The following is a 568494-nucleotide window of genomic DNA, read 5'->3' as shown; positions in this document are numbered from 1 at the left end:
AAACAAGATGGAGCAGACTGAACACATGCAAAGCTGACATGGGCTGAAAACAGACTGATCCATCAATCTCTACTCCTGCTTGGGCAACCCAGTCAGATGGGTGGCATATAAATAAAATTATTATTTTAATTAATTCATTATTATTACAAAGCTACAGCCTGCTTGGCAATTGCCATGATCTGTCTTGGTATTCCTCCTGTTTGTTGGAATAAATGCCTGGTAGTAAGTCTGCAATTGGTAAATAAGCAACAGAATGGACCAGGTGAGAAGCTGAATCTTGCTTTTAATTCAAATTAAGCTTTATCTCTGGATTTTTGAGGCTTTAAAAATTAATTCTTTCCGCAAAGAGAATACACAGCACATAACTACAGCAGTATCTTTGCCACTCTGTTCCACTGCACTGCTTGTCAGCTACAATAACATTGAAGATTACTCATTGAACATTTGATAAACAGGGGAGTGCAGACCAGCTTGATTCTGCGGTGGGCATAATCCCATTAGATTGTTGACAGGATTGTCACACACCTGAGGGCACATTGCCCCTCAAGAAGGTTCCCTTTAGTCCGTCCATCATCCCCAAAAATCACTGTGGCCACGGAGGCAATCACTATTGCTAGCGGCCAAATTCAACTAGTTCTTTGCTGATTTGAGAAGCTCCTCTGCCTGGTTCTGCCAGCGGGGAAAAAAACCCCATGCCTATCCAGAGGTCAAGCTGTGGATTCAATTAGCAGCAGAAATTTACTGACAGGGAGCACAAAAAAAAATAAACCCAAAAGGGTTGGGGAAAACCATAGTGCTTGAGTTCTAATAAAACCACATTGGGGCCTCATAGTGTGCTTTCTGTCTTGGAATAGAACCTAAGATAGGCTGGTCAACTTTGGGGGACTCCCACTTACAACAGTGGCAGTACTACTTTTCAAATTGCTTTCATTCACTTTGGCTTTAGGATACGCACCACTGCCATTTCTCGTGAGGTCAGTACCCTAAAACTATTAGTAGATAGTACCCGGTAGTGGTTGCTTAGGAAGTAATGAGGTTTAGATGCCCCTGAGTGTGAAAGGCTGGTGTGTGAGTATTTTAAAAAAAAATCAGAAGGACATTATCGAGGATACTCAATTAGATAGCATTTTATAATTTAAAACAAACCACCTCATTCACTTCTCTGATAGCTGCCACTCAAGGCTGAAAGCTGTCCATCTTCCATGTAAGTAGATTGTAGCGGGAATGAAATGTGTATTGCGTGGAGCAAAGTGATAACATTTGGGGCTATTATTTACTTGAGTCCCCTGCATGGAGCAAACTAGCACATCAAGGAGAGAGCTACAGTGGAAGCTTTCCTACCTGATAAGCTAGTTTACTACATGCAGAGGGGTTGTTTTTTTTAAAAAAAGGGAGAAATATCACACCAGCATTTACACTCTGAAATGGTGCAACCCATAATTCTGCAACCTCCGTCCAAACAGATTCTGTGGAAGCGACATCCATAAGCTATTGAAGCGATGCACCCCCTGAACCTTTTTTCTAGGAATATCCATAAGAACTAAACGAGTCTCCTAAATCACATGGGTTTTACCCATGCCAGCATCACAACATGCCTTTTGGCTCACCCACCCATTTTTTTCTTACAGATGTTGCAAGAGTAGGGTGGGACTAGACCACAAGGTAGTGATTCCTATGTAGAATATCCAGCAAAATAATCTCAACTGAGCCACTATGCCAAAAATTCCTTGGAGGCACATGGATCCATTCTTCACTCCAACTCAACTAAATGTGCTATCCTTTAGGCACAAGGAGTTCAGTGGTTAGTATGCCAACCCTTTTCCTGTGAGATAAGGGTTTTAGCCATAAATTCACAGGGCTGAGAAGAGAAAACACAGGAAAACATTTTACATGTTAAAAGATATATAAGCAATTCTTCTTAAAATAGCCGTTCCCTTCTGAGAAACCGACCAACTAAAGTAGCTCTGAAATTCTTCTACTTTTCGAAAGCAATAGACACTTGCCAACCCTATGACCACAGTGAAGTGATGTGTTTCAAAGCACCCTATTGAGGTCACTTGAGAGGACAAATTTCAAACTGTTCATAGAGTTAATCTGGAGCACTGTATGACTTCAACTGTGAAATACGTTATGGACAATCAATAAGTAATTAGAACATCCCTAATGATTGCAACAATCACAACAAAGTTACAAAAATAAACTACAGAAACAACAAACTAATGATAGGGGATGAAGCAACTGCTAGCATAATAGCATTCACTGCATAATAAAAACTTGTGAGCCGTAATATTTATGTGAAATGCTAAAAGTAATTAGCTTTCACATATCCCCATCCCATCCGTTAACTAATATGCAGTGCAGTAAATGGATACTATTCATCTATCCAGATTTCAAAGATCAACAGCCAATAACCTTACTCCCTAACAATGGTCGTGCTGACGTCAATATAGCCTCAATACATAAATGCTCACAACCCCCAGGAATACGTTAACATACATTCAAGGTCAAGATTTTACCCAGTGAGGCCCAATATGCAGTAATTTGATAACAGGATGGAAAACCTCCGAGGACTTTTTTTATTCCAGAGCTACAAAGGTATGGTTCTAAAAACGATGCATCTAAGCATGGTGGAAAATCAACATTGCACCAGCCAGCCAGCCGCACAAATGCACACCCAGGGTTACAGCATTGTTCCTGTACCCAGTTGGTTACAAAGATATGCCCAATGCACATGGAACCTATCCATGTTCTCCATCTCATACAAACAAATTCTGAGAGTTAAGGATTGTGCTAATTGTTCTTATGTACATTACATACCTGGTAAAACACCAGATGTGTCTTGAATCTCCAGTGTGTGGGCACTGAACTATCCTGTCTGCTACCATGCACACGGCCCGTGAAACCATGTTGTGATTCAGATGTTCATTTCCAAGCTCTCTTCAGAAAAATTAGTTTCTTCTCTTTCTGCGTTACAGGTACCTCGCCGAGAGCAGAAGCTTGCAATCCCATCTCTAACAACGGTTATATTTACAGTTATTGTTTGAAAAATCTCACCAATATATCAAACAGTTCTAATTTCATGCATGGGTAACTTATGTATAATACATTTCTTAAACGATCCACAGCAGTGACCAGAGGAGGAATGACTGCTGGGAGGAGCACAGAGGGAAGAAATGGTGCACCTGCTGCGGCACAACTGGATGCCTTCATCTGCCCCAGCTGCAACAAAACATGTCTCTCCTGTATTCATCTCTACAAACACAGCAGGCACTGTAACTCTCCAATTGTTTGACATAACCCTTGAAGGCACACACTTCCATTGTCTCCCAAGATGGATGCCAACCTAACTTATGCACAATACATTTTTAAATGTGATAAAGGTTTGATCTAATAAGTAATTCTATATTTATTTGCATTTCCACCCCCTCAAAAAAAACAACAACAAAAAACCTCCACAAAAGCCATTAAAGAACACTTAAGGTTTTTCTCATGGTGAAATATCCAGAATTTCCACTTTAACTAAGTAATAACACTGCTGGTGCTGTTACCAAGTGACATATTTTGCACTCGTCACCTGCTGTATTTAACTCTCAGTTGCTTGATTCTACCTGCATCTGTACAAAATATCTTATTTATAATATTTCAGTTTCACATTTGGGTCTCCAGAAGAGCCCCCTTCCAATATTGAGTCAAAATATATAGTTATGCTTTTGGTGCAGGAAGTCAGGGAAGTGGAACAGTCATGCCCAAGAGGATGGAGGACTGATAGTAGGCATGTGTTGATCTGGTGAAGTCAGGCATTTACCAGAAATCTGAGGAAGAAGTAAAACTCCAGCCACTCCCTGCCTACTAAATGAAACGGGTACTATGCCGCTTATAGGTAGGCAAGTGTATTAGAGAATGAATTTTAGACTTTTATTTTGCCATTTATAGGGTCCAGTCAATATTGCTTAAGAGCAGAGTATTCTTAGTTGTCAAGTTTTTGCATCCTGATGTCTTCCATTTCCCTACAGCAGCTGGACATGTGTAACTTCAAAGGCTTAAATGATTTATTCTAGTGGATTTCTTCCTTTCTTCTCTCCTAAAAACTAAGAGCTGGGGTTCAAAACCTTAAAAACAAGACACTCCAAAACAACATTCTAAAAATAAGATCAGATCTTGCTCTATTTGTAAGTGAAGTATTATCTTTTTAAGGTAGACTCAGCTTTCAGCAACAATTTAAGCCTGGACTCATAAGGGCCACTTTCAGGAAGTCAAAATTGTGGTTCCTAAATCAAAGGACTTTTATTCAACCAGTGATCTTTAATTAAAATACAATGCTAAACAATTCACAGAGTTGTGGGTTAAAATGAATACAGAACCATAAAGACTTGGTAAGGAGACAGAACCTGCTTCCAGTCAGCAGGGTCAATGGTACAAAATATGTAGGCCAGACTCTTATAAAATGGTTCCTGGAAGCCCCATTTCTTCATTTTCTTTTTTAAAAACCATCATTATAAAAAGTAGTACAAACTTAGGAGTCTGTTCCTATGTCAAAGAAGCAGCTATTGTGTTTACTAGGAGCTATGTGCAAAAGGTATGCCCCTCTGTGTCCCACCCTAATCCCCAGAACAACAAAAAAAATCATCTCCCAGTTTTCTACATTAAAAAAATATACAAGCATATAATACATTTATTCAATAAAGACACATTTTAGAGATCTATGTAGGAAATAATTTTGCTTACATAATTTTATAAAAGAAAAAAAAAGAGGATTCAACTGTTTGATTCTATTTTGTATGCAATAAATAGGGCTGGGCAAAAGTCATTAGTCCCAACAAGATTTGCCAAAATCCCACATTTAATTCCAGAAACAGATGTTGTGTGTAGTAATATTGGTGTGTTCAGTAAAATTATTAGGAGTAAATGGTGATAACTTCACGACCTCCTCCTCGTACCAAGAGCACTCTGTTCAAGCCTTCTGTCAAAACTTCCAAGAACTCCATATCTGGATGTCAAAGTAGTCAAGGTTTTAAGACCCGGAATAAAATTGTACCAAAACCTTATGGTGATTATATACTTCCCCTTCTCACACCCAAAGGTGCAAACTGCATCTCTCTTAAGATATGTGTTAGCAAAACATACTCAGCTTGCTTTGCCTGACTTCATACCTCTGATCAGCGATATCTCACTGGGCAAATCACTCTCATTCCCAAGTTCAACTTCAGTTCTGCATGGGAAAGTAAAATGGGAATTTCTGTTATCTGTTATCAAATGTAAGTTTGTAGATTTATCCGGAAGCAGAAAGTGTGAGATTTTATCATGTAACTGACTTCCCACACTGTTATTAAATCACTTATCTCCCTTGCATAATAGGTCAACTGCCTTTATTTCATACAGTTCTATTCAATATTTCCTTCATCTGATTCTAATAATTCATAACAGATTTTGGGTGTTGCTGGATGGCTGCTTTTGTGCCTAAAGTGCACCAAAAAAGGATACAATTTTCATCCCCATGCCTGTTTTTTGGAGGACCAGGCATGTTCAATAACACCAGTTGGGCATGTTGCGACTTGTTTAGCACAACTCCATTGAGCTTGACGGCAGTGTGCATCCTTCGCACATTCGACTGGTTCCTACAACATAGCAACAATTAGAAATGGATCAGCCAGCACAATCTTACTGATTAAGTGAAAGGAAAAAGTTACTGTTGCAGCCAAAAAAATATTAAGCCATACAACATAGCAAATGCTTAGTAATCAGCAGGTAATGCCATGACATTTCCTAAAAATAAAATAAAATAATAAAATAAAATACTTGAGCACAGTGACTATGAAGTCTAGTAAACTGTTGGGCTTGTGGACTGGATCTAGCTTTGGAAACAAATATATCTGGCCCTTCTGTAGACCTGCAAAATTTAAATCAAGGAGTGATAAAACGTTTTGTTCCAAGTAGCATAGAATTGTTATTGTTTTTGCACTTTTTCTAAGTCAAAAGGCTACCGAAGTTAATTTACTCCTTAAAGGGTTCGTTCATCAATTACTTCTTCATTCTTACACTGACACAGAGCAAGGGCAAGAAACCCATTTTTCCCCTCAGGGAATCACATTTTCCATCAGGAATAATCTGCTGAGAACTGCATGGGAGGCTTGCTCCAGCCCAATTATTTTGGTTCCCCTTCTCCGTATTTGTTCTAATTCTGCAACATCCTTTCTAAGGTGTGGGGACCAAAACTGCACACAGCGTTCCAAGTAGGGTCACAACATAAATTTACATTTCAGTATTGGTAGTTTTATTTCTTATTCCTTTCCGTATAACCCTCAAACTGAATTTTACCTTTTTTTTTACAGCTGATACATACTGGGTCAAAAATTTAATTTAGCTATCCCATAGCAGACTCCAACATCCCTATCCTGCCCCAGGCACTGTCAGCTCAGACCCCATTAACGTGTGTGTGTGGAATTAAGTTTTTTGCCCTAATGTGCAAAAACCAAAACAAGGAAGGGAAGGCAGTGGGCTGCATCTGGCCAAGGAAGAAGCATCAGTAATATTTTTCTGCAGTGCTCCAACAAAGAGAATTGCCTCTGAAGGTGGAAAACCTTTTCCAAGATGTGTTGGGCATTAACAACATTTTCTTGCCCCAAAGTGCAACACTTAAACTGAACTATATTTGCCATTTTAATATTAATTCTCAGGGGACAGGAATGTCACTAGATAAAGATAACTAATAAATTAGATATAGATTTCTGTACAGTATGTGCCTAATTTTAGACATATTATATGCTCAGCTGCTCCCATTAATGCAACTCTTAAGTTTTAAAGTACATTGATTGTGAAAATTAAAGGACATGACTTTATAGAACAATAACAGCTGCTATGTTACCTTCGAAAAAACTCAAATGGCAGATGCCATTCTTATGAATGCAGTAATGAGCAATATATGCCCTGTAAGATTCTCCAACTGAGGAGTTCCATCACATTTTTCAAGGGTGGCAAGGATACAAAAGTTAACTGTTAGGGTCCTTTTACCCTTTATTTTTTTTTCTTATTCTTTAAATATAACATGGTTAACTGCTTTGGAACAAGCTAGGATACAAAGCCAATTTCAAGTCATGACTTAGTATCTTTGCTAGTTCTGAAGCTGTTAGCCACAGTTTCCTAGTTCAGAACAGAAAACAACCGTTAACTGGAGTCTTCCTAGTTTGCTCCTTCATGTCAAAGGAGGGGAAAAGAGATCTCATGGACAGCTGCAAGGCACATACATACCTTGCCTTATTAACCCAAGAAATGATCATCTGATTGCAGCAATTGCTCCTGACCTAGAGAATTGTGGGAGCACAAGAGCCCTGCTACATACATATGTATGGAGTCAAGTGCATAAGCCTAATCATGGATGTATATGGAACAGGTCATGGGTTTCTGTGTGTATGACTGGTGACAGTCTGTGGTCTGCCACATAGCTGGATTTTGTGCGTTCAAGAAACCAGATCCATGGCCAGAAAGCTTTCTGCAGCCTGATTACATTTGCTGGATCAAAACACTTGGGTACCATACAATGATTATGGATGATGGATATGTAAAAAGACTTTAAAAAAAAAAAGTGAGAGAAACATCAATGCTATGTGTGAAGATTTTTGGTATAAAGAATTGATGACTCACACAGAGGAAAAATCAAAGAACAAAATGTCAGGGATATTCAACAAAAAAGAAAAAAAGGCAGGAGAGAGCCATTAGTAGTGCTTCAAAGCAGGGGGATGGAAGAAGGCACAGGAGAACAAAAACTTGCATCGCTATCACTTTCGTGAGGTTGAATGATCTGCCTCAAAAATGACTCATTTATCCACATTAATTTCTTTTTATAATCTTATTATCTGCTGCTATGTCCCCCCCCCTTGTGGGTGGAGAGTCTGAATGTATGCAATATTGCACACTATTCTTACAAATTAAGCAACTGAACACAATATAGCTTAACAAACTCATGAGATTAATATCTGCATCCATCTTTCCCACTTCTTATTTTTTTATATAAAAAAACACCTTTATTGTCATTGTTATAATCTTTACAATTATGTCAATGTTGGCTTATCCAAAAACTACTGTGCATCTGGTTATTGAGATAATTAAGGGGGAAAGTTGCACCCATGGGATTTTGTTGAAGAAATGTCAAACGTTTAATACAGGCAAATGGTGACCTTCATTTTATGAGGCACATAATGTGATTTACTCTGAAGAAAAGTAATAATAATAAAAAGAGACACCTAGCTTAGAAAAAGGAGAAAAGCGTAAAAGGAAAATATGACAGGAAGGCTAAGCCATCACATTCACATGCTAAAACATAATGCACAGACCCAGTGAAGATTCAAAAACAGCTAATTTGGAAGAGACATGCAACAACACTTAAACAATAAAGCACAGAAAGCAGGAATAACAACCTAAATTAAATCAAATTCGACTTACAGATTTCCCCATTCTCTACATGGAAGAGAAACAAATGTGCAAAAATATTACTTTATGAATACATAGCTATATGGCATATTTTTCTAATATAGCACCTTAAAACACAATATAACTTTATTCATTTTTTAAATTTTTTTATCACTAAAAATTAGTACGTCTCATGCGATTTTTAAAAACAAACCATGGCACACATTCCTAAATGAATGGGAACATTTAAATTCCCCCCTGTTCATATTGTACAACTGTTCTGCACTACTCTTAAAATTGCCCCTCTAATCTTTAATTGTCTCCCTGCATTGTTAATAGTTCAGGGGCAGATACATAGATGAAACTATGCAAATAAGCAACTCCTGAGTTTGCAATCTCCCTTTCCAAAATCTTCCTTCATCTGAAAAAGGAATAAATTCTGACCCAACATAATATTGTATTCATCTATACTTGCAGCATTTAAAATTCCTACTTTTAAATTTTCTGTTTCTTTAGTTTTTATTTTCAAAGCTTTTTATTATGGTGCTTGAGTTTTTAGCTTTTACACTCTAGATAGTTTTTTTTCATGTTAGTTATTGGTTTCAACCATCTTTTTGTACTTGTTTAATGTGGTCTGCAAATTTTTTTTTTGCAGTTGGCTTTTGTGTTAATGTATTTTTCCTCCCCACAACTCCTTGATGCCAGGTAAGTATCATATTTGGAAGGGATTGGATATTTTTCACCTAGAGAGAGGAGAAGCAGGTAGTGTGGGCTAGCAGCTTCGTACCTCTCGTAGAAACAATATCTGACACCACATCAGCTCTCCTCAAAAGGCAGAAAGCAATGAAAGACAAAGCTGTATGATCGTAACTGAGCATTTAGGTATACTGTACAATAATTCTACAGCTACTTGGCCAGATTAAAACTAACCTGTTCGGTTTTTGCCATTGCCATGGCGCTCTTAAATTGCACAATCAAATGTAAATTAAAGTGCTGTTAATTTTCTTTCTGAGAGATAAGCAACCACAGCAGTAACCTTACCGAAGGCCAAAACAATAACTTCTGAAGCAGATAGGTCAGCAGGGAAGGTTAACGTGGAGACATAGGAACATATTGCAAGTGCATACACATAGGCTGCAATGCTATAAACCAGGGGTGGCCAACTCCCAAGAGACTGCGATCTACTCACAGAGTTAAAAACTGGCAGTGATCTACACCCCCCCCTTTGGGGGTTCAGGTCAAGGTTGTTGAGCTTTTTTTTTTTTAGGAAGGAAAGCCCTGTTTTGAGGGGGGTTCAGGTCAAAGTTGTTGAGATTATTAGGGAGGAAAGCCACATTTTGGAGGGTGCAGGGCAAAAGTGTTGAGCTTTTCTTTAGGGGAGCCAAAATTGTTGAGCTTCTTTGGAGGGAGCCAGTGATCTACCAGTGATCTACCACAGATGTCCAGTGATCTACCGGTAGATCACAATCTACCTATTGGACGTGCCTGCTATAAACCATAATGCATATGAGGGTCTCTAGATCAGTGCAGAAACTCACTTACTTCTTTTGGGGAACAGATTTCTATCACTCTATTATTAATCTTCCTAACAAATCACCTGTTCTTCCGCTACCGTGCATGACAATTACAGATGTGAAGTCAATCAGTTATTTATATTAAAAAGCTCAACCCATTTTCACATTTCTTTCTCTACAGAAATCTAGCAAATGCTCCAACTGTCCTAGTTTATAACAGAAATAATATTTATTGTAGTGTAAATAAGGATGGACCTAAAACTATTTCTCCAAATTACAGAAAGAATCTATATCAATTCTGCTTTAAAGGATATCAAAATCTAAATTGTACAGAAAACATATATCACATTCTTTTCAGATTTAGTACTAACTTTGTCATGCTTTACAAATTAAACTATTACTTATTTTTATGTTCTGAAAATAATGTATAAAAGAGGGCTTGGATAGCAAATTTCTAAAGAACGTAGTACTTCAAAACAACCCATGTAAAAGAGATGATAAACATAACAAGCCATGTTGTGACACATAACCATGTCATTTATTTCCATAAAAACAAAACACAACATTGTTTTTTTCCCCAATCTGTAGGTGCTGCAAGTCCTGGTAATGATTACTAGGATTACATCGCCATCTAGTGGTTACTGAAACAAAGTGGTTCACTTCCTTATAAAGGTTACAGGTAGGTAGCCGTGTTGGTCTGGGTCGAAGTAAAATAAAAAAATTCCTTCAGTAGCACCTTAAAGACCAACTAAGTTTTTATTTTGGTATGAGCTTTCGTGTGCATGCACACGCACACGAAAGCTCATACCAAAATAAAAACTTAATTGGTCTTTAAGGTGCTACTGAAGGATTTTTTTATTTTCCTTATAAAGGTAAAGGGACCGACTCGGGGGTTGCGGCGCTCATCTCGCGTTATTGGCTGAGGGAGCCGGCGTACAGCTTCCAGGTCATGTGGCCAGCATGACTAAGCCACTTCTGGCTAACCAGAGCAGTGCATGGAAAAACCCATTTACCTTCCCACCGGAGCGGTACCTATTTATCGACTTACACTTTGACGTGCTTTTGAACTGCTAGGTTGGCAGGAGCTGGGACCGAGCAATGGGAGCTCACCCCATCGCAGGGATCCGAATCGCTGACCTTCTGATCGGCAAGCCCTGGGCTCTGTGGTTTAACCCACAGCGCCACCCGCGTCCCTCACTTCCTTATAGTACCACTGAAATAATGATGTCGCTATGATACCATGCCACACGAAGCATAAAAGTTTTACAGAAGGAAACACCCCTTTTTCTAAATATATTCTGTCTTCTTTTACATTTCACAAAGTTTCCTACATTTATGGCTCCTGCTTACTCATAAGCCTTCAAACTAAAACTCAGCTCCTGCTGCACTCAAGAGAGCAGTACTGAATGTAAGATACCTAGAGAATAATTAGAAGACAATTCTGTTCATTTCAATTCAGAATTCAATTCTGTTCCCGGTAGTACCGGGAAGAGGGCTAGCAGTGTGTGTATAAAGAAAAATAAATTATTTATATCTTCAGCATTGGATTTTATGATTTTAAGGCCTTTACACCTCCAGAATCTAACTAGTCAATGTAGTCTTACTTCTTCTATGAGCTACCATTTCTAGAATGGTATAAACCCATTCTATTCAATACCATTAAATGTTAGTGCGGGTTTGATCAATGTTATCAGAATTTAATGCCTTAAGTATCTACTTACGGTTTCATACTGAAGATATCCTTGTAGCTTGACAGACAAGCTTCTTTATTTTTATGCTTCTCGGATATAAGCTTTTCTTTTGTCCAGGTCATTTGTATTTTGTCTGGCGTAGCAATAGCAGTTTGAGATTTGACCATGCCGGTTGAGCGGGATGCTGTGTTTCTATCATGGATTAACTGAGCCTGACCAAACACAAACAAGCAATTTAAAGATCATTTTGGCAAGTCGGGGAACTCAAAGCTGCAGAGGCCTGTAAATACCATGTAAATACTTTGCTTCCTTGTACATAAAAGCAGTTCATGTTCAGCTTTTGAGAGATGCAATGTATTCAAGATGTTTGTTCACCAGTTTAATGACAATAATTGTCGACATTATTAGTTCTAAATGGGGCTGGGGGATCATTCCATGGCCCATCAAGGGGTAGAAATAATGTATTTGACCCTGCAGATACATTTGTCTGTAGTAGGATGACTTACATGAAGGCAGCTGCTCATTTTGAAGAATATATTTATACACACATATGGTACAGAACACACATTTTCCTGAGAGTTGCACTTCACAGATTGATTCTGTGGCAAAGGTGAACCCCATGGAGGCACATTCCAATGTCTCTTGAGCCAAACGTATGCCAACAACCATGTTTCCAATTTCTTTCCTAATGATTTATAGCATGGAATTTGCCTTTTATTCCCATTCTTTGCTACCTCTTACATAAGCAGCTCCTGTTCCAGAAGAGGACCTCTCTTCTTATCGCATGATTGCAGAGTTTACTCAGGTTGGTGAAGTCCCTTGTCAAAAACTATGTCAACCAGATCACCTTTATCTATTTGCTTGCTGACACTCTCAAAGAAGAGTTAATAACAGTTACGTTAGTAAGACAGGACTCACCCTTGCAGAAGCCATGCTAGTTCTGCTTCAGCAAGTCTTGTTCTTCTATACGATTGGTTATTTTATCTTTAACAACACTGTCCACCAGTTTTGCTGGGACAGGCAAGCTCACCAGCATATAATATCTAGGATCCTCCCAGGATCCCTTTTCAAAAATTGGTGTTACATTGACAATTTTACAGTCCCTGGGTATGGAGGCTGATCTGAGGGACAAATTACATACTTTTGTTGGGAGAGTTACAGGTAGAGTTACAGGTAGGTAGATTACATGATAATATAGCAAGCCACATGCCATTCAATGCTGTTTCCATAGATGGCGCTACTATTCTTTGTTTGGAGCAACATGACAGTAAAGTGTGAAAGAGTTTTGGCTCATGGAACTTCTGAAACAAAATCTGGCATTTAGGATACTACAAAGCCAGTGTTTTTTTATTGCTGAGTAACAGCTCTGGTGTAAAATCTATACCTTTCTAAGCCTGCCAAAGCTTAAGTGGTGTAAGCTTTAAAATTAAAAATTGTCACAAAATAGCAAGCTCACTGGTTGTAGAAACTGCATCACTTGTCACCAGAAGTCACAGCCACCATCCAAATTGTTCATTAATATCTCACCTCCATATTCATATTACCCGCTATCACAATAGATGGGGGGGGGAGAGACATTTTAACAGCTTCAAAATATTGATATTTGAGTACAGTGGTACCTCGACTTCGTCTTCATAAGTCGAGGTCTTTGGTTGTTGAAGCGCCGCTTCTGCGCATGCGTCGAGCGTGCACGCCGCTTTGCACAGGCGCGGGGCGAAAAGACTTTCGGGGTTGTCGACTTTGGAAGTCGAAACCTTCGGAAGTTGGAGCGTTCGGTTGTTGAGGTACCACTGTACTATGAAACGTAGCAGCATAGCAGGAAACACTGCACAATAGAAAGGCTCTGTATGTCACCTTAGTATCACAGTACCTGTGAATACAAGTCTGTGACATCCCCCCCCCCAAAAAAGATGGGAAGTTCTTTCATCTCAAAAAGTCTAAAACGTTTAAACCTACTTACTAAGGAAATAAACAATAGCCCGTGTGTGTGTGTGTGTGTGTGTGTGTGTGTGTGTGTGTAGCATATGTAACCAGTTCAACCAGAGAGCATTTTCATTAAGGTTTGCATCAATGCACAAAATGCTGAAATGCTATAATTCTGCTACAAAGTCTTAATTACATTACTGAATTATCCTAAAACTAGTTTGAATTAACATGTATGCATTTTCGCTTATACTGCTATCATATTCCTTAATTTCAATAACCGAGAAACATTCTACTATTTATTGACAACCTGTTCATCAAAGAATGCAGAACAGTGAAATGAATAATGAAGTAATAAACACAACAATCTACCACACTAGTGTTAACAACAAACAATACAGACTTGTTCCAAAGAGGAGATACTATCAGAGGGATAAAGCCAAACAATATCCAATAAAGGAAATTTAGATTAATGGTTGTTTTTTTATAAAAAAAATACCTCAGGCTTTAGGACACAAATTATAATTACTGATAAACAGTTACTGCTGGATTGAAAACATTGAAGATCTGACAAATCATGGGATTTAAATACAACATTTTAAAAGAACAGAAAGGGTGACATTTACTAAATTCTAATTTTGGATTATTTTGTTATCACTTCAAACACACAACTACACCGAACCTACTAAAGGTGATCTACAAAAGGACATTCCACATTGCTAAGAACTAAAATTAGGATATCCGGGTTTGAACACAAGGAGCCACACTTGAAGTGCCATTTTAAAAATTATAACTGGGCTTAAAATGTATTATATGTATCATGGCATTCTGTAGAATGTTAAAGGCAATCATTATTTCTGTATGAACAATCAAGATTCAGAAACACAAAATTATTGCTGCTGTCTTATTAAATCTAAGGAACTTAACAAAATGAGAGAAGAGCTACAATTTTGCACACAGCCGAGTGTGATAAAGCTTGAGATTTCTCATAAATATTGGAATTGCAGTAGATTGTGATCAATGATTTAGCTTCTAATTTAAAAATAATAATAAAGAACCTTATTGTTGTAGGTTTCCTGAAGGGAGTGTCTTCAGTGTTAACCTGGATAGCCTTTAAATATTTCTGTTAAATATTGCCTAGACTTGTTTGATTGGTTCAGAGTGACAATTCTGGTGGTCTTATGATTTCTTCATGGAAGAAATCACTGCAATAAATATAACTGCAGAATGTTTATGAACAGATTTATTCCAGGAAAGTTCTGAAAACAATTTTCCTAATTTCTGTCTTTCCTGGAAACTCAGAATTTTGAACATGTGTGGAGAGCAGTACCACAAATCTTTCTTTAATGTACATAGCATTGATACCAGATTCAGGGGCCTGGGTCCCCTATGAACATAAGACTTGAATACCATGTTGTTCAACCAAGTGATTCCACTAAAGATACCAGAGGGGGGGGGGAATATTCAGAATGATCTATTCTAAAAAGCTGCACATTGAAATGTCTATTTTAAAAAACCCATCTGCTTTTATACCGTAGGGATGGTACTCCCTACATATAATAGTGTAATTAGTAAGAATTAGAACAGGTTAGTGGTAGTAATTAGTACAGCTATGGTTTACAATGGCACTGTAAGTGTTGTAATGGGAAGGGAACAGTCAGGTGGGTACAATTTCTACCTCTTCCTCCTGAATGTCATTAGGTAGCAGATTGTCTACATCTTGACCAATACATTGTGGGCTAGAGCGGCTCTTCTTTCTGATTGAGCCACGAGACTCGTCAGTGATGCTCTGAATCTGGGACAGGAAGGTCACCAGGCACAACCGGAAAAAGCATATCATTAGCTCATAAAATACAATGGCACTTATTAAACAACAGAAGGAAGCATAGTACGTCTAAACAATGGGTATTGCAGTGGGTAACTTATCATGGATCGCAGTGGCGGCCAGAGGGGAGTAGAGCCACCATGCCACCTGGCTTCCTATCAGCAGTGCCGCTGCTGCTTATGGGGTGGGGTTGAGGGTGGCAGCTTCCTTACTGCCTCCACCTCCTGTTAAGGGACAGCAACGATGCTGACCTGAGGCAAAGAGCGCAGTGGTGCTCCTCCCCACCATATGATGCTTTCTGTGCTCAAGTTAGTTTTCCAATACGAGAGTAATTCTGAAAATCCGAAGACCCTACAGACAATCTGTCTGCTAATCTGTCTGCTAATCCGTTGTTAAAAAGTTGAAGAAGCCCACTAATTCAAATGTTGATATAGGGGATTTGGAAGTTGTAGGTTGGGCCTCCACCCTAGACAGGGAAATTCTTGTTTCAAATCTGTGCTGTCCTTTAATGTTTTCAGTGGGGAAAAAAAATCTAAAGGGAAGTCTTTTATTAGAACAAAAAATGTATTTTTTTTGTATTTTATAACCATTTCTCATCTTCACCTTCGTAAGCATGTACTTGTGGATTGAACCCTCTTTGATATAAATGGCACTGCTCTTGTAGGTAATAATAATAATATTTTTATGAGTTATACCCCACCCATCTGGCTGGGTTTCCCCAGGCACTCTGGGCATATTATATATATATATATATATATATATATATATATATATATATATATATATATATATATATATATAATATGTGTGTGTGTGTGTGTGTGTGTGTGTGTGTGTGTGTATATATATATATATATATATATATATATATATATATATATATGTGTGTGTGTGTGTGTGTGTGTGTGTGTGTGTGTGTGTGTAAAAACATAAAAAGCTTCCCAATACAGGGCCGCCTTCAGGTGTCTTCTAAAAATTATGTAGTTCTTTATCTCTTTGACATCTGAAGGGAGGGTGTTCCACGAGGGCGGCGCTACCAAGAAGGCTTTCTGCCTGGTTCCCTGTAACTTTGCTTCTCACAATGAGGGAACCACCAAAAGACCCTTGAAGGATGACCTCAGTGTCCAGTACTGAATGATGTGGGTGGAGATGCTCCTTCAGGTATACTGAGCCCAGGCCATTTAGGGCTTTAAACGTCAGCACCAACACTTTGAATTGTACTCGGAAATGTATTGGGAGCCAGTGAAGATCCTTTAGGACCAGTGTTATATGGTCCCGGCAGCCACTCCCAGTCACCAGTCTAGCTGCCACATTCTGGATTAATTGTAGTTTCCGAGTCACCTTCAAAGGTAGCCCCACGTAGAGCACATTGCAGTAGTCCAAGTGGGAGAAAACCAGAGCATGCAACACTTTGGCGAGACAGTCCATGGGCAGGTAGGGTCTCAGATGGAGTACCAGATGGAGCTGGTAGACAGCTGCCCTGGACGCAGAATTGACCTGCACCTCCATGGACAGCTGTGAGTCAGGGAGAACAATGTAAATCCAAGTGACACCTTTCACCAATTACTAAATATGGGATTGGATCTTCTAGAAAGCATTCATTCAGCAAACCTAAAGGTAAAGGTAAAGGGACCCCTGACCATTAGGTCCAGTCGTAACCAACTCTGGGGTTGCGGTGCTCATCTCACATTATTGGCCGAGGGAGCCAGTGTACAGCTTCCAGGTCATGTGGCCAGCATGACAAAGCCGCTTCTGGCAAACCAACAACAACAATCTTTATTACGGTCCATAGACCCATCAATTCGTTACCAAGCGATACACAGCTGGGACACCCCGCCCTCAAACCACTCAGACATCTTACTCAAATTCGGAATAGGAAACATTAGTTCTTGTGACCACCGATAAAAACTTTGCCACTGCTAGTGTTCTGGCATTTGACCGGTCTTCCAATAGGAACCTGATATAGAAATCCTCTGATTTTCCTGGGAGCAAGGCTAGCAGGGGTGAAATCACTTCAGCCCTAGCTTGCTCAAACTTCCCACAGTGCAGCACAATGTGTTTTATAGAATCTACATCATGGGTGCACGAGCACAGTCTTTCCTAGTAGGGTACTCCTCTCATCCTGCCCTCCAGCACTGCAGAGGGGAGAACATTCAGTCTTGCTTTTGTGAACAGCCTTCGGTAGTTTGGCACTGTCAAGTTTTGAATATAGGCTGCTGGCTTAAAGACATGCCCATATTGTACTCCTACTGCCAATGGACTGCAGATCGCAAGTGATTGATGTCGTAGATCACTGTGTGAATTATCCCAAAGTCTTTGCTTTAAGGTCTTTAGGGCACCTTCATATCCCAGGCAATAGAGTTGGGTGGGTGACAGACCTAAAGCAGTGGCTTTTCTCGCCATGGTTTTCTGCCATTGGCTGATGTATTCCTCATTGTTCAGGTATTTATACAGTCCCTCCCCAAGTTCAAATACTGCAATCTTGAGCCAATGTTTAAGTGCAGCCCACCATGCCTTTGTTGAAATTGGGCATTCACCCGTTTCTAGCAGGAGTATGGAATTTCGAACACAATTGGGCACCTGAAGCAAGGATCGAATAAATTGTGCTTGGAAGCCATCTAGCTTAGGCAGGTCCCCATTCTGCCAGACGTTTGCTGCGTACAGGATTTGGGGGACAGTTTTTGCATTGAATACTTTTAGAGCTGCTGGTACATACTTGCCGCCCTTTGTATGGAAGAATCGAAGTATGGCTAGTTTTGTAATCTCCGCCTTTTGAAGGGAGGTTTGCCAGTGGTACTTCCATGATCTTGTATGGTGGAATGTTAGTCCTAAATAGCTGAAATGTTTAATCTGTTCAAGTTCATGGCCATCCAGCAACCAGTTTAACCGGGAAAAGCTTCTTTCAAATACTAGGATTTTTGATTTTTCATAATTTATTGTTAAGCCATTTCCAAGACAATATTCAGAAAATTTCATCAACAGGTGTTTCAAACCCGGTCTGGTGCGTGAAATTATGGCCGCGTCATCAGCATAAAGCAGCAAGGGGGTCCTTCTTATACCTATTTTTGGAAGGTGACCACCTGCGTCCATTAGGCACTCTTCTAGATCATTTAGGAATAAGCAAAACAATGTTGGGGCCAGGACACAACCCTGTTGAACCCCCCTACTCATTTCGATATTATTTGATAGCTGTCCCTGCTGACCGCATCGGACCTGCAGTTTGGTTCTGTTATATAGGGCTTTTATAAGAAAGAGGAGACGTTTGTCCTGTATTATCTGATCTAATTTGGTCCACAAATGGGATCTGGGGACAGAATCGAATGCTGACTTCAGATCCATAAATGCCACAAAGAGCTTGCCCTGAAGCGGCCTGGTATATTTTTCGGCTAGGAAAGACAGCATTAGGCAGTGGTCTGTGGTTGAGTGATTCTCTCGATAGGCTGCCTGGGCTTCAGATAGGATGTTATATTCATTAAGAAAAGTTGTCAGTTTATTACTTAGGAAGCAGGCATACAACTTCCCAATTACTGATAGCAGGCTAATTGGCCTGTAATTTGAAGGTTCTTTAGGGTCGCCTTTCTTGAATATTTGGACGACTATAGCATGCTTCCAGCTTTGTGGTACTTTGCCTGAGCTGTTTACCACTGTGAAAAGGGCCGCCAAAAGCGGAGCCCACCAGAGCTGGTTGGATGTTATAAGTTCCGCTGGTATAAAGTCTTTTCCCGGGGCCTTGCCATTCTTCAGTTTCTCCATTAATGTATAAATTTCCTCCACTGTAAATGGTCTCCAAAGAGGTAACACTGCCAGTTCTGCACTGTCAGCTTCCTGAGAACCGATGGTAAGGTTTGAATTTTCCATAAATATATTTCTGAAGTGATTCTCCCAGACCTGGGCTGGAATGGCGCAGCTGGGAGTTGAAAGGCTAGTTTTCATTGAGTCAGAGACCAGTTGCCTGGCAAACCAGAGCAGCACACGGAAACGCTGTTTACCTTCCCGCTGTAGCGATCCCTATTTATCTACTTGCACTTTGACATGCTTTCGAATTGCTAGGTTGGCAGGAGCTGGGACCGAGCAACGGAAGCTCACCCTGTCGCAGGGATTCGAACCGCTGACCTTCTGATCAGGAAGCCCTAGGCTCTGTGGTTTAACCCACAGCGCCACCTGTGTCCCTCAGCAAACCTAACCAACATGAATGCTCCTGCTCATTTCACAGTTGGGCTCATCCTGGTGGATGATGCTTCATAAATTAAAATTGCTGCCCCAAATAATTTGATGCCTTGGATAGCTGTTACACCTTGATTACATTTCTAATACCTTGGGGAAGGCCAATAATGACCTCATTAATTAGCACCAGAGTTCTGGTTTGCTCATACATTGTTTTCATTGTTTTTAAAAATAAGAAAATAAAATGGATTACCTCTCTTTCCCTTTCATTTTTAGAAAGCTGCATTTGCTTTAGCATCTGAGATCTCTGCTCCATCACAAGGGTCTTCTCATACGTAAATGCTGAAATATCATTTTCAAACTGGAAAAATAAATAAATGTGATTTGCAATAAAATGAAACCATATGCAAGTAACGCTGATGTTTGGGTCAATCCCCCGAGACTATCCCAAAAGCAAAGAAAGAAAGAAGAAAGAAATAAAGATGATAAAAATAAAAAAGAATGAAAATGGAAGCATTCAGTTAAAATTGCATGAGAAATTGTGCTAATTTTTATTTAGAACAGATGCAAACTGTCTATGTAGACTCTGATTATTTAACTGCCCCTCAAAATAGGGGGGGCACACATTCTTCCACTGTTCTGCTGCAACTTATGTTGCTGAAACATACAAGTTACACATTTCCTCATGAAACATATACAGCTAATATACACTATGAAGATAATGGATTCTTGGACAAGTATTATGGTTTACATATGGTTTACATATACAGTTAAGTCTGCAATTTGCGTGCATTTAACTCATGCACATTCAGCTTTATGCACCTGGTAATTTTTTTTAAAGGAAGGAAAGCGGAAGAAAAGGGGTGCAGTTCTGGGGAAATGACTTTGGCAAACCCATCCACTATTGAACCCATTGTGTTTTGTCTATATATGATTTTGGCTTCAAATGCGTTCCCCGGAATGTAACTCCCAAATAAGTTGCGGGCTTACTGTAGTCATACTCTCATCCTCTGTCCCCTTTTCAGATGGATATAAGTATAAACACACATACTCCAACCTTATTCAACTACATTCTCCAGTAAAGGGAGCTAAAATAGAGGCCAGTTTCCTCTCTGTTGGGACCACAGCCACAAATGATGAAAATATGAGAGAAGAAAGGGTCCCTCACGTCTAACTTGCACTGGTTGAAAAGACTGCCCACTCAGCCCCAAGCTGGCGATGCATTTGTGCAGCCAGATGTAAACTCTTAAAGGAGCATTCAGATTTCTACCAGGGTGGAAGAAAAAATAAATGGACATGATCAAGCCAGTTTTTACACTAGTCCCATTAACTTCAGTGAGACACTTTTACACACCTGTTTTAACTTTTCCACTGAAATCACTAGGATGTGAATATGCTTAGCCCTGAATGGATCATAACCTAATCTGGATCGGGAGTGTTTCAAAATTATATTAAGTGTCTTTGGTTTTTTTTTAAGACACTGATTTAAAATGAAATAAGTGTCATGGACAAAACAAAACAGCGCTTGGCTTTTCGTGCTGTCTGAACCCAGGCTCATGATTTGTCTCCACAAACAAGCTTGACTGGTGAGAGGAGAACAATTCTTGGTTATAGCTCGGGGTTTGTTTGCATGAAACAAACCCCAAGCCCGAGGCATACATACACACACTGTTATGTGAGTTGCTTTGGGGCTCACTAAAAGCAGGGTTTAAAAAAATAAATAAATTACACATAGGTATCTTTTTCCACAAAGGACATCTTAAATAATGTTCCTCAGCTAAGGATAAACATAAACATTTAATGAAAGCATAACTGGGTGCATCAAAAACCTTACCATTTCAACAACCTCGACCTCAGCATTAATTCGAAGATGGTATAAAAACATTTGGAGATCCTTTTTCATTTGAATACTATTGTCATCCATTTGAGCTACAGTAAAGATGCGCATTTTACATTTTCTCCACACCTGTCAGTAGGAGAGAACATTTTTTATTTTTATTTTTACAAATGTGGAAGTGATTTCTCGTAACTTTATAGCTAGCAATGTACTGCTGGTGGTTCTTTACTGTGGTTTTCTGCAGCACTGCAATCCTGCCTAATGCCCATCTCTCATAAGCTTTCCACTACCAGCAGAAGTCCAATGTAGCTGGACAAGAGAAAAGTGAGGAAGAACAGTGGCTTCATGCACATAATCTCCAGCCTTTAAAATTTCTCTGTATGCAGACAACTTCAGATATTGCATCATTCATGGCCTTATGCTTACAGAAACACTTCTTAGTGAAAGAAAACCAGGCCTTCTGTTACACTCCAAAGTTTATGGCACAAAGAGATCCTGCACTGACTATATCTCATGTCCGGGCTACTTTCACATGCAAAAGTTCCTAGCCTCAAAGAGCTTACAATTAACATTTGTTCATTTTAAAGCAAAGTTTCCCAATGGAAAGAAAGGCTAGTACCTTGTGTTGTCGCAGCAGGAAAGGAAGCAACATCAACATGCCTCCGTCATGAACAATCCACCAAACATCTATGTTGCCCTCACTAAAACGCTCTTGATTTGTAGGGAACAAGTCTATATTTTTGGCAACTAGAAGAGCTTGCTGTGCAGCTGTTGTTTCTCGAACAGTGTCTGAAAAAAAGCAACAGGACTGCTGAAACTTTTATCCTTTTATCCTTGTTAGGAACCCAAGAAGCTGCCTTATACCAAGTTTGAACACTGGTCTATTTAGCTCAGTCAGTATTGTCTACAATGACTGGCAGTAGCTTTCCAGCATTTCAAGCAGGAAGATCTCCTAACTCTGCCTGAGACTGAGCCTGGAATAGTCTGCAAGCAAAGCGGAATCTGTACCACTGAGGTTTGGCTCTTGTCATGTGGGACATATTAAAGGTTTAATAAAAGTTTGAGCTGTGTCTGTGCCACAGTGATGCACAAAATAATTAAATTTAGATAACCTGTACACTTTCACATTGCATAGTACATCATTTGACCAAAAGAAGGAAAGCATCTACAGAATACACGTAACATTTTTTTAAATAACTACTTGAGCCAGAGTTGATCGGCTTTTGTATTCTCAGAGGTCCATCCTTTACCCAAGGCACAAGATCATACAGATGTTAAATAGCACTAAGCACAAGAAGAAAACTCTGCAAGACTCCACAGTCCAATGGCCACGGAGTCAAACTGAAATCATCCAATGTTATTCTCTGGAAGTGACCCCACAGTTAGGAATGGAACACAGTAAAACAGTGTGACAGTACCACTCCAGGAGGACACTAAGGTCAATCTGTGAAATGCTCTTTTCAAAACCTCTATTTCAGGGCACTGTTTCATACTGGAAATGTTGACCATTCAGAGGTCAATTAGGTGAATTTTTAGATGAAGTGTTACTATATTGCATGTTGTGATTATGATTTGTATAACTTGTACAGCCACACATACCAACAAAGTTTTTCCAAGAGAAAGGATTATCAGTATGCTTCCAGGACTGAGGCCATGCCATCAAGACTGTGTTATGCTTCATGCCTCCAAGGCCAGCAGATTGAATCAAATGGGAAATTCCATCTCTAACAGTGGATGAAACCACAATCTGGCAAAATCCTTTGGTCCTCTCTGCTCCAATTAATGATCGAATATTCTGTAGGGATAAAATATACATAAATACTTATAAACACTCAGAATATTAAAGCATGAAGCATTTCCTAAAAGACTGTGGAAAGTTTTATTAGGGTTTTTGTATTGTTCGGCTGTAAACATACAGGAAGGAAACCTAAGCAAGCAGGATTTCTGGCAATAAAATCAGGCTTCTCTTTTGAAATAAGTATTTCCTATTAAGTTATATTTCAGACATTTAAAACATTATCAACCAAGAAAAGTCACGCAATTCTAACCAATTACAATGACTATTAAACTACTCCCAGAAATACCAGTTTGATATTTAACATTATTAAATAACAAGGTTGAATTAGAGGGAAAGTGTTAAATGAAAACACTTAAAGGCCTAAAGTGAGAAATTGAATTACTGAACTAATTATCACCTTTGTTATCTGGAAATTAGATTTACTACTTAAAAATAAGGTGCAAATATATCCATTTTCATAAATAAGAGGAGATTGGGAATAATTAGAAATGCAATCTTCTAGTGTGATGTGGACTACTAATTACATATAATATGCCACTGTATTCAACTAACTCATTTGCCCTAATAAAAACTAGTGCAAAGATTCCAGAGAATACAACAGGAATTTCCCCCTCTCCTGCCCCAGTGATCCCCAAATCTGCTTTGGAGGGTTGGGGGAACCCCTAGAACATATTTAGGGGGAGCATGGAGGGAGTGCGGGAGAATATTTCATTGCACAAGGAAAATCTGTGCTGATGGAACCTTAATAAGAAGCCTTTGCTTCTAAAGCTAGAAAATCTGTACAGGCCAGAGCTATTCCTGGTTTTAAAGCTATCCTTGGCATGATCTGCATTTATTCTTGAATAATTTTTGCAATATATGTTGTATAGATAGGAACCCTGATGCTTCCCAGACTCCCAAGAGAGGCTCACCTGGTGCCTTCTTCATGGCTGTTTTGTTATTTTTTTTTTGTTATCTTAAGACACTGGGCTTCTAAGGAGTGACTGGCCTTACCTCCTCCTCTCTGTGAGTTAAAAAGCTTTTATATTATGCTGTCTTTTCTTTTGTTCTTGTATTTAATATTTCATTTCATTTTACTTTATTTTTTTGGAGTTGCTCAGAGAACACGTTGCTGCACAACCTGTATGAATACAGAGTTTATTCAAAGCAAATAAAACTTTTATCTTTCCAGTAGCAAGGGACAACTGTAAAATTGTGTTGAGAATACAATAGAGTAACTGGTTTTTAAATAATCAAACTATTGTGATTAAAAATTCATCTCGGCAACCATTTACAAACTGCAGAGCCATCTCCTTTCTTTTCTGGGAATTACTCCAGGCAGACCTCTGAGCTTCAATACCTTGTTAAATATTAAGAGGGTGCTACATTTAAGTAAATGCTGACTTGCACAGGCCAAGAATAAAGCATTCTGCTTTAAGCACTAAGCCACAAATTATCTCATGTTCATTTTAATTGCACATTGCAGTGCGAAGTCCGATTTTAGGCTCTGTCATTGCACAGAAGGAACTATTTTGAGTCTTCCTGGATATTGTTTTGTTTAAAAACATTATGTTGACTTGGTCAGTCTGCAATCACATAGGAGGTGCATTACAGTAAATGTAAAATAATGCAAACCTTTAATTTATACTGCACTTTGAATGATAAAGCATGGGATACCCACACAAAGATTCTGTTTAAAGGTATTCTTGAAATAATTGGTAAATTAAACACGAAATTATATAAAATTATATAAGATCTGAGTCCTCTTCATCCAGTTCTTCATGCACCTGCTCTTGTCGCACTGAATACCCAATGGCACAAGGACTGGAGGTGGGGCAAGAAGTAATGAAGTTACTTAGACCCAAAGCACGCCTAAGGTACCCAAAAGAGGAATGTCAAGGAAGGAACCAATCAATATCAGGGGTGGGTCACTGAGTCACAGCAGTCCTCTGCATTGTACTATCCAACTTCAAAGCTGGCCTGCTTAAATGTCACACTGTACCCCCAGCATGCAGAAGTGTCAAAGATACAGCTGTTCCCATTGGCTTACTGCTCTAGTTTCACAGGGAGTCTGCACAGCCTCAAACCAGTCAAAAGGAGACTCAGGATACTTCTAAGAGTAGTGGGGAACCCCACAGCCAATTGTGTCAGATGTCAGAAGGGCTGAGCAAGTGAAGGTTGGAATGTGGAGGTTGTGCTTGCAAAAGAACCATAAGAGAGTGACGTAACAACACATAAGCAGGAGCTTATGCTGTAAACTGTTGAGGAATAAGGAGGGACGGAAAGATAAGAAAGTTGTTAGGCCTCGTGATTAAACCAGTGGAAGCTAGTAGAAGGAAGTATTGCCATATAGGGACATAACTACCCATTTGCTTCCTCTTTGCTTGAAAAGTGTATAAATACTGCTGTTTGAAATACTTGGTGTGTGTCACCACACCATGAGGGAATTTGGGGGCAGGGACACAATGTATTTACAATGCTTTTAATAAAAGCATCCTGTTTGACTGACAACTGGTGCCTAGATTCTGTTGTCCGTTCCAGCCAGCCCAGGGTATCAGGCTTGAACCCTGATGTTTAGACAGCATCTGCTCTTAAAGATACTAATTAATAAGCAAATGTCTTCCCTGAGCCCTACATCCCTATCCTAACCCAAGGAATTGTGGGAAGGAATCAGAGCTCCAGAGAAAGACAAAATGTGCTCAAAGTTCCTGTTGTAAGGATGTTTCCTTCTCAAAATCCCTCTGTGGGCTGGAATTCCTCATGCAGGTGGGGAGAATTAATGGAACTACTGATTTTGCTGGTGGGGTGGCACAAATGTTGCAATCTCCCCCCACCCCCAGCATTGTACAGACTACAGAGCATACACAGTTTGCTTAAGTTCTCAGTTTACATCTTCTTTTTCTTGCAGGCTTACTGGTGTGCGCCAGTACAAGGTTATAGACTGAAACTGCCATGTAAAAAAGGATCACGACACAATTGCATCAAGATTCATTTTTATGCTACCGTTTAATCAATGCACATATATGCCAGTGCATATTGGTAACCTGCAAAAAACCAAGGAAAAAAAACCTATAAATGGTACCAAAAGGCAATGTTACCAATTCTAATATTAATTTTAGAATTTCTCCAAGTTAAACCAGAAGGCAGCAGAACAGTACATTTGGCAGAGCAAACAGGCTCTTCCCTAATTTTCTCTTTTGCTTATTAAAGAAAGTCTGTCTTAGATTTACCCTCAAATATTCTATTAAAAAATAGATGGAACTGACAGCAATACAAAGGTCTGGCTACTCAATGCTTGTGTTAACATTAGATACTCCATTAGTGTATAGCTCTTCCAAAGATAATCTTAGTTCAGGCTGAAGATCTCTATGTGAGCTTTTTAGAGCCAAGCTTACTTTTTGGAAGGACTTAACATTTCAAAAAAATGAAACTAATGAAGAAAGAATTAGGACTGCCAAGCCATGTACTAATTACCCAATTCCTAGAGTCTTCATAAAATGAAGTGTAAAGCTCATTACAAAGCTTTAACTTCATTAATTGCTTTTCTTATTATTCTGTTAATTTTACAGCTCAAATCTGCAGGATTTCTGACACTTTGAGACTATATTTTGTAGCTATCTATCTCAACGAATTTATATGATGGAACCCTGACCTCAAATCTGACTGCAATCCCACCTTTCCAAATAGCAAGGCGTTGATGACCTCAGTAATGTGGGGCTCTTGTTTATCCAACACTAGTCCAGGTTAACTGTACTGTGTTTCTCCAACTCTGTAAGTCTTTTCATATTCACCAAAGGAAACAGAAGACCAGTGCTGCTGATATGAGGGTGTTATATATTTTTTTACTACCCTGTCTCCCCCTCAAAAAAAAAAAATCAGTTATAATAAGCGGCATTTACATGATTCTCTCACACGGCATGCCAACCAATGTAAGGTCATGGCCTTGCATGAACATTATATACAAATATTTATATAAATCATAGAGAATACAATTCCAATCTATAGTAAATATCAGGTTGTTACTGATATCATCCTTGTAAAAATCCTTTTGATACATCATTAATTACTATGGATGCCGAGGCCAGAACATTTTATAATCCCTTGGCTTTGGTTAATAGTTTGAGTCCACATGTTTTTCCTCCCTCCTACTCTGCTCCATTCATTTTTCAGCACTATCCCTGACTGAGTATTGCACCTTAGTCTGTATTAATTAACTAGCTTCAATCTCTAGCCCATGGTTTTTTTAAAAAAGTTAAATCATTTTCTCTGCAGCATTTTCTAGATTTGTATCACTAAACCAATAACATAATATGATAATTAATAATCACAATTGTAGTAATTAGATCCAACAAATGTATAAATCTGTCACCATTTAAGTGCACCTAAAGATCCAAAATATTTTGACTACCCTTTCCAACATGCTTAAATATAGTCAAAATTACAGAATATATTATAGCAGAAAAACCAGTGCTTTCTAAAACAATTAAACCCAAGCTATTCATATTTGCAAATTTTATTACTGCGGCTGTGTTTTTAATACATACCTCCTCAGCCCTTTGAGCTTCTGTGAATTTATCCAAGTATATTCCTGGAAGGACAGATCCTACAATGGTCAGTCCCTTCCCAGCTTTCAATTGAGCGGTAAAGGAAAGCAGCCGTGGGTGTTTTACCATCTGCTCTGAATCCAAGTTCAGCAGAACCAAGACTTGTGGCCTGAAGTAGTACAGTAAGTAAGTAAGTAAGTAAGTAAGTAAGTAAGTAAGTAAAGTAGCTGATAGTGAAATATATAATGCAGGATTATGACAACAGTGTGTGTGTGTGTGTGTGTGTGTGTGTGTGTGTGTGTGTGTGTGTGAGAGAGAGAGAGAGAGAGAGAGAGAGAGAGAGAGAGAGAGAGGAGAAAACCAGTTCCTGACATTCCATCACACTCTACTACAGAGATAACCAAATATTGATTGACTGCAGCTGACTGGGCCAATGGCGATGCTGACTGAGGCTGATTGGTAATTGCGAGTCCAACAATAAATGGAAGTCTACCCCTGCTCTTGAGGGCCCAAGAATACAGGATGGGACTATTTACACAGCAGCAAGTTTTAATCTCAACAACTAGGGACACCAGGATCAGATTTAGCTCATGTCTGCTTAGAACAGGGGTGCCCAAACTTTTTTCAAGTGAACATGCGTGAGGGCCGACCAAAGTCGTTGAGTTTTTTTTTTACAATTTTACCCCAAAGTTGTTGAGGCTTTTTTTTTTTTAGGATTGAAGTTGCTGAGTTTTTTTTTTAGGGTTTTACCCCAGGACATATACTGCCACGGGTCCAGTGGGCCAGATTAGGCTCCCAAAACACACTTTGGACATGCCTGGTTTAGAAGCAAGTTTAAAAACTGAGTTTAATGGAGCTTACTTCCAATTATTAGGAATAGGACTGCAACTTTAATGGATCTGGATTTATTAAATATAGTGCATTTAATTTTACCTCCAGTTTTTAGTATGAGGAGGACCCTGTTCAACCCGAAGCAAAGCATAGCGAGCAGCATTCAAGGACAAACCCCGGATTCCGTCTCCCCACTCTTTTTCAGCTCTTAAAAGAAGAAATAAAAAGGAGAGTCAAAAAATTGTATGTTTATGATAATACCTCTATTGCTTTGCTAAACATAAGACAATGCACAAAAACTGACACAACTTTGCCATTACAGTAATACCTCGGGTTACGAACACGATCCGTTCCGGGTCGCAGTTCGTAACCCGAAAAGTTCGTAACCCAAAAAAGTCCCGAACCACCATTTTGCGCATGCGCAAAGCGCTATTTTTGCTATTTTTGCGCATGCGCAAAGTGCGCTCGCTGCTTCTGCGCACACGCGCACGGCGAATATACTTCCGGGTTTGCGCAGTTTGTAACCCGAGGTGTTCATAACCCGAGGTGTTTGTAACCCGAGGTACGACTGTACTGTTTATTTTAAACAATTATTCTCCCCAACTGTAAATCCATGAAATAATATATTTAAATCACTGCTTTCATGTGGAAGTGTTTGAAACACAGTAAAGGTGAATTCCTTTAAATGGAAACATATAAGTAAGAGAACTTTTACAAAACACTGGAAATTTATTTTATTTTGGTGGGTTTGGAATTACCTTAGATTATATTGGATGAAAGTGATAAATGAGAAAAATGAATTTTCTATTACTTTGCAGCCAATTTATATCCTCTCGATAAGTCCTGGCCTATGTTTTAGTCTTTAGTAGATTATGAAGCAACTGGAATGGATGAACTGGGCTTCCAGATACAAGTGACAAAGACTTACATGACATAATCTGCCAGGAACTTTCAGGCCTCACTGAAACCAGTGGGGAGTTGCACAGGCACAAAGCATCATGTTCATTTCAAAAAGCTTGAACAGGACACATTATTGATGTATTGCATCCTGAATCATCCCAATTTGATCTGACTCGAATAACTGTTTCTAGAGTTAGCACCTCTGCATATTCATATTAACTGGTTCCTTTTTCCACTGGTGCCCAGTTTGTGAAATAATTCCCTAGGTGGGCCACGTGCCATGCCAGCATGAGCCCTCCTATACATAATTCATATATTTTTAAAATACGAGTCCATGGGATGGGGTTAGGGCTAGTGAACCTAAGGATATATTTATTTATATTTATACAATGTTCAGTAGCTGGGCCATGTAACTACATTTGCTGTCTCTCTATTCTCCTTACTGTAAAATCACAGGACTCTGAAATGTACACAATAAATCTAAACACCACTGATTCATGTAAACAATATCTTTAATTAAAACTCCACATTTCTAGCCCAGAAAACCCCCAACAAGATATGGAAAACACACAGTTTTCCTATAGATGTTGATGGGAGAGGTATTCATTTTTCTGGGTGAAATTGAATAGACGTTATACAGATATGCAAGGAAGTGCAGGAAGAATGTCCCTTTTTAATTTATTGTTTGAGCAACTACATTGAAGATCAGATAAATGTGTATTCTTACCCTCTGTATTCTATGTATTTGTAAATACATCCTGCTATTAGCATGGCTACCAAAGCATAGTACCAAGAGCAAATGAACATCAAGGCAAGACACAAACTCATCCCCAAGAATGAGAGAGTCCTAAACGAAACACATAACACAAATTGTTAACATTCATGCTGTACAAGTAGGTATCTATATATACACAAATACACACACAAATATATGAGTCACCCCAGATTGGGGGGAAGAAGAAAGAGAAACAGCCAGGTGAGTGGCATATTCCTGTTTTCCCCATTTTTCTGCCCCAATCTCCCTGTACTAAATGAATTATGAAAAGAACAATACAACCCACTAGTGTTTTAACAATGCCATAATTTTACTACATAATTGTAGCCACCGCATAATAGTCACACCCGATTTTTCCACTCCAAAAATTCCTTGGATAATTGTTGTGTTGTAACTTCTGAGGCTCCGTTAGGCCTCAGGCCCCTTCCTTTCCTTCTCCAGCTGCCACTGTCCTTGGTCCCCTCCTACCTCGCCATCTCAGCCATGAGCTCCTAGGCTCCCTGGGCTTGGCTGACTCACAGCAAATGTCAAGAACAGCCACGGGGCTGCCCTGGGGCATGCAAACCAAGAAGGGGAAGCAGTGGGTGAGCAAAAACCTTCACCGCCTGTCTGTGCCCCTTTTCCTCCCCCCCAGCGGAACCTTCAGGCACCTCCAGAGGAGGAGGAGGGTCTCTGGAGGGCACATGGCCTGGGGCGGGGGCCTCAATGGGATGAGAGGCTGAGCTGCTCAACCCTGAATCCCATTTGGATATCCTGTGCTATGGCATGGGGCTCTTCTTGTAAGAGAAAATGGCATTAAAAATATGACAATTATGCTATGACAAGAGCTCAATAAATAAATCCAGTTTCTCATTTGCTTTGCTCTGAACATGAATAACTGGCAAAATGTGTGGGGGAAACCTTTTCTAATTTTCTTTACATTCTAATTTGTCCCATGAAATGTATTACTCATGCCTATACTCTGTTTAATTGCAGCTATCTTTGTGTTCTTGTTTGCATTTATCTACCCTCCTGTTCTTCTATAGACTAATAGGAAACAACTGAATAACCAACACAGAAATCCATTTTTCTTTCCATTGTTTCTTATAGGAATTTTGTGTTCTCTTACAGCTTTCTTTCTTTCTCTTTCTTTCTTTCTTTCTTTCATGCATGCATACACATACACACACCCAATACAATGTCTACTAAATCTAAAGAGACCATAGCACTAAAAACAAATGCTTGTTTTTCTCCTTCAAAAAATAAATTTGTAAAGAACATGCTGTACCAGTGATAATACTTGAAACGAGGTCTCCAATTTGGTGTACGGAGCAGAGTTTGAACTGCACATGCCAAGTTCACAAACAGATAGCACATAAGGAAAAACCTACAAAAGAAAAATATATTTACAATTGACATGAGTATCACCACCCACTTTAATCTTGGGGACAGAGATAGTTAGAATAGAGATAGTTAGGTTAAAGGAAAAGGAGGGAGAAAAGTGACACAGGCAAAGTGATAAAGTTCAGTTCTCCTAAGGATACAACGGGCTAGCCTCATAGCCTGTAATCAAGGACTGAGGCAGATGACCCACATATCTGCCTGTGCTGCATTATTTCAAAAGTGCAGGGTTGTCCAAAACGTACCACAACAATTGGGCTTGGAGGGGTGAAGGAAGTTGTAGTCCTACAACAAATTCCATCTACATCTTGGACCAGGGATGGGCAAGCTTTTCTGGGTCAGGGGCATTGCTTTTGGGAAGTGGTTGGAGGCCAGATATAGCAGTGGGCAGGCAAAAGTGGACAGATAACCTCTCTTTCTTTCTTTCTTTCTCTCTCTCTCTCTCTCTCTCTCTCTCTCTCTCTCTCTCTCTCTCTCTCTCCTCTTCTTTCCTTCCCATCCATCCATCCATCCATCCATCCATCATCATTCTCTCTCTCTCTCTCTCTCTCTCTCTCTCTCTCTCTCTCTCTCTCTCTCTCTCTCTCTCTCACACACACACACACACACACACAATTATATATGGCAAGGATAGGAATTTCTCTCTCGTTTTTTGCTTATAGGCCAGAGTCTCATCTCTCCATTCTTGGAGGGGTAAATTTGACAGGTGGGCAAGGACTTCAAAGCACAGTACATTGCTGTTTGCAAAAGGGCTTTCCAACATTCACTGGGCAGCAGGGAGCCTACAGATGCTACAAGGGTTGCCTGCATGTGTCCTATACAGTAGTAATACAATACACTTTGGTCAGGGAAGAATAGCCCATTACACTTGTCATCAGGATACTAATAAAAATGGCCTCACTGTGCCATGCAACCTAACATGAAATATCACTTACTCCACCCTAGTATTTAGCAAGTCATTTGCCAACAATGAATTGATGGAATTTCATGAAGAGAAGTGATAAAGCTCCCTTCCCCTGCTGCTTTGCCACCCAACCTTATCTGCTAACCATGGAAGAAGAAAAGGTCTTTCCTCTGCTTGATGAAAGGCTTTTTTATTATTACTTTCCTGCTAAAAGGCTAGTCGTCTATGTTTCCATGCCGGCTGCAGAGGCTTCCCATTTCTCTCTTTTGATGCAGCTACAACTTTCTTCACTTTCTCATTCCTCTCCCACTGCCCGTTGCAAAATTCTTCTACTTGGCTTTTTATCGAAACTTTTTCCGTTAACTTATAATCTTTAATTCCCTTGATCTTTTCAAATTACTTTTCCGAATGGTTGCATACTATGTTAACTTCTATTAACTTCTAACTGCCTTCACTGTTGCACCTACTTACCAGTTCTTTTCCCCATCTACGTCCCTTTGTTCTCACTTCACCCCTATAGTGCCCTCGTACTCTTGTAACTATAAGATTGCATCCTCTCTTTCCTGACTACCCAGTCTACCTCACAAGTCTCTTACAAGTCACTCAAACGCTCTGCATCAAAATTCGTGTAACTATCACAAATTAAACAGTAACTGTAATATTATTATTATTACTACTTATTATTTCAAAATAAAATTACAAAAATATAGGTAAAACCTATCACATGCTTACATGGAAAGGATTGGAGCTACACTGTCCAGGGAAGCTATGAGAATGCCTATTTCACAAATCAACGCAGTGAGAAGCAAAGCCCATGTTGGTTCTCCATTTGCTTTTCCATGACCAAACACCTTTAAAGAGAGAGAGAGAGAGAGAGAGAGAGAGAGAGAGAAAGAGAAAGAGAGAGAGAAATACAGAAAGGATTAATGCTTTAATCTATCTGAAACACATAAGTTTCAAAAATGCATTGCATGAACTTAATGTAAATGAATATTACAGGGCCCCATGTAAAGAGTCAAACTATTATTTGTTACACACAAACCTCAAGAAGCATAAATCAAGTGGAGCTTACTGTTTTCCCCTCAGTTGCATATACTAGCAGACCATAGTCACCTCTGCACCATACACCAAAAAATTATAGGAACTGTAGTTTACCCCTCACACAGCTACAATTCACAGCACACTTAACAAACCACAGCTGTGGGCATGGCACATCTTAGAAATATTACATCAAATCCCACTTATCACAACAGCAAGGGAAGTGATCACTACAGCTACAGTGAAAGGCTGGGATTGGGCTACCCAACAGATTTGGGTTTTTTAAAAAAATCAAAATTGTAAAAGCACTGAAAATTTTGAAGGCAAAAACTCACATGAAGAAATGGTACTATGCCATCTCTTGCAATTGCCTGTAGCAGCCGGGGAGCACCAGTGAGGCTCTGGAGACCAGCACCACATGTGGAAAAGAATGAGCCAATCACAATGACCCATGGAGAGGGCCATGCCAATGTACCAATCACCAGGTTTCCATTAACTGCTTGTCCAAATCTGGCGGAGAAAGATCATATGCAACATTAAACAAGGAAGAAAGTGCTTCTCTCCCCCCCCCCCCCCAAAAAAGATTTAGGGCTATGTTATTTCTAGAAAGACATGCATTGGCAACATGGACACGCATGCAGGATGAATAAAAGTGCAACTTAAAGCAGGCAACAGATATCCTTTTCAGATTATCTTGAATTACCTGTACCAGCTTCTGCAATATACACTTCCCAATCTTACATTTTCATCCACTTAAAACTGATATGGACAGGAAGCCTTTGAAATTATGTAGCATGCAAAAAACCCCACTGTTACGTACTTGTCTCTCAAGACGACTCCTTCTATACAGGCTCCAAAAAGTACGATGCAGGACAAATCTGCAATTAAGACTCAAGGAAAAGGAACATAAATTGGAAAGGGGTGTGTGGACAGGAGGTCCACAAGAACACCTGGGAAGCATGAGAAGAAGAGCACACATTACAGCACATCCCAAAGAAAGCTAAGCACTGATTTCATTGGGAAAGATTTTAACCTCCACATTGAATTTGGCAGAGTATTTAAACTTTGACTGTACCATATTCTGTTTCTATACCTAAAATGAAAAAAAATCAGAATAGAAAAAGGAGATATTCCCTCCAAAAATTCACGTTTTTGCTTTATTATTTGCTCCATTACAGCTACTTATTATTTTCATATATCTCTGGTTAAATTTAATGTTATAAAACAAACAATACTACAGTCATACCTCGGGTTGCAACCGCAATCTGTTCCAGAGAGCTGGTCGCTCCCCGAATCGGTCACTCCCCGATGCACGCTTCAGCGCGGGCGCAAAGCACCAATAGAGTGCTTCTGCACAGATCGCTTCTGTGCATCCGAGCACCGCGGAACCCGGATGTAAACACTTCCGGGTCTGCGGTGGGCGGAAACCAAAGTGGTTGCAAACGGAGGCGGTTGCAAACCGAGGTATGACTGTATAATGTTTCACATGTTTCCATCTATAACAGCATAAAGCTCTTATCTATCTACCAATATTAATGATGCAAATCCTATTGGTTTTATCAATCAGTCACAATGAGGTGTAGCTTCCAAATAAACTAAGATGAGATGTACTATTCCTGGAGAAGTGGCTTGTGCTTTCTGCTTAAAGATTCATCAAATCCCAACAACGTTACTCATATAGAAAATAAAATATTTAGGATTCCCTCATGACCACATTTTACTATCATATGTCAGTCACCTGTGCATTCTCAAAACAAAAACCTAATTAAACAAACCAAGAATATGAAATCTAGACACCTGCAAATTGCATTAAAAGGATACAGATAAATGATGTTGTTAAAATGGCCAGAATTGTTCCAGTTGGAATAGCTTTTTGAGCATCCCGAAGATCTCCTGACCTGTTTGAACCTGCCATAATGCCTAAAATACATACAGAAATAGAAAAAATGGGATGTCATCTAGCTTCTGATTATTCCAGTTATATTAAGTTGATAGATGCAACCTGTCATTAAAGCAACAACCATAACATGCTACTACCAGAACAAGCAAAGGACTATATCTGGGCCATCACACCTTTAGTAGAGAGCTGGAAAGGGAGAAGGGAATGGAATAACAGCATCAAGACTTGGTGGAGACTATTAAGAAGGTCTGCATATAATGATCCTTCAAGAGTCAAATGTTCCAAAAGTCCTTTCCAACTGTCAGCTCTACAAACAGCCACAGTGGCTGCATTTGCACATCACATTAAACCAAAACTTAGCACAAATATGCAAAAGGCTGCTTTGCCTCTCCCTGGGCTTTTTAGAGAAGCAGCTAAGCTAAGGGACTGGTTATCACATTGCCTGAACCTGGGATTGTGGTCAAGGTGTCCTCCTTAACCAAAACCACAAGACACACCTTGCCTATAGCTCATGATTACATAGGAGAGCTTAACTACGGTCTCAGCTTCGGACAACATGCTAAGCTGCTGCCCCGTGCTGACCTAAAGACTCTAGGGAGAAACAAAGCAGATGCAGCCTCCCCACTGGGAGTCAGTGTAGTCATGGCAAGCCATACTCTGACTTACAATGATGTGAGAACCAGGTCAATGTCAATACATTGGTCATAGTCACATACAATGCTAAACAAAACCATGCCTTAGCATGAACATTCTGGGGAGAAGCTCATAACTGCTTTGCTCCTTCCCAACCCTATTAGCTCAGTGCAGTGCACAGCTAAGCCCAAGTTAGTGTGCCGTTCAAACCCGGGGTTGTGGTTAAGCTCTCTCCTCTTTAAGCAAGAGCTGTAGTCAAAGTTTGTTCTTGGCCACATCTTGCAGTGAGTCAAAGGCTCCCATGCCTAATCTATGAGGCTGCTAGACAGAAAAGGGTCTTCTCTGTTTAGAAAATTATTTCAGGCTATGTACTAGGAGAAATACTGTGCCTTTCAAATTTTGCTGACCCTAGAAAGGTTCCAAAGGCTTTTGGACTATTGGGTAAAGGCTGGAAAAGCCAAGGACTACTGAAGAAAAAGATAGATAATTCTCCTTTATATGTCATTTTTATTTTCTTCATATTTTTTCTTTCCCTCACTACCTGTTTTCTTTATTGATATCTGGTCTTGGCTACAAAGTGTATAAATATAATATTAATAAAATTATTATTTAAAAAAAATATAATTAGTTGATGATTACCGGTAGTTTACTAATGCTGCAAATGTTGTATTTTTATAAATTCATTTTTAAATAAAAATGTTTTTTATGTATTGTGGTTTTCCAATAATAAAGTGTAATAATAAATAATAAATGCAAAACAAGCAGCAGAAAAGTACTGGCAGAAGCAGAAAATATATTTTAGTGCAGATATAAATTTAGAATAAAAGAACTATGTTTTGAGAACAATATTTGGTGATACTCAAGTACAGAAGCTATAATTAGCTGTAGTCAATGTCTCTTTTGTGGACACAGACTTAGGAACATAATAACGACCTTGTTTGATACATTATACAGCCCAGGCTACCTGTTGGAATCTGAACTGAGAGAAGAATACATTTTAATCATTTTATGAGGCAAAACTATACTGTAACAAACAAGTCTGCAATCTGTTCTGGCAAGGCTAACAAGCAACCCTAAAGGCTTGCCAAAACAAATGTTTCTTCACTATTTTACAAGCAAGCTTCACTCCTGAAGAAAAGACATATAAACCAAAAGGTTCAAACCAAAGTCTACCTCGAAAAGTGTTATGACCATAAAGGAAGGAGCGAAGATGTCAGTACAAAAGTTCAGCTTGTGCTGTACAAGAGACTTCTATGGATGAGTTCCAGCAATACTTTTCAGCCAATTAGCTAATATCAGGACATGGATGACCTTAGAAAATGTATTATGTCCCAATAGTATTCATTACATGAGAGAACAAGTTCGGACAGCTTCTTCCATTTCTTGCAGGAATCAAAGCAACACAAAGCAAGACAAAGCCCTTATTTTTATAGACATGAAAAGAGATGCCAACAAAATTCCAGTTCATTCCCTGTTTTGGCAGTCATACTAAAATAATATGCTCTGGCTCATCTGCAGGACTTATTCATATCGCGTACCCAAAAATACTTCTCTCACGCCAAAAAAACCCTAAATGCTGAATATACTCAGATTTTTACACACACACAAATTCTTATTTCTTTGTTCTTACTAAATTAAATGCTTCACTCTGAATTACACATCTCAATTCTGGTATCTGAACTCAAGGCACTGTGTTACAGTGGTTCCAGTCCTACCTCCAGGACTAAGTCCAGAGAACAGGATTGGGAGAGTGCCCTTCAGCCCCCTGGGGGTTGTGCTGTCAGGTGCTGCAAGAAACAATTCTTTCTGTAATACTACTTAATATCTACATGAAGACTCTGAGAGCACTCATTAGGTGGTTTGGGACCAGGTGTGGTATTTCTCCATGGCATCTGAATCACGGGATATTGTGTGGGCCCTGGACTGGTGTCTCAACAATAGATGAGTGAAAAGGAACCATTGGTTCCTACCTGAAAGGTAGTTCTTGATGCTGATAGAAGTTCTTCAATCTGAGATTGCAGTACCACCTTGTGATGAAGGCAGGAAATAACAATTTAGGGAAGTAGAATGTTCCCAGCATGCAGTTGTGTCCTCACTAAGCTCTAACAGTCGCCTAAAATGTAGGAAACCCACTTCCTTTAAAAAAATAACTAGGAAAAAATAGTACTTTAGAATTATCTAAAGCCAGGAAACTATTAATAATAAATACCCATCAGATATGAGCCCAATGGTTCTTTCTCTGCTGCTAGTGAAGCTCAACAATCCAGGACATACTAAATGCTCCAGATATAGGGTGGGAAATTGGTAGCAACCAAATTATTGGCAAAGGACCTGCTGCAGGACCTTCTGACCAAAAGGTGCTTCAGCTGCTTGTCTTGTAATGTCTACTGAATGAGTTTAGCAGCTGCTCTGCACTGACAGAAAAGGCAGTGGAAGAAGTTTCTGAGATTCATTGGCTGGAGAGATACAAGCCCTATCCATCTAGATGATGTGCAATTACCAGTAGTTACTTTCTTACCTAAGCAAGAAGGATGAAAGGAGACAAAAGAATGCCCATTAATCTAAAGCACCGGCTCCATACCCTTTAAGGTCCTGTGGACATCTGTGGAATGCCCCATCAATTCCAGATGGTGAGCAGCAGACAGACAAAAGGTGGGCAGGACTAATTACTGCTTTCTATGAAATTTAGATGCAACTTTCAAGAAAGGTCTCTTCTTGCCTCCATGAAAAATACAGAGGTGCTTTGCAGCAGAGAAGGTGAACATTCTACTTCCTAAATTGTTGTTTCCTGCCTTCAACGCGCACACACAGCTCACTGCATCCAATGGCAGCCAATCGTAGGCAAAACCCTGCTCCTCCACCTCAGGAGACCTCATTTGCAACAGTCACATCAGTTTGGGCAAAGTCATGCCAAAGTCACCTTTCTGGTTTGCCATCTTGATTCAAAACAGCATCCAGTATCAAAACAAATATGAAGACTGCTGCCTCCATCTCAGGAGTTCTCGTACCAAGTTGGGTGACAATATTTTGAAAGATCACAGTTGTGATCTGTCACACCAAATTGGGCAATAGTACCTTCAGAGTCCCTGGAGCTCTTAAGACATTGCATGGCTTCCTGGAATGGGACTAAGAGGAGAGGCACATAGCAATTTTTCCTTGGGGTCCCTAACTGAACCAAGCTATCCAGGTCAGAGTGGAAGTCACATGAAACTGGGTGATATTTTCAGCAGCATCCACATCAGCACAGTTTGGGCCCATCACACCAAACTGGGCAAAGTCATGTTTTGGTCCGCTATCTTAATTCACAATGGCACCTGGCATCCAAATGTCAGTGAAGACCACCCCCACAACCTCAGGAACCCTCATGCAGAGTTTAATGATACCAACTCGACAGGTGTCTGAACCCATAGAGAACAGGCGGGCAGGCAAATAGACAGGCCATTTTCCAAAATATACAGTAAATTTTTGTAAAGCATTTAGGTTTTTGTTGTTCTTTTAACCAATCAAGCAGTATATACATTTTGTTAAGTAATGAGGAAATTATGCGAGTAGTGGAACAGAACTGAAGGCCTTAACTGAACACATACCACTGAAGCTCTGACCTGGATAGCTCGGTTCAGTTAGGGACCCCAAGGAAAAATTGCTATGTGCCTCCCCTCTCAGTCCCATTCCAGGAAGCCATGCAATGTCTTAAGAACTCCAGGGACCCGAAGGTTCAGCTAACTCCAGCTCCACATAGCATCTGACCCCAGGAAGCCCTGACAATCTGATGCCAAAGACAATCTCTGTCTCCTTTTCTCACACTCCAAGGCACTTCTCTTTCTTATTTCATCTCTGTTCCCTCCTTCCCATTTTTTTTAGTTAACCTCACTGCTGCTAAAAGCACACACTTAACTCTCCATATACCAATAAGGCTGTACATACAGTATCTGTCTAGCATCCCTTGCCACCCATCTGCAGATAAGCTGCCAGTATTATCTGAATGCTGCTTGCTTAACCACTATTTTTTGTTCTGTAATAATCTGCACATTGCCACAATCCTTCTATTTTGCAATGAAGTAGTACATTCTTTGATTCTCAACTCTTGACTGTTCTCTAATTACCCCATGTGTTAGTAATATTACTGTGTCTAAACTAAATATCTCATTATAAGTGCTGGCAGAAAAAACATTTACATGCACTTCTTTTTTTACATGTATGTGCAACTGGGACACATAGAGCTGAGTTAGGCAAATTAAACCCAATATGCAATTCTAACCAATACACAGAGAATCACTTCAGTTATGAGAGAGAGAAAGGGGAACTATACCTGTAACAGATGGAAAATAAATTCCTACTAGCATAGTGAAATAGGTCATGATATCCGAATACACATAGTGTTTAATATTCACATCTGTCTCTTCTAAAACAGGAACTGATGGCTGATCCTGTTTCTCCACAAATGCGAATTTGTCTCCATACACACTCCACAAATTATCTGTGAGGAATAAGAACAAAAGTTTACTCACTCAGAGGCCAGCATCTGAACATATATGAACACTAGCTTTCATGCAAATTATTCACTCTTCCTCAAAATATGGTTCTCTTATCAATAAGAAAACCTTATTTGTTTTGACCACTTGAAGTTTCTGGGATATTACTTATCCCAGAATAAAGACGCTTATTAGGCATGTAACAAAAAAAGTGTGATGAATGTATTCCACATCCTTCTGAGGTCAGCAGGAAAGCACTTGCTAACTGTAAATGGAACTAGGTTTCAAGTCAAGGCAGGGCTGGGGCACACTGGGCTTTGAGTGCACTTGTCATGGGTTACGTATGAGTATGACCCCTGTTCCACAGAGTACATGCAAGTACTAGTTATAAAACTGAAGAAGCATTAACCGAAACAGATGATTCCCCTGGATCACTGTCTGATTTATGGTTAACTACAGATTAAAACAGTTACTTTTTGCCCAAGAACTGGTCGACGTGTTGCCTCCTTTTCTCAGCATTTTGACTTTAATTTGCAACACAGGGGTTGTTTTATCAGCATGGGTTATCTTCTCAGCAGTTGCAGAATGTAGTTCATTTTCACTTGTAAAACTGGCAACGCTGATCTGTATGGCCGATAATTTGTGTTCTTTTTTCTTTTCATTTTCAGGAGAAAGTGCATATTACGTGGCACAAATAAATCATACTGACAAATCTGCATAAAAGTAATGAAATGGACTGCAATGGAGAAAGGGTGCTGAGCATACTCCTTGCAAGGATCCTAGTTAGTCTATGTTTAAAATTATTTTTATTTTGACAAAGTAATACTCATAAGTAAATAAGAATAAAAAATGTGCACCCCACCACTGAGACCATTCCATTGTAACCATCCAACCTCCCAAAATTTCAACACCTCTTTGCAATGGTTTGACCTCCTTCCGTTTCAACAGTACAAATTCTACAAAAACCTTCCATATCTCCTCAAAATAATTTTTCCTGCACATTCCCCGCCTTACCTTACTGGCACATGTTAATTTATCATTAACAGCTATATCCCACACCTCTTTATACCATTCTTCCATTTTATATTCTGCTTGCCCCTTCCACTTTCTAACTATAATCATTCATGCAGCTGTCACTAAATTTGTGAGCAAGTCCTTCATAGTCTGCTATGAAGGATACCAGTTAGTCTAGGGCCGGCACTGAACTAAGGACCAGTTCATATGGGAAGTGTCATTTGCACATGCACAAGCAACCCTGGCAAACTGGGTGATCGCAACCATCTGAAGAGAATGATGCTAAAAAGAGCAGGAGTTAAAAGGCTTTCTTACTGGTACATGTGTTAAAGCATAGCTGTCAACCCCCGGATTTGAAGATGAGGAATCCTATGGGGCTGTCAACTCCCGGATATGAAAGGGTGCTGAATAAGGGAATTTCCCGCAAAAAAAGGAAAGTTGACAGCACTGGGTTTAAGGTGCAGTTTTCACCTCACAAGATGTAAACTCACCAAAGAGGACTCCGCTTGCGACTCCTGGAATCCCCTGGATTTCTGTGAGGTTGTTTAGAATGAAATATTCCTGACATGTAGCATTTAACAGTGGGCTACCACAGAAAATTTCCCACAGCTTAGTAGTCACTGTCATATTGTTTTCTTCATAATATTTGACACAAGGAATATCACCATCTCTTACTAATGTACGATTTCCAAGAAGGCAAATGCTAGAACACAAAATAAAAATCAATCAAACGCTACACATGATTTAACAATTTTTTATCATTTGATTTAACAAGTATGTTCAAGCTAGGATAACTGTAGTTATATAGAAAGCCAAGAATGCTGCCCCATTTGGGGAAAATGTATTTTTCCCCTAGCAGAGAATATGAAAAATAAAGACTTTTTAGAAACGTGCGTGTTCTCATTTCCACTTTAGTACCTGCCTGTTCATCAGTACATGTGTTCAACAATTAATGAAGTCATGGAAATCAGCAAGTTAAGTGAGTGATGTCGGGCACAAAACCTACATTTAAGTGCACATGAGTATATTTGCACAGAAGCATTTAGCCTGCCCCTCTAAGAAGAGGTATTTCCTCAGAAGGCTTACAAGTTTTTAAAAATCACAATGTCAAAAAACCACCACCATCAAGAAAAACACAGCAGAGAAAGGAGTAACATATAATAAAACACAACAGGCTGTATCCAACATAGCAGTTCCACTCACACAACGAATTTCTTTGCAGACAAAATAATTTCCTCTCCCTCTCCTATCCCTTCAAGCCCTCCAAAAACTCACTAAATCTGCTCTGGAGGATTGGGGGATCCTCTGGAGCAGATTGTGGGGGCACAGGGGAGAGGACAAGAAATGGTAGTCCCATTGTGCCGAGCAGAACTCCGCTTGTGCAGCACTGGGTATAATCCAATCCAGATAAAGGATTGGCTGGCTGGGCCTGCTGGAATAAAAAGTCTTCAACAACTGGCAGAAGACAACTGGAGAGGAAACCACCCCAACAGTCCCCACGATGGAAGCATTGAGCTCTTCCTTTCTCTCAGTCCCTGCCAAGCTCCCCAGATTTAGCTTAGAACAGGAATCCCCAAACTTCGGCCCTCCAGATGTTTTGGACTACAATTCCCATCATCGCTGACCACTGGTCCTCTTAGCTAGGGATCATGGGAGTTGTAGGCCAAAACATCTGGAGGGCCGCAGTTTGGGGATGCCTGGCTTAGAATGTCTCCCCGCTACACTAATAAAGGACATGGGAGTTTGGGAAGATTCTGATGACTCAGGGGGCTCATTGAGTTCAGGAATTCAAATTTTTGCTTCAATGTCTGAACCAAGTAGATTCCAGATATTTAAAGCATGCTGTAATAATAATCACAGATCTAAAAAAATTATCCTTTACTTACGGAAAGTTTGGTGGTTCAAAAGCAGTTTTAATAACCCCAGCATAAATGGCAAAAATTGAAAGAATTACACAAGCCAAAAAGACGAGGGCAAGCTTATTGACGTATTTGACTCCCACAAAAACAACGAGGGCCATCAGAGCAAGGATGCATGTCCCATAAACTCTCATGTTGTTTAACATGACTTCCTCCCCAGCACCTTCAAAAATAGCAGCATTGGGGGAAATGTATTTCTGTAGGGAAAACAAATATCAGACAGCTTTTAGCACATAATTCCAAGACAATTAACTTTCATATCACTTAAGTAATCAAAGAACTATTACCTCAAAAAGTTAGCATTTAAAACAAAACTGGGGGAAATTAGTACTTGACAACCGTTTCATCATTTGGTGGATTAAGATTCTTCTTTTATTTCAACATGGTTTCAGAAAATAAAACTTTGAAATATAATCTGAAAAATAACTGTGCAATTTGATCTATTTATTAAGTTTGCATAAAAGTGTTTATAGGTAAAATATCTCTGAAGCAAAAATCATGTATCAGGTGTAACATGTAGCCCTCCAGATGTTGCCGTGACTCCATTCTCCATCAGCCCCAACCAGCATGGCCAACAAGGATGATGGCCAATATCTGGAGAGCCACAAGCTCACCAAATCTGGTTTAAATTATTCACGCATCACAGTAAGCATCATTCTTTTAAAAATGATTTTCTTCTGTGTAAAAGAAGAGGATAACAGCTCTCTTTAAGGTAGTTCTTGCCACCAGCAATTTTCATAAATGCATGCATGGTACACAAGTGTGTGTGTGTGCACATGAGATAGCACATATATTGCCCAATTAACTTGGGGAAGTCTTTAAAAAAGTAAATGTCTTTATCTAATAATTAAATATTGTCATCACAATTTTAATTATTATTATTATTAATTTGATTTCTTATCAACCCTTCACCATAAGGTCCCAGAGTATGGTACAAAATAAAAATACAATATTATGGTCTGTGCCCCTTCATTTCAGACAGTATGTTATTCCATAAATAAAATTTATTGTGCTCATGTATTTCTCCAAGTCTCTCTCTGATGTTTTTAATAAAAACAGTATCGTAATTTATTTGAAAGCAGGGTGTGTGTAGTTAGTGCTACATTAACATTATCAGCTTTTTAAATGACAACTTACCAGTAGAATTTCAATTGTGCCAAGAATATACATAGCCCCTGCAAAAGTTGTGCCCAAGTAAAAACAGATTCCCACAGCTCCACCAAATTCCGGCCCTAATGCTCTTGAGATCATGTAGTATGATCCACCAGCTGTGAAATTAACATCAGTGAAACACACATTAGCATAATATTTAATGCCACAAGAATATTCAATACATATTTACACTGCTTCATTTATTCAACCACTAATTTCTGTACAGTATACAAAAATGGCAAACAAATGGCAAACAAACACAACTCGACAATAATATAGTTTTGAGAACTGCCTGATGTAGTAGAAGAGGAGATGGTGACTCCTCCATCATGTTCAGGTCCACAGCTCATTTGCAGACCACTGAGCGCAGACGTGGATTTCACCCTGTTATGTGCATGCGTTCACATGTTTATCAGGCAGTGAACAGTGGTTTGACAAAGGTAACACAACAGGAACAGTAGGTACTGCTGGAGTTACAGAAGGTTGGACAGCAGAAGTCTTTGTGGGTCGAACAGATAAAGCCACAAAGATCTAAGTAGGAACTGCAGCAGGAGCCAAAGGCATCAGCACAGGGAAGAAACTAGAAACTGTAACTAGCAGTTCTTTAGGTAAATCACCCAAAAGATTTGAAGTAATATCTGAGGAATCAGGTGAAGCTATGTTTACAAGGAGGAAGCAGCAGCAGCAGCAGCAGCTGGGCTATGTGATGAAATAGGCAACAAATGCTTGTGTGGATCCTTACTAGACACGGGCAAGGATACTACAGAAAGATTGAGAGGACCAGGCTGAAGCAAAACAGAGTGAGAAAGTGCAGGATCAGGTGGCACAGAAATGGGGAGAAGGTGGGGCAGGAATCTCAAATCCCCAAAATCCATCTTCAGAGAATTTTCCTTGTTCATCATGTTGGCGATTAGGAGATTCATGGGAGATTTGTGCGATTTGTGGTTAGGAAAGGAAAGGCAAAAAGTGTGCAACTATATCAGGTATTTGAAAAAGTGGACTAATTTGGAGACTCACAAGAGGAGCCTCACTCTCCCCGCCCTCCTTACAGAACATGCAGCATGAATGACAGAAGCCTGGTTTCTTCTAACTTCAAATGAAGATCCTTACCAAAGGAGGATGCTCATTTATAGGTTCTTTCCTTTAAAACTGATGCAGTGGCATGTGCTATTTTAGGATATCAAGCAGATGTGAAACAAAGAGCAACCATAAAAAGCTCCATACCCATTTGCCCCCAGGAATGCAGATAAGAGTGTGTGAAATGAAGGTCAGACACAGACTTTCAGGCTATTTGCAATTCTTACTATTTAACCTGTTGCATCCCTAATGCTCTGTGTCAAAAATAGATTGTTAACAAAGAGACAGAAGAGGGCAAGAATTTAAGAGTTGACTTGGTATGGCCACGTGAAGCAGACATGCAGGACATGCAGCATAAGGCTTCTGTAAGCAAGTGAGCGCTGAATTTGGGCTAGAAAAGCAAGTCAGCCATTGGTAGAAAGTGACCAGATGGAGTGAGATAGTGGGGGATTTGAGCGGTTGGGTGACGTAGAATGTGTTTCCTCAAATGTAAGGAGTTTCCTACATACCTGAGGGGGATCCCTCCCTGCATGCAAGAAGCCATACTTGCCCCCTTCCTTTTTCTGAGAGTGAGACCCTGCACCTAACAGCCAACCTTACTAATACTGGGACTGCATCTAGAAGTAAACAATATCTGGAACATTGTCTCAGAAGCTAGCAACTAAAAAAGCCTAGATAATCCACTAACAGCAAAGGGGTTCCTGCTGTGCTCTGCTCTGGCTAATTGGCTAACAGTGCTTAGATTATAAAACAGTAGGTATCAAGTAGCACTAAGGAAGAGATTGGCAAGGCTGTGGCTGGAACAATAATTGCAGCTTCACTGTTCATAAATCAAGGAGAATGAAGGAAACACTGGAGGAGAATTCAAAGGTCAGAAGCAATCCATGATCTGGGAGATTGTTTAATGTTATAAGATTTATTAATTCATTATGACAGAAAATGCAAGATCACTGGGCACAGCATAGGATTACGCTGCACATATAGCACTTTGCCAGTGTTTTAACAGAAATGGCTTGCTTTGCAGTCTCATTAAGCAACCCTACCCAGAGATATATGCAGGCAAGTGCCATTGTGCAACTACGGACAGGGCTGCATTTCTAATGTTTCCTGCCAGCATAAATGTGAATGCTATTTGGTTGCTACGTATCAATTCAAAGAAAAATAGTACCAGTATCAAATTTCTTATAGTGACAGCCAACACACTGTCTGAAAGCACTGTAGAATGCATGTCTACTCAGAAGTAAAAACAAACTTTGGCTACAGCTCATGGTCAAGGTTAAATTACATTTGTGGGCTGAAATAGGTGCCCCACTTCTGATAAAGTCTCTTGTGTACGCTGTTTCTCCATTTCCCCATGCAAATTGGGGGAGAGATACAGAAAGGCTCAGTTAGCTATAATGCTGCTGCCATTGCTGTAAGAGCAGCAAAGGTAAGGTCTTTGCAGACACACTGGCATCCCCCCCCTCCCTAACTAGTCAGGTGCAGGCAGAATTGCAGGCACCTTGATATAGTCACTCCTGTTCCATCAGAGTCAGCTATCCTCAAGAAAGTAGGCAAGAAGAGAGAGACCGGAACAAGCATCATTATATGGGAAGAATGCCGGAGCCTTTCCTTGGTACCTACCACACTGACAGATGTAGGGAATGTGTGCCTGCACCCAGAACAGCAGGAGATGCTTTGTTGTCCACTCCTCACATACCCACTTCATCATAGTGAGAGGCATTTCATCTATATTCCATTATCATTTACCATGTGCACTAAACATACTTTTAATATATAAGTAAAATTTGTAATTACCTGGAACTACACCATTTGTTGCTATTGCACTCATTGATATTGCAGTTAGCAGAGTCTGCAAAAAAGAAGAAGTGATAATTGGATTTGGATTTGATATCCCGCTTTATCACTACCCGAAGGAGTCTCAAAGCGGCTAACAATCTCCTTTCCCCTCCTCACCCACAACAGACACCCTGTGAGGTGAGTGGGGCTGAGAGACTTCAGAGAAGTGTGACTAACCCAAGGTCACCCAGCAGCTGCATGTGGAGGAGCGGTGATGCGAACCCGGTTCCCCAGATTACAAGTCTACCGCTCTTAACCACTACACCACACTGGCTCTTGGAGAATGTTACTACTGGTAGAATTGGAGAATGTTACTACTGGTAGCAAATTTAAGAAACCACAGCTGATGACAGTTAGTATAGTAAGAGCAGAAGCTCCCAGCACACTGAGGGTGCAGGACCCATGAGTTAAATCTTTATAAAAAGCAAAAGATGTATGCATTCAAGTACAAGAGAGCACTAGAAACTATTGATCCATATGTAATACCAGTGGCATCTCCTTATTCTTGCATCTTATGTCAGAAATCATGCTTTTGCAATAGTATATAAATTGGTGAAGACACTGTAGTTAAAATGGTTCAAGTGGAGACAAGAACCAAGGCATAAATTTTACTGGTGGTCACTGACTAGGCACATATTACTTCTCATTTACGTAGTGCTGGTATAAACAAAGGCTCAGACACCGGATTCTTGGTGTAGAAGTGAGAAAGACCAACCATCACCCATGTATCCTTTTCACCTGCCTACTAATACAGCAAAGAGAAGCTATTTATACATATCTATATCCCATTCTTCCTTTCAAAGTTCAGAGCTGTTTAGGCACTGATGAAGCCCCATCTGCTTGGCATTAACAACATTGCTGCCTTAGATGCCCTCAAATAATACAACAGGCAAAGTTTGAGAATGAGAATGTCTGACAGTTGGTCTCTCTAACAGTTAAGCCCCTCAGAACAGGTGAAGCACAAGGCACTTAAATAGATGTGAATTGATTGGGTTATTTATATATGTGTGTCTGTGTGCTTCCAGTAGTTTTAAAATGGCAAGTGCGAAGGTCCAGCTGCAGGAATGGGAAAGAAAACCACTGTCTGTACCATAAAACCTAAAGCAAAATATTTTGTGAGTCTACAAGAAAGAAAGGAATATTCATTGGTATTGGTCAGCTGGCTGTATGGCCTTCATCAGTGGAACAGGCAGGGAAACAATTTCATTCAGTCCCCTTCACTTTGTGCCCCATTATTACTACTACTCTGATGGTCTACAGCAGATTTAGGAAGGATGTGGGGGGGGCTGCACTGGAGGGAGGAATAATAAAAAATTGCTTCCCTTCCCATTCCACTGACCAAAACCCTACCATAAGCTGAGTGAGATTCTTGGATACAACCCAATCTTTTCAAAAATGCATTTGGATTTAAGGAACTATTAAACATATTGAATGTTATGCTAGTTTTCCATAACCTAACTAAAACACAAATATAGTATGTATGTTTAATATCATCCTAACAGAAAAAACAATAATCAAACCCATATATCCAACAGGATGACATTTCAAGGTTAGAAAGAATTGTTTTCCTTTTTCAGTCATATCCCTTGCCATGAAATCAAATCAGAAGATGGAAGAAAGCCAGGTATGGGTCAAAGCTCCAGGGCTGAAACATGTGCAGACTTAAGCCCAAATCACTACAAAGACCCATGTCTGTTGGCTCTGAACTTCGGAAACAATATCTCACTTGATGAGTTGTTAGGAAATGATGTTGCTATTTAAAGTGAGAGCAGTTGGAAACAAAAGTAAGGGAAACTGTCCAAACTGGTAACCAAGCCAATCAGCTGTTGGGTAAGAGCCTCCCATTTGTTTTCACATCCTAATTATTCTCTCATTGAATGTATTACTTCCCCTGAGAATTAAAATCTCTTCCACAGTGTCAGAATCTAAAATGAAATGAAAGAAAAGCAAAAGACTTGGGTGATCCAGAAAGAGTATCTCTTCTCTGATTTAGATTTGGGGTACGAGCAATGACACCAATTAAGCCTTTAATTTGATCAGAAGGAAGAGAAACAACTGGTTCCCATCCTCATGATGCTCAACCTGGACAATGGCTTATCTTCCTAATTCACTGGTGACTGTGTTGTGTGCCACACAGAAAACACGTTTTTATAAACATACTGTCTTTTTAAGCCCTTACTTGGCACAACCCTTTCCCACCAATCACCCACAAAAGAGTTCTATTTTTTGAACTGCAACTACACTTGGCTTGCCCTATATTTTTGAACTCAGAAAAAGATTCGTTCATGAGAAATCCTAGCCTAAACAAGGTGCTGCTCTTTTGGCACTAGAGATTGAGATATACAAATGAAGTTAAAACTGTTGGCCTTCCTGAAAGCTACTTGATGTTGCTTTAGCATATCCGTAACGCAGCCACTTAGAACATAGCAACAGAAGGATATAAACTCTGTCTATCTTGCACCCAGTCTTGCTTTACATAGCTTGCTCCCCATAACTTGCTTGAATAAAGTTACTAGAGGACAATGGAAATCACTAGAATGCAGAACAGCATTTATCTAAACAGAAAAAGTGGAAGTTGTACTTACACCAGAACAGCACATGAATACAATGATGAAAGATTCAAGAACTCCTGCTGTTCCCACAATCCATGTCAGTCTCAGGAATAGGATAACTCCTAAAATGTTCTGTAGACAGGGCAGATACACACCAATGAAAGTGCCCATACGTGGAGCCTAAAAAACCCACAGAAATAATAATAGTTCGTTAGTATACTTTTTGACCAATGTATCTAGATTAAGCAAGACAGCCTTTTCCCCAAAGAAACAAATTTTTCATAAAGGCTGAAAAATCCTCTGACACGGGATGCGACCAGTAACATCTAAACAGAGAGAATCACAGAAATATTCAGAAACTGTCTGAGGAGCTTTTAGGTTTCTCACACTACAACCTCAGAAATGTATGTCATATGCCCTAAGAAAGAAACTTCTACTGCATACAATCAGAGCCACATGGCTCTCAGTCTTTCACTCAAATGTAGGTATGACCATGATCAGACAAGAACAATAGTGCAAGGCCGTATCTTCTGAGAGTAGTTAACACAACTGTAACCACAGAAAAGAAGCTATTTTGGGAAGCAAGAAAAAATGGAACTAAAGGATAACAGTTGCCCCACCCTAACAAGGAAAGTCGCATTTGGTAAAGATCTAGATCAGGCATAGGCAACCTTGGCTCTCCAGATGTTTTGGAACTACAACTCCCATTATCCCTGACCATGGCCCTGTTAGTTAGGGATCATGGGAGTTGTAGTTCCAAAACATCTGGAGAGCCAAGGTTGCCCATGCCTGATCTAGATGCACTCCCTCAGAGTCTTCAACTTCAGCTTGTTCCTGACAGATTTGGGTGTTGTCTTGTCTCTCTTCGGTTGCCCCCATTGTGTGAAGAATGTCACAGAGTACTAGCCCCCTTGTATAGTGGTACCTCGGTTTACAAACACAATTGGTTCCGGAAGTCTGTACTTAACCTGAAGCGTACTTAACCTGAAGCGAACTTTCCCATTGAAAGTAATGGAAAGTGGATGAATCCGTTCCAGACGGGTCTGCGGAGTACTCAACCTGCAGCGTACTTAACCTGAGGTATGAGTGTAATTGGTTCCGGAAGTCCGTACTTAACTTGAAGCGTACTTAACCTGAAGCGAACTTTCCCATTGAAAGTAATGGAAAGTGGATTAATCTGTTCCAGACGGTCCGTGGAGTACTTAACCTGAAGCATACTTAACCTGAAGCGATCTTTCCCATTGAAAGTAATGGAAAGTGGATTAATCCGTTACAGACAGGTCCACGGAGTACTTAAACTGAAAATACTCAAACCGAGGCGTACTTAAACCGAGGTATGACTGTATTCCCCTTTAGTATGCTCTGTGGCTATAGGTTGAATAATTCTAGGGCTTATTGATCATGGCCCAAAATTTTAAACTGTTTGAACAAAATCTTCTATTTTGCAAGGCCCCGGAAAAAGAAATATATCAGAGGTGTTACCAGCCACTTGCCCATGGCAACATCTGTTCCTTCAGTTGCCTCTATTGGCATGTTAATATCCATGATCACTGTGTCACTCTTTCCAAACCATGGAAAAGGGGAAGAGGGAAAAAAGAGAGTGTAGTGTGTATTTTGACACTCTCCAAAAGTAAACTTGTCATCTGTATGGTTGATAACTAGCAATATTTTAATTTTTCCTGGATGGAACTGAGAGAAATAAATCACATTTCATTTTATCATTATAGGTAATATTTATTACCTATTTTGTATGACAGACAACCAACCTCTCCAATGAAGAAGCTCTGCTACCAATTGTTAATTAAAAGTTTTGGCATTTGTACCTTTATTTCCTTACGTTTGCTATCTTCATCTTCTTCATGTTCTACCACTCCTTGAGTAACATTGGTATAGTTGGCTAGCTTATTAAGAAGAGATGATACCATGGGGTTGCTATCCATTTCTTCCTGTTGGGATTTGGAAAAACTTGTTAAATATCAAGGTCTAATATATAGGAACACATTTCAGAACAAAGAGGAAAAATCACCATATATCTATGCAAATTCTGCTGCTACAACCTTTTAGTTGTGAAATAACGAGAATTTTAAGGATTCTTCGTTATTATTGCAAAATAAAAGTTGTTAACAAATAATATTTGTGTACAAAATAAAACCACGGGTCTATTTCTGCTAAGATCTTTCTTAACATATTTAAACGTTCAAATTTGAACTCTCCTAAGTAATTCTGATGATTTTTTTGTGAACAGAGTTCATGATTGCAAGCTATATTTACTCAAGTTTTACATGAGATAAATGTATTTGCCATGGCAACCTCCCAGTTTTGTTGAGTGTCACTTCCTCCCTCTCTGAACGAGGCAATGACACACAGGCAGGTTTAAAGGTTGCTTAAGGTTGTTCCAATGATACACTCAAGTTTAAAAGATGTAGAGATACAGGAAGCTACACAAGTCACTCTGAAGGATCATTTGGAAGGCAAGACAAATGGTGTTATATTTGCTAACTGGAGCTATCTGGGATTCCAGAATAAAAACAAAAAGAAGGAAGAGGTCATGCCAGGCTGAGCTGAACATACATATAGAGAGATATGATATGCAAGTCCTTCCACTTACAGTTCAGGCCACTTAGAACATTAGCAAAGTTGGGAGTATTGGACTGAATGAAAAAAGGAAATGAGGGAAGGAAAAAGCATGTAGGGCTGGGCTGAAAAGTTCTTTAAGAATGTAAGAATACTGGATCAAGCAAATGGCCCATGTGCTCCAGCAACCTGTTCTCACAGTAGCCAACCAGATGCCTTTCGAGCACAAGAGCATTCTCCCCTCCAACAGTTTCCATCAACTAGTATTCAGAAGCATTGCTGCCTTCAACTATGGCAGCAGAGCATAGCCATTGTGGTTAGAAGCCACTGGTAGCTATCTCTTCCATGAATTTGTCTAATCCTCAATGTCATCTGAGTTGATGGCCATCACAGTCTCCTATGGAAGCGAGTTCCATAGTTTAACTATGTGCTTTGTGAAGAAGTACTTAACTTGACTTAACTTGACTGCTAGCTCAGTTTCTAATTTCAAACAAGTGAAGCAAATCTTTCAAAATGGTTCTTTGTAAGGTTATTCAGCTTTTTATTCAGAATGCAAATGCTTCATTACAGCTGACTAATGAACATCAATGGAAATATTTGCTACAAGAAATAAACTTGAGGGCTGAGTTCAACACTCCCCTCTCTTCTCCCCATGTGACCTGGAGAAGGCGTTTGCATGCATTTAGTTTCATTTTCCACAAATCCTGGCTTGTCATGTCATAGAAGCCAGAAATCATAGTTTAAATCAAACTCTGCTTGGTTAAACAAGCAGCTTATTGACTTGTGGTTTAAAGTTGGCCTGTTTTGAAACAACCAAAGTTTGTTTTACACCACAATTTTGGTTTTTGCAACACAACAAGTCAAGGAAAGCGAAACTAAACTCATTTTCCCAAACACTGGACTTCCCTCAAGCTTATTCCTTGTACACTAGCAGCAAACCATGATTTAGTGTTATATATCAACATGGTAGTATTATATTTCATAGAAGTGACAATTTGTGGATCCCTAGGGTTATATATGCAGCTTAATCCTGAGTAGATTCTCTGAAATTTACAAACCAAAGTTACTCATATATAACTTAGGTTTATTAACCTCAGTGGGTCTATTCTGACCCTGGTCTTGCAGAATAGATTGCAAAAAAACAAACAAACAGAGCAAGTACTACTGCTTGAATAAAAGTACATAAATAAAGCACTTCATACTTAGAAATTAGTAACAGGGATTTTGGGAAATAAGTTATCAAAAGTACCTCAAAAAGAGCCATATTTTTCCCTTCATAAATGTTTCCTCTCTCCATGCTGTCATTATTGATAAATGGGCTGCTTTCCCTTGGAATCCCATCGCCTACCACAAGAAAATGAATACAAGCAGAGTTATTTTTTTAATGTACAAACAAACCAAACATCAACCTAAAAGTAGCAACAAAAACAACCATAAGAGCAATATGAATAAAATCACAAGATAATAAAGTAACCATCATAATGATAATAAAAAGCTTAAAAAGGAATAAGTAACATAGAATATATGTACAAGGTTCATAAAGCATTTGTATCAAAAATGCCAAATAATCATGAATGTTGGCAAATAGATAATATTTAATGGGAATACGCCAACCATGTTTGATCATATACATCACAAACAGTCCCCAAGCAGAAACAAAGGGGTCCACATCACCCCAGGGACTCATATGGGTCAGCTTTTTTCAGAAATGACAATAAATATGACTTGTTAAATCCACAGATCCATAGAATAACAAGATGCATCCTTCCACCCTGGAGAGATCACTAGACAAGTGCCAACCAGCAGATACAGAATTAATTGTTGAGAGGTTAAGTCAACACTGACACTGTCAAAAATGAATAAGAGACATTGCTTAGCATCCAAGTGACTTGTTTGCCAACAATAATATCAATCTCCATTACAACTTGCTTCCATAACTTGTGTATAGTTACATACCCACCACATATGCCTATATGTTATACTGCTGGGATGCCTATATGTTATACACAGTTATAAGTACAGTGGTACCTTGACTTACGAAGACGATCCGTTCCGTGGCCGTCTTCGTAAGTCGAGGTTTTCGGATGTTGAAGCGCTTCGCACTTCTGCACCAACGCAGAACGCACGCACAGCGAAAGGACTTCCGAGGGTTGTCAACTTCGGAAGTCGAAACCTTCGGAAGTCGAAGCGTTTGGATGTCAAGGTATGACTGTAGATATATCAAAGCATTTAACTGTACACACAAATACTCCAGTAAGACCTTTAATTCCATAACTCTATTTATGACAGATATTTGCCTCCAAGTATCTGAATGAAACTTTACAGAATCTGTGAGGATTCAGACCTTGTTTTAATAAATTAAGTCACATTAATAGTTCATATTAAACAAAAATCCACTTTTCCTGGAAGAATATCCAACTGCCAACACCACTACAATCTGCTAGAGAGGGAAAAAGTTGAGAAGCTCCCCAAGAACTGAACTTACAAGTAAAAAAATCATGGAAACCTATGCCCACTTTCACGGTTCTAGTTCCCCCCACTCAGCAATTTGTTATTCCACACTCCAGTGTCCCCCAAACACTGTACACAGTCAGATCACATGAAATGATGTCTATAAACTTCCCACAAAAAAACCAAACCTGCAAGGATCTGTACTCTGAACAACACAACTTTAAAGTGCAAAAGGTGCAGAATTCTTCATGTAAAACTTTGTATATGTTCCAAAAAAAAATTCCAAAGTTGTATGTACGGTATGTGTTATGTACTGAGCTGAATCCAATAACAATAGGATCCAGAATGCAGCAGTCTGATTGGTTCGCAGGAGCCACCCAATCCAGCTCCAGGTGGAAGTGAATGCCAAGAAGAGGGCGACATTCTTCAGAGTCTGCAGAGAGGAGACATTCGAAATTGCCTGGGCTCTCCTTGCGCCGGAAGATGTCGCTACCATTTCTTACCCAGCAATAATGGAACGGCTGAAGGGGCACTTCTCGCCGCAGCCCTTGGTGGTAGCTTGCTGAAATGCCTTCTACGCAAAGAGGCAAGCCCCCAGGGAAACCATAACTGGGTTTGTGACCTCCCTCCGCCAAGCTGCCTGGTTATGCAACTTCTCAGAGTTGGAGAACATGCTTCATGACCGCCTTGTTGGTGGCCTGAGGGACGAGAAGCTGCAACGATGCCTCTACGCCAAAAAAGACCTCACGTTCCAGGTCGCTCTGGAGGAAGCCTTGGCAACCGAAGCTGCCGAGAGGTTGACGCAAGAGGCACGACCGGGCCCGCCATCCAAACCAAGGGTCCACCATGAATATCTCGCCAACTACTCAGAATCTGACAGGGAGGAGATGCACTCAAGCAGCACACACACCACAGCAGTCTTGATGAGGAGGGAACTGTGCAAGCTGTGGGGAGAGCCACAAGAGGAGGACCTTCTGTTTCCACAACACAGAGTGCAGGCAGTGCAGAAAATCAGGACACATTGCCCGGGTGTGTCGGGCTCGGCTCACCCATCATCAAGCATCAGATGACAGACCCAAGAGCCCCAGGTCACACGGCACAGTCGACACAATGCACCAAGGCAACTCGACGGAGATCACGGACTGCCAGGTATCATTCTGCTTCATATTCAAACTCTGTTTTCCTCAAGATACAGAATTTCCCTGTGTGCATTACAAAAAAATCTTACAATCTCCAAATGTTCTTACTTCCCAGTTTGATTTGCAGTGGTTACTTACATTTTAAAAAATGTCCTTGTTAGGTTGCTATAACTTTCCAGACCAGAATTCAAAAAAACTGTTTTCAAAGCAAATTATCTTAACCATTGCCATCTAATTGTCTTCTGTGACTTTCCACCCTCCTTGTGTCCAGGGTTAACTATTTGGCACCTCAGTGTTGTTTATGAGAGTAAAGGAAATGCCAAGTATTGAAGCTGAGGCTCCAATACTCTGGCCACCTCAAGAGAAGACTCCCTGGAAAAGACCCTGATGTTGGGAAAGATTGAGGGCACAAGGAGAAGGGGACAACAGAGGATGAGATGGTTGGACAGTGTTCTCGAAGCTACGAACATGAGTTTGACCAAACTGCGGGAGGCAGTGGAAGACAGAAGTGCCTGGCGTGCTATGGTCCATGGGGTCACGAAGAGTCGGACAAGACTAAACGACTAAACAACAGCAAAAGAACTCTTTAGCAAATAGCAACTCCTCCCCCAAGTCCAGTTCTTTCATCACCATGACATTTCCCCCCCTAGAAATGGTTCTCCAAGTAAGAGATCCAGGATTAATGCTCAGATATGGATGAGATCTGAGGGAGTAGTGGGCATGAGAGTAGTAAGTGGATGAGACAAGCCACCAACATGTAAAAGGTCAGCAAGAGCCTGTGGGGTCCTGATTTTAAGCAATTTATTTTGCGCTAGCAGTTTACTTGCAAAACATTTATACTCCCCTTTCCACACAGACCCATGTGTGGTCTCTCTAGTGTAGCTGTATTAGGAAAGCTCTTCTAGACATGATAACCAGCTTCTTTCTACTTAGTTGCAACAGAAATCATGCTTGCAAACATCCATGAAAACAGGACTTTCAGTACCAGTGTAGTGCATACTTTCAACAAGAACTAGCTCCCTCACAATTCTACCTCATTGCAACCTAACAGTATATATTAAAGGGGGATCTTTTCCAGCCTGAGAGCCACATGTCAGTGGCGGGTGGATCCAGAAACAAGTGGATGGAGCAACAAATGTACATTTTACCTTTGAGTTCTGCTCATTTTGCATTCCACCAACTCAACTGCACCTCTGAGAGAATGCGTAATGTCATGTCTGATATCTCCTTTCATTACACATTTAGTGTCCAAAAAAGAAAAGAAAAGAAGCCACAGTTCCTTACTCTCCTTATCCTTCGATTCTACTTTTATCAAGCAGGTATGTGCTACTTTCAGCCACACAAGCCAAATGTGCCTACCAATTACATATGGCAAGACTTGCAGTACTCCTAAAGGAAAACAGGAGTACAGTACTTTTTAGACCACTAAAAAAAGAAAAAGAAAAAGAAAGATGAAGAATGAAGCAAAGTCCTTTCAACCAGTTTTTCTTTCTAAAAATAGAACTACTGAAGGGGAAAAAACCCAAACATGAATGTAAAAACAGCCTGATACATGTTTTACAAACTGTAAAGCAATACAGTAAACTGCAAACAAAGCTTTAATAGGTTTGCCCAGACACGTTATGAGTAGCGCTAGAAACTATCAACATCACAATGAAGATTTAACAACATAATCAAGCGATACATTTCTGTTTTGAAAAGCAGGCAAGACAAATCTTGTATCTGTTTTGCAGTAGTTATATAGCAGATAAGCCAGATGCTGACTGGCAGAACGCTTTCAAAATAATGAACTTGTTTCATGCCAAAAGGGCAGTACACTTCCACTCTTCTATCCACCAGCTATAACAGGTATCTTTAGAATTCTTTTTTCAGCCAATGTTTGGCAATTTACAGACGTTACCTGAAGTCAGAATCACAAAAATATGTTCCAACACCAATGACCACATTCAGAGCAGGTCTAGATCCAGAACCACACAGCTAATGAGTATTTGACTTATTATTGTTTTTGTTGGTGTTGTTATTAATTTTTAAATTTTATATAGCACCCTTCACTCGCAGATCTCAAGGTGGCTCACAACACAAAAATACAACATAAAAGTAGGAAATACATGATAAAAACAAGAACCACCACCACCACACAAAAACAATACCCACCACCCCTCACGCCTCCCACAACCTTTTTAAAAAAGGGTGTTAAGATGTTTATCAGCCAAAGGCCTGGTGGAAGAGGAACATTTTCACATGGTGCCTAAAGGTGAATAATGAAGGCGCCAAGCCTTCCTTCCTTGGGAGAGCATTCCACAAAGGAGGAGCCACCACAGAAAAGGCCTGTTCTCATGTTGCCACCCTCTGGACTGCTTGTAGAGGACGGAAATGAAGGAGGATCTCACATGATGATATCAGGGTTTAGGTAAGTTCATATGGAGAGAGACAGACCTTGAGGTATTGCGGTTCTGAGCGATTTAGGGCTTCATATGTCAAAATCAGCACTTTGAATTGGGTCCAGAAACTAATTGGAAGCCAGTTCAGTTGGACCAGGACCTGTGTAATATGTTCAAACCGTCTTGTTATGGTGAGCAACCTGGCCACCAAATTCTGCACTAGCTGAAGTTTCAGAACCACTTTCAGAGGTAGCGCGACCCATAACAGGGCGGCATAGGCCATTGTGGCAACCACTTTTACGTTAAATACTGTACCTTTAAAGCCAATGGAACATGCAGGGCCCCCTCAGAGAAAAGGAAACACAGCAGAGAATGGGACAAGGCTTTGGCCTTGTTGTGTAAATATTCAATTTGTGCTTTCCATCCCATATTGTATTGAAAGTAAATTCCTAAATATCGAAATTTAAGGACCTGTTCAATTGCCTTCCTGCCAAGCTTCCACTTATAAAGTTTCCGACTTCTAGAGAAGATCAGTACTTTAGATTTGTAATGATTTATAGTTAGCAAATTAGATTGACAATAAAGAACAAAAATCTTAAGCGCCCTCTTTAGACCAATTCTCAAGTAGGAAAGGATCAACGCATAGTCCGCATATAACAGCAGGGAACAGCAGTAGTCCGCGAGATGGGGAGCATGGATGGTTTCATGGGACTCAACTAGTTGGTTTCTTATATCACTGATAAACAAATTGAATAAGTAGGGTGCTAGTATGCACCCTTGGCAGACTCCTTTATTTATTGGTACTAACTTAGTGAGATCTCCTGCGGGAGTAAGTTGCACCCTGGCGGCCGATCCTTTGTGCAGTTGGATTATGAGCCACAAAAGCCTTCTATCAATACCCCACCACACAAGTTTTTACCATAGTAGGACTCTGGGGATATGGCTATGGGTATGTATGAATAGCCATGGGAAAGGCTTTAATACATGATAGAAATAGTGAAAGGTTAAGGAAATACACAAAAGAATTAAGATGAAATATATCAAACAACTGATAGTAGAATTAGTAGGTGTGGTGTCAAGTGTTAAGTAGAAATAATAAAAACAGTAAAACATCTTAAGGACTTTAACATACAGTACATTCTTCAAAAACAAAGGAGGGTTATCAAGACTTCTTAACTTGATTATTATCCACCTGGCTTGCCTTTTAAAAAAGTGATGTTTTCAGGCTCAGATGCCAAGCAAATATCTTCTGAGTTATGCATTGCTTGCCTCCCGAGTTCAATTTGGGTTTTGAAAAGTTATTGGGCTGCAGAAAATAGGAGCAAATATTAAATTATCTCATTTTATTACCTGAAGTGAAAATTGATTTGAGAATGTTGAAAAACAGTTACAAATATGGAGGGGGCAGAATAGAACCCAGGAATGGAGGGGAGGCTAAAGCTAAGAGAGGCTGGAAATGGAAATACAGTAAGCAGATAGAAGGGGGAAGAGGTCCTCACTTCCTCACAGCCCCCACCCCACTTTATGAAATGTCATAGACAAATACCAAGGAAATTGAGATAGTATGAATTGTTGAATGATGCCATATAATAAGGAAGCAGTCCTCTGCAAAAAGAGCAACTTGTTTACAGGAACATTTCTAACCTCTTTAATTCACAACCAAGTGATTAATTTACTAATGTGACCAAATTTAATAGGAAAGTCTTCCTCATATCTAAGAAAGGGATACAAGTGTTAAAAGGAAAAGCAGTACACACAGCTGAAGCCTTTGCTTGATGTTTCTATTGCAACAATTTCTTCATAGGGCCAGCATTTTACCTACAGTGGAGGTGCTAGAAACAGGTTTTCATGAATTAAGTTGTACAAATTGGATGGGGTGGAAGAAGGTTTGTTAATTCAAATAGGTTAGTAACAATATATTAACTTTCTACAAAATGATTTTAAACAAATACAATCCTTTGCAAACCAATTTTCCTAGCTTCCTTATCTACAGACACCTGCAAGAAACAGAACAAAAACAAAGAGCATGACTACTATCCTGTTGACCTCTGAGCCTAATGAGTCTTATCCTTAGGAAGCCTATAAATCTTATTTAAAAAATCCTCAGCATTACACATCCTCAGAAAAGGAAGGATTATTCCTCATTAGCCCATTTGTATTAGTCTGACAAGGTATAGCATATCTCATGTTCAAAACACAACACTTTAGGTGTAAAAGGAAACAAGATTTCTACCTGAAACTTAGTAATGGAACAGTATTCCATTATATACAACAAGCAAATATATAGTATTTGCTTGTTATATAACAAGCAAACAGGACTTGTCTTCTGAAGCACCTCTTTCACAAACACTAGAGGAGGTTAGAGGAAATTGTGAAACACTTTTAGTGGGACTTAAAGCATACTTAAGAATGTGTTTGACTGTAGCAAAGACAAATAACACCAGCACCTACAGTAAATATAAAATTGTGAGCTGTAGGCAGTATGAAATAGCAACATAAGTGCACGTAAAATAAGACCTGTGATCACAGCAGCTTTTTTGGCAGCCTATTATGACCTGTTCTCATACTGTACTAGTTACAGATTTAAAATTTTAATATACACAAATAGAGATAGTAATACTGATTAGTATTGCTAGTATTATTCGGATTGCGTGCAAGCCTGTTCACCAGCTGAAATCTTCCTCACAGGCCTGAAGTTCTCCAAGTGACAAAAGCCTTTTCAGCTGTGGTACTCACAACTGTGAAACTCACTCGCTAGACATGCTCACCTACAATGTTCACCTATTCTTTACATACCTATTCCCTCATGCCTTCAATGGCTTATAACTTGCTTCTACTTTTTAATCTGCTTTTACATGAGTTTGTCTGTCATTTGTCTGTCACTCCCTTTTTTTATCTGCTGCTATTATATTCTATATTATATTCTATATTATAGAGCTGGACCATAAAGAAGGCTGATCACCGAAGAATTGATGCTTTTCAATTATGGTGCTGGAGGAGACTCTTGAGAGTCCCATGGACTGCAAGAAGATCAAACCTATCCAGTCTGAAGGAAATCAGCCCTGAGTGCTCACTGGAAGGACAGATCCTGAAGCTGAGGCTCCAATACATTGACCACCTCATGAGAAGAGAAGACTCCCTGGAAAAGACCCTGATGTTGGGAAAGATTGAGGGCACTAGGAGAAGGGAACGACAGAGGACGAGATGGTTGGACAGTGTTCTTGAAGCTACCAACATGAGTTTGACCAAACTGCGGGAGGCAGTGGAAGACAGGAGTGCCTGGCGTGGTATGGTCCATGGGGTCACGAAGAGTCAGACACGACTGAACGACTTAACAACAACAACATTATATTCTTGCACTGTATATTTTATTGCACTTTGAGGTTTATTGCAGTCTACCTTGAGATATTCTTCAAAAGGAAAGGAATAAATATTTTAATTTAATGAACAAGTCCCTAAACCCAACTCTTCCCCATGCCACTGTTTGTCCAACCCCAATCCTGCAGAGTTCTGCCTAAACCTACTGTAACAACCTCAAACAAAGATGACAATCTGCACATGCTAACAAATTATCATTAAGATTCATAGACAGTTATGCCAGCTCTGCTATTGTGCAATAAGTACTCCCATCAATAGGAAGAAGGAATTTCGGGTTACTTAACAGTCCTCTGAACTCCAACTAAGACTTCATTTTTTAATCTTGGGTCATTGACATGTTTCTCTGTAAATTCCACCCAACGAAGACCCTGCTGCTGCCATTTAGATCAGTGTTTCTCAACCAGTGTGCCTCCAGTTGTTTTGGGACTACAACTCCCATCATCCCTAGCTAGCAAGACCAGTGGTCAGGAATGATGGGAGTTGTAGTCCCAAAACATCTGGAGGCACACTGGTTGAGAAACACTGATTTAGATTATTCTCCTGGACTTCTCAGTGATATTCAATGCCATCAACAATGATATCCTTCTGGATGACTATGGGTTGGGTTTGGGAAGCTGACCCTTACAGTGGTTCTGACCTTTCTTGGAAGAGTATTTCCAGAAGGTAGTGCTGAGGGACAGCTGCTCTGCCGCATGGTCACCGGTTCAAAATTGTTTTTTTATGCTCTTTAACATTTATATCAAACTGCTGGGAGAAACAATCCAGAGGTCTGGGCCGCACTGTCACAAATGACATGCAGTTCTCCCTTTTATTTCCATCTTCAGATCCCAGGGAGGCTATAGAAGTCTTACATGGGCAATTTTGGGATGGAGAAGGCGAAACAAATCAAAATTAAATCCACATAAGATAGAGGAATTGTGAGTCAGGCGATTGTCTGCTCCAGGTGGTGGTTTACAGCTGGTCCTACATGAAGTAGCAGGCTTGACTACTGTAACTTGGTTGATGTGGGGCTGCCTTTAAAGATAGCTCGCAAGCTTCAGCAGGTAGAAAATGCCACTGCTAGTCCTGACAGGTGACAGATGGCCAGATCAAACAAAGCACTCTTATCAGCTGCACTGGCTGCCACTGCACATCTGGGCCCATTTTAAGGTACTGGTTTTAATCTTTGCTTGCCACCAAAAATCAGTGAGATGTAAGAGAAATATATGAAAGAAAGGGCTTTTTCTGTGGTAGCCTGGAACTTCCTACCTGTTGACATTTCGAAGTCCTGTACAGTCCAATCTTTTTGTAAAGCTGTTTCAAGTGGCTTTTGAACTGGTAAATTATTCACCTGTGTGGATCTTTTACTGCTATATTTTATAGAACTTCTTTTCTGAAATGTTCTTTGGGAATGTTAGGGTTGCTATTTTATTCTGTTTCAGTCGATGTATTCTTATTTTACTATGTAAACTGCTTTGGATGAATTTTTTTACTTCTAAAGGCAACATATAAATGTTTAAAAGAAATAAAATAAAAATAAATATTACCTATCTCAAGATGAAATAAAGAATACACAAGAATACCTCATCTTGTGACTGGCAAATGACACTTCCAATTCAAATTACATTTCTAAGCCATAGATTGGTATATAGCCTGCAGGCGTTTGTTGGGCTACAATTCCCATCATCCCTGACTACTGGCTAGAGTCTATGGGAGAGGGAGCCCCAAACCTGAAAGCTTCCTGGTCTTGTACAGACCTGTAAGATCACTAGGCCTGGGCGATATATTAATATGGAGGCTGCTGAGCATGCTGAAGGAGAAACCAACTAGCCGGGAGCTGGAGGCAGAGGGACTCAAGCGGCAGCAGATTCATCAGCAATACACCACTGGTAAAACCGCCATCGCGCTCTGCCCAGGCAGAGGGAGAAACAAGCTTATACAGCTTGTTCCTTTCTCCACTTCTTTAATCTGCTTGGCTGAGGAGTGCCCTCGCCTTAGCCAAGCAGTTTTTTGGAGCCCCTGACTTGCCACTGGCTCACATGAGCCAGCGGAGGGAGGGGGGCTCTGTTAAAGTGCTCCCCTTCCTCAGCTGAGAGAGCCCCAACCTGGCTCCTGATTGGACGAGAGTAGGAGCGAGATCAGGGCTGCACAGCTGAAAAGTGCAAGACCGCCTTTCCTAGATGAGAAAGCCCTGGTGTGCTGAGCCAAAAAGACGAGCCCATCCTCCCAGTGGAAGGCAGCCAGGCAGTGTAGGGGCTCTTTGATGCTGCTGGCGATTCCAGAGTTGTCCAGCAGCCCCTCACAAAGTGCAGAAAGGGTGGCTTTGCACCCCATGCCTTGTGGAATTCAGCGGAAGGGTGGGCTGTGTCTTTCCTCCTGGGGTGAATGACACACACACACACACACACCGGAGGAAAGAGGCAGCACACCCGCACTGGCGAAGGCTACAGCAGTCAAACACATGGAGTGGCTCAGTGCGGAGTGGGGAGCAAGCAGGTAAGGTAGCTTGCCCACCCACCCGCCAGCTATAGCAGAGCCCTGAGTCCCCTGCTGGTTGCGTGCTGTATTGGCCTCAGACCATGAGTTGCTGGGGTGAAAACGCCTCAGCTCCCGTGATGAGAGCTGTGGCAGTTTCACCTGGCACCTCACCAGTTGGGGCCGATGCAGCTTTTGTCAACATCACGATTTATCATTACACCATGATGTTGAAAACCCAACATTGCCCAGCCCTAAAGATCACCTGGGGAAATTTTACTTACGGTTACACAGGCTGGTGGCATTTCCCACCATCACCTTTGTACTGTGGAATTCCCTTCCCTCTGCCCTATGTGAAAGATTGTGCATCAGCTGCTTCAGGTATATTGTAAAAACATATTTTTGTCTAGGCAAAGTAAATAATCAGCATCTGAAATGCACCAGTGGTTAGTCACACAACTCACATCTGATATAAAGTCATTGGAAATCAGAGGCCCATAATAACCAAAAATATAAGTGCCCTGACTTGTCCCAGTTGAAAACAGTGAGACTAAGGCATGCTTTAAAATTGTAGTATTGAAGCCTAGGAAAATAAAATTGATAGTTCTGCAGCTAAAAAAATGAAAGATATGTGGCAATATACACCAAATATTTGTAACCATTGTTTGTATATTGACTTATTGTGCAATCTCACCCATTGCTAGGCATATTAAACCTAGGGTTTTAGAGAGGAGACTGTACAAACTCTGCAGAAGGTTGCAAAAAATTCCCAGCTGTTCAAAGCTATTTGGTCTAAAGTGTGAAATCCTATTAAATCAACAAGCCTTTGTCACATCAATAAACTACCATGAAACAGACTGTGAGGATAGAAGCTCCCATGTCTCAGCATATATGCATCACACAGCAAATTGTGTGAAAAGGAAAGGATCAGTGATCCTTCTCTTCAAGTAATTTTCCACGCTGGCAAGGGATGCAAAAACTGGCATGGCTGGTTTGAAATTCATTGATAGTGATGGATCTCAACAGGGGGAACATATTAAAATCTAAAATCAAATGAGCCAGTCTACTCTGAAAAATATATTGGGTGGTATCCAACTAAACAGTTCCACTAGCATAAAGGCTTTTAGCTGTGCAATGCAACTTCCCCAACCCCTCTTCTCCCAGTGACCCCCTAAATTTGTTCTGGGGATTCCACCAATCCTTTGAAAAAGATTTAAGGGGCATATAGAGGGCACATGGGGAAAGCTGAGTGTGGAGAAGTTCCACTGCACAACTAAAAGTCCTTGCACCAGCAGAACTGTTAAGTTGGATATTATCCATTGCTTATATTCTGGCCTTATTCTACACTACAGTAACCAACAGGTTTCAACTTGGAAGACAAACCTTTCCATTCCTATACTATTAATTCACGTTCTCCCACAACTATTTCCACCACCACTTGTACTGCTGCCCCTGGATGAACAGATCACAACTTTCTGCCCTCTACATCCTTGCTTGCTTATTCTCCTACCCAGACCATGGGTCTTCTACATCCACCTCTGTGCCACTTCATAGGCTGAAAAAAGGAACCCTGCCCAGAAGAATCTGGGGAAATGCTGTTAGAGAACCTCAAATCTGTTGGGAGCTCTCACAACTCACCCGGCTCTCTATACTAATGAAATAGGCTGGATGATACTAGGAAGTTGTAAGGGAAGAGATGTTCCAAGTTTTCTCACCTCCTCAGCTGATGTCTCCAGCTTTTTCTTAGCATCAGGCAGAAAAAGAGAAGCCCCGCTGGAAGATTGTTCTAAGGTAGAAGGGTGGAGGGGAGCCCTTGTGTCAATCATGGTTACCTTCTAGTTTTCTTAAAAGGCCAGCCAGGATGAGCAGCAATGGGCAGCACACAAGCTCAGACATTAGGCAAGAGAACAGTTTGGATGGAAACTGTCTGTCCATTAAATGATTAACAGAGGGGTGGGGGAAGGCTATTGTGGTCTCTTTCTTTTTGCAAGGTTGTTCTTGAGAACATTGTTTTACGATTGATTATTAAGATCATCATGTTTCTAGGGTTCATTATATCCAAGAAGCATCTTACATAGTTTATGAACTCTTCCAGCACAACTTAATAACAAAGCAATTATAATCTTCTATACCGGGGCTCCTTGAAATATGAAGAATCAGTTTAATTGATTGGCCACTTGCCAATTCCACCAAGGAAAGCTAAAATTGTCAAGGATTGCTATATTTAACATCTTATTGGGTAATCAGCAACAACAGATTATAATAGTGGCAGATTTGTGTGCTCTTACACCTTTTCTGATGAGAACACAGGAAGTACTGTATCTTTAAATAAATGTGAGCAATACAAGTACTGTACCACATTAATAAAAATGTGTGTAGTTTTATTTTTAAAATAACTAAAAACTTATCAGGATATAAAGTTGGTAACTGAGTAAGCTGGGGGCTAATAATCCTCCATCTTGGTGGATTTCAGTTGTTAGTTACAACTTAAAACACAACTGCATTGAAGCTAAGGACTTGTGAAGCAACTCCCCATAGTAATTTTCACATTTTTTGACCATGCAACAACAGACCCTTATAGCTATAAGGATTGCACTGTAAATGAGTGTCCCAAACTGTGAATTGTGAGATGGGTTTAAGTATGTACTGAAAAGACACAATAGTCTTTTCAGATTTTCCCTTGAATACAAGGGCTAAAAAGTTACACAGGAAAGGGATGCATGTATAAGGCCTGCCCTCAGCACCGCCAGGTGGACAGCATCTTCTTGAGGTGTTCACACATCTAAGGTCTGCAGGGTTTCTAAATGTATTCTTCCAAACATACTTTGAAGCCTTCCAATTGCAAACATGGTTCAAAGCATAAATCAATATCATTTCCATAGGAACAAATTATCTTCCCCTAGGAACAATTTAGAAGTGCCCGGAACACCTGTTTGTTTAAACCCAGTCTGTCCTGATCGTGTATAAAGGTTTTGTATAAAGGTTTTTACACATTTCAGAGGAAAATGATGGGTGTGAATAGGAGTAATAGTTCTAAAATTTATGTTTAGTAGTAGTACTAATGGTATTTCTTTTTACTGCAGAAATATCTTTAAGAACGAGTTCCAGTGATTAAATACATCAGCATTGTGGTGCCTTTATTTAGAAAGTGTCTGATATAACATTTGCTGTTACTTGTCATTAATACTGCAGCTCCTAAGTAAACTTGGGTTAGAAATAATTCCCACCTAAATCAGCATAAATTACTGATCAGGTTGTTATTGAATCTTTGTTATGTTTTTAGAAAGGAACCTAAATTATAGCTACATTCAAGTTACTACAACTCATCACATTCACAGACTCTGTCAATGCAGCTCAGACTGTTACAATGCAATCCTATACAGATCTACTGAGACCCAGTGAGGTCAATGAAGCTTACTCCCAAGTAAGGAGTACAGAATGCAGCCTAACTTTTAAGCTGTTGCACAGCTGACTGTCAAGATCCATTCTCTTGATCTGGTTAATTCATGTAAAGCTCTCTAGATTAGCATACAAATAGTGCAGGTGAGCTTGACCATAACTGCTAGAGCAGGGGTCAGCAACCTTTTTCAGCTGTGGGCCGGTCCACCATCCCTCAGACCATGTGGTGGGCTGGACTATATTTTTTTGGGAGGGGGAGGGGGATGAACAAATTCCTATGCCCCACAAATAACCCAGAGATGCATTTTAAATAAAAGGACACATTCTTCTTATGTAAAAACATGCTGATTCCCAGACCATCCGTGGGCCGGATTGAGAAGGCGACTGGGCCGCATCTGGCCCACGGGCCTTAGGTTGCCACCCCTGTGCTAGAGCTTGGCTGCTGTTAAATTACAATGGCTGACCCTGAAAAAAATAGCTATTTGGTAGACCTCATTTTAAACTGATAGCCATGAATTTAGTCAATCAACTTTGTTAGATACTGACATATTCTGAGTACTGCAAACAATGCAATAGAAATAATCTCTTCAAATACTGCATTGCCAAAGTCATACTTGTACATTAACGTCTCTACTCTGCACATCTATATAGAAGATCTTTCAGAGCAATAAACATGTCTCAACATACATATTGGGGCCATGAAAATGTCCTTCAGCAGTCCTAAAAGATATTACATTCCCTCCAACTATTTACAACATACCTAGTAATATACTACCTAAAACTAAACTCTAGTGTTGGTACTATAAAGACTATATGATTCTCTTCACTACTGTTCTCTGTCTCACAGAGAATCTGTGCATTCCAAATAGTGATGGAGTCAGAACCAACTACTAGAATTTGTATTTTGAAAAAGGGAGGGTTTCTTTGTTCTAGCAGCCGTGATGCTCCTTCAAATCTGTTTGACATCTGATAAAACTAATCTAATTCCATCTACATAACTCCATCTGCAACAACCTCAAAACGTAAAAAATTGCAGGCTGCCAGGCCCTTTCACAGCTACCTACCCACTTTTTGTTCAACATATACTGTAAGGAAGAAATCTGGATAATTTGAAAGCTTTGTTCTTGGCATTTTGCCATTCTGGTTGGCCTAGTAAAGGTACTGTGGATTGTTCTGTGGATCTTCCTTTTGAAATTAGTAAATCATTCAAGGGAAGGAACAGTAATAAGTACATAGTTAATATGACCTTGTAATTCTGAGGTCAGAGAGTAAAGTGCATACTTTGGCACCTTGCCAGTATTCAGAGATTTAAAAGCCTGCCTTAATGTATTGCTATGGGCTTTAGAGCTTAACCTCAGTTGAAAATAAAGTTTTCAGGTATGATTATCTACTTTCTATACAGCTACTGTTATGTTGGCCTTGCAGCAAACATCTTGGAGCATAATATATCTAACAAGCTCAAGGTTTTGTGGTGTTTTTTACATGATGGTTTTACCAAACCTAAACCCAAGCCTCAAACAGGAGCATTTACCTTTTGGTTTCTCTTTGAACTTTTCACCCTATAAATAAGAAAACTCAAAACCAAGAAATGTCTAACAAAGGCATCGATGAATCTCAATGCAAGACGAGACCAAGTAGTTGGCAACCTGTTTCCATTATTATAAATGCTGTGTATTTAAAAACAAACAAACAAACACCTAAATAGCATGACATTGTATCTTGTATATTGATTAAATGTGATCTTTAATATAAAAAGTTAACCAACCCCCTTCATCACAGAGTTTTTTTTCCAGAACCATCCAATAAGTCACAAAACACTCAGCAAACTTTTGAGTTCTCCAGCATTCTTATTTTGCAGTATATCAAACACAGAGGTGAGGCAGCACTGGGAATGATGATGGAGCCCACAAGTATGCAATTTGGGATCTTAAGAGTCAAACACAGCAACAATTCTCCACCGCACACATAATCTTAATTTACCTTTCACAACCAGTTCCAAGCAAAGTAACATTAAGATAAATAGACAGGAAGACAAAGGCATGCTGAGGCACACTATTTAAAGAAAGGCAGCACAAATATTTTGATCACTAAATAATCAAAGCTTAAACAGAAAGCTTAGTGTTTTAACCTTCACTTTTTGAATACACCTAAGTACCTTTCATCTAGGAAATCTAAACTCAGATGAAAACACCTAAAGCCCAGGCTAGATGTGATGACAACAGAATCCAGTATTTTAAGGTAGGTCTGATCCAACAGGAGCAAGATGTAAGACCAAAGAAGCACACAGGCTGGGGTGTGTGTGTGTGTGTGCTAAATCTCACCCCATGACCATACCACCTCCCTCCAGGTGCTTTTCTCCCAGTGGAACTGAGCTGGTATGAGAATGCAGCTGAAAGAAAGCAGCAGGAGGGGAAGAGAGCTGAGAGAGGAAACTTGCAGACAAGTGAAGGATGGTTGAAGCAGTCTGCAGCCCACGACATGTAGTTTGGGTCTGAGGCTAGAAATTCAGGATTCTAACATCCATAGTTGCAAACTTGGTGCCTCATTCCTGAGGTCAGCTCAGTACACTGGTCTAGGCACTGTCTAAATATACAAGTAGGTTTTTTAATGCTCCTGAATTACAAAAAAAGGCATATGGTTATAAAGCATTTGATCTTATACTTCTGTGCAAGGCTGCTCTCGACAGCTAATTCCCAGGGACTTGTGGGGCTTTGATTCCTCATCACTACTCCAATGGCAGCCCCATCCCCACTATTTCCTCATGACAATCTATTTCTCATACAGTTTGTTAATCTTGTTAGGTTACCATTGGCTTAATTGTTTTTGAAATAGTTTTTAAAAATAGTTTTAACTGTTTTTATTGATAATTTTAATATTTCTTGCAAACCGCTTATTTGTTTTGTTACAATCAAGCAGTACATAAATTTTGCAAAATAAACAAAGAGGGGGCAAGTCCTGTCTCAGTTATTTGAGTGTACATACATATACAGGTGAACCACCTGACATTGCGTATTGAGACTTGCAAAAAGCTTTTGACGAAGTACCTCACCAAATAATCCCGAGTAAGATTAGCAGTCATGGAATTGTGGAAACAGAATACTTGGGCCTGATCTAGCAGAGTTCTTACGCTTTTATCTGTCAGGAGGGTGGCTCCATGGCACTGCTCCTCAATGCTGGCTGCTCCCAGCTTAGCCATTAATTCACTACATGGCTTTAGTAAAGCAATTATTTTCCTAGTCTCTCACGTTTAAACACAGTAAAAATAATAACTGGTCTTACGATAGCCTAAAAATTGAATGCTTAATAACAGTAGCGGCTGCAGAGCCATGTGTGTGAGCCATGCCCAAACATTCTCCACCTGCAATGGCTCGTGTGTTGAGTGTAAAAGCCTTAAGTTGGGTTTTAAGTGCCTTTGGCCAAAAATGCACAGAAGGTTCTTCACAACTGGGAATCCTGATAATGCAAAGCCCCAATGTGAGGAGGCTTCTAACCACATTCAGTCAAACATGCTGAGTATACCCCTTGACACCTGCTCAATTCCCGCTCAATACAGGAAAGTCAGGGGTGTAGCAGGTGGGCGTAACACCTAAACAAGTACGGTAATAAACTGTTAAGTAATATCAAACATTATTATGCCTTCTCCAAATGATGGTGTAGAATTTATTTATTGTTTTCTAAACTGATTCACAGCCAGAAGCTATTGAACTGGTAAGATAAAATGTGATACAATATAAGAAATGTGAACTCCAAAATTAATAAAACAATTTCTAAAAACTCTAAAAGCAGTAAAACCATTTCTAGATTGCACAACTAGATTGCACATTTCTAGATTGCACAACTGGCTCACACTTCAAGGAAAGTCTTATCCAAAAACATCTTCAAATGTCAAACCTAAATGTCAAATTGCTAGATGCTTGTCTAATTCCATTTGGTAACTGATTCTAAGGGGTTGGAGCTGCAACCCTAAAAGCCTTGTTTCTAGTACAAACTAAGTACACTCCTGGGGCATATAGTACTGTTAGTACTGCCCAATCTGAGGGGTACACTTGCCAGGTAGGTACCTTAAGTAACCTGGTTCCAAGTTGTTTAGGGCTTAATCTCTTTGATCTGCATCTAGTAGCATATTGGAAGCCAGTGCAGCTCTCACAGCAAATATGTTAAATGTGTTGACAGAATGCACCAGTCAACAAACAATTCTCTCTTTTAAAAACTGCAGATCTTCATCAGCTATTGGATCTTAATACTTAAAAGCTTTGAAGCTTCTACTTGGACTTAGGCATACCTCAACTTCTCATTTCCCAACTGTTTTGTCAGGCATAGCTGATGGCTATGTTTCTATCAGTTCTTACTCAAGTCTCTCCCTCTTATGCTAGATCTGTGAACATACTAGGAGTGGGCTACCACAATACATTCCAACAGAGAGCCACACGCTGGATCAACTGTCAAGCTGTCTCCTCTTACAGCTGCTATACAAACAGCCCTGAATATCTTAGATTCTTTAGAGAACAATCACACTACCGGTAACTGCATTCGTTTGTGATTATGCTCTTTTTTGGCACAGTCAGTTTAGGGAAGCAAGGTTCACAACAGCTTTACAAACATAATAATTTCACTTCTGTTTCAAAAATAACTTTTTCACTCGCACTATTTACTATTTGGAAGGTCCAAATATTGCTAAACAGTACCAGTAGCACTGGGGAACTGAGAGATCCGATTCAAAATCCCAGCTCAGCCAGAGACTTGGTGGGTGGCCTTAGGCTAAATCCCTCTTCTCATTTTCAGGCCATCATTTGCAAATCATTTTAGCAGTAATAGCCTGCCACAAATAATTGTTATGAAGAAAAATTAGATCATAGCACATTTTGTAGAAACTCTTTTTTTCTCCATAAATCCTGCTACATACAATTTGTTAACCTATTACTATTTTAAGCTGGAGTTCACTGGAGCCATTTCCCCTTATTCAAGAACATTCCTAATTCTGCTCTACATATCAACACATATATTGATTTCTACATGAATTATGATAGGTTAGGTGCTGTGATGTACAAATATTTTCCTTTCTTTGGTTCACATTCTTTTTACCAGCCCCGAGCCTTCAAAATCTGAAAAAGAAAACACCAATAGCCTGATCTTTGTAAGAAGAACCACAGAACTCAGGTATAATGAGATTATAGGCACTTAGAAGTATTGTTTAGGGTTAAAACTTTTCTCATGGGTCAACCAGGGTTCAGACATACCGGAAGGATATCGCATACACATTAGCAAATTCCCTTTTGCCCTTTAATGCCACATTTCAAGCACGGATTACACATTTGACATGAAAAAGTTTATTTATATCACAAATGTGAACCGCATTGTCAAGACTCATATCAAGAGAAAAGTACAACCAGCTAGCCTGGTTTCAGCGATTTAGATGCACTGCTCTACCACTAATATTTTATACTAGTGTCTATGAGAGCACAGGGATCCTCTAAGTCAGACCAAGGATCTGTCTAGTAGGATGGTGCAGCAGATCTCCAGAGCTTCAGGCAACTACCAGTCAAGAACCCAGAAATCCACCTTGAAGGCATATTCAGACAAATTACACATTATACTATTGAGTCATGCTCACGCCCCAATTTTCTAACAATACAGGGCAGATCAGGATCATTTGGTACAGTGCCCACCCGCACATATAATAAGGAACCTCACCATACTCCAAAGGCCTGTTAATTCACCCCTAAGAGAATTAAGCCACTAGAATCCTCATGGAATGAAGCTCTTCAGGTTTCAAATGAAAGGGGGGGGAATCTAAAAGTATAAGGTGACTAGTTTGCAGTCTCTTATTTATTCAGCTAAATACACAGACTTGACGGAATAACAGAGCTACAACCTGTGTGAGTGTGTACGAGAATATTAATGGCAAGCTTATAATACTGTTGTCAAAGTGTATTTTGCATGCAATTCGTAACTTAAAGTCACACTGTCTGATCCAGTGGATACTTTTCTGAGGTATAATTTCATTATTGAAGAAAAGCTCTATCTTTCTTTTACAATTTAACTATATGTTGAAGTTACAGTTTTAAGTATTCTTGAGGTTTGCTATTTTACCTACATGATCAAACATTGCTTTGTGTGAAGCTACATATGCATTTTGCAACCTGTGTACAGAAGTATATAAAAATTTAGAGAAGTTGAAGCCTTCACAACTAACACAGTTCAGCATAACATAAACTTTCCTAATTACAGCTAGAAACTAGAAAGTAAATCACGCCACAACAGACACAAAGTAATTTATGTACTTAAAGCTGTTCTTTCAAATCACATTCTCTTGAATGCATTTACCGTAGCTCTAAGTTTAATTACAAAAAAGTAAATCAGACTAAAACACTACTTAAAAGAACATTTCAGTAGGAATTAGGAGTGTTAAGTCAATGGCGTTTTACTCAAAGTAAACCCACTGAAATTAATAGACCTAACTTAATCATGGGCACTGATTTCAACTGTTATACTCTGATTAAAACCTAGTTGAAAAGCACCCAGGGATTTTCAGGAATGGATTTCTTATGCTATCATAGAGAGAAAGGGAACAGTGCACTGGGTAAAGACCTCATGACCTCGGCTACCTTCTGACCACATATACGTATTAGCTCTTTATAGAGCACTGAAGGTCAACATGGAAGGTGTGTACATGTGAAGCCACCTTAACAACCTTATTAACACAATATATGCACTGGATTTGCAATACATTTCAAAGTACACCAGCAGCACACCAACCTGCAGTAATTAATTGCTGTGGTGATATTTTTTTTAAAAAAAATGGTTACTAAAATAGTAAAAACTGCCAACACAGCACCCGATCCTGAACTCTCATTTGCCACATCAGAGGAGCATAGAATCAGGACACACAAAATCAACTGTACCTCTATGTTTGATTTCCATCACTAGGAGTAAGACTTTAACAGTCCTGCCACGCAAAATTTCTGTGAATTGTTCCTTTTTATTTCAGGATTTTAAATATCTGCTCATCTAGTTGTCTATGGCAAGGGGAAATTGCGAGGGAAGGGAAGCTTTTGCAAAATGTAAGAAATTTATTTACCTCTCCCCCCTTCTTTTCCCTTTCTGGCTGTCAGCATGTAACAATGAGCTTATGTAGGAATATGCATAAGCGGAAAGGCTAAAAGAATATTTAATGGGCTTGTAGTTTCTGAATATTTCTACTTTCAAGGCTGTTTTATACATTTAGCTTTGCATTACATCTCATACTCCCAAAAGGGCTCCAAACATAGTTCATTTTAAAAAAAGTTAGAAACACCCATACTACTTACACTTTGTAATTCGCAGTTAATCACACAAGTGAGATTTTGAGAAAAAGCAAACTATCAGTTAAGATCATCACAATCTGAGGAAATAGAGACTCTGTTCCTGAATCTTGTTTTCTTCCCCAATCTGAATAAAGCGAGCAGCCATCACTTTCTTTGAACACAACAAATATTTCGATGAAAATCCTGTAAAATTGTAGCTAGGGCAGTGCAGAATATTCAAGTGCATACCCAGTACATTGTATTTTCCCATTATTTCATATTTCCTAACAATCCAAATCCAATTTCCAAAAAAAAATCTGCTTGTAGTCTGGGGAGTATGATCCAGTCCTTCCCCTCCACAAACCATAAGAATCCTCCTACATGCAAGTATCTTAGCCCAGAAAGGTTCCTGATGAGAGTAGGGACCAGGGGAGAAGGGTGACGGCTTGTCCACTTACAAGTAATTTTACCCATAAAAATTTTGCTCTCCCCTGATACTCCTACTTGAACTTGCATTAAATATCCAAAGTTAAATGCAGCATGTAGTAAAAGGGACAGCTACCACTAAAGTTCCACCTCAGTCCTAACTGTACGTTCCTTTATTTTCCTGACTCCACAAAGTCGTCACCTAAATGAAGGTGTTGCTTCCCCACATTCCTTGAGAATTTACAAGGAGAGTTCAGTGATCCAATGCATTAATTAATATCAACTGCTCTGATCAATATTGGCCCCAATATCAATGAAGTGCTTAACATTTAACCATTTTCCAGGACTTCAATTTTAACTTATAAAACAAAAATCAAGAAAGCATTAAGATTATCATTAAAGTGCACTACAAGATGCTTGGTTACTGAAAAAGTTTATCACATGTGTACATTCTGATAAAGCTTTAATTTCCTGAAAATAGGCACTAAAATCCAAATCACTTTTAAAAGTATCTATAAAAAGCTTTGTTTACCTAAATTATACTGAAGAGCAAAATGAAAAGTACTTAATCTGCCTTATGTAACAGAGGATTCTAATGCTGCATCACTAAAATTAAATGCATTGCCTTACAATACAGTGCTACTAAACTCCAATACGATGAAATGGATTGAACTGGAAAAAATAATGCAATGTGGTTAAAACCTCTGGAGAAAACAGTATCTGAATTCTCCGAAGAAGCTTCTATGACTTCTGCTGGCAAGAACAACCAGCAGTTTCTAAAACACTTGCTTCTCTCTCTCTCTCTCTCTCCTCTCTCTCTCTCTCTCCTTTATTAAAGATTAAGACTCACCTGGGCTCGGACCACCCTCCTCATAATCCCGTTTGTTCATAATCAGGAGTCAACTCTTCAAATGTTAAAAAGTGAAAGAGCAGAAAGCTGACAGTTGCTCTCTCGTTTTGTACAAGACCTCAAATCCTGTCTCTCGATAGTAGTGGATTAATCCTGAAGCAAGTCATCAAAGCTTCATGCAGTTTAAAGTATGCATGTGACACAAAGCCAAGCTGCAGTGCAGCAGCAGCAGCAGAAGCAGCACTCTCCAACAGATTAAGCTGAGAGAGATGTTCATCAGTGATAAATCCCCCACACACAGCAGTAAGGGCAGGGCCTACATCTCTATCATCAAGTGTCGCCAGGTAGAAAGCCTTAAATTACACCTAGAATTGACTTGCTCTTTCCAGCAGCAGATGTCTCTGAAGCTATTCCATTACACAAGCCCTCCTTGTGGGTATGAAAGCAGTGAGGTTCCAATCATTTCGACAGCATGCTATTCATAAACCAATATTTTATGTAGATAAAATATTTAATCCTAAATCCATGGGATTAAAGAGCTAGTAAATGATTTTTAACTTATATTATCTTAGCGGCTCTTAAACTACAGGTTGGGACCTCTTGGGGAAGAGTGCAAGGCTTTTAGATGTTTGGATGGAAAATACCTAGGACATGGGTACGCAAACTAAGGCCTGGGGGCCAGATCCGGCCCAATCACCTTCTAAATCTGGCCCGCAGACTGTCCGGGAATCAGCCTGTTTTACATGAGTAGAATATGCACTTTTATTTAAAATGCATCTCTGGGTTATTTGTGGAGCCTGCCTGGTATTTTTGCATGAGTAGAATGTGTGCTTTTATTTAAAATGCACCCTCTGCGTTATTTGTGGAGCATAGGAACAGGGCCGGCTCTAGGTATAGTTCCGGTGGTGCGGGACGCCGGGGCGCTGCGAGGCTGTGCGCTGCAAGGGGGGGCACCGGAGCGATCTCCGTGCCTCAGCGCCAGGGCGCCCGACCTGCTCGAGACTGCCCTGCATAGGAATTCATTCATTTTTTGTCCCCCCACAAGGTCTGAGGGACAGTGGACCGGCCCCCTGCTGAAAAAGTTTGCTGACCCCTGACCTAGGAAGTAGTAAACCCTGCAGCAATCAGTCAGAGATAGCATTAGTATCAGCATTTTGGTGGCTGTAATTGTGGAAACTGAAGAGGGAGCGAAAACATTGGAGCTTCTAGCCACAGCAACCACACTCCCCATACATCTCCTTCCCTGGTTGGGTGGCTTCAGGAGTGTCCTGCACATTAGAGTGTCTGTTCCGTCCCTCTAATGCCAGTGTGGGATTAGTCCCCTAGTTCACAGATACTCATGCAAACAATAGTAGTCATACCTCATGTTGTATCCGCTTCAGGTTGTGTCTTTTCAGCTTGCGAACGCGGCAAACCCAGAAGTGTTTACTTCCGGGTTTTGCTTCACGCGTGTGCAGAAGCACCGCTCTCGTTGCGGACTTTTTGGGGTGTGAATGGCACCCCGGAACGGATCGTGTCCGCAACCAGCGTTACCATTGTATGAGAATTCTGGCCACTTGCCTCCAGAAGAATCACTGCTGCTGAGTTTGGAGACAGAGGGCTGGTAAAGGTAAAGGGACCCCGGACCATTAGGCCCAGTCGTGACCGACTCTGGGGTTGCGGTGCTAATCTTTCAATATTGGCAGAGGGAGCCGGCGTACAGCTTCCTGGTCATGTAACCAGCATGGCAAAGCCACTTCTGGCGAACCAGAGCAGCGCACGGAAACGCCATTTACCTTCCCGCTGTAGCAGTACAGTACCTATTTATCTACTTGCACTCTGACGTGCTTTCGAGCTGCTAGGTTGGCAGGAGCTGGGACCGAGCCACGGGAGCTCACCCCATCATGGGCTGGTAGAGCTAGGCAAAAATCCTGTACCGCTTTCGTGTTTCATTGGGAGCAAGTCCCAATGAACCCAGTGGGACTTTTTCAGAGTAGATATGCGGTTAATTTCAGAAGACAATCTGAGTTCAAAGAGTTTTTTGGAACTTTGCAAATTCCTTTTTGAAATGATCTGGCAGAGGAAGAGGCAAATGCTATTTGTTGAAATATATTTGTTTTCCATCAAGCCCAATTCACACACTTGTTCTGAAGCACTAGAGTCCTCACAAATTACTATAAGGAGCCATTTGTGTCAAAAGTTTGCTCTGTCAGAGAGAAGACCTTCAAGTCTTCTTTGTGATTTGTTAACCTTTTGATGCACTTCTACCTAGCAAATAGATACCTAGCAAACTGCCTCCCCATTGCAACCCTGATCTCCCTCTCAGATCTTCTAAAACAGCCATGCTGACCATACCCCAACTGGTGAAATGCCATCTCAAAAATTAGCTTCTCAGTAGTACCACCCACTCTCTAGAACACAGTCCCACACAAGGCAGAAGTTAAAGCATCTCCTGAAGAGCCATCTATTTAAGAAGCCTTTCATTGGCTCATACAATTCATCTGCTTGTTCTGCTTGTTCTTATTGATATATTTATTCATTTTGTTTCATTTTGGTTATAATTTTCCGACTTTTGTCTTATCTTTTCTGACTTTTAAGTATCTTATTGTGTTTTAGGTAAACCATTTTAAGCAATGCAGAAATATTATTAATATAAATAATTGTTACCAACATGGGTGGTTGAAACACATGGGAGTTTATTATTTTACACAGATTAATTTAATTTAAAATAAATTAAAACATTAAATGATTTTTTTAAAAAAAGTTTATAAAATCACCATGCAATGACTTTATCTTAATGATTGTAAATGACAATTCTGAGGGACTCAAAATATTTTTATAACATGAGGAAGTCAACTATGATCATTTTGAAATATATTGTTCTTGAAAACCTTAACATGTACAAAAAACCCTTCAAAACAATATAACTAGGAAGCATCAATGTTTCATTTCTGTTAATTTATCCCTTTACATAAGTAAAGAACCCCACTGCTCTAAAATATAGTTCCTACAGGACCCAAAATATTCATGGTTTATGTTTTATCTGATTGCATATCCAAAAGAAACCCAACCAGAAAAAACTAGATAGTGATCAATGCCCCCTTTAACCAAATAAGCAAATAAATTTAAAAAGTCATGAAATCAGTAAGACTCAATTCCAGCTGTGCTTAGAACATGTTTCTTTTTATTACTGTTTTGGTAAGGGCAGTGCTTTTTTTCTTTAAAATCACCATTTTATAGTTCAAATCAGGAAAAATAAATACAGTAAATGGACAAAAGTAGAAAGATTCACAAAATGTTTAGGGAAAGAGTACCCCCAGGGAAAAAAAGCACTGGGTAAGGGCAAGTTACAACAATCAGTATGAATGTGCATTAACAGTTGTCAGAGCACATGTAACAGATTACCCTAAACTCAAAGTAAATTATTAAAACCAAGTCTGTTCTGTCTTTCTTGCTGCACAGATAATACCCAAACAACATATTGAATTGGCCAATGGCCATGAGGTTATAGGTTCAAACCCCACAAAAACGTAAGCAGAACATTTCCTACTACAATAACATTTTCGTGACGTGAGAATGGTCCCTAAATTAGTGGTACAGCAAGTGCTCTGTACAGTCCTAGGCTCAATGTCCAGAGAAAATATTTCAAACAGGAGTAAGAAAGGTCTCTGCCAAAGATCATAGAATCATAGAGTTGGAAGAGACCACAAGGGCCATCCAGTCCAACCCCCTGCCAAGCAGGAAACACCATCAAAGCATTCTTGACATGTGGCTGTCAAGCCTCTGCTTAAAGACCTCCAAAGGAGGAGACTCCACCACACTCCTTGGTAGCAAATTCCACTGCCAAACAGCTCCTAACTCAGATCATGGAAAGCTAGTCAGAGAAGACTGAGCTGAGTTAGGACGACTCTCAATAACCAAAGGTTTGAAATGAAATAAGGCGGCTTTCGGTATTTGCTGTTAAATCTAACTTTGTTAGTGAAGGTAATGATGTTTTATTGTGCTAAAGTTATAGCACTGGGGAAGTAACCACGTGCTATCAGTGAATCACCTTTTTCCTGGCTCCTTAATTATCCATATCAGTCTTATTTGAGAACCTACAGCATTTAAAATGCTAACATTTTAATGAGGGACCATGAAGATTGAAAACAGCATGGGCACTGATCTGTTCAAAGGAGGGGAAAAGTCTGAAGTCCAGCTGGACAGATTTCAGTTTGAAATGTGATATGTCCTGAAGCCTATTAGGAAACAGCTTTGTGACTTGCTGGAGACTGCTATTATGGTTGTGGAGCTTGATGTTTGTGAATTTGAAAAGGAAACAACTGATGGGGAACGGATTAAGTGCCCACACTCCTCTAAAAATCACAGCTTCCATTTTTCAGTTTTTTGTTTTAAGTGGTTTAGTTAAATCCATTTACGTGTAGGCTGAGGTCTATCCCAAACTTGGTACCAAACATCCTTTTACTGGAAATGCTAGGATACATGCCTGGATTTTCCACATATTACCCACTTATGGCATAAAAATGAAACTGGAGAACAATGCTATAAAGCAATACTAACAACAATGGTTTACCAATGAAGATTCAAAATATTTTGATTATACAATTACACTAAAGTTTATTGTGAGGACCAAGCCTTTACACAGATATCTACACAACAATATTAAAATTTATTGCATACAGCCCCAGCAATGACCTCATCCCACAAAACAAAAAGAAGTTACAACAAGAACGAATTTATGAAGACATTAACGGGATCTTCCTTGTCAGTAAAAAATCTTTCCCTAGCTTTCATGGCCTTCATCACATAGACCGCTACCACGTGGTAAATCTGTGGATTGGCATCAATAATAATTTTACGTGATCTTTGGGGTTATTTATTGAATTGGGTATGATTTGCAGAATCCCACCTCTAAAGCTCGAGTAAAGAGGACAATGACGAAGGTAATGTATAAGGTCCTCTTTAGTTCTCATGGGGCAAGGGCACAGGCTCTACTGGAATTCTGGCAAATCTGCCAGCCAAGTATGCAGTAGGCATTGTTTGAAGCCGAGCCATAGTAAAAGCTCTCCGAAGAGTGACTGCTTTTAGTAGGGGAAACCAATAAGAGAGTCCAGAGTTTTTTATCTTCATGGTGTCTGAAGAGGCGTCCCTATGAAAGATCCATTCTCAAATTTTATCAGGGCTCCACAATTTAAGAATATTAAACTCAGGAAGGGTATATCTGGATAAAATATCTAAGAGGTTTTGACACCAAGTAGAGTTATGTTGGAAAGATGCATAGGCTTGTTTAGCCAGTAGAGCATTCGGAGCATTTTCGAGATTGATAAATGAGCTCAGAAATCTTAAGTGGGCCCTAGCAGACACAGAAGGTAATCTCACTTCCACTCTTAGAAAAGCTGCTGGGGTTCCTTGAAGGAGGCCTAAGATTCTTTTAAGATAAGAGTTCTGTAAAATTTCGAGCCGATTTAGCAGCTTCTGGTTACACCCCCAGAGTTCTACCCCATATAACATCTGTATATCAAATAATGTAAAACAGCAATTACATTGGGGAGGGACACATCAAAGTTGACACCAGATGGCATAACTAGTATGTTAGCTGGGATTTGATTTTTTCCATCTGCTATCTAAGCAGCATAGTGTTTGCACATATTCAAGCAATATCAACGAAGCACAAATGTTAGCCTCTGATCACAGAGATTACAATATTAGATATGTTGTCTGCAAATAGCATCATGTTCTGGAAAGTAATCCGCACGTGTCACATCTATTGCCAGCTATGAAACAGTTATGTAAAACACATGATCTATACTGTGCAACTTGATGGAGAAAGTTTACTAACCTAAAAAGAGAAAATGTATTGAGAATATGAGCTTTGAAAGTATCTCATTAAACAAGATCATTTGCATTCATGCAGCAAAATAGGCATGTGTTTATAAATTTGATGTGTTGAACTTGTGTGATATGTTAGCTGAAACAGGTCTGCATAACTTAGGACACATCATGCCATACGTACAACCCATTTATTATGGCCTACCAGGTTCATAGTAATTATACTCACCAATTATACTCACCAACTCCTTCCACATTTAATACCCTAAAGCTTCCCCTTCCCAACTGATTTCTGAAACCACTTCTCTTCTATTCCCCACTTTTCACCTTCACCCCATGTCCACGCCTCCTCCTTTTGTGCAACTGCCCCTGTATACAAACCACCCCCATTGTAACCTCCTGCATCCACCACCCACATTGCAACAAGCACACTTTTCACCTTCTGCTCAGTTGTTAAGTCATTGTCCCCTCCTATTCTTCAGACCCTTTCATGCCCCTGCTATCATCTGCAACCCCCATTCCCATGCCTCCTATTCCCTTTTCTGCAACCCACTTTGCACATTCACTTTTTCCTTCACCCTCCTCCTTACTTTTTTCAACTCTCCCTTGCACACCAACCACCTCCAATTTCCATGCCTCCTCCTGTCTCCTATTCTGCAGTCCCCTCTGTGTACATTACCCATGATTATACAGCTTACTGTATCTTTAAGATGAACAGACTCTTCAGAGCAAGCATGTCAATTAGCTCGTTCAATTAGAAAAGGTTAAAGTGGTTGCATGTTTGCTTATTAATAAAACATACAGTATTTTCTAAATTATTACACTGAATCTGGAACCTCATATTGAAGACAACAAACGTTACCAGATATGAAATACATTGTAGAAGTCCAACGCTTGGCAACATTTGACATCCTCTCCGCCCACCACCACAGCCCTCATGCTACCGGTATCTAATTACTGCTTTCCCAAATTTTGGAAGGAGGTGGGAGGCCTCTAGGACCCTGCCAAAGCCTCACGTGTCCTTCCTAAAGCCCTGTGCATAGCTTAGCCATTTGTGTGAATGCAGTGTGAGAGTAACAATTTTTGGCCTCCCCCACCCCCCCAACACACACTGTGCATGTGCACAAGACAAGGCAGTGTGCAGCCTATGGATTCTATGCTGAAGTACTCTTGCAACCCGTTGTTGTTGTTGTTTAGTCGTTTAGTCGTGTCCGACTCTTCGTGACCCCATGGACCATAGCACGCCAGGCACTCCTGTCTTGCACTGCCTCCCGCAGTTTGGTCAAACTCATGTTCGTAGCTTCAAGAACACTGTCCAACCATCTTGTCCTCTGACGTCCCCTTCTCCTAGTGCCCTCAATCTTTCCCAACATCAGGGTCTTTTCCAAGGATTCTTCTCTTCTCATGAGGTGGCCAAAGTATTGGAACCTCAGCTTCACGATCTGTCCTTCCAGGGAGCACTCAGGGCTGATTTCCTTCAGAATGGATAGGTTTGATCTTCTTGCAGTCCATGGGACTCTCAAGAGTCTCCTCCAGCACCACAATTCAAAAGCATCAATTCTTCGGCGATCAGCCTTCTTTATGGTCCAGCTCTCACTTCCATACATCACTACTGGGAAAACCATAGCTTTAACTATACGGACCTTTGTCAGCAAGGTGATGTCTCTGCTTTTTAAGATGCTGTCTAGGTTTGTCATTGCTTTTCTCCCAAGAAGCAGGCGTCTTTTAATTTCGGGACTCCTGTCACCATCTGCAGTGATCAAGGAGCCCAAGAAGGTGAAATCTCTCACTGCCTCCATTTCTTCCCCTTCTATTTGCCAGGAGGTGATGGGACCAGTGGCCATGATCTTGGTTTTTTTGATGTTGAGCTTCAGACCATATTTTGCGCTCTCCTCTTTCACCCTCATTAAAAGGTTCTTTAATTCCTCCTCGCTTTCTGCCATCAAGGTTGTGTCATCTGCATATCTGAGGTTGTTGATATTTCTTCCGGCAATCTTAATTCCGGTTTGGGATTCATCTAGTCCAGCCTTTCGCATGATGAATTCTGCATATAAGTTAAATAAGCAGGGAGACAATATACAACCTTGTCGTACTCCTTTCCCAATTTTGAACCACTCAGTTGTTCCATATCCAGTTCTAACTGTAGCTTCTTGTCCCACATAGAGATTTCTCAGGAGACAGATGAGGTGATCAGGCACTCCCATTTCTTTAAGAACTTGCCATAGTTTGCTGTGGTCGACACAGTCAAAGGCTTTTGCATAGTCAATGAAGCAGAAGTAGATGTTTTTCTGGAACTCTCTAGCTTTCTCCATAATCCAGCGCATGTTTGCTATTTGGTCTCTGGTTCCTCTGCCCTTTCGAAATCCAGCTTGCACTTCTGGGAGTTCTCGGTCCACATACTGCTTAAGCCTGCCTTGTAGAATTTTAAGCATAACCTTGCTAGCGTGTGAAATGAGCGCAATTGTGCGGTAGTTGGAGCATTCTTTGGCACTGCCCTTCTTTGGAATTGGGGTGTAGACTGATCTTCTCCAATCCTCTGGCCATTGCTGAGTTTTCCAAACTTGCTGGCATATTGGGTATATTTAAAAGATGATGCTGTTAAGGTGCTACACCCAATATGCCAGCTCTTGCAACCCACTTGGTATGAAAAATTGGGCCGCCCTGTACTATAAAATATTTGAGAGATCCACATCCTTTATCTCTCACACATGAGGCAGCTGTGGTATGGAAGTGGGAGAAGCTTAAGACAGACATTTTTTCCTATCATCATCACCATCATAATGAATTTTTATTATACCCTGCCCTTCACAGCTAGAATCAGGGTCAGGGCAGCTAACACCCAAAAAATTACAATAAAACGTAAAAGAAAAAGAAAAACAGTTAATTAAAATACGGGTTAAAATACAATTTAAAATGCAGCCTCATTTTAGTAGTAGCCCATAAATCAAAACCATAAGGGGAGGGAAACATAAGGCTCAGACTGAGTCCAAACCAAAGACCAGGCGGAACAGCTCCGTCTTGCAGGCCCTGCAGAAATATGTCAAATCCTGCAGGGCCCTGGTCTCTTGTGACAGAGCGTTCCACCAAGTCAGGGCCAGTACTGAAAAGGCCCTGGCCCTAGTTGAGACCAATCTAACCATCTTGTGGCTCGGGACCTCCAAAGTGTTGTTATTTGTGGACCTTAAGGTCCTCCGTGGGGCATATCAAGAGAGGTGGTCCCGTAGATACGAGGGTCCTAGGTCGCATAGGGCTTGGGCTTTAAACCAGCACCTTAAACCTGACCCTGTACTCCACCAGAAGCCAGTGCAGCTGGTAAAGCACTGTATGAAGTGGTCCCGCAGCAAGGACCCCATAAGGAGCCTCGCCACGGCATTCTGCACCCGCTGGAGTTTCTGGGTCAGCTTCAAGGGCAGCCCCGCGTAGGGCGAGTTACAATAATCAAGCCTGGAGGTGACCATCACATGGATCACTACTTTTTGCCTCTCAGTTCCTCTCCAACCCTCCTTTATTCAAACCTCTGCTGTCGTTTAAAACCACTATTTCCCTCTGTAACATAGCTGCCAAGTTATCCCTTATTTTCAGGGAAATTCCATTATGCTGAATAGGCTTCCTCGTGAGAAAAGGGAAAACTTGGCAGCTATGCCTCTGTAGTCTTCCATCTTCTGCCTGCTCTTCTGCGCCCCTCCCTGCACTATGACTTCATGCTAATCCAGGATTGTGACACAGCACTACAGTGGGGGCTGCACGATGACAGCTGTACATTTTGGACAGATATCTTGCATCTCAAATGCAGTTTTGCTGTCCTAGACAGACAGTAGAAATTTAACAAGCACACGTTGAGTGGGCTTACATAGCAGGTAGCCTGTATTCAACCCAGTAGGCCAAAGCGTGTGCAAATCTAGTCTAAAGTTCTCGACCAGGCCCATAGAAATCCTCTCTGCTATGAAACTCAGTGGGTGGGCCTTGAATAAGACACACACACCCTCATCCTAACTTACCTCACAAGCTACTGCAAGGATAAACAACTTGCTCTGACCTCCCTAGGAGGAACAGGCCCCAAATGTAGTATTTCAAACTTCAATACAGATTCTAAGCCTTTAACATCCCTTACATTTTACATAACTTCTATTTCTTTGACTAATATAAAGGTTTATTACCAATCTGGTTATTTTATGGCAACTTTTGCAATATCCGAACATGGATTTAGAAATACCGCAACTTGTAAACCATCAAGTCAAATGCAATTTGTAAGCCAGGTGTGATGCTTGCAGCTCACCAGGGACCACCTGTTTTGGTCCAGGGCTGCAAAACAGGGGCTACAATACATGGCTTGCAGGCTATTTGTATAGGACAAAATTTCTGTAGGCCTAATTTAAGAGACACATTTTTTTTAAAAAAAAACATTCACTATTTTATCTTTTTCACAGCGGTGTAAAAAACAGAAGCAGGTGTTTAACTGAATTAGAAGGTTAGAGGAAACCAGGGCAAGCCCAAGTATTAAGCAAAATGTAAAAGTGGCAGGTTTAAGCCACCATGAAATGGGACAAAATGTCAATTTCATTCATACAATACTGCTACCATGGGGCGGGGGAGGGGGGGACAACCAGCAAAACTATACAAAGTGTCTACATAACAATCAATTTGAAGCACAGCAAAACATTTTAGGCAGTTGAAAAGGTTAGATTAAACAAGGATAATGAAAACAGACATACCGTAGAAGGATGGATTGTCACAAACACTGACACAACTAACAAACTGAAACCAGGTGTCTTGAAATCCTACTCTTCAGATTTCACAATGTGCCCTTACATTGGGAGTACTGTTTTGATTACACAGCTCAGGCACCAAAATTGCCTTGGACCATTTGGCCTTGTGTGTTCCACCTCCTTCCCAGAGGTTCTTCTTCATCCCATTTTTATTGGCCAGCATCATTCAAAATCCACACCCGCAAGGAAGAAGTTGTTTGTGAAGCCTAGCTAGTGTTTCTGTCCTAACCTCTGGCCTCTAACTGACACCAATCCAGACTTAGCTGCTGGGTTCCTAATACACACAAATGACTTTCCTTATTGAAAAAGATTAAGGAAATTGTATTTAATAGAACATCTGATGTCAATTATTACCACATCTAAAAGTAGCCTTGCCAGGTAAAATGACTCAGCTGGTAATGCTGGATCCTTTGTACATGAGGTCATTATCTCATTATCTATGTTGTGAACAGGTTATTTCTAGCTGCCTTTGTCAGAATAAAGGTCATAAACTCTGCAGAATTATTTTCCTCCACTGTCCGAATGCAGATATATGCATTTGTCACTACTATTGTCTTGCTAGTTTTTACGGTTACTACCTTTATTTACAGGGACGCGGGTGGCGCTGTGGTCTAAACCACAGAGCCTAGGGCTTGCCAATCAGAAGGTTAGCAGTTCGAATCCCCGCGACGGGGTGAGCTCCTGTTGCTCGGTCCCAGCTCCTGCCAACCTAGCAGTTCGAAAGCACGTCAAAAGTGCAAGAAAATAAATAGGTACCGCTCCAGTGTGAAGGCAAACGGTGTTTCCGTGCGCTGCTCTGGTTCGCCAGAAGCGGCTTAGTCATGCTGGCCCCATGACCCGGAAGCTGTCTGCGGACAAATGCCAGCTCCCTTGGCTTAAAGAGTGAGATGAGCCCCACAACCCCAGTCGTCCACGACTGGACCTAATGGTCAGGGGTACCTTTACCTTTATTTACACAGAGGTTTCCATGTATTTAACAGCTGAGTAGCTACAAGAAACCCAGCAGCTGACATTTTAATTCATTGTATCTCCAAATTGGGAAAAGCTACATTTTATGAATTTTTGCATGCTGCTCATTTGTTAAAGGCATAGAAATACTGGCAGTGTGGGGAGTAACAGCTACTCTGGCACACACCTAGGAATTGTCTTCCTGATTAAGTCCAAGGTCTGTCTAGCCCAGGCATCCCGAGACTTTGGCCCTCCAGATGTTTTGGACTACAGTTCCCATCTTCCCTGACCACTGGTCCTGTTAGCTAGGGATCATGGGAGATGTAGGCCAAAACATCTGGAGGGCCGCAGTTTGGGGAAGCCTGGTCTAGCCCAACATTCCAATTAACTGTGGTCAGCCAAATATTTTGGAAGTGCAAGGTTTCACAAGCAGAGCATGAAGGCAATGACCATGCAGTGTCTAAAACTTTTAAACAAATCTTACTATTTAGAACTGTGACAGTATGGCACTATTCCTCATGTCAGTAGGCAAGGAGTTCTGAAGTGGGTGATGCAACACTAAAAGATCAGTTTTTTGTTTGTTTTTACAAATGCAATACAAGTATTATGTGAGACCTGTAGCAATGACAGTTTCGCAGATCAAAGCAGCTGACAGGGCATATATGGGATAAGGGCATCTCACAGATAAACAGGCCCCAAGCCAATTTGTTTTCATTTTTTGGTTGCCAAAATAGGTGCATAATGGGTGCAAATCGAGAGTTATAACCGGGCTAGAATTTCAAGAACTGACTGTATATTTATTAAGTACCCTGTACAGAAGCCAGTACAGAATACCTCCACTATGAGGGCGGTCTGACAGGTTTGGAAAAGGTGGAAGGAACAGCTGGTGCTTAACATTTTCCCTCTGTAGGTCTGCTCAAAACTGCTGCCACTTCTGTTTGGTAACAGGGTCATTTTCTCAACTAACTCTCCAGTCTTCACTTCATAGCTGTAGTAGCACATAGTGCGGATGAATTCTTAAAGGGGCCTCTGTTCTTTACAGAAATTTCTCCACCCTGACCCACTTTCATTGCACAACTGAAAGTGAAAGGGACTATTCTATATTATGATCAGCTTGCAACACTTTACTCAATTTTTTTTACTGTTTAAAAGGTTTTAAAGCCTTTTGCTAGCTTTTTACAAGTCCTGCTTGAGCAGGTTAGCAAAGGACTTTAAAGGCAAGCAAAGTACCTCAGCTGAGACAACCACCTTGTTATAAGATATGCCACCCATCACCACAATCGCTCCTGACAAATTTATCTTAGGTTTCTCTCAATTCTCTCCCCCTCCACACCATTTCCCCTTCTTTTATTTCCTCCTTTCTCAACATTGCAGCACACTGTTTACATGTCTACTCAGAAGTAACTTCCATTAAGTTTAGTGGAGTTCCAGCTAGGCCATATTCTGAACATGTCTAAAAGCCCCAAGTCTTGATTTTAAACTGCAAAGAGAGTGTGTGCTCCAAAAGCTTAGAAGCACTAGCACACTGAGGATGAAGAGAAAACATGAGATGTGATTAGTATACTGAGGCAATGTTAAGAGTAGACTTGACTTCCCTGGCGACCCAGGTGGCGCTGTGGTTAAACCACTGAGCCTAGGGCTTGCTGATCAGAAGGTCGGCGGTTCGAATCCCTGTGACGGGGTGAGCTCCCGTTGCTTGGTCCCAGCTCCTGCCAACCTAGCAGTTCGAAAGCACATCAAAATGCAAGTAGATAAATAGGAACCACTACAGCGGGAAGGTAAACGGCGTTTCCATGTGCTGCTCTGGTTTGCCAGAAGCGGCTTTGTCATGCTGGCCACATGACCTGGAAGCTATACGCCGGCTCCCTCGGCCAATAATGCGAGATGAGCGCGCAACCCCAGAGTCGGCCACGACTGGACCTAATGGTCAGGGGTCCCTTTACCTTTACCTTGACTTCCCTGGAGACATTCCAAAACACAACCCAGCCCCATATTCTGTAATCCCGCCTTTCATTTCCTTTCCTCAGAAGACAAGTGTCTGGGAAGAGGAGGGTATTGGCTGTTGGAAAAAGAGCTCCAAGAAGATTGTCAGGCCTTTGATCTTGCAGCTGACCAATAGGAAGTGGAATGCTGACTGTGATGAGGTAGTACCAGCTGTAAGTCGTTGAATTGGCTTTTGGGATATCAGATAGGGAGTACGAAGATGTGGGAAGTGTTACAATACAAAAAATAAATATCAGTTACAGAATTAAGAGCTAGGGTGGGGAGAGAAAGAATTATCTTTCCCACAATAGTAAAGAAAAATTTCTTCTGTGCTTTTTCTTCTCTATGGAATTAAAAGAGTCTATTGTAAAGACAAATCCTAAAAACAAAGACCTTCTGTATGGATTATTTTTTTAAAAAATTTTTTTTAACTGTCTCCAAAGCTTGAATTATTACCATGTTATACTGCAGAGGGATACTGCCCTGGGATAATAGACATTTATTTTAAGATACAGTAAAAAGTATGTATCATAAATTGAGTCCTTTAGCAACCTATTCCAGAGCTACTCCCACCAAATTATGTTCTATCAGAAGCTAATTAAATAATCAAGAAAACAAACATTCAGAATGTTTAACTAGACAAGAAGTTGAGCTATATATATGTTTAGAATGGGCTGAAAATACATGATCAGAAAACTCAAAGTGCTTGATCTCTTGATTACCACTGGAGTTTATTTCACATCAACAATATGATCACTCAATTGGACAGTGCTGAAAAGAAAACCTTTCCACACCATTGAGCTTATACCTTTGTCCAAAGGTCTTCACTGAAATCACAAACAATTTAATTAACAACTCTAATCAAAGCTGGTTATTCTTCCCAGATTTCACTACAATAAAATACTGCAATCAATTTCTGCTCCTGGTAAGCCTGTTGAGGTTTGCCTCTCTGAGTCAATAAAAATTGAATGAACTCAGGACCAGTTTAAAAGTTTTCATTGCTAACCAAGTTATTTTTTAATTTAAAAAAATCAATTTAAAACGATAAACAAACCTCAACTTATATAACCAAACCAAAATTATTATCTAGGCAGACACTGTAAATATCCTGCACACAGATCAAAATGCCCATCTTTTTCAAAAATATATTTTCTAGAATTTATTTGTACACAGAAATTGAAGAGCTTGCTTTTCTTCTTAGTCAAGGTACACTTGAAAAGGGTTTACTGAAAGGGTTTAGCATGTTTCCTTATAAGATCACAGAAATACAAAGGAATAATCTCATTTCTACATGATCTAAAATATCAATGGGGCCCAATTAGGTCTCTTCTGCTTTTCAAGTTCCATAATCTTTTAAAAAGAAGATATGTACAGTTGTAGCAACACAGAGAATCCTGGACACCACAAAGAAGCTCTTAAAACAAGGAACAAGTAAACTTGCATGGAACTGAATTGCTGTGGTATAGGCATGGAGAAGGCTAGGAGAAACAGCCCTTGAACAGCCAAAGTGTCAGCTGCAGCAAAACCAGGGGTCTTAATCTTAATTCCATGCACTCCGATTTGTATCTTGTGTTTCCTGCTTGGCAGGGGGTTGGACTGGATGGCCCTTGTGGTCTCTTCCAACTCTATGATTCTATGATTCTATGTATCTTCAGGAGCACTTGATCAGACCACTTGAAAAGGGAAAAAAGTTTGTTATCAAGGCTGCCAAACTGAGCAATGGGAAATTACCGCAGTCCCTGCACTCAGCCTCCTCCTGCAAGAGGTGAGAAGTGAGTCTAAAGGCAAGCAAAGAGGGCTAAGGCAGGAGTATTGGGGGCATGAAAGGACAAAGAGGTCTACACAAGTTGTCAGACTGGAGTAGTAGTAGCTCAAGGTGAGCAGCTGGAACTCATGAGGGGAGTTACAAAATATAAGAAACTGGAAAGTAGTAAAAAGCAGATTGTGTGGTGCCACTTACTCTTAAGAAGACATGGTTCTTGAGAAATGGAGGGAGAAGAAGGACAAAGCACCAGAACTCTTTCCTCCTCAAAAGAAGTTGTAAGCAAGTATAAAGTAATACACATTGGGCTAAAAATAAATTCAGTGAAGAAAAGGAAGTATTTCTTCACACAACACATAACCAATTAATGCAATCTGCTGCAACAAGATGTCATAGTAACCACTGGCTTAGGCGGATTTAAAAGTAGTTCCTCATATTCCTAGTTTAGTAGTCTATGAAAGACCACCTGCAGTTCAGAGGCATCAGGTCTCCAAAAACAAGTTGCTGAGGGGCAAAACATGAAGGCAGACTGGTGCCTGCCTTCGTGCACAACCTATGGGATTCTCAGAAGCATCTAGCTGGCCATTGTTGGAAACAAAATGCTAAACTAGAAGTGCCACTGGTCTGATGTGGCAAGTATATTCTTACATTGAAATCTAATCTATGGCATATCCTGAGCTCAGAGACAGGCAACAACCCTTAAAAAAACTGAACAGTATTTCAAATTATTTACTGACTAATACAGGACAGTCACACTAGCTGTATCTTCACAACTCACATGCAACCACAAACACACACAAGACACGCTCATCCCAATATATCCAACACTACTCCCAGACTGCAGGGAGATTTGTGGCTAGTCAGTAAGCAAAGACAGGTTCCTCACCATTGCCTGTCAATTCCCACTTGCTCCTATACTGCAAGGGTGGGATTTTCCAGTACAGTACTGTCTACAAGAACTCCACAACATTTTTCTTGTGTGATTACATGCCAATGCTGCACATGTATTGGGTTTATGCAAATAAACATAACCAATTGAACTATAATGATAGTGGCAGAAATCCAGCAGAGTTTGAATGAAATCAGTGGGCTTCTGTGCTGGATTTAGGGTAATATTTACAGGTATTTATTTATTAGATTTATATACTACCATTCCTCCCAAAGATGACACATTTCTGTGAGTAAAAGCACAATTAAAAATAAAATAAAAACCTATTTAGAACATTGAAAAACTGTTTAAAAAACCTAAAAACAATAAAACATCTAAAACTAATTTAAGAACTGATGACCTTAATTACCACCAACCATGTACATATATTTCCTTGTTTCTCAGTCACTGAAATAGCACCCTTCCTTGGTTCTGATGTAATGAGTTGGTTTATACCAACAATTGCATATTTGTATTATTTATTTTTTCCAGCTCTCAATTCTGGGGTTTCCTCTTTCCTTTCAGTATTTAGCATATAGAATTATAACTGCCATTATCATATAACATCCCCCAATACAGATGAAAAGTAATGCCTATTTCTCTTCAACATTTCAGCACAGAAGCTTGCAAATGCAGGGCTGTTTTCCCCTCTCCCTGCCTGCCTTGCATGTTGCACTTTTTACAATAATGGGATGGGAGCACTCCAACAACTTCTAAAACCCATCACAAAATCTGAGTTGGCCTTCTACATATGAACAAGGCTCAAATTAATACGATTAATTAATAAAACAAACATTCTGAAGATGAGAAGGGACCGTTTCTCACTTTCTATCCAACCTTTTTCTTTTTCTTAGGTTTACTGATGTGTTTATTTCTACCTCCACTCTACTCCAGTACTTTCAGGAGTCTCTAAACCTGTAGGTCTGATCCTCCTGCTTTGTATATTTCGTATAATCCTGAGAACATATTCAGATTACAAATATTCTAAACTCCCCCCCCCTCAAAAAAACAAAATCAAAAACAGAATAGTCCTGATATAAACCAAGCAAAAGCCACAAGTGTGAGGACAGTTCAAAAATGACCTCTATGTGTATTTCACAATCAGGTGATGCCTTTATTAGGGCCAACAAAAATGTCATAAAATAGTATCTTTATATCACTGTACTTGAAATTTTCATCTATAAATTTTAATTGCAGCACTTCACTGCTAGCTAACCAAGTTCTGATAGTGTAGAACAGAAAAAAGAATGAGCCTAGAACCCACAGGGAGATAGGAACTCTTGCAGGTAGGAAACACAAAAGAAAAAGGAACAAAGACAAGGGGAAAGATAAACAGAGAAAAGGAAGGAAGAGATATAAAAGACACAAGTAGCAGTGACCTAAACAGAATCTGAGTGAGAATACTGAATAAACAACCAACCACTGATTGTTATCATTGCAAAAAGATCAGACTCTCCCTGATCTGTGCAATTTCCTGTTAACATTGATGGCATTCTGCAATAGATTGAAAGCCAAACCAGACATGACACTAACATCTCCATTTGGTTAAACTCTGGACAATATTCAGAACAAAAGGAGTGTGGGTTGAGGATGCTAAAATCTCCCTTCACCATGACTTTCTTTCTCACAATCTGTCTTCTCAGGGGCTTTTCTCCTCCAATACCAGAAGTAAGCACAAATACTGTAACAGGAATAGAATAAAAGGAAAGAGGCAGGCACTCAAGTTGACAAATCCCATCATACCCTGCCTCTTGTTAGCATGTTGGGAGAGTCTGATCTTTTTGCAATGATAACAATCAGTGGTTGGTTGTTTATTCAGTATTTTGCTGTTCTCTGGCTAGACCAGGCATAGGCAAACTCTGCCCTCCAGATGTTTTGGGACTACAACTCCCATCATCCCTAGCTAACCGGACCAGTGGTCAGGGATGATGGGAGTTGTAGTCCAAAAACATCTGGAGGGTAGAGCTTGCCTGTGCCTGGGCTAGACACTTCTATAAAGTTCCCTTTCAGCCCCTCTCTCTACCCATTTTTACAACTGTACTGTAATGCAAATAATAATTCATCATTAGACAGATACCATCAACAATCATTACAACAGAGACAGCACAGTGGTGGCAGCAAAAAGACCAGAATGGGACCTGAGCAGAGTTGTGATTTTCAGCAACTGGTATTCAGTCTCTGACACTGAAGTTAGTACACAGTCATTATGGCCAGTAGCAATCAATAGCCATATCCTCCATCAATATGCCAATCCCCTTTTAAAGACATCCAGGTTGGTGGTCATCATTACATTTTGTAGCAGCAAATTCCACTGCACTGTGTGAGGAAGTCCTCCCTTTTGCCTGTCCTAAACTTTCAACTTGCAGTGTCATTGGATGACCCTGGGTTCTAGAGTTATAAGAGAGGAAGAAAAACTACTCTTTCTCCACAAATCATGCATAATTGTATCCACCTCTGAAATGTCACTCACCCTTTTTTTTCTAAACAAAGAAATCACAAATATTGTAATCTTTCCTCATAGGAAGTTGCTCTAGCCCTTTGATAATTTTCGTTACCCTTTTTCTGGACTTTTTCTAGCGCAACAATTTCTTTTATGAGTTGCAATTATAAGAACTGCAGACAGTATTTCAAGTGTAGTCTCACCATATATACCCATAATAACATTATATTTGTGGTTTTATTTTCAATCCTTTTCCTAATGATCCCCAGCATAGAATTACCGGTAACCTTTTCACAACTGTAGCATACTGGGTTAACATTAAGGTCCATAAATAGTAACACCTTAGAGGTCCCGGGCCCGAAGGAAATCAGATTAGTCTCAACTAGAACCAGGGCCTTCTCAACATTGGCTCCGAACTGGTGGAAAGCTCTGTCTCCTGAGACCACGGCCCTGCGGGACCTGATTTCTTTCCGCAGGGCCTATAAGACAGAGTTGTTCCGCCTGGCTTTTGGCCTGGAGCCAACCTAATTCCCTCCCCCATTTTCCTTTTCCTTCCGCATGAGGCTGCATTTTAATTTTAATGTTTCTTTAATTTTGTTCTTATGTTGTAATTCAATCAGCTGTTTTATATCCGGTGTTAGCCGCCCTGAGCCTGGCCTTGGCTGGGGAGGGCGGGGTATAAATAAAATTTATTATTATAAGTTATCCATCATGACCCTGAGGTCTTGTATCCTGGTCAGTCGCTGACAGTTCAGACCCCACTAGCGTATTTGTTAAGTTAGGATTTTCTTCTCCAATGTGCATCCCTTCACACTTTCTTACACTGAACTACATTTGTTACTTTAATAACGCTACAAATTCCTTCAGTGTTTGTTCTTCACAATCCCTGACAGAGCTGCTGTAAGAATGCTTGAGATGAATGTGAAATCCTTTGATATAAATACTTACAGTGTAACCTTCTACATGTTTCCTCAGGATTCCTCAGGTAAGCAGGCATAAGATTGCACCATATACTCTCCAATTCCCTCAGGAACAGCAATGTCAGGTTTTTTTTTAATACAGTGGTACCTTGGTTGTCGAACATAATCCGTTCCAGGTTTGATTCCCAGAACGATTCGAAAACCAAGGTGCGGCTTTCGATTGGCTGCAAGAGCTTCCTGCACTCGATCAGAAGCTGTGTCAAACGTTTGCAAATCAGAACACTCACTTCCAGGTTTGCAGGGTTCAGGAGTCGATTTGTTCAACAACAAAGGCGTTTGACTACCAAGGTACCACTGTACTTTGGGCGAGTGCAATCTGGACCCTTCTGGTGTACATAATATTTACAAATATAGAAGCACAGCATATACTGGCAACACAGCACTCCAGAAAGACAGAAGAATCACATCAGATCTTTACGAGTGATGCCCTGCATTCACAATGTGTGCTCAGCAAACTCACATATCTCTTCTCCCTTTCCCAAACTACCAGCTGTTGTTTGTCACACCCATCTGCCCTCTCCCATCTGCTGGAGGATGTCATTTTATCTAGGTTCCAAGATTATCTCCTTAAAACAGTCAGGAGAATTCTCCAGCTATCTCCTTAAAACAGTCAGGAGAATTCTCCAGCTATCTCTTTATGTTAGGCTTACACTGAAGAATGATCAACCAACCAAACTACAAAGGAATCAGCTGGCAAGCATACCAGAATTATTCACATATACTTCAAGTATGTGTAGTCGAAGTGCAAGCACCAGGGAGCTACTAATGCAATATAAGTCAATAGGATGAGTCATATGGTACAATAATTGCCTTCAGCAGATGCCATGCCCAGCTCCATCCCAATTTTTTGTGAACATATTGCTTTTCCACATTACTTTCAGGCCAATTGTTCAAACTACTTCATATCCAATCCTATTGCTTTTATTTTTGTCTGTTCTCTCACTTTGTCCTTTTGGAGAAAGTTAGGTAAAAAAAAAATTCTAGACTTGCATGGGTGTTTCTTTCAAACTTGTCCACTCTTGTCCTCCTCTTTTCCCCTCAGCTTTTTTGCACCTTCAGTTCCTTTGTCTGCAGAACACCTGTCATTCCTCTTCAGCCACACTAAGCATCAAACTTAAGCTGCATACACACTATACCTTTAAAGCGCAAGAATTATGGGCACTGGTCTGTTGAGGGTTGCTGGTCATTGTAACTCTGTGGAAGGTAAACTACCGTGCCCAGAATTCTTTTAGGAGGTAATGTGCTTCAAATGTGCTTTTAAAGTATAATGTGTATGCAGTCTCAGTCATTTGTTCAGGCTGGATTTAAGCATGCAGAAGATATTGGCAATGAAATACTGGTAGAATGGACTGCACCACTTCACACTAAAACTGAGGAATTACATTTTAAAACTATATAGAAGAAAACTAGCACAGCACAGATGGAACTGGGCTAGAACCTTTCCCCCTGAAGTGCTAGTTTTCTACTTGCAATGAGTTATTTTTAAATACTGGGAATCGTTCAAAATTTATGAAGCGGCACACCCCTCAAGACCCTACCACCACATTCCACAACATATATACAGTTGTCTACATAAATGATAGAATAGAATACATTCTACACAATACTACTTAAGACTGCAGGTGAGGGCCTATTTTGGAACATCCCCACAAGGTTTACCCCAGAAGGAAAAAGCTCCCAGAAGTAGCATATCAGTGAGAAACCTTTCTGCATTCAAGCACCAGGCCCGTTTGCAGACCAACTCTATGTTACAAAGATGCCTGCAAACATGACATGAAGGCTGGAAACATTAACCCCACCATGTGGGAATCCCTTGCAGATGACAGCAGTGCCTGCAGACAGTCAGGTCATGTTTCCAGAGCAGTGGCCAGAGGAGAAATGACCACTGGGAGGAGCGCAGAGAGAGGAAACACCATGGTGCACCTGCAGCAGCACAACCGGACGCCTTCATTTGTCCCAACTGAAACAAAACATGTCTCTCCCATATCTGTCTCTAGAGCCACAGCAGGTGCTGCAACTCTCCCAATGGTTTAGCTTCACCCCCAAAGGCGCACTGCACCTCCACTGACTCAGACAGATGGGTGCCATATGTAAACATGTCTTTTACATATGGGAATATTCAAAAACACAGCACCTCTTTCCCACTGCAACCTGACATGGTGCACTCCAGAAACATACTGATTTACCTTGCCTATACTGTACTCCTCTAATTTCTCCCCCCCACCCCAAAAAAATAACTTTGCTTTCTGCTTCCTAACCTTTCTCAACTGTTAACTGATAGTGCTCCCTTAAGAAACATGCTTATGGAGGTGGAGCTATAAGAAACGGGGCTTCGCTTTCCAGAGAAAATGCACAATACCGTGGCTCGTTTTGACCAAAGCAAGCGCCGGAAACGCCCAGCTTGGCGAAGCTCCTCCTTGTTTCCATCCGCTGCCAGGAGAGGGAAAGGCCACCTGTGGGACCGGCGAGAGCAAACAATGGGAGTTGCAAATCCCCACGACGGAACTTTCGCCAGGACAACCTGCCGGGGGGGGGGGCTCGCAGGTTCCCCGGGGTATTATTATATGTTCGAGTTCTCCACAATTTACCTGCATGCACACGTGCTGGGAAATAATAATTTTTTTAAAAAATGAACAAAGCCAGGCTCCCCCCCTCCTCCCGCCCACAGTTCCTAGCTTCATTAACTACGAGCGACGAAGCTTTCGGTCTTTTCCAAAGTTTTGCAGCGCGAACCCCGCGTTTGGTAGCCTCCCCACCCCACAAAAGGAAATCATGGATACACTAGATATGGGTTCGTAGTTGACACCCAGATTCCTCCAGTTCCTTCCGGGAGTGTGGGCGAAACCGAAGTTTGCCGCCTCTTCCCCTTAAACCCACCTGCGCCCACAGGAGGTTAAAAATGTCCTGAGGAGGGATGGAAGTGCCCCCTCCCCTGGACATACACACGACCCCACACACACTTCCATTCACCTCCTTGTAACACGCATATGCCACCCACACGGGTGGGGCGGGGGACACAGCAATGAGAACCATACACACACAGCCCGAGACCCACGCGCGACCACTCGCCTCGGCTCCCGGGCTCCACGCGGCCATTCTCGAGTGGCGCTTCTTGCGGCCGCCCAAGGGGCCCCCCGCCCGGCTCCTCCGCCGCGTGCTCCGGCTGCTGCCCCGCTTGGGCGCCGGGGCCCTCTTCACCGCCGCCGGGCGCCTCCACCGGCACCACCGTGAAGTTGGTGGGCATGGCAACTCGCTCTAGCCGAGGCTCCCCGGCCGGGTCCCGCCGTGCCGAGCCTCACACGGCCGCCGCCGCCCTCCTTCCCCGCCCACCCGCGTTAGGAGCCGCTGCGGCGGGAAGAGTTTGCGGCTCTTTCCCCCACACCTCCGCCTCTCTTTCCTCGGCCGGCCCCCTCAAGCGCCGGCGCTGCTGTTGCGGCCGCAGGGAGCTCGGTAGCTGCCAGGCAGGAGCCGCGCCTCACGTGAGGGGAGCCTTTGCCTCAGAGGGGAAAGGCGGGAAGAGACTCGCTGCCTTCAGCGGCTCTTTGTTGAACGCGGCGTAGGCGAGGGGCAGATGGAGCCCAGGGCTGCCCCAACACACACACACACCTCCTCTTCAACACCCCTTTACTGGCACACACACCCACACACCTCCTCTTCAACACCCCTTTACTGGCCCACAAACAAAAACACACACCCCTTGGCTTGATTCAGCACACACACACAGAGCGCCCTTGAATTTATTCAACACCCCACCCCTTTATTTGATCCATCACCCCCCCTACAAATACACACACACCCCTTGACTTGATTCAACACACACACACACAGTCCTTGAGTTTATTCAACACCCCCTTTATTTGATTCAAAACACACACACCCCTACAAACACACACATGCACACCTTGACTTGATTCAACAAATGTGAGAGGTTTTGTATGGGGGCATCAAAAGCAGCAAAGGATACATGCGTTTGGGACCATATGGAGTGCATCTCTCCCCCCTCGTTAGATAATAATAACACAGTTCAGAGATGCTCATATTTTTCATCGACAGAGCAGCTAAAGGTAATTATCTCAGGTCAGAGATGTTACTGTTGTTTATTGATGCAGCAGTTAAAGGTGATCTGTAAAACCCAGTGACTCAGCATCCTCATGGAAAGTAAGAAGCTGGAAGTAGGTTCTTCATTGTGGCTTTTCTGTGGCAAAGCCTCGCTCCACGCCCCGCATTTAGTGCTAGTCACCATGCAGTGTTCCACAGTATTTGCTTGTTTAAGGTTTTTATATGATTTCTTCCAGATATGACTTCGAAACTGTTTCCAGACAACAAGGAAATCCGTATCAATAAAATACAGGGCAATTAAAATATCAGCAAGAAAACAGCAATGATATGCATCAGTTCCGCAATACAAATAGAGACTAGAAGCGAAGTGTGGCTTCCAAAAGCACAAGAAAGCAAACAGGTTATTTATTATTATTAAATTATTATATATTAAATTTGTATACCGCCCTATACCCATAAGTCTCAGGGCAGCAAAACATAAAGATTATGGAATCCCCTAAGCCATAAGAAGGCTACAAATACCCTTAACAGAATAGCATAGTTGTGTGTGACAGCCAGCAAGGAGTAATAGTGAGGATCAACTCCACTGCCTTACCAGAGAGTGGAAGGGTTAAAACAGAAGCTAGCAAGTAGCACATAGGTGATAAGACTCAATAGCTTTTAGGCTTGCAGCAACTGAAGGTTTATTTATATTTGTGTTTTTTTAAGAGACCCAGTCTCAATAACTGAGTGAAGGTCAGATGTCCTGTTACACAGAAAAGTGGGCAGGAGAGTACACACTGAAAGCCATAATCTTTAAACATAAAACAACAGCCCTTCTAAAACTGACTTGGCTGCTGGAACATTTTCAAGTGCTCCGAGTTAAGATAATGATACCAGCAGCAGTTTTTTCATTCGTGGTTTGTACTGTAGAATCTGCACATGTTGCTCAGAGTTTGATACAGGAATGCTTGATACAACTGCTGTTTCCCAGAAGGTACATACAGTAATGTGAACCTTCAGGACCAATGCTTCTCATTTCTCCTCCAGCTAATAAATTGCTTTTTACAGATTATTTTGTGTGGAACTTCCTCCCCTCCTCGCCTCACCTTCCCTCTTGGCTTCTCACTCAATATTCTCCATCCCCACAGTAACCAGCACCTCTCAGCAGCCTGCCTTTTACTCCAGGTTCAACTCCTACTTGCCACTCTCCACAGAAGGCTTGCTGCATACATATTCTTCTGCAGCAGTGAGCTTACACACAGAGAAAGCAGGGAAATTAGAGAATGGTAGTGGAAATTGTACATAGCCCTTAGGGGTAGAGAGAAGTGGTGTGGCCCCTTTAGTGTAGAATTTGTTGCTACAAGAGTGGTGGTGAATTGTCATTCTAACTGCATTCCAGCTGTTATAAATGTTGTTATGGTTTATATTTTGTACACTGCCCTGATATAGTCAAATGTAAAAATAAAATAAGGTTTGGAAGGATGACAGGTGGTGACAGTTGGAGGCAGAGCGGACAGAGCCATGTGAAAGCAGTTGGAAGGGGAATGTAGATGTAAGATACGGGGATAGGCTTGAGAGACAACCTGAATTGTTCTTCTAATAGAAACAGGTGCATCATATCTCTTCCCTGCATCTGTCCCAACCAGTCAGGTAAGGGCACTCACCTCTCACTTCAAACCTGTCTGGCCAGACTACCATTGCAGTCCAGAAAGTTTTGTTTCTTGGTGGAAGGTTCAGCTTGTAGCCTGAATCCCATATACTGTACTGTTCCCATTTGACTTATTGACACACCTACACCTAAGGCGATGCAGAGAACAGTTAGACTGGAAAAAGGAGAGAGCAACTAAGGGCAGAGCCAGCCTGAGATATTTTGCCGCTTGAGGCGAAACAGAAAATGGTGCCCTGCCCTGCTGCTGCCACCACCTGATTAAACACGTGGGTAGGGTGCAGGGAAGCCTCAGAGGGGCAGGTGGTGGCAGTAGCAGACCCACACTTTTCCAGGCAGCAGCTGCAGGTGACAAGCACGGGAGGTGGCAAAAGGAGCGCTTTTGGGGGGCCAGATCTGCCACCCCTCCCAGCTGTCCCCAGTCTGCTGCCTATCTCAGGGTGTGTTTGGGTTTGGGGAGGAGTTAAATAGATAAAACTGAAATAACATACAGTACTATATACGGTACTTTAAAAAATATTCTCAGGGCAGTTCTTTCTGGCATAAGAATCTAGAAGGGAATATTTTTCTTGCCTCCAACCTCCATATAATTTTAGTAGCAGAGGGTTTATCAGACATTGACTCTTTTACATGTAGATTAACACTGTAATCCCACAAATGTCTACTCAGAGGTAAGCTAGGTACACCAAAGTAAGTGTATATAGAATGGCAGTATTAGCCATGAGAATGTACAAGGCCTATTGGATATTCTCAAAAACTCTTAACAGTGGTGTTATATAGTGCAAACAAGCAATGAATTCAGGGGAAAGGAGGACTCTCTGTTCCCTTGTCATCCCTCTTCTACTCCCCTACAATATTTTTTTAAGGGCTGTGTATGGTTATATTTATTTTAAGAAGCACTGTGAAATTTGGAGGGTAAACCCATAGATGTGGGGAAGTAAAAGGGCATAGGTACCGGTAAGTATAAAGGCAGATCCTCTAGCAGCAAAAGAGGACTCTCAGAAGAAGGAGGCCTAATGAAGTTTGTGGCAAAGTAGCAGCTATGCCATATTGCATCACACACAAGTCTTGTTGAGAACAGACTGGGGAAAAGGAGCACCTTGAGAACCCCCTGACAAAACTTAGTAGAGAGGCCGTCCACAAAATACATATGCAGGCTTTGAACGTTATAAATAAACGTTTATCTTAGCGGAGGCTGGCAGCAGTCTTAACTAGGGTTCGCCAAAAAACCTTGCAGGGAGGTTGGGCTCAGAAGGTTTTTTCTGCGCTCCAGTCCCTCCCTGCAATAAACACTTCAGGGACAAGGGGATGGCTCAGCTTTTCTTCATGTTCCTAATGTTACTTCCCTGCCCCTGCAAGCTAGCCTCTGCTTCTGAAAATTCCAGCAACTTGAGGGAGGCATATGTGCGCAATTATTGTGCATGAGGCTTTGGGGGCAAGTAAGGGTTTTGGCCCTAGACGACGGTATATTTCTGAAAGGTAGCTTCAGGTTTTTGCATCCTGACTTCGTTTCAGGTTTGGCATCCCCAAAGCTTCTGCATATGAGCATTTCCTTTACAAATGGCTCTGGCTAATCAATTATTATTAAAGTATTATCAAGTAATAATATTTACAATAAAGTAAATCAAGTACTATCAATACTTATTTGGAACAACAGCTCAGCTTTGTTATTTTGTTCAGGAATAAGTTTCTTTTCAGACTATATCATGATGTTTTAAATTCTTCTGGTGTTTGTGTGTATATTTGTTTGCAAGTCAACCTTATAATTTACCTCTAACTGGTATTTTAGTTTTATGGCAATTCCCTTTAATTGAAGTCAAATGTTACTGTGGTGATCATGTTGGGTTGTTGAGCTGGCTTTGTCACTCTTACATTACAGTCACCATTACCATGTAATTCAGCTATATTTAAGTTTTAAATCAAATGTTCTACTCCTCTTAGGACTTGCAGCCAAACCCATAATTGACTGCCCTGAAAGTGCAATGAGTTATAATGCCAATATTCTCTGCTCCTCTCTTTTAGGGAACAAAAATTATGGTTATTCACTTAACCCTTCTTAAGTCCACCTTCCTGCAAGTATAAGAAGTCATAGCAAAACTTTTAGGGAAGAGATTGTAGGCAGGCATAATCAAACCGTGCCAGATTAGCATTGTCATTTGCTGCAGAAATGCAATAATGAATTGTGGTGATGACACCTATGTGGCAGCTAATGTGGATTATATATTGTACTATTTTTAAGATTAGTGTAACCAAGGGAATACTTTAACACATTAATCTTCAGATCATGAGCTGTGACCTGACCTAAGTAGGTCACACAAATGGCACCAAGGCCATCTTATGGAGACTAGGAGGGAGAAAGAAAAAGAGATGTGGTAGATTTAAGAGAAAGCGACAAAGAGAATACATGAAAGATAGATAAACAGTACAGATTGAAAGTCGCTAGGGGGTCCACGGAATTAATTTATATTTCAGTTTGTGCAGCATACATTTAAGATTCCCATTCTAGGCACATTTTCCTCCCAAAGTATTCTTCATATTCAAGGAACAGAAACTGTACTACATCTTTCAGTGCTCACTAGTGAACTTGTCTGTCATTTACATTTGCTATATTTTAGCAAACCATAGTTCCACAGTTGTTTCTTTCCTCTTTCAGAAATATTTCCTGTAAGTGCTGCTAGTATTTTATGCACCACAAATATACATGAGACACACTGGTGAAATTAACTCCTTAGCTGCCACAATTGGGGAGAATCCATAGGATGCCTTCCAGATGTTTCTTGGACTACATTTCCCATCAGCCCCCTAGCACGTCCCAAGGCCAAGGATGATAGAATCTGTAGTCGAGGAGTATCTGGAGAGCACCATGTTGTCTACTCTTGATCCACAGAATTATAGTTTGCTGAAAGCATAGAGGCCATACAATAAATTAATTAGACTTTCTATAGCAAATTTAGTGTGTTTAAAGCCTTTTACATGCGTTAGCACACATACAAAGGAGATGATTGATCAGAATTCTCAAGATTTATATTTAAAAGCTATCACAGGGGCTGCTAATTTGCTTGGTCAATGGCTGGTAGTGGGGATAATCTATAATCTATTGTAGATAATCTAAGGAATTTGGGTAGTGTCAAATTCATACATGAAATACAGTTGATTTACAATAATGTTATTGTTAATATGCTACGCAACAGTTTTTTTAAATGTTCAGATTCTAAATAGCAAGTCTACCACAATTAACTGAGAACAATTTTAACAGCTGTGTGACTAAAACAATATGCTGTACACTAATAAGAAATTTTATTTTATTATAAGTCTTTAATTGGCTAAGCCTTTAATCTTCTCCTTCAGAAGCTTGCTAATCTGTTACTACTTCTGTAGCAGAGACCTATTAAATGAGCTTATTAAAAGTCAGTTCATACATTCAAGGAAGGAGTGCAAGTGACTTTCTGCATCTGATGTAATACGGCACTCACTATCTCTCCCCCCCCCCCTGGTGTGACCCATGATTCATCATGTTTTTATATCACTCCTTTTAACAGCAAACTCAAGTGGTGAATGTAGACAGGACTGAAGCGAAAACAAGACCCTGAGAACAGGAGGCTCTCTAACAGGTTCAGGGGGATATTGAGGTTTCCAAAGTACCAAAAATCCTTTTATACCCCACCCCAAAGGGCACCTGTCCTCAAATAATGGCTCAGTAAGGACTGGGCATGTTTCAGTAGCCACAAACTGTTGAGAGTCATTTGGCAAAGAAAAACTGAAAAGGAGAGGCAGGAAGAGGGGGGTAGGGGGTGGCGTGGCTGGCTGAGACCCTGAACACAAGCACTCTTACTAAGACGCAGAATATACGGCAACATTTTATTGCAGAATCCTGTTGCTAATCATTACTGTAACTACATCTAGGATTGCCAACTTTGGTTGGGCAAAATATGGGAGAGGCTGGGCAAAATAAAGGACAGCCCAGGGTGGGTGGGGTTTGGGGGCACACACACTCTCATGACTCCAAACCCTTTCCACCCTTTGTGGAGTGGGATTCCCCACATTTGGCCTCCCTCGTCACCACCCTGCCCCGTTCTCTGCCGCAACTCATGAAGATGGGGAGGGCCCTGGGGTAGACAGCTGGCTCCCACGGGTGACGAGCTCCAGCTCCAGCCTCTTGCCCATGCTGGCTTTGTAAGAGACTTGAGGAGGGAGGTGGGAGGAGAGGTCAAGTCGGAGTGGTGGAGGGGGCCAAGTGGCGGCAGACCTGCATCTTGCTAGACCAGCGGGTGGTGGCTGCTGAGGAGCACCAGCGAGAGGGAAGGAAGGAGGGGGCGAGGGGGGGAGAGGAGGTTGAATATGAGCACTCTACACTGCAATATTTTGTTGCAGGCCCACTTTGTTGCAGGTCCCACTTGCATGTTCAGACCCAGACACCTGCCCCCTAAATAAATTCTCACTTGATTCAAATTTTAGTTTGGTTTTTGGCATAATTTAGACCACAACTTTATTGATTGCAGAAAGTGAGTGGTTGCATAGGCTCTGGTTCGACTAGCTCCCTGCACCCTTGCAGGTAGCACTGACCCAGGACACCAGCATAGGTCAGCCAAGGGTAAACACCTGGATAGGCAGAAAGCTGGGAACACGACTATGTCTGCCACCCAGATGTCCCCCTGGACTCAGGCACGGGCACAACCCCCTCTCAGGGGTTGACCAAACCATTTGAGTCCCTGGATTCCTGTAACGGAATACCCTTCACATAGGGATGGCAAGAGATTTCTCCCATCCCTATCACCTGAACCAGTGCCTACCCACCACACGAGCACCTGCGCTTGCCACCAACCACTCACACCTGTAACCAATCCCTTAACCCCACTGACACGGTGGTCAGCCACAAATCATTCCAAATCACAGACAGATGAACCCCATCAAGCCTGTAAAGGGATGCATCACGAAAGGTAATGCCCAGGTGATGGCTCACCATCCCTGCCCAAGGCCAGAACCTTTTTGGCCACAGTGCTCTGGACATGCATCTTGGCCATCTCGGTGGCAGCTGGGAATTGGCTACCACTTCACTGCCAACAGTGACCAAATTTTGAGTCCAGGAAGAGCTGCCTTCAACTCTTCAAAGTCCTCCTGCATGCGGGACCGCAAGCTCAGCTTCCGGCAATTACACCCAGCTGCACCACCACTGTGGATATGCCTCCATAGACACCTTCCCAAGGCATTCCTTGTCTGGACCACCAGGAGACGTGCATGTGGTCAGGAATTGCGAGCCTGTGTTCGAATCTAGACTCCGCTGCCCTCTTGCTGGCCCAGTGGACAATCAGAAACGGATTCTTAACCATGTCCAACTTCAGTCTGCAAGAACTCTCTTTGGTTAACTTCGTTTCTCTGCATTTGGGAGAAGCTGACGAACCAACTTCATTAAGGAGTTAAGAATGAAAATATGCAAGACCAGGAATAGACCAATCCATACACCCTTCACTCCAGTGCATGAATGTGTGTGTGTGTGTGTGTGTCAGTCTCACATCACAAAGGACAAAGGTGTAAACCTTAAACATATTTTGTGTGTTTACAACTACCCTCAGCCAAATTATTTCTAATTCCTAACTCAATGTGAAGCAGCAAAATATGGATTTGGATTTGATATCCCGCTTTATCACTACTCGAAGGAGTCTCAAAGGGGCTAATAATCTCCTTTCCCTTCCTCCCCCACAACAAACACTCTGTGAGGTGAGTGGGGCTGAGAGGCTTCAAAGAAGTGTGACTAGCCCAAGGTCACCTAGCAGCTGCATGTGGAGGAGAGGAGACGCCAACCTGGTTCACCAGATTACGAGTCTACCACTCTTAACCACTACACCACACTGGCTCCATTATGTTTAGAGTTACTTAACTTATTAATTTAATTATCTTCTATACACCAGGTGTTCAAGTGCTCATCAAGGAGGTTCTAGGGTAAGCACTGACTGATTTAATTCAAAATTAGAGTGTGTTTGTCCAGTCTAGCAATAATCTGACCAAACAGTGTTTGCACTTTGCACACACAGAACCACAACCTCATTAAAGGCAGTCAAAATGTTCCACCCACCTACATGTTAGATAACTGAGAGGTCTCTAAACAGTGGAGGAATTACAATAATGTAGAAGTGGGAAATATGTCATTCTGAATTCCTTTGGATAAAGGAGCACTGTACAGGTTTTCAATTAATACCGGTAGAGAGAATTTAAAAATTCCTTATAAGTTAGCATGTGTGTCTGCTATGTGACTACAAAAAGTACAAATTGAAGATATCTGAAATGTAAAAATGTGCCTTTGGCATTTGTAATGCTAATGTACATATTTTAATTGTTTGTAACATGACATGCCACCGATCATCCAGGGAGAAGTTATTTGTGTGTAACTTCTCTCAAGAGATGTTTGAGAGGCAGAATATGTTGGGAGGTAGGATTGTATATGTGTGGGGGATAAATGTATTTTAACCAGTGCTTTAATTCCTTAGTGATGTCACAGTTCTACCTACCTGAAAACCACATGCTTCCCATAACACCAGGTGTGAAGCAATATGTATGTGTTTTAGAGTGTAATGAGAAAAATGTTCTGCACATGCCTGGCCTAGGGGAATTATTACCACTAGGGCCATCCTGAGGGAGACCCCAAAATGACAGCTTCCTTCCTGCCAGGGCAGAAGGGGCAAGGGAAGATCAACGTCAGGATCTTCTGCCCCTGTGGACCCTGCTGCCTGCGGTGGTCGCCTCACCTTGCCTCATGTGTGGACCAGCCCTGCTTATCACCCGTTTTCAATTTTCACATTGAGGCAGAACTTTTCCTTGGCTCATTTTGCACTTGTCTCTGTACTTTCTTTTACTGCATTGAAAAGAAGGGAGTAAGACAAGTTGGGTGTTATGCCCCATTCAGTCCTTTAGCCCTGCATTGTCCTTTTTCTACAATTAGAGATTCTGAGATTTAAACCTGCTTGAGCATTATGCCCTCTTCAATCCTTTATAGTCCTAATCCTAATATGTCTAAGGGATAGGAGGAAAAGGGTTTGATCATGGTTATTCATTTGTAAAAGAAATTTGCACAAACTCAGTGACTTTCTGCTTCTGATGTAATATGGCACTCACTGTCGTTGTCCCCCCCCCCCCATGTGACCCATGATTCATCGTGTTTTTATATCATTCCTTTTAACAGCAAACTCAAGTGGTGAATGTAGACAGGACTGAAGCGAAAACAGAGCCCTGAGAACAGGAGGCTCTCTAACAGGTTCAGGGGGATCTTGAGGTTTCCAAAGTACCAAAAATCCTTTTATACCCCACCCCAAAGGGCACCTGTCCTCAAATAATGGCTCAGTAAGGACTGGGCATGTTTTAGTAGCCACAAACTGTTGAGAGTCATTTGGCGAAGAAAAACTGAAAAGGAGAGGCAGGAAGAGGGGGGTAGGGGGTGGCGTGGCTGGCTGAGACCGTGAACACAAGCACTCTTACTAGGACAGAGAATATACGGCAACATTTTATTGCAGTACCCTATTGCTTATCATTAACTATATCTAGGGTTGCCAACTTTGGTTGGGCAAAATATGGGACAGGCTGGGCAAAATAAAACTCAGGACACACTCTGTAGACATGTTGCAGTAAGTTTTGTAAGGAATAATTTACAAGCAGTCCAACGTAGAGAAGCAGGGCACTTCTTTTTCTCCTCCTGGCTAACCTCTTGCCGCCACCCCACCACCACCTTCTTTACCCATCCTTGAGGCAATTTCCCCAATTAAACTGAGAATGCAGCCACAAAATTCTGTAGGCCTTCCTGAATTTTTTTGCCCTTAGTTTTCACTTGCCATTGCTGACATTGGAGGAGGGGAAGCAAACAAGAAGGAAAGGGTCAAGGAAGAGGTTATGAAACAGGCATATGATAATGAGCTCAGTCCATAAAGTGATTCAGAACAAGAACCAGCTCCAGAGCCCTATTGCAGCTATCCTTCTCTGGAAGGGCAACTGGGAGGCTACTGCTTGCATATTTCCTCTCGTAACTCTGTGTAAAATGACTACAGTGTGGTGTAGTGGTTAAGAGCGGGAAGCGGGTTTGGTGCTGGATGACCTTGGACTACACTTCTTTGAAGTCTCTCAGCCCCACTCACCTCACAGAGTGTTTGTTTTGGGGGAGGAAGGGAAAGGAGAATGTTAGCTGCTTTGAGACTCCTTCGGGTAGTGATAAAGCGGGATATCAAATGCAAACTCTTCTTCTTTTCTTTAATGAAAGCTAGAAATGCAGCTAGGGGTCCTGGGCCGTCTGTAAGGGACCAGGTCCTCACAGGTCACCCTGTAGAAATCTGTCTAGGGCTGGTTATAGTATATCAAATGTGGGTGTATGCTTTTTTTTTTTTAAAAAAATGCAGGTCAGTTCAGCAAGACCTGACACTGGAAATTGATGGTGTCTTTGTAATATTTGTTTTGTTTACAATTATAGTGGCACAGCATAGTGAAGAAGAAGAAGAAGAAGAGTATCGGGAAGTTTTTAATGTTTGATGTTTTACTATGTTTTTAGATGTTCTGTAAGCCACCCAGAGTGGCTGGGGAAACCCAGCCAGATGGGTGGGGTATAAGGATGGTGCTACTAGAGGCATTGGCTAGCTTCAAGGTTTTCCCCACATTGTGATTTTTGCATAGCAAAGACACACACACACGATTCAATATATATTGCCAGGTCTAAAATTGTGAAAACGCTATCACAATAAGGACTTCAAACTAGTTTTGGATGATATATCGCCCAATCCTATTCTGCACTATTTCCACAGAAGTTAGAGTGCAATTCCTAAACCCCAAACTCCAGACCTTGCCACACTAACCTATTGGCTAATGCCACTGGCATACCATGGTCTACCGGCAAGCCCCGCCGCCAGGCCGGTTGGGGAAAATGTTCCAGGGCCGAGCACAACATGGCCCCTCTGTTAAGAGGATCCACCTTCTCACCACAACATATCTCAAAGTAAATGTTGCTGGATTTTGAAGTTATTCTATGGCAAGTCCTTCAGGTTCCACTATGAGGCTAAATGTTTTACCAAAGATGCTGAAAATGGTGGCAGTAATGAGGATTTCCCACAACAGCAAACACTCCTGATTTTTGCAAGGCAGTCCTATTTTAATGTAAGATTAAATAACTGCTGCACTTCTCTGTTAGTTTAAGGGGATATCTGGTGGAGAGGGAAGGTGAGGGCAATGTGCTATCTCTGGATTTGTTCTTTCAGTAATGTTTTATGGCAGAGGTTGTGTATAGTTGCACAAAGATAACCATCAGGCTTTGTCTAATTGTTCCAGCACTTGTCAAATAACTGCTTGTAAAGTTTATATAATACAACAAGGTGACTCCTTTGCTGTTAGGCTGTTTGTTGACCTTCCTACCTACTTTTTATGTTTAACATTCCTCCTCTTATCATCCCCATCTCTCCCTCTCTGAGCCATATTGCTCTTTTCTAAAAGTCGGTGAATCAGATTTCCCATCCACAAATCTGCTTTTCAAATCCCTCAAGATAGTCCTGAGGACAGGTTGTTCGAATACCAGAAAAAGGCAGAAATGCTTTTCTTGGAGTTGAGCATACCTGCCAAGACTTGGCTTAAAGAATCTTGGACATTTAACTTGTCCTGAGACACATCTGTGTTAATAACAATTGTGTAAAACAAAATGGCTCAACAGAAACTGCTGTAGCAGAACAAATAGTGTACATTCAGTTTCATGAGAAAAATATTTAATGTGCATTTGAGGCAAAACTTTCTTAAGGTAGCATACAACTGTTAGATAAAGCTTTTATACTTCCAACTGTGGCTGTCTAGTGTTGGTGCCAAAAGCACTGAAAATGTGAAACTGAGGAATTGCTAAATATTTTGGGGAAGAATTTAGCAAGGTGTTGAAAAGAAGATGTAGTTTTGAATTATATTTATAGCAATGTTTTTGAACCATATAAACCACCTGATTGCCTCTGACCCTATCTGGCACTCTGTGTGTAATGAAAGCACAATGGCAGACAGAATAAAGATGATCCATGATCCTCCAACAGCCTGAGCTACAATTATTTGTAGAATAGTTTGTAGAATCTACAATTATTTGTAGAATAATTGTACATTATTCTACATCATCATTCCCCAGAAAACACAAGAACATCCCTGAAACCTAGCTGACTTTGCAGAGGGGGGGGGAGTAGAAGGCACAAAAGAAAATAATAATAATAATAATAATAATAATAATAATAAAGATGCCCTCTCTGTTGTCTGAGTATTGACCTGAGAAAATCTTTGCATGAGTATAATGTGTCTCTGATTTTAATGCAGGAGTATTGTGCCCCAAGTTTCAAATGTTTTGAAAACACTGTTCTTCAAAAAACAGATTAATGTTAGGAATATGGGTTGCTTTAGAACAGGCATAGGCAACCTTGGCTCTCTAAATGTTTTGGAACTACAACTCTCATGAACCCTGACCACTGGCCCTGTTAGCTAGGGATCATGGGAGTTGTAGTTCCAAAACATCTGGAGAGCCAAGGTTGCCTATGCCTGCTTTAGAACTTCAGCAGGCAAGGTTTTTCTTGCGTGTTTAGACCTTCAAACCTCCCCCTTAAATAAATTCACACAAGACTCAAATTTTTGGTTCGGTTTTTGGCAGAATTTAGGCCACAACTTTATTGATTACAGCAAGTGAGTGGTTGCATAGGCTCTGGTTCAACTAAAGCCGGGGACATGCTATGTCCCCCACCCAGATGTCCCCCTGGGCTCAGGCACGGGCACAACCCCTTGCAGGGTTGACCAAACCATTGAGTCCCTCGATTCCTTTAACGGAATACCCCTTCACATAGGGATGCCGAGAGCGTTCCCTCATCCCTATCACCTGTGCCAGAGCCTATCAGCAACCTTACAAGTTGTGACGATTTGCTACGCAGCAGGCGGAAACCCAAATGACACCAGCCAATCAGCCGAGTGAGGAAAATTCCTGCCATGCCCCTGTCCCAACAACAGATGACACATGACAGCATAGCAAGGTCAAGCGCACAAGCCTTAAATATAGGGAGACGTGGGCGGGTGTTCCGATGCACTGACCAAGAGAGAAAGCTCAGGGTCACGTGCATTGGCATATATAGGTCCCTTGATCCATTTGGCTAGTGTCCCATTGGTCAGATTAAACCCAGCATCAAGGGACCTACCAATCGGGTGTTGTGGCTATCCAATCGTACCCACCCACAACACAAGGGTTTGATTGCCAGGTCTCAGCGCAACATGTGCCCACTTTGAGGGAGGACACGATTTATCACTGCATCTGTATACCAGGAACAGTTTAAACCTGCTGAATGTTTTCAGACAGAACTTTGGGGAGGTCTTGGCATTCAAGAATTTAGTCTGTTGGGAATGAAGATGAGTAGTTGTGCTCTGAGCATTTTGCATCCTGTTGCGTGATCAACATGCATGCGTAAAACCAAGCCAAAGTGTACAGGATTTTCAATCATTCTTAATTTGAATTTGTAAAACACGGAAGATTAGCAATAATGACTGAAAAAGAAACATCTGATAATCATTTAAAACATGCCAGGGGAAAGACGAAGCATAAATTAAAAGGAAAGTTCTAAGTAAGTTACAGCCAGACAGGACAAAGTGTTTTACATGCCCCATTGCTGGCTGGCTGCCCACTTTATGAAATATTTAGATAGGAATCTGAAGGAGTAAAAACTTGTTTAGATCTAGGTACCTATTAAAGTACTAATTAAAGTCCACAGCACTCTGGCCAGTAAATTTGTGCTAACACACACACACACACACACAAACACAAAACAGGAACAATATATAACACTGCATTCTAAAGTAAAATAACATAAAAATATTCTGTGTTGATATATCATGGAAGTGTAGTATTATAATGCAGGTAAACAAGCAACTACACAAGTAGATTTACTGTTGTGGTCTTTTTTTTAAAAAATGGCTTGCAACCAGGGCTATTGTTCAGCTGCAACTCACCAGAACTCAGTTCCGGAGCTTCTCCAGTGGGTGCCATTGCCATTATAGAATAACAAGGGTGGCATTCATGGTGAGTTCCAGCACCTCTTTTTCCAGAAAAATAACACTGGTTACAACAGAGAACAGAACAGTGTTAGGCTCAACCTGTCTAGGTCTGTCCTGGTGTAAGGTTGCCAGCTTTTTGATCAGCTGTAAGGTTGCCAGCTTTTTTCTTGCCAAAAGTCTTGTGCCTGCATGAGAAAGAAACTGAATGGGACATTGCCTTGGATTCCATGATGTAATAAAGTTGGGTTAATAATGTAAGGAGGGGGGAATGAATTAGATGTGATGGCTGCTGAAGACCTCTCTCTTTATAATGCAGGGGCCTTATTGAGTGAAAAGAGTGCACAGCCAGGGATGTTGATCTCTTCCTGCCGGGTACATTTCTGATAATTGGTTTCACTTCTGATTTCAAAGCCCCGATGAGGAAAAGGATCTCATGGTTTCAGGAAAGGTACTCACTGTGTGAGGAAACCGTGTAATGGGTGTGCCCTAATGTCAGGAAGCAGCAGGACTCGGGAAAGCTTCAATAGTATTTATTGCTGAACAGCAGATCAAAACTCAGCATAACAGGCAAGACTAATGCATTCACAGCATAAAATGTAGCGAGGTTGCCTCCCCCTGCTGCATTTCAAAACATATGCATGCTGTTGTACAGATCAGAGGGGGCGGGGATGACTTCACCAAATGCACATTACACGTCTCGTGCTATTCATGAAACTGTCATATGTGCATGCACCATTATCTGTGCATGTGCAACAGCTGCCTCAAAGGTACACACCTAAATCTAACTGCAGAGTGAATTTGGCTTAATATTTCCTATCAGATTGAAGCTGGTTTGATGGAAAAGCATCAGACAGCAGTACTTGTCAAGAAACTATTGGCATAGCTTTTCAACGTGGATTCAAAAACCACCAGTGGGAGAGCACTGGAGCCAAAGTAAACTGTAGCATCCACACACATTTAAAGCACATTTGGAACACAATTCTTTCCCTCATATAATTCTGGTTCCATCTGGTTCCCAGTTGACTAAGGAGGGAACCAACCCCCCCCCCAAGGAGGGGAGGGGAGTTTCTATTACATACAGGGCCGTCTTAAGCGCCCCTGGCGCCGTGGAGCGACGGATCTGGTTCCCCCCACCCCGTTTCCCAGCACGGTGGGCGGGCAAGCCCAGCGCGGTTGTCAAACTGGCGGGCCGGCCAGTGGGCGGGCGCAGCTCGCGCGCCCTCCTGGCGGGCCAGCGCCGTGATGCCCTGCGCCACCAGGGGTCTACCTAGAGCCGACCCTGATTACATATCAGTTCATTCTCTTAAAGAGAGAGGGCAAGGCCAAACACACACTACAAAAAGCAAACAGGGAAAGAGTGCCACAAATAATGTGATTTGTTCTTCAGCCTTTGTCCGCATGCACTTTTTTTCTTCTAATATCAGATAGTTCCTCCTCTTTATATATTTAATTAAATGTGCATCTGTGCATTAAAATGTATTAAATGTGTGTTCCAACATCATGTCTAGATTGGTCCCAATTCTTGGTACAGTACATCTCCTGTATTTAAAAGCTGCAGTGTGGAACATACGAAAACAAATCTCAAGGCCTAAAGAAGCATACCAAAGTAAGATTTTTTTACTTCTTGCTTTGAACAACACACCTACCCACACCCATTCACAAAGTGTGTTGGGAGATTCCCAGCTGATACATGAGAAACAAGTCTAAGGCACCCAGTAAATGTTTGCACACTTCTTTGCAGCCTAACCAATGTCCATAGTTTCATTTCTTCCTTTCTCACCTCTCCCTTGCCTTGTAAGCTAAAACAACAACACTGTATCTACTGGTAAATTAAAAGCAGATTGTGTTTCCCTCATTGTCCTTGTGTTCCGGAGAAGATATCCACTATAATCTCGTCCCTCTCCCCTTAAATTCTTACCATGTTTATCTGGTCAAATCTGTTGGATACTATATAAAACAATTCAAACTTTTTTTAAAGCTCTTGGAAAAAACAAACGCTTCAAGGTAGGAGGCTTTGTGATTGACAGAAGGCCTTGGCAATTAGATGATTTCTGATGCAAACTGGATAAACAGTTTTTTTCCTGAGCTAGATTTGGGGAGAAGATTGTAAGTGTGCTCCCAAAAGTCATCAGTGCAGAGCTTTTTTTAGGGGAAAGGAAAAGAGGCAATTGGCGCAGGCCCTGCACATATCGACACTGACCAACTATATATTCCAGCTGAGGAAGGAAGGAAAACTGCCCTCAAATGAACATTAAGAGGCTTTGAAGAGTCCTGCATGATTGCACTTCTGCCACTGCTAAACTTACATACATCTGCACACACACTTTATAAGACACAAATACTTATTTTTGTTCTCCCCCACCCACGCATTGATCCATTTGCACAAACGTATAATCATGAAAAGCTGGCAAATACCCAGGTTCACGGTTTTGAAAAGGGGTCAGTGGCAGGCACAGCCTGACATTTACAGGTTTGGAGCAGCTGCACCTCCTGAAATTTCCTTTTCTGCACAAGAAAAGCCTTCTCCCCTTTGCATCAGAGCTACAGAACATACAAACCACCAAGTCAAATGCAGACCAGCCAAGTACCATGGCCTACTTCAAGTTCAGGGAGAGCCGAGCGATTTTCCAGTTTGTATTGCCTGCCTGGAACTGGAAAAATGTAGTTATCAGCTGACAGACCACAATAGGGGCTTTGACAGGCTTGGGGGGGGGGTCACACAGTCACAAATTTATACTGGTATAACTCTCCCCATATTAAATTGGAGGCTGAGATTGGAGGTCAGTTTGAAATCTAATGTGGGTTGCACTTGTTGGTGCCTCAACTGCCTTTTTGAGAAAGCAGGCATATGCTCAAGTTAGAACTAGCTGTTTAGGTACAGAACGGGCAGAAATTATTTCAAAGGGCAGTATGTAAGTGTGTGGGTTCCATTGCGCAAAGGTTAAAGATTTTAAGAAGAAAATTGGAAGGTTTAAGGCCATTGCTGAGGGAACCCTTACTCTTGCCAGCAGGGGCCAAATCCTTGCAACCTGAGGTGAAAATGTCACTTTTTTTGCCTGCCATTGTTTTGCCTGCAATGTTTAGAAGTCACCAGAAACTATTCCGGCATCTGCTCTGAGCTCCAGCAGGGGGAGCTGTACAACAAAAGGCATAAAAACAATGGAAGGCCTAGTTTTGTGAGGACAAAATGGCGGCAGGGGCAAAAGGAAAAGAGGAGGAAGAGGATCTGAGGAGGGAGTTGCAACACAGGCCCTCCTCATTGTCCTGTTCTCTCTCACACACAAAAAACAGCAGACACATTGCTCTTGCGAATCCTCCCTCTGTACTCCTTTTATTGACACGTGTACTCAGTTCTCCTCTGCTTATTTTCCCCTCAGTGTTGATAGACTGGAAATAAATGTTAACAGAAGAAGGAAGATAATTGTGGAAAAGGAGAGCTTCCCAGGAGGAGACATGTAGCAGCAACTTAGTGGGAGTCCCCCCCCCCCCAAAGAGGAGACCGCTGTGCTTTCTTGTTCTTTTATATTAAATCAGGAGCTTGAAGATACGTTCTGAGAGGAGGTTACTCTTCAGTCGCAAAGCGTTACCCTCTACTTTTATGCCTCCCCCCCCCCATGCTCAGGCTCACTTGCCTCAGGCTGGTCTGAGACCAGAAAGGTCTCCATAGAAGGGTCAGCCGTAAAACAAGTACGGAGGGAAAAGTCATTCTAAAAAGGACAACTAACTGGCTTCGTGTTCCTTTATGACTCCAAAATATGTTCCAAGGGAAATTTGCTCTTCAATCAAGGCAGCCCTGTTTAGGGAAGCTTTTAATGTTTGATGAATTTCTGTATTTTAGTGTTTTGTTGGAAGCCGCCCAGAGTGGCTGGGGGAACCTGGCCAGATGGGCGGGGTATAAATAATAAATTATTATTATTATTATTATTATTATTATTAATCACATTGACAATTGGGCATAAAGTTCATCCCAATAACTTCGTATGAGTCTGGGCTTGAGGGAAATACTGTTCCAGAACGAGGAGATCTTTATACATGTGGAGGGAAAGCTGATGAGGACCATAAACACCATTTCCCCTCACAAACTTATTGCCATTCGAGTAGCTTGTTGTAAAAACAACCAACCAACCAACCAACCAAGGTGTTTGGTGTTTTATTAAGAGAGCAGTCGTAAGTCAGACAGGCAGGGAGCAGGGCCAAACTTTGGTAATACAGTGCCCTGAGGCAGGACAAAATCCCTCCCCCAATAATTCCCCCCCCTTATTTTCACAATAATTCCTTATGGTACAGTTGCTTTTCATGAATCTTCTCAGAAGGTGCCCATATAAATAATGTTGTTGTTGCTGTTGCTGTTGCTGTTGCTGTTGTTGTTGTTTTGCACCCCTTCAGCTTGGCACCCTGAGTGGTGGAACTGCCTGAAATGCCCTAAATCTGACACTATGGGGCCAGCCAGATTAAAAGGTGTGAGGGGGTGCTCTTAGCCTCTTTTTTGCCACTTGTATTTATATATACAGTAGTTTGTCATTGGTATGAGCTTTCGTGTGCATGCACACTTCTTCAGGTACACACTTCTTCAGGTACATGTGTATCTGAATAAGTGTGCATGCACACGAAAGCTCATACCAATGACAAACTTAGTTGGTCTCTAAGGTGCTACTGAATGATTTTTTTAAAAAAAAAAATATTTTGTTTTGACTACGGCAGACCAACACGGCTACCTACCTGTAACTATATATACAGTGCTATTTTTCTAGAAAAAGAGGTGTTGGAACTCATGGCAATGGTGCCCACCTGAGAGGTGCTGGAACTAAGTGCTTTTTTTCTTTAAAACATGTTTAGGGGTACTCTCATTTTGACTCAAGAAAATCACTATTTTATAGTTCAAATCAGGAAAAATAAACACAGTAAATGGGCAAAAGTACAAAGATTCACAAAATGTTTAGGGGTATGGTGTACCCCCAGAAAAAAAGCACTGTACATATATATGGCTTTCCCACTCCACTTCCGATTAAAAGAGGTGTGTGTACACACACACACACACACACACACACACACACACACACACACACACACAGAGCTATAGGTTGGAGAGGAAGGGTCAATCCTAAAACCTCTCTAATGAACTGAGGCTTCTCCCTCCTGCCTTCCAGAAGGCCTCATTTAGGGGCTTAATGGCTGCTACCACCAACAAAAGTACCACCAGTGGTAGCTTCTCTGGAGAAGATTTTGGATGAGTGTGTGAGGGGCTGCAGGATACAAATGTACTGCTGTTTTAGTTAGTTAGTTTGTTTTGCCATGGATGGCTAATGAGAGTTGGCAGTATGGATTCTATAAGAAAATAGGATTGTTGCATAACGCTCTCTCAGATTTAACAAAGGTTGATCTTTTAGTACTGTATTCTGGTTAATCAATGTCTCTCTTGTTCTTTTTTTATTTAGTAGGAGTAAGTGAAGCTGGGGCGGAGAGGAGGGAAGCAAGACGAGAGCTACAACAAAACATATATTCTAAATACCCACTGCGATGGCCCATCATCTTTTTCATTCACCATCATTAGGCTAGATTGGTTTCCTGGGAGATGTCCCAGTTAAGTGGATTTCCTGATTAAGTGCTTCCCGATTAACTGGAATAGATTGTAAGGACTGTACATAAATATGCCTTGCTTGTGACTCTCTTTGTATTTTGGAGTTAGAAAACTGATGCCCGCTCCACATCTTTCCAAATGGGATATATCTTACTGGTTTGAAAAGCAGTATTGAAATGGCATTATTTTCTAAATGACTAGATCGCTCTTTAATAATAATAATAATAATAATAATAATATCTAGTCCTATTTCTGATAATGTATTGTTGTTAGGATGGAGTACTTAGTGATTATGGTGGAAAAATCACAAAAACAGGTTGGATGAAAGGCACACACCTTTATTTTTTCCAAAACACTTGAGTGCCTACAAAATTTTAGGCTCCATTCCTGTGCTTACTGCAGTGTAAGATCCTGTGAAACCTCTGGATTAAACATGCATAGGATTGCGCTATAAGATTTTTAGTCAGAGGTGATGCGATAAAGGTATAATTGCTTGTAAATAGAATGCACTGATTTCTTTTGATCTGTACAGGCCATCCAGTACATTTTGCTGCCTGCAGCAGACAACATGATGGTGCTATCCCCATGTACAAAAGGTAACTAGACTGGCAATTGAATGTTACTTCAATATTGGTAGTCAAACAGCAGGCTAGCTTAGCGTGTGCAGGGCACACAACTCTTCCCTCAAATACTGCATCTTTCCCCAGCATTTGCTACTTGAGGCAGCTGCTTCACTATGTCTAATGGTGGGACTGGCTCTGGATGCACTGGTTTTGCAGTTCCTGAGATACCAGAAAAGCTTGCAAGACATATAAGCCAAATAAGATAGTGGGATGAGTGGGTTGGAGTATACCCTCCAACATTTCTCTGATGAAAATAGGGACGTCCCATTCCATAATAATAATTTTACTATTATACCCCACACAACTTACAGAGTCGTCTACTCTGGTCAGCTTCCAACATACATAAAAACATTTAAAAAATTTAGCATTAAAAAACCTCCCTATACAGAATTGCCTTCAGATGACACAGGGGTCGTAAAACGCCATACCCTCCAACATTTCTCCAATGAAAATAATCACAGAATAAAAAACAGTAAACTAATTTCAGCATACAGATTTCATCAGCAGAGTGTAAAACAGCACAGAAAAATATACAGTACAGCATCCCTAAAAACATACTGTATAGCAGATATAAAATTCAACTATCTCAAAGGATTCACTATTTAAAAGCCTGGGGCTATCTCTTTTACTACTCTGCAGTACATACAACCACAAACCTGGTCAAAAAGGTCTAGCTGATGGGCAAGATCAGTTTCCAAATCTGCACTAGGAGCCCATTTATAGTGACAAATGTAACCCCTTCCTTCCCATAGCTCTGTAAGAAATGCCCTTTAAAGAACACTTATCCTGATTTGTCCATAGTTTGTGGCATCCTTGGTTAACAGAAGACTCCATAGCTCAGAGTCACATGCTTTGGATTCAGTTTTGTGGTTGTTGTTTTTTTAAAAAATTCAGTTTCAGTTTCAGACACCTCTAGTTCAAAGATCTTGGGTAACAGGGCTGGCAGAAACCTATGCCCGAGGCTCGAGAGAGCCTGCTGCTAGACAAAGCAGATATTGTTGATGATTTGTGCAATTCTGTTTTCATTATAATATTTATCTGTAAGCGGCTTTGAGAGCCTTGTCTGGACATAGACAAGGATATAAATAAGGGATGGACTGTATCCCAGAACAGAGCACATGATTTGCATGTTCTCAGTCCCTGATATCTCCTGGGTAGGGCACCCATGCTTGAAACCCTGCAGAACCGCTATCAACCAGTGTGGTAAACGGTGCTGACCAACGACTGGATGCAGTAGTAAGGCAGGCATTTTTATTTATTTGTGTGACTTCATTATGCCCTCAGGACACAAAGATAAGCATTTATAAATATTTCCAATTGTTTTATTTTGAATTGATTCTTAGACATGTAAGAGGGCTGTCTCACACTGGAGTTCATGTATGGGTTCAGCTTCATTAGAATGCCCTATTCCGTGTTTATTTCCCTGTTTGGGTTAGAAGAGAGAAAACAGAGACTGCAGTTTGCCAGGAGAGGGCGTTCTCATCCTTGCTCCAGCTCCAGCCAAGCAGTTTCTGCTTTTTGTCTGCTGGACTCCTGCCACACTGGGCATTGCATTGCAGAGCAGCTGTAACACATGCAAAAATATGCAGTACCATCCAGGCTTCCCCATAGGATGTTCTGAGTGGTTGATGGTAGGATTAAAGAATTTGTGACGGAGGCAGGAATTAAAAACTGTACTCGTAATCCATGTAGAATGGGGAATAACATCTGTCCCTGCAGCATAATAGGTCAAAGAGGTTCAGCAGAGGTTTGGCACACACTTGGAGGGTGTGTTTGGTATAACTTAATAGCAATTTTAAAAAATATCAATTTGATGATTTTTCAATTGATCAACATTTTTCAGAAACATTGCCCAGATATACAGGTATAACCTTGTATTTTTTTATTAATGTTAGGATTTCTGAGCAGAAGCATAGTCAGTAGAGATAAAACCTGGAAAAAATATGTGAGTGAGAGTATTTTAGGTATGTGTGTGAGAGAGAGAAAGAGAGAGAGAAAATTGAATTTAGGAAAACAGGATTAATACGGCATATGCAAGCAGAAGCAACAACTTTTTAGATGTGGCAGCCTTTGGACAGTGTTGTACAAGTGTGAAAAGTTACCAGGAGTCTGGTTTTGCCATATTTTTAGCAACATTATCTTGTGGGTCAGTTTATTAATGACACAAAGACCTCACATTCACTTGTACCAACATGCAACTGTAGGATGTGTTTGGCTATTTATAGAATCATAGAGTTGGAAGAGACCACAAGGGCCATCCAGTCCAACCCCCTGCCAAGCAGGAAACACCCATCAAAGCATTCTTGACATGTGGCTGTCAAGCCTCTGCTTAAAGACCTCCAAAGAAGGAGACTCCACCACACTCCTTGGCAGCAAATTCCACTATCGAACAGCTCTTACTGTCAGGAAGTTCTTCCTAATGTTTAGGTGGAATCTTCTTTCTCGTAGTTTGAATCCATTGCTCCGTGTCCGCTTCTCTGGAGCAGCAGAAAACAACCTTTCTCCCTCCTCTGTATGACATCCTTTTTTATATTTGAACATGGCTATCATATCACCCCTTAACCTTCTCTTCTCCAGGCTAAACATACCCAGCTGCCTAAGCCGTTCCTCATAAGGCATCGTTTCCAGGCCTTTAACCATTTTGGTTGCCCTCTTTTGGACACATTCCAGCTTGTCAGTATCCTTCTTGAACTGTGGTGCCCAGAACTGGACACAGTACTCCAGGTGAGGTCTGACCAGAGCAGAATACAGTGGTACTATTACTTCCCTTGATCTAGATGCTATACTCCTATTGATGCAGCCCAGAATTGCATTGGCTTTTTTAGCTGCTGCATCACACTGTTGACTCATGTCAAGTTTGTGGTTTACCAAGGCTCCTAGATCCTTTTCACATGTACCTACTGCTCTCAAGCCAGGTGTCTCCCATCCTGTATTTGTGCCTTTCATATTTTTTGCCCAAGTGTAGTACTTTACATCTCTCCTTGTTAAAATTCATCTTGTTTGCTTTGGCCCAATTGTCTAATCTGTTAAGTTCATTTTGAAGTGTGATCCTGTCCTCGGGGGTATTAGCCACCCCTCCCAATTTGGTGTCATCTGCAAACTTGCTCAGGATGCCCTCAAGCCCATCATCCAAGTCATTGATAAAGATGTTGAATAAGACTGGGCCCAAGACAGAACCCTGTGACACCCCACTAGTCACTACTCTCCAGGATGAGGAGGAGCCACTGATGAGCACCCTTTGGGTTTGGTCAGCCAGCCAGTTACAAATCCACTGAATGGTATCATTGTCTAGTCTGCATGTTACCAGCTTCTTTACACGAATATCATGGGGCACCTTGTCAAATGCCTTGCTGAAATCAAGATAGGCTACATCCACCTTTATCTACCAGGCTTGTAATTCTGTCAAAAAATGAGATCAGATTAGTCTGACATGACTTATTTTTCAGAAACCCATGCTGACTTTTAGTGATCACAGAGTTTCTTTCTAGGTGCTCACAGACTGTTTGCTTAATGATCTGCTCTAGAATCTTTCCTGGTATTGATGTCAGGCTGACTGGGCGGTAATTGTTTGGGTCCTCTCTTTCCCCCTTTTGAAAATAGGGACAACATTTGCCCTCCTCCAGTCTGCTGGAACTTCGTCTGTTCTCCAGGAATTTTCAAATATTATTGCTAGTGGTTCTGAAATCACCTCTGCCAGTTCTTTTAATACTATTGAATGTAGTTCATCTGGCCCTGGAGACTTGAATACATCTACACTAGCCAAGTATTCTTGTACTATCTCCTTACTTATTCTGGGCTGTGTTTCCCCTGCTGAATCATCTACTCCATATTCTTCAGGTCGGGCATTGTTTTCTTTTTTGGAGAACAACTGCCAGAATATGAGAGACAACTGCCAGAATATGAGAGATGAGCTCTGTGTGTCCTTTTGGCAGGGAAATCATGGGAAACCGCTTTACTTTCCAATGAGAAAATGGCATTAAATAAATAACTAAATGACCAAAAAGGAATTCAGGTTGATCAGACAAAAATGTAAATCAGTCTCTCCCCCCCCCCCCAAATAGATTCCTTGTAGCAACTGGAATTGTATTGTCTGGAATTGTGTTGGTTGAGAGACCAATGGTTCCTGAATTTATAATGAGATTTAACCAGAATTTGATCATACTAATCAACTGATGCGTTCAAGCAACGCATAATTTTATGGTTCAGAACTCTGCTTGGGGAGGAAAATAAAATCAAGATGAAATTGTTTGTAATCATTTGGTATTTTTGATGCAGCTCAACTGAAGTTACCATGAGTATAATATATTCTGAAATAAATAGTTGCATTTGTGAAGGAAAATCATTTTGGTGCAAATATTCTGCCAAACAGCAATAAATTGTTCCTTGTTTCACATCTGTAATTTGGAAGCTGTCCACCACAAAACACTGACTTGCCATTCATGAAATGCAGTATATGTAAAAAAAAAGGTGCAATTAGTATCCAGTATAAAATACCATGATCCATCCCACCTGTTTGTATTGATGCAGCGCTTTTTCTAAGTGCTCAAACTAATTTTACCACCACCAGGACAAAATTTCTTAAGTGTCCAAGTATGCAAAATTTATAAGCTGACTTGTGCTTGTGCTACCCTTGTGCTGTAATAAATCAGTAGTTTGAGAAAGTGCTGTTATTTTAGTGGCACTACTCAGTGGATGTTTGCATTTTGCTTTACAAATGAATTCTCTTTGGATATAATATCAAATACTGAAGCAGTGATGGCATAAAATAGCAAGATTACATGAGATTCCTAGTAAATTGAAGGTTAATCTGTATTCTATAGCATTATGGCTTACGCATGGATCACAACATGACTTAATAAGAAGTGCTTATCTTCATAACCAGGCCATTACTTTAAAATCTATTAAGAACATACTGTCATCTCTAAATGATCCAAGAACCAGCAAGGTTAAGAGAATAATGGATCAGCTTAGTTTCCCATTCATATTAATTTACCACTTTGTTGCAAATTCTTGCAGTAATGCTTTCTGAAAAGTGCAATCGTTGGAAAGAAAAACAAATTTCTGGGCTTGAAAACTAGCAATAGTTCTTATGAGCTACTTGTTGAGGCAAGATTACTGAATATTTTCAGCTTTCCAACTGCACTTTTGAGAATCACCCCAGCATATATTTTGGCCTCATACAAAAACTGAACTGCTGTATTTTAATATATTTGCTGAACCCAAGCATCAACTTGTGCATAACACTTCTGGACAAATTTCTAAAACTAGGCCAGTTCATAACACTTTGGTTGCCTTGCCACAAACAATAGAATTGGTGTGATAAGATTTGTTTTAGCATAGTGTTTCTTCTTCTTTTAAATAGGCTGGTTTTCTGAACATTCGTCTTTAAAACCATTTACATATCCAGTGCCTGAGACAAGGTTTTTTCATGCAGGAGCAAATGTCTACAAATTTAAGATCAAATATGGCAACTCTATGAGGTAAGCATGACAAGACAGTTATCTGAAAGCCTTCACTCTTGACAATATTGAGGAATTGTTCAAATTAGGAAGCAGAAATAAAATATAGGCTAAGCATCTCAAAAGGACTTAGGTTGAGACTTGTTAAAATAAAAAAAATGTATTAGAATATTACAGATACTTAACCTAAAGGTAGTTTATCATAATGACCCCGATAATGTCACGGTCCGGTCGGCGGGCGTCAGGACCAGAGGCAAGATGATGGTGTAGAAGCAGGAACAGGTGCAAGGCTGAGGGTCCAGCAGCAGGCAGTCGCAGGGTCAAGGAGCAAGGCAGAGGCAAAGGTCTGGGAGTCAAGAAGCAAGGCGAAGGCTCAAGGAACAAGAATCAAGGCGAAGGCTCAAGGAACAAAAAGCAAGGCGAAGGTCCAAGGGTCGAGGAGCAAGGCGAAGGCTCAAGGAACAAGAAGCACGGCGAAGGTCCAAGGGTCAAGGAGCAAGGCGAAGGTTCAAGGAACAAGAAGCAAGGCAAAGGTACACGGGTCGAGGATCAAGGCGTCGGCAAGGCAAGGGTCCACGGAGCAAGGATCAAGACGTCGGCAAGGCAAGGGTCCACGGAGCAAGGATCAAGAAGCCAGATGCAACCAGGCAGGGATAGCAAAGGTCAGGAGGCAGGCGTCCCAAAGGCGAAGGTCCGAGAGTCAGGAAGCAAGAGGCCAGACATAGCAAGGTAGAGAACGCGTTGCTGTCGTAAAGAGCTGAAGGAAAATGCTGAGCTTTTATCTCTCCCAGCTCCTGCCACCAGGTGCAGTGAGATCTCAAGTGGCCTCACCTGGGTGACTACTCCTTGCCTCTCCAGCACAAGCTGATGTCTTCACCTGTGTGGCCACGCCTTGCTTCCCCAGCACAAGCTGAGGCAGGCCCCAGTCCTGCAAGGCACTACAGGCCCCAGAGCCTGACTCCTGCCCATACTCCTGACAGATAATAAGCTATAACTTTATCTCTGAACTCACTTAGGTAAGCCATCTGTCACTCTCATCCCTCTACGTATCTGCAACGTGAAGCTAATAACACTGGTCTGCCTTACAGGGTTGTTGTAAGGATAACTGAGAGAAGTTATGTGAAGTAGAGTTGGAGCTAGCTACTCCGGCACCCAGAGGGCGCACATGCTGTGCACCCAGGGGCGGGGCTAGCTGCCCGCAGGGGCGGGGCAATCGTCCAGGAGGCTGGGCAAGTGTCCCAGGGGGGCGCTGCCTGCATTAAGCAGCGAGTGTCCCAGGGGAGCGGCGCAGCAATGTCACCCCCCCCCCAGGGATGACACCCGGGGCTGCCCATACCCACCACACCCCTTCCTCCACCAGTGATGTGAAGCACACTGAACACTCAGCAAATACTGTAACAAGCTGCTGCTATTATTACTATAACTATACTATAAATATCAGAATGTTTGTTCTGGATTGTCCCTAGTTCATTTGAGCAAAATAATTATTTAAATCAGCCAGAGTTCCCCCCAGTGCAGACATAACAAGAAAATTCTGATCACATCCTTGAAGCCACATTGGAGGGGAAAAGGGAATGCCGGTATATGAGCAATTAGATATTTAGTGTAAACTACAGTGATTGCAATAGGGACACGGGTGGCGCTGTGGGTTAAACCACAAAGCCTAGGGCTTGCCGATCAGAAGGTTGGCGGTTTGAATCCCCGCGACGGGGTGAGCTCCCGTTGCTTGGTCGGGGGTTCCTGCCAACCTAGCAGTTCGAAAGCACATCATGCAAGTAGATAAATAGGTACTGCTCCAGCACGAAGGTAAACGGCGTTTCTGTGTGCTGCTCTGGTTCGCCAGAAGCAGCTTTGCCATGCTGGCCACATGACCTGGAAGCTGTACACCGGCTCCCTCGGCCAATAAAGCGAGATGAGTGCCGCAACCTCAGAGTCGGTCACAACTGGACCTAATAATGGTCAGGGGTCCCTTTACCTTTACAGTAATTGCAATTGTTTTAAATGCCCATTTGCATTTGATTTCTGCAGTTAAATTCTGTTATGTTTGTTTTACAGTGTTAATATTGATTTTCATGAAAGTATTGTCAATGAAGAACTACAGGTAAGATATGAAGCAGATTTATCTCAGAAAGGGTCATGTGGAATTTAGACTTTGTCCTCTTTGCTTTGGGAAAACGGAGTGCACTTAAAGTTCAGGTTCCATTCAGATAGCTTTGAACCTCACAGTGAATGCTTGTTTGGGAGTTTCCTGTTTGCTGGGAGGAATACTTGCAAAAAACACGGTTTTGTCTTGTGTAAGAGGGGGTAGTACATTTCCTCATATGGTCCCAATTATTATTTTTCTGTTCTCATTGTATGTTTGCATTGCATGGTACTAAGCTTCATTTATGGTTCCCTACTGAACCCTTGAAATCCACCCCCCTTTACCTGGAAGTCCTTGTAAAGCCAAGCCAATCCTACAATTATTTCTTTTAATTATTGTCTTCTTTTTATTAAGCAGTGTATAATGGGCTCATTGTTTTACTTACGCAGAGTACAGAGATGAAACTGATGCATCAAATTTTTTTTTATCCTTTTGCTTGAGCAGAAGAAGATGTAATAAAGTCAATTGCAAAGGAACCTGTGGTTGTGCAGATGTTGTTGGACTCCCAGCTTCCATCAGCTCCAGCCAGCATGGCCCATTGGTCAGGGATAATGGGAGCTGTTGTAGTTCAGCAACATCTGGAAGATCGAGGATAAGATTTGGGAGATCTAGAAGTTAGCTTGATAAAACATAATAACAACCTTATCACAAGAACTCGGGTTAGTCCAGTCTATTACACTGTGTTTAATATCAGAAACATAGCTGCCAAGTTATCCCTTTTTTAAGGGAAATTCCCTTATGCTGAATAGGCTTCCTCGTGAGAAAAGGGAAAACTTGGCAGCTATGATCAGAAATTTGTAAGCACTAATAAAGTATCAGAATTTCCTTCAATTCTTCCAGGATGCTATTCGAGTAATACTTGGAAACCTTGATGATCTATGCCCATTTACTACTGAACACTTGATAATATTTCCATGTATCCTTTTATCAGTGTAAGTTGTCTAAGGAACACGTGTTGACGGTGGGGGTGGTTATAAATCTATTAATAAAAATAAATAATCATAAGGCCAATCTGGGAAAGGATTTTACACAACCTGTCTGACAAAGAAACACAGAAGAGTCTTACTTCACAAATTACAAGAGAAACACTTATTGGTGGTAGGCTGCCATTGAATGTGTAGGCAGTGAAATAGACACACATGTGCTTATCAGGGACAGGAATGAAGAAGTGGACTAGATACTTTCTGATGGGGAACAGGGACAAGCAGTTGGAAGCCAGGAAGCATTTGAATTAGAACAATGTGCATTTGTACTAGGACGTGAATGAATGTGTGCACTAATAAGTTGGGAATCAGACAAATGGGAAACAAGAATAAAGAACAACATTAAGAAGCTGAGAAGATATGAATTATCAGTACTACTGAAACATTAAAGGGGCATCTAAATGGGAAGGCTTGATAATCAAGCGCAAGCTGGTGAGAATTGTAGATGAGGAAAAAGGTTAAACTCGTGCAAGCTGGGTATAATTTTGATTGAAAGTAAGAATGCAGCATTTTGAAAAGATAGAAAGCATACTTCTGCTACAATATGAGGTATGCATTTTGAAAATCCTGCTGAATTCTATAAGTATTTTTGAGCAAATCTCCCAAACATGCAACATCACTTTTCAGTGAAGTGAAAATACTTGTGCAAATAATCAGATACATTTTGCACATTATTTGCCTATGGTAATTTACTTCAGTAATATGTCCGTTTCCTACATAATATCCAGGTAGTAAATTTCTGTTTATGAAGCAGTCTTCACCCAGCCATCAGTCAGTTGCCTAAAAATGCCTATTCTCCTTTTAGCCCCTCTAAGGTTTCTCCTATCTGTACCAAAGAATGGCATCTTTGCTCAGAATCACCTTTTCACACTCTCTTGCTTTGTTGTTTTTCTGTCTTCTGAGACAGACAGATGCCAACTAACTCACAACTTATATACGGTAGCAAAATCAAGAATTTGCAACTGGTAGCCCTGGATCAAAAGCAGTTCCCCGAAGTGTGTCCCCGACCTCCCTTTCCAAGCAAAGACAAAAGGAGTGGTGTGGAGACAATAGTGCAGGCATCCCCAAACTGCGGCCCTCCAGATGTTTTGGCCTACAACTCCCACGATTCCTAGCTAACAGGACCAGTGGTCGGGGAAGATGGGAATTGTAGTCCAAAACATCTGGAGGGCCGAAGTTTGGAGATGCCTGCAATAGTGGTTTTAAACATGGCATTTACTGACCTTCAGCGAGTGGCAGTTTAGAGTTTTAATACATCAGTCCTCACCCCAGCTTCTTTTCAAAGCTTGCTGCAAAGTAACTGAGCCTTAGATTGTTAAGCTTTATTTCTTAAGTCTGATATTGAAGTCATTGAAGAGTGAGATAAGATATTCATAAGATATGCAGAATCAGTACATTTATTTTGTTATCCTTAAATTTATCTGTTATCTCTGCTTGAGTGTAGAAAATATTTGGTCTGCAAGTTGTGGAGCTATATCTGTTATGCTGCAATACAGCATTGTGTTCACAAAGCTTTTTGTGTAAAGCTCCACGGTGCCTCCAATTCTGCACCTACATTAGTGTTTTCTCTTTTCCCTACTAGCTTCTGCACACAATGCTAAGCCAAAGGATAGTTCAGCATGAATGAGCCAGTGTACTGGTGCACAGTGAGAAAATCATGGCTGTTTTGTTCCTGCCACCACCACACTGTCTAGAGCTAAGCTATTGTTTGACTTAGCCTTAAATCTCAGCCCAGCCTCATGGTTTGTTTCTCTCAAAACAATCCACAGGCAGTAATGTAAAAACAAACATTGAGTGCAGTGCATTTGTCTGGAGCAAGACAAACCATGAAACTGGGTTCAGATGTAACCTTAAGCCCAAACCATGGCTTAACTCTGGATAGTGCAGTGACAGCAGGACCAAAGAAGAGTGAAGTGATGACAATTTTCTCACCACGCGCTAGGATGCTTAATTGTTCACACTAAGCATGTGGCTATCAGAGGTAGGCAGTAGCATTCCATTCCTATCTTTCCTGCAGCCAAACTGAACCAGGAATGACACCATAATTTTTGCAACCTTCCTTTTACTCCAAAGTGCTGCTGAACTGTTGAGCCTTAACTGTGCCGATCAGATTTAAACCAATGGGAAAAAGTGTCAGACTTGAGATTCATGCGTGGTGATACGTTTCTTGTTCCTTATCCTTACGTCTGCACTGTCTATGTAGAATTAAATCTCTTGAAGCATGGTGCATTGTGGGGTAAGTTCCGAAATTCAAGAAAGAATGTTTGAAGTCTAAAGATATATAACCTGACATAATTGCCACAAGAAAAACAAACAATTGATTTTGGCTCCAGGATTTCCCTACTTTCCCATAGTGCATAGGTTGGGATAGTCCCTGACCCTCCTGATGTTGCAATTTATAGGCCTATAAAAACTCTTGATTATCCATGGGTCTGCAAAAACAGATCCAAATCTATTGGCTATGGAGTGTTCACTTTCTCTGGGCATGTGTGTATCAGCCACCTTTTTAACGATAGTAGGATTAAGATGTTTGAGAGGTTTGTCTTTCCTTTTCCTGGAAATTTGCTGTTACACTTTTTGGAGATGTGCAGTTCCATGTACTGGAATGTGTTATGTTTTAAGTCTGCTAGTAAATAAGTTACCAATTTGGATTGGCCTATCTTTTATGAAGTATGTTGCATATTTTCAGGTAAAGCAGAATATAGGGAGGCCTGTAACTCTGTGAGTATTTTCTTTGAAATTTCAGACAATAAGATGGGAAAAAGTAGAGGGGGATTCATTCTGCCGGAATTAATACTTTAAGTTTAAAGAAATGGGGTGGGAGAATAGAACTGCTTCAGCATGTTCCTAAATTTGTATTTGTAGCCAGTACTAGTCCTACTCAGAGTAGATCTATGGAAATAAATAGATATGACATTAATTTGAATGGGTCTACTCTGTATAGAATTTAGTTGGATATAACTTTTCATTTGCATGATCTATGTACTTAAAAGAAACCAGATAAAGTATGTTTCATTGCACATTGGTGCCTTAGGCTGTAATCCTGTACGCTTATCTGAGAGCAAGACCATTGACCATCATGGCTCCTACTTCTGAATAGACATGTATAGGTTTGCAGTGTTACTGCGGGTTCTGCAGTTCAGCACCCAGTAACTCATAACTCCAACGGCTTCAACGGGCATTGTTCCTTAGACATACATAAAATTAGTACAGGAAAAGGAGCAATTCGGATGTAATGGCCCCATATAAGCACTTCTGAAAAACTGTTTCCATGTGTCCCTGTACAAGTGACCCTGTCTAGCATTTCCACAGGGACCCTGAAGTTCTAGTGCAGTTAAATCACCAGTGAACATGCCTTCCATGTGGAACATGGCACTTCCTATGGGATCCACAACAATTGAATTGCACAGCAATTGAATTTAGTGCAGCCACACATTTACCTGGGAATATGGCCTATTGAGCACAGTGTGTACTTCAGGGTTGGGGAAATGTTTATTCCAGGCCTGTCCAACTTTCAGGAGATTGAGATCTACTCCCACTATTAAAAAACTGGCAGTGATCTACTAAAGTTCTTGAGTTTTTTTAAGTTATTTTAGGGAGCCAAAGTTATTGAGCTTTTTTTAGAGAGCCAAAGTTTTGTCCACACTGGGGTTGTGGGGAGATGAGGGTGGAGAGGCACGTGACATAGAAGTATTAATATATTTTTGCTAAAGGACACATTTATTAATACATAAACAACAATAAATTGCAAACATATTTTTGTAGTGTTAGCTTTCTTGAGATGCTTTTCCTAAGTTTATACAAAAACAAACAAATATGTTTATATTATATGTTAATACATCTTCTTGCAAGTCTTGTAATAGTAAATAAAATTTATGTTTTTAAATGAATAAATAAATGAATTTGACAATCTGATGCATCCTAAAAGGGCAACAATGGAAGTGACCAAATAGATAATGTGGACACAGAAAGAACCATTAAGTGGAGAAGACTTGACAACACAGTAGAAATTTCACATCCACGGATATCCAGGGGCAGGTCAGTGACGATCTTCCCAGCACTAGTTCCTCGTTCTTACCTTTAAAATGCTTGATGTCACTTCTCAAATATTGTGCTATATAGTGTCAGTTATCATATATCATACTATATGATATAGTAAGTACACACACTTGTAAACATTTGTGTTTCACAGGGAAAGCATTGAACATAAATATAGATCCATTTGCTCTGGTTCAGAGAAGGTTAGGGTATGAGTCTTGCTTTGTTTCCTGGTAAGGTGAAATGGTGATGTCAATATCTCCTGGTGGCGATTTCACCCGAGAGCTGTATACTTATGTGGTAAGAACAGGTATTTCCAAGCCATAGAAACTAAAAACTCAACTTTGCCCTGCTGTGATAAATACCAGCAGGTCAACTACAGTATTCAAAAGTGTTACATAATTGCTAAGAGATATTATGATTACCAGATGGAGAACACATGGAGTATTCACCATGAAACAGATGGAGTATAAACACAGAATTGCCTTGCGAAAACATAGCATACAACCATTCCTAGGAGGAAATGGGTAGGATGGGATTCCACAATAGAGGAGAGGCTTGGATTCCTTGTAAAAAGTACTGTTTGATAAGTGGCTGTTTAAAGAAAGCACTTCAAAAACTCCAATCAATAATTGTTATTTTGTTGCTGCCACAGACCTCAGGCAGTTCACACATGATGCTAAATCAAAATTTAGCATTGCACAAATGAGCCAAAGCAAGCCTTGGACTTGCTAAACCAGTGTGGTGTAGTGGTTAGAGTGTTGGACTAGGACCTAGGAGACCACTCAGCCATGAAGCTCAAAGGGTGACCTCAGGCCAGTTACTGCCTCTCAGCCTAACCTACCTCACAGGGGTGTGGGGATTAAATGAGGAGTGGGGAGAACAATGCATGCCACCTTGAGTTCCTTGGAGTAAATAGTGGGATATAAATGCAATTAAATTAAAAAAAACTTTTAAAATGTTTCCTCCTCCCTTCCCATTTCACACACAAGAGGGGGATCTGAAGCATCTGCCTATATTTTTAATCCCTGTGGTGTAATTTGGAGAACTCTGATTAGTCTAAACTCTAGCTAGTTCAAACAAGCCAAATCAAACTATGCTTTTCTTATCTTGGTTTGCTTGCTAACCAGAGTTTAATCTTAACAGAGTTCCCCAAGATTGACAATAGGGAACACTTTTCAGATTAAAAGTTTAGGCAGATGCAGGGCCGTCTCTAGGCCCGGACTGGGTGGTGTGATGCGCCAGGGCGCCTGGCCACCAGGGGCGCCGAACAGCTGGTGTCTGGCTGAGCGTGGCAGCCAGGAGCTCCATGCGAGGTGGCAAAAGCGACGGCAGTAGCAGCGAGTTGCAGAACCAGCAAGACTCCTGCCTAGAGTGGCAGCAGGCGCGTGCTGCCACTCTAGGCAGGAGTCTCGCTGATTCTGCAAGAAGAGGAGAGGACCTTGACGAAGAGGCTCCAGCAGCTCCCCACAGTAGTGAAGGTTGAGTTAGTTGCCTTCTCCTCGGGCAGCGGGTCATCTAGTCCAACCCCCTGCAATGCAGGAATCTTTTGCTTCGCATGGGGCTCGAACCCGCGACCCCGAGATTAAGAGCCTCATGCTCCGCCGACGGAGCTCTGTCAATAGCACAGTGGGGACCTCCTGTTGTGCTCCATCGAGGCGGCGGATGGGAGGGAAGGGGGGGCACCCGAGGGATCCCTGCACCACGGCGCCAGATAGGCTTAAGACGGCCCTGGGCAGATGGTTCCAGTCTCTTCTTCTGGTGTGTACTAGGATTGCAGAGAACAGCAGGCGCACTCAAGTCAGAAACTCTTAGAAGTTTATACTGGTAATGCTAAACTGTGGGTTTTTTTGGGGGGGGACCTTACACCCTTCAACACACCCATTGAGAGCCACTTTCCCTTCAGGGGCATCTGTCAGTGGCTATATGCTGGTGGTGGGCCATGGGCTGTGTTGGTTAAGGTTTGATATGAATTGGCCCACACTGTTTACATGCATTGCCTTCCCATCAAAATACTCAACAAAGTTTCCCAGCTAAACATATAATAGTAATTTAGTTAAAATATGTAAAATTACATTAAAAATCAAGAAATGCAACTAATGAAATCAAATAAAGATCAGCAATAAAATGTTAATTCATCACAACAGCATACTGAAACATTGAAAAAAAGTTAAAGTGATTTAAAAAGGACTCAGAAATAACACCTCTTTAAAAAAACAAATTAAATTGTTGTGTAGCAAAATGATTGCTTTGCAGTGTATGAAACTGATCCACATATACATTATACAATAAAACTGCTTTAAAAATGTTTTTGAAAACAAACAGGTTGGCACTTAACAGTTCATCTTTATTTAATTATCATATGAGAAAAAAATATCCAAAAAGTTTTTCTGCTTAATGTCGGCAAAATACTCAATTTTAAAAAAGTTGTTCCAAATGGATGTTTAGTCTGTTCTGTTGTTGCAGAATACAAATGAGATACATATTTTATTTTTTCTTTGCAGAAATGTGACTAAAAATACAAACTGTATTCATCACACACCCAAGCTAGAAGTTGGCTTTCAAAACGAGAGACTTCGGGAAGACACAGTTCATCCAACTTTGGTGTCAAATGTATTTTATTTATTTTTTACATTAGATCTAGATTGACTCTATTGACATGACTATGTGCAGGAGCATTACCTTCCACCAGAAGCTTTGATAGCAAATACTGCAACACAGCGTTGATTCCAACCATGGTTTTAGCATGGCATACATGAGGAAGAAAGAAGCCTGGTGGAGTAGCAATGCAGAGTAGTGAAATTGTGGGCAGGAAAAACGTTAAATACAGTACTCTCCTCAAAGTGCACACATCCCAGTTTGAAATACAAAGCAACATATGCACATTTGCATGGAAGGGTAGTTAGGTTCTTAATTACATAACACCAAACTTCTACAGGTAGGTAGCCATGTTAGTCTGACGTAGTCGAAACAAAAAATAAAAAAATTCCCTCCAGTAGCACACCTATCAGCCAATCACCCATTCCCACCACCCTTCTGAGTAATACCCCTCCCTACCCTCTGACTATACATAAGGGTCGGGTGACTTTTGTTTCAGTGTATCTGAAGAAGTGTGCATGCACACGAAAGCTCATACCTATGACAAACTTAGTTGGTCTCTAAGGTGCTACTGGAAGAATTTTTTTTTATTTTTTGTTTCGACCAAACTTCTAGCTTGAAGACACAAACGAGTGTCTGCTGGATATACCGTCCATCAAGTACTAACTCTCTGACAAAGGAACTTCACATAACTTGTTTTCCATGCATTTGTAACTGATTGTATTTTTGTGAGGATATGAAATATATTTCCTTCTTCTTCCCCTTTTCTTGTGCTTCCCATCTTTAATGTTATATATATTAATTTGGTATCCCACCAGTCCATCACCAAACTGTGAACAAAATATGAAGAAACATAAAAGCAGGGCAACTAAAGCATTTCAATAAAACCACTTTAAGTCAATTGTACCATCTTTACAATGGCCATAAGTAGTTAGCTTATGAGTGATATGCCTGTCTGAATAAAAACATACTTGTCTGCTAGTGGAAGGTCATCAAAAACAGGGCTGGCTGGGTCTCTCTTAGCAAGGTGTTCCAGAATCTGGGAGCAGCCACTAAAAAGGTCTCTTGATTTCCTGTGCTCCAGATGTTGGCAGGACATGCCCTGACATGACATTGCTGACCATAAAAACCTTGGCAGGCTTGCATGGGAGACACCTGTCTTTTAGCTAATTGGATCTCAAGTAATAAAGGACTTCGTGGATCATAACAAGCATGTTGAATTTTGCCCAGAAATGGACCAAGAGCCAGTGAAATTGTTGTAATATGGGAGTCCTTCTAAGTAGCAGTACTCTGGTCAATACTGTGGCTCCAGCATTCTGAATCAGGCTGAAGTTTCCGAACACGATGGCAGCTCCATGTAGAGAATGTTACAGTAGTCAAAATTAGATGTAACCTCCCCCCCACCCCCAGGGCATAAGTTTGTGGACAGAGGCACTTTTATTTAAATCTTTATGAAGTGTGCTATGTCCATAGGTGCTCTAGATGATGATACATTATTGGGGTGTATATTTCCGCGAGTTATTGAGGAATTCAAATTGTATCTTGAGCTGAAAGTTTACAAACAGAAAACAGAAAATCTTGACCTAGAAGAGCAATGATGCTGGTCTTAGATTAGAATAATTTGAACTTTGAATCTTAAAATTGATTTTTCAGACTAAACTGATCATAAATTCAGTATAAGCTTCATAGACTACATGTGCCTATGTCCTCTTTTCAATTGCCTCAAACTTATCTTGGTTTATCTCCTATCTTATCACCCTGTTAATCCCACTCTTCCTCCGAGGAACTCTAGGTAGGATAAATGGGTTTCTTCCCGTTCAGTTGAATCCCTTCCAAATGCTCAAATCCCACACCTGGATAATTGCTCTGTCCTTTTATACTTCTGCTTACCTCTGCTCTCAAGATCTTTTGCTGTTTTGCAGCTGTCTCTCCCCATTACAGTCGCCACTATTTTCTCTTGACTACATATTAATGGCTAGTGCAGTGTAACACAGATAAATCCATGGGGAAAGGCTGTGAAATCTCACCCCAACCTGCAGCCCTTCTCCTCTCACATGTGAATTCTCCCCATCCATTCTCCATGGCCTTCATTGTGGATAGCTAATAAATGTTTGTGTTAAATGCACTCTAGAGGGGAGAAAGTTAATTTTACATCAATATTATAGATAGATATTATAAAATGAATTGGTATAAATTTAGGACATTTATAGATTATGCTAAGTAGTTTTTAAATGCATGATGAATGAATCTAGCAGTCCTGGTGCTTTGATTATGCATTTGTTCTTAATTGAAACTATTGTTTCCCACCATAATATGTGACATAGGGTCGGTTGTAAATATGTTAAATAAATATTAAGGGGAAAGGAAAAAATATCTAAATGATTTTTGCTCCTTTCCCCCCAGAATCAGCCAGAAGAAATTGAGTGTCAATATTGTGGCTCTGCCACTGTTAACAATGATTATGAAAATAAGAGGTTGTGTAAGTATGAAATTATTACTGTAAAGGTGTGAGCAGGGCCATCTTAAGCCTATCCAGTGCTGTGGTTCAAAGATCCCTCTGAGTTGTTGTTGTTGTTTAGTCGTTTAGTCGTGTCCGACTCTTCGTGACCCCATGGACCATAGCACGCCAGGCACTCCTGTCTTGCACTGCCTCCCGCAGTTTGGTCAAACTCATGTTCGTAGCCTCTGAGTTGCTGACCTTTTTACAGCGCTGCTGGCAGCTTTGCGGGGCTGCAGGAGGCGGGCAGTGGCTGGAGGGCTGCTCCTCCGGCGGGGAAGAGGCGGAGGCTCCAGGTGCTTCGGTGCGGCGGACAAGGGTAGTGAGCTGATGCCAGGAGGCGCCGCGTCCAGCCTCCTCCTCTTCCCAGGTGCTTTCCAGAACTTGGCGCCCTGGTGCCCTGTGCCACTTGCCTCTATGGGCAAGACGCCCCTGGGTGTGAGCCTATGAAGAGGAATTCACTTGGAAGCTTGGGTTCAAATCATGATGTGAAGGAATTGGGCCTTAGACAAAGGCAGCTAGCTTGGAGGTGGGCAGATAAATGTGGATATCGGCATAATAAGAAAAGGATTTGAATGCCAAAGAGAAAGGCAGGAAAGAAGGACTGACTGTATGAGGAGTGTATGAGAGAAAGTGAGATTCAGCTTTAGGGAAAGAGGATCATGTTTTAATCTACAGTGGTGCCTCAAGACGAAACTAATTCGTTCCGTGAGTCGCCGTAAGACAGCAAACAATTGCGACAATTATAAACTGCCTCAGGTTTTCACCAAACTGGTGAAGATTTTTCATGTTACTTGAAATTATTTATGCTCCACTCTTCAGTGTTTCTATTTTCAGAACAGCTTACAACAAATGACAATACATAATTAAAGTAAAACCACATCCCAGTTCACTTAATAAAAAGATTTGAAGGATTAAAAACAGCAGAACAATAAAACAAGTTTTAGAAGAGATTAAAACCCAATTCAAATTATGAAAAGCCGCGAGTAAAAAAAATTTTTTTTTTGCCTGGCACTGGAAAGACTAGAATGTGTTCCACAGATGTGGTACTGCACCAAAAAAGCCTTATTCCTGTTACCGACTCCACAAATCTTTCATGTAGGAAAGCACGAGAGATTCAAACTACAAGGTGGTGTACATTAGCGCTGCCACTGTTGATTTTATACTTTCTGAATTGAATTCAGAGTAATTGTTCTCTTTCCCCATATAATTTGTATTTTTTCTTTGCACGTAGGGGAATCTGCGGCATATGTCAGGACAAAAAATACAGAGAACCCCCCGCAGAAAGGACAAGTTGCAACCGTAGAAAAGAGAGCAGAGGAAAATGTGGAGTTAAAAGCTAAAGGCTTTTTAGAGTTATTGAAAAGGTAATGTAATAATATTAAAGCATCTAGACTTCCTAGCAGGAGCCAGTATAGTATTCACATTGGCTCCAGTAAGGGATTTATGTTAGAGATTAATTTGATCCCTAAAACCTACTGAGGCTATTAATGTAATGACATGTGTTTTGCATGTGTATGATGATGTCTGAAATTTTGTATTCAGGAGCACAGGAAGCAAATAATCTTTTTTATTTGTGTATTGTTCTTTCAAAAGCCTTTCCCCATATAATTCTAATAAATCAGTAACAAGAATACATTGGGAGGGCAGAACTGTGGTTGAAGAGACCCATAAACACTGTCAATTTTGACAGGATAATAACCACACATACATTCATTGAAGAAAGGGGTCTTTGAGCTGAAAAGTTTCGCGAATATTTTAAAAAATGAATACCTGGAACAATTCTTTCTGGAGACAACTTACTTCCTCCCTTACCTTAGTTGGTTTTTGATGTCATATTCATAGATTGTGTACCTTGTTATTTGCCTTGTTATTTTTATTGTAAAAGTGAGCTTAAAATGGTTATTTTCTGGTGCTAATTCCTCAAAAATTATGTTTTAAAAACCCCTAATATATATACCAGTGAGACTTCATGCTCCCCAAATGACATAGAATGGCAGTTAATTTAATTCTTGTATATTAGGGATAAGCAATAGCGATTGTGTGCTGTTAGCATAGTGTGTGTGTGGATCTCCCATGTTTCTAGAGTGGTGCAATATTGTCTGTCTGTGTGCATGTTGTGGAGAGATGAGGGAGGGGACAGTGATGTGACTTGATAAACACAGCTTTGAAAGGAATGCAGCACAAATGTTCTAGTGTGGAAGGGCTCATCTAGACTTCCTCTTCTCCTGCTGCTTTCCCCCAGGAAAACCTGATCTTTTCCGCTGAATTGGTGCAAACGTCAATCAAGTTCCCCATGGATTTGTCGTTTGCTCCAGTTCAGCATTAAATAGCATGTTTTCCTTGGGAAAGCAGCAGGGCAACCGGAAAACCACTCGGACCCATGTTTTACTGTAGTGTCGATGAGCCTGATTAACAGGTTTCCTTTCCCCTGGAAAACCCAAGTTGCTGATATTCCACTTTGTCAAGCAATGTTCTCAGTGTAATATCCCTTTCTCCTTCTCTCACCAGCTTTCTGTTTCCACCGATACTACAGCGAATTTTTACTGGAAGCAGTCAGCCCTACTAAAGCATTATCACTACCAGAAAGCTGTTGATGCCTGTATCTTTTGAATGACATGAATGATTTCTAAAGAACTCAGCTTTCTGACTTAGTGCAATTGTTTTAGAAGCTGAGAGTGCTTAAAGCTCTCCTGTATACTTGGTGTCTGAACCCTCATTTCAGCTTTGAGTACTTATGTTGGTTTTGAAACTTAATCAGACATGTATTGTCAGAATTTAAATTGTTAAAGTGAGTATTTGAATTCATAGTTCTTTCTTTTTACTGTATTTGTGTTTTAATGGAATAAACTATCATAATTTGCAGTTACTAAGACACAGCTCTCCAATATTTTTCAATATTTAAAGTTAAAATGGGTTGTTAAAAATAGAGCTAGTGTGTTTTAATTCCCTCAAGTTATAGAGAGATCAAGTGTTTTACAAAATTATCTGGTCCTGGTTTAAAGATTGTCAACTGTGGATACTTTAAATGTGTCACCTTCAGCTAATAACAGGATTAATTTCTGATTCTGGCAATCTTTAACTTCTGCGCAATGAATACCCCGAGGGTATGCTCATATCCGCTTCTTTCTCCAAGGTATGTCATGGGAAAGTAGGATAATGTTTGCACCAATTCCTAGGTGGAATTTCAGATAATTTTCAGACTGGTTGTGGGGAAAATAATGTTCTGTTTAAATATGGGAACATCAGAAATGTGGGCTGGGGCAGCACTTTTCTACTACAGTACTATACAGTGGTGCCTCGACTTATGAATTTAATCTGTTCCGAAGGCACCTTCGTAGGTCAAAAAAATCGTAAGTCGAAAAGCGCCATTGGAAACGCGATTTCCCATAGGAATGCATTGGAAACAGAAAAATTCGTAAGTCGAAGCAACCCCATCTAAAAATTTGTAAGTCGAAAAAATCCTGTCTAAAACCGCCGCAGTTTCCGTTCAGATGTTGAGAAATTCATAAGTGTGCAGCCATTTGCCCCATTTGTAAGTCGAAAAATTCGGTTGTCGAGTCGTTCGTAAGTCGAGGTACCACTGTACTTAAATTGGATCTTGTTCAGCTTCTGACTGAGAAAGGATGGGGGGGGAACACAATTCAGTTCAGTTCACAATTTAATGGGAACCTACCTAATTTGCACTTTCTGAAACAATAAATGAACCAACATGCAGTTATCCTTTGAAATTCGCACTACTTCAGATTTTACATTGCAGTTGTCTGAAGCCGACTGCTGGTTCTCAGGTAAGATTCCTCTCTATTGTGTGTGCTGCATGATCCCTCCCCTTACCTGGCCAATCCCCTGGCAACACCTCCCCAGGCTGGATTGGCTGAGTGGCTGAGGTAGGCGGAGACCCCAGGTATCCAGCCTGGGGAGGATGACACCAGTCCGAACTTCCAGGGGCCACTCTGGGATCCAGGGGGCTGAAGCCACCTCCCGTTTGATGTGGGGAGCGGTCATTGTAGTTGTCCAGACAACGTGTACATTAGGAGAAATGCATGTCAATGAATACAACAACTGATTTTAGTGATGACCTTTTTAAAAAACAAATTGATTCAGGAATGTGTTGAACCGGATTTAAGATTAGAAAAATGAGAAATGTAAGAGAGACCAAAATTGACAGATTTATTTATCTCTGTGGCTGAGAGAGGCTATTAGAACCCTTCAGATAGGCCAGAACCCTCCTTGCCAGCAGAGCAGTTTTCCCTGCTACTTCTAATGAAATTCAGAGCTCCATAACATCTAAATACAATTGAGGAATCTACCCTTTGGTTTAATTTTTTTTAACCATTTATTAAACATGTTAAGTGTCTCACAAAACTTTATTTCTAATCACCTGTAACACTTTTGCCCAAATTGATCTATAGCCCAAATATTTTGCTTACCAAGAATAATGAAATATAAGCCTTGTAAAGGTGTCAATGCAGATGTGTAGATACTGGAAGGGGTGGGAGGTATCAGCAAGCATGATTTCTAACACAGAGTGTAGGTAATTACAGGAACTTGGTTATGGGCTTTGATTTTGCTGGGATAATGTCCTTCACTTTATTGCAAATGATGGTTAGCAGAGGGGTGTGGCAAGGTCTATTTAAACATACTGCTTTATGTACCTTGGAGCAAATTGCCCTGTGAATTGCCATTACTTGTCTTGATTATTTTGATACCAAGGAATCACTGCGCTCAGCTGGAGCTTTGGCAGATAAGGCATTAATAAGTCTCTGAGTAACCTTGGTTAATCAAGTGACTTGCTGACGCTCCCTTTCTACCCCAAGTGAGCACCATCAAGTTTAGTGTCAAAGGTTCACTATAAAGAGCTGAAGCCAGCAGTCAAGGTTCCCTTTCTTTGGCCAGCCCCAGAACCAGCTACAGATTCTTGAGCAAGGACATCCAAGCACAGAGACATCATGGTAAAACTGCAGCTGCCAAACCCCAACTTGGAACAGAGAATACCTTCCCATGAGGACCTTGAAAACCTTGAGGCTACAGAGGCAGATTCAAGACCCAAATGGGATAACAAGGCACAATACATGCTCACCTGCATAGGGTTTTGTGTAGGCCTGGGAAATGTATGGCGATTCCCCTATCTCTGCCAGAGCCACGGAGGAGGTATGTCTTTGATGCAGATTGTGGAGGCAGATATTTTTTGAGTGAAAATGCTTGAATGGAGTGCAAAATTGTAATGTTTTTCTCAATCACTATGATTTGCAATGACAAAAAAAATCACACCTAGTTTAGAGAGAACCTGCAAAGCAATCATGTACCCTATCATTGGAGGAAATTGAGATATTTGCATATGATTATGCTATATGGTTGCATTTATTTAGAATGAAGTTCTGTTGAGTTCAGTGAGCCTAATGCCTGACTATAACATGCATGGAATTGCAGCAATAATGACAGAGGTACAAATTTCTAAACAAATGGGCATTCTCAGAAAATTAAGAAAGGCTGACCCAAATTTCTTGTTTCTTCTCATTTGTGTCTGACTGTAAAAGGGAAACAGTCATTTACATTTTAATTACAAACATGAGCTAATTTAAAATTAGGATTAGTCAAGAAATGCTGTGCTTTGTACAAATGATTGCTATTGTGAACAACCCAGTTCCCATTTTATCATTATTATCATTATTAAATTAAGCAGCTTTTTTCATGATTCAGGTTTTTCTAACTTTCATGCCATTAAAATAGGTCTAAAATAGTTACCATTGCACCTACTTTGTGTTATAGTATATTTGGGCAATGCTTTGAACTATAAGACTACTTGATGCAGCTAATCACTTTGTAATATTTTAGGACCTGTGCCTTTTCATGCACGTTTGCTTTTACTGCAGAAGAAAAATTCATAAAAATAAGATCCACCAATCCACTCACACCTCTCTAAAATTACCTCTCTCTTTCCCTGAGCCAAATAACCCTACCAGTGTATCGGCAACCATTGCCTACAAAATTTTATTCCAGCTACACATACAGACTTCCTCACACTGCAAAAAACAAAACAAAACAAAACACAATAGACAAACGACAACAGGGTAAGGGGAGATTTGTATTGTTTATTTCTCTATTATCCTGGCCTTAGCACATTCTAAAAGAGGGAGACACAGTGCCATCTGGGTAAGTCTGAGGCTTCTTGAAAACATATGCCATTGCATTCACTTGGTTAAAGTCCATATCCCACTAAATCTCTTTGTTAATATACTTACTGAATCTCCACCTTGCCAAAGTGCTGATCCACTGTGTATAATGATCTGCTTGACGTCATACAGGCAGGCCAACAATCTGAGAGAGAGTTAAGCTGTTACTGACAATTTTCCTTTCTCATTTTAAAAAACAAATTCAGGGATTTATTTTCACTCCCATTCCTCCCGTCCTGCTTTCACTGCATTTCGGGTGTGTTAATCTTTATCTCAGGAAAGGGTTTATTTAAAAGCCAGTCAATTTCTAAACTTTTCAGTACTGTACTCAATGTGTTACATATTTGGCGTACTGATTAACATGACAATTAAATATTAGTAAGAGAAGCTTGCATTCTGCAAACTCAGACACACATTCCTCATTGTTACAGGAAATTCCCACTCTGCATGCTAGTAGTACTAGCAGGTAAACATCAGCCTAAGATTGTTTTCAATGTGTGGCTGGAGTGCAGGCCTACATTGTGAGGTAAACTTGGCCCCCTGAACTTCAACTGTTCAATGTAAAAAAAAAGTGCCACTTTCAGATTTTTCAGGTAATCACAATGTGTGCTCCAAATTTCAACATAGAGGGTGATGTGAGAGCAGCTTAACCATTTGAGAGAATTTACTTCATGTTCCACTTTCTAAGGTGTACAAATGTTTCAGCATTGGATTAAAACTGTTTAAAAAGCATCACTTTTCTGCATAGGACTATTAAATGATTTATTCCAGTATATTCAGTTGGTGACTGAATAGAAATGCCGTATGAGATAAATTGCCACTGCTATTCTGGATCATTTCTCTCTCTCTTTTGCTCGGTCTTTTGACATGCTGTTTTGCTTAAGAAACAGAGGGACCCAGGTGGCGCTGTGGGTTAAACCACAGAGCCTAGGGCTTGCTGATCAGAAGGTCAGCGGTTCGAATCCCTGTGACAGGGTGAGCTCCCGTTGCTCGGTCCCAGCTCCTGCCAACCTAGCAGTTCGAAAGCACATCAAAATGCAAGTAGATAAATAGGAACCGCTACAGCGGGAAGGTAAATGGCGTTTCCGTGTGCTGCTCTGGTTTGCCAGAAGTGGCTTTGTCATGCTGGCCACATGACCTGGAAGCTATACGCCGGCTCCCTCCGCCAATAATGTGAGATGAGCGTGCAACCCCAGAGTCGGTCACGACTGGACCTAATGGTCAGGGGTCCCTTTATCTTTACCTTTTTTGCTTAAGAAACAGATAATATGCCCACTGAGCAATTGGCTATGGGAAAATTAGTGAATCTACTATGCATTTTGGAAAGCTGTTTGCTACACATTGGATGCTTCACAGCCAAATTTTGCATGATGGCTTCTGAGTAGGTTTTTTTGTGTGTTTATGTTTGGATACAATTTGAATCAAGATGGCAGAATGAACCTTTCAAAACTGCACTGATGTTATCCACCGATTTCAGAACAGCACTGAGTTTTTGGTTTCTTGGAATTCCCAAGCAATGCTGACTATAAAACTACAAATACTTTTTAAAGAAAAGAGATTATTTTGATGCCCTTTTACTCCAGTCTGTTTGTCCTACACCCCACACATGGGTTTGAGTCTTTTTTTGTAACTTCTCCCTCAATGTATAGAAGTAAGTCTCTCCCGAGAATACCAGAGTTTCATTTTGAAATGGTAGTCATGTTGATAGTGTATTAGAGTGTGGTGAGAGATGATGCTTGAAATTCTTGCTTCCTTAGAAAACCATGGTAAAATATACATTATTCACAAAAGGATATGCTACAATTGCTCTTGTATCTCCTTTTCTGCATTTCCTTACCATTGCATCCTTACCACTTTATCCCAGTTGTCCTTTTGCATTTAAAGAAAAATAAAACAATTGGGAACCTGCGGCTCTTTAGTTGGTGTGGGACTTCAATTCCCATCAGCCCCCATGCCCTGGCCCATACGGTCAATGGTCAGGGATGGGAGTTGTCGTCATCCAGCTGTATCTGAAGGCCACGGGTTCTCCACCCTGGGTATAAAACATACTCATTTTTTATTTTACCCCTGCAGGAGCTTTTATGATCCCTTTCCTCATTTTGCTTGTCCTGGAAGGCATCCCATTGCTCCACCTTGAATTTGCCATTGGACAAAGACTTAGAAGAGGTAGTGTGGGTGTCTGGAGTTCTATCCATCCCGCCCTGAAGGGAGTCGGTAAGTTTTAATGTACTTTAATAATGGCAAGACGAATAGCATTTCTTCTACTCAACATGTTGGCGTTACAAGCATACATATGCTTTCATGCGAGGTGTTTAGGTTGGAATCACCAAGCCTCACTCAAATTTTATTTGCCGGGGGTGTGTGTGTGTTCCACACACCACCATAATTGATTTGCAACACTCCAGTCATTTTTCTTGGAGCAGAAAGTCCTGGGTTTTGGGGTTTTTTAAAGAAAAAATGGAAGAGTAGTGCGATCTACATGGTGCTACTTTTCCATTTTCTTTAAGAAATGAACAGTGACTTTGTTGAAGGGGGAAGAGACAAGTATTTCAATAAAATTCAACAAGCTGTCCTTTATCAGATATGTGTATATTATGTAATGGTGAAAAATAATTTGGACTTTGTTTTTTTGACTTGAGACTAAAACTCAGATACACACTGATGAGGGACCAGTCTGTGGCCTCAAATTGATTTTATCAATTAACACCATACATCCAAAGCCCTCTTATGCCACTCAAACAATCATGGAGAATTCTGGGCACTATGTTTTTTTTTAAGGGTGTTGGGAATTGTAGCTTTGTGAGATCAGCACCCTTAAATATATGGAGATTTCTGCTCCCTTCTGTGGATTATTCTTAGAAAACTACTGGATATTTCAGTGTGGAAAGGGACAGGGATACATCTTCAGAATTTTGTTGCACCTGTTAAGGTTTGTTCTGTCGTCAATTTCATTTCCTCATGATTGTTCCTCAAAATCATTAATTTTTTTTAAAGTACAAAAAGGATCTACCTAAAAGCTTTCTCTCTATTCCTACAGGTATAGCAGCAATGATTGTCTCCTTCTTTGTGGGTTTATACTATAATACTATTATTGCTTGGGTGATGTGGTATTTCTTCAACTCATTCCAAGAGCCACTACCCTGGAGTGAATGCCCACTTGATGGAAACAGAACAGGTACAGATTATGCTTATAATAGTTAGCAGTCTATCATAAAGAGGCTTCTCTCTGCAAACAGCATAAGAAAATACAGTCTTTTACCAAAGATAATTTTGAATTAGGATAATGTTTTAATCTGCTGAGCTGGAGACAACAACAATAGGAAAGCTTCCTCAAGACCATTTTGTAGCGTAAGGCTCAGGGCAGAACATTATTTTATTTCATCTATTACACATATGAAAACCTTATGTAGGGGCCAGTAAATTCATTGCCCTTCTCCCTAATAATTAGACTCATTGATTTCATTGGAAAGCAAATCTGTCCTACATAGTTTGGATCTAACCAATAAATACTTTCTGGCCATTAGGAACAAATATATCTACCTAATCATTGTCACTGACTGGCAGTGACTGTCCATGGTTTTAGGTGGGAGTCTCTTCCGATCCTACCTGGAGATGTCAGGTCTAGGTCCCTTCCCAAATGGCATCTCCCCGTGGTAAGAATAACACTTTAAAAAAGTCTTGAACCACCATTCAGGCAACAATTCCTGCCTTCAGATACCATTCCCTTTCATAGTGTCACCCAAATTTCACCCTGCTGCATGGCAAGGCCAGCCCTGAGCACAGCTGCTGGGTGCAGAGAAATCCCAGAAGCATCAGTACAGTATTGCCCAGTGGTAAGATCTGAGTGACTGTCCAAACAGAAGGGCCAAGATCCAGGAAGCTATATTAACTGAACTATCCTGCACATTATTCTGGCATCAGAACCATTTGGAAATAAGGGTGAGTTACAGTTCCAATTGCCAATGGCTTTGAGGAACAAACCTTTCTTAATAATGGGTGCCCAGGGTCTGAATTTCTCTTCCAAGGGAGGCTTATCGGTTCTACTCACTACCGGCTTTCCTTCGGCTGTTTTGGACGATCTGTTGGGTAAGCTATAGTCTTAGCAGGTTGAGCCAAGTATTGAGTCTTGAATTCTGAAAACCGCAATGAGAACTGACCTTAACATTATTTTCAAGGTAATCTTTTAGTCTGGCTTGGAAATTGCACGGCATTTTAACTGTTTTGTGAACTGCCCTGGAAATGTTTTGGTGACTCAGTAAAGTCTGAATAGTTTAAAATAAATCCATGTCTGCTTTCTACCAGCAATCTAGGGTGGCAATGATTATTATACTCAACAAAAAAGTGACTACCAATTAAAAGTAGCCAATTGTCTGAAACTATCAAACAAAGGGCTCACCCAGACTTGCTTTTGTGCCGAATTTCTAGGCATAGATCTGCACTTTTTTTGTTGGGTCCTGCCACTTTCTCCAGGAAAGCCCACACTTTATGGCAATCTCAGGAAAACTGGAATTGCTGTTTGTTTTAATTCAGAGTTAAACAGCAGGTTTTCCTGGGGAAAATGGCAGAGCAAAAGTTTAAAAAGCACTCAGACAGGAAAGCTCAGTTTCTACCAGGCTGGTAGAATGGAGGGTTCCTGTGTGCTGCACTTCATGCAATGCCAATGTGTGCTTCTCTCTTTTGTTCTTGAGGGAAGAGGAGTGACTGGTCAAAGGTTGATAGGCAGAGGAGGAAGAAATAGCAACTCCACCCACCCACACCCAGTCATATTTATTTTAAATAAGTCTGCAGCTTTTTACTGATTAATTGATTAGAAAAATTGACTCAAAACATCTTAATTGCATAAAGAGGCAGGCACCCCAGTTGGGTATGAATTTCACGAGCCACTCCCAGTGTCCTTGCAAAGGTCAGGTGCTTTCTTGCCAATGTTTTTAAAACAACAACAACAACAACAACAACAACAACAATAATAATAATAATAATTGTGGCATAGGCCACTGAAATAGGCCACTGAAAGTTTGAAATCGGGCAGTCGTTGTCCTTGCTAAGTGTCAGATGCCAGGTTAACATGTTTCCCCACCCCCAAAAACCTTTGTTTTAATGCTTCTGTTTCCAATGTTTTAAATTTTGTACATTGTATGTTTTATTTTTACTGTAAAGTGATCTGAGACAAGCAGTGGAAAGCAGGGTATAGATTCTTTAAATGAAACAAATCTGTAAAAGTTATTGTGCATGCTCTGTTGAATTTAATGGGAGATGTGCAAGAGAGATGGGAGATGTGTGGTTTTTCATTATAATGGAGCTTTCACAGAAAAGCTTCCCACTGGATTTCAGCATTGCTCAATAGGACTGTTTCTTTGGTTTCAGGTTACTTGTACGAATGTGCAAAGAGCTCTTCTGTTGATTATTTCTGGTACAGGGAGACATTAAACGTCTCCACCAATATTGACGAGACTGGAACTGTACAGTGGTGGCTGCTGTTATGTTTAGTATGTGCCTGGGGAGTGGTGTACGTGTGCACAATTAGAGGCATTGAAACAACAGGAAAGGTACTTCTGTCTTGTATGAATGAAATCAGAGCTACTTCTTATACTGTATACTGTTTTCCAACCATTTTAGGGATTGCTGCAGCTGCTTTCCCCCAAACTGGGCTCACAGACCCTGTCTGTGTGTGTTGGTTTAAGCGGGGCGTGGGGTGTGTTTAATACCTTGGATGGTATCTTTGGGCCAGAAGGGGGCAAAACATTCTCCTTGGTGCCGTCCAGTTCTTCCCCAAGAGATCCTTCTCCACCCTGCCTCGGCTTTCACTTTATTATTTATTTTATTTACTTGTTATTTTTATCAGTTGTCTCACGCAATGTGCCACTCAGCTCAGCTATACAGAGCCCTAACATAGAACAAGGGTTTAAAACATAGCTGCCAACTCTCCCGTTTTTCGCTGGAAACCCCCAGATTTTAATCCGTTTCCCGCTGTTATCCCGAATAGAAAAAAAATCCTGTAAATCCCCTGGATTTCCTACCTGCCAGGGAGGCTCCATTTCGGGTGCCGCTCTGCCCATGTCACTGGAAATCGGGCAGAGTGGCACCGGAAGTTGCTTCTACGCGTAGAAGCAACTTCCGGTGCTGCTCTGCTCATGTCTGGGCACCGGAAATCGGGCAGCGCCGGCACTGGAAGTTGCTTCTATGCATGTCCAGACATGCATAGAGGCAACTTCTGGTGCCGCGCCGCTGCTCATCCCACATTTTTCAGCGGGAGACTTGGCAGCTTTGGTTTAAAAACATGCTAAAATACGAGCAGTTCATAATAATGATCAAGCCTAGCAACAACAACATGTATCGCACCAGTGTACACACAAGCCCCAGAACAACCAAACACAGCACAAGGGGACAAACTGAGGGATGGAAATTCCATGTTTGCCGCAATGTCACAATTTTGTGGCATTGTAGGTAAGAACAGGCCCTTGTCTCAATGTGTGACCTGTAAACTCTAAAGAAATTGCAGCACATAGTTTTATCAGAGGCCGGGTTCAGATGTATTGCTGAATCAGAAAAGTCATTTGTAAATACTGTATATGCAGATACAAGCCAGATTCTTGTAGTGCTTATTGAGTGTGGGTTTCATGTGGTACAGCCTCAATCTGATCTGGTACCATCTAGACAGACTGAGTGATGTGGTTCCTTCCTGAGCTACATCATTCATCTGATCCACTTAGTTCTTGTTTTAGATGACACCCATATAATGTGGGGTCAGACCCTGCAGAAGTAGCTCCCGTAGAACAATTACAATTTGTACACCTGCAATATTGGCAACAGACATGCAAATCATTATGGTTTTTCTCCCAGTTTACTCCTTTCCATGCCGTTTTTCATTGAAACAAATTTACCCCATGCTTTAAATTTTCCTTGGGGGTTTGTGTTGTGCCATCAATGCACATGGCGATTTACAGAGTAATGTTAAGGGGTGGGGGGAGGCAGTTCTCCGCTTTGAAAGTGTCAAATAAAAATTTCAACAATGTGGGAGACAATAGAGCTGTGGATGGGAAGAAATGAGAGAAGTAAGAGTAACAAAAGAGGTGTATTCCTGTTGTGTGTATTCAATTGACATATTCCTTCTCCAGGCCGTGTATATAACATCAACACTTCCTTATGTTGTGCTTACAATTTTCCTGATCCGTGGCTTAACACTGAAAGGATCAACCAATGGAATCGTATATCTCTTCACGCCTGATGTAAGTATTGATTGGATCCCCACCCACCACCCCAAGTAAACAGAATAACTGAAAGTTGGCCTCTGAAGAGAAATGAGCCATTTGCAGCATTATTTACACTGATTATTTTCTGGGTATCATTAAGCCCTCCATGATCAAAGTCATATAGACAGACAGACATCCCACTTTGCTGAGGAACAGGGGTTGCATAGTAAATGGTGATGCCTTGCCCTCTCCTACCTGTGCAGATGTGTTTAATGTGTGAGCTGATTCAGCAGTTTCCCAGATGACCGGGGGGGGGGGGGGGTTGTGTTCCACCTTCACACATAAAACCCTCAAAATCTGCCTGACTCTTCAATCCGAGCAATGCATCTCTCCTGTCAGGAGCATGGGAGGTGCCGTATTTCAATGGGAGCATATATCATTTGCACACAGGTAGCAAATGAGGTCCAATGGTTCATAGCCAGTAAGAAGATCGCAAGTAAAAGACCTGGGAAAGGCATCTTCGTCAGACCCTGGAGGACTGCTGGCAGTCAGTGCTGACAGGAAGGAGCTAGATAGACAGGGCCAAGGCAAGTTTCTCCTGGAAATCTTTTGCCTGGCTGTCCACACACATACCCTTCCTTGCCTTGCCTGTCCATTCTGCACCCTTCTCTTCCTATGGACTGTTCCTTCAACCTGCCTGCTGGATTATGCACTGAACCACAGGAATAGGATGGTCCTAGCAGCGGGATTCTCCCATACCACACTTTATATTAAATAAACAGGTTGCATGCTTAGAGTCACAGACTGTGCTGGCTAGGATATGCCTTTGTTCCATTTTAGCTGTAAAGTTATCCAATTTTTTAAGCTCTTTTTTCTGTTCCTCAGGTTGCAGAATTGGCTAATCCATCCACTTGGCTTGATGCCGGAGCTCAAGTATTCTTTTCATTTTCCCTTGCCTTTGGAGGCCTCATCTCATTCTCTAGTTATAATTCAATTCAGTAAGTTGCCATACCAAATAGAAGAAGTCAATTGAATTTTGGAACACGATTTCACAACTGGTAGTAGTTCGTTTCTTGACAGTAACACCACCCAATCCTATCTCATAAGTATCTAGGAAGGCATATGTTCTTCCTGAGCAAAACAAAAACAAAACAAAAAACAAATGGGAAGAACAAAACAAAGTGGCTGGCCCAAGATCACCCAGTGAGCTTGTTTCTGTGTTTTCGTTTCCAGTAACAACTGTGAGAAGGACGCTCTGACTATCTCTGTGGTTAATGGCCTCACATCCATTTATGCAGCTACTGTCATATACTCAATCATTGGATTCAGAGCAACAGAGAGATACGACAATTGCTTTAGCCAGTAAGTCCCCCCCCCCGGTTTTCCAATTAAAGCATCCCAGATCATTGTTCTCTTCCCCCTCCCCAATATGACTGCACAGACAATTATACTTCCAGGGGTTTGTGGGATCAGTTGTCTTCTCTAATAAGCAAGCAACACAGGCAGAACTGCCAATGATGTGGGAAAACAGTGGGCATGTGGTTGCCAGGACATTTTCTATGTACAAATAACCCTTGTGTATCTGGGCAAACATTAGCTACTTACAAATAGGAGAGAGCACGCAAGTTAACTTAACTTAGCTAACAACTTTGTCCTTGTGGCACAGGAAATATAGGATTGGGGGGGCATACCCTTCCATATTATTAAGAACTCTGCCTCTAAGGATCTGATATCTTTTTATTTAACTGATGGCTCTATTTTTATTACTGTCTGATAAGGTAGCAAAATACTTTCTATTTTCAATAGAAATTAGGAAGCAGATGGTAAAGTCAGAACTTACTTTTGACCCCTCTGTAATGTATCTGCATTCTTTTAAATGTGTTGTTCTGTGGGCATAATAAATTTATTAATTCATTCATTATCATACTGATAAAACTTAAGAAATCTGTGTGAAGAGGCATTGATTGAAGAAGCATTGACTACTTTCCTTTTGCATTTGCAGAAATATCCTCACTCTGACAAATGCATTTGATTTGCCAGAAGGTAATGTAACTCAGGAAAACTTTGAACAAATGCAAGCTTGGCTCAACACGACAGATCCAGCAACGTTTGCAACTCTTACATTTCAGACCTGTGACCTGGAATCATTCTTAAGTGATGTAAGGTGATAACATGGAAGCTAACAAGATTATAATAAAGGACTTTATATCAATAAGCATGAGTCACTTCCATATTACTGGTGAACCATTAATTATGATTTACCACATGTGTCCTGGACCATTGTAAGACTCAAATTATATAAACATAAATAAAAGAGAGAGAGAATTTATTAACCCTTTTGGAAATATTCACAACTGATTTTTGATTTAGCATATGGCTGCTGTTGCTTGAACAAAAACTTAATTCATTTTAGCTTTTGTGATGATTTTATCTGGTTCTATTCTTGTACTCTTCCTTGGGTGCTTTGGTGAAAGAGCAGTTAGTGATAGAATGATAAATGGTATGGTCCTATTGGCTTAGGAAGCTGACTTTAGTTGTTCTAACCTGAGTGACTTAAAGTGCATTTTAAAATAATACGGTAATAAAATAATAATAATAATTGTATGTCTTATTTCATCTATATCTATTGCTATTTTCTGCAGGGTGTTGAAGGAACTGGCTTAGCATTTATTGTCTTCACTGAGGCCATCACCAAAATGCCCGCCTCTCCATTATGGTCCATCCTCTTCTTTATCATGCTGTTCTGCTTAGGTTTATCATCTATGTTTGGGAATATAGAGGGTGTTATGGTGCCGCTGAACGATCTCAAAATCATACCGAAAAAATGGCCTAAGGAACTTGTTACAGGTTAGTTGAAAATGGTAGTATAATCAGGGTGTGGGAACAGAGGGATTGCAAAGTGGTCATCAGAAGTCAAGTAGTATATTGCTTCTTTCAAGTTAAATGATGTAATACCGGTACTTTATTTTCATTGGGTGGAATTCAGTATTGCACTAAGACGATAGTTCAATCAGAAAAAGCATTTCTGCTTGCCGGAAATAATGCTCTTTCCCTTTCCCCCTGTTCTGTGGGGTCCTCCTGACCCTCCTCAGCAATTTTGGGTTGGTTGCAGCTGTCATGGTGCAGAGGACGGCTGGGGAAAGTACCATTGCACCAACAGGCTTTGTTGTGTTGGCTTTTGCTAGCACAACAACTTAGTTGAATCTGACCCAGTATGAATGAAGCATGTTTTAAAGATGGTGGTAAAAGGTCAGCAACTTGCTCATGAGTTTTGCCAGCAAGCCAGGCAGAATGAAATCACTACAGCTACTCACTGGACCTGCATTTGCAGCCAAACACAGTAAAGCAACCCCTGCTGCTGAATATTGCTGATGGAGGAGAGGGGACTTGATTGTGAGCATGTAGCTTTGGATAGCTGTCAGCTTTTTTTGCTTTTTGCTTTTTTTCCCTTCACAGCAACCCTTTTGAGATGGACCAGTCTAGCTGAGGAATTCAAACTTTGAATTTCAGAAGCAGTGTCCTTACAAATCTATAACTATTCCCAACTTCCTAAATCTATAAAAATAATTGAAGGAGCCATTTCTTTTCTTTTCCCCCTTGACTTTATATCCTCCATTGAGTTCCAAGAACAGAATGGCTTTGTTTGCACATTGCAATCAACCATAGAGTGCAACTTTTTTGGTTTGTTTCTGTCTTCCCAGCTACTGTTCAGAGGAAAGAACCCACCATTCTTGGCTTAGTGTTATGTCTGAGCCAGGGATCCTGCTTTGTTTTACTCACAACAAGCCACAACCTGTACACAATGTTTCTTCTTGGCTTACTGAGCGTGCTTTGTTGGAATGAAACAAATCACAACTCCTGGTTTGGATGTAATGCTATGTCAGAAACCAGCTTCTTCCCTACCAGAATGAGCAGAGGGTGGGAGAGACAGTGTGTTTGCAATAGATTCTTAACTTGTTCACCATGATGTGTGAAAACTGGATCAATACATTTTCTTCATGACTAGCTGATTTGATCCTTGAGGTATTGCCAATGTTTCTTGTATTATAATATTTATTTATTTTTCTTAGTTAAACTTTCTGCTTCACTTTTTTTTTAATTTGATCGTGTTTGCTGTTTCTTTATAGGATTGATTTGTGTGACATCTTTCTTGTTTGCCATTATTTTTGTGCTGAGATCAGGAAACTATTGGTTGGCTCTGTTTGATAATTTTGCTGGTTCCATTCCTTTGCTGATAATTGCTTTCTGTGAGATGTTTTCTGTTGTCTACATATATGGGATAGACAGGTAAGATGTGAAACCTTCTCAAATAGAAAGTGTCTCTGGATTCCTATCTGCCAGAATTTCTGTAGCTAGATTTGTGCAACCACTTACCGGTATTCTCCCACATGCCTCTCAAAAGTACAAGGGAAATAATTTTATTTGTTTAACAAAAATCACAAACTGCTTGATTGTAATAAAATATCTAAGTGATTTATAAGCCCAACTTACTGGACTGTTTTAAGGATTACAAATATAATGCCTGCAAAATGCTTTGCAGCTCTGACAAGTTCTTTATAAATACTAGATGCTATTTATTCTAAACAGTAATTTTGAACACAGGTTTAGTTAGAGGAAGGTAGCTGTGTTGGTCTGCTGTAGTCAAAACAACAACAACAAAAAATCCTTCCTTGGCTGATAGGTGTGGTAAACCTGTTGATGACTGTTAACGACTGCAATTGGTCTGGAAGGAGAAGTTGCTGAATTGCAATTTATTACCAAACTTAAAACCATGGAGAGACCTGGTCTGAATAAGGACATTGGATTCTTATGTCATTATACATGATAAAGCTATTTTTAGCCATCTCACCCCTTGCTTTTTCCTGCAAGACCAATTGCAGTTGTTAACTGTCAACAGGTTTACCACTCCTATTAGCCAATCACCCATTTCCACCACCCTTCTGAGTAATACCCCTCCACACTCTCTCACTATATACAAGGGTCTGGTGACTTCTGTTTCAGTGTATCTGAAGAAGTGCGCATGTACATGAAAGCTCATACCAATGACAAACTTAGTTGGTCTCTAAGGTGCTACTGGAAGGAAATGTTTTATTTTGTTTGAACACAGGTATTAGAGTCACTTAAATATGACTCATTAGTATGACTACACTTTGCTTGTGGCAGAAGACTCCTTTGCATACTGAGGGTGCAAGCCAAACCCAAGGCAGCCACCTGAAAGGAGGGCAGTCAGGGCAATCTCTGTGCCAGTTGGGTGCAGCAATCGGGCTCACATCAGGCCTGGTGCTATCACATGACACTTGAGGGACCAGGTTGCCCTTACCTCCATTTGGGGGCTTTCTGCTGAGTGCTATTGCTGGGCGTTCTGCCAACAGTACTTTGCCCATCACCCATTTAGTGAGCAGAAGGGGACGCTTTGCACCAGCAGTGACACTTGTGAAACTCTGTTGGTGGCAGCTGGCTGGCGTAGCTGTCAGAGCTGAATGGAGAGACAACTATGGCGCAAGGGAGGAGGATTGGGGTACCTCGTTCCCTACAAACCCATATGTAACACACAAGGCTCCTCTTATTGCCTGTATGGCAATACATGCATCTATCTCTTGATGTTTAGGCATGTCAACATCTCTTGTCGTGATGGCACATGTTTTCAGACCCTGGAAAGTGCTCCTGCGTCTTGAAATCATGCTGTTAAAGCTGGTTTTGATCTATGGATCGGATATGTGTGCATACACATCACTTGGTTTGTCTACACTTGATAACCAGCTTCTGAATGTGAGAGCCTATTCCATCGCAAGATATAACGTTTTAGGCAATGCAAGCAGATATGGAAGTTCTGCCGTATCTGTAATGCCCTCTTTCCTTATGGCAGTTATCAAGTAATGAATATGCATGTGTGAGTTGGCTCCTCTAAACTTCCTTTTTCTTTATTATCAGATTTAATGATGATATTAAGTTCATGATTGGACACAAACCCAATATCTTCTGGCAGGCCACCTGGAGATTTATCAGTCCTCTTATCATGTTGGTTATCTTCTTTTTTTACTTCGTGGTGAAAGTGAGAGAAGAATTACTATACAATGTCTGGGATCCCAACTATGTAAGTACACATGTTCAAAGAAGCACACCCCAAGTTATTTTATGGATTTCTCTTCACTCACGCTCTACTCAGCATGGCTTTGATTGCCCAACCCACAGTTTGCAACCCTTCCCACACTGCCACAAGGACTATTTGCTGAATATCTTGTTGGGGCAGATGAGGAAAAACAATTTGTTTCCACCTCAGGGAAAATGAATTAGCTGCTCTAAATTGGCTACTAATTGAAATTAAATGATTGATCACAATCCCTGTTAAGGCATGCCTGCATTGAAAGAGACCTCAGGCTGGATATAGACACATAAAAAAAACTTGTGAATTTTCTTGTAAACATAATGTGAAATCACATTGGCAAAAGAACTCCACAGCGCCGTCTGGTGCCACAGTATTATAATGCATTTTAAACACTTTTTCTTTACTAATGTAGCTGAGTCCTCAGTTCCCTTTAGCGGTGCTGGCTATAGGTACCATTTTGGCCTTTGCCTTAGATAGCAAAATAACTTGGTTCCCTGCAACACAGTGCTCTATTGGTATATAATGGATGGGTGGATTTTACCACTTGTTCCCCCTTTTTGCCACTTTCCCACAAACTGTGCCCAAAATGGCTTACAGCAAACAGTCAAAACATCAAAGTAGAGAACAGTGGAAATACAAATATACAAAACACAGAACATGTCAGTAAATTCAAAATAACCAAAAACAAACAATTTAGCAAACACACAATAAATTCAATATTACAACAACAACCCACCCACCTAGGCTTAAGTATGTAAATACAAAGCAGAAACAAAAGTTAACAATAAAGTTTCTGGCACTGCTCTTCCTGCACTCCAAGGAGCCTAGCTTACAGTTCAGGAGGGATGAGTAGATGGATGTCTTTAGGTTTCCATCTTTTCTGTACCGTCACCACCTACAACTATCTGAAAGGTGTGTCGTCTGTGTGTCGTCTTTCCCCCAGGACCTGTTTCCCAAATCAAAGTCGGTAGGATATCCTGACTGGGTTTATGCTATCATCGTAGTCCTTGCAGGAATGCCAAGCCTGTTTATCCCTGGGTTTGCTATCTACAAAGGCATCCAAAGTTTATGCAAGAGGAGAAATCCTGGACGACAGGATCTGATCAGTGCCATATCAGAAGCATCAATAAATGGAGAACTGAAGAACAAAGTGTAATTAGCTCACCTTCCTGAGGTGTTACAGAAAGACTTTACAGTGAGAGATGGTGCAACACTGATGTCTCCGTCTCCTGAGTTCAGGATTAGAGCTGTTAAAAGGTTAGCGGGTCCCAGAATCTAAACGATACTAATGCACTTTGAGTGACTCTCCTTATCAGTTGTGCTGGATTAGCAGGTGGTTAATACAGATGTCTCTTTTATCCAAACATGCACCTGTAATGCTCTGTTTCCTATCTTATGTGTGCCACCATGTTGGACAAATAATGTATTATTAAACAAAATGCTACCTATTTGAGTGAAATATGCAGTTTTGATTCTTCTTTTTTACTGCTTGTTTTGAATCTGTGTTGAGCTATTTCATTTGCTTTTCTTTGATTTGCTCATTGCAAACAGCTGAAAGTCTGTAAATTTTTATAATAAACCTGATTTGCAATGGGAGCTGAATGATTTCAGTTGCAACTGAATGCTGAAAACAGACATTTGTATGAATGACTCAGATTGTCACCTGTTCTGCTATTTGGAAGTTATATAGGGAGGTGCCGGTGGGATGTCATAGTTCAGTAGCAGAGCCCATGCTTTGCATCCCAGATTCAATCTCTAGTTTAAAAGATCAGGTGGCAGGATAATGGGAAAGACATCTAGTCACTGCTAGTCAGTGTAGACAATACTGCGCTAGATGGGCCAATATTGGCAGCACACAGCAATTTCATCAGTTCTTGGATGTGCTTTCTCTAATTACACAGAAAGAAACGTTGGAGCGAGAAATGTTTGCTAGTTTTCTTTTAAGGTTCAGTCTGTCTTCCTTAAGTCTTCTATCTTTTAACTGCAAAGCCACATGTAGAATGGGAGAGGCAAGACAAGAAAAGAGGAAGCATAAGGAATAATGCACTCTCTCCAGATTAGTTTCATTCATTACAATTTGCTTAAAGGCATTTTGTCTCCTATAAGCAGATTGAGACAAAGTGTATTAAGCAATTGTAGCTTGGGTGGGGTGGGGCCTGGGGGACACAGTTTGCAGGATTTGGGGGAAGTCATATGCTATACGTGTACTTAACCCAGGGGTCGGCAAGGTCTACCTCGCCTGGGCTGGGTCACTCCAGGGAGATCTCTCCATGAGCCAGATTGTGTGTGTGTGTGTGTGTGTGTGTGTGTGTGTGTGTGTGTGTGTGTGTGTAAGCGTGCACATGCCGACAATTTCCGGCGTCCGCTCAGATGTGATTTCTGGCCCCGTGGAAATGAGTCCTCGCGCCACGCTGTGCCGGCTTAGCGCAGCGTGTGGGGACTCTCTGAGAGCGCGGCTCAGTTCGGGGGCGGCTCATGTGCCGGTTAAATGACCCCTGTGGGCCGCTTGTGGCCCATGGGCCTTAGGTTGCCTACCCCTGACTTAACCCAACAACCAGACTTGACTTAGCAATGGCAATGGGAATTCTAAGCAGGGATGTTAGCTCTCTCACTGAGAAGGACTGGACCGCTATGCAGGGAATTACTAGATACTTAAAGGAAGTCATGAACTGTAAACTGCAGGTCAACAGCAATCCAAAACTATTAGGATACATTGATGCTGACTCTTTGAAAGCGAGATGTTTCATGCAAGAACCAAACACATTGGGGTGAAATACCTCTATGTGTATGACATGGTACAAGATGGACTTGTTGAATTGGCGTATTATCAAACCAAAGAAATGACAGTCGATATTCTGACCAATCCCCGAGCAAGAGACAGTTTTGAGAACCTTTGAGTTAAGATGGGACTCCCGGTGGTTCATTTATTGAGAAGGGGTTTGTGGGATATTCAGTTTCATATAACCAACATGCTTAAGTTTAATTAATTCATGAAGGGGTTAATACCATAGAGTATGCTGTCCTGACAGGCTTAACTATCTACTTCCCCTCACCTTGGGAGGAACTACATAATCAAGCCTTTGTTCTCCAGTTTACTTGAGATGCTCAACATGTGAAGAGTTGCTTGCTTCAGCTCAACTGCGTGGCTCTAAGCATCCATTCTTGAGTTCCTCTACCAATAATTTAGGAACTTCTGCCACTTTGTAACTAAGGTGAATATTACTGCCTGAGCAACCTTTTTTGGAAACACAAGAACCTGACCTTTGAAGAGTGTGTAAGTAAACAATTTTTTAAACTTACCAAATGTGTGGCCCTTTTCCTATGCTAGGGGAAGAGGGAAACATTAGGAAAGGTAATAAAATTTAGAGTTTAGACAGAAAAGGTTAAATTATATCTTTACTGCTTCCAAGAGATAAGAATTTTTCTGTTAACTTCAGTGCCTCATCTCAACTCTGTAATTTGTGTGGCTGTAGGTTGCTAGGTTGTTTTATCTGGATTCTTTGGTGTGATGTCGCAGATGGAAGTTCCACCCATTGTTCAGAATTCCTCTGCTGCCCCCTCCCCCTTGCTACTTACTTGGTCAGTGAGGAGGCTCAGTTGCCGGGCTGCTGCTAATATTGGAGAAATATGTGGTGAAAGGAAAAAAAGAGGTTGTAAAGATGGCAACTAATGAACCTAAAGTTGCCGTTGAAGAGTATGACGTAAAGACGCTAACTGATGAACCTGAAAGCTGCTCTAAACACTCCCAATGGCGGCCCAAGTGGGATAGTAAAGTGCAGTACCTTTTAAGCTGTGCTGGATTTGTTGTGGGTCTTGGAAATGTGTGGCGTTTTCCATACTTGTGCCAAACCTATGGAGGAGGTAAGAGAAAACTCGCCTTTTATTGATTAGTTGTGTGATTGTTCAGACTAAACTATGACAAGCTCCTCTTGTTCTAAAATAATACGTGTTTGGGGTGTGCCACACCCCTCTAATCTCTGGATCCAGCAACTGTTAAAATTTAATCAATGCTTCTAATTCTCGGAATAGCCAGGCTAGTAGCCTCCCAGTGATGTGTTAGCCTGGGTGGTGAACCATTAGGTAGATTAAGGAGCTCTATGTTAGATGTAAAAAAAGTCAGAGGTGGGAACAGAGGTGGCCTAAAAAGGTTCTGCAGAGGCAGCTGCAAATGTACTTATGTGTTACTACTCTCCACCTGATGGCCTCAGCTGTGGCAGATGACAACTAGAGGGAGGAGACTCTCACAGGAGCTGTAAAAGTGGGGGGGGAGTACTTTTTTGGTGGGTTGGAGAACTGTGTTGCTAAATAAAATAAATAATTCCATTTATATCCTGCTCTTCCTCATGAATGACAGATGGCTAAGTGCACAGAGCAAAACAACAACACAGAGACATTGGGGATAACATGTCCCTAATTTTTCTGAAACTTCAATGCCTCACTGCAACTCTTATGATTTGCATGCAGAGCTTAATAGTATTACTGAATGACTTACAACCCAAGCTTTAAGTCTTGTTGGGATTGTTATCCATTGTTACTAACTGATTTGGTTTTACTGCATGGATTTAATGCCTGAGTGAATCCAGTTGTTTACTTTCTTGGACTAAATGGACATGGATTTTTAAAAGTTTTTTTATTGGTAAGAAACATGATAAAATAAATAGTCTTGCTTCTAGGCAACTGTGACAATAAGAGTTGTTTAAAAGTGATGTTTCTGTACTTTGACTCTTAACACTGATAAATGATTTTAAAATACATATTATTCCTTGTTGAAAAGTGAAGAAATTAGAAACAAGCTACTTTGTCCAAGAGCAACTTCCTTTGCAGCATCATTCCTCGTAACTTTTTGCCAATCTCTTCTGCTTCTCAAGGAAGGCAGATAATTTAGACATAGACCAAGGGAGCTATGAACACTTGAGCTGACTCTAGCTGATTCCCCTCAAAGTTGATTAACTTTGGTTTTAGAAAACAACACTGCCAAATCAAAAGAGACAAAGCCATTTTGTTCTACCACTATATGACCTTTAGGAACACTAACATGGGACAGGGTAAATGATTGGTAGGGGAGGCATAAATGCTTTATGCTTTCTGAGTTTTTGAAGTATCATATGACAGAATCATGAAAGCATTGTCCAGAACGGATTCTTTACAGAGAGCTCCCCCCCCCCAAATTCCAGAATGTTAAGAAATGAATAAAAACAAGCTAAAATGTAACTGCAAAAACAGCAATTTTTTCACGACTTTCACCTTCTAGATCTTCTACAGCAGGTCTAATTTATGCAGTTTAATCCCCACCAATTAGATGTGCTGTCAATGCATGCCACAGTAAAAAAAACACAAAAAACCCTCTAACAAGTTGTATATTATAACAGTTAAGGTAGCACCCCCAGGTTTTCTTACCTCAGTTGATCACGATATGAAAAAAAAACAAACCTCTCTCGGTCAACTGCTACAGCTTTTTTGCTTTGGTTAATAATTATTTTACGTACAACATATGTACCTAACAAATGCTGCTGGTATGAAGATAATACTAGTAGAAAGTTAGAGATGGAGGAGGGCATGAGCAGTGGCGTAGTATGTGGGGGCCAAGGGACGTAGCTTCAGGTGCAGAATTCTGAGGGGGCACAACCAGGCACCCCCCAGGCATTGGCTTCCCCACCCTGGCGAAGGCAGCAAAGCAGTCCAGGCCCATGGAGCACAGGGAGGTGACAAGGGGCGTCCCCAGTGCGGCCTGGCCTGGCCAGACATGCCCCAGCATGGACAGGCAGCTGGCACAGCAAGGCCCCACTTGGCTGGGGGTGTGCTTCGCCTGTATCAGGGGCTTGCCCGGGCGCTGGCAGCCCACACTATGCCACTGTTATGAGCTAACTGCTTGGAAATTGTGTTTCTAGGAGCATTCCTGATTCCATACATGACCACGCTTGTGTTGGGAGCCATCCCTGTATTTTTTCTTGAATTAGCTATAGGGCAACGCTTGAAAAAAGGCACCGTTCGACTCTGGTCGCACATCTCACCTTACCTGGCAGGACTGGGTAGGTTTCTGCAACTGCCTTTACTTGAGAATATACAATCTTCTAATCATTGCTCCTTCCTGGAAACGCACAGGCTATATGAGGCTGTAATAGCAAACCCAGCAGAGGTAGGGTAAAAGGTAAAGGACCCCTGGACGGTTAAGTTCAGTCAAAGGCGACTATGGAGTTGCAGCACTCATCTCGCTTTCAGGCCAAGGGAGCCAGGGTTTGTCCGCAGCTTTCTGGATCATGTGGTCAGCATGACCAAACCACTTCTAAGCATGACTAAGCCACAGCAATACCTATTTATCTACTCGCACTGGCCTGCTTTCCAACTGCTAGGGTGGCAGGACAGAGCAATGGGAGCTCACCCCGTCGCACGGATTTGAACCACCGACCTTCTGATTGGCAAGTCCAAGAGGTTCAGTGGTTTAGACCACAGCGTCACCCGTTTCCCAGTAGTAGTAAACTCAGCCAGTTGCATGCCTATCTGTCTGGAACAGGGGTCAGCAAACTTTTTTAGGAGGGGGCTGGTTCACTGACCCTCAGACACTGTGGTGGGCCAGACTGTGCGTGCACACGTACGCACACACGCACACACACGTGCATGTAGCGGAGAGGGGCTTCTCTCCCCCTCTCTTCCCCAGCCCCTCTCCCTGCTTTCCTACCTCCTCCGGCACTCTGCCTGCGGTTGGGAGCCGGTGGTAGCGCCTCTCCTTTCTGGGCCAGCTTTCTCAGATGCCAGGCGCAGGGCCAGCAGGCGCAACAAGCTCCAGCCAAAGCCCTGTGCCTGTCACAATGCCCATAGCACAGCTATGGACGGAGAGGCCAGCAGGTGGGCGGCGAGTGAGTTGGTGGTGAGGCTTTGGATTGGCTGGCTGCTGGCACTAATCAAAGCCCAGCTCCCTTCCTCCGCAGGGCAGGGAGAAGCCGGGAGGGAGGAGCCACCACGGTATGTGTGTGTGGGGGGGGGAGGCACCGGGGGGGGGGAATGGCACAGCCCGAACGATCACGCCAATCCAAGCGGCAATTCCCAGACTGTCTGTCGGCCAGATCCAGAGGGCAATCGGGCCTGATACGGCCCGTGGGCCTTAATTTGCCGACCCCTGGTCTGGAGGATAAAGAGAGCCACTCGGGCAGCTTGTCCGATTTCACCACCTGAGGCAAAATGGGAATTGCCTCCCCCCCCCCCCCCCGGTTTGTTAGCACTAACATTTAATTCACAGATCAATGTTATTTTCCATACTGCCAGAGTTCAGGTAGTAATTGGATTTGATCTTTCTATTGTGCGAATCAGACTCGTGCAATATGTATGTTAAGCAGCAATTGTCTTTGTTATGCCAGTTCTGCATGTGCTTGTATATTCCACAGGTTACACTTCTATGATAGTGTCCTTCCTAGTGAGTGCGTATTATAATATGCTTTTGGCCTTGATTACGTGGTATTTTATAAACTCTTTTCGAACCCCATTACCTTGGAGTTTCTGCCCAACAGATACCAGCAAACCAGGTGAGTTCCCACGTCTCTTGCTTCTTTCTGTTATTAGTACGGTATCTGTTTTTGTATGTATCCTTCAACTACCGCATTGAATTCTGCCACAGTCAGCAATTGTCAGACCCAGGTGTGTCCCTGCCATGCCTCCTTTGGCCCTAGTCATAGATTTGGATAGGCAAGGTCTAGTAGACACAAACCCCTAGAGGTGCACATTTTTCTGTGTAGGCTATGCAAACATTATCAGCTTTGTCTGTGTGTCAGGTTGCATTTGTGAACTGCACATCAAATGTGGCTGCAAGTATTCTTTTTGGGTTGAAGCTGGTTTGATGGAAAACACCCAAAATAGCAACATTTATCAAGAATCTCCAGGCTATATTTGCACTTCACGGTGGTTTACCTTTTCATTGTTTTGCTAACATTACTGTGTTGTCTGTTTGTTGCTGCTACCAAAAGGACAAAAGGACAGAGAAAGCTGTACCTGTAAGTTGTACAAAAAGGGAATAGGATATGAACTGAGCTATACACTCGGCATACTAATGCAGCAGAGGTAGAATAATAATATTTTTATTTATACTCTGCCCATCTGAATGAAGGAGAAGAGAGTTCACATTTAAGACATAGCTTAGTTTAATAATGGTTTAAAGTGCTGTGTTTTTAAAATTAATTTTATAAATTTTATTAGCAATTCACAAAAGTTTACAGAAATTATGAAACAAAAAAATTGCGATTTGCAATCAATAACCAAGTAATAAGCAAAACATTAAAATAAAATATTCAAAACTTAATTAAAATTAACTGAAATACAAACTTAACTAAAATACTAAATTTACTTTAATACAAACTTATACTCTCCCTACCACCACCAACCCTCCCCCCACCCTTTAGTGCTTCCAGCCAATCTCATATTGCGCCTTTTTTTGTTCTTTTGCTCATATATATACCTAATTTCTGATTATATCTTAATATATATTATTGTGAGCCTTCATAAATCTTTTGAGAGGTCGGCATTTTCTATAAAATTTGCTATATAACCTTGAAATTTTTTTCAATCTTTTTTCTCCCCCCCCCTCTTTCCCCCCTTTGATTTCTGCTTCTTTTGTTCCCAGGTTAATATGATATCATTTTCAATTGCCAATCCTCTTTCATTGATACCGTTTTGCTCTTCCAGTTTTTTCCTATTAATAATCTCACCGCTGCCGTTGCATACATTAAGATACACCTATCCTTTCGTAGAATCTCATCGTCTAACATTCCCAGTAAAAATAAATCTGGTTTTTTTCTTAAATGGATATTTTAATATCTTTTTAAATTCCTTATAAATCATTTCCCAATAAGGCTTTATTTCTTTGCATTTCCACCAGATATGGATGTATGTACCGGTTTCATTATGGCATCTCCAACATAAGTCATTACTTCCCTTTTTTAGATACATTATATTCCCTTAAAGTGCTGTGTTGATGGGGCCAATAACTTAAAGCAAGTGTGAGAGAACTAGACGCCCTCCAGCTGTTACTGCACTACGACTCCCACGATCCCTTGGGTTACGACTCTCAGAATTCCTGACCATTGGCTGTGCTGGCTGGGGCTGATGGAAGTTCTAGTCCAAAACATCTGGATGGCACCCTATTAGGAAAGTCTGTTAGAGCATGGTGCGGATAACACCAACATTGCAGGTTCGATCTCCGTATGGGACAACTGCATTTTCCTGCCTTGCAGGGGGTTGGATTAGATTATCATCAAGATCCTTTCTAACTCTTCTATGATTCTATCTGTTTTGATAATGCCTTCTGTGCTTGTTATTTCAGAGCTTATTGAAGAATGTCACAAAAGCACACCTACCAATTATTTCTGGTATAGGTACACTTTAAACATAAGCACAGATATTGGACACAGTGGCCCCCAACAGTGGTGGCTGGTTTTATGTTTGGCAGCCTGCTGGATAATTGTGTACATTTGTACAATACGAGGAATTGAATCAACCGGAAAGGTGAGCAGGGATTATTACAGGACACCTGTATTTCACTGACCTGGTCCTCATTGAGATGGTAAAGCCATCTTTGGACCACCACGTGAGACAGCAGGCAACTCACATGAACGAATGTTGTATCATATTTTTTAAGAGGCACCTGCCCATTGAAAACCAATGTGTCTGGGAGGAGGCTAGGTTAGAATCCATATGCAGGAGGTATTTTTTTGCATGTGTTTGATCAGCAAATACGTAAAGCAAATGAGAAGAAAATTATGGATTAATTAGCTATAAAGTACAACTATAAGGAACACAAGGGTTCCCACTAGACCGCAGGGCTAAAGTACCTTGGGAAGGAACAACAGTTTAGATGGCCTGACTCGGACTGCATCATAAAATGTCATAATGAATAGTCAGTTGAAAAATATATTGCTTTTGGGGGCAAAGATGTTGAGCTTTTTGGCTACCATACGCCCTGACATTTTAACCAATTTAGACACTATTTTCGGATAATGAATCCCAGTTATGTTCAGGAAATTCTGGATGTATGGATCAACGCAGCATTCTCTGGTGACTTTATGCACCTAATAAAACAACTGTAGCCTACAGTGTTGGTCCTTAAGTTGTTACAAGGTGTTTTCTACCTTTCCCCCTCCCTGCAACAGAGCAGAAGCTGGTTAATACATGCATGCTTGCCTCTTTAATTAGTATCCTACTTTTCATCGCTACTCTTGCACACCATTTTTTTCTGGTCACAATCAGTCGGTTGGACTGGAGAACTGTCTCAAGGTCACCAGTGAGCTTCATGGCCATAGGCACCAACTTGCACAAAATGTTGGGAGGGGGCCCCCACTTCCCCCACCTCCCTGCACTTCTGCGGAGCACACCTCCACAGGTTTCCTCAATTCTTGCCTGCCATGTTAACCACTGCTGCACCATACTGGATGACACCATTATGTGGCAATTTACACACATTCCTGAGCTGCTGTAGCTCAAACATGGCAGACAGAACTTCTACATTTCTTAAAACCACCCTAAACAAAAAGAGTTTATCATGGAGTTGGATTCAGCTGCCAACTGTTCAATAATTTTGTGTGCACAGTATCTGTTTCATGGTGTTGCCTTCACCTGTTCCTGACATTCACATTTTTCTTCTCTGCTTTGCTCTTCCTCTTAGGCAATATATTTCACAGCTACATTTCCTTACCTAATTCTAACATTATTCCTTATTTATGGACTGACTCTCCCAGGAGCCGTTCACGGATTACTCTACTTCATGACTCCTAATGCAAGTATTTATTCAATTGATCCTTGGTGTTCCAGATGATGTACGGAAAGTCTAATTTGGTCTTTTAGAAGAAAGACCACACTTGTTGGTCTGAGGAAGTGTGCATGCACACGAAAGCTCATACCAATGACAAATTTAGTTGGTCTCTAAGGTGCTACTGGAAGGAATGTTTTTTATTTTGTTTGGTCTTTTAGAGGTGGCTTTGAACTTTAAACTTTCCTCCATGCTGCTTCCTTGCTTACCACTTAATACTAGCTGGGATCCACACACATTCTGGCAATTGTACTTTGTTAACTCCCCCTGGAATCTATGAAAAACAGAAATTTGTGTAAAAAGTGCCCATTTCCAGAACTCATGAATATAGGCAACCCTGGGTCAAATCTTATTTCTAGGCAGCCAGGGCAGAACTACACTTCATTGTGCAAGCATGGGGTGTCCCAGTTCTGTATTTGACATGTAATGCTGGGGCAAATGCAGAGAGGAAGAGATGCATTTGCAGAGGAAGCCAGTGGGCAGTTACTTAATCCTCCTTATGCCCACCAGTTATTCCCTACAAATGCTCCCCTTGGCTGCTTTTTGTTTCTCTGTCTGGCAGGGTCCAAGACTGGAAGACGCCCAAGTGAAGGTAAAAGCACCCTAGTGAGCATTTGTAAGGGAGTATCACCAACCATGGAAAGAGTTAAGCGCTCTCTCCTACACACTGATTCTCCCCCTCCCAACAAGCCCCCAGCAGGCAGTTTGTGAAACACTTGTTTGCCAGTATAATGCATTGTTCTGTTCTGAATTTGTTGAATTCAGAAAACACACTAATTTTCCACTACTTGCCAGGAAGGCCTGTACCAGTGAAATATACACAGGAATTATGAGACTAATATTGTGTTTATCCCTGAGCTCTCTCTGTCTCTGTATCTCTCATAGCTCAAGAAGATCAAAAATCCACGTGCCTGGCTTGATGCAGCCACCCAGATTTTTTCCTCTCTCTCTTTAGGATTTGGGGGACTCATAGCATATTCAAGCTACAACCCGTCAATGTAGGTATAATCTTGCAGTTGTGTTAGCTTTCGCTCACAATGTGGAGAGGAGCTGTTTGATGCAGTCAAATATACTTCTACGAGATAGCGCCTCATTGATCTCTGGAGACAAGACTCAATTATCATTTAGCCCACACTGGAGCCCAGGAAAAGCAGCTGGCTCTGTTTGCTTGATGTTTCCCTATGTGAGAGTCCCAAAGATGCTCTCTATTGTTCTTTCTGCAATGCCAGTGTTGGGCAAAGTTCAGCTACGTTTGAGATGCAATACTTTATGTTTAATGAGAAGGCAAGTGACTGAGGTGGCTGCATGCTCTCAATATAGCTTATGCCTTAAGGTTCCTGTGAGAATAAAGCAGCATAACTTGCTTGTATGCTACACTGGAATCCTTTGGAGAAAAGTGAGCTCTAATTGTGATAAATGTATAATATCCGGGGCCTCTCCATTCCCAGAATGATGAAAGATTTCAGGGATTCCAATGCGTGTACCAGGGCTGGTTTCTGTTGAATGAGATCTCAAGAGTCTTACTGACATTTCTGTGGCAAAAGGCTTTATTTACACAAATATACAGCATCAAAACTCAGACGGATCCTCCTCCTCCAGTAGATTTCTAGAACCCCCAGTGCCATTTCAGTGGATTTTCAGAGTTTTAGTCAGGTCTTTTCTTTTTCAGACTCTGTTCTAGGGTTGCCTGCTCTTTTCTCTTTCCCACACAAAAAAATTGAGGACAATTTTTATTGTAATTATTGGTAGGTTTTAAACATTTTTTTTACATGTTTATAGTTTTCATTCTATCCATGTTTAATTGTATTTCGACAATTTTTTCCCTCTAGTGGTTCATGTTTTTAAACTGTAAGCCTCTTTAAGTCCTGTCAGGGAATAAATAAATAAATAATAATGACGGTTCCCTATATAAAAAGGGGCGCACATTTTGCGCGGTCACGCACAGCCCCTGGGAACCCCTGGACAACCCTTAGCGGTTCGGAGGCTGGCACCACCTTCGCAGACTGGGTAACTGTGGTCTCCGCCCACACAGCCAGCTGTCCAATCCAGCTGGAGGAGGTGTTGCCAGGGGGGATTGGCCAGGTAGGAGGAGGTAACCATCCAGTGCACACAGCAGAAGGCGAGACATACCTGGGTAGCAGCCAACGGCTCCAGAGCTTTCCCACCCTCCACTCTCAAAATTAATGCTTACATAACAGGTTAACCCCTTTTTTCTTCTGCAGGCGAACACGCACGCAGGCGCTGCTACGACAAGGCCACTGTTGAAGGGCTGGAAAGGACTTTCCCTGCATTGGCAGGTTTTGCCTTTCCCGTAGCAATTCGTCACAACTTTGGCAGGTGTAGGCCTTGGGTGGAATCCTTTAGTCATTTACCAGAATGGGGGTGGGGTGGAGGGGTGACCCCCCCCACCCCATTGTAGCGGCGAAACCAGGGTTTCTGAAAATGGGTCTAAGGGGGAGGCATTGACCATACGCCCACGAAAAGGGGGGGGTGAGCTATCTGCTTGAACATATATTCTCCAGAGCTACCCAACCACCACATATGCTGGATAACCCAGAAATTACCCAGACCCCGGGCTGGGGGCTGGGAAGGATAAACGTCCAATGCCTGAGCCATGGTCTCCCTACATCTGAATCTTAATAAAGTTGTGGCCAATTTTAATCCCATAGAACATTGTCTGGTGTCATTATTCTGCTCGGGGGCTGCCTGGGGTTTTGGGGGATCCGCCTGACCGTGCAATAACAATGACAAAAAGGATATATTCCAATAGTGCCTCCAGCTATGTAGTTTCTGCGACAACATGCCATCTCTTGTTTGTTTTACTGTTCTGGGATTGAAAATATTCAGTGAAGAATAGAGTACAAGTACTTGAAATAAAAAATAAATGTACAACATTAGATGTTATAGAATCGGTGCTGTCCTTTGTAACATTTAATCGGGTTGTTTTGTACTTGTTTTTCCTAGAAATGACTGTGAACTGGATGCTGTCATGATAGCAGCAGTAAACTCTATGACGTCTTTGTTTGCGTCAATCCCAATTTTTTCGATTCTGGGGTTCAAAGCAACAATGGCCTATGAAGACTGTTTGGCAAGGTGAGCCGTTCAAGTTTCACAGTTAGGGACCAATTTAAGGTGTTGGTCCAAGCCCTCTGTTCACAATTTTTCTTTTTCATTGTCTAGAATTTTGTGTCATTTCTCTCTTCCCCCCCCCCCTTTAAACCACCTTATGGGACCCCAGAGGGCAGAATTAAAATAAGATTGTAGCATAGAACAAAAAGTATACAATCCTGCATGTTCCCTTTTTGTGTGGGGGTTGCGTTCCGGGTCCCTGTGCACGTCAGTGGTTGCTCATAAACCAGTACTGCCCCTGGCCTGCCCCTATTTGAAGCTAATAGCTGTTGTTTTTGTTAGGGACTGTGGCAATGCAAATAATTTGTATCATTCCTGATTTTACTGACAGAAATGTCAAATACATCACCAAGGTATTCAGGAACGACAACATCACTGTAGACAGTGGCGCATTTTGGCTCAGATATTTGAATGGAACAGATATCAATAAACTTGCATCTCTCAGGCTGGCAAATTGTGATCTCCAGTATTTCCTTGATAAGGTATCGTACTTGCATTGCTATGAATGAATGGGGCTTCCTTCTCTGGAATGGGTCTGCCATGGAATGGAACGGGTCTTCTCTGGACCTCTGCCATGTTGCAAGGTGGTCACAGCCCTTGGTCTTCAGCTACTGTTGATGTGATGGCCCAGGCAGGAAATTCTTTCAGAAGTGCTGTGTTTAGCACTTTGGCTTCATACAAGCTGCTCTGTCTCTGGTAAACTAGCTTGTTACTCTACCTATATGTATGAATGCACAGAGACCACAGGTTGTTTGCCTGGTTATCTCCGAAGAAACACAATCTACCTTCCCCACCACAACTACTGTTACTGGGGTATTCCATGGCCACTTTTTTAGTCACAAATACTTGCACAAAGAAGATGGGGCTCAGGGTAAAACTCTAGTGCAGCTTGAGAAGTTTCGCCTTATAGTTCTACAGAGACACACATGAACCATACCTGTGTTTGCATGTATGAGCACTAAAAGAACCACAGAAAGCAACCTGTGAGCTTAGGTGGCTGCTTTTATTATTATTTTATTACTGTTCCTTCACCCTTAGCTCCCAGGGCAAGTGACAATGATTTAAAATACAACACTAAAAACAGATAAAACAGATTATGGCAACTTAAGGTAAAGGGACCCCTGACCATTAAGTCCAGTTGTGACCGACTCTGGGGTTGCGGCGCTCATCTCGCTTTATTGGCCGAGGGAGCCGGCATACAGCTTCCAGGTCATGCAGCCAGCATGACTAAGCCACTTCTGGCGAACCAGAGCAGCATATGGAAACGCCGTTTACCTTCCCACCAGAGCGTTACCTATTTATCTACTTGCACTTTGAGGTGCTTTCGAACTGCTAGATTATCAGGAGCAGGGACCAAGCAACGGGAGCTCACCCTGTTGCGGGGATTCAAACCACCGACCTTCTGACCAGCAAGCCCTAGGCTCTGTGGTTTAACCCACAGCACCACCACTAAAACATGGTGAGTCCTAAAAATGCACATCTCAGGTTTTGAGGGTCAAGGTCAAGAGGGTTTCCCCGCCCCACCCCAATAAGAACTTGTCATCGGTAATGACTGTATCTTATTCCAGATGATGGCTAAGTGTATTACAACATTTTGCCTTTGCATTAGAATAAATGACATTTAGAAATCAATCTGACAGATTTTACCACTATTTGTGAATTTTGCAGAGTGTTTCTGGAACCGGCCTGTCCTTTATTGTGTTCACTGAAATCATCATTAAGTTGCCTGGATCGAACACTTGGGCGATTCTGTTTTTTCTCATGCTGTTCAATCTTGGTATAACTTCCATGTTTGGACTTGTTCAAAGTGTCTTGACGCCTCTCACAGAATCTCGTATTGTGTCTAGCTACATATGCAAGGAGACTGTATGCGGTAAGGCATCTTCCTCAAATACTTTCCTTTGCTGATAACCATGCTCAAGATTAATATGGTGCTGTACTCGGTTCAAATTGCTTCTCATACATTATTTCAGCAATCGTAAACAACAGCAGCTTAACATTATCTCTGTATTGCAGATGGGAGCTGAGATAGGGTTCGTGGGCGAGACAGTATTTCAGAGGGGGAACATCCTGGCTCATTGCTCATTCTCTTAGCTGCTTCCATTGTTTCAAGATATGTTCTTTCTAGATTCATTAACCTCCCCAGGGAGGTTTGGCTGGCACCTTCATTATACACCTTTAGGTGCCAGGCAAAAAAAGTTCCTCTTCAACCAGGCCTTGGGCTAATTCTATGACCTTTTAAATGTGTTTGTGGGAGCAGGGGTTATTGTTTCGTTTTTGTTCTATTTTTTTTTGCTTTTTTCATCTTATGAACTGCCCTGATATCTCTGAAGGGTGGTATATAAATTAATAAACAGTAATAAAAAAATTAACAATAATCTGGGGAGCAGAAACTGTATAGTCTTAATGATGCCACATTGCACCCATTAACCGTTAAGGATAGGGGAGAGGCAGAACTGAACAGACGTAATGGGACTGATTATAAATGCACATGTAAACACCAATGGTTAGGTTTTCTTTTATTTCATTTGTGTTAATTGACTAATGAATGTTGTTGTCTTTAGGTTTAATATGCCTTACTGCCTTTCTCCTGGGCCTGGTTTTTACTCTGAGATCAGGAAACTACTGGCTTGAGATGTTTGATGCCTTTGGGGGGACCATGCCTTTGCTCGTCATTGCCTTTTTTGAAGTGATGGGTGTTGCATTTTTTTATGGAATGGAAAGGTAAGGCTATGTTTCTTCGCATATGTATCTGGATAAGTCCTTAGGTGCACAAGCAAGTCAAGGCAGATGAACACATGAGGCTGTATTCATAACTAAGCATTTAGATTAAAATATGAACGCACGATGGAGAAGCTAGGCTAATCCACCTACATCTTGTAATGCAAATCAGGATTTTATAGTGATGGAGTGCCTTGCCCCCCCCCAGCCTGCTCCCCCACTTACGTGGAAACTACCTCTAATGCTTGAAGAGGGTTTACAAGGTAAACTGGTGTCTAATCTGAACTGCTTCAGACTGCTTTAGTGGGTAGTGTTTCAAAACAGCCATTATGTTTAATATGAGGGGAATTCAGTCTGAAGAGGTACAGTCACCAACAGCCATTGCTATTTGAAGTGGTACAGCCCAGGACACAGGTTTATCAGCACCAGTGAGAACTTGTTCCAATTTCTGCAAGCTTTAAATGGCAGTCAGAAACTGGCACCCCTCATCAGTGGATCATGAGAACCAAGCCCATTGATAAGCTGGTGAGGTGTGACACTTCTATTTCCCTCCTTTATCCTGTGAAAACAACATTCTAGGCAACAAACCTTTATTTAGTCTATTTATTTATAAAAGCATTTCTGTACAGCCAAATAAAACACTGGGGTGATGTACAACATTAACATAAAATACAACTGTAAGCAGAACCACCAGAAGGCCCTCGGCACTGGACCTCAGTGTCTCGTCAGAGCGATGGAGGTGAAGACGCTCCTTCAGGGATAATGGGCCAAGGCCATTTAGGGCTTTAAAGGTCAGCACCAACACTTTGAATTGTGCTCGGAAACGTACTGGGAGCCAATGCAGGTCTTTCAAGACCGGTGTTATGTGGTCTTGGCGGCTGCTCCCAGTCACCAGTCTAAGCAACAAACCTTTATTTAGTCTACTTATTTATTAAAGCATTTCTGTACAGCCAAATAAAACACTGGGGTGATGAACATTAACATAAAATACAACTGTAAGCAGTACAAATAATTATGGAAGTAGCTAGCTAATCAAAACCTTAAAGAGCAATGAAGGCCTGATGGCATAATAAGATCTTTAAGAGAAGCAGGAAAGTCAAAAGTGAGGTTGTCTGCCTGATCTCTTACTGGCCTAGGTGCAGCAAGAGATACCTGGTTATTGTATTTGAAGTATAATCCCATGTCCGCCTGCTCAGAAATAAATTCCATTGCATTCAGTGGGAATAAGATCCCAGCTAAGGTTTGCAGCCTTAGTCATAATTTGGCGATATACACCCCACAATTTGCAATAGGATAAAGGTTTCCTATCTGTTGTGTTTAATTCATTTATGCAAACGATCATTTGATTGGGGGTGGGGGTGGGGGAAGGGTTCATGTGGCCTACTTAAAAGCCCAAGCAGCTGTCAGAGAGGATAGATCTATATTTGAGGTAGTCCTTCATTTCAAAATCCCTCTGGTTTAAAAGATGAAGAACTCTAGGCAGGGAGAGGAGAAGCTTCAAAGTTTCCCATGGGCAGTTAACACCTTGAAAGGAGACGGAACAGGCTAGCTGGTCAGTCTTCCCCACTATGGAGACATGTAATACATTTCTATTTCAGTCACAGAAATCATTTCTAAATTAGCACATAAATGTTTCACACAAGCCTGAATCCTCTTTTGTTTGCATTTCCCTCTTTTGAGTGATGCTTATGTAGCTGCTCTACTTGTTCTGCATTCATCAATTGATGAGCATGCATGCGGTCAGAGGAGAAACAGAAGTTTAACTGGCTTCATTTTTAATAAGGTTACATGCAAGTGAATTCTCCACAGATCCCTCATTAAATATATCCATTTCATTAACAGAATCAGTGCAGATGTGGAAGATATGACAGGAAGACCACTAAAAGCCTATTGGAAGGCAATGTGGCAATTTTTCTCCCCAGGGGTAATGCTCCTAATTTTTTTTTCCTATGTACTTCTTGAGCCAGCTTCAACCTACAATACTTGGAACCCAAATCATGTAAGTTACCTTTATACAAGTCAATACTAGTATTTCCCTAATTTGCATGCATTGGGGTGGGGGTTGAGCTCTCACTCCAATCTTGCAGCTATGAACTCCTGAATTGATAAAGATGCTTTGCTTAAGCACAGAATTCCTGGGCCATCACCGATGGTACACTAGGGCTTAGGGGGTCCTGCACCTAATGAACCTCATCAGGTTTTTAATGCTTCGGGTTTTTTTAGGTATGCTGTAAGTCACCCAGAGTGGCTTGGGGAACCCAGTAAGATGGGCGGGGGATAAATAATAAAATTATAAATTATTATTATTAGACAAGTATAATCAACTGAGGATGCTTCATGTTGGCCTTTTTTTTTACTGTCCTGCCTCTTTTCTTTCAATCAGACATTTAATTAATGGTTCTACATTTTGATTTTATTACTCTGCTGTAAGCTACTCTAAGAGCATTCCTGAAGAACAACCTAAAAACAGGTTGAATAAACAAACATCCTCTACACACCAAGCCCAAAGATGCCATCAGTCATATACTATAGCCCACCAAGGGCTTGACAGTGCTCCTGGCTCTTGCCATCTAGGACACAAAGCTAAAACAGGCTTTACAGAACCCTACATGCTTGCTGGGCTGTTTCTTCTTTGTGGGGCACAGGAGGTGTGTGTCTGCTGTATGTGTAGTGAGCCAACAAACTTGCGTATGTACCTCTCACAAGATGGTATTGTCTGGAGAAAGACAGAGTGTGTATCTACAGTAGTGGACAGAGGAGGAATGACCGCTGGGGGTGGGACTCAGAAGGAATGCCATAGTGCACCTGTAGCAGCAAACATGCTTTTTCTGTATCGGTCTCTACAGCCACAGTAGGCGCTGTAACTCTCTAATGGTTTGACTTTACCCACAAAGGCACCCTCTTCCACTTTCTCTCAAGACAGATGGATTCCATTGTGGTTCCTAGCTAGTCAACCATGCAGACACTGACCAGCCCTAGATCTGTTCAGCTTCATGAGTTTTCAGATGATCAGCCTTGATGATAACTGTTTGCTATCAAGTCCCAGCCAACATTAAACATAGAGATTTTACCATTTTGTGTGATAGGAGTGTTCATAAAAAACAGTGTTTTTTGTTAGACACAACACACCACTAGCACAATGGGACTTTATTCCCCTCTCCTTCTCCCATGGCACCCCAAAATTTGCTCGGGGTTCACAAGGGGAGAAGAGGAGGAGAACATCCCATCATGTAAGGATACATCCTTGTGCTGATAAAGCCATAGTCTTAGCCCTACACTGCATGCAACTCAGGAGTCTTTCCTTTCCCTTTTAGAACATTGCCAACTTTTGCTTAGCTCCCACTTTGAAGTATTAATCAGCTGTAATTCCTGTCCTCACTTACCTGGGAGCAATCCCCATTTAACCTGATGGGATTTACTTCTGAGTAAAGGGAGATACTTAGAATTTTACGTATTTTAAAGTTTTGTTGGAAGCTGCCAAGAGTGGCTGTGGAAACCCAGCCAGATGGTCAGGATACAAATAATAAATTATTATTATTATTATTATTATAGAAGATTGTGCTGTTTAGTGTGGCTTTCATACATAAACCTAGGTTTGGTGTTGGTTTGCTAGTGTGGCTTTCATGCAATACATTCGTTTCTCCCAAAGGTACATTTTCCTGCAAAAGAGACAAAAAAGTATCCTATCTGGGCTGTTGTCATCTCTGAGATGCTGGAATTTGTACCATGTTTGATGATCCCTTTCGGAGCCATTTACCAATTTTGGAGAATTATGTTGGAAAAGAAACAGCTACAAATAACACATCCAGACACCAGCACTGGTAGCGCCTGATCTTAACTTTTGTTTCGGTGATCTGGTCACCCTTGTTTTCCCCATCCTATCCTGACCAATAAAAAACCCCACACATATACCCTCAAATTTAAGGTATTCAATCAGTAAGAATGTAAGGATTTCTATGTAAAACCATTTTCTAAATAAATGCATCTTTATATATAGCACTCAAGAATGTTCATAATACATAACACATAATTATCTTGTAAGTCTTACTACACAAGGCATGAAAGGCAGGTCCACATTCTAATCCCTATATTACAGGTGTGGGGGCTGAGACTGAAAGAAAGTGCTTTGCCCAAGGCCATTTGGTGCATGAGATTTAGAAAGGGGAAAACTGCTAGGGGCTGATTAGAAAATGACATTATGTGGACACCCTCCAAAACACATATGGACAGAACATGATAATTCCATGGTAAGGGACTTTTGGAGCAGCATGCTTAGCGAGTGGGTGAGGGATTGCTCTTCTGCTAACTCAAGGCAGTCCCTGTGTCGGTGTGGAAGAAAGGGGGCAACTTGATACGTTAGTTCCTTCACTAAACCCCAGGAGGGGATCCTGGGGCCAAGGCCCACTGCAGCGCTTAGTAGGGGTTTTCTCCCAGAAAACCCTGGAATTTGAATGGGACAGGACAATAAAGGGGAGAACCTCAGTGCAAAAGGGCAAAGCCTCCCTCCGGCACAAGCGTCTCTAAACCCAGATAGTAAGCACTAAACTCTCCATAAAATAATAATCTGCTAATTCAAAAACACCCCCCTGACACAAAGAGCTGATCTAAAGTTTAAGTCAAAGCAAAAGAATGAACATATAACAATGAAATAACGTAGCAAGAGGAGGGGTATGTTAAAGATTTAATAAGAACACAGAACGTTAAAAGAAGGGGACCTTCCCACACAGCATCTGATAAATTCTGTTTATAGCTTCATGAAGATGAATTAAATTGAAATTTTAACCTCACCAGAACGAAAGGACCAGTGGAGCGGAGGAAGCGTCCATTGGGCGTTTGTTTGAAATTTGACGGGGGAAATACAGACTCTGGAGGAGCTTAAAAGTTTAGAAGTTGCTTGGGAGATTTGCGAGTTTGTGGGCGTAGGTGACTGGTTGAGAGAAAGGAAAGAGGTGGCGTGTTGGATAAACAGTAGATGACTCAGCATGGAGAAGTACCGCCATAGCAGAAGTGAATTTAGACAAAACAACCTCCTGTAGGAAGAGAAGCTAAAGAGACTGCGAGTGGCGAAGAAGGAGAGATCTAAAAGAAGGGGAAGAGGAAAGGAGGAAGCAGCGCGGCCCCTAGAAGAGGAGACTAAATACACAACGCAAGAGAAATAAACAGATAGTAATAAAAGAGACACAGGTGGCACCTACGGGTTCGACTGGAAACTACATCTAGTCTGGAAGTTTGGTTTCTTTCTTTGAATTGAATTGGAAATAACAAACTCTTTAAGATTAAAAATTTGAGGGAGGTTTATAACCCATTTCATTTTTTTAATATATTAAGCGTATTTTAAAATGCCATGAAAAAAATGCAGACAGATAAAAGAGAATTGAGGAGAGTGCAAGAAAAATATAAAGATGAAATCGACGAGCTGAGGAAAGTACAGGAGGAGAGCTGGGATGCAATTGCTGTATCGGAGACAAGGCATTAGGAATTGACACTCTGTCTTAGAGGGATTAAGGAGAGCCAAGAGGAAATCGCAATGTTAGTAAGGAAAGAACTGGCAGATTGGCTAGAAGTCGAGGAGGATGAATTAGCGTTTGACATTGATAAGAGATTTCGGATTAGAAACAGTAGAGGGAGAAATAAGAAAGGACCAGGGGACTGCTTGCTATTTTTGAATTCAAGGTTATTGAGAGAGAAAATCCTAATGGCACGCAGAACAAACCCTCTATGTATTGATGGCAAAATAATTGAGATCATGAAGGAAATCCCTACATGTCTGTTGAAGAAGAGAGACAACTATATATTTTTTGACAGCAGCGCTGAAAAAGAATAAAATACCATTTAGGTGGGAATTTCCCAAAGAACTGACTTTCACACATAATCAGAGGAAAAGAACTTTAAGGTCTGTGGAGGAGACCAGAATCTTTTGGAAGAAATACTGGAAGGAACTGGGTGGAGAAAAACTTAGAGTGAGAAACGAGCAAGTCAGAATTGGACTTTTTAGAATATCTTTAAGCTATTATTTAAGTTTTCTTTAATAAATAAAACACTGTGGTAGCTATCGCCGATAGAATCTCTGACTGTACATAGGAAAATATGAAAGAAAATTGGCTAAAATACAGTGAATTGGTGGAAGAGTTAAAATAAAGTGGTATGAGCTGGTTAGAATATTATCAATTAAAACAATATTTGAGACGGAGAAAAAAATCAAGGGGTTTTGAAGAGAAATAATCATTTTGGGAAAAATAAATATTATTTAGCAATCAGAAAAATATTTCTAAAATCTATAAATTGTTGCAAAAAGGGTATTTAGAGATAGAAGAAAAAGGAAATGCTATGAAGAAATGGGAACAAGATCTAGGCCATGTAATAGAGTATAAAGAATGGGAAAGGGTGTGGTCAAAACTCATAAATTTTATGGCTTGTTATTTGATTAGAGAAAATTTGATGAAAATGCACCACATGTGGTACCTAACACCGAAAAGGCTGGCTAAAAAAAATAAAACCAACCAAAATAAGTGCTGGAGGTGTCAGAAACAGAAAGGAACATTCTATCATATGTGGTGGACATGCCCAGAAATTGGAAAGTTTGGGGGCACGATACACAAAGAACTAAAGAAAATACTCAATATTAATTATAGTAAAAGCCCAGAAGCATTTTATTAGGGATATTAAATAATGATATTCCAAAAGATAAAGTATTTTTTTCTATAGGCAACATCTGTGGCAAGAATACTGGTGGCAAAATATTGGAAAGGGAAACATATAACCACTAGAGAAGAATGGCTTTGTAAAGTATGTGAATATTTGGAACTAGCCAAATTATGGATATAATAAGACATAAATCTAAAAGCTTAGTGAAAAAAGAATGGGAATGCCTGAATGAGTATTTTAAAAAACAAGGGTCAAAGTTGAATATCTGGTTGAGTCTAGATTGAATTGAATTTGCGAAGAGTCAAAAGATTGAAGGATGCTTTATGTTAAAACAAATTTAGGAAAGATATAAGTAGGAGAAAAACAGACAGATGAACAAGATGGAAATGAAGTGCTGTGCGGTTGTTGGAAGTCAATATTTTGTTTGTATCTTTTGTATTGTGGTAATGATAAGTAATACGTGTAATGTATAATTTGTTTTAGTTTGCTTCCTCTTTGCATTGTGAGATGTATTTTCTTTTTTCTTTTTTCTTTTCTCTCTCTTTTCCCTTTCTCTTTCTCTTTTTTGGTTTTGGGTATATATTGCTAAGTATTTGAAATCGGAATTAATCTGTTGTGATATTGTCTATTATGAATATATATATATATATGTGTGTGTGTGTGTGTGTGTGTGTGTGTGTGTGTGATATAATCCATTAAGTCATAAGTTGTATTTTCTAAATTGGAGATCTGGGTCTTACCAAGTAAATGGGCTATTACCAGAAAGATACAACAACTGTTCTTGCTGAAAGGCCATGTGCAACACAGTAATAGTCTTGAACATGCAAATAATTAGAGGATTACTCAGCAAGGCTTATGGAAAACCACATGGTTCTGACAGCCACAATGATAAAATAATGTGCTACCGAGTTTTTAAAACAGAAGTAACATTTTTAAAAGCAATTTACAAGGTTTAGTGAACGGAACACAGAAACTTGCAGCCATAGAGCACTTTTTAGGCAGGATACCAGAATAGGCATCTCACCAGTGTTGCATTACAGAAAAATATATTTTCCCCAGACAATTCCAGGTTAGATGAATTTTTTACACAGTAAAAAATAGAAATAAAAAATGGAGCATATCCCATTAATTACTTTGCTGATAAAATATTTTGAAACTCATGTATTCATGGCACTAAGTGTACTTTCAGGCACCAAATTATTACATTTCTCCTGCTTTGAGATACAGGAGGTTGATTTTGCTACTGTATTTGTTTATTTTTCTTTTTTAAAGGAGAAATACATCAGTTTACCTACCATAGGACTGCATCTATCAATCCAGAATAGCTTTGAAATCTTCATATAGTGATGGTTCTGTCACTTCCTTCAGGAGCTGTACAGAAGCTTCTGGAATTTGCCGGAGCAACTGTATTTCACCTGAAAAGATGAATGCTAAAATCAACCAATCGCTTGATAGACAAATGATAGGCAAATCATTCCGAACAGGGTTATTGGGTGGTCCGCAGCCTTTCTTTTCAAATGAGGGCGGCCATTTTTTGCCAATGCAACGCCTCTGGGCCGCATGGCACATTGGCACACCCCATCCCTGCACTCCCAAGAACATTTGCACCATCATTTTGAAACTGCACGTGATGGTGAGCAGGCTTCCTAGCTGCTTGAAGCACCTCCCCTCCTGTGGTTCCCAGTATTTGGAAGCCACGCTGCTTCCCACGGTGGAGGGAGAGCAATAGTCATAACAGCTAGGACCCATCTCCTCCCCCATAAATTTGTCTGATCCTCTTTTAAAGCCAACCAAGTTGAAGACCATCACCGCCCCCTGGGGGAGAAAGTTTCGTTGTTTGACCATAAACTTGCCCATCTCTAATATATATAAAAAGGAATTATATGGCTATTTAAAAATAATTCAATGCCCTCGAGAATCTCAAATACGTATATCAGATTAGCTTTTATTGCAAGAACTATGCCCCCTCGAAAGTACAAGGGAAATAATTTTATTTGTTTAACAAAAATTATATATTGCTTGATTGTAATAAAATCTCTTAAGTGGTTCATAAGCCCACCTTATTGGACTGTTTTAAGGATTACAAAAATAATGCATACAAAATGCTTTGCAGCTCTGACAATTTCTTTATAAATACTAGGTGCTATTCTAAACAGTAATTTTGAACACATGTATTAGAAATGCAGGTGCACTGTTTTGTTGAACGGTTCTGAGAAACACACTTTAATGTGACTCATTAGCATGACTGCACTTTGCCTGTGGCAGAAGACTTCTTTGCATTCTGAGAGGGCAAGCCAAACCCACGGAGACACCTGACAGGGTTTTCTGGAGTGTCAGGGACACGGCTGCATCTGCAGCCCTGCCATGCTTAGCAGCTGGGGAGGAAGGAGGGCAGTCAGGGCAATCTCTGTGCCAATTGGATGCAGCAATTGGGCTCACATCAGGCCTGGTGCTATCACAGGACACTCGAGGGACCAGGTTGCCCTTACCTCCATTTGGGGGCTTTCTGCTGACTGCTGTTGCTGGGTGTCCTGCCAACAGCAGTTTGCCCATCACCCTAGTGAGCAGAAGGGCACCAGCAGTGACACTTGTGAAACTGTGTTGGTGGCAGCTGGCTGACATAGCTGTCAGAGCTGAATGGAGAGATAACTATGGTGCAAGAGAGAATTGGAGTATCTCGTTCCCTACAAACCTATATGTGACACACAAGGTTCCTCTTACTGCCTGTATGGCAATACATGCATTTATCACTTGATGTTTAGACATGCAACATCTCTTGTCATGATGGCACATGTTTTCAGACCCCCTGAATCTTCTGGCAGGCCACCTGGAGATGTATCAGTCCTCTTATCATGTTGGTTATCTTCTTTATTTACTTCGTGGTGAAAGTGAGAGAAGAATATCTCTACATTATCTGGGATCCCAACTATGTAAGTATACATGTTCAAAGAAACACACCCCAAGTTATTTTATGGGTTTCTCTTCACTCACGCTGTGCTCAGCATGCCTTTGATTGCCCAAGTTGCAACCCTTCCACAAGGACTATTTGCTGAGTATCTTGTTGGGGCAGATGAAGAAGATTCATTTTCCCCTCAGGGAAAATAAATTAGCTGCTCTAAATTGGTTACTAATTGAAATTAAATGATTGATAACAATCCCCATTAAGGCTTCTTTTTTCTTCTTCTTTGGCGATCTGTTGTAGCCGTGTAAAATTGTTCTCCATAAACACAGTTTTAACAGTGAGTCCGTAAGTGACTGTGGAGGTCAATTCTGGATCCATATGTCCTTCCACAGTGGGGACATACGTTTCTGGGCAGGAGTTTATCATGATGAGGGTTTGCCAAGTGTGCCTTTCTCTTAGCATGTTTCTCCCTTTCGTCCTGAGTTTGAGCGTCTTCAAAGCCCATGACACTGTTGGTGAAGGTTGTTCTCCAATTGGAGTGCTCATAGCCCAGTGTTTCCCAGTTGTCAGTTTTTATACTACATTTGCCTTGAGAGAGTCTTTAAACCTCTTTTGTTGACCACTGCCATTACACTTTCCATTTTTAAGTTCAGAATAGAGTACAGTAGTTGCTTTGGAAGACGATAATCAGGCATCCACACAACATGACCAGTCCAATGAAGTTGATGTTGTAGAATCATTGATTCGACACTGGTGATCTTTGCTTCTTCCAGTACACTGGCATTTGTTCGCCTGTCTTCCTAGGTAACGTGTCATTTTTTTCGGAGACACCGTTGATGGAAACTTTTGAGGAGTTGGAGATGGCGTTTATAGGTGGTCCATGTTTTACAAGCATACAGTGAAGTTGGTAGTACAGTAGCTTTGTAAACAAGCATTTTGGTTTCCCTGTGAATGTCCTGGTCCTCAAAGACTCTGCACTTCAATCGGGAGAAAGCTGCACTTGCAGAGCTCAGGCGATGCTGGATTTCGGCAACAATGTCAGCCCTTGTGAAAAGATAACTGCCCAGGTAGGAGAAGTGATCAACATTTTCCAATGTTACACCATTGGATTTGTGGCACTGCAGAGGGGTTGTTTTTTGCTTGTAGAGTAGCATTCTGGTGTTTTTGATGTTGAGTGATACGCCAAGCTTTTTGTACGCTTCTGCAAAGATATTTAGGATGGTTTGGAGGTTATCCTCTGAGCATGCACACACTAAGTTGTCATTGGCATACTGAAGCTCTATGATGGAAATTATGGTAACCTTACTCTTTGCTTTCAGCCACAGATTAAAGAACTTTCCATCTGTTCGATATATGATTTCTACTCTGGAGGGGAGTTTCCTTTCAATGAAGTATAGGATCATGGCAATGAAAATAATGAATAGAGTTGGGACAATAATACATCCCTGTTTAACACCTGATCCCACTGTGAATGGTTCACTTTGAGAGCCCTTGTTACCTGCGATTGTTGCTGTCATATCACGGAGGAGCTGAATGTTCACAAACTTATGTGGGCAGCCAATTTTCAGAAGGACAGTCCACAGGGCACTACATTTTACAGTGTCAAACACCTTAGGTCAATAAACGCCATATACAGGGGTTGGTTTTGCTCTCTGCATTTTTTCTGAAGCTGTCAAGCGGTGAAGATCATGTTCACGGGCTCCCGGCCTAGAAGGTCTAAAACCATTTTGGGATTCAGGAAGGGTTGCCTCAGATATTGTTAAGAGGTGGTTTGCTGAGATCCTTGCAAGGATTTTGCCAGCCACAGCTAATAGAAAGATGCCTTTGATAGTTTCCGCAATCCGTTCTGCAACTTTTAAAAAGAGACTGATAATGTTGGCATCCCTAAAGTATACTGGGATCTCCTCTTTCTCCCAGATGCTGCTGTTTTCGATGATGTTATGAAGTTGTTGTGTAAGTTCAATTCCACCCACTTTGAAGACTTCGGCAGGTATCCCATCAGGTCTGCTGGCTTTGTTGTTTTTCATTTGGTTAATAGCTCTTCACACCTCTCCCAGATTTGGAGATACTGCAAACTTATAGTGGTGTGAAATGCCACTATGTGTAAGATGTGGTACAAGATGGACTTGAATTGGCTTATTGTCAAACCAAAGAAATGACAGCTGACATTCTGACCAATCCCCGACTAAGAGACAGTTTTGAGAACCTTTGATGGGACTCCCGGTGGTTCATCCCGGCGCATGCAATTGTTATATTTTCCCGAGAAGGGCTTTGTGGGATAATCAACCTCATATAACCACTATGCTTAAGTCTAATCCATGAAGGGGTTAATACCATAGAGTATGCTGTCCGGACAGTCTTAACTATATACATCCTCTCACCTTGGAAGGAACTAGTAATCAAGCCTTTGTTCTCCACTTTACCTGAGAAGCTCAGCATGTGAAGAGGTTTGAGTTGGTCACTCCAGCTCAACTGCATGGCCCTCAGCATCCATTCATGAGTTCCTATATCAATAATTTAAGAGCTTTCGCGGCTTTGTAACTAAGGTGAATATCAGCAACCTTTTATGAAACACATGAACCTGACCTTTGAAGAGTGAGAAAGTAAACTTTTTTTAAAAAAACTTACCAAACGTGTGGTCTTTTTCCTATGCTAGGGGAAGAGGGAAACATTAGGAAAGGTAATAAAATTTAGAGTTTAGACGGAAAAGGTTAAATTATATCTTTACTGCTTCCAAGAGGTAAGAATTTTTCTGTTAACTTCAGTGCCTCATCTCAACTCTGTAATTTGTGTGACTGTAGGTTGCTAGGTTGTTTTATCTGGATTCTTTGGTGTGATGTCGCAGATGGAAGTTCCACCCATTGCTCAGAATTCCTCCGTGTGTCCCCCCCCCACTTGCTACTTACTTGGTCAGTGAGGAGGCTCAGTTGCCTGGCTGCTGCTAATATTGGAGGAATATATGGTGAAAGGAAAAAAAGAGGTTGTAAAAATGGCAACTAATGAACCTGAAGTTGCAGTTGAAGAGTATAATGTAAAGATGGCAACTGATCAACCTGAAGGCGGCGCTGAAGAGCATAAAGCAAAGACGGCAACTGATGAACCTGAAGGCGGCGCTGAAGAGCATAAAGCAAAGACGGCAACTGATGAACCTGAAGGCGGCGCTGAAGAGCATAAAGCAAAGACGGCAACTGATGAACCTGAAGGCAACACTGAAGAGTATAAAGCAAAGACGGCAAATGATGAACCTGAAGGTGGCGTTGAAGAGTATAAAGCAAAGACGGTAGCTGATGAACCTGAAGGCGGCACTGAAGAGCATAAAGCAAAGACGGCAACTGATGAACCTGAAGGCGGCGCTGAGGAGTATAAAGCAACGATGGCAACTGATGAACCTGAAGGCGGCGCTGAAGACTATAAAGGAAAGACGGCAACTGATGAACCTGAAGGCGGCGTTGAAGAGTATAAAGCAAAGATGGCAACTGATGAATCTGAAGGTGGCGTTGAAGAGTTTAAAGCAAAGACGGCAACTGATGAACCTGAAGGCGGCGCTGAGGAGTATAAAGCAACGATGGCAACTGATGAACCTGAAGGCGGCGTTGAAGAGTATAAAGCAAAGACGGCAGCTGATGAACCTGAAGGCGGCGTTGAAGAGTATAAAGCAAAGACGGCAACTGATGAACCTGAAGGCGGCGCTGAGGAGTATAAAGCAACGATGGCAACTGATGAACCTGAAGGCGGCGCTGAAGACTATAAAGGAAAGACGGCAACTGATGAACCTGAAGGCGGCGTTGAAGAGTATAAAGCAAAGATGGCAACTGATGAATCTGAAGGTGGCGTTGAAGAGTTTAAAGCAAAGACGGCAACTGATGAACCTGAAGGCGGCGTTGAAGAGTTTAAAGCAAAGACGGCAAATGATGAACCTGAAGGTGGCGTTGAAGAGTTTAAAGCAAAGACGGCAACTGATGAACCTGAAGGCGGCGTTGAAGAGTTTAAAGCAAAGACGGCAACTGATGAACCTGAAGGCGGCGCTGAGGAGTATAAAGCAACGATGGCAACTGATGAACCTGAAGGCGGCGTTGAAGAGTTTAAAGCAAAGACGGCAAATGATGAACCTGAAGGCGGCGTTGAAGAGTATAAAGCAAAGACGGCAACTGATGAACCTGAAGGTGGCGTTGAAGAGTATAAAGCAAAGACGGTAGCTGATGAACCTGAAGGCCGCGTTGAAGAGTTTAAAGCAAAGACGGCAAATGATGAACCTGAAGGTGGCGTTGAAGAGTTTAAAGCAAAGACGGCAACTGATGAACCTGAAGGCGGCGTTGAAGAGTTTAAAGCAAAGACGGCAACTGATGAACCTGAAGGCGGCACTGAGGAGTATAAAGCAACGATGGCAACTGATGAACCTGAAGGTGGCGTTGAAGAGTTTAAAGCAAAGACGGCAACTGATGAACCTGAAGGGGGCGCTGAAGAGTATAAAGCAAAGATGGCAACTGATGAACTTGAAGGCGGCGTTGAAGAGTATATAGTAAAGACGGCAACTGATGAACTTGAAGTTGCCTTTGAAGAGTATAAAGTAAAGATGGAAACTGATGAATCTGAAGGTGGCGATGAAGAGTACACAAGGCCCAAGTGGGATAGTAAATTCCAGTACCTTTTAAGTTGTGCTGGATTTGTTGTGGGTCTTGGAAATGTGTGGCGTTTTCCATACTTGTGCCAAACCTATGGAGGAGGTAAGAGAAAATCCACCTTTTCATTGGAGATCAGTTATGTGATTGTTCAGACTTAAACTACGACAAGCTCCTCGTGTTCTAAAATAATATGTGTTTGGGGTGTTAAGCTGTGTGCCGGACCCATCTAATCTCTGGATCCAGCAACTGTTAAAATTTAATCAATGCTTCTAATTCTCGGAATAGCCAGTCTAGTAGCCTCCCAGTGAGGTGTTAGCCTGGGTGGTGAACCTTAAGGGAGATTAAGGGGCTCTATGTGAGATGGCAAAAAAGCCAGTGGTATGAAGAGAGGTGGCCTAAAATGGTTCTGCAGAGGCAGCTGTAAAGGTACTTAAATGTCCCTACTCTCCACTTGATGGCTTCATTTGTGGCAGATGACAGTTAGAAGGAGGAGGAGACTATCACAGGTGCTGTAAAAGGGAGGGGTCCTTTGTTGTTGTTGTTGGAGAACTGCATTACTAAATAAAATACTGTAATAAATAATGCCATTTACATCCTGGCTCTTCCTCCTGATTGACAGATGGCTAAGTGCACAGAGCAAAACAACAACACAGAAACATTGGGGACAATATGTCCCTAATTTTTCAGTTAACTTCAATGCCTCACTGCAACTAGATTTTCATGCAGAGCTTAATAGTATTACTGAATGACTTACAACTCAAGCTTTAAGTCTTGTTGGGATTGTAATAATAATCATAATTATTATTTATTATTTATACCCCGCCCATCTGGCTGGGTTTCCCCAGCCACTCTGGACGGCTTCCAACAGAAAAATAAAACACAGTAATCTACTAAACATTAAAAGCCTCCCTGAACAGGGTTGCCCTCAGATGTCTTCTAAAAGTCTGGTAGTTGTTTTCCTCTTTGACATCTGTTGGGAGGGCGTTCCACAGGGCAAGCGCCACCACCAAGAAGGCCCTCTGCCTAGTTCCATTGTTATCCATTGTTACTGATTGATTTGGTTTCACTGCATGGATTTAGTGTCTGAGTTACTTTCTCTGACTAAATGGGCATGGATTTTTAAAAATGTTTTTTTTCTATTGGCAAAAAACATGAAAAACAAACAGTCTTGCTTCTAGGCAACTGTGACAATAAGAGTTCTTTAAATGTTTCTGTGCTTTGACTCTTACCACTGATATAAAATTTAAAAATGTGTATTATTCCTTATTGAAAAGTGAAGAGATTAGAAACAAGCTACTTTGTCCAAGAGCAACTTCCTTTGCAGCATCATTCCTGGTTGTAACTTTTTGCAATCTCTTCTGCTTCTCAAGGAAAGCAGATAATTTAGACCGACGTAGACCAGGCACCCCCAAACTCGGCCCTCCAGAGGTTTTGGGAGTATGATTCCCATAATCCCTGACCACTGGTCCTGTTAGCTAGGGATGGTGGGAGTTGTAGTTGTACTGGAGGGCCTAGTTTGGGGAGCTATGAACACCTGAGCTGACTATCTGATTCCCTCAAAATTGATTCTCCCCCCCCACCCTACATTCCAGAATTATTATTTTTTAAAGGAATAAAAATTAGCTAAAATGTAAGTGCAAAAACAGCAGCAAGGAACTCTCAATCAATGAAGCAGCAATTTTTTCATGACTTTCACCTTCTACATCTTCCACATCAGCTCTAATTTATGCAGTTTGTTGTTGTTGTTTAGTCGTTTAGTCGTGTCCGACTCTTCGTGACCCCATGGACCATAGCACGCCAGGCACTCCTGTCTTCCACTGCCTCCCGCAGTTTGGTCAAACTCATGTTCGTAGCTTCGAGAACACTGTCCAACCATCTCGTCCTCTGTCGTCCCCTTCTCCTAGTGCCCTCCATCTTTCCCAACATCAAGGTCTTTCCCAAGGATTCTTCTCTTCTCATGAGGTGACCAAAGTATTGGAGCCTCAGCTTCACGATCTGTCCTTCCAGTGAGCACTCAGGGCTGATTTCCTTAAGAATGGATAGGTTTGATCTTCTTGCAGTCCAATTTATGCAGTTTAATCTCCACCAATTAGATGCACTTTCAATGCATGCCACAGTAAAAAAAAAACACAAAACCCCCTCTAACAATCAGTTGTAAATTATTGCATTTTTGCACAGTCCTAAGCAGGAGGGCATGATTAGCTCCCTCCACAACACCTCCCTGCCCCTCATATTGTTTACATGGGGGCAGGGGCAGCCCCAATTTGAATCTGATATCAACATCACAGCTTCCCCAATGGAGGAATTTAATAATCCTTAGCTGTAGAATCCTTGTCCCTTCATGGAAAAATTCTCAAGAGCCACAACTGGGAGCCATAGCAGTTAAGGTAGTGTCCCCAGGTTTTCTTATCCCCAGTTTATCACCATTTGAAAAAAACACCACTCTATCAACTGCTACAGCTTTTTTGCTTTACTTAAAACATATTTTATGTACAACATACGTACCTAACAGATGCTGCTGGTATGAAGATAATGCTAGTAGAAAGTTAGAGATGGAGGAGGGCATGAGCAGTGGCGTAGTATGTGGAGGCCATGGGGGTCATAGCTCCGTGTGCAGAATTCTGAGGGGGCACAACCAGGCACCCCCCCCAAAGGTATTGGCTTCCCCACCCTGGCGAAGGCAGCAAAGTAGTCCAGGCCCATGGAGCACAGGGAGGGGACAAGGGGTGGCCCCAGTGCGGCCTGGCCAGGCCGGACATGCCCCTGCATGGGCAGGCAGCTGGCACAGCAAGGCCCCACTTGGCTGGAGGTGTGCTTCGCCAGTTTTGGGGGCTTGCCCGCCCCGGGCGCGGGCAGCCCCACACTATGCCACTGTTATGAGCTAACTGTACTTTGCTATTGTGTTTCTAGGAGCATTCCTGATTCCATACCTCACCGCGTTTTTGTTGGAAGGCACCCCTATATTTTTTCTTGAATTAGCTGTAGGGCAACGCATGAAAAAAGACAACATTGAAGTCTGGTGGCACATCTCACCTTACCTGGGAGGAATGGGTATGTTTCTGCAACTGCCTTTACTTGTGATCATACAATCTTCTAATCATTGCTCCTTCCTGGAAACGCATGGACTCCATGAGGCTGTAATAGCAAACCCATTAGTGGTAGGGTAAAGGTAAAGGACCCCTGGACAGTGAAGCCCAAGTCAAAGGCGATGATGGGGTTGTGGCGCTCATCTCGCTTTCAGGCCAAGGGACCCAGCGTTTGTCTGAAACAGCTTTCCGGGTCATGTGGACAGCATGACTAAACAGCTTCTGGTGCGATGGGACACCGTGACAGACGCCAGAGTGCACAGAAACACTGTTTACCTTCATGCCATAGTGGCACCTATTTATCTAATTGCACTTGCGTGCTTTTGAACTGCTAGGTTGGCAGGAGCAGGGACAGAGCAACGGGATTTGAACCGCTGACCTTCTGATCGTCAAGCCCAAGAGGCTCAGTGGTTTAGATCACAGCGCTACCCGCATCCCAGTAGTAGTAAACTCAGGCAGTTGCATGCCTATCTGTGTGGATGATAAACAGAGCCACTCAGGGGCAACCTGTGTGATTTCACCACCTGAGGCAGAATGGGAACTGCTCCCCCTGCCCCACTGCTCAGTTTGTTAGCACCAACATTTAATTCACAGGGCAATGTTGTTTTCCAGACTGCCAGAGTTTAGGTAGTAATTGGATTTGATCTTTCTATTGTGCGAATCAGACTCGTGCAATATATATGTTAAACAGCAATTTACTTTGTTCATGCAAAATTTGAGTGTGCTTGTATATTCCACAGGTTACACTTCTGTGATAGTGTGCTTCCTAGTGATTCTCTATTACAATATGCTTATGGCCTGGATTTTGTGGTATTTTATAAACTCTTTTCGAAACCCGTTACCTTGGAGTTCCTGCCCAACAGATACCAGCAAACCAGGTGAGTTCCCAAGTCTCTTGCTTCTTTCTGTTATTAGTATCTGCTTTTGTATGTATCCTTAAACCACTGCATTAAATTGTCTGTCCAACTCTGCCACAGTCAGCAATTGTCAGACCCAGGTGTGTCCCTGCCATGCCTCCTTTGACTCTGGCCAGTTATTTGGATAAGCAAGGTCTAGACACAGAGCCCTACAGGAGTAAATTTTTCAGTGTAGGCTATGCGCACATTATCAGCTGTGTCTGTGTGTCAGGTTGCATTTGTGCACACCAGAGACAGGGTGGGGATGTTTGTTCCCAATGTGCATTACTTGCTTCATTTCCCCTCCCGCTTGCAATCTTCCCAATTACCGTTCATGGTGCAATCATCTGTGCATACGCTGTTACACACCTCAGCTGAACTGCACATCAAATGTGGCTTAAGCATTCATTTGTATGCTATTCATTCAAAATAGCAACATTTATCAAGAATCTCCAGGCTTGCTCTACATCTTTGGTAATGTGGTATGTCTATGGATTCAAAATCCACCAGTGGCAGCCACTGGCGGAGGAAGAGGAGTGGGGGGGGAGTGCACCGCCACTGGCAGTGCAATCCCGGTAGGGGGCCATTGCGGCTGCCCCCCCGTGTTGGGTGCCATGCCATGCCCCCGGGACGCGCACCAGCCCCACCCCTAGGATGCGAGCCACACCCCTGCGGGCAGCACACTACACCCCTGGGACACGCACCAGCCCCACCCCTGCCTGCTTGCTAGGGCTGATGGGAGGTGTAGTTCAATGACAGCTGGAGGTCCAAAGGTTCCCCACTCCTGGCTTAAAGTTTACTAGTTATGCCAAGAAAGAGCCTCCTGTGCAGAGAGAATTGATGCCTGAAGAAAGGCCCCATTCCTGCCCCTTCCCCTTCATGGAATTGCTTCTAGAGGATGAGGCACATATTCATTCACCTGAGGCTGTGCCTGGTTGCATCCCTAACCCAAATATGTGTAGGGCTAGAGAGTTTTGCTCCAGGCTTGGACTGAGAACTGAGGTGAAGCATCTCCTCTTGATGGCATTCTTTCGGGATGCCCTGTTTGTCAATCAAGAGGAGGCTATTCCCCAAACTAAACAATACCTCAGTCTAGGACTCCAGAGGAGAGAGGTTTATGGTAGGTTCACACTTTCCTTCAAAACAAAACACAACAAAACATGGAATGGAGTTTTTAAAATGCAGTACAGTATATCATCTGCACGTTCTATTGGTGCAGAATGGGAAAGAAGCCCTCTACAACAGAAGGAACTTTTCTTTTTTCTTTTTTTAAATATTTTTTTATTGATTTTACAAAATAAGACACATATCAAATTCATTCCATCCTCTTCCACCCCCCCCACGAGCCCCCTCCTGCCACGAGAAGGTCCTGTGCCGGGCGGATAGTTGGAGGTGGTCCATTTTATAGTTAGGGTTTATCCCCCTCCCCATCCTCCCTCCCCCAGAGTCCTCTTCTGCCACCAGTGGGCCCTGGGTTACGAGGCAAGACAGAGAAGAGTGTCCACCCAACTATCTATCCATACATATCTACTAAAGAAAAAGAAGAAAAAAGAAAAAAAACCCATCCCTCCCTCCCCCACCCCCAAAAAGAAAAGTAATCCCCTCCCCCCAAAAAGAAAAAAAGCTAAAAAGAGGGGGGGGGAAAGAAAAAAAAGAAATATATATATATATATATATATATATATATATATATATATATATATATATATGTATATATGTGTGTGTGTGTGTGTGTGTGTGTGTGTGTGTGTGTGTGTGTGTATCTATTCATTCTTCATAAACATTTTTATATGGGCTTCCCCTACCTCCCCCCTTCCAGATTTGCATTTTAAAATCTCAATTAAGCAGTTTTCTATTCATATTCCCAATTCTATTTCCAAACTTCCCAATCTTATTTTTAACATACTATCCATTTTTTTCTACTGAATTCTCTTTTAATATTATTTCATCCCCCCACCTCCCCCCCAGGACCCATCCTGCCACGATGGGTCCCTAGGGGCAAGGGAGGTTCCAAAATAATTCTTTTTCCAATTGTGCTCCCTCCCCCCCACCCCCCACCCCAAGGGCCCCCCCTGCCACCAGGAGTCCCCAGAAAGCAAGGGAGAAACGGGAGGGGCGAAGAGCCCAATCGTCCATTCTATTATTCACCCCTCAACAATTATTTTCCTAATATTCTTGATTAATTATTACTCCTAACTTCCCATAAAATTAACCATCCTTTCCTCCGTTGCCACAATTTCTTTCCAAGTGCCTCCATACATCTAAATCCTTTTTACCTTCCCAATTTTTAATTTTTCCATTTATTCTCGGTTTTTCCTCTCCCCCCCCCCCCCGGTCCCAGCCAGTCCCTTCCATTCCAGCAAGATCCAAAGTCCGCAATCCAGTTTTTCCATCCTTTTTATCCGTCCTGATATCAAAAACATCTTTCCTACTTTATCCCACCCCCTTCCTGCCATGTTTTACCACCCAAACAGCTCTGTTCCCCTGGACTTCTCCCTTTCTTTGAACACTTGTTACTTTGTAAATGTTCTGGGATCCAAAAAAGTTCTGTTTTTCCCTCAATGTAGGAACTCTAGTCTCAAGCCATTCTTGTTGGACATTTTCCTGCTTTCCCTCCTGGTAACTTTTTTCTTGTTTTAAATTCTCAACGACCTTCAGTTCATTTTCCTTGATATCTTCCTCTGACGTTTCCGTCTTAACTCTACTGTCCTCAGTCTGTAAAATGTCACTGTCGTTCAGTTCATTGACCTTAATGTCTTCTTCTAATATTGAGTTATTGATGATATTGTCCTCTGCTTGTAAATGTTGTTCCCCTTCTCGCTGTTGTAGTATATCATAGCACACTCTCAATTCCCAGAGCAGTTTCAAAACTTCCTGCTGAAATCCAGGTGCATAAACTTTTGTTGACATTTCTAGACCTTTTCAAGGTCAGCACTTTCCTGAGAAAACTGAAATGGTTGCTACATATTCCTCCATTGACATTTAACACAAACTGGCTGCATTGTTTCTTCTTGATTGCTGTTACAATCACCTCTAAAAACTTTTTAACAAAGTACCTCCGCAAAGTCAGTTCAGTCTTTTCCTTTTTATTCCTTCTTCCCAATCCCTTTAACTCGCTGGTCTGTCAGGACCGCCATCTCCGGAGAGGGAGGAGGCTTTTCCAACTTTTAATTCCCGTCATTGCAGGGAATTTTAACTGCAAATATCCTTCTCCCCTTTTACCCTGCCTTGAGGGGAGAATCTTTTTTAAGTCCTTGAAAGTTTCTTGGTAAAAAATAAATTTCTTTTCCCGGCTACGGATATTTTTCGGCTGCTTCTTAAGTCAATCTGTGGGAGGAGATGGCTTCCGTTTTTTTAGGTCTCTCTCCCGTTCCGAATTATAAGCTAATAAAATAGAATTTCAATCCTTTACTCACGGAGTCCAATTTTCCGGATCTTGTATTTTGGAAAAATCTGCCGCTCACCACCTCCGGCTCGAAGCTTCACTTCGCTAGGGTAACACTGACGTTCAAAATGGCCCCCGCGACTGCAACCCTTCGCTCCGGGGCTCTTATTAGAGCTCACCGGAGACTTGGGGAATCGCCAAAATTGAGGCACCGCTGAACACTTCGTTCCCAGAACACTCTTTCTGGGACTCTTTTGGGGCGCTGCAGCGCTTTCGCAGCCCTCCCCCCCCCCAGCAAAGCTGTCCTGTCTCGGAGCTCGAGACAAACCCCGCCGGTCAGATCGGGCGACATACTGGAAGCCCCAGAAGGAACTTTCCTTTGCAATCAAATAAATAACATGACATACAGGTTACTCAATATTATTCCAGTGGTGTGTAGAACTTAACGAATCTACAATAGTCTTCCCCAACCTGTTGACTCACAGATGTCTTGGGTTATGACTCCCAGAATTCCTGACCATTGGCTGTGCTGGTTGGGGCTGATGGAAGTTCTAGTCCAAAACAACTGGATGGCACCCTATTAGGAAAGTCTGTTAGAGCATGGTGTGGATAACACCAACATTGCAGGTTCGATCTCCGTATGGGACAACTGATTATTCCTGCCTGGGGGGGGGGTGGAACTCCCATGAACCCTACCGTAGCTATCAGGACCAGTGGTCAGGGATGAAGGGAATTGTAGTCCAAAACACCTGGAGGGCCAAAGTTTGGGGATGCCTGGATTAGATGATGGTCAAGATCCTTTCCAACTCTTCTATGATTCTATCTGTTTTGATAATGCTTTTTGTGCTTGTTATTTCAGAACTTATTGAAGAATGTCACAAAAGCACACCTACCAATTATTTCTGGTATAGGTACACTTTAAACATAAGCACAGATATTGGAAACAGTGGCCCTCTTCAGTGGTGGCTGGTTTTATGTTTGGCAACCTGCTGGTTAATTGTGTTCATTTGTACAGTACGAGGAATTGAATCGACTGGAAAGGTGAGCAGGGAGTATTACAGGACCTGGTCCTTACTGAGGTGGTAAAGCCATCTTTGGACTGCACCACATGAACGAATGTTGTATCATATTTTTTAAAAGGCACCTGCCCATTGAAAACTATTGTGTCTGAGAGGACGCTAGGTTAGATTCCAGATGCAGGAGGTATTTTTGGTATGTGTTTGATCATCTTATTACCTGCCTACAGTCAGAAATGGTACAGTCCAGACAGAATATTATCTATCTCAAGTGCTTATATATTTCATGGTGTTGCCTTCATCTGTTCCTGACACTCACTTTTTTCTTCTCTGCTTTGCTCTTCCTCTTAGGCAATGTATCTCACAGCCACATTTCCTTACCTAATTCTAACATTATTCCTTATTTATGGACTGACTCTCCCAGGAGCTTTTCATGGATTAGTCTACTTCATGACTCCTAATGCAAGTATTTATTCAATTGATCCTTGGTATTCCAGATGATGTACGGAAAGTCTGCCTTGGTCTTTTTAGAGGTGGCTTTGAACTTTGAACTTTCCTCCCTGCTGCTTATTTGTTTACCACTTAATACTAGTTGGGATCCACACATATTCTGGCAATTGTGCTAGAATTCACGAATGTAGACAACCCTGGGTCAAATCTTATTTCTAGGCAGCCAGGGCAGAACTACATTTCATTGTGCAAGCATGGGGTGTCCCAGTTCTGTATTTGACATGCAATGCTGGGGCAAATGCCAGAGAGGAAGAGATGCATTTGCAGAGGAAGCCAGTGGGCAGGTACTTAATCCTCCTTGTGCCCACCAGTTCTTCTCTACAAATGCTCCCCTTGGCTGCTTTTTGTTTCTCTGTCTGGCAGGGTCCAAGACTGGAAGTGAAGGTAAAAGCAGCCTAGTGAGCATTTGTAAGGGAGTATCACCAACCATGGAAAGAGTTAAGAGCTCTTTCCTACACACTGATTCTCCCCCTCCAAGAAGCCCCCAGCAGGGAGTTTGTGAAACACTTGTTTGCCAGTCTAATGCATTATTCTGTTCTGAATTTGTTGAATTCAGAAAACACACTAGTTTTCCACTGCTTGCCAGGAAGGCCTTTATCAGTGAAATACACACATAAATTATGAGACTAATAATGTGTTTATCCCTGAGCTCTCTCTGTGTCTCTCTCACACAGCTCAAGAAGATCAACAATCCACGTGCCTGGCTTGATGCAGCCACCCAGATTTTTGCCTCTCTTTCTTTAGGATTAGGTGGACTCATAGCATATTCAAGCTACAACCCATCAAAGTAGGTATAATCTTGCAGTTGTGTTAGCTTCCGATCACAATGTGGAGAGGAGCTGTTTGATGCAGTCAAATCAAGTTCTATGAGATGACACCTCAATGATCTCTGGAGACAAGACTCAGTTCTCATTCAGCCCACACTGGAACCCAGGAAAAGCGGCTGGCTCTGTTCGCTTGATGTTTCCCTGTGTGAGAGTCCCAAAGATGTTCTCTATTGTTCTTTCTGCAATGCCAGTGTTGGGCAAATGCCCCAGTACACAGGCTGTCACACACAAACAGTGGTAGGTTGCATACATATGTCTGCATGTGAAGATTTCCACATCATCTGCAGGAAGGCTAGGAGTGATTTTTTTTTTCATTTCATTTCATTTTTTATTTGTATGCCACCTTTCAACAGTTGAAAGCTATGCTCAAGGCAGCTTACAACATGACAAGATATACAGAATTACAAAAGTCACAAACAATAAATAAACCACATCAAAAATGCACAACCAAATGAAAAACAATTTCCACATATATCAAAATCTAAAACGAAGAATACAGCATTAATATCACAGCTTAAAATGACATAGGTAAAAAATAACAGCAATTTAAACAAAAAACAAAACAAACGGAGCCCTCTCTGGTTAGCAGCAGTGGCGGCAGCAGTCTTTTATAGAGCTCATCAGGCCCTGCCGTGGGCCAGGTGGTGAGTGGCAGGACTGGGGCCCTCAGGAATGTGGCAGTGGGAAACAAGACATGGGAGTGCCTGATCACCTCATCTGTCTCCTGAGAAATCTCTATGTGGGACCAAAAGCTACAGTTAGAACTGGATATGGAATAACTGATTGATTCAAAATTGGGGAAAGAGTATGACAAGGCTGTACATTGTCTCCCTGCTTATTTAACTTCTATGCAGAATTCATCATGGACTGGATGAATCCCAAGCCAGAATTAAGATTGCCGGAAGAAATATCAACAACCTCAGATATGCTGATGACACAACATTGATGGCAGAAAGTGAGGAGGAATTAAAGAACCTTTTAATGAGGGTGAAAGAGGAGTGCGCAAGATATGGTCTGAAGCTCAACATCAAAAAAACTAAGATCATGGCCACTGGTCCCATCACCTCCTGGCAAATAGAAGGGGAAGAAATGGAGGCAATGAGAGATTTTACTTTTTTGGGTTCCATGATCACTGCAGATGGTGACTGCAGTCACAAAATTAAAAGATGCCTGCTGTTTGGGAGAAAAGCAATGACAAATCTAGACAGCATCTTAAAAAGCAGAGACATCACCTTGCTGACAAAGGTCCGTATAGTTAAAGCTATGGTTTTCCCAATAGTGATGTATGGAAGCGACAGCTGGACCGTAAAGAAGGCTGATTGCCGAAGAATTGATGCTTTTGAATTATGGTGCTGGAGGAGACTCTTGACAGTCCCATGGACTGCAAGAAGATCAAACCTATTAATTCTGAAGGAAATCAGCCCTGAGTGCTCACTGGAAGGACAGGTCCTGAAGCTGAGACTCCAATACTTTGGCCACCTCATGAGAAGAGAAGACTCCCTGGAAAAGACCCTGATGTTGGGAAAGATGGAGGGCAGAAGGAGAAGGGGACGACAGAGGACAAGATGGCTGGACAGTGTTCTCGGAGCTACCAGCATGAGTCTGACCAAACTGCAGGAGGCAGTGGAAGACAGGAGTGCCTGGCGTGCTCTGGTCCATGGGGGTCACAAAGAGTTGGACACGACTAAATGACTAAACAACAACAACACTGAAGTCAGCTGCAAAGCCTTGACTTGAGAGTTTTTATTTTTGATCAGAAGGCAAGTGACTGAGGCGGCTGCATGTTCTCAATATAGCTTTACTCCATAAAGTTCTTTTGAGTATAAAACAGCATCATGCCATCTGTCTACCATTGCCTTTTTGTTTTGTTTTTTAACTGTTCTGGAATTATAAATAGTGAAGAGTAGATTACAAGTACTTCAAATAAAATAATAAATGTACAACATTAGACGTTATAGAATCTGTGCTGTCCTTTGTAACATTTAATCAGGTTGTTATGTACTTGTTTTTCCTAGTAATGACTGTGAACGGGATGCTGTCATGATAGCATCAATAAACTCTATGACATCTTTGTTTGCGTCAATCCCAATTTTTTCAATTCTGGGGTTCAAAGCAACAGTGGCCTATGAAGAATGCTTGGCAAGGTGAGCCGTTCAAGTTTCACAGTTAGGAACCAATTTAAGGTGTTGGTCCAAGCCCTCTGTTGTCAATTTTTGTTTTTCATTGTCTAGAATTTTGTGTCATCACCCCCCCCCCAAAAAAAAACCACTTTAGGGGACCCCAGAGGGCAGAATTAAAATAAGATTGTAGCATAGAACACAAAGTATATAACTCTGCATGTTCCATGTGCATCATTTGTGTGGGGGTTGTGTTCCGGGTCCCTGTGCACGTCAGTGGTTGCTCATAAACCCGTACTGCCCCTACCCCGCCCCTATTCGAAGCAAATTGTTTTTGTTTTTGTTAGGCAATTCAAATAATTCATATCACTCCTGATTTTACTGACAGAAATGTCAAATACATCACCAAGGTATTCAGGAAGGACAACATCACTGTAGACAGTGGCGCATTTTGGCTCAGTTACTTGAACGGAACGGATATCAATAAACTTGCAGCTCTCAACCTGACAAATTGTGATCTCCAGCATTTCCTTGATCAGGTATCGTACTCTCATTACAAAATGTTCCAGTCATAAAAGTACGGTATGCACTGATTTAGTAGTCACTAAAATAAGCCACTTTCTGGGGATATTGCCACAGACATGGCGTTAGTTCTTGATGGCATTCATATGCTGTTTTTCTGCCAAGCCACCTATTTACAGGAAATGGTACAAAATACGGTAGTCTCAGACTTCAGCACCTTATGCTGTGAGCTGGGTTTCTGGCTGTTGCCTTCTGTCATGGCATGCAGGTTTTAAGCGGGTGCATGGAAGGCAAGGGCAGGGCTGCTTCTGTTGATAGGACCTGATGGCTATATGTTCCCTGGCTTGGGCATACAGTAATGGTGTCTCCATTACCAGCAATCATGCACCATGGGCTTTTGCTGAATAGGACCTGAATGGTTAGGGCTCATCCAGAGCTTTTGCGGTTTTCGCCATGACAGGTAGTGCATTTAATAGGGACCAGTAGGGTGGCACAAGTGGGGCTAGGTTGCCCCACCAGCTTCCCAACAGTGCACATTGGCATTGTTTATGGGGGAGGGTAAGACAGTGGGGAGCTTGGTGAGGGTGGCTGCTGCGGCAGAGCCAACCCGCTGCTCCTGTTGCAGCACTTGCTCCATGTCAACCTCCCTGCTGTCTTGCTCCTCTCCTTCACAGTGGTATGTGGTATTTTGGGTGCCAGGCAAGCAATGCAACCTCACCTGAGAGGAAGCGATGACAGACAACACTGACATGGCTTCCTTCTCTGGAACGGGTCTGGTCACATTCTATGAAGGCTTCTGCAGCTTCCACTGCATTTTTCTGTAGAGTTTCTCTGCTGGACCTCTGCCATGCTGCAAGGTGGTCACAGACCTGGCTCTTCAGCTACCGTTGATGTGATGGCCCAGGCAGGAAATTTTTTCAGAAGTGCTGTGTTTAGCTCTTTAGCTTCATACAAGCTCCTCTGTCTCTGGTAAACTAGCTTGTCACTCTACCCATACGTATGAGTGCACAGGGACCACAGGTTGTTTGCCTGGTTATCTCTGAAGAAACACAATTTACCCCCCCCCACACACACACACTATGCTTGCACATAGAAGAAGGGGCTCAGGGTACCCACCAAAACTCTTGTCCATCTTGTGAAGTTTTCCCTTAAAGTTCTGCAGAGAGACACAAAAACCATACCTGTGTCTGTACGTGTGAGCACTAAAAGAACCACAGAAAGCAACCTGTGAGCTTAGGTGGCTGCTTTTATTATTACAGTATTTTATTACCTTTATTTTACCCTTAGCTCCCAGGGCAAGTGACAACAATTTAAAATGCAACACTAAAAACAGATTACAGCAACTTAATACCACTAAAACACGTTGAGTCCTAAAAATGCACATCTCAGGTGTCGAAGGTCAAGGTCAAGAGGGTTTTTTTGTTTTCCACACCCACCCCAATAAGAACTTGTCATTGACAATGACTGTATCTTATTCCAGATGATGGCTAAATGTTAATACAGCATTTTGCCTCTTCATTAGAATAAATGACATTTGGAAATCAATCTGACAGATTTTACCATTATTTGTGAATTTTGCAGAGTGTTTCTGGAACCGGCTTGTCCTTTATTGTGTTCACTGAAATCATGCTTAAGATGCCTGGATCAAACACTTGGGGAATTATGTATTTTCTCATGCTCTTCAGTCTTGGTATATCTTCCATGTTTGGACTTGTTCAAAGTATCTTGACGCCTCTCACAGAATCTCGCATTGTGTCTAGATACATATGCAAGGAGGCTGTATGTGGTAAGGCATCTTCCTCAAATACTTTTCTTTGCTGATAATAATGCTCAAGATTAATATGGTGTTTTACTCGGTTCAAAGTGCTTCATGTACATTATTTCAGTAATCGTAAACAACAACACCTTAGCACTATCTCTGAATTGCAGATGGGAGCTGAGATAGGGTTCGTGGGCGAGACAGTATTTCAGAGGGGGAACATCCTGGCTCATTGCTCATTCTCTTAGCTGCTTCCATTGTTTCAAGATATGTTCTTTCTAGATTCATTAACCTCCCCAGGGAGGTTTGGCTGGCACCTTCATTAAACACCTTTAGGTGCCAGGCAAAAAAAGTTCCTCTTCAACCAGGCCTTGTGCTAATTCTATGGCCTTTTAAATGTGTTTGTGGGAGCGGGGGTTATTGTTTCATTTTTGTTCTTTTGTTCTTTTTTGCTTTTTTTATCTTGTGAACTGCCCTGATATCTCGGAAGGGTGGTACAGTGGTACCTTGGTTTGCGACGGCAATCCGTTCCGCGTCTGTGCATCCGACGCCATGGAACCCGAATGTAAACACTTCCGGGTCCGCGGCAGTCGCTCGCCGAAGCGGTTGCTTGCCGTGGTAGGCGTAAACCGAGGTTTGACTGTATATAAATTAATAAACAGTAATAACAACAATAACAATAATCTGGTGAGCAGAAACTGTATAGTCTTAATGATGCCACATTGTACCCATTAACTGTTAAGGATAGGAGAGTGGCAGAACTTGGGTGTTTGGCAAGAACAGAACAGACGTATTGGGATTGATTATAAACGCACATGTAAACACCAATGGTTAGGTTTTCTTTTATTTCATTTGTGTTAATTGACTAATGAATGTTGTTGTCTTTAGGTTTACTATGCCTTACTGCCTTTCTGCTGGGCCTGCTTTTTGCTCTGAGATCAGGAAGCTACTGGCTTGAGATGTTTGACTCCTATGCAGGGACATTACCTTTGCTCATCATTATTTTCTTTGAAGTGGTCGGTATTTCATTTATTTATGGAATGAAAAGGTATGGCTATGTTTCTTCGCATATGTATCTGGATAAGTCCTTAGGTGCACAAGCAAGTCAAGGCAGGTGAACATGTGAGGCTGTTTTCATAAGTAAGCATTTCTATTAAGAAATGAACACACTATGGAGAAGCTAGACGGTTCAACAGAACTACCAATTCAGCATTTGCATGTGGAGAGCTTTTAACCATCCCCAGAAATAAATTCACACAAGACTCAAATTTTAGGTTTGGTTTTTGGCAGAATTTAGGCCACAACTTTTTTGATTACAATTAAGTGAGTGGTTGCATAGGCTCTGGTTCGACTAGCTCCCTGCACCCTTGCAGGCAGCACTGACCCTGGGCACCAACCATTAGTCCGCCATGGGTGAACACCTGGGACAGTGGCAAGCAGGGGGGTCTGCTAGGCCTCCACCCAGATGTCCCCTGGACTCAGGCTCAGGGCACAACCCCTCACAGGGAAGACCAACCATGAGTCCGTGGATTCCTTCTTAAAGGAATACCTAATGCATAGGGATGGCTAGGCATCCTGCCACCCCTATCCACTTGAACCAGAGCCTATCCGCAACCTTACAAGTTGTGACGATTTGCTATGCGGCAGGCGAAACCCAAGTGGCACCAGCCAATCAGCCAAGTGGGGAAAATTCCTGCCGTGCTCCTGTCCCAACGACAGGCGACACACAATGGCATAGCAAGGTCAAGCGCAAGCCCTAAATATAGGGAGAGGTGGGCCGGTGTTCCGATGCACTGAGCTCAAAGGAGGAAGCTCAGGGACACGTGCATCAACTTAAGTAGTGGTCCCTCGATCACTTTGACTGGCATCCCTCATGCCCAATTGCTCCCAAGATCGAGGGACCACCAATAGGGTGTTGTGGCTGCTCCAATGTTCCCACCCACAACACAGGGTCTGGGAGCCAGGTCGCACCGCAACACCCTCTTGTTAGGGAGGACCCGATTTCTGTTGAACTGCCTAGCTTGAAACTTAACTGCAGATTTGTTTAGACAGATTCTGGAATGCCTGAAAATTCCCAGGAAAATTAGCCTAATCCACCTACAGGATTTTATAGTGATGGAGGCCTTGCCCCCACCCCCCACCCCCAGCCTGCTTCCCCACTTATGTGGAAACTACCTCTAATGCTTGAAGAGGGTTTACAAGGTAAACCGGTGTCTAATCTGGACTGCTTCAGACTGCTTTAGTGGGTAGTGTTTCAAAACTGAGCTGTTATGTTTAATATGAGGGGCATTCAGTCTGAAGAGGTACAGTCACCAACAGCCATTGCTATTTGGAGTGGTACAGCCCAGGATGCAGGTTTATCAGCACCAGTGAGAACTCGTTCCAATTTCTGCAAGCTTTAAATGGCAGCCAGAAACCGGCACCCCTCATCAGTGGATCGTGAGAACCAAGCCCATTGATAAGCTGGTGAGGTGTGACACTTCTATTTCCCTCCTTTATCCTGTGAAAACAACATTCTAAGCAACAAACCTTTATTTAGTCTATTTATTTATAAAAGCATTTCTGTACAGCCAAATAAAACACTGGGGGTGATGTACAACATTAACATAAAATACAACTGCAAGCAGTACAAATAATTATGGAAATAGCTAGCTCATCAAAACATTAAACAGCAATGCAGGCCTGATGACATAAAAAGATCTTTAAGAGAAGCAGGAAAATCTGCCAGATCTCTTACTGGCCTAGGTGCAGCAAGAGATACCTGGTTATTGTATTTGAAGTATAATCCCATGTCCGCCTGCTCAGAAATAAATTCCATTGCATTCAGTGGGAATAAGATCCCAGCTAAGGTTTGCAGCCTTATGCATAATTTGGCGATATACACCCCACAATTTGCAATAGGATAAAGGTTTCCTATCTGTTGTGTTTAATTCATTTATGCAAACGATCATTTGATTGGGGGTGGGGGTGGGGGAAGGGTGCATGTGGCCTACTTAACAGCCCAAGCAGCTTACAGAGAGGATAGATCTATATTTGAGGTAGTCCTTGATTTCAAAATCCCTCTGGTTTAAAAGATGAAGAACTCTAGGCAGGGAGAGGAGAGGCTTCAAAGTTTCCCACCAGCAGTTAAAACCTGGAAAGGAGACGGAACAGGCTAGCTGGTCAGTCTTCCCCACTATGGAGACATGTAATACAACACCATTACTGGCCCCAACATCATCAAACATACCATCTCAGTAGTATTTAATTGCTCATCTTCTAACATTGTGTATGCCATCAAATGCCAACAGTGCCCTTCAGCTCTCTATATTGGACAAACCGGTCAAACCCTACGCCAAAGGATAAATGGACACAAATCTGACATCAGGAATCACAAGACAGAGAAACCAGTAGGAGAACACTTCATTCTCCCAGGACATTCTATACAAGATCTCAAAGTAGCTGTCTTATTACAGAAAAATTTCAGAAACAGACTGGAAAGAGAAGTTGCTGAATTGCAACTCTTTACCAAGCTTAAAACCATGGAGAGACCTGGTCTGAATAAGGACATTGGATTCTTATCTCATTATACATGATAAAGCTTTCTTTAGCCATCTCACCCCTTACTTTTTCCTGCAAGACCAATTGCAGTCGTTAACAGTCATAAACAGGTTTACCACTCCTATTAGCCAATCACCCATTCCCACCACCCTTCTGAGTGATACCCCTCCCCACCCCCTGACTATACATAAGGGTCTGGTGACTTCTGTTTCAGTGTATCTGAAGAAGTGTGCATGTACACGAAAGCTCATACCTATAACAAACTTAGTTGGTCTCTAAGGTGCTACTGGAAGGAATTTTTTTTAAATTTTTTTATTTCTATTTCAGTCACAGAAATAATTTCTAAATTAGTACAAAATCATTTTACGCCAGCCTGAATCCTCTTTTGTTTGTGTTTCCCTCTTTTGAGTGATGCTTATGTAGCTGCTCTACTTGTTCTTGCATTCATCAAGTGATGAGCATGCATGCGGTCAGAGGAGAAACAGAAATGGAAGTTTAACTGGCTTCATTTTTAATGCAGGTGAATTGTCCTCACTAAATATATCCATTTCATTAACAGATTCAGTGCAGATGTGGAAGATATGATAGGAAGACCACTAAAAGGTTATTGGAAGGCAACGTGGCTATTTTTCTCCCCAGTGATAATGTTTCTAATTTTTTTGTCCTACGTACTTGTTGAGCCACCATCAAGCTACAATACTTGGGACCCAAATTATGTAAGTTACCTTTATACAAGTCATTACTAGTCATTACTAGTCATTACTACTACCTAATTTGCATGCATGGGGGGTGGGGATTGAGCTCTCACTCCAATCTTGCAGCTATGAACTCCTGAATTGATAAAGATGCTTTGCTTAAGCACTGACTTCCTGGACCATCACCAATGGTTCACTCGGGCTTAGGGGGTCCAGCAGCTAATGAACATCACCATATTTTTAATGCTTAATTTTTTTAGATATGCTGTAAGTCACCCAGAGTGGCTGGGGAGACCGAGTAAGACGGGCAGGGTATAAATAATAAATTTTAAAATTATTATTACACAAGCATAATCAACTGAGGATGCTTTATGTTATTTACAGTGGTCCCTCGACTTTAATTTAATCCGTTCCGAATGCACATTCGTAGGTCGAAAAAATTGTAAGTTGAAAAAACGGTTTCCCATAGGAGTGCATTGGAAATGGAAAAATTCGTAAGTTGAGTAAACCACATCTAAAATTCGTAAGTCGAGAAAACCCCATCTAAACCACAATGGTTTTCCTTTTGGATGTCGATAAAAACGTAAGCATGCAACCATTTTTTTTCATTCGTAACTCGAAATTTTGTAAGTCGAGTACTTCATAAGTTGAGGGACCACTGTACTGTCCTGCCTCTTTTGTTTAAGTGAGACATTTAATTAATGGTTCTACATTTTGATTTTATTACTCTGCTGTAAGCCACTCTAAGAGCATTCCTGAAGAGCAACCTAAAAACAGGTTGAATAAACAAACATCCTCTTTACACCAAGCCCAAAGATGCCATCAGTCATATACTACAGCCCACCAAGGGCTTGACAGTGCTCCTGGCTCTTGCCATCTAGGACACGAAGCTAAAACAGGCTTTACAGAAGGCTACATGCTTGCTGGGCTGTTTCTTCTTTGTGGGGCACAGGAGGTGTGTGTCTGTTGTGTGTGTAGTGAGACAACAAACTTGCGTATGTACCTCTCACAAGATGGTATTGCCTGGAGAAAGACAGGGCGTGTTTCTACAGTAGTGGACAGAGGAGGAATGACCGCTGGGGGTGAGACACAGAAGGAATGCCATAGTGCACCTGTAGCAGCAAACATGCTTTTTCTGTATCGGTATCTGCAGCCACAGTAGGCGCTGTAACTCTCTAAAGGTTTGACTTTACCCACAAAGGCACCCTCTTCCACTTTCTCCCAAGACAGATGGATTCCATTGTGGTTCCCAGCTAGTCAACCATACAGACACTGACCAGCCCTAGATCTGTTCAGCTTCATGAGTTTTCAGATGATAAGCCTTGATGATAACTGTTTGCTATCAAGTCCCAGCCTACATAAAAACAGAGATTTTAGCACTTTGTGTGACAGGAGTGAGCGTTCATAAAAACAGTGTTTTTTGTTAGACACAACATGCTGCTAGCACAATGGGACTTTCTTCCCCTCTCCTTCTCCCATGGCACCCCAAAATTTGGGTACAGAAGGGGAGAATAGGAAGAGAACATCCCATCATGTAAGGAGACATCCTTGTGCTGATAAAGCCATAGTCTTAGCCCTACACTGCATGCAACTCAGGAGTCTTCCCTTTCCCTTTTAGAACATTGCCAACTTTTGCTTAGCTCTCACTTTGAAGTATTAACCAGCTGTAATTCCTATCCTCACTTACCTGGGAGCAATCCCCATTTAACCTGATGGGATTTACTTCTGAGTAAACCCACAGAAGATTGTGCTGTTTAGTTTAGTGTGGCCTTCATGCAATACATTCGTTTCTCCCAAAGGTACATTTTCCTGCAAAAGAGTCAAAAAAGTACCCTACCTGGGCTGTCACCATCTCTATCATGCTGGAAGCTGGACCATGTTTGATGATCCCTTTCGGAGCCATTTACCAACTTTGGAGAATCGTACTGAAAAAGAAACAGATACACAAAATACATCCAGACACCAGCACTGGTAGCACCTGATCTTAACTTTTGTTTCGGCGATCTGGTCACCCTTGTTTCCCCCATCCTATCCCGACCATTAACCCCCCCCCCACATGTATCCTCAAATTTAAGGTATTCAATCAGTATGAATGTAAGGATTTCTATGTAAAACCATTTTCTAAATAAATGCATCTTTATATATAGCACTCAGGAATGTTCGTAATACATAACACATAATTATCTTGTAAGTCTTACTATGCCGACCATATGAGGTAGGTCCACATTTTTATCCTTATATTGCAGGTGTGGGGGCTGAGACTGAAAGAAAGTGCTTTGCCTAAGGCCATTGGGTACATGAGACTTAGAAAGGGGAAAACTGCTAGGGGCTGATTACAAAATGATGACATTATGTGGACACCATCCAAAACATGGTAATTCCACAGTAAGGATCTTTTCTGGCACTACTCTTACGACTGATTGATTATGCTTTCACCTACAGCCAACAGAACATCCCATTTATTTGTAGAAACATAAACTAGATACAACAACTGTTCTTGCCGAAAGGCCATGTGCAATACAGTAAAAGTCTCAAACATGCAAATTATTTGAGGACTACTCAGCAAGGGTTAAGGAAAACCACATGGTTCTGACAGCCACAATTATAAAATAATGTGCTACTGAGTTTTTAAAACAGAAGTCACATTTTTCTAAGTGATTTACACAAACAAGGCTTAGTGAAGGGAACACAGAAACTTGTAGCCATAGATCACTTTTTAGGCAAGATTCCAGAATAGGCCTCTCACCATTGTTGCATTACAGAAAAATATATTTCCCCCTGACAATTCCAGGGGAAATAAAAATGGAGCATATCCCATTACTTACTTTGCTGAGAAAATATTTTGAAAACATTGCTTTGAGCTCATGTATTCATGGCACTAATTTCAGGCACCAAATACACCTGAAATTTCACCTGAAAAGATGAATGCTAAAATCAAACAATTGCTGCTCTGATAGACCAATAATTCCGAACAGGGTTATTGGGAGGTCCGCAGCCTTTCTTTTCAAATGAGGGTGGCCATTTTTTGCCAATGCAATGCCTCTGGGCCGCATGGCACATTGGCACACCCCATCCCTGCACTCCCAAGAACATTTGCACCATCATTTTGAAACTGCACGTGATGGGGAGCAGGCTTCCTAGCTGCTTGAAGCACCTCCCCTCCTGTGGTTCCCAGTATTTGGAAGCCACGCTGCTTCCCACGGTGGAGGGAGAGCAATAGTCATAACAGCTAGGACCCATCTCCTCCCCCATGAATTTGTCTGATCCTCTTTTAAAGCCAACCAAGTTGGAGACCATCACTGCCTCCTGCGGGAGAAAGTTTCGTAGTTTGACCATAAACTTGCCCATCTCTAATATATATATATATATATATATATATATATATATATATATGGTTACAGGTAGGTAGCCGTGTTGGTCTGGATCGAAGTAAAATAAAAAAATTCCTTCAGTAGCACCTTAAAGACCAACTAAGTTTTTATTTTGGTATGAGCTTTCGTGTGCATGCACACTTCTTCAGATACAGTGAAATGGAAGTTTCCAGGCACTTATGTAGAGAAGGGGTGGGGAGGGGTGGGGATGGGGAGGGGGGATCACTCAGAAGGGTGGTGGAAATGGGTGATTGACTGACTGATAGCTGTTGATGACAGAGAATCTCACCTAAGAGATCTACAGCAAACCTTTTTAGAACTAAAATATCCACCTGATGAAGTTAAACAACAGATCAACAGAGCCAGACAGATACCTAGAGAGAACCTGCTGCAAGACAGACCCAAAAAAGAAAATAACAGAACACCACTAGTCATCACATACAGCTCCCAAGCTAAAACAGTACAACGCATCATCAGAGATCTACAGCCTCTCCTGGACAATGACCGCTCCCTTTCTCAAGCTCTGGGAGGAAGACCTTTCATTGCCTACAGACAGCCACCCAATCTTAAACAACTCCTCACCCACAATAATACAACCACCAGACTTAACATGGACACTGGTACCAGAGCCTGCAATAAACCCAGATGCCAACTTTGCTGCCACATACACCCAGACAACACCATTACTGGCCCCAACAACATCCAACATACCATCTCAGGACTATTTAATTGCTCATCCTCTAACATTGTGTATGCCATCAAATGCCAACAGTGCCCTTCAGCTCTCTATATTGGACAAACAGGCCAAACCCTACGCCAAAGGATAAATGGACATAAATCTGACATCAGGAACCAGAAGACAGAAAAACCAGTAGGAGAACACTTCAATCTCCCAGGACATTCTATACAAGATCTCAAAGTAGCTGTCTTACTACAAAAGAATTTCAGAAATAGACTGGAAAGAGAAGTTGCTGAATTGCAACTTATCACCAAGCTCAAAACCATGGAGGGACCTGGTTTGAACAGAGATATCGGGTTCTTATCTCATTATACATGATAAGCGATCTTCAGCCATCTCAACCCTTGCTTTTTCATGCAAAACCATTTGCAGTCGTTTGCGGTCATCAACAGCTATCAGTCAGTCAATCACCCATTTCCACCACCCTTCTGAGTGATCCCCCCTCCCCATCCCCACCCCTCCCCACCCCTTCTCTACATAAGTGCCTGGAAACTTCCATTTCACTGTATCTGAAGAAGTGTGCATGCACACGAAAGCTCATACCAAAATAAAAACTTAGTTGGTCTTTAAGGTGCTACTGAAGGAATTTTTTTATATATATATATATATATATATATATATAATGGCTATTTAAAAATAGTTCAATGCCCTTGAGAATCTCAAATACGTATATCAGATTAGCTTTTATTGCAAGAACTATGCCCCTCGAAAGTACAAGGGAAATAATTTTATTTGTTTAACAAAAATTATATATTGCTTGATTGTAATAAAATATCTAAGTGATTTATAAGCCCACCTTATTGGACTGTTTTAAAGATTACTGTACAAATATAATGCATACAAAATGCTTTGCAGCTCTGACAAGTTCTTTATAAATACTAGGTGTTATTCTAAACAGTAATTTTGAACACAGGTATTAGAAATGCAGGTGCACTGTTTTGTTGAAAGGTTCTGAGAAACACACTTTAATGTGACTCATTAGCATGACTGCACTTGTGGCCAACCAACATGCTTAAGTCTCTAATTAATGCATGAAGGGGTTAATACCATAGAGTATGCTGTCCTGACAGGCTTAAACTATCTACCTCCCCTCACCTTGGGAGGAACTACATACAGGGGATTCCAAACTAAGGCCCGTGGGCTGGATGTGGCCCAATCGCCTTCTAAATCCGGCCCGCGGACGGTCTGGGAATCAGCATCTTTTTACATGAGTAGAATGTGTCCTATTATTTAAAATGCATCTCTGGGTTATTTGTGGGGCATAGGAATTCGTTCATATTTTTTTTCAAAATATAGTCCGGCCCCCCACAAGGTCTGAGGGAAAGTGGACTGGCCCCCTGCTGGAAAAGTTTGCTGACCCCTGAATCAAGTTTTTGTTCTCCAGTTTACTTGAGAAGCTCAGCATGTGAAGAGGTTTGAGTTGGTTGCTAGCTCAACTGCATGGCTCTCAGCATCCATTCTTGAGTTCCTATACCAATAATTTAGGACCTTTCACAGCTTTGTAACTAAGATGAATATTACTGCCTGAGCAACCTTTTATGAAACACCTGAACCTGACCTTTGAAGACTGTGTAAGTAAACAATTTTTTGAACTTCCCAAATGTGTGGTCTTTTCACTATGCTAGGGGAAGAGGGAAACTTTGGGAAAGGTAATACTATTTCGAGTTCAGACTGAAAGGGTTAAATTATATCTTCACTGCTTCCAAGAGGTGAGAATTTTTCTGTTAACTTCAGTGCCTCATTTCTGCAATTTGTGTGGCTGTAGGTTGCTAGGTTGTTTTATCTGGATTCTTTGGTGTGATGTCACAGATGGAAGTTCCACCCATTGCTCAGAATTCCTCTGCTGCCCCCCCCCCCCACTACTTACTAGGTGAGTGAGGAGGTTCAGTAGCCTGGCTGCTGCTAATATTGAAGAAATTTTTGCTGAAAGGGGGAAAAAGAGGTTGTAAAGATGGCAACGGATGAACCTGAAGGCAGCGTTGAAGAGTGTAAAGACAAGAGGGCAAGGCCCAAGTGGGATAGTAAATTCCAGTACCTTTTAAGCTGTGCTGGATTTGTTGTGGGTCTTGGAAATGTGTGGCGTTTTCCATACTTGTGCCAAACCTATGGAGGAGGTAAGAGAAAATAATGTTACGTGTTTGGGGTATTAAACTGTGTTCCAGACCCCTCTAATCTCTGGATCCAGCAACTGTTAAAATTTAACCAATGTTTCTAATTCTTAGAATAGCCAGGCTAGCCTCCCAGTGAGGTGTTAGCCTGGGTGGTAAGCCATTAAGGGAGATTAAGGGGCTCTATGTTTGATGGCAAAAAAGCCAGGGGTATGAACATTTCTGCAGAGAAATGGTTCTGCAGACGCAGCTGTAAAGGTACTTAAATGCAGGGGCGTAGGAAGATAGGGGTGGTAGGGGCAGGCTGCCCCGAGCGGCGGGCTCCAAGGGGCGCCATCGCGGGCACCCACCACGCCCCCAAAACAAGCGTCACGCCCCTGGAACACGTGTCACGGCCCTCCGGGTGGTGTGCCACGACCTTGGAATGCGTGCCCCGCCCCTCCAGGAGACAAGCCCCGCCCCTCCGGGAGGTGCGCCCTACCCTCAGAACGGGCACCAGCCCCACCCCCGGTGCCAGAGCATGAAGCTCCGCCACTGCTTAAATGTCCCTACTCTCCACTTGATGGCTTCATTTGTGGCAGATGACAGCTAGAAGGAGGAGACTTTCACAGGTGCTGTAAAAGGGAGGGGTCCTTTTTTTTTTGGTTGGAAAACTGCATTACAAAATAAAATACTGTAATAAATAATGCCATTTACATCCTGCTCTTCCTCCTGATTGACAGATTGCTAAGTGCGCAGAGCAAAACAACAACACAGGGACATTGGGGACAATATGTCCCTAATTTTTCTGTTAACTTCAATGCCTCACTGCAACTCTTATGATTTGCATGCAGAGTTTAATAGTATTACTGAATGACTTACAACCCAAGCTTTAAGTCTTGTTGGGATTGTTATCCATTGTTGCTGATTGATTTGGTTTCACTGCATGGATTTAGTGTCTGAGTTATTTACTTTCTCTGACTAAATGGACATGGATTTTTTTTAAAAAATTTTTTTTCTATTGGCAAGAAACATGAAAAACAAATAGTCTTGCCTTTAGGCAACTGTGACAATAAGAGTTCTGTAAATGTTTCTGTGCTTTGACTCTCACCTCTGATACAAGATTTAAAAATGTGTATTATTCCTTATTGAAAAGTCAAGAGATTAGAAACAAGGTATTTGTCCAAGAGTAAGTTTTTTACAGCATCATTCCTAGTTGTAACTTTTTGCAATCTCTTATTCTTCTCAAGGAAAGTAGATAATTTAGACCCGGGGTCTCCAAACTAAGGCCCGGGGGCTGGATGTGGCCCAATCGCCTTCTAAATCCGGCCCGCGGACGGTCCGGGAATCCCCATGTTTTCACAGGAGTAGAATGTGTCCTTTTATTTAAAATGCATCTCGGGATTATTTGTGGGGCCTGCCTGGTGTTTTTACATGAGTAGAATGTGTGCTTTTATTTAAAATGCATCTCTGGGTTATTTGTGGGGCATAGGAATTCGTTCATTTTTTCCCCCAAAATATAGTCCGGCCTCCCACAAGGTGTGAGGGACAGTGGACCGGCCCCCTGCTGAAACAGTTTGCTGACCCCTGATGTAGACCAAGGGAGCTATGAACACCTGAGCTGGCTCTAGCTGATTCCCTCAAAGTTGATTCTCCTTCCCACCCTACATTCCAGAATTTTTTTTTAAAAAAAGAATAAAAATAAGCTAAAATGTAAGTGCAAAAACAGCAGCAAGGAACTCTCAATCAATGAAGCAAAAAAAAATTCATGACTTTAACCTCATCCTCTACAGCCGGTCTAATTTATGCTGTTTAATCCCCACCAATTAGATGCACTTTCAATGCATGCCACAGTAAAAAAAACACAAAACCCCCTCTAACAATCAGTTGTAAATTATTGCATTTTTGCACAGTCCTAAGCAGGAGGACATGATTAGCTCCCTCCACAACACCTCCCTGCCCCTCATATTGTTTACATGGGGGCAGGGGCAGCCCTAATTTGATATCAACATCACAGCTTCCCCAATGGAGGAAGTTAATAATCCTTAGCTGTAGAACCCTTGTCCCTTCATGGAAAAATTCTCAAGAGCCACAACTGGGAGCCATAGCAGTTAAGGTAGTGTCCCCAGGTTTTCTTATCCCCAGTTTATCACCATATGGGAAAAAACCACTCTATCAATTGCTACAGCCTTTTTGCTTTACTTAAAAATTATTTTATGTACAACATACGTACCTAACAGATGCTGCTGGTATGAAGATAATGCTAGTAGAAAGTTAGAGAGCGAGGAGGGCATGTGCAGTGGCATAGTGTGTGGGGGACAAGGGGGCTGTAGCCCTGGGTGCAGAATTCTGAGGGGGCACAACCAGGCACCCCACCCCCCAAGGTATTGACTTCCCCACCCTGGCGAAGGCAGCAAAGTAGTCCAGGCTCATGGAGCACAGGGAGGGGACAAGAGGCATCCCCAGTGTGGCCTAGCCAGGCTGGACATGCCCCTGCATGGGCAGGCAGCTGGCACAGCAAAGCCCCACTTGGCTGGGGGTGTGCTTCGCCAGTTTCGAGGGCTTGCCCACCCTGGGCACTGGCACCCCCACACTATGCCACTGTTTTGAGCTAACTGTACTTGGCTATTGTGTTTCTAGGAGCATTCCTGATTCCATACCTCATCGCGTTTTTCTTGGAAGGCACCCCTATATTTTTTCTTGAATTAGCTATAGGGCAACGCATGAAAAAAGGCAGCATTCAACTCTGGTGGCACATCTCACCTTATCTGGGAGGACTGGGTAGGTTTCTGCAACTGCCTTTACTTGTGATTATACAATCTTCTAATCATTGCTCCTTCCTGGAAACGCATGGACTCCATGAGGCTGTAATAGCAAACTCATTAGTGGTAGGGTAAAGGTAAAGGATCCCTGGACAGTGAAGTCCAGTCAAAGGCGACAATGGGGTTGTGGCGCTCATCTCGCTTTCAGGCCGAGGGAGCTAGGTTTTGTCCGCAAACAGCTTTCTGGGTCAAGTGACCAGCATGACTAACAGCTTCTGGCGCGATGGGACACCGTGACAGAAGCCAGAGTGCACAGAAACACCGTTTACCTTCATGCCATAGTGGTACCTACTTGTACTGGCATGCTTTTGAACTGCTAGGTTGGCAGGAGCAGGGATGGAGCAACGGGACCTCACCGCTGACCTTTGAACCACTGACCTTCTGATCGGCAAGCCCAAGAGACTCAGTGGTTTAGAGCACAGCGCTACCCGCATCCCAGTAGTAGTAAATTCAGGCAGTTGCATGATAAGATGTGGAAGATAAACAGAGCCACTTGGGGGCAACCTGTGTGATTTCACCACCTGAGGCAAAATGGGAACTGCCTCCCCCCCCCCCCCGGCCCGCTGCTCAGTTTGTTAGCACCAACATTTAATTCACAGGGCAATGTTGTTTTCCAGACTACCAAGAGTTCAGGTAGTAATTGGATTTGATCTTTCAATTGTGCGAATCAGACTCTTGCGATATATATGTTAAACAGCAATTTTCTTTGTTCATGCCAAATCTGAGTGTGCTTGTATATCCCACAGGTTACACTTCTCTGATAGTGTGCTTCCTAGTGATTCTCTATTACAATATGCTTTTGGCCTGGATTTTGTGGTATTTTATAAACTCTTTCCGAAACCCGTTACCTTGGAGTTCCTGCCCAACAGATACCAGCAAACCAGGTGAGTTCCCACGTCTCTTGCTTCTTTCTGTTATTAGTATCTGCTTTTGTATGTATCCTTCAACCACTGCATTAAATTGTTTGTCCAACTCTGCCACAGTCAGCAATTGTCAGACCCAGGTGTGTTGACTCTGGCCAGTTATTTGGATAAGCAAGGTCTAGACACAATGCCCTACAGGTGCAAATTTTTCAGTGTAGGCTATGCGCACATTATCAGCTGTGTCTGTGTGCCAGGTTGCATTTGTGCAAACCAGAGACAGGGTGGGGATGTTTGTTCCCAATGTGCATTACTTGCTTCATTTCCCCTCCCGCTTGCAATCCTCCCAATTACCGTTCATGGTGCTATCATCTGTGCATACACTATTACACACCTCAGCTGAACTGCGCATCAAATGTGGCTAAAGTATTCTTTTTGGGTTGAAGCTGGTTTGCTGGAAAACACACAAATAGCAACATTTATCAAGAATCTCCAGGCTGGCTCTACATCTTTGGTAATGTGGTATGTCTATGGATTCAAAATCCACCAGTGGGAGCCACTGGCGGAGGAAGAGGAAGGCGGGGGGAGTGCACCGCCACTGGCAGCGCGATCCCGGTAGGGTGCCATCACGACTGCCCCCCCCCGCCCGTGCTGGGTGCCACACCACGCCCCCAGGACGCGCAACATAGCATAGCTTAGTTTAATAATGGTTTAAAGTGCTGTGTTGATGGGGCCAATAACTTAAAGCAAGTGTGAGGGAACTAGACGCCCTCCAGCTGTTACTGCACTACGACTCCCACGATCCCTGGATATAGGCCATGCTTGCTAGGGCTGATGGGAGGTGTAGTTCAATGACAGCTGGAGGTCCAAAGGTTCCCCACTCCTGGTTTAAAGTTTACTAGTTATGCCAAGCAAGAGCCTCCTGTGCAGAGAGAATTAATGCCTGAAGAAAGGCCCCATTCCTGCCCCTTCCCCTTCATGGAATTGCTTCTAGAGGATGAGGCACATATTCATTCACCTGAGGCTGTGTCTGGTTGCATCCCTAACCCAAATATGTGTAGGGCTAGAGAGTTTTGTTCCAGGCTTGGACTGAGAACTGAGGTGAAGCATCTCCTTTTGATTTCATTCTTTCGGGATTCCCTGTTTGTCAATCAAGAGGAGGCTATTCCCCAAACTAAACAATACCTCAGTCTAGAACTCCAGGAGAGAGGGGTTTATGGTAGGTTCACACTTTCCTTCAAAACAAAACAAAACAAAATATGGAATGGAGTTTTTAAAATGCAGTATACCATCTGCACGTTCTATTGGTGCAGAATGGGAAAGAAGCCCTCTACAACAGAAGGAACTCTTCCTTGCAATCAAATAAATAACATGACATACAGGTTACTCAATATTATTCCAGTGGTGTGTGGAACTTAATGATTCTACAATAGTCTTCCCCAACCTGTTGACTCACAGATGTCTTGGGTTATGACTCAGAATTCCTGACCATTGGCTGTGCTGGCTGGGGCTGATGGAAGTTCTAGTCCAAAACATCTGGATGGCACCCTATTAGGAAAGTCTGTTAGAGCATGGTGCGGATAACACCAACATTGCAGGTTTGATCTCCGTATGGGACGACTAAATTTCCCTGCCTTGCAGGGGGTTGGATTAGATGATCATCAAGATCCTTTCCAACTCTTCTATGATTCTATCTGTTTTGATAATGCCTTTTGTGCTTGTTATTTCAGAACTTATTGAAGAATGTCACAAAAGCACACCTACCAATTATTTCTGGTATAGGTACACTTTAAACATAAGCACAGATATTGGAAACAGTGGCCCTCTTCAGTGGTGGCTGGTTTTATGTTTGGCAGCCTGCTGGTTAATTGTGTTCATTTGTACAGTACGAGGAATTGAATCGACTGGAAAGGTGAGCAGGGATTATTACTGGACACCTGTATTTCACTGACCTGGTCCTTACTGAGGTGGTAAAGCCATCTTTGGACTGCACCACGTGAGACAGCAGGCAACTCACATGAACGAATGTTGTATCATATTTTTTAAAAGGCACCTGCCATTGAAAACTAATGTGTCTGGGAGGGGGCTAGGTTAGAATCCATATGCGGGAGTTTCTTCGGTATGTGTTTGATCATTTTACGGTATTACTTGCCTACAGTCAGAAATGGTACAGTCCAGACAGAAGATAGAATATCTATCTCAAGTGCTCATATACTTCATGGTGTTGCCTTTACCTTTTCCTGACGCTCACTTTTTAATTCTTTGCTTTGCTCTTCCTCTTAGGCAATATATTTCACAGCCACATTTCCTTACCTAATTCTAACAATATTCCTTATTTATGGACTGACTCTCCCAGGAGCCATTCACGGATTAGTCTACTTCATGACTCCTAATGCAAGTATTTATTCAATTGACCCTTGGTGTTCCAGATGATGTACCGAAAGTCTGACTTGGTCTTTTAGAAGTGGCTTTGAACTTTCCTCCATGCTGCTTCTTTGTTTACCACTTAATACTAGCTGGGATCCACACACATTCCGGCAATTGTACTTTGTTAACGCCTTCAGAATATATGAAGAACAGAAACTTGTTTTAAAAGTGCCCTTTTCTAGAATTCACGAATATAGGCAACCCTGGGTCAAATCTTATTTTTTGCCATACAGGGCAGAACTACACTTCATTGTGCAAGCATGGGGTGTCCCAGTTCTGTATTTGACGTGTAATGCTGGGGCAAATGCAGAGAGGAAGAGATGCATTTGCAGAGGAAGCCAGTGGGCTGGTACTTAATCCTCTTTATGCCCACCAGTTATTCCCTACAAATGCTCCCCTTGGCTGCTTTTTGTTTCTCTGTCTGGCAGGGTCCAAGACTGGAAGACGCCCAAGTGAAGGTAAAAGCACCCTAGTGAGCATTTGTAAGGGAGTATCACCAACCATGGAAAGAGTTAAGCGCTCTCTCCTACACACTGATTCTCCCCCTCCCAACAAGCCCCCAGCAGGCAGTTTATGAAACCCTTGTTTGCCGGTATAATGCATTGTTCTGTTCTGAATTTGTTTAATTCAGAAAAAAAACACTAGTTTCCCACTACTTGCCAGGAAGGCCTTTATTAGTAAAATATACACAGGAATTATGAGACTAATATTGTGGTTAGCCCTGAGCTCTCTCTGTCTCTCTCACACACAGCTCAAGAAGATCAAAAATCCACGTGCCTGGCTTGATGCAGCCACCCAGATTTTTTTCTCTCTTTCTTTAGGATTAGGCGGACTCATAGCATATTCAAGCTACAACCCGTCAAAGTAGGTATAATCTTGCAGTTGTGTTAGCTTCCGATCACAATGTGGAGAGGAACTGTTTGATGCAGTCAGATCAAGTTCTATGAGATAGTACCTCAATGATCTCTGGAGAGAAGACTCATTCAGCCCACACTGGAACCCAGGAAAAGCGGCTGGCTCTGTTCGCTTCCTGTTTCCCTGTGTGAGAGTCCCAAAGATGTTCTCTATTGTTCGTTATGCAATGCCAGTGTTGGGCAAATGCCCCAGTACACAGGCTGTCACACACAAACAGTGGTAGGTTGCATACGCATGTCTGCATGTGTCAGGGGACCTCCAGGGGTCAGCAGAGAGCCTAGAGGGCCCAGCGTCTGGGATGCTGACGGCTCAGAGCACCGCTCAGAGGGTTGCGTGGAGCCCGGAGAGCCGGTGCAGGGGGTCAGGGATGCTGTCAACTCAGAACACCACCGGGGCAGGTCCGGCGCGTCAGACCAGAGCGCTGGGAAAGGGGAGGTTTCAGTGGGCAGGGAACCCGATGAGCAGTTGAGCAGCTCAGGAGGGGAAATGTCACTGCCACATCTCCACAGCAGCGTGGGAGGGGGGAAGCGCCGAGAGGAGAGGAGGAGACTTAGGGCACCAAAGATGCTATGCTGGAGGCGATCCTGCCGATCACTTCCAGAATCTGACTTGGACTGAACGGTCATGGACATTTTTGCCCCGTCTTTTACGTATGTGTATAATAAATCTCTGTAAATACACAGCAACGGAGTTTGGAGTCTTTGCATGTGGAAGGCTAAACCAGCACCCTTACAGCATGTGAAGATTTCCACATCATCTGCAGGAAGGATAGGAGTGAATTTTTTTTCATTTCATTTTATGCCGGCTTACAACATGACAAGATTTACACAATTACAAAAGTCACAAACAATAAATAAACCACATCAAAAAAATACACAACCAAATGGAAAACAATTTCCACATAAATCAAAATCTAAAGCTAAGAATACAGCATTATTATCACAGCTTAAAATGACATAGGTAAAAAATAACAGCAATTTAAACAAAAACAAAACGGAGCCCTCTCTGCCCAGCAGCAGTCTTTTATAGAACCCATCGGGCCCCGCCCTCGGCTAGGTGGTGAGTGGCAGGACTGGGGCCCTCAGGAATGTGGAAGTGGGAAAAAAGAAATGGGAGTGCCTGATCACCTCATCTGTCTCCTGAGAAATCTCTATGTGGGACAAGAAGCTACAGTTAGAACTGGATATGGAATAACCGATTGGTTCAAAACTGGGAAAGAAGTACGACAAGGCTGTATATTGTCTCCCTGCTTATTTAACTTATATGTAGAATTCATCATGCGAAAGGCTGGACTGGATGAATCCCAAGCCAGAATTAAGATTGCTGGAAGAAATATCAACAACTTCAGATATGCTGATGACACAACCTTGATGGCAGAAAGTGAGGAGGAATTAAAGAACCTTTTAATGAGGGTGAAAGAGGAGAGCGCAAAATATGGTCTGAAGCTCAACATAAAAAAACTAAGATCATGGCCACTGGTCCCATCACCTCCTGGTAAATAGAAGGGGAAGAAATGGAGGCAATGAGAGATTTTACTTTTTTGGGTTCCATGATCACTGCAGATGGTGACAGCAGTCGCAAAATTAAAAGACGCCTGCTGTTTGGGAGAAAAGCAATGACAAACCTAGACAGCATCTTAAAAAGCAGAGACACCACCTTGCTGACAAAGTTCCGAGCTATGGTTTTCCCAATAGTGATGTATGGAAGCGAGAGCTGGACCGTAAAGAAGGCTGATCGCCAAAGAATTGATGCTTTTTAATTATGGTGCTGGAGGGGACTCTTGAGAGTCCCATGGACTGCGAGAAGATCAAACATATCCATTCTGAAGGAAATCAGCCCTGAGTGCTCACTGGAAGGACAGATCCTGAAGCTGAGACTCCAATACTTTGGCCACCTCATGAGAAGAGAAGACTCCATGGAAAAGACCCTGATGTTGGGAAAGATGGAGGGCAGAAGGAGAAGGGGACGACAGAGGACAAGATGGTTGAACAGTGTTCTCGGAGCTACCAGCATGAGTCTGACCAAACTGCAGGAGGCAGTGGAAGACAGGAGTGCCTGGCGTGCTCTGGTCCATGGGGTCATGAAGAGTTGGACACGACTAAATGACTAAACAACAACAACAACAACAACAACAACAACAACAACAACAACAACAACAACAACAACAACACTGAAGTCAGCTGCAGAACCCAGACTTGAGAGTTTTTATTTTTGATCAGAAGACAAGTGATTGAGCTGCATGTTCTCAATATTGCTTTACTCCATAAAGTTCCTGTGAGTATAAAACAGCATCATGTCATCTGTCTACCATTGCTCTCCCCCCCCCCCCCCGGTTCTGGAATTGAAAATATTTAGTGAAAAGTAGATTACAGGTACTTCAAATAAAATATAAAATGTATAATATTAGAATTTATAGAATCTGTGCTGTCCTTTGTAACATTTAATCAGGTTGTTTTGTACTTGTTTTTCCTAGTAATGACTGTGAACTGGATGCTGTCATGATAGCATCAATAAACTCTCTGACGTCTTTGTTTGCGTCAATCCCAATTTTTTCGATTCTGGGGTACAAAGCAAAAATGGCCCATGAAGAATGCTTGGCAAGGTGAGCCATTCACGTTTCACAGTTAGGAACCAATTTAAGGTGTCGGTCCAAGCCTTCTGTTCACAATTTTTGTTTTTCATTGTCTAGAATTTTTTAAACCACTTTAGGGGACCCCAGAGGGCAGAATTAAAATAAGATTGCAGCATAGAACGCAAAGTATATAATCCTGCATGTTCCATGTGCATATTCATTAATTCAGGTATACAGGCAACTCCCTTTTTGTGTGGAGGTTGTGTTCCGGGTCAGTCGTTGTGCATAAACCTGTTCTGCCCCTGGCCTGCCCCTATTCAAAGCAAATTGCTGTTGTTTTTGTTAGGGACTGTGGCAATGCAAATAATTTGTATCATTCCTGATTTTACCGACAGAAATGTTAAATACATCACCAAGGTATTCAGGAACGACAACATCACTGTAGACAGTGGCGTATTTTGGCTCAGTTACTTGAACGGAACAGATATCAATAAACTTGCAGCTCTCAACCAGACAAATTGTGATCTCCAGCATTTCCTTGATCAGGTAGCGTACATTACAAAAAGACCCAGTCGTGAAAGTACAGTATGCACTGTTTTTGTGGTCACTGAAATAAGCCACTTGCTGGGGCTATTGCCACAGACACGGCATTAATTTTTGATGGCATTCATATGCTGTTTTTCTGCCAAGCTACCCATTTACAGGAAATGCTACTAAATGGTACATCTGAAGAAGTGTGCATGCACACGAAAGCTCATGCCAAAATAAAAACTTAGTTAGTCTTTAAGGTGCTACTGAAGGAATATTTTTATTTTGTTTCTGGTACAAAATATGGTAGTCTCAGACTTCAGCACCTTATGCACGATTTTGAGCTGGGTTTTTGCTGAATAGGATCTGAATGGTTAGGGCTCATCCAGAGCTTTTGCGGTTTTCGCCATGACAGGTAGTGCATTTAGTAGGGACCAGTAGGGTGGCAAAAGTGCGGCTAGGTTGCCCCCCCAGCTTCCCAACAGTGCACATCATCATTGCTTATGGGGGAGGACAAGACAGTGGGGAGCTTGGCAAGGGTGGCTGCTGTGGAAGAGCCAGCCCGCTGCTCCTGTTGCAGCACTTGCACCATGCCAGCCTCCCTGCTGCCTTGCTCCTCTCCTTCACAGCGGCCTGTGGTATTTTGGGTGCCAGGCAAGCAATGCAACCTCACCTGAGAGGAAGTGATGACAGACAACACTGACATTGCTTCCTTCTCTGGAATGGGTCTGGTCACATTCTATGAAGGCTTCTGCAGCTTCCACTGCATTTTTCTGTAGAGTTTCTCTGCTGGACCTCTGCCATGCTGCAAGGTGGTCACAGACCTGGCTCTTCAGCTACCATTGATGGGATGGCCTAGGCAGGAAATTTTTTCAGAAGTGTTGTGTTTAGCTCTTTGGCTTCATACAAGCTGCTCTGTCTCTGGTAAACTAACTTGTTACTCTACCCATATGTATGAGTGCACAGAGACCACAAGTTGTTTGCCTGGTTATCTCCGAAGAAACACAATTTACCCCCCCCACACACACACACTATGCTTGCACATAGAAGAAGGGGCTCAGGGTACCCACCAAAACTCTTGTCCATCTTGTGAAGTTTTCCCTTAAAGTTCTGCAGAGAGACACAGAAACCATACCTGTGTCTGTACGTGTGAACACTAAAAGAACCACAGAAAGCAACCTGTGAGCTTAGGTGGCTGCTTTTATTATTATTTTATTATATTTTCTTCACCCTTAGCTCCCAGGGCAAGTGACAACAATTTAAAATGCAACACTAAAATCAGATTACAGCAACTTAATACCACTAAAATATTTTGACTCCTAAAAATGCATATCTCAGGTGTCGAAGGTCAAGGTCAAGAGGGTTTGTTGTTTTCCCCACCCACCCCAATAAGAACATGCCATCGATAATGACTGTGTCTTATTCCAGATGATGGCTAAATGTTAATACAGCATTTTGCCTCTTCATTAGAATAAATGACATTTAAAAATCAATCTGACGGATTTTACCATTATTTGTGAATTTTGCAGAGTGTTTCTGGAACCGGCTTGTCCTTTATTGTGTTCACTGAAATCATGCTTAAGATGCCTGGAACGAACATTTGGGGGATTCTGTTTTTTTTCATGCTGTTCAATCTTGGTATATCTTCCATGTTTGGACTTGTTCAAAGTGTCTTGACGCCTCTCACAGAATCTCATATTGTGTCTAGATACATACGCAAGGAGGTTGTATGCGGTAAGACATCTTCAGTTACTTTTCTTGTTGATAACCATGCTCAAGATTAATATGGCTTTACTCGGTTCAAAGTGCTTCTCACACATTTCAATCATAAACAACAGCAGCTTAGCATTATCTCTGAATTGCAGATGGGAGCTGAGATAGGGTTTGCGGGCGAGACAGTATTTCGATGGGGAATATCCTGGCTCATTGCTCATTCTCTTAGCTGCTACTGTTGTTTTAAGATATGTTCCTTCCAGATTCATTAACCTCCCCAGGGAGGTTTGGCTGGTGCCTTCATTATACATCATTTGGCATCAGGCCAAAAAAAGTTCCTCTTCAACCAGACCTTGGGCTAATTCTATGGCCTTTTAAATGGGTTTGTGGGAGCGCAGGTTATTGTTTCGTTATAGTTTTATTTATTTTGTTCTTTTATCCTGTATTTTTTCATCTTGTGAACTGCCCTGAGATCTCCAAAGGGTATATAAATTAATAAACAGTAATAACAACAATAACAATAATCTGGTAAGCAGAAACTGTATAGTCTTAATGATGCCACATTGCACCCATTAACCGTTAAGGATAGGAGAGTGGCAGAACTTGGGTGTTTGGGAAGAACAGAACAGACCTATTGGGATTGATTATAAATGCACATGTAAACACCAATGGTTAGGTTTTCTTTTATTTCATTTGTGTTAATTGACTAATGAATGTTGTTGTCTTTAGGTTTAATATGCCTTACTGCCTTTCTGCTGGGCTTGGTTTTTACTCTGAGATCAGGAAGCTACTGGCTTGAGATGGTTGACTCCTATGTGGCGACCTTGCCTTTGCTCATCATTGCTTTATTTGAAGTGGTCGGTATTGTATTTATTTATGGAATGAAAAGGTATGGCTATGTTTCTTCCCATATGTATCTGTATAAGCCCTTAGGTGCACAAGCAAGTCAAGGCAGATGAACACGTGAGGCTGTATTCATAACTAAGCATTTCTAATAAGAAATGAACACACTATGGAGAAGGCTAGACGGTTCAACAGAACTAGTGATTCAGCATAACCCAGTAAAACTTAGCTGCAGATTCGTTTAGACAGATTCTGGAATGCCTGAAAATTCTCAGCAAAATTAGCCTAATCCACCTACAGGATTTCATAGTGATGGAGGCCTTGCACCCCACCCCCAGCCTGCTCCCCCACTTACGTGGAAACTACCTCTGATGCTTCAAGAGGGTTTACAAGGTAAACTGGTGTCTAATCTGGACTGCTTCAGACTGCTTTCGTGGGCATGGTTTCAAAACTGAGAGGTTATGTCTAATATGAGGGGCATTCAGTCTGAAGAGGTACAGTCACCAACAGCCATTGCTATTTGAAGTGGTACAGCCCAGGACACAGGTTTATTAGTGAAAACTCCAATTTCTGCAAGCTTTAAATGGCAGTCAGAAACCGGCACCCCTCATCAGTGGATCATGAGAACCAAGGCCATTGATAAGCTGGTGAGGTGTGACACTTTCATTTCCCTCCTTTATCCTGAGAAAACAGTATTCTATAATAATAATAATAATAATAATAATAATAATAATAATAATAATTAATAATAATAATATAATTTATTTTTTATACCCCGCCCATCTGACTGGGTTTCCCCAGCCACTCTGGGCGGCTTCCAACAGAAATATTAGAATACACTAATTTCTTAAAGATTAAAAGCTTCGCTAAACACGGCTTGCCTTCAGGTGTCCTCTAAAAGTCTGGTAGTTGTTTTTCTCTTTGGCATTTGGTGGGAAGGCGTTCCACAGGGCGGGTGCCACTACCGAGAAGGCCCTCTGCCTAGTTCCCTGTAACCTGGCTTCTCACAGCGAGGGAACCACCAGAAGGCCCTCGGCACTGGACCTCAGTGTCTCGTCAGAGCGATGGAGGTGAAGACGCTCCTTCAGGGATAATGGGCCAAGGCCATTTAGGGCTTTAAAGGTCAGCACCAACACTTTGAATTGTGCTCGGAAACGTACTGGGAGCCAATGCAGGTCTTTCAAGACCGGTGTTATGTGGTCTTGGCGGCTGCTCCCAGTCACCAGTCTAAGCAACAAACCTTTATTTAGTCTACTTATTTATTAAAGCATTTCTGTACAGCCAAATAAAACACTGGGGTGATGAATATTAACATAAAATACAACTGTAAGCAGTACAAATAATTATGGAAGTAGCTAGCTAATCAAAACCTTAAAGAGCAATGAAGGCCTGATGGCATAATAAGATCTTTAAGAGAAGCAGGAAAGTCAAAAGTGAGGTTGTCTGCCTGATCTCTTACTGGCCTAGGTGCAGCAAGAGATACCTGGTTATTGTATTTGAAGTATAATCCCATGTCCGTCTGCTCAGAAATAAATTCCATTGCATTCAGTGGGAATAAGATCCCAGCTAAGGTTTGCAGCCTTAGGCATAAATTGGCGATATACACCCCACAATTTGCAATAGGATAAAGGTTTCCTATCTGTTGTGTTTAATTCATTTATGCAAACGATCATTTGATTGGGGGTGGGGGTGGGGGAAGCTGCTGTCAGAGAGGATAGATCTATATTTGAGGTAGTCCTTGATTTCAAAATCCCTCTGGTTTAAAAGATGAAGAACTCTAGGCAGGGGGAGCAGAGGCTTCAAAGTTTCCCACCAGCAGTTAAAACCTGGAAAGGAGACGGAACAGGCTAGCTGGTCAGTCTTCCCCACTATGGAGACATGTAATTCATTTCTATTTCAGTGACAGAAATCACTGGTTTCTAAATTAGAACATAAACATTTTACACAAGCCTGAATCCTCTTTTGTTTGCATTTCCCTCTTTTGAGTGATGCTTATGTAGCTGCTCTACTTGTTCCTGCATTCATCAAGTGATGAGCATGCATGCGGTCAGAGGAGAAACAGAAGTTTAACTGGCTTCATTTTTAATAAGGTTACATGCAAGTGAATTCTCCACAGATCCCTCACTAAATATATCCATTTCATTAACAGAATCAGTGCAGATGTGGAAGATATGACAGGAAGACCACTAAACTGTTATTGGAAGGCAACGTGGCAATTTTTCTCTCCAGGGATAATGTTCATGATTTTTGTGTCCTATGTACTTCTTGAGGCACCTTCAAGCTACAATACGTGGAATCCTAATTATGTAAGTTGCCTTTATACAAGTAATTACTAGTCTGTCCCTAATTTGCATGCATGGGGGGGATTGAGCTCTCATTCCAATCTTGTAGTTATGAACTCCTGAATTGATGATGATGATGATGATGATGATGATGATAATAATTTATTATTACGGCTTGAGACCAGCTTGTGAAACACAAAAGGGACTACAATCCCAAAAGCAAAACAAACATTTAAAACAATGGATTTAAAGTTTTAAAATGTGATAGGTGTATAAACACATAAAAACTTTAAGATAATTGGTAAAGTTGCTCTGTTTAAGCACAGAATTCCTCTCTAATGGTTTGGCTTTACCTGCAACCTCTTCCACTGTCTCCCAAGACAAATGGATGCCAACAATGGAACTCAAGGTCGCATCCATGTGGTTCCTAGCTAGTCAACTATGCAGACACTGAGGAGTCCCAGACACAACACGCAGAGGATTGCCACTAGCACAATGGGACTTTCTTCCCCTCTCCTTCTCCCATGGCATCCCAAAATTTGCTTGGGGTTCACAAGGGGAGGAGAGGAGGAGAACATCCCATCATGTGAGGAGACATCCTTGTGCTGATAAAGCCATAGTTTAGCCCTACACTGCATGCAACTCATGAGTCTTTCCTTTCCCTTTTAGAACATTGCCAACTTTTGCTTAGCTCTCACTTTGAAGTATTAACCAACTATAATTCCTGTCCTCACTTACCTGGGAGCAATCCCCATTTAACCTGATGGGATTTACTTCTGAGTAAACCCATAGTGATGTTTAGTGTGGCCTTCATGAAATACATTCGTTTCTCCCAAAGGTAAATTTTCCTGCAAAAGAATCAAAAAAGTACCCTACCTGGGCTGTCACCATCTCTATCATGCTGGAAAGTGTACCATGTTTGATGATCCCTTTTGGAGCCATTTACCAACTTTGGAGAATCGTACTGAAAAAGAAACAGCTACAAATAACACATCCAGACACCAGCACTGGTAGCACCTGATCTTAACTTTTGTTTCGGCGATCTGGTCACCCTTGTTTCCCCCCATCCTATCCTGACCAATAAAAACCGCCACATATGTATCCTCAAATTAAAGGTGTTCAATCAGTAAGAATGTAAGGATTTTTATGTAACACTGCAACGGGGCGGGCAGCATTTGACTTCACTCTCCAAGATGTCTGGCTCAAGGTCAGCAACCACACTACCTGGGGTGTACGAGACCTCCATATCTTTCTGGTATAATTCCTCTGTGTATTCTTGCCACCTCTTCTTGATGTCTTCTGCTTCTGTTAGGTCCTTACCACTTTTGTCCTTTATTATGGTAATCTTTGTACGAAATTTTCCTTTCATATCTCCAGTTTTCTTGAACAGATCTCTGGTTTTCCCCATTCTATTGTTTCCCTCTATTTCTTTGCATTGCTCGTTTAAGAAGGCCCTCTTGTCTCTCCTTGCTATTTTTTGGTAATCTGCATTCAGTTTCCTGTATCTTTCACTATCTCACTCGAATTTTGCTTGCCTCCTCTCCCCCGCTATTTGTAAGGCCTCGTTGGACAGCCATTTTGCTTTCTTGCATTTCCTTTTCCTTGGGATGGTTTTCATTGCTGCCTCCTGTATAATGTTACGAGCCTCCATCCATAGTTCTTCAGGCACTCTGTCCACCAAATCTAAATCCTTAAACCTGTTCCTCACTTCCACTGTGTATTCATAAGGGATTTGATTTAGATTGTATCTTACTGGCCAAGTGTTTTTTCCTACTTTCTTCAGTTTAAGCTGGAATTTTGCTATAAGAAGCTGATGATCTGAGCCACAGTCAGCTCCAGGTCTTGTTTTTGCCGACTGTATAGAGCTTCTCCATCTTTGGCTGCAGAGAATATAATCAATCTGATTTCGATGCTGCCCATTTATAAGCCCACCTTATTGATTTATAAGCCCACCTTATTGGACTGTTTTAAGGATTACAAATATAATGCATACAAAATGCTTTGCAGCTCTGACAAGTTCTTTATAAATACTCGGTGCTATTCTAAACAGTAATTTTGAACACATGTATTAGAAATGCAGGTGCACTGTTTTGTTGAAAGGTTTTGAGAAACACACTTTAATGTGACTCATTAGTATGACTGCACTTTGCTTGTGGCAGAAGACTCCTTTGCATGCTAAGGGGGCAAGCCAAACACAAGGCAGCCACCTAACAGGGTTTTCTGGAAGGAGGGCAGTCAGGGCAATCTCTGTGCCAGTTGGATGTAGCAATTGGGCTCACATCAGGCCTGGTGCTATCACAGGACACTCGAGGGACCAGGTTGGCCTTCCCTCCATTTGGGGGCTTTCTGCTGAGTGTTGTTGCTGTTGCTGGGCATTCTGCCAACAGTACTTTGCCCATCACCCAATCTAGTGAGCAGAAGGGGACACTTTGCACCAGCAGTGACACTTGTGAAACTCTGTTGGTGGCAGCTGGCTGGTGTAGCTGTCAGAGCCAAATGGAGAGACAACTATGGGGCAAGGGAGGAGGATTGGGTTCCCTACAAACCCACATGTAACACACAAGGCTCCTCTTATTGCCTGTATGGCAATACATGCATCTATCTCTTGATAGATAGATAGAACAACAGCTTGTCGGTGTTACGAGGCAGGCAAATCTTGGCAAACTCTTGCTTCTTCTTAGGACAGATATTCTCAACCATTTTCACAACGCATTCTTTAAATTCACCCTCAGCAAAAGATTTGCAATTTTTGGCAATTCACGCTTGAATAAAGATGGCAAGTGCAGGTTCTCCTCAGTTGCAGCAAAGATGAATTGCCTGCCCTTGTGGCTGTGTGGTGAAGACGCAGCACAGGGAGAAGGAATGCACCAAATTCCACAATGTCCAAGAGATTGTGAGAACGCAGACTGAGGACGTGCAGCCCCATGGCGTTGAAACATCCAGAGATCCCAGGGGTCCTGAGCAGCGCTCGGGGATTCACTGGGGGCCACAACCAATAGATTTTGCCAAATTACCTGTGGGGCTGTATTAAACTGGAACCCAGGCCGCAATTGGCTTGTGGGCCAGACTCTGGACATGACTGTCCTAATGGGAAATCATGTTGGCCAACCAACATGCTTAAGTCTCTTATTCATGCATGACGTGGTTAATACCATAGAGCAGGCATCCCTAAACTTCAGCCCTCCAGATGTTTTAGACTACAGTTCCCATCATCCTTGACCACTGGTCCTGTTAGCTAGGGATCATGGGAGTTGTAGGCCAAAACATATGGAGGGCCGCAGTTTGGGGATGCCTGCCATAGAGTATGCTGTCCTGACAGGATTAACGATCTACTTCTCCTCACCTTCGCATAGCTGTCAACTTCTGGATTGGAAAATAAGGGATCAGCAGCCTCACCCAGCGGTGCGGCACCGGAAATCGATTCTGTGCATGTCCAGACATGCGCAGAAGCGACTTCCGTTGCCAGCTTTGCCCATGTCTGGGGCACCGGAAATCGGTTCTGTGCATGTCCAGACATGCGCAGAAGCGACTTCCAGTGCCGGGCTGCCCATGTCCGCATGTCTGGGCATTGGAAATCGCTTCTGTGCATGTCGGCATGTTGGCAACTGAGCGAGCAGCCAGCTCCCGAGCAAGGCATTTTACCGGGCGGTGACTGGCTGATCGCTCGCGGGGGGGGGGGAGCGCCGAGTGGAGCCTCCCTGGCCAGCGTGGAGGGAGAGGAGCTGCTTCCTTCCTTTCAAATCTGGGAAAATTACGGGATATCTAACAATCCAGGATAGCAGAGGGAAACGGATTGGAATAAGGGAGTTTCCCACAAAAAACGGGAGGGTTGACAGCTATGCACCTTGGGAGGAACTACATAATCAAGTCTTTGTTCTCCAGTTTACTTGAGAAGCTCAGCATGTGAAGAGGTTGAGTTGGTTGCTAGTTCAACTTGCATGGCTCTCAGCATCCATTCTTGAGTTCCTATACCAATAATTTAGGACCTTTCACAGCTTTGTAACTAAGGTGAATATTACTGCCTGAGCAACCTTTTATGAAACACATGAACCTGACCTTTCAAGAGTGCGTAAGTCAACAATTTTTTAAACTTCCCAAACGTGTGCTCCCCACCCCTATGCTAGGGGAAGAGAGAAACTTTGGGAAAGATAATACAATTTAGAGTTCAGACTGAAAGGGTTAAATTATATCTTTACTGCTTCCAAGAGGTAAGAATTTTTCTGTTAACTTTAGTGCCTCATCTCAACTCTGTAATTTGTGTGGCTGTAGGTTGCTAGGTTGTTTTATCTGGATTCTTTGGTGTGATGTCACAGATCGAAGTTCCACCCATTGCTCAGAATTCCTCTGCTGCCCCCCCCCCCCCAACTACTTACTAGGTGAGTGAGGAGGTTCAGTTGCCTGGCTGCTGCTAATATTGAAGAAATTTGTGCTGAAAGGGGGGGGGAGAGGTTGTAAAGATGGCAACTGATGAACCTGAAGGCAGCGTTGAAGAGTGTAAAGACAAGAGGGCAAGGCCCAAGTGGGATAGTAAATTCCAGTACCTTTTAAGTTGTGCTGGATTTGTTGTGGGTCTTGGAAATGTGTGGCGTTTTCCATACTTGTGCCAAACCTATGGAGGAGGTAAGAGAAAATCCACCTTTTCATTGGAGATCAGTTATGTGATTGTTCAGACTTAAACTACGACAAGCTCCTCGTGTTCTAAAATAATATGTGTTTGGGGTCTTAAACTGTGTGCCGGACCCATCTAATCTCTGGATCCAGCAACTGTTAAAATTTAATCAATGCTTAAAATTTAATCAATGCCTCCCAGTGAGGTGTTAGCCTGGGTGGTGAACCATTAAGGGAGATTAAGGGGCTCTATGTGAGATGGCAAAAAAGCCAGAGGTATGAAGAGAGGTGGCCTAAAATGGTTCTGCAGAGGCAGCTGTAAAGGTACTTAAATGTCCCTACTCTCCACTTGATGGCTTCATTTGTGGCAGATGACAGTTAGAAGGAGGAGGAGACTATCACAGGTGCTGTAAAAGGGAGGGGGTCCTTTTTTTTTGGTTGGAGAACTGCATTACTAAATAAAACACTGTAATAAATAATGCCATTTACATCCTGCTCTTCCTCCTGATTGACATGAGCTATGAGCTAACTGTGTTTGGCTATTGTGTTTCTAGGGGTATTCCTGATTCCATACGTCATCGCGTTTTTGTTGGGAGCCATCCCTGTATTTTTCCTTGAATTAGCTATAGGGCAACGCTTGAAAAAAGGCAGCATTCAACTCTGGTGGCACATCTCTCCTTTCCTGGGAGGACTGGGTAGGTAACTGCCTTTACATGTGATTATACAATCTTCTAATCATTGCTTATTCCTGGAAATGCATGGGCTCCATGAAGCTGTAATAGCAAACCCAGTCGTGTAAACTCAAGTAGTTGTCTGGAAGCTAAACAGGGCCACTCAGGGGCAGCCTTTCCAATTTCACCACCTGAGTCAAAATGGAAATTGCCTCTCCAACCCCCTACCCCACTCAGTTTGTTTAATTCACAGAGCAATGCTTTTTTCCAGACTGCCAGAGTTCAGATAGTCATTGGATTTGATCTTCCAGTTGTGCAGATCAGACTCTTGCAATTGTCTTTGTTCATGCCAATTCTGCATGTGCTTGCATATTCCACAGGTTACACTTCTATGATAGTGTCCTTCCTAGTGAGTTCGTATTATAATATGCTTTTGGCCTTGGTGATGTGGTATTTTATAAACTCTTTCCGAAACCCGTTACCTTGGAGTTCCTGCCCAACAGATACCAGCAAACCAGGTGAGTTCCCAAGTCGCTTGCTGCTTTCTGTTATTAGTATCTGCTTTTGTATGTATTCTTCAACTACCGCATTGAATTGTTTGTCCAACTCTGCCGCAGTCAGCAATTGTCAGACCCAGGTTTGTCCCTGCCATGCCTCCTTTGGTCCTAGGGAATAGGATATGAACTGAGCTATAAACTTGTAAAAGTAATGCAGCAGAGGTAGAATAATAATAATCTTTTTATTTATACCCTGCCCATCTGGATGAAGCAGCAGTGAGTTCACGTTTAAGGCATAGCTTAGTTTAATAATGGTTTAAAGTGCTGTGTTGATGGGGCCAATAACTTAAAGCAAGTGTGAGGGAACTAGACGCCCTCCAGCTGTTACTGCACTACGGCTCCCACGATCCCTGGATATAGGCCATGCTTGCTAGGGCTGATGGGAGGTGTAGTTCAATGACAGCTGGAGGTCCAAAGGTTCCCCACTCCTGGCTTAAAGTTTACTAGTTATGCCAAGCAAGAGCTTCCTGTGCAGAGATAATTGATGCCTGAAGAAAGGCCTCATTCCTGCCCCTTCCCCTTCATGGAATTGCTTCTAGAGGATGAGGCACATATCCCAGGGCCGGCTTCGCCGCACGGAACCCATGCTGCGCCCTGCGAGGGCGGGGGCGCCAGAGCGATCTCCGCCCCTCAGCGCCAGGGCGGCTGATCTGCTCGAGACTGCCCTGACATATCCATTCACCTGAGGCTGTGTCTGGTTGCATCCCTAACCCAAATATGTGTAGGGCTAGAGAGTTTTGTTCCAGGCTTGGACTGAGAACTGAGGTGAAGCATCTCCTCTTGATGGCATTCTTTCGGGATGCCCTGTTTGTCAATCAAGAGGAGGCTATTCCCCAAACTAAACAATACCTCAGTCTAGAATGGAATGGAGTTTTTAAAATGCAGTCTCAATTGATGCAAAATCTTCTATGATTCTATCTGTTTTGATAATGCCTTCTGTGTTTGTTATTTCAGAACTTATTGAAGAATGTCACAAAAGCACACCTACCAATTATTTCTGGTATAGGTACACTTTAAACATAAGCACAGATATTGGAAATAGTGGCCCACATCAGTGGTGGCTGGTTTTATGTTTGGCAGCCTGCTGGTTAATTGTGTTCATTTGTACAGTACGAGGAATTGAATCGGCTGGAAAGGTGAGCAGGGATTATTACTGGACACCTGTATTTCACTGACTTGGTCCTTACTGAGGTGGTAAAGCCATATTTGGACTGCACCCCTTGAAACAGGAGGCAGCTCACATGAACGAATGTTCTACCATATTTTTTAAAAGGCAGCTGCCCATTGAAAACTAATACATCTGCGAGGTTAGAATCCACATGCAGAAGGGTTTTTCTTTTTTTTTGCATGTGTTTGATCATCTTATTACCTGCTTACAGTTAGAAATGGTACAGCCCAGACAGAGTATTATCTAATATTCTATTTTTAATTTTGCGGGGAGAGGGCCTGCCATTTTGTAGCTGAAATAGCAGCATCCTCGCAGAAGATACGTAAAGCAAATAAGAAGCAAAATTATGGATTAGTTAGCTATAAAGTACAACTATGAGGAACACAAGGGTTCGCACTAGACTGCAGGGCTAAAGCAACTTGGGAAGGAACAGCAGTTTAAATGGGCTGACTAGGACTGCGTCATGATGAATAGTCAGTTGAATAATATATTGCCTGTCTTATGGTGTATTTAGCTTTTGAGGTCCACTGTGTAAAACTGCTTCTTCTCCACTGTAGATAAACCATATTTTAAGAAGTTCAGATCCTGACACAAAAAGCTGTTGAGCTTTTTTTCTGATTGGGCAGCCATACGCCCGATTTCTGAAAAAGCAGCCCAGACGAATCCCAGGAAATTCTGGGTGTATGGCAGCCCTAGATGCCTCTAATAAAACAGACTGTAGTTCCTTAAGTTGTCACAAGGTGTTTTCTATCTTTTTTTTTCTGCAACAGACTAAAGGCTGGTTAACACATGTATGCTTGCCTCTTTAATCAATCAATCAACCAATCAATCAACCAATTAGTTCCCTACTTTTCATCCAAAGAGTGCACGCTACTCTCTTTTTCCTCTTGTACACCATTTTTTTCTGCTCACAATCTTTCAGTCGGTTGGACTGGAGAACTGTCTCAAGGTCACCAGTGAGCTTCATGGCCATAGGCACCAACTTGGAGAAAATGTTGGGAGGGCCCCCCCACTTCCCCCACAGTATCTGTTACATGGTGTTGCCTTCACCTGTTCCTGACACTCACTTTTTTCTTCTCTGCTTTGCTCTTCCTCTTAGGCAATATATTTCACAGCTACATTTCCTTACCTAATTCTAACATTATTCCTTATTTATGGACTGACTCTCCCAGGAGCCATTCACGGATTACTCTACTTCATGACTCCTAATGCAAGTATTTATTCAATTGATCCTTGGTGTTCCAGATGATGTACGGAAAGTCTAACTTGGTCTTTTAGAAGAAAGACCACACTTGTTGGTCTGAGGTAGTGTGCATGCACACGAAAGCTCATACCAAGGGCAAATTTAGTTGGTCTCTAGGGTGCTACTGGAAGGAATTTTTTTATTTTGTTTGGTCTTTTAGAGGTGGCTTTGAACTTTAAACTTTCCTCCATGCTGCTTCTTTGCTTACCACTTAATACTAGCTGGGATCCACACACAATTCTGGTAATTGTACTTTGTTAACTCCCCCTGGAATCTATGAAAAACAGAAATTTGTGTAAAAAGTGCCCATTTCTAGAACTCACGAATATAGGCAACCCTGGGTCAAATCTTATTTCTAGGCAGCCAGGGCAGAACTACACTTCATTGTGCAAGCATGGGGTGTCCCAGTTCTGTATTTGACATGTAATGCTGGGGCAAATGCAGAGAGGAAGAGATGCATTTGCAGAGGAAGCCAGTGGCAGGTACTCAATCCTCCTTATGCCCACCAGTTATTCCCTACAAATGCTCCCCTTGGCTGCTTTTTGTTTCTCTGTCTGGCAGGGTCCAAGACTGGAAGACGCCCAAGTGAAGGTAAAAGCACCCTAGTGAGCATTTGTAAGGGAGTATCACCAACCATGGAAAGAGTTAAGCGCTCTCTCCTACACACTGATTCTCCCCCTCCCAACAAGCCCCCAGCAGGCAGTTTGTTAAACACTTGTTTGCCAGTACAGTCATGCCTCATGTTACATCCGCTTCAGGATGCGTGTTTTCCGGATACGGACGCGCCGAACCCAGAAGCCCTGGAATGGGTTACTTCTGGGTTCGGTGCTTCCGTGACCTGTGCGCATGTGCAGAAGCGCTAAATCACGCTTTGGGCATGCGCAGAAGCGAAGGATTATGTCACGCGGCGCTCAGGATGCGACCTTTTCAGGTTGTGAACGGGCTTCCGGAATGGATCCCGTTTGCAACCGGAGGCACCACTGTATAGTGCATTCTACTGTTCTGAATTTGTTGAATTCAGAATGACCGCTCCCCACATTAAATGGGGGGGGCGACTTTGCGTGGTCACGTGCAGCCCCCTGGATCCCAGAGCGGCTACCTGGTAGTTTGGACTGGCTGCATCCTCCCCAGGCTGAATACCTGGGGTCTCCGCCTACCCCAGCCAAGTGTCCAATCCTGCCTGGGGAGGCGTTGCCAGGGGAATGGCCAGGTAAGGGGAGGAACCATACAGCCCACACAACAGAAGGTGAATCTTACCTGGGGAAACAGCAGTTGGCTCCAGAGCTTCTCCCACCATCCACACCCTCATTTAAGTCTTAACCTCTTTTCCACAGGTACGCGAGCGCTGCTACGCCAGGGCTGCTGTTGAAGTGCCGGAAAGGAATTTTCCTGCATTGGCAGGTTTCACCTTTGCGTGGACAGGCAGAGTCCCCCAAACCCCCAACCCTTCAACAGCGATCTTGACATAGCAGCGCCTGTGTACCTGTGGAAAAAAGGGTTAACCTGCAAAAGAAACTTGAATGAGGGTGTGGAGGGTGGGAGAAGCTCTGGAACCAACTGGTGCTTGGAGGTAAGATTCAAATTCTATTGTGTGAGCTGGAAAGTCCTCCCCTTACCTGGCCATCCCCTGGCAACACCTCCCCAGGCAGGATTGGACGCCAGGCTGGGGTAGGCGGAGACCCCTGGCATCCTACCTGGGAAGGCGGTTCCAGCCCCAAACTACCAGGGAGTTGCCTTATGGGATAGGGGCTGCGTGTGACCACGCGAAGGTTGCCCCTCATTTGATGTGTGGAGCGGTGGTTTTGGTGGTTTCAGGCCTTGGGCGGAATCCTTTAGTCTATCTTCCTAAATTGGAGGGGGGGCGTGAAGCGCTGTCCCACGTCCCCTTTGCGGCGGTGATACCAGGGTTCCCCGTTAAAGGGGTCTTGAAGGGAGGGTGTTATGTACTGAGCTGAATCCTAGAACAATAGGATTCAGAAACAGCGGGAGCTACCCAATCCAACTCCAGGTGGAAGTGACCTCCCGCTGTTTCTGAATCCTATTGTTCTAGGATTCAGCTCAGTACATAACAGAGGCATTGACCATAAGCCGAGAGGTTGTCATTGCTCTCCCTTCCAACAGCGGTGAATGGGGGGCGGGCTCTCTGCTTGAACATATGTTCTCCAGAGCCAGCCCAATCCCCACACATTCTGGATAACCCTGAAGTCTCCCAGATCCCCGGCTGGGGACTGGGAAGGATAAACGCCCAATGCCTGAGCCAAGGTCTCCCTACACCTGAAACGTAATAAAGTTGTGGCCAATTTTAATCCCATAGCAAGTTGTCTTGAGTCGTTTTTCCGCTCAGGGGCTTGCCTAGGGTTTGGGGGACGCCACCTGTCCATGCAAAACACACTAGTTTTCCACTGCTTGCCAGGAAGGCCTTTATCAGTGAAATACACACAGGAATTAAGAGACTAATAATGTGTTTAGCCCTGATATCTCCCTTTCTCTCTCACAGCTCAAGCAGATCAACAATCCACGTGCCTGGCTTGATGCAGCCACCCAGATTTTTTCCTCTCTTTCTTTAGGATATGGGGGACACATAGCATATTCAAGCTACAACCCTTCAGGGTAGGTTTTGTAGCTTTTGCTCACAATGTGGAGAGGAGTTGTTTGACGCAGTAAAATCGTCTTCTATGAGATAGCGCCTCAATGATCTCTGGAGACAAGACTCAATTCTCATTCAGCCCACACTGGAGCCCAGGAAAAGCGGCTGGCTCTGTTTGCTTCATGTTTCCCTGTGTGAGAGTCCCAAAGATGCTCTCTATTGTTCTTTCTGCAATGCCAGTGTTGGGCAAACGCCCCAGTACACAGGCTGTCGCACACAAACAAACAAACAAAGTGGGAAAACTTCAGCTAAGTTTGAGATGCAATACTTTATTATTAATGAGTCCCACTGAAGTCAGCTGCAGAGCCCTGACTTGAGACTTTTTATTTTTGACTGAGGCGGCTGCATGTTCTCAATACAGTGGTACCTCTAGTTATGAACTTAATTCATTCTGGAGGTCCGTTCTTAACCTGAAACCATTCTTAACCTGAGGTACCAGTTTAGCTAATGGGGCCTCCCACTGCAGCCGGCAGGCGATTTCTCTTCTCATCCTGAGGTAAAGTTCTTAACCCGAGGTACTACTTCCAGAGTCTGTAACCTGAAGTGTTTGTAACCCGAGGTACCACTGTATAGCTTCACTCCATAAAGTTCCTGTGAGAATAAAACAGCATAACTTGCTTGTATGCTACCTTGGAATCCATTGGAAAAAGGTGAGGTCTAAATGTGATAAATGTATAATATTCGGGGCCTCTCCATTCCCAGAATGATGAAAAATTTCAGGGATTCCAATGCGTGCACCAGGGCTGGTTTCTGTTGAATGAGATCTCAAGAGTCTTACTGACATTTCTGTGGCAAAAGGCTTTATTTACACAAATATACAGCATCAAAGCTCAGACGGATCCTCCTGCCCCAGTAGATTTCGAGAACCCCCAGTGCCATTTCATTGGATTTTCACAGAGTTTTAGTCAGGCCTTGTCTTTTTCAGGCCTTGTCTCTGTTCTAGGGCTGCCTGCTTATTTTCTCTTTCTCACACACAAAAATTGAGGACAATTTTTATTGTAATTATTGGTAGGTTTTAGACAGAATTTTTTTCCACATGTTTATAGTTTTCATTCTATCAATGTTTAATAGTATTTCAATGATTTTTCCCCCTCTAGTGGTTCATGTTTTTACATTGAAAGCTGCTTTGAGTCCCGTCAGGGAAAAAGATGGGGTATAAACAAATGAATAACAACGACAAAACAACACATTCTAGCTGTTTCGTTTCTGTGGCAATATGCCATATGTGTTTGGCCATTTCTTTAGGCCCATCCTGCAGTCAAAGAGAATCTGCCAGGCTAAGCTTTTCTAATCAGTTTAAAGTCTTCTGCAGAAACCAGCATTCACAGCATTGGAAGAGGGACCCTAGGACTAATTTTGCCTCCCACCCCCTTCTCCAATTTCATTGTAAAATTATTGTTCATTGCTTCTTGCATTCCAACTTGTCAGCCTAAAAGAGAAATATGGATTTGAAGCCTCCGGGAAATGGCATTGTTTGAGGGCATACACAAGCTTAAACTGAGAGTATGTCCTGTAAATGACAATCTCCATCCATTTATTATTATTATACCCTGGATGGGGGTTGGAGAGTGTGCACAAAAGAAGTTAAGTTGCTCAAAAGCTCTGTTGGCACAGAGTGGGCCCCTCTTTGAGTGAAAGGCAGCAGAACAAGGGGAGTTAGTGGGCTACATTAGGTGAGAGATGGGGCAGGAACTGTTGCAAAGACCATTTGGTTGTTTAGACGGTATTCTCTCTTCTTATTCAGGTATTTAGTTAAATTGGAAATGCTACCTGCTGTCCTTATTGTGGTTTAAGCTTTACTTGCCTTGTGATACAGATGGTTTAAATTTATTGTAATTTACTGGAGCTGATTTTAGGCTGACCAGCTGCAATTTTCATATATTGTTAGCCTCCCATCCCAGAAAATATCTGTCTATTCTATTGCTTTGTTTTACTGTTCTGGGATTGAAAATATTCAGTGAAGAGTAGAGTACAAGTACTTCAAATGTATAATATTAGAAGTTATAGAATCGGTGCTGTCCTTTGTAACATTTAATGGGGTTGTTATGTACTTGTTTTTCCTAGAAATGACTGTGAACTGGATGCTGTCATGATAGCAGCAATAAACTCTCTGACGTCTTTGTTTGCGTCAGTCCCAATTTTTTCAATTCTGGGGTTCAAAGCAACAATGGCCTATGAAGACTGTTTGTCAAGGTGAGCCGTTGAAGTTTCATAGTTAGGAACCAATTTAAGGTGTTGATCCAAGCCCTCTGTTCACGATTTTTGTTTTTCATTGTCTAGAATTTTGTGTCATTTCTCTCCCCCCCCTTTAAACTACTTTAGGGAACCCCAGAGGGCAGAATTAAAATAAGATTATAGCATAGTATATAATTCTGCATGCTCCATGTGCCTATTCATTAATTCAGGTATACAGGCAACTCCCTTTTTGTGTGGGGGTTGTGTTCCAGGTCCCTACGCACGTCAGTGGTTGGTCATAAACCCATACTGCCCCTGGCCTGCCCTATTCGAAGCAAATTGCTGTTGGCAATGCAAATAATTTGTATCATTCCTGATTTTACTGACAGAAATGTCAAATACATCACCAAGGTATCCAGGAATGACAACATCACTGTAGACAGTGGCGCATTTTGGCTCAGTTACTTGAATGGAACAGATATCAATAAACTTGCATCTCTCAAGCTGGCAAATTGTGATCTCCAGTATTTCCTTGATCAGGTATCGTACTCGCATTACAAAATGCTCCAGTTGTAAAAGTACAGTATGCACTGATTTTGTAGTCGCCAAAACAATGCCACTTGCTGGGGCTATTGCCACAGACAGGGCATTAATTCTTGATGGCATTCATATGCTGTTTTTCTGCCAAGCCACCTATTTACAGGAAATGGTACAAACTAGTCTCAGACTTCAGCACCTTATGCACGATCTCTGTGAGCTGGGTTTTCTGGCTGTTGCCTTCCGTCATGGCATGCAGGTTTTAAGCGGGTGCATGGAAGGCAAGGGCAGGGCTGCTTCTGTTGATAGGACCTGATGGCTATATGTTCCCTGGCTTGGGCATTATGGTGTCTCCATTACCATGGGCTTTTGCTGAATAGGATCTGAATGGTTAGGGCTCATCCAGAGCTTTTGCGGTTTTCGCCATGACAGGTAGTGCATTTAATAGGGACCAGTAGGGTGGCACAAGTGCGGCTAGGTTGCCCCACCAGCTTCCCAACAGTGCACATTGTCATTGTTTATGGGGGAGGACAAGACAGTGGGGAGCTTGGCGAGGGTGGCTGCTGCGGCAGAGCCAGCCCGCTGCTCCTGTTGCAGCACTTGCACCATGCCAGCCTCCCTGCTGCCTTGCTCCTCTCCTTCACAGCGGCCTGTGGTATTTTGGGTGCCAGGCAAGCAATGCAACCTCACCTGAGAGGAAGTGATGACAGACAACACTGACATGGCTTCCTTCTCTGGAACGGGTCTGGTCACATTCTATGAAGGCTTCTGCAGGTTCCACTGCATTTTTCTGTAGAGTTTCTCTGCTGGACCTCTGCCATGCTGCAAGGTGGTCACAGACCTGGTTCTTCAGCTACCGTTGATGTGATGGCCCAGGCAGGAAATTTTTTCAGAAGTGCTGTGTATAGCTCTTTGGCTTCATACAAGCTGCTCTGTCTCTGGTAAACTAGCTTGTCACTCTACCCATAAGTATGAGTGCACAGAGACCACAGGTTGCCTGGTTATCTCTGAAGAAACACAATCTACCTCTGCCCCACTATGCTTGCACATAGAAGAAGGGGCTCAGGGTACCCACCAAAACTCTTGTCCAGCTTGTGAAGTTCTCCCTTAAAGTTCTGCAGAGAGACACAGAAACCATACCTGTGTCTGTACGTGTGAGCACTAAAAGAAACACAGAAAGCAACCTGTGAGCTTAGGTGGCTGCTTTTATTATTATTACCTTTCCTTCACCCTTAGCTCCCAGGGCAAGTGACAATGATTTAAAATGCAACACTAAAAACAGATGACAGCAACTTAATGCCACTAATATATTTTGACTCCTAACAATGCACATCTCAGGTGTCGGAGGTCAAGGTCAAGAGGGTTTGTTGTTTTCCCCACCCACCCCAATAAGAACTTGTCATCGGTAATGACTGTATCTTATTCCAGATGATGGCTAAATGTTGAGTAATACAATGTTTTGCCTTTGCATTAGAATAAATGACACTCAGCAATAAATCTGACGGATTTTACCATTATTTGTGAATTTTGCAGAGTGTTTCTGGACCTGGCTTGGCCTTTATTCTGTTCACTGAAATCGCCGTTAAGATGCCTGGATCGAACACTTGGGCGATTCTGTTTTTTCTCATGCTGTTCAGTATTGGTATATCTTCCATGTTTGGATTTGTTCAAAGTATCTTGACGCCTCTCACAGAAACTCCCATTGTGTCTAGATACATACGCAAGGAGGCTGTATGCGGTAAGACATCTTCAAATACTTTTCTTGTTAATAACCATGCTCAAGATTAATATGGTGCTTTACTTGATTCAAAGCGTTTCTCATACATTACTTCAGCATTCGTAAACAACAGCGGTTTAGCATTACAGTATCTCTGTATTGCAGAAGGGGGCTGAGATTCGTGGGCGAGACAGTACCATATTTCAGTGGGGGAACATCCTAGCTCATTGCTCATTCTCTTAGCTGAAACTGTTGTTTCAACCCAGGAAGGTTCAACTGGCACCTTTGTTATACACCTTTAGGTGCCAGGCAAAAAAAGTTCCTCTTCAACCAGGCCTTGTGCTTATTCTATGGCCTTTTAAATGTGTTTGTGGGAGTGGGGGTTATTGTTTAGTTTTTGTTCCATTTATTTTGTGCTTTTATCCTGTATTTTTATCTTGTGAAACCACCCTGATATCTCTGAAGGGTGGTATATAAATTAACAAATAGTGATAGCAACAATAACAATAATCTGTTGAGGCGAAACTATATAGCTTTAATGATACCAGATTGCACCGTTAAGAAGGATAGGCAAGAACGGAACATCTATAAACACACATCTAAACACCACTGGTTAGGTTTTCTTTTATTTCCTTTGTGCTGAGTTACAAATGAATGTTGTTGTCTGTAGGTTTAATATGCCTTACTGCCTTTCTGCTGGGCCTGGTTTTTACTCTGAGATCAGGAAGCTACTGGCTTGAGATGTTTGACAGCTTTGCGGGGACCTTGCCTTTGCTCATCATTGGTTTCTTTGAAGTGATCGGTGTTGTATTTATTTATGGAATGAAAAGGTAATGTTTCTTTGCCTATGTATCTGGAAAAGCCCTTAGGTGCTGGTTGCTGTATTGTAACAACATCAGCATTAATCCTTATTAACAATGTTAGCATTCAAATAATATTTCAATGTTTTTCCTCTACAATGTCTCAGACAACTCTGTAAAGTAGGCCCACCTAGAGAATTCACTGCAGAAATAATATTTGAACTGAGGACTTCCTCATTAACAGCTCAGCTCTTGGGAGACTCGATTCCCAGCTGCTAATTGCTTTCTGAGCCATGTCTGTGTTTTTTGCTGAATTTGTGAGTTCTTTACTACTGAAAGCACTTTAACTAAGCATTTCTATTAAGAAATGAACACACTATGGAGAAGCTAGGCGGTTCAACAGAACTACCGATTCAGCATAACCCAGTGAAACATAACTGCAGATTTGTTTAGACAGATTCTGCAATGCCTGAAAATTCTCAGCAAAATTTATTATTATTATTATTATTATTATTATTATTATTATTTATTTATTTATACCCCGCCCATCTGGCTGGGTTTCCCCCACCACTCTGGGCTTCCAACAATACCAAAATACATTAAAATATCACAGATTAAATATTTCCCTAAACAGGGCTGCCTGTAGCCTAATCCACCTACATCTTGTAATGCTAATCAGGATTTTATAGTGATGGAGTGCCTTGTCCCTCCCATCCCCAGGCCTGCTATCCCATTTACTTGGTAACCAGCTGTAATTTTCTTCTAGACTCACTCTTCCCTCATATGGTAGTTTTCTATGTGGTGGTGGCGGCCAGCAGTTATGTTTAACATGATGGGCATAGTCACCAACAGCCATTGCTATTTGAAGTGGTATGGCCCAGGACCCAGGTTTACCAGCACCCCTCATCAGTGGGATCATGAGAACCAGTCCCATTGATAAGCTGGTGAGGTGTGACACTTCCCTCCTTTATCCTGCGGAAAAAAACACTCTAAGCAACAAACCTTTATTGAGTCTATTTATTTAGAAAAGCATTTCTGTACAGCCAAATAAAACGCTGAGGTGATTAACATAAAATACAAATTACAAGCAGTACAAATAATTATGGAAGTGGCTGGCTAATCAAAACCTTAAAGAGCAATGAAGGCCTGATGGCATAAAAAGATCTTTAAGAGAAGCAGGAAAGTCAAAAGTGAGGTTGTCTGCCTGATCTCTTACTGGCCTAGGTGCAGCAAGAAATACATCATTATTGTCTTCGTAGTATGAAATATATTTCATTGTATTCAGTGGGACTAGGGTCCCAGCTAAGTGGCGCTGTGGTCTAAACCACTGGGCCTCTTGGGCTTGCCAATCAGTAGGTCAGTGGTTTAAATCTTTGTGATGGGGTGAGTGCCTGTTGCTCTGTCTCAGCTCCTGTCAACCTGACAGTTCGAAAGCATGCCAGTGCAGGAGGGTAAACGGTGCGTCCTGGTTTCTGTCATGGTGTTCTGCTGTGAAGCAGTTTAGTCCTGCTGGCCACATGACCTGGAAATCTGTCTGTGGACAAACGCCAGCTCCCTCAGCCTGAAAACAAGATGAGCACCGCAACCCCCTAGTTCACCCCCTAGGCACTTAACCGCCCAGGGGTCCTTTACCGTTTTGCCCAGGTAAGGTTTGCAGCCTTATGCATAATTTGACGCTTTAAATACCACAATATGCAATAGGATAAAGGTTTCCTATCTGTTGTGTTTAATTTATTTTTCCTTGATTTCACAATCCCTCTGGTTTAAAAGATGAAGAACTCTAGGCAGGGGGAGCAGAGGCTTCAAAGTTTCTCACCAGCAGTTAACACCTGGAAAGGAGACAGAACAGGCTAGCTGGTCAGTCTTCCCCACTATGGAGACATGTAATTCATTTCTATTTGAGTCTCAGAAATCATTTCTAAATTAGCATATAAACGTTTTACGCCAGCCTGAATCCTCTTTTGTTTGCATTTCCCTCTTTTGAGTGATGCTTATGTAGCTGCTCCACTTGTTCCTGCATTCATCAAGTGATGAACATGCATGCGGTCAGAGGAGAAACAGAAGTTTAACTGGCTTCATTTTTAATAAGGTTACATGCAAGTGAATTCTCCACAGATCCCTCACTAAATATATCCATTTCGTTGACAGATTCAGTGCAGATGTGGAAGAGATGACAGGAAGACCACTAAACTGTTATTGGAAGGCAACGTGGCAATTTTTCTCCCCAGGGATAATGTTCGTGATTTTTGTGTCCTATGTACTTCTTGAGGAAACTTCAAGCTACAATACATGGAACCCAAATTATGTAAGTTACCTTTATACAAGTAATTACTAGTCTGTCCCTAATTTGCATGCATGGGGGAGGGGGAGATTGAGCTCTCATTCCAATCTTGTAGCTGTGTGCTCCTGGACTGATGATGATGATAATAATAATTTATTATTACGGCCGGAGACCAGCTTGTGAAACACAAATGGGAATACAATCCCAAGCAAAACAAACATTTAAAACAATATACAGTGGTGCCTCGCTAGACGAATTTAATTCGTTCCAACGGTCAATTTGTCCAACGAAAAATTCGTCTTGCGAGGCACTGTTTCCCATAGGAACGCATTAACAGTTAATTAATGTGTTCCTATGGGCTCCAGGGGACTGGCGGCGCTTGCTCGCTTGGCTCCCTGGAAGGCAGGAAGACAGGCGGCAACAGCCCTACAGCTCTCCTTGCTGTCGGTGGCAGGAGGAGAGGAATGAAGGAGGAGAAAGCAGCCCTTTCTCCCCGTTCGTTCCTCTCCCCCCTACCGCCCGACAGAAAGCACAGATCCCGGGGTTGCCGGATCTGTCGGGCGGGGGGAGGCACAAGCAGAGGACCGGTCCGATGCTCCGCTTGTGCCTCCCCATGCCCGACAGAGCCAAATGCCGGATCTGTCAGGCGGTGGGAGGGACAAGCGGGACGATCCCCTGCTGTGTCGGGCGGGATGGGGGGGGGAAGCGCAGGATCTTTTGTGCGTTTCCCCCACATCCCGCCTATCACACAGCGGGGATCGTAGGGGGCTTGAGAAGCCCGCTACGATCCCCCGCTGTGTCGGACGGGAAACGCAGAAAAGATCCTGCGCTTCCCCCTCCCCCCCGCCCTGGGGGGAACGCAAACGGCGAAAAGCCCCCGCTGCTGACTGGCTTGGCGGTGGTGGGAAGAAGGGGAGGAATTCCTCCCCTTCTTCCTGCCCCCGCCAAGCCAAAGCCGGCTTCCCTCGGCAGCAGCCGCCGCTTTGTGCTGGGCAGCGGGAGAAGCAGTTCCTCTGCTTCTCCCGCTGCCGCCTGGCACAAAGCCGGTTTCGCTTCCCTCGGCAGCCACCACCTGGCTTCAGACGGCGGCTGCCGACGGAAGCAGCTGTGTGCCAGGCTGCTGCGGGAGAAGCAGAGGAACCGCTTCTCCCGCCACTGCCCAGCACAAAGCCGACATCGGACGGGGCTTCAGAAAGGCGCAGCGCTTCTCCGAAGCCCCGTCCTATGCTCCCGGGTGCCCATGGCGTGGCGGTGGGGGGGAGAAGTGGGGGATCCGTTCCTCCACTTCTCCCCCCCTTCTTCCCGCGCTACAGCCCTTTGTGTTCCGCTGGTCTCTGCCGGTTGCCCCTCACCGGCAGAGACCAGCGGAACACAAAGGGGAACCAGCTGCAGCGCAGGAAGAAGGCAAAGGAAGATCAGCTGAGAGCTTGCTACAGCTGGTTCCCCTTTTGCTAGACGAATGCCCCTTTCGGTAGGTTTTGCAATCGGAGGTTTTTATGGCCACGCTTCGCAAGATGAAGCGGGAGCCATAAAAAACCTCACCGTCTTGCGAGGCAACCTCCGATCGCAAAACCTATTCGTATTGCGGAAAATTCGTCTTACAGGGCATTCGTCTAGCGAGGGACCACTTTACAACAATGGATTTAAAGTTTTTAAATGTGATAGGCGTATAAACACATAAAAACTTTAGGATAATTGATAAAGTCGCTTTGCTTAAGCAAAGAATTCCTCTCTAATGGTTTGGCTTTACCTGCAACCTCTTCCATTGTCTCCCAAGACAATGGATGCCAACAATGGAATTCAAGGTCGCGTCCATGTGGTTCCTAGCTAGTCAACCATGCAGACACTGAGCAGTCCCAGACACAACACACAGAGGATTGCCACTAGCACAATGGGACTTTATTCCCCTCTCCTTCTCCCATGGCACCCCAAAATTTGCTCGGGGTTCACAAGGGGAGAAGAGGAGGAGAACATCCCATCATGTAAGGAGACATCCTTGTGCTGATAAAGCCATAGTCTTAGCCCTACACTGCATGCAACTCAGGAGTCTTCCCTTTCCCTTTTGGAACATTGCCAACCTTTGCTTAGCTCTCACTTTGAAGGATTATCCAGCTGTAATTCCTGTCCTCACTTACCTGGGAGCAATCCCCATTTAACCGGATGGGATTTACTTCTGAGTAAACCCACAGAAGATTGTGCTGTTTAGTGTGGCTTTCATGCAATACATTCGTTTCTCCCAAAGGTACATTTTCCTGCAAAAGAGCCCAAAAAGTACCCTATCTGGGCTGCTGTCATCTCTGTGATGCTGGAAACTGGACCATGTTTGATGATCCCTTTCGGAGCCATTTACCAACTTTGGAGAATCGTACTGAAAAAGAAACAGATACACAAAATACATCCAGACACCAGCACTGGTAGCACCTGATCTTAACTTTTGTTTCGGCGATCTGGTCACCCTTGTTTTCCCCATCCTATCCTGACCATTAACCCCCCCCCACATGTATCCTCAAATTTAAGGTATTCAATCAGTATGGATGTAAGGATTTCTATGTAAAACCATTTTCTAAATAAATGCATCTTTATATATAGCACTCAGGAATGTTCGTAATACATAACACATAATTATCTTGTAAGTCTTACTATGCCGACCATATGAGGTAGGTCCACATTTTTATCCTTATATTGCAGGTGTGGGGGCTGAGACTGAAAGAAAGTGCTTTGCCTAAGGCCATTGGGTACATGAGACTTAGAAAGGGGAAAACTGCTAGGGGCTGATTACAAAATGATGACATTAGGTGGACACCCTCCAAAACATAAGTGGACAGAACATAGTAATTCCGCAGTAAGGATCTTTTCAGGCACCACTCTTACGACTGACTGTTTATGATTTCCCCTACAGCCAATAGAACATCCCATTTATTTTTAGAAACAAACTAATTTAGAGAGAATCAGTACTTTATTTATATCTAACCACCTGAACTCTATTTAGGTTTACCAAGTACGATACAACAACTGTTCTTGCTGAAAGGCCATGTGCAATACAGTAAAATCTCAAACATGCAAATAATTCAAGGATTACTCAGCAAGGGTTAAGGAAAACCACATGGTTCTGACAGCCACAATTATAAAATAATGTGCCGCTGAGGTTTTAAAACAGAAGTCACAGAACTCACAGAAGTGAGTTATGCAAACAAGGCCTGCAAGACAGAGCTGTTCCGCCTGGCCTTTGGGTTAGACTCAGCCTGACCCCTGTGTTTTCCTCCCTCATGGCTTGGATTTATGGCCTACTTGAAATGAGGCTGCATTTTAAATTTTAATACTGTATTTTAATCTGTATTTTAATTAATTGTTTTTATGTTTCATTGTAATTCTGTTGGTGTCAGCCGCCCTGAGCCCGGTTTTTGACTGGGGAGGGCGGGGTATAAATAAAATTTTATTATTATTATTATTATTATTATTATTATTATTATTATTATTATATCCCATCACTTACTTTGCTGAGAGAACATTTTGAAAATGTCGCTTTGAGCTCATGTATTCATGGCATTAAGCATACTTTCAGGCACCAAATTACATTTTTCCTGCTTTGAGATACAGGAGGTTGATTTAGCTATTTATTTCTTTTTCTTTTTTAAAGGAGAAATACATCAGTTTACCTACCATAGGACTGCATCTATCAATCCAGAATGGCTTTGAAATCTTCATACAGTGATGGTTCTGTCACTTCCTTCAGGAGCTGTACAGAAGCTTCTGGAATTTGCCGGAGCAACTGTATTTCACCTGAAAAGATGAATGCTAAAATCAACCAATCGCTTGATAGACAAATGATAGGCAAATCATTCCGAACAGGGTTATTGGGTGGTCTGTCTTTTAAAATGAGGGTGGCCATTTTTTCCAATGCAATGCCTCTGGGCCGCATGGCACATTGGCACACTCGATCCCTGCACTCCCAAGAACATTTGCACCATCATTTTGAAACTGCACGTGATGGGGAGCAGGCTTCCTAGCTGCTTGAAGCACCTCCCCTCCTGTGGTTCCCAGTATTTGGAAGCCACGCTGCTTCCCACGGTGGAGGGAGAGCAATAGTCATAACGGCTAGGACCCATTCCCCTCCCCCCCCCATGAATTTGTCTGATCCTCTTTTAAAGCCAACCAAGTTGGAGACCATCACCGCCCCCTGGGGGAGAAAGTTTCGTTGTTTGACCATAAACTTGCCCATCTCTAAAGGAATTATATGGCTATTTAAAAATAGTTCAATGCCCTCGAGAATCTCAAATACGTATATCAGATTAGCTTTTATTGCAAGAACTATGCCAGTGACTATACAGATATGATGCCCCAATCAGAGCAGTATCAGCTTGACATTGTAAAATCCACACATCTTTAATGCACTATAATTGTATCTATAAATATTTCAAATGACTTAGAAGACATTAGGCTTCTTCAGAAAACTCGCAACTTAGTGCATTCAGCTTCACTTGTTTGACATTTTAAGGGGACGGGCATTTGGGGTGGGTGGGGGTGGGGAGAGACTTTGGCAGTCCCACTCGCCGTTGAGCCCAATGTGTTTTGATTATACACGGTTTATGCGCTATCCCTGGAACATAATGCCCACTTAAGTTGAGAGTCACCTGTACCAGCATTTTCCTACCCAACAATATCCTAATTTCTCAAAAACATCCATAGTTATTCCCTACTCCCACCCCCGCATAGAATAATGATAACATAGACTAAATGAAAGAGTCACTTCAAGAATAAACTTAACAGTTTTTAGTTGGAAAGGAAAATTAAGAGACATGAACAGCATTTGCACGTCTTGGCATGAAGCGGAGAGGTACTTACATTGTTTGAGTGGTACAAGAAGACACTTGTAAATAACTCTGTGATTTCCTAATTTCACACTGAAGGCACGATAGCAGAGCCATTGCACAGCTTTGTATGTAAGTGGCGCTGAACCACCAGCAGGAGAAAAAGGTATATCTAGGCGTAAAGCAATCAAGAAAGACTTGAGCTTGTTTAGTGAAGAGATTTTATATTATTTTCTTAATAATCAATTTTATTAAAAGTTTTCAACATAAAATACAACAAAAACCAAGCAGATTTAATATCTTTAAAAACCCCCAATAAAAAATAAGAATAAAAGACTAAAAAAGAATGAAGGGAAAAGAAAACCAAACCAACACACACAAATTATTCTGTCAGCCTTCTATTTTAATCTTCAAAACTGATACCTGCCTCTGGTGGACATTGTCAATGTCTACCTGATCATTCCCATCCGCTCAGTTCCCATCTTGTTCCTGAGCCTTCCCAGCTCTCACCAGGGGTAGATTCCACCTTTCTCAGCCTCACACCTTAAGAAAAACTACTCTAATCCATCTCTCACACAGATCCCTTCCTCTTCAACATCTCCTTGCCCGCTCTACCACCCTCAAAAAGTAACTTGAATTTGAAGAAGACTTAATTGCAGATATAATTCCCTAGATTCAATTGCTACCATCTTCAGTTAAAAGGACAGAGTAAAAGAGGTGCCAGGCAATTAAAACATGTGAGAGAGGAAAAAGCACATCCTTAGTATCTGTCATATCTGTCCTGCAGGCTCTGCCCCAACCGCTCCATAGTGAACAAAAGTCTGCAAAGGGGGAGCCAGCTATACTCCTTTATGCAGTCCCACTCCTCTTGTGCAGTTGACATGGTGCCACCCAGATACTGTGGGGATTGTCGCCCGCATTGACCCTGGCCATTGGTCATGATGGCTGGGGCTGATGGGACTTGCAGTCCAACAGTATCTGGAGGACACAGGGGCAGCAAATGAGACTCCTCCCCGCAGCCCAACCAAAACAGCAGCTAGTGAAAACAGGATGAAAGCATTCAACTGGTCCGCCTTTAACGTCACACTTCTTGTGGGATGTAACATCACTGTTGCAGTCAAGTATAAGATTTCCTGTATGCCTAGAGTGGACATGCAGGGGGATGTTGCTACAGCCAGGAGGACTTCCTGTCTCACCTGGTCTGCAGCATCCTCCCCCTGTGTGTGACCAGACAGATGGGCATGACCCTGGCAGACCCTACAAAAGGGGCAGTCACACAGCCATCTTCCCTTCTCTCTCTCGACTCTTCTTGATGCTCTTTTGCTGTCTGCTGGATCTCAGCCAGCAGCACATGGGCTCATTCCCCACGTGGGATGAACTCGCACTTTCTTCTGTAACTACAAGCTAGAGCCTGCCTTCAGGGATCCAACTGTGAACTGAAGGTAAGTAAACTTCTTCTTATTCTTAAAAGAAGACTAATGTGTCATTATTGTTTTTAAGAGGGAATTAAAGGGGAATTTACCAGCACCAATCCAATCTGGACAAGCCAGACTGGATTGCTTAACGAGATTCTAACAAATCTACCAACTAGCTTCCTGTGATGTACAGGTAATGTGCTCTGCCGCTAACTAACTAACGTGAGTGAGGAAGGATAATATTCTCCTACTATCCACAACGTTCCCAATTTTATCCTATTACATTCTGCCCCCTGTGGCTATTTAGAGAGGGTTTTTTTAAAAAAGAGAGAAGGATACAACTTTCAGCGAGATGCTTAATGTCATGTCTAGTTTGGTCCTAAGCAAGAAACATTAAGGCAGAAGAACCACTCCACTAAGTAACTGTTCCCCAAGGGCTGTGGTTTTAGTACATTTATTTCACCTACCTGCATTTTTGGCTTTTAGTAGAGAGAAGCAACATGAGGCAGTGTCAGAGATTATCGTTAGGAAGAAACCGGGATTATTTTTAACTTGTTGGTTAAAAGGAAGCAGGAGGACACAAGCATGAAACCTGGAATTAAAAAAAAAAGTGGTTTAAAACCCACTTAAATAGGCACAGAATCTCAGCTCTGTGGAGAATTAAATTCCACCAAATTCAGCAGTAAAAGGAGTCTGTGTTTTGTAAGCAGGCTCTGTAAATAATGAAACCAGGCAGCTGTTTGAGAAAAAATACAGTGGCACCTTGTTCAGCCTTATACACCATATTTGTTTCTTTTCAAGAGACCTCCCCATAGTCTGGGGGGCTGTGTACACACCATAAATTTAAAGCACGACCCCCCCCGCAAGATTCATGGGAACTGTAGTACTTTACCCCTCACAGAGCTGCAATTCTCAGCACCCTTAACAGCACCCAAGACTCTTTGGGGGAAACCACACGCTTTAAATTTATAATGTGCAGGCAGCCTGGAACCTCTGCCACCGTCCTTGACAGCTGTTGCGCAGAAGAGCAAAATGGCGCTGAGATTAGAAAGCTAACCCGGGTGGTTTCCAGTGACACCCAAGCCGCTCCCATTTGGCCTTGACCAAAGTGTATGTTCTCTGCGATAAAAACGTGTTTACCAGGGGCAGGGGAAACCCTTGCAGGAGGAAAGATGCTTACACTTTACAAAGTCATTAAAAGTTAATCAGAACTTCAGAAAGTGAAGACAGGAAGTCTAACGCACAAGGACAAGGCTGAAAGAGAACAGGTCAAAGTCCTGGCAGAGTTCAGCTAGACATAATGTTCCAGGTTTTTATTTTTAAAAATGTTAATGAGTTACATGCTGAAGAGGCAGAGGCATCAAGGAACAAAGGCAAGGATGTTGAGCAAGTGCAGCCACACCCTTCGCTTTTGTTTCAATTTACAGTGGTACCTCGGTTTATGAACACAATTGGTTCCTGAAGTCTGTTCATAAACCGAAGCGTTCATAAACTGAAGCGAACTTTCCCATTGAAAGTAATGGAAAGTGGATTAATCCGTTCCAGATGGGTCCACAGAGTACTCAACCTGAAGCGTACTTAACCCGAAGCATGGGTGTAATTGGTTCTGGAAGTCTGTTCATAAACTGAAGCGAACTTTCCCATTGAAAGTAATGGAAAGTGAATTAATCCGTTCCAGATGGGTCCGCGGCGTTCGTAAACCGAAAATTCATAAACAGACGTGTTCGTATACCAAGGTTCCACTGTAAGTGAATTTACATCAGATGCTGATCTTCTGTATTACAGTGGTACCTTGGTTCTCAAACTTAATCCATTCCGGAAGTCCGTTCCAAAACCAAGGCGCGCTTCCCCATAGAAAGTAATGCAAAACGGATTAATCCATTCCAGACTTTTAGAAACAACCTCTAGAACAGCAATTCAACATGAATTTTACTATCTAACAAGGCCATGGATCCATAAAATGAAAGGAGTAAACAATGTGCTATACTATAAAATATATAAAACAGTACTGTAGCCGATTTTAAAAAAATTCCCCTTACGTGTACTGATGATAGTCATTGTTTGGATTGGGGGGGGGGGGTTAATGCATTTCCGCAGTCACACAATCTTTCAACCAGTAGCTGAACTGGGTTCCACACAGTCATAAAAACAAATTAACCGAAAAAGCCTCCGAAACAAAAAACGCAATTGGGGGGGGGGCACAAATTAGCTGTGCAACAGTAAAAACAGAAGCGCATGACTCAAAACGGAGCATGTTCGGCTTCCGGGAAAAAGTTCAAAAACCAGAACACCCACTTCCGGTTTTGCAGTGTTCAGGTTCCAGGTTGTTCATGAACTAAGCTGTTTGAAAACCGAGGTACCACTGTAGTTTCAATCACTGAGCACCACCATCAATAATTAGGATATACTGTGATTTTAAAGATAAGGGCTAAAGGCAAGTGGATTGTTTGGAGGAACTTACAACTGCATCAGCACTGAAATTATAACACTACATGAAAAACAGATGTTTTGCGTTTCCTAGATCTATAGAGTCATCTGATGCTGAAACATTAAAAGGTTCTGGGTGTTTTTAACATTATGGTGGTTGGTGGGGAGATATATATAAAAGCGGTTTAGAAACCCCTGTGCATGGGGACCTTTCAAATGACCAGTCACAGCACAACAAAAGGCAACAATGGAAGGTGAAACATTGCATTTTCTTAACTCACAGCGCCTTCCAGTGGCATTGCATAGTATGAAGCTTTGAAAATTATCACACGTACCTGTAGGCTTGCAGCAGAAGTATCTTGAAAATATTAATACAGACAGTCCTAAGGCTATTGATCTAAATTTAGAGAGGAGAAATAATTGGGGCGGGGGAAGAGTGAGTAAAAAAAAGTCAACGCTTATGGCTTAATTTTAAAAATATACAAAAAATTAATGTATTTCACGCAGAAATCCAAAGGAATAGGAATGAGACCGGTGTCGGAAGGCTCAGATTACATTGCACATTTGGAAATGTTCGGTCTTGAAAGGCTTCTCCCATGTGTCACAATTGTCTTACCTGTAAATCTAAAAATAAACTGTGGCATTTCAGCTGCAGGACCACTAGCAGTTTATTTCTCATGCTCACACCGGCTTTGTTGCTCGAGTTGAATGAGAGGCTTGACCTGATAGATGTACAGGCATAACTGCAATTGGGGAGCGAGGAGATGCAGGCAGGGGTGATAAAGGGAAGAAGAGGCAGAAGTTATGTAGCTTTCTGATACAACCAGGTTAGATTTCTCCTACTACAGGGATGGTCTGAAGTTGGCCTGCTTAATTTCTTTTTTTGTTCACTGCTATACAGTCTAAAGAGACACACATTTCTGTTATGCAACATGCAGAGAAACATGGATGACTTCTATTCTGTCAAGTCTTCAGAACTCTACAATCACAGGTCCTTTGACATGCAAAAAAAGTCAGCAGAATTTTAATGGCGTTACAGCATCTTATCTTTGTTTAAAATACAGTGGTGCCTCGCTAGACGAATACCCTGTGAGACGAATTTTTCGCTTAGAGCTTCTCCCCGCCGCTGCCTCTTGCCGCGCCCCATGCCGGGGAAGGCAGGCGGGAGGCGGCGGCGAGGAGAAGAGCTTCTCCCGGCCGCCGCCTCTCGCCACGCACAGCCGGCATGGGACGCAGCTTCGGAGGTCTCCAAAGCTGCGGCCCATGCCGGGGAAGGCAGGCGAGGTGGCGGCCGGGAGAAGAGCGCTTCTCCCGGCCGCCTTGCCTCACACAGCTGGCATGGGGCGCGGCTTCGGAGACCTTATCTGAAGCCCCGTCCCATGCCGGGGAAGGCAGGCGAGGCGACGGCCGGGAGAAGAGAGCTTCTCCCTGCCACCTCCTCGCACACAGCTGGCATCGGGCGGGGCTTCGGAGACCTTCTCCGAAGCCCCGTCCCATGCCACCGCCAGTCCCCCAGAGCCCATAGGAACACATTGATTAAGTTTCAATGCATTCCTTTGGGAAACCGGGACTCGCTAGACGAAAAATTCATTACACGAATTGACCCGTGGAACAAATTAAATTCGTCTAGCGAGGCACCACTGTACTGCTGCTGGCTTGGAGTAAGAACACAAAAAGTCACCTGCTTTCCACATGCACATTTGGGGAGGAAATATCTAATGCTCTTTAAAAAATAAAACCGCAAATCAGCAACCATTTCCCAACTGCTCCAACCAAAAGGGAAGTTTAACCACAAACAATGCATGCTTGCCAACTGAAGACTGAATACACCCAATATTTCCAGGCCAACCAACTGGGCTTGGTAAGTTTGTCATTCAGGGTGGTGTGATTCAGGGTAAAAAAATAATATGAGGCTGGAAACTTGTTGGAAGGTCACAAGAATGGATCCCAGTTCTTTCATTACAGCCCCACCCACCCCACTGATCTCCACAACTTGTGTCCACCGGTCTAAGTGAAGTTGGCTAATCAACTAAAATAATTTAATCAACTGTGATTGATTAGTTTACACTGATTACAGTATGTTGTGCTAACATGATAGTAAATATTATTCTCATTTACCTGGAGTAATCACAATAAACTTCAAGGGTCTGTGTATCAATTAACAATCCACACCATGGGATTACAGTGCGAGCTGGTAATTGTTTGAACGCTGAACATCCCGGGATATCTTCATCAACTGGAAAATTTACTACTGTCTTTCCAGGGTTTATAACAAAGCCATACTCTGGAATGCCCATGGCCAGAGTCCTAAATTAATGAAAATGTGTGGTTAGAACTGCTATTTGCACAGTTGCATTTTTACACTATCTCCCGCAGTCTTACTTTTGTTCTATGACAGAACATGGCTGGGGTTTTTTAATAGCAAAAATAAGCTGTAAATAATTTTAAGTGGATTATTAAGATTGCCCTCTTGCAAGCCTCATTACAATTGTTCGTTTTAAGCAGGGCTGTGTGCCAAAGTATTAGAACTTCCGGACCTATTTTCCTATGCTTTATAAATGATGCCAGTTCATAGGCATGGGGAGAAGGAAGGAGTTACTCAGGGCAAGACCCATATTCAGAAGCTGGGGAGGCAGCTGAGATATCAACAGGCACGATGAACATACTTCTTCAAGCAAGTCTTTGAAAGCCTAAAATCACACACACACAAAGCCAAGGTTCTCTGGAAATGGAGAAATGAACGCCACATTCACAGCTTTATCTGCATATACATACATGGCTATGGTTGCTAGGATCAACTCATCACTAAGAATATGAAAGAGAAACAGCAGAACAAGGGCAGATTTCTTTCCATTCCTTTGTGCAAAGGAGGAGACTCAATTGATCAAACTTGCATGCTTTTAGACCATACCTCAAAAATGCTTTTGCTTCTGTCAAATGAGGTGTGGCAAGCAAAAAGTCATCTGTCAATCGCATCAGCACCCTGAAATGTGAATTTTAAAAACATGTTAAAATGGGCCTGCGTTGCCAAAATAAAAATTTACACTGCGTTAAGTAGGAGTGTTGCTTTTATTACCAAGATTATGATGGCATCCATTTGGGGAAATGCGTTTGTGGCGTCCCAATTTACTTAAGAGCTGTTCGGCAGTGGAACAGTCTCCCACAAGAACAGTCTCTCCTTTCAACGGAAGTTTTTAAGCAGAGGTTGGTTGGCCACCCTTCATTTATGATCTAGTTGAGATTCCTGCACTGCAAGGGGTTCGACTAGATGACCCTCGGGGTCCCTTCCAACTCTACAATTCTATGGTTCTCTGTATATGCAATAGCATCAAAGCAGTTTGCGCAGCATCACATGTATTACCAAAATGCAACTGAAAATGCTTAAATATAAATTCCAAATCATAAAATATAGAGTAAGAGCATACTTTTTCTTTTCTACATAAGGAGAAATAGGGGTACAGTTGTACCTTGGAAGTTGAAAGGAGCCCGTTCCGGAAGTCGGTTCGGCTTCCAAAACGTTTGAAAACCAAATTGCAGCTTCTGATTGGCTGCAGGAAGCTCCGGAAGCCACAGAAGCCCCGCCAGACGTTCAGGTTCCAAAAGAACGTTGGCAAACCGGAACAATCACTTCCGGGTTTGCGGCGTTCGGGAGCCAAAACGTTTGAGTTCTAGGTACGACTCTAGTTCCATCTGGCAGTTTAATTGGTGCTGCTTCATGTCTGACGTAAAATGAGTTCACGTTTCCTGTAATGAGTGAAAAACTTACACCACTGGGCAATCAAGTGTCAGGGGCTGCACTGAGGAGGAATGGTGCCCCCCCTTCTCCTTAACCTTCCTGAGAACAGGAGGACAGTATAGATTTAGAACAGTGGTTGGCAGAAGGACGTGGTTCAGAGGCTGCAGAGGGGGAAAGCTGGGAAATATTGGGAGAGGAGCAAGAGGAACCAGCACTGGGGGAAGAGACAGCTGAAAGACTCAGTGTCTTTGGAGAACATTCCTGACCCTCCCTCTCCCAGGACTAGGTGGGCATTGAGGGTAGTAGAATAGAAAGCTCAGCGGCAGAAAGCTCAGATCAGCTGGCACAGGGATGACATAGGATAAGGTAGACGGCAGGGCTCAGGCTTCACTCAGAGCAACACCATTTTCTAGAGCGACACCGCATTTCTTTGTCTCTCGCTGTGATTATTGAATAAACTAATTGGCAAGAACTCTTCTTGTTTTTATCTGCTTCTTTGCTACCACCATGGGAGGGACAGGATTCCCCAAAGCCTGACACCAAGTCACTACAGGTCACAATCTTTGTGGACTGCTGGTCCCACTTGCTTCGCCATGCCCTTTCCATCCTTGTTGGTCTTCCCTGGTAGAAGCTTGGACAACTGATGTGGAATATCTATGAAGCTTTTTTGAGCACACAGGAGTTTGGACTTTTGGGGGAACAACTATTATCTAGCAGGTAGCGGAATATTACCATACCCATCTCTCTGCACACCACGCAGCAACTTGTCCTCCATGTCTCCATAGCAGAGGTTGCATAGCAGAGTTGACAAGATGCAGCCCTGGGGGATTCCACAGCGCTGGGCATAGTACCTAGCAAATATCAGAGAACAAAAAATTCGCCTTCACAAATGCTGAAAGCTGACGGCAGGCATGAATGAGATGTTCATCGCTGCTAGAACGTGGCCAGCCTATGCATGCAATTAGTTTTTTTCTTTTAATGCAATTTTCTTAAAATTTAAAAACGATGCAATACATTTTTTTTAATACAGGGGGGACTCTTGGCTGGGGCCTCAACCTACCTCATGACTTGCCTCTTCCCTCATCAGCTGACAATTCTCAGCATCTTTCTCAGTGAGGTTACAGGGATCCAGGCAGGGGGCCTTCTCGGTAGTGGCACCCGCCCTGTGGAAAGCCCTCCCATCAGATGTCAAGGAAATAAACAACTATCTGACTTTTATAAGACATCTGAAGGCAGCCCTGTTTAGGGAAGTTTTTTTATGTTTGATGTTTTATCGTGTTTTTAATATTCTGTTGGGAGCCTCCCAGAGTGGCTGGGGGAAAATAATAAATTACTATTATTATTAAATACCAGGTCATGCTGGCTCATGAGCCCACCCAACCCTGCAAACAAGGACACCCCTGTGACACCCTCCCCACAAGCAACAGCAGGGCGGATTCCCTGCTGCACCTCCGGGCTTGTAACTGATATTGGGACTTTCTCCCTAGGCTCTGGGGAGGCTCTCCTCGCGAGCCAGGAGCACTCTCTAGAGCAGTGTTTCCCAACCTTGTGCCTCCAGCTGTTTTGGGACTACAATTCCCATCATTCCTGACCACTGGTCTTGCTAGCTAGGAATGATGGGAGTTGTAGTCCCAAAACATCTGGAGGCACAAGGTTGGGAAACACTGCTCTAGAGTGCTCCCAATATATGCGATTTTGGTTACAAGCCCAGAGATGCAGAACAAAATCTCCGCGGAAACTTGGGAGTTGCCTGTATTTCAGAAACCGAGTGGAGGCATGGGGCGGAAGATCGCATTTAAAATATGGTCCCCCTTGTTGAAACGAAACAAAAACACACTGCAATAAAACACAGAGAGAACATTTTGGATTCTCTCTCTGTTACTAGCTAGTAATTCTCAAACCCCAGGACCCTTGTGGACTCCAGGAGAGAAATGACAACCAAAATGGCATTGCCTAAATGGGTGTCCTCGTGTGTACGAGGTCCCCTGTTCCTAGAATCTTCTGTTAGGTGCCTCTCTGGCACTGGGACCAGGAAAGGCCACATCTGAAGGTCCTGCCAGTCACATAGTTCAGAACTAGATAGGCCCACAGGTCAATGGTTCATTTCATACAGAAATGAAAAAGTATCCTGCCGCAATCTGAGGCTGCTCTCAAACTGCTGCAGGTCACTCCTGTACTTCTCAGCTGTATGGATTTACAATAAAAATTTACTTTGCAGAGTCTTATGAAATGCTACATTAGCCTGCATTCAACACGACACTGAAATGAAAAGCATTCCTAGAGAAAGAAGGAGCATTCAGGCAAGACTTTGATCTTCCCTCCTTGTCAGCTTTGATCACTTACGTAAATCTACCCTTCAGACACACAGTCAGCGCTGTGTATCTTGGCGATGGCTTATTTGTCTAGCACATGCCGCCTGCGCCCTCAGATATTCAACCAAGAGCTTTAGAATTTTCCAGCGAATTCCAAAATATTCATGGCTCTTTTGTGCCCAGAGTCAATAGTTTTTTTAATCAAAAATAACTTATCGGCCAAATGGCAAATCCATCCTATGCTTCTACAAATACTTCACAGAATCCCTTGTGCCTGAGCGACATATTTGTTAGTCCAACAACAGTTGGGACAACAGTCTAATAGACTCAGCAGAGGTATCCATGAAGGAAGGGATCGGAATGGAGTCACGGTCAGCCTTGGAAAAAAATGGTTGCAGGTTAACAAAGCAAGCCGTTGTACTCATTTATTGAGAGCGACACATCCCCTGTGCTGATGAGACACTCTCTGAGGGCCACCTTGGAGCCACAGTAGTTCTTTGGACCCAACACACACACAAAGTAGACCACCTAGGCTTGGGGAAGAGATATAAGGCCTGGAACTAGTTTTGAATGGCTACCGTCAACCCTGGAACATATGAAGTAGTAAGAGGAGTGGGCCTGATCATGTGCAGAGTGCTTAAACACCAAGTCATTGGACAACTGTAGTCCACCTATAGAAGTCAGGCTCTCATGAGAACAGGATATATAGACAAAGGGGAAATGATCTTCTTGAACCCAAACTGGTCTTTGAAGAGACCTATGTCCACCTGATCAATGCAAAGAAACAGCTTACATGGCTTATCATAATTATGAAAGCAGGGGGAGTCAATTAATTTTGCTGAAAAGATTCTGGCAAACACTTGATTGTTCTTGCAAAATTAATGGACACCGATTTGAATGAATGCAATTCCCCTTTGGGCACTCAGCTAAATCCATTCCATTCATTTTTAAGCTTTAAAAGAAATGGATAAAGACTACTGCTTAAGACTCCTCTGAAAGATTGGATTTGGAACAACATTCTGGATTCAGCTTCCAGAGGGACATTAATTATTTTGACTGCAGCAAATTAAGAGTAATGGAGCAAATTTATTATGGCACAAGCTTCTGAAAAAGCGGACAAAAGCTTATGTTTTAAAAATTTTAAGTCTTTAAGAAACTACAAAACTCTTCATTGCTTTTATTCTGAATTCAGAAATTACCTCAGCAAACTGGCTGCATTCAGAAGCAATGCTAGCCAAAAACTATAATTTGGTAGTCTGTGAACTCAGCTTAAAAACTCCTCCTTCCTACCTTGAGCAGGTATATGGTTTTAGGGCTGCGTCTGAAGCAGTCCTCACAGTTCCCCCCCCCCAAAGAAAACTAAAAATCAGGAAGATAAGGTCTGCTTTTGGTTTACCATTCATGGTTTGCTGGGGAGAAAAAAATCATGAGCCGTGTGCCATCAGGAATTTTGGTACCTGAAAAGTTTATGTAACCAATGATAGTAAAAGAGACTTTACCTCTTCTCAATTTTCAGAATGCTATGGTGGATCAACTGCAAGAAGAACTCATAGAGGCTGGAACTGTTTTCCCTCAAAGAGACACCCTGAAAGAAGAAAAAGAAAAAGTAGAAGTTTGAACTTTGTATACTTTGGCTTATGATATTTGGCCTAATATTAACATGTTAACACCTATGCCTGCTCTGAGGTCAGGTGTGTTTGTAAACACCTACTGGTAAGAGCATACAAACAGAAGACCCAGTTGTAAAATGTTACACTTAACAATGAAGGATTTCCCTGAAACAAGGATGTCTGTCAGCACCATCTACTGGCGGGAAGTGGCAAAGACATGGACTCAAACTAAACTGAGAAGTCACAGAGTGGAATGGATGCAGCGAATTAACGTGGCATTTGATGATGCTATTCGAAAGGAGAAGCATGTGTGGCTCAGCATAGCTGAGCAAACTGAGGCTCCATACAATTTTCCCTCGGGCATATTTTAAACACTTGTTAGAGCTTTACAAACGCCCCTCTTTTAAAGCTGCTAACACTGCGCGTTTCAGAATTCTCCCTTGTGCACCAAGATATGGAAAGCTCAGACTGCAGGATTGTGGTAAGAGGGAATAAAATATTAAAAGTGAAATCTGCACAATGCAAGATGTGGGCAACCTCTAAATAGGAACGCAAATACTAGCGTCAACCCCAAATGAATAAATAATCTTGAAGTTAATCTCATCTACAGAAATGGTAAAATGCAGTGGCTAATAGTACAAACCTATGCATGTTTACTCAGAGGTATCGTATTTTTCGCTCCATAAGACACACCTGACCAAAAGACGCACATACTTTTTTAGAGGAGGAAAGTGGGAAAGCCCTGTGTTTTTTTGGGATCAGCTCAGTTGTGCAGCTTTTTTGCAAAGGGGCGAAACTCCATTTTTTTGAGCATCAGCTCAAAGTTGTGCAGCTTCTTTTGCAAATGGGAAAAGCCTCGTTTTGGGGTGGATCAGCTCAGTTGTGCAGCTTTTTTGCAAAGGGAGAAAGCTCCATTTTTGAGGATCAGCTCAAAGTTACTGAGCTTACCTTGCAAAGGGAAAATATCCTGTTTTTATGGGGTTCAACTCACAGTTCTGCAGTTAGGAAAGGGAGCCATTTCTACAGTTTCCAGACAGATAATCTAATCAGCCAGTCACATGTCGCTGCAGCCTCCCTCTGCAGAACATTCAACAATGGAGGCCTGGGCAAGGGGGTGGGGCCTGGAAGGGAGCTAACCTCCCTATCTCCCTCCCCAATCTCTTGCAATCAGCTGCTGAGCGGGTTCCTTTCAACTCCCTCGTTAGCCTTTAGATTCTTCCTTAAAAAAAAAAAAGCACGATCTGCTTTTCGCCCCTGGGCAATTCAGCTCCAGGGACCATGCATTCGCTCCGTAAGATGCACAGACATTTCCTCTTACCTTTTAGGAGGAAAAAAGTCTTATGGGGCGAAAAATATGGTATATCCTACTGGGTGCAGTGGGTTTAGGATTGCAGACTAACTGAAGGAGTTATGACTCAGGCAGTCTACTGCTCAAATCTTGCCTCTGCCATGAATTTACTTTTTTTAAAATATTTTATTAATTTTTTGCATAGTAAAAAGAACATGATACATACATAAGCAAGCATAACATATTTTCCACCTACTTCTGTCCACCCTCCAAGAGCCCTCTCCTCCCACAAGAGGATCCCCCGAAAAACGGGCAGTCGACAGTGGTTCATTTTATGATTGAATTTCTCCCCACTCCTCCCTCCCACCCCCAGAACCCCCCCTGCCACCAAGAGGCTCCAGGTTTGCAGGAGAGACGCAAGTGGGTATCCATCCAACCATCTATCCAATCTTAGTACGCACTCAAAAAAGAAGAGCCAAAAAAGAAAAAAGAAAAAAGAAAAAAAGAAAGAATAGAAAAAAAAAGAAATTATTATTAGCTAATCATTTTTCATAAACATTGTTTTTATGTGGGCTTCCCCGATCTCCCCTCTATCTGATTTTCATTTTTCAATCATATTTAACAGTTTTCTTATCATATTCCTCATTCTATTTTTAATCTTTCCAATCTTATATTAATCTACTATCCATATTCTTTAATAATTCTCTTTTATTCCCATTTCTCACCCCCCTCCTCCCCCGTCCGCCAGAACCCCTCCTGCCACGAGGAATCCCAGAGGACGGAAAGAGGAAGGGAAGTGGATCTTTTTCCAGTTGGATCCCTCCCCCCTCCCCGTCCCCCCCACCCCAGAGGCCCCCCCTGCCACCAGGGGCCCCCAGCCTGGGGACGACAGACAAGAGAGGGGAAAGCACCCAACCATCCCAAATCGTCTTGCCAAAACCATTTTTCTAATACTACCAATTACTATTACATCCTAATTCTACCAAACATACAATCTTGTTCCCTCCCTTACCACAATTTTCTTCCAAGGACCTCCTTATATTTTGAATCTTTTTTTTTTACCTTCCCAATCTTTAATTTATCAATTATTCTCAATTTTCCCTCCCCCTCCCCTGATCACGGCTATTCCCTTCCATTCCAACAAGTTCCAAAATCAGCAATCCAGTTTTCAATCCCTTTTTATCCATCCTAATAAACAATATATATTCCATCCTCCTTCAACCCTCCCCTTTCTTGACATGTTTTACAACCCAAATGTCTCTGTCCTCCCCCCAGTATTCCCATCTTGCTTGCACATTGTTTTTCTTGTGGGTTTCCTGCCCCTCAAACAGCTCTTGTTCCACCCCCTCCAAAGGGGGGGTGTTCCAGATCTGAATTTGGTCTTTCTCCTCTTTCTCCTCTTGTATCTCCAAATCATCCTCTTCTTCTTTGATTAAATTATGGTTCGATTCATATGTCCTATCATCTTCTTTCACTGTTAATTCACTTATGTCCTGTTTCTGTACATCCTGATTTATTTTTTCCATTTGCTGTTGAATCTTATCCATTCTGATTTTTATTTCCCACAAGAGTCCCATGACTTTTCTCCTGCCATGAATTTACTGGCTGTCATGGACTCAGCAGTTATTAAAAGAAACTATGGTTTATTGAACAACTGTGGTTTATTGTAAGGTGAACAAGCCTAAGTGATGTGGGGCAAGGGATTGCATGCTTCCCTCGCCCCACATGTTTGCCTCTGGTAAAGCTACATTTTAGCATGTCACCTAAATTTTAAACTGGGGTCTACCCAAACCGTAGTTAAGATTTACTACGGTATGACAAGTTCAGATGGCATGGCAAGCGACAGTTAGTCAAAAAAATGAAGAAGTGTGTGCGTGTAAGAGAGAGACAACCAATCCCAAAGTTTGCCTACAGCTTGGGACATCAAAACACACCAATGGGGCAGCTTTAGGAAATCCTCTTTCAGCCTTAGCCTCCCTAGTTCAAGGGAATGGGACAGAGAAGCTTACCTGCTCAACTATGACTGCCTTCCGCAGTGAGGTGCTCTCTTGAAGATGACACAGAAACTGTTTCATATCAGGCTTAAACTCACTGGAAACAGATACCTGCAAACAACATTCAGATTGAGATATTTTAGATTTGAGTTGACCTCCAGCATAGTAAAAATGTCAGGGTTAACAATTACGAGGAGCTGGATTGAGAGAAGAGAATGTGGAAGGGGGCCAGGCAGAAGCCCGCTCTACTTCCTGGCATTCCCCCCCCCCCCCGCCCAGCTTCTCCCAAGGGTTTGGGCAAGGGCTGCCCCTGAGTTCTCCCAGGAGCTGCTGGCTTGTGCTCCCCAGCCCATACTTCCTCCCTTCTTTTCTGTGGTAATCAATAAATAAATTAAAAACCCTGCAAAAGCTAGGGCACAGCCTCTCTGCCACCAACGATACCACCTGACGCCAGGCTACTTCAAAATCAAGGGAGTGGTCAGCCCAGGAGCAGAGTCAAACACAGGCACTGCCAACCTAGCTAAGAACAGATGAATTCACCTCTGGAACAGGGATATGGCTCAACTGTTTTGAATAGGGCTCTATAAACCTGCTTGCTAGTGATGGAGGGCCCTCCCTTCCACGAGTGAGTCCAGCAGAATAATCTCCTCTCAGGTCTTGCATGCCCAACATAAGGATCCTTTTCCAGGTCTGACTTTTGCAGGAGCACGATGCTGAGGTTTCTACATCCTGCAAAAGCTCAGCATGAGGCAAGGGCCCCTGCCTTCCTCTACAGAGAACTTGGGGGAGGAAAAGTCCTGCTGCTGAACTTCCGCACGAGGCATCAGTGAGGTTCCATTGGAACCGCTTGCAAAACCCTGGAGGGAGGGAGGGGAAGCGCCCCCAAGTGGCAGCAACAATTTTTAGTTAGCCAGTAGGACAAGCCAAAATGTGTGGATGGCTGGATGGTCTTTCCATGGAATACTTATGCAGACGTTAGAGAGTTCCCAACGGTTGTTATACTTATCAAAATTTGGGGGGGGGGAGGGAGGGAGAGAGAGAGAGAGAAAAGATCCACCCTACATGTCTCCTGTAGCATATTCTCTTAAGTCCATTTCTGGTCCTCATGATCACTGCATAGCGGCGTATGTTGTAACTGGTCTCTCTCTCCAAAGCAAGGACTTGTGAAATTACTTCTATCAGTTTATTATGGGGAATGGTATCGTAAGCCCCTGTGACATCAGCCTGAAAGGGGGGGGAGAGAGAGGAAAGAAATCCCATTATTTTAAACTTTCAACCGTGCATCAGATGTTGCACAAAGCAAAGAATTTGCAATGGGAGGGCATTCGCTAACAGATGTATTCTGCAAAGGACAATGACAACATCAGCAATAATGCGTGGTGCTTTACAAACAGGAGAGGCCACTGCCCCGAGGGGCTTACAGACTAAACTTCAGTGCAGGGAAAGGGAACAGAGGGAGGAAGAAAAGATGGGGATGAGGGTAACAGAGGAGAAACCTATATTCTGCTCAGTAACACATGCTTAGCTTCAACAGGGGATGTGGACTGTAGATTTCAGGAGGGTTTCAATGGAAATTTCAATAAACTAGCGGTGAGCAGCTGAGAGGACAGAGGAAACCCAAGCCCTGGAACTGGAGTGGGGGATGGATAACTGTAAAACTTCCAAATCCTCGGTTGGAATCTGCACAGAACAGAGAAATTTGGCTCCTTGCTGCTGGAGTTTCTCTCTAAACTTTACTTCGTACATGTTGCAGATGGAGGACTCGCAGGTGAGAGAAAGCATGCATGTGTGCTTGAGACACAATGCAAGTGTGTCTGTGTACGAGAGATAATGTGAGTGTGTTTTTAAGAGTGGATGAGACTATATATGCCAATCAATGACAGCCTTTTTGGGCTGGCACATTTCAGCACACCAAAAACCTTCTGTAATGCCCAACGTGACTGGTCTCTGCTGACTCAAGTTAACAACCCCTGAATCGACCTCAGTTCTGCTCAGGGCGAAACTTGGAAGCCTAGTGTGAATTCTATCTCAACCCAAGTATGAAACCAACTCCAGTTTAAAACTGTCCTTTCTTGAGATATTACAGAGCCCTATCCTTCCCTAAAGGTTTGATTACTGTACCTGGAGTGAAGAGAAAGAAGCAAACAGCTCGACACCAGCAGCATTACAAAACTGAGCAGGGAAAACTGAGCAGTTGCTCAGTTTTGTAATGCTGCTGGTGTCGAGCTGTTTGCTTCTTTCTCTTCACTCCAGGTACAGTAATCAAACAGACCCAAACTTATGAAATATTCCTGATTCCCAGTGCATGTTTATTCAGACCTATGTGCCATTGGGTTTAACAGAGCTTGGTCACAGTACTGCAGCCTTAAACAGAGAGAAATCCTCAGTTCCGTCCACTTTTAAGAAATGGAAAACACCCAGACCTAATGGAGAGACTAAGCGTTACCTTCACAAAGTAGAATCTCGGCATTTCAGAGTTTGACTCTAAAACCTTCAAAACAAACTTCTTCCATATTGCGTAAGTATCATCTCTTCCAAACACAGAAGAGCCAAGCAAGGTGGGGTTCTTGGTGCTTTCGTAACTAAGGACACTAAATAAGTTTTTAAGTTGTTTGTTGAAGTACTGAACCTAGGAGAAAAATTAAAGAGAGAAATTTGGGGGCGTTAGTTTTTCACATAGGACAAAAGCATTCTCATGTCCAAGCTGACTGGTCCCTTGGAAGAGAAGGCAACTAGCAGAGGAAGAAAATGAAGAGTTCTTGGAAAGGACGCATGCTGCATTTAAGGAGGATGTAGGAATAGGATTTAGCCCTGTTTAGGTGGCGCTGTGGTTAAACCACTGAGCCTAGGGCTTGCTGATCAGAAGGTCGGCGGTTCGAATCCCTGCGACAGGGTGAGCTCCCATTGCTTGGTCCCAGCTTCTGCCAACCTAGCAGTTCGAAAGCACGTCAAAATGCAGGTAGATAAATAGGAACCGCTATAGCGGGAAGGTAAACGGCGTTTCCATGTGCTGCTCTGGTTTGCCAGAAGCGGCTTTGTCATGCTGGCCACATGACCTGGAAGCTATACGCCGGCTCCCTCGGCCAATAATGCGAGATGAGCGCGCAACCCCAGAGTCGGTCACGACTGGACCTAATGGTCAGGGGTCCCTTTACCTTTTAGGGAAGTTATTAATGACTGGTGTTTTAATGTATTTTTAATCTCTTGTTGGAAGCTGCCCAAATATTATTATTATTTGGGGATGGGATTCAGAAGAGGGCTACAAAGATGATAAAGACAACACTTGCTCATCAGATTGAATGAACTTCACACTACGCAACTGTAAAATAAGAACCTTTTGGTCTCTGCTCTTTCTACAGAATGCTTCAGCTCCTACAACGTCATTCAGGTTGACCACGGGGCGCAGCCCATTTGCTTTGGGGATGAACCGGAGTTTCGATGCCAGGGGGACACACTTTTTCCGCTGCAGAATTTCAATCTCCTCCTTTGATAAGGCACGAAGCTGCACTTTGGCCAGATGACTTCTAAAGTGGAAATGAACATTATTATTTTTACAACAGACTACAAAGCAGATCACACAACTCCCCTCGAGTTTTGCTTCTGTACAATTGGGCCTCCATTGCTCTCCTACAATGAATAATGGCACCCACTTGAGAGGTGCTGGAACTGAGTTCTGTTGAGTTCTGGCTGGGGCGGGGGGGGGGGGGAGCCCTGTATGAAATACTCTGTTGAGAACAGAGCCTGCCATCTGAGTATTCTTTGAAGTGGGTCTTTTAGAACAGATTCTTTCAACCAACTAGAAATTGGGAAGATGTGTGCCACGTAGTCTAACGTTAATACAGTGGGCCCTCCAGATACGAACTTAATTCATTCCGGGGGTCCGTGCACAACCCGAAAAGTCCGCAACAAGAGGCGCCGCTTCTGCGTGTGCGTGCAGTTAAACCTGGAATCATACACTGCCGGGTTTGCCGCGTTTGCAAATCCGAAGGTTACGTTACCCAAAGGTAACATAACCCGAGGTACCACTGTATAGAGGAGAGGGAGGCGAGACTACTCGGGATATCTGGATTGCCACTTTGTCTTCATGAACTATGCTAGACGCCGTGGCGGACATCACCTGTGGAAATAGCAGCCGTAAAAAGGAGGAATATGGGAAAATAACTGGGCAACATATAAAGTATTGTTAGAGGGGGTAAATGGAAAATTAAAATTAAAAGAATACGAGGAGATAAAATTATATTTAAATGTTTGGCTACAATATTTTCAAATTAAGCAAAGATTTCCAAAAGATATAAAAATTGGTTTTGAAAAAGAGGCTTCCAAATTTGATAAAATATTATTAGAAGGGAAAAGTAAATATATATAAAAAAACCTTCATGATTTGTTATTGGAATGGGAAACAAAAGATGAACAGACAAAAGAAGTAATGATCAGATGGGCGCAGGATTTGGGGAAGACAATAATGTTAGAAAGATGGGAGAAATTACGGAATAGAGATATAAATTTTACACCTAATTATGATTTGAAAGAAAATATATATAAAATGCAATACAGGTGGTATTTAACCCTGGCGAAAATATACAAAGGATTGAGTAACATATGCTGGAGGTGTCAAAAAGAAATTGGAACTTTTATGCATATATGGTGGCAATGCAAAGAAATTTAAAAATTCTGGGAAGAAATCTATAAGGAAATGAAAAAAAATACTCAAATACTCCTTTAGAAAAGATCCTGAAATATTTTTATGAGGAATGTTGAATGAAAAAATTAAAGAAAAAGATACCGGTAGATCTATCATGATGTATGCAACTGTAACCACCAGACCTCTTATCGCGAAGAACTGGAAAAGTAATTCAGTACCAAGAAAGGAAGACTGTCAAATCAAATTGATAACATATCAAAATTTGGCCAAAAAAACCCGGAATATCTGAGCAAAAAATAGATAAGAATTGGAAAATGTTTAAAGAATATTTAGCAAATCATGTGGAAAAAGCTGATCTCCTAGCAGACAGGTGAAGGGCTAAAAAAAAGAAAAGAAAAGAAAATTTATAGATATACGTATACATAAGACCTAAGATATAAAAACCGTAATTCAGAAAAAGGCTGGAAGTTCAACACAGGATGGTGGGGTGTGTGAGGGGGGTATGAGGGCAGGAAGGAGGGAATGCTTTTCTTGTACAGTGGTACCTCGGTTTAAGTACACATTTGGTTCCGGAAGTCTGTACTTAACCTGAAGCGAACTTTCCCATTGAAAGTAATGGAAAGTGGATTAATCCGTTCCAGGCGGGTCCGCGGAGTACTCAACCTGAAGCGTACTTAACCCGAAGTATGAGTGTAATTGGTTCTGGAAGTCCGTACTTAACCTGAAGCGTACTTAACCTGAAGCGATCTTTCCTATTCAAAGTAATGGAAAGTGAATTAATCCATTCCAAACGGGTCTGCGGAGTACTTAAACTGAAAGTACTCAAACCGAAGCGTACTTAAACCGAGGTATGACTGTATTTATGTTTGAGGAATAAACAACAACAACAACAAAATGGCTCTGTGTGTGTGTCTGAGACATGGTCTCAAAATTCAGTGGCCCAATATGCCAGGGAGCATGTCCCCATCTGCGCTTTCCGAGGGTCCTGGAAGTTGCTGTGGGTTGGGTGCGTTCCCAATGTACACACTAGACCACGTCACACAAGTAGGATCCTGGCTCAATCACAATCCTCACGCGGAGAAGCTGTGTAGGGTACGCTCGCTCACACACCTGCACATCAGTATGAACTTAGAGACCTTTGCAATATCCCAATATTTGTGGATGGTAGCACACCCATTTGGCACACCAGGGGCAGGGATAGATAGCCTGTGACACCTCACACAAATGCTCTCAACCTTTTTGGTATGCGTGGTTCATCTGACCTCCCCCAACCCCCTCAAAACGGCAACACTCAAATCAGTGAGCTACATTTGAAAGGTTCAGAGTCGTAGACCTCGTCTGCACGACACGTTTAAAGCAGTATCATACTGCTTTAAACAGTTGTTTATAATTTATTATTTATACCCCGCCCATCTGGCTGGGTTTCCCCAGCCACTCTGGGAGGTGCCAAACCGAATATTAAAATCACAATACAGCATTAAACATTAAAAAAACCTCCCATATTTATGTTGAATATGTAGTTTAACAGTGCAGAGAGAGGCACTGACTTTTTAACCACTCTGGGAACTGTAGCTCTGTGAGGGGAATAGGGATCTCGGAACAACTCCCAGCACCCTTAACAAACTACACTTCCTGGGATTCTCTGGGGGAAGCCATGATGGACTAAAGTGGCCTAAAAATACTTTAAATATGCAGTGCAAATGGGACCCTCTTCAAATGGCATCTTCCCAGAGGAAGATATGGGAGATTGTGCAAAGGGAGCACACATTCTCCCCCACACCCCCGCACAGGATACGAATCACGGTGCTTCAGCTAATAAATACCTAATGCCAATCTTCTGCAACTTTCTCCAAACAGCCTTTCTGAAGTAAAAAAGCATGTTCTTTTGAAACATGGTCTCCGTGATATAGAAGAAAGATCGGAGCAGTTCTGCAACGAAGGAGTTCATCAACCAGTACAGGAATTTGGACATCAGATCCTCACGGAAACGGTGTTCGGAGGCAGGAACAAAATGCCCGAGTTCTGTAAGCAGAACCGCAGGTTTATGGACGATTAAGTCTAGAAAGAGTTTTCTAAAAAGCGTCGCCACCACAACCAAAGTACAGGCTACCATTTTACAAAGATGGGTTCCTCCCAAGTGAAGACGCACAGCTGGAACCCCCCCCCCCGGACATTTCTGCTGCGGCTACATTATAAGACAGGCACGACAAGACCTGTCCCCTCTCATACGCACACTTGGCTGTGTAGTACGAATGCCAATTTCTTTGCTTGGAAGCACAGGATCTGGCAAGGGTGGTGGCTTCTCTTCTGGGCCATGACACCATTTGAGTATCACACACACAAAATCACACCATTCGGGCAAAGTTATTAAAATATTTGCGGGCTAGTAAGTTCCGCAGGCTTATTTGCAAGGCTGAAATCTGCTAGAGAATATCAGCATCTTATTCTGAGTACTTCCGGTTATAGCTGGGCTTGCTAAGACACATGAGAGTGCCATCATTACCCCCCCCCCAAAACTCTGGAATGCTTTGCCCTTAGAAATTCAGACTGCAGACACTCTGACAGCAAGTATTCTTTCTGGCTTTCAAATGGCAAGTATAAATAAACCTGTTCTCCCAGGCATTCTCAAAAAAACCACTCTTGTTGTTTTATTATTCTCAAGCTGCTGCTCTATTGCTTGTATTTATTAACAGGGTTGTTTTAAATCAAAGAACTGTAGAGTTGGCAGGGACCACGAGGGTCATTCAGTCCAGCCCCCTGCAATGCAGGAATCTTTTGCCCAACGTGGGGCTCAAACTCATGACCCTGAGATTCAGAGTCTCGCGCTCTACCGACTGAGCTATCCAAACCAGGATGCATGGTTAAACTCTCTGCTCGCTAACCACAAGCTGAACCCAATCTGTGTCACATTCTTTTGGGATTGTTTCCCAAAAGAATCCACAGCACTGGGAAGATACGATTGATTTCCAAATTTGTAGAATGATGATACTTTTTGCGGCCAAGCTAGCTTTGAGAACGATGGTTTGGTGGCCTCTTGATAGAGCCTACTTCACTGGGCTCAAGCCTAGCACAGCATGTGCAACTTGGACAGGAAGGGACGTCTCAAGGGTTATTTTAGTTCTACTCATCACTTTTTTTCACAAAAGGACATCCCACAAAATGCATCTCAATAAAACCGCATCATCAATGTATATCACTCAGATAACGGAATAGTGCTGGGATGCAATGGATGATGCCCAACACATTATACTCCTAAGTTACCAACTTCCATTATATACTTTGTGTATTATTGTAGTGATAGCCAGCACTGAGTCCTTCCAGATGGTGCTGGACTGCAACTCCCATCAAATCCCTGGCCGTTGGCCATGCTTTCTGGGGCTGATGTGGGCTATATTCTAACACCACACAGAGAGCATTATGTAGGTTAGGGATGTCCAATCCCAATAGACTGCGATCTACTCACACTATAAAAAAACTGGCAGTGATCTATCCAGAGTTGTTGAGCTTTTTTAGGAAAGGCAAAGGTGGGGGGGGGTCTGCTTTTTTGTAAGGAGATCGCTGAGGGGCCGGAAATCAGCCAGGATCTACCAGGAACATCCCGTGATCTACCAGTAGATCGTGATCTACCTGTTGGACATGCCTGAGGTAGGTTATCCCTGCAGGACTGCATTTCGCACTAGGTTGGAAATTATCCTGCTATGTTGACATGAGGAAAGGCAGTCTAAAACAAAGCCACTTTCAGGAGATGCTGCTTTCATTTTAATAACCACAGTCCATACCTTTGGTCAGACGAAGCCAAGCACAATCATTGACTCTCATTTTCCACATCAGCTCCCGTAACGAAAACGTGGAAAACTTCCCCAGAGAGATAAACCGCTTGACATTCTTGTAGAAGCGGCATTTGTTATGGTGAGAACCCCAGAGTACAGCAGGGACCACTCTCTCCAGACAGCCCCTCACAAAAGTATACACTTGCCAGTGGCTGGAATGTTGCTTAAGGAACACTGTGACGTCAGAACGGGGGGAGACTTGGCGAGCTTGCATTTCAGTTCCTTTTTGATGCAATTCAGCTTTTTCAAAGCTTCTACAAGAAGCCCCCAAGAATGGACCCAAAGCACCCGATATCCTTCTGGGGAAATTTTCTGTGGCATTCGCCTGCCACGTCCTTGGCAATCTTTGACCCTCTCGACAGACGTTTTGCTCGCAACTCCGTCTTCCTGGGCCAATTTTGTCCAACTCCCAAATGGGACAATTCTTTCTTAACACTGTTAGGTAAGGACACTTTGTGTGGTTCCGCAACAGTTCCTGGAAGACGGCTCTCATCTGCCAGTAGCGTTTTGGAAGTCGCTTCTTCTTCCTATTGTAACCTGGAAGACTTGGTTTGCCAGGCTGCTTTGGAATCTTGCTGTTCAAAAATATGGCTTCCACAAGCCGCAAGCCGCCTGCCGGATTGCCCTTTAAGCGGTTCAGCACAAATGATTTTGGTAGACTCTCTTTCAACTGCCGGCAAGAATACAAGAGCGAGCGCCTTTCAATCTGTACGGCAGGAGCAGATATCCTATCAGAAAACTCCTGAGCTGGCGTAGATGTTCTTAGGCCTCTGTCTGCAGTAGCAGCATTTACAAGCTTTACTGAGCAATAATCAGAAATGCTAGGTCCTACCTCTGGCACCGAAGTGTGAGGTTTTGTTTTGGTACTAGATCCACACAGTGTTTTGCTCTCTGTACTTAGTGCAGGACCACATGAAAAAACCTCTGGATTTTCAGAAGCTGGGCAATCCGAGATTTGTGCTCCAAATACACTTCTCTGAGCAACAGGCTTCACGAAAATTACCTCCTCCTCTGAAATTGGCCTTACACACCCTCTAGATGCATCCCCACCACCACCCAGAATTATTTGTTTTTTGCGTTGAGTGGGAACTGGGTTTCTTGTTTCTTCTCGCAGCCCCTCGTCCGCCTGCGTGGTTTTCCTTCTCTTAGCGCTAACTTCATAACAGTCCTTCCATTTCCTTTTACGAGGCAGTTCTTTTAAACACAGGCAGTGTCTGGGGCTTGGCTGGTCCTCTAGGTAGTCACTCGACCTTGTAACCAGTTCATTCGCCGTACGGCTCAACCTGGCAGCTCTCCGAACCGTCAAAGATTGCTGCGAGTCACCGCCTACACCTTCTTGTGATCTGCGCCATCTTTGCTTCCTAGAGTTCCATTTCCCCCCGTTTGCCTTCGTGAGGTATTTCCCACAAGGCCGAAGCCTTCCCCGCAGGTAGCTAGATAAGACGCCGGGTGCCGGCCTGGGATATCTCTGCCTGAAGAACTCAGGAGAGGGTTTCGCGCTTCTCAAAGCAAGTTCATAGATGGGTTGGCCGCAAATTTGGTAACAACAACTGGGAGGCACAAGTATGAAGAGAGAACAGTGCTCTAATATGTACATCATGACATCATCTCCGACTCTGATCAGGACAATTTCCCAGAGAACACTTTGGCGAATGGTTTCTGTTGCGCTATTACGCTGGTAGCTGCAGATATTTGGCATGCAGGGCAGGTGGCGGTTATTCTCGTTCGAGGGTCCGTAGCCAAACGCCAGGACATTCTTTTTCTTCTTTTCACAGATTCTCTGAATGACTCTTGCCACGACGTCCTCCTGACTGGAAACCTGCAATGCAGCAAAAAAAAAGCAACATTTTCATTAGCAGGTGCCTGAAAGAGCCAAACAAACTGGGTATTACTGTGTGCTACAATCCCGCAAGAGAAAACAGCCTGTTTTGTATGGCACCTGAGCAAAAAGCAACCCGCACAGTGAAGGAGCAGAAAGATGCTGCCCCACCCCACCCCCCAAATGCCACCAACATGTGACTCAAGCACTCCACAGTGGTGCCTGCTTGCACAATTTATACAGAGAAATTACTTAATCTGAGCCTGCCACACAGATATGCATAATTCAAAGATATCAAAGGCTGGTTCTCACAGAAAAATATTTGAAGAAGGGAAGTCACAATTGCAGAAAGTGAAGTGGCTAATATACCTTGAGACTGCGTCCTGTGCAACATAATGCAGATTGTGAAGTATACTGTACCCCAAATAAACTTTTTTGTGTGGGTAGGAGTCATTGTTTTTGTTTGCTATTATGGTATGTATTTTTGTGTTTTTTACATTGCAAACTGCCCTGTGATCCTCAAATGCAGGGCGGTAAAGAAAAATTTAAAATGATGATACTAATGCCGACATGGCCACAGTTAACTGTGGCTTCTGAGCATGTGAACATGCCTCCGAAAAGAGGCCTCTTGTAGATATCAACTGTGTGGGTTGCATGTTTGTTTTTTGCTGGATCTCCCACAACATCTGCTGCGAATCCAGGGCTGGATTTAGGTTTGATGAGGCCCTAAGCTACAATGGGGCCCTTTACAGGTCCAGCTGTCCTTTGTCAACAACAAATTGCCGCTGTTTTTTGTGTTGAATATATGCTATATGGTATTTATGGACATAATAGCTATCTAGAGCCATTTGCAAATAACAAAATATGTAATTTATCAAAGTAATTGTTGAACTGAAATACAATTAAGAAGAAGTATATTAATAGTGAATACAGACGGCGCCCATTACTTACACCACAGGAGCCTACACAACACAAAACACTGTTGCTGCATGTACATTTCCAAAATAGGATCAAAAACAAAATAGGATAAAAAACTATTTTGTTTTTGTATTTGTTTTTTATCCTATTTTGAAAATGTACATGAGGGTTTTTTTACTGTGTTTTTTTTAGGGGCCCCCAAGAGAGTGGGCCCCTAAGCTATAGGTTGCTTAGCTTATAAGTAAATCGGCACTGTGCGGGTCTTCAAGCTGAGGCCTCCCTGCTAGTTTTAAAAACCTGGTCCCTTTACTTGCTGGACCCCAGCCCAGCCCGTTCTCGGGCCTGCCGGCCTCCCTCCCTACTTACCTGCTGAAAGGTGAGCAGCGGAGGAGGAGCCCTGGCCCCGGCCGCCCGCCCCACGAGGCACCGGTCCACCAAGGCGCGGTAGTCTTTGGGGTCCCCGTCTTGCAGCAGAGGCTGGGGCTGGGCTCCGGGGGGAGCGGCCGCCTGCAGGCGCCGGACAAAGTCTTCCAGAGGCAGCAGTTCCGCGTAGCAGCTCCGCAGCAGCGCCCGCACCGCACGGCAGCGCCGAGGACGCGCCATGAGGGAGCGCGAGGAGGAAGAAGGCGCGCGCAAGGAGAGGGGCGGCTCCGCGTGGTCGCCTCGCCGCGCCCCGCCCCCTCAAACGCGGGTCGCCAGCTGTTGATGGACTACAACTCCCATCATCCCTAGGGAAGTTTGAGAAACACCTGCTTTGAGGGCATGGAAGACGCAGGCAAGCCACGGAAAAGCGATTTACGCTTTGGCGACGTTGTTTTACAGTACCGCCCTCCCCATTCTGATACGTACTGAGCGGTCTTGTTGCATCTCGATCCTAATACAGTACTGGCTTTGTTTTAGTCATTTCTCGAGCCTAGTCAGGGCCGGATTTAGGTTTGATGAGGCCCTAAGCTACTGAAGGTAATGGGGCCCTTTATATGTCCAGCTGTCCTTTGTCAGCAACCAATTGTTGCTGGGTTTTTTTTTGTTGAATATATGCTATATGGTAATTAATGGACCTAATAGGTATCTAAAGCCATTTGCACATAACAAATAGGAGCCTATTTGTTCATAGAGTTGGAAGAGACCACAAGGGCCATCCAGTCCAACCCCCTGCCAAGCAGGAAACACCATCAAAGCATTCCTGACATATGGCTGTCAAGCCTCTGCTTAAAGACCTCCAAAGCAGGAGACTCTACCACACTCCTTGGCAGCACATTTGTTGCCGTATGTAGGTTTTATTTGTTTTTTTATTTTGTATGTAGGTTCTGTATGCAGGTTTTAGTTTACAGTATTTGTTTATACTTTGGAAATGTACATCCAGGTTTTTTCCCCTTTAAATTTTTTTGGGGCCCCCAAGAGTGGGACCCTAAGCTACAGCTTATATGTAAATCCGGCACTGACCAGTGAGTACAGCATTGGATTTATTCATTTCCTAGCTTGGCTTTTCCATTTGCCTGGGAAGATGGGGGATTCTGCTGCACAGCTTTTTTTTTGCATGGAGTCTGACTAACTTTTAAACAAATCAGTGCTGTGTTTTGTATTTAATAAAAATAAAAGTTAAAGGGACCATAGGATTGGGGAGGGACCACGGGGGTCATCTTCTAGCCCAGCTGGTGGCAGAGGACCTTGCAGGCTCTCTCAGAAGTCAACTCCCAATCTTCTCAAGGCAGAATACACCATGACATTGAGAGCTGGTGCCTTTGCAGAGCATACATCAGCTCAGCCTACGCGAAAAGAACAAACTCCCTGGCTCCATCCTCTACTAACTTGCATCATCCATATACTTACAAGTCATAATTACACAGACGTTGGGGAATTCACAACCTCTTCACAGCAATGACATCGGGCAAACACCAGCAAGCAGATTCTTTGTGGGGGGATTTCCCTTTGGTTCGGGGATCAGTGGTTCCACTCACCTCCCCCCTCAGACCCCCACTTCCTGCTTCCCTCATGTCCAGAAGGCAGAACAGTTTAGCCTCAACTTGCTCCTACCTCCCAAGAATGGGAAACGGAATGTCCAACAATGGAGAAGCAAGATTCTTCGATGGCTACATGCAGAGGCAATGTGTGAGCCTGCAATCCCAATTTACCTAATGAGACAATCCTTCTGTATAGCATCCTGATCTCATTCCAAGGCGATATGAATGACAACAGCATGTGCTTGTAATGCTTCACCGTTATTCTTTAAAAAATCTTGATTGTAGGTGGGGCGGCGGAGGAATAGCAACTTCCAAATGATACATTTGAAGCACTATTGTTGTTGTTTAGTTGTGTCCGACTCTTTGTGACCCCATGGACCAAAGCACACCAGGCACTCCTGTCTTCCACTGCCTCCCGCAGTTTGGTCAGACTCATGTTGGTAGCTTCGAGAACACTGTCCAACCATCTCGTCCTCTGTCATCCCTGAAGCACTATTATACCAGTTTAAACAGTCATGACTCCCCCTCCCCACAAAGAATGCTGGGAACTTCATAGTTTGTTAAGGGTGCCAAGAGTTGTTAGCAAACCTCTATTTCTCTCACAGAACTACAATTCCCCAAGTTTCCCAGGGAAGAGGGATTGTTCACAAGTAATTATTGATATGCATTTTTTAATGAAGCAGAATGTGACGAGTACTCTTCAACAACGTAATTGGAATATCAAGTAGAGACAACAAAAGCATACCCATAAACATTTATTTACATGGAATGAAGGAAACAAATATCATTGACTGGATGGGAGGCTAACCAGGTCTCTCTGAATTGACAGGACACTTTGATGTTCCCAAATACACTCCTCATTCAAGTTAAAAAATAAAACATCTTCATTTAGACCAAACAATGTTTGCACTGAAAATTATTCAGCTAATCACTGATAATCTGTACTTTTAGACACCAACCAGAAGTACAAACACGCTATTAATATTTCTGCCAAGAGGTTATTCTTTATAATTTGAAAACAATAAGAAGCTTCTACCAGTTTGAATTTATTGGAAATTTAGATTTATAGTCTACTTCTCCCATTAAGTAGTCTTGGGGCCTGTGATTTTTAAGTAAGTGTTTAAACCTTTCCCAGCAAAATCCATGGGAATGAACTCTGACTGCTTTGTGCCCATATTTTAAGTTTACATTCAACATAGCAGTACAACAATTTTATTAAGTTTACCGTAATTCTGAAAAACAAGTGTTTTCTTTTTTTAAAAAAAGAGATTACAAAGGCACTTGTTAGCACTTCAAAATATTACTACTTGCCAGAGAAACCACAGCAAGTAAGGAAGGAATGTTGAAAGACAAAGCTACCCAAATGCAGAACTTCAGATTTTGGAAACGGCTTCAGAAACTTTCAGCATCCAGATAAATTGAAAGCTGAAGACAAAAGGGCACCATCCAACTATAGTCCACCTCTTTTAAGGCCCATTCATTTCAATGGGAGAGAATGCCTCCAATGAAAAAATAGGACAGAGAACTAATTGACTGCCAACATCCCCACCTCCTAGTTAAAAATATAGCAGAGGGGGAAAGAGTCCTGAGGAACCAAAACAGATTTTGAAAGTTCTTGGATGTTATCAGAAAAGTATCCTGACACCCAAAACTAAGCAATCCAATGTCGTCTGAGAGAATAAAGTACCAGTGGATCTTGGGATGCTGGAGTGGGGAACATGCATATTCAACAATATTGAATGCAATACCTCTTACCGGTAGTAATGAAGGTCACCATTAACCATACTCAAGTCTCATTCAAGTCAATGGGCTTAAGCATGCAGAGCAAGGAGCAGGCCCTATGTGCCAATCCATTGGATGGGGTGGGGGGGAATAGGCCAACGTGCACACAGCGTCTCAATTAAAATAACAATAAAAATCCTAGAGTCCAAGTTCCGTGGAATTCAATGGAGATTAAAGCTAAAAAATGACAGGTGGGATTGTAGCTCTACTAAATGTCATGCTGTGATACAAGTGAAGACCCTTTATAAGGCAACTTCACTTGCATTTTGAACATGCTCAAAATAAAGCGACTTAGTGACACTATTTGATTAGATCAACACATCCAATTTTTTAAAAAATGCAAAAGATTTAAACCCTGCAACACCACCTCCCCCCAAAACAATGACAACTGGAAAGTTCATTTCCTTTTCCAGCAGATTTGCAACAGAATCTCTATACACTTCACTTCTGATGTCTCCGTTTTCTATTAGGTACTTCAAGCAACTTCTTCCCATCTTTATGCTATCTATGTCAAAATAGAAGAAAAAGGCCTAGTTTCCCTGCCGAAATATAATTGGCACAATAGTGTGTCATGCAAGTATGTATTTACATTATGCTTTTTGCTTTTTAAAAAGAGGTTTTTGACTACAACATAATGGCTCTCACTCTAGGAACAAAGATCCAGTTTGGAAGGAATGAAGAAATCCTAACTGCCCACATTTTGCCCACTGTACAAAAAAACCCAAAACAACTGAATACTATTTGTTGCATGTGCTCAGTTGGACTTATGCCAATAAGCCTTTGTTGTTTTAAAAAACACATTTTAAAAAGTTACAAGCTTTCTGTGTCCAGTGCTGGCTTAGAACTGTTTGGTACATACATGTTAAAGTGCATGCCTTTGTATATTGACAATATTTCAGCAACAATGCCCAATTCTGCTATGATAACGTGTTCCACTGTGAGAAGCATAGCTGTCATCTTAATCTAAAAGATGAGATGTTCATGGTGAAGAAAGCGATACAAAACAAGGAGTGCAACCCAGTCAAGCAAACTTTTTTAAAAAGTCCACATGATTTCAACGCGTGAGATAAAAATGCACTGAAATCTCTTGCACCGAAATCAGGGTCTTGAATTTGACTGGATCATGTCCAGGGATTGGCCCGATCGCGCATTTTATTGGGCGTTTTGAAGGTCACATGCTGGCCTCCTCCCCACTTTCGTTACCCTTTTGTAATTATTCACAGTATACTTCTATTTCTCACAGGCCTTTAAATGCATACAACCACACTGCTGGATACTGGAGGGTCGAAGACATTAAGCAGGACAGACACAAATATTTATGCAGAAACTTCCACAGAAATTCAAAATGTTAATCATTTGAGTGAAACCTGGCAGAAATATTGGCAGACTTCTTGAACACAAAAAACCAACAGCAAAGATAGACCCAAAGGCAATCAAAACATATTTTGGCAATGCAGATGATATATTGTCCATGAAGTTCTGTCACAAGCTTTGAAGAATACTCTTTTGCTTTGCCGCTTCTTGAAAGCCAGACAACATATGCAGCCAGTATCAGTCCAAAGAGACTCCTAGAGTTATCCTAAGTTATTCTTTGTGAGGCTTTCTTTTTGGCTTCTCTTCGTAAGATTCTCCATACTCATTCACTCTGCTCTTATCCACAGGATAAAGCCTTGCAGATAAAAAGAAATAGTTAATACTTCCTTTAAGAAAAAGTCTCCACAGGGTCATACTTTCCCCACCTTTAACTGGTACAATTCTTCATGTGTCAGCTTGCAATGCCAGAACACATGGCATCATAATGCTGTTATTATTATTTTCAGCAACAAGGTCTGTCAACGTATATTGAACGCCACTTGAGGAAACCTTATACTACTTTTATATATGGGTTGCCAATTGCTGAGTGGATCTTGCCCTCGTCCTGCTTTCCATACCCTCCTCTGCCCATCTCTATTAGACTGTACACTTGCAGACAGGGATTTCCTTCTATTTTATTTTATTTTTTTACAGCACATAATTGATTTTGGGGGAGACTAAAACGAAAAAATGAAAGTTTCCAGTTTGCAACAGGTAACACAGTGGTTCCCAAACTCTTGAACCCACAGATGGCTTGAAAATTACTGAGAGTCGTGGGGGACCACTTTTAAGATTTCTCTGCCTGTTGTCGCTATTGTAATGTGCTGGAGCTAGGGGCTGTATGATCCTCAGTTGCACTTTTATTACTCTCTTTATTTCTTATGTATCACATTTCTTTGTGCTCCATAGAATTCAAACAGTGAGACAATAAAATACAATGTAACAAATAAAAATAGCCCTTAGAATACAGTGGTGCCTCGCTTAACGAATGCTCTGCTTAACAAAATTTCCGCTTAACGAAAGGATTTTTCGAGCGGAGGTTGCCTCGCTAGACGAATTCGTTTTATGAAAAATTCGTCTAGCGAATCGCAATTTCCCATAGGAATGCATTGAAATTCAATTAATGCGTTCCTATGGGCAAAAAAAAATTCATTTCTTTCCCAAATGCATTCCTATGGGATTTGCTAGACGAATTTTTCGTTATAAGAAAAGACCCATGGAATGAATTAAATTCGTCTAGCGAGGCACCACTGTACTATTAAAATCCATATGAATATTTCATGGGATGGATGTGCAGTCTCCCATCCGCAATCACAAATCCACAGAGAAGCCATGGACCACCTGAATGAAACCTAAGGACCACCAGTGGTCCCAGACCAGTTTTGGGAACCTCTGCTGTAGTGTGACCAAGAAATAGAATACATCATAGGATTATGTGAACAGAGGCAGGTTTGATACTTAATGGCTGGGGTGAGCAGGGAGCCTAAGTAGCCCCATGACTATAGCCTTTTCACCACATGTAAACATAGTTAAGAGATGGGGAGTATATCCTTCAAGATTCTAAATTCCTCCCAGCCTCTTATCTGTTCTTCACTGTTGCAATTAGCACCAACATTAAACAAGGATCCCCTTTTAACCAGAATTTGAGGGCCAGTTTTCTCAACACAGCTTGATATACAGAACTACTAAGATCTGCCTTTTTTGACAAAAGAATGAATGGCAAAACATTAAGAAACAAACAAACACCAAGTTATAAGAGGAACCCATACCATCTTTGGTAAAGGTAGACCAGGAACACCACGTCATCTCTAAAACATGCCAGCCGATGAGATGTTGGCATTGTGATGATAAATGCAAAAATATCATCAATGAAAGTGTTGAATGCCTGGAGAAAATAATGCACAAGGTGAACACAGCGTAGGTAGCAGAACATCAATCAAGTGTTATTCCCAGCAAATCAAGTTTTCAACCAAATCATCCGTTCTTTATAATACAATGTTTAGAGTTTCTGAAGCTAAAAAGGTATCTCAGAAATTGGGGATGTAGTCCACCTCATCTAGTCTCCCAGTAAGCCTTAAAAGAGCAACTCGCTGCACAGGAACTAAAAACAAGCATGCATTTTTTGTGCTGTGGGTGGGGAGGTAGTCAAGAGTCCTGAACTCATCTGCAGAGGCAAGCAGGAGCTCAATCTACACATTTTTATGACTGGGAACCTGTAATAAAAAGGGCCCTTAATAAGGCAAAAATTGAGGGGAGAAACTGGTTAGACCAGGGGTGTCAAACTCAAATTCATTGGGGGCCGCATCAGCAGTTTGGTCACCCTCAAAGGGCCGGTTGTATCTGTAGGACTATGTGTCCACTCTTTATTATCATAAATTATTGTCACTGCAATCAATTATTACTGTTTTTTGTAATAATATAAGTAATAACTAGCTCTGAAAGCAGAAACATAGTCAGAATAATGGCAAGTAGATATTCAAATGTACAATTATTGTACAATTTATTGAAAAATGATTTTTGGTAACTGCACTGGGTGGTGGAGGCTCGCTAGGGTTTCATGCAGGACCTTTGCAGAGGTACTAGTACCTGGAGATGCTGGGGTCCTTCTGCATGCAGGACAGATGTTCTGCCAGTGAGCCACCACCCTTCACCAAAGGGACTGGCTGAGGTTGACTCACTGGAGCTGCTCTCCTGGTTCCAGGGTTTAAGGGCCAGAAGTATAAAGCAGCATCCTATGTTTCTGAGGAGAGGGAGAGGGAGAGGGAGAGGGAGAGGGAGAGGGAGAGGGAGAGGGAGAGGGAGAGGAAGGAAGGAAGGAAGGAAGGAAGGAAGGAAGGAAGGAAGAAAAGAGGGAGTGGGAGGGAGAGAGGAAGGAAAGAGGTGAGAGAAAGAAGAGTAGGAAAGAAGGAATAAAGAAGGAAAGAAAAAGAGGGAGAGAAGACAGAGATAAAGAAGGAAGGAAGGAGAGGGAAAGAAAGAATAAGAACGAGAGAGAGGAAGAAAGAAAGGGAAGGGGGGGGTCGCCGCCTTGATTCAGCGCCAGAAAAGAGCGCGAAGGGACCCAGGGGCAAAAAGCATTTCCCCGGCCCCAGCTGTTTGTCAGCGCTTTGTTGGCGCGGCGCTTCAGCAGCAAGGTCCCACTGCTGGGTCCCGCTGGCTGGGGCGCTCGGCGGGCCACATGACGAGGTCTGGCAGGCCGGATTTGGCCCCCGGGCCTTGTGTTTGACACCCGTGGGTTAGACAGAGACAAGAACTATAACCTTCAGTAGCAGCTGGAACAGTTTTAATGCTTTTTTTTTTGGTATGCAGACCAGGATCTAGACTTCAGGCCTATCTAACTTGTGACCCATCAAGCTAAATGCAGTCTAACAACCACACCTTACACCCCACAAGGGACCACTGACAAATAATAACGTAGTGGTACCTCGGAAGTCGAACAGAATCCATTCTGGAAGTCCGTTCGACATCCAAAACGTTCGGAAACCAAGGCATGGCTTCCTATTAGCTGCAGGATGGTCCTGCAGCCAATTGGAAGCCAAGTCGGACATTCAGGTTCCAAAGAACGTTTGCAAACCGGAACTTCCAGGTTTGCGGCGTTCGGGAGTCAAGACGTTCGACTACAGAAGTGTTCTCAGCATTCCTCTCAACCACATTAAGAATTTTGCTACATATTATAATTGTTGATGCATATTGTTTGGCCATCAACTGCTGCCGATTTTCAACTAAATGATATTAACTGAGGGTCAGAACTATAAATCTTAGAACTGTCAAATGAACTTAACTTACTTTGTATGTGAATGCCTTCCAGGGCAGATGTGCAACAGATTTCATCTAGAAGAAATGAAATCACACATTCATATATACTAGCAGTAGTAAAGGAGGCCGGACCAAAAAAAAAAAAGATATTCTTTGAAAACTTCAGATTTACCTTATAATTTACAAATAGTTGTGGCAACATAAATAGAAATCCAAAAGCATATACTCCTGTTGGGGAAGAAAACATGAACTAGGTTTAATCATTAAAGAACAAAGCCTTAATGCCCTTAAAGCCTTTTATTTCTACCACATTTACATTATCAGCATAGAATGACAATTGATTAAACTCCAAGCCCACGTTAAATAATTTTGCAATTCTCAAGAAACTTCTCAAAATGTCAACCACAAAACTGAGTTAACCAGTTTGAGAGATCACGGAGGTTTAGCTCACACTGTCTAAAGGAGGACCCTGCCAACCCCCCCGCCCAATAAAAGCAAGACTTCTGGTACTTGTCCATTTCTACGCTTGAAATCAACTTAGGGTAATGTGACAGCTAAGAAATGGAAAGAAGGAAACTCCTATTCAGATCTACCCCAGGCAAACTTAGGAAAGCTGCCATGTCATCAGGAACCACTCCCTGAAATGGGACAATACACTAGCCTACATTGCAACGTTATTGTAAAAAATACCGTAGTTGAGATGATACAAACAAAGCACATGCTACACTCTTGGCTGCTTTTGCATGCATGCGTATTGGGATATAAGTCCCAATGAATGCAGCAAGGCTTGCTCCCAAGTAAAAGTGCTCTATCTGTAATTAGCAGCCATTCCGCTTGGCCACAGCAAAGGGAGAGGTTAAGTCAGCCTAGTCCACTCCTTTAACTAGCTAACTATCATTTGGTTCTACCTCTCTCAGAACTGTCTCTCACAGCGGCTAATCCACCTGGCTGTTAATCATTTATGTAACCTAATAAGGAATTAACACCTTAATTGGCTAGTTTTCCTGTTCCTTGCACATCACCCCCCCCAACTTTTCTATAAGATCTATTAGGGACAGTATTATTATTTTTTAATCTTGTACAGTGCCTTGGAAGATTTTAGGTGTTATATAATTGCTATGCATTCTTATAGCAGACAACCAAAATTTTGTCCTCCTGCTTTCTACTCCAAGTGTCAACTACAATCAAGAGGCACTGCTAGCCCTGGATCCGCTCACTCTTTTTCTATTTATAACAAGCTGCTACAGAGTAATGTGCAAAGCCACCCACGCGTTCCTTTGTGGTACACAAGGAAAGCTGATGTCACGTGTCCAGATACTTTGAACACGTTTGCAGGATGAACTGGAGAAACAGCATGGACTGCCTAAAGCAAGATACAGTATGAAACCCAAAGTTATACATTCTTTCCGTCATAAACTCCTGCTTCTATAGCCAACTGGGGTTTAAGTCAAGTAGTTCAAGGCACCAGCACAGGCATTTTAATAAAAATGATTTTAGGGTAGGTGTGTGGGAATTGTAGTTCAGCACCATCAGGAGGGCCAGAAGTTCTCCATCTCTGTTCTAGGGGAACCAGGGATAGCTGGATCTACTGTACTGCATGTGTAACAGTTGCCTTCATGGGGCATATTTCTGGGAGCTGGGGGCTCAACCACTGCTCAATGATGCTGACCCCCAGCTCTTGCTGTATTGTACAACTTCAGAACTACTGAACCCATCACATCTGAGCGCTCTCCAATGTAAAGAACACCATGCAATCAGAGCACTAGCTTCTGGTTCTAGTTAACCCTTCTGCCGGACACCCTACTTTACTACTTGGAGGGTGCTACTTTTGTTCTTTTAAGTTGAGAAAGCATTCAGTTCTGTGATTTCTACCCAGCCCAGCGAGTTTCACCACAGGCGATTATAACGTTTCCAGAAATACTACCATTTTAAAGAACTGCTTTTGAGATTAACTTCACTCTTTTTTGGAGAACTAGACTTCAACAAAACGCATAAAACAAATCCATACTTACCATTGACAAAGCTGTTAATTAACCATGAATACCAGCTATAAGGGGGCAATAAAAAGAATATTTGCATTAAATTAATAAAAATAACATTATTTGCTGTTTTATTTCCTTCCTTCCTTCCTTCCTTCCTTCCTTCCTTCCTTCCTTCCTTCCTTCCTTCCTTCCTTCCTTCCAAAAACAAAACAAAACACACACCAGCACAATACAACCCCTCTTCCCCCACCCTTCTGTTTCCTCCATGCTTTAACACACTGTTTCTCAAACTTAGGTCCCCCGCTGTTGTTGGACTACAACTTCCATCATCCCTGATGATGAGCTAACTAGGGATGATGGGAGTTGTAATCCAACAGCAGCTGGGGACCCAAGTTTGAGAACGACTCCTTAACGTAAGAAATAACAGGTGTACATGGAACTCGCATCTCATGCTTATTTTACATATGCGACCGCAGCTCTCCACCAACTACTGCTTGCCTTCAAGTCATAATCAGAAGCTACACTTTGTGAAGTGGTTTTGTAGCACATTCCTAATGGCCAAACCATTATTTTGATGCAAGCTCTGAACCGGAGCACTATAGTACCACGAGGAACTTGTCATCTCAAACTGGTCAAGCATATATTCTTTGCTACATTAACTAAAGAGAACTCATAAAACAAGGCAGACATTCAGCCACCAGGATAACATTTCCAAATCATTTGCCTTCTTTGACTTTGCAGTATTACAAGTCATTGGCTCAAGGCTATGCAATAGACATTTTAAGCAGTAATTTCAGGTTTCTGAAATAATTCACAGCACCTTACCTTTTGTATTTGATATTAAGCAATGAATAAATTGCACCTCCAATGCACAATGGGTACAGTAAATATGATAAGTATTTCATAGCCTGAAAAAGAAAACATTTTTTTGGTAAACTTTACTCCTATATTACTACCGTTTGCCCTACCGTTTGTCCATTGAGCTCCAGCTGGCATAAATGGATTTCCTCACTTTTATCTTCACGACTGTATCATACAGGTTAGGCTGAGAGATGGTGGCTGACCCAAGGTTACCCAGGATTGGACATAGGGTTCTGTGGTTCCAAACCACCAGCCAGTGTGGTGTAGTGGTTAAGAGCGGGAGACTAATAATCTAGGGAACCCGGTTCACGTCTCCGCTCCTCCTTGGGCTAGTCACACTTCTCTGAAGTCTCTCAGCCCCACTCACCTCACAGAGTGTTGGTTGTGGGAGAGGAAGGGAAAGGAGAATGTTAGCCGCTTTGAGACTCCTTCGGGTAGTGATAAAGCCGGATATCAAATCCAAACTCCTCCTCCTCCTCCTTCTTAAGCACTAAACCAGACTGGCTTTCATTACATTGGAAGTTAATACTTAGAAGTCGATACTGGGAAAGGGCAGAGTCTTCAACAGATGAAATGTCCATGAGCCATTCCAACTCTTGCCTCTGCCCTCAGTACATGATAGAATTTTGTGACACACACATGAAAATGGACCAGGAGGCAGAATGTCATTTCTAAAACTCAAAACCAGTTTCCCACTAATGTAGCATAGACTTTCTACGAACACCCACACTGCAGCTTCAAACTATATTTGCAAAAAGATCAATCCATATGCGATTCCTTATTGACCATTCAATTCAACAGCATGTATTAAACCACTAGGAAGTTCAAAATCTGGAGCACAATGCCATTCGTTTGACAACACTAGTTCTCATTCCTGCCCACCCTTTGACCTGTTGCCTTCATTTTTATACAGCGCCTGGCCGAGGCTCTGTATCAGTTCCTTTCCTTACTAAGAAATTCCACAACAAATATTTTCTATTCAGTTATGATCTACTACATCATGCATCTGAGAAAGTGGCCTTGAGCCCATGAAAATATATGCCATAAAAAATATTAACTGCTTTTTGCCGCAAGAGCAAGGCTACCCCTCTGGATATTAAACTAAATGCTATGTTGCAGATTTCTCTTACCTGGGTATCATACTCCTCAGTTTTCTTCTCAGACTCAGTAAATGCACCAAACTGTATAAAATATAGGAACAGAAGCAATCAGGATGACCATATGCCCTGTTTTGATCAGATCACTTTGCTAAGAAGGGCCAATTTTAAAAATGTAATGGAGAAAGAAATGCACAAACCACTTTACACACTTTACCTAGAACAGATGGAAAAGATTTAGGGATGAAATCCAAGGCTGCCATTCAGTGCCCCACAACCTCCCAAAATCTGTTCTGGAGGACTGGGTGATCCTCCAGAACAGTGTAGAAGGTGGAATGGGGAGCTGCAGAGGCAAAGTGAAAATATCCTGTCCTCCAGTTATGTTAACAGACACCATTGCTAATTCAAAGCAATAACCCCAAGTAGCAGAAACAGGTTAAGGAATCTCATGCTGTGGGCAAGCAGAAGCTTTGAGGGCTGGAATTCAGAGCAGAAAAATGGGAGTGGGGGTGAAGTCAGGAGAAATGCTGCTGCTCTGACCCAATCTGGAATTCTCCATTGCAGGCATCAAGAAAAAATAAAAGTGCCAGGAGACCTAATCCTAGATCCTTTACATTATACATTGTTTGGGCCTTAGTGGCATAGTATGCTATTATCAGTGTGACTCTGGAAGAAAAAAACATTTCGAATGGAGCAAGACGATTTCTATATAAACAGTTAAAAAGTAATTTACCTTCACTGCTGGCACCAGACCATTCCATTCAATTGTCATTTTCAATGCCTTCTTCACTTTCCAAAGCTGGAAGGTAAAAACATTACCTTAATATATTCATGTATTGTTTTATTAACTGATTTCAGTTTTCACGCTGTTAACAGCCGTTGTCAGAAATGAGTCAATGGGCTACAAAGTGGTTAAAATGCCAAATTCATTTTGAATGAAGCTGGTTTTGACCTACTGAAATATACTGGATGAAATCGGTTTAAATCCACATAAAGCTACTTTGAGGATATGGCTGCCTGGGCTCATATGAAACATGTGTGGCAACTCACCTCAATCACTGCCCCGATACCGGCTGGAATCAGCACCAACAAGCTTGTTTGTTCATCCAATAGGAAAAGAAATATTATCACGGTACTGAAGCATCGCCAAAGCACTGCATGGAAGAAATTCACATGAGGACACTTGTGCGAGTTTTAAAATAATGCATTTCTCGAGTTCAGAGAACCCTACACCCAACTTTACTGAAAAGTGGCATTCATCTGTTTTAATAGTTGCATTCCTACATATAACTGGCTCCAGGTCTACAGAGCCTTAGGCAAAGTATCATCAGTGGCTACTCCCAAATGGCTCTGTCCAGAGGCACCTTGCCAAGCAGAGTGGGCAGCAGCAGAACAGGTGGCAAATTCAGGAGTGGCACAGGAAGAACAACAGCATGGGAACTGCCATTTCAATCTCCCTGAGAGCGCACAACATTAGAGACACTGAAGACAGATTAAACAGACATGTTTATAGCCAACTGGTACACCTTTTAGTGCTTAGAGCCAAAGAAAAAAAACCTAAATCAACAGAGCTGCCTAAACTGGGCCAGACGGGCCCTTAAATCCCCCCCTTTTTATCAGTGCTGAAAAGAGCAACAGAACCCATTATAACCCCCCCCCCCCATGTGCTAGCACTCTGGAGGGATGCTATATCGAGGGAACTCTGCAGCGATTAAAATGATAGCACCCTTGCTTTAGCCACTTGGCACTTGTTTCAACACTGAGAGACAAGTGGGATAAATGTAAAAGGGTCTGGCCACATCAGTATGGGTAGTCCTTGCTGGGACGCCGCATTTGCTCCACCTTCGTATTCGGTAACCATGAAAAGATGGCGCAGAAAACTCATACATTCCATACCTGCTTTTGTAGACATGCCAATCATGCTCTTTTTCTTCTTCCAGAAGCTGATGTCATTTTTGAACGCAAGGAAATCAAAGAGAAGCTGCAAATACCAAAATGCCATTAGATCAGAACCGACCAAAAGAGAGCAGCACAATTACGCTTCTACAGTTGGTAAAGTCTTGTAGGCACTACAACTACTAGGCCACAATGTTTTGAGGGCCATAAGTTCCTCATCCCTTCTCTAGACGACCATGTGAGCCCGCCTCTGTTTTCAGCTTCTGCCTGGCAATGTCTATCCACTTCCATATTGCAGGAAACAATACAGCGGACCTGCAACTTGCTAGGAGGATCAACAGACTGAGTTGGTAGAGTGGAATCTCGGTTCCCGAACAGCTCCATTGCCGTACATTTCGGTTCCTGAATGTTCAGGTCTGTGGAACCCAGCACTGGCAACACCTTATAATTAAGAGTGCTCAAACCAATAGAAAACCCTTCCTCATGTCCATCTCCTCTCAAGTAATCAGTCAGAGGTTCTAATGCTACAAAACCCCAGCACACACTACAATGTAGATCAGCTGCTAAAAGGCCGTAATATGAAAAAAAGATGAGCAGTCAATTTGCATTAGTTTTTATTAATCTGTAATTATATTTACAGATGAATCAGGCAATCTAGCTAATTTTGCAAGCTTCTCCCTCTAGCCAGGGTTCTAACCGTCTCTCTTAATTAACACTGGTATTCCAAATCAATTTCCAGAGACTTGGAGGCCAAGACAAATAAACTTATGCAGCCTTGTGAAACATGTCAAATCATTATTAGCTACATTTTCATTCTCCCTTCCTTCTAAGAAATTCAGGGCATTGTTTTAGTTTCACAACCACCCTGTTAGGTAGGAAGAGAGATTATGCCTGAGGCTGAGATTTGTGACTGTGGGTATTTCAATCTCCTATCTAACATTCTAGCCACCAACCCAACATCTCTCTATCCCTGTCTTAATTTGAACAGAACCTCAAACAGAACTAGTGCTATTCTAAAGAGGAGCTTGAAGTAAGCCAAAGGAATTCCATAATTATTAGAGACACTGTCAGACAGCAACGATCAATACTTAAATATCCACAATTCACTTACATGGAATGCTGCTACAAAGAATGTCAAAGCAAGAAAATAGAGGTTGGTGTCCACAAAAATCCCCTTTACTTCATCAGCATCTTTTTCGGAAAAGCCTAGAAGAATGAAGTGGACAGGACATGGGCTTACAAGCAAGCTGAAATAGAAGTACCAAGTATTCTAAATATAGTTCAAATCTGAGAAGATCAAACACACACTTTCTCTTCCTTTACGTCCTTGAGCAAATAGAATGGAAGTACAACATATATGAATAATTAGACAGGTGTTGTCTATTGATGGAGGACATACAACTCAGCTTATGATTTATGTGCAGATGGTCCTGGTTGAATCTCTGGCAATCTCTAGTTGAAAGAGTACAGGTAGCAGGACCGGGAAAGGATTCTGCATGAGATCTTGGGGAGTAAAAAATGCTGGGCTGGATGGGCCAATGGCCTGACTCAGTATGAGGCAAATTCTTGGGTTATCAACAAGACTTTATAAAAGCGAAACGTCAGCAAATCATAGGTTTTCATTGGCATTACCGATATATTCTGTAATGCACTACACAATGTATTCAACATTGCCCAAAATTATAGGTAAAGGTAAAGGGACCCCTGACCATTAGGTCCAGTTGTGACCGACTCTGGGGTTGCGCGCTCATCTCGCATTATTGGCCGAGGGAGCCGGCGTATAGCTTCCAGGTCATGTGGCCAGCATGAGAAAGCTGCTTCTGGCGAAACAGAGCAGCACATGGAAATGCCGTTTACCTTCCCGCTGTAGCGGTTCCTATTTATCTACTTGCATTTTGACGTGCTTTCGAACTGCTAGGTTGGCAGGAGCTGGGACCAAGCAACGGGAGCTCACCCCGTCACAGGGATTCGCACCGCCGACCTTCTGATCAGCAAGCCCTAGGCTCAGTGGTTTAACCCACAGCGCCCAAAATTATAGTGTGGTAAAAGCTGACTGCAGAGGCACACATACATGGGTCCAATCCACCTCACACTGAAGAACTATATTGCCTTTGAACTTCATCCATTGTGGACACTTGGTTACATAAAACAAGATCCAAATCACTACATTGCCAATATTCATGCATTGCACACACAATGCCAGTTTAGGCCACACCTGGGGAGGTTGCAAGGCTGAATGCCTTCTCAAGAAAATTGTTTTACAAACGAAACAAGCATATGGGGAACAAACTGAGGCTTCAACTATTATTCTCAACATCTCTACCACTTTCAGAATTGTTTGTTCACATGCAGTCTGAAGTGGGACACACCAGGAACAGTTTCACCACTACATCAGTACTGTGTGCATGTATGAACAAAAGAGAAGGGGGGGGGAACAGGACAATTTGGATACTTCTAGCCAAGGGGTGGGAAACCTGCAGCTCTGCAAATGCTGCTGCGCTCCCAGCCTTTGGCCAATAGTCAAGGATGAGTGGAACTGAAATCCCATCAACACCTGTAGGTCCAAAAGTTCTCCACCTCTGCTCTAGACTTCAAAATGGTGTCTTTGATCTTGAATGATACAAATATTACACATCAAAAGCAAGCAGGATTTGTGTTTATCAATACTATTCTTACAGAAACATTCAACCCACTCCATAAACCCAGTGGAAACTGAACCTTACCGAACTGCTGCAGGGAATACACAGCATCTTGCATGTGGATCCAAAACCTCAGTTTCCCCAGGGATATTTTATCATATGACACAGTAAGGGGTAGTTCTGTTGTTGAACGGTTTATAATCTGCATCGAGTTTGAAAACAAATAAAGTAAGAATCATAGATGAACACCGAAAACTATAAACTAGTTTAAGATTACGCCTTCTAAAGGGCAACATCATACAGTGGGCTACTTACAATAAAAAAGCAACATCTTTTTTAAAAAAATTACTGCAGTAGCAACATAACATTACAGATGTAGGATGATACTCAATGGTCTCTACATTCCACTCTTCCAGATTATGCCACATACAACAATAGGTTCAGAGACAGATGGGATTTCTATAATGTGCGATGTAACCCTTTAATGCTCTTCCCCTGGAAGCCCTGAGCCAGGTGGATGTAAGTACCAAGCACACTGCAAGTACCTTGCCTAGAATAAGAGGCCTGCACTCTCCTCCCTTAGTGACATGGAGCTACCCTACTCTTCCCCAGGGTGCATATGCCACCCACTTCAGAGTCAAAGGGCAACAAGTCTGCATGCCTTAGAAATCAGCAGGGCACGGCAGAGTCGTGCAAGGGTCACATGTACAGAGCACAATGCAAAGAGGAGAGAAGGAAAAAGCAAAACATTCTGTATCGCCCTATGAAGTCCCCATGCTACGTGTTGGAACTGCACAGCTAGAATGGGATGGCACACCCCTTTTTAAATATAATTATTTTTATTAAAGATTTTCTTGGGTTACAAAGGTAGTGCAATGTCTCATTATTATTTTTTCCATGCATCATTTTTACACAACAACTTATACAGCCCAACAGGACAACGACAAAAACTTGCCGTCAGCATACAAATCAATATGGCTAACCTAATCAAAACACCCTCCCTCCCCACTCACGCAAGAAACTAAGGATGATCATAGCCAACCACAAATGAACAACCACATTCTAAGACAAATCCTGATCTCTCTCACCAACAAAGAAACACGAACAAACAACAGAGAACCCGCACAAACGACGCTGACGCCGAACCCCTACACCTATCAAGAAAAACAGAAACATCGGCAATCCACCACACCCAACTCCCCATGGCACACCCCTTTTTTCAACTTACACTGCTGTAGCAGAAGCAACAAATGTTCATTGAGAGAAACAAACAATGATAAAAAATGTAAGATGGCATGCTGTAGCTCACCATTAAATCTTTCACTCTGTTGCTCAGCTGATCAATAAACAATATTGGAAGATAATGCACAGTCTTGCCCAACTGAACCCTAAGTTTTAAAACAGATTTTGTTATGAATACAAATAATTATATTTCAATGCAACAAACAAACAAACATACATTACTATATGCAGCTAAAAGTACAAAGAACATAGTCTAGTATCAGCTAAAATATTTCTGCCTAAAACCTAGATGAATAATCTTTACACCAAGCAAACACTCACTTGTTCAAGTTTTCTCAGAGAGAAATGAAACCCAAGTTCATTTAACATTCCAATTTTTAGTCTGGATAACTGTCTGTGGAATTTGGGTGGCTCCTCTACTCAAATGAGCCTTACACAGAACAGTGCCAAGCTAGACAAAAGTCACTGACCCCTCAATTTATGACCCAAGTGTGATGTATCAAGTGGATTGCTAACCATTGGGGGGGGGAGTTATAAGATGAGTGATATCTTGAGGCAATGGAATCTGACTCAAAACTATTTGGGGGTGACACACGAGGGTTGATTTTAACACATGCCTGTAAAAATCTACTTTGTGACAGCAAAGCAAAGAATGAGTATCTGCATTTTTAGCCCCAATGTTTGAGATAGCCTAAGCCAGGCATCCCCAAACTGCGGCCCTCCAGATGTTTTGGCCTACAACTCCCATGATCCCTAGCTAACAGGACCAGTGGTCAGGGATGATGGGAATTGTAGTCAAAAACATCTGGAGGGCCGAAGTTTGGGGGTGCCTGGCTTAAGCAAAGGAGTGATATGGCAAAGGGAACACAGCAAACTTCATGGCTGAATGGAGAGGTGAACATACATCTTTCTGCTCTAAGCCCAAAACACCAGACAGCCACGACTTTATCACGACTTGCTTTAGAAAAGCCCCCAACCCATTAAAGTCAGTGCTCAAAGTCTAAGCCATTTGCTAGTTCTGCTCTTAAAATGAGGCCACTGGCACTATAGCTGCAGTAGAGAGTATATTGAAAGTAAACATGTAAACCATGGGTAAGCAAACTAAGGCCTGGGGGCCTGATCCGGCCCAATCGCCTTCTAAATCTGGTCTGCGGACAGTCCAGGAATCAGCGTGTTTTTACATGAGTAGAATGTGTCCTTTTATTTAAAATACATCTCTGGGTTATTTGTGGGGCATAGGAATTCGTTCATCCCCCCCCCAAAAAAAAAATAGTCGTCGTCCCCTGCCAAGGTCTGACGGACAGTGGACTGGCCCCCTGCTGAAAACGTTTGCTGACCCCTGATGTAAACAGTGTTAGAAACTAAGATATGAAATCGAGGAGCTAAATGGCAGCTTAAACTTAGGTTATGGGCGCAACAACAGAATGTCTAGGTGCACTTTTTTATAACAAGAATACAAAGCTGAAAATGAATAAACTGCAGCTAAAATATTATGTTCATTTTTCACATGGTCTAGTCCTTCCCTTGCCCACCCCCTAATATTCTTAAGAGGGTCTCTTCTCCAGTATTCAGAGTAGCTGGAAGTGAGAAGGCAGAAAAAAGTCCTCCTTTCCTTCCATTCTGCAGTTTAAAACTGAAATCTTAGGCACAGTACCGTGCCCAGAGCTCAGAAACTGCTCACGCTAATGAAATTCCCTATCGCAAATTGTTCCTAGAACAATGGGAGTTTTGAACATTTCCTGTAGATGTTATTAAAGTATTCATATTTTGGTAGAATTTTGGATTAGCAATTTTAAAAATACTTACATTTTCATGTATCTGTGCACATCAGCAGGGAGAGAGGATCCATCAAAGACAAAGTCTTCTACCATAACATTTAAGGTCAGCCTGGACCTCCAGTGTGAGACAGGCTCATCTAGAGCATAATTCTGCTTTTTTTCTGCTTCAATTTGCTGCTCAATAAAAAGAGATACAAAAGTTATTTCAGAAATCCAGGCTTTTAGGCAGAAATATTACAAAAAAGGTGACAGTATGGTCATGATTGCTTTCAAACTCTAATCTTCTGCTTTTCCATCTTTATGGAGCAGACATTACAACCTAATCCAAATAGTTAAGTAAAGCTTCCATTCCTTTCTCCAAACAAATCTCATGGTTGATGGGGAGACACTCCTGGTGCCTTCATTACATAAGTTTAGGTGCCGGGTGAAAATGTTTTCCTTTAACCATGGTTCATTCTGCTGGTTGGCATTTCTTAGTGCAGAAAGTACTGATCTGATGTGTAGAAATCTTTCCTATTCTAAATAATTCAAGAGGGTTCTGGAAGCTTCTCTGTGTGAAAGAAACAAGCAGAAGGTTCATGATGTTTGGGTTATACCTTCAGAGAAGCTGAGTACAGCTGGCTTAAACTGATTGTTCTCTCTTTCTGTCAAGGTCATGCTAACTATAATAATAATGCCAGAAGGAGCCTGCGTCTCACTCTCTTTCTGTCTCTCTTTCCTTCTGGTGTGGTGTTCTGTATACTGTATAGTGTTAAGGTTTAGTCTTATTGTAAGTTATTGTAAAATTAAGCTAAGTCTGCTGCTGGATTTCTTATGGACAGTGCCAATCCTGAATGTATTGGATTTGTGACCATTACGCTCATTTGCCTTCAGTAGAAGTAAAGCTCTGCTGGATGAAATACAATTGCCTCTGGTTTATTTTTGGGGGGGAATCCTGCAATGTGTTTAAGTTTTTACTCTGCTAACTGTACATTGGAATTCTACTCTGGATCAATATATGAGTAGAATAAATGACAGATTCTATGGCCTTTTAAATGTGTTTGTGGGAGGGGAGCTATTGGTTTGTTTTTATTTTATCATGTATTATGTGTTCTAATTTTGAATTTTTATACTGTGAACTACCCTATGATCTTTGGATGAAGGGCAGTATAACAATTTGATAAATAATAATAATAATAATGACAACAATAGCTTCAAAAATAGTGAGCAGAGTAACTAGGGATCTAATCGCTCTGCAAGCAGGCACTGAGTTCAAAATGGTGGCTCAGAAATGTAAATCTAATCTATAAATATATAGAATAGCAAATAGCAAAACCACCAAATACCCACCAATCACACAGGATGAACTACAGACTCAGCATCCAAACAGTCCACCTCTTATTCAGAAGTCAGATTAACTCACATCACCCTCCCCGGTTGCACCAATATTTCACCTAGGAGCAAGTCCATCCACAAACCATTGCCCAGAGTGAGTGTCCTCACTCTCATCACACTCTGAAAGAGCAACCCAAAGAGTTATCAGGGGGCTCCACTGGGGTTGACGGGCCATCATAGCAGCTTCCAAACAGATAGGCTTCACCCATGGAAAATAGCTACGACTATAAAGGTAAAGGGACCGACCCTGGGGTTGCGGCGCTCATCTCGCTTTACTGGCCAAGGGAGCTGGCGTACAGCTTCCGCATCATGTGGCCAGCATGTCTAAGCCGCTTCTGGTGAACCAGAGCAGCGCATGGAAATACCGTTTACCTTCCCACTGGAGTGGTACCTATTTATCTGCTTGCACTTTGATGTGCTTTTGAACTGCTAGGTTGGCAGGAGCAGGGACCGAGCAATGGGAGCTCACCCCGTCGCGGGGATTTGAACCACCGACTTTCTGATCGGCAAGCCCTAGGCTCTGTGGTTTACTCTTGCTCTTTATGTGTGAGCCTAGGTAGCCAAACATTCTGGCTCATTTGGCAGTTATTTACATAAAATGCGCATCATGTACACTTAAACTCACCTCCAAATTCTACTGAAGGGCAAAGGTTTCCTACTATGGCCAGTAACTGCCACAGCTCTGCTTTCAGAGAAATGAATTGAGCATGTGCATTATCTAAGCACGCCCACTTGCAGGTAGAAAATAATTCCGAACGTGCTTAGTTTAGCAAAGTTTTCATGTGCACTATTTTTACTTGGTGAATTATTCAGTGGAAGTACTGCAAAATGTCAGAAATCTCCCAATAAAAAAAGAAAGAAAGCCTCTCACCTGTGTGATAGATTCTCCTGTAAGAAGATTAATTTCTTCTGGTTTAGGGACCATATAAGTAGTCAGAGGGCTTACTATATGCACCTGCTTGCCATCATGCCAAGGCAGAATTCCAGCATGATGGAGAAATATGTAGGCATATAATGTCCCATTATTTCGTGTTTTCTTTGGTACTGAAACGTTAACTGTTCTGAAAATGAAATAAATACATTAATTATACAAATAACGTTTATGCTTTTTCTTCGCCATGAGATGCGATCGTTAGCAGTTCTGCCTCAACCAGGACTAACAGCGTTTTAGACACTTGAAGTGAGATATTCTGATAAATTTAGAATTTTTAGATTAACTTTTAAATGTCTTTTAGAAGTAACAGATTCATATTTCTGTTTGGAGTCTGACTGATTCTACATTCTTTGATTTTGTTCTAATGAAGCATTTCAGATCTCCAGGAATTTTAACCGCCACATTTGATGCACACCAACCATAACCCAATCATGGGACAGAAACCACCTCTTCTGTCTGTATGTAGGAACAGTGATGAGGAAGCTCACCTCTATGTTGTGTTTTTGAAGGGAGCAGTCACAGCACTTTCTCCTAAAAAAGCTACGTTTTCCCATGGAAGTTTGTAGCGGAAGGGGAGAAAGTAAAAGTGGTTTCCTCCCACTTTTGCCGAGTTTGGTTGGAGGCAGCAGCAAGGCAGAAACTCAACTTATAAGAGAGAAACTACTTCTTACTTCCCCCTTCCAATTTTCCATTGAGCAAAGCAAGGATTGTTTTTCCTTTCCACTGAGATTTTGCAGGAGGTGAATTACCTGAATCTTCTACAAAGGACCTTCCTTCCTCAAGTTTTCTGCACACATCACACACTCAAGGAAATGAAGGGAAGGGGCAACCACTTATGATGAGTTTTGTTACTAAAGGCTTCTGAATACTTACACCCACACCATGAACAAATCCTGACCAGAAAATCAAAATAGATGGGCTTAGAACTTCAATCTAAGCACACTTATCTGGAGCTAAATCCCCTTAATGAAAATTAGACTCACATCCTTCTTTTCAATTAGCATGCTAAAAATGGGCGCAAGGCATACAATTGTAAGCTACTTTGAAATAATCAGTAAAAGGCAGAATACACATGATTTAAACCAAGGGAGTGAAATAAAACTATGACTTGGGGAAAAAAATCATGAAAAATGCGAGGCAAGATCTACCCCAGTGGTTCCCAAACATTTCCCTCCAATCTACTGAGAATTTTGGCAGAGTCCTTGAGAATTTCTCTGCCTCTTGTAGCAATTGTAATGCACTGTGCATATGCTGTATGAATCTATTTTTACAGTCATGCCACAGACAACCTCAATCGCACATCACAGGTGGTCCACCAGCCACAAGTTGGGAACCCCTGATCCAGCCACAGTTCAAACACTTCGAAGACAGTCATTTCAATGATAAATATTACAGCACATGCTTAACTCTTACGCTAAATACATGCATCTTAAAAGAAAACTATACAAATCCATTAATACCTTTCAAATTTGGACTCAACGTCAAAGTTATCCACATTCAAAACCAGATCAATATTATTTTCAGTGCCTATGTTTGATCGTGTGGTCGTGTAAACGCTTAGCTGAAAGAGAAAAGGGACAGTCAATGCTTCCATCATGTTGCTATGCTGGGTGCGGTGCTGCATTTATTCCCTTTATCTGCTGCCAACCCCCCCCCCCAAACTCAAGGCCAGCATGTTTTCAGCTTGCAAGCCACATTGCCTTTGTGACATCTAAAACGCGGATGCCACTTGCAAGGGGTGCCTTCCCATACGAGGATGTCTGTGTCTGGATCATAGAGTTCTCGCTGGGATATAGAAGGAAGTGGTCACATGCAGACTATGAAACTCACTTGCCATGGAAGGTATGACAGCCCCCCCCCCAATGTTCATGAAGACCTTTTTATTCCAGCATGCTGTTTCATGTATGCATTTTTAGTTGATGACTCTTCTACCCCCCCCGCCATAGTCTACTTTAATAATTTTATTGCTTTAATTGCTCACTTGTTATTTGTTTCATTAAACTGATGCAACTCTTCTTGACCATCTCTTTTTGAGACTGAAAGTGTGGGGTATGAATCTTCTAATCACTGTATCTTGAACAGAGATTAGATTCCCCACCTGCTCCAAGTTTATGAAGCGCTGTGAAGGGATGGAAGTTGCCTGCTTCTGTAAACACTGTTATGAGTTTATTTATATGAGTTGCCATATGTTTTGGCCCCCTTTTCTAGTACAGCTGCTTATACCCATCAGTGGGTAGTGATGACGATTAAAGAGCAAGGTGCTCCTTTCCAAATCTATAATTCTACAGTCTAGTGCAGAATATACAAATCTGTTTCTTTCCATCCTCCTGCTTGAGACTTTCTGCTCCTGACAGCACAATATACTAATAAAACTGACAGGGCAAAGAGAGCAGCATGCAACACCCAGCCTGTCATGCTGCTCCTTCTCTCTCCCTCCCCCCTCCCTAGAGTCCACTACAGTGGGACAAAGTTACACTGTACTTGACTTTACAATGCACTGTAAATAAAAGGTGTTAATATGGTACAAGAAAACACAGACCATCTTTTTGATAGAAAAGTCAAATAATAATACTAGGAAATGCATGGCACCCGGTTGTAAAGGCCTCATATCATTCTTATGCTGCCTAGGAATTTGAAATAACTCTTTTTAAAAAACGTAATTGAGAGTGGGTACTTTTATTTTTCAACAACCATAAGCTTAGCATTTTTACAGCACTTTACAGAACACTTAAAGCTATTCACATGTATCTCGGTAATCCAGGCATAGGCAAACTCAGCCCTCCAGATGTTTTGGGACTACCACTCCCAGCATCCCTGACCACTGGTCCTGTTAGCTAGGGATTATGGGAGTTGCTCAGGGCCGGCCCTACAGCCAAGCTGGGTGGCGCAGGGCACCACGGCGCCGGCCTGCCGCGCAGCTGGGCCCACGGCAACCCCGCTGTGCCTGCCCGCCCGCCCGCTGCGCAGCAGCGCCTGTGGCAGCCGTGCTGTGCGCGGCGCCCGCCCAGCCACCACGCCGGGAAACGGGGCGGGGGGCGCCAAAGGGATCCGTCGCACCATGGCGCCAGGGGCGCTTAAGACGTCCCTGCCTGTGCTACTCCTTAGAACTCTGCTCAACAGCAACTTTTGCCAAATAAGAACTGAAAAAAGTAGGGTGGCCTTGGGCCAACTGGACTGCTGCTTAGTTGTAGTGCCATAAGGCTGGATCAAGGATCTCTAGGTACTGATTCCTACACTTTTCAGCAATCTTGCATAGTCAGCATCGTCACCCCATATTGAAGAAGGGCAACGATGCCTGGCAAGAGCAATTTGCTCAAGGCTTTAATTATGAAGTGGGGTTAGCAGCAGCACTTCCTGGTTCACAGTCCAAGTCAGACAAAGGATGGGCAGAAGGAAAGCAGGCTGAAGAGATTATGTAGCACATGCTTCACAGGTCAGTTTGCAGCAGACCACCTAGCACTGTCCATTTGCTGCTCCAAGATCCTTGCAAAGCATACTGTACCAGATGGGCCTTGGCCTATCCCAGGAAAAAGGGATTCCTCATAACTTACCGTAGCAGAGGTTGGCTATATTAAAATGAGACCCTTACTCTGAAAGTTTCGCATTGATTGGTTAGTTGGTTGGTTGAGAGTTTACTCAAATACCACTTTTGCACAATGAGCTTTGTCCACCAATAGTGGCTTACAACATACCTTAAGGGGTAGGGAAGAATGCTGAGGCAGTGCAAATATACAATATGCCACTGTACAGATACTGTTGGGCACACGGGGGTGGGGGATTGTGAATAAAAGAAGAAAAAAACCAGATTGTGCAAGGCTGAAGACTGCTCACACACAGCTGTCTATGCCTTTTAGGTGACGTGTCCCTCCTCACCTTGGCACCGAGTAGGCTGGACGGGGAGGAGGATATGAACTTGCCTCTTAAAAGGTTTTTATACACACACACACAGAGAGAGAGAGAGACTGCTGATAGAGATATTTCTATGATACATAAACACTCAAAACCAACCAACGAGGCCACTTGGGTAGCTCCGTTGGCGTTGAAAACATGACCAAGGTCATAGGTTCTTCCCCCCTTCCGGCCTATTCCTGCATTGCGGGGGGTGGGGGGTGGGATAGATGATCCCCCGGGTCCCTTCAAATCTAGGATTTATTTGAACCAACCGACACCCCCAAATTGATTTGCCTCGGAAAGGAGATGGGAAGGAGAAAGGGGAGAACTTGAGGAGTTTTTATGCTTCTCTCCCACTCCTCCGGATTTTACTTACCCCACCCCACATGGTTGCAAAAACGCGGTGACATATTTCCGTCATACAACGGCATTTAATTTACTCAAGTAAATAAAAGAACAAACGGACTCCCCCACCCACCCATTGATTGCCCCTCTCCCCCGCCCACTGATTGCCCCCTTCCTCCTCCCTCCGCCCATTCATTGCCCCACTCCCCCTTCCCTGTCCCCTCCCCCTCCGCGCCTCACCTGCAGTTTGGGCCTCCGCGCCAGGTAAGGCCTTATGCAGCCGTCGTTGGCGTCGTTGCCCCGGGCGGCGGCGAGGCAGGGCCGGGTGTGGACGATGCCGTACATCACCCAGCAGGTGTGCGCCACGTAGACGGCGAACAGCCCCACCGCCAGCCCCGTCAGCGAGCTGCGCCTCGGCAGCATCGCCCCCGAGAAGCGCCGCGGAGGCCGCCGCCGGCATCGACCGCCCGGACCACACGCGGAGGCCCCCTAAGGCAGGCGCCGAGCACCGGGAGCAACGCGGCCGCCGCTGTCGCCGCCCTGGTAAGCGGCAGGATCCGAACCCCGGCCCACTTTCTGCCTCACGCTCGGAGCTCTTTCTCTCTCTCTTCCCTCAGCAGCGGGAGGCCGGTCGCGCTCCGCCCCACGGCATGCCGGGAAGTGTAGTCCCGCCCCTGCCGTAGCTCGGAGGGCGTGGCCTGTCTCTGTCTCAAGCCGGCGCGGCGGGGAGGGCTTTTTGCGCCTTTTCCCTCCGCTCTCGGGATATTGGGGCAGAACTCGGCGCTGCTGGCCCTTAAAAAAAACCCATCAAGTAGTATTAAATGCTCGTCCATGGGGGGGGGGAGGGGGAGGCGGTGAGGATTAGGTCGCACCAGGTGTTATTTCTTCCCTTTCCACCTGTGTGTCTGTGGACAAGGTTACGCCCACTCGCATCTTGGCGTCTGATGGAGCGGATTTTTCAATACATGTTGGAAGGCTTGCCTTGGATGGATGCAATTTCCCAGTTAGGGGTTCTTTACTTGACTGGAGAGGATATACAGTATATATATTTGCATGGGCTGCCAAATCCAGTGGCCTTAAAAAATATCTCAAACGAGGTTTGCTTGTTTCAAAGCAAGTTTTTAGTCCTCATGAGTATAACGGCAGGCTTTGATATGCACCTGCAGCAATCGTCCAAAAATTCAGTGGCTTGCATAACTCCATTTCCCACTTGGTTATCTCCATCTGTTTAGTTTATATGCAAATGAAGACTTAGTGTAGTGGGACCTGCAAGTTGAAATACTGCTGCTTCTGTTGAAATGAAGACAGGCACCCACAATCCCAATATTCTGGCACTTGTTTTATGGAAGCTGAATGATTTTCCTGTGCACCTTGATTCTCTCCCCCCCCCCAATAGTCATCTAAATAAAGTATATTCCTATATAAGTTGGTCACATGGTTATTGCGGTGTTCCTTTTCTGCCGTAATTGTGCAAAACTGCACTGCTCTTCAAATGGCACGCCGTGCTATTGCTATGGTAAAAGCGAACTAGGAAACATTCCAGCAGCTGTTGCAGGAATGGACATTGCAATTTTCTGAACAGTTTACTGTCCATTTACTGTCTTTATTTTTCCCGATTTAAACTATAAAATGGAGGTTTTCTTGAGTCAAAATGAGAGTACCCCTAAACATGTTTTTAATAAAAAGAACAATGGTTTTAGGGTGTTTGTGGATGAAGAAATATTTTTGACAGCTTAGAACCAGGTCCCATATTTGTGTTCACTTGCAAGAACACATGCCTAGTTTGTACAAATGAATCTATATAAACTGATCATTTCTCCTCCAAGAAGTACCTCCTCCCCTATTTAGCAGTTTCTGCTGCAAATTTGGACAGGGTGCATGTGCATTAAAATAAACCAGCAGATTTTGTTCTGATCTTGAGATCAGAAACATACGCCTTCGGGATTTAATTTGTGTCTCCCTTTTCCCTTTTATCGCTGATGTGGAACAATGAGAGTCCTACCAAATGTATAATAGTTCCCCCTACATAGGGTGGTAGGTCACTAATTTTACTCAGAGTAGACCCATTTAAATTAATAAACGGAACTAAGTTAGGCCCGTTAATGTCAACTAAGTGATATTCAGAATAGACCAATAGACTACTACCCATTTTCTCATTTTTTTTGTGGCCCACTTAAAAAGACATCCCACTACAACGTAAAAAAATACTAATGAAAGCCAAATACTTTGCTTGGCCCCTGTTCTTTTAATTTGTCTCCGTATTAAAAATTCAGCTTACAGAAAGCCAGTCAGAAGAAAGGAAAAAACAAAACAAAACCCAACCAGGCAAAATGAGCAGTGATTCTATAGTGCATAAATAAAAATCTTGAAATAAGACACTTTCCTAATGTTTAAAAACACCAGATTTATTTTAAGGTAATCAGCATGTCTCATAACGGTAAACCATTAAAAGCCATTATTATTTTGTTCCTTGGCTTGGTTCATTTTATAGCACTTTACAATCAGTAACGAAGACACAGAATTCCACTCACTTGACAGTTACAAAAAGAGAGATTGCTCAAAGTGAGGTATTTCCTTTAGGAAATTGGTGGATAGTACTGATAGCAGGTACAGTCAGACTATATAAACTTCAGACATTGTACAAAAAAGTAACATTCTTTGAAAGATGATTTCAGTAGACAATGAAATGAAACATTTCAGCACTGAGAAATGCCTGTGCTTCCACTCCAATCCAGTGCAATGGCTACATGACATCATTGTGTTGATGTAACAGCTGGTATACCGTCCTCATCCAAAGCATTTATTTGCTGACGTAACAAGTGGCTGTAGATCCAGCCAGGCAAAGTATGCTCTTGTTTGAACTATGGTTAATGCCATTTATTTTATCATGGAAACAACTGCCTTTGTATATGTACATAACAGAAAAGCAAGTGGGAAAGCTACTTCTGTATCAGAAATGTTGGTTCCATGATTCTTAGCTTAAATCAGTACAGTACAATACATCATGCGTATTACGCAAAGATACAGCATTAGAAAACTGCCCCCCGAGTTATTTTATCTCTCTTTAAATACAGGAAAACTTGATTCAGTAGCACTGATTGCCATGGAATGTATATCACTGATTTAATGTAAAGCTAAAGGTACCCCTGACCATTAGATCCAGTCGCGGACGACTCTGGGGTTGCGGCGCTCATCTCGCTCTATAGGCCAAGGAGCCGGTGTTTGCCTGCAGACAGCTTCCGGGTCATGTGGCCAGCATGACAAAGCCGCTTCTGGTGAACCAGAGCAGCACACGGAAACACCTTTTACCTTCCTGCTGGAGCGGTACCTATTTATCTACTTGCACTTGATGTGCTTTCGAACTGCTAGGTGGGCAGGAGCTGGGACCGAGCAACGGGAGCTCACCCTGTCGTGAGGATTCGAACTGCCGACCTTCTGATCACCAAGCCCTAGGCTCTGTGGTTTAGACCACAGCGCGGATTTAATTGCTACTAAAGTCAAACGCATTAATTTCCTCATCAAATAGCACAAATAGGATAAAGGTATTGTCATATCAGCAAAGGTTATTGGTCCAATTAAGAGTCCCGTCCCCCCCACTTTAGGCAGTGGCCCATTTGGGTATCACAGTAGCAAAGCAGTCTCCAAACTGACCTGTTCAAGAGACTAGTATTTTTTCTCCAAACTAAATCATGTTAAAAATAATAATAATATCACAAATGTAGTAATGCTAGACAATATATATAAACAGGACACTAGAGTTTGATTTTTTGTATTCACAACAATTTTCAAAAGGTTTAAAAACATCAAATAATGGTTCAATGTTTTGAAGCCCCCATCAAAATAATTTTTGTCCGTAATGGCTATGCAGATATCAGGAGATACAAAAAGATATAGAAAATGACACCACTGCAACAATCTTGGAGATAGTTTAATAAACTGCTGTAACTTGTAAGTTATAAAGTACTTCATACAAAGCTAGTAGATGTGTAGGGCCACAAATGTAGTTACCTTGGTCCTTAAATTATGAATTTCAGAGCTTGTTTAAGAGGAGCTAGTTACATATTAAAGTTCTAAGGTATAACAATTATTACTTTAAAATGCTTTTACTCCCCTAAAAATAATCATAGAAAAAACAGTAGTCCATGTAAACAGAACACAAAAACGTTTCACCAGCTACAGCAAACTGACATCTTAAATGTATCCTATTACTTGTGAAATCTTATCTATATCTCCCATTTTTTTTATTAGAAAGTTCAAACTTAATGCTGGCTTATTTATACTTCTGCTCTTCAAGAAGTGTACAGATTGATTTTCACAGTATAAGGTGAGATATGTGGAAAATACGTATTATTAAGAGCTTTCAAGATTTTCACTCTTACACTTTCATCACCCGAAATACATTTTTCATGTTTGGTAGGTATTAAAAATATACATGTCATGTTTTGAAATGACTTCTAAAGTCAGATATTTTGTTTTCTAGCAGTTTGTCAGCATGGACATCGTTTGATTCAATTTTGGTCCCATTTCTACATTAGATGCTTTTAGAAATATGAAATTATGGCTGTGACTTAAATTTTTTACTTGTTTCATATGCACAGAAGACTCCCACCCTACCTAATATCACATCACAAACTCTGAATTTCAAAAGCAATTTGTCAGACAGCAAAGGTAGAAACTGTTGCCTAAGAAACACAAGTCCAGAGGCCACTGGATAAATGTGGAACTAGTCATGAGATTATTTGGATCCTGAACAGTTTCTAAACATCACTTTAACCTTCACAGGCTTAAAGATGAGGCCCCGTATTTTTATTTTAGCAGAGGTATTTTCCTTCTCATTTTCAGCAACAGTAAAATTGAGAACACAGATGCCTACAGAAAAGGAGGTAGACTTGGAATAAATGCAATGTCTAAGAAAATAGATTCAAGATGGATGCTCCCACATCTGCCTTACAACTCACAATATGAGCTCAGGATTCCCAATCACTCTCTAGACTTGGCCCTTGGCCTCAATGCTGTAATGTGATATTAGAGCCATTAAAGTCAAATAGTCAAGACGCTTGGGAAGCTTATAGTGACTTGCTAGTGCCAAAAGCAGTGCTGAACTTCATTACAGTGGTACCTCGCTAGACGAATGCCTCACAAGACGGAAAACTCGCAAAACGTAAGCGTTTTGCGATTTCAATGGAGACTCGCAAGACGAAGTTTCCTATGGCACGCTTGGCAAGACGATTTTTTTTCGTCCCATAGGGTGCCTCGCAAGACGATTCCCCCCGTCTTGCGAGGCACCCTATGGGAAACCGCACTACAATGCGTTCCTATGGGAGCCGCTTCGCTGTTAACATATCAGTCTATGCACTAAGCCAAGTGTTAAAATGTTCCCCACTTCCCTAAATTTTTGAGAGGCGGCAAGGGTATCCTTGTGACAGAATTTTACACAACCTTTCCTCCAGAAATGTCTATCTTATAAAGACTATAGATGATCCATCATTAAAGTTTCATGTGGGGGGGTGGTTCATGAGTTCATGTGACCAGGAGGAGCAAAAAAGGCAGGACTTCAGAGAAACTTTACCATGTAAAAAGCCAGATGTCAAACCCTTACAAGAGGAGAAAGCTGCTGGACTGAGTATATTTGAAACTCTTAACTAGGAGGAGGGATAGCTTGTTCAGAACACTCATTGGTGCTGATCTGTGACAATTCCACTATGGTTCAAATTAATCTTGCATAGACTATTATTGTTCACACCAGAAGTAGTGGTTATTCAGGGGGGCAGAATGTATAAAAGCCATACAGGTAAGGAGGGGCCTGTAAGAGGTCCATGATGAGGTCCATAATATTTAGATGTCAGCACCAAAAAGAGGTGTAAATGAAGAGGACAAATAAAAGGGTTGCAATTAGCTCAGTGGACAGAAAACCTATATTTACATTTCTTTTAAGTACAGAAATATTAACCCCCCCTCGAGATCTTTAGCATGGGAAACATTTCTACTTTGAATCAGAAACTGCAAGTTCAAAATAAGAGGCCAACAGATATTTTAAAAGTTTTATCCTTGCTCATTTGTTTTTAAAGGAAGGAATCCATTTTCTGCAAATTTTATTGATTGTCTGACAATGATGAGAAATCACAATGAGAGTCAATGCCTATCAACTTTGATTGTCGGAAAAGCAACTAGCTTCTAAATCAGAGAGCCAAAGTCAAATCCAAATTCTGAAATTAATCCTAGACTGGTTTTGCACTTTTAGAAATGTTGAGAAACTATTACTTCTCCCTGTTCTGAAGTACTGAAGTTTGTCGTCACGAACTGCCACTGACACACTTTTATCTGGACATTTATTGCCTTAAGCAGCAAGCCTTTAATTAAATAGCAGGAAGGCAAGGGCAGTGAATGCAGTTTAATCCTTCCATTTTGTGAGATAATCTCCCCTAAATTTGTTTACCTAAATTGGTTTGATAATGTTCTTAGCAAGAGGCTTGAGTGGGGAAGCATCCGATTATGGATTTGATCTGAAAATAAAGTGTTCTTACAACATCTATGTTTAATACAGAGAAGTAAAATAGATATTGTCATGTTTGAGAAATTGATGCCACAGTAACTTTGCTCTGTAACCTTGCAATTAGATAATTCAGTTGTGATAATTGGAAAATGTTGATGCAATATATTTTGCCTTATTCATGTAATTCAGGCACCCCCAAACTCAGCCCTCCAGATGTTTTGGGACTACAACTCCCATCATCCGTAGCTAACAGCACCAGTGGTCAGGGATGATGGGAGTTGTAGTCCCAAAACATCTGGAGGGCCGAGTTTGGGGATGCCTGCTCTAATTATTTGTCCTTATCGGTTTCCCCCCAATCTGAAATAGAAGAGGCACACTGAGATTCCTTTGATAAACCACACTGGTGATTTCATCAATAAAATTACAGAAAGTTAGGCCTCAAATTAATTTTGCAGACAGCTGTATTGCACAATTTTACCTTAACTTCCCATATTTGGATACCTCTGACTCCAGATACAGCAAGTCTTCTGTGCTACTGCAAAGCAAAGTACTGTAGTAATTTATTAGGACTACGCTTTGATCATGGGGAAAACATATAACACATGAAGAAGTGGTCATGTTGTATGCTTGTTATATGGGCATTTTATTTTTATTTTATTTAGAATAAATGAGGCTATGTAAACATGATCAGTTGTGTCTCGGTTACCATTTCACTATAGCTTTGCATGGAAAGGAGTGTTTTTAAATGTCAGCCACACTTGGAAGCTCCTCTGGTGCCTCAAAGGAGCCAATGAATTCTATTCCACTGTTAAACTTGCACCTGCCAAGGTTGGACAGATCAGGACTGCATGACTCCACACAACCTAAACAAAGCTCCAGCTATCTAGGTTTGTGCCCCTTTAAAACAGAAAGCCAAAAACTAAGTTACAATTAGCACTATGCACATTGGTTCACAAGCCCAGCACTCATCCTGGCTCAGGCAAGGGAACTTTTGCCATGCTTAGTTCTGTTTCCACAAATGCTGGGCTTGTTGTTATGCATGAACTGGGAATTGTGGCTTAAGTCCAAGTTAACTTCAAACCATGTTTATGATGCTAGCTGGCTTAACTTATCCAGAGTTAAATCCTTTAAATCACATCATGACGCACCAGAACACTGAAAGCAGAAGTTGTTCTCCCAGCCATGTGAGAGGAAGAGGAAAGGAGAGTGTGTGAGCTTGAGACTTCGCTTAGGCTCACCCAGGCTCAGGCATAGGCAAATTCGGCCCTCCAGATGTTTTGGGACTACAACTCCTATCATCCCTGACCACTGGTCCTGTTAGGTAGGGATGATGGGAGTTGTACTCCCAAAACACCTGGAGGGCTGAGTTTGCCTATGCCTGTGCTAGAACATGGTTTAAGCATCACAAACACAAAACATTCCAGCTTGTAACTTCCCTGCAAAACGCCTTTTTTTACCATGTCAGCCCCTCATTGTTTAACCCAAAGGCTCTTTCTCTGGGCTCTGCTTAATTTTAGCCGGAGCTTACCAGGTGTCAGCTTTGAGAGCTTTTATTCAAAGACAGACATTTGAAGGAATACGGTAATTAAGAGAGCAAGCATAACCAGATCTCACACAAGGTATGAAGGCAACAACCTTCCAGATCAGAATGGGTGGTTCCCACGCAAGCCTGAGCCTTGATGCTTTTTAAAACTAAACCAAAGGCAAAGGAAAAAAACCCAACAGCTTAACCAGCAGACCTTTGGAGGAGAGAACCAAGGGAAGCGAACAGGAGATTTGGGAGGGAGGGAGAAGGAATGAGATAAAGTGTGTCGCTGAAGAATGGCACTGGCAGCTTATTACAGACTTTTAAACTATGGTATGAGCTGGAACTCTGAAAAAACATTGCAGGATGGAATGTTCCTTTTCAGGGTTTCTGCCACCAACACTTTCTCCTAAACTCTATCCCACCCACTCCAATTTTCTGTTCCACCACAAATGCAGTAAGGATGCTATACCGTACTTTAGGTTCCTGTTGCTTTTATTCCCACAACCCTCCCATCTTGTGCTTGGATGGTGCTAATTTGGCTACCTAAGGATCAACACTTCAGAGAACACTATTACCAAGGAATCACCCCCCACTCTCAGGGTAGCTAGAATTCTGAGGTTTCCCCCCCTAAAACCTGAAGCTTGTTGCTTTCAGGAGGCAATCTAAGAAGTGTTAGAAACTAAGATATGAAAGCTAGGAACTAAATGGCACCTTAAACCTAGGATATAGGTCGGCAACGTCCGGCCCATGGGCCGGATGCGGCCCACGGAGGCCATTTATCTGGCCCACAGACCGCCCGTGAACCGAGCCACCCGCTCGGTAAGTCCCCTGTGCACTGCGCTATACCAGTGCGGCACAGTGACTCGCCGAGTGGCGCCAGAAATTGCGTCTGTGCAGCCGCAGAAGTGATTTCTGGCACTGCAGACATTTTGGACATGGACAGCGTGGGCAACGGAATCGCTTCTGCGCATGTCCGGTGCATGTCCGGCCCACGGACAATCGTCCATGGGAATGATCCGGCCCACAGCCGGAAAACGTTGCTGACGCCTGACCTACGTTATGGGCACAACAGCGGAATGTCTAGGTGCACTTTTTAATAACAAGAATACAAAGCTGAAAATGAATGAACTGCAGCTAAAATATGTTAGCTTTTCATATGGTCTAGTCCTTCCCCTGCCCACCTCCCTGATATTCTTAAGAAAGTCTCTTCTCCAGTTTTCATAGAGTGGGAAGGCAGAAAAAGGACCTCCTTTCCTTCTACTCTGCAGTTTTAATCTAAAATCTCAGGTGCATGTGCCCAGAGCTCAGAAACTGCTTGTGCAAATGAAATTCCCCATTGCAAAATGCACCTAGAACAATGGGAGCCTCAAACACTGCAATCTAATCCTTCAAATTCAAGAAATGGGATCTAATGCAACTCACTTGACCCAAATTCACATGTAACACATTGGCTGAGATCGTACGAAGATAAATTTACGCAAATGATTACACATGCTGTCATATTCCTATATAAATTTGGCAAAGTGGGAAAGACGGGAGAATAGGCATCATTCCAGGGCTAATTGCATAGGGAACCTATTGAAAATAGCCTTTGTCTGCCTTTTTCCTAATCCCATTTTACCCACCTAATTTTCAGATAAAAGATACTACACATTCCAGACTCTATATGGAATTTACCTGTGAAAGTTCTAAAGGCATTCCATGAGGAGGATTACAGGGTTATTTTGTTCTTGTTCTCTACAGCACCTACTTCTCCACATGCCTTGCAAGACCTGGAGATTGCTGAGGTTAAAGCAATTCTTCAGAAGAGGATCAATAGCAAAACGAAACAAACAAAAACGAAACTAAAAAAACACCTAACCTGATAGCACAACAGCTCCTGGCGTTACTCTATGTAAAAACCTTTATGCTTCTGAAAGTTGTGAAAAAAATATCCCCACATTAAAATTCATTTAAATGACAGTAGGCAGTATAAAAATGCTGTTGACACTTAACTTACTGAAGTAGGACTCTATATTATGGTCATTATCCCACAAACAAGCTGAAATGTATCGAAAGCTGTTCCCACTAGCAGCAGCTGGACTGAAGTGATCATAACAGCTCTTAACAACAAAAGTGTCCATGGTTCTTTGGTCCCAATTTTGAAATACACCACCCCACCAGCTTCAATAGGGCCATTTGCACAATGTTTAGGCTTCGTATAGGCTCTGTTATCTCTACCCACAACTAATAGGAAATTTAGTCTCTGAACTGAGCAGGCATGTAAATAAACCAGAAGTCTGATACCGGTATCTCTTCAGACTGAAATTAATATTTTAAAAATACGATGATGGTGATGTTTCTATTCTTCATGGTATTGCCACTGAGATAAGACAAATATCTGCTCTAGTCATTCACAGGCAAAGGGCATTCTCCCATAGCATTGCATATGGTGCATGTTGTATATTAGTCAGAAATTACACGGCACAATGGGAGCTTTCACACCGCTAGCGTTTACTTTTGGCATTGTTCAATCACTGCTTTTCTACATGCAGCATTGCCCCAAGGTTCCTATACTTTAAGGGGCAGAAAAGTTTGCATGGATAGCTCAGTTGGTTAGAGCATGGTGCTGATAACACCAAGGTTGCAGGTTTGATCCCTGTATGGGACAGCTGCATATTCCTGCATTGCAGGGGGTTGGAATGGATGACCCTCAGGGTCCCTTCCACCTCTAGAATTCTATGGTTCTATGTGTGTACCCTGCTATGTGCTGCCCACAACTGTGAACATCACAACAGCCTTCTGAGGGGAGTTGTAGCAATGGACCTAAACACATAATTTACAAATGCATTAAAATGCTTGAAAGCAAAAGACTGCACCAAAATAAAAGAGTAAAAACAACAACTGTGTTGTTAAAATGGCACCAACTGGGAAAGTAACACTGAAGGTGTCCCCACATGATGTGACGGTAACCTAACTGACGGTAACTGCTCTGAGATCTATGGAGGAAGGGTGGTATACAATTTAATAAAATACAAAGGTATTCTAAGGCTAGAGATTGCTCTGCTGTTTTGTTCCTTCCCCACCAAAAGTTGGATTTTGTGAGCTCCAAAAAGGGAAATGGAGTAAGTACAGAAAAGGTAGCATGACCATTTTAATGGCAGGTGCCTGATAAAAAGCAAGTGGGCAAAAAGAGGCAATTCTAGAGTTAACCCTAGTTTGGAAGCACCCAGAGTGGAGGATGAGGAAATATGTGGCAGCTGGATGTGCAGTCAGGCATATGAAAGGCAAGATCAGAGAGTGATAAGTTTTGTGGGAGATAAGATGGATCAATGAAAAGCCAGGAGATTCTTCCATGACCTGAGATCACAGCTTGGGAAACAGTTCCATCTGGTGGGGAATAGTAGGAGCAAGAACTTGGTAGAAGCAGGCACCTCTAACAATCTCATTTGCTCCGACCTTTGTTGAAGCAGCATGCGTTCCTTAGAGCTCCCATTCATTTATTCTCCCCAGGATTATAATTCATTGGTTTCTTCTTCCTTTCTTCATTATCTTGTCTCTTTATTTCCTCCCCAGCCACCTTTGCCATTCTTTCCATCTTTTCTGGTGCAGTTTAGAAGGTTTTTCTCTCACACAGTTTCTTTCTCCCTTCATCCCTATTGCAGCTAAATACTTCTCCTGCAATCCTGTCTTTGCTGCAAAATGCAACTTTCTCCCCTTCCCCTGTAGGGGGGAGGAGAAAAGTATGATTTGCAAGCAAAGACAGAGCTCAGGAGAAGTCTCCTGCATTGCCTTTGCTTGCAAAACAACCCTTTCTTCCTCCCCTGCTCATCACTTCCATAATCCCTGCATAATAATTTTGACAAGTGGGCAGGACACTGTCAATTACGTGACATCACAATGATGCGTGACTGACAGGTGAGAAGTCCTGCCCAACTGCCCATGTTGGCTCAGAACAAATAAGGTCTCCCACCCTTTTCAATATTCATTGTGCTGCCAAAGAAGGATGGCTAGTCCTGGATGACTTTGCTAGATTTCAAGTTCCTGAACCAGTGGGTCGCTTACAAGAAGTTATGGGTGCAATCTCTGGCCTCCACCTAATATTTTATCCAACACTGTATTTCTTAGTGCCCATAGATTTCAGGAAACATAGTTGCACATCTCCATTCACTGCTGTCACAGGAAGTACTTGTAGTTTTCATTTGACCAGAACCATCTTCAATACTGGGTCCTTCCTTTCTACTTGGCTACAGCACCTCAGAGCTCCACACAGAGTATGGTTGCTCTGGTGGCTCACCTCTATTTCCAGGGCAATCTCCTTATTTGCTGTACCACTCTGACTTGGGCCCATTGTGACATGGCTTTGACTCCTCCTTGGTTGGAGACCCAGGGATTCCTTGTAAACCTAGGCAAGAATCACCTGTCTCTGACTCGACAGCTGGTCCATCTTGGAATGTTTCTTGAAACCTCAACAGGTATGATGTTGCTCTCTCTAGACTACATTTTGAAGATCAAGGTTCTGGCCTAGGTTCTGGCCTCTTTCCAAAAGGCAGGTGTTATGTTCCTAGAAGAAGTCCTTGACCTCTGCATGCCAGTGGCTCAAATCAGAGTCTGGGCCAAACACCACTATCACCGCTTTCAATTAGCACTTCTCTTGTTCCAGTGGACAACAGCCTATAACAGACATGTTCCTGTGCACATTCCTTGCTGTCTTCTGCTGGCCATGTGTTGGGTGGACCCTGGATTCAAAAGTACAGGTCTCCCTTCAAAGACCTGCCAAAGCGACTGGCAATTACTTTGGATGCAAGCCTTCAGTGGTAGGGTGTGCAATGCTAGGATTAGCACGTTCAAGCCCACTGGTCGTTGGTGAAAGCAACAATGAGCATCCATTTGCTATCCAGCACTTTGTGCCCTGCCTTCACCAAGCAGACTTTTCAACCCTAAAGACTTTTCCTGCTGGAAAGCCAGAAATAAATGCTGCATTCTCAGACAACATGATTGACATTTGAATAAATGAGATGTAAAAGGAAGCTCACACATTTGAAATTAGACCTGTATAATTTCGGCATGCATGTGTGTTTGCAACGGCAAAGGAAATTAAATTGTGGACTGCTTTGTAGCAAAAGAAAGCTGATTCACTTCCCTGTAGTTTGATGTAGCTTTAGGGGTCCAGAAAGCAGTACTACAGTGAGGAGAAGCAAGCAAAAATCCCCCACTTCTTTGCTCAGCCCTATTTCAGATAGGGCACAATGTCTTCAGGTTATACACTTTTGATCAAGTTTCAATGCTTCAACTTGAGGCTACTTTGATGCAGACCAAGGATTCTGCCGTTTTTTAATGACAACACAAGTTTGCAAACTGGATTGTGGGAGCTGCTGTCTACTTCTCTGAAGTTCTGCTCCTATCTTTGTTCCCAAGATGGAGCCCTTGACCGTTCTCAGGCCACGGAGAATCACCGTTCAGATGAGTACCAGTGGAACATTTACTGACATAATGGCAAGTCTCATTGAAACTATGTGTGCAATTTCTTGATTTGAGGAGGAGAAAATTCTCTTCCAAACCTGTAACAACCTAAATAGTTGCTCGGAATTATGGGATCCCAACAGCATTTTGGAAGGAAGCAGATTCATAGATAAAACGCCTCCAGGTGCATTTGTCCTCTTCGTTTTGATCTCTGTATACATTAAAAAGGGGGTTAGAAAGCTGATGTAATACAGTAATTTATGCCATATCTTTTAAAATTAATGTCCAGTTTTTAACTGTAGAAAAGCTATGGACTATAGGAGAACACATTTTAGAACAATGAGGTTTTGTGACCATTTGAGGCAGTGCATTGATTTGAAAAGCGTATTGCAGTGAAAAAGTTACTAAGGCAGGGATAGTAAAAAAAATATGGAGTCAGATGTCACCAGCCGTTCTTTCTGATAATGAAATGAGGGACTATTTTATTATTATTTATTAAATTTGTGTACTTCCCTATACCCACAGGTCTCAGGGCAGTTCACAAGAACGGATGGCCTTCTGGTGTTAAAAATAGTTTATTTTATGCCTGTTCAGTCTCCATTATGCATTGTGTTGTTTTTGTGCAAAAAGCCAAATCCATTGAAGCTTTTTTAAAATGTACCTTGTTTAATTATCCCCTGCTAGAAAACCCTAAGTGAAATACAACAGAAAAGGCAGGAATATGACCAGGGCTGTGTGTGTTCTGTGTTCATACCCAATAATTAAATAAGTTTGAATTTAGGGCAGTATTCAGCATCCTGAGAATTTTAGCTTTCTTTTTTTTCTTTTTAATGAACATTTCTGGCCCTTAAGCTGTGAAGATAAATGTGAAAGTATGTGGGCTATGAAATCTCAGCAGCTTTTTATAGTGGGAATAATATGACTTTCCAGAGGTCAGGGGCAATTTGTATCCCACCATTCTTTCCAAGGAACTCAAGGGTTCCTTCCTGTCCATGTCATCTTCACAACAACCTTGTGAAGCAGGTGTGGCTGAGAGTGTGACAGGCCCTAGGTAAACTGGTGAGCTTTGTGACTAACCCAGGATTCAAACTCAGGTCTTCCTGGCGCTAGGCTAACACTCTCAAGTACTACATCACACTGGGCCTCAGTGTCTCTCACACCTGCCTCATTTGTTTTTATTATTTGGTCATTGCCCACATTCAGGAAAAGCAGAACTATATATCATGTGGAAGTCTATCTAGTTTATATAAACCTTGAAATTCAGCTTTCTTTGAATTTTTTGTTACTTGGTGCAGATTTTTTTCATGTTTTTAGCACAGAATGCACACAACCCAGGGAACAACCGCACCCTTTCCATTTTTAATACTACCATGAACTGAATGGCAAAAAAGTCCTCTTACAAGAAAAATAATTTTAAAAATTCCTTAGTTAAAAATATTTTTGCATACTTTTCTTCCTTTGACTGTTTACTGAAATGAAAACAAAAGGGCTAAATTGAGCTAGCCTTGTTCAGAAGACCAGTGACCACAGTCAGCAGTAAATAGCTGTGTCTTCACATGAAGAAGGAAAGCGGAACTTGAACCCAAACAATTCCCTAAACAGGAATAACACTAATCACCAAAGTGCACTTAACACCATAGGAGCTACAGTATTCTTTACACATGCACACTTTGTAGGACACTTTGTACATGGAACTAAACAATGGAATATAAATATGCAAGCATCTTCCTTTTAAGTACACAAATAAAAAGTTCATTTACATTCTTTACTTTCCAAGATGCTGATGGAAAAAACCAAGATCTTCCAAACACGAAGTCTGAAGATGCTCATTAATGCAGCAAAATCCTCTCTCTCTCTCTCTCTCACTCACACACACACACACACACTTCTCTGTCTCACACACCCCTCACATACTTCAGATTACATAGTTGTGTGACTATGACGAGCCCAAGACAGGACACACTCCTCTCACCAGAAGAGGACGCTGGAATTGTTAACATTAATTCAGTTTCTTCTGTGGGTGATTTCTTCTGTCTTCAGAAGCTTCTGGGCTGAAGTCTGTACAGAAACCGTTAGGAGCAGGAGAGTTATCAGTCTCCATTTGATCAGGATATAAATACTCCTCAGCAAAGTTTGGATACATTTCAGCAAACTTGTGGAAATCCTCTAGAAATTAATAAAAGCAAGCATACATTTTAAGCATTTAAAATTGACATTTTACTTACAAAATCATGAAAGACTGCAAGACAATAAAAGTACTAAGTAGACTTCTAGTTACTAAGTCTCCCATGCCAAACTTTAAGAGCATTTTCCAAAGGGTTGAACCCAATTAAATTCTATTTAGCGTAGACCCACTGATCTAGGATAGTCATTTTCATTAGTTTCAATGGGTTTTCCCTGAATAACATTAACATTTGCTAACAACTCAAAATGATTTGCAGAACTACACGTTAATGTGTTCCTCCCCCCCCTTTGAGCTTTAAGCAACGGTTTGTTTGTTTGTTTGTTTGTTCATGTTGGCCTTTTCTTGACAGGTCGGTTTATTACATTAGGTAAAGATAAAAGGTGAAGGACCCCTGGATGGTTAAGTCCAGTCAAAGCCGACTATGGGATTGTGGCGCTCATCTTGCTTTCAGGCCGAGGGAGCCGGCGTTTGTCCACAGACAGCGTTCCGAGTCATGTGCCTAGCATGACTAAACCACACCATGACAGAAGCCAGAGCGCAAGGAAACACTATTTACCTTCTCGCCACAGCAATACCTATTAATCTACTTGCATTGGTGTGCTTTCAAATTGGCAGGAGCTGGGACAGAGCAATGGGAGCTCACCCTGTCACACAGATTCGAACCACCGACCTTCCGATTGGCAAGCCCAAGAGGCTCAGTGGTTTAGACCACAGCGCCCAACACTGCAGCATAAGGTCACTGATCAGAGAACAGAATGGAACCTTTAGCTTTAGTAACCATAGCATGGACTGCGTTAGTGTGCTGCACTAGGACTGGACTGATCCAAGCTCAAATTTCCATTTGACTTGGAAGCTCTCTGGATTGCTTTGCACCAACCACTATCTCTCAGGGATGCTTTAAGGATCAAAGGGGTGAAGTGGGTGCCAACCATACAAGCTGGAGGAAAAGGTAGGGTAAAGGTATAGCACATAATCAAGAAATAATGCTCCATATATAGACATTCCAAAAAAGCCCATTAATGAACACAGGAAGCTGTTTCATATTGAGCCAGACTATCTAGTACTGACTGGCTTTTCAGGGTTTCTGACAGAGGCATTCCCAGCCCTACCTAGAGATGCTTGGGTTTGAAGCTGGGACTTAAGCTCTGAGCTACAGTCCTTCCCATGCAACACAATGGCCAGGAACCTTGGCCATTATTTCACACTTGCCCCCAGGCAGCTGCTCTTCTTTTCCATGGGGCATGCCTGGCCACCACACAAAAGTTCCCCATTGTCTGCGGCTTTCTAAAATCATAGCACGGAACTCACCGTATGTAATTTCCCCCCTTTCGATGACATCTATAGCTCTAAAAAGGGTTGACACATTAAGATGTGAAACACCCATGGCAGTCTTTAAAATGCAAGTTAAATCTTCTTTTGTTAGAGCTCCAGTTTCTGACTGATACATCTGTGAAAAATTAAAAGGTATGATTTGTTGTTGCAGCAGCAACAGCAGCAAAGAAACACATTTCCAGCGCCTCTGTCTGACACTTTCCTCCCAACCAAATAAATCTTCCAACTTCCCTACGTTGATCGATATGGCACCTTTTATTTTCCATTTAGAGTTTGCAAATTTTGCTGAAGCCCAAGAGCAAATACGTTTAGATACCTTAAAAAGGTAAAGGGACCCCTGACCATTAGGTCCAGTCGTGACCGACTCTGGGGTTGCGGTGCTCATCTCGCGTTATTGGATGAGGGAGCCGGCATACAGCTTCCGGCTCATGTGGCCAGCATGACAAAGCTGCTTCTGGCGAACCAGAGCAGCACCGTTTACCTTCCCGCCGGAGTGGTACCTATTTATCTACTTGCACTTTGACGTGCTTTCAAACTGCTAGGTTGGCAGGAGCTGGGACTGAGCAACGAGAGCTCACCCCGTTGCAGGGATTGGAACCCCCGACCTTCTGATTGGCAAGCCCTAGGCTCTGTGGTTTAACCCACAGCACCACCTGTGCCCCACTAATAATAAAAGCTGCTACTTGCCTTAAAAGCCAGCTGTATCGTTTGCAAGGTTTTGGATGGCCGACAGACTACTGACAAAGCAATGACATATTCTCTTAAGTCAATCAGACCACCTTCCTTCTGTAAAAAAAGAAACAAAACTGCATTACCAGTTTCACAGAAAACACCCACTGAAGAAAAGAAAATTATGAAAAGTACACATAAAAAGAGTTCACATGGAGTTTTCAGCACAAAGATTTCTAAACAAACTAGTGTTAAAATACCAGCTCGTCTGCAATTAACTAAGGGTGACTAACTCCTCTGAACTTTTGAAACATCTTATACTTCTCAGTTGTTTTACAGCAAGGAACCCTTTCTAGCCAGATCTTTCCCTCCCCAACCCCTGGTGGGCAGGGAGCCCACCTGCCAATCACCTGGCATCATAGTGCTATCAGTTAATGTAACCCTTTGAGCCCTTGATTGTCAAAACTTCAAATAGAACCACAAGGCTTTCAAACAGCCCTTTGTGGGCTTTTGAATAGTTCTCACATGTGGATGTTTATAGAGAGCTTTTCATATGCCACCCCTTCTCTCCTTCAAACTGCAGAGGTCTGAAGAAGCAAAGGGTGCTTCATTGATAAGAACTCATTCAATTGCCATTTTGATATCCTCTCTTTGATGCAACACTACGTTATGCTTGCTATATATGTGTATGTATATAGAAAGCTGTAGTCTAATTTGTAAAATAAGCCATTAAGGTAAAGGTACTCCTGATCGTTAGGTCCAGTTGTGGACAACTCTGGGGTTGTGTGCTCATCTCGCTCTATAGGCCGAGGGAGCTGGCATTTGTCCGCAGACAGTTTCTGGATCATGTGACCAGCATGACTAAGCCGCTTCTGGTGAATCAGAGCAGCACATGGAAATGCCATTTACCTTCCCGCTGGAGCGGTACCTATTTATCTACTTGCACCTTGACGTGCTTTCAAACTGCTAGGTGGGCAGGAGCTGGGACTGAACAATGGAAGCTCACCCCGTCGCAGGGATTCGAACCGCACCATGCATCCCTTGTGCTACATTTCTCCATGGTAAAAATGATGATCAGCACCTGTCACAGTGGCCGGAGTGGACTACTTCAGAGTAACGACGCTACGCAGCTCTGCATTTTATTCTTTTATTGGTGCTGCGTATTTACAGTGCTAAAGTCATTGCTATTTACACGGAGTGATGTGATCAGTCGGTTTCAGAACCTCCTAATGGCTTTTGGCGCGTCTTTCTCCAACACAAAAGCTTTGGCAGACCCATCCTCTTTCCCCTCCTCTTTCTGCGTAATTCCGGAGTTGGGGGGATGGGTCTCCCCCCCTTATTCGCCCCTTCCTGTCCCACCTGGGACCCTGGCTCCTCTACCTTGCCTGAGCCTCGGCCCCGACTTCCTGCTTCCCCACTGGCATCGGAACTCTCTCTGCTTTCCCCTGTGCTCGGGGATGGGCTTGAACTCAGGAGGGGAGGGACTTCGCGATATCCCCTGTCCCTCACATCCACCCCCCTCCCAAGCTCTCCCTCACCCCTCCCCAGGTCCCCCCCAGGTGTCGGTGACGACTGGAAGCCTAAGAACTCAATACCTTCCGAGCCCGTTGGTGTGAACACCTCCCCCCAGTCCTGCAAGCCCCCCCCTTCCGCCTGGGAGGATGGGAATCCCAAAAAGTCCGTGGCGTCAGAGCTGGTGGGGGTAAAAATGTTCTGCCAATCTGCTCCTTCCTCTGACTGGGTGGATCTCGGTGACACCCATACCTCATCCTCTGGTTCCTCAAACTCCGCTTCCCAGCGCCATGGTGAACTGCTCTCCCGTGCTTCCTCCCCCTCCCCCTCCCTTTCCATGTGCCAGGGTTTGGGTCTATGGGGAAAGAGGGCGTGAAATTCTTCTACCAGGAATTCCTCCTGTATCTGAGTGGCTGGGACCCATTCATTCTGGGACGGTGGAGCATCCTCCCATGCCATGAGGTACTCCAGTCCCCCCACCCCCCACCTTGAATCCAGGATGGCCGTGGCCTCATTGAGTTGCTCCCTGCCTTCCCTCTCCCCCCCTCCCTCGGGGGTTTGTTCGCTGTCTCGGAGCCTGCTGCTTTCCCTGTACGGCGACAGCAGCGATCTATGAAACACAGGGTGCACCCTCATGTCCTCTGGCAGTGCCAGCCTGTATGCCACCGGGTTGACCTGTTGCGTGACCGTGAAGGGGCCCAACCTTCTGGGCGCCAGCTTTTTGCATCGCCCTCTGATGGGAAGGCCCTCCGAGGACAACCAAACTTTGTCCCCCACCCTAATGACCTCCCCCGGTCGCCTGTGGCGATCTGCCCCCTTCTTGTACGCTTCCTTGGCTCTCTCCAAGTGTTCTCTGAGCTGCTGGTGCACCGTCTCCAGTTCCTCTGCCCAATCCTCAGCCTGTGGGCCCTCCTCCTCCTCCTCCCCCTCCCTCTCTGGGAAAGATCTGAGGTCACGCCCGTAATTGGCTTTAAAGGGCGACACCCCTGTGGAGACGTGCACCGCATTGTTGTAGGCAAATTCTGCCAGTGGCAGGCGATCCACCCAGTCCGTTTGCCGCTGGCTGACGTAGCATCTCAGGTACTGCTGCAGAATGGCGTTGACCCTCTCCGCCTGTCCATTGGTCTGCGGGTGTCTAGCCGTCGACAAGCTGACCTCCACCTGCAGGAGGTTCATGAGCCGCCGCCAGAACCTGGAAACAAATTGGCGGCCACGATCCGAAATAACCCTTAAAGGTAATCCATGCAGTCTGAATACGTGATCCACAAACAGTTTGGCTGTCTCTTCTGCAGAGACCGCCCTGGCAAACGGTATAAAGTGGCACATTTTGGACATGAGGTCCACCACCACCAACACTGCGGTCTTGCCCCTGGACGACGGCAGGTCTGTGATGAAGTCCATGGACACTACTTCCCACGGCCTGTGCGGTGTGGCTAAGGGCTCCAGCAAACCTGCTGGTGGCGCTCTGACCATCTTTGCCCGCTGGCAGGTGTCACAGCCCCTTACATAATCCCTCACATCCTCCCGCACCCCTGGCCACCAGAAGTGTCTCATGACTAGGTGAGCGGTTTTGTCCCTCCCAAAATGACCCGCCGTTGGGTTGTCGTGCATCTGCTTGAGGACCGTACGTCTAAGCTGGGTGGTGGGCAGGTACAGTGCACCCTTGTAGAAAAGCAGCCCCCTGCGTTCTGCAAAGTCTTTTGCCTGCTCCCCCCCCCCTTCTCAGTTCTCTGAAGATGCGGTTGGCAAATTCATCCGCTGCCGTCAGTGCTGTGAGTTCCGCCTCGCTCATCACTGCTGCTCCGCAGGACCATGCTGACGGGGGGAAAATGTGCCTGGGTGCCGGTGGCGCCTCCTCCTCCATGTACTCTGGCTTGCGGGAGAGGGCATCCGCCCTGACATTCTGCTCTCCCGGGATGTAGTGTATGGAGAAGTTGAAGTTCGAGAAGAACTCTGCCCACCGTATCTGCCGCTGGTTGAGCACCCTGGCAGTTTTCCAGAACTCCAGGTTCTTGTGGTCTGTGCACACCTGGATGGGGTGCTTGGCGCCCACCAGGAAGTGTCTCCAGTGCTGGAACGCAGCGTGGATCGCAAGAAGTTCCCGATCAAACACCGTGTAGTTTCGCTCTGGCTGGGTCAACTTCCTGGAGAAGAAGGCACAGGGTCTCCACTCTCTGTTGGCGTCCAGTTGCAACAAAATGGCGCCCACAGCTTTATCAGAAGCATCTGTCTCCACGCGTAGGGGCGCGTCCTGAACCACGTGGAACAGGTTCTGGTCTGAGGCGAACACCCTCTTGAGGCTTTCAAACGCTGCTTGCGCCTCTGGTGTCCACCTGAACTTCTGCTTGCCTCTCAGGCAGTCAGTGATGGGAGCCGTAACGCGAGAGAAGTTCTTGATGAACTTCCTGTAGAAGTTGGCGAAGCCTAGTAGGCGTTGGGCATCTTTGCGCGTCCTGGGGCTGTGCCAGTCCAGGATGGCCTGCACCTTGTCCTTGTCCATCGCCAGCCCCTTGTCTGACAGCTTGTAGCCCAGGAAGTCCACCTCCTTGGTGTGAAACTTGCACTTCTCCAGCTTCACATACAGGTGGTCCTCCTTCAGGCGCTGCAACACCTCCCTGACATCTTTCACATGCTGCACTGGGTCATCGGAATAGATAAGGATGTCATCCAGGAAGACCAAGCATTTCCTGAAGAGGAGGGACCCCAGGACGTGGTGCACCCAATAGGATACATAATTTCAGACCACAAATGTTCACACAGCAGGCAAATGGCATGCACACAAGATCTTCTGAATTTAGTAAGCACTTTTTCGAAACTATTGTTCATAACATAAACAAGTACTTTCTATGTTACAGCTATTATTAACCATACTCACAAATGAAAACTGTATTCCTAACGAAAGAATGCCCAAGGCCTTGATTCAAATAATAAAAGTGGTTATTTAGAAATTTCAAGACTGTCATATTTCTTACCTCATCAAAAAGTGCAAACATGTTTTCTAATGTGTCAGAAACTGGGACTTCTAGGTATTCTGCAAACTCCTTGAGACTGACCCTTTTGTCTTTCATTCTCTTGGTATTTCCTGAATATGCATCCAGCTCTCTTTCAAGCTTCTCTGGCTTTAATCTAAACATGGGAGGAAAGCAACCAAAGCTGAAATTGTTGACAATCCTCTCTCTTTTTTTCTTACAGGAGGGTTGAGGAGGACAAACCAGGTTGTTTGTAATTTCCTGGCAATCCACTAACAAAAGATAAATGCTAAAAACTTATTCCTGATGTGTGATATGTCTAGCCTGGTAAAGAGGAGATTGAGAGGAGATATGATAGCCATTTTAAAATACCGTATTTTTCGCTCCATAGGATGCACCTAGTTTTTTAGAGGAGGAAAACAAGGGAAAAAAATTGCTTTCTTGAATTGTCCTAGGCACAGCAGCCAACTCCTAGAGGCCTAGGTGCCTTTGCCCCCCCCCCCCAGTAAATAATTGAGGAAGCTTCTTTTGCAAAGGTGGAAAGCTCCATTTTTTTTAGGATCAGCTCAAAGTTGCTGAGTTTCCTTGCAAAGGGAAAAAATCCTGTTTTTATGGGGTTCAACTCACAGTTCTGCAGCTTCTTCTATAGGAAAGGAAAGGGACCCATTTATACAGTTTCCAGACAGATAATCTAATCAGCCAGTCACATGTCTCCCTCTGCAGACAACAACTGAGGCCTAGGCAAGGGGCCAGGAGGGGCCGGGAAGGGAGCTAGCTCTCTTATCTCCCTCCCCAATCTCTTGCAATCAGCTGCTGAGTGGGTTCCTTTCAGCTCATTCCCTCTTGTTAGCCTTTAGCTCTTTCTTTTCTTTTCTTTTTTTAAAAAAAGCACGATCTGCCTTTAGCCCCTGGACAATTCGGCTCCAGGGACCACACATTCACTCCATAAGACATTTCCTCTTACTTTTTGGGAGGAAAAAAGTGCATCTTATGGAATGAAAAATACGGTATCTAAAGGGCATGGAGGATAGAGCAAGCTTGTTTTCTCCTCCTCCATAGGCTAGGACCCAAACCAATGGATTCAAGTTACAAGAAAGGAAGAACTTCCTGACACTAACAGCTGTTTGACAGTGGAATGATTCCCAAGAGGGGAGTTCGACTCTCCTTCCTTGGAGGATTTTAAGCAGAGGCTGGATGGCCATCTGTCATAGATGCTGATGCTTTAGTTGTGATTCCTTCATTGCAGGGGATTGGACTAGATAACCCTCAGCTTCCTTTCCAACTCTACAGTTCAATGAATCTACACCTTTTCTACCTGTGGTGGATCATTCAGACATGCATCTCTTCACTGTTCATTCTGACTGACAGAGTTCCGGGAATTCTGTACCATGCAATCTGAATATACAGTTTTGCTCTAAAACAACATGGGAGCATTCTGATAAATTCAGTTTTCAGAAGAGGAAAGTTCGAATGCAATATCCTAAACTGGAAAAAGTTGCTCCCACTTTATATTTGCAGTTATAGAAAAAGCCTTCCTTATACCATATCAATACTGCTTAAACAATGCATCTGTTAAGGGTGTGGGGACTTCACAGCTGTAACTTCTTGACATTTTGAAATGTGAGTGAACCTAGGAAGTGTCCAATATAACATGTTAAGCTGAAAGGTTTTTTTGTTTTGTTAACTTAATATACATTTAAGCAATGCTTAACCCTTGCATTGAACTTGTGATGAGGTGAGGGGGAAGTGATATACAGATGGCTCTTCCTTTTTGTCTCTACCATAAATTATAATATGCTAGGTTCACCCAGGAATACAAATTATGACTTTCCTAATTATCAGAACCACAGTCAACTGAAGCCAGGAATGCTCAACTGAATTAAATGGCAAGAAGCCACTTATAACTAGATCTTGCACAACACTGGCAGATGTCAAATTTGTTAAGCTTTTGAAACCTCTGTGATTCTGGTCTGCTCCTGCAAGATTGCAAAACATTGCCCCCGCAACCTCACAGATGCTTTACTTTTAAAAAAACAAAACAAAACTGCTTTTATAAAGTTACAAAGCGATTAAAACATTCCGTTGTACAGTTCCACACTTTTATCAGCCTGCTCACCCAAGGCTTCTCACAAGCTTTGCAAATTCTAAGAGGCAGGTGTCTGAAGGGAGACGAAGTTGTCCTTCGGCCAAAGCTAGCTGGCAATCTTCAAAAGTGTAGTCCGTTACTGGAACCCCCAAAGCCCTTGAGGGGGGGAAAAGCAGGGATTTACATAACAGCATCACACTTTATTTATAATGGCAGGCTTATAAAGCAGACACAATCTAAATGCTACACTTTGAATATGCCAAAGCTCACAACGTGATCTGGCAAGTCAAGGAAAGAGTAGCTTTCATCAAGAGTACTTCACAAGCCCACTTACATTTAAAAATGGGGATGAAGAGGCAAAGAAAAGGGAGGGTACATTTAAATCTGTCTAAAACCCTTAAACCACTAGACCTTCCCTCCTGCATGTTTCTCAACTGTTTAGTGGGCATTTATGTGTGTATTTATGCATCTTAAAACCACTATATAAACTTCCCCCAGACATGTATTTAAAATGTTCAGTTACAGTTATGGGCAGCCAGTGCATTCTGGTGGGCAGTGCACTGGGTATATCTGGGGACCTAGAAGCCAAATCCCTTTAAATTGTTTTCTTGCTACATCTAAACTGCACCTTAATCTACAACTATAATGTATCTGCTTCAATTTTCAGTTTGGATTATAGGCTTGGTTCCATAGAAATTCTGGTATTCTTTCCCAGTCAGATATGGAGGATGGTCGCTGGGAATGATGTTGATTTTTCACCTCTTGAAAATTGGTCTATGTAGTCCTACAGAGATGAGTATCAGCACCAATCCTGTTGATCATCTATATAAAGCTACTGAGAGAGATCGCCCACTGTTTTGGAGCGAGGAACTTTCCCCAAACATCCAGCTACTCTATTAGCCATAAAATCACTGTTTGGACGTTGTGAGCAGGTAGTTAAGGATTAATAGACTGAAATGAACCCAGACAAGTCAAAGTTGACACTAGTAGGGAGTTGTCAGATCTTAGAAGGAACAGATTTTCTTGTTATTGATGGGGTTGTAATTTCTCCACCAAAAACAGGTTCAGATTCCAGTCTACATTTGTGATTTAGTCAGCTTTTGTTAGGTTTGATAGAAGGATACTGACAAGCTGGAACGTGTCCAGAAGAGGGCAACCAAAATGGTCAAAGGCCTGGAAACGATGCCTTATGAGGAACGGCTAAGGGAGCTGGGTATGTTTAGCCTGGAGAAGAGAAGGTTAAGGGGTGATATGATAGGACATATCGTGAAGCTGAGGCTCCAATACTTTGGCCACCTCATGAGAAGAGAAGAATCCTTGGAAAAGACCCTGATGTTGGGAAAGATTGAGGGCACTAGGAGAAGGGGACGACAGAGGACAAGATGGTTGGACAGTGTTCTCGAAGCTACGAACATGAGTTTGACCAAATTGCGGGAGGCGGTGCAAGACAGGAGTGCCTGGCATGCTATGGTCCATGGGGTCACGAAGAGTCGGACACGACTAAACGACTAAACAACAACAACAACATGATAGCCATGTTCAAATATATGAAAGGATGTCATATGGAGGAGGGGGAAAGATTGTTTTCTGCTGTCCCAGAGAAACGGACATGGAGCAATGGATTCAAACTTCAAGAAAGAAGATTCCACCTAAACATTAGGAAGAACTTCCTGACAGTAAGAGCTGTTCGGCAGTGGAATTTGCTGAAAGGAGTGTGGTGGAGTCTCCTTCTTTTGAGGGCTTTAAGCAGAGGCTTGACAGGCATATGTCAAGAATGCTTTGATGGTGTTTCCTGCTTGGCAGGGGGTTGGACTGGATGGCCCTTGTGGTCTCTTCCAACTCTATGATTCTATGATATGATATTTTTTTCTGCAATGTCCACAACGTTAGCACACACATTAAAATAAGTAGAATATTTCGGTACAAACATATAAACGAGCAGATACCATCATGGTGCTATTCGGACAGTAGCTCACTTACTGTGCCATGACGCGTCTCACGTTATTTGCATACAGAGATGGGTTTCTCTTTTCTTCTTCAGAGGGTATATACACAGGCAGGAACTGCAAGTAGAAAAAATGGTTTCAGCACAGTTTCAGCACAAACGTGTTACCGTATTTCCCAGGCAAAAGTATACACACACACACACACACACTAATAATGTTGCTTTTAAGTATAGTAACAGGATCAAATGTTCATAAGCAAATAGAAAAACAAACAAACAAACAAAAACACAACCCTGAATGTTTACACACATCATTAAGGAGTAGCAACATTTCAGGGTGGGGTTTTTTTGTTTCTAACCCCTCCCCTTTATTAATTTGGTTTTTTAAAGGAACTAAATGATATTTATAGTACAACAAAGGAGCAGCTGTGTGGGGTACAGATTAGGCATCTTTCTTCTACGTTGTGCTTCCTTTAAAAAATAAATAAATGAATTTTTATTAAATTTTATAAAAAGAAGAAATAATTATATCCATATATCTATATATTGTTATAACATCATGATTCACAAATACAAAGATAAAAAATAGAAAAAAGATAAAAATAAAAAACAACATAAACATTCCATTTTTTAACTCATTTTGAAATGGGACTTCCCCGGGTCCCCCTTCTAGCAGTTCATTGCATATCATTCTTGGCAAATTCTATATCTTATTTTCTAAACCTAATTGCATCATCCTTTTCTCAATTTTAAATCTCGCTATAACATTCTAACCTATTTTCCATTATGTCTCACTTATTTTCTTAACCTGCAACTTCACAATTGCTTATAATTCTCCCCACACATCAATTCTGCAATATTTTTTATAATAAATTCTAAATTTCTTCCATTCCTCTTCCACCTTCTCCTCCCCACTCTATTTTGTGCTTCCAATTGCGTCAATTATCTCTTTTTTCCCACCGTTCAGAACAGGATATCTAAAAACTGCATTTTTCTCATTAAGAGTGGATTGCAGGTATGAAATGTAGCTGTGCAAATGTCCTCAGTACCACCGCACATGGATAGCAGTGTTATCGGTGATCAGTGACATTAACTCCCCATACGCTCGTGACGTTTGGATCTCTATTATTATTCTTTTATTTATTTTATATTACAATAGAAAAAACATAAAACAAAAAACCCAGAAAGTTTAAAAAAGCAAGTTGAAAGCAAAAAGAAATAAAAAACGAGCATCAATAGACCATTGTGGGGGATGTACTCTTAATTGTTTTCAGCCACAGAGGGGGCCCCTGAATCTCTGTTGGCAGGATGTTCCACAGGACTGGGGTGATGACACAAAAAGCTTGATTTCTTGTTGTTGTCAAACGAGCCTCACCAACTCACCCAAGCCACTCCTGCAGATGATCTCAGTAACAGAGCCGGAATTGTAAGGGTTCAGGTGATCCCTCAGGTATCCTGGACCCAAAGTTGCTCAGTAAATCAATATAAGAAGCTTGAGCCTGGCTCAGTAGCAGATGGGCAGCCATGACAATGGTGTCACATGTTCTCGACCAGAAGCTCACCCCAGCAATCTGGCTGCTGCATTCTGCACCAGTTGGAGTTTCCGAACCAGACCCAAGGGCAGCCCCACGTAGAGCAGATTACAGTAGCCTAACTCAAGGTTAACAATGCATTAAGACCATTCTTCTATTCCCAGGGTTTTGTTCACCTGGAACTCAGGTCCTGGCACCTCTCAGGTGGGGACCATTGCCATTATAAGAGAACATGGCTGAGTTCCGGTACCTCTTTTTCTAGAAAAATAGCACTGGCTATTCCTTATTGCAAAGTGTGCAAATGAAAAAGAAATAAAATGAAGATAAGCTTTCCTCCTACAGTACAGGGTCTTTATTTATTGGGGTACTCTTTTGAAGTCAGTGTGCTCTCCCCTGTTCCAGAGCTGAACTATTCACACACATTATTGAAGGATACCGTTAAAATGGGTTATAGGTTTTTTTTAGTTGTCTCAAGTATGCAAGCATAGGATTGCAGACGAAAACACTGGTAACTTTGTACTAACCTCTATTTCCACAAAATTATGAAACTGACATAAAGTAAGCCACAGAATTTTCAACCTGAAAGGGAAAGGAAAAGCTCATTTTAATTTACAAGATTATTGGTTCTGTAATTAACATCACGAATGCAACCTGAGAAAGAGAAATGAAAACCAACTTTGAGTGAGATCCAGCATCGTACAAACTGGCATCTGCTCATGCAGTGGGACTTCTCATTCCTCTCCTTCCCCCTGCACATCCCCAAACATGCTCTAAAGGGTTGGGGGACTCTCTGAAGCAGAGTTGGAGAGTGGGAGAGTTGGAGGAGCAGGAAGAAAAAGACGTCCCATTGCACAAATGGATTTATGTTGTATAAGCATATGGGCATCACTCTGTAAAATATGGGAAGTGAACACTACTTGGCAATTAAATATCAAAACTGATGCGCAGTAAACTTAAGTACCTTAGCTTTGAATGATATTGAAATCAAATATTATTTAACATTATCAAATACTTAATCAATTTGAAATTGCATGAAAAAGCTAAAGAAACACACAAAGGCCACTGCTCAAATGCTTCCAAACACTATAAATAAAAGTAATCTGTTGACAGGCTAATCTATTCATTCAAATTAGGAATAGTGTGATTTGGGGTTTGAAGAACTTATTAGACCCTGTTTGATCATAAAAAAGTAATTGGCCAGCAAGATAATCTGACATGTGCCCATTATTTCCCATAATAGTCCTCAGAAATAAAAGCGATGAATTACAGCAATTAGTAATTCAAATAATATGTAGCTGACTTACGCTCCTGGACCCTGCCATGTCCACGTAATTGTATCCTATGCAGCAAAAGAAATGCATTCAAATATTTAAGCAGTCCTACTATAATAATTTATTATTTATTATTTATACCCCCCCCCCAAACTGGCTGGGTTTCCTACCATGTTAATAGGCTTCACAAAAACAGCATGACTTGGAAAAACAGTAGGTTATTTATATCTCATTATCTGTGTAAGGGTTTGGTCTACTACTGCATTTGGCAATATGTAAATCATGAAGGGGGAAAGACATTAAATGAAATGCCGATGAATTTATTGTAGGTCTAGGAATTCCTCCAGTTTACAACCTACTGACAAAGGAATTATCAGCGCCCTCTAGTGATACAGAAGCAGCATTATAGTTAAAGTAATAACAGGGCACAAGCTCACTTTTGCTTTCTCATAGGTAGAGCTGAGATTGTTTACCACAATGAGATACTAGCTAACAAATCTTGCATTCTGCAGTAATAGATTGATAGATTAACAGATCAGCTATTAGATGAAAAGATGGGCTGTGTACATATCAAATTTACATCTTTCTAGCTAGCATAGGAGTAACTTTACTATTTTGGGGGATACTTCATGTTCTCCCATTTGGGGGGTGGGGAATAAGTCAACACACGCTGCATTTGTCTTGAAACAAATGTACATATCTAAGAAACAGCAAGAGGACAATCGTTGCCCATGTCACCTCCCACCTGATTTACTACTATTCTGCTTTTCAAAAAAAAGTTTGAGAATATACTTCAGACAACTACTTAAGGTTCATATATGTATAGTGGTAAGGGACCCAGGTGGCGCTGTGGTTAAACCACTGAGCCTAGGGCTTGCTGATCAGAAGGTCGGCGGTTCGAATCCCTGTGACGGGGTGAGCTCCCGTTGCTTGGTCCCAGCTCCTGCCAACCTAGCAGTTCGAAAGCACCTCAAAATGCAAGTAGATAAATAGGAACCGCTACAGCGGGAAGGTAAACGGCGTTTCCATGTGCTGCTCTGGTTTGCCAGAAGCAGCTTTGTCATGCTGGCCACATGACCTGGAAGCTATACGCTGGCTCCCTCGGCCAATAATGCGAGATGAGCGCGCAACCCCAGAGTCGGTCACGACTGGACCTAATGGTCAGGGGTCCCTTTACCTTTATGTATAGTGGTACCTCAGGTTAAGTACTTAATTGGTTCTGGACGTCCGTACTTAACCTGAAGCGTACTTAACCTGAAGTGAACTTTCCCATTGAAAGTATTGGAAAGTGGATTAATCCGTTCCAGACGGGTCCGCAGAGTACTTAAATTGAAAGTACTCAACCTGAAGCGTACTTAACCCAAGGTATGACTGTATTTGGCATAGAAGCCTACTCAGAGCTTACCAGTTTGTTTGGATAACGTAAAATCACAGGCTGGACAGGCACTCCAGGGATAAATGCTCCTGCAAGATATACGAGATACATATAATTACAATACTATCTAATTACCACCTGTTAATGACACTGTGAGCTTGCGCATCTCTGTTATGCAACAGCTGGCTTTTCTTGATGATATGCTATGAAGTTCCACCTTCCCAAGTAGCCAAAAAAGATGCAACTATAATTTATTTTTAAAGGTTAAGCAACAACGCTCAGCAACATAGTAATCCAAGCATCTAAAGATAAATAGATTCTGATTATTTCCTGCCCAAATAATAAATGGTCCAAGTTTCTCCCAGCAAGTGAACCTAATGTGTCATCTTCAGAGGTTTACTGTTAGTGGGGTATACCATTGTGACTTATTCCCAGCAGCTTACTTCCTGGAAAACTTTGTATTACATTGGAATTCATTCAATTTAATTTCAATCCTTTGATAAGCAGGATATTTTGTTCCAGGTAAGATGACACAGGAAGAATGGATAGTTAGTCAAAACAACTAAGAGCCAGCGATTCTCCAGAAGTACCTAATTGGAAAGATCTCAGGGCTGTCAAATCCTACACAACATATATATATATGTATATATCCAGGAATTTGACAGAAATAGAAAAAATGTTCCACCACAAGGTTTGACTGCCCTCCCTGATGAAGACAAACATTTTCTATACAAACAGGAAAATCTGCCTTGCAACCTCTCTCTCATATAATATGCCAAAGAACAGCAACCAATGTGTGTGAAAACAATCTACATTTTAATGCTAATTCTTCCACTCTTCCGGAGTGAAAGAAGACTCTAGAATCAACTCAAATCTCTAACTGGGAACAAGAAACAAGAAAGGAATAATAACTGAAGCAATCAACACTTTTGGTCTTCTTTGTTTGCACTTTCATCCACTACCAAAGATAGCAATAAATCAAAATCTTTTCTGGAACACCCAGTTCTTTCCCAACTCTATGGTCAGTCTGTGGCTATTTTCACCAACATTTACAAATTTAGATGTCTCCCTTTCCCAAAAGGTTGAGCAATTGTGTTTTCTAGATTTTGCAGCCCGGCATATGAATCTCTCCAAGCATGGTGATGCACTCTGCCAAGGCTCCAGGGAAAGAGGCATTTGGGATTTTTGTTTGAAGCCCTGAGCAGCAATCTCTCATTCCAACCCTATCTCCCACAGGTACTGATGATAGTAACTATTGTTTACTCATGGACTAGAGCAGTGGTTCCCAACAGGTGGTCCGGGGACCCCCAGGGGTCCGCGAGCTATGCCAGAGGGGTCCGCAAGATGCTATTAGAATAAAAAATATATTAAATATATTTCGTATGATAACAGATTTTTTGTTTTGGCCACTTCCTGCATGAGCAGAGTCTAGCGCAAAACTAGAATTCGATAGAGGCAGTAGTTCTGCTGTATGCCGTTAGGTGGCGCTTTACAAACACTACTGTTTTGCAAAGAGGCAGTGTGCGCATTCTACTAATGCTCACCTCCCCAAGATGCTTTGCGCGCGTCGGCTTCATTTGTGCGCTACTGCGCAGGTACCCTGTCTTCTCCATTCCCCTCCCTCCTCCCTGGCGCGCGCTGCCTCTTTGCAAAACAGTAGTGTTTGTAAACAAAGCGTTGTTTTTCGCGGAAGCTACAGTTCGCGTAGTTAAAAATGGACCGTTGGTTAAAAAGTGGTTCATCTCATTAAGAACTGAAAATTAAAACTAACTGTATACTGATGGAGTACTCTGTTGTAACTGTAAAAAAACGTATAAATATAAAATATAAAAAGACTCTTAATTTGGCTCTCACTTTTTAATTTTAGGATTAGGAATTAATGGGGGTCCTTGTCACAATAGCGGCTCGATGAGGGGTCCTCGAGAAAATTTTGTTGGGAACCCCTGGACTAGAGGAACCTGTTGAACCAGAAACCCAGGTCAAGGCTTCATTCACTAAGGCAGCTCACAAAGTGTTGTTGGTATTTTATTTTATTTTTATTCCTTGCTCTCTCTATCTTGACATCAGGGAAGGTGTCACAAACTTGTATTTTCTAGGGAAGATCTCTGAAATGCAGATCTCCTATTGAACATACACACCTGGTCACAGAAAACTGGACTAGAAGGCTCTGTCAGATTAGCACGAGGAGCTCCATTCTGCAAACAGCCAAGCTCCAATACTACTGAATATTAGTAGTACAGGTTTAAATGCTATTAGGAAAAAATATATTTGGACCCAGACTGAAGGTAGTATTCCCCACATGATTCGAATCTTCACTCATGGATTCTTTTACTCATTATTCCGTTGGACAGCTCCCAAGTATGCATGGATTCGTACATGTGCCATCAACATGAAATTATTAAGATACAGAATAGGATGATATCAATCTGATTAGAAAACCAGAGGTCATGCAAATACACAGATCCTAGGAAAAAGATTGCAAAGTGCTGCACAACACAAGATCCATACCAATACATATCTGAGGAAAAGTCCTGGCATCAAATCAAGAATGAAAAGGGCACAAGGTATTACCATAAATCTCTCCTTATCCAATATGTTGACTAAACTTTAGAGAATGCAAAACATGGTAAGATAACCTTATCTCCTGCAATTCGTGGTACAAGCAAAACACCCCTACCCTTTGTATTTGGCAAAGAGAATAATTTCCATTAACTATTTCTACAATTCTATGAAATGAAGACCACTGAAGCATGGAAGGAACAATCCAATGATGTCTCTGAATATTACATTAGAAATACAAAAACAACCCGTTCCGACGCTGCCCCTTCACCTACCAAATCAGGGCGCAAAACCATGAGAGTTCCACCTTCTTTTTCTGCAAGGAAGTCTTTTTGAACTTACTTGGAAACATTTTTTGAATTCCATAGGAAACAGTAAGAGAACTGAGCTAATGGTAGTAATCCTCAAAAAAAGATTATTTTGCTATAGAGAGGTTTTAGGTTTAAACATTCTAGACCACATAATATCCCGAAGGAGCCCTGAAGGACACTGGCAATATTATTTACAGTACGCCCAACTTGAACTAGATGAAAGTCAGCAAGTGTCAAAACTGGAGAAAATACAGGACAGAGAATGATGAAACTGACTGAATGCCCTATTTAAGGTTCTTGTTTGTTTGTTTGTCCTGAACTAAATAATTAGATTTGAAGATGGAAACACCTTTCTTTGCATTCAGCATTTTCCAGGTACAGTAATGGTCAACACATGTTTGCAATGATGTACTTTGCTTTCCAGACCTATGTATGAGGAAGGCATTTCAGATGGGTGGTTTTTTTGCATGTACTTGGATTGCACGTTACGACAGTTAACTCAACATTTGAACAGACAGACACTCCCAGGTTTCTTGGCATACCAAAGTTGTAGAAAAGGCAAAGTTTGCCCTTATTGGGTGGGGTGGGGTGGGGACACGCATCTTGTAACATCTGAAGTGGCCTTAGGCAACCACGAGCACCGAATTTCGAAATCTGAAGTTATACTGATGTTACATAGGTAAAGAAGAATGTACATCATACCTACCAGGCTTGAAGGTAATTAGGCAGGATCGATTAGTGCATGTTCCTTCTGGGAATATCATAATCTTGAAACAGAAACAGAAAAAAACCCTCTATTACAAGTTATTTTTGTACATCTTCTGCATCTTTAAGTATGTTTCAAGTTCAGAATTTAGAAGCATTCAAATTCGCTTTGCTTTAAATGCTGCTAGCATTTAATAAATAATTCACCACAGGTATCTGATTTCAAGAAGGCATTCGGGTTGCTCCCTAAGGTGTTCTACAAATGTAGTGTGATCTATGAAAGAATGTATGGAATACAAGCCAGGAATCTTTGAAGCACTCACCCATTTGGAATGGCAAACACTGAGGCTAGAACCCCTCTCAATGAGTGAGATAGCAGTTATAATATAATGTTCCCCCACCCCCACCCACCCTTGTGTTCATTTCAAGGAGGGTAACTCTTTTCTCCTTTAATCACGCATGAAGCAAACAATGACCTCCTCATCCATTGCCTTTTAAATTATGTAGGCTCCAGAAGTGGATTACACCACTTGTTTTCTTTTTCTAAATAAACTTGTTATTGAATTTGAAAACGTGTAGAACCGGGGGGGGGGGGAGAGTAAGCAACAGAGAAAAATAAATTAACAGGGTTGTGGAATAAAATAAAAACAGCAAAGCAGCATAACCAAATTCCAACGATACTTCACTAAATATCAGGTGGTATTTAAATACCCCAACCTTAATGAAGAAAGAGAAGCTGGAACCTGTTCATATATTCAAAGAAGGGGGACTAATCCACATTGAAATTGTCAGATTCAGCTTCTTCCCAGCTTTACATTACTTTAAAGTTGTACGTTCTGTACTGTACTTACCATCAGAATTCAATAAAAGTTGAACAATATTAGTAGTAGGAAACCCTGTTCTTTTAAAATCAAGGCACTAAAGTTTCTCACACATAGCAGCAAAGGGCAGAAGGGCATGGGGTGTTATTCTACCTTCCTTCACCAGCATGGTGCCCGCAAAGAAAGAAGAGGTGAAGATTAAGATGATTTCCTCTATGGCAGGAGGAAAATTTATCTATGCACAGCTTAAGAGATTCCAATGTGGCAACGAACTCAGCACTGGAAATTATTGGGAACAGAACTCGACGTTAAAATACCATTGCCCAAATTTATGCTGCCGTGACATTTCGATATTATGTTCCTTCTCAAAAGTGCTATCGCACAATTTGAAAACGCTTCAAAGGGGTAACAGAATTGCCAAGAGGTGAATTCACTATTCATAAAGCAATTGTTTGTTTTTAGCTGAGGAAAGAAAGGAGAGGTGATTAAGCGGAACGTGAAGGATGTTTATATAATCAAAACTCGTCTTGAGGAAGTACTTTCCCCCTCATCTTTTGTAACTCTAGAAGAGAATGACTGACACTAGGATCAGGACTTGGAAAAGAAAACTGTACTGCTAACCGCTGAGCCTGGAAGAGGGAAAAATATGCAGCCTATCTCTGGTTGAGCTGACAGTGAGGGAGTTGATGTGGCATGGGATCTTCCCACAGGATTGTTTCCTTAATGTTTCAGGATTGTTTCACATGTCAAACATAATTAAATTAACAGCAAGTCATGGATTTTATCCTCCTCGGCAACAACTGGGGAGGGGCGTCACCTTCATGCCTTTCTTTGTGAACACCCATAGATGTTGGGCTGTTAGAAACAGAATAATGGATTAAATGAACCATGGTATCATCCAGCAAAGCATTTTTTTCCACCTTTTCCTGGATGTGGTACCAATCAAGAGGAATAGCTAGAGGAAAACCTGAAGAATTTGAAAGCATTCAGAACTCAGATGAATGTTAGCCCCACAAATATTAGAAACCTGAGGAGCGTGTGTCTACTTTTGAACAGAAATAGCATCTCTTTAGTTGGAAATAGATATTCCTTTACAGAAAACAAATACCTTTAAATCACAAGACGTTCTACCAGTACCTGTGGCCATTTGCCATTTGACTGAGCCCGCCGTCTGATCTCCTCAACTGTTTTCCTGCGGGAATCCTGATCTGATCGAGATACAAACACGGGTCGAATGTATTTGATTAGAGCTGGAAAGAAACAGAAATGTCCGTATTCCTAAGTATATTCCTTCATTTTTCCTCAGATTAGCATAATTGTATGACATGCTACATAGAGAAACAATCAATAGTTTTATGAGCAAACACATTGCATAACAAAATACTGAATGCCTTATTGGGGGGGGGGGGGAGTAACTAGCAGAACACATTAAGAAACTTTTAAAAATAAAATATAGCCCTGCATTTATTGAGAAATACAGTGACCCACTTAAGAATACTTTAAACTGAAAGTGCCCCTTTAAAACATAAACCAAAGCTACCTCCCATGCTTTTTGCATATTTCTAAAATTGCCTCAGTTAGCTTGATTCTGTTTGAAGGTAGAGACAGGACAATTGTTTATTTCTTACAAATGGGATGGGATATGAGTTGTGTAAAGTTCAAACAAAGAGAGAATCAGAATATCTAATACTGAAACAGTGATAAGGAATAATAAAAATCCATGCAATGCAATTTTGCAGTTCTGCTACTGCAGAACACGGCTGCCACTACATCACATTTATAACTTTTATAGCCAGGCTAGAACCATTTTGGCCTGCATTCAAAGCCAATCGAATTATTTGTTCCTTTCAGGAAAAGCTCCCAAGAACAATAACTATCACCACCACTGACAGTCTTGAAATAATGGGAGGGATCTTTTCAAAGGAGACAGTGCTAGACAAGACGTCTGCTAGGAAGTCTACAGTTCTAGCTCACTTTCCCTGGGGTCATTGTGAACGCTGCTCATCACCTCAAATGCATATGACAAGCTGTGTGTCATCACCTGAGAGTTCTAAATATACATGGTTGTGAGATTACTCTTTCCCCAGTCACATGAAAAATCTGACAAGAGCATTTGACTATACTCGTATAGTACCACATAATCTTGAATTGTGTGGTGCAATTCACATAACTAACAAAAGCCACCTGGCATAAGAGAAGCCCTTTGGGTTTTAATAATGAAATAATAATAATAATTTTTTATTTATTTATACCCCACCCTCCCCAGCCAAGGCTGGGCTCAGAGGGGCTAACACCAAATATAAAACAACTAGTTAAAATACAACTCAACAACAAGACTAAATACATTAAAATTTAAAAAGCAGCCTCATACAAAAGGGGAAAAGGGAAAATGGGGGAGGGGATCAGGTTGGCTACAGGCCAAATGCCAGACGGAACAACTCTGTCTTACAGACCCTGCGGAAAGAAATCAGGTCCCACAGGGCCCTGGTCTCAGGAGACAGAGCGTTCCACTAGGTCGGGGCCAGTGTTGAGAAGGCCCTGGTTCTCTAATCCGATTTCCTTCGGGCCCGGGACCTCTAAAGTATTACTATTTATGGACCTTAAGGTCCTCCGCGGGGTATACCAGGAGAGATGGTCCCGTAAGTACAAGGGTCCTAGGCCGTAAAGGGCTTTAAAGGTCAAAACCAGCACCTTAAATCTGACCCTGTACTCCACCGGGAGCCAGTACAGCTGGAAAAGCACTGGGTGAATATGCTCCCATGGCAGGGACCCCGTGAGGAGCCTCTCTGCAGCATTCTGCACCCGCTGGAGTTCCCGGGACAGCTTCAAGGGCAGCCCCGCGTAGAGCGAATTGCAGTAGTCAAGCCTGGAGGTGACTGTCGCATAGATCACTGTGGCTAGGTCGGGGCGGGAAAGGTAAAGAACCAACTGCTTAATGCGGCGAAGGTGAAAAAATGTCGCCTTAGCTGTTGTAGTAACCTGTGCCTCCTTAGAAAGGGAGGCGTCAAAGATTACACCCAAACTCTTAACGGAAGGCAATGGCACTAATTGGGCCCCCGCAACAGAAGTGGAAAGTTGGGGCTGGAGCAATTCTACCTCTGCCAGATCACTCCTAACGGTACAAACAGGTTATCCTTAATCACATATCCAACCCCAGATAAGGAAAGTGGTAGAAATGTTGTAGATTTGAGGTTTCAGCAATTTAGAGCTCATTATTAGATGCTATGTTACACGGGTTGGTGGTATGCTGAAATTTATTGTTGACGTTTATCACTCAGCAGCAGCAATGCCTTACTGCATTGCAATAGTCTTCATGGAAACTATTGCAAACTTTGGAAAATGCTGGAGGGGGGAAGCTAAATTCTCTTTGGCTGTTGAAGGGTCCGTCTCCCACTCCCAAAAAAACACTAGTGGAATTCTACATGCCACATTTCATAGCACGTGCTCTCCCTACTTTCAATGATTCCATGCCCCAAAAGTTTCAAGTGAACTGAATATTTGTTCCCTCTCTCTCTCCCTGCCCCCATCAACAGTAGTAAAAAATCAAGTCCCACAATCTGCCACTGAGCTGAATCTCCAGAAAACTTCCAAGTTTATTTAAGACAGATGACCAGCAGACTAAATTCATATATTTATCTAGGTCATGTACACATGACTAAAGGGGCTGTGTATGCAACTCCCTCAGAGGTACAGAAAAGCAGCAATAGAATGTCAAAATGTTAACAACAAAAATCATCCCACTGGATTTTAGGTCTAGAAGAGAGGAAGACCAAGAGTTCACCCAATGCATAATCCTCCACAATGATATTCTGCATCACAAGCAGAGTAAAGAATGTCTAGCAATCCATTTATGAATGGGCAAAAGCAGGTTAAATACACCCATTTACATGCACTGCCAGACAAAAATCATACATGCACAAATTCATAAATGCAATAGCTACAAGATGAAAAGCACTACAACCAGGCAAAGTAACCAAAAAATCATTTTCTTCCCCCCCTCAACTTATTGATGTTTTCAAAACACAAATGTAAGAAATCCAGGAACTAATTATATGCACGTGTGCCCTGATTCTTTTTTTTTTTTTTGAAGCAGGAGAGGGAAATAAAGAACAAACTGTTAGTGAGGGACAGGGGTAGGGTGACCCTTTCACTCCATGCCCACTCATTCCCATAGAGGTTTTGCTTTCTTCATTTTAAGATACCGCATCATGCTACATAATACACAATGCAAGCAAGGAAAAAATCTGTGGTAACCGGTGGAGTAGTTCGTTTTTGCACTTCCTTGCTTTGTAACTACGGAGTTACATTTGAACTAACAAAAAGTTTGTAGGTACAGAGTTGTGACGAAAGTTTAACGCAAAACCTTTTGCTCCCTTGGATGCTACTGAAATAAATGTAGGGCTACATCATGTTTAGCCTCTCCCATGGCCCCGCATTACACTCCTTCTGATATCGAAATAGAAGTGTTGGCTCCTTAAGAGTTAATGGGGCACTGTGCATAGTGCGAGAAAGGAGATCTGGCTGGCACCAACTTTGCTACCATTTTGGCACCATGTAGAAACATATTTTATTCTTGCAGACACATCAGCAACTTTGATGACTAGTGTAGTCAACCTGTGCTTTAGTGTGTGTTTTTAATTGTTATTTTACTGATGTTGCACATTGCTTGACATGTTTTGGCATGTTTCATTGTAAACTGCTTTGAGACTTTTAAAAGTGTGTGTTTGTGTGCACGCGTGCGCACGCACGCACATGCGTGCGCACACTCAGCCCAAAATTCTCAACTGGATAACCCTGGCAAGTTGCTATCTTTCAATCTGATTCACCTCACTGTATGACTGCCAAAGATAATGGAATAATCTAACGTATGCGAACACAGTGCTTACTGAAACAAGGAACATAAAATTAAGAAATGGAAGCATTGTGAAAACACCTGGTGGGGTGGCAAAGGGGCATACTGATAGGCACTCTATGTTTAGCTGCCCGCATGAATGGTCTAGAAGCTGGCACAAGCAAAGAATGACATGGGTAGGTTGTTGAGCGATGTGTCGAGCTGCTGTCATGTAGCACCTTTGTTGAAAGAACTGAACTGTCCGCCATCTGCTACAAAGCCAGGTTTCAGCTTTGGTCCAAGCAACTCAGGAGTCGGTTACCTGAGAGAATGCTTTCTCCCATTTGGATCTGCCTGACCCCTAAGGTCATTACCAGAGGCCCTCCTAAGTTTTCTCACAAGCTGCAAATATTCCTCTGCCAACAACCAGGAAGGGGCTCTTTTCTGCGGTGGTTCCCACATTCCAAGAATACGTTCCGTTCCAGAAATAAATCACCGTGGCCCTTATTTGAAAGTAAAGTTTTCTTTGACTTACTTCCCCAGACAGGAATATCTTTGCTTTCTGCTTTCATAACAATGGAGGCCATGGTCATTGTTACGGGTATAGCATCAAAGTACGAGGAATGTGGAGCCAGAGTCAATATTGCTGCTTCAGTGGGCAAGGCCTGCCTGCCCTTCACATTTACCCAATGGAATCCCCCAGCAAGCCACATGGTCCTCATGATGGCCTTCAGCATGACATTCACAAACCTGAAAAATAATTAGATAGCACAAATGCAGAAGTGTTAATGCAGCATTCTCCCTTTGAACACGGTTAACTACATAAGCTATTTCCAAGGAAACCAGGAAATAAGTGTTTGTTTTAAAAAGCACTTTGCCTCCTCATTTTCTGATAGCGTTTTAACATGGCTTTGTTATGTCAGGGTGTTCAAATGTGGTTAAATAGTATCAGTTTAACCAGTTCCATCTGCAACCCCATGGGAGATTTTATTTCATCTTACCCCAAAAGGTCAAAGGAAGCATCACTGCAGAGCTGTTACAAACTGTCTCTTTAGAAAGGCAGCCTGCCACCTGTCTATCTTCATCAGTGGACATTACAGAGGGTGGGCCAAAGCAGGCAAAATCAACAACCCAGAACAAATATATCCACGGAGTACACTCTCATTTATTGCAAAGAGCTGGGTGACTATTTTCCCTCTGCTCATTCTCCCCCAGCTAGCTGTAGGATAGTTTATAATTATTAAGCTATCATCTCCAATTATGACAATATCCTAAGATGGGTACGCACCCCAACTATAAAGACAATATTGGTTTTCTATAAACTCAAAAGGGTTTTATCCAAGTTATGTTAGACCCATTGAAATCAGTGGACCTAAGTTAATTATGGCCATTAATTTTAATGGGCACAATGTGAAATGAACTAACTTTGGATGTACACTCCCAACAATTCAGGCAGAGGAAATTTGTTGTTGTTGTTGTTTATTAAATTTGTATACCACCTTTCATCTGATGATCACAGGGTGGTTCGCAACATAAAAACACAAAAAGAGAACAAAGGATACATAATAGAAACAAAAAGAAACCAATAACCCCCTTCCATTTAAAAGGACATAGAATGTTAACCAGCCAAAGGTCTAGTTAAAGAGAAACATTTTCGCCTGGTGCCGGCCTTTAAAGCCCTAAATGGCCTCGGTCCAGTATACCTGAAGGAGCGTCTCCACCTCCATCATTCTGCCCGGACACTGAGGTCCAGCACCAAGGGCCTTCTGGCGGTTTCCTCGTTGTGAGAAGCCAAGTTGCAGGGAACTAGGCAGAGGGCCTTCTCGGTGGTGGCGCCTGCGCTGTGGAACGCCCTTCCAACAGATGTCAAAGAGGAAAACAACTACCAGACTTTTAGAAGACATCTGAAGGCAGCCCTGTTCAGGGAGGCTTTTAATGTTTAATAGATTACTGTGTTTTATTTTTCTGTTGGAAGCCGCCCAGAGTGGCTGGGTGGGGAAACCCAGCCAGATGGGCAGGGTAAAAATAATAAATTATTATTATTATTATTATTATTATTATTATTATTAGATATAAATTTTAGTATTCTGTGAGCTGTTATATAACCTCCTTGCTACATTTATTTGTAACTGGAAGCTGCAGTGCCTTCAAGCTTTTCTGCCCCACAAAGCATGGCTTGGGTTAAGAGAAAAGGGAAGAAGATGCTGGGGAAATGCTTGCAACTTCTTTGGCCACAGGTGAAGAAGTATTTACAAACACTGTGTGGATATCTCTCCAGGGTATACCACAACAGGCACATGTCAGGACGAGACATTTAACCAGTCCCCTTCCCCTTTAAGGTACTTTTCCAAGCTGACAAACCATCCCATGGAGATAACAGGGCATGGTTTTCTATATTGTTGTTTCTCATGACTATTCATGGGTACTGAAAGACAGCATTGCTCAGCAACTCTCTTGTGTTTCCAACCAATCAGATGTACCCTCTGTTAATCCTGGGATTAACATTGCACAGCACAGCACGTAGAGATAATGGAAAATCTTCCAGAAGAAGAAACACCCTCAACATCTTGTAAACACTTCCGGCAACTCATCTTTGGGTACCAAATAAAGCAGTTAAGCAGTTTATGCGAATAGGGACGCAGTCAAAAAGAATCAGGACAGACACTGAACTTAACACACATCAGCCAGGAGAAATAAAGTGTTCACATTCACATTGCACCTATTTAAATCCTGAAGCTGCTCTCTGTAGTGAAAACCAGCTTCAAGACGGGGCCCAGCTTCAGCATAGAAGCTGTGTGAGAGAGGCATGCATGATTAACCCTTTTCCCTCTTGCAAAACCTCACCTACCCATTTCTCCTTGCGAGGTTCCAGAAATGTGCTTAGTCTTAAAAATGCTTGCCCAGAACCTCCAGAGGAAGGTTAGGCAGCAGAGAAGAAAAAGGTTGCATAAAGGTTAACGCTGCCTCCTCCCCCACAAGCTTACTTCTCTGCTTAATGCCAGCCTCTCTTCAAGGTGCTTTTCAGTACAAACAGCTGCCACTGAGGGTTAAATATACACGTGATTCATCATTGGGGGGAAATGATGTTTTTATTGTGCAATATGTCAGTTTTACCGCTATGAGGAAAAATATATCAAATTAGTAACCCGTGCCAATTTCACTTCTTGCATTATATACTCCAAGTAGATGTTAGCACACCCAAATGGGCTCAATGGCTTACTTTCGCCACCAGGAGTGGGGATTTTCTATTTCTCTGTCAACAGGTCCCATGGATGCGATGAATGCAAAAGGCCAGGCCAGCAACATCATGAAAGCAGCAAAAAACAGCCGGATGGGGAACAGGGTCAGCGTCATGAAGGCAATCTGCAAAAATCCAAGGAATTTGGTTCTTTTAAGACTGGAGACTGCAGACAAAAGGCAAACAACGTTTGTAAACATGGTTGCTCTTTGCTGATGATCAAGTAAATCTAACACAATATAATGAAGACGGCAGCCACCGAAACTGTACCTATATGAAGTAGACGCCGCTTAAAATTGTGGTTGAAACACTTTGTTTTCTTACCAAATCCGGGAAATGCTTCTTAAGTAATTGGAAGTAGCAAGAAGATATTGACCGTTCTGGGTGTATTCCCAATTCTGGTTTAGTAAAAGCTTGTAGTATTCCCCAGGATGTTCATGCGTAGGCAAACTAAGGTCCAGGGGCCGGATCCAGCCCCTTCTAAATCCGGCCTTCTAAATCCGGCCCACAGACGGTCCAGGAATCAGAGTGTTTTTACATGAGTAGAATGTATCCTTTTACTTAAAATGCATCTCTGGGTTATTTGTGGGGCATGGGAATTTGTTCATTCCCCACCCCCCCAAAAAAATATAGTTCCCCTCCACAAGGTCTGAGGGACAGTGGACCGGCCCCCTGCTGCAAAAGTTTGCTAGCCCCTAATTTAGTTAAGCAGGAATACACAGCCAAACACACATACAACACTCTGCCGAAAGCATTTCTCCAGTTGTGGAGTGAGCAGGAAGTATCACACAAGAACTCTTCCTCCTCCCCCCCCCCCCACGCTCCCATCCCCCACCCACATTCCAAGAGATTCAGGGCAGGTTGTAAGGGAAAATAAGTTGAAGAAAGAATCTGAAATGGCACCTAGATTGAATAGTTATGCAGCCATGCTTTTGCACACCTTAGTTTTTACGGCACCCATTCACCCTGACTCTATCCCTGTCCAAACTGGGAATGAAGAAATCCCAGGAAACGCCATTATACCCAAAAGAAGTACACAGGGCAGCTGTCAAATTTCAAGATGGGGTTTGCATGTGGGGAAATGAGAAGTTTTTAAAATCAGATAAATGTGGTTGGTGCCACAATCCATACAGAGTTAGAGCACAGAAAGCTTTCCTTTAATATGACTGACTTCTGCTGCCTTGCATAGTGATGTTAATAATTGCTTCTTAGAGTAGATCCACTCCAAGTTACTAAGGACCCTGGTTTCATTCATTTGTACTAGGAAATATCACTTTGCACAGTGCATAGTTATGGAATTTGCTCTCCCAACACACAGTGATGACCACCAAATGGGACGGATTTTAAAAGAGGGTTAGACAAAAATTCATTTTACTTAACAAAATGCATATAATACTGCCAAGCTGTAATAAAACCTCTAAATGATTTACAAGAAATATTAAAAAAATATCAATAAAAAATAAAGATAATTAAAATCAACAGTCAAATAGATAAAAGCACATCGACACCTACAGGTCTCAATAGGATTGACGAGATAAAAAAAGAAGGCATAGACAGTAGTACAACAGAGTTGCCTCCCTGGTGTCAATAAGCAGGGAGTTCCGCAGTGCAGGCACTGCGGCACTAAAATATGGATTTCTTACAACTGTGGAAGAAATGTGGCACCTGTTACAGGTGCCAGTTCTGCAGACTGAAGTGGTTGGGTATGTATGGGCTAAAGTGATCCCACAAGCTTAAAGGGCTTAAAATTCATGAGTCATAAAGCTATAAATGGCTACTTAGCAATGGTGACTATATTTTACCTCTACTGTCTTTGGTTTGTGTATTGGGGCGCTTTTCTTATGTTCCTAATCAACATTTATTGGAACTATTGGTACAGTTGCTGTAAACTTTGAGAAACCCAAAGGGACACTGGAGTGACCAAATCTTAATTTTCAATTTCCTGCCAAAAAAATCCCTTGGTACACAAGGTATTAGTGTGCTTGTAGCTAATACATAGATTGCAAACACGTCGAGTTGCACATCTAGTCTGCTCCAATAAGCTTCTGCAAGTTTTTAACAAGAAAAGGCATGCACGGTGATATCCAATGTTAGTCATAGTCCAACAGAAATCTGATATTACAAGCCATTGTAATTTCACCTAATTGCATCCTAAGCTCTCACACAACACAGATGAACTAATGCTTCATTGACCTGGAAAGCTATTTGTCTGCTATCCAGGAAGATGCCTGAATTTGTTTCTAGCTGAGTAAAAGATTGACAATTTGAGAACACATACGGCAGTAACACACTATGAACGATCTTAATGAAACGCGGCATGAACATGGAATCTTTTAAAACTCTGTTATATAATTAATACAAATAGAAAAGCACTGGCTGTTTTCCCATTACGTTATCCTTCCTGTCTCTGTCCATCCCCATATTATTTACATCACAGTACTTGGAACTACATGTAGTAAAGAGATTGTAAGCTATTTTTGGCAGTGGAAGGAAAGACTGTATGATGCAGTCATACAAAAAAAGTGAGCTTTAATATCATTTCTACTGATTTCTGCCTATAGATCTGTAGAATTATGCTTTCTGTACCTATGCCACACCAGTAACAACTGCTGGGCTGCAGCCTGGTCAAGTTTTTACGTAAACAGAATTTTAAGAAGAGAAATAGCTGCATGGAATGAGGAAATGAAAGAAAAGCCACCTCTTGCACTGTGACACATCATATAATATATGTACTGAGAAACAGCTGTTACATCACTGCCTATGTATCAAACAGAATATGAGGACACCAAGCAACTCACAAGTGTATCTTGAAGAGGGTGAAGACTACCAGTAGTATGGACAAAGGAAAACTCTGAAAGACCAAACCAGGCAGCGTCTGGGCAAAAAGATAAATGCTCAGACACAGATACAAATCAGACACTTCATAAAACCATAGAGTTGGAAGGGACCCATCTAATCGAATCCCCTGCAATGCAGGAATCTCAACTAAAGTGCCATGAAAGATGGCCATCCAATCTCTGCTTAAAAACCTCCAAGGAAGGAGCATCAACCACCTCCCAAGGGCGCCTGTTCCATATAAAATGTTAATACTCAATAACCAATGGCGGAAACCAACACCATACTCCGAACCTGACTGGAGAGCAGTGTGCAGATGCTGGCCTGGGGAGAAGGCAAGCAAATTGCTGTGCCAGTCTGGATTGCACCTGTTACCATCTAGTGACTGCAAGATGGAGCAGCTTGGGAGCCAGCAGATCCCAGGCTGCCTCAGCCCCTCCCTGGAAGCCCAATTTTGCAGTTCTCTGCAGATTGCTGCTGGCAAGGATCCTACTGTACTGTAGTGCCATTTCCGTTCACCTAGTCAGCAGGCAGAACAGGCAGTTCTGTGCTGGCAGAGTGACACCGGATGTTTCTGCCCAATCCAACCCCCTCTAGCGTGGCTGGGGTGTGTGGGTGCTGCTGTATTGTAGCCCAAGCCAGTATTGTAGTTTCAATAATACTTGATATAAATCCTGCCAGTCTCTGCCTGAAGGACTGGAGCAGGTGCAGCTGTATCTTAGGCCATTATGGCATCCTCCGGCACCCCCTTTGGTGCCTGCCAAGGCCTCCTTCCACTTTATTTTTTTATTTTAAAAGTTTGTGGCTTGTCGTTGTTGCTTTTTGGGGGTTGTGTGGTTGGGGTTTTTGTGTGCGCTTGCTTCTTGTCTTTTATTTGTTTTGGGAGTTGGCTTATTTTCAGGGTGGCCTTCTGAGCATCAGCAGCTTTCGTCTGTGCAAACTGGATACTCTGTAGTGCCCATTAACAGTTTAAGATTATCAAATGTCCCACAGGCACTAATGAGTTTGTGGTACCCATCTTAGGGGCTAGTTATAGACCAGGGATCCCCAAACTGCAGCCCTCCAGATGTTTTGGCCTACAACTCCCATGATCCCTAGCTAACAGGACCAGTGGTCAGGGAAGAAGGGAATTGTAGTCCAAAACATCTGGAGGGCCGAAGTTTGGGGATGCCAATTATAGACAATGAATTGTGCTGTGTGTGTAGGTATATGTAGCCATCAATATGGTATAAGATTGTGTTTGTGTGCTTATGGAACTAGATTATGATGTCATTAGTGATGCAATTCAGGTATCAGGGAGGCAACTGAGGTCAGGAACTAAGGAAATACTGTTTTAATTCAGCAATAAGTATACCGTGGGCCAACACTGAAGCAAGACCACTAACTTGAAGATGCAGACTACCTGCAACTATGAAACAAAGTAATTAAGGTCAGTAGCTAGATATACCACAGCTTAGTGTTTCTGATGGGCTATAGCCCAACTTTGCGTGGAAAATGTGTGTTTGGGACTTCTACATAGATCTGTGGTGGCCAGAATGGCGTTTCTGGACTGCAGTTCCTCCAGCATGTCTGTGGTGTCTTGCAATAACTAGGAACAGTGGTAAAAGGCTGAGCACAGAACTGTACACTCCAGTCGTAAGACTGTTAATACCCAAGACAATAGGCCATTAAAGAACAAACAGAAGAAGATTGCTGGCTGAGGTTCCTGGCATGCATCAGACTATTTTTGTAGCATATTCAGCTGAACAGCTTTTACATATGTAGTTGCATAATGATAGCAAATTAATTTTAATATTAACTTCTTCCGATTCAAGGCTGCAAGCTTAGACAAAGTGACAGAAATGCAGTCAACTGTTTTTCAGGCAGCAAACACACCATGTATATCTCTAAAGAACATCTGAAGCACATTATTTCCCTCAAATAATTCTAGGCATTATAGCTTACTAATTCCCAGCAACTCTTAACAATCCATAGTGTCCAGAATTCTTGGGGGGGGGTGGGGGGAAGAGAAAATTGCTTCAAAGGAATATTGTGTATGCAGCCTTATTCTCTGGGCATGTATGTTTACAAACACATTCAACAAGAAAGCAGTAGCAGCTGCACAGGATTAAACTTTACAATTAAGGAAGGACCTTGATATGAACTGCCTCGGCAACAAATATGTACTCGGTTCAACACAAGATTGCTTTAAAAATACATCACACTAACAGTGCAAACCTAACCACATCTATTCTAGTCTAAGTCCAATTTAATTCAATGGGGCTTACTCTTAGACAAGCGAGGTCAGGACCGCAGCCTTCTTCAGATACGCAAGAAAGAATTTAGATTATGAGATACTGATCATTAACAAGAATTATCTGACTAAGCTTTTGGAACTGATTTGGGCTTCAGAATTATGTTACCTGAAATGAACAAGGTCAAGGAATCTGTTAACAAACTCCGTTCGTTTCAATATTTATGCCAGAGAACTACTCAAAGGATCAGTTTGCCTGACTGATTAAGTGCCATTAAAATGCTATCTCAGTCGAACAACACGCAAGACCAGCTATCAAAAGGATGAGGGCATGTAAGCCCTCACAGGTTAAAAAGGAAACACCAAACAATTCTACTTTTTCCATGCACACTGTCAAAACTACATCATATAATACAACAAAAAATAGAATTTGTATAGTGTATATTCTGTAGAAAAGTAACATGGCATGCTGAAGTTATTTTTAGCAGCAATAGAAAGTTGTGAAAAATAGGATTACGTCAAGTTGCTTGGAACCAGAAAAATAAATCAACCACCTTCACTCTGAAGCAGTAAGTATGTTTTTAAAGATATATGGGATCTGCAGCGAACCTTTAGAACTACCAGCAATATGCCTCAGCTACTGTATCTAATACCGCGACATAAACCTTTGATTTTCACACTAGAAAACTCAGCCTTTCACCAAAAGTACAGCTTTTTTTCAGTGCAATGAATGAGAATCCCTAAATTCTGAGTTCCGTACATTTCTTCACAACTTTTGTTTAAAACCACTTAAGTTGTCTAATGGCCTTAATCTTCCTAGATAGCTATGATACAGTAAAAAACAGCTTTTACCAATAATTCCTTCTAATGGAAGAAATACTAGAGGTCCCTCTCAAACCTCATATGAAGACAAATTGGCCTAAAACAATTTATCAGTGTACACCTCTCCCCAAAAAGATAGGACTTACTGAGTAGGATTTAATGTCAATGCTTTATTCTGTTAAAAGGTTTTGCAGTAGCCCTAACTTTTTGTTGTCATCCCCCCCCAAAAAAAACTTCTGTCCTTGCCAAGCATTCTTCTGACTGGAGAAATTATTGCTTGCTGGGCATGGTTTATATTCAGGGAGACTTCCTTCTTTACAATTTAAAGTCCGGTGAATGCTCCTACAAAACACTCCCACATTTAATATGTAAACAAGAAATGATTTACACACATGTATACTGGACCTGCGCTCAGATTCTCAGCATATTATACACATCTATTAACCCTGATCGCATTATGTTTTTAGACATAGAAGTAACTACCTGATTGCAGATTTTAAATAGTGTATTGCAAAGCAATTCAAAAACAAGAAGTCACCATGCCACTATTAAAAAATTAGAATCCTTGTCTATGCATTGGAAAAACATGAAAGATAAATGGATGGCATACAGGGAGTTAATGGAAGAAATTAATTATTGCCCAAATATTAAGAAATTCAAAGAGCTAAAACAGAAGGGGATAAGTTGGCTAGAGTACCACCAATTAAGAACACTGTTTGTGAAGGATAAAACATCCAGGGGTTTTGAAGGAAAAACCTCAGTTTGGGAGAAAGAAATATTATCCAGTAATTAGAAAACGATTTCAAAAATTTACAAATTGTTGCAAAAAGGACAACTAGAGGGTGAAGAAAAAGAAATGTCGTTATGAAATGGGAGCAAGATTTAGGTCATGTAATAGAGAATGAAGAGTGGGAAAAGGTATGGTCTAAAACTATAAACTTTACGGCATGCTATGTGATTTGAGAAAATTTTATGAAAATGCACCATCGGTGGTACCTAGCCCCGTAAAGATTAGCCAAAAGGAATAAAACAAATCAAAATAAATGCTGGAGGTGTAAGAACTACAAAGGAACATTCTATCATATGTGTGGACATGCCCGGAAATTGGGAATTTCTGGGGCATGGTCCACGAGGAGTTGAAGAAAATACTTAAGACTAACATTAGGAAGAGCCCAGAAGCCTTTCTATTATGGATAATGGATAAAGATATCCCAAAAGACAAAGAAAATATATTCTCATACGCTACGTCGGGGGCAAGAATTTTGGTGGCAAAATATTGGAAAGGGACACAATTACCAACTAAAGAGGAATGGCTTTGCAAAATATGTGAGTATTTAGAACTAGCCAAGTTAACGGACATAAGAAGGCATAAATCCAAAAATAGAGTGAAAAAAGAATGGGAATGTTTGAATGAGTATCTCAGGAAAACAAGTCCCAAGATGAATATCTGGTTGAGTTTAGATTGAACTCATGAAGAATCAAGAGGTAGAAGGTTAGGACAAGTGTATATAAATCTAAACAAATTCAAGGAAGTTAGAAGCAGGCAAAGATTCGGAGGGAGAAATAAGAAACTAAAGAAGTATTGTGTGGTCGATGGAAGTCGTTTTTGTTTCCTTTTTTTGTTTTTTGTTATTTTTGTTTCGTGTTTATTATTATTATTATTATTAATAATAATAATTCTTTTTTAAAATTTCATATATAATTTTTCTTTTTGAATATGTAAATAAGTTAATATGCGGTAGACAGTAATTGTTAGGAAGTTTTGTTTATCATATAATATTTTTTCTTTGTTTTGTGTTGTGCAAGTTTTATGATCTGTGTTGCTGTCTTGCTGTGTAAATGTGCATTTGTAATAAATAAAGAATGGTTATTAAAAAATACATACACTTAGAGACTGCAAAATACTTAATAGTCGCTCATTTTAAAAGTGATCTGAGTGATTGCTTCTGCAGCAATAAATGGATCTTCCTGGAGTAAAATATAACAGAGCTAGAAATCATTTAAGCATTTAAAACTGAAGGTATAGAAATTATGTCCACCCCTTTTTTACCTTTAAAAAACCAGGCTCATAAAAACTGCACACTTAAACACAATAGTCCGAAACAGAATCCTATGTTGCAACAGTTTGAGGAGCACATTGTGAAGGAGCACTCATGTAGACTTATCCAGCTTCTCTTGATCTAAGATGGATTGCCTTTGCTAGAGCTGACATAGGATTGTGCAGTTATGACTATGTGCTGAAGACCATTATGGCGTGCTTTTAGAATTTCCCACAAGAAACTATTAGTATCCTACCCAATGCTTGAATGAGAATGAGTCAGGAGAGGCCCAGCCCACTGAACCTTCCGTGGTGGCTTCCTAAGCTACTGTTTTGCTAGAAACCAATGGGAGGAATCATGAAGAGGACCTTTACCTTTTCTCTTCTTACCTCCTTCAAGCAAGCTTTTCTCCCCTTGGACAAGACTTTTGCACCACTCAACTGTACAGCAGGTGTCCTCCCAAAGCACAGCCATCCAATAATGGCTAAGAGCAAGGTTGACTGTGCAAGATGGTGCCAACACCCCTTGGCTCTGTGCGCTTGATCCTCTTATTATGCTACTATAGAAGAGGATGCATGTGTTCTTACATTGTCTGGACGGCCACTGTTGGAAACAGATGCTAGAGTAGATTAAATTTTGTTGAGCAGGGCTGTTCTTAAATGTTGAAACCACGGCCATAACCTAGATTGGATCTACTGAGACCATACAGCAGAGGCAGGGGTAAGAAATGTTATTTGTGCTTTTGACACCGAAGGAAATTGGCCATATCCTGTTTCCTGCTTGGCAAAGCCCATCTTATGAGGGAGGAACCAAAGAAAGAAACATTTTATTATGACCCTGCCCATAAAGTCAGGTTCTCAGAGAAGTCAGCAACAGTTCCTTATGAAATAGGAAATATCTAATGTTTTACCTTTAATCTTATCCAAAAACAGAAATAGAACCAATTCAAATGATCAGAGGCCAATTGAGCTAACTTTGGTAGTATGCAAGGCCCTGGAATGGATATCAGAGAAAAGATTAATTAATGATGTGGCAGGAAATTACAAACAGACTGTACTGCAGCATGGGTTCATCACATGTAGAAGGTGCCAAGACTAATTGGATAACTTTGAAAATGGCAGCTGGCTCTCTGGGCAAAATAAATGCCAGATTAATCAGTTTAGGATTCAAATACTTCATGATAAAAATTATTGCCTTCACTGGGAAGAGAAATTCATCACTACTAGTACAAAGGGAAAACTGAAGAGAAGTAGGCAGAACACCAACGTACTTTGATCTTGTTTTACATGCACCATTAAATGCCAATTGAGTGTGACTCTGAGAAGAAAATATGTGGGGAGACTAAATTCTTTACATCAGAGGCTGTTATGAGAGATGATCTGAGAACTGGGAAATAGAGACATATTGCATTGCACTGGCTGCCAATACATTGCTGAGCTAAGTTCAAGATATTACTGTTAGGTTTTAAATGACCTAGGACCAGGTTACCTGGAGAACCACTTTGTTCCTTATACACTGCCCAGATCACTGATCACCCAGAGAAACCCTCCTAACTGCTCCACAGTTATCACATAACTGTTTGGTTTCTCTGCAAACTAAGGCTTTTAGCCAGGCATCACCAACCTGCAGCCCTCCAGATGTTTTGGCCTACAACTCCCATCATCCATAGCTAACAGGACCAGTGGTCAGGGATGATGAGAATTGTAGTTCAAAATATATGGAGGGGCGAAGGTTGGGGATGCCTGCATTTAGCATACTGTAGTGGCACTCGTACTTTGGAACACTGTTTCTAATGAATTAAGAAAGAATTTTGATATTTTGTCACTTGCTGAAAAGGTTTCTGTTTCAACAAGTATTTTCAGAGAATTAATTTGATTCAGCCTTAATCATTTGTTCTGGATTTTGTAATATTTTAATGCTTCTATTGAACACTACCACGGTTTTTTTTATGATTTGGCAGTAGGGAAACAAATATATTTCTCTCTTAATTTACATGCATATATGAACTCCTATGTCAATTTTGCCCCTGGGAGTATGCATGGGAAAGAAAGAAACTGCAATGGGCACCACAAGATACCCATTTAACAGGAAATAACTGGGTGAAACTCAAACCCCAAAACAGGCAACATATCTACATACAAAATACTGTCAAAAAGGGGGCAAGTGAGCCACCCTCCCCCACAAAAAAACAACAGGCAAAGTGTCTTCCAAACAAACAAAAGAAAAATCAGCTGAAATGCATTCCCTCTAGAAAGATAAAGTAGGCAAACCCATAAAAAGGGAAAGAAGAAAAAAATAATAACTCCAACAACTGCCACAAAACGAACAAAAATGGAAGCAAGCCATCCCAACATGGGACCCAGCATGGGGCATTCTGGAAGAAAAGAAGTTAAGAGGATGAATGTGGACGAGCGCCTGCACTTTCCTTTCCAGCCAGTTAGCAGTAAGCCAGGAAAACTCATTTTAAAAGAACGAGGAGGGGCAGTGGGTCTTGGCCAAGGGGCATACCTGAGGGCACCATGGTGCTTAGAGGCACCCCATTACAGATCTAAGGAGTATGTTAAAAAAAAACACTACCTGGTGTTTTTTTTTGGGGGGGGGGGCTCATCAACTGGTTTAGTTGGCCATTAGAGGGAACAAGTGGAACTTGCAACATAGTGCTGCAATGTATTGCTGCCACCCGTCTGTCTCAGAGACAGCCTCTGCGGGTGAAGCCAAACCACTGCGGTAGCAGCACTTAAGTGACCTACCTGGGGCACAAGCCTAGACAGTATGTATGGAGGTCCTGGGCTGCCCAGATGACAAGACTCCCCTCTCAGCCTCGCTGCAAAGGAAAGCAGAGCAATTCGTTTGGCGCTAGCTTGGCTGCAGGAGTTTCTGAAAGGTGGTGTACAAGACTCCACTCTGGATTTGTGTAGGGTTTTCTCCTTAGCCCCCTCTCCTCCCAAATATGTCCCACAAGGCAGCAGAGGTTTAGGATCAATGTTTTCCTTCTCCTAGATGGGCTACCTTCCCAGGCTGACGAGCCCCATCTACCTCTCACTTCCCTCTATAGCATGTGTGCAAACCACCTTCTTGACCACTGGACCCACTACTTACCCGCTTAATCTGCCAGAGCTTGTCTTCATATGCAGGGAAGTCCCTAACTCAATGAGGGTTTGAGATCCATCAGCTGCCCTCACCCGGTTTAGCTGGCCAGTCAAAGCTGTTCCCATGGTGTGGCCGCTGTCACATGCAGACAGCTTCCAGGAGCCACAGGTGAGAGCCGAGTGGGGAACAAAGCTGGACAAACCAAGGAGCATGATGTGTCCCCCAACAGAGGCACTACAGATATGCGAAGAAGTGTGCATGCACATGGAAGCTCATACCAATGACAAACTTAGTTGGTCTCTAAGGTGCTACTGGAAGGAATTTTTCTATTTTATTTTTGTTTTGTTTTGACTACGGCAGACCAACATGGCTACCTACCTGTAACTAAAATGTTCAACCAAAGTGTGAATCCTGAATGCTGTACATAAAAATGAAGTTATCAATACAAAAGGCAAAATATAACAAAATCTGAGACATAGTATCTGCTTATTGGGCTTATGGTGGGTGGAGGGTGGCCCCATTTTGCTTTGTTTGTTGTTATTTCTTGATACTTTCTGGTCCCCCTAATACTTTCCTTTTGTTTCTCAGCATCCCTATGTTGGCTCCATTTTGTCAGCACTCAGCAGCTGAACACACTATTTGAGGGAGTGACTATTGTGATACGAAAATCTCTTTTTTAGAAATCATAACCCGCATAAATGACTTAACAAATACTCTACCAAGCACAAGTTTTAGGATCCATTATATTCAGTATTTTTCAGAAATACGGAGGATTAGTGGCTGAAGTTTTACAATAGGGGTGAGCGGATTTCAGTAACGTGTGATTTTTTTTTTCTGCACTAGATTCCACACTGTCCACTAATGCATTCTAAATTTACAAATCAAGACAGCATGCACGGGATCTCTTATTAGCTAAGGCGTAATGAATCATGTTCAATGAGAAGGAATACAGTCTTTCTTAAGCACACAGGATGACCCTAGATTTAGCTATGTAGCATTCTTTGCAAGATTCCAGAAACCAACAGGTATCAGTTAGTGCACAGAAGGTTGTGAGCATTGCTAACTGTTATGTGTAGAGGGTGTAGCTATGAAGCTAAGATGGAAACTTCCAAGTACACTCCACCTAAAACTAAGGAGGTCAACTATTCCACTATAATGTATAAGTTTTAGGAATACTTAACTGTTGCTGGATAATACCCCATAAGCAATGCCAACATGCATTTGGAAGCTAGTAATGATCACTTTTCCTGTCTGCTGGGGATTCATCAGCTGGAAACCACAGATGGGAAACATGGTACTTGGGTCTTGGTCACAAGATGACTATGAACCAAAGTGATTCAGCCATGGGAACACAAATAGATCTTTTAAGATGAGTAAGATTTGGCAGATGTAGCACTGTACAGAAATCTGAGATAGCCATCCATCTGAGATAGCCAGCCATCCAACACGAAGAAGGTTCATATCTAAACTAGTTCCACTGACCATACCTCTTAACGTGAGTCCAATCTACAGTAACTTTCTCTATGCCTTGGCCACTAGCTTCCATCAACGAACCCTTGTCCAGCTCCTCCTCCACTCTCTCTTCTATACCCTTGCCAAGCCATGGTAGGATTTGGCTGGTGGTAGCTATTAGGGACCCAGGTGGCGCTGTGGTTAAACCACTGAGCCTAGGGCTTGCTGATCAGAAGGTCGGTGGTTCGAATCCCTGTGGCGGGGTGAGCTCCCGTTGCTTGGTCCCAGCTCCTGCCAACCTAGCAGTTCGAAAGCACGTCAAAATGCAAGTAGATAAATAGGAACCGCTACAGCGGGAAGGTAAACGGTGTTTCCATGTGCTGCTCTGGTTTGCCAGAAGCGGCTTTGTCATGCTGGCCACATGACCTGGAAGCTATACGCCGGCTCCCTCGGCCAATAATGCGAGATGAGCGTGCAACCCCAGAGTCGGTCACGACTGGACCTAATGGTCAGGGGTCCCTTTACCTTTACCTAGCTATTAGGTAAGGAGAGACAGTGTTTGAATTTGATCAAACCTTGACTTAAGCAAATGTGTGCACAAGCTTTGTGCACTTTGAATGAGTGTGGGAGAAGTCAACCATAGCTTCTCCTTATATTTGAACTGGGAAACTGGTTAATAGCTTCCAAGGAAGTCAGAATGTAAAAAAATGGCTTAAAGTTGTCTTCTAGACCCTGGCTTCTCCACTCATGGTTTGCTTGAGAGGAACAAACCATGAACGCTAGTTTGTATGTAATGCTAAACCAGCTTCCCAGCTCTCGAAACTGAACAGCCAAGTGGGCTTGACTGAACAGCATGCACCAGTATACTGCTTGTTTCAGACTACGGCAGCTGGAAGATAACTGGCCCTGCGTTTGTTTGTGTGTGCGCACATATACAAAACATACATTCCCAGATAATATAAACACTTTGTGGAGTGGTACATAACTGTACTTTAATATCAATGATGGACTTCTCCATTAACTCCTAAGACAGACGGATGCCAACCAAAATCTATTAACCAATTAGTATGCATAACAGTTTAGAAACCACATAAAGTTGCAATGGGAAACCTGGTTTAAACCATGCTTCTTCTTAGTGATTTATATCAATGCATCCTGCCTCTCTAGCTATTCTGAGAATTCCTGTTCTACAAACAGGCAATCAATTCAGTTGAACACAGGGTGGTTTAAAAAACATTATACACAGTAAACAATTAGTTTGCTAAATGCATCATTCTTAAACATTGGTTAGGCAACTGGGAAGGGGGCAGAAGATGGGTTCCTGACTTCCACTTGCCCCATCCCCCCATCCCCCGTTACTGTGGTCTCATCATTGCATGAAATTTGGAAGAGTGCCCCTAACCCTCAAGAGCAGTTTTTCAGGGGGCTCAGAAGGCTACAGTAGGGATGGAGAGGGGAGAAGGCACTGCTATATGAGTAGAGTTCTGCTCACACTTCTCTAGCGTGGATTATGGAGTAATACAGAAAATATAGTGGTTCTATAAGAACATAAGAACAGCCTGCTGGATCAGGTCATGCAGGCCCGGCTCTAGGTGTAGTCCCGGTGGCGCGGGGCGCCAGGGCACCGAGCCGGCAGGGGGGGCACTGCACGGCAAAGCTGCGCAGAAGCCGTGCTGCGCGCTGCGAGGGCGCCAGAGTGATCTCCGCGTCTCAGCGCCAGGGCGCCCAACCTGCTCGAGACGGCCCTGAGGTCATGGCAACTTGTTTTCATGGTGGCCAACCGGATGCCTGTCGGAAACCAAAACTGGGGCATTCACAGAGGTCCATAAGTTTTTACCTGGTTTATTAGCAATATATTTTTGCTGCTGCTTGCACCCATGACTCAGCACTCCAGCACATGTGTGGGGTGGGGGTGGGGAGGCTTCACTCATTTATGTTGTGGCTTAGTCTGATAATTGCCATCCTCTTCTTGCCCTAGTCCAGGAGTGACTAATCACTGGTCTTCCAGATGTTGCAGAACTACAATTCCCCCCCATCCCTGACCATGCAAGCTGGCTGGAGCTCATGGGCGCCTGAGCCTAGCAATATATGGAGGGACACAGGTTAGTCACCCCTTTCCTAGCCCACATGAGAAGTTGTCAGAGCAACTGCCAGAGCGTTCCTACTGACGACAAACCTTTTAATTTCATGTGCAATTCTTGCTGCCATCCAGCAGAATTAGAAAAGGGCACACATAAAGATAAAAAGATGGTATCTTTCAAGCAAGTTTTTTTTAATAAAAAAATCAAATCAATGGAAAAAAGCACTAATGAAAGAAGTATAGCCAAGAATCAAGGAAAATGTGAATAGAGGGCCATTGCTCAAGTTTTCTCCATCCGACAATAAACTAAGGAATACGTAAGGAAATTTAAAGCAGGTTAAGATGGGGGGAAGTTACATTTTCATGCAATGCAACGTTAGCGTACAAAATTCACTGCCACAAGAGATAAAAAAATAGTCTATATAGTGCTTTCCAGGTGTCATTCATGGTTATTTCCAAAAAAAGTGGTTGTGCTGTGTGTGTGAGTGTGTGTTCAAAACATAGTTAGACATGATTATGAAAGATGCCTGATGCAACATACTACCAAAGTTTAAAAGTGCATTCTCTGGTCAGAGGAAGGCAAATGCCAGAAGCTACGAAGGAAGTGATACTGGACAATTCTTTCCTCTCCATGTTCACTTTTGGACTACCATTTTTCATCATTCAGCTTGGAAGTGTGGGAAACAGTGCCTAAGAAAAAGTACCAGGTTGTAGGAAAGTTTGCATAGTAAAACTGTATGGACTTTGCTGTTCTTCCTGCAAGTGGCGTATGGGTCAAAACAGCAGTCACAACTGGCTTGCAGAAAGTGGGAATCTCTGTGCATAGCACAAACATTGATTAGAAGAGGGGTGGGGAACCCCATGCCAACGAGACCTTGAGATGCCTAGCTGCTGAGAGGACTGCCAAAATATTGGTCCCATGAGGTGAGAAAAAGTAAGTTTGGGTGCTATCCTTATGGGGCAATTCTTTTCAGCACTGGTATTCTACTATTGTTCTGGCAGAACAATAGTATGGTAGAATAGTATGGTAGAATACCATAACTTCTCCTGAGCTCATTGTGCACATTCTCTGAACATCTAGTGCTAGGTATTATGGACAGAAGACCAGAATCTAAATGAGGTCAATTCGTTCCAATGTAACAAAAACTTTTAAGATCAGATATGACTATGATTTATGGTGGCTAGATATCATATTTCATTTTAAGCCATATATGGCCCTGGGAATATTCTGATATGAGCACCTCAATAAAGTGAGGAGAATTTATCAAAGCTCATGTCTCTGTTCTTGGACAGTGCAGGAAAATTAAGGGCACTAAAGTGAGGCTGGGGCTGGACACTAATACAGTCCCTATTACAAACAAACAAACAAACAAACAAACAAACAAACAACAACAACACTATTTATACCCTGCCCATCTGGCTGGTTTTCCCGCTCCCAACAGAGGACTAAAAACAGAATAAAACTTCAAACATTAAAAACTTCCCGGAACAGGGCTGCCGTCAGATGTCTTTTAAAAGTCAGATAGTTGTTTATTTCCTTGACATAAATGAGAAGACATGAGATGGTCCTTCTCATCATACAAACAAGGAATAGGAGGTGTGAAGAACACCAGAGCCTCTCTTGAGTCCCAACTCCAGGATTGCTTTTGGACTACTTTGCAATTCTAAGCATGCTTACAAATCAGCTGTGCTGAAAATGAATGAGCCTTATTTCTGAGAACCTTGGTTAGGAGTGGGCTTTAGCAGGCTTCAGGAATTCCCACTTGCCACATTCACTATGACAAAGCATGGTGCTGTCCTCCCAAGGCATGAAGTTGCAATGGTGGGCAACTGTCTTAGGAGCCAACCCCTGCCCCACCTCTTCAGCTCCAAAGGTTGGAGGGAGTCTGGGGCTTATTTGGCACCGGCAGCCACATTACCCAAGGTGCCTGAATAGCCTAGCCATACAGGCAAACTTCCCACCATCTGTCTTTCCCACTCCAGACCAATTAAGGCAGACAAGGAAGGGTTGGATGCTACTGGAGGAAAGCACTCTGGGTACCTTCAAGAAGTAGCCACAACCTAAGGCACTTCCAACCAGCTCTTCCTTGGGAAGAGGTCATGGGAAGCACTTGCCTATACAGTGGTACCTCTGCTTACAAATAACTCTACTTACGAATTTTTCTACTTACAAATGGAGCTCCGTCCGCCATATTGGATGCGGTTTAGATAGGATTTTTTCTACCTACGAATTTTTAGATAGGGTTGCTTCGACTTACGAATTTTTTCTCCCAATGCATTCCTATGGGATTCGACTTACAATTTTTTTCGACTTATAAATGTGTGTTCGGAACACATTAAATTCGTAAGTAGAGGTACCACTGTAGAGGGGGGGGAGGTGTACCTAGGGGTTGGTGAAACCAGTCCTGCTGGAGCGTACAATGTGCAGTATATGTTTGTGGTGATGTGCTGCTGCTGTCATGGCGTCATCGAACACAGAAGCTTCCCATCTTTCTCATACAAAGGCGTGCAATTTTTTTCCCACCCTTCCTCCTCGCCTCGCCGCTCTCACTCCGGACGCTTTGAGTAGTTGTAAAATGTAGTAATTTCTAATACAGCTATTTCGGTAAAGTGAACCCCCCCATATGTGTGTGCCAATACAGCTCCTTGCCAAGGCTGCAAGGGGCATTACGTACAGCAGCAGACCTTAGCACCTCAAATGTCAGCGATGCCCCATGCGATGCCGTAATCTGACGCACGCCCCTTTTGTTGGACTTCATAGTTGTGGCAACTGCTGTGGCACCTCACAAGCTCCCCTGTCCAGTGCGATTGAACCGGTCTCGTTTCCCTAGATCCACCCTTGCTAGGTATGCCTGAGAGAGTAGAGGGTGCCAGGTTACTGCAATCTTTTGGCTCTGCCAGGGAGGCCAAACCAAAAAATGAAAATGAAAAATCAGGCCTCAGGGCTTTCGGCACCTGTTGTACTGAGAAGCATCAGGAAGATGGTAAGAGGCTGAAAGAAAGCGGAGAGGTGAAGGAAAGGCCTCCTCGGGCACACACCTGCTGATGGAGAGGAGGAGGAGGAGGCATAGCTGCCAAGTTTTCCCTTTTCTCGCGAGGAAGCCTATTCAGCATAAGGGAAAATCCCTTTAAAAAGGGATAACTTGGCAGCTATGGAGGACTTCAAGACCATCTGCCTTAGGGGTTAGGGGACTAGAACTGGTGCGATTTGGTTGCAGCGCCGCACGTAGGGCGCGAGCCCCTCATTCCTTCCCCTCCGCCGGGCGCGCAACTCGGCGTCTCCACACGTTGTGCAACACAACCCGCCTCGTTGCGAGCTTCTCGCGCACACACGAGCGGGTCTTGTCTCGCGGGCGCGCGCGAGAGCAGGCAAACACACACACGCACACACATGCACGCTTTATGGTGGGGAAGCGCCGCTCGCGCGCGCGCACCTCCCTATCTACGGTATGTCTATGGGTGGCGGTTTCCTTCGCCCCTTTCGCCTCCAGAAAGAAGACATGCCCCGGTTAGCGCGCGCACACCCACCTTGGCTTTCTGCAGGGCGCTGAAGCGCAGGTGGTGCACGAAGGGGCTCCGCACTGGCGGAGGGGCCGGCCCGGGCGGCTGCTGTGGCTGCTTCTCCTCCTCCCCGCCGCCGCCTCCTCCGCTGCTCCCGCCCGGGGAGCAGCATCCCCGGCCCTTCAGCCTCATGGTGAGGGATGCGAACGGAGGAAAAGCCGAGCGAGAAAATGGGCGCGCTGGGTCAGAAGAGGAGGGAGGGAATAACGGAGAGATGAAGAGGAAGGAGGAGGAAGGGATGAGATGAAGCTGAGGGAAATTCCTCTCCTCTGAAGCAGGGGCCCAGAGCGAGAGGTAGGCAATTTCGGCGCTGCGGTTAATCAACTAGGCCGGGCCGGGGGCTGGCGAGGGTGTCGGAGCAGCGCTCGGCCGCTTGGTCTCCCTGAGCCGGCAGGGAGGGAAGGAGGCGGATGCGCGGCTGTGTCAGACGCTGCTGTTGCCGCCGCCGAGCTCCCGGCTTCAGCCCCGCCCTCCGGAACGCGCATGCGTCCTGGGCGCAATGATGGGGGCGGTGGGCGGGAAGCCCCCGGCGGCGCCACTTGGTGACCTTAAGAGGCGAGTGGGCGCGGGAAGGCAAGGCCTCCCCGGGGCCGAGTGGGCTGCTGTGAGACGACCTCTGGGCGCTCGGTTTCCCTCCTCCCCCAGGATAGCCACCTGCTTGAAATAGGCTAACCCCAACAAACTTGGCCTTTATGACGTTTGTTAGGAGCGCGAGGAGGATTGAGTGAACTTGTGAACCTTGGAGGGCGATGTTTCACCCACCCACTCTTTCTCTGTGTCCATTTCGCCCAAACAAGAACCTTGGCTTCTTTGTGCAAATGGATGGGACTCAGTGGAATTAGAATGAAAATGGTGGTCAAAACAGCAACTGGTGGCCAAAACAGAAAACAGGCCCTGCAGTTTGCTCACAATCCGGCGCTAGTTACCCACAAGTAAATTGGGTTACATTTAAATTGGGATTACTCCTACAAAAGCGTGCACCAAAATAGGTGGCCGTTGCTCCCAATTCATATTGGAGATATGAGTGTCAACCCCAGGATGGTGGTGGTGGATACTTTGGATTGCTAAATCCAGAGTTAGAAGAGGTTTTAATTATCAATGTCTTGCCTCGGTAACGGACTGGATGAGAGGCAAAACAAACTGAAGCTCAATCCAGTTAAGACGGAGGCACTGTTAGCAGTTCCCTCGACAGGATGGCTGGGAGACACAGTCGTGTATCCACAGCAGTGACCAGAGGAATGACCGCTGTAACCATGAAACCAGATGCTTTCACCTGCCCTAACTGCAACAAAACATGTCTCACCCATATCAGTCTCTACATCCACAGCAGGCGCTGTAATGGTTCAACTTTACCCCCAGTGTCGTACTCTTGCATTGTCTCCCGAGACAAGGGGATGCCAGCAATCAATAGTATATATTTATTTATACCATACCTTGTTCTCTGGTGGCATACATATCAAATGTAACTCTTTCTCAGTTTAGGGTACGGTTGGCGTACGTCCAGATTTTCCTGGACATACTCGAAATACCGCAGTCGGCAGCATTGTCTGGGCAGAAATCAGGCAAATATCTGGAAAATTCAGGGGTATGGCAGCCCATGCTGGCAGTGCTGTTTTTGCTGTTTCCCCATAAAACTAGCTAGAAAATTGCGAGGTATTTTGGTTTGGGTTTTTTTTGGGGGGGGTTGCCCCCAAAGCTCAACTTTTCTGTCTGGATTTTCACTGTTTGAAATACGGCAATCCTTGTTTAGGGTGAATTGACACATGCGTGGGGGATGACATGCAAGTTCCTGAGAGGAATTCAACCTGGAGTGGGGACAGTTTTCCCCTGGTAGAGGGATGTTTTTGTGGGGCAGCACTAAACTTATCCCTGTTTGAGATACAGTATTATAGTTTGAGATACAGTGTTATAGTTCCTCTCAGCACCAAGTGATTTCTCTGCATGTGCAGATTACCTCTAAAATGTAACTTTAGCTTTAGCCACCCATATATAGTTTGTGCTAGCATATCTAACATGTTTAAAGACACCATAGCTTGAAATATTATATTGTAGTTTAAAACAAAGATCCTATTAGCTGGATATGTTAAAACTTAACTGGTAGGCAGGCAGTAGCTCTTCTGATATCACAGTGCAGGGCCAGATCATTAGGCTTTCCCCATATCTAATTATTATGGCAGGGTACCCTTACACAAACGGTCAGAATACTGCATCTCTGCATTCAGATCTTAATTATGATTCAAGAACAGGTGATGGGAACATGTGACACTTGAACCTTGAGAAGCAGAAACTGCGCACTTCTGGATGTGAGCACCCTACTCCAGAAGCAAAGTGCCACTTACCATAGAGAACAGGGCGTGCTAGAAATCAAAGACAAATCTCCTCCCTTGTGTGTGTACTAGAAACACTTCCTTGTACCCAAACCTACATCAAAGGGAGATTTTTGAGCATGGTGTAGATAGGAATAGCAAAAGAAAAACCTTTCCTATTGAAAATGATAGTTATTATCAATATTGTACCACGTTTTGTATTAGTTGTATGCTGCATTGGAGCCCTATCGGGCAGAAAAGCAATGGATATATTTTATAAACAGAAAGAAACACAGGGATTGCAAATGACCACTTCACCCTTCTCTTGCTTTCTGCTAAAGATTATTTGAAGATGTGCTGTGATTGAAAATCTCACAGGTTATAGAAAATGGAAAGGATGTACAAAGGCTTCCATATTACCCTTAACTCTTGCTTTTCCCATTGCTGTTAGGCACTTACACATTCTGACATTCATGGTCTAATCTTAGGCATGTCTGCATTTCCCCAATTTTATCCTCAACACAGCGTTTTTGAATTGCTTTGACCAAGATATTGTGAATGTGCCTGGACCTGACTAGTTATGTGCGTATATTTCAATCCAGCCTTCCCAGCCCAACCCTGTACCTTAATGCAGGGGTTGGGAAACTTTTGGGGACAATGGACACATCTGGAATATTGAAAAGGTTTTGTGGGCACCAGTCACAATACAGCTGCCGCGAAGGTGTGGCATAACACAAAATGATTGCCACATCTATTAATCACCGGGGGGGGGGGGAAGGGCCTCAAGATGGTGTGGTCATGTCCCCATCAATGAGAAAGAAGACATCTATATCACCCACCATGATGTTCCCTGACAGAACTCTTTCCTGAGCAGGAGCGTAGGTGAGTGGAAAAAAGTGCCAATAGAGAAACCAAGTTGTGTAACACATGCTAGTGGCTGGAAGGGAATGTAACCCTCCATATTTACAAAACCCATCTTTAGATGTAGAAACCACCTTCCTCTGGATGTAGATTCCATTCTGAATGTCTGGAGCCAGTATTTCCCAAAGCACATAAAAAGCAAAAGGTAGTTAGTGTTGTCATCAGGGGAAAAAACCCCTTCGAACTCCACAATTGGCTTTCTTGGAACCAATCAAAATGCCACGAAAAAGTAGCTACCATATTTTTTTGTGTACAACATGCCCCCATCTATAAGACAGCCCCTATTTTTGGGGAGGGTTGCTCAGAGTTGTTTAGCTTTTTTGGGGGGACGACGATTGTCCACACTTGTTGACCTTTTTTTTTTTGGAGGGGTGGCCTAGAGTTGTTGACCTTTTTTTAGGAGAGGTTGTCGAAAATCACTCACCTGCACGCATAAGAAAAGCCACCTATCGTATGTCCCCGTGTCGGTACAAGCCCTAGTGTCACAGCGACAGCCAATTAACACAAGCCCTTTCCAGCAGCAACCAATCCCACATCCCCCCGATGTATACTGTACACTATCCGTGTATAAGACAACCCCCAATTTTTCACATAATTTCTTACTAAAAAAAACATGGTGACTTGTTACTTCTTTAGAATAGGTTGGAGCTCACTGTAGAGAAAACCAACCTGCTAAGCAGGAAACAGGTCTTAAAACACTGTGATACTAAGAAAATATTTGCCTGAGTTTAATACGGTAGCCAAAATTACTTTGTTACACTTTCTGAGTTTGTATGGTTTTGTTGTTATTTTGCTGCCTGATAATGAAAACTATGTTACCTTGTATGTTTCCATGTTGGTGTTGGTGGCCAGGAGATGGAGAGCTACATTTATGGCTCGACTCTGGGTGCCCCATTTCTTTTTGTCATGGCTTATTGCCAAACAAAAGTATCCCAGTGATTCTGCTTATGTACATAAAGGCACCCAGATGAATGTGTGAATTAGAATGCTTTTGCTGTTGTTTCACACTCAACAGAGCAAAGACAGCCACAGTAATCATCTTATTTTCACTGAAAATTCTGTTTTCTGTTGATTTTACCATTGTTCATGATATTTCCATCCATGACTGGAATAGAAACTGGTTCCATGCATTCTTAAAATAACACAATAAAATTGACAATGTGATAACACTTGCAACTTATGAATGGATTGCTTACGGGCGTAGACTTTGTTTGGATAAATATAACAATTTTTGAAATGGGTTTATACAAAATGTAGTATGCTATTAATATTTACATATGTATAAGGTTAAATCAAACTTTTAAAAAATGTATGTGTTAGGGCATTTATCGTGTGTGTGTGTGTGTGTGTGTGTGTGTGTGTGTGTGTTCTCTACACATTTTTGTGCCTTTTGTATTTTTCTTCCTTTTTTTCTTTGTATCACTTTTTTTCTTTATAATTGTAAACTTTTAAATAAAATATTAATTGCAAAAATAAAATATATATTGGGGAATTGCTGTTACTGTCTCCTCCTCCCAAACGTAGTGATGTTACTTAAAATGCATGCTTTCCTCAAAATTGCAGTGGGCCTCTGCTGACAATTTCAGTGATGTTAATGCTGTTCTGAAAGCACACTTCAGCAAATCAAGTAAATCCTCTACCAGGTAAATTAAAGGAGAAGAAATGTCAACTTGGAAACTTCTTGATTCTCTCATTCTTTGGTCCTAATAGTCAATCAAGAAAGCTATTTGAAAAAGTAAACACTTAAAGTGGTTAGGACACTTAAATGCCCTTTAGTTGCTGTTGCTCCAAGGTATTCTCAATACACCTGCCTTTTTTCTGCTGATAAGGAAGACTGTATGGGACCCAGGTGGCGCTGTGGTTAAACCACTGAGCCTAGGGCTTGCTGATCAGAAGATTGGCAGTTCGAATCCCTGTGACGGGGTGAGCTCCCGTTGCTTGGTCCCAGCTTCTGCCAACCTAGCAGTTCAAAAGCACGTCAAAATGCAAGTAGATAAACAGGAACTGCTATAGCAGGAAGGTAAACGGCGTTTCCATGTGCTGCTTTGGTTTTCCAGAAGCGGCTTTGTCATGCTGGCCACATGACCTGGAAGCTATATGCCGGCTCCCTCGGCCAATAATGCGAGATGAGCGCACAACCCCAGAGTCTGTCACAACTGGACCTAATGGTCAGGGGTCCCTTTACCTTTTAAGGAAGACTGTAAAGATCACTGAAGAACAAAGCATGGTGATTCTGGTCTCATTTTATTAGCTTCACAGTTCTTGCTTCTCAGGTATGCAGTATCTATATGGCTGCAACCCATTCTTCCCAAAAGAAATCAGAAACAATCTGAGAACCAGTTAAAAGGTTACCAAGAAGTGGCAGAAGAAGACCATAGAATATATGGAACTGGCTGAGCTAACCGGGAGACTCCGAGTTCAGAGGGAAGAACAGTGGAAGAAGACTGGAAGAAATTTAAAGCTTATTTAAAGAACAAACGCATTGTTAAATAGTTAATTTTGAGGTGAAGAAGGTATAGAGAGGTTGTAGATTGCTAAATGTTAAGATTTAGAGATGTTTAGATTAATAATGTTAATAAGTTATGAAATAAATGATAAGTTCTTAAAATAAGTTTAAAGGTTTAGAATTAAGGTTAAGTGAAAGTTAATTGAGTTAAGGATTAGAGTTAGAAATTACTAAAATAAAGTTTTACAATGTAACGCAGTGGAAGAAGGAAGTCGATAACTAGATTATTACTAAGAATTTTTTATGTAACAAAAGATATTTAGTTTATCTTTAGTTTATGTAACTAAAGATATTTGTGTTTGTACTGTGTTGTATTTTTCTGTGTTTTTCTGTACCTTTTCTTTTCTTTTTTGTGTAATTTGTATTTGTATTTTGTATTAAGAAATAGATCGATTGTATTTGCTCTTTTATTTTTTAAAAACATTTAATAAACATAACCAGTTTATGTTTATTAAGTAACCAGAAATACAGGTGTGGGACTCATCTGCCCAAAATCATTGGAGATAAGTAAGATCTACAAGTCCCAATTTTAAAATTGATTTGTAAAAAAAAAGCATTTATATATGGCTTAATGGTTCAGAAATCTCTAATGAATGGAATTACTATTTTTAAAGGAATTCATTTAACAGAAATACACAATTCCTCCATACTGCCTTCCCCTCCATCATCAGTACCCTCCTCCTTCCATCTTACCTGCAAACACAGTCCTTATGAGACCCAGTCTTAAAAGTAAACAACAAACCATATACTGTAATACATAACAATAACTCACGGTTGTCATGATAAAATCAGATGGGCCAAATATTATGTCAAGATGCCATAAAAGAGGGACAACAAAGACAGAAAATAATTTCCTTTTTAGTTTTATTCACTGATAAATTAATAAAAATAACAAAAAGTGGATTACTCAATAATTTGAATGAATAAATCATGGGTACCTCACTTCTGCATGCACTCAGGTATTAATGAACAGTGATTCTATGAGCATGACCTGGACTCCATAGTTCCAGAAGCTCACCTATGTTTTTAAGTTTATCTGGATTCCTCAGTCTCACAAAGGCTACATCTTTGCCACCTATTTATCATACTGTATTATGGTGCAGGTTTACACTTCCAATGGAAGAGAAATATGCATTTAGCAATCAAAATGCCCACAAAAGCCAGGACGGTCTCCAGTTTGTTGGACTACTAACCTCTCTGTGATGAAATCATTAAGGACTATATTTACTGAAGAAATTATTTCTGTCCTCCAAAATGGCTAACCTGGACAGATCCAAATTAGGTGTATTAAGAGGGCCCCTAGAGTCCCTCGTTTCCAAAAGTCGTTATTGACAATTGCCCTTTCTCATCTCCCTGTGGTTTTGGCCAATGACTGTGAGGCACCGAAGTGACTGGTGAGTACTTTGAATTACATTAGCAATACATCTAACTTGTTTTGAATTGTGTAGTAAATGCCTGGTTTGGTGAAACTGCTGTCCGTAACAACATATTCCTTCTCTGCTCTGCAAACATTTTCCTCACACAGCAAATATAAGATTCATCTGAATATTAAAAAGCTTTTCCACATTCATGGAGTATGGGTGATATCCAATGTTAGTCATACCAGACAAATTTATTTCAACGGGCCTAATCTGAGTATGACTAATGTTGAATATTCCTCTAATATTTTATTAGGTTGGTTTGATCTAGTCTTACCCTGTTTCTCATATTTTAAGACATACCCATAAAATAAACCATAGCAGGATTTTTAAGCATTCAAGGAATATAAGCCATACCCTGAAAATAAGACATAGTGATAGGCGCAGCAGCAATGCCGGCCGCGGCAGGAGGAGGAGGAGGAGGAGGAGGAAAAAATAAGACACCCCCTGAAAATAAGCCATAGTGTTTTTTTTTAGGAAAAATAAATATAAGACGGTGTCTTATTTTTGGAGAAACACGGGACAGCCCAATTGGGGTGGCCAGGTGCAAAAGAGAACAGGGCACCTTTAATTTTATGCATGAAGTCCAACCTTAAAAATATAAACAAAATGAAAACAAACCTAGTGAGATTTTTATGTGCCGGAAAAGGTGAGACCACCACATTTACTGAAATCAGTTCAGAAAATCAGTGAGCTCTCATGCACCCACCTACACCTTAAAACACACTCTGCAGAGGTGCTTTGATTCCTCAATGGCCAGACTACAAATGGAGAGTTAGAGGAGGAGGAGGAAAGAGCACCAGAGTCATTGTTTTACTTCAGGTGGATGCAGAGCTCTTGGCATCAACTTGTCCCACAAAGATGCTGTCTTCTGCTCAGGCTCTCATACACTCCCCCCCCCCCCAGTGATCAGGGTATCAGTTGCTCAAGCCTCCTTCGCTCACACTCTTTGTTATCTTGATCACAGACTGTCAGCACATGTTCAAAGGTAAAGGTAAAGGGACCCCGACCATTAGGTCCAGTCGTGACCGACTCTGGGGTTGCGGCGCTCATCTTGCATTATTGGCCAAGGGAGCCGGCGAACAGCTTCCGGGTCATGTGGCCAGCATGACAAAGCCGCTTCTGGCGAACCAGAGCAGCACACAGAAACACTGTTTACCTTCCCGCTATAGCGGTACCAATTTATCTACTTGCACTTTGCATAGCTGCCAAGTTCTCCCTTTTTTTAAGGGAAATTCCCTTATGCTGAATAGGCTTCCTCACGAGAAAAGGGAAAACTGTTAGGTTGGCAGGAGCTGGGACCGAGCAACGGGAGCTCACCCCGTCACAGGGATTCGAACCACCAACCTTCTGATCGGCAAGCCCTAGGCTCTGTGGTTTAACCCAGATAGGTAGACGTTATAGGAATTCTAAGGTCTTACATATAGAATAAATGTTGATAATTGCACAAGGTAAACACACATACCTAAGTATATAAACCATGTGTCTAAAATAGTACAGGAGAGCAATCCAAAAACCATCTTGGCTCTCCTAAATACTCTAAAATATTTGCCTCCTCAATCCCCCTTGTCTGAGAACAGGTAGGCAGATAGCAATCAGGGGAAGTTCCTGATGGAATTCCTCTCCTATATCAATGAACTTCCTTTGTATTAATTGTCATTGTTTGCCCAGATGCTCTGCACTGAGGGATGTCTGACGGGGCATCTGGATTGTCTAAGAGACTCTTATCAAATGCTAATTCTTTGTGTAAACTGTATCTGGAACTATGTGAAACTTGCTAAATCCCCAGAAATATCACACCTTGGCTTGCCTGAGCCACAGTAACCCCACCTTATGTGTGTTGTAATTTCTGACTGTTTGCAGAGGGGGTGCCCTTCTCCATGCCAAAATGCCAACCCTTAAAAGAGATGTTTCTTCTTGGTTCAGGGGTCTCTCTTGCCTCCTTGCTAGGAGGGGTGGGAACTCTGTTGCAACAGAAAAATAAAGATCTGCCTTGCTTTCACAGCATCCTGCCTCCATCCATTCATCTCTGACCGATCATGGACTTGGTGGACTCAGTCCCTTGGGGAGTTGGGCATCAAAAGCCAACCACCTCTATCCCTCCCCCTATATCATAGACGTTAAATCCTATAAAACAGAAGGCAGAGTCTGTGTTGATCTTGGAGTGTCCCTCCAGACTGAGGTCACACTTACAGAGGCTTGGTCCTGCACAGTTCCTTGTAGTTCTAAAGAGGCACATCTGACTTTGAAATGCTGGCCATGAAGGCATCAGAAGAGCCCTCCGGGACCAGGTCAATGGCCCATCTAGTTCTCATAGTGGCCAATGGCATAGTGGCTCATGAGAAGCTTGCAAGCAGAACCTGAGTGCAACACCACTTTCCCAGCTTGCGATTCTCAGCACATTTTGTGATTCCCAGAAAACATTGCCTGTTGCTTCTTTCCTGGTAGCAGAAGATTATTTTCTAAGCTAATGCCATTCGCTCATGCCGTTCACAAATGACTCATATTATTACCCCGGGGGCATTTTTTCTGAGAAGAATAAAGCTGCGATGTAGAGGCAGTTTATACAGACGCAATATGGAGTTTATACTCAGAAGCTTGACTGGAGACATTAAAGGCCTCTTATAAAGAAAGAACACACACATCAGTACTTGGTCATAGAAAGAATGCACAGGAGTGCGAGCATCATGAAAACATACCTAAGGTTGCAACCCTAACCCCACTTATATGGGAGTAAGCCCCACTGAATTAAATCAGACCTACTTCTGAGTAAACATGGTTAGGATTGCAGTGGAAAGGTGCAGTACAAACCTTGTGGAGTAGCACAGCCAGGGCTGCATCCCAGTGGCTAATGATGGCGACCATAGCAGAAGGTTGTAGTGGGGAGGACGATTGGGTCGGACCCGTGTCACCCCCTAGCTGGCTAAGCAGTCGAGTCCAGCTGCCAGGAGGCTGCCTCAGCTGAGTGGGCTCCCTCACTCAAGCCAACCCTCACTCTGCATCGTGTAAGGCAGGCTTCCTCAACCTCAGTCCTCCAGATGTTTTTGGCCTACAACTCCCATGATCCCTAGCTAGCAGGACCAGTGGTCAGGGATGATGGGAATTGTAGTCTCAAAACATCTGGAGGGCCAAGGTTGGGGAAGCCTGGTGTAAGGGGTGTGTATTGGGATGATCTGTAACGTCTTAAAATGTGAAGCCTTAATTGCTGTGCAGAAGAGGAAATTTCAGCAAGTGTATACAAGTAGCCTTCTCCTACTTTACATCTGACCACTGCAGCCCTGGTTACAGGGAGCTTATAGCATGCTCCCTGTCCCTTGGTATGTTCCTTTAGCTACTAATCGCAGATCTGTTTGCTAAGATACTCTCTTACATAAAACTTCATACTTCTTCTAACCACTTGCACCTTTCTTCTTCTTCTTCTTTTTTAAAGTAGCCAGACTCTAGCTGCTAGAGGAACTGACTAGATTGGTAGCTCTTGTGCAAGAGTTCCTGAAAACACAAACTATTCATTTAAGTTTTAAGGTTACAATACAATGGACCCTTTCTTGGAAGTCCGCCCCATTGAAATCAGCAAGACTTATTGCTGAGCAGACATGCGTAGGAAATGTGTTAGGATTGTTCCACAAAATTCTCTGGTTGTTTTGCATTATAAATCATTAAATGGATTAGCTGCAATGTCACTGTGTTGGTTTTACGCAGTTTCTGGTTTTAAGAGACAGGCAGATTCAAGGGCTTCTAATCTTGTACATATCTCTAGCAAATAGCCGTATTACTGTTGTTACTCCTACCTTCTTGAAAGGGACAGTATAGAATGGTTCAAGACTGTGGTACAACTTTTCCTGTCATGCAGGAACAAGCCAAAATTGTAGTTCAACAAGAAGATATTTTTTCTGATAAATTTTATTTTTGACCCCTTCTGAAAAGGTCTCGGTCTCCGTCATTTTAGGAGATGCAGTTAGTGGCCAGGCTGCCAAGACAGTACCTGCTCAGGACAGAGAAAATAGCGATGCTGCTGCTGAATATTCCAAATATTCAAATTTCACTGTCTCGGAATTCCGGGAGGCTATTTTTGCTCACCTTTATGGGCAAACGGAACACATACAGCATCTTAATTATAGAATATTTTAAAGTGATGCTAGATCTCACGTAGAAGGTGAAGGCCACACCAGAAAATGCCCTGTTCCTAGTGGTTGTCACAGTGCTTCATATGAGTGAACAAACCCGAGCAAGGCTTCAAATGTTGAATAGAACATGCAGAGAGGAATATATGAAATAAGGTGTTCCTAAATGTATCCAGGTCTCAAGCTGAATGAATGTACTGCTGGGCACCAGAACTTGTTCTCATCTCTCCCATTCTTCCTCCTCCTCACGCTTTCTCTGTGCTCTTCTTTTTGAATGAATTTTATTAAAGTCTATAAAGGGAGATAGAAAACTATTTGGTATTAATATCTTTTTCTTGATTCCACATTAATCTAAATAAAATAAAAACACAAAGAAAGAGGAAAAGAGAATGGAAAGGAGAAAAGAGAAGAGAGAGAAAACAATAAGAAGAAAGAGATAGAAAAGAACATAAAATAGAAAATAGAAAAGATAAAATGCAGAAATTAAAGAACTTCTGATTCTTCATCTGCCCACTATATTTAAACAAAGCCACTTTCTATAAACTATATTTTAGAAAGCCACTTTCTATAAACGAACACTCTCTTCAGTCCCCAAATCCATATGCTGTTTCATTTTCTTTTTCATGCAAAAAGACTAGGAGAGTTTTCCAATCTTTAGTAAATGTTAACTCGTCCAGATTTGTCACTCTCGCTGTCAAAATTTAGATCTTATGCTCCCTGGGGAAGAGACCTGTGCTTTCCCCTTATGGTGCTCTATACGCCACCCATATACATTGGTGATGAAATTGGCTCACATCTCCTGCCCATGTTTAGAGCTCAACCCTTCTCCTGATCTATTTATTTTTTTAAATTTCTGACATACCATTCCTGCCCTAAGCCTGAGACCCAAGAAAGTAAGCCACCATTGTTCTGCTTCAGGGTAAGTCACTACTCAGCTCTATGAAGCAGTCAGGTGGCTCCTATCTTGGAAAATAATTGTGCCAATTAGTGTGCATGGACAACTGACTTATGTGGGGTGTGGGTGAAGAAATGTTAGACATCAGTACCACCAGAGCATCCCTGACATGTCCCCTGTCAGAGTGATTCTGTGCAGTTAATACATATGAACCATCTACGTTTAGGGAGCAGTACGTCCCACCAACTGAGATGTATCCCTAACTTCTTAGCTAGTAAAAATCAATTAGACCCTCTGTTTAATAGCCATTGATAGACTTGCTCTCTATTAATTTACCCAATCCTCTCTCAGAACACCTAAATCAATCAATCCATCCCATAAGTAAGCTATGTATGAAGGAATATGCAATGTTTGAATCTACTGGCAGTAGATTTCATTGGGAATCACCAGAAATTCTGGTTCTATGAGAGAAGGAGAAAACAATCTCTTTCTGCACTATTCATAATTTTGTAAAAACCTCTGATAGGTTTACAACATGATAGAGATTTGCAAAACTGTTTGAAAATTATAGCTATGGACGTGGGTGGCGCTGTGGGTTAAACCACAGAGCCTAGGGCTTGCCAATCAGAAGGTCAGCGGTTTGAATCCTCATGATGGGGTGAGCTCCCATTGCTTGGTCCCTGCTCCTGCCCACCTAGCAGTTCAAAAGTACGTCAAAGTGCAAGTAGATAAATAGATACCACTACAGTGGGAAGGTAAACAGCATTTCTGTGTGCTGCTCTGGTTCGCCAGAAGCGGCTTAGTCATGCTGGCCACATGACCTGGAAGCTGTACGCTGGCTCCCTCGGCCAATAACGTGAGATGAGTGCCGCAACCCCAGAGTCGGTCACGACTGGACCTAATGGTCAGGGGTCCCTTTACCCTTTACCTTACTATATGGAAGCTATGTACACATGTGGAAGAAAACCCCGAAAAAAGACTATTATGGAAAACTTAGGAAACAAATCAGAACGTTAATTAGAAAAATGATAGAAATAATGGGAATTAGTTTATAAACTTTCAGGATTGCTGGCAATTCTCTTCGGACAATCATGGACAATTGCTAACATAACAGAAGAATGAATGAAAGAAAAAGTAGTATTGATTTTTTAAAAAATAAGAATGAGGACAGAGGGAGCTTTGCAAATTGCCATCTTCCCCAAATCTAATTTTCCTCGTAATAGAATAAGAGAACAGAAAGCGGAGGAAATGACATGGAACTATCCAGAGTATAATAGGAACACAAACCACAGGCAATATAGGATTCTTAACAAACAGTGTCTCATTCCGCCCCCCCCCCCCAACATGGAAGGATTGTATAAGATTGGTAGACCTGAAGAATACAAAGGAGGGCTAGGAACACCCAATCTTGGATTATGCTATGCAGCTTTCCAAATTAAATCACTGATACCTCTCATTAGAGGCAGAGTGAATATTCCATGGGTACAGATAGAAAGCACCCACACAATACCATCAGTACATGCTCTGCGCTTCTTGCAGCTGTCTCGCATGGAACTAGGAAAGGAGGCTAACCAATTCTTAAAAGCAACATTGATGGTGGGGTGGAATTCGAGCTCAGTACCGGCTCCTAAGCCTTCACCACTGATGCCTTTGTTAGAACGCTTTCATCTTTCATCTACCAGATCCTCTTCTGAGATTGCTTTGCCTCTTACAAACAGAAGCCAGTACTGAGCTCCAGTTCCACCAAGCCATCAATGTTGCTTTTAAGAACTGGGGGAACAATGGGCAACTCTTGAGATAAAACATGGATGCACACAATATTAACTGGAAGATTCATTCAGTAATTCATTTAACTCTGGAGGCTTAGTTTAACACTTCCAGAGTTAATGCTAAATGCATTATTTCTGGTAAATGAGGCACCATAGCCACTAGACTCATCTACCCATGTACTATCTGAAACCAAAGGGATGTGTTGGTTGTCAGATGTGAAATATGCTGGCATTATTTTCAGCTCTCCTACTCCTCGACTTCACCTTCTCTTCATCTAATCAAACTGGCTGCAACTGAGCACTGGTTGACACATGCCTGTTTGTTGCTTGTTTGGTGAAGCATCAACAGTTGACTGAGTCATTGCAGGTTCATCATAGATATAATTTTTGAAGCTACCAAGGACAGCTCAGAGTCAATCTGCATGATAGTATGATGTGTACAGTAATACTTTTCAATGGAACCAGCTCACTCTTTCGGCCAAGAGTAGTCAAAGGTGATAAAGCTGGGATGAGCAGATTTGTTCCATTATTGATCAGTGAGTCGGCTCAACTTCATTATTTTAACCTGCCTTCCTTCAGCTTTAAATGTGGGGTTTCCATTTCCATTCTAATGTTTTTATACAGTCGTACCATGGTTGCTAAACGCCTTGGAACTCGTACATTTTGGCTCCTGAATGATCGAAAACTGGAGTGTTCTGGTTTTCTAATGATTTTCGGAAGCCGAACATCCGGCATGGCTTCTGCAGTTTCCTGCAGCCAATTGGAAGCTGCGTCTTGGTTTTCAAACAGTTCCAGAAGTCAAACGGACTCCCTGAATGCATTCTGTCCAAGCACCAAGGTACTGCCTTTCAGCAGCCCTCTGAAAGTGGTTCATAAAATTTCTTCACAAAAACACACTGAGAGGTAAAATATAAAGATCCAAACTAAAAACAACGTTTATGCAGTTGGACCCACTTTCAGTTACTTCTGACCTCTTTTTTCTGCTAGGTTTCCAATGTGCACAAAGTTCTGTGAAAACTGAAAGATGTTGCAGAAAGGTATCTTGATGTGATTGTGGTTACCATCACAATTCCTTTTTTTGTGTGTGTGTTATTTCATCCATGTGCCCAGGAACTTCCTTACATTGGTATCCTAGGGAAAGATGCAAATGAACATTGGGAAATGAAAGCTGAGCAAATTGAAATTGTACAGCTGGCTTCAGCAAATTTGAAATTGTACAGCTGGCTTCAGTACCAAACAACTGGATGTAACAGCAATGTAACACCATTAAAAAAAGAGAGCGATAAAGAGGGACTCAGGAAATTACAGGCTAGTTAACTTAATGTCTGCTCCTGGAAAACACATTATTAAAGATAAAATTATCAAGCACATAAAAGAATATGCCATGCTGAAGAAGAATTAAAACAGCTTCAGAAACGGTAATTTCTGTCTCACTAAACTTTGAAAGTTATTTGAGAGGGGCTGTGGGTGGGCTTCAGCCCCCCCAATAAAATATTTGAGGGGGCTGCCCCCAAAACTTGATGGGCATTGCCATTCAAATGATGTGTGTGCACTGTGTAATGTGATCAAATATGTGGGGCAGGGCTTACCTGGAACCCCTCAATATTTTATTCAAGTTGGCACCCCTGTTTGAGAGTGCCAAGAAGCCTGTTGTCATGGAGCCAGCCAGCAATAAATCGCATGGAATACATAAGGGGTTTTGAATGAAAGTTTGTGTAACATGTAAGAGTGCATAGACATTGAGGAAGGCCAGAATACATGGCTTCTGGGCTGCATTCCAAAACAGTATGGCAACCAAAACATAGGCATCCTTTAAAATTCACACCTATCCAAAATTTATGATGCCGTTTTCCAACCAAACAATGTTTTTTTTAAAAAATGCTCATATTTGGGCATAATGTGCATAAGAACGAATACATTGGTGAAAATACTGCAACCTGCAAAAAAGCATTAGGCTAGGAGAAATGGATTGCAAAAATGGGCACATTTTTATAAAATATTTTTATTAGGCTACTGTAACGCTAAAATGCTGAAGGACTTTCATGAGGATTTGTTCAAAACAAATGAGCAAATTGCCGAGGAAATGCGGAGAACATAATTTAAGACTGGAAATATGAGAAACTGAGAGAACTGACAAAAAGTAGTCTCACTGCTTTTAGTGAGTATGTTTACCATGTTTGGATCCAACCCTTTGGTAAATATATGACTATAGCAGGCTGTGAACTGTATTCTTTTTTTTAAAGCGCTACTTGTGAAAACCTGATTAAAAAGATGGAATGGATGCCTAACTTAGCAGTTTTCACGTGACGGATATTCCTGGCTTAGGCCATGAATTTGTATAATGAATTAATCCACTTCCTGCACTGGGTGAAATATTCAAATACTATAAAGTGAGTGATTTGTAATATTTTGTAAGCACTTCAGTAAACAGAGTGAATTTGTCACTTTAACAACAGAAAAAGGTTGTAGATGGATGGCAATATAATTTAATCATTTTTAATGCACACACACACAAAAATAATCAGACTTGCCCTCTCTGGCCTTTTGAGAAGCAAGAACCAGTGTATCTAATTATCTGAACCCCAAGAACACAAAAGAATAACAAGTAGTGGACTCATAAATCTGTTGGAACAACTCCATGTTTTCTGATTAAACTCTATTCCTGGTGGCGCCCAGCAATCATGTTCGCCCTGTGTTCATAGTAATTGCATGTGTCAAAGCTGAGGCCTTGTGTAAACTGCACCAAATGAATTACAATTTTAATTTAGAGAGAGATAACTGTATTTCCCCCTGCAGGCAGATTGCATCAGGTCACTATTATACAACTGAGTAAGAAAGAGGGGGAAGGGGAGCTCCTTCAGGGCTCTCTAGGTTAATAGTAAGTGGGAAATGTAATGAAGCCCACATCACAAAAGGTCCCCCTCCTTTTAACAAGAGAATAATTTACAAACATGAAATACGTTGCACAAATTGTATGCTCTCTCTGTGTAAGTGTCCAGATGTACATGTTTTAAAATTCTTCAGTGTAGCTGAGGGTGGCCTAATGAGAACTCATGGCCAGAAATTAAAGTTGCAAAGAGAATACCGGAATCATTCAAAACACACGCACATTCAAATATAATAGCACAGAACGGTTGTTACTGAACAGGTAACAAGCTACTACTCTAAACATTTTGTCATGGGCAACTAGTTGCATCCATGTGGCATGTGGTGGCCTTGGACAGGAGAAGGTGCAATGCTACATGTATCAAAAAACCATATTGAACCACCTTGGGCCAAGATGAGCATCACAAAGAAGGTCCAAGTGCACAGTTCAGAGTGAATGTGCATCTGTTTCAGCGGCACACATATGCAAGGTTGCTTGTGCATGCAGAACTGCCTTGGTGGATCGGGGAGATCTATTTCGGATTAAAGTTCTATCGACTTCAGCAGAACTCACTTTCATTCACATAATGAGCTTCACCATTTATTTAATTCTCTTTTGCTTTCAGATACATACATGCAGCAGTAAAGGATTCATCCACACAGTGCCATAGCTCTGAATTAATCGTGGAAGCTTTTAAAGAGATTATTCCATAACACATACAGAAGTCAGGGCAAACGTTAACAGAATTAAGCCCGTTGGACTCCCTGCTTCAAAGGGATATGAGTTGCAAAGGCTGTGAAGCAGCAGACTGCAAGGGGGAGCTGGATATGAATCTGCTTATAGACCTCAGCTATGGTTTTCCCAGTAGTGATGTATGGAAGTGAGAGCTGGACCATAAAGAAGGCTGATCACCGAAGAATTGATGCTTTTGAATTATGGTGCTGGAGGAGACTCTTGAGAGTCCCATGGACTGCAAGAAGATCAAACCTATCCATTCTTAAGGAAATCAGCCCTGAGTGCTCACTGGAAGGACAGATCGTGGAGCTGAGGCTCCAATACTTTGGCCACCTCATGAGAAGAGAAGAATCCTTGGAAAAGACCCTGATGTTGGGAAAGATGGAGGGCACTAGGAGAAGGGGACGTCAGAGGACAAGATGGTTGGACAGTGTTCTCGAAGCTATGAACATGAGTTTGACCAAACTGCGGGAGGAAGTGCAAGACAGGAGTGCCTGGCGTGCTATGGTCCATGGGGTCACGAAGAGTCGGACACGACTAAACAACAACAACAACATAGACCTCAGCATCAGCCATATTCTTCAGAAGAACGGCAAGAGTACGTTTTGCCCAGGACGGCTTTCGATCTGTTAAGGCTGCTGTGGCCTGGCCTGCCGTTTAAAGTATGATCTATTTTTATTGTTCCGTTGTTTTAAAATGCTTTCCATGTATTGATTGTTAGCCAATATTAATTTCATAAAGAATGAACGAACATGCAAGTTGATAAAGATGACATATGAGGCAATGAACATGGTGAGCTAGAAGGGGCAGATGGGTCTACAGCAGGGCTGGATTTGGGTCTGATGAGGTAATGGGGCCCTTTATATCCGTTCCGGAAGTCTGTTCTTAAACCGAACCCATTCTTAAACCGAGGCACGCTTTCCCTAATGAGGCCTCCTGCCGCCGGTGCCCTTTCACCGTTCGGCTTCCGTTCGTAAACCGAGGTAAAGTTCGCCAACCAGGACACTACTTCCGGTTTTGCAGAGTTTGTAAACTGAATAGTTTGTAAACAGGACTGTTTGTAAACCGAGGTACCACTGTAGGCTATATGGTAATTTATGGACCTAAAAGGTAAAGGTAAAGGAGCCCCTGACCATCAGGTCCAGTCGTGTCCGACTCTGGGGTTGTGGCGCTCACCTCGCTCTATAGGCCGAGGGAGCCAGCGTTTGCCCGCAGCTTCCGGGTCATGTGGCCAGCATGACAAAGCTGCTTCTGGCGAACCAGAGCAGCGCACGGAAACACCGTTTACCTTCCCGCCAGAGCGGTCCCTATTTATCTACTTGCACTTGGATGTGCTTTTGAACTGCAGGAGCAGGAGCCGAGCAACGGGAGCTCACCCCGTTGCAGGGATTTGAACCGCCGACCTTCTGATCAGCAAGCCCTAAGCTCTGTGGTTTAACCCACAGCGCCACCTGGGTCCCTAATAGGTATCTAAAGCCATTTGCACATGTTGCCATGTAACCAGTCCATGCAGAATGTAGGCACCCTATATATAGAAATGAGCAAACCAATGATAGTTGTGTTTTTTAAAATAAATTTTATTTTTCCAATACATATGAATACAAAATACAAAACTTTTCCAACCGAGATACGGAATCAACTTATAAAATAAATCAAACCTATAACTACCCTATATCCCCCTCCCTCTCCTTCCCTCCCATTCCCCAACCCCCCACCCTCTTCTCTTCCTTTCTCACTGTTTCCATCTTTAATACTGTTTAAACCAAATGTTTTAAAACAACAATAACAAATGTACTAAACAATAATATGAATACAATGAATAATATATTTTTACTGTGTCTAAGTGTCTGTGTTGTTTTTTTCTTTTACTTTTCCTCTACATTGAGAATAGGAGGAGGAGGAGAGCCTATTCAATGTCCTCTATACTTGTTTTTAATTCACCTAACGGACTTCCTGTCAATTCCTGATGTATATTTTGGTTTTAAAGACGAATGCACATAACACAGTATAAATCTCTATAGCAATTTTCTAATACGTTCTTACCTCCTAATGTACCAAACTTTGAATCTAAATCTTATCTTATATTCTTATATTCTTCGAATTCTTATATTCTTATATTCTTCAAATTCAATCAAATACTAACACAGGCAGTGCACCTTTGCTATACTTTTGAACATATATTTTATACCTTTCCCAATTTTCTGCAAATTTTTGTTTCGATTTGCCCCTCAAATTATTTGTTAAATAAGCCATTTCTGCCAACTCTTGTAATTTACCTTGCCACTCCGTTACTGTAGGGACCTCCGTTTCCTTCCATCCTTTAGCAATCAATAACCTTGCCGCGGCTGTTACGTATAGGATAGTTTAGGGAGCAAGCTAGCAGGTGGGGCCCATGACTTGCATCATAGGAGCCCACACAACACAAAACACTATTGCTGTATGTAGGTTTTATTTTATTTGTTTTTTTAATCTTATGTTTTGGAAATGGACATCCAGTTTTTTTCCCTTGAAGAGAGTGGAGCCCTAAACTATAGCTTGTTTAGCTTATACGTTAATCCGGCACTGGTCTACAGCACCTTGTGCCTCCCCAGAGACAAGCAGAAGCTCAGCTTGATATTGGACTGCTACTTCTGTCCGTTATGTCTTTTCCAAATCTCCTTTCCCCGTAGCTCCTGCCCTCACTGCTCTCGTTCTACATAGCTGCTTCAGGCCTTTGAGGTCAGGATAGGGTTGCTTGCAGCTGTGCTACAGTTGGCAATCCTAAACGCAAGTAGTAATTTACTACCAGACTGTTGCACTCATTACTTATCTGACCCACCATGCATAGAATCTGATGGTCATCTGGCCTAAAGAATCCCAGGCAAGTCGGTGACGTTACTCTAGATTTACACCGGCAGGCATGCCAGGGGATTTGGTTCCTTTCTTCTCTAGACTAATCAGATAAACTCCCATCCCTGCTTCATCCTGCTTAATCCTACTTTGTTTTAGGGATATTAAAGAACTTGCTTGCTGCCTATTAATTGCTGCTTTCTAAAGTGTATCAGTCAAGAGAGCTAGGCATCATTCCTCAGAGGCCTACTGGCATATCCCACTTTAATTATGGCTCTTAAGAAGTTAAACAAATATTAGATCCTCTTTCAAAGCCGTTCCAGTGCTTACAAATGATTACATGCCATCGATCTTCCCACGCTCCTTCTTTGTTTTACATGCCTATTTTCTCTCTCAAATGTATTATTACAGTGTTCCCATCATCACATTTATGTACAGAACTGTTAATATTGATTGTTTCCTAAATGTGACTGTAACCCAGTGATGAGAGCATTTCTTTAGATTCATTAAATCTAATTTGATTCCCTCCATTTTTTAAACAAGGAAAACATTATTTAAATATACAGTAACAGTCTTGCGGCACTTTAAAGATGAACACATTCTTTATAACATAAGCTTTCATGGCATAGGATCTCTTTCATCAGATGCATGAAGTTTTTCAGCTGCAGGTAAACCTCTTCCGCATCTCCAATGGAGGTGGTGTTGTGGGCCGGCCCGACTGTACTCTCACGATGGGGGCTGAGAGCTCAGCCCCCTTGCGATTGGGCATTCCTGCCTCCATCAGACCCAGCCGACCAATGAGGTCCAGTCGTGTCCGACTCTGGGGTTGGGGCGCTCATCTCGCTCTATAGGCCGAGGGAGACGGCGTTTGTCCGCAGACAGCTTCCGGGTCATGTGGCCAGCATGACAAACCTGCTTCTGGCGAACCAGAGCAGCGCACGGAAACGCCGTTTACCTTCCCGCCGGAGCGGTCCCTATTTATCTACTTGCACTTTGATGTGCTTTCGAACTGCTAGGTGGGCAGGAGCTGGGACCGAGCAACAGGAGCTCACCCCGTTGCAGGGATTCGAACCGCCGACCTTCTGATCAGCAAGCCCTAGACTCTGTGGTTTAACTTTGCAGGCTGGTCACTTCGTGGAAGGGCTTACAGGGCTGCACTATAAATAAAGACAGGAAGCAAGATCTACACAAAAGGTGCCTTCATTATTTTTAATATTTAGATGAAAGGTTGCAATGTACAGAACAGAATGCGTCTCTCTAATAGCATGTGGAAATATGAAGGGTGTAATCCCCAAAAGTTTACATTTCATATGCTTTCTGTTTCTTTGGGCTGTAGCCTGCCCCCGCTAAGTCGCCTCAGGAAATGGAGCTCCACAAACGGTTTTAATGAACACGCAAAGAGAGAGAGAGAGAAATCCAATCTAGGTCAAATGACATTTGTTTCAGATGCCGTGTTTCTCAGGTTAAATTCTTTAGTAAGCCATTGGTGCTTATTGCACCGCTGAATTGATTGGGTCATGTAGGGGAGCCTGTACAAATAACGGCATCATTCACAAAAGGGACCACAATTTGTTTCAACATGTATTGAACTCCTACCAGTCCTTCAAGCTCTAGCAGAAGAGAAACAGGAGAGATTATCAAGCCCCCCAAACCCAAAACCTAAACCTCTTATTGTTTTCTTTCCTATATACCTTAAATATGCCTTTAGGCTAATATCCACCTGGCTGACAGCTTGCCTTGAGTTGTTTGAGCTGTGTGTGTGTGTGTGTGTGTGTGTGTGTGTGTGTGTGTGTGTGTGTGTAATCAAAACTGTACAGTTATATGTCAATGCTGTAAGGGAAATGCTTACACAATGCTATTAACCATTTCAAGACAGGGAGTTCATGTGCACCTGTTGTTATTCCTACATTAAAAAAGCAAGATAGCAATAAACTTTATGCCCCAAAGACGATCAAACCACCTTTCGTATTGGCTTTGCTAATTCCCTGTGTCCCGCTAGGGATCTGCTAGTGTGCTTCAGGAAATAAAGCGATGGCATTATTCAAAACTCCTGTGAGTAAACTCCCAAAGTATTGACTTGCAGAAGTGATGCTCTCTACTGTGTCTCTGCATGAGTCACTGTTTTGGTCATGCCTCCTTCCAGTCAACATCTGATGGGGACAGGCCATTTTGTGCACCTGATGGGATGATCGCCATGGTCTTCAGCATCAACTTGAAACCACTGATACTTGGATTGAGGACATTCAGGGGGTTGGGTTGGGTTGCCACCCATATACACCTGTCCTCCTAATCAAGCGAGCAAGTGAGTGTTATCTAAATTAGTGCCGTAAACAGTCATTAGGATGGATGAGGCCCCGTAATCTGAAACTTGATCCAGAAAAGGAGGTGGTACTATATTGTTTGTGTGTGGTTTGTCTGCTCAGTTCAGAGGTTTTCATTTCATTCTGGAGGTGGATGCACTTCCCCTAAACAGGATCAGGCTCCCAGTTTCAGGATACACTCATTCTGACTACAGGCACAAATGGCAATTATAGCTCTGAGCACCTTCCATCAGTTTAGCCTGGCCTTCACCCATCTGGGGCACATGCTGATGGGCATTGTAGTCCAAAACACCTGGAGGGCAACAGGTTAGTGAAGGCCGGCTCAAGCTCCTATGCCAAGTGTGACCTCACTGGGGCAGAGACAACACACTGGGAACTTAGTACGATGTGCTTTTGTATGTGGAGCTGCCTCTGAAAATGATTCAGAGGAAAAGCTAAGGGGTTTGGCGAAATGATACATAATGAAATGAAAAAAAAGGATGTTAAAATTGGTTATTCCCCCCCCCAAACCCAAAGCTTTTCTTTTAGAGATTATTATTATTATTATTATTATTATTATTATTATTATTATTATTTTATTTGTACCCCACCCATCTGACTGGGTTGCCCCAGCCACTCTGGGCACCTGCCAACATATAATAAAACCATAATAAAATATTAAACATTAAAAACCTCCCTATACGGGGTTGCCTTCCAATGTCTTCTGAAGGTTGTATAGTTTCTTATCTCCTTGACATCAGATGGGAGGGTTTTCCACAGGATGGGTGCTACTACCAAGAAGGCCCTTTGCCTGGTTCCCTGAAAACTCACTATTCACAGAGAGGGAACCTCCAGAAGGCCCTCGGAGCTGGACCTCAGTGTCCAGACTGGATGATGGGGGGGAGACACCCCTTCAGGATAATAGGGACAGATGTTCCAAAGAAGACAATAAAATTATTTATGTATGCTAAAACAGCAGTTAGAATTTTATATGCACAGAAATTGAAAGAAAGAGAAGTTCCAGCTAAGGAAGAACGGATATTAAAACTAATGGAGTTTGCAGAAATGGCAAAGCTGACAGCAACAGTTAAGAGATCAAAGCAAAGAGCAGAAACCTTTTATGGACTATCTGAGAACATATCAGTCAGATGGAGTCATGATCATGATTCAAAGTATGAGCAGCCGAAACAAAATGATGATAAATAATAATAGTAAATGTAAGACAGGTTATATATTGGATAAATGTATGTCTACTGCAGTAGGTGTGGGAATGTTCAGGGTGGCAGGAGAGGATATATTGTTTTTTAAGATCCTTCCTAACTTGTGCTAGCAAGTTCCTTTACTTAGCAGAGTTTACATTCCCCTTTTTACATGCACAGCAGATAGCTGGTTGCAGGCTCGTGTGAGCCTCTCACTATTATACAATTCAGTCTGTCTCAGATTGAATTGTACGTTCCTGGTAAGTGCCCTTGAATCCCTCTTAAAAGAATAAAGACGCCACAATCTTATTCATAGCCAATAAAAGAAGTTTACTCACATCAGTTCACAGTTAGATTCCTGAAGGCAGACTTTGTTACAAATATGCACATGTGGATCTAACCCATATGGGGGAATAATCCCAGTGCTTCTGCAGTCCTACCTAAAAGCTGGTCCAACAAAGAAGGAAGTCAAAAGGAGGGAAGTGTGCTGCATGACTCATCCTTTTGTTACCTGTTAGGTCACTCACGCCCACCTTCCATCACATGCAAAAGGAAGGATGCTCCATCCTGGAGGAACAGGAAGTTTTGACTGGCTGGACCAAACATTCCCTCACATGTCTTCTCTAGCATTACAAGGAATGTTGTACTTGACTGCCTCTCATGGATCACACCCCACAGTAGGAATAAGCATGGGAACAAAACACCATGGAGGTAGGGGTGGGAAATCAAAATGTCAAAGGGAATTAATATTGAAGTTGAAGTTAATATGTAAAAACTTTTGAAATTCAAGAAAAAAATAAATTGGAAAGGGCACGCCCTTCTCTCCCAGGTGCTTTTCAGTCCTTCTGAGCCTCCCACAACCGCAGGTTGTAAACCTTTGGGTTCAACGGAGAAGGGCATAACCACACGAACATCTTAGTTGTATACCCACAACTGTTGTTGTTGTGTCGATGAAAGAATACTTGTCTTTGCTCAATAGTAAAAGAATAATGATGCAGAGAAGAGGGAAATTTTACTTGTTGAGCTCTAGCAGCTTGAGACTTCAACTTGTCTGGAATTTCCCTCACCAGATAAAAGCAGGTGTGTACAAGCCATTTCCTTCCCACGTGGCAATCATGCTTTGCTTTGACCAGACTGCAACATTACAGTTGGCAATGATCAGAGTGACTGATTTGTGCAATACATGCATTTTTTCCCCAAAACCTTACCCACCCAAACATTTTAATAGGGCATCTCAAAGATTACTATTATTTGAGCTGGATTCCAGTCACTTTTAAAGCAGAAAACCCTCCCTATTCTATAAAATGCAGTTAGATTAAATGTTGAAACTTGCAGCCTGTAGTATAATAAACGGCTGTTGAGGCTTGCAAAACTTTGAAGGATGACAGTTGACAGCTGTCTGCAGTTCCATCAACCAAACACTGCTTTATCTGACAAGAAGCCGCGTCCCTTGAGCCTTTTGATAAAGGAGTTTGCAGCATGTTAGAGAGCATCAAATCAGCTGTAGAGAGAAAAGCTCAAGGACTTGGCTCTGATGGGGGGGCTTAAGGAGGTTAAGAGGTGATTTGGTTGTTTGTTTATCCTAACAAGGGGAAGCGTTTTATTTATTCTCAGCACAGAATGTACTTCTAGTTAGTTCAGAATTTGGAACCATTTGGAGCACAGCCAGAGGCAAAAAACCCCCCACAGGTTTTCTAAACTTTGAAATGTATTGGAAGTTGGGGTGCAAGCTTAAATTGGGGTGCAAGCTTAAATTTGCTCAATATTGAGCAAGTTAGGCAAACACAATTGGTACACTTTGACCATGAAACTATAGCTGATGAAGAATAAATGAAACAGGACCTTGTCCTGGATTTGAAAATTATTTCAACTGGAATTTGTCTCATTACCTTAAGCATAAAACAGTTCAAAGAATTAATAATTAATCTCCTTCCTGGCCCGAGTTCTTGGAACCTTTCCATTTAATTTCCAGAAATAAGTCCCACCCACTATGCTCAATGGGTGTTACTCACTAGTAAGTGAGTTTAGGAGTGCAGGTTTAGTGAGATTGTAAGACACAAAGCAACACAGAGCCTGTTTTGCTTAATGCCACATCCTTATATCCATTTACCTTGGAGTAAGCCCTCTTGGGACCCAGGTGGTGCGGTGGGTTAAACCACTGAGCCTAGGGCTTGCTGATCAGAAGGTCGGCGGTTCGAATCCCTGTGACGGGGTGAGCTCCCGTTGCTCGGTCCCAGCTCCTGCCAACCTAGCAGTTCGAAAGCACGTCAAAATGCAAGTAGATAAATAGGAACCGCTACAGCGGGAAGGTAAACGGCGTTTCCATGTGCTGCTCTGGTTTGCCAGAAGCGGCTTTGTCATGCTGGCCACATGACCTGGAAGCTGTACGCTGGCTCCCTCGGCCAATAATGCGAGATGAGCGCGCAACCCCAGAGTCGGTCACGACTGGACCTGATGGTCAGGGGTCCCTTTACCTTTACCTTTAAGCCCTCTTGAAATCAGTGGGGCTTTTGAGTAGGCTAGCATGCACTTGAGCTGTAAGTTAATTTATTTCACAGGCTTTTAGCATGCCCATTTCTGTGCTTGATTGTGGCTTTTATCTTTTGATCTGGAGCCTTTGTAACCACAAAAGAAAAATATTAGAGGTGACATTTCCTAAATTGTTGTAATGAATGCTAGCTTTTGTGTATTAAATTTGTAGGATCTCTCAGTCTCTCCAGTGGCCTCAAAAATGTCTAAATTGAACTTTTGTTGATGTGTGAATTTACTTAAAAATAAGTGGATCAATCAGCTATGAGGGAGATGATCAGCTAGATAACCAATTAACAACTGCACATTGAGACAGTCTTGTTAACTCCTGATATGCCTCTTAGCTTTTAAGACAGTAACTCCCTTATAACTACTAAAATGAACATGGACTACATATGTGTGGATACGGTAACACTTAGGGCCTGGACTGGGAAATGAGATCTACGTAATGCAGAATAACAAACCTTTTGATGTAGAAAACAATGGAGAACACAAATGTTTCCTGGGTGCCTACAGCTGACCACATATGATTGTAAATAGCACAATCCTGCACCTGTCTACACAGAATTAGGTCCCACTGAGTTCAATGGGGCTTATTCTCGGGTAAATGGAGAACAGGGTTATGGACCAATTATGGACCAGTTTAAAAGGTAACCCATGGTTTTAGCTTCATGCAGAAACTGGCATTTCAGCCCCCACATCTACAACATTAGCATTTGACAACATGGTATTAATCCAAATGAACATACAACATTTAACAACAATTTAAAACAACCCCACCCTCCAAACAAAAAGAGCACCCACCCAGGTTAAAACCTCGTTAAAACCACCCCACCCAGCTCGGTCACCTAACCTGGCAACTTGCTGTAAATTTAGCTGGCAAAAATGGTGGTGTAACTTACACCAGCTTTCTGAGCACAGGACTGCTCCCTAAATGTCCCATAATGACACAGTTAAAATGTCTGAAATGTTCAGGGCCAGATAAAGGTGTCCTTCCTCTTTGGCTAGCTATGCCAGTTGTTGTTGTTGTTGTTGTTGTTTAGTCGTTTATTCGTGTCCGACTCTTCGTGACCCCATGGACCAGAGCACGCCAGGCACTCCTGTCTTGCACTGCCTCCCGCAGTTTGGTCAGACTCATGTTCGTAGCTTCGAGAACACTGTCCAACCATCTCGTCCTCTGTCGTCCCCTTCTCCTAGTGCCCTCAATCTTTCCCAACATCAGGGTCTTTTCCAGGGAGTCTTCTCTTCTCATGAGGTGGCCAAAGTATTGGAGCCTCAGCTTCACGATCTGTCCTTCCAGTGAGCACTCGGGGCTGATTTCCTTCAGAATGGGTAGGATTGATCTTCTTGCAGTCCATGGGACTCTCAAGAGTCTCCTCCAGCACCATAATTCAAAAGCATCCATTCTTTGGCGATCAGCCTTCTTTATGGTCCAGCTCTCACTTCCATACATCACTACTGGGAAAACCATAGCTTTAACTATACGGACCTTTGTTGGCAAGGTGATGTCTCTGCTTTTTAAGATGCTGTCTAGGTTTGTCATTGCTTTTCTCCCAAGAAGCAGGCGTCTTTTAATTTCGTGACTGCTGTTACTGTGAACAGAGTTTGGATCTGGTGTAACTTTAACTTAACACCTGCTTGCTTTTTGGTGGCTTCTTGTGTATAGGATTACTCCCTCGGAAATTGCAAACTCTGTGTATGCCAGCAAAGTTGTAATATCTGCTACAAAAGCAAGAAAACATAGGTACCTTATTTAAGACATAGAGACAGTGTGTGTGGAGGACCCATAGCCCAAGGGCACATGCAACCAATTAAAAGCATCAGCTTGCAGATGCTGAGAAATGCCTTTCTTTGCCTGAGACCCTAGAGAATCATCTAGGCTAGACAATGCTGGCCTAACTGGACAAATAACCTGGCCTTGCAGAAGGCCTAGGTACCTATTGTGCATTTTGTAAATAGAAAGCCAGGGTTGTGGGCAACTTAGTTTTAGTCAGCATTAACCCACTGACATTAACGGACTTAATATCGCAGGAATTTCAGATATGCCTATCCAAATATTTGCTTGGAAATACTTGGTCAATCAGCTTAGCATAAGTTTTAAAGGTCTGGGGTGCCTGAAAAATTGAGTTTGATAACATTTGTCAGTAGGTGAGAAAAGGGGGGGGTGTTCTTTGGAAATGCCTGAGCAACTTTTGTGGTCAGCACTGGAACATCTTATGGCTGAGTTCAGGAATAGGCTATGCTTATGAGCTTCGGGTACTACAAACTAAACCCCAGAACAAATGACATAGGGAGGTTAGAGTTAGCGTTAGGGTTACGGTTAGCAGTGTCCAACCTAGTGTCAACAGAATAAATGATGCAAGGAGGGGGCTACAGCCCAATATAGGAGATGTGGTAAGGGAAAACTTAGCTGTCTTAAATGAATTCAAATCTCCAGGGCCTGATGAGCTGGACCCAAGGGTTCTAAAGGAGCTTGCACATATAAGACCTTCTGTCTATAATATTTGAGGATTTGTGGAGAATAGGTGAGGTCCCTGCAGACTGGAGATGGGGAAATGTTCCCATCTCCAAAAAGAGGAAAAAAGAATATCCAGGTAACTAGCAACCGGTCAGCTTGACATCAACACAGGAAGGCTCCTGGAACAGATAATTTGACAGTCGGTCTATGAGCACTTAGAAAAGGACGCTGTGATTACTAAGACCCAGCATGGGTTTCTCAAAAACAAGTCATGCCAGACGAATCTCATTTCTTTTCCTTTTGGATAGAGTTACAAGTTTGGTGGATCAGGGGAACGCTGTGGACATAGTGTATCTTGATTTCAGTAAGGTGTGAAGGGACAACGAGTCTCTAACACCCAGACAGTAGTTAACACTGTTCTTTCAGCAAAAGCGGGATGAAACCCTCCAGTTTCACAAAAGGTAGGGCTTGGCTTTAGGTTTCCTCAGGGCACTTTATCTAAAGCCCCTCATCACCTTACCACCAGTGGGGTTTCCCTCTCGTGGATCCCTACTGCTCTGGTTAGCCTTTCCCTCGGGCAACTTTGTGGCTTACTTGGCTTCACTGACCAGCCCTTAATATGTCAGAAGTACTTTGAACTAGCTTCCTTTCCTGACCCCGGGGAAGCTTGGTTCTCTTCTAAGTCACACAACTGGAGGAACTGACACACTGCTGGAGTCAATTAGCGTTTAGGCATATTTTAAACTTTATTTATTGACTTGAGAACATGGATTTCACTGGTAACTTATAGCGCATTCCTCTCATCATAGGACACAGACGCGATATAGCATTTCATCCCTCCAAACCTAACCTCCTCACTCCCCATACTCCCTATCCACCTTCCCCAACCGACTCCTCTCCTCCCAACTGACTCCCCCTAACCGTTATCCCTCTTTTGTTTTCAAATACAGTCTAGTTCCACCTCCTGGAGAACTGCCTATCATTGGAGGGATAGTTTAACCCCCAATGCACCGGAATCTTCAGCAAGCACTAATCCGCCACATAAGGCTTTTGACAAAGTCCCCCATGATCTTCTTGCAGAGAAGCTGGTAAAATGTGGGCTGGACAAGGTAACTGCTAGGAAGATTTGTGGTTGGGTGACTGACCGAACCCATGGAGTGCTTGCTAATGGTTCCTCATCATCCTGGAAAAAAGTAGCAAGTGGGGTGCCACAGCGTTCTGTCCTGTTGTTTGGATGAAGGAATTGAAGGGAAGTTCATCAAATTTGCAGATGATGCCAAACTGGGAGGGGTAGCTAATGCCGCAAAAGGCAGAATTTGGGTTCAAAATGACCATAACAGATTGGAGAACTGGGCCAAAATGAATTTGCCTGTGGAACTAGAGTCTGAGGGCCAAGCAAGACATGGTGTCAAATGCATCTTTGTGTTTAACCTTCAGGTTTTAAAGAAAATGAAAATAGCGTTAGCTTGGGAGTAGGACGAGCAGATTATCAGCATTGCAGCATGCACAAATGGGATGCTTCTTTCTAATACAAACAGCTTTCATAGGTGGGTTTTCCCCCAGGACCTTAGGCAGGGATGATATTAAATTCCCTCCTCTACTCCTGCTGTGATCCTGAAGCTGAATGATTCTTGAGATGCAGTTGCTGTCTTTGATGATCTAGTACAGGATAAGCAGCTGCACTACTTATAGAAGTGTCTGTTTGCCTCCATTTTAAGGATGGGGGCAGAAATCTCTACAAGTGGACTGAGCTTTGAGCTGGACTGTAGTGCATTTGCAAATAGGTCTTGTTTGCAGTGGCTTTCTGCGGAATTCCCTGAGAGTGTATTTTTGTTTTTAAAACATATTTGTCATGATAAAATTTAGTCAGTTGCTATCATCATCGATGTTTCATCTTAACTGTTTGCTATCTAAGTACTGCTGAAATGTGGTGTTAGCTTTGGTCTCATTGGCTTGCTGTTAAGACGATTATTAGCCATTAACCACCATTAACATTCACTGTACAATTGTTGTTTTATTGTTGACCTCTTTATCTTCTCTTTTTTGCTCCCTGTGATTTAGCCAAACACACACAGAAAGTGCAGCCATTGGGTCTTGATGTGAATCTATGATATTTATTAAAATGGACTGTTTGAGTGTTAAAATGTGTAGCTGATGCATATATTTTTTGTAATAATATTACATTATTCATTACATTATAATAAACAGTTCATTTTCCTATCACCCTGTTCATATTTATTACTTTTCTTGATTAATCCATGCAAAAAAACATATTTTTTTTCTGGAGAAAGTGTTTGGGGTGTGTGTGGAATCATATGCAGATACCTTGAATCTCATATGAACTTGTGTGTGTGTGTGTGGTGGGTCACTCATTTTCTTGACTGCTAATGAGAAAAAATGATAAAGAGCAGCAGCTCCTAGGGTGGTCCTCATCCTCACTTGAACAGATAGTAACTCTAAGGCAAGGTGCATAGTTAATTTGACAATTTCCAGCTCCTTGAGTTTCCAGGCAGTTCCAAAATCATCACAACAAAGTAAACAATAACATTCGTACAACCATAGAATTGCAGAGTTGGAAGGGACCCCAGGGGCCATCTAGTCCAACCCCCTGCAATGCAGGAATCTTAACTAAAGCACCCATGACAGATGCAATCCAAGCTCTGCTTAAAAACCTCCAAAAGATGGAGAGCCCACCACCTTGGGAGTCAGTTCCACTGTCAAACAGCTCTTACCATCAGAAAGGTCTTCTGTTATTTTTGAAAAGCTAAGGGACCAGATCAGAAATAGTTAAAAATAGTGATCAATCCCTCGAATCATAATCTGAACTGCTACCAACAATCGAATTACAACACCATTCCATTTACCTTTTTGTACTTCTAAAAACGCAGTAGACATTGCAAAGATACTTTCAGCATCCAATGCAGTAGCCCTCATCCCTTGAATTTCTCACTACCTAGGGAAGTGGAGAAGCATATAATACTATCTTAGCCCATGGCAAGTAGCAGAATATCAATAGAAATAACAGCAAATGTCATTCTGAGGTGTGCGCTTTCTTTTTCTGTGGTTTTGATGCACTGTAAATTCTGCATTGTTCTTCACAAACAAAGGGTGGAGCTGTTGCTTTGAGAATTGATTGTAATGCACGTTCTGGTGGAACCAAAGCAAAGGACAGACTGAGTAGAGCACACACTGTGGAGCGGAGAGATGGCACAGCTTTGTTGGAAAGCCTTCACAAAAATACAGCCTGCTTTGGGCACGCACCAGCAGTGGATCCCACTGCAAGCCCCTTTACAATCAATGGGAGAAGTGCAAGAACATGAATGCTCTTGTGTGGCAGCCATTCATTGGAACGGTGCTTGTGCTGGAGGACTTCCTGCTAGATTGTGTCTTAGAAGGAGAATTATGTGCTCTGTGGAATATAGAAAAATGTCGGAAACGTTCCCATGGTAGCTCCGTGGCGTAGATTCATTTCATCGGTCTGACAAACAGCATTTTAAGAGAATATCAACACCGGCACTCCCCACGGCCTGCAGCTGAATGAACATATATACTGAAGAAGAAAACTCCCCTCAGCAAATAGGACTTAACTTCTTGGCAAATGTGTTCAGGATTGGAAACTTGCAGTATGCTTGCTCAACAGTAAGTTGTGCTGATGTCTACCGAAGCCTACTCACAATAAGGTTGTAACCTTAAATACTCATGTATATAGAAGTAACCAGTGCTATTTTCTTTTTTTAGAAAATGAAGTTCTGGAGCTCACCACGAACTTTCCCCTCATTCTTTTAGAATGGCAATGGTACCCACCAGAGAGGTACCAGAGCTGAGCTCCTGTGAGCTCCAGCTGGAAAAAAAAGTATTGGGAGCAGCTCTCATACTCAACTATATAGGAGTAACTCACAATGTAGAATCCAGGTTCTGCTTTGGATGTGGAACTTACATGAGTTTAGGAGGCTCCTTGCTCCAGAAGTTCACCATTCAGTTTCTGAACAGTGACAGGGAGACAGAACAAGCACACTCATCCCTATTCCTCCTCCTCATATCCTAAGACTAATGCCTTAATAGGGTCACCTATCCATTGACCCTGAGATTTCAAGGGTTCTGTACAAGAACTACTTTAAACTTCACCTAAAACTTATCAGACTCTCCTCCTTTGTTAAGCACGAGCAGGAAAATTCCCTCTCCCTCTCCCTCTCCCTCTCCCTCTCCCTCTCCCTCTCCCTCTCCCTCTCCCTCTCCCTCTCCATTACAGGACTACCCACCTATTGGGGCAGAATGCTGTTGTGCTCAGATCTTGCTTTTGGGCTTCACACAGACATCTGGTCAACACTGTGAGAACGGGGTGCTGGACTAAATGGGCCACTGGCCTGATCCAGCAGGCTCGTTGTGTGCTCTTATGAAAAGATAGTACAAAGTGGGTCATTCTTTAAACAAAAAATGGAGGCTTTGGGGATCTTGGCCAAAACGTTCGATAACTCCTTTTAGAAGTTTCTCCTTGGGATAGGTCTTCAACTTTCCTCTATGAACGCTCAACATACACAATCTTCAGACAATCATGTCTTCACCCTGTGCAAAATGCTAATTGTAACTGGGAGGGAAATTGGATAGCCATTTTAATTGCAGGAAACAGTTTAGTGTGGTCCAATACTGTAGTTCATTAAGGCTCATGTTGCCTTGCGAGCAACAATGATGCATGTATTTCTTTGGCAGGTCTTTTCCTCCACAGCTCATACTAAGTAACAGATTCATTGCCCAGGTTTTGAAACTAGTAACCTTCCTTAATGGAATTGATGTGGGCTTGAAAGTCTTCTCCACTGCGGCACATCTGACATGGATGTAGTTTCAACAAACTGGAAACAGAGCGGAAATGAATCCTCAGCGAGGTAATATGTGAATCCAGGTAGGGAACATAGATGGACCCCCAGTATAACTCTTCTGTGGATTGGTAGGGATGATTTGCACATTTTCTGTTGTGTATGGTGTGTCTAGGTGCTTCATCTGCCAGCTTCTTGCACTTTTCTATTATTGTGCTAAAGGTCTCCCCACTAAGTTCCCCATGTTGCTTCAGCATTCTCAGCAACTTTCATATATGTGCTTTCATTTCCATTACATCCTACATCACAGTTTGCAGAGTTTTGGTGACTGACTCTAGCATCAAATAATATTTCCTTCTGATTCCAAGAGAAACAGTAAAAGGTGATATCTGCAATGCACATAACAACTGGTCCAAAAGCCGTTTTTGTCATCATTTACCTTGATCCAGCTACTTTTTTTTGCAAACACATGGATGCTCTTGTATTTTTGAGTCCACCATGTTCCACATAGCATTGATGCATTGGATATTAGATGTTGTGTTTGGACAGTCTCTTGGAAAAATGATGATGGTTTTAATTGTGCCAACTGTACATCACACATCATCTGCACTGTTCAGATCATTTACAGTGAGATTAAGTCTATGGGATGAGCAGCAGACAAAGGTTGTCTATGGATAGGATGCCCTCATTTGTGCTTTAACCCCACCTTGTATTCTGGCCAGAGTTGAACAACCATTGTATCCTCATCCAACTGATTTATTGAAATCTACTCCAAAATCAGAACAAGGAGATAAAATTGTGTTGGCAGTTTAGTCTGAGATTGAAATGAACCCAAGGAATTCCTCATATACAGATACATTCCTGTCAGCTTCTTCCACAAATCTTACACCTAGAAGCAGTTTTTCCTATGTGAGAAATATGTGCTGCTTCACCTGCTAAATCTGAGAATCTCATGCAGGCATCAGCTTTCAATATTATCTTCCCTCAAAATTTGGCCACACAAATTTATCCACTCTTTCTGCATTCTTGAAGAGGTATATTGTGTGCCCCAATATTTCATCCCCTGCCTCAACGTGAAACTGTAAGAGGTCTATCATTTTACCTGTGGCGTCATGAAGCACAAGGTCATGTGACTCACACCACACAATGGTTGATATCAGAGAGTACAGTTTTTCTTTATTTTCCTCTACAGCTCCTGCATATGACTTCTTCTGTTCGACCGACACTTTTTTCTTGTTCAAGACATAAAGGAAGTTAAAAGCACCTTCATGCAAACTCACCGCTCTGTGAGAGCTTCTCTTGCAGCTACTTTGAAGTCTTTGTGCTTGATACAACTTTGGTAATGAAGGTGCCTTGTAACTGCAGCACTACTGGCTGGAGAAATGCAATGCAATAGTGGCATACACATCCTTTCAAAGCAGCAAAGAATACTAACCAAGGAGAGTAGTTAGAAGGCACCACATCTAATGAAGTAGTGTCCTCAGTATATGTCTGGGGCTCACTAACTCTTCTCTGCTTTTTGAAGCAGCTGTGGGCAAGCAGAGCTAAACAAATAGACACAGCTCTGATTCTTTGCTTTCTCCCCCTAACAAACTTATACATACCCTCCAAGTGTTCCTATTTTTCCAGGGATAGTCCCAGACTTACAGAAGCCTTCCCAATTTCTGACTGGATCCAATAAGGTCCCACTTTTCCTTAGGACGTCCCTATTTTCATGGGAGAAATGTTGGAGGGTATGGAGTTATGTGACCTCAAAAACAAAGAGGTAAGTAACTACACAGGTTGTAACCTGTGCACACAGGTTAAGTCCTGCGGGTTATAGGGCAGTATATAAATTCTAACAACAACAACCCTAGGCAGCCCTGTGCAGTGGTACCTTGGTTTATGAACACAATTGGTTCCGGAAGTCTGTTCATAAACTGAAGCGTTCATAAACTGAAGCGAACTTTCCCATTGAAAGTAATGGAAAGTGGATTAATCTGTTCCAGATGGGTCCGCGGCGTTCGTAAACCGGAAATTTGTAAACCGAGGTGTTCGTAAACCGAGGTTCCACTGTATTGGAAAGTTTTTTAATGTTTAATGTTTTGTTATGTTTTTATATAAGTTGGAAGCTGCCTAGAGTGGCTGGGGCAACTCAGTCAGACAGGCAGGGTATATTTTATTCCTATTTTCATTGGAGAAATGTTGGAGGGTATGCTTATACGGTACAGTACAGTTCAGGAAAGCTTTGTGCCTTTGTCTCAGTCTTCAATGAAATCACTAGTACTAAGGTTTTGTTTCTGAAGGGAACCTTTCCAGCACTTTCAGTTTCTGTTCTGCTGGGTTACTTTTGGTTTCTATTCTTCACCTCCCCTTTACATGCCCCTCAAAAAAGCATCGCCCCCCCCCGTAAGTTCATCTCCTGATCATAGAAAGGCACCACAATTCTGTTGGGAGGTTGTTGTTGTTGTTGTTGTTGTTGTTTTACAAGCAAGTGAAATAAATAAATAAGGAAATCCTGTCAAAGGCCTCTCTGGAATTACAGGATGAGCTTCTGAAACTATGAGAAACAGCTCATGCCCTTTCCGGTTCAAACAGGGCCATTTATCTTCTGAAGAGTACCTGGCGAAGAAGTTGGAGAGCGCATGCCTAAGTTAGAACACCACCCATTTACATCCCCTGCAAATTCTGGTGGTTATCGTCAGGCCCTGCTTGGAGATATAATGGCTCACTTAAACCCTGGGCTCTTCGAGATGAACTTGGGAGCTTTCCCAAGTCCTGCAGCAATGAGCAAGATCCAAAATAGCAGTCCCCAATCAATGTTGTTCTTTTGTAGCCTATGGAAACATTCCAGGGTGGTGGTGATAGATTTGTTTATATGAATGCTTCCTGTTGAGAATGAACCTCCAGGGTTATTTCAAGACATTTTAAAGCATTTCAGCGAATCCTATAAATGTTATTTTCCCAAGGAAAAAAATAATCATGCCATTTACAGCCATAGAAAGACTACTGGATTTTTCATTCTTTTAATCTTTGTGGCATGTTGGGCAGACCACCAGCAGCTGCTTATTAGCTGGTTGACATCAGGTAAAGAGCCAGCCCTATATGTTTTATTTACATTTTTTAAAAAAATAGGATGTGGAATATCTCAGCAAGTTCCTGAGAGACCCACGAAACGTATACCATGGGTTATAGAAGCACATCTAATTAGATTTGACAGTATAACCTTCCTGTAGCATGCCTAGGGTATCCCCTCAAGAAATAGCTGGTTTCAAGATCAGCATCCTTGAATGCACTCCTGCGTAAGGCTTTTCTCTCCCCCAACCCCCACAAGTGGTGTTTTTGTATGGTGTGTGTGTGTGTGTGTGTGTGTGTGTGTGTGTGTGTGTGTGTGTAAACCCATACAAAGAGTGTTGGATTTGGCCAGAGGAGCTCCAGGTTCAAATCCCTGGTCTGCCACAAAGCTCATGCCAGGAAAGTCATTGCAGCCTAACTCACCTAGATGGAGGATAAAAAAAGAACCGAAAAGCCTTTTGTGTGCACTTCAGATGACAACCCACTCTTCAGTTTGCAAGAGCAGTGTGTTCATTGGTTGAGAGGTTGGGCTTTCAATGGAAGCAATGGCATGGAAATCTATCAGCTACAGACTGGTGGGTCCTTTCAGTACAGCAATTTTTATTTTTTAGTTAAAGCATTTCCTCTCATCTGTTCCAACAGCTCAAAGCAACCAAAATCAGAATAAAACCCTGAGTTGTATATACTTTTTTATAATAATAATAATAATAATAATATTAATAATAATAATAAATTTTTATTTATACCCAGCCCTCCCCAGTCAAAACCGGGCTCAGGGCAGCTCACACCTATAAAATTACAATAAAACATAAAAAAGCAATTAATTAAAATACAGATTAAAATACAGTATTAAAATTTAAAATGCAGCCTGATTTTAAGTACAGTGGAACCTCGGTTTATGAACACCTCGGTTTATGAATTTTCGGTTTATGAACGCCGCGGACCCATCTGGAACGGATTAATTCATTTTCCATTACTTTCAATGGGAAAGTTCGCTTCAGTTTATGAACGCTTCAGTTTATGAACAGACTTCCGGAACCAATTACACCCATGCTTCAGTTTATGAACGCTTCAGTTTAAGTACTCCGCGGACCCATCTGGAACGGATTAATCCACTTTCCATTACTTTCAATTGGAAAGTTCGCTTCAGTTTATGAATGCTTCAGTTTAAGTACCCCGCGGACCATCTGGAACGGATTAATCCACTTCCCATTACTTTCAATGGGAAAGTTTGCTTCAGTTTATGAACGCTTCAGTTTATGAACAGACTTCCGGAACCAATTGTGTTCATAAACCGAGGTACCACTGTAGTCCATAAATCCAAGCCACGAGGGAGGAAAACACAGGGGCCAGACTAAGTCCAACCCAAGGGCCAGGCGGAACAGCTCTGTCTTGCAGGCCCTGCGGAAAGATGACAAATCCCGCAGGGCCCTGGTCTCCTGTGAAAGAGCGTTCCACCAAGTTGGGGCCAATACTGAAAAGGCCCTGGCCCTAGTAGAGGCCAATCTAGCCACCTTATGGCTTGGGATCTCCAGATTATTTTTTTCAGTGACACCAGAGGGGGCTTGGATGTGGCAGGGGTGTCTCTCCTCTTAGCTCAATCTGACTATGCTGGGCTCTGCTGCTGCAGGTTCTTGCTTCACCAACCCAAAGTGTGGATGGGCAGATGCACATATGATTTGCTGCAACAATGCAAAGATATTAGGCATTCCCAGACCATCCACTGGACCAGTCCTGCAAAAGCTGCATCTGCCTTCCCACAAACGTAGGAAGCTGCCACATAAGGCATTGGCCCATCTACCTCTGTTCTGTCTGCTGAGTAGCAGTAAGGTCTCGAGACACAAGCCTGTTACCTAGATCATTTTCACTGAATATGCCAGGGATTCAATTTAGGAATTTCTGCATTCCAAGTATGCAGGGTCGACCCATGACATTTTGGCACCTGGAATGAAATCACAACATGGCAACACCCTCCCCACCAGGGAAGAAGGAACAAAGGGGGAATAAAAATCTACATTGGGGTCTGCTGCCCCAGTGGATCCTGCCGCCTGAAGTGGTCCCCTCACTATGCCTCATGGGTGGGCTGGCCCTGAAAGCATGGACCTTGCCCACTGAGCTATGGGCTCTTCCAGCATCTGAAAGTTGGACTTCACCACAGCGTCAGCCTAATTATATTAGTTTAAAATGTAAACCTTGCAAATGAACACTCACAGAATTAGATACATATACAGCCTGATACTTCACTGGCACTGAAGACCAACACTGGAATTCTGTACTTGTGAACTGATTGTGGTGGAAGAGTCACAAAACCAGAGAGGTGTATGGTGTTGGTGTATGGTGTTGCCTGTGAACTGTGAATTTGTCTGCCCTGGGAGAATCATCCTGAGATGGGCTCTCTGCTGATCATCAATCTCCCTCTGCAAGCAACGTTTCTGTTTAATAGCTGATAGAGCATCTCAAAGGGGACTTCCCTTCCGTCCCCCTTTGTTTAAAATGAAATATAATGGACCTGGACTTATCAGTGTCTCTAAATGCATTTTCTGCGCTTTATCCCTGCTAAGGGATTTGGTCTATCCTAGTGAGTATGTGCAGAATGGAATCTGAGCTTGGTATAATTTGATCCATCAATTTAACATTAGATTAATATGCAGAGAGGTCTCTTTTGTGGATTAAGGAAAAAACCCAGAAGGAGAAACACTTATTAATTTAAAATGGACTTGAGAAATGGAATGGAGCTGCTCCTATTAGTATCTGCCATAGAGCTCAGTTGTTGCTTTGAGCATAGCCTTACAACAATTAGGTGGATATTAAAGGAAATCTACAGTTATCCAGAGAAGAGACAATCTTGACCATCTCCAGGTTTCATAGAAGAATGTAGCCATTCCAAAGTGAGACTTCCCAAGACTTCTGAAAATTTATGGGGAGATGATCATCTTGAAACCCATTGCTCCATGTTAACCAGATTTTAGTTGAAAGGTATGCTGGGACACAGCTCATGTTTTCAAAATCACACTGATCAGAATCTTCCAAGGATGGATATGAAGCCATGACAGCTCATGTGTTTTGTTTTTTAAATAAAAACACTGAAAGCAATACAAGGGATATAGCTAGAGAGTGGTACTCTTGTACGCTCAGAACTTTGGATTGCTGGCATTTTGTGTCAAGTTATAAAATGATTTGCTGGTTTTTATGCCTGAGATCAGTACTTATTTAGACCATGTACAGGATGCTCTAAAGAGTTTCATAGGCATAGAAAAAAGGAAAGGAAAATGAAGAAAGGTTATTTTAACCTCATGGCACAGATTCCTCAACTCAAATGCTCACATCCAAGCACATTATAATAAGCTATTATGGGGCTCTAGCAGACCTCCCATGCTACTATTTTCCCTCCACTTTCTTTTCTCTCTCTTTTCCCCAAATGCCACCTGCAACATTCCATGGCTCAGCTGTGCTCAGCTGCAGGCTTAACTGACCCAAGTCTGAACACAATCTCTCCACTGCCAATTCCTTAGCACTTTCCCCCTGCCTGGTGTGGAAGTGACAACTGCCTACAGAAACCAGTGGAGAACCTCTGGGTGCAAGTGTGTTGCTGTGGTTGGGCAGGAGTTTCTTCCACACCCACTAGAACAGAAAGTAGCAGTGCAGAAGGGAGTTCTTGGGCATTCCATGAACCCCCATTAGAAGCATGTTGGCGTCCACAGTCAACAAACATTTAGCACTCTCAAAGCTATTGCCACACTGCCTCTGAAATGAGGGGAAGATAAAAACATTAAGTGTAAAAGCTGGAAAAGAAAAGGCCGAATATGAATATGCTGTGGGAGAACTATGGTTTCTAAGAGATAGTCCCGGGCTGTGCAGAGATGGGTCCGGGAGTCATTCCCATGTCACTTTCACTGAGTGAATAGGTTGTGGTGGTATCAGGACATTGATCTGCATTCAGTCTGCATACAGCCTTTGAAATGGAAGCTTGTACTCTGCAGTCTTAAGAGGCTTTTGGACTCTAAATGGGTCTTTTGCTACCTCTGCAGGTATTGTTGTGTATGGAGGCAATTACATGAAACATAACTTCTCCCCACTTTATTCCCTTGCCTTTCCTAATAACCTGTATTTTAATTAAAAACAGCAATTTACAGTGCAGTTCATTTATAACAACATAATCCATGGTAATCGCAACGCAATAAATTTATGTTTTAAGTAAAATTTTAATGCTCCGAGCAGCTGAGTCTCTGAAGTGTGGAAATAGCTAACATTTTTCACTTGGTGCGATGCATCCCGTAGAAAGCCCCACACTTTAATTACAGAGACACCACAACCAAGGGATGGAGAATTGAGTGATTATAATAGTAAAATGAGAAATGATTTGTTTGCAACTTGCAGTAAATCTAGAAAATATCTAAATAACACGGAGCGACAATTTGCAATGAGCTGGACAAAAACACATAGGTTGATCATTCAGAAAGGTAAACTGCTGAATAAGGTACATGAGAATAATGATGGATTTCATCCAAAAAAATGTATGAGACACATCAAATTATAAACTTGCATAGTTGGTCAAATTTTTATGGCTGAGTGTTCTGATTTCCTCTTTGTGTATGAAAAATCAATAACCTTATTCCAGTTGAACCAGAATCCAATTTTATCACATCTGGCAGGTAAAACCCACTGTTCCCGAACATAAAACTCAGACAGCCGGGGATGCTGGGAGCACAGGAGAGGTTGCAAAACAGCCCCCTCTAGTGACAGCTACACTGGTACTGCACCTAGAAAAGCTCCCCTCTCCACAGTATCTCAGCTCAGCTTTGCAGACTGGGCCGAGGAGGCAGGATAGGTCATGGGTCGGGACAGGGTGGGGCCAATCACAGGGATGAGCCGGGGGTGGGGGGGGAGGAGGGGGCAGGATAGGTCAAGGATTGGGACAGGGTGTGGCCAGTCACAGGGATGAGCTGGGGTGTGTGTGTGGGGAAGGGGACAGAATAGGTCATGGGTTGGGACAGAATGGGGGGAATCACAGGGATGACCCGGGGTGGGAGAAGGAGGGGTCAGAATAGGTCATAGGTCGGGACAGAGTTGGGGGAGACACAGGGATGACCCGGGGGGTGGGGAGGGAACAGAATAGGTCATGGGTTGGGACAGGGTGGGGGGAGTCACAGGGATGAGCCGGGGAATGGGGGGAGGAGGGGGCAGAATAGCTCATGGGTCGGAACAGGGTGGGGGCAGTCACAGGGATGAGCCACAGCAATGCGTGGCCGGGCCAGCTATTTGAAATAAAAGCACACATTCTACTCATGTAAAAACACGCTGATTCCCGGACCGTCTGCGGGCCGGATTGAGAAAGTGATTGGGCCGGATCCGGCCCCCGGCCCTTAGTTTGCCTACCCATGGATTAAGATAATCAGATGCTGAACAAGAAGTGGTTGTGTACCCTATAGCAAGAAAGTGAAAAGGGATTAATAAATGAGTGCCTGGGCCTGAGCAAAGAGATAGACAGCCAGAGGTCTGCAGGAATCTGTACATCATTTTACAGGCTAAGTATCTATGAGAAATGTTTTTTTTAATAAATTAAACCCTTCACCCTGCAGATTGGACCTGGGATCTTAATATGACTAACCAGGAATGCAACAATCAAATATGGGGATTAGAAGCAGATAATCAAACCTGATCACTAAATAAATAATTAAATAAATGAATATTTGCTCAGTTCCTTCACTGGGCATGTTCCCTTCTCAAGCATTTATTTTATTTAGACATGGATCTGTACAATATGCGATAACAAATGTCACAAAGATAATACCTCTGTTCAGTATTGAAACAAAGAGACGGTAGAGTGATAGAAATTAAGTAGGTGAATGTGAAATAGCTGAGGATGCTATTTCTCCAGAGCAACTCCAGGAAACTATCATAGAATCGTGGAGTTGGAATGGGTCCTAGGGGTAATCTAGTCCAACCCTCTACAATGCAGGAATCTCAACTAAAGCATTCATGGCAAATAGCCATCCAACCTCTGCTTAAAAACCTCCATGGAAAAAAAAGTCTATCACGTTCTGAGGGAGTCCATTCCACTGTTGAACAGTTCTTACAGAGAAAGTTCTTCCTGATGTTTAGTAGGAATCTCCTTTCTTGTAACTTGAATCCACTGGTTCGACTCCTGCCCTCTGGAGCAGGAGAAAACAAGCTTGTTCCATTTTCCTTGTGACAGCCCTTTAAATATTTGAATATGGCTATCAATCATCCTCTTATCCAGGCTAAACATACCCAAGTCCCTCAACCATAAGGCTTGGTTTCCACACCCTTTATCACCTTGGCCGCCCTCCTCTGCACACATGCCAGCTTATTACTATCCTTCTTAAATTGTGGTGCTCAGAACTGGACACAGTACTCTAGGTGTGATTTGACCAGGGCAGAATAGAGTGGTAATATTACTTCCCTTGAGCTGGACGATAGACTTCTATTGATGCAGCCTAGAATAGCATTAGCTTCTCTCTCTTTTTTTGTTACCGCATCACACTGTTGATTCATGTTAAGCTTGTGTAAGACCCCCCTAGATCAGGCATAGGCAAACTCGGCCCTCCGGATGTTTTGAGACTACAATTCCCATCATCCCTGGCCACTGGTCCTGTTAGCTATGGATGATGGGAGTTGTAGTCTCAAAACATCCGGAGGGCCAAGTTTGCCTACCCCTGCCCTAGATCCTTTTCACATGTACTACGGGCAATCCAGGTGTCCGCCATCTTATATTTGTGCAGCTGGTTCTTCCCGCCTAAGTGCAGATCCTTACATTTGTCCATAATGAAATTCATTTTGTTAGTTTTGGCCCAGTTCTCCAATCTGTTATGGTCACTTTGAATCCTAAGTTGGTCTTTTGCAGCATTGGCTATCCCTCCCAGTTTGGTGTCATCCCCAATTCCTTTGCCCATGTTGTTTATAAATATGTTGACTAACAATGAGCCCAGGACTTCTGTCTGCAGAGCCCCACTGGTCACTTTTTCCCAGGATGATCAAGAACCATTAGTGAGGCTCAGTCTATGGGCTCACTCAGTCAACCTGCTACAAGTCCACAGTCACCTCATCCAGCCCACATTTTACCAGCTTCTTGGCAAGAATATCATGGGGGACTTTGTCTTACTGAAACCTATGACACTCCAGCCGATGTCGCACAATCACTTCCATAATTCCTGACCATTGGCCATGGTGGGTGAGGCTGATGGGAGACCGAGTCCAGCAATGTCTGCTCAATGCCTCCATCCAGCGGCAAATTTCCCCAGATGAGATGTTCCCATTTCCTAAGGAGCATCTCTTATGCCATTCCTTGTCCCCCAAAATATTCTACACCCATTAATCTTACTCCTATTATACTTCCCTTCTCTATATCTGAGATATAGAAACTTGTTGGTTTCCAAATGCAAAGTGTGGGCACAGACTTTCCATCACTGTAATGTATCTCCTTTGCACCTTGTGGTTTTCTACCACTTAAACACAAATCATTAATTTGTGAATCCAGTCCCAACCTCAGATCAATTGATCCCTTACCCTAGACTAGGGATGGGGGACCTGCTTGACCACAATTTCCATCAGCCTCAGCCAGCATGGTGAATGGGCAGGCATGGTGAGAGATGTAGTCTTGTAACATCTGGAGGACCAGAGGTTCCCCATCCCTGTGGCCAAACCATAGCTAATAATTGTCTCCATTCCTGTACTAAACTCTACACTGATTTTGCCAGACTGTGTCTGCTGCTTTCTCTGCTTGTTCTAAAAGTATCACTTGTAGAGCAAAACTCAGGCGTGACAAGTATGACACAAATCCACACTTCTGATTAATTCCAATATCATCGACACCTTTCCTAATCCATGTATGTGGCAGAAGGAAACCCGTGAGTGGCTATAGCTGCTTCTGATTTTCTTTCCTCGTGACACAAATCTTGAAATCAGTCCATGGCAATATGACATTTCAGTAGTTAGAAGCTTGTCAATTTTTTTGGGGGGGGGGTGTCAAAATTCACTATATGGAATGGGTTCAGGAAAACCGGATGCCCTGCTACTGTCTCTGTAATGAAACCGACATGAAATTGGCATTTGGATGATACCTTAGAGCCTATGGCACTACTGATATTCTTTGTTTTCTATCCTGCTGTGATTTCTAGCTGAATTATTCTGTGGATTTCTGAATCAGCACAAAACCCTACTAAACCTTTGTTGCCAGAGAGCATAGCAGGCTAGAGTGGGGAATGAATACAAAGCACCCCCAAGGTTGGAAGGAAGACTAGGACTGATCTCATAATGCTTTTCAGAGGGAGGGAATTAGGTATTTCCTTACTTATCATATTAGCAAAACTCAACTTCCACTCCAATGGTTTTCCTAAACCCATATCACGGCCACCATATCCTTTGCATCCTTAACTTACCAATAACTCTGGTAACTGTGGGATATAGACATGGTCCAAAGCTGGGCAGATGCCATCACTACATTTATCAAATATATTTATTTATTACAAGATTAATTCGTGCACACTGGCCTTGTATTCACTCCAGTTAAGCCTCACCAACACCATAACCAGGGACTTTGGTTGAAGCCTCTGTTTTAGCCCCTGCTGACTTATTGAAGGTCTCTTTTGGATGTCCTGTCCTGGAATCTTCCTCCTACCAGGTGCCAGAGCCTAACATCACACAAACCACCTCTCACTTTTTCCTCCTCAGTGATGTAGACTGGTTCTCTCCTTGATTCTTCAGCCTGAGCTAGCAAGACCTCAGTCAACCAGCCACTCTGAAGCACTTCCTCTCACTCAATGAGCATCTTCTTTCTTCTTCCACAATCCTTTTCTTCCATGGTCTTCTTCTTCTGGCTCTACAGCACAAAAAACAACCAATGAGCACAGATACTGACTGACCATCCCCCATCAGTCAATCACAGTGTCTAAGAATTCTAAACCTGCAGCCACCAATCAGAGTTGTGCATAAAACCCCTCCTCAACTATCAGTTGAGGTCCTCCAGTGAAAGTTGAACCAACTTTCATTGGACCAAACAGAAGGCTACCCACACTAAACACTTACAATGTACATTAAGGTAAAAGGTAAAAGACCTGGATCAGGCATCCCCAAACTTTGGCCTTCCAGATGTTTTGGACTACAATTCCCATCATCTCTGACCACTGGTCCTCCTAGCTAGGGATCATGGAAGTTGTAGGCCAAAACATCTGGAGGGCCGCAGTTTGGGGATGCCTGCCCTGGATGGTTAAGTCCAGTCAAAGGCGACTATGGGGTTGCAGCACTCGTCTTGCTTTCAGGCCGAGGGAGTCGGCGTTTGTCCACAGGCAGCTTACTGGGTCATGTGGCTAGCATGACTAAACCATTTCTGGCACAACCATGACAGAAGCCAGGGCGCACGGAAACACTGTATACCTTCCTGCCGCAGTGGTACCCTACGGTATTAATCTACTTGCAATGGCATGCTTTCGAACTGCTAGGTTGGCAGGAGCTAGGACATATACCTCTGCGTCTTCTGGGGTGTCGCCTGTAGGGGGTGTTGTGACACTAGAAGGTATATTAGTTCCTTGTGCTAAAGGAAAACTTATAAACTCTTCATCTGGTGACTCTCTAGAACAGTCAATAACAGTGTTCTTTGTATCAAACTTTCCCAGTTCATCAAAATGAACCACATGGTATGGGTCTACTCTGCCACTCTTTGGATCTAGAACTCTATATCCCTTTCCTCCAGGAGCATATCCAACCAGGATACCTGCTTTTGCTCTGGAGTCAAGCTTGTGTCTGCGCTCTTTGGGCACGTGGTAAAAACAGACACTTCCAAACACACGTATGTGCTGCAGGCTTGGGACTCTCCCGTGCCAAAGTTCAAATGGTGTGCGTTCTGCACCCTTTGTAGGCAATCTGTTTTGCAAATAAATCGCCGTATTCGCCGCTTCACCCCATAGCTTCTGTGACAAGTTGGCCTCTTTTAACATGCACCTTGTCATCTCCATAATAGACCTAAACTTTCTCTCAGCAATGGAGTTCTGTTGAGGCGTGTAAGCAACTGTAGTTACATGTGCTATGCCTTCTTGTGCCATGATGGCCTTCATCTGCCGTGAGCAAAACTCTCCACCATTATCCGAAATTAAGGTGGAAGGAGCTCTCTGGAATTTGTTCTTCACCATGTTTAAGTACAGTTTGAACAATTCCGATGTCTGACTCTTTTCCTCTAGAAAATATCCAACACAATATCTTGAGAAGTCATCTATAAATATCAGAATGTACTTATTGTTTCCTAGGGAAGGTACATTCAGCGGACCACATAGGTCAGTATGAACAGTGTCCATGACTTTTGTGCTTTTCTTCTCTGTACAACGTGGGAAGGAAGGCTTGACTGCCTTTTCAGTTATGCAAGTTGTACAGTTTGGCATTGGTGTACTGCAATTCTTTACCTGTAGACCTTTTACCAGATTTTCCTTCTGCATTTTCAGGATAACGTTGGTGTCCCTGTGTCCAAGCCTTTTGTGCCAGAGTTCCAGATCTGGTTGATCCTTTCTGCTGGGTTGTGCAACCCTTGCAGACTCATTCTCTGAAATATCAATCTCATACACATCATTGATTAGTTTGGCTTGAATAAACACTTCACCATCTTTTATCACATTGCATTGTCCATTTTTAAATATAATTTCAAAACCTTTCTTGTCCAAGCTAGACACACTTATTAGGTTACAGTTCAGCTTTGGTGCATACTTAACATTACTCACTGTAGTATCAAAAGACTCATTGTTCACTTTGAAATTCAAGTTCAAAGATCCTGCACCTATTGACTTTATAACATTTCCATCAGCAATTTCAATCTCAGACTGTTTATTATTGTCTATTTCATTGAAATATTCCCTTTTATAACAGAAATGGCTGCTTGCTGCACTGTCCAGAAGCCACTTATTGCGCTTTCCTTCACAGCTCTGGAAAGCTACATTTCTTTCTTGCAATATCATTGCACGCCCACGACCCCCCTTCTTTTCGCCTTTTGGTGGAAAGGGGCAGGATTTATTCCTAGGTGCCCGGCATTCCTTCGCCATGTGCCCTTTTAAATTGCAGTTAAAGCAAATTATTTCCTTTGGCGTTTGTCTGGACCTTTGAAAATGCTTGGAAGCATAATTAGTGTCCTTTCTCCCTGTATTCCTTTCTGAAGAATCAAGGTAATCTCTGCATTCCTCTCTCAAATGATCAATCAGTTCTTCAAAAGTCAGGTCCTTTTTGTGATCCATGCAACTCTTGAATGAACTGAAGCTTGGTCCTAGAGATGCTATCAAAAATGAAACCTTTGTTTCTTCATCAAGGGCTTTAGTAGTAAGATCAATCCTCTGAACAATTTCACTAAATTTGCTGATATGGTCAGTGAATTCTTCTCTTGAATTCATCCTCAGCGCAGTTAATTTGCTCATCAAATTCCTGTAGGAGTTCTTAGTAGATGCTCCATACCTGCGCTCAATATCTTTTAAGATTTTAGCTGCATCATCTTTGCTATTAACTGATGTTAGATGCCTGTTGCGAAGTCCACTCAAAATTATGTACCGTGTTTCTCATATTATAAGACATGTCTTATATTTATTTTTTCCTCAAAAAAACACACTATGGCTTATTTTCAAGGGATGTCTTATTTTTTACCTCCTCCTCCTGCCGCGGCCGGCATTGCTGCTGCGCCTATCACTATGTCTTATTTTCGGGGTATGGCTTATATTCCTTGAATGCTTAAAAATCCTGCTATGGCTTATTTTATGGGTATGTCTTAAAATATGAGAAACAGGGTATCTGGCCTCGCTGTTCATGCGTTTCCAATTTGCTATCTTGGCTAAATCCTCTGCTGTTGTGCCAGTAGGCATAGGTTTTTCAATGGCATCCAAAACATTCCTTGCATCTAAAAATGCTATCAGGCGTTGTTTCCAAAATACATAATTGTCATCATCTAGAGCCATGAATCCTGGCTTAACTCCACTATCAAAATCTGCAAAAGCCATCTTGGAATCTCAAAATTCTAAAAATTTCTCAAAATTCAAAAATTTGCCAAAAATTCCAAAATCAAAATCTCTAAAAATATCTCAAAATGCAAAATAATCTTCACTGCCTCTGAGTTCTCAGTGCTGTAAACTCTGAGGGAGGGGAGGGGTAGCTAATCCCCTAGGCACACTGGAGAACAATAGACCATGTGCTCACCAGGAAGTTCTAACTGAAAAAATCCTACTCAGTTCAAAATCACAATCCAAAGCAATCCTTCAAAAATACACAAAAATACGCAGTCCTGGGCCGTAATAACCCTTTATGGGAATGTTAGGGATGTGGATTAGGATATATTATTAGATAGATCCTATCCAAGCTTGTGTTAGCAAGCTTCCAATATTAGCAGAGTGACATTCCCCTTTTGTGCGCAGCAAAGCATGTGCGTTAGATTCGCTAGAATCTCTATAACAATATTACACTTTATAGTTTAATATTACACTTCCTGGCAAAGGTCCCCTTTGTCCCTCTTAAAAGAAATACACAACACAGTGTTTATAAAATAAGATAGAGTTTACTTACAGTTTCATCCTGAGTTACAGCATAATCTCAGAAAGGCAGGCTTGCTTAGAAAAGTTACAAGTACATATATATCTAGAGACTACTTAGTAAAGTAAGACTCCATTTGGTCTCACTCTTGGCTGCAGGCCTAGAGTGAGAACCATGCTAACTAGAGATTCTCTGAAGATGTGTTCCCATCGAAGGAGGAAGTGGCTAAGAGAGAGAGTGATTGCAGGCTAGGGCTTTTGTCTAATCCAACTCATTTGCATGTCTGAGGGAACAGGAACTGACCTGTAGTCAGGTGTCCCTCCAGGTGAGTTCCTGTTAGTGGACACTCTAGGAACTGTTGTGACTTGTCTGCCCCAGTGTTCCATCCCACAGGACAGAGCAATGGGAGCTCAGCCTATTGTGGGGATTCGAACCGCTAACCTTCTGATCGGCAAGCCCAAGAGCCTCAGTGGTTTAGACCACAGCGCCACCTGCATCCCGCAATGTACATTATAATACAAATGGCAGAATACACAATGCCCATTGAAACACAGTTTATGAGAACAGGATTTGTTTGCAGTGATGAAATGCTCAGCATGGCAAATGCAGTAAGCAGAATTGTGCAGCTCATTTATTGAAGGGATCTATCGACTGTTTTCCCACGAAAACGTAACAGGTGGCTTAGAAAACCTGTGAGCAATAAAACAAGTTCCAAACAGTAATAAAAGCAATGGTGCCATACTACAGTAAACAGCACAGACATATGGGGTGGGGGTGGGGTGGGGTAACCCTGCAGATATTAAATTTTCATGCACTGCAAAATGTATGCCTGAAAATCAGTAAGAGGACTGATTGCAACAGCTTGTATGAACAAAGAGCCTCCGCTCTCCCTTAGAGAAAGGGAGGGGGCCATCAAAGAAGGGGATTAGCTGGGAGAAGGAAGTCCTGCGGCTATTCTGGTCCTAAAACATCTACAGAATGAAAGGCCATCACCAACATTTTAAGACAAATGGGGAGCCAATCCAGTACTGTACTGTAATTTCAACAAACTTTCGAAAATTCAACAGAACATTTAAAAGAGTGTAAACTGAGGCAGGCTTATAGTGAAGCTGTAAACTCTCTTGGACACTGGAAGCACTGGAAGCACAAAGAGATGTGTCTGCAAGAGAGGCAGAGGGACCTGAGAGGAGTTGAGCCTGTGCTCATTCCTCCCATTGAAACCAACAGGGCTGTTGGTGCAGCCTTTGGCCCCGCACCACGGTATTGATCCAAACTGATCTCTAACCTGCTAGACAAGAAAGCCTGCAAGCTAAAGTTCTCTGCTCTCAGCTGGGCTTACAGCAGGCATCCCCAAACTGTGGCCCTCCAGATGTTTTGGCCTACAACTCCCATGATCCCTAGCTAACAGGACCAGCGGTCGGGGAAGATGGGAAATGTAGTCCAAAACATCTGGAGGGCCGAAGTTTGGGGGTGCCTGGTTTACAACTTACCTGGGGATTACATTCTGGGGATTGTGCCTAACGCCAAAATTTCGAACAATCAAAACACATGAGGTGCAATGGTGGGTGGGATTGCCAAATACTCCCCCCCAGACACCTGTCCCCTCTCTTCCCCCTTTTATTTTTTTGTTTTTGCCAAGCACATAAAGCTGAATGTTGTAAATACATGTAAGTTGCAGGCTTACTGTACTTAAACAAGCATATACTGTATAGGATTTCAGCCTTAAGCTCATCCTTGATTTCCTCTTTGAAATCAATGGGTCATCAGTGATTAAATATTTGGCTAGATGGTGCCAATTACTGTTGTGGCATAACTAGCCTGAAATGTCTAGTTTTGCAGCGCGTGGTTTGCTTGAAGCTGACTTTCCTTGGGAGAAGATTGGGGCCTTTCAACATTAGCATGCACCCTTTATTCAAATGAAAAGATACCGTCTCTGGGAATGCTCCGCTTTTGTGCGTGGGTGGGGGCCGGGGCGTAGGGAGGAAGCATTTGGTTCTTTTATGTTATTACTCCTTTTTTCCATTTTTCCATTTGTCATTGATATATGTGGCTCAAAAGTAAAAAAAAAAAAATGCAAACATTACATAAAGGCTGAGTAAATATACATTAAGGAGGACTAAAGCCATCAAGTGATTTTACTCTTATCTGCATTTGCAGGTTGGTTAGATTCATCAATGTATGTGCAGCCAAACTCCATAATTCAATTCCTTTGGTGGAAGGGGGAAGCAGAGAAGGCAAGCTTGGAGGTGACATCCTGTATACCGTACTGTAAAATCTTGCAAAGTTTTTTTTATATAAAAAAACTATTATTATTTTCAAATATCTGTTTAGCCATTGGGGCAAAGTAGCGGAACTAATTTTAAGGACATTTCCCAAACATTTATTTAGATAAAAGATTGATAACAGTAAAAACTCTAAAACCGGCAGCTAGATAACTAGCTTTTATTAATGACCTGCCATACACCGTGGCCGGATAATTAAAGTTTTTTGTGTGTTTTTTTACACCCCAAAGGAAGAGAGTGGACAAATTTATTTGATAGTTTGATAACCACGGGACACTGGTTGAAAACTATTGATATAATCAGACCTCATTCGATTTGCTCGCGACAGACACTCCTATCAGTTAATTTCACCTGTGAATAGTTAATTATTCCCTGGATGCATATGGTTGATCCATTAATAAAATTTGACTATGTCATAGGTTTTCCTTTCTTTTGTTGCCCTCATGTGCATTTTTATCTATGGGAATCTCTCCCCTTTTTCTTGCAGTGGAAGACAGATGTTAGTGGTGTGGATATTTCAGCGGGGCCGCATTATAAATGGCATGCAGTGAGGATGAGAAACGCTCTCCTCGCCTGAAAAGGACTGGGCCTGGGTACATAATGAAGGCTCCGAAGCATGAATGATAAACATTTTTCATTTGCAAGCCCTGCTTATGGGGCTGCCCTTCCCATTACCTTAAGCGAGGGAAAGGGGGTCTCGTTTTGGCAGGGGCACAAAATACTTTCAAGACAGGAAGGAACATCCACAGAGTCGACCCTTAGCTTCCTGTTTAATTCTACTTTTTTGATCTGTATTTGTTAAAATTATTGCACTTAGCTTTGCAGTTGAGAGAGCCCAGATGGTGCGCGCACACACACACACACACACACACACACACACACACACATTAATACCTTGCCTTTCCCCCATCAGTTTCCCAAGAGCTCATCCATTCAAGCACTGATCAGGCATGCTTAGCTTCAGCTTCAGCAAGGTGGTACCAGTCCAATGCAATGCATTTGTTTAACATCATAGGTTTTAAAACAAATAAAAAACTGACAATATCCAACAATGCATACCTAGGGATGTCATATTTGAAGAATTGGACTTTTCCAAATCTCTTATGAAATGACCTGATCTATACCTCCAGCTATGAACTGGAAACCTGGTTAAGCCTTGGTTTTTCTACTTCCCAAACAATACAATGCAATTCTTTGATTAACTCCACCCCACCCCACCCCTGACATATCAAGATGTGTTTTAAAATATGCTGTTTGAGAGAAATTGCGTACACACACATTTTCTTAAGTATGTCTGTAAAGGCAGATTTCCATGCAGTTAAACACAACAGATTCACGCAAAAATGGGATGGAAGAGACTAAAGGGTGAACCTATGCAAAAGTGGCAAAGGCTGGATGGAGACTCAGGCTGCAATCCTGCACCCCAGTGTGCACTGCTGGATGGTGTTGGGACTAGGCAGAGATATTGGCTCCCAGTATGTTTCCGAGCACAATTCGAAGTGTTGGTGCTGACCTTTAAAGCCCTAAATGGCCTCGGTCCAGTATACCTGAAGGAGCATCTCCACCTCCATCATTCTGCCCGGACACTGAGGTCCAGCACCGAGGGCCTTCTGGCGGTTCCCTCGTTGTGAGATGCCAAGTTGCAGGGAACTAGGCAGAGAGCCTTCTCGGTGGTGGCGCCTGCCCTGTGGAACACCCTCCCAACAGATGTCAAAGAGGAAAACAACTACCAGACTTTTAGAAGACATCTGAAGGCAGCCCTGTTCAGGGAGGCTTTTAATGTTTAATAGATTATTATGTTTTATTTGCTTGTGCTGCACCGAAATTTTAATTAATTAGAAATACACTGGAAAGCGAAAAGAAACTACTCCTAGCAGTGCTTGATTTACAACACAGAACACAACTACTTTATAATACAATCGTGGGACATCCAGAGGGTATAAAGCAAAGCAGCTACATAGGAACATGAATTGTTGCAAAATAAGGTGAAACTGCTTCCAAAAATGTATAATTTTTTTGTTGAAATGGTTTGTTAAAGATGAAGAAGTTAAGTATGTAATGATTCCTTGGGCCAAGAGACTTTGGATATAGCATACAGTTGGCAGCATGGGAAAAACTACGGAAAGAGGATTTAAAATTTACAGCTCTGAAAGAAAACTACATTAAAATGCTGTATCATTGTCATTTAACACCCAGTAAGTTAGCGAAAATGTATAGGACTAACTCAGATGCCCGTTGGAAATGTAAGGAAAAAGAGGGAACCTTTTATCATATGTGGTGGAACTGTAAAAAGATAAAGGGATTCTGAGAAATGATATATAATGAATTAAATATAATGTTTAAAATAACATTTTGTCAAAAGAATAGAAGCTTTTCTCTTAGGAATTTTAGGTGCAGATATACCGAAAGATTTCAGAGGACTGTTCATGAATGTGACTACAGCTGCAAGGATGTTGCAGCGATGGAAAGAGGATAAGATGCTGACAACAGCGGATTGGCAGATGAAATTAATAGACTATGCAGAGATGGCTAGACTGACTGGGAAAATCAGAAATCGGGAAGATCAAAACTTCAATGGAGAATGGAACAAATATAGATTGTAGCTGAAAGAATACTGTAAACAGTTGAAATCTTTGACAGGCTTTGAATAACTCTTGCAACGTTACCAAGACTTTGGATATTTTGGATGACTATATTTTGGATGAACTACAATATGCAGTTGATTAAGATATTTAAAGGATCCATGGAGGGGAGCAGGGAAGTCGTAAGATTTGGAAGAATCTTGTTTTATTTTGAAATTGAATTGTGTTAAATGTGTGATTTATTTTGTGAAGCCAATAATTATTTTTTTAAAGGAACATGAATCATTCCCAAAATATAATTATGAACGAGCCTCTTACATATGTGCCTTAATAGTGTGTGCGCTTGCTTTTGCTGGGCAATCTAATTTATATTCGGTCTAATTTGAGACAAGCAAACTCTCCTCTCCTCATCAACACAAAGAAGCCTTTTCAGATTTGCCAGAGTTGAAAATTCCTGTCCACAAAAATATGTCATGGGGAACTGCAGAAGACTAGCCAATGCTCTTGAAGAGAGTTGTGGGTGTTGCTTCTGGTTGTGCATATGTCCATACTACACTGAAATATTTAAATGTTTCTTTGATTGTCTTTGAATCTTCTTGCCACACTTGCCATCCTCTCCTGCCGCCACAGCAGTGTGGTGCACCGCACCCTTTGAGAACCACTGCAATAGTAATAAATAAATAAATAAATAAATAAATAATATATTAATTATATCCCACCCACCCAGGTTTCCCCAGGAACTCTGGGCGGCTTCCAACAAAATATTAAAAATACAATCAAACATCAAACATTAAAAACTTCCCTAAACAGGGCTGCCTTCAGATGTCTTCTAAAAGTCAGAGAGTTGTTTATTTCCTTGACATCTGATGGGAGGGCGTTCCACAGGGCGGGCGCCACTACTGAGGAGGCCCTCTGCCTAGTTCCCTGTAACCTCACTTCTCGCAGTGAGGGAACCGCCAGAAGGCCCTCGGCGCTGGACCTCAGTGTCTGGGCTGAACGATGGGGGTGGAGACGCTCCTTCAAGCACACTGGTCTGAGGGCCAGGTGGTTAGGAAACTGCCGCTGCCAGATCTCTCACTGGCACTACCTGATTTAAGAGCCCCAAATTATCAGGATGTTGGGTGTGTGATATGTCTGGGGTGTATGTGTGATGAATCTGCTGGATACAAAGCTACTCTGTTTCCCAGTTAAATAGCCTAGAGGTGGATTAGGAGAAATGCTCACCTTCCGCTCTGGAAGCCTCTCAAAAGAAAATCCTAAGATATTTTCTGAGAATTTCTTTTTCTGATAAATTTCCGATCAGCCCAATAATTCCTCTATATATACCAGGCTTTCTAAACTATGTGTTACTTAAAGGATACAATTCCAATATGCCGAACTGCAGGTTTCCTTGTGGTAGGTGTTTTTTTTTGAATTTTTTTTCTTTTTCTTATTAAATTTTATTAACTTAGCATAATTATTACAAAATCAAAACAAAGTATTACAATTACATACATACTGTATATCCAAAGTTCTCAATGATGTTGTTAATAAAAAAGAAAAGTATAGAAGAAAGAAGAAGAAAGAAGAAAAGAAAGAATAAGTATAAGAAGAAGAAAGAAAAGTTAGAAAAAGAGGAAAAGAAGAAAATAGGAAGAATTTCTTCCAAATTTATTCTACATATATTTCAATAAGTAAATAATAATAAAATTTCATTGATTGGCTTCCACCGCTTACACTGCACTTCCTATAAACATTTTAAACAAAATTGTATCTGTTATTCCATATTTTTTCTCCCATAGAATCCCACATAAATGATCAGATCACCAAATTCTCTGGATCTCTCACAAGTCTACTCTATACACAGCCAAAACCTTGTATCTGATCCTTGTCTGCATAAACAATCATTTAAACATTTCCATTGTTTCTGATTTATCCTTTTTGGGTTTTGTCTTATTAAATCAGTTAACTTTGCTAATTCTAAATATTCGCATAGTTTGTTCAACCATTCCTCTTTGGTTGGGATGTGGTTTCCTTAAATTCCTTTCCTTTTGTAATTTGATAATTATGTGTATATTCTACATTTTCTCCGAAGGAGTTCAGGACAGCATTTTATGGCACTTCCCTCCCATCACCCATCCTCAACCCAGCGAAGTAGATTTAGCAATCTATTTATTTTGAACTTTTAAATCCGCCCTTATGGAGAATACATAAAGCAAAACAATGCACTGAAAAGGATATTTCACTGGCAATACAATTCATCATAAAAATCATGAAATGGCAAAACCACCAAGGACTAGCAGCAATTGCATGCCCTTGGCTTCCTCTTCAGATACTGAGGTTTACCCTCCTTTTCCTGGGATCTTGGCTGGGATTTACCCCACCTCTTCACATTATTCTAAGAAGAGTTTGGATTTGATATCCCGCTTTATCACTACCCGAAGGAATCTCAAAGCGGCTAACAATCTCCTTTCCCTTCCTCCCCCACAACAAACACTCTGTGACAGGCATCCCCAAACTGCGGCCCAGATGTTTTGGCCTACAACTCCCATGATCCTTAGCTAATAGGACCAGTGGTCAGGGATGATGGGAATTGTAGTCCAAAACATCTGGAGGGCCGAAGTTTGGGGATGCCTGCTCTGTGAGGTGAATGGGGCTGAGAGACTTCAAAGAAGGTCTTGGGTGGCGGTTATCGCCTTGGGTGGAATCATTTAGTCTTTTCTTCCCTATATGGTGGGGTGGTGGCATGTGAATTGGTGACTCACCCCCCTGCAGTGGCAATTCCAGGGTCCGCCTCTTAAAGAAGAGAAGAAGAAGAGTTTGGATTTGATATCCCACTTTATCACTACCCGAAGGAGTCTCAAAGCGGCTAACATTCTCCTTTCCCTTCCTCCCCCACAACAAACACTCTGTGAGGTGAGTGGGGCTGAGAGACTTCAGAGAAGTGTGACTAGCCCAAGGTCACTCAGCAGCTGCATGTGGAGGAGCGGAGACGCGAACCCGGTTCCCCAGATTAGGAGTCTACCGCTCTTAACCACTACACCACACAGATACACAGTCACTCTTAACATATTAAAAGTGGTTATAGGAAAAAAATGCATTTAAGAGCATGTGTATTGTTTTAAATCTTAAAATATCAAACCCCCAAAGCTTTGTTAAGCTGGCTTTACACCCCCCCCACCTTTTAGAAGATTCTGCCTCGTTTTTCTCATTAGCACCCCAGAATTTTAGCTCATTTATGATTAGCATTTTTCCTAAGGACTTCTGGTGTTGCAGCTACAGGTGGACTGGGGTTTGGGGTATCTCCGAACTTTCTCCTTTTGTGTTCCTGAACAGCAGGTATATGTAAGACTCCCAGATGCGGTAAGTATCGCTTGCCTCACAACGTTGCCTCACAGTTTGTTGGACCTGAGCACTTGAGTGGAATGAATGGTCCACAGACAATGTTTCATCACCATCTATATAGGACTTGGAAACTAATCTCCCAGATGGCAGTAGCTTTCAGGTCTCTTCAGGAATTGTTTTGGGGAACTTTGTCCCATCGCCATTTTTGGTCAGTTCCAGGGACAACCGCTCTTTCTCCGAGTCAATATTTTGGGTCACAGGCTGCATATTAGTTTCCAGAATTCCTCCTTTTTTGAAGAAATGATAATTAATCATGGGGATCAGTTGAATTCTGTTGGGACAGCTTTAACTTGGAAATTAAACAAGCTATTTCTTTACTCCTTTGTTATCAAGGAGTTCTCGGGAATTCCTTCAGCAGTTCTGTTTTGGTGCTGCCCCCTGGTGGGGAGATTCTTATCATGCCTATATAAAAAGATCTGGGACATATAGGGATGGATGAATTTGGCAGCTTGGGTTTCTCTGTTTTTCGTTTTTTTCCTGCCTTAAATTCACTTTCACATCAGTTTTCGATTGAAAAATAAAATATACATTTCAATGCACATTTCTCCTAATACTGTATGTACATTTTGGTTTATATAATTTTGCATAAGTGAAGCAATTTTCACGAGTATAGTTAATGCATTTCTGCACGTTGTTTTCGCAACATTCAGAAAAGTAGGGATTTCAAAGAACAGCTGTGATTCAGCTCCTATTTTTGGTTCAGGAAGTGCAGATTTAGTAAAGGTGGTGAACAAATTTAGTAAAGGTGGAATAACTAACCTCCTGATCCATGAACAATCTAAGCGTCTGGGTTTATCATAAAAAATATTTTAATCGTGGTCCTGGAAGGGGTTAGAACTAAGAAAAAGTGCCCTGCTTAGCTCTGCTTGCTAGGGCTCTTCGACCTGTTTCTCCTGACAGTATCCAATGTGCCCTGAAATGGGGTGTTGGGGGTCGGGGCAGAAAGAGAGTAGAACTGTCCAAGTTTCCACTGAAACCCAAAATGGCCCATTCGAGGCCCCTCAGCTGTGGGGGAAAACTGGTTACACCTTTCTCCTTGACTAACAGAAGCTAGCAGGTTTTTTGGGAAGTGGTGGCAACTCTGGCACTCCAATTGTCCCCAGGGCCAATTAGGATTGCTCTGCCTGGAATTGACTAACAATGTACCTAACTCTATACATGCCTACTCAATTAAGCCCCAGGAAGTTGAGTGGGATTCCCACCCACCCCTTTCCAGGTAAGTGGATAAGAAAGGACCTTGTCTGTAGCTTTACAATCTTAAAAAAAACAACCCCTTACAGACGTACAAGGGTTGAGAAAGTGAGTAGGGAAGAACTGTGACTGAATAATAATAATAATAATAATAATAATAATAATAATAATAATAATAATATATTTATTTATACCCCGCCCATCTGGTCGGGTTCCCCCAGCCACTCTGGGCGGCTTCCAGCAAAACACCAAAATACAGAAATCCATCAAACATTAAAAGCTTCCCTAAACATTAAGAAAACTGAAAACATTCATCTGGTCTCTCAGAACTTTGAGGTGCATTGATGTTAGTTAGCTGTGCTGTATTATAGTTTGGTACCTTGGAGGCTGCCATTTAGATTTTTGTGGGCTACCTTTTTTAATAGGAGGAGGAAAAGAAAGAAAGAAAGAAAGAAAGAAAGAAAGAAAGAAAGAAAGAAAGAAAGAAAGAAAGGGATTTTAGTACTAATGAACTGGCTACACAATACAGCTAGGTGGGTGGCGCTTGGTGAAGCTGGGGTACAGCTTCTGATTTCAGAGCTGAGCTCCTGGACCAGTCAATGATTTTCCAGGTGTATATCCAGTCGTTCCAAAGAGCATTGCCTGCCAGAGACAATAATATATATATTTATTTATAAAAAATATTTATATACTGCTATATCATTAATATTTTTAAAGCCGTTTGCAATAACATCTCCATTTCATTAAAAACAAAAAACAAATAAAATTTTAAAATCAGAGACCATCAACTAACCTATTATGTAAAGATGTATTCTAAATTGCCTGTTTAAGCCTGCTAAGGGATGTTTTTGATGGGGGTTTCTAGGTTGAGACAAAAGATGCTTGCTGAATCTCTGCTGGCGGAGTATTCTACATGACTTCGTCCAAAAGAATGTCACAGTCTTGTTCGGTTTCAAATAGGTAACCTAAATCTACATCACTGGCATGGAAATGCAGTAAACTGCCATCTTTATTTGTTTACTAGAGAATGAGGTTCTTCAAAAACCCCTCCCTGCCTTCTCAATGGCTGCAATTTATTCACTATTCCAAGAGCAAGATCTCACTCTCCATATCAGGATTGGTGTAAATTCCTCTCCCCCTTTAACCACCTAGTAGTCCCCATCTATCTTGGTCCCTGCAAGGCTTCTCTCTAGAAAAGGAAAAAATACAAGCACACAAAGACCATTCATGGGATTTGCATCACACCTGGTTTGGTCCTTAGGAAGCAGTTTGGGCCACAATTAAAGGACACCAAACCATCAATTATGTAGTTTGCTTTATTTCCACCATTGATTTAACACATTTGTTGTGATCACAGACTGATAGAATGTGATATGTAAAAGAATACAGATAAATAAATTCCCAGAAGGACCAAAAGGCAGCCTTTCCTTTGCCATTGGCTTCCCAGTTTGCGTTGAAGTTAAAAGGAATTTACCTTCCCGCTTGGAGTGGTAATCTATTTATCTACTTGCACTTTGGCGTGCTTTCGAACTGCTAGGTTGGCAGGAACTCACCCCATCGCAGGGATTCGAACTGCCGACCTTCTGATCAGCAAGCCCTAGGCTCTGTGGTTTAACCCACAGCGCCACCTGCGTCCCTTTAGCTCCCTTACCAGAAGCATAGAGTCCTTAATTAAACAGAAAGATCCTCTAGACCAGGCATGTCAAACCTGCGGCCCTCCAGATGTTTTGGACTACAATTCCCATCTTCCCCAACCACTGGTCCTGCTAGCTAGGGATCATGGGAGTTGTAGGCCAAAACATCTGGAGGGCCGCAGGTTTGACATGCCTGCTCTAGACTGAGTTATTCATAAAGAGTGGCACAGCCAGCCAAAGTATTTTGGGTCCCCTCTGCATCAGGGATGTGGTTCTGGGGTCCGGAGGCTTTTGGAGCGATAGCTTGGAACTGCAAAATAAGTGCTTTTAAATGTTGATGGCCAGGAAAGGATCCCTTTTGGCATAATCCCTGTGGCAAACGTTACATTGATTCCCCCCCCCCCAGGTTGTAAGGGTGGAGCATAGTAACATGCGCTCTAGCCTTAATTGTCTGAAAAATCAATGCTTGATAAAACAGATAGTGCTCTCTCTCTCTCTCTCTCTCTCTCTCTCTCTCTCTCTCTCTCTCTCTCTCTCTCTCTCTCTCTCTCTCCTCTCCCTTTTATTCTGTCTTTTCTCAGTCGCAGTTAGGTGTTTGTAAATAAAGCACATAAAACCCATTAAGCATAATAGATTGGTAAAAAAAAAAAATCACATTGCAAATTAACCCGCGAGATCTTGGTGATTGGAAGGTGCATGGAAACCTGGCTGTAAAGGTGAATTATAGATGTTGGGGAAGATGAGTGCTCTGCCCTGGCTTCCCTTCTCTTGGACCCTGCTTCCTGTCTTTTTTTGTCTTTTTAAAATCTTTTGGGATCCTTGCCTGTGCTGAGATGCAATTCTATTTCCAGAAACTGCTGGTTGTTGTTCACCTTTGAATGCACACGGTCAGTCTAACCCAGACACCCCCAAACGTCGGCCCTCCAGATGTTTTGGACTAGAATTCCCACCATCCCTGACCACTGGTCCTATTAGCTAAGGATCATGGGAGTTGTAGGCCAAAACATCTGGAGGGCCGCAGTTTGGGGATGCCTGGTCTAACCCATTTGCTTTCAAGCCAAGCATGGCCATGCCTGTGTTTGCTCCTTTCCAGAGTGCAAGGTTTCTTGTCTGCTGGCATGCAAATAGGTCTGAGATGACAAGGAGGATTGGGATATTGACTGCTGATGTTACAATGGTACTGATGCATTATTTGGAAAGAGTATAGGAAGATTTCCAGAGACCTGGGACATTTTTCTAGATGTATGTATTTTTTAAATACGGTTTAACAGGCATCAGCATGGGATGGCTTTTGGTAACAAATACTGTAAGCAGCTGACCATCATAGGTTACCATCAGCTTCCTTTGGTACTGCCCAGAATAAAAGCCACCGCCTGACATTTAGGTATCAGCCCTATAGCAACCTTCAGTACAAGAAGGCTCCCCCCGGCCATGGAAAAGACTGATGTAAGTGAGCAGGTTGTTAAGAGATTGGGATCTTCCGTTTCTCTACAAGATGTATTAACCTCTGCTGTAACTTCCTGTTCTGGTACAATTCTTCTTTTGATCTATTAGCAGAATATCCATCAAGCCGATATATCGTACTAAAAAGGTGGGGACACATTAATCCTGGCCCTTGTCATTAGGCATTTAAGTGCAACGTTATCCATCCCGCGTGTGTTTTGTCAGACAGCCTTGATTCAGGATACACAGGTTCATTCTCTACTTATCACTCAGGGTAAGTATCATTATCATTCAGCCCACTGCTTCTTGTACTTGAACCACAAACCTGACCTAAACACTCGGTATAATCTCCCTGTGTAAAGATAGCAGGAATTTCCTGTGCTCGGACAACGGGAGCCTGACGCTCGGGGTCAACTTGCACTCTTAACCAGTTCTCAAGATTGGGGAGTGTGTGGGGGGGGGAGTGTATGGAGGAGACAGAGAAAGTTTTCAGATTCAAACAGGGTGTCGAAGAAAGCGATGACAGAGACTTCTGAACTCCAAAGCCTACCCTAATGGAAAAGTGAGCGGGCCATTAAGAGTAACATTGCCACCGGTCTGAAAGTCACGATATCCTTCAGCGCCGCTGCTATTAGTAAACTGCCTGAAATGCATTTTTCCACAACAGGAAACTTTTATTTTGGAAACGAAAAAAATTGCAAAACAATAGAAATCTCATTATCTGGCTTATTGAAAACTCCCAGCCATCTACTTTTGCTGTGGCCTCGCTGGGTCATTACAAGGGTGTTTTTGCTCACGACAGATTCCCCCCCCCCTCTTTGCTTTATTTATTTATTTATTTATGTTTCTGCGCCATTTTCCCACATGAAGCTGTCTTATACTGGATCAGACAATGATGGAGCTACAGCCCTTTCCCTTCAAGGATCTCAGAGTAGCTCATCTGTGGTTTCCAGCGCTGCTTAGCACTGGCAGTTGCGCATAATGATGTGCCTTCAAATCCTTCCCTCGGTAAGACACAAGCCAGAGCTTCCATGGTTAGAATGCACAGCTGATTTTAAAATGGCTCTCTGTCCCATATCGGCAACATCCATATAAATGTGGATATGTGACACGAGGCAAAACAATTCCTGTGTATCAAGACCTGGGACAGTTACGAATATTATTTATCACTGTGACATGGCAGAGGTAGCACAGGGAGGCAGAATCTGGTTTGTTTGGGAATGTTCAGGGTGGCAGGAGAGGACCTATTGTTTATTAATATCCTTCCTAACTTGCGCTAGCAAATTCCTTTACTTAGCAGAGTTTACATTCCCCTTTTTACATGCACAGCAGATAGGCTGGTTGCAGGCTCGTGTGAGCCTCTCACTATTATACAATTCAGCCTGTCTCAGATTGAATTGTACATTCCTGGCAAGTTCCCTTGAATCCCTCCTAAAAGAATAAAGATGCCACAATCTTATTCAAAGTCAATAAAAGAAATTTACTTACATCCGTTCACAGTTGGATTTCTGAAGGCAGACTTAGTTACAAATATGTGCATGTGGATCTACCCCATATGGGGGAATAATCCCAGTGCTTCTTCTAGCTGAGAAGCTAGCAGTGCATTCCTAGCTAAAAAGCTGGTCAAATGAAGAAGGAATTCAGAGAGAGAGAGAGAGTGCTGCGTGACTCATCCTTTTGTTACCTGGACAGGTAAGGTCACACCCACCTCTAGTCACATGCAAAGGAAGGATGCTCCAGCCCAGGAGGAACAGGAAGTTTCAACTGGCTGGACCAAACATCCCCTTGCATGTCCACTCTAGGAATGTATTTGACTGCCTCTCATGGATCACATCCCACAGTTTGCATGCGATTGTGTGTGATTTGGGAAGTGGCTGTCATTGTATTTCCTTTTAGGAAGGGAGTCACCCAACTAGGGCAGCCATTTTCATTGTAGAAAAGAGAGAGAGGACACGCATCGTAAAAAAGAGAACAAAAGATCACAGAGATTTGCACATGCTACTTTGTACATGTAGATGCAAACTTAAATTGCTATTATAGAAATGCAACACACCTGCTCAGGCACTGTTGAGTGGGAATTTCAAGACCCTTCTGCTCTCCCTTCTTATGGTTATCTTTAAACTGGACTTGAACCAGACAGCCCTTCAGATGCAGGACTGACCCCATGTAAAGTAGGACACGTGGCCACCAAGCCAACAGAAAGCTCCTTGAGCCAAGACTCAACATCTGAAAGTTCCCTGGTTGGATAACCTGACATTTTTAGGCTCAGATAGCTATGGAGAGCATAGCTCAATTTAAAATGAGACGAGGAATGAAGGTGAGTTTGAAGATAAATGTTAGATGCATATATGCTTGTCAGTGCTGAAAAGGGAACAATTGACTAGATGGAAGTTGCTCTGATCCAGCAAGACAACCCTTACATTCTTGAGGTCTTAGATTCTTGATACAGAAAGTGTGTGTGTGTGTGTGTGTGTGTGTGTGTGTGTGTAAATACAGGCATACCACAACACCAACGGGTGGCATAGATTTCCTCCCATTAAACTTATAAACATCCCCACAGAGTGTTGGTTGGACTAAGTAAATTTCTGTTGGTATAATTCCCTTTAGTCCCATATCAGTAATCTGCGCTTGGCAGTTTACGGAACTTTGATGGCTGTACCAAATTTTGTGTTCAATAAAAGATAACACGAGAGATCATTAGAGCAGCTATGTCAGATTAAATGTATTTTCTTGTACAGGAGTGAAGTCCCTTCAGTAACCTTTGCAATTTACTGTAGTCTCACAGAGAACAATATTTTCCCAGCAGACCTCAACACAAAGGGCCATTACAAAATGTGATTCATATTTCATACGTTCAGAAACGTTCCACACAAATTACAAATGGAGGCTTTATTGCAGTATTTATGTTCTGTTACCAACAAGGTATGTATAAGTAATATTATGCATCCCAGGGTGCCTGGCCTACCCAGCTTGCATTTATTAGTTACTTATACTTTGCGGTTAAATACCAGGAAACTTATGTTACTTTAGCTGGAAGCACACAAAAATGAATCAGCAACACACACACCCCAAACCCCACCATGGAGATTCTGAGATTTCCTGACCAGAAAGGAAAGAAGTAGTATGCCCAGTTATTTCCGTGACGGGGCCTCTCAAAACATCTCCCTCTTCTAAGCCTCAATGTGGCCCACGTGGGAAGGAATTTCTATTCTTACTCCAGAGTAAGACTAGGACTTGGTCACTTTCCATGAGCCCATAGTTAGGCTCATCTGCTGATATGGAATGCTGTGGTTACGATGGAGACTATAGGATTGCCAATCCTGAATCCAAATATTCAAGAATCTGACTGGGGCTTGGGGACCTTTCTGATCCTGGGGTGCAGCATGTTTGGGAGGGAGTGCCAACAGTGCACCCCTCTTGTTTGGGTGAGGCCATTTTGGGTGCATCTGGAGAGGAACCCAGCACAAAGCCCATCTATTCATTATTAAGCCCATCTATTATTATTATTAATAATAAAACAGCCAAGAGATGGTGGTGGGATGCTTGTGGAGGAAATGGCCTTGCCACTTGTGTTTCTTTCAGCTGACCCAAAAGCAACAATGGAGGGCCAGGCCATTTATTTTCTGGCCAGTTAGAAACCCAAGCACAATATCAACTTAATCAAACTGTGAAACACGGCCTCCAGGTCATTATTCAGCCCACTATTCTATGGCAATAATATTCAAATTTTCTGCTTTCTATGGGGAACACTTTTTCATGTTTACTTTCTCAGTTTGCATTTCTTAGTACAGAAAGTATTGATCTGAGGGGAAGAGATCTTTTCTATGCTACTTAAATCAAGAGGGTTCTGGAAGCTTCTCTGCGTGAAAGAAACTTCATGATGTTTGGGTTATTCCTTCAGAGAAGCTGAGTACAGCTGGTTTAAACTGGTCCTGTTATCTCTTATTCAAGGTCATGCTGACTATAATAAGAGGCCAGAAGGAGCCTGGGTCTCCCACTTTCTATCTCTTTTCCTTCTGGTGTGGTGTTCTGTATATAGTGTTAAGGTTTAGTCTTATTCAGCGCTTTTTTCTCTCTAAAAAAAGTTTAGGGGTACTCTCATTTTCCTACACATACTGAAATACTGCCCCTCAATGAGGCCAAACTTAGATTCACAAAATGTTTAGGGGTATGCTTTCCCCCTCAATAAAAAGCACTTGTCTTATTATAAGTTATTATAAGTTTAAGTTAAGTCTGCTGCAACTGGGTTTCTTATGGACTGTGCCAATCCTGAATGTGCTGGTTTTGTGACCATTATGCTCTTACCTTAAGTAGCAGTAAAGCTCTACTGGATGAAATACAGCTGCCTCTGGTCTATATTTTGGGGAGTCCTGCAATGTGTTTAAGTTGCTACTCTGCTAACCATACATTGGAATCTACTCTGGATCAATATTGCGTAGAATTTCAATGACATACTTGCCTGTGGAGGAACCTCGAAGCTGCTGTCACCACCAAATTCTTGCGCACTGCAGAGGATTCTGGGACATGTTATATAGTACACACTCTAGCATGCCCTCTAACATTCCTCAGTGTCACGGTCCGGTCGGCGGGCGATTGAAGCCCTGACTGAGGACGTCAGGACCAGAGGCAAGATGGTGGCGTAGAAGCAGGAACAGGTGCAGGGTTGAGGGTCCAGCAGCAGGCAGTCGCAGGGTCAAGGAGCAAGGCAGAGGCGAAGGTCTGGGAGTCGAGGAGCAAGGCGTCAGCAAGGCAAAGGACCAAGGGTCGAGGATCAAGGCATCGGCAAGGCAAGGGTCCAAGGAGCGAGAGGCCAGAGGCAACTAGGCAGGGGTAGCGTTGCTGTGGCAAAGAGCTGAAGGGAAATGCTGAGCTTTTATCCCTCCCAGCTCCTGCCACCAGGTGCAGTGAGGTATCGTGGCCTCACCTGAGTGACCACTCCTTGCCTCTCCAGCACAAGCTGAGGTCTTCACCTGTGTGGCCACTCCTTGCTTCTCCAGCACAAGCTGAGGCAGGCCCCAGTCCTGCAAAGCACTACAGGCCCCAGACTCCTGCCCATACTCCTGACACTCAGATGAAAATGGGGACATTTCTCACACACTCCCCTTTGGCCAATTGACACTCCTTGACCCCCCCGTTCCCCACCCCTCTGCAGAGCATGCCCTATCAGAAGGAGGGTCAGTGCCCCCACCACTACACCAACAGCACACATGCCCTCCACCATCCTGAGAAAACTCCTGAATCCCGATTTTATTTTACAAAAAGAAAAATGCACGCCAGTTGTGCTCCGCTCTGCTCCCCCTTCCTTCCCGCCCAGGGCAACCCTGCCCTGTACTTGCCTCTTAGAGCTGACATGTCACACAGGGCTGGGTCTCCAGGACTGGGCGCTGTCCAGCAACCGCTACAAGCTTCCCGGGGGGGGGGGGAGGCTGGCAGTGGTGGCCACGGAAAGGCCACGGAAAGGCAACGGTCTCGGTCCAGTATACCTAAAGGAGCATCTCCACCCCCATCGTTCTGCCCGGACACTGAGGTCCAGCTCCGAGGGCCTTCTGGCGGTTCCCTCATTGCGAGAAGCCATGTTGCAGGGAACCAGGCAGAGGGCCTTCTCGGTGGTGGCGCTTGCCCTATGGAACACCCTCCCATCAGATGTCAAAAAGGCTACCAGATTTTTAGAAGACATCTGAAGGCAGCCCTGTTTAGGGAGGCTTTTAATGTTTAACAAATTAGTGTATTTTAATGTTTCTGTTGGAAGCTGCCCAGAGTGGCTGGGAAAACCCAGCCAGATGGGTGGGGTATAAATAATAAATTATTTATTTATTATTATTATTATTATTATTATTATGCTCCCTCACATCCGCCACTGCTGCTGCTTGAGAAAAGCACTGGCTCATTCTCCTTCTTAAGCTTAGTGGCAGCAGCACCGGTGGGGAAAATGGGGACATTCTGGGATCAAATCAGAAGCCAGGACGGCTTCCATAATTCCAAGACTGTCCCTGGAAAATCGGGACACTTGGAGGGTATGCGCTAGTCAAGTGCATGGCTTCCTGAGCCTCATGATGAATTGCAAGCATACCCAAGAAAACTTCCAAGGAATGCTGCAGTACCTCAGAAAGGCATTGTCTGAAAGCTGGTGGGCTGTGATAATAATTGGCCAAAAACCCCTCCCAACAATGAGCTGTGTGTGCTTTTTTAAAAAAGACATTCATTTAGGCTTCAGTATTCCAAACCGTCTTGGGTAAATTGCGGGTTGTGAACGATGGACAGGGCAAGAATGGAAGTTAAGCAGAGCTGACTCAGTGACAACTGTGATCATATGCTTTCCCTGCAAAGCAATTATAAATTCAGCCAAGCAGACATCTGATGCTGCAATATTAATTTCAGCTCACATTCACCGGTGACTCCTGTCACAGTATTTTTCCTTTATGCAGGTAAATCACCTGTCAAGAACCGCAGTGATGCCATCTTTCTCAGGATGAACTCATTAGTGGTACTGAAGAAAGGGAACAACAGACTGTGGCTTTGTGTGTATCTCAACTCAAACACACTTCAGAAGCAAAAGTGAAGAATGAACATGTGCAGCAGGAGTCAGGGTCATGCTCACCAGCACCTCAGTGAATCCATCAGAATTTCTGTGTGCCTTCTATGTGCCTAAACACCATACACACGTAGTCTCTTGTGATTTGTACTTCTGTTTCCGTAGTTATAATAATATAATATAATATAATATAATATAATATAATAATAATTTATTATTTATACCCCGCCCATCTGGCTGGGTTTCCCCAGCCACTCTGGGCGGCTTACAACAGAAAAATGAAATAAAATAATTAAACATTAAAAGCCTCCCTAAAAAGGGCTGCCTTCAGATGTCTTCTAAAAATCTGGTAGCTGTTTTTCTCTTTGTCATCTGATGGGAGGGCGTTCCACAGGGCAGGCGCCACCACCGAGAAGGCCGTTCTGATGAACGTGCAGGGATTGGAGTCAGAGTCAGAAGGCAAGATCCTGACCCCCCACCAATATAAGCTGCTTTGTCATCTGAATAGGTTGGCCTGCCAAATCATACATTATACCAGAGTCTAGCATGGCCTGTTTTTTCTGAATTTATCCCTTGAATGTATAAGCTATCCTTTCATGTCATGGACATTAGAAGGCAGCCAAGACAAAAATCTGTAAAAATGCAATGAGGCAATCCAAATTCTTCATTAAATTTAACTGAAAAACAATAATCCCAGTCAAAAATAACAACAATAGCAGGGGAGAGCAGCACACCACAGCTTGTCAGCTATGAGGCAAGGTCTTTTAAAAGGCTGTTGATGAAAACCTGGGCTTGTTGCTGAATCTCTCCCAGGAGAGGGCTTCACATTCTGAGTAGATCACCAGAAAAGGCCCTGTAAAAGGTAGGTAAAGGTAAAGGACCCCTGGGCAGTTAAGTCCAGTCAAAGGCAACTATGGGGTGTGACGCTTATCTCGCTTCAGGCTGAGGGAGCTGGCGTTTGTCCACAGACAGCTTTCTGGGTCATGTGGCCAGCATGACTATACCGCTTCTGGCACAATGGGACACTGTGACAAGTGCCAGAGCGCATGAAAACGCCGTTTACCTTCCCACCACAGCAGTACCTATTTATCTACTTGCACTGGTGTGCTTTCGAACTGCTAGGCTGGCAGAAGCTGAAACAGAGCAACGGGAGCTCACCCCGTTGCATGGATTCGAACTGCCGACCTTCTGATCGGCAAGCCCAAGAGGCTCAGTGGTTTAGACCATAGCGCCACCCGCATCTGGTCTCTCCTGCTCATTTGCCATACTTCCTACAGCTGGGGTCCCTGAAGCAGGGTCTCACAAGTGTGCACATTTAGCAAAAGGTGAGAATGGACCTTATGCACACATAACTGTGTACACACAATACTGGTACGTGCAGTCGGGAACCCCAATGTGATCAGAGTTTCCAGCTGCAAGTACAGGTCCTATGCACCTTTAGCCAGACCTACAGAGCTTGGAGGCAGGGTCATTTTACATCCCCACTGCACTGCAACGTATTCAATCTGTGTGGAGGGAAGGTGAGAGTATGGCTACAATCCCTTAGTCTCCCCCTTTTCAATTATTCTGTATTCGTATCAATATTCAGCTATAGCTATATATCTACCTTACCAATTGTTGTTTAGTCGTTTAGTCGTGTCCGACTCTTCGTGACCCCATGGACCATAGCACGCCAGGCACTCCTGTCTTCCACTGCCTCCCGCAGTTTGGTCAAACTCATGTTCGTAGCTTTGAGAACACTGTCCAACCATCTCGTCCTCTGTCGTCCCCTTCTCCTAGTGCCCTCAATCTTTCCGAACATCAGGGTCTTTTCCAAGGATTCTTCTCTTCTCATGAGGTGGCCAAAGTATTGGAGCCTCAGCTTCACGATCTGTCCTTCCAGTGACCTTACCAATTAGCCCCACCTGTTCAGTCCTTTTTTTTTTGCTACCTACAACAAAACAGGAATAGAATCAGATAGTGGGCAAAATTTGCAAACATCGGCAGCATCAGGATTAGAACTAAATTTAGCTAGGAAAGTCTTATACTAATTCTCTAAAGACTTAGAATCATAGAATCATAGAGATGGAAGAGACCGCAAGGGCCATCCAGTCCAACCCCCTGCCAAGCAGGAAACACCATCAAAGCATTCTTGACATATGCCTGTCAAGCCTCTGCTTAAAGACCTCCAAAGAAGGAGACTCCACCACACTCCTTGGTAGCAAATTCCACTGCCGAACAGCTCTTACTGTCTAAAATGTGTTTGACACTTTATTTATTTATTTACAAAAACAAATGGAAAAGGCGCAACTAATAGCAGACTTATGAGGGTCACAATATTAAGAAAACAAATTAAATTAGAGAGAGGTATGCGGTTTATCAGTGAAACCTATATCAGAATATAGGAGTGGTTGGAAGTCACGATATGGTGAAGGGGGGAGAGGGTGGGGGGTTAGTAGATTTTAACAATGCGTAATGTTATAGTGGTCGAAATATATATACACTTTTTTTGTTTTTTGCCTTCTCTCTTCTTCCTTTTCTTCTTTTCCTTTTCTTTCTCTTTTTTCCCTCCTTCTTTATCTCCCTTTTTTCTTTCTTTTTCTTTTTCCCTTCTTTTTTTTAAATTGCACTTGTTATGTTATGTTAAGATATATTAAGTTATGTTATGTTACATCAAAAATTGTTATGTTTGTTAGGTTTTTCATAAGTTAGAATTCTTTCCCCCCCCCCTTTTTTTATTCCTTTTTTTCATCTGAAGTAACTTTTGGGTTGACATTATTTATTTATTTTTTCTGTTCTGTGTAGTTATGTTGTTATATCTGCTATCCATATTCTATTCTTTTTATATGTTGAATTTTAAAGATTTTCAATAAAGATTATTTTAATATTTTTTTTTTAAAAAAAAGACACTTCTCGGGGAGTGAATTCCACAGAGCTTCTCTGGGGAGTGCTATTTTTGAATTTCAAGCAAAAAGGGGAGGGGCAAATGAACAAATTTAGGAGCTGTTCTGTAAATAAACAAAAACGATTGAAGGGATATACCTTTCCTCTCTGGAAGATGCAAGATGCCTGGATGCCAGCCAGCAGCACTGGGGTCTAAAACGCCATCTTTTAAATATAAACAGAAGAACAGAGTTAAACTTGTCACACGTATCTGCCTTTTAGATTTAATGGCTCTAGTGATTCCCTCTGGCTGCATGCAACCGTAACCGTGTGAAGAAGACTAATAAGTGAAGGGGCCTTCTATGTAACGTGCTTCAGGAAGAAGGCCTTTATATCTCACCTTTTCCTCAAAGTTATAGACAGGTGAAACTCGGGAAATTAGAATATTGTCGAAAAGTGCATTTATTTCAGTAATGCAGCTTATTATTATTATTATTTATTTTTCTTTTAATTTTTACAAATGCTTTCTTTTGGGAATTCCACAGCAATAAAACAAATAGTTACAATAATACAAAAATAAACATCGCTATTAATAATAATAAATTTTTATTTATACCCCGCCCTCCCCAGTCAAAACCGGGCTCACGGCGGCTGACACCAACAGAATTACAATAAAACATAAAAACAATTAATTAAAATACAGATTAAAATATAGTATTAAAATTTAAAGTGCAGCCTCATTTCAAGTAGTCCATAAATCCAAGCCATGAGGGAGGAATTTACATTTCATTGAAATTTACATTTCATTCGTTACATTCCATTTATAATTGACCCGCCTAATGGCAAATAATTACAATTACAACAAATAAAGACTTGGCATATCTTGCTTTGCATGTCATGTACCTATCTCATTTATTGGCTTCACCTTTTAAGTTGTGTTACTGAAATAAATGCACTTTTCGACAATATTCTAATTTTCCGAGTTTCACCTGTACATGGTTCTCTCCTGTGGATGGAAGTGGGTGGAAGGGTGAGGAAGGGGTTAGCAGCAGGGAGGGGGAAAAGCAGGCGGGTGACAGGATCAGTGGGGTGGTGGTGAGGCACCCCAATTTGCCTTCCTTAAATGTTGGGGTGGGTGGGTATCGCAACAGCTAGGGCTGCTGCTTCCATTGCCAGGAGTTTCCTCCTTCCCTCCATGTCCCATCAATTGGCGATTGGGGCTGAGGCTGGAGAGTACCTTGTCCAAGTCCCTCTCAAAAATGGTAGCACATCAGATCTTAAAGAGATCTCTTCCAGACTGGGGTTTACTGTGGCTGTATTCCACGGACGCAATAAAAGTGCATTAATGGTGGGTTGATTCTGCTTTATTAGTTGTTCTGCAATCTTTCCCCAAGACTACCACATTATAGCTGTCCAGAGGGGTTCTAGTAGCCCCGTTTAGGGAAGTTTTTAATGTTTGATGTTTTATCGCTTTATTATTATTATTATTATTAATAATATTATTCTGTTGGCAGTTGTGCCAGAGTGGCTGGGGAAACACAGCCAGATGGGTGGGGTATAAATATTATTATTATTATTATGCAATGAAAGTGGGACAACCTGAACCCTGGACATGTGTGGTGACACAAGTTACAGGATTTCAACAGGAAGCTATAGGATAGGTGCTTACACACCTGCATTGCTCAGTAAACCTACTTTTCATCTCCAACAGTCTGGCCAATGAATGCAAAGGCACCAGGATAATAGACAAACACTAGACGTTGATTTTTAAAACATTAATATAATTAATAATACAAATAAATATGCAGAATGTATGCATTTGCTTTTGGTTCCAACAAACAAACAGCATGCACCTTTAGGCTCTCTCGCTACAGAATTTCTCTGGCTATGGATCTTGGAAATCTACGTTAATGTAGCAATCGAGCCTTGTGGCCTGTAATGGATTTCTCATAAATCTGGACTGACCATGAATGTCAAAGCCGTAGGCATGGCATTATGTCCACTATCTACAGTATATCAAGGAAAGATATCACCCCATTTGGGATAATCACGGCAATCATCATCTCCAGCGCGTTAACCGCTCTCGTAATGAATAGTGCTGTTTTAAAAGCTTTAGAAATAAATGGAAGTCCTTTGTTTCCGAGTCCAGGTAAGCGGTGGTTAGCCAACGGTATGTGATACTTTATCACAAAGACATGTGGGAACAGAATGCATGCCAACATGTCTGTCTTGCGTTATGAAGCCTGGCCTCCTGCCAGCCTGAAGCCATTTACTTTGTAGTTCTTGAGTCATTTGAATGGGAATATTCGAGAGTAACTCACTCAAGGGCTGAAGCTATAGATCAAACCATTCATGAAAACAACTGCCTAGTTAAATAGTTATCTTTAACAGCAACTAAATGATCATGAAGGCAAAACAATTTTGACTTACAAAAATTGTTTTCCCTCCACCTCCCTAACCCAACAGACTTTCTTGTAGTGTATCCTTCTTGTAGTGTATACCTGAAGGAGCGTCTCCACCCCCATCACTCTGCCTGGACACTGAGGTCCAGCGCCGAGGGCCTTCTGGCAGTTTCTCACTGCGAGAAGCCAAGTTACAAGGAACCAGGCAGAGGGCCTTCTCGATAGTGGCACCCGCCCCGTGGAACACTCTCCCACCAGATGTCAAAGAAATAAACAACTATCTGACGTTTAGAAGATATCTGAAGGCAGCTCTGTTTAGGGAATTTTTTTATGACTGATGTTTTATTGTATTTTTAATCTTTGTTGGAAGCCGCCCAGAGTGGCTGGGGAAACCCAGCCAGATGGGTGGGGTATAAATAAATTATTATTATTATTATTATTATTATTATTATTATTATGAGTAGTAGTAGTAGTATCCCTCTCCTCCTGAATATATTATTATTATTACTATTTATTGTATTTGTATACCGCTGTTTATCCAAAGATCACAGGGTGGTTCACATCAAAAAAATACAAAATGAGAACACAAAATACATAATAAAACAAAAATGAACCAATGACCCCTCCCCTTTCACACACATTTAAAAAGCCATAGAATGTCAATCAGCCAAACACCCGGGTGAAGAGAAACCTTTTTGCTTGTCGCCTAAAGATATGTAACAGTGTTACCCGGCAAGCCTCCCTGGGGAGAGCATTCCACAAACGGGGAGCCACCGCAGAAAAGGCCTGGTCTTGTGTTACAACCTTCAGGAAGGTCAGCCATTGCAGAGACAAACCCCTGGAGGAATGTTGCTGTTCCATCAGTGTTGAGAAACTCTGCATCTTGCCCTGTAGCTCGAAGTGTGACTTAGGCGAGCCTCAAGTTGTTGTACCTTTACTCCCAGCGAGGCCACCAGATTCCACTGACCACAAGTGTACTTTTGCACGTTCTCCGGGCCTCCCCCTCAAACTCCTTCACTAAACACCCTTGCAAACGCCCCTGTTCGTGAGTCCTATTTGCAAGCTCTGAGAAGCTGCAATGAGCTGAGTTTGACTGCTGCTGGCTGCTACAACCTCCCTCAGCCCCCTACGCTGAACCACTGTGACTGAGTCCTCTCTTGGCCTCCCCAGTTCTCCTGGGTCAGGTGCCTGAGCTTTTGCAGCAGGAGGTAAGTCTGGGCCTCACCTTCCTAGGCCAGATGGTAGAGCAGGTCCCCCACGACTCACAACCAATAAAGTATTTGGCCTCCTCAGCAGCAGCAGCAGCAGCTTTTGTAGCACCACCCTCTGCCACACCCTCCCTTAAATAAATGAACATAATATACTATCTTGTAATAAGCAATAAAATAAAGATGACTCTGAGCATGTACAGAGCACCTTCCCTTCAAGGACTGCAGCAGACTGACCTCCTCCTTTAATAATACCACCTCTCTATTTAAATATTGGGGTCTCCCTATGACAACATTCCAGGGCCACCATCCAAACATCATACAGGTGGGGCTGTGGGTTAAACCACAGAGTCTAGGGCTTGCTGATCAGAAGGTTGGCGGTTCAAATCCCTGCAACGGGATGAGCTCCCGTTGCTTGGTCCCAGCTCCTGCCCACCTAGCAGTTCGAAAGCACATCAAAGTGCAAGTAGATAAATAGGGACCGCTCCGGTGGGAAGGTAAACGGCGTTTCCGTGTGCCGCTCTGGTTCACCAGAAGTGGCTTTGTCATGCTGGCCACGTGACCCGGAAGCTGTCTGCGGACAAACGCCGGCTCCCTCGGCCTATAGAGCGAGATGAGCGCCGCAACCCCAGAGTCGGACACGACTGGACCTGATGGTCAGGGGCGCCTTTACCTTTACCTTTATGACAACATTCCAGGGCCACCATCCAAACATCATGTATGAGGATAATACCTTTTGGTGGTGCCTTACTAATCTTTTGACATTACCCAATATTTGACTGTCTGTACCCACTCGCTTTCACCACTGCATTTGTCAGCACAATAAAATAAAGCCAGCGTCTTCTCTGCTAACGGTATGCAGGTTTGAAATTTATGGGTGACAGGGAATCACAACTGTGCCCCATTTCACATTGTACTCACATGCTGCTTCGCAAAGGAGAAATCCAACATTTGGAAGGTGACTGTTGCCAGGCAGGGGTGGCGAAGATCTACCAATGCAGATTTGTTCCAAACATTAGCCTAGGGCTTTTGTCACAAAGACAAATTTCTCCGATATGTATTTGTGCGTAGTGAGTATGCTTTTAATTTGAAAGAAGCTCATCCCTTCCCCCTTTGAGATCCAACTGGCATTGTGTTCAGACAACATCACGTATGTGCAATATTTATTGGTTTTCCATTTGCAACAAAACATATGCAACTTTTCTCTTTTATGTTCAAAGGAAATGGGAATAATTACATCTTTCCCCTCTCGCTCCACTGCTAACGATTTCCTGAATTGCAACTTGGGTCAATTAGAAGCAAACTTAGCAGAAAGCACACCTCCAATGGACATTGTGAAGTAGCAAGACATTTCCTCATACCCCATTTCCATTTGTAACTTTAGAGTCCTCTGAGTCTAAAAAAATCCTTTCCTTTTCCTATATACAGTAGTCTAAATGAAGTCCAACATACCGCTGCAGATGCAAATTTAATGCCAGTTTGGAAAAAATATGTGTTTTACTTATAAGTAATTAATCTTTATGCACAAGTTTTTACAATTGTAGGCAGAAATCAAAACTATGTGACTTGTTAATTTTTAATTGAGCAATATTTAGATTCAAAAAGTGCATTAGTCACTTTGACTGTGTTTAATATTTTACAGGATGTTGTTCTGCAAAGAAACAAATCATTGCTAATGAAAAACAATGTGCTGCTTGTAACTACTTACTGTGCCCACTTTTGAAACATACAACCTTCCCCCCTAGCTTCTGAACATCACTAGAAGTTCTACCACTTTTATTCATAAAAGATACAAGGGAATGTTGACAATTACAGTATTAATTAAATTATTGTGGCATAGTTAGAGAGACATAAAATTAGTGTGTTCATTTTATCTTCAGAATTAATTGGAGCAGCAGGTCTTTTAAATAGCAAGTTAAGTGGGTCAAATAACCATGGGCAGTGTTTGCACGACACAAGAAACCATGGGTAGGCCAATTATGGCCCAGGGGCCACATCCGGCCCAATCGCCTTCTCACTGCAGCCCACAGACGGTCCGGGAATCAGCGTGTTTTTACATGAATAGAATGTGTGCTTTTATTAAAATGCATCTCTGGGTTATTTAGCCTCTACATGGGGCTACCTTTGTAGAGGCTAAATAACGATGGGGGTGGAGACGCTCCTTCAGGTATACTGGACCGAGGCCATTTAGGGCTTTAAAGGTCAGCACCAACACTTTGAATTGTGCTCGGAAACGTACTGGGAGCCAGTGTAAATCTCTCAGGACCAGTGTTATGTGGTCTCGGCGGCCACTCCCAGTCAACAGTTTAGCTGCCACTTTCTGGATTAGTTGCAGTTTCCGGGTCACCTTCAAAGGTAGCCCCACATAGAGCGCATTGCAGTAATCCAAGCGGGAGATAACCAGAGCATGCACCACTCTGGTGAGACAGTCTGCGGGCAGGTAGGGTCTCAGCCTGCGTACCAGATGGAGCTGATAGAAAGCTGCCCTGGACACAGAATTAGCCTGCGCCTCCATGGACAGTTGTGAGTCCAAAATGACTCCCAGGCTGCGCACCTGGTCCTTCATGGGCACACACACAAAAATTTTTTCCTTCCAGTAGCACCTTAGAGACCAACTAAGTTTGTCATAGGTATGAGCTTTTGTGTGCATGCACACTTCTTCAGACCTATGACAAACTTAGTTGGTCTCTAAGGTGCTACTGGAAATTTTTTATTTATTTTTTGTTTCAACTACATCAGACCAACACAGCTACCTACCTGTAACTTCATGGGCACAGCTACCCCATTCAGGACCAGGGAGTCCTCCACACCTGCCTGCCTCCTGCCCCCCACAAACAGTACTTCTGTCTTGTCAGGATTCAACCTCACTCCATTAACCGCCATCCATCTTCCAACCACCTCCAGACGCTCACACAGGACCTTCACCGCCTTCACTGGTTCTGATTTGCTGGTTTGCTGTTTTGCCGACCCCTGCAATAAACTATAGTTCACACATCAAAATAAACTACAGTGAATGGTTTGCTGTGAATGCAAAGGAGGCTCTTATTCTGATCCTCACTTCTAACAAGAAAGTAGAGGTGTTTTGTTGTTATTTTTAAGAAGAGAAAGCTTTGCATGTCAAGAAGATGCATTCTGTGCCTGCTACAACTTTATGTTCTTTTCCTGAACTTACACAGAACACACACAACTTTGAGGGCCAAACTACCTATGGTGGTGTGTAGGAACTGTAGGGACACCCCAATTATGTAGCGAGAAGTGTGAACGAACCGTTTTTGCACCCACTGCTTACCTCACCACAGCAAACATCCCCGCCGCAAACATTGTACTTCACCCGGCTATGGTAATTTCACATATTGAAGCCCAGCTCTGAGAGGCAGGGAAAACCCAAGACATTTTGATGCCCGAAGCGAAAACAGCAAGCGGTGCCCCACCTTGTCAAGGGTTGCATCGTATCTGAGGCTGGCCAAGTTATTTTGGGGCCTGAGGCAGAAAATTCCACAAGCACCTCTCCCTGGTAGGAGAGATTCAACCATAACATTAAAGAATTGACATTTTGCTGTCCTGATGCTGCTGGGAAAGAAGTTTTAGGGAGATAAGTCATGGAGCCGGGACACAATGTTCTGCACACCCCTTTTTATGTCAGCATTTGACACCTTCCGTCTTCTTTCAGTGTGACTTGAGCAGACCTGCTTTTAAACGCATGGAAATGTTGTCACAGGCACTTCTAGACAGGGGCTGGAACATGGCGGCTGAAATGTGCCTTGGAAAATTAATGATGCTTTCTGGGCGAGGCTTAATTTGCAAATGGGTTATTGAGATACTGCAAATGAGTCTCCAGCATCAAGGCGTTTTCTTCTCCTTATCTCATTTTCTTCTGTGTGGGAAACTGCAGTCAAATATAACCAGCAAGCTTAGGGCTAGCTAATGTATGAAGGGGTTAAGACAGGCTTCCTCAACCTCGCCCCCCCAGGTGTTTTGAGACTACAATTCCCATCATCCCTGACCACTGGTCCTGCTAGCTAGGGATCATGGGAGTTGTAGGTCAAAAACATCTGGAGGGCCGAGCCTGAGGGAGCCTGAGTTAAGACCCCCAAAAAATGTATTTATCGGAAGTGGGGAAATATATACCCCGGAAATGATGCCGAAGAGCATGGGTTATATATTTATTCCTCTCAAGAAGAGAAACAGGCAAAACACATGGAGATGTTACACAGCCAAGACTTAAGAACACGTTGACAGGAATTCTGTAATAGTGTACTTTCCTCTACCATTTCCCCCCCCTGTCTCTTAAAGAGGGGGATGGGGAAAAGGCAGTTCAACCATATCCCTTTCAGTCATTTTCCTGCTGAAAATCGCCCATGACAAGCTGCTTTTTCACCCACGATGGGGAAAAGTAAGGAGCATATCCTTCCTCCTGCTGGGGATACTTTTCCTCTCTGGTGAGCAGGCCTGAGGAAGGGAAGAAATGGCAAGGTATTAGGGTTGCCTTATTTTGAAGAGCGAAAAGAGGACACATCTGCCAACTTCTACTTTTAATTGCCGAAGAATTGATGCTTTTGAGTTATGGTGCTGGAGGAGACTCTTGAGAATCCCATGGACTGCAAGAAGATCAAACCTCTCCATTCTGAAGGAAATCAGCCTTGAGTGCTCCCTGGAAGGACAGATCCTGAAGCTGAGGCTCCAATACTTTGGCCAGCTCATGAGAAGAGAAGACTCCCTGGAAAAGACCCTGATGTTGAGAAAGATGGAGGGCACTAGGACAAGGGGACGACAGAGGACGAGATGGTTGGACAGTGTTCTCGAAGCTACGAACATGAGTTTGACCGAACTGCAGGAGGCAGTGGAAGACAGGAGTGCCTGGCGTGCTATGGTCCATGGGGTCACGAAGAGTCGGACACGACTAAACGACTAAACAACAACAACTTTTAACCATGGATCACTATGACTCTACCCATGAAAAAGAGGATGTGTTCTGGAGAAATAGGGCGGATGGCAACCCTAAAGGTATAAGGGTAGTTTATATTCCTCGTCGGCTTTAGAGTCTTGCAGTGCCCTTCAGATAAGAAAGTTAAGTTGGGCTCTTGATATGCAACAGTCTTTTCACATAAGGTAAGACTTTGGATAGAACTCCTTAGCTGTGATTGCACATTGTTACGGAATAAACAAGGTGGCAGTTGCTTAATGGTTATCCAAAACTAATCAGTAGTGGCCTCCTCCCACTTCTCATTATCCCTGGCATGTATCATAAATGGAAGGGAAGGTGTGGGGTTTTTAATACTAAATGCCATACTAAAGTATACAAATAGCAAACATTAACCAAGAAACATTGTGCCACCTGAAGATTAACTAAGGGAATAATGCTGACCATGCTGGCACTTAAGACCTTTTCAACCGAGAATAATTTCTCTCTCTCTCGAGACAGAGGTGCAAGATAACCTAATTCTCTTGAGTTGTAGATGGAAGAAGGCCAGACACTCCTTCACAATTTATTACTCATGATGCTCTCAGAGTCTGCTGCGGTGATTGCTGTCTACAGGACCACACATTTGCTCAAAAACAAAGCTCAGAGGAATTGGTGTGTAGAGAAGCAGGTAGAGTTTGAATTAAAACCTTGGCGGCCCCAGGCAGAATCAAATTGGAGGCCCTTGAGCATCTGTAGCCCCCTCCCTAACCCCCCAATCCCCACCCCATATGATGAACCGGCAACTTTTAATCAGCTTTGTTTTAACTTTGCACCCTGGCCCTTTTAGCAGGTAACTAATCCCATCTAACATCCCATAAAATTAAGTTTGAAAATGTAGCTTGGGTTGCTCGGCTAAGCAAGTGCTCTCTACAAGCCATTTTCCGCACCAAGGAATTCAGTGATGAAACAAATTTCTTACAGTTCTCTGGATCCGGATGCGATTGTCACCATATTGCCTGGGATCATCTCGGCTGGCACGGCAAGCCATGTATCTGGCGAGAACAAAGTAATTATCATTATCATTCTTATTCATTTCATTTCTATACCACTTTATATTTTTAAGGGGGGGGGATCTCAAAGTGGCTTGCAAACTACATTAAATCATCAAATAAAACCATCCGGGGGGGGGGTGTTAAGTCAAATATAAAGTATACATTCAAAGCAACAGGAAACTAAAGGGACCCCTGACCTTAGGTCCAGTCGTGACCGACTCTGGGGTTGCGCGCTCATCTCGCATTATTGGCCAAGGGAGCCGGCGTACAGCTTCCAGGTCATGTGGTCAGCATGACTAAACTGATTCTGGCAAACCAGAGCAGCACATGGAAACGCCGTTTACCTTCCCGCGGTAGCGGTTCCTATTTATCTACTTGCATTTTGACGTGCTTTCGAACTGCTAGGTTGGCAGGAGCTGGGACCGAGCAACAGGAGCTCACCCCGTCACAGGGATTCGAACCGCCGACCTTCTGATCAGCAAGCCCTCGGCTCAGTGGTTTAACCACAGCGCCACCTGGGTGCGTAACAGGAAACTAAAATATTAATAATTTCAAAATAAAACATTGCAAGGGAGGTCAACTACAGGATGCACATTTAATGCAGCAAAGTTAACAACAACAACAACAGCCCCTTTATCTTAATCATTTGAAAAGAAAACATTTCTAAAGGCTTTCCCTTTACAACTATAGGATAGCTTAGTTAGCATTGCTCCCAGAAGAGTACCATCTCTTTGTCCAACCAGTTAAGAGTTCAAGGATGGAACTGTTATGCTTGGCTGTGGTGGTCTGAAGATGCCTTACACTGATGCTTCTCAGATCCACACACAGCAATCTGTGTCATTATCTCCTGGGATAATGTCACTAGCAGCAAAGCACGGGCAGAAATGCTTAGGGTCTCTCCTCTGTGATGGGCACAGAAGGATGGATTCACCTAGCACAGCATCTCAGGGTGTTTCCACATGGGTGCTAATTGTAGGATGGGTGCTCCTTACATATCCTACGCACCACCGTTGGGCATTAAAAAGCCACCCTGTGTGGTCTCCCCGTTTCATCCAGATTCAACATTTCTGCAGGAAATCTGATATGTAAGAACAGAAACAAAAACTTGTTGTCAACGGCCCATTTGCAATGTCTCGACAACTTGGGCACCATTAATTTTCCAAGGTATGCTTGACCCACCACATCAGATGGCTATCGGTGGATTAGTAGAACTATCCTACATTTTGTAAAATGGGCTTCACAGCTGGATTCATGCAGAAAAGCTTTGTTTTCACGGGCTCGTCGCTACTATGCTATTTCTAAAGCATCTAAAATCACCAAGCCCAGTGTACAATAAACTTTAAAAAGCCAATTTCTCATCCACAGGCTCTTAATCAAAAACTGAACGAGTTGCTAGGAAAGACCAAGGAATGGATAGGAAAAAATGGGAGGAAAAGGGAAGGAAACAAAAGGAGAATGGATTGTAAACTAATAACTGTAACTGCATAGAAAATGAAAAAATGGTACTGTTACAAAAGCCAGGTCCTGCCCCTATCTATCAGCTGCCATAGGGTCTGTGTCCCTTTGGAGAATGGAAGACATAGCGGAGACTGTTGTGGCTTTAAGAAATATTCTTTATTCACCTATTTACACCTTCAGTCGGCATGGGGTTCCCCAGATCTTACTGCATGGTCATTTCAAGAGGCAGGTACACAAGCAGCTTGCAGCCAGCCCCCTCCAAAGGTGGATCTCCGCTCTTCTTCTTCTTCCTCCTTCCCCCCAGAAACCACTATTTAAATACTCCCCATCACCTTGGTAACAGCTTACTCCTCAGGCTAAAAGATTCCTCTTTGTACTTCACTAAGCCAGCCAGTATGTATGGAAGTGAGAGCTGGACCATAAAGAAGGCTGATCACCGAAGAATTGATGCTTTTGAATTATGGTGCTGGAGGAGACTCTTGAGAGTCCAATGGACTGCAAGAAGATCAAACCTATCTATTCTTAAGGAAATCAGCCCTGAGTGCTCACTGGAAGGACAGATCGTGAAGCTGAGGCTCCAATACTTTGGCCACCTCATGAGAAGAGAAGAATCCTTGGAAAAGACCCTGATGTTGGGAAAGATTGAGGGCACTAGGAGAAGGGGACGACAGAGGACGAGATGGTTGGACAGTGTTCTCGAAGCTACGAACATGAGTTTGACCAAACTGCGGGAGGCAGTGGAAGACAGGAGTGCCTGGCGTGCTATGGTCCATGGGGTCACGAAGAGTCGGACACGACTAAACAACTAAACAAAAACAAGCCAGCCAGGCTGGTTTGCATAAACCAGCCCAGAAATCCCCTGAAGTTTGTGCTTTAATCCATATCCCAATTAATCAGAATCCTAGTATTTATTAATTTCTAGGGTTTACCCTCAGTCTATAACACCATTAAATTTTCCAGGTCAGGAAAATGGAGGTAGGTCCTGCAAGTGGTATGCAGGGAACAGACATGTGTCTGATAGGCATCAATATTGGCATAGCCAGGATTTTTGTGGAGGGATGCAGGACTTTGTGGGGGAGGGCAGAACTTTTGTGGGGGGGGGGCTGAACCATCGTGATTGGTCCGTTAGTTAAGTATTTCTATTGTTTTACTTGATGTGGGGTGTAGCTGCCCCCCCATGGCTACTTCCATGGGCATCAATAATTTGGCTGAACTTCAGAAAACAGATCTTTCAAGTAGGGATTGGGGGGGGGGAGAGAAATTTGTTTCAGTTTGAATTTAAATACGCACTTACCTAATTCACACTTTCAAAACAGTATTCAAGCTGAAACACAGCCATCCTTTGAAATTCACAGTTCTCAAAAGTTTGCAGTGTGGCTTTCCAGCCAAGTAATGTGTGCAAAAAGTGTATTTACTGGGGTTAAATGTACACAAAAATGCAGCTATTGGCAAAAATAACATACAACAGGAAAAACTGTTTTGCAATTTTTTTAAAAAAAATGTATTTATTAAAGATTTTCAAACAACAAAAACATACAAAAATACAAAACACAAAAAGAAAATACAAAACACAAAAAATGCAAAATACAAAAAATATAAAAACAAAAATTCTAACTTAAAACCCTTATTTCTAATCTATTGGCTTCCTCATTCCTCCTCCTTCTGCGATTCTTTACATATCATCTGTAGTAAACTCTAAATCTTATATAATTTCTAATTATTAATTTAATATTGCCTTATTTCTCTATCTTTTACATCTTATCCTTTTATATTCTATCTATATCTTACTTCTTAATTAAATTATCATTAACTTCTAACAATACCTATTACATACCATTGTATTAACTGCAACCTCTATTTTATCTCCCTAAACTGTTTTGCAATATTCACACTTAAAATGCTGAATGAATTTTCATGAGGATTTTTATTTTTTTAAGCAAACTAATGTAGAAATGTGGATTAGAAAAATGAGAAACTGAGAAAAACTGAAATGGACACATTTGCCCATCCCTACTTTAAAGACCCTAGGAAGTTGATAGTTCATTCTGATTTGAACTCAGTCTCAATAGTGCCTCTTCTGCTTTTTGTGCCTATCTTTCTCAGGCTCCATCCTGTTACTGAGAAGTGCCTTTGTCCTGGAGGCACCTTCTTGCCTCTCCATGGTCTCTTCCCATGTGTTAGGAATCTGTCCTGCATTGGCCAGAAGGCTCATGCACTGAGCATGTCAGCCTCTCAGTGGAATTGGGCTTGAGGGTTACAGTCTCTGAGAGCCCAGGCTTGGGAGTCTCAGTTCAGGAGACCAGGTTTCAGGGTCTCTGGTTGTTGAGCTTGGGCTTGGGTTTGGTTTGGTTCTCTTCCTCAGTGTAGGCCACAAGTTCCCCACTTTCTTGGTCCAGGCTGCAGATGGTGGTCGAGCTCATGAGAGGGAAAAGGCAAGGTATATGCCTGAAAAGAAGACAATGTCAGAGGAAAAAGGATGAGAGGAGGAATCAAGGGGGAGCAGAGAAGGAAGGAATAAGAACACAAACAGGAAGAAATTTGAAATGACCACAGAAAGGAATAGGTAATCACAGGAGAGAAAAATAAAGATGTGGTACATGATCAGAAGAATGAGAGAAGAAAAAAGATAAGCAACAGAACTGAGGACAGCAATAAGAAGAGAAAATAAGAGGGGGGGGAATTGGGAAACTGGGAGACCAATAAAGAGAATATTAGCATAATCAAGATGAGAAATAATCAGAACTTTAACTGGAGTTTTACCAGATGAATCTTTGAGATATTGATTTTTTTTAGCAAGTCTCTACAACAGAATTAATGTGTGGATGAAACGATAGAGCACAATCAAATAGCACAGCAAGACTTTGAACAGTAGAGGAAATAGGAAAAGAAGTAATATTGACAATAAGCAGCAGTAGAATACCAGTAAAAGATTTTGCAGGAAATGTGATAAATTGAGTTTTGTACATTTCAGCTTCCGATTGTGTTGTGACATCTAAGATGAGATTGCTGTTAGTCAGTTAGTAGTAATATTGCCAAGAATAGAAGAAGCTATCACTGGAGCAGAAAAATAAATAAATTTGAATATCATCAGCATAAATATGGTAATTTAAACCAAAGGAGGGGATCAGATGGACAAGCAAAGGAATATTAAAAGAAACTGGGCCTCTCAAACGATGAAAACCAAGAAGAGAGACAAACAGAAACACAAAAAGAGTGAATGGAAAGATAAAGAAACCAAGAAATAACTTGATTTCTAAAATCCAATGGAAGATATTTTTCCTGGAGGCAAGCACATATTCCAGAAGAAATGGACTATCGTAGACACAACTTCAAATGTTGAGATACGGGGTGTGACGATTGGAGTCTCCCACTTAGCAGAGTCCACGGGTGAGAGAACTCCCTGCTTGACCAATTTATCCAGCTCTGCCTCGATCTTGGGTTGCAGTGCAAATGGCACTCGCCTTGGTTTGAGTCAGATTGGGGCCACCCCGGGGTCCAACTCGAAGTCAACTGGGGGCCCTTTATAACAACCCAGTTTTCCATTAAAGAGACCAGCAAATTCCTTGCATAATGCCTTGCTCATCTCAGGGCAGGTTTGGATTGAATTAAGCCCTGAGATACTCAGTCCCAGGGCGGGGAACCAGTCAGTGCCCAGGAGACTGGGGCGACTGCCCTTCGCAATCACCAGTTTGAGTACAGCCTGTTTGTCCAGGAACTGTACTCTCACGGCACACATTCCCATAACATGGATGGGGCCTGCTGAGTACGACTGCAAGGTTGCCGGGAAGGGCTCCAGAGGGGGCAACTTACCCCTGGGGAAGAATGTCTTCGCGGTCTGGTCCGACACGATGGTGAATGCAGATCCGGAGTCCACCTCCATGTCGCACTGCTGACCCTCAATCTTCACCTTGACGTGTGCCTTGCCTTGCGCTGGAAACTGCACGGCCCTCCCGTTGATCTCCGTTACGTAGTGGCAGTCCTTTAGAAAACGAGTTGCTGTGGGCGGTCTGCGATGCTCCAGTCTAGGTGCTCCTGTCGCTCCCGACGCCGCCGATCTACAGACCCTGGCGATGTGACCTGTCTTTCCGCACGTCCGGCACATAGCATCCCTGAAACGACAACTCTTCCGCTCATGGTTTCCGCCACAACCTGGGCAACTGCCTCGGCGATCTTTGTGCACTGTGCAGGCCTGACGCACCAACTCGACCCCACGGACTGGGCTCTGGCTCGGAGTAGCCTCTAGCTCGTCCATGGCATGCGCAACTTCTATCTGTAGCTTAGTGGCCTTGCGACTGGCATCAAGCTCCTCTCTTTCATAATTCTCTGTGGCGGTGGCCTCCTTCAAGGCTGAAGCAAGGGTAACCTCTTCTTTAGCCACGATGCGTCTTCTGGCTTTCTTGCTGCTCAGACCACCAATAAACCGATCCAGGAGAGTCTCTTCCAGATTTTGGAAGCCGCAGTGCTGAGCGAGCTTCCGGAGTTCAGCCAGAAATGTGGATACAGACTCCCCAGCATGCTGCTGCCTCTTATGGAACTCCATCCGCCGGGCCATCTTGGTCTCAGTAGGCGCAAAGTGGCTTGTTAGGCAGGCAAGAATATCTTTGAGAGATGTCTCACTCAGCTTCGCTGGAGCAAGTAATGCCTTGGCCAGCTTGAAGGTCTCGGGCCCACAGTAGCTCAGGAATGTGGCCCTTCTTTTGCTGGCATCGGTGATCCCTTGAGCCACTGCAAAGAACTCGAAGCGTTCAACGTAGTCTTCCCATGTGTGGGGCTCTGATGGCTGGAAGGGCTCCAATACCCTTGGACTCTCCATTGTCCTAGCGGGCAGGGTCGTCTTCTCAGCTGGCCAGTGAGTCTTGTTCTAAGCTGCAATCCGGACTCTGAGGCAGGGCTGTGTTTAACCGCTCCTCAGCATTCCGGATCCCACCTTCGTCGCCAGTTGTTGTGACGTGGGGTTTGTGATTTCAGCTCTCTTGACATAACATGCTGGAGACAGTTCTCTAGTAACAGCTCTTTATTAAAGTGAACAAGACTGACTCTGAGGGCAGGAAGGCTACATTTATAGGGACAGGGAACTAGCTAGAAAGGGATACATTTTGGAGGGAACAATATCAGGCAATCACAGTGCTGCCTTTTGGAGGAAACCAATAAGACAGAGGATCCAAATACAGCAGCTTAAATGAACCAATAGTAGCTGTACCCTCTGGAACCAAAAGGCAGTTACTTTATCCTAATGCAATACAGACAATAATAATACAGATATAAAATCCTTTGACTCAATACACAACACCGGGGTAGGATGGGAATTTAATGTAGGTTTGACGAGATTGAGTTGTGAATGATTTTGGATACAGGTCAGAGAGGTGACAAGTGAAAGACAGAGAGGGCTCTAATAATGGTCTATGTAGTCTTCACATGGGTTCTAGTTTAGCACAAAGCACTAGTCTGGAAATGCAAATGTGACCTTAGAAAGCCCTGTGCTTATTAAGCCTTCAAATGTGCCATAGGAATATATGTACATATGTCTGTTCTGGGAACATTTTGATTTCTGAAAATGGAGCATTTTATTCTTCAAAGGAAGTGTTTAACTTTCAAAACATAAGAATTAAATACAGATAAAACACCGACACATTGAACTTAAAATAGTAGAGGAGAAAGTTGAAACCTGGACAATGAGGCATGAAATGAAATATGCTGGATGCCACCAGAGAAACAGTCAGAAGCATTAAGATGAGCTTGAGGGACATCTTTGAAAACAAAGAAATGAAAGCGGTGATAGGAAAACATGTCAGAGGAAGAGAATAAAGATGCACACACATTGAGTGTGCATGAATTTGATTTGAGTTGTAAAGCCAACTGTTTGAAAGTTGAGTCGTGCCAGATCCTGCTCTCTGCTAGTAACCTTTTAATTCCAGTGCAGTCTGAAGTGGCAGATTTGTGACCAAATTTTACTGACTGGTAATTCAGTTCTCTGCCAAACAGCTTCCTGCTCCCCTATACCCCATCCCCATAAAACCCTGCTAGAAAACTAGCGTGCCAAGGTAAAGGCTACATGTCACGGTCCGGGATACAGGCAGTCCGAGTCCCGGCTTGGTACGTCAGGACTGGGGTAGAGGTCGGGAAGCAGGAATCAGCAGCCCAGGGGTCAGGAAGCCAAGAGTCCACAAATCAGGGAACCAAGAGTCAGGAAGCCAAAAGTCCGAGGGTCAGGATACCAGGAGTCAGGAAGCTGAAGCATAGCTAGGTGGGTAGCGTGTTGCTGTGGCAAAGAGCCAAAGGGAAATACTGGTCTTCTATACCCCTCCTGGCCCTTGCCACCAGGTGCTACGAGTCTTCTGTCAAGCCTCACCTGTGCGGCCCCGCCTTGCCCTTCCAGGCCAAACTCAGGAAGGCCCCAGTCCTGCGAGGCCCTACCAGTCACAGGGCCCGGCTCCTGCATGCACTCCTGACACTACACTAGACCCTTCTCCCTGGCATTTAGTTTTCCACATGGAGAAGCATTTCATGGTGAGATGCCACCTGCAGTCTGTAGGTGGTGGGGAGGTCTATGTGAACAGGGCCAGGGCCAGGGCCAGCCCAATACATTTTGCCCCAATATGGCACCCTTCTCCTATCAGAGAAGAAGTAGGGAGTGAAGAGCTACATCAGGAACAAGCGAGGAATAGAAATATACACCAGGATCCCCTGCCTCTGTGGATCCTGCTGCCTGAGACAGTTGTCTCACCTTACCTCATGGGTGGGCCAGCCCTGGAAGGGGGCATGTGAAGGGAGGGTGTGAAATCTGCTCCGTTCCCCAACTTACCACCGCCGTGCTTCCTTGGTTTAAGCCAGGCATCCCCAAACTTCGGCCCTCCAGATGTTTTGGACTACAATTCCCATCTTCCCCGACCACTGGTCCTGTTAGCTAGGGATCATGGGAGTTGTAGGCCAAAACATCTTGAGGGCCGCAGTTTGGGGATGCCTGGTTTAAGCAGTTTTTTTCTCAACTCAGCTCTAATATGGAAACAGGACACCTGAGAGTAAACTATGTAGAGACTGGAGTGCAGTAACAAGGCAGGAGCGTGTTTTCATGTAAAGAACGGACACTCTCACACACCTTATTTGGAGTAGGAATGGTAAAATCTGTGTGGTTGTTGTGTCTTCTCTAGTTTGGGCATGGAGAACTGGAATCCTGCAGGGAATGTGCAGCAGCATTGTCTAAAGCAAAATTTAAGCTGACTAGGAACCCATGCCCTAAGACCTCCCTCCGTCCTTTTGCACGAAGCACCCAAAGAATGGAGGAGGGAGCATGAAAAAGTTATTCCTTTCCTTCCACAACTTCTTTATATCAAGGATGCCTTGTCCTCAGGCTTTCGAATAAGCCAGTACTTATGCAAAACCACCAAATACGGGGTTCCGTAGTGTGAGGGACAGAACTTACAGGCAGGTCCCTCCCATCTTAAGCAGCAGCTCATCACCCAGCGGGAGTACTAGTGGGGAGGGAGAGATCTCCAGCGGAGATTCAGGAAGTGGTGACCGAGGCTCAGGCAAGGTAGCGGAGCCCATGCCCAGTGTGGGAAGGGAAGTGGGAGGCAAAGGAAGAAGACCAGTCCCACCGATCCCGGAACTGAGAAGGAAACGACGGGGGCGGAGATTCAGTATCCCTAGACTTCTTTGCTGGAGGAAAACGCGCGAATCTCCATTCGGAGGTTCTGACCCCTAACTGACAACATGTACATAGTATTGCTCTGCACTGTAAATAATCAGCACTAAATAAAAGAATGAAAAGACAACGCCTGGAGGAGTCATTACTCTAGAGTAGCCACTGCCGCGCCTGTGACACATAGGGATAGAATCCAAGGTTTTCAGAAAGAAGACAAAATTAGGACGCATGATGAAATAAAGTGTTTTCAAGTCATTGAAATGCAGAGTATTCTATTTTTTTTTTTAAAAAAAACAATTAAAAATTAAATGAACGAAATGTGTGCTGCTAATTGAATGCATTTCTTCCTTCATCCTGGAGCAGGAAGGATGATTCTGTTGCGAATGACAAGCTTTCCTTAAAGGGGGAACTGCAGTGGCAAGAGAAAATAGATTCCACCGACTTGTAATCACACTCGTCAGACACAATGTACCATTTCTTCTTTTCTTTGCGGCAGGAATGGTAAGGAAATAGTATACAGTGGGCTCAGCAAATTGTTTTTCGTGACAGAAGTTAATTCTAAACTAAGTATTCCCTGAAACAGGAACAGAGAAAACATTTTTACATGTCTATCATTTGTCCTTAGAGGACACGAAACAAATATGTTTTATAAAGCTTGACACTGGTATTATTCTGCGTGGCCTCCGGCTATATGCTTTTCTTTCCTGGTTTATAGAATTGAAAGGGGTAAGAAAACAGCTTCGCATTAAGAGGAACACAGTGCACAGGTTAATCATACCATGCAGAAATCAAAATGTTGCCAACGGAAGAATGGAGCATGAGCAGCCAGGGAGCAATAAAATAAAATAAAATAGAAAGATGTTGGCGAGGGAAGGTGTGGGATGCTAATATCTCTGTTGCATTTCAGACATACACTTCTCCGTGAATCGCTGATGTGGCTGTATAAGGAAGTTGTTGTTGTTGTTTTTACTATTGTTGACAACAGAAAACACTTGTAATAATCCCTGACTTAAAAGTGAATTGCAGTATTTCTTAATCAAGAGATCCACTAACTGGGGCTGGAAGTGAAACTGAAGATGTTTAAGTTTTAAAAAGGAAACCAGTTAAAGGCAGAAAATACGTGATTTTCACATTATCATCTGCAGCAGGTATAAATCAAGGTTAAACTTAGCTTTCTGTTCAAAATACAGAGAGCCGTATGGTACAGATCTTCTACTGCTTGGGTACCCATTCATTAGTCAATTAGTCTATTCACTGCAGCCTTAAAGGTTGAAAGGTTGTCAAAGGTTGAAAATTTGTTCATACAATCTCAGACCTTACTTTGCTAAGAAGATGCATGCTGGGATTCCCTTCCTATGCTACTCTGCCCTTGTGAACAAATTTAGTATTATCAATTGTTGTCTGGGGCAAAGACGGCACGACTCGAGGCAGGTTGAACTCAATGGGAAGGCGACCAAGAGCAGAGCTCGAGGGCTTCCTTTTATTGAAAGCTCAGGATGACAGTTAATCATTACAACGACAGTGTAACTTCTAGCCAATTACAGCAGTGCAGTCCCATACAAGGTGATGTTTCCTGTAACGTCACACCCGGTCACTCCCTAAGACATCCTCCATAGCCCACGTGTTGTTTTGCCATGCCCTCTGTCCATGCTCCAAGCACATGTCACTCTGTAAACACCCCCTCCTAGTTCCCATTGTGTTGCCCTCCTTGGCTTGACCCATCTGGTTTGCCCTGATTCATCCAGTTCCATCCAGATCCTCCTTGATCCTTCTAGCTCTGTTGTGACCTGTTGCCCTGCTGACCTGAGCCTCTGACCTGTCCTTCTTCACGTGTCTCCCATTCTGACATTAGCCGGCTTGCCGTGCTAATGCCCACACTCTCGCAGATCGGTGTGGCTTGCCAGCACCAGATCTCAGTCATTCCCACACATGCAAGCACAATTTCCTCGTGTTATCCCCACATCTCCCCTTTTTTTGTTTTTTAAATATGAGTCTGAAATATGAAATAGATGAGTGAGTGAGTGAGGGGTCTGTAAACCTTTGACATGTGCAAAACAATCTTGGAACAGAGGCAACTGTCAGCTGTCACCGCTTGTACGGGTTAACCTGTCAACTCCTGAAACTCTTTCCTTTTAAATAATACCTTATAAACCTTATAACAAATATTATAAAACTTTGCATAAACTCTTGTATAAATAACACAAATGAAACCTTGCAACAATGTCCATGAAAATAGCAAAAGTAGTCAGTCTCTCGGAATGCGAGGGTATAACAGCTTAAGTTCGTTCCTTCAAGAAAGATAAACTGCACCCCTCAACGTAGGGGAAATTTTAAACTTTAAACTTGTGGTCAGTCTTTGTCCTTTACTGCGACTTGGTATGCTCATGTTCACACACTCTTGCGGAGTTGATAGTGAGGCATGTGAATGCAGCCAAAAGCAAGCAAACACGATCACAGTCCCTCTGTGGATCCTGTATCTGAAGCCTTGCTAAGTCCAGCAATGAGGTAGACTGGTCCAGAATGCTGGGCACCGGATTGGGCACTGGGTTCTGCTGTCTCTGGCACTGAAGCTGAATCCCTTTCCACCAAGCCATCTCTCCACAGTCTCACACTTCGAGCCAGATGCCAGATAGGTTTACCTGTAGAAGGCAGAAGGGGGACAGGTCCTTGCCAGAGAGAGAGTAAAGCCCTGTATCTAACCAAGGGCTGGAGATTTCACACTAGTATTAATAAATTTAAAAATATGAATAAATATTTAATGTAATAATAATTTGTGTTTAGCCATAATAATTTTCCAGGGTAGTTTCCCCTTTCTTTTTTATATTTGTGAAGAGAAACTTTTGAAAAAACAGTAGTTGCAAAATTAATGCATTTAAACCAAAAACAAGAAACTAGGCCAATTTAGGGTTTAAGAGTGAGAAATCTGTAGCTAAGAACAGCTCAACCAGTGCTAAAAGAGAAAGAATTAAATCCTGGAGGGAAAAAACATTAGTTACAATATTACTGGAATTCCTGTAGAAAAATAAATTCGAGTCAGAGCTTGGGCAATCTGAAAAGAACAAATCCTGTAAAGAGCAATCAAAAGTAACTAGAGAGCAGAGTTAAGACTCCCATGCTCACACCTTTGAATGAGGAATAGAATATACAAAACCTAGAAAATCAGTCAGTTTTGACACCAGATGTACTGAAAAATATGATACTTGCAGAAATACTCTGTTGTGAGAAATAATAACAAAACCCAAACCTATTAATACTTGAATAGGTATAAGGTAACCTATGCATTTGAAAAGGAATAAAAATAAACTAATGTGTAGCCAAGAAAGTCAACCCTAGGAAGAAGTGCTAAAGGGAAGACAATGCAAACTGAAGTAAGAAATAGCAACACACTAAATCTAAGCCTATTAATGGGTATAGGGTTATTTATTCTGACAAAAAGGCTCAAAAGATTACAGAAAAATCTATTATTTAATCCAAAAATCTGACATTTAAGAGAAAGGTAAAACCTAAACACTATCGTAGAAGGAATCCCAATAAATTACACAAAAGAGAAATTGAAACAGAAATCTCCCGCCTTTCTGAATGCCCAAAATGTTAGGAGGATACATTTAAAGAAAAGTGTGCGAAGAATGCTAAAATGAAGAAAAATCCTAAGAACTATGTTACAAGCTGTTTGGTTAAGCTGCATCCTTACTTCCAGAAAATAAGGAAGAAATTAATGCTATCAAGATCTAGTGACCCAGCCTTGCTCTATGAAGCTATGCTTGGGCAGAAATATATCAATTAGCAAGATGAAACCTTTATAAAAATGAAATGCACACAGCAAGACTTGGACTTGTTTCCAGACTTGGAGTAATGTGAGCACCTTACAAATATATGAGGTGAGTGTGTGAATCTCAGTTTCACAAACTAGTAACTAACCAGGAACAGATAATGTTGCCTTTCATAAGATACAGTGTTACCAGAAGAAAATGAAGAAAAATGCTGACAAACTGAAGAGAAAAGTCTAGACTCCAAAACTAGAAAATTCCAAATGCTAGCACAGTTTTTAGACTAAGTTTTCTCCCAGTGAAGACCCTTTTTAAAACCTGTGCCATGAAATGCTGGCATATCTTAGGAAATGGCGGTCTGTAACGTTTGCCAATCCCAAAAGCTTAATGGAATGCTGTTGGAACAACAGTGTTGGCAAAATCAAGGAAATTCAGTGACACACAGAATATTTCTGAGAGGATGTTGCTAAAATCCTCCTGACTCCTGACTCCAGACTCCTGAAGCCAACCCAGAGCTTAGCTCCAGCCGGAGCTTGCAAGTTCCCAGCTCTGTGTTTGCTAAAAGCCCTGAATGAGGGAGAAATGCAATTCTGCATTGAGTACCTAACAATGAGCTGGTAAAAGGCTCTGGGAAATAGGTGGCAATGAGAGACACCCTCCCGCTGCAAGTCAGATTCCCAGAACGTGAAGGTAGCGGCCACGATCCCTGACGGGAGTGGGGTTGCCAGGAGGAGCAGGAGAAGCAGCAGAAGCAGCAGCTGCAGCGCCTGCCCCTGTCCCTGCCTGATGCCACGTCCAGCAGAAGCACCCAAGAGCCGGCGCTCAGCGGCGCTTGCTGGCATTGCGCGCTTGGCACAGCCGGCCTGAATTTGCCCCACTTGGAAACGGCTGGGCGTGGGGTGTGCGCGCTTTGTCGGGCAGAGGAGCTGCTGCGATCCGGAGCCGGCAGCACTCCCTCTGGCCGCTCTGAGGAGCGCAGGTCTGAGGAGGAGGGAAAAGAGGAGGAAGAGGAGGAGGCAGCAAAGCGGCAACAACTCTGCTTCCAACCCCTCTCTGATCAAGGTTCCTTTCATAAATCTTAATCTGACAGCTTCTTCTACCGCCTTGTTGGGGGGCAGTAAAGAAGCGACAGACAGATTCACTTCCGGAAGCCTTGTTGCCTTAGGGGCTGATGTCGCGGGGATTAAAACCTCCCCCTGGAGCTGAGGAATATCGGGTGGAGATGGTCCCTTGATACTTGATCCTGATGATCCTAATGAAATCTCCACCTTTTCTATTGCTTCCCTGCGTCTTTGCCACAGCAACACAGTCACTATGAGTACCCAAAGCGTGGACATTTTGTCCCGATTCTCTCCCAATATTTAGAGAACCCGCCTCTAGGTACTAGGGCATGAACTTCTGATATCCTCTGATAATTTTCCTAGCGCTCCTATGCTAGAACCTGCCTGACCGAAAGTTTACAAACCTTCTGCAGTTCTTCTGAGTGGCCTCTCCTTTGAACTGCTTCTAATGAACCCATACTCACGGGGAGCGCGCTGCGCTGAGGTACCTAGACTTGTCCAGTCTCTTATGAGCATGGGGTGAATCGCATCACGTCCGGCGGCACCAGATGTTGTCTGGGGCAAAGACGGCACGACTCGAGGCAGGTTGAACTCAATGGGAAGGCGACCAAGAGCAGAGCTCGAGGGCTTCCTTTTATTGAAAGCTCAGGATGACAGTTAATCATTACAACGACAGTGTAACTTCTAGCCAATTACAGCAGTGCAGTCCCATACAAGGTGATGTTTCCTGTAACGTCACACCCGGTCACTCCCTAAGACATCCTCCATAGCCCACGTGTTGTTTTGCCATGCCCTCTGTCCATGCTCCAAGCACATGTCACTCTGTAAACACCCCCTCCTAGTTCCCATTGTGTTGCCCTCCTTGGCTTGACCCATCTGGTTTGCCCTGATTCATCCAGTTCCATCCAGATCCTCCTTGATCCTTCTAGCTCTGTTGTGACCTGTTGCCCTGCTGACCTGAGCCTCTGACCTGTCCTTCTTCACGTGTCTCCCATTCTGACATTAGCCGGCTTGCCGTGCTAATGCCCACACTCTCGCAGATCGGTGTGGCTTGCCAGCACCAGATCTCAGTCATTCCCACACATGCAAGCACAATTTCCTCGTGTTATCCCCACAATCAATATTTGAAGTTCTTGTTTTGAACAGTATTTGTTTATGGAGGTATTTCTATTCTGCCTTTTTGCTGCAAATGCTTCATGAAACAAAACATACAACTGAAATATGAGGGAGAAATCTGTTCTGTTGCAAGAATGATGGCATGGTCTTCAGTACTCTAGACATTCCTAAGGTTGGTGTATTCTCTGGGCTGTCACTTAAATAACCACGCATGTCAAAGTGGGTCTTATCTCGACTGAGCAGGGTAGTATCATTGTCTACCTGGTCTTAGAAATGGTGGCTCCTGTCAATACAACCCAAGAATACATTCACTTTTTGTGCCACAGCATCACATCATTAGTTCATGTTCAGTGTCTTATTCACTGTAACACCTAAATAGTTATCTGAAGCTTTTAAAATAGGTGCTGCCTATTACTAGTATACTAGTATAGTATACTATAGTATTACTAGTATACTAGTATAGTCCCGAAATTAAAAGACGCCTGCTTCTTGGGAGAAAAGCAATGACAAACCTAGACAACATCTTAAAAAGCAGAGACATCACCTTGCCTACAAAGGTCCGTATAGTTAAAGCTATGGTTTTCCCAGTAGTGATGTATGGAAGTGAGAGCTGGACCATAAAGAAGGCTGATTGCCGAATAATTGATGCTTTTGTATTTTGGTGCTGGAGGAGACTCTTGAGAGTCCCATGGACTGCAAGAAGATCAAACCTATCTACTGCTGCTCTTCTTTGCTTTTGTCCCCAGGTCAAGAATAAAAGCACAGGTTAGCTCATGCACAGGTGATGCTGCCTTTGAAAAGGGCACTCAGTTATTTTTTGTTTAAGAGCACAATCACAGTTGTACTTATTCATATTATCTCTTTTAATCAAGTATTGGGAGACAGCAGTAAACTACTAATGAGTCTTGTAGGGTAATTTAGCCCGAAACTACTCCTGGCTATTCAGACATCATTCCTGTAGTAAAGTGCATGCTTTTAGCCAATAAATTATTATTTCCAAGATGCCACTGCGATATTCTGACCAGAGATGTGCTAAATGTATTGGTGGGGTAGATTTTTCCTTCTTCTTGAGAACACTTAGTCTGTGCAAATGTTTATACAGTACTGTTCCCTGGCTCCAACTTCTTCCTGCTTCCGGGATCAATCACAAATGCGATCCCACCCAATCTAGGATTACATAAGCCCTCTTCACACATTAATCACATCGAGTTCCAGGCATAGAAAGGACCTCAACACTGAAATCTCCAAACCTGTTATCTTGACATGGTGGTCATGCCAAGATATTTTTTGACATGCCAATGAAGGCCAGTGAGCTTTGGTTCAGCTCACAGAAGGCGTTCCAGAACTAGATTGAACTATGACATTTGGGGTTTTATTTAATGAGCAATGTTTAAAAATTATGTACCTATTTGTTGCAGAAAATAAAATGTCTTGAGCTTCACCTAGCAGGGAATGAATGCACTGCGAAAAGATGAGTTCCTGCTTTGCCAGATTCAGCTTACTTATTAATAGAAAGGACTCTGAAGGTAGCAATTTATGAGTGCCTAGGCACAGCTTTGTGTGTAGAAAAGCAGCCTGGTGGGTTAACACATCCACCTATAAATAAAAGCAGTGACAGCTCTCCTGTCAGTACACACTGATGGACGGTTCCTTTTTCTGCCATTATAGCCTTGTGAATGTGGGAAAATTAATTTAAGTGGTAGTTAATTTCTAATGAATTCCATCCAACCGGTTAATATGGTCCCTTGATGTTATGGTAACCTTCATGGATCATTGCATTATGTAAATATTATACACACACACACACACACACATATATATATATATATGAAGGTTGAGTTTTGTCAAACCAGGTACTTACACTTACACACACACACACACACAAACAAACAACTGGGAAAAATTAACTATCACTGAAAACTAGGTTATTTAATATATTTAATAGCTAATTAAACTTCCTTAAAGTGGCCCTACGGGGCAAAGTCATTCATCATTAATTCTTGCCACCACTATTCATCTTTCTGCAAAGTGTGTCACCGTTACTTTTACTTGGGGCCAAATTATAAACTTGCACTCAAAGAACATGTGCAACAGACTCCCTAACAACGTGATTTTATGCGTGTTTGTTCAGAGTTACACCAGAGGAAGTGTGCATAGCACTCCAGCCCCAATTTCAACAACTGTGGAACAATCATATGACTCAGCATTTATGAAAGTATTTTCTCTCTTTCCAAAGGGAACACAGCAGACAAGGAATTTGTACAGCTTGTTCCTTCTTATGAGTTTTGGTCTTCTTTTCCTCCATTTCTCCCTCTCCGCTTCTTCCTCCCCCCGCCACACACTTTCTACTGGGGATAAACTTATAAAAATAATAAAATAGAAAAGGGATAGCTATAGGGATACAATAAACAGCTTTGAACTGAGTCAGACATTAATATGGTAATACTTCTCCAAGTATTTATATGTCTCTCCAAGACATTAATATGGTAATACTTCTCCAAGGTCTTGGGCAAAGATCTTTCCTGAATGGAGATATCCAGGACTGGCATTGAATTATTGAATTATTTTTCAAATCGTTGTCTTCTTAATCGTTATCACCATATGGTCCCTTTTGAGCATTTAAAATGCTTTGCACACGCAAGCTCCCCCCCAACATGGCTGGATGGGATTCATCCAAAACTTCTGGAGGGCAAGAGTTTGGCGAAACTGCTCTAAGTTATGTTGAACTGTTTGGTGCACTGGTACACCTAACCTACTCACATATACCAGTTTAATACCAGCTTTATACCAGTTTAAATGCGGCACGTTTTTTATTTAAAAATCTGTTGCATTAGTGGCACAGTGTAGCTTAGTTTTTTCGCCGTTATAGTTTTTCCCATAAAGCATCAGTGTGTTATGCTAAAACACCTCGAGTCTGCTATGAATAACTGCAGGTTATGCAGCAGAAGCCTATTTGGCAAGAAACCCAAGTTTTACAAATGAACAGAGGATGAATCCTTACTGAGCTATAGGTAGAGCTGCAGCTCATCTGTATTTGAAGATGGGAGATTTGAAGACTAATTTGGATACCCTATTCAAGTGTACGTGAGATGCATTTTAAAAAATGCGTCTTACTTTGCCTGCTGTCCTCCACCCCACTTCTTTATAAAGCAAATACTTGGAGGAAAAATAGGTTTGGATTTTTCCACAGGTGGGGGCAACTAGTCACCTGCAAAAGCCTGTGGCCTTGGATGTGGATCTCCATTTGTGTGTATGTAGAAAATAATAATAATAATAATAATAATAATAATAATAATAATAATAATATTTATATCCCGCCCATCCAGCTGGGTTTCCCCAGCCACTCTGGGCGGCTTCCAACAGAACATTAAAATACAATAATCTATTAAACATTAAAAGCTTCCCTAAACATCCATTTATATGCCATCTTTCCTCCAGTGGGCATATATGAGAGTGCCATTCTTCCCTGCTAGTACTGGTCAAATGTAGACCACTCTCATATAGTGAGGTTTTGTATCATTTGTCTTCTGACTACAACCTAAGCGCACCCATCGGCTGCACATCCATGTTGGAGCAATTGTATTTTCCATCACTGAGCAACACGACTACATCTACATGCATCTCAAAAGCATTGTACAAAAGGCATGCGTTCCCTCCCTAGAAATTATCTTTCTGGTCCTGCTTGATTTTAACATGCTGAACAAAGAGAAGGAACTAAACACTTCCTTTGCAATGCATAGCAGTGGCTGGGGCCAGGTGTCTAGAAAGACGTCATCTGTCAGTTAGCTAACCTCAGTGTATCCCCCGCTGATCCAGTCAGACAGAGCTCCCCAAGCAGTAAGGTTCAGACAGATTTTCCCCTCACCTGTCATTATTAAAAAGACATTGTCCTTACTTCAGCAACTAGAGCAGTGTTCCTTATGCACTCTGCTGCAGTCTAAGCCTTATACTCATTAATATACATAAGCTGCAAGATTCTTTCAGTTGACCTAGTTACATATCCACCTGTTGAAGGGCAGAAAGTTGGGAGGGGGGGGGGAAGCTTTCTTTCTTTCTTTCCTTTCTTAACCACCTATTTTATCTGAGTTTCTGCATAATTATACTGCACAGGCCAAGAAAGATTATCTATTTGTTTCAACTTTGCAATACATAACATTATAATGATTTACATTACCGTTTTTAAAGTAATAGCTGCAAAACTGAAAACTAAAAGTTTTGGACAGTTTCTCTTCCAGACTTTGTCTCAAGCTGTTTTTTACACACACAAAACCCCAGAAAAATATTCTCTCTCCTCCCCCACCTGCCAGTCATAGTCCCAGATTTCAGAGACTCCCAGTGATATCAGGAGTATAATGAACTCAGAATGCCTCTTCCAATACCAGCACACCTATGAATCATTGAACCATACCATACCTAGTCAGGAAGCTGACTAGTTATCCTTGGTGTGTGGTTTTCCAGGGCACTTATGGCTGTGAGGCACCCAGAAAACTCCCTTCTCCCAGAGCAACTTGTGATTGGAATGCTAACCCATGTTCACAATGGTGTCCCCAGCTGCAAGAAATCCAGGGATGTGTAGTCTCTATGGTGCCTTATATCCATTGTCAATACTCTGGTACCTGGAAAACTTGTGTTTCTCACTATCCCTTGTTGAATTACAAGCGTCATTATCCCTGAACATTGACCATGCTGGAGGATGGGAAAATAAAAACCTAGTGTGCCACAGGCTAGCTCCCCCCTCTGTAAAAGTGACCACCTTTACTAAACAAACACTTCCAACAGGGATTGCAAGTTTAAGCATCACAGAAATTATTTGTCCAATCTCAACATTTATTTAGAGGCCTTTAAATAGGTCATTACAAAAAAATAATAATCTTATGATATATTGTACCTTCCTAGATATTTGTCTGTGTATCAGCCTCATCACATTTATAGAGCAATATTAACTTTCACCCACATGAAGCAGAATAGCCAGGTTAGTCAAGAGACACATGATCTAGCTTGACTTTATAAATCAGATAGATCAGGAGTGGCCAGCTTCCAAGAGACTGTGATCTACTCACAGAGTTAAAAACTGGCAGTGATCTACCCCCTTTTGGGGGGTTCAGTAAAGTTGGTGAGCTTTTTTTAGGAAGGAACGCCCTGCTTTGGGTGGTTCAGGTCATTTTAGGGTGCAGAGCAAAGATGTTGAGCTTTTTTTAGGGGAGCCAAAGTTTTTTAGCCTCTTTGGGGGGGAGCCACTGATCTACCGGTGATCTACCACAGACATTCAATGATCTACCGGTAGATCACGATCTACCTGTTGGACATGCCTGAGATAGATCAAGCTTGTAGATTGCCACAATCTTGGTTGTTTATAGTAAGAACGGACTCCAGACACTAAAGTCTTTGACACAGTTCCAGAGAACTGTTCCCTTTTTAGACCACTAGGTGCCAAAAACAGCTGATGTTGTAACACACTTCCCCAAGCCTGATTATACGTAATGGAAAGTAATTCTAAGTAGATATAATGGAGATTAATTCTGAGTAGACATGCATTCAGATATGGGGGAAAGGCAAATGAAACAGACTGGTAGCTCTGACTCTTGGGCATTTGTGACATCTGCCAGTATGATGGCTGGTTTACTTGCTTTCACCAGCTGAGCCCAAGGCCACAATTTAAGTGCATGCCCAGACTGACTGTGTGGTCAGCTGTCATCCCTATTCTAACCACAGATACATTATTTTTAAAAGAGAAACAGAAAGCAGAACATGAGATTATACAGTGGTACCTCGACTTACGAACGACTCGACAACCGAATTTTTCGACTTACGAATGGGGGTAATGGCCGCGCGCTTACGAATGTCTCGATATCCAAAAAAAAGTGGCGGTTTTAGATAGGGATTTTTCGACTTACGAATTTTTAGATAGGGTTGCTTCGACTTACAAATTTTTCCGTTTCCAATGCATTCCTATGGGAAATCGCGTTTCCAACGGCGGTTTTCGACTTACGAATTTTTCGACTTGCGAAGGTGCCTTCGGAACGGATTAAATTAGTAAATCGAGGCACCACTGTAATCCTGCCATAGCTGATTGTGATGGGGTAGATTAAAAAATAACACCAAGTGAAAACTCTCCTAGCTTTGTCTGATTTGTGACATTTGTTAAGATATACCGAATTCTTGAAATAAGCATCACTGTGATCAATAGGACTTAACTTCAGTATAGGATGGTAACTACTTTATAGTTTGTTGAACTAAGAAATCTTTGACACAGTTTAATTATATTATATTTTTAAAACAGTTTTTGAAGTAAGCAACACTTTAAGTAATTTTATTTGTCAAAGCTGGTTGGCTTGAAACTGCCATGGCAGTAAAGGACAATGTTTCTTGTATGCAGGATTATCAGAATTGTCCTCTTCAGTGACCAGTGAAGACTTGTGCTCACAAATTTCTTCCATCCGCTAGTCTTAGAACTTTCTCTGCTTGTGCCTCGGATGCGTTTTACAGTACACATACAAATGGCCACGCCTGCGGACAATGAAACAGTCCTTGCAACGCCTTTTGATGACTACCTTGCACTTCATGCCAGCAACTGGCTGCAAGCTGAGAGGCGGGCAACTGGTGAGAAAGGGCAGCAGATCCACATGACATGGTTTGGTGGCAGGTAAGGTCTGCAATGGGCTGGCAGTCTTTGAGCGTCCCACCAGCCAGGAGGAGAATAAGCGGGAGGCTGTGCTGCAGCTCAGGAACCTGGCAGAAGTCACTGAAGCAGCCATCACATTCCGCAAGAGCAAGGAGGCCATTGTGCCCAAGCTTAGGAAAAGAAGAGAGGAATTAAAACATCAGCAACACATCCATCAACTAAAGGCTGCAATCCAACACACAAAGTCCTTTGCACTCTTGCCTGGGAGTAAAATGATAATAATAATAATAATAATAATAATAATAATAATAATATTTATACCCCGCCCATCTGGCTGGGTTTCCCCAGCCACTCTGGATGGCTTCCAAATACAATAGTTTATCAAACATTAAAAGTTTCCCTAAACAGGGCTGCCTTCAGATGTCCTCTATAAGTCTGGTAGTTGTTTTTCTGTTTGAGATCTGGTGGGAGGGCGTTCCACAGGGCGGGTGCCACTACTGAGAAGGCCCTCTGCCTGTAACTTGGCTTCTCCTAGCGAGGGAACCGCCAGAAGGCCCTCGGCGCTGGACCTGTGTCTGGGCAGAACGATGGGGGGGGGTGGAGACGCTCCTTCAGGTATACTGGACTGAGTAAAGTCTCAATGTGGTATACTTCCAAATAAATGTAAGTAGGATTATATAGCATAGAATAGCTGAGTCAGAAGGGATCCCCAGGGGTGGTCTTGTCCAACCCCTGAACCACCAACCTCGATCCACTGCACGTAGTATTGCAGCAACGCTGTCCATCTCCAAAGTGAGAGGAAATGAAGCCAAAAATTATTGTTCCCCTACACAAAATGCACAGGGTAGAGCTGCAAACCTCACTCGTCGCTTTGCATCTACCTTGGAAAAGGGCGACCAACCACTTGAGAGAACAAACTGGATGAACTTCACTGCGCGATAACGAAAGGCGAGAGTAAACGAGCCCCTTCCCGCGCACGCGCAGCCACCCGCCCCTCCCCCTGCGAACCTGCTGCGCACGCGCAGAGCTCCCTTTCTCCTTTACCGGCTTGGAAGCCCACAACGCATGCGCGAACCGGAGCCTCCGCTTCCAGTCAGGCCAGGTAAGGAAAAAAAACAAACCCAAAATCTTTATTCCTCATAAAAACTAACACTCCACCCTGCCATCCAAGGTCCCTTTACCCAGGGGCGATGGTACGCACTACATACCGGACGAACAGCAACGCCGCCGGCCTCTAGCCTTCCGGGAAGAGGACGAAAATGACGAAGGCGCACGTGACTCCTTTCCCCGCCCTTTTTTTACGTACTTACGTTTCCCTCCGCCTCGCGCAGGGGTTCTTACGTTAGACGCTCGCGGGCCTCCGGGGGGCGTGGCTTCGGATTCGCCGGGCGACGTGCGCCGTCGTCCCTTCTCTGCGGGCCGCGCGTGCGCAGTGCGCGCTCTGTGCGTGAGGAGGAGGGGCGTCGCCGAAATGGCGAGTCTGTCTGTGTCCTTGGGAGGAGCGTCCCGGGCGGGCTTGGCTTTGGCGCGGGGCGTCGCGGCTCTCCCGTCCTTGCGACCCTCCTTTGGGAGAAGCTACGGCGCGGGGACGTCCCCGACCGGCGAGAAAGTGACGCACACGGGACAGGTGACGTGAGCGGCAGACCCCCTCCCCCCGCGAGTGTTCAGATAGAGTGCCTCTGAGCCTGGAGGCTCCACTGGGCTCCCATACAGTGGGTGCTATTCTGGCGCAGCAGCAGCGTTTATAAGCCCCCAGTCCCTGCCTTCTCATTCCAAAGAGGTTTAGAATAAACTTCATTATTTAAACTTAACTTTAATTTAAGTATTCGTTGGTTTTGCATATTAAAATGGTATACCGCCTTTCACCCGAAGGCCTCAGGGCGGTTCACGGCATCAAAACAAGACGATGTGCTGACCTATAAAAGTCCTTAAGTGGCTCAGGAAATGCAATATTTCAAGGGCTGCCTCTCCCCAAACAAAAAGAGCCTTTTCTGTGGTGGCTCCTTGCATGCAGGATGCTCTCCCCAGGGAGACTCGCCTGGCACCTTCACTGCAGGGGAAAACATTCCTTTTCAACGAGAACAATTTGACATTTTAACTGTGTTTGTGGGCAGGGGTCATTGGGGTTTTGTTTCATTTTGTTTTTTTGACAGGTGTTTTGTGTTTTCATTTTATATTTTTTATTCTGTAAACTGCCCTGAGACCTTTGGACATTGAGCGTTTGTAAATTTAATTAATAGTAACAAATAAAATAAAAGATACAGAAGCCAAAAAGGCCTCTCTCTCTCTCTCTCTCTCTCTCTCTCTCTCTCTCAGGTTGTTGGTTCCTGCAGGAGTTTATGGCCCAGGCTTTCATCTCTTGCTTTTGTTATAATTGCTGCTGTATCTACTTTATAAAATGTATTTTGTTCATAACTATCTTGCTCATGCCCTTAAGTGTTAAAACATTTGAAAGCCTCATTTTGTGCAGTGGTAAAATTAACACAGTTGCTTGCATCCACTTTGCTGAGCTCTGGATTTAAGAGTTTTTCTTATGGACCGGCATGATTCCCTTTTCTTTGCAGATGCTTGAACATTTGCAGTGGGAAGTCAGAGGTGCTTAACTTTGATTAGATTTCATCAGTTGTACTTGAACCTTTTTTTATTTACCATGTTTCTCCAAAAATAAGACACTGTCTTATATTTATTTTTCCTCAAAAAACCACACTATGGCTTATTTTCAGGGGGTGTCTTATTTTTCCCCTCCTCCTCCTCCTCCTCCTCCTGCCGCGACCGGCATTGCTGCTGCGCCTATCACTATGTCTTATTTTCGGGGTATGGCCTATATTCCTTGAATGCTTAAAAATCCTGCTATGGCTTATTTTATGGGTATGTCTTAAAATATGAGAAACAGGGTAGGTGTTCAAGGACTTTTATGCCACTCCAGTTTGCAATATTCTCTAGGTGGCTAACAAGTAAAGGTAAAACAGCTGTAGAAAAATTGGCATTTAAAACTAAATACATTTTAATGTTATCATATAAGCTCGCTAGATGATTTGGCTGGGTAAATGAAATGATAGGACATGAGGTTTAGTGCCAGGCAATTCTTCCTTAAGAGGGCATTCTAATATGGGATGCAGCAGCTAAGAAAGCCCTTTCTCCAGTCACCACCTGCCTGGCTTCAGAAGGTTGGAGGTGTCAAAGGAAGGTGATTGCACATTTACTAGCATGGAAATCCTACTGAACTCATGCTGCAATCCTGTGCTCTGTTACCTAGATGTAAGCCCTATTGAACTGAATGGCAATTACTTCTGTGTGTTTGGCTATCAGCAAACGGGTTTAGGAGCCTTCCCCGGTGTTTTGAAATTATCAGCCTCTTGCAACCAAGTGAAAATGCCTGGGCACCAGAATGGGTCCTGACGTCTCCACCAGCTGGAGGTGCATGCCTGGGGATCATTGGATCTTAACTGTTTCCACACACATACTACCACATCCTAGAGAATGCTGTCAGTTATATTTTATCCGCACAATCAGAATGAATTTCAGGAACCAAAATGCTTTTTCTGTGCAGCCTGAGCAGGAGCAGTGAACAGCTTTATAGTTAATTGTTGTAGCTTCTCTTCACTGACCCCACTACCCTGGTCACAGTTGTGAAGAATATCCCTACATTACAAATGGTCCATGTCACCATTAAGAAAAACAGATCAGAATAGGCCAATATATATATATATATATGGACTGTCCCTGGTTAAAGTGACTTTTCTTTTAAGTTCCCAAAGCTCTTAACCTAGTTCAAGCTAGTCATCTGAACTAGCCATATGTTTAACTCATAATCAATCAGTCAGTCAGTTCATCATCTGGAAAATTAGACTTTAGAGCCATCTTGCCCCAAAATGGCAACTAGATACTCTGTTTTGACAAATGCAACTTTGGTTTAAGGCGCCATTTGGCACCTAGCTTATGTATCTTAGTTTCTTACACTGGCTTTCTGGACATAAAAACACGTGTGTGTTTTTTCATTCTAAAGCCCCCCCCCCCAGTTCTCCACACAGCTATTTGTATTTTCATAATTAGAATTTTGTAAGAAATATGTTAATTTCACATAACAGCAATGCTCTGTGTTACCAGTCAGAAAATAAATAAGCACCAGTCTTTTACCAATAACTTGAAATGCCCACCTTTGCTGTCATTAGGGGCCACAATGTTGGGACTAACACTAGATCCTTCAAAAAGCATTAAAAATTACTTTAGAATCTTTGGATAAGCAGTACCCTGTATTTTCTTCATTTGTGCCAACAATCAGCTTCACAAATCCTCTAATAAGCAGGCAAGCCAAAAGGATGTGATAAACTTCCTTGGGCGAGCTGGAAAAATGCTCTAGGCAATGCAGAGAAATGCCAACAAAAAGTCTTGTTTTGAGCTGTAAATTTGGCTTAATCTATGGGAAGGAAGTTGCCAGTGATAATTTTATGGATATTTTCATTATCAACTAGAATTGATTCAGCTGAAACACTCTTCCAAATCCAGCACTATTGGATGAAATCCAGTGTCCCAACAGTGGAACAGACACCATTGATAGAATGGATTTCCCTTCTCCTCTAAACCTTCCTCCCCCCCCAAAAGAAATCTCCGCCTGAAGCAGATTTGGGGGCACACAGGAGGTTGTTGAGAGGAGGGGAAATCCCACTGCATTCAACTTTGGATGTTGCTCATTATTTCATAGAAGATAATAATTGAAGAATCTATCCTATCTAGTATTGAATATATTTCATTTCCCGGCAAATACTAGACACTCCCCACAATCACCGGCAACATCAAAATGTATGGAAACTTTGTTTCTATACTTATTGTTGCTTATTGTTAATCCCTTTTCAACCACACTGAAAATTCTTTGAGGTCAGAATTCTAAGTCTTCTCCTTATGTATTTATTCTATTCCTGCCTTATTTCAGGTTTTTGAGGAAGCTGACTACAGGCGGGTACGATTTTCTGGTCGCCAGAAAGAGGTAAAATTCATGTTAGGAAGCGTTTGCCTTGATTCTGTGCTTTTTACACATTTACCGACACAATGTTCATTGACTTCAGCTGTGAAAGAACAATGCAGTAAACAGCTTGGACTTTTTCGACTTCCACCAAATTAAAATAGATTTATAGAACTTAAGTCACATACCTCAGCTAAAGTCTTTTATTGGTTATGGGAGTGGGTTGAAACTTACTTGGAAACTTTGCAGAATATCCTGATGCTGTTTGGGTGTTTGAAACTTGTAGTTTCTGCATTTAGGCTCGGTTAAACGTAGCATTGAACATGTTCTTTTTTAAAAAACAACACCCCACAAACTCTTATCTGTGTGACATTTGTCCCATAGGTGTCCCATTTTAAAGCAGGGTTCCTTGGCTATATGTGAAGTATTAGTGTGGCCAAAGATCCACTGTCTAGACAGGTGCTGTGTTATGTTGATGTGTGAAGCAGTTACATTAAATGCTACATGGATACATGTTTGTTCTATTTTAGACATCATGTTTAAATGGGGTCTATTCTGTATACAAAAATAGGGTAATGTTTAGTGTTGCACCTGCATAAGGGAAATTGCCCATGCCCTCCTCCCAACTGCAGCCCTCTGGCAAGCCTCTGGGTTGGAAAGGCCTGGGATTTGGGGCAGTGGACCGCGGTGGGAGTGGAGCATCAGCTGCAAATGGGCAAACATCATTTCTGCTGCAACAGAATCTAAAAACTGCTTAACATTTTTTAAGGTGACTTCCTTAAAAATGTAATGAGCACTGAGTAGCATGCCAGCTTCCCATTAGTCACTGCTTTTAGCGCTTTTGAGTTTACCTGGCAGTTACGATAACAGCATACCCTTTTACCTGGCTGTTAAAATAATAGCATACCCTTTTATTTGTTGCCACGGTGGAAAAGATTCCGTAGCAGATGAACTAGATGCAGTGGTAATACATTGGTACCTTGGTTCCCAAACGCCGCAAACCCGAAAGTAAGTGTTCCGGTTTGCATACGCTTTTTGGAAGCCGAACATCCAGTGCGGCTTCTACTTGAGTGCAGGAAGCTCCTGCAGCCAATCAGAAGCCGTGCCTTGGTTTTCGAACAGTTTCAGGAGTCGTATGGACTCCTGGAATAGATTAAATTCGAGAACCAAGGTTCCACTGTGGTTGACGTGAACACTGGACTTTCATCTTCAGCAAGCACTAGATCCATTCAGTCTTGGCACTGTTTATGTTTGTATTTCAGATCTGTTTTAAAGTACAGAATGTGTGCATTTATTCGCTTGCACATTTATATCCTGCTTTTTAAGGCAAATCTTTGCAAAGCAGCTTACAGTAATGAAACAAGTAGCTTGTGGCTTAATCATTAGTTCTAGGATGTGGCCAGAATCTTAACCGCACTGTTGATAATGCAGCAGCCTGATTGTGGCTAAAAAGTTACACAAAATGTTAATGAGGGCAGGGAGGAGGAGAAGGTTCAGAAAGGAACTCTCAGCTCGCCATAAATATACCGATGAGGAAGAAGAGACAGCCAATTAGTTCTGCCTTGTTTCAGGCACAGGACTTTGCAATATCTATGGTAGCAAAAGCCGCAGCCTTTGTGCCCATGCCACTAAAGCAAATGTATAGTTGAAGCTTTTTGGCACTGAAAACCTTTGCTTTGCTATAATAGGTGAATGAAAGCTTTGCAATCGATTTGATCGCTCAGCAGCCTGTGAGTGAAGTTGAAACCAGAGTGATATCCTGCGATGGTGGCGGCGGAGCTCTGGGACATCCTAAAGTGTATATAAACTTGGTAATGTAATCTAACCTTTCCTTTGTGATCCCACCCGCTGTTTTCCAGTGGTATATCCTTGGTATATCTACTGTGCTTGCTTCCTAATGCGAACTGCAACGTTGACAATTGCTTACTACAGGGCAGGCCACAATTAAGAGCTGATAGGTTGCATTCAGTTTTGTGACTCACCAGTTGTGCAGGCCTGGTTTAAGGGATAAGTGTTAATGATTCCTCAGTTGCAATTTTTATGGGTATTTTCAAGGTATAGTCGTGTGTATTCTAAAGATTGTCTTTTCCTGTCCTTCGTTCATTCTCCATGTTGCAGCAACCATTAATGTCAATCTCTCTTCTGATTGTTTCATTTTAATTATTGCTTATTAAAGCAGCTTGCCAGTAGGTTCAGATGTATTCTTGAGTAGATTGCTTCATTTTAATAGCTTATATCTTGTTAGCTGCCTAAGATAGAAGAAGGAAAGGCTTTGCTAATCTGAAGCCTTTGTCAGTTTTTATGGTTTAATTGCATTCTTCAAAATGGGTAGAAGGAAGTGTAGGCAAACAGATAAAAATATTTTGAAATTGATAGTTGAGGGGGCTGAGATGGGCAATTGTTATAGCTGTGCCTCAGCCATATCAACCCTTTTGCAGAGGAAAATCAAAATTATTTTAGCTCACATAGAAAACTGTATAATTTAGATGAAGGTGGATTCTTTCCCTAGATAAAATTTCAGGAGTATTTATTCATCATTGTGATGATTTGAATAATCTTAGCCACCCATCCCAATTTGGCAGTCAGATACTTGTTGAATATGTAAGCACCGAATTATGAAGAGAGGGACAGTAACTATTAAGATTTGTAACTAAAATGATGTGTGAGTTGCTCATGAAATCTGTTTTGTAAAATGCATCCATTCATACTTAGAAGTTTACTTTTGAATCAACATCAATAGGATTAAGCTGCATGCCAACCTTCAGAGTAGAACTGCATTGGGGGGGGGGGGTATGTGAACAGAATGGTTTTAAATAGAAGTATTTACACGAGCTATTTTATATGGAACTGTATTTACAACACTAAGGTACAATTATAATCTTATTCCACCCCATCCCTCAATTTTCCCATTTGCAGGACAAAGATACAAAAACGGGAACATGTGGCTACTGCGGACTCCAGTTTAAGCAGCACCACCATCACTGAAAATTATCCTTATTATACTATGTTATAGTATTAAATATATACTTAAAAGACTGTTGTGAGTGATATTTTTTTTTAAAAAAATACCCAGTGTTATTCTTAGAATGGAATGCCCACAACTATACTGCAAAATACATTGTTCTTTCCCAGCTTTCTACATATAGCATATATACCTTATAATTTTTTAAACAAAGGATCGTATCAAAACCACCATAAAATCATAGCATGATAGATGGTGCTGGGTTCATGTATAATTATATAAATGCAAGATAATCCATTTTAATTTTACTGGATCCAAATTTTACGCAGGCATCATGGAAAAGTAAAGTATGTGTATTTGCACAGATAGACAATTTCTGTCTATCAGGGGTGAGTTGACCCCTGGGGAAAGGGAAGAGAAACAAACGAGATGATACCCATAACACTTAGAATTTGAAATGTTGCCACAGGGCCAAACAGGTAGGCCACTGCTGTCATCCGAACAAGTTCATTAAGGCTGCAATCCTAACCCCTTTACTTAAGCCCCATTCAGTTGGTCTTCTGAGCAAACATGATTAGGATTGTGATGTAAATTTCATATTCCAGATTCTTAAGCAGATGTTTGTTCGTCTTTTGTGGTGCCCCTAGTGCTTTGAATGTAAACTAGTTAAGGGCTGCTTATCAAACTTCCAACCTACACGCAGTTGACGTTGGCACCAATGAACTCCTACTCATCTGCCACAGAAATCCTGCAGGGCATAGGGGATTCTGGGGTGCATTATAGGTTCACACACAGTTTTCTTGAGAGACACAGTCAGGCTTAGCAGATATACAACAACCCCCTATGGCTCTTTTTTCAGGAGATCTGTTTGCCGTCTTACTGAATAACACTTAATGTTCTTTTGGTGTATAGGAACACAGTTTGAAAACCATTGTACTAATGAATATAGTACAAGAATATTTTAAAAAAGCAGTGTTGCCATATTGGTAACTTTGTGTTTGCAGGGGGAGATATTGGCCATAACCTTCCTCTAGAAGAGTTGTTGCAAACGGTTATTGTCAATGCTCTGCTTCTTAGAGGCATAGGGGATTTTAAATATTTTATAGAATTAGATTTTGAGAGTACTTTACAGCATTCTTGATTAGCCCTTGCTGCTCTCTACAATATAACAGAAATAAGAAATTTATCTTAATCTTACCACACCGATCCAAAATCTTGCTATTTCAGTTGCATGGTTACAGCATCTGCAATCTAGGAATGATACAAGCAGTCACACAGCAACCAATGATCAGTTTAGCTTCTTGCTGTATGTGTGTCGGGGTGGTGGTCGAAGCTGGCTTTGTATAAATTAGAGAAATACCGTCGTTAGTGGGAAGGGAATTCCCCCAGCAACACAACACTTGGGAGTAAATTCCTCCATCTTAGTAAGACTGGTAAATCACAATAAGGACCTCAGTTCAGATTTTGCATTGCAGTGTACTCTGAATAGTGTTTCCCTTGTTACAAACATATTGGCAATATACATACCAGGTTCCACTGTTAACAGCTTAGTGCTCAGGGAAGATAATATACTAGGGTTTGCCTTACATATTTCCTCTGCCTCTTGGGAGCATGTGTAGCGAACACGTATTTAAACTTGGAACTGTAGATTTGTGTCCTGTACATGCATGCTACATTACATTTAGATGCTTCAGTGCTCAAAAGGTGGTATATTATGTTACAAAAAAAAATACGTAGTGAGAAAGAATGCGGAATAGGCAAGTTCAGCTAAAAGCCTGGAGTCCGGTAGCCTTTGACTATAAACAATAAAGTGTGGGTGTAAACTGAGGGCTCTTCCCTTAGCCAACATAAGGGTAAGTGATGCTAGTTGTGATAGATTTGCGAATACGGGGAACTAGTTGTCTAGTGACCACCTAGAATCACAGAATAGTAGAGTTGGTAGGGACCTTGAGGGTTATCTAGTCCAACCCCCTGCAATGCAGGAATCTCAAAGCATCCATGACAGATAGCCATCCAATCTCTGCTTTAAAAACTCCAATGAAGGAGAGTCCACAACGCTTGGAGCAGATTTTAAGGCGATGCCTCACTTTGTGCAGCTTTTGTAATTCAATTATAATGTATGAGGCTGCCTTTTAAATGAATTTTTGGAAGCTTTGGTTTGTCCAAAGTGGGGTTGGCAGGGTGTTAACAATTGGAACATATCATTTTGATATTGCATCATCTATAGTGGTTACCAGTTTGTTTCTGGCATCAATTCCAAGTGCTGGCTGTGATTTTTAAAGCGAAGGACCAATTTTTAAAAACTGCACATCTTAAAAACAAACATCAACTCTCATCCACTAGATTTCTGAAGCAAAGTACAGCTAAGTCAAGCTATTTAACTGGCTTTTGCTCTTAACGAAAAAAACCCTCCATTTTCAGTAAGCTTTCCTTTGAAATGCTCTGTTTCCTCCTCTTATGTTCTGTACAAAGCCCCCAAGAACAGATGTTTTGCAGCTTTGGAGAACTGTGCCGTCCCTGAAGTAGCCCACCACCCGGTTTTCCAGCCCCTTAGGCAAACTGGCTTTGGGGGCATTTGCACAGCTCTTTCTGGACTGCCTGAAGCCCAGCACTTTGGGGGGGGGGGATGCTCAAAACACCTCTCATGTCGTTTGCTGAGCTGTTCAGTGAGAAGGTCCTGATAGGTTTCGTTCTCACTATGCAGACTTTTGACACAAACATTTGGCTCGGGACTGAATGAAAGAGATTCTGCTCATACCAAGGTTGTTGCCAATAATTATTCAGCAAGCTGTTTATGCACTTCTTAGCAAGGTGTGGCAACTGCATCATTAGGGTTGTTGGTTTTCCACAAGTAGGGCATTTCCAACTCGAGACAGGTAACTATTAGGGGCGTCTTTTAATTAGCAAATGACAGTTTGCAGGCCATTCTATGGCAGCTGAATTACAGATGAGATGTTTAGCACCATTAAGGTTAACTATGGTGAAGTCTCATTCAAGGCAGTGGTAGAAGCGAGTTACAGTGGAACCTTAGGTTGTAGACGTAGTCCGTGACGGAGGCATGTCTGTAACCTGCAGCGTTAGTAACCTGCAGCGCTGTGGACACTCATTTGGCGCTTCTGTGCATGCGCAAAGCGCGATTTAGCACTTCTGTGCATGTGCGAGCGGCGAAACCCGGAAGTAACCCTTTCCGGTACTTCCGGGTTTCCCACGGTCTGCAAGCTGAAAACTTACCTTCCAAGTCCCGGACTGCAGAATCCGGGACCGGCAGCCGTGTGACACCGGAAGTTGCGTCGATGTAACTTCCGGTGTCGCTTTGCCCTTCTATGAGCACCAAAAATGACCGGCGCCGGCTTCAAAAGTCGCTTCTACGCATGTCAGGAAGTGCGTCAATGCAACTTCCGGTGTCGCTCTGCCCATCTATGGGCACCAAAAATGGCCGCCGATGATACTGGAAGTCGCGTCTATGCACTTCCGGACATGCGTAGATGCGACTTTTGAAGCCGGCGGTGGCCATTTTTGGTGCCCATAGAAGGGCAAATCAGAAAGAAAAAAATGGCCGCCGGCAGGAGAAAATAACGGAGAAAAACAGGAGACGAAGTGATACAGGGGACCACTAGGAAAAGGTAAGTAAAAACGGGGGTTTCCCAGGGAAAATGGGGTACTTGGCAGCTATGCCTGAAAATGCGTAACCTGAAGCGTTTGTAACCCGAGGTAACACTGTACAATGATTATTTAAACAGAGCCATCTACATACATTCCCTTTGCAAAGAATGATAGAACAGGTGTGACTACAGTTCCATTGTGTTCAATGCTACTTTGTCACAGCGACAACAGTTTTGTGCCACAGCTGCTTAAGCGAGTAGCAAGTTTGTTCGCCTATCACAGACACAATTCTTTCATTGTGCCTCATTTTCACTCGCTTCAAAGCTGGCTTGGGAAAGGAAAAGATGAACAATGTACTGGCTACATAGTAAATCATTCTTGTTGGCAATGGAGTGTGCCTGCATGGGTGAAGTCAAACAGCACCAAAGTGATCCCGGAATGCAAGATTGGGCAATATGTATGGAGGTCCTGGGCTGCCCAGACAACAAGACCCCTCTCTCGGCCTCGCTGATGTGTTCCAAAGGAAAGCAGAGCCATCCAACCATCTTAGGGACTCCACTCCAGATTTGTGTAGGGTTTACTCCTTAGCCTTTCCTTCTCCCAAAGTTATCTCACAAGGCAGCAGAGTTTTACCATCACAGTTTTCCTTCTCCTAGATGGGCTTCCTCTCCAGGTTGACGAGCCCCATCTGCCCCTCACTTCCCTCCACAGCACATGCAGAAACACTCTTCTTGAATGTTGTACCCCCTATTGGTCTTGCCCTCTCAATCTGCCAGATCCTGTCTTTGTGAGCAGAGGAAGTCCCTAACTCACTGAGGGTTTGAGACCCATTGGCTACTTTCCCCTGGTTTAGTCAGCCAGTCGAAGCCGTTCCCGTGGTGTGGTTGCTGTTGCATTCTGATAGCTTCTAGGAGCCACAGCTGAGAGCTGAGTGCAGGGTCGAGACCAAAGGTGGAGAAACTACCTCAGAAGGAGCATCATGTGTCCCCCCACCAGATGTACTATCCCCAAAAATCAATTAGCTTCATGATAATCTCAGTAGTATGTTTTCATAATAGTAAAGCCTTTAGAGGAGATCTCTGGTGAATGGAGGATTTGTGCGTGCGTGTGTGTGTTTTTTTTAATTCTCTGAAGCAAATCACTAGGGAAACGTATCTCATAATGGGTCCCAAAGGGATCTCCTTTCCTGATTTTTCTCCCTCTCTACAGGAATTATTGCTCAACTCCAACAAGTGGGAAATGGCTAGTTCTACCACTGCCCCTGCTTATCTCTCTCCTAGAGGGCATCCTAGTTCTAAAAACAACTGAATGGCCACCTGCCACAATTGTAGCACAGCTTTAGTTGTACAATCACAACTCTACTTCTGTGTGGCTTTTCATTGACTGGGGGGGGGGGCAGGGCATAAAGTCATTGGACACCATGACTCAAAAATGCAAGTACAGCACTGGAAAATGCCAATCCTTATGCTGTAACTTCATGCTAGAAGATGAGCCTGGCAAATAATTTTGCCAAGTTTGACTTCACTTGCCAAGTTATAAACATTCCTTAACATTCCTAACGACATGACCAAACTATACATTTATGTTAGTAGCACATCACATTTTACTAAGTTCAAAATACAATTGATTTTAACATTCTAGAGAACTTGGAAGTTGCCTGATGCCATTAGTTTAGGAGCCTTCGAAACTGTCTTTTCACAAGCTCATTGAGTGTAGACTGACTTGTGCAGGGCTGATTGAAGTCATTGTGGCAGGAGTGACTGCTAAGCTGTGGCCCTGCAAGTGTCTGAGTCAATCTCCCATCAGCTCCAGCCAGTGATCAGGAAATGGGATTATAGAAGCTGCAGTCCAACAACCAGAAGGTTAGGCACTCCTGATATAAGGAGCTTGAGATGGAAAATTCAAGCAATGGTTTCATCTTTTGGTAATTAACATGGGGGCATTATCCACTGGAAAGTCTTTAAGATTCAGGAGAGTTGTATGAGATGTAGTGCATATGTCCAGCTTCTCTTTATTTCAAATAAATATTTCTTCTTCTTCTTCTTCTTCTTCTTCTTCTTCTTCTTCTTCTTCTTCTTCTTCTTCTTCTTCTTCTTCTTCTTCTTCTTCTTCTTCTTCTTCTTCTTCTCCTCCTCCTCCTCCTCCTCCTCCTCCTCCTCCTCCTCCACCATTTCTTAATTGCTTCCCCCCAAAAAGTGAACTCAAAGTGAACTCAAAATTAACAATAAAAGCAGCCTAAAATACACAAATAAGATATATAAACAGATTCAACCCCCCCCCCCCACAAAAAACAGGTCCAAAGGTTTGCATTGGTAAGAATGTTTTTGCCTGGTAAACTGTGAGGGATGGCTTGGTGGGGATGGCTACACTCAGCTTCATCTGCAATAGGTCAGGTGCTTTACTCCTCTCCCCCCCACCCACCCAAATTGGCAATGGGTCTACCTGAGATGCTGGTACCTTGGTAGGCGCCTGAGCATTTTGACCAGATTGTAAGGAGAGTAGAAGATCTGAGCTCGCCAGTGAGAAGAGGGGTCCTTTTCTCGGTGGTGCATTTGGGGCTGTTCACACCCCACCCCACCCCAGACAACCATTCCGCACTGGAGAAGCAGGTGGCGCGCTGGGCCTTTGCCTGCAATGCTAGCACATTTCCAATTTGAGTGTGCTGTATATTAAGCAGTAGTACTTAAATGGAGTAAGACGATGTGGAGGAGTGGGAGAGACAGTAGAAGAGACAGAGGGAGAGATGCATTAATCATGGATTCTTTTGTGGATTGCTTGGCACCATAATCTGGGCGCCGGTGGCTATTGGGAGATGGCAGTTTTGCACTCCTGCTAACAAGCTTGTAGGAGAAGGGAAGTGAAAAGGGGGGTGGGGCATGTGGGATAAGAAAGAGATTTCATGGGGGAAATGTTGGCAGATGACATCTAGCAGAAACCATTGTGCAACCTCCCAGGGATAACATGTTTTGAGCAGTTGAGAAGAGTTCTCATGGTGGAATAAATTACTTCCACCAAGAAAACTGCAGCTAAGGTAGGGTGCCTCTGGAGTGCGAGTGATTGAACCTCTCAAAAACTTTACATGGTGGAACTAACCAAGCAAAGAACTTTTCTGTTGAGGAAGTGGTCGTCCCCCCCCCTCCAGCAAAAGCTACTGTGTGAACCTATGATAAAGCAATGTGATTGCTGTCTGGTACACTTAGACGTCCATGACTACAAGCACAATGGACATATCATCTTGAGCAATTAAGTTCATAACTTTGGTGCGATGAGCAACTTCCCAAAGATGATGGACTCAAGTGGTGACAGATAGCTAGAGCATTCATATTTGATAGGACCTATTTAGTCATGCTAAACTGAGTTTGATTCCTGAGAGGCTAATCTCAGCGTAACAGTACTAATTTATTAGACATGGTTAGATTTACAATTTCATATTTTTTTGTGCCATTATAAGAAACGATGATGTTTAAACTAATTACATTCCATTGACTCATATTCTCTCCCCCTCTCCACCCCCTTAGAAACCCTGTAAAATTTAAAGGGGGAGCGACAGACACTTTTTTTAGCAATTTAATTTTTGTCCAGTTGATGAGATTTTAAAATTGTCACGTCACATAAGAGATTGCCGACAACACTGAGATCTCCTCCCTGAGCTGTGGTTCCAGGATGCAACCCTAAAATGGGTCTTGGCAAACTTAACTTACAACTGAGTTTGCTTGCTGTTGTAATTTTCATGGTTGTATATTTTATTAATCATATGAAATATGGATTCCCCCCTCCCCTTCCCTGAGAAATGTAGCTTCTCAAGTTAGGAAGTTGTGTGAAAGCTTATTTTTAGCACTTAACTAATGATTAAAACACCCTTAGGCAACAAAGTAATCCAGATAAGATTCACTAGAGATTCAGCAATGTATCAATGACATTGGCAAAGAGATTTTCCCTGGGTTTCACAAGTCAAAAAATAAAATGTAATGCAGCACAGATCTTATATTTAGAATTAATATGTCTGACTAGTGTGATGACCACCAATTGATGGGAATGTGTATTGAAGGAAGACTGTCCACGAAAATGGACCGCAGAGTATCATCTCTGCCCTCAGTGTAGCTATTTGTTAGCCTGACTGATCACTTCCCTATCCATTTGCCTGCCTGCTGCCAGCCTGTATGATTGTTCCAGCCTCTCTGCTGACCCTTTTGGGTGATATTCTCAGCTCAGAGACTAGCCTGCAGTTGGCCAGGCCAACCCACACTATAGACTCTTGTGTGAGTTTGTGCAATAACTCCAAACAACTTCCGCCCCCACCCCACCCTGCTGAGACTTGTGCTTTCAGCTCCCCAGATGCCTGGCTGCAATCACCAGGTCTCCGCCTAAAGTGTTAAGGTTTGGGCCTAAGGAACACAGCTCTCCAGAAGGAGTAAAATCTCATGGTGAGGTGAAGAAGAAGAAGAAGAAGAAGAAGAAGAAGAAGAAGAAGAAGAAGAAGAAGAAGAAGAAGAAGAAGAAGAAGAAGAAGAAGAAGAAGAAGAAGAAGGCTAGTCTCTTTCCTCTTAGGTGTATTCCCATGTCTATCAAGGGTCAGGTATCATCAGGATCTGTCCCCTGACATAAGAACGTAGATATGATCCAGTTGGAGTCTTTTAAAGACCCACCTAGTCCAGCATCCACTCCCAACAGACATCATCATCATCATCATCATCATTACAGGTAGGTAGCCGTGTTGGTCTGAGTCGAAACAAAATAAAAAAATTCCTTCAGTAGCACCTTAAAGACCAACTAAGTTTTTATTTTGGTATGAGCTTTCGTGCACACAAAAGCTCATACCAAAATAAAAACTTAGTTGGTCTTCAAGGTGCTACTGAAGGAATTATTATTATTATTATTATTATTATTATTATTATTATTATTATTATGCAACAAATTATTATTAGCTGATTTTTCTTGCCCAAGGCAACCCAAAACAACAACAACAAAACCCCACATAGATTAATTAAAACCAAAGGTTTTTAATCAATGAATAACGTGAAAGGAAGTGAATGAAGATTCTACATCAAATGGTTTCACTTTGGGCAAAGCTGGGGAAAGCCTCATTTCAACCTTTCATTCTTGAAGTGTCCATATTCAGAGAAGCATTGTTCCTGCAGTGCAGGACACATCGAGACCATTACTCATGCCTTGCTCTATTGTCCATTTTATGCAGTAACCTGTGACAAATGTTTGACCTTCATGCTGAAGGAGAGGTTAAATTGTTCTGCCTCCTGCAGGGTTTCCTTCTTATTGAATAGCTGCAGGCATTGATAGCATGGAGAAAGTAGCAGAATATCTGGGCAACGCCATGAAATCACGTCACCATCAGACTTGAGTGGTATTTTTTTTTAAAAAAAAACCATATTAGGCCTGTATGGTTTTGCTTTGCGGTGTCTCCTCCTGTGAACAGATGCCAATGTTGTGTTTCCATTCGTCTTCTCTGTATGCCAATAAAGCTTGATTGACGATTGACTGATTGGAACCTTTTGTGTATGTTGGGGGTGCCAATTCCTATCAGCTTGAGCCAGAATGCATAGTGGTCAGGGTCTGGATGATGGCAAATGTAGTTCACCAACATCTGGAAAGCTAAGGATGCCCCACCCCTGGTCGATGTGAGTTGCTTATTCTCTCTCTCTCCCTCTTGTTTGTCTTCTTTTTTGCTTCTGGTGTGGAAGTTTCTTATTACCTGCAGATAGGCAAGCATTCCTCTTTGTCTGAGTTGCAGCGGGTCTTTGGGTTTGTCACTAGCAGGCCTCTTAGCTTGCTGATTCCCCACTCATTAAAGTGGTAGCTTATCCTCCTTCAAATGTCTCTGCACATTGTCACCGACACTTATTTGTTCTCCGGCCATCAAAGTGTATTAAAATTAACCGCAGTCATCACATGAGAAGACAATAGCCATACTTAGACACAGAGATAGTTACACACCCTTAGCAGGAAACTTGCAATCAAATTCAAACGAAAGGTCACATTTGCAATAAGTAAAGGGGAAAGTGAGTAATTGGTTATGGGATCGGCTAATACCTTGAAAAGCAATCTGATGGGCTTGAAACCTTTTAGTTCAGGTAATTAAAATGAAATTCCGTTATGGCCTTCAAAAAGTAAAGGAACGGAGTGTATATTGTAAAATACTAATCTAAAAGGGAACGAAAGTCGGGAGCTTCTATTGTTTTAATTTTCTCTGGAATAAACTGTCAAATGAAATAAGCTCGGCCTTACATTTAAGGAAGCAGAAAGCTCTGGAATTCAGTTAATTAAGGACTAGTTTTTAAGTAGAAGGGGGGGGGGAATGTTCAATTTGTATAAATTGATTGTAAGGATTTGCTCACCCAGCAAGATCTTTGGGGAAGGAAAGAAATTGAGTTAATTGCAAGGGTCCCTAAATTTCATTTTCGGTTTTTATTGTTTATACATACACGCACATATGCACACACAACATTTTACTTGTTGGGCAGAATAAACTGGGAAATTCTGTGCAACCACCATTGTACAGCTCCCGTTCAATTTAATGGCGCTTGCATAGCAAAACTTTGCAGGTGAATTATGCCCATTAGCTGCAACATTCAGTTTTGGCATAATATAAAATAAAACAAAGGAAAATACAAATAACTTTCTCCTCCATAAACAACAAAGAGTTACGGTATGTAACACCTTAAAGAGCTATATCGAATTTATTGCGGCATAAGCGTTCAGGGCCTAGAGTCCAATTCATCAGAAGCCTGGGTTGATAGGGAGAAAGAACTAAGCAGCTGGTTCTGCTCACTTGTGTGTTGAATTTTTCAAATTCCAAATTCCAAAAATGAGGAGTGCTAAAAAGTTGTAACATGACTGGGGAATTCAAAAGATAGTTTGGTTAAGTTGACAGAATACGCACAACTTGCAGACTTAACACATAGAATAAGAGAACAAGAAGAACATATGTTTAAAGAAGACTGGAAAACGTTTATTGAATATATGGGAAATAATTGTGTACAGTTGAAAACATTGGCAGCATTAAAATGAATTCAACAGTGTAGATAAGTTTTGATGAATGCAATAATGGAAAACCGATTGGTATAGTTTTTGTAAAGTATGCAGGGATTTAAGATCTGTAAAATGAGCCATGGAAAGAGAAGAAGGGAAGTCATTGATATCTTAAGGATGTAAAATGTGTATTTGAAATTGTAAAACAGAAAATTTAATAAAAATTATATTTAAAAAAAACAAAAACAAAAGATAGTTTGATTAAATTAATATGATTTACTTTTGCTTGGTAAGTAAAAGCTACATGCAAAATTGTATAGAAATCATTAAAAATGATTGCCAAGTACTTGCAGTTAATATTAGCTATTAATATCATTTGTTATTTTTATTATTTAGCATTACCCAACATTTTCAGAAGGTAAGAAGAAAATTATTTGGTTTTCTGAAAGCAATTTATGAGCTTCTTCATCAAATGTAGACTTCCTAAGCTAACGAAATGTTGTCCAATTACAGCAATAGCTGCAGATTTGAATTCCTCACACCCCAAAATGTAATTTTAAGGCCCCTTCACTGAAGAAATTTGCAAAAATTAAGTTTCACCCCCTAAAATGGCATGCCCTAAAACCCCATTGACTTTTTTGTGTGAAGGCCACATTTGAAATTAAGTCATGTTGCAAAAGCAGTTTGTAATTCACCTTTCAAAAAAACAAATGGGGTGGGAAGGAAGAGTCACAATTCTTGCTGAGTGTGCCTGAAACATTGGACATGATGCTGCTTTTTGGCTCTCCATCATAATTTTGGAAAGTTAACCTGTCCCAGGTAGTCCTTCTATCTTATAGATAAATTAGATGAAATTCTGAAATTAATTAAAATCCTAAGTAACACAACCTATTTTGTTCACTTAATAATGAGATTACACTTCCTTTGCTCCTTCGTGATAAGTTTTGCTACACGTTTTATTCTGCTTCTCCTCCTCCCCTCTTTCTCCCTTTTTGTACAAAGTAATTTTCAGTCTTGAATCTTACTTGGGGTGGGGGGTTGTTGCTGGATGCCCTGAGGCAGCTATGGAGGGAATTGCTGGAGATGTTGGAGAGTCAACATCACCAAATAAAATGCATGCGTACTTTTTTCCACATTAAAATGTACATTTTATCATAATAACTAATTATTCTTATTGCTTTACTGCATATTATTACTTGCACTGGACCATAAAACCTAGACTAATAACACTAATTTGTCTTACATTATAGATTGCTCTATTAACTTTAACAAATCGGTTCACCACAGGCACTGATTGATAGGTACATTGTTCCCAGACTCATTTCCTTCCTTATAAACAATTATCCACACCGAATATTGTCTCTCTCTCTCTCTCTTTCCATTTTACATTGGCGAAGCAGAGCTCTGCACCTAATTCCTAAAAATTTACAATGACATACATGCTTGCACTGCCTATGGAACATCATGTTGTGTGGGGATGTGGTGGTGGCGCTGTAAGAATGCCCCTAAGCACCCATTTGCTATGTCGGAACAGCTTGGGGTGAAGCTATATGTCTCGGTCTAGAATGGGTAGGCAAACTAAGGCCCAGGGGCCGGATACGGCTCAATCGCCTTCTAAATCCAGCCTGCGGGCGGTCCGGGAATCAGCATGTTTTTACATGAGTAGAGTGTGTCCTTTTATTTAAAATGCATCTCTGGGTTATTTGTGGGGCCTGCCTGGTGTTTTTTATATGAATAGAATGTGTGCTTTTATTTAAAATGCATCTCTGGGTTATTTGTGGGGCATAGGAATTCGTTCTCCCCCCCAAAAAATATAGTCTGGCCCCCCACAAGGTCTGAGGGACAGTGGACCGGCCCCCTGCTGAAAAAGTTTGCTGACCCCTGGTCTAGAGCTTGTTTGTACAATCACCAGAACCATATAGTCAAGCTTTTCTAGGCAGGACTGTACCACTTCAGACAACACTTCAGACACTTCAGACCACAGGTATGTATGGGGTGGTTGTGTGTTCGAATGATTTACTGAGGAAAATCCCCAACTTTCCTATGCACAGAAAACTAACATGACAGGAAGAGGGATTCAGCCAAATCTTTTCCTAACATGCTATCTTTCCATGCAGAGGGATTTCATTCAAATGCAGCCTCCTCCCTTTAACCTCTGTGAAAGTGGTACAGTCCATTGTGGGGTGGGGAATGGACACTTGATTCTGTTGATAGTATAAACTGCCCCCAAAGCATTTTTCTATTACCCCCCAACCCCCAGCAGGGCCATAATGCCCTCTCCCCGTCTCTCATGCAATTCCACGAAGTACAGTTGCTTAGCACTGCAATTCCATATATGTTTACTCAGAAGTCAGCCAATTAAGTTCAAACTCCTTCAAACAGAGGACTGCCCTCTATAAACGTAGGGACCCCTTTGCCCCCCCCTAACAGAATCAATGATCCCGGCGGTCAGCTGGTCCATTTCTCTTGCTCCGTTTGTGGGTTTTGTCTTCTCTTACGGACCTTGTCCCTCAATAGTTTATATTTCCAGAATGTGAGGAATTTGGGGGAGGCAGCAAGAGGCTGTGTCTTCTTGAAATCAGATGCAGAGTTGCTGTGAAAAGTTCCCTCTCTCTTATGGGTAGTAAGCAAGTACCACTGTAAGGAGACCTTCTGCTGTGAACCTCCCTGTCGTCTCTGGTACTTGATGAAGCACCTGTTTGGGTAGCATGTGACAAACCCAGGTTTGTCATGCTCGCTGAACATGCCTCATGCGCATACCAGTGTGTCTGATAAGCATAACGTGCTAATTATGTTGGCCAGGTCTCACGAGGCGGAGAGGAGTATTGTGGCTTCACAAATGACCAGTCCCCCTTCCCCTGACATATTTTTTTTTTGGCTGCAAACTGCACAGTATTTTGTTAAGCCATCATGGAGAGCCCTCTAGTCCAGCCATATCTGGGGCATGGGAAACAGATGCCACAAAGGACTGGACATGCAAACATAATGTCCAATTCAGCACACACACACACCCCATTCTAGTGCCTTTGCCTTGGGCTACAACTCTCATCATCAGCCTCACCTAGCCCCCGTCAGGGACGATGGGAGTTGTAGTCCAAAACACATGGAGGGCAGCAAGCTGGGGAAGTATTCAGGGCAGATATGTATCCTCTCCTAGATGTCTTAGGCTTGAATTCACTCTGCGGATTGGAGCATTCATATGATGTCTTTGCCTAAGCAGCAGCTGTCATGAATGTAAGGCAGGGGTGGGGAACCTATGACCCTCCAGATGTGATTGCGCTACACCTCCTATTAGCCTTAACACTGGCTGGGGTCGATGGGAGTTGGAATTCAACACCATCTGGCAAGCCTCAAGTTCCCCATCCATGACGTAAGATGTGAGTGGAGAAACTCTTCGTATGATGGCTTTATGATGTCAAGGATGGGGAAATTGTAGCCATCCAGATGTTATGGGCTCCAGCTCCTACCAGCACCAGCCAGCATGTCAAATGGCCAGGAAGGATGGACGTTGTAATCAAGCAACAGCTGGAAAGTCACAGTTTCTCCATCCCTGCTGTATAGGTAGGGAGAGATGGGGAACTCAGCACCAGATGCAAATCCCCAATGCGAAAACAGTTTCCCATAAACCAGGTCTCATTTTGGGACCGTGGAGAAGGATTGGAAAGACCAGGGTAATAAAAGATGCATGAGAACTCATGTAGCTACACACATTTAGACTTAATTTCAGTTTGTGATTAGCATTAAGTAGGTTTTGAGGACTGATTCGCAGGAAGAAATGGAAATGCTCAATTTACGTGGGCTTAGGAAGGAGTCTCATCCCAAGGGGAATCAAGCGGGGGAGGGGGGATGCAATTTAAGTGGTTAGGTAATCTTAATCTGAAATGCACCCATTTTCTTCTGATAGACCTCGAGATAAAGCTGATGAATAAAACTGATCCATGGAAGGGAAAGGTTAGACTATTTCTATGTTTTAAAGGGGCCCATCACCATTGCGGAGAAAACATATTTTTTTTTTTTGGTGTTCATTTTCTGTGTTCAGGATTGAGCTGTCAAATTACTCATTTAAATGCCAAAACCAGAGACTGCTGAGTTTTCTGCATGCAATTTGTGATTCTGAGCGGAAGCCTCCTTGAACCAGAGGCTCTCGCATCTATAATTAAAAGGCAAGCGGGTTTGTTGAAAAGACCTATTTTCCGAAGATATAAACATCTTACATTATTTTTCTGGACACACGCATTCTTTCTGTTAGAAAAACTACGGGGCTTATGAAGTTGTTGTTTTTTTGCTGTGATTTTATACACAATGGAAGGGTGAGGAAAAGGTCAGTAATAACTCTGCTGTTGCATTTTCGCTGGGAAGAAAAAACCCGGCGTCCTATTGATCAATAATAAAATGGAAAAAGCACAACTATTAGCTTTTAACTTGATCTTCTCTGACCTTTCCCCTGCCATGTTGGCTTTGTTCTTAAATGTTATGCCTGCTGTTTCAAAGGTTTGTCCCGTTTAGTCTTTTATTTAATTAACACATGATCTTCTTTACCAGCTCTAATGTTGAAACAAGAAATTCACTTCCATCCCCTTGTTGAACCATTGTCTGGTTCACACCCTACACTTGATAACAACTGTTACAAATTGTAAGTGCTATGAATGAATAGCTGTGCTTAAAATGGCAGTGGCGGGTGGGTCGTTGCAGGCTGTTTACGGGAAGCAGGACGTGGATGGGAAGCCCAAGCAAACCCTTCGTGTTTCAGACCACTTGGGGTTGGACCTCAATATAAAGCTGGCTATTAGGAGGCATACAAAGTTATACAACAAATGCTTTTGATGGATCCTTTATTCCAGTGGTGTCTGGTGCTCATTGAGCAGAGGGCAGGGAGGCCAACAGTAGATGGCGCTACAGCAAGTGACAGGCAGAGCCAACTGATTCTCGTTCGGGCTCCATCCTCTCTGCTGAGTTCTACAGGGTCAACACTCCCCAAAGTTCCTTTTGTGTTGCATTTCTAGCCACAGGTCCATGCTTTAAAGCTCTAGATCCAAGTGTTGTTGTTGTTGTTGCTGCTGCTGCTGCAGCTGCTTTTGCCCCAGAGCAAACAACAATCTGCAAGAAACTCAAATTGCTGTTTATTTTGATTCAGTGTTAAAGGGTAGCAGAGCTTACCTAGGCTCCCTTGAGCCCTTGGCAAGGAGTTACATGACTGGATTCCTCTGCTGAGGCACCCAGAGGAGCCAGGCTGCCCAAAGCAGCGGAGGAAGCAGCCCAGGGAGTGTGCAGATAGGTATGTGGGCTCCTGGCCACTCTGAGCCAGAGTAGAGATGCACAATTTTTGCATCCCCCTGAGCCTGCATCCTTGGCGAGGGCCAACCACTCCCTAGGTATGCCCAAGAAGAGTGGGTTTTTCTTGGGTAAAGTGGTAGTGCAAAAAAAAAAAAGAGTGATCGGACATAGAGCTCTAAAGTGCGGACTTGTGCCTAGAAAGCACAGGGCAAAAGGTAAGGCTTACAAAAAATGCTGCCATTCTCTCCAAATTTAAGTAAGAAGGCAGGTAGATGGGGTCTGGCTGAGGTTGGTGGGGCAGTGCATCCTTTGCCCTAATGGACCAGCCTCCACCCCCTTCCTTCCCAACCTTGAAGATATCCATGACCATATCTGCCAAGTTGCTGTCAGAGAAATAAGGGACCGGGCCGGAAATAGCAGACCGGAAGTAGCGCTGCCGCCATTTTGGAACTGGGCAGAGCATGCTCAGAAGTGACTTTTGATGCTGCTTTGCCCAGTTCCAAAATGGCCGCCACACCAGAATAAACCAGGGAAAAACAAAAAATCCGGGGATTTCCCGGGGAAAACGGGAGACTTGGCAGCTATGCATGACCTGTGGATCCTTCCCTTTCTGCCCTTGAATTTTCGTTGCTCCCCTCATTGCCTCTGAAATGGTGCTCCTGTGAAGTAAGCCATTCTAGAAATAGGACAAATAACATACATTGTGAGTCCTTGTAGGACTTGTTTTCCACGGGAAATTTTGCCTGTAACAGCTACCCTCATCAGAGCAACCAAAAAGACATTTGCTTCCTATCTCAGTGTGACATTTGGGTGTGATTACGGTAATATCTCTCGGTCTCAGAAGGGGTGGAATTAAATATTTTCCCTCCTGGGAATTTGCATCTGCTGGGTCTTCTACGCATCATCAAAGTGAGACAGTTTCATCACTGCTGAGCAAAGTCAAAGCTGGAAGAGTTATCCAGGCAATGGGGCAAATCACTTGTTTGGGAAACAAACAAACAAAAACAATTGAAATTCAGCATTAAAATCATGCCTTTTTACATTCTGTTGCCAGCCTCAAAAATTTAAAAATTGCTGCCTTTGTTTCCCTCTGCTATGAAGGGACCTAGTACTACTTCTACTAAATTTTTCTTTATACCCCGTCCTCCCCGACCAAGACCGGGCTCAGGGCTGGTAACACTGAATACAAATACAGTAAAAACATAAAACAAAACAAAAATAAAACAGTTGATTAAAGTATAAGTTAGAATACAGTTTAAAATGCATCTTAAAATGCAGCCTCATTTTAGTGGTAGCCTATAGATCAAAGCCATAAGGGGAGAAAACGTCAAATATTTACCAGGACCAACTACAACATTTATTAAATGCTATTTCACATCAGTTGCTTACTGCCAAATGCTGGCTGCCTTGGTAAAATTATTGGATGCCAAAATGCAGACAACAAACATGGAACATTTATGGAATATTCAAACATCCAGGGAATATTTGCTATCTCAAAATTAAGAAAAGAGACTTTTAAGATTATGGCTTGGATCCAAATACTTTATGAGCACAATTGCTTTCACTTGGGAAGTAAGATTTTATCTCTATCTGCAACATCCAAACCCTTGAGGGTGTGGGAGATTACCACTGTGGCCACAAGGTACGCCAACATGGGAGGCTAGCAGGTCCTGATAATCCAAGTCCATATTTATATTTATTGCCTGTAGACCAAATAAACCAATGTAAGCTGAGAAAGTAGATTATAAATTGAGAACAGAATCCATCTGAAATGATGCCCTTTTCATGTTTTATTGATTTCAACGGGAGAATTAAAGAAGTGTTTCATTGAAATCAGTGGTCTTAACAGTACTTTACTTTGGTTGAATCATATCCCAAGTAAGTGAAAGATTATTAATTGTAATCCTTCACAAAAGTATACTAAGTGAGTTTAATGAAAAATGAATACGAACCATTCTGATGGGTTTACAATTATGTGATGCAGCCAAAGTTAAGTATTTTTTTTCAAGACCTATTGCATTAACTCTCTCCCATTGATATTTGGTGAATCATTCTTCTTGTTTTTATCCATGCAGCGAACACACTTGAGAAATTAGCCTAGCATCATTATGTGTGTAAAGAATGTATTAAAATGTGACTGTGTGTGTTCTTGATCTTTTTAATGGCATGGATAATTGTATCTTTATTAAAATATTACAGCTGTGTCTGGCATTAAATAATCCTTTACACATTATCACCTTTTAGCCACAATTATATTTGTGGAGCATATCACCGGACTGTGGGTTTGGCTGAACGATTCCCATTTTCCCTTTGTTTTTGTTTTCAGACTGAGAGACGTGGCCGGGGTTTCACAATGCCTTGAATATCAACACCATAAAATCCCTTTACCAATCGTAAATGCATAAATGCAATCATGCATACCTTTCTGAGTTATGAGGTGGTTGCACAGTTGGCAGGCTGGCTTGATGCTTTCTTGACAGGTTAGGTTAAAGGATTAAGTCTAGTCTGTCTTCACTTTGCCCTGGTTCTGACACACTCTAAAAAAAGTTACCGGCTGCCCGCGTGCTTCGCCTGACCTCTACATCTCCCTGGAGTGACAACACTTTCCTTTTTGCTCTCCAAAGGTCAAAGCAGATAACTTGTTGAGCCTCCCAGATATTGCCTTATCAGTGGCTTTTCCCTCCTGGCATCACACTTTGAAATAAATGCACAAACTACTGGAAGGAAAAAAAGGGTGAGATCCAGACAGAGTTAGGCACTTTTAAATGCCGCTGGATTCAGCGGTTGAGAACAGAGCATGTGCTTAATGTTCTCCACGATGTGTTTCAACTGCTGACTCCAAGGTAAATGGTCAGGGAAGTTCTCTGCCAAAGCCTCTATTCCAGGCATGTCCAAAGTCCGTTGGGGGGGGGGTGTCTAATCTGGCCCGCCGGTCGTTCAATCCAGCCCCTGTGGCAGTTTATTTCCTGGGGTAAAATCTTTTTTTAAAAAAACCTTAACAGCTTCAATCCTAAAAAAAGATCAACAACTTTGGTTGGTCCTTCGGTTGGCCCCCATGGCCCTTCACTTCATCAGATCTGGCCCTCTTTGAAAAAAGTTTGGACACCACTGCTCTATTCCTACTCACTCTGTGGCAGAAAGGGTTAAAACATTCTTGGCTTGTATTGGCTTGCAGGGGAAGGGCATCAGTGTTGCTGGAGAGCCAGACCTTGCTAGATTCTATATATGTAGCAGCCTAGCATGGTTTGCCGGCACCCGGGGTGGGGGTGGGTGGGTGGGTGCATGCTGGGTGATGGCAGGACATGGAGGGTGAATGGAGCCCACTGCGCCAGCCCAGCCCTTGCCGCCAATGCCGCTGGAGTGACCCCCTCAGCCCACTGGAGCCAAGCAGGGCCATGCTGTGCCACCTGCCCACCCATTCAGAGATGCTATGTGGTTTCCCCCCCAGTAAGCAATACTTTGTCCCTCTGCAGCCTCCCTGGCTGCTACCCACCAGCTGCCTCAATAGTAAGGTAAGCAGATCGAAAATCTTATACCAAACCCACAAGAATTCCACTGAAGATTTATTTTCCCTTTGATTTCTTTCCTCAGCAACTGAAGCAAAAGAAACAAACTAAAAGAGGAAACCTTTTTGACACAACCTTTTTGACAATACCCTTTTTGACACGGGTATTGATAGCAGAATTGCATGGGCAGGGCCAATTATGCAAATCTTTCCCACCCAATTGTTGTCATTCCTACCAGTAGGGTAGTGATTGGATGGGAAAGAACCACAGAGTTGGTTGCATTGAGGTATTCACAGGCATTACCATGGGGAAGCGCCTTCCATGTGGCTGATGGATTTGTGTGAGGTGAAACCAACCCGGGACACGTTTTAACTTTCAGTCTTTTGGTCTTCAACTCCTGAGCAGAAACCCAAGCAGGTCTGAAAGTAAAACACACACACACAGGAACACAGGAACACACACTTCTCTCTCTCTCTCTCTCTCTCTCTCTCTCTCTCTCTCTCTCTCTCTCTCTCTCTCAGGGTAACTGGGTTTTGTTATGAGACAATTTATAGTCAAGTGAGAGCACTTCTCTGAACGCACTTCTCTGAACGCAATGCAAGCCAAGAGAGCAGATGGCACGGGAGGTGTTGACAAGCTGGAATTCTGCATTCCATGTTCTGCCCTGAATAAAGACAAAGATGACCTACTGGCTTTTAAGATCAGGCATTTTGGTAGCCAATGTGATATTAGCCTAAACATAGTTACTTACCGATCAGGCGTTAGCAAAGAGAGGCCATGTGTGGAGCTTTGGAAAAGGACACAAGGTTTCGGAAAACAATGTAATGAATGTGCATGTTTTTGTTACTCCTGTAGCAACTTTGATGCTACCTGAGTAGAAAGGAAGTGTCCTCAGCTATCAATAGCTATTAACCACAATGGCCATCCCTGGAGGCAGCTATGTTTCTGAATCGCTGGGAACCACAGAAGGGGAGAGAGGGTTTGGGCTCGAATTGTCCCTGTTGGTTTCCCACAGGCATCTGGTTTGCCACAGCGGGAACAGGATGCTGGGTCATTGGCCTGATCCAGCAGGCTTTTCTTATGTTCTTACCAGCCCCTGGCTAAAGTACCGTAGAATATCTAAGTGAAGGGAGAGGTTTGCCAATTGTGTTATTGAGCTAAATCTGATCCTATAGTATAATTGTGAGTGTATGACTTAGCCTCCCCCCCCCATATATCCCCCTGGGATGTCTTGCTTAAAATGCTTTTTTTTTCTTTGCCTCTCTCTGTGTGCCAAAGGGTAAGCCAGACAGAATGCCCTGCTAAGCTATCAAGGCTGAATGACTGTCTTGTCTGACGCTATCAGTCTGACGCACAGTCTGACGCATTCAAGGCTGCTGGAAGATGCTACCGGGGTAGCATGAGTCAGCATGTGTTTATGCACAGGACCGGACACGGATATTCCTTATATGAACTTGTGACCCCCTTGCGTGCGCACATTTACAGAGGAGGGGGGAAGGAGCCCAAGAAGTGTATAAGAAGCTTTGCAATTTGTGTTTCTTTGCTCTTGTTGTGAGGCTTAACCACCAAGAGTCTCTTAATTAATTAAGAATTAAACTCTTTCTCTGGATTCAACCCCCGGTGTCATTATTGGCTATCTCTGTCCTGCCTGGGTGCAACTTAAGGACCCTTATCAGCAAATAAGGCTACATAAGAACTCTCAAAATGATATCCCAAACCATGTAATGCATTAATTTCAGAGGAAAAACGTCTTTCATTAAATTCACTTGTCGGTGGGTGATTTTTGTGGGGGGCAAGGGGCAGGTGCTCCTGAGAAACCATCATATGACATCTGAAGTGAGCTGCAGGAAGAGGCAACCTATCCATTATCACCTCTACATAGTGCCCTTGTAACAACAGAACTGATGGGGGGGGAATCTTGATGCTAATCTGGAGATATTCAGATATACTGGATAGATCCGAGAAGACTAAGCAAATACGATGGCAATGCAAATGGAAATTTTAGATAAAAAGTGAAGATTACATGCAAATTAGGTTGGATACTGATCACATCTTTCTTCCCACCAATGGAAAACCTGATACAAGGCTCAATCAATCAAGTTTTGAAGAATGGAAAATTAATTACTGCTTCTCTACAGTTACTATATGGGTGTAAATTAGGTCTTGTTGAACAGGTTTGATTTTGTTATTTGGATTCAAGACAACTCCTATAAAACATGTTGCTTATGCAAAGGATATGATTCTGTGCCACGAGGTGTTGCTATTTGTTTTAAAGAAGCACTTGGGAATAGTCATTCAATTTGGTTAGGAATGTATTTCTTTCAGCCATTGGCTATAACCACTTGGAAGCAGAAAATCAAATCAAAGCAACCCCATGCTAAACATAGAAATGGATTAATAAGGAGCATCATTCAGCAGGAAATTCTCCCATGCAAGTCCCATTGAAAGGAACAGCGTGCATTCTTAGTTCATGTTGGGCAACAGTGAAACCCAAGAGGCCTGTTCACATTATCAGTATATGCAGGGAAGGGCCATAGCTCAGCGGTAGAGCGTGCAAAAGCTCCCAGGTCCCATTTCCAGGAATCTCTGGTTCAAAGGATTAGGTGGCATATGATGGTGAAAGACAGCTGGAGACCCGGAGAGCTCTTACCATTCAGAAAAGGCCATCATTAGAACTACAACTCAGCAATCTGATGCTGGGCACAGAGGGAGAATTTGGTAGCCTCTTGTCCAGATGGAGGGAAAGTAGCAGATCTATGAACTTTATATCTATCAGTGGGGCAGGATTGGCCCCGCAGTGTCACCTGATTCCCCCAGAGGATTCTGGGTTGTTGTGCTGCAGTCCCAGCAGGAAACTATAATGAATGTTTGCCATCATGTTTATCTGTTCACCTAAGCTTCCTGTTGTTTTAATACCCATCTTCCATTCAGAGTGTTTCAAGATGTGTGTGTATGTGTGTAAGGCAATATCGGATAGCAAAGTAGCACATTTTGGATCGGACTAAATTCAGAAGGATGCATGTATTTTTAATGGACTTAAATGTGACACAAACCAGAGCGCAGCTGTATACTTTGATACATATGGACAGGCGCATACATTTACAAAGCTTGCTTAAGTAGTCTGCTCATCTTCTTCTAGGGTACTCCAAGGATTAAGATGACATGTGGCAAAGGATCTTTTAAGGTAATCGCATGAGGCAAACGAAACCAGCAGAAATACATTAGTTGTTGACCCTGAGGTCTACATTCCTCTGAGGCAGGGTGGTGAAAGTTGTCAGCAGAATCCCAAGTGAACCAGGCCTGGAGTCCAGTCATAGCCTCTTTTCACATTTGTTTTGAACAAAAGAGTAAATCATTGATGCTGTATTAATGAGATGCACATATGCAGAAAGTATTCAATGTGTCTGAAAATGTAACTTACTTTTTTATATATATATATAAAAAAGCATATTTGGGAGTGGGCGAGTACACCTTATTCTGAACAGTTAACCAGCAGGGTGGCCAGTAAAGGAAATAATGACATTTAGTTCATAGTGAGTGGTCTGGTCAGTGAGTGGGGAAGGAGAGGACATCTGAAGCAACGAGAAGCATCTATGCAACTATTTGTCATATGACTGCTCTCTTCTAGGAAGCAGCCCTTTCAGGATTTTCTGCCGTCAGTGGAACTTGACCACAGAGCCTTGCCTGCTGAGAAATGCTTATATATTTCACAGGGAACCCCTGAACTGCACAGAGGATTCTAGCAAGCACCTTCAGCTCATTTATGGAATGTTAGGTCAGGCCTGTTGAGCTTGCGTGAGCTAAAAGTGCACCCTAGGAACACAATGCAATCTACTTAAGGCTCCCCTTCTATCAGGACACAGCTCAACACAAGGCAGCGACATCCTCACCTGTAATGCCTTATGACTTTCTGGGCATCTGGCAACCTCTTATTTTTTGCAGTTCCTCTGTAGGCTGCAGAAACAGGAGGCTTGATCGCAACCCTGGTGGGCAACATTTGTACATAGGTAGTTGGCTGAATTCAGTTTCATGAGCATGTCGTGTAGGCATGCAACAAATACACGCATTTGTTGTTGTTTAGTCATTTAGTCGTGTCCGACTCTTTGTGACCCCATGGACCAGAGCACGCCAGGCACGCCTGTCTTCCACTGCCTCCTGCAGTTTGGTCAAACTCATGTTGGTAACTTCAAGAACACTGTTCAACCATCTTGTCCTCTGTCGTCCCCTTCTCCTTGTACCCTCAATCTTTCCCAGCATCAGGGTCCTTCATGGATTGCTGCCTTGTCGTGGCGAAGGGGCTTGAATAACTCAGAGAAGCTATGAGCTATGCCGCGCAGGGCCACCGAAGACGGACAGGTCATAGCTGAGAGGTTAGATTAAATGTGATCCACCTGGAGAAGGAACGGGCAAACCACTCCAGTATTTTGCCAAGAAAACTCCATGGACAAGGACAAAGACAACAATACACGCATAGGACTCATCTATACAGCTGCAAATAAAACGTTTTAAATGTGTTGTAAAGCACAATATACAGATGTGACACTAGATGGAAACAGTGAGTTATGCCAAATTCAAGGTATTTTTCAAAACGTTTTTAAAACAACAACAACAACAACAACAACAACAACAACAACAACAACATAATAATAATAATAATAATAATAATTTATTATTTGTACCCCGCCCATCTGGCTGGGCCTCCCCAGCCACTCTGGGCGGCTTCCAACAAAAAATGAAAATACATTAAAATGTAACACATTAAAAACTTCCCTGAACAGGGCTGCCTTCAGATGTCAGGTAGTTATTTATCTCTTTGCCATCTGATGGGAAGGCGTTCCACAGGGTGGGTGCCACTACCGAGAAGGCCCTCTGCCTGGTTCCCTGCACCTTGGCTTCTCGCAACAAGGGAACTGCCAGAAGGCCCTCAGCACTGGACCTCAGTGTCCGGACAGAACGATGGGGGTGGAGACACTCCTTCAGGTATACTGGGCCGAGGCCGTTTATGGCTTTAAAGGACAACACCAACACTTTGAATTGTGCTCGGAAACGTACTGGAAACGTACAGTGTTTTTAATATGTGTGTACATTCCACCATAGTGATGATTTTTATTAAATGAGGGCACTGCCCCAAATATTCTCCCCAAACCCCACTTCCTGAAGACCAGCTCAAAACCTAGAGGTCTTAAGTGGACATTATGCTCCTTTTCATAATCTTCCTCATTATCCAATGTGAGAAAGATATAAGTGTGTCGCACATCACTGCAATCTCATTTCTTATTGTTGGTTGTCAGCTGAAAGGGTAGAGCAATGCACAGCATGATGTTATTATATCACACATTGCTTTTAACTAGATGTTATGAGGAACTACCCTGTGATCTTTGGATAATGGGTGGTATATTATATACTTCACAAATCCTTCGAAAGTGCATGCTGGGAGCACAGGGGAGGTTGCAAAACAGTGCCCTCTAGCAACGGCTACACTGGTACTGCACCTAGGAAAGCTTCCCTCTCCACAGGATCTCGGCTTGGCTTTGCAGACTAGGACTCTTTCCAGACTGGGCCGAGTGGAGGTGGGGGCTTCCCTGGGTGGGGGATGGGGGGAGGAGGGAGCAGGATAGGTAATGAGTTGGAACAGGGTGGGGGGGAGTCACAGGGATGTGCCTGTGTAAACATAACACACATAAAACAGGGGGACTCTGAAGGTGAGGGGAGTCTGAAGGGGGACTCTGAGGCTCCATTTAACAGACTGAGCCACAGCAATGCATGGCAGGGCCAGCTAGTAAATAACAATAAAGGAACAGGGGCCAAAAGGCATAGCGTGACAGCAATTCCATCTGTTCCAGGTAAGACCTCAAATCTTCTAAAATCTGGCATGCATGAATCTGGTTTCAGAAGTCCCAAAAGGTATAAAGACCCGTTCTTTTGATTTGGGTTGCATGTTGCAGATTATTTAAGAAGATGAAGCTGCTGGTTCGTGAGCTAAAATTATTTATCACATTTTTTCCCCTTCGCTCCATCCCACATCACCATCTTTTTCACCATCCTTTCTGTGTTGTCTCAAACTGAGTAGAATGGAGTCTCTCGTTTATTTCCACTCACAGAAATTATACCAATGGAATGGACGCATTTGTGCCAGAGGTTACAGAATTCAGATTTTATTGGTGCAAGATTTGGATTGCCTGGGTGCAGGATTTATTTTTTTAGGTCAGGGTACACATAGCTCTGGGCAGAACCTCAGAGGGAGTGATCCTCACAGACCTGTCATTCTTGGTGTTTTGTTTCTGCCACTTCCTGGCTGCGGCAATCAAGTCCTTTTCTGCGAGGTTGGAACTAGTTGGGAAAGTATGTCATTTTCTTCATGTTTATGCTTGTAGTACCAGTAATTCCTCCCAGCTGTGTTTTCACCAAAACAACAGATAGTATCTATTGACTAACGTAAGTGCCTATAAATCAATTATTCCACAGCATTTCTCATTGTTACATCCCCAATCTGAAAAGAATGAGCGCTCTAGATGTGCCAGCAGTGGAATGGCAATAGATCTAAACAGAGTTGGTTTTAAGGTGCTTTGAGAACATGGTTAGAGGGTGGCACAATAAATAAAATAAATACAGAGTGTTGGTGGCAATTTCTCAAGCAAATTTAAGCACATGACCCAGCCAAAGTTAAGCACTTAAGGTTTAACTGATTTTAGTAGGAGATAGTTAAGCAAATGCTTAAATTGTGGATGAGTGTAATCGTAACCAGAGCAGCCAATGATCTTTGAATCCTAGGGCACCAACAAAGAAGCCCAAATGAAAAGAGAGGCTACTTAGTAAACATCACTGCAAGGACGTGAAACTTGATTAAGATCTGGAACATCTTAATTGGGCTTGATCCAGGCAAAGGTAAACATTCCAGGGCCTCGTTAATTTCTGTACAAATGATTTACAGTGGGCACAATCTTGCCAACACCAGCATTTCAAAACCCCATTTATTCTAATGGAAGGACAATCCGCATGATTGATTAAAGATGCGGATTGTCCTTCCATTAGAATAAATGGGGTTTTGAAATGCTGGTGTTGGCAAGATTGTGCCCACTGTAAATTCACAAGGATAGCTTCCTTTGAAGGGAAGGGATTTTTCATAGAGAATTCTTAGCACCTCGCCAAACTACCATTCCCAAGATTCTTTGGGAGAAGTCCTGTTAAACTAGCGTGTTCGTAGTGTAGAGCTGCACATGAACACACACTGTATAGACTGCCTACCCCCTCAAAATACTTGGAATTGTAGATTGTTAAGGATGCTGGGAATTGTAGTTCTGTGAGGGGTAAGCTGCAGTTCTTGGGATTATTTGGGGGGAAGTCGTGTGCTTTAAATGTGCTTTAAATACACATTCCATATGCAGCATTAATATGCATGTAGAATACAAAGCTGAGACTTTTTGGTTATTTATTGAATGCACGTCTACTAGAGGTGGTGCCTAGGGGCCAAATGCAACCCTGTATCAGGCCCTTGGGAGTCTCCACAATCTTTTTACGTATTTTATTTTTTAAAAATATTTTTTATTCAGTTTTACACTACACATTTAAATTCAAACATTAGACGTAATCATCAACATTTAGGATTCCCCGAATCCTAAATTCCCTGAATCCTTAGACTTCTCTCCATGGTTTCCATTTTCAATCTTTTTAAACTGCATCATATATTTTCTCTGTTTTTCTTTAAACAATCTATTTTTACCTTTGTTTATAATACATTACAAGTGTTACGCAAATCCTGCCAAAGTTTTTAGTTGTTTGCAATGTTCTCTTTGATAATCTGTACATTTCTCCCATTTCTCCCATTCCTTATTAAATTTTCTCTCTTCCTGGTCTCTGATTCTCCTGATCATTTTCGCCATTTCGGCATAGTCCATCGCCATTTCGGCATAGTCCATCATCTTCATCAGCCATTTGTCTCCGGTCCAGACTTTATCTTCTTTCCATCTCTGGGCCCTCCACAGACTATCTTGCATTGATTTACAAAGCCCTGAACAACTTGGGTCCGGGATACCTCAGAGATCCCCAGAACCCTTATGTTTCTGCTCGGATATCACTGAGATCATCTGCAGGAGCATTTTCAGTCATTTCCCAAGTTGGTGAGACTCATGTGACAACAACAAGAAGCCGAGTCTTCAATGTCATTGGTGCTGTCCTGTGGAACACCCCCCCAATAGATATTTGGGGACACTTTCTGTGCTAACTTTTAAATTTCTGCTGAAAACTTTTCTCTTCTGCCAGGCCTATGCAGGCGATTAAGAGTTTGTTGCTTACAATTTCTTTTTTACTTTTAACTTTTCAAAACTTTTTTAATGATGATATTGTTTGATTTTATGTTTCTGTACTGTTGTAAACCACTGTGGTATATTTTTATGGCACAGCAGTATATAACTACTTTTATAAATCAAAATAATAATTGATTAAATCCCCAGTTGTTACCTACCTCTTCTCCAAAATCAGGGGCATTCCTCCATAGATAACCTAATTCTATGGGCAAGTCCAGGTATCTTCTGCTTTAAAGCAAAGCACCAACATACCAGATTGTGCTAGTAAAATGACCAGATGCAAGAGAACATTCAACTCTGTGCAAATTTTGGTCATAGATTCAAACTGGATTAATGTATGTGCTGTCAATTTCTAACCCAGTGGGTTTTGTTTTATGACTTCTTCAGCTGCAGATTGAATGGAAAGTAGTTATAATCTTTGGTCCTTATTACACCATAACTCAGTCTATCAAACATTGAAGGTCTTGTTGATTCATCATCAGCCTTTATGTTAATATTAACTTTACCTGTAAATGAATCAGTGCATTGCCAAAACTTCAATACAGGGACCGTTCTGAATGCTGAAGGCCTTGTAAGATGAGCATTGTTTCAGAAAAGAAAAGAAAAAGCTTACCATACCATATCAAATGCAAGCCTGTTTTAGTTTTTCTTGAGCAGATGCAATTTGTCTAGAAATTTATATGAAAGGCAATTCATACATTGATGGTGATGATAATAGCCAGGCTAAATCTCGTCTCCCTGTCATCTATATTACGGATGGGGAGAATGTACAAGCCATCTAGTTTACTATAGTTGTGGGTGGTTTTTTTAACGATCAGTTTCAGTCAAGTAGTCAGGGAAATAATGTGCTGAATTGTAACATTTTAAATTTTAAACATGAACATTTTTTAAGGTGCCAGCATAAAAGTGCCTTGTGTTATAAATAGAGATTTTTAAGGCAATATGACTGTAATCCTATACCCAGTTTCCTGAGAGTAAGCCCCACTGAACCCATGAGGTTTACTATGAATGGATATACATCAGATTGCGTTGTTTATCTCTTTTGAAATCTGCACAATTAACACCAATATTTCACGGAGAAAACAAATTGTAAAGACACAGTCTCTGGTTCTGCTTCAGAGAAATTAATTGGCAAAACTCCAATTGATTTCAGCTGGAGACCTATTGACCCCTGAAGTGAAATCAATAAGTATTTGGCAGCTTAAGGAAATTAAATAAAGTGGTATCACTGAGAGAGGGAGAAAAACATTCTCAGCACACAAGACTCTCATCCTCAAACAGAGATGCTGATCTGGGGGCAGCAGATTTAGTAACTTGTCCCAAATCTGTGCGAATTGTTCATATTTCCTGAGCTCTATTCACAGAAAATAAGTAAAATGTGTGCTGGGGTGTGGTTTTACCTTTTTTCCCCTCTTCTTTTTTTTAAAGGACAGAATTGTGTGCCTGAAACAATCCTACATTCCCTGTCCAAAATTGTTGAAGAGAAACTGTGAGCATGCTTTAAAAATGGATGGGTGAGGCTGTGATGGATATTGCTGGACTTCAACTCCCATCAGCCCCAGTCAGCATAGCCAGTGGTCAAGAGTTATGGGATATGTAGTCCAATAATATCTGGAGGGTGACAGAATCCCCATCCCTGCTTCAAACACACCCAGTAATATGTGTAACATGAGGGTCTTCAAAACAGTCGCTGTGGGACTAAAACTGCTTCTAGACTGAGTGAGATTGTTTGAATGTTCCCCTATATGTGTTGAATATTCCCTCTGTACGCGAGAATCATTTGTTCCAGAAGCAGAGAAGAACAGAGGGGAAAGTTTCCAGAAGCAGCAGAAGGCTGAGATTGTTTTGTCTATGCAAGGACGTTTTCTGTGGGAACTGTTCTTTGGACATGCACAGTGTGACAGGAAGTACTGGTAACAATGGTTCTGTGTAACTTGTTGTTGTGGGATGTGATACATCAGTAGCAGTCAAGTACAACATTCCTTGTTTTCCTAGAGAAGACATGAAGGGGAGTGTTTGGTTCAGCCAGTCAAAAACTTCCTGTTTCCTCCTGGCCTGGAGCATCCTTTCTCTTGCATGTGGTGGGCGTGACCTTACCTGCCCAGGTAACAAAAAGGGTAAGGCACACTTCCTTCTTTTCAACTCTTCTCCATCTTCCTTTTGTCCTGTGAACTGCAGGACTGCTAGCCTGCAGTCACTGGGATTATTCCCCCATACGGGGTAGAGCCAAATGTATATACTTTGTAACTAAGTCTGCCTTCAGGGATCACACTGTGCTCTGAATGATGTAAGTAAACTTCTTTTATTTACTTATGAAGAAGACTGTGGTATCTTTATTCTTTTAGGAGGGTCTTACCAGGAAAAAATTAGAACACATTTCAATCTGCCTTCAAGGATGGAAGGAAGCTTACATAACAGTAATTCCAAAACAAGATTCAGATCTAATGCAAATAATTTTTTTTAGGCCTATCTCATTATTAAATAATGATTATAAATTATTTGCAAACATTTTGGCTAATAGAATGAAAAAAAAATAGGTGAAAATATATATATATATCAGGATCAAGCAGGGTTTCTTCCAGGTAGACAAATGAAGGAGAATAGAAAATATTCTAAACGTGATAGAATTCCTGGAGGTAATAAATGGGGGTGGGGGTGGGGTGGCAATGAAGTTTATAGATGCTGAAAAAGCTTTTGACAATGTGTCCTGGGATTTCATGAAAAATTGCTTGAAGAAATTAATTGTGGAGATAATTTTTTTTAAAGGAATACAAGCAATATATTCAGAACAGAATGCAAAATTATTGTAAATCAGGTGATAATGAAGGAATGTAAAATACAAAAAGGAACTAGGCAAGGATGTCCATTATCACTGCTGTTGTTCATCTTGGTCCTGGAAGTACTTTCAAAAAATATAAGAGCAGAAAAAGAGATTATAGGGATAAAAACTGGGAAGAATTAATTTAAATTGAAAGCCTTTGCTGATGATCTAGTACCATAGTTATGATAGAAGATCTGAAAAACTCTCTCCCTAAGGTGATAGAGCAAATTCAAGAATTTGGGGAAGTGGCAGGATTTAAATTAAATAGAAATAAAGCTAAATTATTAGTTAAAAATTTAAAAGAAGAAGAGAAAAAAGATTTGGTGCAAAGTATTGAGATAGAAATTCATAAAAAAGTAAAATATTTAGGGATAGGGTTAACAACAAGAAATATAAATGTGTATAAAGACAATTATGAAAAAGTATGGTATGAAATAAAAAGGAACCTAGAAATATGGAGTAGTGTATTTCCCCATAGATGGAATTTGTAAAAATCTTGATCAGTAATGTTGCATGTACAGTGCACCATCAGATTAGATTGTGAATGTGTTATGTTTACGAGCCTAGGTATTACTGTTTTATAGTTATATGTTTTTGTTGTGTTCCATAATTCTATGTTGTACACCACCCATTCCAATAATATTTGTAGAATTTGTGAAAAAGTCATCATTCTGATTGCAACAAACTTTGCCTTCCTGCCAAACGTTTGAAATTTTTTGTTCTTGTTTGAAGTGTGCACCCTGCTTTCGATATACCATTTTTGACAAGTGGGTTTAGATGGTAATGTGATTGTGAATATATTTTATTTTAATAAATTCCGCCCTGCCTTTAGAAATATCCCCTTCTAAGCAGCTTACAGTAAAAAAAATCCCCAAACCAACGCAAGTTAAAATAATAATAATTGAGCATTTTGAAAGCAGAAGAAATGAAGGTGATCATTAAAATGTGAAAATCTGAAAATGCAATAACATATTGCCTGGTCATAACCCCCCAAAATAATTAACCAAAAATAAAATCACTTGTGCAGACTTTGGATCCAACAGCCAGTGCTGAGAACAACTGAAGCAAGCTACTAGGACTGGTATTCCTGCTGCTGTTTATGAGTTTAGAATCCCTGACATTTCAAGCTACAATATGGAGTGGCTTAATACTAAAACACAACCCTAAATATTAGGTCAAGTTGGGCACTTTTTCTCTGATTTGAGGCGGTTCAGGGGAAGGGTTCCAACAAATCCTTGCTTTGGAAGCTCTCAAACTTTAGGTGGACTGGTTTTTTGTGGGGGGGGGGCAGTTAGTAAATGTGGAGACTTAATTGCTATGGTGCTGTAGTGGATAGTGGAAGACTTGCTCAGATCGCTGCCTTGTTGTGAAGTTAACTGAGTGACCTTAGGACTGTTACCTCACAGCTTCATCTGCCTCTCAGGGCTGCCGTGAAGAGGAATATAAGCCCCCAAACAGTCCCCCCCCCACTGGCACATTGTTGTGAGCTCCTTTGAAGAAAGGCAGGCTGCAAACTGGTGAAGGAACAAAATTATGTCAGTCTATTCATTCATTTATGTTTATAGCCTACTGACCTTCATCCGAAGATCACAGGGTGGCTTACAAGCTAAAATGTGTGTGCAGAAGTTCTGCTGAGATCAGTGGGATTCCAAATGACTGTATTTAGGATCCAGTAGTAAAAATGTGTTGAAGCCTGTGATACTGCTTTTGAGAAATTGTTTTCAGAACTATTTCGGTATGTGCCCGTGTGCTCTTGAAATGTTAATCCCCTGGTTCTAAAAATATCTCTTGGAACTAGGGGTTGCTTCCAACATCTACTTAACACATCTATGGTCTTTCCTATCTCAGTGGGTTGACTTTCCCACCACTGACATATGATTTTGAATGGGCCGAGCTGACTTATGCTGAATCCCACTGTTGATCCACCAAGCCCAAAACCAGCTCTTTTCCAACCTTCTGCTCCACCCATGCCATTAAATTTAAGGTGCCGGCCACATGACCCGGAAGCTGTCTGCGGACAAACGCCGGCTCCCTTGGTCTATAGAGCGAGATGAGCGCCGCAACCCCAGAGTCGGACACGACTGGACCTGATGGTCAGGGGCCCCTTTACTTTTTATGTCAAGAACATTCTGCTACCACTGACTTTCCATGGTTTTCATATGCTGCTGTGCTGAAAAGCAGCTAATATATACTGTATTCTACTGAATGTAGCTTCCTCTACTGCAAACACATGGACATGCACACCTTTTACAGCCTGCTTCACTTCTATATACAACTATCTATATATTTATGGGGTGGGGGGTGGGGATCTTTTGCCAAGGCTGGGACTGTTTCAGGCTTCTTGAATGACATTGCCTAGCTCAGATCAGCCAGGCATCTTTCTTCTCTTCCTATTTTAAAAATAAAGGCCTTCAAAACATGAGTTTTCAAGAAGAGAGCAAGACCAGGCCAAAGGGGGGGGGGGAGCTGCCAAAGTCAGCCTGAAAATATTTTGTACCATTTCTTTACTAAAATATTTTAAATTGCAAACTGCCTCAGATGCCTTGGCAGTTTCCTCAATGCCCGGGGGGGGGGGGGGCATGGGGTAGCTCCTCCCCATAAAGTAAAACAATAGAAATACTTAACTAAGTGACCAATCATGTCAGTTCTGCCCCCCCCAACAAAAATCCTGTCCTGGCTACACCCATGAATGAAGAGAAACATGAATCAGGACTACAGCATCGGAATCAAAACTTTTAGATGGGCAGTTTTGGGAGTGCCAATATTGGGGGCATCACCCCAACTATTCACTGGGACCTCAGTGCTGAGGGGAATGAAATCAAAGAGTTCATTTACTGGTCCCCATTTATAAGCTATGTGGCCCAACAAAACATTCTAATCCAGGCATCCCCAAACTCGGCCCTCCAGCTGTTTTGGGACTACAACTCCTATCATCCCTAGATAACAGGACCAGTGGCCGGGGATGATGGGAGTTGTAGTCCCAAAACAGCTGGAGGGCTGAGTTTGGGGATGCCTGGTCTAATCATTTCACCTGTTTCCTACAGTATCTACAGTATCTGGTTTGAGTCAATTTCAAAGCACTGTTGGTCTTTGGCACGGTGAACGAAATTAATAAGGCAAAAAAGGGGAAACACTAAGTATGCTGTATTTATTTTAGTTGAAAGTCCTGATAATGATCTCTTGACCTACTCACTGATGTAATTGTTTCTTAATGAGCATATGTTATAGATACTGCAGTGGGGCGGTGGTTTGTTTTACACTGCTCTACTTGTTTCCTCATCTCGCAAAGAATTTCAATAAAAGCATTTACAAAACAACAACTCACCTGCTCGAATGCATTTTCCGTAGCAATCAATGCAATTTACTTCCAGCAGAAATGGGATGCTGGCCGTTCTGTGCACCCGTGTATCTGGTTATTAAAATATCTGTGAGGTTTAGGTGAATTCGGATTGTTAAAGAAGATTATTTGAGACTCAGCAGCTGGTCATTTTTCGCTCTCCCTCTCTCACAGCCTTAGAACCTTTTGGGGGGTGGGAGAGATGCCGCTCTATGAAGGTCATTGGCAGCTGGTTCAGGACTGACCAGTGGATATTTAATTTTCTTCTTCTTTTAAGGATTAGGAAAAATCTCTGGACAGTGCATCTAAGAACATAAGAAAAGCCCTTCTAGATCAGGCTGAAGACTCAACATGTCCAACGTCTTGTTCTCACAGTGGCCAACCCAACCAGATGCCTATGGGGAGCATGCAAGAAGGACCCATCCAAAACCAGCCAAAAACTATCCATATGTCTGACACCTGGATTATTGATAGATAGACATGTACATTCGGGCACAGTTGGGTACCCATATCCCATTGAAATCAGTGGGGCTTAAGCACATGACTCTGTCTTGGACTGTGGCCATTAACTTGAAAGGAAGCTCTCACTCTTATCTGGGGCTCCCAAGCATTTTAAGCTTTTCTGCACAAAGTTTTGGATAGTCTAGTTTCTTGTCTTTCCCGGTTGGCCTACAGGGAGAGGAGCTGATGAATCGGTTAAAAAAAGGAAGGTGAACAGACACCAAGCACTTCTTTTCGGAGAGAAATGGGGGGGGTGCTCCCCCAACCACCTTGATGCTTTCTTTAAGCTGTATTTTTCAGTAGCAACATAAACACTTGACTGTCTGCCACAAGAGTTTTTTCTTCATCATAATTCATAGCTTTTTAAAGTTTCATGTTTTATTATGTTTTATATATGTTGGAAGCCGCCCCAAGTGGCTGAGGCAACCCAGTCAGATGGGCAGGATACAAATTATTATTATTATTTACGATTTTTGTACTTGCTGTATATTCCTGCGTATAAGACTACTTTTTAACCCAGGGAAATCTTTTCAAAAGTCGGGGGTCGTCTTATACGCCGGGTTGTATTTCTTATACGGCGAGTATATCCCAAACTCTATATTTTAACTGGAAAAGTTGGGGGTCGTCTTATACTCCGGAATATACTGTAGCTCATTGCTGATAACAGATACCTGTAGCTAGTTATAACAGCTACAACCACTTTCCTCTCTGGTTAATACTGGGAAGTGGACTCATAGCCTCATAGGAGCACATGCTGCTTCCCTGCCCCTGTGCACACATATTTATATTTAAAGGTCTGCCTGTACTGTATTTGCAAGCCTGTGTGTGTGTAAGAGGGACTTCAGACAAATTTGCTCTGAATCCTGGACGGATCCACTCAACCACTTAAATAACACATTTATTAAAGTGACTAAGAAAACAGAGGCATTGGTGACTTAAAGCAGAACAGAAGCCGAAGCGTTTTGCTTTAAGCCTTTAATATCTCTGTTTTCTTCGCCACTGCAACGCGGGCGCAGCCCCTGCCTGGACGTGGCGAGGCGAAAGAGGCAGCGCTCTGCCCCGACTCGCGATTCTGCATGCATGCGTGGGGAAAAGAAGAGGCCGAGAAGAAAGGAGCAGGTGACATTAATCGCATGCATGATCTCAGGAGACAATCATTTGAAATCTTAATTGGCTGCCTTTTAAATATCATTTAAGGTCTCGTTTGGCCCGCTTCCCTTTCTCTCTCGCCAGTTAAGAAGGCGTTGTGTCAAAGCCTATTTGCTTTCCTGGACGGCTCTCTCGCCTCTTAAGTCTCTCCCCCCCCCTAAAAAAAAAGGAGCAAAGACAAGAGAGAAAGAAATAGACCCATCATCAGCCGAGGTTTGCGAGGTCGATAAAGCTTTTAGATTTGAAGATGTTTTCAGGGAGCCCATTTCCTGCGGCTAAGAGTTGTTAATGGAGCTTAAGGAATTATCTTATGACTCCGACCCGGAGAGCCCCCAGTCTCTCTCTCCCAGTCTCTCTCTCCATCCCTCCCCCTCGCCTTTTCCCTCTCTCCTGCTCCCTTGTCGAGACTGAAGCTCCTGCCGCCGCCGCCGCCGCTGCTGTCAAAGTCTCTTAATGAAATGTAACGCGCCGCTGATTACAGTTTTATTTGGGCCCTATGTAAAAAGGCCATGTTAATTTCCCCTCCTCTCCGCGGAGGCTGGGAATTTGCCACGGCCCAGTGCGCGACAGAGGCGCTGCCTTGCAAGCCCAGAAATGCCACCCCCCGCCCTTCTCCGATTCTTCTCCCTAGTGTCGTGTGTGTGTGTGTGTGTGTGTGTGTGTGTGTGTGTGTGTGTGTGTGTTTAGAGACAGAGAGCCCCCAATTTCCGGTGGCTTTTCCCGCTATCGCCTCCAGGTAGATGCTGGGTGTTGGGGTTTCATTTGTATGTAACGCTGTCGGTATGTACGAGATGTATTGATCCAGGCTCGCTCGAGATTAATTTCTCGCAGAACCTGATGCCCAGCTTGATGCGGATTTGCTGGGGGCTGCGGGGGGGGGCGGAGAGCGCACGGCGCTAGGTGATCTGAACGCAATCCGCGAGGAAGTTCTCCTGCGCGGGCACCGCCATGAGAGAACGGGCAAGCGGGGCATTGCGCGCGAGGCTTGTCCCGCAGAGGATTGCAGCTTGGGAGAAAGCCCCCCCCCCCGCAGTCAGTTTCGTTGTTGGGTCGCTGATCCTGCTCATTTCGACGCGGTTTGCACAAGAGAACCTCCCCGCCTACTCTGGCCCAGTTTATTATAGGTTGTTTTATTCACAGGGAGGACAAAATTCAAAATTATGTAATGTTCCATAGGACTTATTCTGTACACTGGCGGGTGGGGGAGGGGGGAGATTCCTATCCTCTGCTGAGAAAGTATCCATCCGGAAACCTCGAGCCTTTTCATATTGTTGGTGACCGGGAAGAAAAGTTGTCCTGTTTGTTTCAGAACAGCTTTCACTCTCTTGAAATTCACGGGACTTGAGAGGGCTCCATCCTTTCTTCACCTATTTGCTCGCATTGTTTTTAAGGATAAAACAATCAAACCCACAAAGAAGTAACAGCAAGTCTCTATTTAATTGGCCATTCCAAAATTCCGCGCGTAAAAATAAAGGAACTGGGAGTAGGGAAGCTATAAAAGTGGCTGAGAAACGTTGGCATCAAATCATTTTTTTGAAGAAAGAAAACAAAAAATCCTGAGATGTTTGAAGTTAGCTGATTCTCTCCACCTTTGACGTTTCGAAACTCTTTTTAATGTCCTTATCTATTACAGTATTGCCTGGCTCGAGGAGTGCTGGAAAATTAAATGGCTGGGGTTGGTGGGGGGAGAGGAACTAAATATCTCCTGACAAAACACAAAACGCGATTTCTTAATAACAGGAAATAATTCTCGCGGGATGTGTTTCAAAGTCTCACGTGGGCTTACTCTGCACGGGCACATCTAGAGCCACAGTTTAGCGAGCGGAGGAAGCTGCTTTCCCTCCGTCTCCCCTGCGCACCCACCGTCCCTTCATCATTTGAGGTCCCTTGCCCGCTTTGCTTTCCCCCCCGAACCCAGGGCCGCTGCCTCCCAGCTCCCCACTGCGTCGGACTGCAAAGATGATGTGCTTTGTCTGTCCGCGGGGTCCGTTTCCCTGCAGCCGCCCGCCCAGACGGCATTAAAATTCCTCTTGGCCCAGCCTCTGGCTGCAAAGCCATCTCCCCAGAGGCTCCACTTTTCGCTATTACTGTCAAGTACCCTTGACTCTTTATTTTGTGCCCTTTTTATCTATTACAACTAATTCGAGTTCTTCTGCCCTTTTCAGCTCCAAGACGTGCCTTTCCGTAAGATGCCCCCTCCCCTCGTTTCTCCCCACTCCATCCTCTCCCCCCCCCCCCCCCGGTGCAAAGCCTTCTCGAAATTGAAGAGGCTGGTGGTTTTTTCCTGCGTTCCCTCCTCTCCCCCTTTTACTGTCAAAATGAAAATTTCACTTCAAATTATCTTGGCTGATGCAACGGGTTTCCTCGCCCCCCTTCCTTCCTTCCTTCCTTCCCCTTCTTCTCACACCCCCGCTTTCCCCTCTTTCCTTTCCCCAGGCCGGGGGCCTCCTGTCTCAGCCTTTTGACAGCCCCCATCAGCAGAGAGGTTCACTCATTTCGATAATATCATCCGAGGGAGCGAAAGTCAATATAATGACAGGGGGAATTTAAGGAGGAGGAAAAGGGGGGGCGGGTAGAGTGCGGGGGGGGGGGAGTTGCAGTCCAATTACAGCCGCTTGCAAGGAAAAAGAGAGAGAGAAAAGGGAAGGGACGGCGGCCACACCAGCAGCACAGCCACCGCCTTTCCGCTGCCTCGGTCCGAGCGCCTCTCGGTTCAGTTCCAGCCCCAGCGCACCTCCTTCCACCTGGGCGCCCTTTGGCGCACCAAACTCAGCCTAGATCCGCCACCTGCTTAAGCACTTGTGTTTTTCTTCTCCATTTGACTCCTATCAATAACAGAGGATGTGGCGGCTTCTAATCCCTTCCCGGCGCGATCCGTTGGAGAGATCTAGGGCGCCCTTTCGGATTTATCCTGCACTGCAGGGTCGGAGGTGGTGGTGTTGGATGGTTTTGTTTTGTCCGTTCGTTTCTTTGTTTTGGATAGTGAGAAAATAGAACCATCCCCACCGTTTGTACTCAGGAATATGTCCTGTTGTTGTGTCGCGTGGGACCTGCTCCCAGTACAGTAAATGCGCGCCGGGTTGCAGCAGCACGGACCTCTACCCTAGCAGAGTATTTGCGCCATCCTCCACCCCTAACGGGGCGTTTTGGAGATCTGTGTTGTGGCGGACTGCATTAGGCAGCTGGGCTATAAGAGCAACAAAAATGCACTGGCAGCGCGCGCGTTCCCATTTATTCTTGGACACCCCCACCGTACAAAACCGTCGCAAGGTCAAACAGTCAGTTGCCGTGCGGGACGGAGAGAAGCAAAGGGATTTGCGCCCTTGGCATGCAGAGGCCTATTTAATTGCTCAGAACAAGGTGGCTCGGTGCGTAAAAGCACCAGGCGCAGAAGTGAGCTGACCAGAGACGGGGGTTATATCTGGAGAAAGAATCACATGTGGTCTGTAGGAGGAAGAGGAGGAGGGTGTCCTCTAGAGAAGCCTTAAATGGCACCCTTGTTTCTAATCCCATCATTTAGACCTAACTGGGCAACTTGTGGATAGGGTGGCGTTTGCGCTTAATTTTTAATTATTTCTATTTTAAATAGGTGTCCACTGGAGCCTGTTTGGGGGGCACAAATCATTGCCTTTTCACCTTGGCTTTTGGGGACAGAGAGAGGCGATGAAAGACTGGTTTGAAAACACTTTCTCTCCTCCCACCCCCAACTCCCTCAACCCCTTAAACTTCTCTGGATTGTGGGTACAGATCTCAGGCGAGTTCTGTTGGTGGCTCTCTCCCCGCATCCTGCAGAGAAGTTTACACCCCCAGACTTGCGAAGAGAGGCGAGATCTTCAAAGCCCTGTCTGCCTTCTTCTAGCTAAATGGTAAATCGCCCGAGTCTTCTCCTGAATCGCGCGCGGGGGCGGGCGGGTGGAGGGAGAGAAGCGCTCGCTCTTTCTCTTGGCTGAGCTTCTATTTAATGTCAAAACGGTAAACCATCCGTCCTGAAGTGCTGAAATATTCATAGAGAATCCAACGATTCTCTCTCCCCGCACCAGCGAAGAAGCTTCAAGTTAAAACAGTAGTTTAAATCATCAAATGTTCCATGTGAAAATTGCTTCGCGCACATTAAAAAAGAAAAGGACCAGCCTTAGTAAAAGGGATCGCTACTCCACCGGTGACTTCGCATCCCTATAGCCCAGTTTTTATACAAAACCATTTATCGAGATCCATTCTAACTTTTCATAAAGATTTAGCATATTAACACACACCCCTTCCAAAAATAAATAGGCAACTTCATCCCCTAACCACTTAATCCACACAGCACTTGTATATAGCTTTGCAGTTTCCTGGAGAAACCGAATTCCCTTAAATTCTCGTGCAACTCAATCCTGTGCATGTTTACTAGTCTCCCTGGCTTCAGTGAAAAGCAACCCTGCAAAGGTTCTCATCCTTAATCGGAAAGAAAAAGAAACGAACGAACCCCAGTTTAAATCACAGCAGTCCCCGCTTAAACTGGACTGAGGATCGTAGCTCTGCTTTGAAAATTAAGGTCTACCGGGTTTGCATACACACATACAGTACTGTATATCAATCTGAGTAAAAGAACCTCTCAGGGTGCCTCGCCCCTCCCCCAATTTCAGACCACACGTGATTCTTCTACGCACGGAATAACTGTTGCAATAGAAACAATTAGACTGGCTTGTGTCTTTTTTGCTTAAAAGACTGTGCCATCTCTGCTTTGATAGCACAGTGAGGCAATTCAAAAGGAACAGAATAGTGGAATTCTTTTCTCCACCCATTTCCTGCCTGCCCTTATGTCCCAGAGCGAGCTTTGGGCCCTTGTTGCGGATGTGGCCTTGCGATTTACTGAACCTGGAACAGACGTCTTGCCAAACTGCACCAACGCCTGCAGCTGTCCAAAGGCGAGCACAGAGAGGGCAGGAGGCGCTGGCCCGCATTCACTGGGTAGGTGCGAGGGAGGATGATCGTTTGATATAAAAGCCAGGAGAGGATTCTTTTTGAGTCCCCCATTACAAACTAAGATTACAGTCAGACAGGTGAAAATGAACATATACATTTTAAGGCATAATGAGAAGTCGCCAGCCTCTTAGAGATTCTCGGTTTCGGCTGCTAGTGATGCAGCTGAACCAGGTAAAGTCAAGGTGGCCGGGTCTTAAGCTCGTTTAAGGACCAGAACCACATTAACGCCAAATGCACCCTAGATTTTAGAGGTGGCCGTTTTCCTCTCGGGGGTTCCTACCGAGATCTTTACCACTCGGGAGTATGTCCAGGGTGTCGAAAGGCACGAGCTGCAAACGCACTTGCGCTTGGAAAAGAATGCCACCCAGATGCGCAAGACTTTTGTTTCCAAGAGTGCACTCCGCCCTACATTTATTGACTGGGGAATTCCATACATCTCCACGGGACGTGAAATAGACACCGCATCTTCCAAAGCATTTGGGATCCAGGCATCGAAGCTCCATTTCCTACTCAGGCAACGCAAACAAACCACAAATCATAGGGTACCTCTGAGAGACAGACAATTTATTTGGAGTGAACATACCTTTTCGACATAGCTTATTTGTCAAGTTCAAATTCGGTGTGTGTGCGTGTGCGGGCAATGGTGTCAACTCGGTGGAAGAAGTGCTGTTTTTTGTGGGTGAGATGCTAATGATGAGAAGGGGAGGGTGGGGGGTGGTAGGGAAGTTCGAAGAAGAAACGAAAATTGGCATGCCACAAATCATTTTTTTTGTTTTTTAGAAAAAGGAAAAAAAGGGAGGAGGGAACAGAACAGACAAACAACTCCCTCCCCAAGAAGCTGAATTCGAATCTCGCGCCTGGTAAACTTTGCAAGGTAAACGCAGAAGGACGCCTCTATAAACTAGTGGAACGTGCTATGGACTTAAATAACCGTGAAGACATTGATCCCTTAAGGCTGCAGCCAAGTGACAGTCTTTTCGTTCTCTCTCCATTTATACCGGCAGCTTTTAAAATCCTTGCTCGGTTTTTGCGACGGAAAAAACGCCTCTGGTTTGGAGCGGAAACTCTCTCCAAGTCTTTCTCTCTCTGCGTGTGTCTCTCCACCTCCCGCCGCTCAGTCCCTCGGGGCCAAGCCTGTCTGCCCCCCCCCCATCCCACCGTCTTGCCTCCCTCCCCCGGCCTGTCCCAGGGAGGCGGACGGGTCGGTCGTTAGGAGCAGAACATTTTGCTGCCTGCTTTGGGGAAAGCCAGAAAGTCTTTGCCGGAGTCCTGGGGCGCAGCCAGGCCTGCCAGCTGCCCCTTGAGCACGGCGGTGGCGCCGCCGCCCAGCGAGCGCCCCAGAGCCCCCGTCTCCAAGAGGGAGCCTTTGGTGGTAGCCCAAGACACTGCGGTACTGCTCAAGGCCTGGTTCAAAGTACTGTGCCGGAAGAGCGGGTCGTGGAACACGCCGTCAACCCAGTTCCTGAGGTTGGTGACGGGGGAATCCTTCGGGTGCCTCTCCAAGACGCCCCCAGGCGTCGGGGGCGGGGCCGGTGCGGCGCTAGAAACACAGGACGCCCCCTGCTGGCGCTTCAGCATACACGACGGGTACTCGGCCTGGTTGAGCGAGGTGGCCGTGTGCGCCAGGGACCAAATCCTCGGCTTGCTGGACGCCTCCAGGAGCTGCTGCTGCTGGTAACACGGCTTGGCCTCGCAGCTCCTCTGCCGCGCGCTCAGCAGCTCCGCCGCCTCGCAACCCTCCGCGCCCGCCGTCGGGTCCTTGAGGCAGCTCTTTGCCCGCTCGAGAGGGCTTTCCAGCGGGGCGGCGCCGGCGCCCAAGGAGGAGGGATCCTTGCAGGCCTCGGTGGCGCACGCTTCCCCCTCCGCGTGGCCGAAAGCGGCAGCCTTCAGCTCGCCCTCGGAGCTCTCCGACTCCAGCGGGTCGTAGTCGTCCAGGTCGCTGAGGCCCAGCTCTTTGTCCTCCTTGCTGGCCGGCTCTGAGCAAAGGAGATAAAGGAGGGCATGTTACCAACGGGACGGGCAGGGCGCGGCAGATACATTTACAGTTGAGGTTCCTGCATTGCAGGGGGTTGGTCTAGATAACCCACGGGGTCCCTTTCAGCTCTACGATTCTATGCAATGGCTTTAAGGCTAGGACTCCTTCACCCATTCTCTGTCTGTTTTGCTTCCCCTCACTCTTCACAACAGCTCTGTAGGAGGATGTGCGGTTAACAGCAATCCCATTTTACTAATCGGAACCAGAAGTGTTGGATGGGAAGTGTATAGGGGAACACGACCAGCTAATATAGGCTGCGCCCCTTTACCTGGCTGGCTGGACACAGTGGGAGTGGCTCTCACAGGGAGGATTTCCTAGTGTAGACCCTGTGAGATCCAACGTCCCCTGTGTGTGCCTTTCTAGCAAGCACGTATTGTTGGTTTGACTGCGTTGTAAACCTCCCACAACTTACCCAAGGCCACCCAACCACTGCATGACTTCCAAAGGTTTTGAAACCCAAATGAAATGCCGGTGTTGCGCTCAGGCCTAGCAAAATAAGCGACGCACTTCTCTACGCGAGGAAGCAAATCTTTTTTTGGTCGGATGGGATGGAAACAGTTGCAAAGCCCAGCAGGCGCACCCCTCATTTGACAGCCCCCTTCCCCTGTCAAAGCAGAGCTGGACAGACTCAGAACGTACACTGGCTGCCTAAGGACATTCTCTCGAAATCCCCGGGACATAATGGGGACACTGGCAGCGCAGCTCAACTGCCAATCCAGAAGCCTCTTTATTGCATTAAGGGCAACACACCCATACTTTTTGTCTCCTGGACTCCCAACACCCATCACCCTTCTGTTTCCCCACGTGTCCAGTATCCTCGTCCCAGAGGAGGGCGACAGGGCTAAGATAGCTCCTCCTTCCCGTATACTGCTAAGAGACTTGGAAGATACCCTCGAGTTTCTCATTCTTCAAGCTCTCCCCTTGACCCTCTCCCTCGTCCTCGTCCTCGTAGGGTCTCTTTTCGTCCGCACACTTGTTCCTGGGGGGCCAAGTCATCTTGTTCTCCTTCTTGAGCCTCCTCCTGGCGTTGGCGAACCAGGTGGAGACCTGCGTGAGGGTCATCTTGGTGATGATGGCCAGCATGATCTTCTCGCCTTTGGTCGGGTAGGGGTTCTTGCGGTGCTCCTGCAGCCAGGCCTTCAGCGTGCTAGTGGTCTCCCGAGTGGCGTTTTTCCTCCGCGTCCCTCCATCCATGGTACCATATCTAGGACGGGGTGGGGGGGAGAGAGTGTTAGTGATAATGCAGCGCCAACTAGCCGGAAGAAAGCACCACCCACATGGTGTGATTCACCGACGCAATTCCATTTCCCGTGAGAAAGGGATCCTGGTATCAAAGGTTCACCTCTTTCTACAAAACCCAGAACGCGCTGGTCTTACCAGGAAAACGGTTCAACTTGGTTAAGCCTAGCAGCTAGAAAGACGGAGCGTTGGGATACACAATTGGTGATCAATAGGACCTTAACCAGGTTGCTACCCTGCCTATCCTTACTTGGGAGTAAATCCCCCTTGAAAATGGGGTCGCACAGTTAATCTTGTGATTTAGGCTCACCTCGAACATGGATGGAGTCTTTAGGACTTGCCTCGCAAATAACTTACTAGGGGCAAGACCAATGTACACCTGATCTAAATCGGGAGTATAGACAGCCTCGAAACAACGGCACTCGGGCTCCTGAAAAGCGTGCTGCGGATCTTGTACAGTGTATACACGCTTACTCTGAACTGAGTCCCGGTGACTTCTGAGTTTGCACCGGATTTGCATGTCTACTTCAGAAGGCAAACAGGCGCCCTTGGGAGGTGTCCAAAATTCAACTCCTGCAAAATGGATATCCTAAAATAATCAATTAATCAATCTACTCTTGTTCCAGAGCTCTGAGAGAGTCCACCGAAGGAACCTCGGGGCGCAGTTATTAATTAAAAATTACTTTATTATTAGTAAATTTCTTCTCTCCTACCCATTCCATATATATATGCTGCACAAGACACTCGGCTATACCTGAATATTTAATGCACACCATCGAAGGAAAGGTCATCAGCACCCAGTGGGCTTAAAAGGTTGGAGCAGCGTAAGGAGGATTCTTGGTGTTTGTGTTTTAAAGCAATAACCGCACCAAAGATTTTAATAAATGAACTACAAAATTGTTCGGCACATTTGTAAACGTGGTGGGGGAGTGACAAAAAGCGGCCTCCAACTTGCCCATGTAAAAGTAAAAAGAGAAGCCAGTAGGGGATGAGCGAACATTTTGGTTCACACATGTCAAATGATGAGTGAAAGGCCAACGTGACGTCTAGCTCGTGTGAACGAACCAAAGCCAGCCCAACACAGGCAGGACTTCCTGGCACCTTAATCGCCGTGGTGTTCAACGGGACCGATTGGACCATTTGAGGTTGGCGACCTCAAGTAATGATTTGCAGGGGCTAAAGAGTAGTCAGAAATAGAAGCCTCAGGAAAGAACTTCCCTTTCATTTCACGGTGTTTTTCAGCAGAGTCGGTTTCATGCATTCAGATCCCAGTTAAGGAAGTGTGCCCAACTCAAGCGGAGAGAAAGGTCGCGCGAGCACGTGTGAAGCAGCCCGTGGAAGCCAGTCGGGAAGAGGTATTTGTGATTAAATCAATACGGATCTATCGCTGTGATAGCGCAGGTCCTATCGCATAGATCGAGCGCTAAGGCAACCACAGTGCTTTCCTACTATCCCTGGACAATATCAATCAGCATATAGGGATGCTATACTTGAAAACGCTAGAGGATAAAACGCCAATGATATAGTAGGACGCTGGTGTGACTTCGCCTTGCCTTCAGATGTATTGTGTTCCGCCAATGAAGGCGTGTCTTCCTTTCTGACTTCGTACCTTGGGTATCAAAGCCCACCATTGGATTTCCGCATGTGCAGAAAACTAGGCTGTAGCCTGTGGAAAGCGAAGGCATGCGAATAAAATGGCATACGGGAGCTAATTGAGATCGACTCCGTAAAACTCTTATCAGGTGTGGGGAAACCTCCCCCACCCCGCGCGCCAGACTACAAGTCCCATCAGCTCCAGCAAGCATAGCCACTGACCAGCGATGATGGGAGTTTAGCAACATCTGGAGCAGAGTTTCCCGAAGTTCGGTCCCCAGCTGTTCTTGGACTACAATTCCCATCATTCCTGACCATTGTTCCTGCTAGCTAGGGATGATGGGAGCTGTAGTCCAAAAACAGCTGGAGACCCAACTTTGGGAAAGCCTGATCTGGAGGACCAAAAGTTCCCCCCACCTAATTAAGATAAAGGATGGAGACAAAGCTTTCCCCAACTGGATGACCTATATACCGTATGTTGTTGAACTACAACTCTCATTATCGAGTTGGCCGGGCTGGCTGACGCTGATGGGAATTGGAGTTCAACAGAGCGGAGGGCCGCGGGCAAATCCGCTTACTCCTTCGTAAAACGGATCGGGTCGCAGTATCGATCTCCATTTAATCAATGCGGACTTGCTTCCAAAGAAATACAGTATAGCCAGGAGAGGAGGGATGTCACCGAGATTAAGATCGGGCTGGCAGACGAATGAAAGAGGTCAAAAGGAAAGTTTTTGCATTTGCTGCGGGCTCCTCCAAAACGAATCGGAGATTAGAGGCGTAAAACTAGCTCCGGATCAGTGCAGAAGAACGAAGAACAGGTTCATTTCGTGCAGACAACACGGAAACATAACTTATTGGCATTTATAGAGATAAAGAGCGGACGCAATTAAAGCTCCATTTAAACCAGTGGGAGCTTGCCATTTCTTTCTTTCGGGAATTCGCTGGCTTTTAGGCTCCTTGGTTTCTCGCTGGAGTCAATGGGGTTTGAGCCGATTCAGGGCAGGTTCACACTGCACCGATTCCTCGTGCCTGATCTGGTGAGCAGCCATATCACCAGCAGCCAAGCACGGCCGTTCTCAAGGAAGCGCGCTTCAATGCTTGCTTCAGATGCATTTCAGGATCCCGGTTTGCAAGCGCTCCATTGGTGAGATCAGAGATCATCTGACTATGACACGGGGGGGGGGTGGCTTATTCTGGCCAGACTCGTTTCCTACTGGTCCTTTGAGAAAAGCACAAGCTGCTGAAGACGTTTCCTGATTAAGAAGCGCAATTAACCTCCTCTCCTCCCCTTGGCCCCCACCGCCTTTTCCTGCCCCGCAATGAATGGCTGATGGTTTGTTTCTTACCTGTCATATTGATACTGACTGAGCGTGTGGTCGTATGGATAGTATGCAGCCGCCTGGGTGATTCCCGCATGCGCAGATCCGCTCCCATCCTTCGAATCAAAGCTGTTCTGGAACATGAAAAGCAAAGGAGTCTACTTATCAGCGCTCCCCTCCCCCACGGGCAGTAGTGCTAGTGCTGCTGCTGCTGCTGGGGCAGGAATGGAGACATGCACAAATGAGGACGTTTTTATTTATTTTTTGCAATGGAGAAACACACCGAGGAGCAAAAAAAACCCAAAAAAACCTCTAGCACATTTTCAAAGCTAAACAGGATCCGGCTTGATCTACACTTCTGTGATTCTATCAGGAGGTTGAACTGTTTAGGCTGCAAACTTGGGCACAAGTCTCACTGAACTCAGTACCGCTTACTTCCGAGTAGGCTGGCCTAGAGTATTTCAGCAAGTGCTTACATTTCTTCAATTCCTGAAGTTCCTTGTACTCTGTCCACTAACTCAATGTTAGCATCTCTTGGCCCGATTTGATGCACATTTACTCAAAGGAAACCTTATCTTCCTGCAATGGAATTTACTCACAGGGAAGGTGATCAAGCCTCTGGAGTCCAGTGCTTTCCATCATCCGACTAAGAATGGTATTTTATACACACTGGGCTCCAAGAGCAAGTGACTAGGGATAAGCAAGGGTCAAATATCACCTAGAGAGAAAGTCAAATCCCTAACACACTTTCGCTGATCCCTGAAACACAAGTGCGAAAGTTGAAGTGCCCTCTTAAAACAGGCTGCAATCCTCAACAAACATACTTTCCTAAAAGGGGGGGGGGCAATTGCAGTAAATGGGACGTGACCTGTTTGCCACACAGGGAAGTATACGAAGAGCAATTTCTTAACGCATACATTTTATGCATAATTTCACATTTAAGCATTTGGTGAGCGAACTCGAGTTCCTGTTCCAGTAACAACTCCGGACTCGCTTTCTTGGGTCAGTTTCAGTACACAGATAGAGACCAGCAATGCCACGATGTCTTGGCTCTTATCATTTATCTCTAATTAAGTAGTTGGATCGCAGAGATCAGCAGACAATAGTTTCTCAGAGTTTATTACCGTCTATCTCTAATTCCATAGTTGTAGGCTGATCTCCGTGTTGTTAGACACCTGCATTAGCAACGCCTATGATTGACTGAAGTTTCTCACAACCCCTATTCATATTCACTTCGGATTACCCCATGGCACATAGACAGGTTACATAGCCGTTGGCTAATTAAACAATCCGTGGCTTTTTAAACTCTCTCTCTCTGTGGATTATTGTTATGGTTTGCTACTACGTTTTGTGTTTTTATATTGTAAACCGCTCTGTGCTCTTCGGATGAAAGGCGGCATAGAAATTTAATAAAGAAAATAAATAGGAAACATTTTGTAATCCCTCCAGGTTTGCCTGTACTAGTGATACAACTCTAACTCTGTCCACACTTACACACACGTGGGGATGCACAACACACACGTTGCTATTAAAAAGTGCATAACTACAAATTAGGTCCCGCTTAACTTGATGAGGTTTACTCCCTAATGAGTGTGCTTAGGATCTCAACCTTCCTTAATGTCCTTAGGGACTGGGTTGAGCGGTGAAACTTCTAGCTAAGCTGCGACTCTCTCAGTTTGTTGACTTGGAAGAACCAAAGTCACTTGGTAAGGGATAAGTGGGGTTTCCTTCTTGCCCAGTCAATGCGTTGAGGTGGAAGTCGTGCTTATAGCCGCTCGCTGCGCTGCGCAGAAGACTTACCAAGGAGTAGAAAGCCGACGCCTCCGTCCCGTAGGTCACGTAGTTGCCATAGCCTTGCGTGTTCGTGTAGGGACTCCCATAGACTCCCAGGGCAGCTGCCGAGTTGAGCTCGTGCCTGGCCGTGGCTAGCAGTCTGCTCTCATACACGGGGCAATAGACGGGGGTCTGAGCCGAGGCTGCCGCCCCAGAGTCCGTGAGGGTCCTGCCGGTGGTCTCACAGCAAGTGGTCAAGGAGTTGGTGGTCATCAGGAACTAGGAAGAGAGAAGACAGGGCAGTGATCGGGGAAGGGGCAACTCACAGCCATGGCAACCAACAGGCCGATCTACCAACCAGTTCTAGCGAAGGCTGTTTTTGGTCCCAAATCAGTGAGGTTTCACACAACCCACTGACTTCCGTGTCCATTGGTTTTAATGAGCATCTCTTCTTCACGTTAATTAGTCCGGAACAACCGCCACCCCCTCTATCCGACCTCACAAAGGGCACAAACTCGGGTCAGCACGGTCCATCAGTGTTATCACACAGAAGGGTGGTGAAACGCGCGATTAAACGGTCGTCTGCAACCGCCCAGTTATGGTACTTGCAGAATCCTCAGCTCCCAAGATGGAGCGGGAGGGGGGGGGGAGACCCAGGCCGAATAGCGGAAGGGAAAGGCAGTGGAAGGAAGTGGCTGTAATCCTATGCACGTTTACCTGGGAGCAAGTCCCATTGTGCTCAATGGGGCTGACTTGTGAATAGACCTGCATGGGCTTGCACCGTTAGTGATCTTAAATAAGTACCTTATATATTATGTTAAACCCAGTGGCTTAACTGGTTTGTGGATCGGGGAGAAATTTAAAGATCGGTTGGGGAGGGGGGGAAACCTAGCTCCAGTTCATACTTGTCAACTAAAGAGAAAGAGAGAGAGAAAATACTTTTCAGTTCTTAATGCATTCTTCCGGCAAGCTAGACCGTTCACATTAACATTAATACATACATCCGTCTCGGTTCTAGAACACATTTATTTCCAAGTAAAAGTACTGAGAATGTTAATGAAGTTTAATCCAAGATCCGGCTTCAGGAGAGCTAATTGAACATTTGTTTTAATTGCAGATTCCAACACACACTTCTGTCCCACAGTGGGGGTGGGTCCTTTTAAGGGTACGATCCAGAAAGGAGCTGAGCTGATACAGCTGATACAGAGCCCCTGACTGCAGCGACCTCGCACCCCACGTCCCCACCCAAGTTCCTGCTAAACGAAGTGGCTCGTGAATCTGGCTTGAACCATCCACCCGCTTACTTCAGAGTAGGTCCGCGGACCCTTGGGAACGAGCTTCTTCCTTCTTATCTTTTGCCCCAGTTCACCTCTTGGCAGTAAGTAAAACCCTCTGAGATCAATGAACACCTGAGATCTTTCCGTCTTCAGCGGGCTGCAGGAGTAATTTGTTCCAGGCTAGCTAGCACCCCTGTGAGACTAGAGATCTTCCAGATCTTCAGGACACGGCTCTCCAACCCAATCCTAAACGATACCCGCCCTTGACTCCAATTTAGCTCCCCACCCCTCACTGTTAACATTCTCACTCTAGGTCAAGGTCCCTCCGAAGTAAGCCTCGATGAATCCAGGGCAGGTGGACTTTCTAAACCATTCGTGGTTAGAGCACCGCAGCATTAGGATACCAAGGCGACACAGTCTCCCTTTTACCTGGAAGTAAGTGCCTGTGGTTTCAGTGGGGCCTTACTTCCGCGTAATAATGGCAGTCACTGCTCTTGGGGAAGTGGGGGGGTGGTGGTGGTTCCATCCCTTCCCCCAGCCCCCAGTTGATCTGAAGCATATCAGGTCCCTACAAAAGCGCCTCCCATGAGATGGGAATTCTCCTGCGCGCCTTTACAGAGGGGGGCAGAGATGCGATGGGAAAGGGCGTAGATGCGATGGGAGTCAGGCAGGACTTACCTGGGGTGCAGACGAGTAGGGGTATCCGAACTGGGGGTAGGACATGGCCACGGGGGGCTCCCAGGCTCCACGAACAACCAGGAGAGGCGCTGGATCCGCGAGCTCCGGAGGCAGCCTAGCTGTGCCGTATGGCCCCGAGTGATGGATTATCCGAGCTTCCTAGGGGCTTAGAGGACCAAACATAAAACCATATTGAATTCATCTGCCTTGAACCTGAAACTATTTTTGTGTGTGTGTGTGTGTTGGGTGGGGTTGTCTTCCCTCCCCCGCACAACACACACACACCACACACAAAAAACTCACGATCTTAAAAAGATATGCCTAGGCAGCATGGCGCTTCTTCAACACGAATAACATAAAAGGCACAGTTGCTCTGAGGTTTCATGGGGGGTGGGGTGGGAAAATACATATTTTGCCCACACACAGGCAGCGGCGGAGGGGGGGGGGAAGAGAACCACCCCTAGCATCTGACGTCGAGAAGAAGAAAAAACCCTGCAGAAACTGCCTCTCGCTCGCCTATTTGTGTGCACCTTTGGGGTAGGCCACGGCCTGGAATTTAAACCAAATACCCAGGATGAAAGTATGTTTTCAAACGCCTCAGAGCACGCTGGCTGATCGCATTTTCAGGGAGTTCTCCTGCGCTGATAAGGAAAGCGAACCCCAAACGTACAAAATGGAAAGATCCTGAATGGTTCATAACTGCATCTCAGATATCAATAGTTTGGAGAGGAGAAATCAGTGTCGTCTCTCTCTCTTTCTCCCCCCCCCAATCACTGAAGGGTGGTCAGCACTTTTAATTAGAAATTAATGAGCAGCTGCCTGCTGCCTCCTCCCACTCCTCCCTGCCCTGCAGTAATCAGTCCCACTTACAAACGAGGCCGCTGGAAGGGCAAGCGCGCAAGCCAGGTTTTAAATCAACAGTTGAAACGAGCTCCGAAGCTGACAGCCAAAGCACGTGGAGAAGGCGACCCTTGGGAGGACCCCAAAGCCCCGCCACAAAAGTGCACGTTAGGAAAGGATAAGGAATGGGCATTTGCGCTGGGCGGACATTATGTTAGACGTTTTTAGGCTTTAAAAACTTTTTTGGGGTGGGGAGATATGGAAAACCAAAGTGAGGAGGGACCACAACTTTGAATAAACTTCAGGCCATTGAGTGGCAAGGGGAGAGTGATCTTCAAACTCAGGCCAGATTTGATTTGCAAAGCGAGAGCATCTATCCATACTCAAAACAACAGCTGGCATTCATACAGCATCGTGCAATCTTCAAACTACTTCGCATGCATTCTCTCAGGAATCCTTACAAGAGCAATGCAAAACTGAGTATTTCCAGTACTTAAAATAAAATTGGGGCACGGGTCCAAATTTACATTAAAAATTGCATATGCTAACTTAAATGTCTATGTGCAGATATAGACAGCAAAGCCAACTAATTCCTCATCCAAGCCACTCTAGTTAAAAAATCCAGTTAACTGGTACCCACTTCAGATGTGTTCTTCTTTAATTCATTTAACCAGTAGTAAAGTGAATTTCCCAACAGATCCTGCTTCAAATCAATTAAGCACCCCTTCAATTATCCCATTTCATTACCTCCAACTCAAGAGAAAGTCATCTTCAACTGATGTAGTTCGTCAAATTTACACCCTTATACCTCAAATTAATGTCAATTAAGACCATCCCTTTCATTTCCCCATGGATTCATTATCCACTAGAAACACTCGGGGCACAGAGAAAAAGATCTGGGATCTGAGATACTCAGGCTCACCACTACTGTTAGCTACAGCCTGGTCAGTATTATCATCCTGGTCTTGCAGTGTAGGACAGATGCTGAGAGGGTGGTTGGCCTAAAACCTCTTAGCAAGTTCATAGGGGAGGGGATTTTCTGGTTCATAGTCTGTTTTCCCCACTACCTGTGCTAAGGTAGCTCTCAAACTCTCTCTTAATGGTTTTGATTTTTTGTTGTGGGCAGGTTTTCTGGCCAGGTAGACTATGAAAACTCATTCATATTTTTTAATCAGGAGACCATTGCAGTTGTGATTTCCTGGAATAAATATGGTAGCAGCTCCCCGTATTGTCAAGCACCTCATCCTTCCTCTGGTGTGTCCTCTCTCACATGTCCACATGGCAGAGAAACAATAAATCAGCTTTGTCACACCTGGCTTTCAGTCCTTAACTTAAGCCACATTTTTCTGAGCGGCAGCACAGAAATATATGAAATAATTGTGGTTCCCTCTCTGTATCATACAGATTCACTACCTGTGACAGTCAAACTTTCATACAGTTTTATCAAACTGTGCCCCTTTCTCTCAATGCCCACTTGGTATCCATTAGCTCCCCAGAATCCCAATGTCCAAGAGTCGCTAGTTTATATTATAACATGAGATCATAGGACAGCACTACCCTCTCTTTAAAAAAAACCTCTGATATTTGACCAGAGACTCTGTTTGAATGAGAGCAGAAGGCAGAGCTAGACCTTTCCTTAGCCCCTCCCCTTTTGCACCTTTGGATTATCTCTGGCCTCTAATCTAAGATACATTCACAACAAGCCCTTTAAATTTCACATGAGTTGGTCAAGAATAGTTATCACTCCCACCTTTGAACTGGAAGAGAGGGAAGTGAGAAAAATCTACCTTTCCTGAAAGTGTGCGTAAAGTGTTTTAAGAGGTGGCTAATTTACTATGTGATCTGTGTATACATTCTTATTTCATTTTATGACTACAAATATAAGACTACACCAGAAAGTCATTTTCTTGGAGACTTATTAAACCGTAGATCTCACATTTCTGCCAAAGCCTCTTGTTAGACCTTTTTATTCTACTAGGGAAGTTTAAGTGTTTGATGGGAGTGGGGCTTTAAATGTTTAATGAGAATGATATTTGGTATTTCTTGATTTCTTTCTCTCGTTGTTAGCCCAAGTCACCAGCACCATCGCTGGAAGGAGCAATGCACATTTCATTGATGTTAGTAGCAAAACACCAATTAATTTTAATCGAGTTGGAATTTCTGCAATGCTGAGTGCTGTCTAGGGCTCCAAGGCCCACCCTTGATTCTTTAGGCAAGTCGGGGATCTCTCATTCTCAGTGTGTGATCCTAAACATTTGGATCCTTAAAGACTTTTCTGTAGTCTTCCTTCTCAGCGAACATGCTGGCCTTAGCTGGAAAGAGCCAAATGAGCTAAATGCTCAATAGGATGGTTTCAGATAGGAAGGCCACTGCCATCAGTAAAGTGGGATTAACAGAATACAGTATTCTGGATGAAGGAACAAGGTAAAATCAGAAAGAATCTGGTACTTTAGAAGGTTCACCATAAAGATGAAAATTGCATTCAAAAGGCAAATACACTGCAAATGAAGTTTTGTTTGAACTCCATTCCCATTTATGGAAGTTGGTTGCATGGAGGGTCACGGAAGCCCTAGGCAAAACCTATTAAAAGTATAGGACCCTACGCAAACTCGTGGGCTAGGCTGAAGGTCTCTTTCTCTCCCCAGGATACTTATCATCTGTCCCATTTAGAGGGTAGGCCAGGATATAAATTCAGCAAAAATGTTCACTTTGAAGACAGTTCCAGTGTGATTGACTTCCGGCATGTTTATTAATCCTAAAGGATTAATTTACTTATAGTACCGGTATTACTCTACTCAAATTCTACTTTTGACCATAAAACAGCAGGAGATATCCAGCAGCAGTCATACTCAGGGTAGAGCCTTAAGTCCACTGACTTCAATGGAACTATGATATGACTGCCATTGGATATACCCAGGAAATCTATTTTTTGAAAGTAAGTGATTTCAGGGGGGGTGGGCAAAAATATTATTTTTAATCATTTTTGTTCAAGGTGAGAGTGGGCTCTTACCCTCCTTAGTAACTCCCTCTAAATTCAAAGGAGCATTTACTTTGGGTTAAAAGAGAGAAGTTATTATTAAGAAGTTGGCATACCATTACTACTGGTTTCACCACCCCTATCAGTCCCCTTCACCTTGTCACCTTTATCCAGGCCTCTGGGAGGGTAGGGGATATAGAAAAACATCAATATCTGAAAATCGGGATACTCTGCCTAGAGGAACTTGCAGTGGGGAAGTTAGCCAGACCCAGGGCGGGGAGTTTCTGTGCGTATTTGCGCGCGTGGAGAGGGGAGGGCAGCTGTGTCGGGGGAGGGAGGGATGAAAGGAGTGCAGACTTGCTCGGAGAGCTGCCTGGGTTCAGACATGTGAATAGCCCCAGGGTCACACTCTAATTAATGATGATGTTCCCTTCTTCTCCCCAGCTGGAAGACTTGGTGCCTCCCAGGGACGAATCTGCCCGCTCTGACAGCTCGATTGAGGGTGATGGATGACTATCTGGAGACCGCAGTAAACCTAATATAATCATATCTGCTGCGTAATTGCTATAATTTACCGAGGCAAAGCCTTGGCTCTAGGAGGAGCGCGTTAAAAGGCAGCAAAGGAGCTCAGCTTCAAAAGAGAGGGCTACCCTGAACCTAGTTTAAGCGTGTTTATCTGGGAGTAAGAGACACAAGCGAGGCTTACTCCGAAGTAGATGTCTTCAGATTACCGGTGCTAATTCCCTGGAACTTTGGTGAGACACTGGGCTCATCCATACTGTCCTTTAATGTGGATAGTATGAGGGAAGGGAAAGTCTGGGAAGGCAGTGATTTTGAGGAGAGCGTCATATGGACAGTGGAGAATGAATGGAGGTTTTGGAAACTTAACCAGTCACATTAAACGACAGTGCGGACGACCCCCCCCCTTTCCACTCGCATTGTATGTTTACTCAAATGAACATGCCCTAATTCCAAGGAAGAGCCCAATTCCACGTGTGTGGTTTTTTTAAATTTTAAAGCAAATCCCACTATTGTTCGTCAGGAACTGAGACCAAACCGGGGATGAAAGAGTTAACACCCTCTCACCCCCCCCCCCCCAGGCTTCTGCTATCTCTCTCCGCTCCGCCTGCGGCTTTTAAGTGAAAAGAAATACGTCTAGCACATGTCCAAACACAGATCTATCGCGCGCAATATGTGGGGTGTCCCACCTTCTAGTCCGCAAACAAGGTTGTGATCCTGTGCATGCTTGTCACGGAGTCAAGCCCACTTCTGGGAAGCTATGCCCAGAGTCGCACTGTAAAGTTTATTTGGGTAGATCTGGAGGTCGCGACACACATCGGTAGAACTTTAGCGGAAGGAGGCATAAGATTGTAGCGGTTGTATTGAAATCTAAGAAATTAATATTTGCAGGGCGTATAAAACAGATCCGCCCCCTAGATTGTTCCAGCATGTATGCAAGTGAGTAAAAACGCGTGTAGAAAGCAACTCTTGAACGACTTTGCAGGGTAACTCGCTCCACAACAAACCAGCAAAGTCAGCACGGCCTAGGGTTTAAGCGTATCAGACCCCAGGAATCTCCGGCACGCAGATCACTTAAAGCGGCTGAGCTATTCATGGCGGCCGCTCAAGTAGTTTAGGGATCGCAGACGCTTAACAAATAAATGCGTTGGGCGGGGCGGGGGCTGCTTCATGGGCAGGCTGTGACATTAATTTCCTTCCCCCCACCGGCTGCATTGCTAAAACTGTTTCTCTTCCTCGGAGCCCGCCTGTCGTTGACGAAGGAGCCAGCCAACGGGAGGAACCTCTTTCAGAAACGAAAGCCAAAGTTTGCAAGTACTTCATGGAGACTGGGGATGGTGGCAGCAATCAGAGCAGCTGCAGGTCTAGCCAGGCTTACTCAGAAGGCACAACCCCAGTCGACGGTAGTCACTTCTAAGGAAATTAGCTTTAGAGATCGTGGCCCTAAACAGGATGCAATCCTGTGCTCCTTTACCTGGGAATAAGACTCACCGAAACTCAATAGGAGTTACTTTCGAGGGGACCCGCTTATTAAAAAATAAATGATTGCACTCTGAGGGAGAGTAAGCCCCATTGAACGAGGACCATCTCTGAAGATAAAGGGAGACCCGAGAGCCACCCAACCTATACATTGCAGGTATACAATATCAGGAGGTGGGGGTGGGGATGTTTACTGCAACACGCAGGCGCGTCGGCCTCCAGGGGGCGGGGGCGGGGAGCAGCCTTCCAGATCTCCAAAGGAGTTCAGCGTTAAACGTTGCAATTAGCTGACTGAGGCAGACAACTTTTACAGAGGATGGTGCAATGTCCGTCCCCCCCCTTTCCGCGAAACCGCAACGTTGCAAATCAATCTCTCTCTCTCTATACACACACACACACGCATTTTTCAAATACTCAAACAATTCCACCGGGATCACCAACAACCCCCTGCACTTGCAGACAGAGCAAAGAAGTTTCTCGCCCGTTTCTGGATCCATAGCATAGCCTCTCTCCACCATGATCAATGCCATCCTATCCCGCTTCTATACAAAATTTCCTCCCTGGGACCGTTTGAACTGCAACCTTTATCCACGAAAAACGCAGCAAGTCTAGCATCGCGCTGTTGGTTAGGTGCTCAGCAGAAATGAATGCGATTTCCCCCCTTTTTGGCTAGGGACTTCCATAGCGTTGCGTTCAACTACAAAGTCGTGGTGGTGGGTGGCTAACTACTGGCCCCCCCCCGACTTCGGAGTAACAGCACGATCAGTGCTGATTGACTTGGGAATGTGTCTAATTAGGTTCAGTGGCGCCCCCCTCCCCGCCCCCGGTAAGTATCCATAAGATTGCAACTTTAGGTTTGTATCCTCCGAAGCACGCTTCCTTGGAAGTTTAGGCGTTGGGATGAACGAGTCTCGTGCCCGAATAAACACGCGCAAGATCGGCAGGACTTCCTTCAACGCGCCTAATAGCAGGGTGCATGGCTCCAGCGCCACACACTCAATCGGAAGTCAGCCCCCAAAGAACGAAGTGGGATTCGAATTCCCTCGAGTCCCTTAAATACGGTAGTACTCTCCCATACAGCCTAAGTTTCTCTCTCCTCTAGCAAACACCATGCCAAGCGATGCCCCGTTTCCAGGCTCACCATAAATCTGTGTGAGGAAGGTGAGTTTTCTCGCAAACGCCCCACTTTACGAGGAAGACACGCTGATGAATTTCATTATCTCCCCATTCAGCAGCAAAGCTAGAAAGTAACTGTGTCCTAAAGGCAGTCCCTGCATTTAGCAGTGTACCTCGCTCACGAGGCGATCCAGGGACAGGAGTCTGAGCGCTATCCTGTGGGAAACAACAACTTTTGCGCATAAGGCAACAAGCTGACTTCTACACGTAACAGTGAGCAGCCAGAGCGAAGCCCTTCTTTTGCCAAAGCGTAATTATCATAACACCTCTCCCAAAATCAGAACGAGTGGGTGCTATTTCTTGAAAAACATCATCATCAGCAACAGCAACAAATACGCCGCGTAGCAGAGCGAAGTGTGCAGCGTCTTCAGGGTCTAAATCTCTGCAGATATTTTTTTTAATCGTTCTTCAAGAAACAAAAGCCAATGTCTGGTTTTTTTTTTAATCCTCCCCAAGAAAACTTGAAAGAAAGAGAAGTGCAGGCCCTAGCAGGTTAGGCAGCTGCTCTGATTGAGGTCGGCAGGAAATTGATCCGGACACGTTTTGAGCAGTTAGAGAAACCATCGGGTTACAGTATTTTTGTCCTAAATTTGTCTGCTTTAATGGCCCGGGACTAACAACTTCCTCGGGTTCCGAATTTGCAATTAAATTCGGATTAGAATTCTCAAGCCACCCCTGATAAGGAAAGAATCCGCCGCATCTTCGTCCCCAACCCCTACAAACACCCCCCCCCAGCACCCAAAAGGTGAATAATCTAAGTTGCACTCCTGCGCATATTAACTTGGGGGCGAATCCCAAATAAAAGGAGAGGTACTTCCTCCCACACCGTAAACACGGTTTGGATCGGGCCAGAAGTTAAAGGATCTGGAGCCCGCGACCTTGGAAAAACCTTTCCCAACGCTTTGGACTTCGGTGCTAGCGGCGTTTCTCCAGGTTTCCTGTCTGTAAAATGGATGAAAAAGCGTAAACTAGAAAATTGAGGGTTATCTCCTTGCAGGCGACCTCACCAAATCTGACACTGGACTTGAGCTAGTCAGAGACCTGCAGAGGGTCTAGGATCAACCAGTGCGTGTGAACAAACTGGTTTTAGACAGGCGCCTGGTCAGACCTAACTCAGAACCCCCCCTTTATTTTCACGCATGTATCTGCACAGACGTTTTTTGTCGTTTTATTCTCCCAGCCTGGCTAATAACCAAGGCGAATTTTCTCCTGTTACCAGCAACAACAAATCAATGGGATTCATTTGCCAATGTGTTTGGCTCTCCCCCCCCATTAAATCTCCCCCTTCGACTTACAGTAAGGAATCTGTGGCGCTCCTCCAAAAACCACCTCCCCAGAGGACCAGGTTAGAAGGAGGAGGACCCACCCAGTTCTTGTCAGCGTCGAAAGCTGTGAAACCGGAGGTATTAAAAGTGTGTCTTCGAACATGTGCAGAGTGCCTTGCAGTCACTCCCGAAGCATGCACAACAACAGGATTGGGATGGGAGGGGGGAGGTGACAGAGTTTCTAAGCAGCCCCACTTTTCAGGCTAGAAACTGTGTCTGAAATCCTATACCCACTTGGCTGCGAGTCCGCCGCGTTGTACTCCGTGGGACTTCCTACGCAGTAAACAAATACAGGATTGCACCGACCAGCGCCGAGTTTACAGAAGCGATTTAAAGCACACACCCGCCCCGCCAAACAGAGGAACTTTACACCCGCACTTCCTTCATAGGGGTGTCCTCCCCGCGCCTTCACGGTCCTTCAAGCTTGGGCTCCTTTTCCATGTCCACCAAACTTTCTTGGCCAACGCAGCCTCCCTGCCCAAAGTCTCCTAGAGCAACCGACCAAAGTTGCACTCTATGCATGACCGCGAACACCCTTTCCCCATCCCCTTGCCGAGAACAGAAAAAGCATGCGTGTAAGGTGGCTTTCCTCTCAGCCCTAGGTAAACAGTGCCCAAGCCGCATGATGGATCGCCGGTAATTTCTCTTCCTTAGGCAGCCCGAGGTTTCCCAGCCGGCTGGCTGCAAAAGGCAGGCTATTGTTGGGGTGCGCGTGGATGGAGGGATGCATAGATGGGCGGAAAGGAAGCCGGGGTGCAAGTGCACCGCCAGCAAGGAAGTGTCTCTCTTTCTTGTTACCTGCAATCACGCCGGGCTGCGCCTACGATCTCCTGGCGAGAGCTTGTCCATGGCAAAGGGTGGCCGCGTCTTTTCGCCTCGCTCGCAGCGGCTCGCTTTGGAGAGAGCAGCAGCCACAGCAGCGCGCTAATGGAGACATTGCTCAGTGTATGGAAATACCTGACTGGAGTCAGTCCGACGAGTGAGTGCCTCCAGTCCCCAGGCGCCACAGTCACTTCACTAACCCCCTGCACCGGAGTGACGTTCGAGTGAAGAGCTGCGCTTACCGCGCGCCTTTTCCTCCTCCTGATTAACACTTTCCAACGCTGCCCTCGCTCGCTCGCTGCTGCTACTGCTGCTAACCACCTCCCCCTCCACGCTCACAACTTGCGCTGCTGGCCGCTGCCTGCGCAGGTCGACGCGCACAGCTCCGCAGGTTCGAGTCCAGAGGGAGGGCAGACGCAGTCCTCTTGCATTCCTAAGTCCAGCAAACGCGCTCTTTAAAAACCAGGCGCCACATTTCTATAGCTCTTTAGAATCTTCCAAGTTCTTCAGAACCATCGTCGTCGTAGCTATCCCCCTACAACAACCCTGGAAGGTAGGTCGATTACCTGCGGATGGAGGTAGGGGAGGTGGGGTGGGGAGAGAAGAGAAAGCACCAAGGCTTGTCATCAAACACTAGTTGGGGGTTGAGATGAGATCTAAACCCTGGGCTTCGTAGCTCACTGGCCGCTCTTTTAGCAACTATGCGACAACTGCTCATTGGCTCATTTCTGCAGCACTTTCATTGTCCAAAGCTATTTCTGACCCATTTCCAGCTTAGCATTATTTGGGACCCATTTCGACAGTAAGCCACGACTGGCTCACACCCTGTGCCCCTAGCAACCAAGAAGCTGACAACAATATCAAAATTTGTGAAAACTATTTAGCCTTATAATGCAATCCCATGTAAATCTATTAGGTCAGTTCCACTGAGTTCAATGGGATTTGCTCTCAAGTAAATGCCCATTGAATTGCAACCTTGCAACATAGGCCTAGGTACCTTTACTCAGAGGTAAGACTCACTGTGTTCAGTGGTACTTACTCCTAGATATGTGTGCCTAGGATTGCAGATTTATAGTGTGATTCTCTATGTTGTCTACTCAGAAGTAAGTCCCACAGAGTTCATGGGATTTACTTCCAGGTAAATTAGCACAGGACTGCACCCTTAATCTTATTCCAACCCTCTGAGCACTGTCCAGATTTGAATTATTTCCTTTCCTCCTAATGGGCAATTAGGTTGGGCCATACAACCCACGTCCCGCAGTCTGAAGTTGCCAAAGTCCCTTCTCCTAGCACACCAGAAGGAATCTTTCATTCAGGGTCCAGATCCCACTTACATGGGAAGTTCCTCAGCTTTGGAGGGAACAGGCAGAAAGTTGATTAGACCCAGAAAAGCCTATGCTGAGAAGCTGAAAGAGGTAACACTAAGACCAGATACTGAGGCCTGGAAATAAAGACCTTATATCTAATGCCTTTACAACTTGGAAGGAAGATAAGAAATTACCCCTGGCATCTGAATGCTGTTCTTTATTTGTGCTTGGGTGGTTCGTGTGGATGAAATATAGGTCTCCAACCCGAAACGCACTGCGGCCCAGTTGGTGCATTCTGTAGAATTAAATGGTAAAGCTCTTCCTGGCCTGTATCACTTCAGGCTGCAAAGGAAACTCCATCTTAGAAAGAAAGAAGCTCCTTCCAGATTCAAAACAAGCAGATGAGGGAGAAGAATGCAGCCGGGAGTCTTCCTCAAGCACACTCCCCACCACAGCCTTCACAAATTGCAATGCTTAACAAAGTAGTTCAATCCAAAGGGAATGAAAGCTTTGCCCACATGATTCTGCCTGCTGCAACTATAAACAGGAGCGAAGTATGTGCTGGCCGTCTAATAGCAGTTCCCTGATTTTAAGGGGTTTGCCATAATCAAGGCCATGATGGCTAAAGCCACCTAACAGGTGTGAATTCAACAGAGAGCAAGGCAAGCTACAGGCCAAATGACCTTGTGAATGGCTACCTCTGAATTAATGGCCTCACTTACCTTTACTTCTACTTATTTCAATCACACTCACTTTTGAGAATTTCCAAAGACTGGTCTTTTGCAAGAGGCTGTGCGAGTCTCTTGAAGCAAAAACCACAGAGAGTCTTGTGGCCCTTTCAAGACCAACACATTGATTATGGGATAAGCTTTCATGGAATCCACCCTGCTGGATATCTGCACCTGCAACTCAGGATAACACTTTGTGCATACGACGAAGTGGACTCCACTCCACAAAAGCTTATGCCATAATGAATTTACTTTTGAATAAATCGGCTTAGAACTGCCGCCTTTATTGTGGAATTGAGCCTTCGTATCGCTGTAATCCCTGCAACCTGCTAAAGTCTTTAAAGCTGTCGCTGGTGTATACTTCTGGGTAGAAGGGCAAACAACTTTTTACAGGCTGATCCTAAAAAACATTTACTTGGAAATAAGCTCTCTGGCCTTCTACAAACCTTATTTCCAAAGATCAAGTTGCTTTGCCTTTCTTGTTGCCTGTTACATTTAAAGGTGGAGGAGCAAGAGAGAAAGTAAGGGATATCAGTTATTTGGACTGGTGATATTCAGAGTTGTAAGCTCACTCAAAGGCCTGTTACAGTCTGAAATGTGGGCTGGAACTTTTCAAAAGAAAAAAATAGTTACAGTTTGTATCATTGCACATTATGGTATATGACATATGGAAAAATAAGAATGCTACTACTTTATATTTATATAGCTCTTTAAGATTTCCAAAGTGCTTCACAGACAAAATATCTGTAATCCTTACAGAGAATCCTTTAATGTAGGCCAGTAGAATTATTTCCATATTGCAACATGGGTGAGACTTCACTCCCTTTTCTGCTTGAAGAATGAAGGAGCAGACACCTCATATTTTGAAACTTTAATTCCTGTTCCTGAACTCAGACTTGACATTCTGCAGCCTGTATTCTAGCAGTGACATTGGAGTTTAAATCGCCATCTGCCTGCAAGTAAGGCAAACTTCCAAGTTTTGTGCTGAATCAAATCCAGGAGTTTCATTGTGAAATCTGAAGAGAAAATGTTAGAAATTCAGAATTAGAAACTTAAACAAGAATCCCAAATGAAAAATTCACACAGTTTACAAAGTTGTATCATGACAAAGAGCTCTGCTAGCTCATCAATCTTTCTATTTTTACTGTCCAGGGGGGTAAAGGAAGGTATTTTAAACACAGAAGCCTTGTAACTTATACAAAATGTGTGTGATGGGGAGGGGAAGAAGGAGGACAGTTCAAGAAAAAAAAATCTAGCCCTCAAGCAGTGCAATTGCTTAAACAGCAGGAGTGAAGTCAAGCTTGTTCAGGGCATGAGAAGTAAGTGAGTAAGCCAACCAACCTTCACCACCCTTGCACCCTCTAGATGTTTTAGACTACAACTCCCAGCAGCTGCACATCTGGAGTGCATTCAGGTTGGCGAAGGTGGAAATAAGTCATCAAATTTCCACCGCATCTGTTTGAGTTCCCTTGCGGTTTTGGTACACTGCTTCCTGCTCATCTCCAAATAGCAACATTGAGCCTAATGTACAAGGACCTGCAATGGGGGACATTTCTTTTTTCCTCACACTGAATTCATGACGTGATGTTGCAAGGACTGAAATACATTAGAAAGCCCTTCGGGGCTTTCAGAGTGAAAGGAAAGTTATTAATTTGAATTATGGCAGTGCATATATTTAAATATTAACTATTTACCTGGCACTGACCTGCATTTATCCAAACCTGCAGTTGTATAGAACTGTGGCAGAGCTTTTAAAAAATGGGAAGAGGGTTAGGGGAAACATGGAGGATTGCCTGTTCTCTCTGGCTACTTTCCCAGTGAGACCAGGAGGGCTCCCTTTCTTTAATGCAGCCATTAGAAAGATTTTGAGATGGAAATTAAGCATATAGATCCTTAAGCTTAGGAAAGTTCTGGGCTGTGGTTTTTGAACAGAAAATGCCAATTTACACACATGGATTATATCTTAGATTAGAAGCAAGCACATGTGAGAAAAAGCTCATGGCTTCTTAAAGGTAAAGGGACCCCTGACCGTTAGGTAAAGTCGCAGACGACTCTGGGGTTTCAGCTCTCAACTCGCTTTACTGGCTGAGGGAGCCGGCGTACAGCTTCCAGGTCATGTGGCCAGCATGACTAAGCCGTGAACCAGAGCAGCGCATGGAAACACCCGTTTACCTTCTCACTGAAGCGGTACCTATTTATCTACTTGTACTTTGTGCTTTCAAACTGCTAGGTTGGCAGGAGCAGGGACCAAGCAACAGGAGCTCACCCCGTCACGGGGATTCGAACCGCAGACCTTCTGATCGGCAAGCCCTAGGCTCTGTGGTTTAACCCACAGTGCCACCCGCATCCCATTCATGGCTTCTTATCTCACTGCAAAGCAACATGGCGAGGGGTAAGTTTGGAGCAGATAAATGACAGGGGAAAGGGGTATTTAATGCGTGAAACCTCAAGCGGGGAGGAGTAGCTTGGAAAGTGGCAACACAGAAAGGCAGGGCGCGATTAGAACCTGAATCACTGCTCTTTGTTTTAAATTGCCCCGTCTTGATGCTACATTTTTCTCAAAGAACTGGCTGCCAAGGTCTATTAGTTATTTATTTATTGCATTTATTTTATATCCCGCCTTTCTCTCCCAGTGAGAAAAGGGCACCTAACCCTTTCCCCTAATCTGTCATTGTTCTTTGGACAAGAATATATGATGCTCAGGGCCTGAAATGGTTGGAAATTGTATTCCAGAATAATGTATATATCGTTCATGGGAGTCCTGCAGATGTTTGGAAGGGTTGGTGTACTTATTTGAACAAACATGGTAGAAGTGCTGTCAGCCACATTATAGTGTCATTATCCACCTTTGTGAATGTGGGAATGTTAGGGATGTGGATTAGGATATATTATTAGATAGATCCTATCCAAGCTTGTGTTAGCAAGCTTCCAATATCAGCAGAGTGACATTCCCCTTTTGTGCGCAGCAAAGCCTGTGCGTTCAGGTTTGCTAAAACCTGTACAATATTATACTTCCTGGCAAAGTCCCCTTTGTCCCTCTTAAAAGAAATACACAACACAGTGTTTATAAAATAAGATAGAGTTTACTTACAGTTTCATCCTGAGTTAACAGCATAATCTCAGAAAGGCAGTCTTACGAGGAAAAGTTACAGATATATACATGTGGAGGCTACTAAGTAAAGTAAGGCTCCATCTGGTCTCTCTCTTGGCTGCAGGCCAAGAGGGAGAACCATCCTAACTGGAGATTCTGTGGAGATGTGTTCCCATTGAAGGAGAGAAGTCTAAGAGAGAGAATGGCTGCTGGCTGGGAGCTTCTATCTGCCAGCTAATCCATCTCATCTGCATATCTGGAGGAACAGGAACTTAGTCAGGTGTCCCTCCAGGTGAGTTCCTGTTAGTGGACACTCTAGGAACTGTTGTGACTTGTCTGCCCCAGTGTTCCATCCCACAGGGAACACCTGTGAAGTGTTAGAAAGAACAGAAAGAGACCACTTTCCAGTATCAGTCACCACAGGTCCTCTAATATAATGCAGAATGTGAGTGCAGAAATACAGGGCCTGGAAAGCATGAAATGGTCTCACAGATTGAGCAGTGATATTCAAGAAACACTATATAGTAATCATCTGATGATCTTGTGCCAACTTTTTATGAGCAGATATCCAAATTTTGTGGATGTCTTCCAGAGAATTGTCACAGAACTCAGACCCTGTTCCATAGCTTCTACAACTATACACTACACACAATCAATACACCTAAGCTGGTTTGACAGTCGGCGCAAAGAGGCCAAGAAAGTTCTGGCTAAGACAATTAGGGCTTCTTGTAAGATGAATTTGTGGAAAACTTGATTAAATGTAGGTTGACACTGCAGAAAAACAGGAAAGTTGAATATATGAAACCCCAGTGGCAAGAATTGGGACTAGCAGTAATGGAACAGAGGGAAGACAAATTCTGGGAACTGGTGGCCTGGGGTATTAATTCAGTGAGATCATCACAGGAAGACTCAATTCTTGCCTCTGAGTGGGTTAAATGTTTCTCCAAAATAATTGGTGGGCAATCTGGGCAATCACATGTACCAGCAGTTTGTAAGGATTTCTCAAACTTACCTGAATGGCAACCAGTCTCCCGATTGTTTTCTAAAGAAAGCTCTGTGTAGAATGGGTTGAATCTGGACTTAGTCATACATAGAGTAAGAGTAAACTCACTAAAGTCTGTAGGAATTAATATAGTCCTCAAGACTGAAAATCCCAATTGATTTCAATGGGTCTACTCTAAGGCTGTATATACATTGTACCTTTACAGGACGTTCAAAGCACATTCTGTTCGGTTTCTGATAATTGGTTCTCATGGGGAACTTACAGATTCTTGCTTCACACAACTCAAGGCAGTGTCAATTTACTCTTGGCAGAAAGCCAAGGTCTGCCTGGCCTGGCAACAACTCTCTCATTGGTTAATGACTCGCACTGAACTCTGTTATCTAGGAATGCTAGCACAGTTGTTTCTTGTGGGTGTTAGGAGTAGGAGTGCTGCGTATGGTTGGAGAGAGAGAGTAAGGATTTATTTTGCTTTGCTTTGTATGCAGAAACTCTGCTGGTTTTATTTTCTTTTAATAAACCCTGTAAATAGTTATTCTGCGTCTAGCCGACTAGTCATGTCCACCTCAACTAGCTTCTGCGCTGTGCAGGAAAACTCTGCTACGTTTGGGCTAAAGCCACTAGAGCTATGCCTGACACTTCAAAATTCTAAGACATTATTTACCTCAAAGAATTCTGGACACTGTAGTTCACCCCCCCCCACCAAGTTACAATACCCAGCAGCCCTTAACAAACTGCAGTGGCTATAATTCATTGAAGGGAAAGAATGTGCTTTAAAGGTTTAGTGTGTACACAGGCTTAGTCATTCTGGGTGAATTACTTTGGAATGTAACCTGTCATATAAATGAATGAAACTCAGTTATCCAAGTGTAGATCCTTACCTAGCCATAAGATGGTGGGAACTGAACCTGGGACATTAGGCACACAAGCCATGTGCTCTTAAACTGAGTGATGGGGTAGCCTACATATGGAATTGCCAGGCTGTAGCTCATCCGCTGCAACGAGAACTTGAGAAAACATTCCATGGAGTCAATGGGACCCCACCCATGGATCTCCTCTCAGTATGGCTAAGTATGGATCCACCCTAGTTACAGAGCCTGATGAAAGAAATGCACACCACCACCTCCGCCTTAGCCAGAAGCTCACAACCATCTGCATACTCATTCCTGAATATACATACAGTTAGGCTGCAAGCATTCATTCATTAAAACTAATGTTTTAATGTATTTTTAGTCTTTTGTTGGAAGTCACCCAGAGTGGCTGGGGAAACCCAGCCAGATGGATGGGGTATAAATGATGATGATGATGATGATGATGATAATAATAATAATAATAATAATAATAATAATAATAATTAGATCAAGCATTTTAAATTTTAAGCAGGACCATTGCCAACACCCTCTTGCTTCTGAATCCAGTGTGAGGCAGGCCATTGTAGGGTGAATTAAGATGGCGTCTAGTCAACAGAGTAGAACAGTTGTGTATACTCAGAAAGTGATCCTTGTTGCAGGGATAACATGGGCATGACAAGTCCGCAAGTGTCCCTAAGGTAAAGGTAAAGGACCCCTGGACAATTAAGTCCCATCAAAGGCGACTAAGGGGTTGCAGGGCTCATCTAAAGCCCTCATTTAAAGCCCTAAATGGCCTTGGTCCAGTATACCTGAAGGAGCGTCTCCACCTCCATCGCTCTGCCCGGATACTGAGGTCCAGTGCCGAGGGCCTTCTGGCAGTTCCCTCATTGCGAGAAGCCAAGTTACAGGGAACCGGGCAGAGGGCCTTCTCGGTAGTGGCACCCGCTCTGTGGAACACCCTCCCACCAGATGTCAAAAAGAAAAATAACTACCAGACTTTCAGAGGACATCTGAAGGCGGCCCTGTTTAGGGAAGCTTTTAATCTTTAAGAAATTAGTGTATTTTAATATTTCTGTTGGAAGCCGCCCAGAGTGGCTGGGGAAACCCAGCCAGATGGGTGGGGTATAAATAAATAAATAAATAAATAATAATAATAATAATAATAATAATAATAATAATAATAATTATCTTGCTTTCAGGCCAAGGGAGCTGGTGTTTGTCCACAGACTGCTTTCTGGGTCATGTGACCAGCATGACTAAACCACTTCTGGCACAACGGGACACTGTGACGGCAGCCAGAGCGCATGGAAACACTGTTTACCTTCCCACACTGGCATGCTTTTGAACTGCTAGGTTGGCAGAAGCTGGGACAGAGCAATGGGAGCTCACCTCATCGTGGGGATTCGAACTGCTGCCCTTCTGATCGACAAGCCCAAGAGGCTCAGTGGTTTAGACCACAGCACCATCTGCATTCAGCCATTACACAGAGGCAAACCCAGGTTTGGTGGATGCAGCCAATGAAGAGCTCCCAGATGGCTGGGTGTGCTGGGATATCATGCAAGTTTCCAAATACGTTGCTGCATTTACACTGTACATTTTTAGGCATTCACTTAACACATCTTAGGTGACATAAACCAGTCCATTCTCCATAAGGGCTCACCATTGGCTTGACCCGAGTTCATTATCTTTAAATGGGGTTGATAGGATGTGAGAGTTAACAAGGTAGTGACAATTACGGTATGCTATTATACAATAATTAATGCAACATTTACATTTTCCTGTTAGGAACTGCTTGAACAAAACTGTCTGCTAATGATTTAAATTAGCATTTAAAAAAGACTTCTATTGAACACTCACAACTATCATTGCTGCAGAATAACATATATATATATATATATCACTGATTATAAATACAGAGAGAGAGACATGGGGAGAGGGAGAGAGAGAGAGAGAGAGAAATGAGGGAAGCAAAATTTACTGTAACAAACATTTGTTATTCAAATGTTTCTGACATGGAGTCTAATTGTGTTTGCATATCACTGTCATGTAAATAATATCACTGAACCTCAGCCTAAAATGGTGCTAGCATTCTGGAAAAAAAAGATACATAAAGAGAACGAGACAATTTTGCTTGGCTTGACAAGTCTTTCACATTACCCATATACTGTATGTTTTAAGTTAAACCAAAATATAGCCAGGGGCAGACAGGAGTTTTAGCAGTGACCACCGTAATACTGAGTATTTTTAATTACTGTAACAATAAATCACAGAGGAATGTCCTCCAGGAGTGAAATAATTTTCTTAAAAAAAGAAAAAAGCCCAACATCTTGGAATATTTCTGAAATTCAATTAATTGAAGGCACCAGATAAAAGGTACAAGTTCTTAATGGTTGTAAAGGAACCCTAAGGGATGGAAGCGAGCTCTCAGCTCAACTTCAAAGTGTGACAGAAATACTTACAGTATTACTTTAAAAAGTATTCAGATCAATGAATCAGTTAAAATTACTTATACATTTAAGAGCCTTTTCATTTTCTCTTTTTGAGCTGGAGAGACAGAAGTGCTCTCATTTCCTGCGATACAAAAAAAAGAAAAAGTCTGTTGAAACCTGTAAAAGAAATTGTAATTAAAGCCAGCCTTCAGTCAAAAATTGATATTATGGATTTCCAGTTGACACATGATAAAGAGGCCAGGGAAACATAAAAGTGGCTTGATGAGACCTACATTTGCAGGCATTATACTCACATTTCACAGGGTTGTGTAAATGCTTCTTTCCTGAACCCTTTGAGGTGCACCCATTGCTGGCTTCTCCACTGACATGAGAGCTTCCACCCACCGACAACCATATTGTACCATTCCCCCGACCCACCGTCATGATGTATAATTTCACAAAACGGCACCTTCATGTTTAGAGGCAGCATGCTATGACTACTAGATGCTACATACAGCGGGGAAAGAGCTGTTGCTTTCATGCTGGTGAGCTTCCCAGAAGCTTCTGGTTGGCTGCTTTTGGAGGCAAGCTGCTAGAGCAGAGTTCTTGACTTATGAAGGTTGATGGGCTGCTTTGGGGAGGCACAGGGCTGGCCTAAGACATTTTTCTGTCTGCTGTGAAGGACAAGATGGTGTTCCTCCCCAGAAGTAGACTCTGTCTTCAGTACCAGGGATGGGGAAGTGTCCTCTACTGTACTTAAGGGCAGCAGAAGAAGACGGAACAAGTTACATGGCACACACAACTCTTATGTGGGAGATGGATTGAGGATTCAATATGTATATTAAAATTTAAACCAGGCATCCCCAAACTTCGGCCCTCCAGATGTTTTGGACTACAATTCCCATCTTCCCTGACCACTGGTCCTGCTAGCTAGGGATCATGGGAGTTGTAGGCCAAAACACCTGGAGGGCCACAGTTTGGGGATGCCTGATTTAAACCTCCTATTCCATGTGTGTGGGAGAAATACAAACAAGTAATCAGACTGTGACGCCCTTATAGGTTTTGCAGCTTACAAAAACTTAGGAATTGGGCAGTTTTCCATCCCTTTTATTTGTGGTCTATTGACCTTTCTGTCTTCACCTCAATTGCAGAGAATGAACTACACTTTTTAGTAAGATAAACAAAAATGTTTACTTACATTTCAATGCAGGCAGCAAATACAAGACAGGTAAGAAAAACTTCTTAGGTACAAAATTAAAAAGTTGGCTTCAGTATAGGCTGTGGGTCACCCCCCCCCAAAAAAGGCTGTGTGTGTCTGGAACCCCCAGACACATGTCTGATTAGTTTGGAAGCATGGTACAGAGAGGGACTCCTCAGAGGCAGGCAGAAGTATAAAAAGGTTTGTTACAGAATTCCCACCCAGAGTAGGCAGGGGAAGTAAGCATACAGAGGGTCTTCTCTAGGAAGTTTAAGAACTCTCTGTGTACTAACCCTGTTCTTGTCTAGCAAAACATGCATTTGCGTTTTGGCTACAAATCCTACAGCTCTGACCTCCAGCTCCTTGGAACAGCTCCCTCCCTGCCTGCCTGGTTGCTGCCACCTGAGGCAGCTGCTCTATTCTGCATAATGGTAGGCCAGTCCTGGGGATGCTATTATCCTGGAACAAGGAGAGGTATTTAGGGACACGGGCTGGCTATGCCCCTGTCTCCAAGTCAGTCTAAATGAAAAAGTGCTCATTTGCTTGCCCAGTCCCAGAACTTGGGCTGCTCGCTTCACAAATAGCTGTGTCCATCCTGCTCTTCAAATATAAGATACAGGATGTGTGATGCTTGTTGGATGAATGCCCTGGTTTGGGCTTAGCCACACATCTCAGTTTATGATGTAACCTGACACTCTGATTTATGCATTAAAGCAGGGGTGTCAAACTCAAATTTATTGGGGGCCGCATCAGCAGTTTGGTCACCCTCAAAGGGCCGGTTGTATCTGTAGGACTATGTGTCCACTCTTTATTATCATAAATTATTGTCACTGCATTCAATTATTACTGTTTTTTGTAATAATGTAAGTAATAACTAGCTCTGAAAGCAGAAACATAGTCAGAATAATGGCAAGTAGATATTCAAATGTACAATTATTGTACAATTTATTGAAAAATGATTTTTGGTAACTGCACTGGGTGGTGGAGGCTCGCTAGGGTTTCATGCAGGACCTTTGCAGAGCTACTAGTACCTGGAGATGCTGGGGTCCTTCTGCATGCAGGACAGATGTTCTGCCAGTGAGCCACCACCCTTCACCAAAGGGACTGGCTGAGGTTGACTCACTGGAGCTGCTCTCCTGGTTCCAGGGTTTAAGGGCCAGAAGTATAAAGCAGCATCCTATGTTTCTGAGGAGAGGGAGAGGGAGGGGAGGGAGGGGGGAGGAAGAAAAGAGGGAGTGGGAGGGAGAGAGGAAGGAAGGAAAGAGGGGAGAGAAAGAAGAGTAGGAAATAAGGAAGGGAATAAAGAAGGAAAGAAAAAGAAAGAGGGAGAGAAGACGGAAAGGGAGAAGGAAGGAAGTAGAGGGAAAGAAAGAATAATAATGAGGGAGAGGAAGAAAGTTGGGAAGGACAGAAGGAAGAAAGGAAGGAAGTAAGGAAGAAAGAAAGAAAAGAGGGAGCAGGAGGGAGAGAGGAAGGAAAGAGGTGAGAGAAAGAAGAGTAGGAAAGAAGGAATAAAGAAGGAAAGAAAAAGAAAGAGGGAGAGAAGACGGAAAGGGAGAAAGAAGGAAGGAAGGAGAGGGAAAGAAAGAATAAGAATGAGAGAGAGGAAGAAAGAAAGGGAAGGGGGGGGTCGCCACCTTGATTCAGCGCCAGAAAAGAGCGCGAAGGGACCCAGGGGCAAAAAGCATTTCCCCAGCCCCAGCTGTTTGTCGGCGCTTTGTTTGCGCGGCGCTTCAGCAGCAAGGTCCCACTGCTGGGTCCCGCTGGCTGGGGCGCTCGGCGGGCCACATGACGAGGTCTGGCGGGCCGGATTTGGCCCCCGGGCCTTGTGTTTGACACCCGTGCATTAAAGCCTTTGGTGGAAACAATGTCAAGAGTTCCTACTATCTTTGCCCTGCTGTGAAAGCCAGGACAGGTACTGTATCATAAGACCACATGGTATGGGTATATGTGTATGCCAACCTTTTAATGCTCATGGGCACAAATGGACTTTTGAGTGAGTTCTGTGGGTGCCACCCTTCTTGTAACATCTCTGTTTGCTCCTCTGGACCCTCATCCCACCAGGACAGAAAGAGAAATTGCACACATGCAGGTGTTTCACTTTTCAAGGGATCTGGGTAAAAGTTGGATCCAGTGGAATTAATCTGAGCCTTGAAAGGCACATAGAGCTGAAACACATAGCTGCCAAGTTTTCCCTTTTCTCGCGAGGAAGCCTATTCAGCATAAGGGAATTTCCCTTAAAAAAAAGGGATAACTTGGCAGCTATGCTGAAACAGGAAGTGGCAAGGAGCACCACTCTTCCAACTTCCTCCTTGTAGCTTTCAAGGGAGAAAAAGGTAAGCACCCTGTGCCCAAATGGGCAATATGAATGGTGTTGGTGGTGGGAGTTCAGAACCTTTGTTGGGCACCAGAAGCATGAGAGAGCATTTTGTGACCTCTGCGTGCAGTCTCATAGCAGTGTCCCCGATGTGTAGGTCTTTATGTGAAATAGCATTTTTTTTAAAAAAACCCTCTTGTGCAGCTTGAAGTGGCAAAATTTCACCAATTCAACTATTAACACTACAATAAATTATGAAAATGAATTGGTTGCTTCGTGGCATCATATTCCAACAGCCAGTAACAGAGAACAAGGTCTAATTCTTTTCTCCAAGATTGAATACTCCATATAAATTGCTGAGTCCTCATTTGCAACCAGAAGTTCTGTGGTCCAGAAACAAGTTTGCTGTCACCTGCTGTGTGCATGAACTTGGTGTAAAAGTAGAGTGGGATGGAAAGAATTGCAACTTGTTGTCAGGAGGATAAGTTATGAACACCTGCTCAGAAGTGCATGCATCCCCGAGAACTCCTTTGAGCTAAGAGTTATTATGACACATTTTTGATAACTCTGTGGACTACCCCCCACCTACTGTGCTGGCAAAGGGGAGCGCTGTGGGTCACTGAGCAATGAGAAAATTCACAGTGGATTACAATCACAAAGTCAACTGTGCTAAGGTGTCTTATGATGGTTTATTCTCCAGAAACCAGAATAACAATAAGAAAGAAAGTTGATTCCCAACAGACAGTTGAACAAAGCAACAAAAGATCGTGACAGTGACCTATAAAATATATGGATCACCATCTTGCAAAACAACTTCCTGTATGGAATTGTAATGCAACGTGTATACAAGATAAGAATGTACTCTCAATCAAAATATAATGCAAGCCCTGCAATCGTTTCAGTTTATAATGCTATACAACTTAAAATATGCTTTTAGGCTGACTGTAATGCAAGTTGTTGACAATGCTGCAAAGAGCTAGTCCGGTATAGTGTCTAAGAGACTGAGCTGCCTTATCATGATCATTATTACCTCCTTCAATAGCACTTCCAGTCTAGAAGTTAGCCATCTCCTCAGTGGGAAGCTAATCTGGTTCTCCATTTCAGCTGATGCCCTACCCAAGAGGTTCTGGTGGGGAAAAGAAATGGATGCCAAACAAAAATATCAACAGTTCATGCCCTTTGGAAAGTTGAAAAGTCATACTTTGACAATATGAATGAGAGGAGGACATACAAGTCCTTTCAAAACACCAGCAGATATCAACCAACAAAACTAGTTAGAAAACCATGCACGGTGAAATTCTCTTGGCCCAAAGTCATAACTTTCTGGAGGGGTCCAGCATTGTGTAAGCAACTCAAATTTTAACACATCTGATAGAGGATTTGCTTTTATTACGTAGTTCCCTTTATCCAGCTCTTCCTGTTGTTCGAGGTGGATAGATAGGGCTTCACTGGAGATAAATTTGGGGGAATGGTAGTGATTCTCATCTCCAAAGAGTAAGGGATATACTGTACTAATAATCAGGTGGGAGGAGAAAAGGATGAAAGAATGAATTACCAGAATGCAGTTTCCCTTCTGGAAAAGACTTACACCTGCAGGTAAAGTCATATCCTCAATTCCAGCTAACTTTCATTGTAACAACAACAACAACAACAACAACAACAACAACTTATTATTTATACCCCGCCCATCTGGCTGAGTTTCCCCAGCCACTCTGGGTGGCTTCCAACAGAATATTAAAATACAATAGTTTATTAAACATTAAAAGCTACCCTAAACAGGGCTACCTTCAGATGTCTTCTAAAAGTCTGGGAGTTGTTTTTCTCTTTGACATCTGGTGGGAGGGCATTCCACAGGGCGGGTGTCACTACCGAGAAGGCCCTCTGCCTGGTTCCCTGTAAATTGGCTTCTCGCAGCGAGGGACCTCAGTGTCCGGGCAGAATGATGGGGGTGGAGACACTCTGAGGCCATTTAGGGCTTTAAAGGTCAGCACCAACACTTTGAATTGTGCTTGGAAACATACTGGGAGCCAATGTAGGTCTTTCAAGTTATGTGGTCTTGGCGGCTGCTCCCAGTCACCAGTCTAGCTGCCGCATTCTGGATTAGTTGTAGTTTCCGGGTCACCTTCAAAGGTAGCCCCACATAGAGCACATTGCAGTAGTCCAAGTGAGAGATAACTAGAGCATACACCACTCTGGAGAGACAGTCTGCGGGCAGGTACGGTCTCAGCCTGCATACCAGATGGAGCTGATAAACAGCTGCCCTGTGCCTCCATGGACAGCTGTGAGTCCAAAATGACTCCCAGGTTGTGCACCTGGTCCTTCAGGGGCACAGTTACCCCATTCAGGACCAGGAAGTCCTCCACACCCACCCGCCTCCTGTCCCCCCAAAACAGTACTTCTGTCTTGTCAGGATTCAGCCTCAATCTGTTAGCCGCCATCCATCCTCCAACCACCTCCAGACACTCACACAGGACCTTCACTGCCTTCACTTGTTCTGATTTGAAAGAGAGGTAGAGCTGGGTATCATCCGCATACTGATGAGCACCCAGCCCAAACCCCCTGATCCCAGCGGCTGCATGTAGATGTTGAAAAGCATGAACCCACCACCACTTTCTGAACGTGGCCCAGGAGGAAGCTCCCAACCCCTCTAGACGGTCCAGAAGGATCTTATGGTCGATGGTGTCAAAGGCCGCTGAGAGATCCAGCAGAACTAGGAAACAGCTCTCACCTTTGTCCCTAGCCCGCCGGAGATCATCAACCAGTGCGACCAAGGCAGTTTCAGTCCCATGATGAGGCCTGAATCCCGACTGGAAGGGATCAAAATGGTCCAAATGTAAGGTTCCCATCGAGGCAGCATGATGGATATCTTCATTATACAACTGATGATGCCTTTATTTCTTTGTCTTGTACCCTTTCTGATTCCGTTTAATCACTTTACTCTGGTAATTTCTGGAAAGTCCACCCAGGCCAAACAGATTTGTATCTACCTGTGAAGAGAGTTTATTTTGTGTTCCCAAGTCCTACAATTTGGAGTTCCATTCTGGGTTCCATACAACTTCTGAAAATTCTTTGGACGGCAGCTTAGAGCATCTGAGAAGTTAAATATATTTATTCCCTCTGCTGTGCTCTGCTTTGCATGCGTTAATATTGAAACGCTACCTGTCACCAGCTTCTCTTGTCACGTCTCCCTGTTGACTTCTCTGGCATTCAACACAGCTTCCTGGGGCCTCGACTAACCCGAGTTATTTTCTCATCTTGAATTTTGCCACCTCTTTGCCATCCTTCTCCCATGACCAGTAATGCAGATTTCTGCATATTTTTATTTAATCTCTTAAATGACCTTGATGCAAAAGCTGGCATTTGTTTTTAAATAAAAAAAAATGCCGGCCAGGTTTTTAAGTTATTTTGCTCTGATGTAGCTTATCGTTGTAGTTTATGTGTTTTAAATTTATACTGTTTCTACATTTTCTTTGTTATATGTATTCTGCTGCTAGGTGCCCTAAGGACTTTCTGAAGTCATGTTTGGTGGGGTATGGATAATATAATAGTAATAAAAAAAACCAACAACCTTTTTTATTATAAAAAAAGCTAATGCCACTATAATAATAGCGGCAAAGGTGTTTTCACACCTTTCACATCTGTGGGGGGTGATCAACACTAAAATCAAAAGGTCAGTCATCCATAAACCACACATTAAGGTTCCGTCCGCACTATCTATTCAAAGCATCATCATACCACTTTAAACAGTCCTGCTGCCTCACAAAGCATCCTGGGGACTGTAGTTTGTTAAAGGAAGGAGTAGGCAACCTAAGGCCCAGGGGTAGGATGTGGCCCAATCGCCTTCTAAATCCGGCCCGTGGATGGTCCGGAAATCAGCGTGTTTTTACATGAGTAGAATGTGTGTTTTTATTTAAAATGCATCTCAACCCAGAGATTTCCCCCCCATATTGTCCGCCCCCCCACATGGTCTGAACATAGCTGCCAAGTACCCCGTTTCCCCCGGGAAACCCCCCATTTTTTCATACCGTTTCCCGGCGGTCCCCCGTATCTCTTCGTCTCCCGTTATTCTCCCTTATATTTTCCTGCTGGTGGCCATTCCCCCCCCCTGATTTGCCCATCTATGGGCACCAAAAATGGCCGGTGCTGGCTTCGAAAGTCGCATCTATGCATGTCCGGAAGTGCGTACACACGACTTTCGGTGTCGACAGCGGCCATTTTTGGTGCCCATAGATGGGCAGAGCAACACCGGAAGTTGCGTCTACGCACTTCCGGACATGCGTAGATGCAGCTTTTGAAGCCGGCACCAGCCATTTTTGGTGCCCATAGATGGGCAAAGCGACACCGGAAGTTGTGTCTATGCAACTTCCGGTGTCACGAGGCTGCCGGTCCCGTATTCTGCAGTCCGGGACTTGGCAGGTATGGGTCTGAGGGACAGCTGAAAAAGGTGGCTGGCCCCTGTTTAAGGTGTTGGAGAGCTGTTAGGATCTTTAGTACCCTCACAGAGCTACAGTTCCCAGCGTTCCCTGAGAAGAGGGATTGACTGTTAAACCATTATGTGAATTGCAGACTCATAGGGGTCTCCTATGAGGGGAAGGGAGGCAATTCCCCTTGCTGCTAGCAACCAGCAGCTAGTCCCTATGAACCAAAAGGATCAGAATGGGAATGGGTGTGTGTGGTAGGGGACATTTTGTGCTAGCAGTGTTACAGATGAGCATATACAGTTGCCCATTTCAGGCCATTGCTGACCACAACTCCATCTATACCAATCTTGTCTAATCTGACAGGCAGTGTGGGTCTCTAAACCCAGCTACATACAAGCTTCTTCACTTAGAGATGCAAACAGGGCTGGACTTTGGTAACAGAGCACCCTGAGCATGGAGAGAATATAGCACTTCCTCCCAAATATTTCTTATTTTCACAAGAATTCCTTTGGGTACAGTTGCTTTTATAACGGGCCCGTCTTAGTAGCGTATGTAAATACATATATTTGTGAAAACAACATGCAAAAGTGAATTGCCTTAGGGAAAGGTGCTGTGCAAAAAATGTGTTTTGTTAGGGAAATTGTGTACAAATAGGTGTGTATCAGGAGCAACCAGGATTTTCAAGAGGACGTTGGTTTGAAAAATACAATCAAACTGATATGGAAATGTAGAAACCGGAATGGACCCAGGGGTGAACTTTGGTAATATGGCACCCCTAAGGTAGGACAAAATTTGCCCCACCCCCCGATATTTATTATTTTCACAATAATTCCTTTTGGTACAGTTAACCTGTATAAATATAGGCTGCTGCTGCTGCTACTGCTATTCTTGTAGTTCCCATTACAATTATTTTGCATCCCCTTGGCCCTGGTACACACATTCCTGATTGAAGCTCACCATATGATGCAACAACTTTGAGTTTCTCTACCCTCAATTGAGCAGAGGTCAATGGTGTTGAGCGGGACAGGGGCAATTAACAGTGTGATTAATCCCATATCACCCACTGATTTTCACTGGGCATTACAGAGGAGCAGAGGGGCAGTGTGTACAAGGATGCCATTTTTAGTGGCAGTCCTACATCTTCAGTAACAGCTAGTTCTGCTGTAACAAGGTTACTCTCCCAGAACATTGTGTTCTTCCAGCCATAATTCAGCAAGATAGCAAGGCAGGGTGGTAGATTACAAAATAAAGCAAACACAATTAATTTAATCATTGACTCAGTCGTATAATTCAAGGGCGCCCAAGTTTCTGCGAAATGCCGACTGTTCTGATTCGTGCAGTGAAATAAACTCTTAACTCTTAGACACAAAGTAATAAACGTTTGTTATTTCTGTATGACACTGCCATGTCTTCCCTCCTTCTTCTACTTTTGTAGCCTACTTTAAAAGAATTCCAAGTGTTTCCACCTTTAATCAAATGAATCTTTCAGAGCTTTAAAAATGATTTTCTGGTGCTTTTATAACTTTAACATCTCCCGTGAAATCTTTAGGGACTGTATAAAATCTAAGTAAAAGTATTCCTAATCCTTTCCTATTATCATCTCTGTTTACTGTGCGGCAGCGCCACAGATTTCTGAATTCTAAATACCTTAATTATTTAGCAGTATATCAGAATAATACGTAATAAAAAGAGACAAATCATCATGTTTTTTTCAAGAGGGAGTGCATCATACCTGAGCAAATGACCTGACTTTTCCATTAGAGGCGATGCGCTGAGCACACAGCTCACGGTGTTCACACTCAAATGAAATGCAGATTTCTTTTTGAACATTTGACAGACATTTAAATATAGAAATGGTTCTGTGGGCCCTTCCAGTAGCTTTGAAAAAAATCATAATTCAGACCAAAAAAGGACGGCAAAGTTTAATCAATAGATTAGGCTGCAGTCCTAACGCCACTTACCTGGGAGTAAGCCCCATTGAATTCAGTAGAAAGTAGACTTAGTGAGGGTTGTGTTATATAACTTTGGTTCAAACCCTGTGTTTGCCAGGTGTTTGCGACTACAATTCCCATCAGTCCCAGCTAGCACAGCCATGCTGTCTGGAGCTGATGAGACTTGTAGTCCCAAACATCTGGAGAGTACAACTGTATGTACAAGCATTCTTTAGTTTTAGCAATTTATTTAGATGATTTTTTTGCAGTCCTATAATTAGCCGAAGTCTGAATGAGGGACCTCAGGGATATGAGTGCTCCATCAGTGGTGAGCATCTCTGCTCATGGGGTGGCATCTACACCCCAGAGCAGCCCTGAATTGGCTCCCAGAAAGCTCCATGGGTGAAGCAATTGCGCAGCAAAGTTCTTGGGCATAAGCCTGGGATAGCTCAGTCAAGCTCCATGTTGGGCAAAAGATTCCTGCCTTGCAGGGTGTTGGACTAGATTATACTTGGGGTGTCTTCCAACTCTAAAATTCTATGATTCTATGATTTTATCATGCATACCCCAATACCAGCCTTCTTTGTGTTACTTCTTTGTGTTTAGGGAGGCTTTTAATGTTTAATAGATTATTTGATTTTATTTTTCTCTTGGAAGCCGCCCAGAGTGGCTGGGGGAACCCAGCCAGATGGGCGGGGTATAAATGTTGTTGTTTAGTCGTTTAGTCGTGTCTCTTTGTGACCCCATGGACCAGAGCACGCCAGGCACTCCTGTCTTGCACTTCCTCCCGCAGTTTGGTCAAACTCATGTTCGTAGCTTTGAGAACACTGTCCAACCACATTGTCCTCTGTCGTCCCCTTCTCCTAGCGCCCTCAATCTTTCCCAACATCAGGGTCTTTTCCAAGGATTCTTCTCTTCTCATGAGGTGGCCAAAGTATTGGAGCCTCAGCTTCACGATCTGTCCTTCCAGTGAGCGGGGTATAAATAATAAAGTATTATTATTATTATTATTATTATTATTATTACTGCTCCCACCACCAGTTAACTTTGTGGAAAAGGAAACAGGCTGTTGGGGTTTGGGAAAGTGCTTGGGCATCATCACATTCTCAAAGATGGTAACAGGAATGTGAGGAATCTATCATCTACCTACCTACCTACCTACCTACCTACCTACCTACCTACCTACCTACCTATCATCTGCAGAGCTCTTTCTGAATTCAGATAGGGGTGGTGGTCTTACCCATCACTAAAGAAAAAAGTATGCATCAGGTATCAGAAGTCTAAGAAACACTATCTTAGATGAAGAGGTAACTGATTTTGTTTTTTCTCAGAGCACTCAGAGAAAAGGAGGCCTTCACAAACAAAATTTACACTGTTCTGAACATTAATGGTCAATAGCATGAAATTATATACAACTATAGAAGAAGGGAAAACAAAATGGAAAGGGAATCTAGGCCTCTCAATCAATATTTGTCCCTGTACATATTTTTTCATGGTTCAATCGCTTTTTGCCTCTTCAACATTCAAGGATTCTGTAGTATTAAAAACAGGTGAATGATTATAACTAAAACCCAAATCCCACTGGGGCCCAGAATAAACCTCCCCATTCAACGTGTTTCTTCAGTGTAGTTAAATGGCATTCGGGGAGCCTGTTGGCATTTTACTTTGAATATAATATTGCTGTTATTCCCAAAGCGTGTGCCAGAAATGACTCGCTCCCGTGGGACTCATGTTCCCACTTTCAGGAAAGGCTGCCCACAGTATCTACAGTTCTTTTCTGGTCTTTCTTCAGATAGTCTTCTGAGGCCCATTCTGTCCTCCATTTGCCCACTGAATGTATGGGTGTCTCTTCTGAAGAGGGCTAGAGATGCAGCGTAACTGGCCTCAGAGAAGTCCAGCTTGTGTTTTTGCATAAGGGATTGTTCTGTGCTTGCTGCGGCAAGCTCAGGAGAGCCCTGTTTCAGTTTCCCTCTTCCTCTTGCCAATGAGAGCATATGGGTATGCAGGCAGTTAACACAAGGAGCCATCGCAGGGAATGGGGATCTGTGTGTGCCTCTGATGTCCTCTTTCAATCCATACTATGCTCTCTATCCATCCATGCACCATGCAAATTATTTGTGCTCTGAAGTTACTTGCATGGCACATGGAGGGAGGGTTGTATGGGGACTTGGGAGGCATGCAAAAATCCCCATCCCTCCCCACTGTGGCCCATTGTGTCGCCTGTGTGTACCCATAAATTGCCCAGTGGCAAATTGAACAACTATCCCAACCGTGAAGGCTCTATGACCCCTGTTGGACAATTACCCATGTGGATGCTGTGCTCATACTCAACTGGAAGAGCCCTGTTGGGATTATCCTTTATTATGACTACAGTATTGTTGTTGTTGTTGTTGTTGTTGTTGTTGTTGTTGTTGTTGTTGTTGTTGTTGTTATTATACCGCCCTATACCCGGGGGTCTCAGGGCAGTTCACAGAATAAAATCAAGATATAAAACCACAAAATACCTAATAAAAATAAAAACAACAACCCAATAGCGCCCCCCCCAAAAAAACACATTTTAAAAGGGCATAGGATGTAAATTGGATCAACAAAAGGCCTGCTTAAAAAGGAACGTTTTTGCCTGGCACCTAAAGGTGTATATTGAAGGCACCAGGCACCAGGCAAGCTGCCCCGGGGAGAGCATTCCATAGATGGGGAGCCACTGCAGAGAAGGCCCATTCTCGTGTTGCCACCCTCTGAACCTCTCGAGAGATAATGAGTTGAATCCACATTACAATAGTTCTATGTAGGTCCCATTGAAATTAATCTGAAAAATGTGTTCCAATTGAAGTGAAGCCCCATTCATTTCAGTTGCAACGAAATTCCCTCAATCTGGATCCAGCCCACTGGATATTCTCTAATGAAAATGTTTCTGGATTTCCAGATAGCCTATTTCCCATTGACGTAACTACCTTTAATATTCTTCGTTTTTGGACAACCACATTTTATATATATGTCTGTGTTCCCTCCATCACACATTTGCTCAAACATTTTTCTTTACTATAGTATATGGTGTATACTATAATATCAAGAAATTCATTTGTAATAGGATGCTACCTGTTTAAACATATACAAAGATAGTCCTTTTCTCCAAATAATGTTCTGCCATTGAAACCACCAGCTATCTTCCGCATCCTTTACAAGAAGTAATGTCCTGAGTTTTTAATGTCAATGAATACTTCATAAATCTTTTGCAGATCTTGAAGGTCTCTGCCTGGAAGCAGCTAGGTCTTTTCCTTTCCTCTGAAACAATCAGAGGCTTTCAGAATTGGCGATGAGCTGAGATAGTTGGTACTCAGTGATCACACAGCCTCTTGTTAATGGCAGACAGTTTCTATATTTAGATAATGAATGGCCCAAACTGGATATTTCCCCCAGTAACCACAGCAGTTAGAGAGTTAGGGTAGGACCTTTTTCCTTACTTCAGTGTGGTGGTGACCCATGTCACTTTCAATTTTTTTCTGTGCCGGTGGACTGTTGATTCAACTTAGTTTGTTGATTAATTAGGCACATGCTATCTGCAAAATGCACTGGTTCCATTCATTTCAAATACATTGTGCCTCTTTCCAACTCTTTCCAGTGTCTTCCACTGTGAGAGACAATATGGTTGAGCAACATCTGGAGGGCCATAGGTTCCCCACTCCTTTCACACATGGAGTTTCATATATGGTGTTTGTCGGCATCTGTCTGCCTCCAGAGAAAATGGAGTTCACCTCTGGGTGAACCATCACTGAAGTGACTTTCCGGGGTGCAAGCCTGGGCAGTGTGTCTGGAGGTCCAGGGCTGCCTAGATGACAAGACCCCTCTCTCTGCCTCACTAATGTGGTCCAAAGGAAAGCCAAGGAATATGTTTGGCAGCAGCTTGACTGCAGGAGTTGCCAGAAGAAGGTCTACAAGACACCTTCCAAGAATCTTAGGGGCTCCACACTGGTGGGAAAGCATTAAAAATATGACTTCTCCTCTGTAGCCTAAAACAACACATTCCACAAGTATACCACACTATTTTTTTGAATGCTTACCAGTGGCTCATAATGAAAGAAAGTGGCCGCTCTCCACATCAAATGGAGGGCGCCCTTTGCGTGCCCACGCACAGCACCACCGATCCTACGTGACTCCTGTCAGAGCACTCCTGGACTGCCTCCCCAGGTCGCAAACCTTGAGGTTCCTGCCAAACCTCAGTTGATAGAATCAGCCGCGATTGGGGAGGCGGGGCCAGGGGAGTGGACCAAGTAAGGGTCGGGTCCGCTCTTTAAGCATAAAAGGGGGTGAAGCCTACCCTGGCTGTGCGCAAGGGCATCGTGCTGGCAAAAACAGCGATTGCGGACTTGGAGGAACTCCATGCCATGCACCCTAGCATTACTATCCTTTGTTCAGAACTTATTCCACCTTTGCCATGTTGGGGCACTCACAAACCATCCAGGCTGAATTACACATTGGAAAAAAAATTAACAGGGCTATCCACTCAGCAGTCTTGCATCTTGGGGGCCGAGCCATGAAGCATCTGGACATTAAAACCTACAGAAGGGATATTTTCAGGCCTGACAGAGTGCATCTTACCACCACAGGAAATGAACACTGATTGTCAAATTGCTAGGTTTTTTCAGGTGTAGGTAGTCTTGGCGGCAAGACTTTGCAGTCTTGAGTGGCGGTTATAGGCCTTGGGCGGAATCCTTTAGTCTATCTTCCCTAAATAGGGGGTGGGGAGTGTGAAGCAGTGACACATGCCCCCCCCTGCAAGGGTTGTGTTGAGGGGAGTCACTGGCCATACACTGATAGGTTGTCAGTGCACTCCCCTGTGTTGCAGTGAAATGGGGGGGGGGCTCTCTGCTTAAGCATACGTCTTCCAGAGCCAGCCCAATCCCCAAGCAGACTGGATAACCTTGATGTACCCCAGATGCCTGGCTGGGGACTGGGAGGGATAAATGCCCAATGCCTAAGCCAAGGTCTTCCTACATCTGAAAGTTTAATAAAGTTGTGGCCAATTTTAATCCCATAACACAGGCATTTTCAAAGTCCATTTCGGAGGCCTAATCCGGCCTGCCGGTCGGCTTAATCCGGCCCCTGTGGCAGTTTATTTCCTAAAAAAACCTCAATCTTAAAAGAAGCTCAACAACTCCAACTCTAAAAAAAGTTCAACAACTTCAGTCCTAAAAAAGCTCAACAACTTTGGTTGGCCCTCTGGTTGGCCCCCACAGCCCTCTTTGAAAAAAGTTTGGACACCACTGCCATAACATGTTGTCATGCGTCATTATTCCACTCGGGTGTCGCCTGGGGTCAGGGGGTCTCCGCCTGGGCGCGCAATATTTCACACAATGCCTCCTAGTCTTGGAGACTCTCCCCCCCTGTGACTTTCTTAACACAGTGTCTTCCAGGAATGAAATAATGCCAGGGGATGGGAATTTTCCAAGAAGAGCACCAGAGGATGCCACTTTTGGTGCCTCCAGATTGCCAGTATATTGCAAGAGGTGTTCAAGGGCAACATGGAACTTTAGGTTTGTGGAATTAAAGCACATTGAAGGGGCTCTGTCTCCTTAACACCACAAATCAACTTGATAAAAGAGCCAGGCTTTCTGTAATTTGGAAGGTGATGGGGAAATGCATTGAAAAGTGTGGAATGCATAAATGGCTAATGGGAAGATGCGGAAAAATCAGGATGAATATAAGTGTCATGCAAACAAATCAGAACGAATGCTCAGTCTGGACATGTGAACCTCTGTGTAGGCAAATATTTCATCTGAAGGAGCCCTCTGTACTAAAAAACCAACCAACAAACCTGTAATGGTTGAAGATGATGCAAGCAGAAAAACGGTTTATGGAAGGAATGGAAAGTTTGAAACACAAAGTCAAGTGTATCAGTGATTTCAATAAGACGACAAATGATGACCTAACTGATGTCATGCTAGGAATAAAATAGAAATATGCTGAGGTTAGGCCAATCCTGGATGGGAGACAGAAAAGCTTAGAGAAACTATTACAGAATGATTGCTGAACATCATGTTAGCGTGACAGGAGATTCTGAGCACACACCAAGAAGTTACAGTGACAGAGTTTTTCAAGGGCTCCTAACAGTTCACTGAAGATGCAATGGCAACCAGTTCCATCCATGCAATAAGCAATGTTTAAAAATAACACCCCTCTTGAGTTGACAATCATCCTGGAAGAACAAAGATTTGTGCGGGTAAAAGGAAGGAAAAATTCAGTGATATACAGTGACTGTTCATAGTGAGGTTGACAGGAATTCGTACTTCTGTACAGACACCGCTTATTTCACTGTTTCCCAAAATCCCAATAGCCGAGGCTCATTTCCCCCTTGAATTAAAACTGGAGACATATTTTATTATTATTTTTAACACCTGAGATGGTTTGCTTTAAGAGTGTGGTAAGACAAAGGTTTACCTGCTCTCTGAGAAACCCACCCTCCTGTGTTCTACATGGGCATTTCATGAGCTACTTATTTTTGCAATGTATATACCCTACCTTTTGCATAAGGAAAAGAAGATAATAATAAAAACAGTAATGAATAAAGAAGCAGAAGGAAAGGTAAGGATGTGCTGGTGACTATTAATCCTAACATAGCAGACACTCCATTAAAAGCTGGATCCAGTAATCAAATGCCATTAAAAGCCAAAGAACTTCCTGGCACCCAAAGAACAGGAAAGAAAGAAGCGTGATTGGGGGGGATTACATAACTTGGGGTGCTTCCATCCAGGTGACTTTTTTTACTGAGCATTCATCCTGATTGGATTAGATGATGTGTGTCAAAGCAAAGGTTACCCCATACATTTCAGTGTGTTTCCCCCTCACTTTCCTTCAGGCGCGGTGCTAGGGCTTTTTGCGCCCTAAGCAAAACAACTTCTGGCGCCCCCCCCCCGGGCGTGCATGCGTCATGACACACGCGCGCATGCACACCGCTGATGCCCCTGCGTCCCCTCCATTGGCGGGAGGAGCACGGGCCAAGAGGGGAGCTCGGCGCCCTCCTGCCTGTGGAGGGGATGCTTTGAGCTCCTCAGCAGTGGCGGCAGCAGCGCCCATAGCTGAAGGCTTCAGCTGCGGGCACTGCTGCTGCTTGCTCGCTGCAGCCGCTGGGGAGCTCACAGCGTCCCCTCTGTGGGTGGGAGGGTGCTGAGCTCTCCTTTTGGCTCGCGCTCCTCCCGCCCGTGGAGGGGACGCTGGGAGCTCCTCGGCGAGCGGGCGGGTGGCGGCAGCACCCATAGCTGAAGGCTTCGGCTGCGGGCGCTTGCCACCACTACCGCTGCTCGCTCGCTGCGACCGCCGCCGCTGGGGAGCTCTCGGCGTTCCCTCCATAGGCGGGAGGAGCGCGAGCGCGCGCCTTGGGAGGGTGGCGGTGACGCGGCGGGGGTTTTGCAGGGCAGGCTCGGCAGCACCCACTCCATTTTCGCGCCCTAGGCAGTGGCCTAGTCTGCCTAAATGGACGCACCGGGCCTGCTTTCCTTATTGCAAAAAGTCAAAATTCCTCAGCATCACCTACACTGAAGGGTAGGCATCCCTAAACTTTGGCCCTCCAGATGTTTTGGACTACATTTCCCATCTTCCCCAACCACTGGTCCTGTTAGCTAGGGATCATGGGAGTTGTAGGCCAAAACATCTGGAGGGCCGCAGTTTGAGGATGCCTGCTGAAGGGCATCACCTCTCCAGGGTCTCAGACTTGAGGTCTTTTCCAGCTGCACTTGGAGTTGCCAGGCCCCAGGGATTGACTCTGGGGTGTTCTGTGTCCAAAGTACATATTCTGGCATTGAGTTATGCCCCTCCCCTAAATATTTTGGCCATGGAGGGGTTTGAATCTGTGAACTCCTGAGTATATGTTTGCTTGCACCACAGGCCAGGTCTCTATTGACCCAGTGCAGACATACATTTTGTTCTGTATTTTTTTCCAGTTCCCACTATAGTAGCCCGAGTATAGTTAGCATATTCACATGAGTGAGTAAATGTTGGGGTCATTAGAGTCATAGCAAATGTATGTGTTGTAAAGGAGTTATTATTTTCAGTCATGATTTTACAAAGTAGCAACAGAAAGGGTGGGCAGGAGGGGAGAGGATAACCTGCCATTGTTTTCTTTACATTGCCAACACACAATATAAGGTGACGAGTATATTTTTAATCCGAAGAAAGCTAACGTTACAACGCCCATTCATGGAATTAATGTATATTCCCATTGTTGATTTATAATGCCATGTCGGGAACAAACTGCCAGAGGTCCTAACCTGCTTTTTAAATGGAGTTAACAAACGAAATAGAAATATGAAACCAAAAGCACACACAACCCTCCACATTAAACTCACATTTTACCTGTAATTTTGATCCTTTTGGGTTAAAGGAATGTTCAAATGCTTTCACAGTATTTTTTTTTGATTGAAAGAATTTGTAATTGGATTTCCAAACATGCTTCTTTCATCTTGGGCAGTACAATATGCACTTTGATAATAACACGGCTATGTCATTAGAAAGAAATCCATTTACGAGCTTCGGCATAAAATGAGATACAGAAGGAGACAATAAAATGCTTTCTAACATAATGTACCTTATTTTTCATTGTATTCCATGCCTGCATTATGAATAAGTAATTTTATAAGTGCATCACCAATACGGTTCGCCTGATCAGTGGCTGCTGTCTGTGAGCTGTCAGCGCTCCGTTGCCACCAAAACCGTTCTCACCATCACATGAATATCTAATGAACTTTATGCAACTTTATTACAGATCAGAATCAGGGGCTAGAAACTTTTTTCATGAATTTTAAAGTCATCTGAATGAGAAAAATGGAAACTGTCAATACCAAAAGGAGGAAAAATGTGAACATATACAAATTGTTGCATTTCCCCATCATCCTGAATTCCCCCCTATTTTCATGTACAGTAAGTGTTTATTATGCTTCCCATGTATTCACTGTAGCTTTTCTTTTTGTAAGTCATCTACTGGCCAGTCATTCTCAGCTTTAGGGATTTTGTCATATTTCTCTCTCTCCAAAGAACAGGAATGTAGGGTGTTGAATCAAGCTAAGACCATCTTGTTCATGGGTAGCCAAAGTGGTGCCATCCAGAGGTCTTCGACAACGCTTCTCCACATCCCTCTGACCTTACCAACACCTTACTCTGAAGATCTACTCATAACCCTGGCTTTTTAGAGTTGGTGACTTGTGGAAGTCAGCTGGTAGGTAGTTCACCACACCTCAACCAGCGCGATGCAGAGTCTTCAGAGATTTCCTTCTCCCAGCAGAACGGAGTCCCCAGTTAAGGGGAAAACTCATCTCCCACACAGTTCAAAGCAGGGGTCCCCAAAGTAACAAAGCGTTCATGGTCTCCAGACACAAGAGAAAGCTGAAAACTGCTATCTACTTCATAGAGTTATTCTGGTCTTTGAAGTAAAGGTATATATGTACAGAGAGATCTGCTAACAACTTCACCATGCTAGCTGTCAGGGACTGGGCAGAGGAGAAATGGTGGAGACAACCTCCTCAGCCTGACCCTTCCAGAGAAGAAGAAGACAGTTCAGAATTACAACAGGGGTTTGAGGGAGGTCACAGCTCAGAGGAAGATGAGGGGAAAAGTTGGGAAATAATAGGAGAGGAGGAGGAGCTGGCAGACACGTCATCACTAGAAAGCATTCCAGACCCACCATCTCCCAGAACCCAGAGAGCCTTAACAGTAGGAGAGCAAAGAGCTTGGAGACAGATGGGCCTAAGCAGCAACCATAAGGTGTGTGTGTGTGTGTGTGTGTGTGTGTGTGTGCTGTTGATGAATGAGGAGGTGGGAGAAAAGCAGGGGGTGGAGAATTACTCGGGACAATGCAATTATTCCAAGAGGTTGCATTCTCAAGCCTCTCTCTGTAAATATTGAATGAAAAGCAGGTGGTAAGGACTTTTCCTTGTCGTATCCATTCCTGGCAACCTGCAGTGGGGGTTGGTTCCTCTGTTGCCTGACACTAGCTAATGCTGCTGTGTAAAACCCACAGCCTCTTGCAATGACTCTCACAGATTCAGAGTCAGACCTAGATATGCAAACAGAACAGCAGCAGGACATGACATGGACAGGCCATAACAATAGTAGAAGTTATAATGAAAGCAATGCCCTAGAGCAGGCATCCCCAAACTTCGGCCGTCCAGATGTTTTGTGCTACAATTCCCATCATCCCTGACCACTGGTCCTGTTAGCTAGGGATTATGGGAGTTGAAGGCCAAAACATCTGGAGGGCCACAGTTTGGGGATGCCTGCCCTAGAGACTATTATTCTATTATAAATGGCCTCAGCTCTGTATACCTGAAGGAGCATCTCCACCCCCGTCATTCAGCCCGGACACTGAGGGCCAGCACCGAGGGTCTTCTGGTGGTTCCTTCACTGCGAGAAGTGAAGCTACAGGGAACCAGGCAGATGGCCTTCTCGGTAGTGGCTCCCACCCTGTGGAACGTCCTCCCACCAGTTGTCAAGATGACTTTTAGAAGACATTGGAAGGTAGCCCTCGTACAGGGAAGTTTTTAAAGTTTGTGGTTTTATTGTGTTTTTAATTTTTTTTGGGAGCCGCCCAGAGTGGCTGGGGCAACCCAGTCAGATGGGTGTCTTATCAATATCAATATCAAGATTACTATTACTATTCTGCTGCAAGTTTGTCATGGAATGCCGCCCTTAATAGAAAAATTTCTCCCTACCCTTTCCCCGAGCCTTTCATGAGCTGACCAGCCTTTTAATTTCCCAGTTCTGTAAAGGGTGATATTCTACTTAACATTCCCCTTTACTTTGCCTCCCCAGTGCTTGGAGTGCATTGCAAACCAAGAACTCAACCTGGCTAGCTTCTGTACTGCGTTGCAGCACAGTGTTTTTGTTTAAAGCTTTCCCCATTTCTCCCTTCCTAGCCACGACTGAGCTGCTCTCTCAGCATGGGGGAATTTAATGTCAAAGGTGAAGTTCTTCCAAGGTTAATGCTGATTGGATAGGAACCACTGAAGCTTTGTCTGTTACTGCGTTATTCACAGAGGAATATTGCTAAGAAGTGTGCATTGCTGGTGGCATTCTTTTGAAAGCCTGGCTATGCTATTGCCGATCATCTCATCCTGTGGTAGCGAATTCCACAGATCATATACTGGATAATAAAACATTTATTTTGATGCGTTCGGAGTCTGTTGCAAATTCATTCATTGGTTGCCCGTAATGCTCAGTATTGTTTACACTGATTGGCAGCAGCTTCCCAGGGTTTCAGGCAAGAAATCCCTACAATTTGAGACCTTCGACTCTGCCATTGACCCACAAGCTTTCTTTGTAGTATAGGAGTATTTGAAACTGGGCGTTAGCTGAGGGAAATCAGAATATTGCTTAAGGAGTTATGCACATAAAAAAAAAGAATCTGAAGAGATGCATAGCAAGAGCCATTTAGACTCAATACTGAAATTTTAGGGACGAGCATGTCAAGTTAAATGATATGTTTCAGGAACAGGAAAAAATGCATTATTATTTTTTGAAGCAGAAATATTCTGAATGTAAGGGGAAACCTTAGAAACTAGTAAACAAAAGGGACAACATTATTCCTCCTATTATGAAAGATGAAAGTGAAGGAGGAGAGGATTGTTAAAATAGCTGCAGGAACCAAAATGACATTTTCTCTTTCCATAAGAAAGTTTATGAGGTTCACTCAGATCCTACAACCAAAAAATGTTCCTGGTTGCAGGCCCAGGTGCAGCGAGTCCATGACTGTTGACACCCTCAGTGAGACAAGTAAATAAAGGCACAGGACAATGAACATGGGTTTGAATAGATCAAAACTTTTCACTGATTACAGATGTAAGTCATTTTCACAGAACCACAGAATTGTAGAGTTGGAAGTGACCACGAGGGACATCTTGTCTAACCCGCTGCGATGCAGGAATCTTTTGCCCAACATGGGGCTCAAACCCACGACCCTGAATTTTGGAGTCTCAAGCTCTACTGACTGAGCTATCCCAGTGAAAGTTGTAGGCACTGGGTATGAATCCTGAATCAAGCAGCCCAGGTGCCATACCTGCAAAGTTGCTGTCAGAGAAATAGGGGACCGGGGCGGAAATAGCAGACCGGAAGTAGCGCTGCCACCATTTTGGAACTGGGCGGAGCATGCTCAGAAGTGACTTTTGATGCTGCTTTGCCCAGTTCCAAAATGGCCACCACACCAGAAGTCGCACTGCAGCCATTTTGGAACTGGGCAGAGCAGCATCAAAAGTCGCTTCTGAGCATGCTCCGCCCAGTTCCAAAATGGCCACCGCGCCAGAATAAACCGGGAAAAAACAAAAAAATCCGTTTTTTCAGCTAGGAACAGCTGGAAAAAACGGGAATTTCCCGGGGAAAACGGGAGACTTGGCAGCTATGCCAGGTGCTGGTTGATTATTTTGGTCAGGTCGACTTTGGATTAAAGGTCACCCTATGACATGCATCAAATCGGGCAACCATCAAGGACCACCATTCTGGAGAGTTGCCTATGGCCCATTAGCCTTTGTCTGGGTATCTGGACAGGTACCCCCCCTGGACTCCTTGCATTGGGGGATGGGCTCCCAACCCCCACCTTCAAGTAGGGATCCAACCCAATGCCTTACCTGCCACCTAAGCTGGCCCCTTCCTGCTGGCTCACCGCCAAACCACTCACATATGCAACCAACTCCAAAGGGTGTTGGCAATATCTCGCCACCACACCTCATGCCCAGTGGATAAAAAGTGCACCCCGTCTGGTCAGAGCAGACTGTCGCTGTCAGATACAATGCCAGGGTGTGGAATCCCCAAACCTCCAAGCTGTGACACTGCATGCAGCACAGCCAGGTTCATCTTTTTCCAAGCCCGGTTGACCCAAGCAGGTTTCACAGTGCCCTTCCAGGGCACTACAACATATCAGACCAAAGCCAGGAAACACGGGGGGGGGGGGGAGCAGTATGCAAAGCCTTAAGACCCACAATTGCTGTAAAGGTGAGGCCAGTGACCTTCCTGCTGCCCAGATCGCTTTCTCCAATCTCAATAATCGGTGCATAGGGCAGTCCCACATGATCTGTGCTGTGAGCAAAGGCTTCAGGCCATCTCAGGGCATTCTTCTGCAGCCGAACCAGGTGAGATGAGCTTGTGCATCTAGGCCAGGCATCCCCAAACTGCGGCCCTCCAGATGTTTTGGCCTACAACTCCCATGATCCCTAGCTAACAGGACCAGTGGTCGGGGAAGATGGGAATTGTAATCCAAAACATCTGGAGGGCCGAAGTTTGGGGATGCCTGATCTAGGCTGAGGTGGTGGCTCCAAGACATTGCCATGGCAATGGACCAGTGCATGATGCTGCAGCCACAGATCCACACTTCCATGGGGGGCAAAACTTGGAAAAGGATACTCAGAAGGAATGGGTAAGTTTTGCAACCCGCTTGGTGGTTGCCCCACTGTGAAAGGAATGGGTGGCATAATCAGTGGGGTTAAGCCCGCAAGCAAGCATGGCCTTCTTCGAAACTGCTGTAAATTGCCACAGACGTGGCTGCTTTATATGTGTGGGTGGCGGACCTGAGTGATGCCTAGGTCACCCAGGTCCACCAGCCAGGTCGCACCTCCCAGCCTGCCTGCGATTGGCCAATTCAAGGCTCCCAGGGGCCAACATGGCTGCTTAAGGGGTGTTATGTATTCAGTGGTCTGTGTTTGCCTGAGCTGGACTAAGGATTCTGAGCCCCTGTGGATACATGATATCCAATCGCAGACCATGTGGGCCTCTAAATTCGCCCCTAAATTCTAACATATGATTCGCAGCTTGGAAGTTTAGAGAGCCAATCACGTTGGGAGTGGGAGTGTCCCAGGCCTCCAGAAATGTATACTGTATAAGCAATTGTTTTGCCCCTGTTGTCCAGTTATGTAGTTCAATAAAGGTTCTTGCTGTTAGCACTGTGTCTTGCCTTGTGGGAACCCACCTCTTCAGGGGGTTTGACATCATCTAATGGCTATCGCCCCCAAACGGCCATGGCATAGCTGCCAAGTTATCCCTTTTTTACAGGGATTTTCCCTTATGCTGAATAGGCTTCCTCGCGAGAAAAGCGAAAACTTGGCAGCTATGGGCCATGGACGTGCCAGGCCACAACCGTCAGCTTGAGTGTTTTATAATAATTATAACATTTCTTGTGCTGATACACAGGATACAGAAAAAAAAACTTTGCATTTCCTCCTGGGCAAAAAATACTTTGCTTTCAATGCTCATAAAAGCAACATTGTTGCTGGCCACAGGTAGGGTGGGGACTGCCCCCTCCTGTAATTTATTTAGCAGTATCAATGCCGTAGCAAAACCAGTCTCTAATGTGAAGCCGGCACCCTCACAAACATCACATGAAGGATTTTTAGTAGGAAAGTGGAAATTCTCTACCCAGCAAAGGATTTGCTTAATCCTTTTTAAAAAACCCCCAACATATTTCCATTAGGGCACCTGGATCCATAACTTCATGTGATAAAATAAGTGTTATTCATATATGAGTGAACATAGTGTTTCAGTCCTTCTTGTGGGACTTGCCCCTGTTACTAGGGGACGTTTTCCTTTTACTGGAAGTGGTTAAGAAAATCTCAGCAGGCTTCGGTACAATTATCGTGGCCTGTGGTTTTCATCTTCTGCCCTCCTAGCTCTGCAGTTTCTCAACCGGTGGGAATTTAGCAAACTACTTGGAAGGAGTTCAGGTCAATCAGGCATCAAAATCTACCTTCTTCTCACACACTAGACGGTACTGGCGCAGTCTGAAAGCTGCACTGTGCCTTTTCACACGGTGCGCTCACCGGGGACAGGAGCACCAGGGTTGGGAAATGGTGTCCAAAAATAAACACCTTTCAGGACTTTCACGGTAGGGTCTCTCTCTCTCTCTCTCTCTCTCTCTCTCTCTCTCTCTCTCTCTCTCTCTCTCTCTCTCTCTCTCTCTCTCCTGTTTCTGTCCTGGAAACTGAACACAGTATCTTCTTTCTTCAGCCGCAGCGTCTC

General features: G+C 42.8%; 12 protein-coding genes, 2 long non-coding RNA genes, 1 other non-coding gene and 1 pseudogene across 34 annotated transcripts; 9 read left to right on the top strand and 7 right to left on the bottom strand.

The window, feature by feature from the left end:
* Positions 1-4259: 4259 nt before the first annotated feature.
* Positions 4260-99496, bottom strand: SLC12A7 (solute carrier family 12 member 7). Of its 4 annotated transcripts, none has more exons than XM_088676208.1 (25): positions 99084-99487; positions 53888-53982; positions 51888-52010; positions 50098-50244; positions 47471-47525; positions 44582-44712; positions 43412-43641; positions 42017-42228; positions 40349-40516; positions 35328-35426; positions 34327-34384; positions 33842-34016; positions 33201-33319; positions 31452-31550; positions 30137-30256; positions 28612-28716; positions 27679-27847; positions 22957-23152; positions 21977-22146; positions 21355-21486; positions 19774-19881; positions 15210-15326; positions 11639-11820; positions 5482-5615; positions 4260-4987 (listed from the first exon to the last, which is right to left on the bottom strand). In XM_088676208.1, the coding sequence occupies exons 1-25, from the start codon at positions 99256-99258 to the stop codon at positions 4896-4898; spliced, it is 3411 nt and encodes a 1136-aa protein (XP_088532334.1). In that variant the 5' UTR covers positions 99259-99487; the 3' UTR covers positions 4260-4895. The 4 variants fall into 4 exon arrangements, with proteins under 4 accessions (XP_088532334.1, XP_088532333.1, XP_060134041.1 ...); XM_088676207.1 differs by lacking the exon at positions 15210-15326 and adding an exon at positions 98374-98467 and having other exon boundaries at positions 99084-99255; XM_060278058.2 differs by lacking the exon at positions 15210-15326 and having other exon boundaries at positions 99084-99496.
* On the top strand, positions 54396-58209 carry LOC148684728 (uncharacterized; annotated as a pseudogene).
* Positions 99497-120889: 21393 nt separating the features above from the next.
* MAJIN (membrane anchored junction protein) lies at positions 120890-140935 on the top strand. Its single transcript, XM_088676046.1, has 11 exons — positions 120890-120977; positions 125300-125417; positions 127452-127497; positions 128380-128455; positions 130633-130758; positions 131212-131243; positions 132451-132560; positions 135065-135173; positions 137562-137637; positions 138890-139022; positions 140167-140935. Exons 1-11 carry the CDS (start codon positions 120890-120892, stop codon positions 140222-140224), a joined length of 972 nt encoding a protein of 323 aa, XP_088532172.1. The 3' UTR covers positions 140225-140935.
* Positions 140936-142477: 1542 nt separating this feature from the next.
* SLC6A19 (solute carrier family 6 member 19) lies at positions 142478-159165 on the top strand. The gene is made up of 12 exons (XM_035126097.3): positions 142478-142806; positions 145902-146042; positions 146866-147003; positions 149193-149374; positions 150944-151054; positions 151904-152016; positions 152252-152380; positions 153021-153177; positions 153661-153865; positions 155146-155305; positions 156950-157112; positions 158068-159165. The coding sequence occupies exons 1-12, from the start codon at positions 142605-142607 to the stop codon at positions 158278-158280; spliced, it is 1914 nt and encodes a 637-aa protein (XP_034981988.2). The 5' UTR covers positions 142478-142604; the 3' UTR covers positions 158281-159165.
* Positions 159166-159328: 163 nt separating this feature from the next.
* On the top strand, positions 159329-177762 carry LOC118090403 (sodium-dependent neutral amino acid transporter B(0)AT3-like). Of its 4 annotated transcripts, XM_088676198.1 has the most exons (13): positions 159329-160398; positions 160598-160985; positions 163013-163153; positions 164504-164641; positions 166432-166613; positions 167770-167880; positions 168799-168911; positions 170878-171006; positions 171374-171524; positions 172711-172915; positions 173607-173766; positions 175606-175762; positions 177413-177762. In XM_088676198.1, exons 2-13 carry the CDS (start codon positions 160784-160786, stop codon positions 177593-177595), a joined length of 1872 nt encoding a protein of 623 aa, XP_088532324.1. In that variant the 5' UTR covers positions 159329-160398; positions 160598-160783; the 3' UTR covers positions 177596-177762. The 4 variants fall into 4 exon arrangements, with proteins under 4 accessions (XP_088532324.1, XP_088532326.1, XP_088532327.1 ...); XM_088676200.1 differs by lacking the exon at positions 163013-163153; XM_088676201.1 differs by lacking the exon at positions 160598-160985 and having other exon boundaries at positions 159330-160398.
* Positions 177763-177909: 147 nt separating this feature from the next.
* LOC148684727 (sodium-dependent neutral amino acid transporter B(0)AT1-like) lies at positions 177910-209646 on the top strand. The gene is made up of 12 exons (XM_088676206.1): positions 177910-188034; positions 190843-190983; positions 191759-191896; positions 196159-196340; positions 196667-196777; positions 197500-197612; positions 199668-199796; positions 200158-200308; positions 201873-202077; positions 202939-203098; positions 206150-206306; positions 208085-209646. The coding sequence occupies exons 1-12, from the start codon at positions 186270-186272 to the stop codon at positions 208265-208267; spliced, it is 3435 nt and encodes a 1144-aa protein (XP_088532332.1). The 5' UTR covers positions 177910-186269; the 3' UTR covers positions 208268-209646.
* On the bottom strand, positions 208045-279721 carry TERT (telomerase reverse transcriptase). Of its 8 annotated transcripts, none has more exons than XR_015951626.1 (18): positions 277014-279721; positions 273860-275729; positions 271904-272102; positions 268773-268962; positions 267885-268067; positions 266501-266662; positions 265454-265549; positions 262046-262131; positions 258972-259085; positions 257410-257481; positions 256617-256805; positions 255115-255241; positions 254834-254895; positions 252539-252663; positions 250691-250828; positions 249505-249628; positions 247984-248216; positions 244571-245396 (listed from the first exon to the last, which is right to left on the bottom strand). XR_015951626.1 is itself a non-coding variant. In XM_088676196.1 (17 exons), exons 1-16 carry the CDS (start codon positions 277248-277250, stop codon positions 249525-249527), a joined length of 3954 nt encoding a protein of 1317 aa, XP_088532322.1. In that variant the 5' UTR covers positions 277251-279721; the 3' UTR covers positions 208045-208094; positions 249509-249524. The 8 variants fall into 8 exon arrangements, 3 of the variants coding, with proteins under 3 accessions (XP_088532322.1, XP_060134045.2, XP_088532323.1); XR_015951629.1 differs by having other exon boundaries at positions 248124-248216; XR_015951625.1 differs by having other exon boundaries at positions 249509-249628.
* LOC118090405 (sodium-dependent neutral amino acid transporter B(0)AT3-like) lies at positions 211040-228465 on the top strand. 2 transcript variants are annotated; one of them, XM_088676204.1, is made up of 12 exons: positions 211040-212265; positions 215123-215263; positions 216051-216188; positions 217895-218076; positions 218448-218558; positions 219343-219455; positions 221980-222108; positions 222474-222624; positions 224136-224340; positions 225049-225208; positions 227312-227468; positions 228283-228465. In XM_088676204.1, the coding sequence occupies exons 1-12, from the start codon at positions 212196-212198 to the stop codon at positions 228463-228465; spliced, it is 1740 nt and encodes a 579-aa protein (XP_088532330.1). In that variant the 5' UTR covers positions 211040-212195. The 2 variants fall into 2 exon arrangements, with proteins under 2 accessions (XP_088532330.1, XP_088532329.1); XM_088676203.1 differs by having other exon boundaries at positions 211040-212509.
* Positions 231887-249533, top strand: LOC118090407 (sodium-dependent neutral amino acid transporter B(0)AT3-like). Of its 2 annotated transcripts, XM_035126100.3 has the most exons (12): positions 231887-232064; positions 232607-232747; positions 233104-233241; positions 234235-234416; positions 235548-235658; positions 238189-238301; positions 240403-240531; positions 240903-241053; positions 242584-242788; positions 243438-243597; positions 245716-245872; positions 248091-249533. In XM_035126100.3, exons 1-12 carry the CDS (start codon positions 231902-231904, stop codon positions 248271-248273), a joined length of 1833 nt encoding a protein of 610 aa, XP_034981991.2. In that variant the 5' UTR covers positions 231887-231901; the 3' UTR covers positions 248274-249533. The 2 variants fall into 2 exon arrangements, with proteins under 2 accessions (XP_034981991.2, XP_088532328.1); XM_088676202.1 differs by lacking the exon at positions 235548-235658.
* On the bottom strand, positions 279351-305824 carry CLPTM1L (CLPTM1 like). The gene is made up of 17 exons (XM_035125567.3): positions 303779-305824; positions 300763-300863; positions 299240-299429; positions 297023-297168; positions 295284-295362; positions 294059-294176; positions 292447-292541; positions 291336-291420; positions 290490-290593; positions 290173-290238; positions 289473-289523; positions 288307-288389; positions 287512-287546; positions 285672-285727; positions 285530-285574; positions 283513-283628; positions 279351-282059 (listed from the first exon to the last, which is right to left on the bottom strand). Exons 1-17 carry the CDS (start codon positions 303959-303961, stop codon positions 281975-281977), a joined length of 1638 nt encoding a protein of 545 aa, XP_034981458.1. The 5' UTR covers positions 303962-305824; the 3' UTR covers positions 279351-281974.
* Positions 305825-305917: 93 nt separating this feature from the next.
* Positions 305918-364928, bottom strand: LPCAT1 (lysophosphatidylcholine acyltransferase 1). 2 transcript variants are annotated; one of them, XM_035125624.3, is made up of 14 exons: positions 364422-364928; positions 346325-346467; positions 343640-343854; positions 339411-339523; positions 337454-337514; positions 333908-333966; positions 332536-332570; positions 331756-331810; positions 329735-329817; positions 327785-327910; positions 325672-325825; positions 321206-321304; positions 320495-320633; positions 305918-319167 (listed from the first exon to the last, which is right to left on the bottom strand). In XM_035125624.3, exons 1-14 carry the CDS (start codon positions 364584-364586, stop codon positions 319001-319003), a joined length of 1614 nt encoding a protein of 537 aa, XP_034981515.3. In that variant the 5' UTR covers positions 364587-364928; the 3' UTR covers positions 305918-319000. The 2 variants fall into 2 exon arrangements, with proteins under 2 accessions (XP_034981515.3, XP_034981517.3); XM_035125626.3 differs by having other exon boundaries at positions 339411-339481; positions 364422-364913.
* A 90757-nt stretch (positions 364929-455685) lies between these two features.
* LOC132591768 (uncharacterized) lies at positions 455686-459690 on the bottom strand. Its single transcript, XR_015951321.1, has 2 exons — positions 459486-459690; positions 455686-456892 (listed from the first exon to the last, which is right to left on the bottom strand). It is a non-coding gene; the product is annotated as an uncharacterized LOC132591768 (long non-coding RNA).
* Positions 459691-466399: 6709 nt separating this feature from the next.
* On the bottom strand, positions 466400-468089 carry LOC118090140 (uncharacterized). Its single transcript, XR_015951320.1, has 2 exons — positions 468028-468089; positions 466400-466989 (listed from the first exon to the last, which is right to left on the bottom strand). It is a non-coding gene; the product is annotated as an uncharacterized LOC118090140 (transcript).
* Positions 468090-468283: 194 nt separating this feature from the next.
* On the top strand, positions 468284-474815 carry NDUFS6 (NADH:ubiquinone oxidoreductase subunit S6). Its single transcript, XM_035126228.3, has 4 exons — positions 468284-468446; positions 471750-471803; positions 473468-473590; positions 474696-474815. Exons 1-4 carry the CDS (start codon positions 468291-468293, stop codon positions 474762-474764), a joined length of 402 nt encoding a protein of 133 aa, XP_034982119.2. The 5' UTR covers positions 468284-468290; the 3' UTR covers positions 474765-474815.
* A 40918-nt stretch (positions 474816-515733) lies between these two features.
* On the bottom strand, positions 515734-534528 carry IRX4 (iroquois homeobox 4). Of its 4 annotated transcripts, XM_088675080.1 has the most exons (7): positions 534213-534528; positions 525099-525264; positions 523948-524055; positions 523171-523422; positions 521398-521504; positions 518110-518423; positions 515734-517160 (listed from the first exon to the last, which is right to left on the bottom strand). In XM_088675080.1, exons 4-7 carry the CDS (start codon positions 523414-523416, stop codon positions 516394-516396), a joined length of 1434 nt encoding a protein of 477 aa, XP_088531206.1. In that variant the 5' UTR covers positions 523417-523422; positions 523948-524055; positions 525099-525264; positions 534213-534528; the 3' UTR covers positions 515734-516393. The 4 variants fall into 4 exon arrangements, with proteins under 4 accessions (XP_088531206.1, XP_034981793.1, XP_088531207.1 ...); XM_035125902.3 differs by lacking the exon at positions 523948-524055; XM_088675081.1 differs by lacking the exons at positions 523948-524055; positions 525099-525264 and having other exon boundaries at positions 534372-534528.
* Positions 534529-534653: 125 nt separating this feature from the next.
* Positions 534654-546031, top strand: LOC118090308 (uncharacterized). Its single transcript, XR_004693235.3, has 3 exons — positions 534654-534789; positions 538502-538663; positions 542413-546031. It is a non-coding gene; the product is annotated as an uncharacterized LOC118090308 (long non-coding RNA).
* The last annotated feature ends 22463 nt before the right edge of the window (positions 546032-568494 follow it).

The sequence above is a fragment of the Zootoca vivipara genome, chromosome 8, assembly GCF_965207765.1.
Source record: "Zootoca vivipara chromosome 8, rZooViv2.hap1.1, whole genome shotgun sequence".
NCBI lineage: Eukaryota > Metazoa > Chordata > Lepidosauria > Squamata > Lacertidae > Zootoca > Zootoca vivipara.
This window is presented reverse-complemented; position numbering and strand designations above follow the sequence as displayed.

Excerpts from the sequence above, each read along its gene's own strand:
- SLC12A7 (XM_088676208.1), bottom strand. The coding sequence starts at position 99,258 with ATGCCCACCAACTTCACGGTGGTGCCGGTGGAGGCGCCCGGCGGCGGT. Across the intron at positions 43,642-44,581 it reads GCACAATTGAAATTCTACTG|AAATACATTTCCCCCAATGC; the intron begins GTAAGTTGTCAT and ends TTTTCCCTACAG. Across the intron at positions 31,551-33,200 it reads GTAGCTCCAATCCTTTCCAT|GTTTTTCCTTATGTGCTATC; the intron begins GTAAGCATGTGA and ends TTTCTTTTGTAG.
- MAJIN (XM_088676046.1), top strand. The coding sequence starts at position 120,890 with ATGCCCGAGGCTCGAGAGAGCCTGCTGCTAGACAAAGCAGATATTGTT. Across the intron at positions 125,418-127,451 it reads AAATATGGCAACTCTATGAG|TGTTAATATTGATTTTCATG; the intron begins GTAAGCATGACA and ends TTTGTTTTACAG. Across the intron at positions 132,561-135,064 it reads CCACGGATATCCAGGGGCAG|AAATGTGACTAAAAATACAA; the intron begins GTCAGTGACGAT and ends TTTTCTTTGCAG.
- SLC6A19 (XM_035126097.3), top strand. The coding sequence starts at position 142,605 with ATGGTAAAACTGCAGCTGCCAAACCCCAACTTGGAACAGAGAATACCT. Across the intron at positions 149,375-150,943 it reads GCATTGAAACAACAGGAAAG|GCCGTGTATATAACATCAAC; the intron begins GTACTTCTGTCT and ends TTCCTTCTCCAG. Across the intron at positions 153,866-155,145 it reads GCCTAAGGAACTTGTTACAG|GATTGATTTGTGTGACATCT; the intron begins GTTAGTTGAAAA and ends GTTTCTTTATAG.
- LOC118090403 (XM_088676198.1), top strand. The coding sequence starts at position 160,784 with ATGGCAACTAATGAACCTAAAGTTGCCGTTGAAGAGTATGACGTAAAG. Across the intron at positions 168,912-170,877 it reads TCAAGCTACAACCCGTCAAT|AAATGACTGTGAACTGGATG; the intron begins GTAGGTATAATC and ends TGTTTTTCCTAG. Across the intron at positions 175,763-177,412 it reads ATACTTGGAACCCAAATCAT|GTACATTTTCCTGCAAAAGA; the intron begins GTAAGTTACCTT and ends TTTCTCCCAAAG.
- LOC148684727 (XM_088676206.1), top strand. The coding sequence starts at position 186,270 with ATGGTGAAAGGAAAAAAAGAGGTTGTAAAAATGGCAACTAATGAACCT. Across the intron at positions 197,613-199,667 it reads TCAAGCTACAACCCATCAAA|TAATGACTGTGAACGGGATG; the intron begins GTAGGTATAATC and ends TGTTTTTCCTAG. Across the intron at positions 203,099-206,149 it reads TTTATTTATGGAATGAAAAG|ATTCAGTGCAGATGTGGAAG; the intron begins GTATGGCTATGT and ends TTTCATTAACAG.
- LOC118090405 (XM_088676203.1), top strand. The coding sequence starts at position 212,347 with ATGGCAACGGATGAACCTGAAGGCAGCGTTGAAGAGTGTAAAGACAAG. Across the intron at positions 222,109-222,473 it reads CATGAAGAATGCTTGGCAAG|AAATGTTAAATACATCACCA; the intron begins GTGAGCCATTCA and ends TTTTACCGACAG. Across the intron at positions 222,625-224,135 it reads TCCAGCATTTCCTTGATCAG|AGTGTTTCTGGAACCGGCTT; the intron begins GTAGCGTACATT and ends TGAATTTTGCAG.
- LOC118090407 (XM_035126100.3), top strand. The coding sequence starts at position 231,902 with ATGGCAACTGATGAACCTGAAGGCAGCGTTGAAGAGTGTAAAGACAAG. Across the intron at positions 232,065-232,606 it reads GTGCCAAACCTATGGAGGAG|GGGTATTCCTGATTCCATAC; the intron begins GTAAGAGAAAAT and ends TTGTGTTTCTAG. Across the intron at positions 241,054-242,583 it reads TCCAGTATTTCCTTGATCAG|AGTGTTTCTGGACCTGGCTT; the intron begins GTATCGTACTCG and ends TGAATTTTGCAG.
- TERT (XM_088676196.1), bottom strand. The coding sequence starts at position 277,250 with ATGGCGCGTCCTCGGCGCTGCCGTGCGGTGCGGGCGCTGCTGCGGAGC. Across the intron at positions 275,730-277,013 it reads CGCTGCTCACCTTTCAGCAG|GTTTCCAGTCAGGAGGACGT; the intron begins GTAAGTAGGGAG and ends GCTGCATTGCAG. Across the intron at positions 252,664-254,833 it reads CTTCTGCTGCAAGCCTACAG|GTTTCATGCTTGTGTCCTCC; the intron begins GTACGTGTGATA and ends TTTTAATTCCAG.
- CLPTM1L (XM_035125567.3), bottom strand. The coding sequence starts at position 303,961 with ATGCTGCCGAGGCGCAGCTCGCTGACGGGGCTGGCGGTGGGGCTGTTC. Across the intron at positions 299,430-300,762 it reads GTTGAGTCCAAATTTGAAAG|AACAGTTAACGTTTCAGTAC; the intron begins GTATTAATGGAT and ends TTTCATTTTCAG. Across the intron at positions 292,542-294,058 it reads GTATTCCCTGCAGCAGTTCG|GCTTTTCCGAAAAAGATGCT; the intron begins GTAAGGTTCAGT and ends TCATTCTTCTAG.
- LPCAT1 (XM_035125624.3), bottom strand. The coding sequence starts at position 364,586 with ATGAGGCTGAAGGGCCGGGGATGCTGCTCCCCGGGCGGGAGCAGCGGA. Across the intron at positions 332,571-333,907 it reads TACGTTATCCAAACAAACTG|GATACAATTACGTGGACATG; the intron begins GTAAGCTCTGAG and ends TTTGCTGCATAG. Across the intron at positions 319,168-320,494 it reads AAGGGGGGAAATTACATACG|AGGATTTCCACAAGTTTGCT; the intron begins GTGAGTTCCGTG and ends ATTAATTTCTAG.
- NDUFS6 (XM_035126228.3), top strand. The coding sequence starts at position 468,291 with ATGGCGAGTCTGTCTGTGTCCTTGGGAGGAGCGTCCCGGGCGGGCTTG. Across the intron at positions 468,447-471,749 it reads AAGTGACGCACACGGGACAG|GTTTTTGAGGAAGCTGACTA; the intron begins GTGACGTGAGCG and ends GCCTTATTTCAG. Across the intron at positions 471,804-473,467 it reads TTTCTGGTCGCCAGAAAGAG|GTGAATGAAAGCTTTGCAAT; the intron begins GTAAAATTCATG and ends TTGCTATAATAG.
- IRX4 (XM_035125902.3), bottom strand. The coding sequence starts at position 525,143 with ATGTCCTACCCCCAGTTCGGATACCCCTACTCGTCTGCACCCCAG. Across the intron at positions 518,424-521,397 it reads AGTCAGTATCAATATGACAG|ATATGGTACCATGGATGGAG; the intron begins GTAAGAAACAAA and ends ACCCCGTCCTAG. Across the intron at positions 517,161-518,109 it reads GAAGAATGAGAAACTCGAGG|AGCCGGCCAGCAAGGAGGAC; the intron begins GTATCTTCCAAG and ends TCCTTTGCTCAG.